This window comes from Cloeon dipterum, chromosome 1 (genome assembly GCF_949628265.1).
Source record: "Cloeon dipterum chromosome 1, ieCloDipt1.1, whole genome shotgun sequence".
Taxonomy (NCBI): Eukaryota; Metazoa; Arthropoda; class Insecta; order Ephemeroptera; family Baetidae; genus Cloeon; species Cloeon dipterum.
Window position 1 is genome coordinate 22,826,391 of NC_088786.1, and position 547,311 is coordinate 23,373,701.

General features: G+C 40.8%; 64 protein-coding genes, 2 long non-coding RNA genes and 4 other non-coding genes across 106 annotated transcripts in view; 36 read left to right on the forward strand and 34 right to left on the reverse strand.

Annotated features, from left to right (window-relative positions):
• Positions 1-380: 380 nt before the first annotated feature.
• On the reverse strand, positions 381-1,953 carry strat (RAB interacting factor STRAT). Its single transcript, XM_065475362.1, has 3 exons — positions 1,836-1,953; positions 1,547-1,713; positions 381-953 (listed from the first exon to the last, which is right to left on the reverse strand). Exons 2-3 carry the CDS (start codon positions 1,691-1,693, stop codon positions 720-722), a joined length of 381 nt encoding a protein of 126 aa, XP_065331434.1. The 5' UTR covers positions 1,694-1,713; positions 1,836-1,953; the 3' UTR covers positions 381-719.
• Positions 1,954-3,338: 1,385 nt separating this feature from the next.
• On the forward strand, positions 3,339-63,541 carry nvy (nervy). Its single transcript, XM_065492831.1, has 10 exons — positions 3,339-3,538; positions 21,692-21,856; positions 56,675-56,913; positions 57,019-57,174; positions 57,242-57,388; positions 58,954-59,093; positions 61,032-61,332; positions 61,696-61,924; positions 61,979-62,166; positions 62,514-63,541. The coding sequence occupies exons 2-10, from the start codon at positions 21,718-21,720 to the stop codon at positions 62,724-62,726; spliced, it is 1,752 nt and encodes a 583-aa protein (XP_065348903.1). The 5' UTR covers positions 3,339-3,538; positions 21,692-21,717; the 3' UTR covers positions 62,727-63,541.
• Positions 63,542-63,604: 63 nt separating this feature from the next.
• Positions 63,605-66,240, reverse strand: LOC135945254 (nucleolar protein 9). Its single transcript, XM_065492818.1, has 9 exons — positions 66,191-66,240; positions 65,820-66,090; positions 65,443-65,669; positions 65,118-65,385; positions 64,752-65,062; positions 64,557-64,691; positions 64,307-64,498; positions 64,111-64,254; positions 63,605-64,052 (listed from the first exon to the last, which is right to left on the reverse strand). The coding sequence occupies exons 2-9, from the start codon at positions 65,995-65,997 to the stop codon at positions 63,756-63,758; spliced, it is 1,752 nt and encodes a 583-aa protein (XP_065348890.1). The 5' UTR covers positions 65,998-66,090; positions 66,191-66,240; the 3' UTR covers positions 63,605-63,755.
• A 317-nt stretch (positions 66,241-66,557) lies between these two features.
• Positions 66,558-71,721, reverse strand: LOC135945842 (uncharacterized). 2 transcript variants are annotated; one of them, XM_065493763.1, is made up of 12 exons: positions 71,564-71,715; positions 71,157-71,270; positions 70,620-70,747; positions 70,229-70,417; positions 69,940-70,170; positions 69,786-69,888; positions 69,593-69,733; positions 69,335-69,537; positions 67,984-69,115; positions 67,510-67,752; positions 67,387-67,451; positions 66,558-67,326 (listed from the first exon to the last, which is right to left on the reverse strand). In XM_065493763.1, exons 3-12 carry the CDS (start codon positions 70,722-70,724, stop codon positions 67,108-67,110), a joined length of 2,631 nt encoding a protein of 876 aa, XP_065349835.1. In that variant the 5' UTR covers positions 70,725-70,747; positions 71,157-71,270; positions 71,564-71,715; the 3' UTR covers positions 66,558-67,107. The 2 variants fall into 2 exon arrangements, with proteins under 2 accessions (XP_065349835.1, XP_065349827.1); XM_065493755.1 differs by lacking the exon at positions 71,157-71,270 and having other exon boundaries at positions 71,564-71,721.
• A 234-nt stretch (positions 71,722-71,955) lies between these two features.
• Rpn11 (regulatory particle non-ATPase 11) lies at positions 71,956-74,389 on the reverse strand. Its single transcript, XM_065497383.1, has 7 exons — positions 74,332-74,389; positions 73,993-74,093; positions 73,784-73,933; positions 73,505-73,721; positions 72,568-72,680; positions 72,312-72,512; positions 71,956-72,245 (listed from the first exon to the last, which is right to left on the reverse strand). Exons 2-7 carry the CDS (start codon positions 74,089-74,091, stop codon positions 72,084-72,086), a joined length of 942 nt encoding a protein of 313 aa, XP_065353455.1. The 5' UTR covers positions 74,092-74,093; positions 74,332-74,389; the 3' UTR covers positions 71,956-72,083.
• A 4,540-nt stretch (positions 74,390-78,929) lies between these two features.
• l(1)G0004 (lethal (1) G0004) lies at positions 78,930-80,044 on the reverse strand. Its single transcript, XM_065497817.1, has 2 exons — positions 79,793-80,044; positions 78,930-79,572 (listed from the first exon to the last, which is right to left on the reverse strand). The coding sequence occupies exons 1-2, from the start codon at positions 79,934-79,936 to the stop codon at positions 78,985-78,987; spliced, it is 732 nt and encodes a 243-aa protein (XP_065353889.1). The 5' UTR covers positions 79,937-80,044; the 3' UTR covers positions 78,930-78,984.
• A 340-nt stretch (positions 80,045-80,384) lies between these two features.
• Positions 80,385-82,490, forward strand: Naa80 (N-alpha-acetyltransferase 80). Its single transcript, XM_065496658.1, has 5 exons — positions 80,385-80,642; positions 80,708-80,850; positions 80,919-80,994; positions 81,054-81,186; positions 81,283-82,490. Exons 1-5 carry the CDS (start codon positions 80,539-80,541, stop codon positions 81,481-81,483), a joined length of 657 nt encoding a protein of 218 aa, XP_065352730.1. The 5' UTR covers positions 80,385-80,538; the 3' UTR covers positions 81,484-82,490.
• LOC135947732 (flavin reductase (NADPH)) lies at positions 81,536-83,111 on the reverse strand. The gene is made up of 6 exons (XM_065496659.1): positions 83,059-83,111; positions 82,393-82,476; positions 82,176-82,340; positions 82,039-82,128; positions 81,824-81,984; positions 81,536-81,762 (listed from the first exon to the last, which is right to left on the reverse strand). Exons 2-6 carry the CDS (start codon positions 82,469-82,471, stop codon positions 81,631-81,633), a joined length of 627 nt encoding a protein of 208 aa, XP_065352731.1. The 5' UTR covers positions 82,472-82,476; positions 83,059-83,111; the 3' UTR covers positions 81,536-81,630.
• A 263-nt stretch (positions 83,112-83,374) lies between these two features.
• Positions 83,375-85,258, reverse strand: LOC135947729 (aldo-keto reductase family 1 member A1). Its single transcript, XM_065496657.1, has 8 exons — positions 85,098-85,258; positions 84,558-84,725; positions 84,308-84,508; positions 84,137-84,253; positions 83,950-84,080; positions 83,737-83,896; positions 83,586-83,683; positions 83,375-83,526 (listed from the first exon to the last, which is right to left on the reverse strand). Exons 1-8 carry the CDS (start codon positions 85,161-85,163, stop codon positions 83,496-83,498), a joined length of 972 nt encoding a protein of 323 aa, XP_065352729.1. The 5' UTR covers positions 85,164-85,258; the 3' UTR covers positions 83,375-83,495.
• A 2,998-nt stretch (positions 85,259-88,256) lies between these two features.
• Positions 88,257-94,126, forward strand: LOC135944971 (homeobox protein MSX-1-like). 2 transcript variants are annotated; one of them, XM_065492271.1, is made up of 4 exons: positions 88,257-92,743; positions 93,395-93,564; positions 93,627-93,864; positions 94,006-94,126. In XM_065492271.1, exons 1-4 carry the CDS (start codon positions 92,542-92,544, stop codon positions 94,020-94,022), a joined length of 627 nt encoding a protein of 208 aa, XP_065348343.1. In that variant the 5' UTR covers positions 88,257-92,541; the 3' UTR covers positions 94,023-94,126. The 2 variants fall into 2 exon arrangements, with proteins under 2 accessions (XP_065348343.1, XP_065348334.1); XM_065492262.1 differs by lacking the exon at positions 94,006-94,126 and having other exon boundaries at positions 93,627-93,893.
• rec (recombination-defective) lies at positions 93,874-101,412 on the reverse strand. Of its 6 annotated transcripts, none has more exons than XM_065492104.1 (14): positions 101,273-101,412; positions 100,607-100,736; positions 100,318-100,416; positions 96,490-96,722; positions 96,029-96,436; positions 95,863-95,967; positions 95,663-95,809; positions 95,390-95,612; positions 95,177-95,337; positions 94,901-95,113; positions 94,719-94,846; positions 94,443-94,665; positions 94,229-94,390; positions 93,874-94,158 (listed from the first exon to the last, which is right to left on the reverse strand). In XM_065492104.1, the coding sequence occupies exons 2-14, from the start codon at positions 100,731-100,733 to the stop codon at positions 93,955-93,957; spliced, it is 2,433 nt and encodes an 810-aa protein (XP_065348176.1). In that variant the 5' UTR covers positions 100,734-100,736; positions 101,273-101,412; the 3' UTR covers positions 93,874-93,954. The 6 variants fall into 6 exon arrangements, with proteins under 6 accessions (XP_065348176.1, XP_065348137.1, XP_065348150.1 ...); XM_065492065.1 differs by having other exon boundaries at positions 100,318-100,428; XM_065492078.1 differs by having other exon boundaries at positions 100,318-100,428; positions 101,193-101,333.
• On the forward strand, positions 100,839-102,966 carry LOC135944942 (actin maturation protease). 5 transcript variants are annotated; one of them, XM_065492239.1, is made up of 4 exons: positions 100,839-100,976; positions 101,849-102,121; positions 102,177-102,428; positions 102,500-102,966. In XM_065492239.1, the coding sequence occupies exons 2-4, from the start codon at positions 101,859-101,861 to the stop codon at positions 102,879-102,881; spliced, it is 897 nt and encodes a 298-aa protein (XP_065348311.1). In that variant the 5' UTR covers positions 100,839-100,976; positions 101,849-101,858; the 3' UTR covers positions 102,882-102,966. The 5 variants fall into 5 exon arrangements, with proteins under 5 accessions (XP_065348311.1, XP_065348303.1, XP_065348293.1 ...); XM_065492231.1 differs by lacking the exon at positions 100,839-100,976 and adding an exon at positions 101,015-101,136; XM_065492221.1 differs by lacking the exon at positions 100,839-100,976 and adding an exon at positions 101,518-101,656.
• On the reverse strand, positions 102,949-104,789 carry LOC135944964 (uncharacterized). The gene is made up of 5 exons (XM_065492249.1): positions 104,275-104,789; positions 104,070-104,210; positions 103,850-103,937; positions 103,496-103,630; positions 102,949-103,441 (listed from the first exon to the last, which is right to left on the reverse strand). Exons 1-5 carry the CDS (start codon positions 104,643-104,645, stop codon positions 103,406-103,408), a joined length of 771 nt encoding a protein of 256 aa, XP_065348321.1. The 5' UTR covers positions 104,646-104,789; the 3' UTR covers positions 102,949-103,405.
• A 937-nt stretch (positions 104,790-105,726) lies between these two features.
• On the reverse strand, positions 105,727-107,852 carry Ids (iduronate 2-sulfatase). The gene is made up of 6 exons (XM_065492125.1): positions 107,539-107,852; positions 107,281-107,458; positions 106,814-107,110; positions 106,603-106,752; positions 106,409-106,546; positions 105,727-106,346 (listed from the first exon to the last, which is right to left on the reverse strand). The coding sequence occupies exons 1-6, from the start codon at positions 107,746-107,748 to the stop codon at positions 105,748-105,750; spliced, it is 1,572 nt and encodes a 523-aa protein (XP_065348197.1). The 5' UTR covers positions 107,749-107,852; the 3' UTR covers positions 105,727-105,747.
• Positions 107,853-107,997: 145 nt separating this feature from the next.
• On the forward strand, positions 107,998-114,902 carry Tnks (tankyrase). Its single transcript, XM_065492063.1, has 19 exons — positions 107,998-108,472; positions 110,281-110,505; positions 110,589-110,892; positions 110,945-111,198; positions 111,254-111,375; positions 111,433-111,634; positions 111,689-111,829; positions 111,886-112,114; positions 112,224-112,389; positions 112,448-112,667; positions 112,723-112,955; positions 113,016-113,262; positions 113,312-113,444; positions 113,499-113,653; positions 113,705-113,877; positions 113,931-114,114; positions 114,168-114,305; positions 114,408-114,535; positions 114,594-114,902. The coding sequence occupies exons 1-19, from the start codon at positions 108,241-108,243 to the stop codon at positions 114,669-114,671; spliced, it is 3,564 nt and encodes a 1,187-aa protein (XP_065348135.1). The 5' UTR covers positions 107,998-108,240; the 3' UTR covers positions 114,672-114,902.
• HSPC300 (haematopoietic stem/progenitor cell protein 300) lies at positions 114,881-115,783 on the reverse strand. The gene is made up of 3 exons (XM_065492283.1): positions 115,527-115,783; positions 115,383-115,465; positions 114,881-115,322 (listed from the first exon to the last, which is right to left on the reverse strand). Exons 1-3 carry the CDS (start codon positions 115,645-115,647, stop codon positions 115,296-115,298), a joined length of 231 nt encoding a protein of 76 aa, XP_065348355.1. The 5' UTR covers positions 115,648-115,783; the 3' UTR covers positions 114,881-115,295.
• LOC135944932 (myoblast growth factor receptor egl-15-like) lies at positions 115,295-126,768 on the reverse strand. Of its 2 annotated transcripts, none has more exons than XM_065492179.1 (10): positions 126,487-126,768; positions 125,027-125,098; positions 124,503-124,667; positions 123,107-123,306; positions 122,883-123,044; positions 122,202-122,336; positions 121,928-122,141; positions 121,304-121,477; positions 115,383-115,465; positions 115,295-115,322 (listed from the first exon to the last, which is right to left on the reverse strand). In XM_065492179.1, the coding sequence occupies exons 1-8, from the start codon at positions 126,554-126,556 to the stop codon at positions 121,359-121,361; spliced, it is 1,137 nt and encodes a 378-aa protein (XP_065348251.1). In that variant the 5' UTR covers positions 126,557-126,768; the 3' UTR covers positions 115,295-115,322; positions 115,383-115,465; positions 121,304-121,358. The 2 variants fall into 2 exon arrangements, with proteins under 2 accessions (XP_065348251.1, XP_065348261.1); XM_065492189.1 differs by having other exon boundaries at positions 124,503-124,664; positions 126,487-126,767.
• Positions 126,769-127,839: 1,071 nt separating this feature from the next.
• csul (protein arginine N-methyltransferase 5) lies at positions 127,840-130,517 on the reverse strand. Its single transcript, XM_065492115.1, has 10 exons — positions 130,249-130,517; positions 130,069-130,190; positions 129,660-129,981; positions 129,311-129,608; positions 129,049-129,257; positions 128,874-128,996; positions 128,642-128,817; positions 128,378-128,581; positions 128,132-128,313; positions 127,840-128,068 (listed from the first exon to the last, which is right to left on the reverse strand). The coding sequence occupies exons 1-10, from the start codon at positions 130,338-130,340 to the stop codon at positions 127,916-127,918; spliced, it is 1,881 nt and encodes a 626-aa protein (XP_065348187.1). The 5' UTR covers positions 130,341-130,517; the 3' UTR covers positions 127,840-127,915.
• A 91-nt stretch (positions 130,518-130,608) lies between these two features.
• Positions 130,609-132,722, forward strand: Not11 (CCR4-NOT transcription complex subunit 11). The gene is made up of 9 exons (XM_065492140.1): positions 130,609-130,760; positions 130,820-130,911; positions 131,056-131,204; positions 131,262-131,375; positions 131,437-131,597; positions 131,651-131,783; positions 131,838-132,047; positions 132,101-132,240; positions 132,301-132,722. The coding sequence occupies exons 1-9, from the start codon at positions 130,723-130,725 to the stop codon at positions 132,647-132,649; spliced, it is 1,386 nt and encodes a 461-aa protein (XP_065348212.1). The 5' UTR covers positions 130,609-130,722; the 3' UTR covers positions 132,650-132,722.
• Positions 132,723-133,104: 382 nt separating this feature from the next.
• D12 (YEATS domain containing 2 homolog D12) lies at positions 133,105-136,633 on the forward strand. The gene is made up of 10 exons (XM_065476530.1): positions 133,105-133,345; positions 133,448-133,617; positions 133,676-134,112; positions 134,166-134,311; positions 134,812-135,436; positions 135,490-135,670; positions 135,726-136,008; positions 136,065-136,210; positions 136,264-136,331; positions 136,391-136,633. The coding sequence occupies exons 1-10, from the start codon at positions 133,252-133,254 to the stop codon at positions 136,488-136,490; spliced, it is 2,250 nt and encodes a 749-aa protein (XP_065332602.1). The 5' UTR covers positions 133,105-133,251; the 3' UTR covers positions 136,491-136,633.
• A 358-nt stretch (positions 136,634-136,991) lies between these two features.
• On the forward strand, positions 136,992-145,563 carry Cad74A (cadherin-74A). Its single transcript, XM_065476529.1, has 23 exons — positions 136,992-137,328; positions 138,264-138,568; positions 138,804-139,100; positions 139,276-139,721; positions 139,859-139,994; positions 140,049-140,773; positions 140,878-141,389; positions 141,443-141,816; positions 141,876-142,147; positions 142,213-142,329; positions 142,387-142,671; positions 142,736-142,919; positions 142,980-143,206; positions 143,269-143,404; positions 143,464-143,639; positions 143,690-143,810; positions 143,871-144,040; positions 144,102-144,186; positions 144,242-144,531; positions 144,589-144,776; positions 144,835-144,958; positions 145,024-145,148; positions 145,209-145,563. Exons 2-23 carry the CDS (start codon positions 138,271-138,273, stop codon positions 145,414-145,416), a joined length of 5,496 nt encoding a protein of 1,831 aa, XP_065332601.1. The 5' UTR covers positions 136,992-137,328; positions 138,264-138,270; the 3' UTR covers positions 145,417-145,563.
• Positions 145,564-146,332: 769 nt separating this feature from the next.
• Positions 146,333-148,823, forward strand: cnk (connector enhancer of ksr). Its single transcript, XM_065476531.1, has 7 exons — positions 146,333-146,561; positions 146,624-146,787; positions 146,853-147,293; positions 147,348-147,479; positions 147,532-147,776; positions 147,831-148,121; positions 148,177-148,823. Exons 1-7 carry the CDS (start codon positions 146,504-146,506, stop codon positions 148,262-148,264), a joined length of 1,419 nt encoding a protein of 472 aa, XP_065332603.1. The 5' UTR covers positions 146,333-146,503; the 3' UTR covers positions 148,265-148,823.
• LOC135934634 (uncharacterized) lies at positions 148,326-149,878 on the reverse strand. Its single transcript, XM_065476532.1, has 11 exons — positions 149,754-149,878; positions 149,669-149,693; positions 149,396-149,613; positions 149,174-149,336; positions 149,089-149,114; positions 149,004-149,039; positions 148,832-148,949; positions 148,739-148,774; positions 148,604-148,680; positions 148,523-148,541; positions 148,326-148,464 (listed from the first exon to the last, which is right to left on the reverse strand). The coding sequence occupies exons 1-11, from the start codon at positions 149,793-149,795 to the stop codon at positions 148,400-148,402; spliced, it is 825 nt and encodes a 274-aa protein (XP_065332604.1). The 5' UTR covers positions 149,796-149,878; the 3' UTR covers positions 148,326-148,399.
• A 342-nt stretch (positions 149,879-150,220) lies between these two features.
• On the forward strand, positions 150,221-150,876 carry LOC135934635 (uncharacterized). The gene is made up of 3 exons (XR_010574130.1): positions 150,221-150,380; positions 150,437-150,488; positions 150,579-150,876. It is a non-coding gene; the product is annotated as an uncharacterized LOC135934635 (long non-coding RNA).
• Positions 150,877-151,896: 1,020 nt separating this feature from the next.
• Positions 151,897-157,448, forward strand: Tat (Tyrosine aminotransferase). Its single transcript, XM_065496715.1, has 8 exons — positions 151,897-152,100; positions 154,619-154,723; positions 154,813-155,039; positions 155,140-155,414; positions 155,528-155,597; positions 155,661-155,789; positions 155,846-156,028; positions 156,308-157,448. The coding sequence occupies exons 1-8, from the start codon at positions 151,962-151,964 to the stop codon at positions 156,545-156,547; spliced, it is 1,368 nt and encodes a 455-aa protein (XP_065352787.1). The 5' UTR covers positions 151,897-151,961; the 3' UTR covers positions 156,548-157,448.
• A 1,369-nt stretch (positions 157,449-158,817) lies between these two features.
• Positions 158,818-162,716, forward strand: LOC135948370 (P protein-like). The gene is made up of 15 exons (XM_065497597.1): positions 158,818-158,958; positions 159,092-159,354; positions 159,412-159,544; positions 159,611-159,683; positions 159,760-159,935; positions 160,023-160,126; positions 160,193-160,349; positions 160,402-160,473; positions 160,531-160,917; positions 161,160-161,295; positions 161,357-161,550; positions 161,753-162,076; positions 162,127-162,298; positions 162,350-162,443; positions 162,492-162,716. Exons 2-15 carry the CDS (start codon positions 159,191-159,193, stop codon positions 162,574-162,576), a joined length of 2,271 nt encoding a protein of 756 aa, XP_065353669.1. The 5' UTR covers positions 158,818-158,958; positions 159,092-159,190; the 3' UTR covers positions 162,577-162,716.
• Positions 162,717-163,417: 701 nt separating this feature from the next.
• On the forward strand, positions 163,418-167,367 carry LOC135947938 (RNA-binding protein 5-like). Its single transcript, XM_065496937.1, has 4 exons — positions 163,418-163,635; positions 163,772-163,891; positions 164,032-164,187; positions 164,608-167,367. Exons 1-4 carry the CDS (start codon positions 163,596-163,598, stop codon positions 167,034-167,036), a joined length of 2,745 nt encoding a protein of 914 aa, XP_065353009.1. The 5' UTR covers positions 163,418-163,595; the 3' UTR covers positions 167,037-167,367.
• A 57-nt stretch (positions 167,368-167,424) lies between these two features.
• Positions 167,425-167,859, forward strand: LOC135940831 (pleckstrin homology domain-containing family A member 3-like). The gene is made up of 3 exons (XM_065485947.1): positions 167,425-167,431; positions 167,497-167,621; positions 167,680-167,859. Exons 1-3 carry the CDS (start codon positions 167,425-167,427, stop codon positions 167,857-167,859), a joined length of 312 nt encoding a protein of 103 aa, XP_065342019.1.
• Positions 167,860-168,174: 315 nt separating this feature from the next.
• Positions 168,175-169,227, reverse strand: snRNP-U1-C (small ribonucleoprotein particle U1 subunit C). Its single transcript, XM_065496943.1, has 2 exons — positions 169,069-169,227; positions 168,175-168,838 (listed from the first exon to the last, which is right to left on the reverse strand). The coding sequence occupies exon 2, from the start codon at positions 168,830-168,832 to the stop codon at positions 168,305-168,307; it is 528 nt and encodes a 175-aa protein (XP_065353015.1). The 5' UTR covers positions 168,833-168,838; positions 169,069-169,227; the 3' UTR covers positions 168,175-168,304.
• Positions 169,228-169,296: 69 nt separating this feature from the next.
• Wdr59 (WD repeat domain 59) lies at positions 169,297-174,787 on the forward strand. Of its 3 annotated transcripts, XM_065496935.1 has the most exons (15): positions 169,297-169,328; positions 169,399-169,517; positions 169,579-169,770; positions 169,826-170,030; positions 170,084-170,367; positions 170,425-170,584; positions 170,648-170,773; positions 170,939-171,267; positions 171,324-171,540; positions 171,707-171,921; positions 172,634-173,122; positions 173,206-173,235; positions 173,353-173,537; positions 174,298-174,554; positions 174,607-174,787. In XM_065496935.1, the coding sequence occupies exons 2-15, from the start codon at positions 169,464-169,466 to the stop codon at positions 174,744-174,746; spliced, it is 2,883 nt and encodes a 960-aa protein (XP_065353007.1). In that variant the 5' UTR covers positions 169,297-169,328; positions 169,399-169,463; the 3' UTR covers positions 174,747-174,787. The 3 variants fall into 3 exon arrangements, with proteins under 3 accessions (XP_065353007.1, XP_065353006.1, XP_065353008.1); XM_065496934.1 differs by lacking the exon at positions 169,297-169,328 and having other exon boundaries at positions 169,335-169,517; XM_065496936.1 differs by lacking the exons at positions 169,297-169,328; positions 173,206-173,235 and having other exon boundaries at positions 169,336-169,517.
• Positions 174,788-175,721: 934 nt separating this feature from the next.
• On the forward strand, positions 175,722-177,638 carry Pdxk (pyridoxal kinase). Its single transcript, XM_065496942.1, has 5 exons — positions 175,722-175,926; positions 175,977-176,076; positions 176,668-176,932; positions 176,993-177,330; positions 177,394-177,638. The coding sequence occupies exons 1-5, from the start codon at positions 175,846-175,848 to the stop codon at positions 177,501-177,503; spliced, it is 894 nt and encodes a 297-aa protein (XP_065353014.1). The 5' UTR covers positions 175,722-175,845; the 3' UTR covers positions 177,504-177,638.
• Positions 177,639-177,689: 51 nt separating this feature from the next.
• Positions 177,690-181,426, reverse strand: LOC135947939 (armadillo repeat-containing protein 2). Its single transcript, XM_065496938.1, has 8 exons — positions 181,155-181,426; positions 180,404-180,519; positions 180,176-180,349; positions 179,921-180,105; positions 179,713-179,815; positions 178,651-179,643; positions 178,064-178,196; positions 177,690-178,008 (listed from the first exon to the last, which is right to left on the reverse strand). Exons 1-8 carry the CDS (start codon positions 181,424-181,426, stop codon positions 177,699-177,701), a joined length of 2,286 nt encoding a protein of 761 aa, XP_065353010.1. The 3' UTR covers positions 177,690-177,698.
• A 93-nt stretch (positions 181,427-181,519) lies between these two features.
• vimar (visceral mesodermal armadillo-repeats) lies at positions 181,520-184,135 on the forward strand. The gene is made up of 8 exons (XM_065496941.1): positions 181,520-181,636; positions 181,697-181,813; positions 181,952-182,203; positions 182,253-182,636; positions 182,696-182,974; positions 183,027-183,290; positions 183,375-183,776; positions 183,841-184,135. The coding sequence occupies exons 1-8, from the start codon at positions 181,630-181,632 to the stop codon at positions 183,951-183,953; spliced, it is 1,818 nt and encodes a 605-aa protein (XP_065353013.1). The 5' UTR covers positions 181,520-181,629; the 3' UTR covers positions 183,954-184,135.
• On the reverse strand, positions 184,076-189,071 carry LOC135947935 (peroxidase-like). Its single transcript, XM_065496933.1, has 9 exons — positions 188,301-189,071; positions 187,384-188,211; positions 186,177-186,844; positions 185,697-186,005; positions 185,444-185,614; positions 185,238-185,390; positions 185,013-185,187; positions 184,670-184,948; positions 184,076-184,507 (listed from the first exon to the last, which is right to left on the reverse strand). Exons 1-9 carry the CDS (start codon positions 188,309-188,311, stop codon positions 184,138-184,140), a joined length of 2,964 nt encoding a protein of 987 aa, XP_065353005.1. The 5' UTR covers positions 188,312-189,071; the 3' UTR covers positions 184,076-184,137.
• A 310-nt stretch (positions 189,072-189,381) lies between these two features.
• aft (adrift) lies at positions 189,382-194,095 on the reverse strand. Its single transcript, XM_065496939.1, has 6 exons — positions 193,887-194,095; positions 193,196-193,531; positions 192,558-193,136; positions 191,717-192,503; positions 189,613-189,705; positions 189,382-189,568 (listed from the first exon to the last, which is right to left on the reverse strand). The coding sequence occupies exons 1-6, from the start codon at positions 194,001-194,003 to the stop codon at positions 189,534-189,536; spliced, it is 1,947 nt and encodes a 648-aa protein (XP_065353011.1). The 5' UTR covers positions 194,004-194,095; the 3' UTR covers positions 189,382-189,533.
• A 560-nt stretch (positions 194,096-194,655) lies between these two features.
• On the reverse strand, positions 194,656-201,394 carry snama (something that sticks like glue). Its single transcript, XM_065485234.1, has 12 exons — positions 201,244-201,394; positions 200,953-201,154; positions 200,416-200,503; positions 200,317-200,362; positions 200,038-200,079; positions 199,894-199,982; positions 198,704-198,821; positions 198,352-198,646; positions 196,575-197,424; positions 195,523-196,412; positions 195,107-195,375; positions 194,656-195,052 (listed from the first exon to the last, which is right to left on the reverse strand). Exons 2-12 carry the CDS (start codon positions 201,116-201,118, stop codon positions 194,756-194,758), a joined length of 3,150 nt encoding a protein of 1,049 aa, XP_065341306.1. The 5' UTR covers positions 201,119-201,154; positions 201,244-201,394; the 3' UTR covers positions 194,656-194,755.
• A 215-nt stretch (positions 201,395-201,609) lies between these two features.
• On the forward strand, positions 201,610-203,318 carry LOC135933912 (uncharacterized). 2 transcript variants are annotated; one of them, XM_065475324.1, is made up of 3 exons: positions 201,610-201,781; positions 201,973-202,067; positions 202,272-203,318. In XM_065475324.1, exon 3 carries the CDS (start codon positions 202,280-202,282, stop codon positions 203,288-203,290), a length of 1,011 nt encoding a protein of 336 aa, XP_065331396.1. In that variant the 5' UTR covers positions 201,610-201,781; positions 201,973-202,067; positions 202,272-202,279; the 3' UTR covers positions 203,291-203,318. The 2 variants fall into 2 exon arrangements, with proteins under 2 accessions (XP_065331396.1, XP_065331397.1); XM_065475325.1 differs by having other exon boundaries at positions 201,625-201,639.
• A 17,576-nt stretch (positions 203,319-220,894) lies between these two features.
• LOC135946560 (uncharacterized) lies at positions 220,895-266,006 on the forward strand. 3 transcript variants are annotated; one of them, XM_065494844.1, is made up of 6 exons: positions 220,895-221,130; positions 224,243-224,516; positions 227,805-228,032; positions 231,645-231,962; positions 240,418-240,577; positions 265,866-266,006. In XM_065494844.1, exons 2-5 carry the CDS (start codon positions 224,430-224,432, stop codon positions 240,472-240,474), a joined length of 690 nt encoding a protein of 229 aa, XP_065350916.1. In that variant the 5' UTR covers positions 220,895-221,130; positions 224,243-224,429; the 3' UTR covers positions 240,475-240,577; positions 265,866-266,006. The 3 variants fall into 3 exon arrangements, with proteins under 3 accessions (XP_065350916.1, XP_065350908.1, XP_065350924.1); XM_065494836.1 differs by lacking the exon at positions 220,895-221,130 and having other exon boundaries at positions 223,576-224,516; XM_065494852.1 differs by lacking the exons at positions 220,895-221,130; positions 224,243-224,516 and adding an exon at positions 226,557-227,044.
• LOC135933961 (uncharacterized) lies at positions 254,424-256,829 on the reverse strand. The gene is made up of 5 exons (XM_065475446.1): positions 256,390-256,829; positions 255,813-256,335; positions 255,549-255,752; positions 255,128-255,494; positions 254,424-254,989 (listed from the first exon to the last, which is right to left on the reverse strand). The coding sequence occupies exons 1-5, from the start codon at positions 256,747-256,749 to the stop codon at positions 254,470-254,472; spliced, it is 1,974 nt and encodes a 657-aa protein (XP_065331518.1). The 5' UTR covers positions 256,750-256,829; the 3' UTR covers positions 254,424-254,469.
• Positions 266,007-273,953: 7,947 nt separating the features above from the next.
• LOC135946550 (uncharacterized) lies at positions 273,954-281,928 on the reverse strand. Of its 2 annotated transcripts, none has more exons than XM_065494822.1 (8): positions 281,547-281,928; positions 281,037-281,163; positions 280,309-280,532; positions 279,218-279,760; positions 277,815-277,923; positions 275,419-275,535; positions 274,147-274,267; positions 273,954-274,083 (listed from the first exon to the last, which is right to left on the reverse strand). In XM_065494822.1, the coding sequence occupies exons 1-7, from the start codon at positions 281,784-281,786 to the stop codon at positions 274,149-274,151; spliced, it is 1,479 nt and encodes a 492-aa protein (XP_065350894.1). In that variant the 5' UTR covers positions 281,787-281,928; the 3' UTR covers positions 273,954-274,083; positions 274,147-274,148. The 2 variants fall into 2 exon arrangements, with proteins under 2 accessions (XP_065350894.1, XP_065350884.1); XM_065494812.1 differs by having other exon boundaries at positions 273,954-274,080; positions 281,547-281,926.
• A 308-nt stretch (positions 281,929-282,236) lies between these two features.
• Ubr1 (Ubr1 ubiquitin ligase) lies at positions 282,237-290,957 on the reverse strand. Its single transcript, XM_065475977.1, has 29 exons — positions 290,719-290,957; positions 290,086-290,219; positions 289,867-290,028; positions 289,663-289,811; positions 289,464-289,602; positions 289,328-289,407; positions 289,004-289,277; positions 288,762-288,953; positions 288,556-288,705; positions 288,308-288,503; positions 288,074-288,258; positions 287,865-288,019; positions 287,533-287,812; positions 287,165-287,380; positions 286,459-286,970; positions 286,153-286,406; positions 285,993-286,096; positions 285,818-285,935; positions 285,652-285,760; positions 285,092-285,602; positions 284,578-284,685; positions 284,386-284,526; positions 284,109-284,324; positions 283,879-284,052; positions 283,598-283,827; positions 283,368-283,544; positions 282,921-283,125; positions 282,720-282,861; positions 282,237-282,668 (listed from the first exon to the last, which is right to left on the reverse strand). Exons 2-29 carry the CDS (start codon positions 290,200-290,202, stop codon positions 282,469-282,471), a joined length of 5,496 nt encoding a protein of 1,831 aa, XP_065332049.1. The 5' UTR covers positions 290,203-290,219; positions 290,719-290,957; the 3' UTR covers positions 282,237-282,468.
• Positions 290,958-291,147: 190 nt separating this feature from the next.
• Positions 291,148-295,186, forward strand: fand (Pre-mRNA-splicing factor SYF1 fand). Its single transcript, XM_065475978.1, has 13 exons — positions 291,148-291,375; positions 291,449-291,597; positions 291,962-292,085; positions 292,149-292,346; positions 292,407-292,591; positions 292,693-292,807; positions 292,866-293,013; positions 293,064-293,215; positions 293,275-293,935; positions 293,989-294,302; positions 294,358-294,474; positions 294,759-295,044; positions 295,097-295,186. The coding sequence occupies exons 1-13, from the start codon at positions 291,343-291,345 to the stop codon at positions 295,165-295,167; spliced, it is 2,553 nt and encodes an 850-aa protein (XP_065332050.1). The 5' UTR covers positions 291,148-291,342; the 3' UTR covers positions 295,168-295,186.
• On the reverse strand, positions 295,164-297,474 carry Fbxo42 (F-box protein 42). The gene is made up of 7 exons (XM_065475979.1): positions 297,248-297,474; positions 297,035-297,169; positions 296,761-296,972; positions 296,525-296,697; positions 296,197-296,476; positions 296,003-296,145; positions 295,164-295,844 (listed from the first exon to the last, which is right to left on the reverse strand). Exons 1-7 carry the CDS (start codon positions 297,384-297,386, stop codon positions 295,271-295,273), a joined length of 1,656 nt encoding a protein of 551 aa, XP_065332051.1. The 5' UTR covers positions 297,387-297,474; the 3' UTR covers positions 295,164-295,270.
• A 151-nt stretch (positions 297,475-297,625) lies between these two features.
• Miga (mitoguardin) lies at positions 297,626-337,680 on the forward strand. Its single transcript, XM_065475980.1, has 9 exons — positions 297,626-297,789; positions 298,280-298,385; positions 298,502-298,690; positions 334,988-335,181; positions 335,246-335,356; positions 335,507-335,619; positions 335,752-336,154; positions 336,702-336,872; positions 336,940-337,680. The coding sequence occupies exons 1-9, from the start codon at positions 297,733-297,735 to the stop codon at positions 337,084-337,086; spliced, it is 1,491 nt and encodes a 496-aa protein (XP_065332052.1). The 5' UTR covers positions 297,626-297,732; the 3' UTR covers positions 337,087-337,680.
• uzip (unzipped) lies at positions 299,014-324,709 on the reverse strand. 3 transcript variants are annotated; one of them, XM_065475775.1, is made up of 6 exons: positions 324,458-324,709; positions 303,635-303,841; positions 302,881-303,211; positions 301,948-302,146; positions 300,809-301,222; positions 299,014-300,074 (listed from the first exon to the last, which is right to left on the reverse strand). In XM_065475775.1, the coding sequence occupies exons 2-6, from the start codon at positions 303,834-303,836 to the stop codon at positions 299,787-299,789; spliced, it is 1,434 nt and encodes a 477-aa protein (XP_065331847.1). In that variant the 5' UTR covers positions 303,837-303,841; positions 324,458-324,709; the 3' UTR covers positions 299,014-299,786. The 3 variants fall into 3 exon arrangements, with proteins under 3 accessions (XP_065331847.1, XP_065331838.1, XP_065331855.1); XM_065475766.1 differs by lacking the exon at positions 324,458-324,709 and adding an exon at positions 312,953-313,158; XM_065475783.1 differs by lacking the exon at positions 324,458-324,709 and adding an exon at positions 310,787-310,983.
• Positions 337,681-339,465: 1,785 nt separating the features above from the next.
• Positions 339,466-346,460, forward strand: mnd (minidiscs). Of its 3 annotated transcripts, none has more exons than XM_065496856.1 (11): positions 339,467-339,591; positions 340,512-340,547; positions 340,644-341,090; positions 343,196-343,414; positions 344,489-344,714; positions 344,774-344,818; positions 344,880-345,003; positions 345,063-345,263; positions 345,333-345,482; positions 345,540-345,717; positions 345,999-346,460. In XM_065496856.1, exons 3-11 carry the CDS (start codon positions 340,790-340,792, stop codon positions 346,058-346,060), a joined length of 1,506 nt encoding a protein of 501 aa, XP_065352928.1. In that variant the 5' UTR covers positions 339,467-339,591; positions 340,512-340,547; positions 340,644-340,789; the 3' UTR covers positions 346,061-346,460. The 3 variants fall into 3 exon arrangements, with proteins under 3 accessions (XP_065352930.1, XP_065352928.1, XP_065352929.1); XM_065496857.1 differs by having other exon boundaries at positions 339,474-339,591; positions 340,515-340,547; XM_065496858.1 differs by lacking the exon at positions 340,512-340,547 and having other exon boundaries at positions 339,466-339,591.
• Positions 346,461-346,984: 524 nt separating this feature from the next.
• On the forward strand, positions 346,985-347,073 carry TRNAY-GUA (transfer RNA tyrosine (anticodon GUA)). The gene is given in 2 exon segments: positions 346,985-347,021; positions 347,038-347,073. It is a non-coding gene; the product is annotated as a tRNA-Tyr (tRNA).
• A 108-nt stretch (positions 347,074-347,181) lies between these two features.
• On the forward strand, positions 347,182-347,270 carry TRNAY-GUA (transfer RNA tyrosine (anticodon GUA)). The gene is given in 2 exon segments: positions 347,182-347,218; positions 347,235-347,270. It is a non-coding gene; the product is annotated as a tRNA-Tyr (tRNA).
• Positions 347,271-347,384: 114 nt separating this feature from the next.
• TRNAY-GUA (transfer RNA tyrosine (anticodon GUA)) lies at positions 347,385-347,473 on the forward strand. The gene is given in 2 exon segments: positions 347,385-347,421; positions 347,438-347,473. It is a non-coding gene; the product is annotated as a tRNA-Tyr (tRNA).
• A 1,157-nt stretch (positions 347,474-348,630) lies between these two features.
• Positions 348,631-348,722, forward strand: TRNAY-GUA (transfer RNA tyrosine (anticodon GUA)). Its single transcript is given in 2 exon segments — positions 348,631-348,667; positions 348,687-348,722. It is a non-coding gene; the product is annotated as a tRNA-Tyr (tRNA).
• Positions 348,723-349,001: 279 nt separating this feature from the next.
• On the forward strand, positions 349,002-352,597 carry CngB (Cyclic nucleotide-gated ion channel subunit B). Its single transcript, XM_065480848.1, has 12 exons — positions 349,002-349,321; positions 349,445-349,623; positions 349,673-349,830; positions 349,895-350,110; positions 350,161-350,420; positions 350,481-350,570; positions 350,619-350,806; positions 350,864-351,165; positions 351,220-351,401; positions 351,453-351,610; positions 351,664-351,765; positions 351,817-352,597. The coding sequence occupies exons 2-12, from the start codon at positions 349,454-349,456 to the stop codon at positions 351,992-351,994; spliced, it is 2,004 nt and encodes a 667-aa protein (XP_065336920.1). The 5' UTR covers positions 349,002-349,321; positions 349,445-349,453; the 3' UTR covers positions 351,995-352,597.
• On the reverse strand, positions 352,032-373,069 carry Rlip (Ral interacting protein). The gene is made up of 13 exons (XM_065480856.1): positions 372,929-373,069; positions 355,815-355,826; positions 355,533-355,625; positions 355,336-355,471; positions 355,055-355,281; positions 354,735-354,996; positions 353,893-354,006; positions 353,661-353,843; positions 353,425-353,608; positions 353,243-353,374; positions 353,050-353,191; positions 352,592-352,890; positions 352,032-352,212 (listed from the first exon to the last, which is right to left on the reverse strand). Exons 3-13 carry the CDS (start codon positions 355,615-355,617, stop codon positions 352,093-352,095), a joined length of 1,884 nt encoding a protein of 627 aa, XP_065336928.1. The 5' UTR covers positions 355,618-355,625; positions 355,815-355,826; positions 372,929-373,069; the 3' UTR covers positions 352,032-352,092.
• LOC135937682 (uncharacterized) lies at positions 355,907-367,547 on the forward strand. Of its 7 annotated transcripts, XR_010574533.1 has the most exons (9): positions 355,908-356,309; positions 356,379-356,482; positions 356,540-357,199; positions 357,259-357,547; positions 361,414-361,528; positions 363,094-363,240; positions 364,676-364,792; positions 365,653-365,792; positions 366,012-367,547. It is a non-coding gene; the product is annotated as an uncharacterized LOC135937682 (long non-coding RNA). The 7 variants fall into 7 exon arrangements; XR_010574530.1 differs by having other exon boundaries at positions 355,907-356,309; positions 356,540-357,547; XR_010574529.1 differs by lacking the exons at positions 355,908-356,309; positions 356,379-356,482; positions 356,540-357,199; positions 357,259-357,547 and adding an exon at positions 358,135-360,046 and having other exon boundaries at positions 366,012-366,173; positions 366,225-366,340; positions 366,422-367,547.
• LOC135934681 (uncharacterized) lies at positions 363,261-364,663 on the reverse strand. The gene is made up of 7 exons (XM_065476600.1): positions 364,652-364,663; positions 364,398-364,602; positions 363,875-364,339; positions 363,737-363,820; positions 363,587-363,676; positions 363,429-363,530; positions 363,261-363,373 (listed from the first exon to the last, which is right to left on the reverse strand). The coding sequence occupies exons 1-7, from the start codon at positions 364,661-364,663 to the stop codon at positions 363,261-363,263; spliced, it is 1,071 nt and encodes a 356-aa protein (XP_065332672.1).
• LOC135937677 (uncharacterized) lies at positions 367,985-372,922 on the reverse strand. The gene is made up of 7 exons (XM_065480863.1): positions 372,497-372,922; positions 372,324-372,451; positions 371,607-371,721; positions 371,408-371,547; positions 371,035-371,348; positions 368,735-370,627; positions 367,985-368,289 (listed from the first exon to the last, which is right to left on the reverse strand). Exons 1-4 carry the CDS (start codon positions 372,503-372,505, stop codon positions 371,419-371,421), a joined length of 381 nt encoding a protein of 126 aa, XP_065336935.1. The 5' UTR covers positions 372,506-372,922; the 3' UTR covers positions 367,985-368,289; positions 368,735-370,627; positions 371,035-371,348; positions 371,408-371,418.
• A 5,083-nt stretch (positions 373,070-378,152) lies between the features above and the next one.
• Positions 378,153-387,083, forward strand: LOC135947188 (uncharacterized). Its single transcript, XM_065496277.1, has 12 exons — positions 378,153-378,287; positions 379,439-379,590; positions 380,093-380,244; positions 380,298-380,538; positions 380,722-380,945; positions 381,455-381,625; positions 381,962-382,117; positions 382,313-382,732; positions 382,793-382,929; positions 383,122-383,289; positions 383,347-383,722; positions 383,814-387,083. The coding sequence occupies exons 2-12, from the start codon at positions 379,460-379,462 to the stop codon at positions 386,684-386,686; spliced, it is 5,049 nt and encodes a 1,682-aa protein (XP_065352349.1). The 5' UTR covers positions 378,153-378,287; positions 379,439-379,459; the 3' UTR covers positions 386,687-387,083.
• LOC135947684 (A disintegrin and metalloproteinase with thrombospondin motifs adt-1-like) lies at positions 387,074-391,628 on the reverse strand. Its single transcript, XM_065496621.1, has 15 exons — positions 391,381-391,628; positions 390,524-390,705; positions 390,299-390,473; positions 389,928-390,108; positions 389,574-389,866; positions 389,195-389,406; positions 388,977-389,026; positions 388,783-388,924; positions 388,602-388,730; positions 388,209-388,467; positions 388,019-388,151; positions 387,864-387,967; positions 387,695-387,809; positions 387,464-387,639; positions 387,074-387,405 (listed from the first exon to the last, which is right to left on the reverse strand). Exons 1-15 carry the CDS (start codon positions 391,489-391,491, stop codon positions 387,169-387,171), a joined length of 2,499 nt encoding a protein of 832 aa, XP_065352693.1. The 5' UTR covers positions 391,492-391,628; the 3' UTR covers positions 387,074-387,168.
• Positions 391,629-393,360: 1,732 nt separating this feature from the next.
• tap (Basic helix-loop-helix neural transcription factor tap) lies at positions 393,361-395,281 on the forward strand. The gene is made up of 2 exons (XM_065475698.1): positions 393,361-393,543; positions 394,250-395,281. The coding sequence occupies exons 1-2, from the start codon at positions 393,519-393,521 to the stop codon at positions 395,029-395,031; spliced, it is 807 nt and encodes a 268-aa protein (XP_065331770.1). The 5' UTR covers positions 393,361-393,518; the 3' UTR covers positions 395,032-395,281.
• Positions 395,282-402,356: 7,075 nt separating this feature from the next.
• Positions 402,357-439,032, forward strand: LOC135934742 (uncharacterized). Its single transcript, XM_065476700.1, has 9 exons — positions 402,357-402,466; positions 405,278-405,354; positions 427,584-427,770; positions 427,831-427,916; positions 429,559-429,654; positions 435,213-435,275; positions 435,416-435,493; positions 436,515-436,676; positions 437,355-439,032. The coding sequence occupies exons 2-9, from the start codon at positions 405,280-405,282 to the stop codon at positions 437,442-437,444; spliced, it is 837 nt and encodes a 278-aa protein (XP_065332772.1). The 5' UTR covers positions 402,357-402,466; positions 405,278-405,279; the 3' UTR covers positions 437,445-439,032.
• Positions 439,033-439,173: 141 nt separating this feature from the next.
• LOC135934743 (trimeric intracellular cation channel type 1B.1) lies at positions 439,174-444,837 on the reverse strand. The gene is made up of 7 exons (XM_065476701.1): positions 444,586-444,837; positions 441,219-441,375; positions 440,518-440,613; positions 440,367-440,455; positions 440,110-440,197; positions 439,930-440,050; positions 439,174-439,873 (listed from the first exon to the last, which is right to left on the reverse strand). Exons 1-7 carry the CDS (start codon positions 444,704-444,706, stop codon positions 439,712-439,714), a joined length of 834 nt encoding a protein of 277 aa, XP_065332773.1. The 5' UTR covers positions 444,707-444,837; the 3' UTR covers positions 439,174-439,711.
• Mgat1 (alpha-1,3-mannosyl-glycoprotein 2-beta-N-acetylglucosaminyltransferase) lies at positions 441,797-451,202 on the forward strand. Of its 3 annotated transcripts, none has more exons than XM_065476696.1 (11): positions 441,797-441,939; positions 446,582-446,703; positions 446,894-447,002; positions 447,059-447,177; positions 447,227-447,421; positions 447,476-447,614; positions 447,723-447,951; positions 448,426-448,530; positions 448,584-448,674; positions 448,732-448,902; positions 449,958-451,202. In XM_065476696.1, the coding sequence occupies exons 1-11, from the start codon at positions 441,891-441,893 to the stop codon at positions 450,069-450,071; spliced, it is 1,443 nt and encodes a 480-aa protein (XP_065332768.1). In that variant the 5' UTR covers positions 441,797-441,890; the 3' UTR covers positions 450,072-451,202. The 3 variants fall into 3 exon arrangements, with proteins under 3 accessions (XP_065332768.1, XP_065332771.1, XP_065332769.1); XM_065476699.1 differs by having other exon boundaries at positions 441,826-441,959; XM_065476697.1 differs by lacking the exon at positions 441,797-441,939 and adding an exon at positions 445,357-445,729.
• Positions 451,203-451,934: 732 nt separating this feature from the next.
• LOC135934740 (proton-coupled amino acid transporter-like protein CG1139) lies at positions 451,935-469,163 on the forward strand. Its single transcript, XM_065476695.1, has 9 exons — positions 451,935-452,116; positions 465,686-465,838; positions 466,356-466,506; positions 467,014-467,135; positions 467,194-467,278; positions 467,342-467,620; positions 467,682-467,860; positions 467,925-468,100; positions 468,164-469,163. The coding sequence occupies exons 1-9, from the start codon at positions 451,950-451,952 to the stop codon at positions 468,403-468,405; spliced, it is 1,554 nt and encodes a 517-aa protein (XP_065332767.1). The 5' UTR covers positions 451,935-451,949; the 3' UTR covers positions 468,406-469,163.
• LOC135948631 (tubulin polyglutamylase complex subunit 2) lies at positions 455,439-458,347 on the reverse strand. Its single transcript, XM_065497999.1, has 5 exons — positions 458,248-458,347; positions 456,904-457,071; positions 456,543-456,849; positions 456,361-456,484; positions 455,439-456,297 (listed from the first exon to the last, which is right to left on the reverse strand). The coding sequence occupies exons 1-5, from the start codon at positions 458,321-458,323 to the stop codon at positions 456,142-456,144; spliced, it is 831 nt and encodes a 276-aa protein (XP_065354071.1). The 5' UTR covers positions 458,324-458,347; the 3' UTR covers positions 455,439-456,141.
• A 2,538-nt stretch (positions 469,164-471,701) lies between the features above and the next one.
• Positions 471,702-472,820, forward strand: mRpL40 (mitochondrial ribosomal protein L40). The gene is made up of 5 exons (XM_065497822.1): positions 471,702-471,867; positions 471,991-472,095; positions 472,160-472,330; positions 472,381-472,579; positions 472,636-472,820. Exons 1-5 carry the CDS (start codon positions 471,845-471,847, stop codon positions 472,768-472,770), a joined length of 633 nt encoding a protein of 210 aa, XP_065353894.1. The 5' UTR covers positions 471,702-471,844; the 3' UTR covers positions 472,771-472,820.
• Positions 472,805-481,251, reverse strand: LOC135948510 (E3 ubiquitin-protein ligase RNF139-like). The gene is made up of 7 exons (XM_065497820.1): positions 481,074-481,251; positions 479,033-479,151; positions 477,636-477,812; positions 475,600-475,718; positions 474,754-475,101; positions 473,311-473,573; positions 472,805-473,254 (listed from the first exon to the last, which is right to left on the reverse strand). Exons 2-7 carry the CDS (start codon positions 479,139-479,141, stop codon positions 473,074-473,076), a joined length of 1,197 nt encoding a protein of 398 aa, XP_065353892.1. The 5' UTR covers positions 479,142-479,151; positions 481,074-481,251; the 3' UTR covers positions 472,805-473,073.
• On the forward strand, positions 476,515-485,371 carry LOC135948514 (neuroparsin-A-like). 3 transcript variants are annotated; one of them, XM_065497823.1, is made up of 5 exons: positions 476,515-476,622; positions 482,515-482,638; positions 483,774-483,882; positions 484,013-484,087; positions 484,718-485,371. In XM_065497823.1, the coding sequence occupies exons 2-5, from the start codon at positions 482,544-482,546 to the stop codon at positions 484,853-484,855; spliced, it is 417 nt and encodes a 138-aa protein (XP_065353895.1). In that variant the 5' UTR covers positions 476,515-476,622; positions 482,515-482,543; the 3' UTR covers positions 484,856-485,371. The 3 variants fall into 3 exon arrangements, with proteins under 3 accessions (XP_065353895.1, XP_065353898.1, XP_065353897.1); XM_065497826.1 differs by lacking the exon at positions 484,013-484,087; XM_065497825.1 differs by lacking the exon at positions 476,515-476,622 and having other exon boundaries at positions 482,383-482,638.
• Positions 485,372-486,185: 814 nt separating this feature from the next.
• Positions 486,186-501,813, reverse strand: LOC135948509 (titin homolog). 2 transcript variants are annotated; one of them, XM_065497818.1, is made up of 4 exons: positions 501,675-501,813; positions 500,288-500,455; positions 488,566-492,482; positions 486,186-487,779 (listed from the first exon to the last, which is right to left on the reverse strand). In XM_065497818.1, the coding sequence occupies exons 1-4, from the start codon at positions 501,727-501,729 to the stop codon at positions 486,613-486,615; spliced, it is 5,307 nt and encodes a 1,768-aa protein (XP_065353890.1). In that variant the 5' UTR covers positions 501,730-501,813; the 3' UTR covers positions 486,186-486,612. The 2 variants fall into 2 exon arrangements, with proteins under 2 accessions (XP_065353890.1, XP_065353891.1); XM_065497819.1 differs by lacking the exons at positions 500,288-500,455; positions 501,675-501,813 and adding an exon at positions 497,449-497,743.
• A 333-nt stretch (positions 501,814-502,146) lies between these two features.
• Positions 502,147-506,183, reverse strand: ZnT86D (zinc transporter 86D). Its single transcript, XM_065497821.1, has 4 exons — positions 505,856-506,183; positions 505,004-505,389; positions 504,426-504,944; positions 502,147-503,359 (listed from the first exon to the last, which is right to left on the reverse strand). The coding sequence occupies exons 2-4, from the start codon at positions 505,310-505,312 to the stop codon at positions 503,102-503,104; spliced, it is 1,086 nt and encodes a 361-aa protein (XP_065353893.1). The 5' UTR covers positions 505,313-505,389; positions 505,856-506,183; the 3' UTR covers positions 502,147-503,101.
• An 87-nt stretch (positions 506,184-506,270) lies between these two features.
• On the forward strand, positions 506,271-507,819 carry RpS25 (ribosomal protein S25). Its single transcript, XM_065497827.1, has 4 exons — positions 506,271-506,370; positions 506,872-506,970; positions 507,412-507,595; positions 507,659-507,819. Exons 1-4 carry the CDS (start codon positions 506,368-506,370, stop codon positions 507,736-507,738), a joined length of 366 nt encoding a protein of 121 aa, XP_065353899.1. The 5' UTR covers positions 506,271-506,367; the 3' UTR covers positions 507,739-507,819.
• Positions 507,820-508,415: 596 nt separating this feature from the next.
• Positions 508,416-547,311, reverse strand: part of Nrx-1 (Neurexin 1) — a 78,982-nt gene continuing 40,086 nt past the window's right edge. For 2 of the 4 annotated variants that reach the window (XM_065476892.1, XM_065476894.1), the window contains 22 exons: positions 535,572-535,721; positions 534,907-535,067; positions 533,009-533,035; positions 531,420-531,578; positions 528,357-528,509; positions 524,240-524,317; positions 523,542-523,649; positions 520,113-520,305; positions 517,238-517,429; positions 516,661-516,804; positions 516,376-516,596; positions 515,984-516,092; positions 514,373-514,563; positions 513,613-514,027; positions 513,397-513,555; positions 513,208-513,327; positions 512,973-513,151; positions 512,738-512,909; positions 512,209-512,586; positions 511,903-512,067; positions 511,417-511,848; positions 508,416-510,858 (listed from right to left, as the gene is read on the reverse strand). In XM_065476892.1, coding sequence (XP_065332964.1) covers positions 510,581-510,858; positions 511,417-511,848; positions 511,903-512,067; positions 512,209-512,586; positions 512,738-512,909; positions 512,973-513,151; positions 513,208-513,327; positions 513,397-513,555; positions 513,613-514,027; positions 514,373-514,563; positions 515,984-516,092; positions 516,376-516,596; positions 516,661-516,804; positions 517,238-517,429; positions 520,113-520,305; positions 523,542-523,649; positions 524,240-524,317; positions 528,357-528,509; positions 531,420-531,578; positions 533,009-533,035; positions 534,907-535,067; positions 535,572-535,721 — 4,184 coding nt within the window. In that variant the 3' untranslated portion in view covers positions 508,416-510,580. The remainder of the gene's footprint in view (positions 510,859-511,416; positions 511,849-511,902; positions 512,068-512,208; positions 512,587-512,737; positions 512,910-512,972; positions 513,152-513,207; positions 513,328-513,396; positions 513,556-513,612; positions 514,028-514,372; positions 514,564-515,983; positions 516,093-516,375; positions 516,597-516,660; positions 516,805-517,237; positions 517,430-520,112; positions 520,306-523,541; positions 523,650-524,239; positions 524,318-528,356; positions 528,510-531,419; positions 531,579-533,008; positions 533,036-534,906; positions 535,068-535,571; positions 535,722-547,311) is intronic. The other 2 variants (XM_065476893.1, XM_065476895.1) reach the window with 2 other exon arrangements.

Sequence of the window (547,311 nt, forward strand, 5' to 3'; positions counted from 1 at the left end):
TGGCACGCATTCTTTTGAAATCGGTTCGCCCGAAATAATTGCTTTCCTTCGCGCCAAATCATGCGTTTTCACTTCCTTTGTTATCGTAAATCTGAGTTAAATGCCGATAACTGTTAATTATTTGTAGAAGCGGCGCCTAGGCTCAACCACGCAGTGTTAATTTTTACAGACACCTACGAGCCGAAGCAAAATATTATTTAATTTCACCCGGAAAGTGACGGTCAAATTTCCTTTGAGGATGTGGTACGCACGACTGTTGACTAGCAGAATTTTTATAGAATCACTGCTATCTCTGTAATCCAGCCATGATGACACTTTTGACCAATTTCCTTTCGTCATGTTGATAAATTGTGTTGAATAGTTAAGGAAAAGGCTTATTTTTTTCAACCTCTGCTCAGCATTTCCCGTGCAAGAATTTTATTTCGTTTCACAAACATTGTGCACATATTTATCAATAGCAAAAATTTAAAGGTTAAAAAACAAGCTACAGTTCCATTTTAATACAGATTTATCCCTGACGATTTAATCAAAATAAATACCATTGATAGGGTAATCAAAGGTGATGTTAAAAATGTCATTTTTATCTCCACCTGCCTCTTCTTTTATCTTCCATACACTCAACCATCATACTTGCTTATTACATCTCTCAAAACGAATGCTTAACTCAGTCTTAGTTTTTAAATCAGAGAAAAACGCATCAGCTCGGTTTCATTGGTTGCCTATTCCGTGTAAATGACTCGATTCAACGCCACGTAGCTCAGCTTGGTGTCCAGGTCGTGCCAGCCAATTGGCCCGACTTCACAGTCAGCGCACACCAGAAATTTGACGTTGCCCACTGTGTTGGAGAAACCGACGTTTTCAAACTGGAACATGTCTGGGATCATCCAAAAATGACTGATTTCCTCTGTGTCACCTTCTGTGTCCCCCTTCTTCTTCATGTTCGGCAACTTAAACTGAGAATATTGATTGCATTCAAATTATTCGTTCTTACTCAAACAAACATATTATGTCAAACTCTAATTGACACACAGAAATTGAGCGACACCATTTTATAATTATCGTTTCATAAAGAAATTCAAGATTCAAAAGAACTTTGAGCAAATATTTTCAATTTTCAATTTTTTCCTTCAATCAAAGAACATTTTTTTACAGTACACGAAATAATGAGCGTAAAGAATATAGTAGGAATACTAGGAATGAATCCCTTTTTTATTTACAAATTTTTGTGTTATTGAATACTTTGGCATTTCTTCAATACACAATACGTATTTGGTCTAATCTTCACAAATTTAACAAAAATATGATAGATAAATATATAGTTTGCTAATTAGGAGTCCATGCCATAGTGCTAAATTAACTCATTTTGAACACAAAATTCTCATGGGAAAACGAGACATGAAGGCGACAGATTATTGTGATTTTATAATTTGAATTGCAATAAAATAGATCATAGGAAAACTAATTTTAAAGCGATAATCTGTTTGTGTCCAATTATTATGTGGGGTGCATTAAAATTGTAGAAGATAATAAGAATGTTAAAACTTACTGAAATTTCTTTGAGAGTTCCAGTGCCATCATTCAATATTACCGAAGGGCAGCGTTGACACTTGACACCGTGCTTATTTTTGCCATCTTCTGAAACTTCTGTGTCGAGAAAACGAGCGACTTCTGCTTGCTCTGTGTTTTCTGTCATTGTTTATGTTGCTTTGAAACCTAAAAAGGGGAAGATCAATAAAAACCTAAGCAAATGTGTCATGTTTTATTTTGATAGTATCAGGGCACAAAATTGTATTTTAGTTATAAAATATGTTCGAAGGGAATTTTAATGATTTTACCCGGTTAGATATTTTTAAGAGTGCAACCACGATAAAGGAAGGAAGACACAGGAAGACAGCTGGCACTAGCACATTCACAACAAACGCATGCACGGTCTACGGTCTGGCAGTAAAATTTGAGCTTACTGCTGCCCTCTCGCGACGATGTTTCAGAACTGTTTCAGTGTTTAACTCATCGTATGCAACCGTGTGCACACTTCAGCAAAGAACGTTGCATAAGCGAACTGCTTTTTTATAAAATAATCTACATACTTTTAAAGAAACGACCGTAAAAACTATGATTTATATGAATTTAATTTTTCCAAGTTCTTAAATAATTAAAATTAGAAATATAATGACACGGGTATAACTGTTCCCTTTCTGGAAGTGTTCCCGAAATTAAATTAAAAGTTCAAAAATAAATTCTGAAATACTTGCACCTACGAGGAAGGGTTTTCTAAAGAAACACAAACCTATATTAAAAGCTACACTATCCATACATTTACGGGAACAGATTGTACTCTACATGGTGCTGACATTCAAAGAACAATAATTCACAATTTTGTCGGATCGCAGTTACTTTTGCTTTTGTTGGCAAATTGCGAGTAAATAAGATCCAAGTCGATTGTTGTACCCTATGTGTCTACCATCCTTACACTGTACAGTACAAGAATGTGTGGGTTATTTAAAGTACAGAGCGTAAGGCCAAAAATTAAGAACATTTTGCAATGTTGACTATGTAGCAAGGTCTATAAAGTTCTAAAATTTAGCAACAGTTTATCTCTGCAGTGCGCAATGATACTAGGACCGAGGAACAGTTAAATATCAGATTTTTCCAAATTCCACAAAAAATTGAACGGTTATCAATAATTTTTTCACTTTATTTCAATCCCTCTCGTCACGATCTATCCTCCAATGGTACGCAAACTATGAGATACATTTACCTTCTGCGTCGAAATAAATCAAGGAGATAGTGCTCGATCGCTACTTGATTATGACGCAAACGTTTTGGTCAATTTTTTCAAACATTTAAACGGCAAAATCTGGTAAAGTTGTAGCTTTTTCAGAACTTTAAGATAATATTTCAAGTAAAATATTTAAAGGTAAGATGGATTTTTTTAATTTTCTATAAAAGCTTTACTTTAATTTATTTCTTTCTAAATTTCACTTATCCAATATTTATTAAATTTGGATTTCACAAATTAAATTTCCGCTACTCTGTAGCTTTTCTTCTGTACCAAGAACAGTGTTGCACCACTAAAGTTGACCTCAGAAAGAACTGTAAATTATTTAATTAGCAAAGTGCCAATTTGGTGGATGGCGCAATAAAAGGTAATTGGTGGCGTGAGCCGGGACGGAGGGCGCTGCGTTTTAGGGTTGAGCGGAGGCGCGGAGCAAGGTGCAGGCGGCGCATCCATGCGTCCAGCGGGCGGGCGGGCGCGCGAGTGGCGCTGGCGCGCGGCGAGCAGGCCATGTGGTGCGCCTGGCCGCACTGCCTGAACAGAACAGCCGGCTGCTCTCTCATGCTGACGCTCATTCCTCGCCCGGCCCGCAAGCGAAGCACTCTCGTTCCGCCGCAGCGCTGCCACTAGCCGCGTGTTCTCGCCACCGCCGTCCTCCGCCCTGACTCACGAGGGCACCCTTTTCACGCGCAGACCTGTCGCACCCTCCGAAACTGAGTTCGTTCAGTACCTCGCGGCCCTTATTTGTTGGCTTTGGAATTGGTGAGTACTTGTCTTCTTTTGTTATACTTTGTGTATTTTTGTTTTTAATTTCATTTTTTGATTTAAAGGGAGAATTAGAATTACAGTTTTTGCCTCTATTTTTCTGTTGGGATTTCAAAAAAACTTATTCCTCAATTCAGTTATGATTATAATATATGTATGTGTTTGCGTTTAGCCAACGAAGTCTGCGTAGCTGATTTTTCTGTTTCAAAGTTGTATAATAAAATTTAATTCATAAATTTCACCTTCTAATTCCTCGGAACTTTGGAATTTTTACCTTGCATACAACTTGTTTTGAAAAATAAGTGTCTATTTAATTTGCAAAAATAAACAAATGAACTTTTTAGTTAGTTTCTGATCCAGTGTTTATTTATTCATTCATATTTTTTTGCAGTATTCACCATCAAATAGAGCTACGTAGTTTTGATAAGTAGCTTGTTAGGAATTATTTGAATATTAGTCGTAAGAATGGCTATTCTTTCAGGAATTAATATTACAAAGCAAAGCCCAACAATACAAGCAAAAATCTCTAGTAGTTCTCTTCTTAAGAGTCTCACAACGTAGATCATATTAATTAGTATCACCTGCAGTGCTTCAATAAGCCTAACAGCATAGAAGCAGCGGGAAATTTAATTTTTAATAGATTGATTTATTAAAACAGTCGCAGGTATACAATTCTTGCATTTAATTAAAAACAATAAATTTGTGATAGTGCTCCATAAAATGAACGTGTTGTCAATTATTAGATATTCAAAACATTCCAAATTGAATTTAACCCATCTCACGGTCTTTTATTCGCGGAGCTCACGGTAGGCCGTTTAAATATACCGCCAGCAAAAACACACGCTAATCCATTTGCGGTTAGTATTTAAGGTGTGACAAAATTCGAGGGCAAATTAAGAGGCACGCGGGGCCAGATGGGGGTCGTTGCTACCTCCCTTATTATTAGACAAACAGACCACCCCAGATGTCGGCGGAGGAAGGGGGTGAAAGCTGCTATATTTACCCTGGATCCCCTCGCGAGGCCGCAGCTGTGTGTCTGCGCTGCCCCTACCCGGAGGCAGCTCTCTCGATCCGGCACACCTGTCCATTGATAAGGAGATGGCACACAAGGTGCTTTATTCTTCCCGCTAATCCGGCCTCCTTTGTCTTTGTCGGAGTGCGTGTGCGCGCCACCTCGCCGCCCCGTCTCGCCCGCGGGCCAAAAATGCACAAAAGGGGACAATCAGCCGAAACACGTGAATTCGAGGACAAATTCATTTTTATAAATAAGAAATGCGGAATTGGATTTAAACATTTCAAGCGGAAATTTTTGTTCCGCAAATTGTGAGAGCGATAATATCATTTTACTAAATGAAGTTGTTCCAATAATTCCTTTTTCCTTTCTGCTAATAGAACTGCGGCATGATAAGTTATTATCATAATATTACACTTTTCACAGTTCACAAGCAAATTGATGATCTCACTTGCAGCTGCAGAAAAGAACGGAGATACTTCAACAACCGGGAGTGCTTTTGTAAAAAATTTCTAGTACATTAATTAACAGAAACTTTTTAGAAACGTTGCTTATTTATTTCTTCCAGGTGAGCTGCTTTAAACTTTTTATCTAAAAACTTGTTGAAATATAAAAAGAATCAAATGATCAGTTTAATGGCAAAACTCTGCCGCCTCTAAACTCACGATTTATTGCCTTGAAGATTGTGTACGGTGCGATGATTGAGAGATGCTTTTACGTATAAACAGTCGCGCGGACGGGTTGCATGAAACACACTTCCTGTGTTGTTGTACTCTATGTATTGCCGAGATGGGTGGCACGTGCCTCAGGAAGCCAGATTTACTCCAGCTGGCTGGTATCAGAAAACGAAAATTCCCCACGTCACTGATAATTGATAGAGGCCGTGTGCGACGGGGAATTTAAAGAAAGCATAATGGAACTAAAGAACCTTGCATACAAGCAATAATGTGCAAAAGAATTTACTTGAAATTACGACAGCGAAGCAACGAATATTTCAAAAATGTTAAATGTAGAAAAATGAGGATTTAAATCAAACAGTGCATGAAAATATTTTCAGCGAAACAATATTTAGTAAATATTCCGTGTTTTTAGTTACAAATTTAGCAAAAATGTCATTAAATAATGTAAAATCTGGTTCCCACGGGCGATCAAAGTTTTTACGATCTTAAAATAATATGGAATCGTGCTTATTGAGCACGTAAGCATTTCGTTCCATAGTGCCGCATTTTGTAATTTATATGCCGCAATAATCCTTTACATACCTTTCCGCTGTGTATATAAGCTTATTAAAAAGTTCGCTCTCAACACGTCTTCTGCGCCAATGTGAAATAAAAAGGCTCGCCGTGCCATCGGAATGCCTCGCATTTTAACACCTGCTCCAATTTCCTATATCGCATCTATTTCCTGCGCAGGTGTGCCATCTTCCAGCACATGTATAATAAAGAGTCCGGAAGGACGATTCGTCTGAGGAACAGCCAGCCCTGCTAACCATATTTTGCCTCCTCGCACCCCTCATTAAGGGGGTCATCCCGCCTGTGTGCAAGACACGCGCGTGAATAAAAGAAAGAAAGCGCCGCGTGTGCGTGTGAGTGCGTCTGTCGGCACGACGTCAGTGCCAGACACAATGAAATGCACTCCCCCGTCTGCAGCTTTGCCCTTTCTATGAGTTCCTTTGGTAGCCCACGTTTCCGTCACAGATTCCAAGTTTACCGTTAGCTGTTCAAAATTACGGGCACTTCTAACAGAGTATATATGATAGATGTAAATGTAAAAATTAGGTAACAGTTAAAACTTGTTAACCTTGAAAAAGATTTGTTTAAAAAAATCAAATTTTTGAAATGACGGGATACTTAAAAAATGTTCAAATCTCAATGTAAAAAAGTACTCAAATTAATTTCTTTTTCCTTAAAACTAATATTTACAAACTCCCTCTTATTCTCCGCGCTGAACTGACTATGGTTGGGTGGCTAAATATGCGAAAATTTGAGAGAACCAAATATAATAATATTCAATGAGAAAGAAATTAAATTCTGCGTGTCCATACTGTACGCAGGTCTCGCATCAGTGTGCAGTACTTTACCTTAAAAAAAACTCCTATGACAATATTAGGCGCAGATAATTCTAAATCAATGGTTGTTAAAAACGTTCATCTGCATTCATGTCTTTGCTTTCCTTGTCTAAAATTTCCCTAGAACCGTTTGAAAAATAAGACACCTTATGAAAAAACCGAAATTTTCTCATCACATTCCTTTTGAAAAATCGGTTTTGGTTCCTTTGATATTCAGCTCAATTTTCTTATCATTATAATTTGGCAATAGTTACAAAATGTAGCAAATCCCAACCGAAAATTAATTCATAATAATAAAACCGAGAGCAATGCGTCACAGGCGCGCATATCGTTGCATACGCTAATGACGACGGGTGCAGGCGTAATGAGAAGGGCAGCTGCGACCCGGGGGCCTTCTGGCCCTTGCACGCACGCACAGGTTCCGCGCACATGGCCTGCCCGCCACAGCTTGCATTTTATTGTTGTAATAACTGTGCACGGCAAGTGCCTCTCTCGCGAGCGCTCGGCGGAGACAAATTCCGTGCTGTGCGCGACCGTGTATCACTGTTTGTCCTGTCGAATGGGTGTGTTGCAGCAGCATTCGCGATGCACACGTAATTGCATGCAGCTGCGCACGCGGCCGTGATGGGGAAATAGCGCCACCGAGTCGCTTTTTTGCCCGACCCGGTCCGCCGGGACATCGATTCACTGGCACTCGAATCAATTAGACCCCGCCGCGTGATTGACAAATTGTTGGTTTGCATTATTCAGTTTGTCCAGCTGCTCGAACCTTATGACAGCAAAGTACTAATCTCTGTCGGGTATAGAGATAATTCATGCAAGTGTGTTGCATTCTAATAGCTTATTAAAATTTAGATTATGGGCTTGGTCGCCTTGACAAGGTTCTTTCAATCCTCTGACAAAGCTTTCAAGTCATGAAGAAATAAAAAATTCAATAATTCAAACTATCGGTATTTTGAGACATAATTATTGTTTTTTTATATACTTGAGCTATCATTTTATACACTAATTGAGCGACAAATTTTACCACAGACAATATATCACGACATGACTCTTTGGAAGCGCACGCTTTCAATACAAATTTTGTGTTTGAACCAAAATATTTAATTTTCGCCTTTTTTGTTTTAAACAGAAACCTTTTTTACAGAAGTATTTGTCTGAAAACACCTAATCATCGTATTAAATTAATTAATAATAACATTAATTCAGATTATTTTCAAGCATATTTATTTGCAACTCGCTCAATTTACAAAACACCATAACGTCTCACCATAATCAAAATACGGCCTAAATGTAATTTTCATATTTCCTTAAGTCCCGCCGCATTCCTTCCATTTTTTTCAAATCAAAAATTGGGAGGTTCTCTATTTTAAGAAATTTGAAAAAATGACCAATGTTTCCATTTGATTGCAAAATGACCGCGAGAACTAAAGTGAATTTAAAACAGTTGTAAATCTGGTATAATTATCTCAATTTTCTTCTTTCTAATTTTTTTTTGTTTCTTCTTTTGGATGTAATGAGGTTATAAACACAATATAGCAATAACTGTATTTATATAATTTTTGCATTTAATTATTATTTCATTCTAAACTAAAATTGTTGTTATGTAAAAGGAAAAGGAGCTTGTGATAAAATCAGAGAAATATTTGTTTTGCATTTGAACCCATTTTGAATAAGTATAACTTGTAACAATGAAACATTTCTCTTCTACACGCAGAAAGTTAGAATTAAACGGACGGAAAGTGAGTGCTTTTTGCTAGCTTACCCCTTTATTCTTTTCAAGAAGTTAGTGGGCGTTTTTGCGCTTGCATCTCGAGCAAATTGCTTGGAAGTTGCTGCTGGTTATGCCACGCGGAGCTCGACGCCGGCGCGAGGTCTTAACATTCAAAAGGTGACAAACGCAGCCGCTGTTTATAAAATGAATCGGCAGCGGCTGATTAGTTTCGATAAGAGTGGCGATGGCAGGTCGCGCACAAGTGATGCCAGGGCTGATATTGCGCCTTGGGCGGGGAATCATAATTGCTGAGCTGCCGGTTGCATATCCACGCACTCTCCCTCGCCGCCGCGCGCGCGTTATTTATTATATCGAGAGCGCCCGCGCGCCCGGGCTGATACTTATTTATGCGTGCGCGCAGAAGGAGCTGACAACACGCGCTCTTACCGAGGAAAGAAAGAGCAGAGCACCAGTTAATTGAAAGGGCTGTGCACTTTGAAATGCATTTCTCCCTCTCTGTTTGCGGCAGCCGAGATAAGCGCGGCAGCTGACGTTTTTCTGCAGGAATGCCGACACAGGCCTGTTGATGAAATTGTACGCGTGAATCTGACAGTTTGGTAATTTGAAAGAAACCGTCGCACCCCAGATTGGTGCAAGGCCGAGCAACATTTTCATATGCCGCTACACCAACTTGGAATCTTGCTCTGCTCGCGGAGAAGAAAATTAAATTTGGTAAAAAAAATGTGACTATGTATTGTAAAACAAACACTAAAATCTAAAATTTGCTGGTTAAAGTAAAGCTTTACTGAAAATTTGTTAAAATCCTTTCACTTGAAATACAATCCAAAAATAGAGTGAGCTAAATATTTATCATGTTTCCTTTTAAATGTTTGAGAAAATCGGCTCCGAAGCTTGGATGCTAATCAAGCACAATAAACTCAATGAAATCTTGCTATAGTCAACAATGCCAAATGTTCTAAATTTTTGGCCTGTAAAGCTCTACTTTAAAATAATCAACATGCCTTTTTAATAACCACATTATTTAAATAAAAAATAAACTTGACGTAACTTAAATTTCTTTGAGTGGTAAACAGTTTTGTAACACACATTTTCAAACAAAACAACATTTGACTAAAATACCAGGTACCTGTGAGAAGTTTGATTTTTCTAATATAGCTTGTAATTCTCTTTAATCATTTGCATCGTTTACTAATCAGGAAGAACTAAGCACAATAAGAGAATGTTTGTCTTGAATAGGAATCAAGTTAAAATTAAATTTGGAATGAATATCAAAGGTTGCATTTGAAGGACATTAAAAAAAGAATCGTGTGGATATTTTCGCCAAAGAAGCTGGAAATTCAGAGTGTCACTGGAATTTATGATATTGGTCATCACTTTAGCACACAAGCGTTGGACAAACAGAGCGGTCAGTACATTGTGACGCCTCATGCAGTTAACTCATCCTCTGCATCCATTCGCATTTGCCACCCTGAGCAAAGATACTAGCTGCTCTATTTCCCCTTTTCCCTGGCTGATTAAAAATATTCTAACGGTGCTCTGTATTTTATATATTTTTGCAATAAAAAATGATTAAATTTCTTGATAGGTGTTAATGAACGCAGAGGCACGCGAGGTTGTCATAATTGTCAGAAGAATCAAATGCAGCTTCCTCGGTGTGTAGTGAGCTGCATTTAATTATTCTGACAATAAATTGACTTTGAAGACATGAAAAATCCATATGGATTTAAATTAATTTTTGATTGATTTTACAATGGCTTCTCCCATTATTCAACTAATTAGCTTTCCATTCTTGTTAATTTGCCTATCGGAGAAACCATTGTAAAATCAATTAATATTAAAAAATTAATTGTTAAAGACAAATACTCAACATTATTATCTGGCCACTCTGCGTGTAGAACGAGCATGGTCTCCAGTGGCAATTAACAAAAAGGGGGGTGGAAGACTGAATTCCGAAGCGGGTCCATTTAGACAAAGAGAGGCAAATTGATGGCGGCACCTGCAGCCCTGTGGAGAGAGAGAGAAAGAGCGCCCGCAGAGCGGCGGGCAAGCACGCAGCTTTTCTGATTGCCGTAGATCACCAGCAGCAGCAGCGGCGCGCATCCGAATCGCCTGTATGTTCTGCTCTCTTTTCCCGCATGCGGCCGAGGGAACAGCGTGTTTGCAACACGCGCGCGGCGGCTGATAAGCCGCGTGTGTATTTTTTATTCAGCTAAATCACAGCGCCGTCTGGAGCAGATCCGCGGCCGGCCGGCGACTGACTGAGTGCATCACACATCAAAAAGTGGCGAGCTGCTGATGCTCTGCGAGTGGCGCGTCAAAATTTTTGTTGTTAACTCGTGCTTTTTTGCACAAGCGGTGCGCGCGGGTGGGCGACAGAGGGCGAGCGCGGTGTCACAGACACGCACGCCGCCCGTCCGCTTTGGCCCATGATTATTTATGAGTAATGGCGAAAAAATAATATTCGCTGCATGGCATGGTATGCCTTTTGATGCGCGCCCGACGTGTCGCTGACAGGCGCGCGCGCTTTTCAAAAGAGAGCGAAATGTCATAAATGGATAAAAATCAAATTATAATTACATTTTAAAAAAGCAGCCGCCCAGTCACAGTCACTTGCAGGCCTCCTCTTGTTTTTTCTAGCCCTCTCTGTGCCCGCTTGCCCTTTGCAGCCGCGTGTGTGTGTCATACAGAAATAATTTTGCATGTAATACCCCTTTGATGCTCCGCTGGCTGCTGATTTTCTCTCTCGCTCTGGAGCAGCCAGTCAGTGTCTCTTAAAAATGGAAACCATCTGCTGGCGAAGTGTGTCTATGCGATATCGCCGCGCGCAGATGTCCGGCTCTTATCCGCTTGCATATATTGGATTTTTTATACTTCATTATGGTGCAGCAGCAGTATAAAGCCTGCTCTCGCCAGATTGCAAAAATTCTGGGCGGCAATTTCTGCTTTAATGAGGAAACTGTAGATAATTACTTCCATGTTCAAGCTAGACGCTGCATTTCATTTTAGATTTTTTAATCATGCTGACTCAACTGATGCTAAGAACTAACTTTTTGAAGCCGATTTATCGGCATTTTCAAATTCTTGTAGATGTAGGAATACAGGAAAGCTGTCTTGATAACCTTAAACATTAATTTTCGAAGCAGAAAATTCGACAAAACAACAAGAAAACAAAGCTGGTTGATGATTGAAGTTCCCGTAACTTACGAGTTGCTGGAAGTCAAAGTTCAAATAAAGTTTTTGGGCCACAAGGACTGCCGACTGCCGCCTTGACGTTATTCAAGGATGCCGGCTGGCGAGTGTCTTTTGGCGTGTGCCTTACTGGCTAGTGGAGCACAGAGCTCTCATCAGAGTCTTAAGTGATGAGGTGGAAATGCCTGCGTTATGTTCACTTAATTTTGACAGCCAGTGTATCTAGGCGAGCCAGTCTGTCTTGCATCACTCGGCCTGTTTTTTGTGTATTTCTCTCCTCTTCGAGCAGACGGAATTCACCGAAATTCGAGCAAAACATAAGCCTTTTTATGCATCAATGAAAGTAGGAGACGAAAAGGTGTGTTGGTCCAGATTTCAGGTATGCGAGAGGCCCAAGAGATGATGAGTTGCACCCCATGTGTGCTAGACTGTTCATGTTATTCACAAGCATTTTGTTTATGTTTCTTAACTGCAAAAGAAAAAGACAAATTAAATCACTGCAATTTTCTCACAATGCATTGGCAGTGTCAATTTCTATTCTTAATTAACGCTCAAATTTTTAAATTATTTATGTCAGGAAATAGGACAGATTTAGAATAAATCAAAGTTGGACTTGTTCTCACTTTTCCTCGTTATTCAAAAGTCGACTGGTTTCAGCTCCAACTTGCGCCTTATTCATGAGAATTTTAATTTTTCACTAATAATAAATGCATTGCAACAAATTATTGCTGTTTTAGTTTTCAAGAAAGCTTGGTTATAATTATTTATTCTGCAAAAATTCCTTGTTCTAGATTGCAAACACTTTAAATCCCATTTCGTGTTTTCCGCAGAAAATTTCGAGAGGATCAAATAGTCAAATAATAAAAAAATGAAATAACGACCACCTGCAGTTTTAATTTTTGGGAAAAGATTTGTATATTTTCTATAAAAATTACGAACACGGAATGAGAAAATTCTTGCTAAGAGTATATCTTTTTTATTATGTTTTTCGTTTACTTTTTGGTTTTTTGTGCTAGCATATTGGCCCATTTCCACACACTTGCAGCAATAAAAAGCACTTCTCATTCATCTCCAGCGTAGCTGAATCTGCACGTGCCACTTTCGCATGCAGCCGGCTACAAAAATGTTGTCTTTGGTTCCTGAATTCACAACCCGGCACAAAGAGGCCTTGTGAAAAAGGAAAGGTGCAGTGCCCGCGAGCAAAAATAAAGGGCGAGGGGGAAGAAAAATGGGGCGCAAAAACAAATTTTCCACTCAACGTGGCCGATTCTCAGGGCGTGTATTCCCATCGTTCATTATTGAGAACAAATTTGCCGCGTGCGGCAAGCAAGCAAGCGGCGCGTTTCCTACGTGAAATGTCAGGTGTGCTTTGAGCACACTCGCAGCCGAGCACAGCCGCCATGTGTGCTGGGGTTTGCGTCGTGCGGTTCATTGCGCCAACAGTTGCACGAAGAAGTTGAGCAAGAGTGCACCGGCTGCTCCCTCCTCCTCTTTCTCTCGCTTTCCTGTTTTTTTTTTATAAATTACAACTATACTACACGTGTGCCGGACACGTGCGAAATAATTAAGCCTGGACGACGTATTATATTATTCGAACAGCAGCCAGCCAGCCACTGCCGTTTCTTCCGCCAGCTCGGGGTGCTTTATGTACACCGCAGTGTGTTGCCGCTATCAAGTAGCCTTTATTAAACATTTTTATTGCCCTGCACGGCGGATTTGTCTCGCTTAAGCAAACCGCCAAAGCGCTAATGCACACATGTGCCAAAAGCGATAATTCACCTACCGCACCAGCAAAACTGCTTCAGCTTGTTCTCTGGACTCTGCGCTGATATTTATTCTGCTACCCCCTTGCCTAATTTGCTTCCCCTCTGCAGTTGTGCGCGCTCAAGACAATTCTGTCGTATGTATAGGTTTTCTAACAGCGCGTGCGAACCATCAGTTGGCAGTTCATTGCATTTTGGGGTTGCAGAAAAATCCCCTAAATTTGATTTTCACGTTTCAGTGTGGAGTCAAGCAGTAATTATTATTCATCAAGTATATTTATACCTCATGTATGTATTATCATCAAAAATATTCCATGCATGTGAGGGATCTGCATAATCGTGCAAAATAAAAATAGACTTTGGGTAGGTCAATTTCAGTGACTTTACCACTATACCTTTACTTCATACGGCCAATCATCCAATTTATGTTGCTAAATATGCATCAACAGCTAGCAACGAAGCAACTAGCCCGATTTTTAAAATTTACTCACAATAAAGAAAGCAACTCAATTTCAATTGATAGTTTGTTGATTGTCGTCGCTTCTTAAATAAGCAACGTAATGAGGTAAATTTACCCAGCTGACCCGGGAAGAGTGCTAATTATTTTCATTCTAAATCCTAAATGTGATATTATTATGAACTAAATATCCCAATTAAAAACATAATCAAGAGTAAAAGTAAATTTACATCTTGTCAATGAAACGGAGACCACTAGGTTTTATGAACTTAATTTAACTGTAAAATTGGCGAAGATAATTTATTTAAAACAATCAAAAATATATAATGTTATAAATTATATAAACCTTTTTAAAATTTTATATTAAAAATATTAATAAAAACACGGGTATTTTAAAAGTAAAGAAAAAGTAAGTAAATGTAAAATAAAATATTTCCATTAACTAGAATACAAATTAAATTTTTTATTGTTATTTACAAAGTGTAATACACAAAAACCCTTTCAATTGGGGAGTAACAGCCAAACTCTACTGACCAGAAATTTATTGTTTCGGCAGCCAGGGGGCAATGTGTATCTCTCTGGTCGCCTGATGAGGCTAGTTGCACGTCCATTCATTCATTTGGCTCAAGGGGTTGTGGTCGGAACAACACGTCCCCTGGACGGAAACACCGTGCGCAGCCCCAAACCGCATCGCATTACACGATAGCGGGCAAACGAGCATGAGAACATAAAAAATGTGGTGCGCCGTTCCCGCGGGGCGGCTTAAAAATATTTTGCAAAAGCACACTAGAGCGAGCGCAAAACGCCGGCGGCCTCATCAGCCGAGCGAACACGGCAAAATACTCCAAGAGTGGCGGCCGACGGCCATTTACATTCGCCTGCGATCGGCGCCCGCAGCAGCATTTGCCATCGAGATGAGCGAGCACCAACGCAATTAATTATCATGTCTGAGTGATCAAGAAGCAATTCAGCCGCGTGCGCGCTTACCTGAAAGCTCTCATGCAAAAAATTACACACCGCCGGTCAGCAAAAATTATTTATGTATGAAAAGGCTCTTCTGACTTTCATCAGCCCTTGGGCTGATGGGAATATTGCAAATTTACTTTTGCGTTATACGCTGCTTTCGCACGATTCCTCGATTTCATCAGCATATGGCACACTATGATGCATGCTAAATTGTTGTTTATGGTTGTGCGCATGAGTTAAATTAATGCTTGACTGAATTTGGCTTTGTGTTTCATTAATTTCGAAACAGCTTGAAAATGGTTGCCTCTGTTTGTTTTGAGTCTTTTTAATATACAGTGTGCTTTAAAAACTGGACAAACGTACTTAAAACAATTTTAGCGTGCATAGTTTCAGTCATATGCACATTTCTTTGGTTCATGTAGGCGCTTTTATGTAGCAACTTAAGATTGATTTGACTATCATATAGTAAGGAATATTTAGAATTCCAGGTCGTTTTTTTAATGAAACCAAACACACGCATACTTATTTTGCCTTTAAATTCACCTTAATGTTTGAAAATATGAAAAAACATTGGCACCCTGGAAAGAGAAACCTATTTTAAATTTTTATACAAACAATCACAATTAATTTCACGAATGTATTGATTTTATACCATGTGAAACGTGTCTTTATTTTCATTAGTTCAGCATATTGCACAGGGGGCGTTATGAGATACCAATATAATCTAAAAACCACAGTGTTGCTTGCTACAAAAAAATAAATTAATCGCCTTTCGCTTGTCTGCTGAGTGTTTGCGAAATTCAATTTACTCTCTGAATCAGCGATGCTGATAGTGAATAATCATCTCAGTTGTTAAGATTTGCAAGGTTGCTATGAAACTCGCAATTAACTGACGATGATTTGCAGCATTCGATTGAGGCATATGGACTGCTAAACATTAACTAGACTCGCAGCAAAACTTACAAAATTGTGAACACCCGGTTCTAGCTCCTTTATATACATCTATTTTTAGCGCGTTTTCTACAAATCTTGACAAATTGGTTGTTTAGGGGGACGAGCGCAATGCCGAAAAATGTGCGGTTGCGAGACGGTCACGCACATAGTTTTTCCGTCTACTCGCCGCCGCACTCGATTCTGTCATGAACGAGTGGGCACCAAAAGAGTACCATATGGGCACGCGAAGGTCGTCCGCGAGCAATGCTGCTTAATCATAACTCCTTTCAGTGATTCACTCTCGCGCCTGCCGCGACTCTTTTTCAAGTTTTGAAAATCATCTTGCGCGCACATGGCGAGCACCAGTCGACTTGGTTTTCATTTGTTGGCGCGACGCTAAATTTAGTTGCAGTAGCTTGTGACTTTTTCTAAGTCCCTCATTTGCATGTGTCCTTATTGGAAGTCACGATTAATTTCTCGAGAGGGGAATTTTATCTCAAAATTCGCATGTACCATCGGGTATATCGCGACGATAGGAATCGAAATCAAGCAAAAAATCATTGACAAACCGTTTAATTTTTCGAGATATTTGGCAAAATCTGAAATTAAACTGTTCGTTGGTCCTGACATCATTATATTGCACATTGTAGAGATAAACTTTTGCTAAATTTCGTCAACAATAAACTGAATGAACTACCTTACTATAGTCAACAATGCAAAATATTAATTGTTGGCATGTATAGCTCTATTACTTTCATACAAAAATATTTTGTGCAGTGACTTCTGCACTGCAAAGGGTTACGGACCGACAAGATATTATCTTGGGCCGACCAAAACATAGTAAAGTCGTCTAAATTGAAAGGAAATATTAAAAAAAAATCAGAACTGATCTAAATATACATTTCCCATAGCAGCTAGTACTCTTTTGAACTAGACAAAGCTGCCGCGAGTGTCAATTCTTGCGAGTGAAGAATTTATCGCAGACATCTGGTACAAGACAACCGTGTTCCTTATTTAAACCGCGAGCAAAAAGGGCGCACGCACGACGTCTCTTTGTTTTAAAAACACGGCTGATTAATTCGAAGCGACTTCTAACTACTCCTGATCGGCATCAGCAGTCGCGCGAGACTGAAAAAGAAAATTGAAGCGAACCACCCGGAGGTGTGTTAGTTGTTCTAATTGTGACGATGCGCACATGTGTATGGTGTTGGTTGCTTCCGAAAAATGCGCGTCTGCCGCGCGGTCTGGCGCTACTAAATATATTTACTGGCTGGGAACGCAGCTGGCAGGTGCATTTCCTGATGACTGCTGCTCTCGCGCCTCCCTCAACCCCAGCCTTGAACTTGCCGAGAGAAGCACACAATGGCTGCACTTTTTATTTGGAGACAGCTGAATTATCACCTTTTTGGACTAAAACTAGAGACGACAATTCGTTGAATGGTGTTTTGTTTTTGGATTTTTAAAAATACCTCTCGGAAATGTTCCATCTTCATGGCTCAGACAGGTATTTTATTTAAGGCATACTAAGAGATTCTTACATAAAATCTTTCATCTGGCTGATTAATGCTTCATTGACCGTTTGGAATTTTTCCTTGTGATCCTATTACTGACAAATTAGCACTGGTATTGTTTCATTATTCTGCTGATAGGTGAGACTTATACAAAATTCAACTGATGATTTTTTTAATGAAATGCAGGTTGAGTAAAATTGAAAATTTGTAAGTGCGTAACTTTTGTTTGCTAATGAAAAATGGCGATGTGTTGTTATTAATTTCCAAAAATGTTCAAAGTTTATAATTAGTGTTTTTCATGAAGTTTCCTTATCTCTTAAAAAATCTGGTGCCAACCATTTAGTTAAATTATTTGCTACTAATTGAGATCTGAAAAGCAATCGCTGGTGGTTTACCAGCAAAACCGGTGCGTCGTTAACTAAAGCAAATCAAAGCTGCGGCATTTTGGTTAATTACAATGGGATCAGCCGAGGGGAACCAACAACAGCAGTTCCCTAATAAAACAGCAGCCGCACACGCCACGCTATCTCCCGAGTGTGTGTGTGTGTGTGTTCCGCGCGTCGTTTTATTATTCCACGCTATGCTCAATGAGAGCGACACTAGCAGCTGTCAAATGCCGTGTAATTTTTCTAGGCCGCTGCCCAAACACCTGATCAACGGCTGAATACTCGTCACCTGGCTTCCATCACCACGATTGCGTCTGCTGAATTTTGATATTAAATATAATCCAATTAAAATAATAGATGAAGCTAGAACTTGATATTTTTTCATAATTTTTTGTCTTGAAACATGCTGCTTCTGCCTTTTATAGTTTGACAATAAAACAATAAAATCGATGCTCAGAAAGCTAGTTTTGGTCCTGAAATTCTTGCATTCGAAATGGCTTCTTGCAACAGACGGGCAGAGAGCGTCTGGAAAAATTTCTCTTGCCGCGCGGAGGTTCATATTAAATTTTTGGCCCGTGCAAGTGTACGTCGCCAACTGTTTTGTATTAAACGTGGGGCGAGATGAGGTATAATGGTATTCACGAGGGCTGCAGCTGTGACCATGTATTTGACCCTCGGAGGTCATGATATAACATCAAGGGCCAGCCAGCCAGCAAGCATTTGCCGTGCATATGTGTGTGTGTCATATTGGACTTGACCAAAGTTATTTGTTGGAGACAAACCGCCCCCTGATGATATTGGAGCTAGGTTTTACATAAGCTGCTATACGTGCCGCCGGCCAACAACCTGCGCCGAACACTAGCCTCGCGCGGCCAAGAAATGTTTCCTCTGCTGCTGTTGCCCCTTTTCTTTTCCGCACAAAAAAACTTCTTTATTTTATCGATGAGACCCGCGGGACCAATTTTTCCATTTTCCTGCCGCCACGCGCGAGACGTGATGTTAAAATTGTATCAAACGTGTGCGTTTCCCCATACAGTGAACGCGAGCACAGCGCGGCCCGACCAGCTGGCCGTCTTCAAAAGTTTGCACACACAGCCCGCTTTTGCATATTTATGAGGGCCAGCCGCAAATACGAGGGCAGCCCGCTTGCCTATACCTCGCATCTACCTGTATTTTTTGTCCAACTAAACTCTGGATATTTTAAAAATCCTTATTTTTAAACGAAAGTAATTTACTCAATCAGGTGGCACATTTGACGGAATGAGCAGGAATGCAAAACGTGCTGAGAGCTACAATCGATACAAACTTAAAACATTGGCTAGGTCTGTGAATTATAGACGATCGACTTTTTTCTGAGCAACCAATCACAAGGTGAGCACAAATCATGCCTTTTGAGCGATTTAAACCATAGCTAGTGTACAATGTAAAACTATAAAATCTGCTTTAAAACATCTACAAAAACATCAATGTATACGTTGAAGACTATTATATTATGATTCGTCATTTGTTTATGTCTTTCCCCAACAGTCACCTTTCGAACGAACTGTAATTTTTAGCAAAAAAAAAATCCAAGTTAATTTTTTATGTTAAAAATTTGTAGGCTATAATTTAATCGTTTTTCCCTTCAAACTATAATGCAGCAAAGTTAATAATTGCGATTCTTTTGAAAATTAAAAAAAGAATAAATTCATCCGCAACACAAAAAAGTTTCTCCGCGCTAAAGAAATTAATATCATTCTCATATGGACATAAAATGAATGAAAAACACATGCAGAAAATTTAAAGTTATTGAATTGCTCACCTCTGCACGGATTAATTGAGGATGGAAAGCTATTAGCGAAAATTTATTAGGAAAAATTAAATAAAAGTGATTTAAAATTTTCACTCGAGGAAGATGATGGAGAAATAATGGAACTTGTCCTTGTTGGTTAAAGTTAAGATTTTTATTATTCTAGACATGTTACTGGTGCCCTAATCATGGAGGCGTTCCTCACACGGAGGCTCTCAGTACAATTAAATTGAAGACAACTCAAACCGCAATGGTGAATGGCCTGTTCTCGTTTTAGAAACAATAATCTCGACTTTGAATTGATAATTTGGTGCTTTGGCACTTGTAAAATGAACTTAATGTACGCGGAAAACCTTGTTTTTTAGTATTTTGGCTTCGACTCAATATTCAGCTAATATTTTAAAGTAAACAGCTTTGCTAGAATTACGTAACATTCGCCTTGAGAACTTAACAAGTTGGAGAAAAACCACAAGCACTCGTCTCTGTTAAACTATTTACCTTGCTTTGCGGGGTAACAAGAAAGTGTTTGTGAGTTGCAGTGAATGAGAGGTGGCAGCTGGTGGTGAAAATCGCTTGATCGGTGCTGCTGGAGATGCGTCGCGCAGATTGCATAATTAGCGCGCGCGGAGAGCGAGCAGAGGTGTCAGGCAGCTTTGTTTGCGCGCCCGCCCGGCCGCGTGAATGGATTTGTCACGCCAGTTTAACCCTTCAGACACACGTGCTCGGCGTCGTCATCGCGCGGAAATCGGCGCGGGCGTCTTTATTAAAATAAATCAAGTGCCGTGCAGCATGGAACAAAGACGGCTGGTAGCTCGTCTCGAGCGCGCCGACGGAAAATATTTTGCAGAATCTAATTATTTGACTGCGAGTGATTAATGGGTGGCATTCAAGTTGGGGCCCGGCGCGCAAATATTGCCGGCGCACGTGACACCACCGGGCCACATCTGCAATCCATTTTGAGACGCGCCTTATTGCACGCTCAATTTCTTTGATTCTCCGCGTGCCGCCAGCCTGCCTGCTACGCAAATTTTACTTGGCCCCGAACCTTGCCGTTCTGTTATGCCGTGGAATCTGTCGTCTCGGCTGCCGGCGTGTTTCTCGTTGCCTCGACGCAGGCAGGCTGAATGTGAACAGCAGCTGTGGACTTTAACCAAAAAGATACTAATATGTGGTTCCATCGTGGAATATGAAATGTCACCCTAGAGGAGATATGTGATTCAATTACTCTCTCTTTCTCTCTCCGCAAAAAATCAACAAAAACCGTCAGTTTTATTTTTACACTATATGAATTAAAAGTTGAAGTCTGGTTGGCTTTAAAATATTTTAAACTCATAAAATCAAACAGTGATTTACTTCCTTATCAAATCTCCTACTTATTTATCTTAAATTCTGGATTTACGTCAGAGTATGGGTTAATTAATATACCCTCAACACCTCCAAAAAATCGAATTGAGATTGATTGCTTAGCACATTTAAAAAAATCTCTGGTTGTTGATTTATGCTCGTTCCTCGTCGAATTTGGGAATCTTAAAATACACAATGAGCAACATGAAATAATAGTCAATTCAGAGAAAAACAGTTATTTTATTATTTTGAGATATTCATATTTTAATTTATGATTTGTTTAATTCATCGTAAACTGACGAGTGAGTTATTTATGCGTGTCTGTATTTCTTGCCTTCAGATGTAAAAAATACTTAGACAATTTTATTCTATTTATTTCTCGTGTTCTTTGCCTAATTGATAAGCAGCTTTTGCCAGCACGATATTATTCTACCTTGACGCACATTGCCCAATTCGGCGAGCATGCTGCTCAAACCAAACAAATTCGAATCATCAATTCAAAAGGAATGATCATGTTGCGGCAGGCAGGCGGTTGGTTCTGGCGTGATAACCGGATTAAGGTTCACAAGGCTTATCAACCCCCGGCCTGCTCCTTCTCCCCTTTTGCGCTCGCCTTCTCAAATCACACGTGCGCGGCGGCACACACAAATATGTATACGAACGCCAACGAGCGAGGCACTTTTGCATTCAAATTCGCGCGTCGGCGTCGACGGTCATTCAAGTTGCGTCATCAAGAGGCTCTCAAGAGAGAGAAAGGGAAAGAGAGAGATGCATCCGGAGAGATAGCTCGCCAGAAGCATCTGTTCTCCATCCAGCCGTTCTCACCGCCGCAAATGTGGCGTGGGAATTTTTTGTCAAAACACTCGCCAAAGCCCGCGCTCCACTCGGTTATTAGGAAAATAATGTTTTTATTATTCGAGCCGTCCGCGCTCACGCCTGCGGCCATAAGTGCATTTATGATTGTTCGGAAATTAATTTTTCCCTCGCGTTGTTGCAGACAGAGCTCGCAATAGTGGCCGGCGTATGGAGCCAAAGCTTCTGCAGAGCAGCATCAAGGAGGAAGCCCCGGAGAGGCCCCCACAGCAGCCGAGTCCAGCCCAAAAGGCCAGGAGCTCGCCCCCGGCCACCGACGCCCCAAGACCTGCCAGAGCCTCTTCCAAAGGTAGGTCAATGCAATCATCGCATTAGAGGATGCAGTCTTGATATTCATTTTTCTATCGACAACCATTCGTTCCTGTATTGAAACCAACAATTTTTTTATTGCACGACCATCAACCTTTGAAACTGCCTTAATTAAAAATTTGTAGGTGTTCTGCTTGAAATGCTCTTAATTTTCAGATGGTAGAATAAATATTGAGATTTTGACTCTCCGTTTTCATAGAGGAATAATTTAATAATAAGTTTGAAAACTGTACCAGCAGTTTTCAACCCATCTCATCAATTTTAAAATTTAACCAATTTTTTCGCATAAATTTGGAAAGCTGCCATTAGAAAATATTTAGTATTCCTTGAAGATAGCCGTTTTCAGACAGATCATAGATTCAAAAATGATTTGTAATTTTTTTTTATTAAAATTATATGCTCTGCAACACACACATGCTTATTTCTCATGGTTCCAATTGAATATGCATGCCAGAGGCATATATTCTCACGATAATTTAAGAGTAGGTGGGGTCCCGCTCTTCAAAAATATAAGGGGACGGCCGCACTCAAAGAAAGGGTTGGACGATTTGTTTTGGGGAAGTTTTTATGCCATCGTGCGCGGGAATTAGATTAAGAAAAGACACGCGACAACAAAGGCCGACGCACTCGGCGTGGAGAGTGAGTGGCGCGAAGAGCAGAGAAAGATCTCTGTCTGTCTGCATTCGCATCTTTCTGGGTGATTAATGATGGATATTGTATATTGAAGTGTGTCTTTATATTAGGCGGATAAGTGTTTCGTTTGTGATGCCACCCGCACGTTTTCTGTTTCTCAAAGATGGATAGATAGAGAGCGGGTGCGAGAGGTCCATTTAGTTGATCCCGAGACGGGGGCGGACGAGAGAAGAGAGAGAGAGAACTCTTTACATGGAACGGGCCAGTGTGCGGCTGATGTCGTGTGTGCACCCCGTGAGAAGCGAGACACGTGCCCCCCACCCGACCGACCCAACTGAACGCTACCGCAGAAACGCACGCTCATTCGTCTCTTAAGATCTCTGCGGGAGCTTTTATGATTTTCGTTGCCACGCATATACGAGTTAAACGAAAATAATTATTAATTTTTACGGCTTTTCTATTTAAAATAAAAGAAAAAACAAATCATGTAATTTTGGTGACGAGAAACAAGAGAGAACTTGCGATTTTAAAAATGCTGTAGTCGGAGGTGAAATGAGGATTGTATGTTTTGCTAATTTTGAGCAGTTAAATCAATAGTAGTGGCAGAGAAAATAATCTATCATCTGAAATTCCCGATCTAACCTCAATTTTATTCAATTTAAAATTAATTTTGACACCTTCATTTGTCTTGATACAAAAAATTAACAATTTTACCAAATAATGAAAAATTATCGGTAGAATATTTTTAGAAAAGTCAATTTTAAATGATTCAACTCATTTCAAGTTTATTGATTCATAAAATATAAATTAGATAGTTATGAAAACACTAAACGCGTAATCCAAAGCAGGACCATGCTCAAATTCATTGTAACATTAAAAAAATGTTTCTGCTTGTTAATAAAGCTTTTATAAATGAAAACATTTTTTGACCCTAGAGGAATCCCCCCCCCCCCCCCCGAACAAAAATAGCTCTGCAGAACCATAATAAAGATTACTTTGAAACTAAAAAAGCAAACAAGTAATTCAGAAAAATCGTCTTCAATTCGAATATGACACCAATATTATTTCTGCCTGGTCATTTTCTTCGAGCTCGAGCAAAAAACCTATAATTGAATAGAGTTTCCCAGCCCAAATTTCAATTTATAGAAACGTCTTCAGAGCAGACCTGTTTCACTTGACAACGAACTGCAAACCACAGTTGGAAAGGATTCACGAATGCTGGCAGACACTATAGCAAACTTTGGGTACGTGACTGTTTGAATAATGACCATAGCGCAACCTTTTAGAGACCCGCCATATTTCGCGCACCTGTCTTAGACCATTCGCAGTCGTGTGTCTTTTGTACCCGCGCGTGGGATGTATCAATTTCTCTTGCTCTGCGGCGGCACAATCTATCACGGACGCAAAAGTTGTCCCTCTGGAAACGGCCGGCGCTCAAATTAATTCGGGACTGTTGGAGAAAGATCGATTGAATATGCATGATTTTTTTCCGCCACTCTCCGGCTAAAACCTTTTAAAAGCTGAGCAGCAAGAGAAAGAGAGAGAAAAAGGAGGAAATCTCGTTGCCTGCTGGCTAGCAGCTTAATCTGCTGATGTAGCAGCGCTACATCATCGGCTTAAGTCGGCTCATTATGAGTGCAGCGTGTGCGCCTTTTGCTAATGCGCGTGCCTATCCTGTATTCCTGCTCTTCTTATTTTTAAAAATTCCTCCACGCCGCACGTTTGCTATTTTTCTTTAAGTGCAATCCTGACGGTCTTAAGCTCTTAAAAGCTTTCTCAATTGCTAATTTTTTCCTGAAGGAGAGGAGTCGCTGGACGTCTTGTGCGCTTCCATCCAAGCGTTATTTTTCTTGGTAAAACATTATTTAATGGTTCACACCGTTTAAAATGCAAAAAACTTTAAAAATTTTCATTTTGTTTAAACACTCTTTGCAAATATTAATTTACACTCATTGAACAGTCCATTTTAGTCGTATATATCATTGTGGGAAAATCTGTAGACAATATTTATTTATTTATATTTTAGATGCAAGTGAAAATATGAAGATACAAATTTCTTGCACTGTTCTTGCACGTTTCTTTTGGCCCCTCAGGCTTCAAACAATATCTCTACCACAGAATTAATGGTAGAAGATTCTGAATTACCAGCTGTTCAAAACATTCAAATTACTTGAGTGCTGACTAATTGACGAAATTTGCGAAAACCCACAACTTGGTCTCCATTTCATTTGAAAAAACCTCTTTTTCACAAAAATATCCCAAAAGACCTTAATTTTATTTTTCATTGTATGTGAAAGAGTTAAACTTGCTTCTTATATCATGAAAATGTTGTGTACCTCATTAAATTCTGTTGCGGCTACGTAATCAAAGATTTTTGTAATGGCTGATCAAAGTTTCCCATTATTTAGAATTTGATTTTGAAAATAGTAAGAAATGCAGGATCGAATACTCAAATTAGAACAATATAACGATCGATTTTCAAGAAAATACTTTTTTATTTCAATGCTAATTTCAGTTATGTCGCTATTAGTCACTCGTCAGAAAATATTTCCCCATTCGAATTCTTGGTGTAGAGCAACCACGTAGACATTGGAGCCAATATAAGCCTTTTGACCGCAGCCGAAGCTCAAAGTGCTACTGGGCGATGAGCAAATATGAATACGCCAGCAATTACGGGCGAAAATTTTGAGTGCTGGTACTGCAGCTAGTTAATAGGCCGCTCTTTGTCGCCGCGCGCGGCTCGAAACACACTGTGCTCTGGCTGGTAGAGCAAGCACCGAAAAAAGCAGCAATGTGGGCTCTAAATATTGCGCTGATCAACAGGGGCCAAGGGTTGCGAGGGGGCAAACATAAAGATCAGGGCGCCCGTATCGCATGCAACCAACCAACCAATCTCTCTTCCAGCACTCGCTGCTGCCAGGAGCCCGAGTATTTTTCGCAGACATACACATACAGCCGGGGGTAAACAGGTTGCATTGCGAAACACGCTTATCCGTCCGCGCGCAGGCGGACCCCACCCCCAGGGGACGAGGTGTTTGTTTGCGCCCTCACGCGCGCACACGCCCATCCCGGCATTTAATTTTTATATTTTAATCCGAGCACCGCGCGTTATCTTGACCGACACGCGGGCCGGTCCGTGTTATCAGCGCCGGCCAAGTAATTGTCGCCGATGCAGCTCGCGCTGGAAGTGTTTGTTTTCAATTTCGTCGCCTCCCCCGCGCACTGCGAATGTAAATAATGCCGACTGCTGGAATAACTTTTCGAATCCATCTGCATTCCGACGGATTTGATTTTTTAATTAGTTTTCCATCCCCTTTTTCTGCTTTTCCTCCACGAAGAGCGCGCGGTGCTCCCTGGGGCTCACGGCTGGCGAAAAAACAAATTGGAGATATCTGGTTAAATTTCTAGTGGCTGACGCTGCAGAGGCAAAGAGACCGCGCGCATCTCTCCATCATCACCAGACTGAGCTTCAATTGCCTGAGAGAGCGGTTCCTTTTTAATTGAAAAACGGGGTGAAATTGAATTAGTATGCGGCGGCAAGCATCAATAATAAATACGCGAGCTAATCCGGCTACCGAGAGTTTATTTAGGTGAGGCGGCAAGGGTTTTTTACTGCCGCCCTAGCTGCGTGCTGCGCAGAGATAGCTGCCTGCCTGCCTGCCTGCCGCGGGGATGCTGTTCTCGCTGTGCCCGAATGAATCACACAGGCCTGTAAGGTGGCCTTTTCCCTTCCAGGGGCGTTCCTACCGGGATTCACTCTTAATATTCCTGAAGATCTGGAGATCGGTGCAATGGATAAAGAAGTGCTAACTAAAAATGTATAAACGCTCAGTATGAGTTCCTATTTTGTAATTTGCGGTTATTGGAGAGCAAAATATTAAACTAATATTTTTTACCACGCTTCAAGATCTGATTAAAAAAATGGCTCTATCGTAGTCTTTTGACGCTTTGGAGCTTTACAAGTTATTTTTAAAAACCAGGAAGAGGAATCCGTGGTATATGTACATATAACTCGGGATATTCAATTCCCTTGATTATAAGCTTTAATTAGAATAGTGCACCACAGCAATTAAGAACATACTTTATAACAAGAAACTTGCGACCGTAATGACAGCAAAAATCATCATTTGTCTGACAGTTTGTTGTCTTACATGAACGTTTAAAAACCATATTCCTGTTTACCCATTTTAAATCATAGATTTTAAACGGGCGTTTGACAACAGTTATATGCTTTTTTAACTAATTAATTTTTTGGCTTTAAATGGGTCTTACCTTTATGGAAAATAACTGGAATGGCCCAATGTAACAAAAGTCAAATATGTAATTACATATTGGGCTCACAATGGTGCAATTACAAGACGATCAAGTAATAATTTCTCCTCTCATGATCTGTTCGTTCAAAAAATCATCCTTAACACGTGCTCTCAAAGCCCGTCTATTATGATTCCGTGATTTTCTAATACTTTGAAAAATCAATGCTACGCCGACAGTTGATTTATGGTTACATTTTTTGTAAACTTTATCCAATTTTGTATTAACTATTGTATTTATTTTTGTAATAATTCAATAAGTCCCATCTTATTAAAGAACGATCTAAATGAGATGAAACTTCTATCAAATGAATAACGAGAGCTCGATACAAATTCGAGATTCTATTTGAACTGGCAGAGTAGCCAGATCCGCCCCTGCGACATTGGCGCTGCAATCTCGCGATACCAGAAGGGCCAAATTCTCGCCCTTCCCACACAAACACTAACGCTCCGCGAACTCCCCGATGCTAGAATGCTTGCTCGCGCTCCACGAACAATTCTCTGGTGCATGAGGAAGGAAACAGAAAGAATATCAGCCGCGAAAAAGAAACGACGGCGCTCGCTTTGTGTCTAAACTGATTAGAGGGTTCCACGCCTGGCTGAATGATAAATACATCAAATGAAGGTGGTGTTCTGGGTGCTGGGCAGTGCAAGGAGGGTGGTTTGAGGGAAAAACGTCAGCGGCATGCACAAGTCGTGCATTTCCCAGGCAGATCAGCCTTTTCACGACTGCCGCCGCTTGTTTTTAATCGGCTGAAGGGACCACGTTGGACAATCAGAGGCGTGGGAAACGGAACGACCAGTATGTATGTGTGCACGTGCCATCTATTTTTTATTCGTGGCACCGTGTTTAAATTATGAACAAGGGCCGGTTGGGATTGTTGCTTTTAATGATCCACTCATTTTGTTCTATTATTTTGACAAATTTGTTCCAAATTAAAGGGAGTCTAGGGGTCTTAAAATCGAGTGTTTTTATTGCTGCTTAAGGCTATTAATTAAATTAGATCGGGCAGAATAAACTTTTAATGGAAAAGATGAACACTTATTTAATTATGAAGTTCTTACAGTCGCAGGCATTTTTATAATATTCTTGACTTAAAAACTTTTGCTAAATGTTCGATTTATTTATATATATTATTAAATTAATTAATTTTTAAACTTAATTTCTTCCACGTTGAAATACCAAAGTTTCCCCTCAACTAGTTTTGGCGTTGAAGTTGGCGCCAGGGGCTGTTCATCCATATATGGAGTGGCTGTGATCACGTTAAGAAGTTCCGTCCCCACTCTATATTTTTTGAGTTAGCCTGAGTTAGTTCAAAAAATAACAATTATGAACATACAAATTCGCTTTGTTAAAAGGAACGACCAATTTAGAACATATTGATGTACAAGAGGAGTTTTCATTTCCTTTTGTACGTAATGTGTGCAATTCATTAGATATAATAAGTTTGTTTTAATCTATTGAATGATCTTACTATTTTTGTTAGCTTTTTCCGCGTTTTCATGAAACAAAAGTCGACACCAAATCTCTAGTTGAGGAATAAAATTATGTGATTTGAATGTATTCTGTTTTCAAATTTTCTTCAAAAACGTTTCATATATTTTGCATTACAGAACTGCCTAATTTAAACAAAAATATGTGTATATATTTTTTAATAAAAATTTCATACTCTTCCGTTCAAAAACTGACTTTTTTTAGCAGCGTGGAGGAAGTCCGTTTCAATTTCACCATAAAAAATCGACCTTTATTGCTGGCATCTTAAGTGCAATAGATTTCCAGTTAAAACATAATCAAACCTAAAACGCAAGTCACAAAAGAAGAACCAATGTTATCCTGCGGCTGGATGGGTGCGTGCCTTCCAAGCGCGAGGAGGGTAACCGCAGCTGGAAAAATGCGAACGCAGAAGGGAGAAGGTTTACCTTGCCGTCTGCTCGGCGTATGAAAAGGGTGACTATCGATCCTTGATGATGAGTTTGTTCCACCGTGGGAGAAATAAGAGAGGGATTGTGTTCTCGAGGCGTGAACAAGGCTCAGGTGTTGAAATTCCCGGCAAGTGTTTTTTAGGCGGGGCGGAGAGCGAGCGAACGAACGAGTGTGTGTGCAGCACACACTATGCAATCCGTCCTCGCGCGCCCCTTGAGGTATTGTTGCCAGTGGAAATAGAGAAGAGCATCGCATTATTTTCAGTTGCTTTCATACTTCCAGCGCCGACGGCAAATTCAACAACAGGCAGGGTATGCGCGTCCCACACAATCGAACATAAGACAACTGCTCCATTTGCTCTCGTTCGTTCTTGTACGAATATAGTGCCCTGATTACTTTCTGTAGAAATTTAGCTAGATGTGCTTTCTACTTTTATGTTAAATGGTGAGATAGTTGGACGCAATGATTTAATCGATTTATTGATTTAACCGCTCATTATTTTAATTTTACTCATAGTTTTAAAAATTTAATATTCCATCCTCTGGTATATTACAAAAGTGTGTGTTTTCAATATTTGTGAGTTTTCATTAAGATCTGAAAATTTAGACTCTTGCTTATCAAAAGGGTAACAATGTTTTAATGTTTATCTAAATATAAATCAATTTTTGTTTTAAAGAAATTATTTTTATTTAGCTAAAGAATATTAAAAGAACAATAATAATTTAAGGAAAGGTCAAATCTTTTTATTTTTAACAAAGAACAAACCAATTCACGAGTTGCGAAAGACCCTTAGTGCTTGAAGCCGCCAATATGGTGTCAGCGGTTATTTTAGATTTAATCGCACTTATTCCGCTTCGATTCAAGACTCAATCTTGCTATTGTGCATATTGCTCTGAAAATTATCCCTTTTGAAGTGCTGAAAACCAAATCGGCCCAGCCAATCGCCGTCGAATAATGAGCAGAGATTTTATATTAATAAAATGATTTGCTCGTGTCTATGGCGTTTGACCAAACCAATTTGTGGTTTCAGCATATTAAAAGAAATCCCCGTAGGCATCTAATAAATATTCTCATCTAGTAGATAAATATTCTAGTAATAAAATATTCTAGTAATAAATATTCTCATCACAGTAGCAGGATTGTGTCTTAAATCCGGAAGTACCTTAAAATTGGAAGTATATGTTGGCGCCATCTGTTGGCGACTTTGAACACTAAGGCATTTCGCAAAAAATGGTGAATTTAAAAATAATTTATATCTTATCACTTGTTAATTAAAAGAAAAGATCAGGAGCTCCAGGATTATATTAATTAATTTTAATGAGTTTAGTTTTTTTTTTAGATATTTTCACTGTTTACTTTTGAATCAATCGTTGTTTATGTACCTTTTAATCAAAATATTAGTGCACCATATTTAGTTATACTTGGTTAAATGGATAGAATCTAGAGTTTACTAATTACAAACGCTGTAGAGGTAAAACCGATAGTGAAAACACGGAAGCACCTATTTGGCATGGAGACAAAAGCGCTGGACGCGCCGCAAGCGATGCTGAAAAACGAGTGCGGTGCAAAATCTTCACCACGACGTGCACCGCAAAAGAGCATTAATGTCTGTCAGAGTGCCTATAGAGAGAAAGCAAGGGAATTACTCTAATTTTTATGCGGCAATAAAAATCATAATGCGACATGGTGACGCAATTTGGCTACCTCTGCGGTTGGTACACATCATAGCGTGTGGCAACGCGTGGGTGCCTCGACATCTGGCGCGCAGGCACCCACCCGCCCGTGACATCGGCCCTTTTCAATCAGAATTATTGAAATGCTGCTGATTTCATAATAACTCCTCCTAGTGACTCATCCGCCCTGTGACCTGAATCAGCTGCTCCATGCTCACTCCGATCGGCTGCGTAATGTTATTCAAAATTATTGAAACAACTTCCGCGGTCTGCCGAGCATTTCCATTCCCACTTTGTAACTGCAGCGTTGACTATTCATTAGTTGGGTCAATGGTTTACAATAATTGCAACCAACAGGAAAGACCAAATTCTTAAAGAGATTTAGAAGTTCCAGTAAACCTATTTTCGGCAGTTGCATGAGCTCTGCAATCAGATGTATTCATTACAGCAAAAAAATTAAATTATTCCAGCATTTGCTTCATCAGACCAATAAAAGCAAACTACGACGACTGGCAATCACGAAGCAATAACGATGACATTATTTTCCTATTACACCAACTTTTTTATAATAAACTCATTAATTTCCAGACGGTTGTTTACAATAACGGAAAATCACGAGGCTGCCAGCTGGAATGCAATGGCAGAAATTCACCTGCTAAATCATGCGAGCAAGCACTAAACTGAATTTGGAGGGGAGTACGCAATGGCTACAGCACGCAAGCAAGGTGGTGCGGCGTGTCAACTGTGTCCATGAACGTCTGCTGGTGTGGAAACAGCCGTCGGACGGGATGGATGATGCCGACACTGTCCGAGGGCCGAGTTTTCCGGTCTGGATTTTGCTGCTGCACTTCGGACGCTTTGATTCTAGAGAAAATCGCATGGCACGCAGGCGACACCGGCAATGCAGGTGCGAGTTACCAAGGCTACGTGCAGGTCTAGACATGATTTACCTTCCTGGAATTCGCTCGACCCGCTCACCGTTGCAATTCCTGCTAAGTGCCAAAATATTAACAACAGCTACTATAGTGAAAGTGTTTTGCGGTATGGGAATTTATTTTCTCATCCTCTTGCTCGCAATGGGGGACATCGAACGGAACCCTGGACCGACATCTGAACTGATTGAGACCCTGAGTAAGCTGCTGGACGAGAAACTGAAAGTGACTAACGATGCGATTGGGGATCTGCGCGGCGTGGTTGAAGGATTCGGTGATCAGCTAAATGAAATCAAGACCGAAGTTGAAGAGCTGAGAGCAGAGAAAAATGAACTCGCCAGCCGTGTCGTTCATCTGGAAAAGCGACTGGCCGTGCAGGAATCTGAAAATCGTCGCCGAAATATGGTTATTTTTGGGATCCCGTCTAACGTTACACTGGAACAAGCCCTTGAAGACGTTCTGTTCAAGCACCTGGAACTGGAGAAGCGCCCACAGGAGCAGCTGGTAGAATCTGCATTTCGCACTGGCAGGCCGGACGGTCGTGTTCGTCCCATTGTAGTCCGCTTTTTCAGTCAGGAATACAAAGTTAGAGCGCTGCGGATTGCCTACAAGTTGAAAGGGACGAATGTGGTGATTTCGGACGATCTCACACCGGAAGAGCGAGCAGTAAAACGGGAATTAAACACAGCGAGAAAGTCGGCCCTCCAAGCAAGCGTACAAGTGAAGATGCGCCGCGACCATCTGCTCGTCGCTGGCAAAAAAGTTTATGTCCAGGATACGCGAGTGCTTGGTTGGGTCGAAAAGTACAAACAACCGGGAGTCCTCCACCATGATGATGATGCAGACGAGTGTGAGAGTGCGTCGGCCCCAGCTGCTGACCGACCAGTGACCAAGAGGAAAAAGCGGAACCGTGCAGCAGCGCAGCTCTCTCCTGAAGAGCTGCATGGGCCTCCCGAGCCCCAAGCTGGCCCGTCCCATTCGGGTTTTGCCACTGCGCCCCTCAATCAGCCAGAACAAAGCCAGACAAAGGCGGTGGGCAATCCTCGGAGGGGCAGGTCGGCGCGGAGCATCGAGAGGCTGAAGACCACCGAGGCGGCGAACAGCAGCGGCCAGTCGGACGGGGAATAAAGAAGCCTGAGCTCTTTGTCAAAGGTGAATCAATTCATTTTCAGTGTGATAAACAGTTTTTGCCTACCGATTTTATCAAAATCATTTGTTTGAACGCACAATCTATTGCAAATATTAATCACATGAGGTTGCTCAGACACTTCGTATCTAATAATTGCGTAGACATAATCGGAATCTCGGAAACATGGCTAAAAGAAAAGCATGATATCGACCAACAATTTAAAATTGAGGGTTACAAGTTAGTGCGGCATGACCGGCCTAAAACACGTGGCGGCGGCGTTGCTTTTTATGTTAAAGAGGGTATTAATTTTAAAATCGTGCTGCAGTCAGAGTGTACACTTTCTAGTTCAGCTGAATTCATTTTTCTTGAAATTAAGACAAAATCCAAAAGTTTACTGACAGCCATAGTTTACCGTCGCCCTATGAGATGCGTTAATTTTGACGCTTTTTTTCAGACGTTGCACAGCCTATTTCCACTTTTTGATAATTGCGTAATAATGGGTGATTTCAATGTTAACTTCGCGGAGCAGTCTGGACAACTCGATGGCCTATTAAATAATTTTAGTGATTTCGCATTGAATCGTTTGCCAATTAATGATACTCATGTAGCTTTTAATTCGACTACCACAATAGATGCAATTTTTCTCTCGTCTAATTTGTCATGCGCCGCTTTTGGGAAGTTAGCTAATCCACTCTCTCACCATAGTGCTCTCTTTGCGATTTTAAACGTCAAGATTGTTTTGAAAGATCAAGTTGTGAGATCCATTCGCGAGTTTCACAAAATTGATCTTGAAAAACTTCAGCAGAGATCGCATGAGATCGAGTGGCATGAGGGAATGGACGTGGCTTCTCTTGATCAGCGCGTCTCAAATTTTTCAAAAAAACTAATTTCTCTTTTTGATGAAGTCGCGCCCACAAAGAAAATCGTAAAATCGGTAAAATTTAAACCCAAATTAAAAAGAGACATTGATGAGCTTGCGAGAGAGCGGGACAAAGCGCGCAAGGTAGCCGAGAAGAACAAGTGTCTCGAGTCATTTAATAAGTATAAATCACTCCGCAATAAGGTTAAACAAAAAACGCTTAATTTCAAAAAGTCAATAATTTTCCAGTCCTTAAATGAGGTTGCTTCAACTAAGCACATGTGGGGCAAATTGCGTGAGCTAGGGCTGATGAGAGGAAAGACGGGAGGTGCGGATTTTCCTATTCCAGTGGATGAGCTGGTTGTTGGGCTCACGGTGCGGCGGCGGGCGGAAGTTTTGAGTCGTATTGACTTGGACTTTCGCCTGCCTCATGCAATCGTGGGCGGTGAGAAATTATATTTTAGTCATGTCATTCCACTGGAGGTAAAATACGCACTTCGCGGAATAGTCTCCTCTGCTGAAGGAGTGGACGCAATTTGTACCAAAATGCTTAAATTGACAGCTGACTCAATTTTGCCATCGTTAACAAATATTGTAAATGCCTCTTTACAAACAGGTCACTTCCCGTCCGAGTGGAAAAAAGCTATTTTAATGCCTTTACCTAAAGTTAGACACGCGGTTGCTTGTAATGATTTTCGGCCTATTAGCGTCCTGTGCACTGCGTCTAAAGTGCTTGAAAAAATCGTCCACGACCAGCTGATTACGTACTTAAATATACATAACGTGATAGACGAGTTCCAGTCCGGCTTCCGCAGGCAGCATAGCACGACCACAGCGCTTTTGAAAATCTCTGAGGACTTGCGGATTTCTAATTTCCGTGGTGAGGTAACCCTTATGGTTTTCCTTGATTTTTCAAAGGCGTTTGATTTGGTCGATCACGCTCTGCTGCTCAGGAAGCTGACGCAGCTAAATTTTTCTGATTCAGTTTTAAATTTTTTTAAAAACTTTCTAAGTGAGAGAGAACACGCGATTCGTGACAAGGACGGAAAATTCTCAAGGTGGGTCCGCATCGAGGCCGGAGTTCCTCAGGGGTCGGTGCTCGGTCCGCTTTTGTTTTCCGTCTATACCCACGACGTAGTGTATCTCTTTCAAAATCGGTGTAAGTACCATATGTACGCAGATGATATTCAATTGTATATTAATTGCAAGCCTGAGGAGTTGGAGCACGCTATTGCGGTTATGAACAATATTTTGTGCGACGTGGTCGCCTGGTCGGAAAAGCACGGTTTAAAGCTCAATCCGCGCAAGACGCAGGTGCTAGTTGTTGGCTCTGAGAGATCGCACTCAAAGCTAAACTTGGCGCAGTTAAGTAAAGTTAAAATGAACGACACTGAAATTCAATTCAGTGATGAAGTGGAAACTGGCTGTGTTGAATTTGACTATAGTGACAAAGTAAAAAATTTAGGAGTTGTTTTTGACAAGCATCTGAAGTGGGTGGGTCAAATTTCTAAAATATTTCAAAAAGTTTATGGTTCACTTAAAAATGTAGAAAAATTTCGAAATGTCACGCCAGAAAAAATAAGAATTAAACTAGTAAAAACTCTAATGCTACCCCATTTTGATTATGGTGATATCGTGTTCTGTAACCTTAGCGCGGAGCAACTGAATAAGCTGCAAGTTTTACAGAACAACCTCATGAGGTATATATTTGACGTCAAACGCGGGCAAAACTTGTCATCTTTGTATAAAAAGTGTCGTATCTTAAAGATTACAGACAGACGTCAATTGCATGTATTAACACAAACACATAAGATTTTGTACAATAATTGCCCTGAATATTTAAAATGTTATGTTACCCCCATGCGCGATGTTGACTTGATAGGCAGGTCCAGAGCTCATCGATTGAGGCTTCTGGCTCCGCGTGTAAATGTTACTGTGCCTGAACAGTGCTTCCAAGTGCAGTGCTATCGTCATTGGAATAGTCTTTCACCAAATTTGTGTATGAACGAGAATTCAAGTGCATTTAAGAAGAAAATTGAAGAAGCAATATTCTCAAGCTACCATTAATTATTACTTCCTTCCAAATGTTGTTCCACATAATTGTATCATTACTTTATGGATGTGTGCTGATTTGGGGCAGAGTTGCCCTGTCAGCCCATAATAAACTTAATTTTGAAACTAAACGCTCGTTTTTTGTGTCATTTGTTTGTCTCGCGACGGCTCTGCTTTTTATGTCGTGAGCACATTAAATTATGAACACAAGGCTGTGTATCGTATACGCGCTGCGCGCACACACACACACACACAAATAGAAGCAGAAGTCGTGGGGCGAGATTGAAGACGAATTATATCAGAGTTTTGCAGAGGACAGTGAGCCGCCACGCAAAGTCGTGTCAGCTGCGAGTTATCCCGGTGCCACTGGTGTGTACCCAAGCTTGCAGCAATAATTAAAAGCACCTGCACACAGTTATCATTATAAAAGCAGCCTGGCGCACTGCCTTTCTATGTATGTACAACAAATGTGTGTTTGCGCACATTTGCCCAGGTAGAAACTAAGTGCTGGCTGCACGCCACAAAATGTCTTTTATTTCGTGTAGAGCCGCTGGGTTCGTACCAACGCACGTGCGGGAATATCATCACAATTTTTCCGTTGCAAAGTAAGTTTGGCCGAAAAGTTTGCCAAGTGGTTTTTTACTTGTCGTCATATTTGGTCAAAAAAAGCCAGAATTTTAAGACTCGTTTCAATTTGGGCATGCTATCACAGCTCTTACTGTTATTAACAAAATGCAAATGCAACGCGAAAACTTTTGAAAAGGAAATAAACATATGATTTTTTCATTGTGAGCAAAAGATTTATTTTGCCAAATAAAGGTTGTAGATGGATTCAAACCCAATAAGTAATTACTCTCGTATCAACATTTTTTAATAATCTTATGAATAAAACAATTTTAAATAGCAAAATACAAACGAAAATAAAAAATGAGTACACACATAATAACAATTTGATTTTCTGTGTGCAAATATTTCAGAAAATTTATAATCGTCCGAATGTCTCTTCAGATTGCTTCGCTGCTCAAATGAATTTTATAAGTAAAATATTGAACTTACTCTGATAAAAAATTACATGTTAGGATTCAATTCGTATCTCGCAAAGCAAAAAAATTGAAAATTTTCCCCTAAACAGAGGAAAATTCAGGCATTATTTCGAGGTGGGTGATTACAGCTTGAGAGCCTTTTGTGGCTCTGACTCTTATATCCCTGAAATTAGCATGCTAATTCACTTCCGGTTGGTCGCATTCCATTCAACACACGGATTTCTGCAGATGAGATGTGCGTCGAAAAATGGAAATTCGCCATAGGTCAGAGTACAATTTATTATGAATGCAATATCAAGAGCAAAGGCGGCCTGTGTGTGTACCTCTCTCTTCTCATGTCGAGCTGTCACCACCAGCCACTGTGCACCCATTCCCCTTGCAGCCTCATCTTGGGGGTGGATGAGAGAGAGAGAGAGAGAGAGAGAGAGAGAGAGAGAGGGCAAAGCTTGATTGCATGTCAACGACAATAGGTTCAGAACCAGTCAGCCTGACGGCACTTTATCCTCCTGGTCGCCGCCGCTGAATTTTCACCTTTGTCCCTAATTTTATCAGCGACCGCCACCCATCAAGTGGATATAGCCCACCCGTATAGGGGAGATCAGCCCCAGATTGGTCTGCTGCGGTCGACGCTTGAATTAACAAATTTGGCCTTGTTGACATGACAACCCACCGCTTGTCTAGCTGGCTCGCAGAGGAAACACTTTGCTGAATGTGTTAAAACGAGAGTATAGCGATTACTGGTTCAATCTTGATAAGTTCACTGATGAAAATGGTAGAATTATATTAATCTGGAATCCATACCAAGATAAACTGCTCTTGACTCCCTTCCTTCGTCCTCCAGGGCAAGGTCTTACTTACAATTAGTCACTTGTTTTCCTTAAGTGTCACCCTTTCTCACATGATTTCCTGTTGTAATTGATTGTGATACATAAATGTATTCATGACAAAGTATGAGAATAAACATCAAATAACTCTAATAAGTATGCAAGTTTGCAAAGGTTATGATTTATTTATTTATTTATTTAAGGGAAAAGAGAAAATTTTTAACTCTTAGGAAATAAAACTAAGATATGACTTCACTCTGTGGGGTTTTGATTAGGACATGTGACTAAATTTGAAACAAAAAATTATCTGTTTTGGCTTCTCAAGCTCAAGCCTTGTCAGCAGTACTTTATCTGCGAAATGGAATCTATCCACAGAATTGACTGAGGAAAATTCTTAATCACGGCCGTTAAAATTGACTGAACTAATTGCTGAGCTCAAATTAAAAAGAGAAAAGAGTGGTAAAATCTTGCGAAAATCCACCACTCCCTAAGAAAAAATACTTGTATGCAATACTGAATTGTTGACGATGCATTACAAAGATCAAAGCTATTTCTGTTGTTTAGGGAAGGTGAAAATTTTCAAAGAACTCAATTCAAAAACCCATGTTTGTTTAACAGGTAAATACGTGCGTAACTATTCAAACCAAACTAAATTAGCAAAGGTAAAGAGCGGAACAAAAATCAATTGAGATTGATTTAGAACAGAACGTAAGATAACATATCAATATCCAAAAAAATCATTGAGAACTCCACTTTATCATTATTTCCAATATGGCTCAAGATCAAATCAGCTCTTAGAAATTTTGAAGTATGAATAGCAACTGCTGCAGACGCTATTATTTCTGCATTTTGCATATATCAACCATAGATCGAGCGCTTTGCAAACACCGTTTTAAAGAGGGGATGCAAATATCCGATGATTGATCCAGGTCAGTGGAATGTTTAATTTAAATTAGCAGACTGTGCAATAAAACGCACCCCTCGCGCACTTGCAAAGCTCTGATATATCAAACGCTAATTAAAACGGAGGGAATAGCTCTGGATCGGGGCATAATGAGTTGTGAATATCACACAGGAGTGTGCTGCCACACGCACGCCTGCTGCTCGTTTCACATGGCGCCGCGCGCGCGATGATAATATGCACAGTATGTATGGCCGCAGCACGCATATGCACAGCACACTCGTCATACGAGGGCGAATTCGCAAACGCACGCATTGCTGCGAACTGGAGCGGTAGGCGAGAGAGATCACAGGAACTTTTCATTCAGCGCACACATGCACTTGGCATATTTGATTTTTGCGGAAGGCCCCCGCATCCCTGGCCCGGCGATTGCAGAGGCGGCTCCATTCAAAGCTCAGGTGCGTTTTCGAGTGCGCCACCCGCTGACGCACCCGTTGCAAAAGGCAATTAATAAACAAACACTCATCGTTCAACATGTGTCATGCCGTCCACGCTTTGCAAAAATGAAAAAAGCTGCCCGCCCGCCGCCTAGCTGTCCGTGCACACGTTAAATCACATGTAAATCGGGCCGTTCATTCATCATTCTTACGTTTTTTCCGTGCTTTGTTTGTTTGTGCATTTAAATTGTCCACATGTGGCGCATTATGCTCTACTTTGTACGTGGGAATGGTGGAGCGTGCTCGCGTAGAAATCAATATTGGGGAAATGGAAAATTGGTTTAAGGTTTGTTAAAAGTATGTTTGGGGTCGTCAAATTTAAATTTAAGTGATTTTGCTGCGGTCTGGTTTTCCGGTATCCTGCTATCTTCGGTGCCTTTCCTCATATGAATTTTTTTACCATGTACTGCTTGGATGGGAGTAAACATCTTTTGGAACTAAATATTGATTTTATTCCTAATTTTATACCAAGATTTGTGTACTGCCTTTGGTGTTCTTCTAATAGTTTTACGGATTCGAGAGTAAACTTAGAGTGACCAAGGTGGTTCGATTTTTTTGTGTTGACGATGGACCTACAAGAAGCGCACTTGGTCACGACTTACTCAATTTATAAACAACTTGCTATTTAACAACTAAGAATTTACTAAATGGAAAAATTGACAAAGTATGGGCAGCAATAAGTGAAATTTGTTAATGTCAGTGCAATCACCTCTGACTAAATAAAGCACGATTAACTTAAAAGATTATTTTACAATTGAGTAATCTGCGGCGCTTGTAAATTAATTCGGACTTTGATTGCACAAGTTCTGAGCAAAAGGAGTTTCGGAAGAAACAAACGATTGCATTACAGCTCCACGCTCGCCAGCTGACGTTATGTAAATGCAAAAATGTGCAATTATAACGGCGCGCGAGTCAAAACGCCCACGAGCGACCAAGAGGGAGAAGAAAGCATGCACACTGGCAGAAAAAGAAAACTTGGCTGCGCTGGAAAGAAACGAGAAAGCTCCCGGAATTCGCTGGCGAGCGCGCGCGAGTGATGAAGTTTGAAGAACTCTGGAAGGAAATTAGTTTTATGCAAGTGACAGCGTTCGCTGCTTGTACTTTACGCTGCTGCTGGCTGGCTGAGTGTATGTGTGTGGATGTATGTACATAATTTTAATGATAACGCCCATCGCGCGCCGCCATCAAGCGGCAGCGGGTCGGAGAGCCGGCGGGCGGCCGAGTTTTGCGCCGTTGCTGCTGGATGCAGTCGGGGCCAGGGCGGCGCCGCAGGGCATCTGGCGGTGAGGTCTTTGTGTACTTTGAGGATGCCTCCAGCCGGACCGTACCTTGTGTTTTGCTTTGAAGCCTTCTACCTTGAAATAATATACGCTAAATACACTTGCCCGCCGCCTCTGCCGCCGCCGTTCGCTCTCAAAACAAGGTGCACACGTTGAATTTCCCATGCGGCTCCTTTGATGGTGGCACCCGGCTTCTGCTGCGATGCTTGCCCGAGCGAGACTGCGTCCGTCCGAGCCGCTGTCCCGCGAAAGTGAAAGTGTAATCCTTCCTTTCGGCGCCCGTTCTCACCACCTGTGGTGCAAGCCCAGCGGCGCACATCTCTCTCTCTCTCTCTCTCTCTCTCTCTCTCTCTCTCTCTCTCTCTCTCTCTCTCTCTCTCTCTCTCTCTCATCTCTAATTACCGCGAGCCCTGCTATTTGCTCTGTTATAATCTCGGATTTTTAGCATGTTGGCCCCGCATCTTCCTGTGCGAGTGCTGCTGGCGAAATTATAATTTGTTTGCTTGCGCTGAACTTGCCAAGGCGCTTCGCTCGCTGCTTGTTTGTGGCTCTCGTTTTATGATCGTCGCGACAAAGGGTGCGGCGGTGTGCGCAAACACGTTGCTTACAAGGTGTAATTTTTTATAACCTTTGATTCTATATAGCTCAAATAATGAAATTTTCAGTTCTTTAAATTAAAATTTAACCGTCGAAACATGCTCAACTCGACTGGAGCCATATTTCTACAGAAAAAAACACCAAAAATTTGCCCCAATTACATAACTACGTGAAAGAAAATTTGTTAAAATTTAAGAAAAAGGAAATAGAGGTAAAATACACGTTGAAAGATTTTATATTTCACCAACAAAAATTTCTCATTGGCTCTAGGCTGTACTGATGTCAAACCAGTATTGGTCGAAAAAGAAGTTGAAAATTAAACGGAAAAATAATTTCGCGAGTCTTCGTCCTGTATAGAGAGCTTGATTTTTTAATTTAATTGAAACTTTAACATTGGAGGGTACAAAAAACATCAGTTGAAATGAAAAGTAAAAAGTTTCAAAACCTCCGTTTACAACCAAACCAATATTTAAAGTTCAACTTAAGAGTACATATTGGCATGCATTACCTGTGGAATATTTTATTTTTGAGTATTTGTTTCACTGTAAATGCTCTCAGTGGTTGAAAATATACTTTGGACTTAATTTCCAAACCAAAAATGGTCAAAAGAATCATTTTGATTCCAACCTGTTTTACAAGAAGAGCGTTAAGTTTAATTTTCTATTTTTCCTAACTTAAAACAACACGCATGGTTTAAGTTCTGCAGAGTGCAATCGTTTATTTATTGCAAGTCAACTGCTTGAGCGAAAGCCCCTGCGCTGCGGCGGGAGCATGCAACCCGGCGGACACGCCGCCGACGCAAATTGCATACCACTTCGTTTCAGCAGGCGCTGACAGCACACAAAGCTCTTTTTTATTTTGCCGCGCGCGAGAGGCGTCAAAAGAAAAGAAAAAGTCAATTTTCAACCGCGGCAAGTTGATTTAGCTCGCACGCGGTAAAATAATGAAGGCTGAGTCGTGCGAGAGGCAGCAAAGGAGCCAGCGGCTTTGCGAAATCAGATGGCGTGGAACTGTGATTAAGTCTGCTGGCGGGTGAAAGTCAGTCGGTTTTATATTGTACAGTCGAGGGTGAGTGAACGAGCGAGCGGGCGAACGAGAAAGCCACCCCCACCTGTGGTTGCGGAAGGCAGTCTTAAAACAAGGTTGCCTGCTTGTCAACGAGAAAAGGAGCTGGAGATGTCAGATGCACAAAGCGCCTTGCTAAGCAGCAGCAACATGCTGCGAACCGGGTCGGCCGCGCGCGGGGCATGCGAAGATGGAAAAGCAGCAAGGTGCCTCCGCGAGGGCGTCTCTTCTAATTGGTGACTTCTTTGTTTTTGTTGTTTTAATAAAATGTCACCGGCAAGCTCGGCGCGAATAATGAGAGTTTGATAGAACGCCAAGCACTTTTTGCCGTTTTCAACTTTTCTCCTGCGCTGATTGTGAACGGTGATGGAGCTGAATTCAACTGGAAAATTTAATACAACGCCAGCTGCTTTTCTCCAGTATGAGTAAAAATCACATCTCAAACTTGCACTAACATGCTTTTAAACTAGCAATGCTTTCTAGTCGCTGTGAACAATGATTAGTGAACAGCTTGAATAAAATTTTTCTGGTTTACTGATTCTGTTGGAAATCGCATATTTTAGTTTTGATCGAAGGGAGGTATTCGATTCTTCTTTCATTTTGTTTTCTAAATGCAACCCACTTTTGAAGTTGGGAAATAACTATTAATATAACCAGGAGGGGCGCATACAAAAATTCATCAAGAGAAACAATTTAAGCCAGATTAATTTCTGATTCATTGAGCCCGGATCCGACCACAGCTATAGTCATAGAGGGCCTTTAAAAATAAATAACGTTTGTCGTAAAGTTCATTTATCCAGAGATTTGTCTCAGCATGACCCCAAAAATTGGTTCCACTCGAGACACGGTGCTCACGTCGGGGAAACAAGCGAGGAAAATGTCAAAAGAGCGTCGGCTGCAAAAGCGAGGGCTGCCAATGCCAATGAAAGGTTCGCTTTCGAATGAGACGCACGGCCGACTGCCAGATCTGGCGGCCTTTGTCTGTTCATTTACACGCGTGCGGCGCAGCGGCAAACAATGCGCAGAATAACGAGTGATTGATTTACGGCCGGACTGTTTGGCGTTTCATTTTTTCCTCGGTGGTGGCGGACGCGCGCACCGCAAGCGAACAAGTCGGCAAACAAAAGGCAAATAGAATGCAAAACGGCGAGCGAGCGAGCAAACTGTGCATGGTGTGCAGAGCAAAGCAGAGTAGAGGGCTAGTTATTTAGCCGGCGCGGCTTGTCCAGCCAGTGGGTGGCGGCGGGGGCCGCGGGGCTGCTCAATAAAGAGGGGCGGGCCCGCGCGCATTGTGCTGGATTTATAGAAATCGGGTGTAATTGACAAAGCACCCGAGCCGGACCGCCGACGACTGTGTCTGGCACAAAGAGGCGAAAGGAGGCTGGGGAGTCGTCACAGGCAGTCCATCTAAGTCACCGCCAGCCTCTTCTAATGGCTTTTCTTCATCTTTGAATATCGAGAGAGGGCTTTAGCAGGCTGCTGCTGCTGCTGAATTAGGTGCGCGCCAGAATTGGCAAGCACACATCATGCGAGCTTCAAGAGAGTCTTCGTGAGCGTGTGTGCTGGGCCGCGCCGCTCCAACCGCTCCTGATGCCGCCGGCCGGCTCTTCACTCGGCCCTGATAACTTTTTGCGCGAGTTTTGCATCGCTTCAAGATGATCGTATGGAAATGACAGCAATTATTGATCTTTTGTGTTGTCTCGGCCGAATTGAAATTTTGCGGCAGGACACTCGCTCACATGCTGAACCAAAAGCACGCCTAACGAAAATTAAATAGCAATATAAAAAGAGCTGCTCATTTTTTTATCAACATTTTCATCGTAAGCATTTTTTTAAATGGAAATGTTTTATCTAGCATGACTTCAAAATTTGATTTTCCATTTAAAAATAACAAAGGTAAAAAATAATAATTTTATCTTTCTCAGGTCAATCTTTTCTGCATTTCTACAGTAAATTTAGTTTTCGAAGTAGGTTTTGTTATTAAACCTAATGTTACATGCTTGTTCCAAATCGTTAATAAAATATCACAAAAAATATAAACAGGAAATTGATTATAACAAATTAAAAAATGTTTTTTCTCCACACATATTGACTTGGGATAGGTGGCCATAATCTGTGAGAAACTCCCTCGCACTGTTTCAACCCCTCAGGTCTCATCAAAGAAATTTCTTAAAACACTCATCTTATCGGTGAAAAAACTCCATCATACAAAAATCAAGCCCAAAACTAATTCACTCTCTTGGAAAAATCTTAAAATATCGAATGGAATAATTATGTGGCAAGTGGCTTTGCTACCCGCATAAAAAAATATCGCCTGAGAATGTTCTAAGAATATACCGACTTCGCCCAGGATTAATCTAAAAAATTAATTATATATGAACTTATGATACGGTTTTTCGTGATACTGGATTAATCTGTAGATTAATTTAAGAGAATATCCTTAGAATGTTCCAGGATTATTCTGCCGGGGTTTGTTTCAAAAAGCTCTAAAGAATGATCCTAGAACATTCTCAGAATATACTTATGGATTAATCTTTGGATTGATCTAGGATTAATATTTAGCGTATCAAATCTTAACTTTGTATTATTCTTTGAGGACAATCTTAGAATGTTCTTAGGTTATTCTAATATCATTTTAAGGCTAACATAGATTGTGACAAAAATTATCCATAAATTATTCTTAAAATTACCCTCAGATTGTTCCTAGAATATTTCAAAATCTGTTATTACTATTACTGCGATATAATTGGGAATTATTTAAATAATCACAAACTTATTCAGTTAAATTTTGAAAATTTATTTGTTTTTAATCATATCAGGTACAAAATTTTCTCTCATTCGATGCCAGCACCGCCAATCTTGAAGCCCAAACTGCAGAACTTAAACGATTGTATCTTTTCCCGTCGTGCAAAACAGCTGCGGACGGCTTGAAGCTAAAAAAAGGGAGCGACTCGTAGAAAAAAATAAATAAAAGCTTTTTTCAATTAGCTTTGCTTGGGAAATGGAAGTATGTCAAGTTCATGCATAATATTTTTCCATTTTCCATGCGAAGCCAATTGAATCAGAATGTGTAATAAATATTCTCGTAAGCGTACAAAAAATGCGACCGCGATTTACATGGAAAAATTATATTTTTCATCACCGATTTACAGTTTCCGCCACCCAAACTTATTTATGGGGTTCTAATTAAGAACATTAAGGACTGGAGAGGATCCCATATCAAAATATTGGTGGCGAAAACCGTACAAGTAGCGGCGAAAAGTGTAATTTTACCATAATACCGTTAGATTTTCAAGTTGCGCGATCAGATCTAATTTCTTTGGACGCAAATCTATAAAATGAGACTTACCCTGTTGACCGCAAGATCCAGGCCATCCGTCCGAGTCTGCGGGACGTCCGTGTTGTCCCTTACTGGCGGCGTCCGGCGTCCTGCGTCCGTTAATAACTTTAACTTTGAACGGCGGTTGACCGTTGACGCGTTAGACAAAGAGAGCGAAGCACCGAAGCAGGATTTTGTAAGTCTCTTGCTGCTGCTGCTCGCCAGTCCTGCTGCCACCGCCCGTCGCCCCTCCCCCGCTCCAAAACAGAGGCAGGCGGCAGGCATTCCATGCAAGTGCGTGCATGCATGTGCAGCCGCCGCTACCACGCGCACACTTAAATCGCCCTTTTAACCCTTTTTTGTCCTTCTGACCATTATTTTCATATTTGCCCGTTTGTCGGTAGCATTAAATAAGACTCTTTGTGTTAAGAAATTAATTTATTCAATCGCATTTATGATTTTTACCCTTTTTAATCCGGGCAGATTCTTTGAAAAATAAAGGCATCATAATTTTGTATCAGATAATGAAAAAGGTTTAGGTTTTAACATTAAAATTTAATCCATCGACTTGATTAAAAAATATTTCTCAGAAAAATATTTTTTGTGATAACGCGATTTCAAAATATTTAACAATATGGCAGTTAATTTTCTTGATTAAATTATGTTTCATATTTAATTTTGTGTTTTCAATTTTAAGAAAAATATCTAAGTTCTTCTCTTTTCGGGCTTTTAAAGAATATTCTAGGAACATTAAAAAAATATTCTCAGAATGATCCATAGAATAATCTGGGGATAATCTATTAACTTATATTCAAATTTCCCCTTTGGGATTATTCTAGGGATATTCTTGTAGATTAATCTCTAGATTGATTTTAGAACATTTTAAGGTTAATCTGGATTAATTCCAGGAAAATTCTAGAAATTAATTTTTTAGATTAATCTCAGAATGATCTAAAGAATTTTCTGAGGATATTTTTTTAGATTAATCTCTAGATTGATCTTAAACATTCATAGATTAATCTCAATTAATACAGGATTAATCCTGGATCATTTTTTTGGATTAATTTTTTCGGGTAAATTTTGATTAATCTAAGATTATTCCGGATATTCCTGGGTTATATTTTTTTATGCGGGTATTTATTCTTCATTTCGTCACAAAATATAACAATTTGAACTAATGAAAGTTCTCTCTTCGCATCTGAAATGTGTCAACTGCTTTGTATCGCACTACCGAAATTGACAATTAACCTTTTTGCCAACCGAATGGGAGCTCGTCCCCGTCCGCTGTAATTGTTCAACAGATTGTTTCGGGAAGCACAGACCTCGTCTTTTCCGCCAAAAACCAGCAGCGCACTCGGGATCGAGCAAAATCCGCAACAAAAACAGGCGTGCTCGCTTTTTGCATCGGCTGCGCACTGCTGACGAAACTAATTAAAGCCTGAAATTATGCAAATCGTGCGACCAGAATTGTTTTGCCCACGCAGCCGGCGCCTAATACTAGAGTACATTTATTGCGTAGTCAAATGAGCCAGCAAGCGAGCCAGCGGCGGGAACGTGCACGCAGCAGCAGCAAGCGAGCAAAATAAATATTTATCCGCGCGCGCATCGTTGCAAAAAATGCTGTTTATTCAGCAGCAGCGGCGCTCGCGATACACATTATTTTGCGTTGTTGATACCGATGCGATGCGCCGTGCGAGTGTGTGTATTTTGTTTTTATTAGCATGGATGTTTATACACCGTCATGGTATCATCAACACAGCCGTCCGTAATGCAGAGAGAGAGAGAGAGAGAGAGAGAGAGAGAGAGAGAGAGAGAGAGCCATGGCGTTGGATGACGCCGGCAGCGGCCGCGGGCAAGACAATCACCTGTTCCCTCGCCCGATAGTTCACACCAGGCTCCGTTGCTGCATGCACTGCACACACACACACACACACACACACACTGCTGATGGAACTCGTTCGTTCGTTCATTCGAGGGTGCCAAAGCCCTGTTTCTAAGGATACATCACGCCTGAGGCCGTTTTGCAGAGCTCTCCTCCCGACCAGCCTGCACGTTCGCTTATAGCTCAAGGAATAAATTTAATTATCTGCCGTCTATCGCGCCGCGGCACGGACAAGCCTTGATGCGCGCGCGAATCACACATTTCCATCAGCCTTTGAGGGAAAAATTCAGACGCGAACAGGTCGCTGTGTCTCGTGTTCTTCCAATTTCCACGCGCCCTCAGGGGCTACAAGCTCCTGCTTGGTGCTTGTGAATGATTGAAAGGTTTAAAATTTTTCTTTTAGGGAATTTGTTAAGTGTTAAATCAAATTCAGAGGTTAGGAAAGCTTATATGAGCTTAAATGTTATTAGCGGAAATAAACGCGTACCATCTTCTAAAAAATTTCGCAGTTAATCAATAGCGCTTTATTAAATCAATTTTTAATGCACTTTTTTTGGATTTTGTCTAGATTTTCTATTATTATCTACGTAGGAACTTTAAATGTCACTCTCCTGAACTTAAACTAGAAATTTCCATTGGCTTCCTCCTCCTATACGAAAAAATATATTATTTTATTTGTGTTTTTAACTCTTGGTGTAATATCACGGATTCCTGCAACAATATTGTTGCTTCATTTACAGCAAAATGCTCACTCAAAGCAACATTCAACTTCACAATATCCCTCTTCCCTCTGTGCTTTATGTACATTGACCAGGCGCGCAAAAACAGCCGCTCTATTGGAGTTGAAGCCCAAGTTTCATCAAGTCGCAGACACACACACACACACAAGTGGTAAACTCATTTCTGCTCTTTGATCCAAGTCGCGGCAGTTGCTGGCATTTTAATCAAACTGCTCGCGCACCGCGTACACGCTCACAGCACTCAATTTATGTTAATATTTTCGCGGGAGCGATTTTTTCTGTCAACGCGCGCAACGCCTGCAGAAAATTTCTTATTAACTCCCTTTCAGAGTGCGACCGAAAGCAATTTCGAGCGCACAGTGAATTTCAGCTCAAAGAAAATCGACTGGCGCGAGCAATAGGTGTTTTGATGCAATTTAGCTCTTGTTTATGTTCTACGCCAACATTTTTGAGCCGCCAGCCACTTCGCAGTAAATAAATACGTCGCAATTCTTCAAAAACAATCCACTCACGCCTAGCTATACAACTGCAATGAAATGACAAGATACCACGAAATATTTTTCCTAGAGCATGGAATAGTTTGTTGTAAGGGAAATAGTCGGACTTATTTGCCCTCACAGAGCTTGAAATGATGATATATTTTGATATGCAGTGTTTTTTGGCCGGGACAATACTAAAAATGTCTCCGTTGGGTCGTGGCCTTTAGCAGAACAGATTGCTCTGTTTAATTTTTAGAATCAGAGTACTTTTTTAATAAAAATAATCCAAATTTATTATTAAAATAATTACTGAACGAAGGTTGTCAGTCCTTTTGTCCATTACAATGATGATATTGGAAGGGTTAAACTATCCTCATTTACAGAGGTCTCAGTCAGCTGGCAAATTTTGGGTCAAGTGGTCAGCCGCCAGCCGCCGTGAATTTTTCCTAGCTGTGCCAGCCACCGGTCAAAAATTCGGTAAAATCAAAAAGTGCAGGAGAAAAAATGGCGTTAAGTTTTATCAAGTTGTCAGCCACGCCAGCCGCCGGCTAAAATGTTTAGCCATCGCCTAAATATTGCGCGTCTGAGACCTCTAATTATTTACTATCCGTTCATTTTTATTTCTATTTAGATATTTAAAAAATATATGTGCATTTTTCAAATGACAATGAGAGCTAGATATTGTCTTTCCGTTTCTGAATTCCGCCATTTCACCCTCATTGGAGTTTAATTCGAGGTCAGATGGCTCGTGTGTGACCTGCAACCCGGGTCGGCGAAATGCATTCGCAGTTTTGCATGGAAAACTGGAAATAAAAGGGGGCCAGCTGTGTGTAATTTGGGAGCGTGGTTTATGTGCGGTGCAGGCCGTTCTCCGGCGGCGGGCGGGGGAGCAGAGGCGGCCGGCCAGATGGTGCCTTCGCCGCCGCCACCGCTGCTACTGGCTGACGTACTGGCCATGTGTGCGCCGCCGGACTAATTCCCATTTAAAAACCCACCCGGCACCGGTGCGGCCGCGTTATAGATGCATTTTTTACCTAAATTGTTAGCTAATATCGCGCATGTAAATTCGGTTTCAGTCGGCGGAAAAAGAGCAGCAGCGGCAGCAGCCGCGGTATGGCACACACAAGCTCGCTTGTTTACACGAAAACCGCTCGGCTTAATAACTTTTTAAGTCATTTTTAACTCGCCACCGTTTTATTTCGTTTCAGCGGTTATCAAGCGTATTAATTATCTGCCTTAAATAATTAATAATTGATCGTTTGTGTGTGTGATTTTTTTTCTGCTGCCTCCACGGCGACTGGCTGGCTGGTTGGCGCGCGGCGTTAATAACGCGCGGGCGCTGCATTAAATTGCCTGCGAGGGAAGGTGCGGGCGGCAACACGTGGCAATGATAGGGTTGAAAGATGGTCCTCATCTCGCCCCCTCCTTGGGTTTTCTCCGTGCTCTGGAAGAAGTGCTCGTCTGCCGCTGACGTGCCATCGATTTATGTAAAATATCTTGATCAAAGTGCCGCCGGCAGCCGAAATCATAAAGCAGCCAACGCAGGCCCACGCAGCAGTCTAATTGGCCCGCGTCCCTCCGCGATATTTTGGCCATGCGCTGCGCAAAACGTTTGCCAAGCTCGGCAACTGCAGTTCGTAGCAGCTGATGAAACTTTGATGCCTTATCGCTAATTAGCTAAACATTATGAACACCCATAGAGAGAATCTTTCCAAACTAACAAATAGAATTGTCGTTAAGCAGAAACCAGTGCTCTGGAGCAGCAAGCGTCCTCGTTGTCATTTTTAAAACAAAACAACCTTAAGAAGTGCCAATTACAGTCACAAAAACCTAATAAAATTTCAGTATAATGTATTGATGGATGAAATTTTTCGGGCTTCTATCAATGATTTTCAATTAATTTTTTATTCAAAATATTGCGAGCTTTTTTGCAGAATCGTTTACCATTCTCTCATCGCCTAATTAACCCATCTGTTTATAGACCAGCTAACAATGTTTGGTCTTTCAAACAGTCTAATTTTTATTGGTTCATGATTAGCACAAACACACGGCGTCCAATCTCTGTATTTTATTAATTACCTCGCTTTTAAACCAGCATTTGCAGGCCAAAGAACCAGCACAATAACTGCGGGGCAAACAATTTTTTCCTTTCCCAGTAGTTTAAATGGAGTAGTGGAAGATCGATGCATAGGCAGAGCGTGCGGGAAAATAGCCATCTGCTACGAACACATTCTTTGGCCTACAGCAGCACCCGCGAGACTCGCACAGATTCCCTGCCCATTGTAAGCAATTACATTAGCAAAAAATGCCCTTTCAATTGATATGTGCGCAGGACTCCTTACAGAGCCGCGACGCCGACAGTTTGACTCTAGAATTTAATATGCAGACTGTGCAAACGTGCTTGTAAATTTAAAAAGTCGCGTTCGCGAGTTTCTAACTCATGTTTCAGCACACAAAAATATTTTAATTTTACTAATTGACTTCTAAATTAAATAAAGAAATCATGAAAACGGGAAAATCATCAGACGTTTTTTGAAATTAAAAGTTACAGATAGTTGACAGGAACGAATGAAAGAGGACTCTCACTGAATTATGTTAACTAAATTAATTTTTGGTTGAAATTTAAAACTGCTGTAGTTTAAATTTACCCACAAGAGAATTTGTATATTAATTTTAAAATCTTTATATATTTTATTATATTTTATCATAATGTTTTGATTGTAAATCAAATAAAGAATTAAAAACAAATTTTCCAAAGAGATTAAGAACATAATTGATTTCTCTTTCCACAAATCAAACTGGAATTTATTTTCCTTTTTGCTTTGCAGCATCTTATAAAATTGTTTTGTGTCTTCTTGCGGTGTTGTACCAACCTTCGTTCATTCTCTTACTTTCATTATCAATTTTCGAAATTTTCAAGTATTAGTTGAAAGGGCTGCACTAAAAAGCTTCATGTTGTTCCAAAGGTTAAAATTTTGGAATGAATTTTTGATAACCTCATGCCTAGTTACGTCCGCTAAAAAATGTTTGCCCTCTAGGGTTGGAGCTGTAATTTAAAATAAAACTCATCAATTTTCGCCCACAACACGATAAAATAAAATCGGCAATGTGAAATTCACGTGGGTGAGGTCTGCGAAAATCGCAGACATTTCCATAGCCTGGCAAAGTTGGGAGATAATGCAAACAGCATTTCCATATAACGCGAGTGGCTTATTTTCGCACGGGAAATTCCATCGTGCGAGTGTAGGGACGACCTTTCAGCGCCGCACCTGTTCCGGCCGAGTGTTTCGCCGAGATAATCCCAAGTGTGTGTGTGTGTGTGTGTGTGTGGCTTTATTTGTCGCTTGTCGCAGGCATCGATTAATGCACCCCGCGCGCGCGATGCGATGACACGCCATACGGGCCGCACTCTCGCTCGCAACGCAAGGCAGGCGGGCGGACAGGGTCTGGGCCCCGCTGTGCGAGATAAGACACGATCGGCAAAAACCACCAGCGCTGCACTCGCCGCCTGCACTCTCCGATTGATGGTGCACCTGCTCCACGGCACCCACCCGCCAACGCGAGTCCCTATCCGCGCCGCTTCCCAGCCGACCTTCCTCCGGGTTTAGTGTTTTTCCAACGCGATTTGCATGTGCAATACCAGGTGTATACCATTATATCGCTATTTCTGAGTGAGCGCAGTTTTGCTATGCCTCGAATTCATCGGAATAAAAGTTGTATTACAGGTACAATAACAAAAATTTATGCTCTATATTTCAAAATCATGATTTGGGGGAGAAACGGCAATTTTATTCGGAAGGGAAAATCGTTTACAAGAAATTTTAATAAAATGCAGATATTTGTTAGGTGCAAAAATTGCTATTCTCCTGAACTGACACAAGTTGATGTCATGCTCAATTGTTTTAAATACTTTTAATTGAATGACCGTTTTTCAATTACTTCAGTAACAGCAACAAAGTGATGCCAAATTAATATCATGACTAATTTGATTAGAATGCATAAGTTTATTGAATCAAGTAACTTGCGTGCTTGATCTTGACTTTACCAAAGAATAGCAATTGACAAATTTTGAAATTAATTAATTAATACGTGACAGAAGTTCACGTCTAACTCCTGATTCAACTTTCACCGACTAGCTTAATTTCATATTCAGTTCCTCTCAGGTCGTTCAGGTTCGACCACTAAATAGATCCTTAGCTGCTTGCTGTTAAAAACGAATAAAATGCGCATATCTAAGTTTATAAATCAATAGATGATTTTTATGAATAAAACATAATTTAATAATGAGTAATATTACGAGAGAATGGTAAATAAACCATTAATTTTACAAAAAGTTCCCAATATCACCTTTGATATGTAGAAAAAAATCTTTGTAGATGAAGGCAATGTTTTACAAAGAAAAGAGTCATGGTGCCGATTGGAGCATGACTTCAGTTGCGTGTAGGCAAAGCGAAGCAACACAGCAAGTCGATTTAATTAAACTTTCAACGATACCAGACCAAATAATTATCATAGGACGCCGCGTTGGGAGTCAGTTTTAGTGCTAGTAAATGCACACAAACCGAAGCAAATTTAATTATCGGGCAAAATAAATAAGAAACGCGGCGGCGTTGGCGGCGGCAACACATGCAGCGCGATATTGCAGGGTCGGGTGCTGTTCTTATTTTTGACGTGGTATATATGATGAGGCGAGGAGTAGCATTTATTTTATACGCGCGCGGCGGCGGCGGCACCTCCCACGCGGCGCCTGCTGGCAGATGCAGCCCATATGGCGCCGCCTGCTCTCTCGCCAGCCAGCAGGGCCATGTGTTTCAGCAATGAGAATTGTATTATATGATGGCCGCCTTCTTATTTCAAAATCCCTCGCAGATGTCGCAATTCGGCACAAGTGCACATGCAAAAAACGCTGCTGCCGCCGCCGTCGCCGTCGCGCTGGACGGAGCACCCAATTTCGGCTAATATTTATCGGGGGTGATTAGCGTCGGCGGCATGCGAGCTGAATTCGAAACTTTCTTTCCTCGTGAATTTTTACCCTGCTTGCGCGCCAATTTATACTTTCCACTTTTAAACTGCGATTATGAGTTTTCTAGCCGAGCGCTGCTGTGCTGCGACACGCACCACGTCCGTTTCTATGTGTCTTGCAGCGCTGAGGGGACGACGCGAGGGCGTCGATAAACGTACGTTGGGGTGCAAATAATAATAGTAGTTACGAATTTGTGTGTTGTGCGCCTCTCTGTCAATGAGTCGCCGCTCTCGCCAAATGCGTTGTCAATCAATCAATCGCAAACAATTTTGCCGACGCGAGTGGCACATCAAAAAAGTTTTCATTGAAGGAAAAGCAGCACCTGTCGCCGCGCCTATGATTTGGAAGTGAAAATGTGTCAGTCACCGGTAGAGGCAATGCATGTTTTGCTCTCAAGCACCCGCCTTTGGAAAGAGATGATTATGTGTGAACGCTTTTTGGAATAAAAGGATGTCTTCTAAATCGAATTTGTGCATATATTTTTAGGAATGACGAATTGGAATTGTTTTGGTTAGGAGACCTGGTAGTTAGAGCCTTAAGAGAGTGTACTCTGATACAATCGTCAACAGTATTGTTAGGTTTATTTTTTATTAAATATAAAATAATGGTTTTCAACATACCGCTAAGAAAAAAAAAAATTAAAACACACATGTCGCAGGCTTTCCAAATTTCATAATATTGATTTTATATGTATAAATTTACCATTTACTGCATTTTTAACACAACCAGATAAATACTATAGAAATGGGCATATTTACACTTCACACAGCAGTTCCAATTCATCCGAGTGACTCTGTTTATATTTAAAAATAAATTGCTACCACTGATTTTCTGGTAATTATTTCAAATCATGAATTTTTGTATATTTTTAATGAAATTGTACTTCCAATCATTTCAAAGATAAAGCAAAATGAAGAAATAAAATCACACTTACGAGGGAAAGGCATTTAAAGCAACCAAACCATTTGAGAAACTTGAAGAAAAATATTAAGTCCGTTTGTTTCTCACAATCAGTGCTCTCCCTATAAACTTTATATTCTTTTAGAAGAGTTTATAACAGTAATTTTACCGTGTTTCAAGTAAATGACCCCACATCGATGATTTTGATTGAAACGCTAGACATACGTCCCGTCAAGCCCATAATCACGCACAGTGGAAAGAGGCAAACCAACAAGTAGTGAAACAACATATTATAAATATATTGATTAAGAGTGATATTCCCAGTCTGGCGTGAGAAAATGCGCAGGATTTTATTTATACTTTGTCATGACTCTGTGGGTGCAACTTTCCTCGCATAATTCTCCGTGCGCAGGCAACGTCTCTCGTCGCAATTTGCGACTCGCGTGAAAAATCCCACCACGTATGTTTTCGTCGGCTCTCGCCGACAGGATTCTCACGGCGCTGGGATTCCCACGGGTCAGAGGAAAATAAAACCGCAGTGGCGGCGGAAGAAAAGAAAATTGCATTAATAAAGTAGCACGTAGCGTCGGGAGGAGCGGCGAGTAAGCGCGAGCGGGCGTCAATAGTAACTAAAAATGATTGGCGTTTGTAATTCCGACGGCAGTTGCCGCTTTTCCCACACGGCCTGTCAACAAGGGCTAATTACCCTGCTGGTGAAATTCATTGCGCCACTCGCGCCCCAAATGCACACACATGCTCCCCGGCGGCTCCAATAAAGCAGGCGGCGGGCTGGCTGGCTGGCTATGGCAGCCTTGCTTATCGTCGCGCCGCAGCTCGCCTGCCCGCCCGCGCGCCCGCTCCAAATTCTTTTAATCGCTTCACGCACGTGACATTTGTATTCAAGCCGAATTCAATTAATTCTGCAGCGCAATTATTTTATTTCTCTCAGGGCGGGCGGCACGAACACCTACTCAGAATGCAGCCGGCGTCTCGGCACTAAAAATCTCCAACTTCCCGGCACTTAATACGCCGGATAAAATATGAACGCATTGGGAGCTCATGCAGAAGCAAGCAGAGCAGTGCGAAGTTTTCAGCAGCTTTAGGGTTGGAATTAAAATCGACCGCAATTGTAATTCGTAAAAATTGTAGAACATTTTATATTCTACTTCCACTGAATAATCCAGGTCATAAGCAAAAATATAAACAAAATTGCTGATTAATAATAAAATTGTAGCAAAATGCAAATGTAAATCATATTTTTGTTTACATATTTGAGCACCTCTAAGTATTTTCCCATGATTGTGGTATCGACGCGAGAGAAGGTATTAATATATTGTATTTCACGTTTTTCGCTGTCTCGGCCCAGGTTAATCTTAATAAAGAATTATTTTCGCAAGTTCGTAAGTAAGTTTAATATTCTGATAAGAAAATAATTTTTTCAGAATTCTTGATTTATCTAAATCACTTAAATTTAAATACAACCAGATTTCTTCGATGACTTAATAATGATATAACAACTTCAAACAATTTTAAAATAGTGCTGATATGGAAAGAGTTTAAAAGAGACTTTAAATCTCAAACGTGGAAATATGCACAGCCTTTAGTTTTTTAGGAAAGCCTAAATATGTGTTAGCACTGTGACAAACACTCAATCTCATATGTTGTTAATTTTCATTTTGTGAATGTTTTGTGCGCGCAAAGCATTGATCAAAATCTGCAAAAACCAGTCTCTCTTATTCATATCACACAGCGAAGCAAGCTTTCAAAGGCATAAAACGGTTATGTTAAAATCATTGGCGCTTAATCTGTGATCTGAATGGGATCCGCATTTACGCATTGCGCAGATAGCGAGCGAGCGGTCCGCGGCGATCCGTCTGATAATTACCCGCGGTATTCAGCGCACGCAGTCCTCTTTTAATGAATTAGGGCACGAATATCATTAATTTGCTGTGTGATGGTCGATTGGGCGGCGTGCTCTCGACGCGTCAGTTGATATTGGCGGCGGATTCTCATTTCGCCCAGCACCTCTCTCACTGCATCCTAGCTCCATCCGCCTCGTTCGCCGCTCGCGCGCACACACACAAAGCGAGCCGCACACTCACTACCTGTCGCCAACAAATGTTTTCTCTGCGAACGGCGTAATGGCGAATGAATCTCGCCAAAGCGATATATAAACACACGGCGAGCTTTTGTTTTGGGCCTACGAACTGGCGTGATATTTTATTCAGACACAAATACAGTGTGTTGCCGTGGTTTTATTAAACGTGAAAGGAAATTTATGCAATACAGAAACTCGCACTGCCGCTATGATTCCTTGTGCAAAGAGTTATTCGATTCTGGAAGAGAGCACACATAAATTTCCTTTTTTCGAGACTTGCTTCACGATAGCGAATTACCTCGCTGTACAAATAAATCCAGTTTAACTTTTTTGAACTTTGATAAGGGCCCTACCCTTTTAAACTATATGTGAAATAGGTTCTTGACAATATTGTACGATAATCCAAATCCAGATATTAAAGATGTAAGAATAAAATGCCCAATATTTTTTGTCAAGAAATTTGTGGTGGTATAATATTGTTCAATTTCTTCGTGTTTTTATTTTTCAGTTTGGGTTTAAAGACAATATTACGCTTAACTCGCAATTATCGTACAACAATCTTGCATCTCTTTAATTTAAATCCCACAAATTATCTGTTCAAAGTAGAAGTGACACGATTTGCCTTGATATTCTTGCAGGATCCACGAAGGAGGCTCCGGATAGTCCTGAGGGCGCCCAGCAGCCTCAAATCGTCAACCTCGCCGGCAACACCACCCAGTCCAGTTCAACGAGTAGCGAGAGTTGCGCGAGCAAGAGCTCACCGCCGGCCATGGGCGTCGTAAACGGATCCAACAACAGAGATTTTCCATCGTCACCTCCAGCGTCCCTAAATGGAAGCGGCGGCAGCCCTTCTCCTCCGGGAGCTGCCCCAATTGCCGTGAGTTTACTCTAAAATTACAATTACTCATTTTATGATAAATTCGGGTCGTGGGGCAAAAAGTTACCGAGAGTTTCGGTTTAATTTCTCGATCGTGTGTCGCAGGTGCCGATTAGCTCTGGTTCCACTAGTCAAGCGCAGCTGCTGGAGGCGCGGCAATTGGCCAAAATGCGAAGATTTTTAACCACCATCGTGCAGTTTGGGTCCGACATATCACCAGAAACAGGAGAACGAGTTAAGTCTCTGGTGCTGGCTTTAGTGGTGAGTGCGCTGAGATCGAGAATACCTTCTTCACTGTCTCTCTCTCGATCGTTTTTGGTTCGCACAGAGCAACACGCTGGGCGTAGAGGAGTTTCAGCGGGCCCTGCAAGCCGCCTTCAACTTTCCTTTGAGGCCGTTCGTCCTTCCGTTTTTGCGGGCCGGTATCCCCACCATGCAAAGGGAAGTAGCAGCGCTCGCGAGAATCGCCAAACAGGTACGTTTGCTTTGAGTTTCCGTCGGTGTGCGCGAGCGGAAACGCAGCTTTCCATTTTCCCATGTCATGTGGGCGTCTGTGTGGGGGTTTTGGGTCTTGCGAGAGACCAAAATGAGCCTGTCGTTAAAGGGACAAATCGTCCGCGCACCTGTGCAGGGACACACGGCCAGACTGTAAACGAAGATATTAAATAAAAAATCCAAATCAATACGCGTGGGCCAGCAGCGTGGGACGCGCGAATGTGCCAAACTTTTTATCGTATGCCTCTCGAGTTTGAGTAAGCACAAACGCGGTGGTTGAGAAATAAACAAATAAATAAATGCAAGGTCTCCTTCGTATTTATTAAGAAAGCAGGAAAGAGGCCCCCGAGTGTGGTGATTCCCATGGAAATTTAAATCAGCGGCGGCATCTCATCATTATTACTGAAATAAAATTTCTGCCTATTGTTTGGTTCGTGGCCCCACGAATGAATGAATATTAAAACGTAATCCCGGGAAAGGAAAGCGTTTTATTCTTCGGTCCGCCGTAAATTAATTTCACTCAAATCCGGCGGGAGAGTTTGCAGAACTTGATGGAAACTTTGCGCTGCTCTTATTTTGCCTATCTTCTTTGAAAGGGAGAATAAACAGAACATTGCATTTTAGCTTTTTAGCTTGTCTTATCTTTAAATTGGGAGTTTCTCGCTTTATTGTGAGGATGATTCAATTATTCTTTTCACATAAAAATCCTCTTGAAATCTCTGAGCGTTAGATTTCATCATGGGCATGAACTGGTGACTAGAGACTCATATTTATGTGATTGACATTAAAATTAAACTCAACCTTACTGAGACTGATAATTTTTGTTGAAATTTCTGCATTTCAAGAAAATTGGAATGAACTAATAGAAATTAATCGACCTGTGCTGAATTTTACAGGCCTGAATTGTATTAAATAGAAATTGGCGTGAATTTCACTTCCTAGATGGATACGTTTTGCAGGAAACGTGACGCTGATTGAGAGAAGCAGCAAAGTGCCGTAACACTTTATCTGTGTAATAGTTTTAGAGGAAAATTGAAGGCAAATACGCACACCTGAAGGTCAAAGAGCTGGTTACTCCGCTCAGGACAAAGGTGACTGGTCGTTTTGTCCGTTTTCTACTCTTCTACATATGATGGAGAAACCTCGTTAGGATTATTTAATCATAAGCAAAGGTCTCAGCCAGTCGCAGGTCACGTGGGTAGCCGCCAACCGCCGTTAATCTGACTAACAATAAGCTGCACCAGCCGCGCTAGCTGCCCGTGAAAAAGGGTCAAAAATTAAAAAGTGCAGCATAAAAAAATGTCTTTCGGTCCTTTGGGCCGTTAAGCACTTCATGTTTAAAATATTGTCAGCCGCGCCAGCCACCAGCCGCCGGTGAAAATGGCCAGCCGCCGGGAAAAAAATTCGGCTAAGCGGTCCCGCCAGCCGCCACCTTAAATCTCGCGGCTGAGAGGTTTAAGAGATGCAAAATAAACAAGTTTTCTATTATTTTTGAAAATTGCGAGCAAGACAAATTCTAATTTCACATAATTGTTTTCTTCGCAGAGTCCCCAGCAGTATCTACGCCAGCACGAACAAATGGTCTTGGACCCTTCCTTCTCGCCGTCGGAGCCGTCCGAAATCTTCCACTCGCTGGGCGAGCACCATCCAGAGCCGGCGTTTGCCTCGAAACGACCCCGCGAAAGGTATGTGTGTGAGTGTGTGCAGTTGGTGTGCGTTATCGATATTGGCCCTCACGCGCGCGTCTGGGATACAAGATGGATCGGCGCACCTGTGAGTGCCTCCATTTGACGTGCGGCCTGGCGAGCGGACCAACGAATGAACGAACGCTCCGCAAACAACACGACCGCCGTGTTTATGGGAATGCCACCAACTGGCGTGTAATCAGAGTAATCAGCAGCCGGCTCGCCAAATGAAAACAGCAAAAATGGCACAAAAAGTGTTCAATGTGCGATGGAAGACTGCTATTTTTTCAGTTTAGCTCCACCCTCTGGCACGGATTTGATTGACGTTACTTCGTCACCACATGCTCGATTCAGTGAATTTTTAATTGGATTAATTTAGCATTAGCCAACGGTGACAGTAACTAGTCCTCAGGCTGCCATATGAAATCAACTTAAAGCTATAATATGTTTACTCTCACAACTCATAACCAGTCAAAATACATTGAAAAATTAAAAAAAGAGAATTAATCAAGAGCATGTGAGGGGACGATATTTCAGGATATCAAGTCGCAAATTATTTAAAACTAGGAGTAAAAATAAGTAACATCTTTTCCACGTTTTTAATTATTGCTACAGTTAAGCAAGATGCGTTTATGAAGGTGCATCGAGAGTAAGATTTTCATTTTACAATATGATTTTGTTTAACTTTGGGAAGCGTGAAGCTCCCCTGCAGAAAACAAGTGTATGCAACCATGTTGTCACCGGTGTCGAGCAGATTGCCTACTCTGCCGCCTGCAACACGTTAGTGAACGGCATGTAGATTTGCAGACGACGAACTTGGCTCTGGCGCAGACGAGGCCAGCAAGACACATCAAAAGAGAGACGCACTCGTATATATTTGGGTGCGGGCGGTGTTGATGTATGTTAGTGCTGCGCCCCTGCAGCGGCTTGCCATCACTCATTTTAATAAAAAGCATCTGACTGCGAGTCTAGCGCGCACGAGAGGTCTGGCCGAGCTGTTACTCTCGTACAATGGTCCCAGGTGTCCCTGATTTCCTCCGACGTTCGCCCCACCTGCGCCCGGCAGACATTTTTCTTCCTTTCCATTTTAATCAATTGTTTTATAACGGCTCGATAATAAATTCTGGGTGCGAAATTAAAAACGATAAAAACGCAGATCTCGGGCCCTCACGCGCAAATAAATCTGGCGGGAACAACCCGCCCCTGTCCGAAACTTGCAAAGCTGCCGAGCACAAGAAAAGGAAACGACATCGCCGAAAATATGTCCTCTTTAATAATGGCGCCGCGCCATTTCCATATTTAGATTTATGCGCGTGCAATCGAGTTTTTGCCATCGGCGAGAAATTATATTTCTTTTTTAGCATCTAAATTAGAGACTTTTCTCCCTGCTTCCTTCTCATTTTCGAGAGAGCTCCTTCTGGCCATACGACGGCTGCTTCCAACTAATTACTGCCAATTGCACTTGCCGCCAACAGTGTTTTATAAAAGAGCACCCTCCCAACCCCGGCACACGCCAGCTGCAGGGAAAAGGAAAATCAATTCCGTGAGCGATTTCGAATTGCAGACCCACAAGTCTCGCACCGCCAAACCTTGTTTCTCACTCGCCTGGAAGAATACTCTGTTTCCTGCCGCTTTTCTCTTTTATTTAATTGAAACTAAAACATGCATCAGAACGTAACACTACGTTTAAAAAAATTCAGGAGTGTTTAATTTACTTTTAAACTGAATCAGTCAGTGCTAGACTGAAAAATGTTCAGTTGAAAGTGAATTTCACGAATTTCAGAAAAAATTTCCATCTAAAAGCAATTAAGAAATTGTCAAAAAAAAAAAATGAAAGGGATTTCAGATTTTCATGATTTACTTGCGGTGAAACAATAAACCGATTAAATTTGAAAATATAACTCTCAAGTGAATAATTTCACGACTATTTAATTACAGTTATTACGAAAACGGTGTGAGCGATTCCGAGTATGCACCAGCCGCCAAGCGATATCTCAGCTACTCCGGGCAAAGCAGCAGCGCTTTCTTCGCCAATCACCCTCACCACATGGTGCTGCACCCGACAGGTCACCCGTCCGACTTGGTGGCCAGGGGATCCATGTTGGGGGCGACGCAAACACCCTCCACCTCTACCCACTACAACCCTTTCTTGACGGCCACCGCTTCGGGACAAAGTTCAGTCGCAGCTGACGACACAAGGGGAAGGTGCGGCGATGATGAGTGGAAGAACATCCACGTTGTGAGTTTTCTCGATTTAATTTAATCAATTCAATTGGATTATTGTGCTGGTTTTTCTCTCCAATCAGAATTAGCAATAAAGCTGCAAAAACGAATGGTAAAAATATTTATCTATCTGATTTTGGGCCTGGAAAATTGAGCTCTAAAAACTAGCTTGAGGTGATTTTCTCGCAGGAGAGTTATTCTGAAAAATATCAATGATTTTGCCATTTCCGTTTATTTTCTTGTTTACCTCCCAAACAGAAATGTACTCTTATGTATTTATATCTCGACAATCTGACAATTAGTTCAATTATTTTGTTCAGACATTGTGATTAGGCTTCAAAAAAACGGATTCATCTAATAATTTCTTCGACTGTTTCAGATGCTGAACTGCATACTGAGCATGGTTGAAAAAACAAAGCGCGCCCTGGCCATCCTGCAGCAGAGGCCGCAGACTGAATCTGCAAACTCGGACATACCGGCAACGTGGATGCGGAAGCACCCGTCCGACACGGCTGAGCAGAGTGACATCAAGAAGGCCGCCAGCGAAATCATGGCCCAAACGGTGAAAGCCACGGAGGAAAGGGTGGCCGAGGTGAAGCGTCGAGCGGGTACGCTAATTAATCGAATTGCGGCAAAATTTCCAATCAGCTGCTTTCCTTCAGAGGAGGCCGTGAACGAAGTGAAAAGACAGGCGTTGCTGGAGCTGCACAGGGCAGTGACAGCGGCTGAAACCAAAGCAGCAGAGTTGGTGGCCGCGGAGCGACTTAGAATGGAAAAGTTGTTGCTCGAGGCGCGGAAGCACGCAGAAGAAGCGCCGAGTACGTCAGAGGCAGGCTCGGAAATAAGTGGAGTGAGTCAAAATGTTCGTTGACTGTAAATTATATGTTACAGTTTGGCGATATCTATTATTTAACCAGAAAACATACGTGACATGCCAGAAATCACCCAAAGAACTACTATTTTTGCGTCAACAACAGTCCTAAAATTACCGTATTATTTCATAACTCTGTTTGTGGCATTTTTAGCCACTGCCAAAAAGTATTGATTTTTTGGGACTTTTGCATGAATAATTATTCGCAACTTTTTAATGATTCACGAATTAAATAATTACCCTGATTACAACCTTTAAAGTTCAGAAGCGTTTTATTGACATTAAATAAAATACTAAGCAGTGAAATGAATCTGTTCTGATTCCAGAATTGTTGGAATTGCGGTCGCAAGGCGAACGAGACCTGCAGTGGATGCAACACTGCACGCTACTGCGGCTCCTTCTGCCAGCACAAAGACTGGGAGAACCACCACCAGGCGTGCAGCATCACCGCCGAGAAGAACTCGTCGGTGCCCAAGAGCACGGCCAGCCTGAAGGTGGCCTCTGTCAACCTGACGGCAACTGCGGCTGACGGCAAATGACGCTTGAGACTTGGTCGGCCCAAGACTGCGGCCCAGCAGCAGTGACTTTGATCGACTCAAGATCGTCTCTAGTCCCGTTAGCAATCCCAGTGAGACGGGAAATTTTTAACCAAAGCATTTTATTAAATTTCCTTGTTTATCTTAACCATTCGGGAGTTCCTAGAGTGAGTTTCCATTTCTCTGGGGAGTTTGTACGTTTTATTAATTATTTCTAGAACATCATCTGACGCGATAGCATGGGTTAGATCTTTCTAGAAATATTTTGTGATTGAAAAATCTCCCAGCGGCACAAAATTTTATTTTCTTGAGTAATACTGTCAACTCATTTGCACTGAAGTTAATAAATATGTGTAGTTATCTTGTTACTCATGCTCAATTGATAATAATATTTAATGTTACTTGTACAAAGTCACTCTATTGACCACAAACTCAAATCAAGTCATTTTCAGCAAACCATCTCTGTCCAACACCTTAGAGAAGCATACATTTGTTAAGCTACAATAATTATCAATGTATCACTGCAAAGATTTCCCCAACTACGTACACCTAGTCACCAAGTCCATCCTATATCATAATTTATGATTTTTCCAGTTGGCGTTACTTTGTTGCTAGTTATCCATGTTGATTATAAAAATCTCAAAATACATAAGATTATATATGATAAAAAACGTCACTATTGATGCACTAAATGTTCCAATATAAATGTGAAGCATTATTTTCCAATGAAATAATGTAAAAACGTTTTACCTCTCTCCAGTTAAGCACGTAATCTTATGTAAGGGCAAGTGTGAATAAAAATTGACACCTCAGCACTAGATTCAATTGTTTCACTCTCCTTAGTCTCGCAAAACAGGAAAATTTTTAATAAACCAGTTAAATAATATCAAAATATTGCTTTCTTTTACGTGAACAAATCAACCATTCAGACTCTTAGTTTACCCAAGCATTTTGCTCTCCCATTTAAGAATGTTCAAGAGGAACTTTAATCAAATTAGTTATTTTTGTGATAATTATAAATTTTAAAAACATTTATTTTTTCTTCATTTTTTTCTTAGCAGGTTCATCCTCTCCAAGGATGTCAGCAAACAACCTTTTGGTCGTCATTTCTTTACCTTGCGCTGCTGACCAATCATCAGGGTGGTGTTTGAAAAGCTCAACACCGTAGTTCGTCACAACGAAGCGGCCAAACGTATCTCCTTTCAACTTTGGCAAGTGCTGTGAGAGGCTGCTGACGATGGCCTGCCTTGTTTTCAGCGGACTAACTTTCCAGATGGAGTCCAAGCTGCGGGATCCAAACTTGTTGCATGCCAGAGTCGCCATGTGTCCCTGAATTGCAAGCAGAACATTCAAACCTTAAAATGATATTTTGAGACAAACCACAAACCTTAAGAATACTGCAGAGTTTTTCTCGACTCTTTTCTCCAACAAATTTACTCGTCATAAATGCATCGCACACATGAGATCCCTTCGGGTCAGAAAATATATGAACCAAGTCCTCAGCATTTATTGAGAGCACGCTCTGGACAAACTAGACAAGACAATAATTAAACTCAAGGTGAAAGCGACCTAATAAGAATTACCTTGATGGGCTTGTTGAAATGAAGGCACGACTGGAGGAGAAGCGAGCCTTGCAATGTGATTGGACTGTTTTCATCTTCGTTCATCATTTTGAAGTGCTCAAATTTCTCAAAGTCTTTCATCGCAAGAATCAAGGATGCTACCATGTTCACTCTCTCACTAGGAGAGTTGCAGTGAAGGGCCCCAATCAAACTCTACAGTGAGAAAAACAAAATAGAGGTCACTACTTTAAATTTTAAGAAGACTACATACCAGACTGAAGCTGCCTTGATTTGTAGACAAGTTTTTGCAAGCCTCTCCCATTGCTCTGACAACACCATAGTGTTTAGACAAAATGATGGTCTCGATTGCCTCTGCGGAATTTAGCTCCTCAAAAATTTCCTCCAGCTAAATATACATGACCTTAGTAAATTGATAGAATTTTAACAGAGCAAATATGATTTTCACCTGCTCTTTGTTTGGACAATTTTCCAAAAGACGCTGAACACAAAAATTCAGCTCAGGGTCAGAGGCATCCCTCTTCAAATTGCCTCTGAAGAAAGTATCAAGGATGCTTTTGTTCACTTCTTCATTTTTGCCCGCTAAAATAGCTTCGATGAGCCTCCAACTGGCCATATCAATCTTGTTCTTGCTCTTCTTGGTTGACAGGACAGCTTCCAGACTTTCAGCCAAAGATTTAAACAATTTGGGACTTGCCTTTGAAGCACATTTCACCAAACTTTGTAGAAATCCACTAGTCAATACGGAATCTACCATGTCTGGAAAATAAATTTAAAATTTTAGAAAATCAAGAGTTGTAACTGTAATAAATACCATTTAGCTGTGGCATTTTCTGGACATGGATGCAGAAGTCTTTGAAGAAAGTTCGGAGAGCTTTAGGTAATTTCTGATCACTACAGGTGTTTTTGGACTCTGGTTCGAGTTCGCATGTTCCACTTGCAGCCTCAAGTACGGTTCTCATGATCTGGTTTGCGTATTGGTCCCACATGAAGTCTTCTATGTTGTTCAACAAGAACTTGCCTACTTTGATAATCCAGGCGATGTAGTCTTCTCTGCTTTTACTGTCGTTTTCTGGAATTTCCTGTAATATTGCACACTAAATATACTGGCTCTTTGAGCAGCCCACAAAATAGCCTACTTTGATTCTCTGGGAAGCCTTTTTTAGCAGAGTTTGAAACACGTGGCTGGCATAACAATCATTAAGAATTGGTCGCATGTCTGCACCAAGAGCTTCCATAAATCTAATCACACATTCATCATTGCCCTTCTTGATCAGACGTTCAATTGCCAGGGAGGAGAGTTGATTTGTCGCTAGCAAAACTTCTTGCCCCACTGTGTGCTCAAAAGTGTTGGATACAAACATTTCTGTGAAAACATAAAAATAATGAACAACAGAATATATATCAATATTTATTTACATATGTACTAATAAATCAAGCGAATAGTATTATTCATCGCACCAAAAATATAGCCTTGCATCATTTAGGATATTAATATCAAAGTAATATAAATCACCTCTATCTTCTTCAGAAGGGAATTCAGACTTGTCCAGTTCCATGACTCGCACAAAATAATTGTACTCATCCTCACTGATGTAGCTTCCTTTACCAAATCGCCCACTTTTCCCAAATTTCTTTGCTTTAGAGATAAAGCTCTTCTTTTTCTTCTTTTTGTATTTCGGCTCAAAACTCATCTTGAAATAATATTATGTGTGCTCCTAGCTGCGAACCGATTATGTACGGACTTTAAAACTCTCTTTAGACACTGGTGTCTCGGGCGGCACCACCTGTTCATAAAAAAGGTAATTATTAATGAATGTTCATTAATCAAGGTGGGTCTACTATAGCCAGTATTTGAAAGTGAAGAAGGTAAAGAAACAATCGAACCTTCACACCTCGTATGTCTGCGTTTACGTTTACGACCGATCTCCAGCACACACGTGTGCTCCCCTTGACTGTGATTGGCTGGTTTTGTTATTGTCAGACATGCGACATCTGTGCGTGGTAGAAGGAACTAGAGATAATTTTATGAACCCTCAAAGGCAAGTTAGCGGGAAAATTGATCAAATTTTAATCTCATAATATTTTCCAATCCGTGACCTATCTATCAATTCTCGTTGTTTCATACTTTGGCTATACTAACAATAACAGCAACGAAATGAAATAACTATTTAGTAAATTATGAGGCTCATCAATGCCTCAATCGCCGCGATGTAATTATTTAACGTTCGAAGAAATAACACAATTTCAAGAGTACATTTCGAAGTGAAAAATTTATTCAAGAATTGTCTGGATGAAATATTTTTCATATACAGTGGCAATGATTTTCTCAGCAAATGTTAAGATTATTTAAAGTTGTGTCATATAATTACCGTAAAATTACATTCCAAATAATCATTTAATAGGATTTGGTCGCCAAATAGAAATTAATATTTCAAAGGTTTTTCTATTAAACCTTGACATTCAAACCTTTAAGTACAAACAATTTGGATCCAACTTTCAAATTTTAAAAGAGGCGAACACAATAATTATTCACTACCACTGTATTTTCTTTGGATGCCAACATTCAAAACGTTCAAAACTGTAACTCAAAATTCAACTTTTGTTTTTGAGCAAATATTAATGGTATAAAAAGAACAAGCATTACTGTGACGTAATATGATTGTACTAAGCTCAGCCCATTTTCCCCAGAATTAACCAGCATTCAAAAGGGCTTTCAACAACAACCACAACAACAGTTTCACTTCCGTTCTCATTACTGCCATTATCAACAACGCAGCAACAACAGTCTTTGCTTTCATAATTTATTCCCTCTGATATTCTACCAACACTCCTGGTGGTAATTCCAATGGAGGATCAGTCGAATCGAGCTCCACCACAACCTTGAAATCATCAAATTTTTTCACTTCTTCTTCAAAGAACGCATGGAACTTGAAAAACTTCTTATGGCTGACTAAAGCCAGTGACGGTTGTTGTTCTTTCGAATCCCAGCCCTCAAAGTTTGAATCTTCCTCAATCAAGTACTGCAAGTAGAATGTGTTTAATTTCTCTTTTTTTAGACAGCAAAAATACTCGACACTTACCTCTGCAGGTACATCAAGATTTGGATACAATTTCTTAGCATTGCTTTGTGATGATGTTTGTAGATCTAAAGCAGAAATTTTTTAGAAAACAAAATTGACTTGCTGGTGTTTTATTATAATTACCTTTGCTAATTTTAGGATCAGACTTGACAGTTTCAGAGAGCTTTTCCTCGCAAGTCACCGGTTTGCTATTGGCAGTCTCGCTCATGACTTCGCATCTCTCTTCAGGCACGAAATTGTAGGTCTCAGGAACATTATTATTTGTTGAAGTAGATGGTGTGTCAGGCAGATTTTTGCAAGGCGTTGGACTCTTTGATGGTGTAGTCGATTCAGAGGGCAGAGTCGCACTTTTCTTCTCAAGGTCGACTATGGTCGAAGGAGAAGAATTATTAGCAGTAGTTACAACTTTTGAAATGCTACTGAGGACGTCACTGGAGAGAGTGAACTGTATGGCTGAACCAGAGTTGGGCAATTTAGGAATCTTTTCCAACGATTTAAGAGGAACGGCAACAATTCTTGTTGCAGAGTTGTTCAACTTTAGAGACAACTCTGCGCCTGTCAGTTGCTTCAACGTATGAATGGTTAAATTATCCTTACTCTGAGCAATGTTTGTCTTCTCCTTATTGCTGGACTCAGGCTGTTGAGTTTCGCTCACAGGAATGCTGGCGTTATCGTCAGCGCACGCTTTACAGACGTCTGGAAGCTTTTGGCTCGCAGCTTCTTCCACCTTGACATCATGGTTCAAATTCTGAATAACGCCAACAAGCTCCTTCACGTTGATTGGCTGCATTTTCTCCACACTAGTGATCGGCTTGTCAAAGTTCAACACTGGCCGCTTGTTCTTCGCAGATTCCACGCAGGGGGTTATCACAGAATTCAAGGGCTTGCCAGAATCAACACAATCTTCCGCTTTGTCAGAGCAGACTGAGGCAGTAGAAGAGCAGCCGTCAATTGAGTCATCGCCAGAGGGGTTGCTCTTCTTGTAGTCTTTTCTGATTTGAATGCTGCTCGGAACAGAGTTTCCAGTGCCGATCAGTTTTGTGTCCGCCGAGCCAGGAGAGAAATAGTTGACAGGGTAGCCGTCCTTGGGCTTTACAGAGAGGATGGGCGTGACTGACGCAACAGCTGGAGGCTCTTTGGCTGGCGAGGTCGCCTTGGAGGGAGAGAGCGCTGCTTTGTCTGACACCTGGCGCACCAGAATATTCGAAGTGTTGGACTTTTGGTCCCTCAGCATCTTCTCTAGCGCCAGAGGAGACTGCAAAGGCGCCACAGGAACAGGTGGCTTAGGGTTCGGAGGAGGTTTTGTCTGTTCTGGCAGAGGTAGCTTGAGTCTGGTTAGCGGCACCGTTGGCATCAATTTATCCTTGCTCATTTTGCGGCCGACTCGTGGCCTCCCAACAGGATTGCCACTTTTTCTGGTGCTCCTCCTCACGTCCTTGCATGTGCTCTTAACTCCGTTTGTCAACTGACCATATTCTTCGACAGATTCGGGCTTGGAACTTCCCATCAGGTATTTGCGCACTATTTTCATGGGTGTGCTGACCTTTCGATTTGCGGCACCTTTGCTCTTCTTGATGGGCTGGGGAGCTGGCTTCTTGATCACAATCTTCAACTTCTTGTAGCATTGCTTGGCATGGGACAGCAGAGCTGCGCGGCGGTCATACTTGGTTCCGCAGTAGCCACAACGGTGGTCGCCAACGTCTATTGTGAAGGTGTGGTCGTTCCACTCCTGCAAAAATTTTAATTTTGTTGGTAATTAATTCATTAAAACCCGGTTAGAATAGGAACATCAAAACAGCTACAACCACTAAAATATTTTACAAACATTTTGACTTATTTTGGAGAAAAATGAATTGAATTGAAGCTACAATAAAGAATTATGCTTATAAAATATATATTATGTATGATATGAATTTTTTTGTGAATTGTCAGCAGAGAGAAAATTTACCTTGAGTTCCTCCTGTTGAGCTCTTGTCAAGTGCCTTGACGCTTGCACCATCTGTGGTTTATTCGCAGGCTTGGGGGGAGCGTTGTTGTTCTGCGTGGGAAGTGAATGGCTTTCTGGTGCTTTCTTGTTGATGGTCACTGAAAATGCTTTCTTTCTGATCGTATTCTTCATTTTCTCCAGCTGCTCGTTGTTCTTCTTGTGAACTAAAAAGTAAATTTAGAGTGAAATGTACCTTCACAATTGAAGCAAAACACTTACTGTCTCGTATGTGGCGGTAAGTTCCATTGGGCTTGCTAAAAACTTTCTTGCACAAAGGGCAGGGGTATTGGACGACGGTGTAGCGTGAATCTTTGTCTCCCTTGGTTTGTGCATTGTTTTGAGATTTAGTTCCCTCCGGTGCTGTGAAAAAGAAAATAAGAAAAAGTGCTACAACTAAGTTTGTGGTTCTCACAATTATTGGCATTCGCTGATTTATCATCATTTTTCTTGGCTTTCTTCTTGTTTGGTGGATCAAAGTCAGAAGATTTCTCTTCTCCACCATCTGATTCTTCAATCTGAAAAACAAACTATTAATTTCAGCCTTTAAACAACTCACAAGCTTCTACTTTTACTGTCTGTGACACAGCTTGACTGGTTCCTGGTATTGGCGTGAGGATGGTTTTCTGTTGCACTTTTGCCGCCCGTCTGCTTTTGATGGTGTCCGCAATAGCAGTGAAGTATGCAACATTTTGTGAGGCTTCAGGATTCTCGCCTCGAATTCCATCAGTGCCAGCAATTGTAGCGGTTTTAGAGAGGCGTGTTGCTATCTGATCAATGTCACGGCGACCGAGTTCACTCTAATCGTGTTTTGAATTTTATAAGACTACTGCCAAAGCTCAAGATTAAATTATCTACCTCTATCGCCTCAACACTGGAGTAGTATTCAGGGAGCTTGTTGTTGTGAAGCAGGCCTTCTAGAGGTGGTGCTGGTTTTAGGCAGTAAAATCGCTTGTGAGAGATAAAATTCGGCAAGCTCCGAAACATATTCTGGCATGTTTTACACTCCAAGATGACATTGCACTCTTGGTTGAGTAAACATTTAATCTGCAACATACACGGTTCAATTATTTCATACAAACTAAATAACAATGAAAAGGAAAGAGACGCCATTTTAATAACTTCTTCAATGTAAACAAACTGTGTGCATATTGTTTTTACCCAAAAAACAATGCAGAGACGTTTCTTCCATTTCTTGCAATAACATCTTTATCATGTAAAATCAAAATCAATGATTCGCAGTAATTACCTCAGTAGTTCCTGACCTAAAGGCTGACAAAAGGCGATGAACTCCTTGAGTGTTTGTTGGCAATGGAGGGATTAGCTGCGACAAGTCAGGTCGCTCAGTTTCCATCTTGGAAAAGGCGGAGAGGGCTCCTGAAAACAAAGAACCATAGACTTTGAACTAAAAAGGCTTTGTGCATGAATTCAACAACAGGGTCTATAAACTAGTGGATGAATATTTTTACTTAATAAGGCAAAATATTATGTTTTATATGGTAACCAACATACATTTGTTGTTGGAATATCACCAGAAAATATTGTTGTTCTTGCAAAATCATTCAATGAACACAACGAATCGAGGGAAAAATTTAATGAGTAATTTAGCTAAACAAGTGCGCACAACCTTAGCATGCCATTTTGGGACCTTCTCTTTGTTGTAGTTGAGTCAAAATTCTGTAAATGCAATGAAAGCTATAAATTGGCTCTCTCATTCGCTCATGTTTTGTTGATTGACGTGCAGTTTGTTCAATGTTAATAATTGATTGATAGCATAAGGCTGTACCGGCAAATAAGTCGGCGTCGGCGAAGGCGATCGGCCACCATCCACCAAATCAATCGTCTCCAAAAATCGTATTTAGTACGCTATGCAGCACACGTGAAGACCCCTAATGCAGCACTGTAAAAGAGTTTTGTGTGAATTTCGCGTATTTTGCAGCAAATATACACTCTAACAGATTTCAGGGTGTCATTGCAAATATCAATTCGAGTACATCTCAAGTGCTATAACTAGGCCAAGTCTCAAAAATATCCCTGAAAAATATGTGCACATCAGAGCCAACCAAACACAAAAGCTCAGCAGGTGCCGACGTTAGTTTAAGTTTTCCCCCCCGAGTACAGAATATCACGCCCGAAAATGTGAAAATTACGAACTTCAAACACTCAAATTCGAAATGCAAATGTTTTTAATACCTTTCCCTTTGAGATAATCTGCAACCTCGCGAGTTTTTCTTGATCTTCAAAACGTAGTTGACCCTTCGCAACGAGTTGAGCCTTAGCGCTATCACACCACCAGAGTCAATTGAGGCAGCACCGTCGATGCTTACTGCCCAGCTCCCTCGCATTTAGCCCCACTTAAATATTACTCGTGTGAGATGCGACTATGCACAACTGCGAGCCAGCCAGCTCAACAACTTTCTACCAGCGCTGCTAAGGAGAGTAGAGATACTCTCTCCTTAAGCATTGCTTTGTTAGTTGAGATGTTTAAAAAAAGCTACTTCATTGAGCCCTTCACTCTTCTCAAATTCATTATCAATTGAGCATGATACAGACTTGTGTTTATGTGAATAAAAGACTGAATAATATCAAAGAAAAATTAATTGCGCAGTAAACTTCATTTATTTTTACGTGAACAAACGGTAGAAATTAAATTATTTGAAGGAGACACTCCAAATTCAGTGATATCCCAACACACGAAGGGTAGACAAAGTTTTTATTTGAAGACGACAGTGTCAAGCATTGCACCAAGACACTGCACAATATTAGATGTCATGACAGCGTCAACCTTTTCCTCAAGATGCCTTTTGGGATCCTGTTTGCCAACGTTCTTGATAGCCAACTGCTCTGGTGTCATTTTCTCTTCTTCCTCGACAGCCTGAGAAACAGAAAATTCCGCAATCAGCAAATCATTTGACTTGAATGCTGCAACAGCAAAATTTACCTTGTTGTAGCTTGATGCCAAAGCAAGCATTTCAGCAACAGTGCTTTCATTAATTTTGCAATGTTCCGAATAGTCAGCAAGGCAAAGACCATCCATCCAAGACTTTTTGTGTAGGTTTAAAAGCATTTTCTGCTCAAGCTCATTCTTGCGATAGTTGATACTGATACTATAGTAATGACGGTTGAGGCCATGAATTAGTGCCTAAAACAGAAACGTCTTTATACCATCTGAAGTAATATAATTTTTACTTCAATACCTGCACTGAGGGCTTCTGAAGGTGGCCCAAATTGGAAGTAGTCTGCCTGGGCTCTTGTCCAAGAACCATCATGTTGGGGTTGATCAGTCGGAAAGCATCAATGACAACTTTGCCTGAAATATTAATTTAAATAATGATTTTAGATGCATTGAAAGTATAAATTAAAATTGGTTGTATTATAATTTATAATATTTAATTAATAATAGAAGCATTCTAGAAGGAACAACAACTATAAAATGGGTGCTCGTATAAGAGAGGTAAAGATCATAACGCAATCGTGGAAAATTTATAGTGCAACACAAAATCAGAAACAAACAACCCAATATTCCAGACAAAAAGCACCCTTGAATGTGTGCAGGTATTGGATGCAAGATAATATTTTTGGCTTTGATAATGGGCGATTGAGATTCTCCATCATAATTTAACCTATGACTGTGCTTGGTAGAATCTGTGCAGCCTCCAAATCATCAAGTTAGAACATTAGGTTGTTAAATGTAGTAACCGTAGTAACAAGTATTGGCACATACACAAATTTAATATCTAATGTTTTTTTATACTTTCGAGTTTTCTTCTGTTTGAGAACAAAAATGGAACATTATTCAAAATCGCGAAAAGTTGGGATATTTTAGGGAGAATCGTGTCATAGGAAAGTTATTCTGAAATAGCAGAGAGCAAAAATTATGCACAGGTTTCACAACGCACATAATGTAGGACATATAATGCCTTAAGTCATATTATTTACGAACATAATAGACCGAGGATGAGGCAAAATTTCGCGATATTAAATAAATATCTCAATCACTGCTAATCTAATTTCCAGTTCGCAACTGGAAATTCTAAACAGAAATGAAAATAATTTAAGATTTCCAAATAACTTGGCGGCATGTGCTTATCTTCAATACTCATACTAGCAAAATAAACACTTTATTTTTTTTACCTTTCACACTCTGGATTGGGTCAACGACCACGGCAACAGCCCTTTCAGACAAAGCCTCAAAGCTCTGCTGCGTGTTGATGTCGACACCAGACAGCCAGCAACCAAAGCCAGGATGCGAGTGGTACCAGCCGACCACCATTTCTGGTCGTCCAGTTTGCCGCAACATGTCCAACATTTTGGCTTGGAATACAGGGTCAACGGCTTCGACGCTCACGCCCTATAGCAATTAGAAAGTTGAATTAGGAATACAACAGTGGGCTTAGAAGCTATGTATCTCACAGTTCCAGTCTGAGGCATGGCGAAGACATCTATAACCCTGACGGTGTAATCGTCTACAAACTCGCCCAACATCAGACCCATAACTTCCATAGGAACACCAGCACGACCATGTTTCAGCATTTTTAGAAGTGCCAGTGATGAGATGTAAACCTGAGATACGAATGAGACCAATAATTAGAACAAAATTAAGAAGAAGCATTGCTACAAACCTGTTCCGCGGTGTCAACAACTGGAGCGTCATTGGGAGGCGGAGGAGCTCCCTGAGAAATTCCAGGGATGTTTCCACCAAGTCGCAACAAACGATCCATCACTGAAACACAAGTTTAATAGGTTTTATCAGATCTGAAGAGCTGTAGAATAATGTAACAAAAATTTTATGTCAACAACCTCGAATCTGTAATTCATTCACAACAGCCACCTTTTCTGAATTGTCCAGTTAAACAAAATTATTGAACAAAGGTTGGCTCGTTTACGTCTAGAGTAAATTTTGTTGATATCAAAAATGCTCTTGTGTTAAAATGAATTCGTTAATTCCGATTAATATTTACCAAAAAAGCAGAAGCCTGGTTTAAGATGAGACGAGAGACGAGTATGATCATCAACTTCTAAACTTGCAAACTCATAACATCATAACATGCCGGTAAAGCAGTTTAGCCAACTCACTAAAAATATTTTGAGACAAACTCCTTTCATTCTTAAAGTGTTTTAATTAATTTGTTGAACCTTTTTAAAATAAAAGATAAGTTATTTTTCTAGTTTTAAAAATGGATTTCTAAACACTAACCTCGATTTCAGAATTGTACAGTTTCTCTTTGACGTTTGACAAGTCAGTTTTACCGTTGGTGCAACTGCAATAAATATTTGAATCAGCAGCCCGCGAGTGTGATTGATCAAATTTTAGTGAATTATCCTGCCTAATAAGAATATATCGTCGTGGTAGCGGAGAAATTGCGCATGAGTTTTTGGTTCGCCCGGCGAAATTGCGCATTTTGAAAATTGCGCATCTTGAAAAGTGCGCATCTGACATTTTGAACCAAACACATTTTAATGCACATTCTGTTTTCTCCCCCTCCAATACATGCTTGACAAAAATTTCAAACCAATCCGAGCACTAGAACGCTATCTAGTGACGTTTTTTATAATTTGTATCCTCCTAAATATGGTACACTCACAGAAAAATTTTTCACTATGAGTATCAAAATGCGGCTCTCAAATTGATAATGCAACTTTCAGTCTCACAGTGAGTATCAAAGGCGTCCGGACGCTTCTCGTACTCACTGTGATGACCAAACACTCGTTCTCAGTTGATAATGAAGCGAGCGAGCATTTTGGTCATCACAGTGAGTACGAGAAGCGTCCGGACGCTTTTGGTTCTCACTGTGATGACCAAACGTTCATTCTCAGTTGAGACTGACGCGAGCGACGATTTTCGTCATCACAGTGAGTACGAGAAGCCGCCGACCGCTTTTGATACTCGCTGTGATGACCAAACGCTCGCTCTCAGTTGATACTGAAGCGAGCGAGCATTTTGGTCATCACAGTGAGACTGAAAAGCGGCCGACCGCTTTTGATACTCACTGTGATGACCAAATCGCTCGCTCGCTTTTCAGTCTCAATCTGAGAGCGAGCGCACATCTCTTTTAAGTACTCACATACCCTGCAGATCATGGTTTCAGTCATTTTTAATCATTTTATAATTCATTTGGATAAGATCTCATAAATTTACACACTCGGCGGCATCCATGTTTGATTTGATTGACATTCTCGAGAGTAGTGTCAAGGACGATGAACTTAGGACAAGCACTTACTTAAGTCGCTAAATGAACATTTTTTCATTTTTATTATGGGTTGGCCGATATAAGTTGCCTTAATTACGAATAATCGCAGCCAAAAGAGGCTTAAATCAGCAAAATTTAGACAAAAAATATTGGCAAATGAATAAAAATAAAGAAAAAACGTGAGTGTTCAAATATCTAATGCGCTATCTCCTTTCTCTACATGCATTGCTTTAACAGCTGAGTTTTAATTTTTATGTACACGCCTCTCTAAATGTAAAAAACAACTACTGGTTTTACTTGCATAAAGATAAAATAGAATAAATCAAATTATAATCAACATTTTGTTCAATTTATAATATTTTGTGTACAAGATTGACATAGGTTAGCTTCAGATTTAGAGCATAAAATATGTAAAAATTACAGTTTTCGCCACCCATGGCGTGTACATAAAAATTAAAACTCAGCTGTTAAAACAATACATGTAGAGAAAGGAGATAGCGCATTAGATATTTGAACACTCACGTTTTTTCTTTATTTTTATTCATTTGCCAATATTTTTTGTCTAAATTTTGCTGATTTAAGCCTCTTTTGGCTGCGATTATTCGTAATTAAGGCAACTTATATCGGCCAACCCATAATAAAAATGAAAAAATGTTCATTTAGCGACTTAAGTAAGTGCTTGTCCTAAGTTCCTCGTCCTTGACACTACTCTCGAGAATGTCAATCAAATCAAACATGGATGCCGCCGAGTGTGTAAATTTATGAGATCTTATCCAAATGAATTATAAAATGATTAAAAATGACTGAAACCATGATCTGCAGGGTATGTGAGTACTTAAAAGAGATGTGCGCTCGCTCTCAGATTGAGACTGAAAAGCGAGCGAGCGATTTGGTCATCACAGTGAGTATCAAAAGCGGTCGGCCGCTTTTCAGTCTCACTGTGATGACCAAAATGCTCGCTCGCTTCAGTATCAACTGAGAGCGAGCGTTTGGTCATCACAGCGAGTATCAAAAGCGGTCGGCGGCTTCTCGTACTCACTGTGATGACGAAAATCGTCGCTCGCGTCAGTCTCAACTGAGAATGAACGTTTGGTCATCACAGTGAGAACCAAAAGCGTCCGGACGCTTCTCGTACTCACTGTGATGACCAAAATGCTCGCTCGCTTCATTATCAACTGAGAACGAGTGTTTGGTCATCACAGTGAGTACGAGAAGCGTCCGGACGCCTTTGATACTCACTGTGAGACTGAAAGTTGCATTATCAATTTGAGAGCCGCATTTTGATACTCACAGTGAAAAATTTTTCTGTGAGTGTATCTTTCAATACTTCATAAATTTGCTCAGAGTGGTCCTAGAACCAAAATTAAAAAACTGATTTGCTCGTCTCAACAAGGCAAACAACTTTTATGTTGACCCCAAAGTCATAGGTCAAAGGTCAAGGTCATTAAAATTTATATTTTTATTTTAAACTCAAATTTGAAAATGATCGTGTTGAAAATTTTAATTTTCTTCATAGCCATTTTGTAGAGCACAAAAAAATAAGTTAGAAACGTTAAAATTTCAAATGTTTTTAATATAAACTGAAAAATATGAAAACCCCTGTTTTTCGAGGTCGGTAAAAAAGATAATCGACCAAATCTAAACTTCTAATCATCCGGTATTAAAAAACTGCATACCGTTAGACTCGTCTCGACGTCCCCAAGTGCACTAAAGGGGTATGAGACCAACCAACCCCCCAACCCCCTTTTAACCCCCTCAATAACGTGAAATTTAGCATTTTTCGTCTGTTTTAACACCTTAAGCACGACGTTGACGATTAATTGTCTTCTTCAAACCAATTTAGTTACTTAATTCATTTCAAGACGAGTCAAACGGTGCTTATTTATTGTAAATAGGACCACTAAAACCCTAGATTCGGGTGCCACAAAGTTTTTTTTTATCGAGATGGACGCAATAAAATGCTCGATATATAAGCACCAAATCTCAGGTTGTGGTGGTCCTATTTACAAGAAATACGCACCGTTTGACTCGTCTTGAAATGAATTAAATAACTAAATTGGTTTGAAGAAGACAATTACTCGTCTACGCCGTGCTAAGGTGTTGAAAGTTGAAACGTTTTTTTCTTGTGATTTATTGTTATCGACATAATTTTGGTTTTAAATTATTATGAGTGGCAGAAATATTAAAGAAATCTATTCCCAAACATCCAAGGCAAAAGCAGCACCATAATTTTAAAACCAGATTTCATAATATTTGTAGGTAGAATAAAAATTCTTACAAAAACCATGCATATCTTTCGGGCACGTTCGTTAAACAAGGCCGTTTATGGTCGTTATATCGCGCATTGATCAAAAATAATTTAAACCATTTTTTAAAGCTATAAAATAGGCATCTAATTTCATTGATAGCTCTTTTGTACTCCAAAACCTGTGGCGCGGAGACAGTTTTCTCCCTCCCCTGTAAAATTTAATATTTTTCAAATGCGCAATTTCACCGGGTTTACCAAGAACCTATGCGCAATTTCGCCGGGCGAACCAAAAACTCATGCGCAATTTCTCCGCTACCACGACGATATGTATTCAGAACATAAAATATACATATCATTAAAGTGTATATTAAAATTAAATCAAAAGGAAAATTTGACATCACTCGCACAGAGAGCAATACAGCAATATGTAATATTATTTAATACTAGGTAATACTAGTCATTCTCAAAAGCAACATAGTAGTAATGAATAATACACCTAAATTCCAAAAATTAACAACAGAATTAAAAAAAATCGAGACTATGGGCAATAATTTTTGCAATTATAATCAATTTTAAATTTGAAGGTCCTTGTGATTTTGAAAGTCATGAAAAATATTAAAATGACCGAATCTTCCTTGAATTTTATTATTTCTTTATTCAAGAGAAATCAACATTTTTAAAATTTTAATGTTACAATAACCATGCTAACCTATGCTGAAAAATGACTGAACAAATTTTGGAATCTATATTATTTGAGCAAGAAAAAATCCACCTCAAACTCTTGAGTAACTTTATTACTTTTCAACAACAAAATTATATAAATATATGAGAATGCACACCGCACTACGATTTCTATTATTCGATTCTTTCGTTCTCCCATCTTGCGAAGCACTATAAAATAAATTGGCAAAACCTTTGTTGTTGTATGAGCCTAGAAGATGAGAGCACTAGGGAGCAAATTGGAGCGGAATCTAGAAACTTCAGGGCGTTTTCTCTGACAATGTTGGTCAAGTTATTATTATTCCAACTAAAATAAAAAACACGCAAATTTTTGCAAGTTATATTAACTCAAATACTATACTACTTATTAAATGAAATATAAAGCTAAAATTAAGAATAGTTTGATGATTTTGATCAATATTTATTGCAATTCTTCAGTACATTCGAAACAATCTTTACAATCTCTCTGAAACTCGAGCAGCCACATTCCTCAATGTTCCGTAGACTTTAGAAGGTGGACTGCCCATAATTAAATTACAAAGAGCCCGTCGAGCAATTTGAATATTTTGGAAAGATCCTAGAATGTGAATTTTGGAATCAGCCAGCACAATTCTCGTTTTAGTTGCATTTTCAATTGTGAACTTTGTCCTTCCACCCTTACCAGCAATTCTGCCAATTGCACGAGACAAATGGTCACCCTTCAGTGGTTTTACATCCTGGACTTCAAAAGTCTCAAGGAACAAATCGTCCAGTCTCAACAGTGCCAAGGCATCTTCCACCTCAAAACCCATGATAAAAGCCTTGACAAAGTCGGCTGCTTTCTGCAAATAACTTATGTCCTTTGTATCCTTGCAGGTGCGAATCTCCACATGTCTTGACTTCAGGTTGAATCTAACTTGGAGCTGAAGATGGTCAACGATGGGAGTGAATATCTTCAGCCAGTTGTCCTTTAAAGGTGTGTAACGGTGCGACGGGACTTGAACCTTCCTCACTTCAAAAGAGCCATCATCCGCCTGTCTACGATTCTGCCGCTTTGCTTTGGGCTGTTGAAAAACAAAACAAATACATATAATGACATTCACTTTTGTTTGTTTTAACTATCATAGCTATGATTATACCATTTATTTTACGAAGAAGTCTTATAAGTCTTATTATATTATGTGCAAATTTTAAATTTTATCAATCCAAATTTTCCAACTAAACCCACTTGACCCAACGTAAACCTTAATTTATTATTATTGTTAGTGTTAGCCATTATCATACCTGTGAAAGCGTCATGCCTTCAATTCCGTTCACAAGCTCTGACGACTTCTTCTCAACAGCTCTTTTCCTTTTTGTAGCCTTGCGACTATCGATATGGACAAATTCGCCTTCCTCGCTAGTCTCGGTCTTACTTGTTTCCTGCATTGTTTCTTTTTTGGTTGCGACGGTGAAACTGCTCAAAATTTTGGTTTTAAAAAGGATAGTCCCTCATCAAAACTAACTTCACGTGGCTGGGCCGAGCGAGAAAAGATGAGCTACTCTGTATCTGTACTCTGTGCATCGGGTTGCTGAAATGTGAAGCAGGAGCACCAACAAAAAAAAGTAAGAATTTCCTATTTACATTTTAACTATAATAACTATTTTTCGGTCTCCCTCATTGGTAGCATCATACCTTGGGTTATTTGAATTCATAATGTAAGTTTTAAATTTAAAAACATCTTTATTTCATTCCTTGAAGAGCGAAAATAAATAAATGATTTATTTTTGCGGTTAGAAGAAGACTTCTTGTCTTATTTTATTAAGTTGGCAGTAGTTATTCAGCATGAAAAAATGAATACATGCACACGCCCACATGGTTCTTCAAGCACGCGCACGGCAATATTGTTTTGTTTTTATTTTTACTTTTTAGCTATATCTTTGAACTGCTTTGAACGAACGTGGCCATTCTTTCATCATGTGGTCCAACAGAAAGGAAAATTTTTCATTGTTGAGTTTTTATTGAAAATGATAATGTCGCTTCGCCAAACATGCAGCAAGACTTTGAAGGTTTAATTTTGCACGAAAATCCTCACTTGATTGATCAATGTTGCGAGTTGATCAATTCAGAGTGGCCACGGAGTCATACTGCTAGGTAAAAATTTGGCATGATGAATGAACGACTTGTTTTATATCTACATAAAATAATTTCAATTTTAGGAGACGTAACTTGGAGTGCTCGTGTGACAATTTGCCAACATGTTTAATTCTAGTCCAGAAAAACATAAAAAATCCCCGCGTCGTTGGCCACAGCAAGATCTCTCGCATCCCTTCCATTCAACACGGTGCCTTTATTGAGTCAGGTTATACAATGCAGAAACTCATAAGAGAATCTTTATTAAAGGAAATGTTTGTTTATGTGTACATGCAGTCGTCATAGACAAAAATATGAGAGGTAAAGGACTAGGGAGAATTTTAATGCATCAAACTGAAGATTATATGAAAAGGTGAGTGGAATGCGAGGTGTGCCACTCAGATAATTATATATTTTTTACTATGTCCACAGCATCGGCCTTAAAGAAGCTTACTTATCAACTTATGATCAGCAAGGTTTCTACACAAAACTGGGCTACAGTTTCTGTGAACGCGTCTGTATTTATGGCTCGTCAATATCTCTCCGACCACCCTTAACTGATAAGGTTAGTTTTTTAAGTGTTTTTATTATTGGTATAATTATAGTTGTATACTTTAAGAAACATCTGGAAAGTTTAATCTTATTTTTAAAACATTTGTAGGTGCCATCAATCGAAGAAAAACGCGTTAAAAGTATGGAAAGTCAAAATTGTACTCTTTCCCTCTTTGTGCCACCACCTCCTCCTCCACTACCTGTACTTTTTAATGCTTCCAAAGTTCCTAATTCTTCCATTAATGTTCCTCAAACAATTATTGCTAATGGGCATCCCAAGAAAGACTTTATGAAAAAATACTTACATTAACTAGTGACTTATATACACTCTTTCCTGTTACATTATTATTAATAAAGACCACTTTTGGGGTAAACACTCTTTATTTGCAAAAAATACTACCTCTATAAATTAACTTGATAAAGACAATCATTAGCTTTTTCACATAGTTAAATGCATTCATGAGGAAATGCCACAAATCGTGCGGTAGTGCTCGGGTGAAGAAATGCTCTTGACGAGAAAATGCGCCAAATCGTAAACTGACACTCGTCGTCCTCTAAACTTGGTGCTGTTTTCCTCCTCATGACTCACCTAGGGGTTGAGCAAACACATTGGTACTCAACAAAATTAAAAGCAAGTAGTTATACTCTACCTCATATTTTCCATCAGTGCCAGGCTGATCAGCAATGTGTGGGGGGTAGATGGCAATCCAATCTAGTCCGCTTTTTCTCAACACCTGGTCCATTCTTTTGTGGTCCTCCGTCAATGCTTTGAACTGAGGTGGCAACTGCTCGATTGGGAAAAACAGGAAAGCTGAAAGAATTGGATTATTAACACACGAGTTTCAGTTTGTTGCGAAAAACCAACCTGAGAGGCACACTGATACGGGCTTCACACCATGCTCAATCATAGCGACGCAAATATTTTTCATGCCCTCGGACATCATGGTTGTTGCCGCTAAACTTTAGTTAAGTAAAGATTTTTTTAAATTGAAACTTCTTTACCAACGTTGTTACGTGTGCCCAGCGCCACAATCACTGCATCTTCGCCTTTTACAGCATTTCTAACTTGGTCCAAGTTCAAAACGTCTCCTTTAAAAGGCTCAACTTTGTTTTTGATATCCTCTGGCAGCTTTTCTGGATCCCTAACGAACGTTCTTACGTTCAAACCTAATCGGAAATATTTTAATAAGTAAATTTATTGCTCTAGCAAGATTTTTACCTTGCTTGATGGCTTCTTTGACCACGTTGAGTCCTGTGTAGCCGGTGGCACCAAAAATTACGACGTTCTTGATAGCCATGCTCACTGCAATTATTAGGGGGAAAAATGATGCGTTCAGTATAAGAGGAAGATGCGTTATATAGAATTGAGGTTATTATTGGTGTGTTATATAACTCATAGCTATGTTGTAATCTTATCTCTTCCAAGGAGCAATCTAGAACGCGAAATAAGATACGAATCACGCGATAAAATTTTATTTCAACGATTTAATCAGGACAAAGTAGTAATCGTATTAATCAAAAATGAATTTTCCTTGTATTACCTGACAAGGAAACTTTTAACTGCTATAAAACGAAACACATTAACTTGAAAGATAACCAACCAATTTATACTATCAATAATAATATTATTTATAATGTCATATTTGTCGATCAACATAAATTGCTTATAGTTTTTGATAGGAAAACATAGCGATAAAAAGAAGCCAAAAATTTACCCACTAACGCAAAATATGACATTATTGCCTCATTGAATCAAAAGGTTAAATTTATCAGAGTAAACGCAAGCTTTAAAATTTCGCCAATCTCTAAATTAGCGCTAATTATTCTGTCTTGCATAAGGCTCAAGACGGCTTACAGGTTATAACTCAATTTGCAAGATTCAGACCTGTTTTTATGAGGATACTTGGGGCCGGTCTTGACTGTGGGGATTTGAGGTGATGTGTGGGGCGTGTCCCAGTATGTATCTGCCGTGTTTGCCTGCGTTGAGTCGAGACCTATCTCTGCCTGTAGTCACATCATATACACACACACGCTCAGCCCGCTTTTAATGCACTCCTCTTTCACTTTCAACTAGAGGGTACGCGTTGTGTCCTTGAAAACATCTACAGCCTACAGCGGTCATTGACTCAAGCGGGCATCACTGATCACTTTTGAGTAACATTTTAAATCGCATAGCTATGCATATCTAAAAAAAACTTCGCTTTTTATCATAATCAACCAAAATAAGTTTATTTTCTCTTTTACAGTAAAAAATTAAATTGTTATCAAAATATTTAATTCATAAGATAAAATCAACTTGATTTTTCATCTCTCGTCCAAATATTAAAATGGAAATTCCGGGTGCTCTGTTATTCTAAAAATAAATATTTGAGTTACAACATTTTAAAATAACAATAATTTTTTTGCACAAACCCTTTGAAGAAACTGAAATCCAAAACTCTAGCAGCTGGACCCTGGTCCAGGCCGTCTAAAGCTTTCACGTCCTCCTCAGTTAGCTCAAAATTCAAAATCTGATTTAAAAATTAGCAAAACCAAAGTTAGTGGCTGAATTTTGTGATTTCACCTCAAAGTTTTCCTTCATTCTCTGCGGGTTGACACTTTTTGGGATAACCGCGATACCCCTTTGAGTTGTGTGCCTCAGCAGTACTTGCGCCGGCGTTTTACCCAATTTTTCAGCAATACCCAGGACCACCTGATTGTCAAACAGGTCTGGCAACTCTTTCCTAAAAATGTATCCTGCGATGAAATATACCGCGTGCGGCTGCAATTATCTCACTGAATGCCGATTTGCGCGAGAATGCTTTGCATGCTCTTTGAGCCAAGAGGCGAATAAGCGACCATCGTTATTCCGTGCTTCTTGCACAATTTTTCCAGTTCCTTTTGCTGGAAGTATGCGTGCACCTCAACCTGAAACATTCGTTTTTGCAGCTTCTTCTCTATAAAAATTAATTTAGAAAATGTACCTGCAAATTCACTGGCTTTATTGTGGCGTTTGCCACGACCCTTTCGATCTGGCGCTCGTTAAAGTTGGAAAGACCAATGGCCTTTGTCCTCCCGGCGGCCACTTGCGCTTCCATGGCCTTTTCAATGCTTTTTAATGAAAAGGAACTTTTATTATCAGACAATAGGGCTACCTTCCAAACTGCGACATGATCAGTTGTAGGATCGATCAGCATTGATCCATCCTCCTTTCGAGGGTGAATTTCATCCCCTCGTTCGATATAGCTAAATGGGACGTGAACCAAGTACAGATCAATATAATCCAACTGCAACTTTTCCAGGGATCGTTTAATGTATTTTTCAACTCCATCAGGCCGGTTTCCTACTTCCGGGAGCTAATTATGACTAGTTTTTATTTTTTTTTTACTCCAAACAAATTCAAACCTTGGTAACCACAAAGAGTTCATCGCGCTTCACCTTTCCGGCGTCTAACCACTTTTTTAGCACTTTCCCAACGACGTGCTCATTTTCATAAACATAGGCAGTGTCAATATGTCGATATCCAATTGTCAAAGCCTCTTCTAGCGCTGCTTCAAGCTCCGAGTCCACGGCCTGGCAATAAATAATTGAATAAGTCAACCAACATACTTTATTTGCCACCTCTTTCTCAACTCTTTCCCTAATGGGCTCTCTACTCGAGACAAAAATAAATATTTGCTGATAGCGGTTTCCCGTCTTGGACTCTGCGCAAACAAAGCAAAAGCAGAACTCGCTAATTAAATATACCATCAACTTTACGATATTTTCTGGAGAAAAATCGGATTTTTTTACTTGGAATTAACATGATCATTAAGTGCTTGCAATTGAAAAAATTATACATATCAAGAAGTGAAAAATAAAATTAAGAGTGATATCCTGCTGCGATAATTTCATTCATGAAATGTGATTTGTACTTTGTACACTAAATTTGCACCAATAAATTACCTGCCAAGTGCCGTAGCCGACGATTGGCATTTTGCCAGCACCGCCTGGTAAATCGACAAACTTCATCTTGCAAGTTTTTCAAAGTGGCCAACTCAGCAACCTGATGACTCCACCGCTCGCCCGAGTGAGTGGATAGTGATAGTGGTGCTGGCGAGTGTACTTTCGTGTATTTAACAGCCGCAGGCGCCAGAGCGTAACCCCTTCTTTCAAAGCGCAAGGATTACATATTTCCCACCAGTCGGAGAAATATTCTGGTTAGCCACCTCCGACCACGAACATCAGGCGGCATCTACTGACATAGAACGCATTTAAATATTTGCTCGATACTCATACTGTAAAGTAAATTATTGATTCTATCAGATAATAATATTTATAATTCGCACTGATAAGGAATAATTTTTCAATATCAATATAACTATCCTGTATAGATATTAAAAAGGTAATTCATTGTGACTTGGTAGTTCCCCTTTATTAAAAAAGGGGTAAAATTCGTTCTGATACATTTTGCTGTTGAATTTTAAATTTAGATACATTTTATAGAGAAAAATGAAAAAATACAAATTAATATTTGCGTTTTCAGAAAACAGCTTGAAAATTCGTGATTCGATAGCAGATATAATTGAAAGAAAAATTAATCATTTTACTCGCTCAACTGGTAATCCGTTGGTTGATTAAATTATTGATAAATGAGAAAATTCGTTACGAATGCAGCGCCTGAATCGTCGCACGCTTTCCACGGGTAAACTGTATCCATTTAGTTCTTCTTTCAAAGTGGACGGCATCATCTGCCCATTTTCACGCGTTTTTAAACTCTCAAGAGTTTGTGTTGCATTAATTTCGCTTTGACAATCAGCGCATCTTCCCGCACCGGCTGCTTTTTGTGCATGATACAGGCACTTGAAATGTTGTCGTTGCTCAATGAAATTGTATTTTAATTCAATTCACTTTTGAAAGAGCGCCCCTATCGCGATTGGAGCGGGAGATAAAGATAAACTCTGGTCTGCAGTCGGTACGCTGAAAGGTTTGATGCCGCTTTTATTTTTAAAATATATTTTGGTCAGACCATGTCTGGGTCTTTTCGGTCCTTTTTAGCTCACGAGGCAGAAGTAGTATATTTTTTAATTAAAAATGCCTTATAATTTTTAAAATGACAGCAATTTTTTTATTTCGCTAAATTCTAAATTAATTTACCATTGAAGCAAATTATTGGAAAATATCCCAAAGTCGAATTGAGGTGAAAAATAAGCTGCATAAACTTATTAGACATTAAAACTCATCATATCAGTGCGTATGTAGTTGCTGCATGCTATTTTCATTCCCCCGCTCTCATTTATAAAGCCCCCATCGTGCTGATCAGCAGCATAATATTAATTTGATACACTGGTTCATGTTTGAGTGTTTATCCTAGCGGAAATATGGATGGAACAACTAAAACAGTATCTTCTTACCTAATTTGCATATCATGCATCTATCTTATTTTCACTTGATATCATCATTCTAGACAAATTTTGCTAGATATTTTCATGACCAAGGGGACAAATGATGTTAAATTTTGACACACGGGATAACATGCAAAACAAGTGATGCAAGGTTTTTTAAAATAAAAATGACCTTTTGTCTCAGTTAAAAAAATGATTTTTTGAAAAATGAGCCAAAAACGTAAAAGATCGTTTTGAAATTGCTCCCTCTTTTATGGTAAGACAAGCGTTACGGTCTGTTTTTTTTTTTTTTTTTTTTTTTTTTTAGAGTGCAGATAGATGCAATTGACATTTTGATTTATTAATTATAAATCTATAAGCAGCTTTTAAATCTTTCTTGATTTTTAATTTTTATTTGCGTGAATTTTCTCTCGCTGTTAAAAAAAATTGGGCATCGGAGTGCATTTTTGGTAGGTTCAAGGGACCGACCGCGCGGCTGCGGGAGTTTTGTGGCCATCTCGATTACAGCACGCGTCTCCTGTGGCTCTCAAAATTGCATTTTGCTTTTGTGGCCGTGGTCGCGCGGCAACAAGAGAGCAGCGGCGAATGCGTTTTGTTTGTTTACGTAACTGAAGCGTTTCTTGTTTGGGGATTAGAGCAGATTTTTTGGCCTGGCGTGCAGTGTAATCCGATATATATTATACCTTACATTGTATATTTGTGCTGAAGAGAGCAGAGAAAGGACGTATGGTTAGATGCGCTTGCCTTTCGCAGCCCGCGCGAATAATGAATGCCCGCACTGGTTTACTATTAAATCTCATGCTTGCTGTGTGCTTTATTTACACATTCATCCCCTGATTGTGCGATGATGCGATCGACACGCTTTCAAAACAGCTAGGCGGCCTCTTTTGATCGCGTTTGGGAAAATTTGCGTGTCTACCAAAGATAAGATGAGATAGTAAGTTGAATTCAGAATGAATAAAAAATGTGTCTTCAAGAAATCCAATGCTAATTCTACTAAACACCTCAAATGCTAAAGGCTAGTGTGCTTGTGATGTGATTAGCTTGCTAAACGTTGGCGCAGAGTGGCAAATAACAGCGTCGTGTAATTCAATTTATCTATGTTACGATTCCATGCAGTTCCTACTTGCCCATTTATTGCTATTTGTTTTCATTAATTTTAACTTGTTGGCATTTTAAGTGTAAAGAATAGAAATTTATCTAAATACCAATTTTGATCGATTTAATGTTACTTAGCACATTATGTGTACAACATAGTTTTTTATTTTGATCTTTGTGGCTTGAGACACACTAACTTTGCTCTAATAATCACGTTTAAAAAGAGGTTGAAGCTTTTTTGCGTTTCAAAGTTGACAGATTCAGATGTCTTTTTCTTCGTGTCGGGTGGTTCTTATTTTTGCACAAAACACAATGGAAGCCGTGATACGCGTATCTCGTATAATGTGTCTTATCGCAGAGCTGTTCCCAGTTTTTGTTGATTATCACGGGCGTCTCATAAAATTGTTACAAAATTTTAAAGCGAAAATCACATTTTTTGAGTTATGACTAATATATTTGAAAGAAAAGAAAATAGTTTTTGTTTTCAATTTGAACATTGAACTTCTCTTTGTTAAAAAATATAATTCTTTTCATTTTCAATCCAATATTAATTAATATATATACTTTGCAGAAAAGTAGCATTTTTATATTGAAAGCATTTTCAATTTTATCTCATCGCGTTTTGCAATGGGAGAGGCAGTCTGAAAGCACGTTTTCATGTGATGAGGCTGAAAAAACAACAAAACTCGCTCTTAGAGGTACCGATTTACAAATCGCGTGACTTTCATCTCGGCATGCACAGATTTTGCACTCCTTAAAATTCCCAGTGTCGCCCGCTCTCCGAGGACGACACGAACGACGTTGCGGCTCAAGTTGCCGATCTGCGCATATTGAATCGAGGAACCGAGTATGAGAATAGTAGAGTGGTGCTCTGCGAAAATTTAATCTGCTGTCGCACGGCGTGATTTGACGCACAGCAGCTGTTATAGCGGTGGCGAATAACGAGATAATTGGTGGTGCCTTATATTGTACCCTGGCCCCGCTAATATTGGTGCATTTGGTTCGCCAGTCAGCCGCATTCACGCGTGCTGAGTCTCTCGAGGACCACCTTCCTTCCACCTGAGCGCTCGTCAGGGTGTCTTGTTACACGCGCGCCCTATTGTGCGCGCTGCCGACCGGCCGGTCCTGCACAGATCCTCATCAGCAGATAAGAGCACCTTGTCCGAAATTCGGGCCAGAACCCTTCGCTTTGAATTACCGCTCGCCTAGAAGTCTGTGTGTGCGGCAAACTCAAATATTGGAAAATTATTCAATCATGCCATGGTGAAGCGACGACCAACTACTGACGCTCGCTGCTGATGCTGCTCCACCGCCGTTGAGCAGAAAACACGCCGTCTTTTCAGCCGGTCGACCGAACGATCATTTTACCTCTTGAATTATTCATATTCAGTTCTCTTTATTGAAGATAAAAAGGCTATATTTGTTTATTATTTTTGTTAATGTATAACATTTTAAAGTAGAGCTATAACTTTACAGGCCAGCATTCAGGAACATTTTGATTTGTCGACTATACCAATTAGTTCATTGAGTTTATTGTTTGTAAAATTTAGCAACAGTTTTTATCTCTACAGTGTGCAATAATGAAATCAGGACTAAGTAACAGTGAAATTAGAGATTTTGCCAAATTTCTTGAAAAGTTAAACGGTTTGTCAATGATTTTCCGCTTGATTTTGATCCCTTTTGTCGCAAATCTATCCAAAGATGTGCGGATTAAATTTCGCTTCTGGCGATATTGAAATGTAGTATAAGTGCGGGGTGGCCGGGTAGGGAAAGGAAAGAACTGCTCTGTTTGGCTGCTAGGGATAGACTAAATTTATTTCATGCTCCGCACTCTCTGCGTTCACAACATTCATTAAATACCTGAATTAATACTTGGGATATAACAGATATAAATCATGATTTCCAATAAGATGCTTGATTGCCATGCAAAATTTGGAGCCAATTTTCTCAAAAATTTAAACGACAACCTGGGATGAATTTTTCAGTTTTTTCCTAATTATTAGATATTATGTCAGAAAAGGTTAAAAGCTAAACTTTAATCAATTTTTATGCTTATTATTTACCTCATATTTATTGAATTTGTACTATTTGTAGTATTTTCGTACCTTACAATAAATTGTGATTGAAGTTACAAGAGCAATGCAACAATTTGTAAATAACCGCCTGGGTTCGTCGCCAAGCAGGTTTATTATTTGACAGCATGTGCAGCAAGTTAACCCAGTCAGTGAAATCGAGTGGCAGCAGCTGACGAATTAATAAACAATGCCCAGTTGACAATACACTGGAAACCGTGCTTCTTTGCTCCGTCACAGGGAAAATTATCAGATAAACCGCGCGACGAGTTGTTCGCAATCGGGGGCTAACTGGATGGAAAGTGGACGCGCGGCGAGGACGGTGAGATGTTATCATTTCGTCGCTGCTACATGGCCGGGAATGTAGAGCTGCATTCATTTCGTTATTCCTGCAGCATCTGCATTCAGGAGACAAATTTTGGAAACTTGAGTTGTGTTTTGATCGGCCGGGGAGAAAGAAAGAACGCGCCGAGGGTATCAATTACGAACAACAGCGCAAGACAAAAGAAGCCGCCGCCGCATCTTTGTTTCAGTGGCGGAAAATGGGCAGAAAAGATGCGCGCGTGAAATCAGATCTCGACTTTTCTGCAAAGAAGGCCCGCGAGGGCTGTGCTAGCCTTTGTTGCAGTTTGCCATCAAACAGCACACACCAAAGCCGCGCGTCGGCAAGGGTTGGTTTCAAGTTGCTAATTATATTCATCCCGCCGGGAGACGTGGTTGGCTGATGGAAAAATGGGCAGATTGCTTTAATAGCAAATGTGCGCGCAGACAAAAGGTGCGCTGCTGTGTGTTTTTCTTTCCGGACCGCACACATTGATTCGATTACTGGGAAAGTGGCGTTGTCGCCGCGCGTACACATCACCGTTCCATCCGCCCGTGAAAACTTTTTTGCCAGCAGCAGCGGCTGCTTCGCCAGCCGCAAATAAATACTCAGGGAGAGAACTAGATTTTGGTGTAATGTAATCTGCTTAACGACCGACTCGCGCTTTTCATGCCCCCTTAATGTATTCTGGCGTGCACGTGAATTTGTTTTGCTAGTAGGGGCGCGTCGTCTCTTCAGCGTGTATAATCGCTTAATCTTCAATGTTGCGGTAATTGATCTTTAAATAATTAACTCGATGAATGAGTAACATAAGTAAAGCTCATAATCTGTTTGCTGCATTTGTGTCAAATTAAGTAGATTGATATTTTTCAGTAACGCTTTATTATCCTAATTAATGATTAATTTGAAGAAAAATGTGCTAGACTGTCTTTAATACTATTTTAACTTACATGTATTTTAATCGTAGGTTCTATTTTTATTCCTATATTTTTAAACGATCAATCGAATAATATAAAGGAATTCCAGCCAATAAACCAGACCACAACAGAGAAAGTTGTTAGCAGGATTTTTCGGTTAAAGTAGTAGATTTTAAAGATTAAATTTTGCTTTACATATTTATGATCTTAGTTGAAATGCCAACACCCGAGGTTGGTTGTTCCATTTTTCTGTTTATTCTGTTGTTGGCTGCTGTTTGGGTCAATTATTTTTGTGTGTGTAATGGGTATGCTGAATTTGTATTTTAAAATACTGAATATAGGATATTTATCTTAAGAAGGCAGAATTTAAATTTAACAATGCTGCTCTGGCTTCTCGCTGCGTTCGATGCAGAGAACTTCATGCTTGTATGCGCCAGGCGGAATTCCCGCGTCCAAATTTGTAGGCATATTCCTGTCTATTTGTTTAGTTTTCCGATGGTCAACATCAAAATACCTCAATCGTCAATTTCGGTGCATCTGCCTGAAATCGCGTGCTTCCCTCTTTTGTCAGAAAATCCTTTCATCCGCAACCCCCAAAAGATAAACATCTCAGCTCGGGACAAAGCGATTATAGGCTTACTCAGGGCATTGTCCGCGCATCGAGTATAAAGGCTTATTGAACAAGGTCTAAGCCTGAGACACGCACCTTGCTCCTCATCGGTGCGGATCATTACAGTTTGAGTGAAGCACGTGCAGGCCCTAAGATACACTACATGTATATTATGTCAATGCCAATGTTATTGTAGAAACGAGATATCACTGAAGCACTTGCGAAAATAGGGAAAAGAGATAAATATTTTTACTCATTTTAAGTAACTTTTATAATTGAAAAGACATGATTAATATGATATAAAATTGTTGAAATAAACGCCACACCGAAGGTAGAAGCACATGTGTGGTTGGTATATACAAGTTATCGGTTTTACAGCGATATATGCTTATGTATATCCGTATTTCTACAAAAATGTCCTACTCGTCTGATTTCGGCTTCAGGCGAGTGAATAATTCTCAACCCAAGAATATTTTTATGAATGAATCTGAGGAATTTACCTGAAATAAACGTTGTTATCCTCATTAGCTGCTTTTAATTCTGGTCATCTATTCACCACTTTGATTGTTTATTTGCTTAAATAGTTAAAAGGGGTGTAAATTAAATATTGATTATTGCTAACCGCAAAAGTGATTAAATATCGAAAAGTTTCCGTTCGCAGCAGTTAAGTTAAATGAAACATAAGCCAAATACTTAAAAATAAATCATGAAGTAAAAAAAATCGGAGTAAAATTATTCGAGTAAAAAGTGAAATCAACCCGCATTTTCCCTTGATCTAGCTCAGGCTATGAGAGGGATGGGCCTGTTGTAGCAAGAGGTGGTGTTTGTCAAAACACAGCCTCCCCACCCTGGCCGCGAATAATAACATCTTGGCACGCTTAATTAACCTCAGCTCGTCGGAGGATCAGTTTTGCTAGAGCCGCACGCCGTGGGAAGGGGGTTGCTATTTAAGCGAGCGGGTGGTGGGGCCGCGAGTTCACTCGAAAATGGAACGCGGCACCAGCAGGAAAACCTCCGACTTCAGCATCGCCAGGATACTAGGCAACCTGGATGTGAGCGGCACTGACGGCGAGGACGAAGACGTGGTGGTCGACGTCGAGGAGTCTAGCCCGCCAAATTCGCCCCCTGCCGACTCGCAGAGATTTGAATGGCTGCACTGCACGAGATATCGACCGCCCAGGCTTCCCAGTAAGTTTTTTTACTGGAAAAATTTGTCTTAGACCAACGCTAAGATAGCTATTTCTCTTAATGCAAATGAAAATATTTCATAAAAATTTATAGAAAGAATTATGGGACTATTGCTATTTTTTTATCAAAGTTGTTTAATAAAAATATATGTAGTAAAAGCGTAATTTGTCATTATAATTATTTTCCACTGAAAAGCATTTTGATTTTTCCAACGGTTTATAATAATACTGCAAATACTATAAAAATAGGAATCAATAAGCCAAAATTATATTTTTTCTTTGCATATTTATTCTAAAAATTATAGAATATTATATTCTATTTTTGCCATTCTGAACAGCTTGAATACATCTATAATTTTATGTATTCGTGTTTGTGTAAAAATATAAATAAAAATATCAACGCGCTCAATTATCACGATCCAAACTTTTCACCATTAACTTCAATAATCAATTAATTTATATTTCTTTTGGACTAGCGCAAAAGCAAAGCTGGATAATGTGCGAGTAAAAACTATCTCGATTTTTTCCAATTTTTTAATAAATCGCTACTGTTCCGCCAAGCATCTGTGTCGACCCGGTTGCATAGCCACTCTTATGCGCGTAAGGCTCATTTCAATTATTTTGCTAATTTTGCGGAAATCGCTGATTTCAGGAACAAGACGCAAAGAAGGCGCGCAGAAGAGAAAACTAGGCCGCAACCCCCGCATCCCTTTCTCGAGCTCGCAAGTGTCCGTCTTAGAGCAGAGATTCAAGCAAAGTCAATATCTGAGCAGTTCAGATGTGGCTGAACTCGCGAATTTCCTCAACTTGTCAGAGACTAGGGTAAATTCCAATCAATATTCACATGGATTTCAGGAGAAGTTAATTTATTTTTTAATTCACAGGTTAAGATTTGGTTTCAAAATCGCAGAGCAAGAGAGCGGCGTGATCGAGAAACTAGGCAAAGACTATCATCCCATGAATTTGGTTCTGATGAGGAAGCCGCCCCTCAAGTCAACAGCGTCATGTCTCGTACGTCAGTTCACATCATATCCAGCACTCAATCAGCGTTTGTACCAGTCCCAAGACATGTGCACTTGCTCTCAATATCACCAAATACACCATTGACTGCACACATCCAAGGTGAGAAAATTAACTTATGATGGCATGAAACTAAAAAAAATGCATTTCTTGCACATTAAAGAGCAAAATAATTTTTAACCGATGGACTATTTAATAATCCGCAGATTGCAATTGGTAAATGTTTGCTCCTTTCTTCAACAGAAAACCCTGCAAGTTGAGAGTGGCAACAAAGTTGTTGAAGTCTGGCACTACAATTCTGGCTTGAGCGGCCACTTCCTTCATCTCAGAGACAGTGAAAAGAGATTTTGTCTGCAACTCAGCTTTGCGCTGCAGGATACCAATGAACTTTTTGGCCTGCAACAGTGACAACGTTTATGTATATATAATGTAATAATAAAGCTTAAATAAATGTTTCCAAGCTCACTTGAGATCTACTGCTTGTTCCTGATCCATTTTGAGACCTTTGAAAATCAAGAGCGCCAAGTTCGTCACAAAAAGTGTCCAATAAAGAGTGCTTCATAAGCTCAACCACGTCTCGGGCATCTTGTTTAGTGGCCTCTTTTCGAAGCTCCAGTTTGGCTCTGGCCTAAATTAATTTGTTGATGCAACTTTAGCAATACTTATAACTTAAAAAATACCTCAGTAAGTCGAATGAGAGATTCCAGCTGCCTGGTGGTCACAGGAGTGCAGTCCTGATGACCTCGTTGTGAGCGCAGCTTGAGGTAAAATTGCTGCAGCACCTCAGCCGCCTCTTTGCTTAGTTTTGGATGCACATTTTTCTTAGCATAGGCAATGTATTTGCGCAGCAGTTGCGGCGGAATAAGGTCCAGTTGTTCTGCTTGGGGCTGCTTTAGCCTTTCACTAAAACAAGAAATATAATACAGTGCATAAGTTAAATGTTCACGCTGGCAAACCTCAGTGGCACATCTGCAGAGAAGGAACTCAATTGGCTGTCGGCACGGCTCCGATCAAGGGAGCCCATTTTCATTTTCTTCCCTGAGTGCAAGGCCATAATGTGCTCGGAGAGTAAGGAATCTAATTGCTGTTGAAAAATTTAGACAGTAAAATTAATTTTATTTAATTTCAAGTTTCACACCTCATTGGGCTGGTCAAGCAGGATGAAAACCAAATCAAAGCGAGATAGCAGCGCAGGTCCCATTTTGAGATTCTCAGCGACGGTCTTGGCTCTGTTATAGTGCCCTCCAATAGGGTTGGCAGCAGCCAAGACGGAGGCTCTCGCTGGCAGCGAGCAGACCACGCCAGCTTTGGCAACGCTGACACTTTGCTGTTCCATTGTTTCAAGTAGGGCCTAAAGCGAAAAGCAGTTTTGCTGATTAACACCCTTACGAGAGAATATAATTGTGATAATTGCCTGGTGTTGATTTGACATCTTGTCAAACTCATCAATGCAACAGCAACCCTGGTCAGCCAAAACTAAGGCGCCGGCCTCCAAAGCAAAGTCACCGCCACTTTCTCTTGTCAGGGTGACAGTGAGGCCTGAGGTTGTGCTGGTGTTTCCACAAACATACACACCTTGAAAATAACAATTTGGTTATTTATTTTAAGAATAAAAAATTTGACTCACCCCTAGGTGCAACGATGGTCACGGCACGAAGCATTTGAGACTTGCCAAGCCCAGGGTCTCCCACAACCAGAATGTGAGCGTCAGACCTTCCAGAACCTGGATCTCGAGGGGTACCTCCTAGGAGCGCCAGCAAGAGACCGGCTTTAACCATCTCATGCCCATAGATTGAGGGGCACAAAGAATTAACTAAGAGTCGAAACAAATCAGGCTCCGAGTGAATAGCCTAAAAGAGGAGCGCTGGATAAAGCCATAAACACTCAGTAGTGCAATCACCTTGATTGCGTTGTTGTCTTGAGCGTTGAATTTGATGTCTCCTGATGAGAGACCTCCATTGCTCTTGTTGCTGGTCATAGAAACTGCATCCAAGTACAAAAGGAACATGTTTGGGCCTTTCTGTTTCACTTCCTCGGTATTTAAAACCTAAATTTTTCTTAGAGCATTTATTTTCAGTGTGTGTAGAGAACAAATCGAACCTTGACAATGCCTGTAACTGTGACCTCGTCGCCGGGAACACACGTTTCAACCAAGTCCTCAGTCATCTCAACTTCTAGGGTTCGAGGAACTCTTCCACCTTCTCGCTGGAATTTTAACCAAAATTAGATTCTCGCACCAAGCAGATTTCGCACTTATTCTTATAACCTGGTCATCATCCAAGTTCTCCTGAAGCTTAGCAGTCTGCCAGTTGCAAGTTTGAGTCAACTTGTGCGAGTGCAATGGGGTGAAGGTTCTCGACTTGCACCCATTCTGGACGCAGCTGCTGGGCTGAGTGAAGCTGCCCTCTGGTTGTCTCACCGCCTGGACAAAGCCGCAGGTATTGCACGAGTAAGCCAGCCAGGTGCACTGCAGTTTGAGGCCTCCCACCCTGATGATGGTGCCTCTGATGGTAACCAACTTGCCAAAGTAGTTGGCCTTGAGCTGCTTCAGTTGGATCACAGGCTCGTGGCCGATGATTCGAGCTCTGACGACGGGCAGCTCGACTTTTGGAGGAGTCGGGTCTTCGTCGTCCACATACTTGGAAAGCTCAAGTTTCAGCGACTCGCACACACTCTGCACAGTTATTTAATATATCTCTGAAATCATGTAATTGTGGGATACTTTACTTGGTGCATGGCTAGTCCTAGGATGTTGAGTGTCATTTCAGGAGAATCAATCAATTCATTGGCAAAATCCGGCCAGGAGTCCATGAAAACGTCGTCACTCATCAGCATTTTCAGGTTTACAGGAAATGCCTTCCTTTCCTTTACCTCAGCCGTCTTGACCAGGCCAGGGTGTCTGCTGATGAAACCTTCCACCGCCCTCACTTTGACAACGGTAGGCGAACCTTCTTTAAAGCCTGTAAATGCCAAAGTAAAATATTCACATCCACAATTTGTTAATTGATTTGGCTCGATTTTCTGGTTTTGGATTCAATACAAACTCAAGGTTGCAGGTCTGTAATTCTCTACCTTTATTCAAAATACTGTCTCTACAATACAAAAATACAGGAAAAAAAGGAAATCCTACATTAAGGATAAAAATTCAGCTGAAACATAGTGTGAAATCACAAATCAAAGTTGGCAAATTATGTCCAATTTGAGCAGCAAAATCAAGTGAGCTAAATTAAAATAAAAAGCGAGAATTCACGGGTCAAACGTCTGTTCAACAAAATTGTACAAAAAGAAACGAGTCAGAATTTCTACATTTTACAGCAAATGCTTGAACTTTGTTCCATGTGTTGAGATACAAAATATCATGTATAATGATAAGAAGCGTACAACGAGGTTCATTATTGCTTTCACTTGAGAACATTCTGTAATAAAAATATTTCACATATTATTGTTGTATCTGTATGGCTATTGACTGTTGTGTGATGGAGATGAGTCGGAAAAATTTCAACTTGCGTTATTTACATCAAATTTTGATTTATGATACTGTGTGCAGCGGGTGAGATGAATGCTTTGTTGAGTTTCCTTTCCAGGATCACGGATTTAATCGGAACAGAACCAAAACTCGTCACATTTTTTCTATAATTACATAGGAACAAGGGTCGGGATTCAATCAGTAAAAAAGCACAGCATAAATTAAGGTTGTTAGTTCACTAACACTCAAACACACGACTTGCTGTTATTATTATGGTACTCCTACGTCTCATGTTATAATATTTTACGGTTTGCTTTGTGTAACACAATTATAAGGCTCTCTATCTTAAATACGAACGGTCAATCAAACTGATTGATTTGCTGAGGTATTGGCTTGTAACAGGTTTATGGAATGCACTGTGTTATGTGTATTAATTTTCATTGCTTGTTAACAGCACACTTACGCTTCGTTAATCTAAGTCCAAACAATCATGGGTTAAAACTAAACTACACAAAATGTAAATATGAGGAAGGTTTTCGTATACGATTTGTCAACATGGTGTTAACAAAAGCAATTAAGTCTGGTTTCAAATTTAAATGCGTTTAAAGTAGGATCAAGATCGAGATCTGCAGATTGAAGAGAAGCAGGACTTGCAAAGGTTGCAAAACAAAAGTTGAAACCGCCTTGTCAAACTATTGATATTTTTCGATTCCATGCAGCTAAAGTCTATCACACATCAATAAGTTATGTACATGGCGATTGCTCTATAATTATTTTCAATACCTGTGTGTATAATTGCAGTATAAATGTTCACTCTACAATGTATATCGTATATACTAAACTTTATGTATGGCAACATTTGATATTGCTAATCGTATCATTAACCTATGTGCAATGGTTTTCCGTGTCCTCAGATCTTTAGAACAAAACTAAGGTATAAGTTAAAAGCAGGTGAAAATGGCTTTTGCTCTTGGCTAATGAGTCAGCTGCAGAGAGGCGCTCTGGGTACACGTAATCACTATTTCCAAAACACATTCACATGGCCATTTTCAATTGTATAATATCACTCAAAAATAAATAACGCACCTTCTCTAATGTACAAACTAGCAGCATTTAAGTATTGAGATTTCCAAAATTCAAGTCGCGCCTCTCTGCGGGAACAGAAATTGTTTTAGACAGGCAGCTATTTAGCTTTAGCTGCGCATATTCAAGGCTTAACAGCAGTTCAAACGTGATTTTTTTCGCTCCGTCGCGAGTTAGCATCAATACAAATTGCTTCCGAGCGCAATTAAACAAATACCTAAACTAGAGAAAAGTGAATGAAGTCTTCTTGGCACATCACTAACTTCTTCAGCTGTCAGCGTCAGCCTCCTCCTCCTCCTTAATGTTCTCCTCGATCTCAAGCCTGCCAGGCTCACTCGAGTCAGTGGCTTCATAGTTCTCGCCACCGTCCATGATCTCTGGCTTGTCAAGCAGACTCAGGATTCGTTTCTGCATTTTGATGCTCTGTCGCTGCAGCTTGATCTGCTGCTCCAGCATCAGCAGCAGCGCGCGGTTGTGGATGTCGTTTTCGTGCTTCGTCTGCTGCAGAAACTCGAGCACAAATGCCCACCCTACACTTTCAGGGCTTGCGGTGCCCTCTTCCATGATGGGATTATGATGCTCAGGGCGAACAGCAGCCTCCTCGGCTCGCAGGTTGGCCAGCAGGGCAGAGTCAAATGAAAACCTAGGCTTTTTGCCCACAGACTTCCTTCCGCTAGGGGGCGGTGGGGTTCCCTCCCGGCTCGGCCGCTTGGTGCCCATGCGGATGAGCGCTGGCACTCTGGAAGTGTTGTGTGTTCCATTTGGAGGTTGTACGGGCGGCACCGACGTGAGACTGATGGTAAGTGATGGAGGGATATTGGGCAGGCCATTGGTCGGCAGCGTCAAGGCGGTGGGGAGGGCTGGGGCGGCCGCGGCAGCTGCTGCAGCAACAGGGGCTTGAGACTGTTTGTCAGTTTCGCTTGAAGAGTTTTCCTCAGCTTCGTCCTCTTCGTCACCCTCTTGCTGGGCCATCAGCATTCCAGGGTCAATGTCGCAACACAATGCTTCAGCGCCTTCATTATCTGCAACAAGTTTTGTGAATGTTAGCTTCGGAAAACTTAGCACAGGTTTCATTTTCGTTCAACTGGTAACATAGCCATGGATATCGAAAAGAATTTACTTTTTAATCAAAGAATAGCCTCAAATATAGTCAATAGTAATGCATTAATTACTAAATATTAATATAACATATATTACATACTAATTATATTCTTCAACTGATTTTTTACCTGATCCACCTCCAGATTGTTGAGCAGTTAAATGCGCATGCTGTTGTTGAAGCTGCTGTAATTGCTGCAGTTGTTGTAGATTTTCTGCAAAAATTTGTTGTTGGGCGGCAGCTGCCTGATCTGCAGATGTGTACGCCATGGTCGCCTCGTCAGACCCCAAAATTGAGTGTACAGCGTCCCACAGCTTAAAGTTGCCCTTTGGAAAACCCAAGCTTCGCTTCCGTAACTCCATTCTGAAATAAGCAATTGAATATGTTAACAGGATACAGGATGTGACTCTTAATCAGTAAGTTTCTTTCCATTTCCTCAAACAGCAATAGATTACAAAAACTGTAACTCAGCAGTCTTACCTATACTCTTGGGAGAGATTGGCTATGCGGGTTTTAACTTCTGTGCTTGATCTTGAGTAGCCTTTTTCTTGCAGAAGCCTGGCCATTTCATCAAGCATGAAGCCATTTCTCTTGGTGGTCTTCATCTCCTGAACTCTTTCCGCCCACAGCTGCAGCAAAACGAGAGTCTCGGCTTCGCCCCAGTTTGGGCTGCGTCTCTTACGCTGCTCCGCTAAGCACATCACAGTCCACATTTTCATCTCGTCACATACATTGACCTTGTTTTAACTAAACTTCCACAAAAGGAGTTCTACGAAAATCCATTTACCAGAATGACAGCATAAAATTTCAACAGTCACGTGAAACTCAAAACCAGAAAAAGCCAAATCAAACTTTTGAAAACAAAATTGTAGCAATTTAATAAATGTAAAATTTTAAAATTGCTTACTTTCTTGCTTGTTGTACAACTTCCATCCACTATAAGGCCCTTGGTTGGCTTCAAGCAATTCCGTAATTATTTGCTGTGAACTCTCACCAAGATCAGCGACTGCAAGGAGATCTGATTTACACGGGCAATTAATATCAATCCTCATAATTGTAATATTAATTTTTTGTCAGATTGCATTAGCATTTAAGTTTTATTTTAATGAATCAAAGAAAAGAAAAATAAATTATATTTCTTCTCTAATTGAAGGCCGATTAGAGTTGAAGAATAAAAATTTTCAAACGCGTGTTACCTGCAGGCAAAATCCTCTGGTGCCCATTTTGCCTGTTGGCTCCGTTTCTGTAATAGCCCCTTCCTCGTCCTCGAGGCTGCCAGGAGCCTCCAGTGCTGTGTCTGCGAATCGCTTGTGGATCTGCCATTGCCTGTAAATATGCTCAAGCTCAATATCGCATGCAGCACAAATCGCAGTGATTTGATAACCCCCCATGTCTCATTTTTACGGTTTTGGTGCTAACAACGTCATGCTAAAATGTAAACAAACCAAAATAAACGCGAAAAAGCCGCTTACTGAGCGATGGAAACGTGATTCAAGCCGAAATTAGGTCCGCGGGTGCCATTTTAGGGGTGAAAAAATCATTGGATCCATCTTTAAATTATGACAGGTACGTAAACAATAATTCCGTATTGATTGATTGCACTATTTACACAGAAAATCACGTTTAAAATCGCTCACCAAAATCAAACTGGCATTAAAAGCAAGTGAAGAGGCCGCGACGCCGCTTTTCCCGATTGAAATGGGTCTCGGGTTCGCTGCTCAATAGGGTAAATCACATTGATCAATTTCTATAAAATGGACACGATAATTAATCGTTAATTACATGCGGGAATGCGGCGGCCTCTTCAAGGTCCGCGTCTGCCCTTGGGTCCTCTTTGCAACCCTATTTTCCAACCGGCTTACCCCTGTTAGACGCTGGATCGCTTCCCTAGAAGATCACGCGCATCTCCGGAGAGATCCTTTCTGTTATCAAATCGTCAAATACTCATGAATTATCGAGAAATTCGAGTTAATTTGGCGTCCTTTCACTGCAATTAAATGGCAGAATGCGCGCGGAACACGAAGAGCGACTGGCTGATTGGCGAACTACTTTTTTGGTGGCGCCAAATTTAAAATTTTAAGTATTGCCTCCCATTTTTGTTTTTCTAGCTGAATGGACATGGGCACGACTTTTGATTGATTTTGTACTCAATGATATAAAAATAACTCACACTCGATTAAGATTTTTATGAAGCATTAAATATCTCTTGATATATAAATTGTCTGACTCTTCTTGACGAGAGCGAGGTAAATCTTAAAAATATTTAATGGCTCATCATCACACAACGTTGTGTTGTTGAGGCACTGATGGGCACTGATCCACTGATGTGATAAAAACATGATGTTTTATTTTTGGACTTTTAATTAAAATTGACAACACAATCGGTAAAGACTTAACTTATCAGAGCTTTATTTTATTTTGTTTACTGAAATTTCCAGACTCTTTCTCATGTCATTAAACACCTTTGTCGAGAGGAACAATGGTACACACCAGCAGGGGCCTGCAGGGCCAGCTCCACCACCGCCACCACCTCCAGCTGTTCGCGACTCGGAGAAAAGACGATCATCTTTAAAAAATTGTGATGCTGATTCCCATGAGTCCACTGTGGAAAAACTCACACAAAGATTGGTTGACTGGAATTCATTTGGTGGATCAGCTTCTGGCTTGGTAATTTCGAGATATGTTCAACATATACCACAAGTTGGTCCAAAGTAAAGTTGTTTCAAATTAATGCTACAGGGCCTATTTTTAATCATAATTTTACAGGTGCGGCATAGTTGCCCTGAATATGGCGCTGTCAATTTTTTTGGAGAAAGAAATTTGTGTTGAGGAGATCTTACAAGTTGCTAGGGAGAGGAGATACACAAACCACGGAGAAATGTTCTCAGCTGAAAATCTCAGGCTACTAGCTTTAAATTTTACACCGCACATTGAGGTGCAAATGATCAACTCTGAACAACTGCGAGATGGTTCTTTCATAGCAACAAGTATCGCCGCAGGGGATGTGCTGCTTGTGCCGTATCCTTTTCAAAAAGTAGAAAAAAAACAAATGCATAAATGCAAGAATATTTTCTTCACTTAGAACCCAGGTATGACTCGGCCAGGAATTTTTCACCCGAGTGTTTGCGCGGCCACAAAGCGCATTGGGCAATCATAACAGGAATCATAATCCCATTGAGCGAAAAACTCTGCGCTCAGCCCTTACACAATTTTAAGAGTATGGAGCCAGGTCCAGCAGCGCTAGCAGAAGTGGCTAATTACTTGCCATCAAATTTCATCCACGTGCTAGCTCTGCAAGGGAAAAGCAGACTTCTGAGTGCATGGCCACTGCTGGCCTTGGCTGCCAGTAACGAAAACTTATTTCAATTTGATCCTGAAAGGGAGGCTAGTGATCTGGAATACATTGTACCTGAGGGGGGACTGAGACAAGGTCTTTGTGGGAAAGCTCTCCTTTTTAAATCCACCAACTAATTACACACTTCTCTATACAAAATGTGATCAGACTTGTTTTATTGGGGACAAGTGAATAAAGAAATCCTTTTCGTTTCAATATTAACTTGTTCAGTTTATTTTGCGACACAATTAACTTATTGCAAGTCATAGAGATATAGAATAAAAAAGGAATTGCAAGAATCAGTCAGACTTCTTTAAAGGTCACGCTTTTTAGATTAATTGAGAGAAGCTTGCACACTCAAACCATTTCACTCTTAAAATTAGATGAAATTCAAATGCCTGCCGCAAATAGGCGAAATTAACTTAAAGCTAATTTGATCCTTATCACAAACCTGTGATATAAAACTGTAAGACAAAAATTAGAACGACGTGATAATTGCGATCATTTGGAGCAATTTCCCCACTCAAAAGAAAGTTACACAACACTCTAGTAAAGCTGACAGGTAACAACAGAAGGAACTAAGATTTATTTTGAAACTGCTTACTTAGCATTACGTATACTCAAACACAGGTCATCAGACTTCAGAAGAGATTTCAGGTCCTTAGCAATCTACAGTTATTGTTTTATCCTCAGAAGACTACAATGAGGGAAATTATTATTAAAGGTTTGAAAAAAACGTTTTTATTTTTACCGTGCTGGGTCTAGGAACTGCAGTTTGCTTCACGTCTGAAGCTGGCATCAGGTCAAAGTCTGCAAGGCACAGATAGCGAATAAATAGGAGGAGGGCAGCCAGTCCCCAACCACCAGCACTTATCCAAGCAAAAGTCTGTAATTCAAGAAACGGTTAACTCCTATGCAACATCTTACTTGTAAATTACACAAGTCCCTGTAAATATATCAAATTGTATTAATTATATTCAAACTCGTCTCATTCTACAATACCACACATATAAAAGATGGAATTTCGTGTATAATTCCTTATATTTTACAGGAATATTTTTATTGCAATTGTACAAATTTGTGTCAAAGTTTAAGCCTCTATTACCTCTAATGTATCCAAGCTAGATGTTTGTGGTACCTTGAAGCCCGGATCCACCTTCCCAGTGCAAACTTCTCTTGCAAGCTTAGGTTGTCTGTTTGATTCAGTATGTACAGTCATATATTTAAATACCAAAAAAGTGCTAATATATTATAGTACAAGGTGCAAGATTTTTTAAACGTCCAAAAGCACGAACCAAAATTATTTACAGTTAAAAGGGACTCACCCCAGTTCTTCCAAATACGTGGACAAAAGGTTGCAGGTTTCTTTCAGTCCTGAGGAGGTCAACGCCGCTGCGGTCATTGCGATTGGCATGAAGACTATGTTGAAAGCAAACGCCGCAAAAACCAGCTTCCATGGTTCAACTCTGTGTAGGGAAATTCATCAATATAATACAAGTTCACAATTGAAAATAAATTAAGATAACTAACCCATCTGAGGATTTGCCTCCTCTTCCACAAAAAGCAAAAGATCCACCCCAAATAAGAGCATAAACGGCAGTCAGGAGGGGCACGAACTGGCAAAAAGAGCAAAGGGCGTCTCTGCCCCACTTGCTGGTCGTGAAATCAATTTCAAACTTTGCGACGCTGCTTTTGTTGTCAAATGGTCGAAATTTTATTTCCGCGTAAAGTGGACACTGGCCCTGAAGACCCTGCAGCCAGTAGCCGAAGATGATCGCGCAGGCATATCCGGATATCGCAGTCGTTGCATAGACGAATATCTGCAGCATTTTCCATTGTGGACGCACCGTGCTGCTCGGCTTTGGCGTGATTTCGTTGTATTGAGGTCGGGACGATGGCATCTTATTTGCGGCGACAGCACAAACGTGTCACATCTTCATATTGCGAGACACAAAAGAACCGAGACAGAAATCTAGATTGATGTGTTAACAAATATACAAAGAAAAACAAAACAACTGATTAAAGTAGCTTTGAAGAGCCCAAGGATATAAATGGGCGTGGCACAAATGGGCCTGTGTTGATTTTTCTCACTATCAGGGAATACCCCTACCCCTCCCACTCCTACCGATTGCTTAGATTCACGCAAATCACCCTAAGCGCGAAAGCCGGAAAGTTGAAAATTGGGTAATGAAGGATTTGACATAGTTACATAGCAAATTTCTTTCACATTACGATTTTGAAACAATTTTTCCATTTTTTCATTCCCAGTGTTACAGACGTGTTGATATTTAAAAATATGAAAAACATTAAAATAAAATATAATTTTGCGACTACAGAAAAAAATATAACAGAGCAAAAGTGTTTTTGTTGATTATAAGAACGATAAGAACATAAAATTGTTCTTTTCGTTTTTGCGTTTCTAAAGCAACAATAACACTATGTACATAAGTCTTTTTAAAAAAATATAATCGTCCTCCTCGTAGCGGCAAAATTGCGAAACTTGAAATAAAAGTAGGGCAACAATAAATTCCACAAATGAAAATTTGGTTGTTTGTTGAAAGTTCATTTTATTCCCTCTTTATTTTTTCTACTTTTTACATTACGTCCTGTTTGGTGCTATGGTGGCTACCACAGGTTGGCGCTTTGTGGTTCATTTGGAGGCTCTGCAGGTTGATCTGGTGGCTGTTGCGCTGCAGATCAACCTGCAGAGCCTACAAATGAACCACGGTAATGTAATTAACAAAGAAGGATATTTTACAGGAATTTTTAATAATTTTCTTTTGCGTTCTGTGCAAATTATTTTAGCATTTAATTTTTTTTTTCAAATTTTAACATCAAAATTTCCAAACCAAATTTTTGTCACATTTTACACTTTTAAAAATAAAGGAATGAGGATAAATTTTTTATTTCGGTTATGAAAAAAAAATGGAACTGCTACCGAATTGAAATAATTTTTTGCAACTCATTTTGATATATTTTATATTTAATTGCCAAGTAATGAATTTATCTGGAAAACTGCCATTTGATTAGATCCTTAAGACTGTCCTTGACGTTCTTAAATTCAGGACGATATGCAAGGTTGAATTCCTCAGCGGGATCGATTGTATGGTCATAGAGCTCCTCTCCTTCTGTAGTATTCCAGTTTGGCGTGAGATCTTGGAATCGTACCCACCAAGTAAGCCGCAATTTGTCGGTTCGCGCCGAGTAGCCCATAAACTTCACGTCTCGCAATCGAGGCTGATCGCTATTGGTTTGTGGGAAATCATTTGGTCGAGGGTATTGACTGAACGCAGCCGTTCTCCAATGCTCCACTCTTTCCTGCGAATAGAGCAAGGGAGCCAAAGACCGCCCTTCAGTGCACAACGGAGAAAAGTCAACTTTCTTGCAAGCTGGCATTTTCGGCAGTGCGACCAGGTCATTCAGAGTTGGGAAAATATCCACTAACTCCACCAAGTCATCACGAACGAAACTACCGGCGTTTTCTCTGTTATCGGCCCTGACAGTCTGAGAAAGGTCGGGATCGTAAATTATCAGCGGCACACGCACAGATTTCTCAAAATTGCTGTATTTTGCCCATTCACTGTGCTCACCGAGAGACCAACCTGCATGTGTTATAGTATAAGCATGTTGATTTCACAAAATTTACCAAAAGATACTGGCTCACCATGATCACCAACAACTAAAATTATTGTATCTTCCATCAGTCTCAATGATTTCAATGTCTGTATTAGTTCCCCTATTTGTCTATCGATGTAGGTTACCGCCGCAAAATAATGCTGTCTAACTACCTGCGCAAAATTTTCTGAAATTATTATAATATTTAAAATTTTGTTAACGCTTCAGAAAAAAACTCCAAACCTGGAATTGGTTGAAATGGAAATGTAAGATTTAACTTTTCTACATCATCACGCTCTCTTAAATCAGTCCATGGATTCCAAGAAACAAAGGAGACTTTTTGAGGCCAAAGCTTAGGATAAGGCTGGCTAATTTTGTCCAAATTATGGTATTCTATCAATGATTAAATTACTATTTCGGAAAATCTTCAAGAAAATACTAGAATAAGGCTTACTTAAAAATTCTCTGGGAAATTTGAGGGGGATGTGCGGTTTGTGATAGCCAACAGCGACGAAAAACGGACTGGAATTATTGTATGTGTTTAAATATTTGCTTGCCGCCTCAGTTGTCTGCAAGTCGGGCAGAGTTCCTTCCGGCTGTAACGCAGGATCAACTGGACAAACTAAATTTTTTCCAAGTGCTCCTGAATCATCCAGACAAACTTTTGCATTTTTGTATTTCAATGTTGAAGGGTGAAAGGGGGGCTCACTCCAACTCCACGGACTGTCATCGTTGTAATTTGAAGCAATGCCTGCACAATTCAATATTTTTATTAGCTCGTCTGCTCATTTTAATTTAATTTCACTCTTTTAAGGCGCATGAACTAAAATATGTATATATACATATATGATGTGCTGTCGCAGAGATAGAGTTTTAATTTTCATTCCTTTTCATCATATATTTATCTTATCCAACATATACCTGGATGGAAAATTTTTCCAAATGAAGCAGTTGTGTAACCATGGTTTTTTAAGTGTTGTGGGATAGTAGTATAATTTCCTGCGGTAACTCTCCAGTAACTGTGAGTGTCATACAAATACAGAGAATCTGGTCTCCTGCTCGTTAAAAATGAATTTCTGCTTGGGGCGCAAAGCGCTTGCTAAAACCGAGAAAAACCAGAAAAACAAATCAATACATTTGCCATGAAGGCGAGCAAAACTTTTCTTGTATATATTATACCTGTGAATAGCTTCTGGTAAAAATTGTACTAACTCTCGCAAGTGAATCCAAATTAGGTGTAACTGCATCTGAATCATTGAAGCAGCCCAGTGCGGGTCGCAAATCGTCCACTACGATAAATAGGACATTTTTGCGATATTTGCTGCCTAGCACAGCAAGAGTAGAAAAATAGTACAGAAATATTAAAATTATTGAAGCTGAGCCTCTCATTTGAGCAATGGTTGAAAGAAATTCTAATCAGAAAAATATTTCTACGCAGAGACCATTTCAAAATGGGCTTGGCTCATGACAATTAATGTAAAGCTGAGTCAACTTACATATTTATTTTGACCTCCGACCCTTTAAATTAAAATAGCTCTTGGGTCTATTCCCGCCACACTAGAGTGCGGAGTCATCTTGTGGCGATTAGTAACACAAAGCAAGTAAAGCACTCGTACCTTTAGCAGGCCTCCGTTCCGTACACCCCAGATAAAAGTCGTCAAAGTCTGGGGGCCGCAGCCGAGCGAGAAGCAAAACAAGAGGATTTCTCCCAAACACGGACACTTTTCCTTCTCGCCCCTCGGTCGTCAGAGAATTGCAGACGCAGGACAAAGCTTCGGTTAGAGGATTCCGAGCCTTCGAGAGGAATTTAGGATTCATTCTCGACTGGCGGGCTCGGCTTTCGTCGCAGTCGTATGACCTGCCAAATCGCGAGCTCCTAAGATGGCAGGCCTTGGACCTCGTCCACCTCGGTCGGGGTCTGGTTTGGGCCGCTGTTCCATAGGGGCCGAGTCGTCAGTTTTGAGCAGCAGTAACTCCACAGACCCAAACCGCGAGCTTTTCGATGCGTGCAGGTCAGGTGACTTGGTGCGGGTCAAGAGGTTGGTGACCCCGCACACGGTCAACGCCAGGGACAATGCTGGCAGGAAGTCGACTCCTCTGCACTTTGCTGCGGGTGAGACTTGTTTACGTTTTCCCTCGTCTGTTTAAGTTGCGTTATAGTTAAAAGCTGAATCACTAGTTTATTTTAAAAATATTTTAGCGATCAATATTTTTAAAATTTCAAAATAATCATTTTTAGACAAAGAAATATTCATTACACACAAGCAAGAAAAACTGAATGGCTCTACTTTGTGGTAAATTAATTCTGGACGGAATGACAAAACATTTTTAATAACAGGATTTTGCACGTAAATTTTGCACGAATAGGATAAAAAGCACGGAAAGAACTCTGCAGACCCTAAATTCGCACCTTAATTAGGTGTATAATAAAGGTCTAAAAAGATACAATTCTGCAACATTTTATTCCTCGATTTTTAAGAAATCGAAATTTTGCTGTGTCTACCGTGGCCACCAGCCCATATTTGCATCTAATAAAGGTGCGAATAGTTCCATCCATAATTATTTGAACACACTATAATTTTAAATCACAAATAGGGTAATAGTGAAAATTAAAACAATTTTTTACGGAATTCTATAGCGCCTAATGTTATTTTTATACGCTTGAAAAGGATTGGAGAGTAGAACGAATGTACCTACGCGGAAGAGTGATTTCATGCTTGAAAAGGTCTAAGGTTTGCACCTTTGAAGGTCATAATTCCAGCCAGATCCAGGCAGCTCACTTGGCTTCAATATCACTTGAAAGGCCACGGTGTATAGGGGCTATTTAATCAACTCGCGAAAGCTTAATTCGTTTTAAAGCGGTTATGATATTCATTAATTCATTCTTCCTTGATTTAACTTTCATATTTGGAACAGTCCAACGAGTCCAACCGCACAATTTGACAATCGTATTTTCCTTTTCATTATTGCCGCGGGCTAAATGATCTAACGAAGAATGCGAGTGTTACGAATCAGTTTTCCTTTATTACAAATAATTGTGCTCTACATCACTCTTTCTTTTACTTCATGCCCAAGCAATTTTTATTGTTAAAGGCGTGGTATAGCGCTATCAAAACGAAAATCACTGGTTATCATAGCAGCTAATCACTGAATAAACTTTCACTTCGGATAGTTTGATCGTTCTACTACTATACCGCTAGGCGCTATGAGAGATTTTGTTAGGCGCGCATGTTACAGATTTGTGAGTTACCACAATAGAAGAACAAGCAATTTCATTTAAAAGACTTGTCAGAGTAAAAATGAGAAAAACGTAAAGCGATATGTCGTGATATATTAGCAATTTTCATTAAATCGATAACTCTAGTCATTTGATAATTTTTTTCTTGCCCTTTTCAAACGATAGAGCATGACTGTTTTTTTACTGTAATCTGTAATGGCAGAATATAACAATAATATCACTACAAATTCTTCCATAATTGAATAAAGTAATTTAAATTTAAATTTGAATACTGCAAATAATCGCTCTTTTTCTTCAGTGTGTTGATATTATCTGAATAAATATAAAATATGGCCATGAAAGAGAAATTAAAAACAGTGCAACTTAATTTAAGTTAGATAAGTAAGTTTTTGTTGAGATTGTAAAAATTAGGTTCAATTTGTATAGAAATTTAATTTTTTTTAGAAAATATTTTTTTCAGCATAATCCAACAGGAAAAAATTATAAATTGCTACTTTCATTAGAGTGCCAAAGGAGTGACATTACATAAAAAATATATGACCCTTGATAACTTAATGACAACTTCTTGTTACAAGCTAATTATCAATGCTTAAATTTTTGAAGGATAATCGCAAGAACTTTACTTATAATTTATTTCAAAGGAACGTTCAACAGTAAAATTCAATATTAATCATCAATTTCAGGTTACGGGAGAAGAGAGGTTGTCGAATTTTTGCTTGCCGCTGGAGCATCCATTCAGGCCAGAGACGACGGTGGCCTTCACCCTCTGCACAATGCCTGCTCATTTGGCCATGCAGACGTGGTGAGACTCTTACTGCACGCAGGAGCCTGTCCCAACACCAGGGACAATTGGAACTACACCCCTTTACACGAAGCTGCCATCAAAGGAAAAGTTGACGTTTGCATTGGTAATTAGAACTCTCTGTAAATAAATTATTATATTAGCTTTATTTGTCTTCGCCTCTCTAACTAATTGTATAAAATATTCCAGCTCTTCTTCAGCATGGCGCTGATCCTAGCATTCGCAACTCTGAGGCGAAAACTGCTCTAGATCTGGCAGAAGGTTCAACCAGAGCTGTTTTAACTGGCGAATACCGCAAAGAAGAACTGCTGGAGGCGGCCAGGGCGGGAGGCGAAGATAAACTAAATGTTTTGTTAAATCCGTTGAACGTGAATTGTCACGCAAGTGACGGAAGGCGGTCGACGCCATTGCACCTTGCTGCGGGATACAACAGAGCCAGGGTTGTGCAGTTGCTTTTGCAGCACGGGGCAGACGTGCATGCCAAGGATAAAGGGTAAACAAAACAAAATTTCAATCACAAAGAAATGCTAAATTTTATTACGCAGGGGATTGGTCCCGTTACACAATGCTTGCAGCTACGGTCACTTTGAAGTGACAGAACTTTTGATCAAGCACGGAGCAAACGTGAACGCAATGGACCTCTGGCAGTTTACTCCTTTACATGAGGCTGCCTCAAAGGCCAGGGTGGAAGTATGTTCCCTACTTCTGAGTGAAGGCGCTGATCCTACACTTCTCAACTGCCATTCCAAATCTGCAATCGATGTAGCTCCAAACAGAGAGCTGCAGGAAAGACTGACTTGTAAGATTCCTTTAACTTTTGTTGCCACCGAATCTAATAACACAAAATTGTGCAGATGAATACAAAGGCCACTGTTTATTGGAGGCTTGTCGACAAGCAGATCCTGTCAAAGTGAAGAAATTTTTATCTCAGGAAGTAGTCGATTTTAAGCACCCCTTTAATGGTGATACTCCCCTGGTAAATATGCGCTGATATAAATCAGCTAACCTTGCAACTAATTAAATTTTGATACAGCATTGTGCAGCTGCAGCACCTTACCCAAAGAGGCGCCAAATTATCGACTCTTTGGTTAGGAAGGGTGCGATGTTGAATGAAAAGAACAAGGAATCTCTTGCCCCTCTGCATATAGCATCAGATTGTTCTCACTTGGACGTCGTTGAAGCTCTCCTTCGACACGGAGCTAAAGTCAACGTCCTTGATGCCAATGGGGAAACAGGTGAGTAATCTTATTATTTTGTAAAGCGACGCATATTTAAATCTGATTGAACAGCACTGCACAGGTGCGCAAGAGACGACAACGTGCAAGCTTGCCGAATTTTGTTATCCTACAGTGTTGACACCACGATAGCTTCCCTCCAAGGTTACACAGCAGCACAGCTTGCCACCGAAAATGTTTTGAAAATACTCCAAGGTGAGTTGTTGGCAGAATATCAAAAAGCGAGCTACAAAATACGCTCTTGCATCTAGATCCACCAGCAGGAAGTTTGGATGTCGAAGGTCAACTGCTTGAGGCTGCCAAGGCTGGCGATCAAGAACAAGTGAAGCGATTACTTTCTAGCTTTCCGCACATCGTCAACTGCAGAGATGTGGATGGAAGACACTCAACCCCTTTGCACTTTGCGGCTGGTTACAACAGAATTTCTGTAGTTGACTACCTCTTGACTCATGGAGCAGATGTACACGCGAAAGACAAAGGGTGAGTGCTTTAAAGCACAGTGCAATATTTTCTCACTTTTCCACGCAATGTAATACAAGAATAAAATTGTACACTCTCAAGAGAGTTTAAATAACAAATTGATTCACAGAGGGCTGGTACCACTGCATAACGCGTGTAGCTATGGTCATTTTGAAGTCACTGAACTTCTCGTAAAGCACGGCGCTAGTGTAAATGTCGCGGATTTATGGAAGTTCACTCCACTGCATGAAGCCGCTGCCAAGGGCAAGTTTGAAATCGTGAAATTGCTACTGAAGGTACTAAATTAATTATTGAAGATAAATATTTGTGACTACACATTTTTTGTTAAAATAGCACGGGGCTGATGTGACAAAGAAAAATCGAGATGGAGCGACGCCTCTAGATTTGGTCCGTGATTCGGACGTCGAGGTGGCTGACTTGCTCAGGGGAAATGCAGCGCTACTGGACGCTGCCAAGAAAGGAAATCTCGCACGGGTACAGAGGTTACTCACTTCAGAAAACATCAACTGCAGAGATGCACAGGGCCGCAACTCGACTCCGCTGCATCTAGCAGGTTGGTCATAATTTACTTTAGTGAAACGTAGAAAAATAAATTGACTGGCTCTCAGCTGGATACAACAACATGGAGGTTGCCGAGTATCTGCTCGAGCAGGGCGCAGACGTAAATGCTCAAGACAAGGGAGGACTGATCCCTCTTCACAACGCCTCCTCTTACGGCCACCTCGACATTGCTGCACTTCTCATCAAATATAACACAGTTGTGAACGCGACTGACAAGTGGGGATTCACTCCTCTGCACGAGGCAGCGCAGAAGGGAAGAACACAACTTTGTGCTTTACTGGTTTGCTTGATATAGCTTTATTTTTATCCCAAAAACTAACTAAATTTCTCTTTGATCCAGTTGGCACATGGCGCTGATCCGTTCCTGAAGAACCAGGAAGGCCAAACTCCGCTTCAGCTTGCCACTGCTGAGGACGTGAGATGTTTGTTGCAGGACGCCATGGTCTCCAGCAATATGAGCTCAGGTGGACAAACATCATTGTCTACCTCGCCTCAGGCTGCAACCACTTCGTTGTCGCTTCCCTTACCCCCTCCGCCTCAGTTGAGCGAGACAGTCATCCTACCATCAGGAGCTTGTCTAACCCTAGGTTGGTGGTCACATTATCAATGCTTCTTGCTCTTAAAATATTATTCCAGGCATCCCTGTTGCCTCGCGTTGTGATTCACCTGGCTTTTTGCCTGGCGATGGATGCTGTGATGACTCCAAATCAGAAGCGGATCAAGCTGCTGGTAGTGAGAAGTTGGCTTCTGTGAAAGCCTTTTTGGAAAGGTACTTTTGTTTAGCTAGTTGCTGTGCGGTTCAATGTGCATTTTGAATATTTAGTCTGGCACTGGACCACCTGATGGAGCTGTTTGAAAGGGAGCAAATATCCCTTGATATTTTGGCTGAAATGGGTCATGAAGATCTCAAGCAAGTTGGCGTGTCTGCTTACGGCCACCGGCACAAACTAATTAAAGGCATTGAGAAGCACTACTCCAGTAAGCGCTTGTGCATCCTATTTCCAACTAATTGCAATGCTCCCTTTGCAGCCTCCACCGCCTGGGGACCAACACCATCTCTCTCACTGGGCACATTTTTGGTCGACCTGGTTTCTGAAGACCGAGAGTATTTGGCTGTAGAGGAAGAAATGCAGTCGACTATTAGAGAGCATCGGGACAACGGCCACTCTGGTGGAGTGTTTCTGCGATATAACATCATACATGTATGCATTTTCCCTTTCGAAATTTGTAGCACCAAACTAATTTTTTTCGTCAGATCCAAAAAGTGCAGAACAGAAAGTTATGGGAAAGATATTCACACCGGCGGAAAGAAGTGGCCGAAGAAAATGGCAGCCAGTCCAACGAGCGAATGCTGTTCCACGGATCTCCTTTCATAAACGCTATAGTGCAAAAAGGCTTTGATGAAAGACACGCCTACATTGGAGGAATGTTTGGAGCCGGTAAGACCAACCAAACATTCTGCATAAGTGTGTTTTTAACGCATTATCTTTAGGAATATACTTCGCCGAAAACTCGTCTAAAAGTAATCAGTACGTGTATGGCATTGGTGGAGGCACCGGATGCCCACAGCATAAAGACAGATCGTGTTATTCTTGCCACAGACACCTTTTGCTATGCAGAGTGACCTTAGGTAAATGCTAACAGTTACCATGGGTTAAATTGAAGCAATATGATTAACTACTAACAAAAAAGGGGATCGATTAATGCTTCATTTTTAAAATTCTCTCCGCAGGCAAGAGTTTCTTGCAGTTTTCTGCAATGAAAATGGCGCATGCACCACCAGGCCACCACTCGGTCATGGGTCGACCAAGCGCTGGTGGTCTCAATTTCCCAGAATACGTTGTTTACCGAGGAGAGCAGGTTTGTGACCATTCCTTTGGTGTCATTTGTCCTGTTTCCAACCTTTCTCTGTCTGCAGGCGTACCCAGAATACTTGATTACCTACCAGATAGTAAAACCTGAGCCTGAAGACACAAATGATGTTGATCTACGGTGATAATTCCTCTAAACGACCACTCAATCGTTTCTGTCAATCACGAACTGTCTCCTCTCTTGGTAACACTAGGTGGCTTGAGCTATTTTATCTCTGTGATTTTCTTTTGTTGCAAGTTTTTAGATATCTCACCGTGAATTTCCATATTACTACATTTTGTAAGCATTAATAAGTCTAGTGTCAGATGAGAATATAAATAAACATGAAGCACATTAAGTAGTTATCTTATTCATACTGTCACAAGTTTTATTTCATTTTCTTAGAACATATTAAATAACAGTCGTAGGAATATTTAGGAATTATTTATTTTACAAAGATATTAAAGTTAATATTAACATAATGGACACAAGATGATGATACAAAGGAATAATAAACTTTCTTGGTGAATTTGAGTTTATGATATCCTAGAATTTGCTCTTTTCTTGTCATAAAGATTTAGCTCATGAGTAAATGCTTGTGTGGCGTAAAACCGCTTATTTTCAAGTTTAAAATAGGTTTTTAAATTATAAGAGTTTTCCTGTAGTCCAGGCTTCCAGTATTATACATTAGCATCAGCATGCTTCATGAACGATGATATCGAGAGTCCAATAACTTAACGTACTAAGTGTGATGAATTATTCAACTCAATTACGTCAATGCATCTCCCTTTGTGACCTACAAAAGCCGGTAAAATGAGCTTAATAAAAAAACTTTTGATTGATTTTTACAACAAACCCTGGCTTCCAAATAGTCAATTTTCCTCTCCAGAATTGTTAACTTCTCGTTCAACGTTGCTAGTCTCGATCTGCACGACATGTCTGAAAATGGGTCGACATGGTAAATTTCTGTCACTCCAAAACTTTCAATATTGTAATCTACCAAACGAGTTGAGGAAGTCAGAAATTTTCTTGATGCTTTGTGTGATAACTTCGATGTACTCTCGGTTAGCCCAATCCTGCTGAATTTGCTTTTGAATTGCTTCTCTTTGAACATGGGCCATGGCTATACGGTGTTTGCGTTCGTTGAACGTGCAGAAATCAGGCGAAATCGGCTGTCAAGAGTCGGCAATTTGATGGATTTGGGATTCGGTAGTAAACAAACTTGGGGCGGACTTTCAATAATGAACTTCAACTTAATCGTAAGTGCGCAAGTCTCGAACTCAAACTCCCACTCCGCAGCCAGGCTCATCCCAGCTGCAAGAGCGCCAGAGACAGCGACACCTTTTGCTACCAGGCTGTGACATAAACAACTAAGTACCGTTGAATCATCTGTTAGCGGAAACTCCTGTTCCTACGACCCACCCATCGTACTTTTTAGTCTACCTTTAGTGCGCTGAGTACTGCGTGTTTTGGCCAATTGGCCATGAAACAAAACTTTCTAGCAGCTCTCTTTAATTGACATTGCACCAAGCTGAGGTTTTGCGATTTGTTTAGATATAGTGTCCCATCCTAACTCTCGAGAGTACAAACTTGCTGATTTTCGCATTGAGTGGAAGAAGCAGAAATTATTTCAATAAAATTGTAAGTCTTCCGTGTTCGCGTTTAAAACAAGCCCGTGTGTGGGTGATTTAATTAATTTAATTTCCAATTTATGTATCAGTCACTAAAATGTATTTCCTGTTTCCTCAATAATTAGCATTTTTCCTGTAATATTTTTTGAATGATCTCTTGAGCTTAATTCTGTGTGTATTCAATTGAAAACATTGACGCTTTCTTCCTTATAAAACATTATCGCGTCGCATTAATGTATATTTCATCATTATTATAACTGTGTATCGCGTCATTCATGATGAATAATATAATTGATATATAATATCTAATATGTAAATTTCCTTTCAGATAATCCTACAGGACAAGTTGGGTTCTGCGAAAAAAACAAGAAGACTATCCAAGACTACTATTTTAATTTCAGCATGGAATATGTACGTGTATATTTCTGATTTGTTTTGAATTCTAATATTAAAAATCATTTTGTTTCAGTATACAATTCCGCACGTTTGCCCGATTGAGGGTGGTGGGTTAACCCCGGGTAAAATGATGAAATTGCATGGCTCATCCCCTGCAACAGCTACAAGGTTTTATTTTTTATTTAACTGACTTGACAGTGACAGTTTTGGCGCGTCTGCTCTTTTGTTTGCACTCTTCTTGATGATAAATTGCAAATCTTTAAGACGCTTTCTTAGCTAAGTCAAGATTATCAGCAAGACATAAAAACTAATTCAATATTTTTATAGGTTTGCGATCAACATTCAGGCTGGGCCAAATTTAAATCCCAGGGATGACATTGTATTGCATATCAGCGCGATTTTTCCTGAAAATGCAGTTTCCCGTGCTTCCTACCAGTCAGGAATGTGGGGTCCAGAAGAAAAAACGCCATCCCTTCCTTTCGTCAGGGGACAGCCTTTTGACATTATTATCATGTGTGACAGTGAGTGTTTTAAGGTAAACATATCCATTAGTTCAAGTGCAGGATAAGTAGTGGTGTTGATTTATTTAATACTGTAGATAGCAATAAATGGCCAACATTTTGCGGAATTCATCCACCGAATGCCGTACCAAAAAGCTACCCACGTTGTAGTAGAAGGAGACATAACCATTAGCAGAATTTCGTGGGAAGGTGGATTTGGAGGCGCGCCAGGTGGTTTTGCACCACCAGTTTCTGCTCCTGGTGCTACAGGTATTGTACTATTATTCAAGTTTTGGAGTTTCAAATTGAATGAAATAAAAGTTAACCAAAAGGTGGTTAGTTTAGTGACTCGAAATGCTCAAATAACTCACCGGGCTGGGAGGCGCAACAGTGCCGACTCGCCACTTGCTGGTTTTTACACTTTTCCAGTGGCTTTAGGGACAAACGTCTGGCGTTTCAATAAAAAACCTCGGTGCGGGGAGGTGAAAAAATGGCCACATTGGGCCCAAGCTCTTCTGCGGCAAATCAGGCCCCATGTTATACACTTGTTGGTGTTATTGGGACCCGGTGAGCTCATAGCCCACGGGATGTGCTGAGCAGAGGTTTTAAATTTGTGCAAATTAGCGTCCACCACTATAGTATCGAAAGTTGTTTTTCAATTGGCCTTCACCTAATAATTGACTTTTTGGAAAATCTTGTAAATTTGTTCCTTGATGCTGACTTATTTGAGCACTTATTTGAAAACTGAAAGTAAAAAATCAAATTTGTAAAATTTAGGCATTCCGTATCCAACGGGTCCCACTCCTGTTCCTCATTTTGGAGGAGGTGGTTACGTGCCGCCTCCGCCGCCCCTGGCTGGCTATGCAGCTGGGCCGCGTCCAGGCTATGGAACACCTTACGCGGGTCAACCAGGGTAATTCCTACAGATTCTCATCCATGCATGACCGAACTTGGTCCTTAACATGCAGCTATGGACCTCCGCCTCCTCCTGGACCAGGCTACGGAGGCCAGCAGGGGTATGGGCAACCTGGATACGGTCAGCAAGGCTATCCGCAACCTGGCTATGGGCAGCCAGGTTACGGGCAGCCTGGCTATGGACAGCCAGGTTACGGGCAGCCTGGCTACGGTCCTCCGCCTCCACCTGGATACACTGTAAGTATAAGCACTACCGATGAGATGCAAATTTTTCGCAATTGATAATGTGGTATCATTGAACACAAGGATTATCGCGACAATAACGATAGTAACGATCTTGGTGCTTTGCTGGGAAAGGCTGGTGAAGCAATTTTTGGATCGTTTTCTGATAAGAACAGAGGAGCAGTAAGTCCTGAGAATGGGCTTGTGCAGCTTTTGTTGCTTTTATCAGCAGTAACTAAACTGCATGCAGATAAGTTAATGGAAAGAGACTGACTACTAAAGTCTTTACTTTTAATTCGAGTTATCTTTATTGTTAACACACTAAACTTGCCAAATAAAATGTCTTGAAAATTGATGATGCACAAGTGGTGATCTTGGCTATTTCTACATTGCTCTCCAAACATGATTTCTAAACTAAACGTCTAAAGTGCGAGTAATTTAAATTGGAGATCAAATCGAAAAGTTAACTAATGCTAACAAAGTTTATTTTTTGTGCTGCAGTCCGCAGGCTATATTGAGGTACGAAATTGATTTTCTGTCCAGTAACTACTGTAATCGGAAGCATAATTATTCTTTAAACTGCTTAAAATTATGAATGCATTCTTGGGCTTCTGAATTTGTATCGCAGGGAACGCGTGTGGCGGGTTCTCACAGAATTTGTCACTCATCCTTTTTTAAATTTAAACTTAGTAACGAGTGCAGTCAACCGTTTTAAACGTCCCGAGGTTCAAAATCCTCTTCAGTTAATTTTTTGATGTGATTTTTTGCAATTAAAATATTGCCGAAACTTTCCACCGCAATAACTTGCGATATATTATATAATTTTTGTATTTAATTTCACCTTAACCACCCTTCCTGATTTAAAATTACCTTGAGTTGAACTATTTGTTGAATTTTAAAATATTTTTGCAACTTTAACTCCAGTAGAATTCAAATTTTATGCTATGTAGTTCTTGCGAACTGACTCATTTGCACATGATTAAAACTAATCATTATTCCCACCTTCCTTGAATGTCATTAACTTATAACAAACAAATTTGCATTTAATGTGAGCGTAGCGGTTTGATCAGCAAAACTTAACCTTGCACTATTTGCCAACTCATCAATTACGCCAATTTCGTTGTAATTTCAAATTTCAGCCATCAGGTCATTCTAAAGATGGGAGTTTGTTGGGCAAAGTTGGAGGCATTTTAGGGGCTGGTGCGGGCGCAGCCGTGCTTGGGAGCGTTCTAGGCAAGGTAAATTTACATACGTAATTAATTATTTAAATTCTGTCTGGATCGTCGCCTCCTGCAGCGACATATTTAAATAGCAATTTATATCAATTTTCCACTTTTGCATAATATATGGTGCGGTATTAATAAGTGCGCGCTCTTTATTTTTAAAAGTTTTAATATATTCAGCCGATCTGCTTTCCATTTTTCAGAAAGCCAAGCACATTCCCGGCGTGCCGCACGCTGGCGGTGGCATGTTGGGCAAAGTTGGAACAGCTCTGGGTCTGGGAGCTGGAGCTACCGCCCTTGGAGGAGCTATGGCAGGGGTACGAAAACTTAATTGGATCCGTGATATATATCTCGCACTCTGATGAAATAAAAAACGCTAAGAATGTCAGATGGGGTGGCTAAAGAAGAGCAAACTTTTTCTACGAGAGTATCTCGGCTCGTTAGCGTCACCGCGGCAATCTCTAAACACACGCACTGCAGGGTGTTTCTAGCGAGGATAATTTATAAAAACGTCACAAAACACAATCGCGCTCGACGCTGATGATCTTTTGAATGCACTCACCCTCGCGTAGCAAGATAATTTCGAGATAAATTAAATCGGTTTTAATAAATGGATTTCTTTCCCCAGAAAAAGCACAAGAAGTCGAAAGCGATGAAATACGGGCTGCCCATTGCCGGTCTCGGGGTCGGTGCTTACGCTGCCAGCAAAATGGTGAAAGGTTTCCATGGCAGCAGCTCTTCCAGCTCCTCGAGCAGCGAGGAAGAGTGAAAGATACGATTTAATTACTGTTTACTTTTCCCCTTGCTTGGCCCTAATCCCTGCTCCTGGAATCGCTTCCTGATCAAAGAAATGTTCAAGATCTGATGATAATCAGCATGAAGATTAACAATTACCGGCTTATATTTTGTGGAAAGCCGCATTAATCTACTTGTTAATATCATACTTAAGCAACTTTTACTGTTGACGTTTGCCAAAGCAAATTTTGATCTGTTTTTTATTATTTCATTTGATTTAGTTTCAAATGCACCTGTTGGAAAATGACGTCACCCAGTGTTATTTATGAAATAAATGACCTGCTCAAATACATAAACATTTTATTTGTATTCTTTACATAGCGTCACGTTTGTAAGAGCATTTTTGGGCATATTATGTTTATAAAAATCGTCGATGGTTTCCAGGGGTTGTTTCAATTTGTTGGCATTCATTAGTGTAGCTTTTATACTCAAGTGTGTAACAAGTCCGTAAGGCGTCAGAAGAGTAGTGTATATTATAGATTGTTTTATAGCTTTCGGATTGAAATACACAGAGTGGAATATTTTATCTTAAAACACGCGCGTCCGCCAGGGTCGCACTCGTATTTCTTCCTAGTGCATGGGTGAAGTCACGTTTTTCAACAACATATACATATATACGAGATTGTGTCGTGATTGAGATGAACGACTGTTATTATATTCGCATGAAAGAGGACATAATCCCTTTATGGAGTTCCTGCCATAAAGAATAGTATAACGAGCGTAACATATCGCTTCATATTTGTAGGAGTTATCATATATTTTTTATCCGCATGTTAAGCATAATAATACAGCAGTACTTCTCCTAGTCCCTCGCGACTGCATTGAAATTTCATTCTCGTCACTTCTACGCTACTATATGTATATCTTACATGCATATTTATCATCATAAACCTAAATTGAGCCAAAGTTAGGGGAGCACACTTTTGATTGTGGATTCCAGTCTCGTCACCTCTTCTATTATCACACAAACTGTTGAGTTGTTCGATGGCACGCACTTTTGTATGTACTAATCTCTTCCACACTCTTTTAAGTATATTTCGAATTTTGATTCTGAACAAAACGGGACACGAAAATTAATATCAAGGGCTTAATCACCTTGGCGGTTCTTTGCTGTCTGGTCCTCGCGTGTCTGATCCGTCACAGCGGTGGTTCACCTGGCGTAAAAATGGAGCGTGAGCAACCAGCACCAAAGCGAAGTCGTCACCAGCGTGAACATTCTCTCCGACCCGCTATTTCTCTGCTGCCGCTGTATTGCCGCTGGTTTATCGCCTGCAGACGAGTAATAAACGTCGTAAACACTCTTATGGCTATAACTCAGAACGCCTTTTGTGTTCTGCAATCCACCAGTGGTGTCCAAAGACGCCACTAAACACTAAATTGTGACAGTGTATATGATAAAATTAAAAAAATTCCCTCATTCCTGTTACAGTAGGTCGTTCAACCAAAACTACTTCCCTCGGACACCCTAAAGGGAACTGCATTAGGGGGAGCGTGATTTTTATTTATCAGCACACTGTCTTGAAATGCTCATATAAAATTATACCGATTTGCTATCTTGTCGTTGTATTTCGTTTGCAAGATATCTCTACATTGTAAGACTTGGATCCCCGCAAAATGATAACTTTTGAGCGGAGTGGGTTCAAAATAAAGTTTCCCTCCCTTGGGCGGCTTCGGATAACATTATCAGATCGCACGAAACATAGGCATGCACTTATTTACCTTTTGAAACGAACACTTGGATGAAGTCAGGGTCCGTGTTGGAGGCTCTGCAGCTGTAGTTGCCCGAGTCCGTGAGTTTGGCGTTGTTGATAATTAACCGGCTGTGGGTTTTCGGACCCGGCTCGGTGCTCACGGTTACGCCGCCTCTCGACGTGTCGTAATTGATCATCCGCTCGTTGTGGTACCAAAATACGTACTGCGGCGGAGCCGGACTCTGGCAAGTTAATCAAATTTAGCGAATGTCGAGTGGGAGCGTACGCGTTAAAAAGTTTACATTTTCAATTATGCACACAAGGCTGATGGTGCTGCCTTCGCCGATGTGGTATTCGCCGCTGCCCAAGATAAACGCTTCTGGGACCACTATGTGCAAGTTGAAGTAGTGCGACATTGTGCCACTGCCCGTCGCTACCTGAACGTGTCACGTACACACAGAGTAAATTAATCACAATACAAATAAATAAAGCTCGCTGTCACAGCAAACATTTTTTACACAATTGTCAAAATGATGGTGCTTCAGTTGACAGCAAAATACGCGCGTTTATTCTTTTGTGTGTATGAATATAAGCGCGCAAGTGCTTTCAAGTGACAGGGAAGATTGGAGACATATTTATTTTTCCTCCCTCTGAGAATTCTTCACTTTTCTTTGTATTACGCTTTTGATAAGCGCTAGCTTATTGAACGTAAAATTTATCTTTTGTTTCCTCCATCAACAAGCAAAGCAGAATTTCCATTGCAAAGAAGCACGTTTTAAAAGAGAGCACTTGAGTTGTAATAAAATAATTAGCCCAAATAACTTTTCCCAATGCCCCACCTGGTTCTAAGAAAGAAACAAGAGAAAAGTCTTATTAACGCGTGCTTCTAAAAGGTACATTTTTTACTGCTTTAATATGGAAGAGTAATTATATTAATTAACAATGATAAAATGAATGAAACAGTGTAATTAGAAAAAGTTTACCTGGCATTCGTAAGTGCCGTTGTCCCTTTTCTGAACATATTTGATCTGCAAAGTCCAGTCGTCTGCACCCTCGGTGTGCGCCACTTGAAAGCGCTCATCGTTTGTGTAAGTGAAAACGCCCGAGGTAAGAATGTGCCAGTCTCTGCGTCTCACCCACGACACCTGAGGCCAAATCGTTTGTCATGAGCGAAAAAGCCAAAGGGAGACCGAGGATAATATTTCACCGGTCGCTCGCCGAGGTTTTTGACTCTGCAGTGTAAAAAGGCCGTTCCTCCGAGCTGGGCGGTCACGTTGGTGACCATGTTCTGGTCGAACAGCGGATCGTTGTTCTTTCGATTTTTTCGGAATTTCCCGTAGTCCTTGAACCACGGATTCTGCCACGGATACTTCTCCGTGGCCGACAAGTAATTTTCTCGTGAGTCGGCTGAATAAAAATAGAGAAAGAGAGACATTAAGAGTCGGTCCATTTATCATTTTAATTAAAAATCTGCCTCTTCAGATTGCGCGCACACACTCACGCGCGACAGGGGCCCCCGGATTGGTATGCAACGCGCGCTTTATAACTGCTGGGCGGCACAGCATCCTCTACATTATAAGGGGCGCGTCCGTGTGTCAAGCCCGCCCGCCGCCGCCAACGACGACGACGACGACGAGCGGAACGCAGAGTTTTAGCCTCTTTATCAATTTGTCAACGGGGCTGTGTGCCCCGCACGATAAAGTTTAGAAATGTGCTTCAAAAGCACTGACTGAGTGAAACGCGCTGAATTTTACGTCACGGTGTGGGCGACGCTATTTTATTTCGTCGAATGCGTGTGTCGCTTGAGGAAAATTTCGTGCTCAAGTGCAGTAAAAGCAATTGCTCTGGTTTTTAATGTGCTGTAATTTCATTAACAAGAGGGAAACTACCTTCTCGTTGACTCGCGTATTATTATAGTCAGCATTAAAAGTTGTACGCGTTCCAGAAAAAATGTCATTTGTGGAACTCACAAATGAGCTTATTTTGTGTGGTCTGTTGAAATAACAATCAGTATATATACTTTTATAAAAAAATTCAAGCATTTTTATCTCAATATAGCTAAAGAAAAGTGAGAAACGGAAAGCTCTTTTGTAAAAATGAGGAAATCAGCATTAATGTTACCATGACATACACTTCACTTTTCTGACAAAAAGGTAGCCCGAGGGTAGAATGCTTTGAACGGGTTGAATAAAAAAACCAGGTGAAACAAAGAGAGGCTTGCTTGAATTTAGTCAGTCGGGTTGTCCTTCGTGGCTTTCGCGTAACCAATTTAGTCTAATGAATGATTTCGTGATATTCTGTTTTCAGCTATCAACCAAATACGCGCAAGTCTCAATTATTCAGAGTGTAGTTAAAATTTGTAATTTAGTGTAACCATGCAAAAGCGGAACCAAAGCGTTACTTAATCATGCATGTAAACCTATAGTGTCATTTTCACAGAATATCACCAGAGTAATAACACTTTCTCACACAACGAAAAAACAGGAAGAGACATAAAACCGTGTCAAAACCGCGCGCATGTTTTCCATTAGGTTTGGAAAATAATGACATAGCGTGACGGTTGCGTCATATTTTACATCCCAAATGACACATTCGCGCCGCACCTTTTATCTGTTGGTCGATTTCCAGTGTGTGCAGGCCGAAAAAGGAGAAGTCGACGTTCAGCAGGTCTGGGTCGCCGCTGCCGTTCAGAATCGACGTCCAGATATCGGGCGGGAATTTGGCCTCCTCGTCTATAATTTCCGCTGATTGCGACGTCGTCGACTCTACTGGGAATTAACAATCGAATTAACGCCGCGGTCTTGTCAATTGTCAATTGCTGACGGCCGGCGCTCGATATCCATTTGTCACGCGCACGCCGCGTATAAATAGCGGTGGGCAGACGCGTTTTTTCTGCAGTCGTTGGCGGAAAAAGCGACAACGACGAGCAGTATCACACAACTCGTTGGCCGAGAGAAAGAAAAACTTTTGCAACCTGCTGTCGCAGCAGCTGCTCTTTTTCTGCCGGGAAAAAGCGTCGGAGACTAATAAATCAAAAGCTGTTTACACGCGATAGTTGAGTGAAAAAGCAGCAATCAAATCAAAAAATCGGCGGCGCTTGGCGCGAACACAGTGTGCATGCTCTCACCTGAATCAAGATTAATGACGGCGGAGCTGAAGCGAGCTGCCAAAACATCCATCACCATCAGTATTAGCAAAACTGCAAATGTACATGGAGAGCAGAGTTAAGTCCCGGTTGTTAATTCCTTTGGGAAAGTAGTGCAGTCGCGAGAGAGAGACAGAGAGAGAGCGGGTGTGTATGTGTTGTATATGAAGTGACGGGCGAGAGAGTGAGCGCCGGATGCAATCGATAAGCTTTTCTCGCCGTTAAGTTCTTTGTGCGGATTTTCCCTGTTGAAAAGCAAGCGGTGGCAAATTTACGAGAGCAAAGCAGAGACAGAAAAGTTGCCCGCGAATCACGCGGCTGCCGGAGTGGCCGACCGCTGGCGAGCTCTATACTTGAGGGTTTATTTGCAGCCTTATTTACGGCGCCGGCCTGCAATTTCCTCTTTTCCTGCGGCCCGAATTGGGTATTAAGAGCTCTTTGAGTGGGCGGCATGTAATCCTGTAACGCAGCGTGTTAAATTAAGCGGAATTTTCAGCCTTTCCACCAAGAATTTTGCACACCGAAAGAGGATTAGCAAAGGTGATATATAACGGATGCTGAATAGGCAAATAAGATTCTGCTGCAGTGTATATATTTGAATAAATTGTATTTAGTTCGCTCTCCGTGCTATTTGATCAAGCAGCCTCTTTGACAAAGGAAGACGGAAAGCGAATATTGTTTCAGGGTTGTTAAAAATGTATTTCCGCTGTTGTTCGTGTTTGCATTTCGTTAAATCTTAACGTTTCAATTCGCAAATGGCTTCTCTTTCCGCAAAAAGCGTCCGTTTCTCACGAGTTGATTTATCGGAGAAATGTTTGTGGTGCTGGCTGAAAGTTATTCAGAGCATGAGGCGAAAGCGAAGCCGCGGAATCGCGAAAAACAGTGGCATTGTGTGCGAGTCGGAGTGAGAGAGAAAGAGCGAAGCGAGAAAGAGAGTCGCGAGTTGTTATAATTATTGATTTTCTGTTAGGCAATTTAAGAATGATGAATTGAGGCAAAGTCGTCGGGACACAACTGAATGAGAGTAGCTAGATAATCGCGGCGCGCGAGAGAAAGAGAGGGAGCGAGATAAATTGACTGCTCCTCTGGTTGGTGCTGAGCAAAAAGCTACACACAGCGCAGTCTTTGTTAGTTAAACTTTTCCATCCAACTCTCTTTGTCGAGCGTGAATTATTAATTTAATAAACATCAAACAAGAAATCCCAGCAGCGGCAGCTAACCCGCTGCAATTAAACTGCTGGTGGGCAGGCCTCGGCCAGCGATGAGCGAAATGAAATTATATCCAAAAGGGGGAGCGAAAAAAACGCAGCCTTCCCTCTGCATCGTCACTGGTTATTGCCGCGACGGGACAAAAAATGTCGATACAAACAGAGTTATTTCCGCACAAAACAACACACACTCTCGGCGGGGGGCAAAAAAAGAAAGTGGGCACCATGTCTCACCTCGGCGCGTCGCCTCCATGACTCTGGACTCGCGGTGGAGCGCGACAAAAGACATCGGATTCACGCTCATTACTCCACTGCACTCGACTAGAACTGCCAGTCCGTCGTGAAATGGGCAAAAGACGGAGCGAGCTCGGCTCGCAATGACATATTAGGGCGTGAGCAGTTGGCTTGATGGAGAACAAGGAGATTACACCGTCAGATCTGGCTGGCAGATCTCGCTCGCCTCGCTCCCTGCTGCTGCTGCTGGACCTGCCTGCCTGTGCTGCTATTGAGCAGGCCTCTCTCTCGCTCTCTCGGGCCCGCCACCCCTCCCACCCCACCAGCCCCGTCCATCCACCCTCACCCCTGCCTGCCTCTCCCAAAAGCAGGCTCTTCGCCCTCGATACTATCGGCTGAGCGCCCAACCGCCTCCGGAATTATTGCTGTTTTTTGTTCGATTTCGTCCCCCGGAGGAGCGTTTAATCTTTATAGATTTTATTAGAGAGGATTTGCCGGACGCTACGGATTCAGCGCGATTCCGGCCATTACTACCCGGTGAGAATGCCCGATGATATCGCCGCGGCAATTTATTCAGAACCGATATTATGCTGCACATATATACACCCGCGTACATTTATATAGAAATCGCATTGTGATGCAGCGCGCGGGTCCTTGTTGCTCGCTGACACTTTATTGAGAGGCATAGCCCCACACCCTTTAATGCTGGTCGGCCTGGGCTATAAAATTGATGGATGGGGATTACGCTGTGGCACGATAGGCATTTTTGGACAAATTAGTTATTCAATCACAGAGCAGCCCGGGTAATTGCTTTTGTATGCGAAGGGGATGCTGCGCGCTCCACTGAGCTGCTGCCCGCCCGCTCTTGTATGTGCTAGCCGCAGGGCACGGCAGACCACTTGAAAAGACTAATGGTAAATAAACATCACCTTCTTTCTTCCTCCTGCGAATTTTGCTCGCTACATTTCCGCTTGTGCCTACCTTGAGCAGACTAGCAAAATCCGCAACACATTAATTCTGCCTCCCAATTCGATGAAAAATTCCAATGCAAATTCAATTCATTAGACTCGCGCTCGCTCCGCACTTTGTTTGAACAGCCAAGCCTGAGGAAACATTTGCCCTGTTTCGCCATTTAATGTGTAAATGGCAACTGCGCAGTTATTCTTAATTAATATTACTTAACGTCAAATCAATTTAGCATACTAAGCAAATTGGCCTCGATAGGCACGGAACTTTAACGACTGTTTAAATGTAATGAAATAATTAAGCACCCAGAAACAGCAATTGCTGATCAATGTTTTATGAGGAGAAGTATTGATTTTGTACGGCTTGATTACAAAAACAAAAAGCAGGTAATTAAGGAGAATTCATTTTTAATAATACATTTGCAGAAGTTTCTTTCATGAGATGAAATGCTAACGGTAGCAAATTAAAGTCCAATGTAGTAAGACCTGCCTCCTGGATTGTGAACTGGCACTGGTACAGGGCCAGAGATGCACCACTCATACCAGACTTTTTTATCACTGCACAACCGCCAGAAGTGTACTGATAGCTTGTCACCACTGCGGAGATGGACTGGCTCCTAATAGCAGACAGAAGCATTAAATTTTTGTTTGGTGATTCAACTATGATGGTGATGACAAACCTTGATAGGGAAGTAAATGGGGAACCAGCTGAACATTCCAGGTGAGTGGTTGTGTGGTGCAATGCTCATGATCACATCTTTGTACAGGACACAGCTGAAAAATCCAGCAAATCCGTGCAGAATGCAGTTTTTCTTGATTTCAAAATTCAGCTTTTCGCTCCTTCTGTTGTCAATTACTTCATCTGCGTCAGTAAGAAATGAATCAAATTAGAATTGTATGTTGCGTATCTTTCAAACACATTATACCAAGGTTAGGATGAATAAAAGTGAAGAGAGACTGAGTAGGTGCCAGTGTGTAAATGTTTTGCAAATTCACTACATATGGAGTCTCATAGTGAGCAAGAGGATGTTTGTTCTTGTCAGTGCACTCATTCACGTCATTGTGCAACTTTGATGACTGCATGGGACTGATGTATGAGGTGTAGCTTTGAGGAATGGAGATTCCGGTTTCTGAAATTTGTGATAACAAGTTATAACATCAACCAATTCAAAACTTATGTAAAAGACCACCTTTCAGGAGGTGCTGGACTCCATCCAAACACTCAGGGGAAAGTTCGTTGTCGCCAAATGAGCCCAGCAGTTCAGACACAATAATGTCTGCCTTCTCCTCAGGGTTCCATTGCCGCATGTCACTGGAGATTACTGTCACTTTGTCTCCCCACATATCCTCTTTCTGGGCGAGCAGTCTGAATAAAAAAAAACGTATTAATCTCAATTCAACAAATTAATGGAAGTTACTCACGTGACTACTGCATTTGGATTTTTTTCCACCGCATAGACGTGAACATTACGGTCTGACAACTTAGCAGCGTTTAAAGACGCTCTGACCAGTGGACCACGACCAGCCCCAACGACCATAACAGTCCTGTAAGCGTTATTATTAGCACGTGGGCTATACAAACGCGTTTTAAATATACAAAGTCTTCTGCGTTTTAAGTTCTGTAGGCACCATGTCCAGCATAGCATGGTAGATTGCTTTCTGGTATAAGTTGTATTTGACGGGGTCCTTCTCAAACACTTCATAGGTCTGAGATTCCAAGTTATCCATCAGAGGCTGCAGTGGGCATTGCAGGAAATCTTCATAGCCCTGGCCAAATGACTGCAGAGGATCGTCGGACACACTGCTCTACAAGTGGAGGTTTGTTAAATTAAAAAATTACACATCAGGAATAAATTTACTTTGTAAAGATGGTCCAGGTACGTTACGTAGAAGTTCATGTCTTCGTGCCTTTTGTTTCCTTGGATCACCATCTGAATGTTAAGCTTTGCAAGGGCTTTAACCACCTCTTGGTGGGCTTTAGACAAAACAGGGTAGCCCTTTTTGTTGGTTAGGAATATGCTGGTTGGCACAATGAGGCACTTCACAGGTTCTCCAAGCCAGCGCTCAATGTTTGCAGTAGACGGAATATCTGCAGAAAGCTCCAACGCCAAGTTGAAATGTTTGTTGTAGTTGGCTACTGAGCGAAACACATTCCACCTAAAACCGTTTATGTAAACTCTGTGCAAAAAATATGGAGAAAATTCTGACCACTCCCAGGTGTCTTCAGATGGGACTTCCTCTGTGACATCTGATCTGTAGTAAGAAATAGCGGTGGTGACAGGCGACTCCAAAGGCACCACAACCCAGGCAGAGCAGTTGAAGTGAAGCGAGGTGAATTTATTGTAGATGAGTCGCGCCAGGTTGACGTGGTTGCCACCTTTCAGTCTGAACATCATCACAGGCAAGCCAAGGTGCGAGAAGTAGTCCATCTCCTGCTGCAGCACCAACTCCGAGTGCTCTTTGATTTGCGCGTCAGGGCTGTCAACGTCAATCCACGGGGAAAATTTGCCAACCACCAATCGATTCCAATCTGGAATAGTTTGTGACAGTTTTGTTAGAGATAATTAAATATTAGCCTCTTAATCATGCATAAAAATGGGATTATGTATGTACATACCATTTGATGTGAGCACAAAGTCAGGTCTAGTCAGATTCGTAGGCCTCCTCTTGTGGACGTCTGACACAAGCAATTCTCTCTTCATGCGAGGATGGTAAATAGGGACACACATGAAATCATACCTAATTTACAGAAAGGTACAATGATTTTGCCATAGATTTAACGATGTCAAAAGCGAACCCAGCCTGAGAAGACATCCGTAGACACAAGTCAATGTCTGGTACAGCCGCATAATCGAGGCCACAAGAAAGCGGTTTGCTTTGGCTTGACATCTTCGCACTCGATGCCTCTTATGTTAACTTGGCAGAAAAATAAATAATTCACACTTTAGACCGGTATTTCCTGAAATGTCAGATAGACAGGCGTAATGCTAATCGGAGTATGTAGTTGTGACGGATCAACAAAACATGAGATCAGTCGAACCGGCGACAAACCTAAACATTTTCTAGCTAAACACGTGCGCGCGCGGCATTTAACGCGTGTAATACTGCCCTCTGTGAGCGGCACTTGGGACTATTTATGTAGTCTTCCATTCCAAATTCGCTGGATTCTGGATTTGACTTGATCCGACTCTTGATGTAAACAACCGTCGTTAGGAAGAAAAAATCAAGAAATTTACTACTTCTTGCTATTGCCTATGTTAAACAAATTAAAATGACTATTTCTGTTAAAGAACTGTCGACATTGCTCGGGTGAGTTTTCTATGAAATAATGGAACTTTCTCACTTATGTATGATAATATTTTTGGTAGAATTCTCAGCGAGCAAAATTGCGAGACTCAACAAATGGAAGCTGTGGGCAACCAAGTGCTGCAATGTTTCAACAAACAGGATTATTACAAAGGTATGTAAATTATTTGGGCAATTTATCATTAATGTGAATTTAATGAAATAAAATCTTTAGATAATAATTTCATTACATAATACGACCGTTACGAAACGAAATTGGAAACCACATTATTATTTAATAAAATATTTAATTTTGCAGTTGGCTGTGCGGTGGTTTTACTTCTTCAGCAGTCGGACCTATTGCTTAGAAATTCCCAGAGAGTTGCTGCCATATCGGTTCTATACTCTCTGTACAAAGGAGAGCCCATTTCAATGAACCCCTTTGCAGGCGTTTTCATCCATCTTCTGGTAAAACTTGAAAACTGCTTAGCTTCAATATCTTTAACAGATGATATTGAAAATTAGGAATCATCCTCTCCAGAGACCGGCACATATACAGGATTAGCAGGCGAGCTACCAACACTTACGCCTGTTGAAAAGGCTTTCGTCGCGCAACTTATCAGTGGGCCCAATAAAGATGTGTGATTTTTATCAATTTCACTAAATCATTGTTAGTAATAGTAATATTTCTTCTTCACAGTTATTGAAAAAAACTCCAGCGCAAGTCTCTGCGAGCGATGAGTCTACCTACCACATGGGTGACCTTTCTGGAGTGCAATTAGCTTTAGCGGAACGACAGTCTCAACTTAGCCACTCTAGCAGATCTGCTATACCAGTTACTTTGAGTGTGGAGAGTGGAAAGTATAAAAGAATATCACAGCAAAAAATCGAGAAGTTAACTTGTAATATTTCAGCAAAACGGGAGAAAACTACTCTCCGAAGAAAGTCGCAGAACAGCTATTAACCGGATTGAATCCGCCTGTTGAGCAATGCTACAAGCCAGAATTCTTCAGGCTGGTCCCTCCACTACATCAGTGTGACACCGAGGTAAATTTTGAAAATTTAAGTTATCTGGGTTTTTTACTATTTATGATTGTACAGCTGGTTTGGCTATTTCCTTCTCAACCAACGGAGCACACTGTCGCTTATGACTCCTCACTCTGCATTACAACCTCCAGTGACGCTGAAGCCAGACGACTCATGTCAAGGGCGTTCAAAAGCGCCCTAACCCTTCAACAACAACAGCTTTTCCTTGCAGAATTGGAACGAGATCCCAGCCTTGTGTACCACGTAGGATTAACTCCCAGTAAAGTAAGTTGGCTAACTAGTCTGCCCATTAAGTACTATTGAACCGGTTCTTCCAGCTACCACAGTTGGTGGAAAATAACCCACTGATCGCAATTGAAGTCTTGCTGAGACTGATGCAGAGCAGCCAAATAACAGAATATTTCAGCGCTTTGGTAAACATGGAAATGTCACTTCACTCTATGGAAGTAGTGAATAGGTATGTAATGCAAATTCAACAAACTGTTTTTTCATTGTGCTAATGACCAAATTATTTAAGGCTTACAACAACAGTAGACCTTCCAACAGAATTTGTCCACCTGTACATCAGTAACTGCATTTCAACGTGTGAAACGATCAGGGATCGGTACATGCAGAACCGCCTTGTCAGGCTTGTTTGCGTCTTCCTACAGTCATTGATTCGAAACAAAATCATAAACGTGCAAGAGTTGTTCATTGAAGTACAAGCATTCTGCATCGAGTTCTCGAGAATAAGAGAAGCTGCAGCCCTTTTCCGTTTGCTTAAACAGCTTGATTCGGGCGTTGAAACAACCCAAGGAGGCTCCTCACCTGTCACAACCACTACCAGCACAACTGCATCTGGATCCCCTAGCAATTCTGCTAAATAGTGACTTGTTTATCACAGAGCTTAAACAATTGTGCGAAAGATAATACTAAAACAAATAAAACTCGCTCATATAATGAAACTCTTCTTTGCATTTTATTCACACCCAATAATTAGAAACCCATGTGCCACATCAATTAGATAAATATTTATTTAACACTTTTAGTAATAGAGATTGTTCGTTATAAAAAATTGTTTTCGTTAATTCAGATTTTAATTAAAATATAATTAAATAAAAATTCAAGTACAAAACAATTAACAGGATGTTAAGTTTTGATTGATTGTGTTAATAATTAATATAGTAAATTAATTACATAATTAAAGTAGGCTAATAATTTGGTAGCATTTAGTTGCAATATAATTTAATATTGGGACTCGAGTCCACTGACAGCGCTACGATATTGTGCACGCATGGCCATGCAATAAAATTATTATTTTTGGTGGGCGGGGCTTACCAGTGCAAGGACATGTTGGGGCTGCGGCCGGCGAGCTCAAAGTCTGCATTGCATAGTTTTGTTTACGTTCTGCACGCAAAACGGAGCAACAGTTGTTCTAATTTTGGGTGTTTGGGCTGCAGTGTATTGCAGTTTGCATCCTCCGGCTAAGATGCAATGCCATAATAGTAATTTGGAAGACGAGGACTTTGACTTGGATGTTCAAGAGCCGGAATGCAAGCGGATTAAAGTAGAACGTGATGGGGGTAAGTTTAGTGTGAAATTGTGTCATTAACTCTGTAAGGATAATTGAACTTCACAATTAATTATGATACTCGTGATGTTTTTAAAATAAAAATTACTTGTAGACGAGGGAGACTTGGATTGGCGAGTCTATAACATTATCAATGACCAGTTCAACAAAGAAATCAACGCGTGGAAAGACAAAGTGATTGAGATTCAGGACTTATTATCAAAAGGACGACAAAATCTGAGCCTTATGCGTTATGTTGCGACCAAATCATACTACAGGCCTCAGGTAAAGAAAATGCAAATTAGCTGTCTACAAATTTTTACCTGATGGTGCTATTGTGTAGCCTTCCAAGCAGCAGTCTAGAATTCATCCTGCTGTGAAGAAACTGCTAGGTTCAAAGAAGAAAGAAGAAATTCTAATTGACGTGGATGTGCCAGAAACACTGAAGCCCATCAAACAGGAGCCTAAGGGGGAAAAAGCAAAGCAAACTGAAGTCATCCTCTCTAAAACCCCGTGCTACATTCCGCCCAAGGAAAAGCCTGGAAGTTCAATAAGCGTTTCAACTATTGGTCGGTCCCTATTGGGAAAAGAAAAGCACACCATCGTTGTCGGCAATGTGTCCAAATGGATTATGCCTGAGGACCGGGAAGGTGAATCAACTCACAAGTGGATGCTGTATGTTAGAGGTCCGCCAGACGCCCCTGACTTATCAAACGTTGTGCAAAGAGTGAGATTTTTTCTCCACTCCAGCTACAAACCTCATGATGTGATTGAAGTCAAGTAACAAAACGCAGTAGATCAAACTTTGCTCTCTTTAAACCTGCATATTTCAGCTCTTCCCCCTTCCACCTGTCAAGGAGAGGTTGGGGCGAATTTCCTGTGCGAGTACAAATTCACTTTTTTGGGCCTCAAAATAAGTCCATCGAAATCATCCACAATTTAGCTCTAGACAAAACCTACACAGGACGTCAAACATTGGGTAAGTTCCTTAATGGTGAAGTATTTGACTTGATTTTTCTGACCCATGGAGACATTCATTGCTCAGGAGATCATGCCCAATGCAGCCTAAAGTGCTTCAACAGCTTGAGATAGGCTATTAAATAAAGAGCTGAAAGAAAAAAGTTAAATAAAAAATTGACTTCAGATTTTTGGGGCGTAAAATCGACACCAATGACGGTCATATTGAGGGAAATTAAATAATTTACCAAAACTCGCTCCCTGAGGGTTGATTTAAATCCCCCCCCAAAAAAAAAACTAGTAACCATCCAATCAAATTTGACTTAAAACTACATTTTTACTTATGAAGATCGCTCTGGTAGCGCCCATTGCCAGTATCCTCAACAAAAGAGTTGATCTTCTATTTTTGCATAAATTGTTGAGCGATTTTCACGCAAATTTCACCACAGCGATATTACCAATCATATTTTGATCTGGCAGTATTAATGAACACTTTTCTTAATAAATCTGTGTCTGTTACAGGTGGTGAAACAAAGTTGGATGTATGGATCGTGAAAGAGTCGCCACTTGAGGAGAAGCAGCTGTCATTGTTGAAGATGACCTCGCCTGTGAAGACTGAGCCTGAAACTGAGGCGCCCCCAGAGCCTAGTCCCAGCAAAAAAGTTGAGGCTAAAGTTCCCACGTCCAAATCGATGAAGATGATACATACAGTGCCAAAGGCAGGAGCGCCAAAGCAAATTATAATTCCCAGTTTGTCAAATCGGACGTTCATCATTCCCGCAAATGCCGGTCAAATGTCTGGGCAAAGAGTAATCACCATTAAAAGTGCCTCTCAACTAGGTACGAGAGCATCAGCATCGCAAAAAGGAGTGTCACTGCTCAAACCCAACGTGGCAAACAAAGGAAGTGGGCCGAGGCAGGTGATTTACCTGAAACTGAACGGAAGCGGAAAGTTGATCCCTATCATCGCGCCATTCGTCCAGCCCACACAGGTCAAAAGCCCCACAACCCCGCAAGTGAAAACTGTTCACAGCCAAGTGCAATTTCGTCCTGTTATAAATAGCAAAGCTGTTTTACCATTGCCACCGCAAAATTTGGCAAAATCTGAAAAGCTGCAAGCTAAGAAATCCTACATTGAAAATTATGAGTGAGTTAATTATTAATGCAGTATTCTTGATTTATTATCAATTTTTCCTTAAGAAAATTGGCTGTGAAGTGCACAGACTCATTTGATGTAGCAGCTTGCGCACTGTTAAGAAGTCTACCTCTCATTGATAAGGACCTGGCAGAAAATGAAGTATATTGCTCTCTGCACTCCTACATGATTCCATCCACTGAAGCATTCATGGCGATGCCAGTCGGAAAGCAAAGGGCTCACGAGGTATTTCAAAATTAATATTAATTTGTCAGAACAATCATTAATCATTCATTTTAAGATGCTAAGGGCGAAGGATGTGCTTAAGTGCCTCCAAAAGCAAGGTTTTCAAGAAAAAAATCCATGGACAATAGCTAAGCTTGCCCGGGCATATGGCTTCACTCCAATAACTAACTGTTGTGAAAGAACCGTCAGTACATTAGTGCCTTCAGTTTATAAAAACTGCTACTCTGAGGATTCTGATATCATCAATTGGCTTACGTCCAACTGTAATAATTACAAGAAACTTGACCAAGAAGCAGAGGTTGATGTTGAACATATCAGAAATGAACAGCGTAATAAAGGTAATGCACCCAGCTAATATTTGCAACATTCTGACAATTGAATTATTCAAAAATAGGAGCAAAAGTGGTGCCAGAAAATATGACGAAACTGAGTCAGAAAAGCGTATTTATCCGTTCAATAGCTAAGAAGATTGGAATTCGTTTTGACAGTGAAGATGACAATGAACCAAATAATGGAGAGGCAGAACATGTAATCTACGAGGTATGAGTGATTTTAAAGTAGATTAAGCATTATTAAAACTTTAATGCGTTTAGTGTGCATTGCAACTAATGGAAGAATTATTACGGAGATCGCGCTTTGAAGCCATGAAAAGAGGAAGCAGGTAAATAGTGATTTAGCATATTTTTTGGCACTGAGAGCCTAAATGATTGTTATTCACAGCGAGTGTATCGCGTTGAAAGATGTGCAAGGAGCTCTACAGCAGAGGCAGGAATTTGATTTATTCCGCAATGACGGTCTTGGCTCTCCTCTTGAGAGGTAGCTTCGCATGCTTACAGAGTAAGCCTAAGGCTTGATGGTTAAAATGCTTTCACATACTCTCAGGATTAATATAAACGCATCAATTGCCAATTTGTATGCATTACGTCAACGTTCATACACAATAAACAAAAAGAAACCTTTAAATATGAATTTTCTCTTATCAGCCAAAATTCCAATATTTTGAAACGTAAAACATTTTTTCAACTGAAGAGTTTTAAATCCATTTTCATCTCATTCAGTTGCTCGCTTTTCACAAATTTGAAGCACCGCTGAGCGCATCCTACAATTAGAAAGCATTTCCCTGTCAAGGAAGAACTGTAAGGTCTTTGAATGCTAAACCACGGTACTCAAGATTATGCCAAGTATGCATGCTATATCTCAAGGCACATTTTTCGTGAGCCAAACGAGATACACGTAATATCCCCCTCCACCTCCTCACCCACCTATACTTGACTATACCTGTACCTTCTCCCGGCTTTCAGGTCAGGTTATTTGCCGCTTTATCGCAGTGTTGCCAGTTTACACGAGAAAAAGGTCGGCAGCAGCATCACGCTGGCTCTATCCTTTGACAAAGAAACACCGTTCTTTTTTCTCATATGAGAAGAGGTTTCGACAAAGTGCACGCACGAAAAGAATGGAAACCAAGAAAAAATAGTCCTGGAGGAATTGTGTGTGAGCGTGTCTTTGGTGTTAGTGTGGCGAGGAATCTTCTGATGTTTGTGTGGTGAAACAACGTGAGCGGCCGGAGATCATTTCAACCCTTGATATGCGGTAGAGGGTGATTTTTGACACTGTCTTTGTCTTTGGCGTACCCTCTTATTCACCCGCTACAAAATCAGGTAATGTCAAATAATTTTATACAATTTGAAATAGCGCTGTATCTGCACAACCGAGATTTTAGCAGAATATTTTATTATTACACAGTTTGACAGGAATTATTTGGTTCCGAATTTTTAGGAATTGAAGTTTAAATTTTGCTTAGGGAGTTCATCATTAAAATAGTCTGCGTAATATTTTTGGAACAGAAACAATGCAGTGAATTCTATATGCCGATGAATGCGCCCGCATCAAACTTTAATTTTAATTCGCATAACTTCGTCACAGCTCAGGTTTTCAACCTCGATCCTCCACAAATTCCCACAAGTTTTAGCAGTGCTATTTTTCTCACAGCGTTAATTAATAAAAAAAGATATGCTTCGAAGCTGAATTGTTTCTCATTCCCTTGCTTTACCACACAATAAATTTACCAGATGAGTTAAAATAAAAATTATGTCAAAATGGAAGAGAAACTGTAGAGAGATCGCATTACAAAAGGTTAAATGATCTACAATAGTGAAAAAATGCATCTCTCGTCGTGACAGTACTTTCACACACAGCTCATTGATGTCATTGAAATTGTATCAATCTAATTTGCAACGCTATGTGAACCAATGAAAATGCATTTAAGAGAAAATCGTGTGCGCTGTATAGTTATTATTCCTAAGAGCATTTCAATTCGCTGGTTAACTTCTGATTTAATTTCAACTAATAAGCTTAAAACAAAGTGATCGAAAGGTAAATTGTACGCATTAATAAATACAAATTATGTTAAATGATTTGGGCCGTAAACACAACAAAAAATATTCAACATAATTATATATTAACAAAAAATTAGATAATAATGATAGAAACAAGACGCATATGATTTTTATTTTAATTATTTGGCAAATTATCGTTTGTGCTCGATTTGATATTTGAAGGACTGACACATAATATATGGTTTGTGTGCTTGCAGTAAAAAAATGCGAGCATCTTTCTTAATTTTTGTCACCATACTCGCTGCCTGCGCGAATGGACAGCAAAACAAACCTCCACGTTTCTTGCCTGGGGGAGACATGCTTCGAATATCTGTACCTGAGGATGCCGCTGTAGGCACGTCGATTTACACCTTAAAAGGCGAAGACCCTGACGGAGGAGAGGTCCACTACAGCATAAGCGGCCAGACGTTTGAAGTGAACCGTAATACCGGTGTAGTGACTCTGGCACGACCGCTTGACCGAGAGAAGCAGGACCTCATTGAAGTTATCATCAGCATTACAGGTCATTAAATTTTACACCAAAATCCACTCACTCTCCGATTCATTCATGATCATACACGCGATATGTTTTCGCTTAAATTCTTTTCCAATGATTGATTTTCGGCTGCTTGAAACGCTCGATCCGCAGATGACCATTAAAAAGTGAACGCATTCATATAATTTAATGAACAAAATGCAGCTATTCGGAAGTATATGCTGAGGAGGATCAATTAAATTTCAAATTAAAATAATTGCAGATACCGCTCCTCGTGGATACGAACCTAACACTGTATCATTACGGAGAGAAATTACGGTGATCGACAGAAACGACAACGCACCGCAGTTTGCAAATAAGCCTTACTCTCTGAGCATTCCTGAAAACACGCGAGCGGGAAACGTGGTGTACGACAGAGTCGTCATCACGGACGCCGACAGCGATGGCAACGGAGAAGTTACTGTAACTTGCGACCCAATCAAATCTACTCCGAGAGGCGCGTGCAACACTTTTGGCATAAAACTCGTCGAAACAACCAATTATCGGAGCACTCGTCAAGGTAAAATTTCTCTCGTTTAAATACACATGGCACTTGACGCATAAATTATAATTGTTAACAATCTCAGCACGTGTTCTTTGTTTTTGCAACCTACTAACAAGGTGTGGATCTTAATAGCTATTAATTAAAAACATAATGGACTGAATAAACATAAATTTCTATGAATAATTTGCAGCGCGAAACTACACGTGCCAATTGGTGCTAAATGAGCCGCTTGACTTTGAGTACCGCTCTTCCTACAGTCTTTTTCTGACTGCCACCGACAACCCCTTTGACCAAAGAACAAAGCTAAGGGCGACTGCAACTGTTTCCGTGCAGGTTGAAGATGTTCAAGACCAACCACCAGTATTTCTTAACGCGCCTTACACTTCGTCTTTGCCGGAAGGGACGGCTCAGGGCGTTTCCATTTTGCAAGTTAGAGCCAAAGACGGCGACGCTGGCAACCCGAGGAAAATCTTTTTGGCGATTGAAGGCGATTATGGAAATCATTTTGAGTTGGTGCCCGATGAGATGCAAAGCGGAAATGAAGTGTCTGCCATTTTACTCACGACTAATGTCCCACTGGATAGGGAAAGCCCTGCAATTTTGGAAAGTGGAGGAATCTACTCATTTAATATAACTGTAAGTTAGTATATATCCTTTCCATTTCTCTAAAAATTTAAGATGATTATATTATTTTTAATTAATTTATCTTGGTGTGCCGATATTAAACGCACACGTTTTGAGAATATGTGACCCAAATCTAACGATCTGCATAGGCTCGGGAAGAAGGAGATTTCGGTCTTGCTGGCGAATCCTCAAGCACACAGGTGATGATAGTTGTTACAGACGTGGATGACCATTTGCCAAAATTCAATAAGGACAAAATCACAATCCAAATTTCTGAAGATATAAGTAAGGCGAAAAGCTAAAAAATTACAATTATTTTATAAAGAATTAAATTTTTAGGGAAACATTCGCCACTTCCTGGATTAAACTTAATAGTCAATGATGAGGACTTTAGTGAAAATTCATTTTACAAACTCCACATCCGCTCTACCGGCAACAGTGACTTGGACAACGTCTTGTCTGTCAACCCCTCGTCTGGTTCTGGTCACACTCCTATTAATATTAGGGTGGAAGATACATCTGCATTTGATTATGATGAGCCCATTAACGAAGACCACTCTCTAGAATTCGAAGTTTTGGCCATAGTCATGAAAGACGGTCAAGAAATGGTGGCGGCTAAGTCGCTTGTTAAAATAGAATTGTTGGACGCGAACGACAACGCACCAGCTTTTTACAAGAGCTCGTACAAGTTAACCATTCCCGAGAGCATGAAACCTGGATTTTTGTTGGAGGACATCAAAGCCAGTGATCCAGACAGCGGGGATTTTGGAAAAATTCATTACTCACTGCAAGGCTTTGGCGCAGAGCGGTTCAGCACCGACGTCATAAGCGGCGGGATATATTTAGCAAAAAATTGCCCAAAGAATGGATGCGTTGACTATGAAACACAGAGGTCTTACTCGCTTACCCTGACTGCCAAAGACGGAGGGGGAAAATTCAGCACTACTAGCATCCAAATTGATATAGCGGACGTAAATGACAATGCACCAAAATTCCAGCAGTCTGAATACCGTCGCACGTTCCTTGAAGGCGAAACAAGTTTTAACCCACAGCTCTTTGTCAGGGTAAATCAATTGCTCTAAAATCAATGAAATTTACAGATAATTTATTAAAAGCAATATAAAGGTGCATGAAATCGAGCCATTTATTTATGTTTTATTCTTTTCAGGCAGTGGATGTCGACGGCCCCGCGCAAGGAAACGGAGCCATAACCTACTCCATCGCAACCTCAAATGCGCCTGAAGGAGCTTTCCAAGTGGATCCAGATACTGGCGAATTGAAATTACTGAAGCCTGCAGCCGCGGGCGACACTCTGTTCGGCCAGTACGAACTTAAAATCAGAGCTAGCGACCATGGATCCCCTGAGTCCCTCCATTCAGAAGCCTCGGTCATTATCAGGGTTGGGGTACCTGGAAATCAGCAGCCCGTTTTTAAGGGTGGTCCGATTTTTGATTCAAAAGTTAACGAGAATGTGGAATCAGGCAAGCCTGTGATAAACATTACCGCCCACGATCCAGACGGCCAAGATACCGAGTTGACATATAAAATAGTGGCGGGGGCGAGGGATAATTTTGTTATCGACCAGTATTCTGGCCTCATTTCTGTGGCTCCTGGAGGCATTTCTGAGAGGGAGGATTTCAAAATACTCGTTGCAGCAATTGACGATGGAAAACCGTACAGGTAACCTACAAATTGACGTTCATATCAATTATAGTGATTATTTTATCTTACAGGGCAACTGCAACAGCCACAGTAAACGTCCACGTCATAGACATAAATAATGAGCCTCCTAAATTTGACGAAGATTATTACGAAAAGCATATATCAGAGCGCTTGGAGGTTGGCGAATCTGTCCTCCAAGTCTCCGCTTCTGACTCGGATTTGGATGCAAAGTTAAAATACTCGATAATCGATCCGCAGTATGTGAAAGATAAAACTGGGGTAGAGATTCAACTGACTTCAAACAAGTACTTTGAAATCAACTCAACAAGCGGGAACATTTACCTTGTTCGAAAATTGGATCACGAGATTGCTGCAGTCATCACTTTCAATGTGATGGTTGTGGACGAAAATGCTCAAGAAAATGTGGATCTGCAGAATGCAACATGTAAAAAACATAACGGGAAAATTTGCAATAGAATCATCCTTAAATTGATTATTTTGCAGGCGAGGTCACCTTTTTCGTGGAAACATACAATGATAAAAATCCTGTGTTTAATGAACCATGGAGTCCAAGCAGTCCCGTTTACAAAATAAAAATTGGTGACCAGAGAAGTCTGGGCACGGAATTGCTAACTCTCTCTGCAAGGGATCCGCTTAGGGGAGGATTTCCTACTTCAAAATTTCAGCTTCTTGAAAATGACGACGAAATTGTCACTTTGACGCCAGACAATCGCCTCGTTCTAAACAAAGATTTGCCATACGATCTAAACAATAAGGTAATTTTAGGATCTCGCAAACTATATAAATAAATTTAGGATTAACATGCCTTTAAAATTTTCAGACTTTTAAGGCTTTGATTAGAACGGAAGCTGACGGAGAACAAGATCGATTTAGCGAAGCCACGGTTATTATTGAACTGGATGATATCAACCACTACACTCCTAGCTTTACTCAAAGGGTGTGTGTCTGGAATTGCTCTTGGTTATATAATTAAAATCAAATTACAAATTTTCAGACATACAAAAGCAGAATAGCTGAAAACGCTAGATACCCAACTACGGTACTGGCAGTAAATGCAACGGACAATGATGACCAAAGTAGCCCCTCTGGTCACGGTTTAGTGCGATATTCGTTGACAGGATCTGGCTCACAACTCTTCACAATTGATCCCATAACTGGCATAATTAGTGTCGCGAAAGGTGCAATTTTGGATAGGGAAACGCAACCGCAGCTTAATTTTTACGCTGTGGCGGTTGATACGCCAAACGGGGGACCAGAACAACGGAAATCAACAACACATGTATGTGGTGAAACTGATATTCATTAAAATGACCATATAATTGGATTTTTGCCCCTTTTTTAAGATTGAAATTGACGTATTGGATGTAAACGATAACCCTCCGAAATTTGAAACACCTCAATACACGGCCGTGATTCCCGAAAATGTCAACGTGACTTGGAGGGTGATTAAAGTAGCTGCCAGAGACCCTGATGAATCCGTGAGCGGGGAAGTAGAATACGAATTTGCCGATTTGGGAGATGCTCAAGGTTTGTTGACGATAAATATTTTATCAACCAAATCAAGTAAGTTTTTTATAACATTTTTAGGCCTTTTGTCGATTAATACATCGACTGGTGAGATCCGCACAAAGTCTTTGCTGACTGGCAAAGGTCGTCATGACCCTTACGCGATTCAAGTGCGTGCTGTCGACTTGGGCCAGCCGTCGCTCCATGCAGATGTTCCGCTGTACCTATACATTAGCGACGTGGCTCAAAACGACGGCATTCCCGTTTTCTTGCGGCCAATGCCTAATGAGACTGCTTTCATCGCAGAGGTGAGCACTAGTTTACATTTTGAAGTTGGAAATGAAGGAATTGAATATAATCCCATTTTCAGAATTCTACTATCGGGTCACCAGTATTCCAGGTCATTGCAAAGGATCCCGACGATTCAAATACCGCAAATGGAATGATTTCATACAAGCTCTTGGACAATGAAAAGTTTTCAAAGGATACACTAGCTTTCAGAATCGGTAAAATTTTAAATTCTTTTCATTGAGTATAATAAAAGATATACATATTAATAATTTAGACCGCGAGACCGGGCTGATTACAACGAGGCAACCATTGGACCGCGAAAGACAGTCAGACTACACACTTATTGTTGAGGTGCAAGATGATGGGTCACCACCGAAAAAAGCGTCTAGTATATTGAGAATAGAAGTCACAGACGTTGACGATCACAAACCCATCTTCCAGCGCTCAATAGTATTTGATCAAACTTATAATTTGCTCAAATGAGAATTTTTTTTGTCTAGGTAAGCGACGAAAAAGAGTTTCGTATTCGAGAAGATTCTGCGCCAGGTTTAGAAATTGGATCAGTAGCCGCTGTGGACGGAGACACGAATGAAAATGCTGACATCAATTACGCAATAATATGTACGTGCTATTATATCTCAGTACTATCCTTCACTACTACTTAAAAATAAAATTTCTCAGTCGGGAACGACGAAAGAATATTTAACATCACCCGTACTGATGACAATAAGGGAAAAATCACACTTAACAAACAAGTGGACAGGGAAATAAAAGAAGATCACGTCATAACTATAAAATGTTTCCCGGCACGAACGCGTTCACCTGTAATGAGGAAAGAATACAATCCACAGGTAAGAGAGTTAAATTAGTCTAAAAATAATTTCGTTAAAATACTCAATAAACTTATTACAGGACCCTTCTGAAATTCAAGTTAAAATTATTGTTCAAGATGTTGACGATAACGTGCCTGTATTCAAACAAGGAAATCTCACTGTCGGTCAGTGCAAATTAATTGAAAATAAGAATCAAGAATACAAAAGCTTCTTTGGCAGGAGTGAGAATCTTTGTGCCGGTCGACACGCCACTGGTGACTGTTGAGGCTACTGATAATGACGCAAACGCTCCTGAAATGCATTATAAGCTTTTAAAGGCTGAATTCGACCGCCCAGGATTAGCGGAAATGACCGTGGATGAAGACACGCCGATTTTCCGGCTGAATGAAAGAACTGGCGAGTTGCACACCGCTACATCAATGGCGCCTTTTGCCGATGGAATTTTTACTCTTTACATCACAGCGTTCAACAGCGAAGAAATGAAAGGAAGTGCAAACACGACAATAAAGGTTGAATTTAACTGAAAATTTGCGTAGCAGGCCTTTAAAAACTTGAAATTCTTGCAGGTATTCGTATGGAGGGACTCTGAGTTGTTGAAATTCGTCTTTGCCAAACCTTTGGCCGAAGTCAGGAGGACCCTACCTCAATTTAAAGCAGATCTGGAGGCATCACTATCAGACGACGCAAAACTCAACATTTATGACACCCAATACCTTATTAAAAAGAGCGGAAGCATTGATTTTGGGACCACAGCGTATGTTGATATTGAAGATTTCAAGTTGAACCTGAGTTTATTTTTATTCGTGAAATAGATCGTGCTTCCAACTGCTTGGAGATAATTACCTAAACTTGACGTCCATGCAAAATATGTTGGCGTACGAGAACAACCCAGCACTGTCAAAGATATTCGATCGCTATGGAGTTCAAGCAGTTGAGGTAGCATATAAGAAATCAAATGAAATTGATTTTAAACTACCTAAACTTTTCAATTTAATTTTCAGCGCTGCTCTCCAATTGCGGGAAAGGTCAAAGCAACAACCGTACAAATTTGGGTTTTAATTATAGCAGCCTTAGTTGGATTTTTATCTTTAATTGCATCAATATTCCTCTGCTGCTCACACAGCAGGTACTGTAAACATTGAGCAATTGCGTGAAAATTCATTGCTACAAAAAATTCGAATTTCAGATATTCCAAAAAAATTAGGAGGACATTAAGAAGAGATGATTATAGTTCACATAGCAATGAGGGCTACGCTTATGTTGTGTCCCACGCCGGATCTATTTTGCGCAACCCAGCGCCATCAGTCATTTCCCAGAGTTTCCACGGTTCTGAGTGGCCTGCTGAGTTCATAGGGACTCCAGCGAGTTTACTTCCTCCAGGAGTTGTAACGTGATATTATGAACACTTTTAATGGTGCCAATGTTAAATCCGAGCTTAATAACCTGTATGATTTTTATACAAAGTGCTGTAAGAAAAATGCTATATATAATGAATAAATTAATTAATTAATCCCCTTAAGTTGCTATTCATGTGAGTATAATATGCTGCTTAATTTGATATTTTTCCTACAACCATTTAAAGTAAAAATTTATAAACACATAGCAATGTATTCAAAATAATTCAAACTAAAAGTATTTAATCCTTAAGTTTTTTTTTTAATTTATTCAAATACTTTTAACGAAACTAAAGAGAGCGTTTATAATTTTTTATGGTACATTTAATTTTCAAAACGTTTTGTTATCAAATCATAGTACATAAATATTAATTAGGTTAAAAATAAACAATATCGACACCCTGTTGGCAAGGGTCTCGGATTATGGTGAAAATTTGTGGATGTGCTGCCCTAGTGGAATAGCGGTCAACCTAAAAATATCATGTCGAAATTCCATGCATTGCCTACTTTACAGGATTACAGGGGCTCAAAGTTTGCGATTATCCAAAAACGCAAAAATTTCAGTTATTCATAAAATTGGTTCTGGTTGTATTCGAGGCAATTAAAAAAACTTGGTATCTATACAAATTTTAAAATGCGAGGTAGCGTCGATGTTGTTTATTTTAAACTTTTAACATAATCCCGAAAAACCTTTATGTCGTATTTCTACTCTCAGACGTTGTCCTCGTTCTAACTCACTATAGCGTAAAAGAGTTAATAATTTAATTTGATTGTAAATTAAGTGGAATAATTTGGAATTGTTGTTGTTTTTAAGTTATTCCCGAATAATACTAGCGCGCCAAATCAATTTCGGTAAAAAAAACCTATCACGCCATCTAGAAGTGATACTGCAAATTTGATTGTAAACATTCAAAGTTGTCAAAATATAAAGGGTCGCCCGCAATGCCGATCAACAACAAGTAGTATTTTTGCAGCACGCAGATATAGACATTGTTTTAATTAACATTTTGTTAATACATACTATTCCGTATTTTCTAACGTTATAAGACTTGGCCTTTTTCAATCCAACCACAAATTGCACAAAAAGATGGCATACGTAAACGTAGCCGGTTGGACTCCTGCTCAAGTTACAGACTGGATGAAAGGTAATAGATTTGATAAATTCAGAACTTCTAATAACCACTGAACTAATATTTTTGCTGCACAGGTCTTGATCCAATGACACATGTATATTCACATAATTTCCTCAACAACAACATCTGCGGTCAACAACTTCTAGACTTCTGTGCATCAGACTTGGAAAATTTGGGAATTGTTAAAGTTGGACACCAGGAAATAATTCTTGAAGCGTTGTCTCTGCTCAGAAATTTTGTAACTTTAGAACGATATAATTTAAATATTATTGTATTCATGTTAAATATTAAAAAATTTCACAGCACTACGATTTGGACCGAGAAAATATGCAGCTACTTGCAGTTCGGCTTTCTTGCTCAGCTCACAGTCTTGAACAGACAATAAAAGCTGATCTGAAAGAAAACCCTCGAGGTGCCCAAAGGGTGCGAACGCAAATTATGGCTGACGTGACAGGGGTGACAGCAGCCATCAAATCACTTGTGCTTTGGATTGACAGACAGCCTTTTGCCAAAAATGAAAAGTACCAGGAAATTAGGGCCATCATCCTCTCAATTGGCCTTAGCATTGCTACGTGCACGCAGCGAGACAGATTTGCAGAAAATCCTGTTGAGGAAATTCAACAGAAATGTGCACAGTTGGCCAAATTGGCCGACGACATTATTGAGAACTCAAAGGACTCCCTCGTTCTCCAGCCAGCCAGTTTAGATTTGGCCACGATCAGAAGCAGGTCTGGTGATGATTTGGTGAGAATAAAAGTGGCTTATTTTAAAACTTAACTTATAAGTGAAAAATTTAAGGGCTTCACTTTGGCCAGGTCGTGGAATGGTGCTCACCAGGTAGTTGAAGTCAACCTCCAAGGAACTCCACATCACCAAAGTGGGAGGATTGAAGTTGGTGATGAGGTTGTTCAGATAAATTACCAAACTGTGGTAGGTGCATCATTATGAAAAAAATTACAAGTTTAAAATTCCTCTTTGAAAGGTTGGATGGCGTCTCAAGTCCTTGCTACTCCTCTTGGGGCAAGAGTCTAAAGCCCAAGTGTCTCAAATTTTCTTGACCTTGAAAAAGCGACCTCAACATTCAACAATTTATGGTCAAGTTTACATCAAACCATACAGACTGCCGAGCAAAAATAGAGCTCTGGCTCAGTGGCAAGACAGCAACTTGCCTTCACCACGCCCAGAATTTCTTGCAATCCCTCACTTTGAACTCCCAAGATTGAAGACGTAATAGATTTTCTGTACAATATTGAACCAAATAATTTACTAACATCGTTGTAGGGAAAGAACGGAAGAGAAATTCCTAGTAAGCAGTAGTTCAGAGAGTGAGGACGAGGCTCCTTACATCAGAGCCCAGTCGGGCAGAGCTTCGAATATCAACGCTGGTTCAGTTTTGAGCCTAATGCTTCCAAGGAACAAAATACAGAGAAGGGCGACTGTCTCTGGCTACAGTTCCACGTACAAGCATGTTCCAATTGGCATTGAATTATTCCGCGCCCAAATTCAAAGAGAGATGCAAAGAAGAGGATTGCAATGTCCCTCAAGAAACACCGAAGATGCCGCCAGTATTAGGTTAGTTTTCCGTTGGAATTAATCAATATTTAAGGTTTAATTATACTATTTGCAGGTGTCACGGAGGCAGTACTATATCCTTAGCCGTCAGACCAAGTACCTTTTTAGGGTCTGTAGGTAATCAGAGCCTTGATCGACCATGAAACTTGCACAATTTTTGCCGTTAAATGTCTTCCATGGCTCAAGTAAAATGCACAGTTTTGGGTAAAACGTATTTTATAGTTTTCTCGCCTTATGAGGTTTTCTTTTGGAATGTGCCAATATATACGTAAAGTAAATTAACTTTTAGGAATTGTGATCACGCAATTGTTGATGTTGTCTTTGACGCCAGTGCAATCATCACCTACAAAAATTGTGATTATAATATCCCAGAAGAGGATAAATTGATATTGAGTGCCTACTTTTTGATGGTGTGCATTGCTGTTTTCGGATTCATAGAATTTTGTTAATCCAGTGACAATATTGCATAAAGTTCAACCTACAGCAAAAAGCGCTCGCCTAATGCACACATTGAATACATATGGTGACTGATAAACTCGCACATTTTTGCTGCTGTTAGCTAACGAATGCGCAAATATTTATATAATAATATAGTGATTTGATTATATTTGTCTTACTGAATATCTTGTATTTCTCATCAAACTGTGGAATTCCTAAAACACGATATTTGTCAGAAGAATTAAAAAAATGATGACGAATGAATTACATACTTTTAGTTAACTTAATACATTGCGGTACTTGATCGTCAATAGTATCAGCGCTTGAATCATCAGCATTCTTTTTTAGGTAGCTAGCAATCCTTTTGGCGTTTAACTCTCCATCGTCATACTAAAAATAGCACTCGTGGAATGACAATTAGTTATTTTTCAAATAGGTAGTTACCAGTTTCTTGACTTTAAACATGCAGTCGTAAAAGAACTAAAGACAAACAAATCAGGAAAAATTAAAACTCTTAATTTATAAATACGTATGCACTATCCGCCACTTTATCCACTGAAAGACAAAAAATTAATTAACGATTAATTATTCAGTATTTTCGTTAATTCTTTTACGTTGGAGATCTCCCGTTGGAGATACGAAGGAAAAGAGCTCTGAATCTTTTCTCAAATTTCTGTACTCTCTCGAAGTGATTAAATCATCGTTCGTGCAGTCGCTATCTTCATCAGGAAACAAATCATCGTAGGGCGATTTTCTGCAGCACTTCTCAAATCCAGCCTTTACATTAATTTCAACAGAAGTAACGTAAGAGTTTCAATCAGAAATGCGGTGACGACCTTTATGTTCACACATGGACCAGTAGCTACGGGAATAGTGGTAGGTGCAGTTGTGGTCGTAGTCGTCGGTCGCCACCACCAATTGACAGCAGGGCAAGTACCATTGTTAGTCAATGCAGACGGTGCCTCATCCCTTACGAAACTAATGCACCGCGCAATACAAAAGTACTGCTGCAGACGAACAATGTTGCAATCGATTTTATTCGCACATTTCGACACTAGATATATCAAACAATTTATCCACATCGCCCTGGCTTGGTAATTTTAACTTACAATCAGATGCCGCGTGAATGGGGGACTAAAAATGTAGAAAATAATTTTTTAAGACGTAAGGAGAGTTTCTTAATTAAATTTTTACAAGAAAAGTGAAAACAACAAGACCAAACACTGATTTTTCCATTGAATTTCAGCTCGGACTGAAAATGCTCCTGTGTTGCAGCAACAAAAATGGTCGCACGAGTGTTCTGCATCCGGCATATTTACCTGATTTCATTTTCAAAGCGGATATACGCAGAGCAAGAGTTTGAAACACGTGGAAAGATTTTTACTGTGATTGAAAGAATGTTTAGTAAATAAAAGCACGCGAAAATATCTGCTTTGAACAAGATGAATTAGTTTTAGTTTACTAATATCAGCATCCAAAAACATTTCATGAATTGTAAACTCGACAAAATTGTTAAATTATTCATTTAAAAAATCAGTAATTTATTCAAGTTAATTATAAAAAGTCTCTGCTCCACAGTTTTGTTGAAACAAACTCGAATGACGGCTGGTAAAAAACCAAACGTGGCCTGTTTTAATAAATCACAGGTTGGACAGGAAGCTATGGAAAGCATTGGTTCGCGCTGTGTATCCAAATTGAGCGAGTCACAGTTTCCCGATGCACCACGTCAAGCTCCGCGTTGTTTCCTAGGCAATCATGAAATCAACCCACGCAATTTACATGATATCAATTATTTTCATTATTTACAACACACCGACAATGGTAGCACACATACATTAATCGTCGTAAGATTTAAACACCTAAGTTCAAATGTGCAGGTGCGCGCCCAGGGTGACGGAGCGTGCATGGACCAAATGGGCATTAAGACAGGTAGTTTAAATTTCTTTGTGTATTTTTTGTGATATAGTTACGATGTTGAGGCTTAGTATGATGAGACACAATTAAAACTGTCATTTTCAGACCAACAAGAAAAATTGAAAACCTTGAAAAAATACTATTGCATATCTCAGTGCATGGGCGGGTTTGGAGGTGAAGTGGATTTCTGTAAAAGCGATGGAATTTGTCTGGAGCAACCTACAGCCCCATCTGGATACTCCGCGGCAATGAACATGCCACGCACGTGAATATTTAGGAAAATCAACATGCAAAAATTCTATTCGAAGATATGAATTTATAATTTTAAAATTTTCTAACACTGTTAAGTTGCGAAAAGCAATTGATGGAATTAATAATCACGAAATTAATTAAAATAAAAATTATTTTCAATATAACACGCCCTTGAGAAATATTCCGTAGTTCTGCTAAAGAATATTGCGTATTATGATGGTGATGTTGAATAATAACTTCATAACAAAACAACCACCACCACTAAACCCCACAGTACTAGAGCGAGTAGTGCGTAGCATACAGTTGTCTCATGTGTCATGTTAAGTGCGCCTCAATTTTTTAGCTTTCCACGACACGATTTTTTCGAGATTTGATTGGGCCAATTAAGACCGGCCCCTTGACTGGCTAATCGCACCGCCGCGAGCCTTTCCCTGGCAGAATTGCCACGAATTATGAGTAAAGACGTCGCGCGCGTTCGGCGCCGTCGATGCGATTTGGCGCACATTGCTGATCCATTTCAGCATCTGGAATGAGAGAGATGTCGACTGAAACCTTTGCGGCGCAACTTTTGAGCCCTCGGGCACATTACCGAGGCAACCGGTAGTAAAATTACCAATGAACACTTTTTATTTGCATTTAGAAAAAAATGCTTGTATGAACGCGGTATATACCTTAAAAAAATTGACAATCCAAAACCGGACTTAAATATTGCGTTGCGTGTCAATTAGCACATGTTGAGATCACCTCTTGACATAATGGCAGCATTTTATTTTTTTATGAAAAGTCCTCTTCGTCCTCTCAGAATCTTTTTATCATATCAATTATTGCTGAATTTTTCAATGTATGGACAAATAGGATCAAAGAATTAAATTCAATAAAGGACGATCAGAAAAGCTTTTTGACCAACATTATGATCAAATTAGGTTTCGTGTGTGCGAAATATTTTTGATCAATGAACGGTTAGAAAATAATGGAAAAATGGAAGAAGCGATTTAAGAAGCCAGATTTTTCTGGATTGGACGGAGTGTCGATTAAAGTGGTCCGAGACAAACGAAAGTACACAGGGCTACGGCAACAAGTGATTAAGCCAGCAGGGAACGAGTTTTCCAATAGGTGTGTCGCGAGTGTGACCAATGAGAAGTGCCGCCGAGAGGTTCTTGGTCGGTTACAGGCAGGACACTCGTCAGTCAGGTTAAAAGAGTCGCAGGCGCCACACCGACATCCAACCCAAGGATTATGAAGAGCCAGCAGCAAGAAGGTTGGAATGTGCCCGCGTCGCGCGTTGCCCGCGACACACACAACCCCATCAGATCAATCGTAGAGAACCTCAATCTCAACCCCAACCCGGACAAGCCGATGATTGCTCTTTCTATTGGTATGTTTCCTGTAAAACACGCAAGATTTAATTTAGGCGCAGTTGACCCACCAGCCTCGGTCAATTTTCTCTTTTATATGTAAATACGGTAAATGCCATCGAATTAAATGTTTATGACCCAGCTTCATTTGCTACGACATGGATTAAAATTTAACTCGCGCTAAAGAGAAAGCATATTACATAATTTAAATCACCTATATTTTCACTTTATTATTCTTTTTAAATAACAAAAAAATTATTAAGCTTTTAGCTACAAAATTTTTTAACTTTGTCCTCTCAAGTAGAAAAGTGGTTTTTTACATTTAGATTTGAATTAAATCCAGAATGTTCATTCTAAAAACGATTAAGTCAAAGAGCAACAAAATGTGTGACAGCGGGTCTCTTAGTTTTATAAAGCATTATATTATAGCGAAACGAGAAAATAAATTTGCGGTTGATATCTCGAAAGAACAAAGTAACATACGACGAGCACATTGCGCGAATGCGTTAATAAGTTATGATTACGCGCTATAGGGATCTTCAATAACGAATCCGGTGCTTCAAGGTCTTCAACTTCATCAGACCACGCAGCAACAGCGAATCAGCGCTGTTAATTCGACTAAGAGATGACACACGAAAGAAATTTTTTGTGAGATTTTCAAACGCTAATTAAGGTCATGAAGATGTTATAGAAAAGTGTACATCTGCAAGTTAGGTTCAATATTTATCTTGATGGTTATTTTCCATCGTGGAAATTAGGCAAAGTCGACAGAAGATGATTTTCTTCCACCTTTTTGTAAGAGAGATTATACATCCATTCCTGGGAAGCATCCAAACTCCTAACATGCTTTCTCAATTTATCTGTGACTTTGCTGTTAAATAATGCGACCTTTGGAAAGATTTTATCACTAAAACCCACCTGAAATTTATGGACACTTCAAAGTAACACACTTTGAAGCATTTAGACGAATGCGACTAAAAAAGATCTAACTATCCAAGCAATAGTAAAATATTGCTAGAAACGCCCAAATAGGCAGAAAAACAGAACACGAAACGATGTATATTATAGTAATTTTAGCAAATTTGACTGATTGACGTCAGACTGCGCCCGCGGCAACATTGATGGGTGCTAATAAATCTTTATAATTTATGTGTGCATTTGGCTATTCATAGCCCGCCAGGGGCCTTAATTTTTGGCAAAACATCTATTCTGCAGAGTGAGAATTTGATTCACGTGATGATTAAGTTTTAATATTGTAGGAATGGCGTCAATAATTATAAGGTCTGTAGCTGTCTGGAGACATGAAAAGTTATGAAATTGCCTTTCGCTTGAATCTGGTCATGCAGCATGGAGGCACATTTAGTTAACTTTTTTATTTAAGGAAGTTTTAAGACCGATCTCCCATGAGGTATGTACTAAAAAGACTTATTTATTACAAAAAATACCTCTGACGGCGAGACTGCGAGAGTGGGAACAAGTTTTATTCAGGAAATTTCCACAAGTTTTGTAAAAATCATCAACACAAATGCGAAGAATTAGAGTTTTAAAAGATGTTTTTTTTCTTGATTTAATAAATTTTGGAATTTGATTCTGATCTAAAGAGGGAAACGTAGGTTAAGAAATTAGTGCTATAAATAATGTCTGGGTCGATGTACGCGTTCATGCCGCGGCACCTGAAGCAAGAAAAATGCTGCGATCGCCAGTCGCAGCAAATCAATAACCGAAAACGAGACAGAAATAATTATTGGTCCCGTTAATTTAAAAGGCACCAAATGCGTGTTACCTTATGAGAACCCCATCTGCGATTCCATTTCCCCTTGCCCCTAGCTTATGCAACTTCAGACCTTGACCGTGACAGTGGCTCTTGTTATTTCTCTCCGTCATTGAAGTACCACGAGATTCGTGCGTGCAAGTCTCCGCGACGCGCTCTTGATAAAGATGTCACATTGGATTTAGTTTAAAATCCAATAGAAATACGTGCGCGACAATATTCACACTTATAAACGCACACATGGAAAGAGTGTCTAGATGAAACTGGAATTTTCCAAGGAGAACTTCTGCTCATTTCAGATTATTTCATTATTATTACGGGAGACAACCTGTTAAACTACTGCTATCCGCGCCTTCGTCACAAACCGTCGCTCCATCTTAATTAATTTTGTCTCAAAAGTTGCTTATTTGGCTTCCTCGTAACTGGTCCCATGGATTAGCAAACTATACAAGCCACGCACGAGCTCTGCCAATGATCTGTCCCACTCTCTCTTCAAAATTATCGCACCTATCGCGTTGCCCAACTCCGACGAACTTGTTTTCTCAAGAGAGCTTTTGCAAACTTTCAAATCGTTTTGTACCAAAATTATGTCATTCGTATGACCTTAAATGCCACTTGCGTATAACTAAAGTCACCTCATTACTCGAAATGATTTTCAAATTGCAGTTTTACAAGTTTCACAAGTTCACTTCTGAGGCAAATTTTTATGATTTTTGTAAAAATAAATACAATGTAAACTTAACTAGAGTTTTTGCTTTAAATTTTAGGTGACCCAACTGTGTTTGGAAATTTAAGTCCTCCGGCTGAAGTTATCAATGCTCTTTGCGAAAGCGTGGAATCTCTTAAGTATAATGGATACGCACCTAGTGTTGGTAAGTTTACCCTCTCAAAAGTTATTAGTTTTTCCTTCAAGCATGCAAAGCACGTTTTTTAAATTGATCTAACAAAATTTCATTGATAGGCTATGAAGAAGCGCGTCAAGCCGTGGCCGAATACTCATCGGTTGGAAACCTGGAAATTACCGCCAAGGACGTGATCCTCTGCAGTGGTTGCTCCTGTTCCCTTGACCTTTGCATTACGGTGCTGGCGAACCCTGGGCAAAATATTCTGGTGCCACGACCTGGTTTTTCAATTTACCGCACCTTGGCTGAAGGGCTGGGCGTGCAGGTCAAGTACTACGACCTCCTGGTAAGTTTCATTTCCTGATCTCTGGGGTAATTTGAACTAAATGTGTCTAAATCGTTCGCAATGAACCTCAATTTATACCAGAATTTTTAATCGATTTTAGCCTGAGAAGCAGTGGGAGGCTGATCTCGCTCAGTTGGAGGAAGCAATTGACACAAGGACCGCAGCGATCATAGTAAATAACCCTTCCAACCCTTGTGGTTCTGTATATTCAAGGGAACACCTTTCAGCCATTGTTGAAATTGCAGAGCAAAATCGCGTTCCAATTATAGCTGACGAGATTTATGAACATTTTGTATTCAAAGGACACGAGTTTGTGCCGCTCGCGTTGCTCTCCAAGAATGTTCCCATTTTGTCTTGCAGTGGTCTCACCAAGAGGTAAACAAGCTACTCTCAAAACTTTGTTTCTTGCTACTTGAAGAGTTGATTTTCAAGACCTCGTTTGCCAAGAAGTGATACTCATTCTAAAATGCAAAATCTTTGACACGCAGGTTTTTAGTTCCTGGTTGGCGCATGGGGTGGATAATCATTCACGACAAAAACAGTGTCTTTGAGAAGGAGGTAAAGCTAATGAGGAAGTAATATTCAGTACGAAAGAAATACTTAAATCAAATTAAAATGCAGATCAAAAGTGGCCTGCAAAGGTTGAGCCAGCGCATTATCGGAAGCAACACTATCGTCCAAGGAGCCTTACCAGTAATTCTTTCTACGACTCCCCAAGATTTCTTTGAAAGTACTGTCCAACACGTTGAGGTGTGCAGCCAAAGAAATATTTTTCTTTCTAACTTAAATTGATCATCTATTTTCAGAAAAATGCCAAACTAGCGTTTGCGGCCCTAAAGTCCATTGACGGTTTGACACCTGTGATGCCGCAGGGAGCAATGTACATGATGGTTGGACTGGATTTGGCCAAATTTTCTCTTTTCCCAACTGAAATCCAGTTTGTGGAGCAGCTTGTTACTGAGGAATCCGTGTTTTGCCTCCCCGGCAAAGTATGTGCAAAATACTCCCATTACACGACACGTTATTTTACAATATCCAAGAGTTCTCGTATAATCAAAAATTTTCGCAGTTAAATAAATACAAATTACTCTGGCGAAAACAATCAACAACATTTTTTCAATCAATTTTATTTTTAACGACTAATCAGCCTACCAAGTTTGTCACTTTAAGAAATTTTCTCGAAATTTAGTTTTGATAATTACGTAAAATTCATTTCATATCAATAAAATTTCCTGTGTCGCACATAATTTTAACGCCTTTGATTTCAGTGCTTTGACTATCCCGGTTACATCCGTCTCGTTTTGACTGTCCCGACCGAAATCATGATCGAGGCTTGCAACCGCATCGGACAATTCTGCGAGCGTCACTTGCACCTACCTTTGGAAGTGGAAGCGCAGATGAACAGCCTGGAGAAGCACATCAGTATGGACCAATCTAGCAATGACCTGTGCAACGTTCTGCCGGTGCCATCTGTGCCTGTCTCACTTGGCGAGGATCGCCGACCCTGAAATTTAAAAAAGGCGTCTCAAATTCAGTACCTTTTGCCATTGGCATAAATTGAAAGCCTATGGTTTTTGCTCATAAAAGAGCTGCCACAGCAGAATACAGGCGAGATTAAAAGTGTGATATTACTAATTAGGGTGCACACGTCTATTACTTAACTACAAGGTTTTTCCGATTTTGCATTTAAAAAGTGTACTTGAGAGGTATCCAACTCGTATTATCATTTCTTTGAGGTTACTGAAGATAATAGTATTGGTATAAAGCAGCTAGGGGTTGCAAAAAACGCATTTTTGTAAAAAAATGCAGTGCACTCGTAAAAACCGTTATATTCTTGATTTTTGTCAATTTCGTGAGTGTATATACCTGTCAGAAGAAACATAAATTTATAGTGCAATATTTTACTCATTTCGTAAATTTTTATAAATTTTATTTGACTGCGAAACATTAATTATCGTGTTAAATTTGTTAAAACCCATCTAATTGCAGGACTATTGCATATAACATTAATAAGGTGTTGAATATACAGTATATAAAAGGCATATTAAAAAATCATTACTTGCGATTCATGCGCAAGAAACTGGTGAAAACCAGTGGTGAAAAAACTGGGTGATAAGAAAATGCAACCCTGGTATAAAGTGAAAAATTCAAGTTGCTCAAGCTGAATCAAAGTTTCAAATTTACTCTTAGTATCATATTATAATATATGGGATATTATATGATGTTATGTTAAGCTTATTGTTAGTTCAGCAGATTAGTCTGGATAGGTCGAGGATTAAATCAATTGAAAAGGGTGTGTTTGAGCCCATAGATGTATTATTTAATCATTTATCACGGGCAAACACTTTAATTCACGATGAAAATAATTATTGTAATAGTAAATTAAATTAATTTAAAAAGTGACTACGATTTTTAGTGTTTTATTCAGAGAGGACACATAATATACTTAACTGATATCAGCTTGAATATAATAGGATATACTTTTATATATATTGAATATCATGCTATAATACATAAATTAAATATAGTTAAGTTTCGTGTATCGTTCATGTTTTTGTTTGATCAAAATGACGTCATTGCACTTTAGACAATATATAATGAAGGAGTTTTAGATCATATGTTAGAAAAAAATACTTAAATAAAGCTACAATAAAAAGAAATTGCTTTATATTGTTTTTAAAAACCCCTCTCATAGTGATGATCTAATGCTTTTCATCTTATCTCTCTTACAATAATTATTTTTCGAAACTTGATCGAGTTTATTTGAAACTTTTCTTAAAAGATGCCAAGGAAGGGAGAAGCACGCGAGATCGTCATTATTGTTAGAAGAATTAAAAATGCAGCTTCCTCGGTGGTGTGTGAGCTGTTAATCTTTCCATATTTCTACTGAAAGAGGTACTAGTTTCAGCTACAGGTTGCAGCCCTAATAATTTATGAGCTCTCTGTTCTGTCTGGGGTCTGAGGATATCTCAGACAGAACAGGTAGCGTCTTACAATTTATATTACAATATATATATATATATATATATATATATATATATATCAACTAAACATATATGTATATTTATAGTAACCATCAGAATGACCACGCAGTAAGATAACTGAATCCGTAAGGTGTTAAACAGATGAAGGAGTGTGTGTGATTTGACCAATCATTTCCGACAAAAATTATGTAATTAACCGTTATAGTCATGCAAAATATATGTATTAAACACATAGATAATTATTATAAATGCACCATGTATATTTAGCAACAATAATAATAATAATTTCATATTTTCTTCTTAAAAATTGGCTAAATAAATGGAACGGCAGCCCAGCAATGTTAATAAATACAGTTAAGATGTACATATTCTCCACAAGTCCGCAATCTTTTATCATATACATACATACGACATGGCATGATATGTGTTAGTATATATACAATATATATATATATATATATATATATATATATATATATATATATATATATATATATATATATATATATATATATATATGTGTGTGTGTGTGTGTGTGTGTGTATATGTATTAAATTTAATATAGAATCTACGTTGTAATCTTACTAAATAATATATCCAAGTTAAGAACTGGTAAGAACGCCGGAATCGGGAATCGGGAAGTAAAGTGAATGGAATGACTGGACCTGGACGCAACATTTTTTTCAACTCACATCCACATTCTCACATGAATTAACACGCGAACCGAACACACGAACACGAACTCTGTCGAGCTCAAAACAAATGGCACTACTACAGTGCAGGTACAGATGTCAGATGAGTTACAGAAACGGACAAGCGAGCAGACGGTCCGTGACAGTTTAACACTCGCCTCAATACGAATTCCGAATTTTTCCGACTTCCGACATCATCCAAGTATCTATCCGCAACGTCTCCGTTTTCTTCTCTTTCTCATTGTAAGTCATTTATACATAATGTAATATAATATTATGCTAGATAGTTTGGACAAGTTTGAGTTATATTGTGCGGTGTATGTATATTCTTGTTTTTGTATTATTCAAAATTGTTTTACGCAGGATTTTGTTACAGGCGGAAGGTATCACCGTGCTTAATATTTTGTAGCTCTGTCAGCTGGCCGAAAATGATACCGAAAATGAATATTAAAGCTTGCGTGAAGTAATAGCAAAAATGGATACACCACTCCCCGACAAATTGGTGCCGGGAAATGTACCAGGTGAATTCCGTGTATTTGTCACACCCGCATCACCTTCAGGAAAGTCTTATGCTTCCTCCAAACTTGCAACACCTGCATTTCCTGGAAGTCATGTTATGCTCATGAACTCTGGCATGAGGTAATAAAAAATTTCCACTTACACACATATTTGTATTTGAAAGTAAATTTTCCCCAGCTTTCAAGTACTCTCAAATCAAGAATCTGATGAACTGAACGATACTGACCTGTATGACTCTGTAACCAAATTGGGTAAAATAGGAAGGTACCTTAGGTTAACCTGCGTTCTCGGAATTTGGCTGCTTTTCACGGTATTTTCATTATTTTACGAACAAATTTGAAATCATGAAAACTAAAATCGGCAATTTGAGAAACAGGTTATATTGATGATCAAAGGCGAAAAAGTTAACAACATGCACCAGGTGTCCATCCCGGCAGCTGCATCAACATGTATCCTTAAAATGTCCTTTTTCCTTCTTAGCAAGCAGGTTAATTGCGTTAAAAATTTTCCTGACAATTCATGCAGGCTATGAAATTCATGGTATACCAAATCGAGATGTGATAGAAGTCACTCTGGAAGGATCAATCATGCCACACTACTTTGTCAACATGAGCAGCCACAAGATGACAGTTTGGATTGAGCAGCACTTTGAAGTCCCAGAGGCTAGGATAGGTGAAATGTTTGCCCCAAGTTTCCGAAAGGTTTGACAAATTGACTTGTAACCTATATTAGACTCTCATAAATTCGTTTCATTTTATTGTGAATTTAAAACTAATATATGTATCCAGCGGCTCAGTGCAAATTGGTCTGTACCTTTGGTGACTGAAAATTTAATAGGGGCAGTGCCAGAGCTTGTGCTGTCAACTATATTTCGTTTGGAAAACTTCAACAGGTATAAAAAAACCTTTGACTTGGCATGCAAATTTTGTTTCTGTCTCTTATTTCTTATTATGGAAAGGTTCAACACGGCTCGCCTATTTGTCCATTTGGAAAGCAACGTTAACGCCAGCTTGCCTGTTTCTATTGGTTATGATATTTCCCCAATTGATGAAACAGACGGAACATTGTATGCAGTTTTGGTTTTGATTGGCCTTTACATCCTTATTATATTTGAGGTGTGATAGCACAGCTTTCATTGTTTCCTTTAATTTCAAGTGAGTTTTTAAGATTGTGCACAGGACCTTAGCCGCCCTACTTGCCTCTACAATGTCTGTCGCTATATTGGCTACCTTCAATGAAGTAAACGCAATTTTACGGAAGAAAATTTGAATATAAATTTTATGTGGTGCCTTCTAGCGTCCATCAATGGCTGAGCTGATGTCTTGGATTGATGTAGAAACTCTTCTGCTCTTGTACTCAATGATGGTGATTGTAGCAATCCTGACGGAAACTGGCGTGTTTGATTATCTGGCAGTACTTGCCTTCAAGATCACTGGTGGCAAAGTGTGGCCTCTGATCAATACCCTGTGCTTGCTCACAGCACTTCTCTCTGCCTTCCTGGACAATGTCACTGTATCCCTTCTGATGACACCTGTCACTATAAGGCTGTGTGAGGTCATGGAATTAAATGTCGTTCCTGTATTGATGGCCATGGTCATATACTCAAACATTGGTGGAACAGCAACAGCCGTTGGAGACCCTCCAAACGTCATTATTGCTTCTAATGAACATGTGAAAGCTGCAGTGAGCAATTTTATCTCTTTGTGATCAAGGGAAATATTATTTAATATTTTGAGGGTTGAACTGCTTGTGGACTCATTAAGGCTCTTATGTCGCACAGTTAAACTAAAAATATATGTTTTAACTTCAAAATACATCTCTCCCCTTTTTGAGCTTATTAAAGTACAAGCTTATTTAAATTTTGCAAATAAATGCTTTTTGGGGTCAATTTTCATTTATCTCTAAAAGAAGTATTTTAACTGTAGGGAATTGACTTCACGCAATACATGATGCACATGACTGTTGGCGTTGCAATCATCATGGTGACCACTTATATACAACTGAGGTTCATCTACAGGAACATCAGTGATCTCAGAATTCCTGAACCGCACGACATCACAGGTTTGCAAATCCATATTTTACCACCCCATTTCATTTGTTTACATCTCATATTATATTGCAGAGCTGAAACATGAAATAGAAGTGTGGCATCGTGCAGCTGCTTCCGTATCCTCTTACTCCAAAGATGAAGATGCAGTTCGTGAGGCTTTGCTTAGCAGGGCTCAGAGACTGGAAAGTGAGCTTAGGATTAAAATGAAGGAAGTCAATTCTTCTGATGAGCACTACAAAAACACACTTGACGAACTCCAAAAGAAGGTTAGGTATTTAGGTTTTTCTTGAAGAGAAATTGTAGGGTTTAAAACAGACAAATGTTTTGATACCCAATTATAGTAGAAACTCTAGTTAAGGTTTTAAATTTAAAAATAATATATCTTATTCTAATGATCTTCATCTGAATTTTTGAAGCAGCTGTGTTAGATGTTTTGATTTTTTTATAATTTTAATTAATATTTTTCAGTACCCAATTAGAGACCCAGTGCTTCTGATGAAGTCTGCGTGCACCATGGCGTTTGTGATTGTTGTCTTCTTCCTCCATTCCATTCCGGACCTCTCGTTGTCATTGGGCTGGACAGCGCTATTAGGGGCGACACTGCTGCTCATTCTTGCAGACAATGAGCAAATGGAAGGAGTGCTGGCTCGAGTGGAATGGTCAACCCTTCTCTTCTTTGCTGCCTTGTTTGTCTTGATGGAAGCCTTGTCCAAGCTCGGACTGATAGCCTGGATTGGACGACAGACAGAATACATCATTCTCTCAGTGGCTGATGAAAATAGCAGACTTGCAGTGAGTTGGTTTATCATTTCCATGGCCCAAGATGTGATTGAACCTTTCAGGTAGCTGTGCTTTTGGTTTTGTGGGTCTCTGCTATTGCCTCTGCCTTTGTGGATAACATTCCTTTGACCACCATGATGATAAAAATCGTCACTTCATTGAGCAGCAATCTGTTGTTCAAACTACCTTTGCCACCTTTGGTTTGGGCGCTTTCATTTGGAGCATGCCTTGGCGGTAAGATTTTGTTTTACCAAAAAAGCTCCTCTCACAGACTCCAGTTATTAGGAAATGGAACATTAATTGGAGCTTCTTCCAATGTCGTTTGTGCTGGTGTTGCCGAGCAGCATGGCTACAGCATTACATTTTTGGAATTTTTCCGGTATGTATTTTTTTTCTAACTATCATTTTAGCTCATGTCAATATTTAGTGTCGGCTTTCCTGTGATGTTAGTGAGTGTGATTACTGCAAGTGGCTATCTCCTGATCTCCCATGTCATAATTCAGTGGCATTAAATTGTGACTTCTATATAGCTGAACTTTTATCGTCAGTTTGTGTTTAAGTTAACGTTATTGAAATTCCAATGTGATATATACTAATTATGAAGTGATGCTATATTTACTATAGCTGTAGTGTAATTAAGTTGTATCAGACCACTGGTTACGTAATAAAGTTTTCCAACTTAAATCCTTTTTTGGAAAAAAATGAGTTTAATTTACATTTTGCGCCATTAAAACTACAAAATGTAACTCGTCAAAATTGACCTTTAGCACAATTGTGAGATGTCAAAAGAGTCATGTGAGTTTTTAGTACATCATATATTGCAGCTTCGTGTTATCTGAGCAGCACATGCATAATAAAAGAATAAAAGCACATGTCTTTTTAATCATCTCAATGCAAAGTAATTAGTCAAAAGGCTGGACAAGTTTAAAAACTTAATTTTTTCACCACTATGAAATAACCAACCGCAAGTATTGACATCGTAGCTGAGATTTATCTTTTGCTTATTTTCATTCAAGACAAGTAGGAAAATGAAAAATGAAACAAAAAATTTTGTGGTTAAAATTTATATTTGATTTTATGGTTACTTTTAGAAGAAGTGCATTATTTGTTTGAAAGATTGTCAGTTTTATTATTTTATCCTTTTTTCGAATTTGACGTGAGCATTGCTCCTGGAAGAATAAAATATCAATAAAAATATAATATTTAAATTTTAGCAGTTCGCATGAAAATGCCTGGAAGTTGACAGTAGCGGTTACCGCATTACCTAGGAGTTCCGCAGGTTGCCTATGTTGACCGATACTGAGTTGGTGTGACATGCGCATTGCTGGTGAATGTATATGGTGGCGCTGCCATCGATCGGCGATCGGCTGCTTCGTTGTATTCTGATGGCCGCCGTATTTAGTTGAAAATTCGTAAGACACGGCGGCATTCACAGCACTAAATTTTCACTTCACTAGTCTCTGGGAGAATATTTGATTAGGTTATTATTTGTTCTTCTGGTGCAATGCTCTGATATTATCAAGAAGAGAGAATGGAAGGCCTTCTTTGGAAATGGACAAACTACTGGAATGGTATAACAATATTTCGCATCACACCGTGAACAAAAATAAACCGCGACCCCACAGAATGTTCTTCGAGCCAGACAGACTGTCGAGACCGAACTGCGCCGACATTTCACTATTTTCCCTAATGCCTTATGACTTGCAGGCTGGCAAACTCGTTGGTTCGTGCTCGCCGACGACGGAACTTTATCCTATTACAACACAAAGGAGGAAATGGGGCAGGGCTGCAAGGGTTCCATGAAAGTGTCTGCCTGTGAAATCATCGGTAAGAGTTAACACGAGGGCTTTCCTTGCTGTGTCTATAAATAGCTAAAGAGAGGCGGGGAAATGGAAGCAATGCGACCTGAAAGCCAAGTGTGATAATGCACCCTCGCTCAAAAATACGTTGGCTCTCTTTTTCACTAGTGCACCCTGTCGACTGTTCACGAATGGACATTGTTATTCCTGGCGAGCAACACATGTACCTCAAGGCGCCCAGTCCATCTGATCGACAGCGATGGCTTGTTGCCCTGGGCAGCTGCAAAGCTTGCCTTAATACTGCTGGACCTCGTAGAAATTCAGGTACGGTTGACAATTTTGCTCCTTGGAGCCGAGCAAGCCAGCAGTTGCCAACCCCAACAAATATTTTCGGGCTTATTTATGGTCTTAAAATGCATTCATACAGCTTGTGTATGGGAATGAAAGTTAATGAATACACATTATTATCAAAACTTAAAGTCAACCATTACTTTATTATTCTTTTGAGTTCTGTTGACTGTGTTGACAAAGACACTGGAAAAAACAAAGGGATTTATTATTTTTACCCAGACCCTGTCATAAATGTCCTCCAAACAACCACAGCATGAGATTAGGTTGCATGCACGCCATTGAACCAATTATGTCGTCTGACAAGACCACAATAGAGAGAGGGTTGTTGAGCTTTAAAAAGTCACTATAATGTTGTACTAATTAACGTGTATTTGGTCAAATTGATTCCCTTAGGATCAGACCTTGAGAAGCAAATGGAGAAGGACTGGGAGCGCAGACATGAAAAGCGAAACACTTCTCCATCTTCACCAAGCAGCAGCCGGAGGGGCAGGTCTAGGGACCGCTCATCAGAGCGAAGAAGAAGCCGACGCTCCTCCTCAAGGGAAAAACGCAGAGACCGATCGCGGGGTAGATCGAGGTCTCGATCCAGGGACAGGTCTCGAGACAGATCTAGGGACAGGTCGCGAGATAAGCATAGGTCGAGGAGTAGGGACAGGCACAGGGGAAGGGACAGGCGGGAATCACGTAGGGATAAGTTGGACAAAAATGGCAGATCGCCATCACCGCCTTCGATGGCCGCGGCCTTCGGAGAGGGTCACTCGACTGAATTTTACAAGACTCAAGCACCCAACAACACCATCCTTGTCAGAGGCCTGGCGACCACCTGCTCTGAAAATGATCTAAGGAGGGAGATAATGGCCACGGGACTGATGCCAAAGGACATCAGGCTCATCCGAAAAAGAGAGACTGGCGAATCCCGTGGCTTCGCCTTCCTCGAATTTGCGTCTGTTATGGAGGCTAAGCAGTGGATGGAGTTGAAAGGTGGTACTCTGACCATTTCTGGAGATTCCTCGGCCGCATTCATGCAGTACAGTTTTCCTAAGAGCACCCAGACCATGAAACAGAATGCGCAGGACTGGTTCTGTTTGAAGTGCTCAGCGCACAACTTCAAACGGCGGGATTTCTGCTTCAAATGCAACGCGCCTAAAGCTGAGCAGGACATAGGCGGAGAAGGCTTTGATGAGGTCAGTCCGCACCCTACTTACACCTTGTTGCTAAGAGGCCTTGATGTGCTCACCACCGAAGAAACTGTTCTGCAGTCGATTCAGGGCCTCTCCGCCTCCATCCCAATTCGCAGCATCAGGATCGACCGGGACACTCTGACCAACACCTCCCGCGGCGTGTGTTACGTGGAGCTGAACTGCGTTCAAGATGCTATGGCGCTTCACTCTAATCTGATGGCAGCCGTGCCGCTCATCATTGATGAAAAGACTATCACTGTGTCCTACTGCAAGCTGCAGCAAAGAGCAACTCCTTCCTCAGTCAGCCAAAAACCGATGAAGTACACTTCAGCCGAGATAACTCAAATGGCTGAGTACTCTGCTAAGATTTATGCGTCCAATGATGAAGAGCTCAAGTCGTTTAAAGAATACTACATGAATTTCTTTGAGAATGAGTTGAAGGAAGGCCGCACGCCTGTTCGGCAAGATGCATCTGCCAACGCAGCAGCCGCTGTTGCCCAAAACGCGTTGCAACAATTGCACGCCAAGGAGGGGAAGAAAACGGTGCAGCTGCAGCAGCAGCAGCAAGCACCTGTACAGCAGCAACTGCCCCAAGTCCAGGAAATGCAAATGCAGCAGTTAATGAGCCAGCAGGAGCTCAGTAGCAGTCGTTACCAGTATGATGAGACTTCTGGCTTCTACTACGACACGCAAACTGGATTGTACTACGACCCAAACACCCAGTACTTTTACAACTCTCAGACTCAGCAGTATGTTTATTGGGATCTCACTCAAAATGCGTTCATGCCTGTGCCAGGCACCGAGGAGAGAGACGACAACAAGAAAAAGAAAGACAAAACAAAAGTGGCAAAGAAAATCGCCAAGGATATGGAGCGGTGGGCCAAATCTCAAAACAGGAAAAAAGAGGCGCAGCAGATGCAGCAGCAGGTTCCAGAAATGTCTATGAGCCAGAAGGCCAGCGTGGCTGACATAGGGTTTGCAGTGCTCGAACGGCGAGAGACAAATAACGAGAGTAGCGCCAGTCCTTTCAGTAACCGGGACGGCTCTCCAAATGGTTCCAAGTCCGGATTGGTTGCAGCATATGGAAACGATAGTGACAGCGAGGAAGAGTCGGCCAGCTTCACTGACTGGAGCAAGATGCTCTGTCTACTTTGCAAGCGACAGTTTGCCAACAAAGAAGCGCTGGTCAAGCACCAGCAACTGTCCTCGCTGCACAAAGAAAATCTTGCCAAATTGGGCCTCTCTGATATGTCCCAAAGTATCGAGTATAGAGACCGGGCTAAGGAGAGAAGGAAAAAGTTTGGTCAGCCTGATGTGCCCAATAAGCTAAAGGAGCGCTACTTGGAGGTAAAGGAAGCAGCGACGAGCAGCTCAAGACCGTATGAGGAGCCTGTGAAGGCGATTGGGAACGATAACATCGGCAGTAAATTATTGCAAAAAATGGGCTGGAGCGAGGGAATGGGGCTCGGGAAAACAAATCAGGGTCGAACCGACATAATTGAGGCAAAAATGAGAACGCCGTCTGTTGGGTTAGGTGCCAAAACGTATGGGATTGTGCCTGGCGAGAGTTCGTATAAAGAAAGCGTTAAAAAGATGGCGTATATGCGATATCAAGAGTTGACAGAACAAGAGAAACACTGATTTTTTTCTCTTCCCCCAATAGAGGCGGTGGTTTATAAAGCAATTGCCCCATCACTTTTGTGCATTTTCATAGATTCTTGTTGGAGATTGTTACTTATGTGTTGCAAAACATCCTAAAAAAAAACCCAAACAAGTGTCCAAAAAAAGTTACTCTAGTTGAGTTTTATTTCCATATGTGAGCTGTAATTAGTTTGAATTGTGATCCGACTTTGCATTTTCTGTCTCGATAGTGCTAGAATTGTATCAGCGCGTTGTAAAAGAAGGGTATTGGTGCTGCTGGCTTGTACACTTCACTTGGAATAAATAAATTTTCAGTTCCTTCCTCTCACAATCATTGCAATTAGTTAACAAATTAGAACCTTGTATAAGTCAAAATTTAAATTTTGCAATGAAAGGTAAGTTAATGTGTCAACTGAACTAGAGCTGTTCAAGTGTTGCAATGTATCTTTTTTCCCCCTAGAGAGCTCCAGTCCAGACTCCATGAAACACAAGAAATCTGAACTGCGGTTGTACTGCGATCTGTTGATGCAGCAAGCGCACATGGTGAAAGAATCAGCTTGCAAACAGAATCCTCCAGATGTTGAGGTAAATAATAATTATATTATGGTAACACTCCTTAAATTTGCTCATCTGGTATTTACAGAAACTCGAAGAGGCAACTACTTTGCTTAGTGCAACCTGTGATTCCTTTATTGAAACTCTTGAGGCCTGCTCCAAGCTGGCCCACGAACAGTTCCAAATGGACATGCCCTCCTTGCACCCTAGTGAATCTGTGATAAGACATGCTAAAAACCACAAACTACAACCGAGCAATTCAACTTGAGATTTCATTCCATTGTCCGCAATTTAAAGTTAGCATCTAACGTTGTGATACGAGAAACTCAAAATATAGAAATCCCTTTGTGCTTCACATATTTCTTTATTTTGTTCAAGCAGGGTTTTCATTTTTTTTACTTTTATACAGCTGTTCTGTTATGAAGTGCTATTTACATAATAAATCGCTATTTATGAAAACTAAATTCTTTAATGTTTAATTTGAAATTTAACTAGTGAACTTATAATTAAAAAAATGCTGGAATTATAATATATATTTCAGAGAGTAACGATGCAGAGGAAATTGAAAAAAAGGCGGTGCAACTCCAGTCGTATCAGCACAAAATTTGTGGAACATTTTATTACAATTTATTAGACATCCACTTTCTAACATGTACTCATTCGTTCAGACACACTTTCACTTAAAAAATTCATTAATGTGACACGTTCAAATTTCACGGTTTTTTCACGGGTTGAGGTAGGGTGTTTCCCATCAGTGGTGGTGGCCGAACAGGCCCCATTTGGCCCATCGGAGCCATAGGGGGCATATGCATCATAGGACCCATCGGTCCCATAGGTGGCCTCATTCCCGGCATCATTGGAGGCATTCCAGGAGCCATCATCACGCCAGGCGGCATTCCAGGGCCCATCGGGCCGGGTGCCATTGGGGGTCTCTGGGCCCCCGGAGGAAGCATTCCTGGGTGAGGCATCGGGGGACGCTGGCCCATAGGTGGAGGAATCTGCGTGTTAGGGGGTGGGATGGCTGCACCTTTTCCAGCAGCAAAAGGATTTGACGGGATTTTCCCTGCCCTGAACGCTGCCGTGGTTGCGTCGATCAGATGCTGTGCTTGCTCTTCCATCCATTTTTGATAGTAGAATTTCACATTTTCTTTGTGTTTTCGTCCTTGGCAGTGCGTTTTTCTCACTGATGGCGAGTCATGCGTCAAGTAAGTATCACAGTAGTCACAATAATACTTTGGCATGTTGATCTGTAAATTCAATAATATGTATACATATTAGCACAATATGATTTGAGAGGGTTAATTATTTTTGTAGGAGACATAAGTATACATGAATTTGCACTTAGTCGGAAAAAATCGACTTGCATCCAAACCAAATTTTATGGTTTTAACACTCTTATAGTTATGTATCTACATACATAATATTAATATTATAATGGCTTGATTGAATGGATTGTTAATATTGAAAATCTTACTACCTTCTGTTTAACTAAAAGCTGATTGGTAAGAATAGCTTTAGCAAATGCAATCGACTTGATAATCCCGTAAGTTTCGAACACGGACAGAGGACAGAGAGTTTAAGTAATGCGATCGGCATAAACATCAACAAGAATCATGAATCATGGCGTCACCGACGTCCGACGGCTACCACCGTACCACTTCCACCACTTTTCACCACGCCTTCTTTTTCCACTCATCTGGCACAACTGGGCACAAGGCATAACTCACAATCAGTAAAGTAGGAAGCAACCCAACAAGCAACAAACAAAACAGAGAATATTAATTTATCATCCCTTGTTTTGATGTAGCTACTGCGGCTGGCTGAGGAAAAAGTTGAATTTGTATTTGTGAACATCATTCGTGTTCTCTGAAAATGGCTACGCGGTGGAGTAATGATTTCATTGTCGCAGAACACAAAGATCTTCAGGTTCAACTAGATATAATTCATCTGGATCAAATTTATAGCAACTTGTTAACATTGTTATCAGGCAACTGCGATGTCCGTTGACCACAGTGGCAGTCTGGTTTTACTTTTCGGACGACGTTACATGGCTTTAGTGAATCTGGACAAGCCAACAGAAACACTGAAAAAGGTTAACCGGAAAACCAAGTATGATGTTGGTTTTGCGGCCACTGCTGATTGGAGTCCTGTCATTTCTGATGAACTAATCGCTTTTTCGGTAATGTGCATAATTTTTATTATTTTATTATTGTTGACGATTTAACAACTTTCAGAGCGATGAAAGGGTTGAAGTTTTCAGATGGAAAAATTGTGATTTAACAACCGAGCATTCCTTCAAAGCTCACTCTAGGGTTGTCACCGATCTGCAGTGGCACAAAACAGACCCAAACTTACTAGCCACTTGCTCTCTTGACACATTTTTACATATTTGGGACCTGAGAGATATGAGGCGGCCTGCGACTTCTCTCTCTACTGTTGGTATGTTATGGTCATAACTTTTGGCTTTTTTAAATAACCAATTTTTCTCAAAGTTGGGTCCAGCCATGTACGTTGGAACTGCATATCAAAAGATGTTTTGGCTTCTGCCCACGATGGTGACGTAAAAATTTGGGATCACAGAAAACCAAGTACTGCGTTGAATTATGTGTCTGCTCACCTAGCCAAAATTCACAGTCTTGAATGGAATTTACACTCTGAAAATCATATCACCACCTCAAGTCAAGACTGCACAGTGAAATTTTTTGACATTAACAGTCCGAGAAGAGTTGACAATGTCCTCACATTCAATGCTCCAGTGTGGCGGGTCAAGCATGCTGTAAGCACTATCAAGAGAATGAATCTTGTTGTCTAATATTGTGAAATATGATTTCAGCCTTTCGGACACGGACTTATCACTGTGGTAATTTCTAATATCCGCAGGGAAGAAAAAAGTCTTGTTCTGTGGAACACCGAAAAGCAAGTAGCTCCTGTGCACACCTTTGTTGGGCACACAGATCATGTGCTAGAGGTGGCATGGCGAAAGCAGGTAACAGGTAATACAACTAATGAGTTACAATTCGAAGAAGATAGTTTTTCATTCCAATTTGTATTATAAGGGGATGTTAATTTCCAATTGGTCACGTGGTGTAAAGATCAGAGTTTGAGGATTTGGAGGATTGAGCCTTCGCTGCAAGAAATTTGCGGGCATGTTTTAAAAAATGCTGTTAAGGGGTCAGTCTCTGGTAAGTAAAATTTTTGCATGTGCGTTAGATTCAACCTCATTTTATAAAAGCTTCAATTTATGAAGAATTGTTTTTTTATTGTTATTCTTGAATATATTTTTGTTCTTAATGAATCGTAATGTATTATTGCTTTGAGAGATTAACTAACATGATACTGACATGCAGAAAATGAAATTTCGACTGATCCCGTGGATCCTCAAGAAATTGTAACTACAGTGGAGGAACCGGAAACTGCAGAAGTGATGTCTTCACCCATACAAACACCAGAGACATTGCAACAAGAGTTTACCCTCACCAATTCCAACTTGACTTATGTAATGGTTGAAGATATGAATGCTGATGCTCGTACCTGCATCGTCACCGCAAAAGTGAACATGCACATTGCCAGACTTCTCTTTACTTTTCCGCCTAGTTACCCTGTCAACTCTCCACCCTCTTTCAAACTGCTAAATGGGTCGCAAATTGATGCTAATATCCAAGCAAAACTATTAAAGGTATTCATTTTGCGTCAGGAAATGAAATCAGTAACTTAAGTGGTGTCTCCAACAAGGTCCTCAAGACTACAGCCCAGCAGCGAGTAAAAAAAAACAAATCATGCCTTGAGCCGTGTTTGCGGGCTCTTGACACTAATCTTAAGAATCTGGTTGCGGTGCCCGAAGATTCTGATTTCGTCAAAAAGTTCGCTGATGCATCTAGCGTGTTTGGCTCTTTTAAAGATGCATATGTACCTTTTCCCAGAAGCTCTGGAGCTGCTTTTTGCAGTGCTGGTATGAATAACTCACATTATGGGGAAATTAGCCATTTGTAGTGTCGGCTAACAACCCGCTGAAACTCTTGAATCAAATAGGGAAAATATCTACCACTACTTTAATCACTTGCCACACTACAGCCTAAAAATAAGCGACAAGATCTATTGAAACGAATGTCCAACAGGGCTCTTAGTTTGCTTTGGTCAACCCAATAATCTGTCCAGAAGAGTGTCTGTTCGGTCTGAGTCAAGTTCAACTCCTCGCGCTCTGTCTGCACTTGTTCCTGCCACCGCAGCTTTTGGAACAATGATGACACCCTTGTTTTCTCAAGCTGGCTCTGGAACTGGGTCGCAGGTGCCAGAGTCTCAAGCTATAGCAAGTTTCTACTATCCTGAAAGGGTAAGTGGTAGTCACTTCCACTGAAAATTTTCTTGTATACCTTAAACATACCTTTTGACAACTATTGTAGATCAGGATTGTGGATTGTGACGTTAAAAACAAGTTGAGAAGATTCGTAGCAATAAGTTGGATCTGGGAAATTTACATTTGCTCCTATGTTCATGAGTTGAAAATAAATTGCTAGAGATTTGAATAACTGAAAAAAACTATTTTGGCACTGCTATTTTTTATCTCAGTACAATTAATTTCAATTTGAATTTCCTAACCGTACAAGCAAATAGAAAACTTCCTGTTTCATCCTAGGAATTTTCTCACTTTTTTCTAACGTCATTTTCAATCGGTCAAGGCACTATTCCATAAATTCCCATACAAACGCGTAACATTGTAATATTAGCTTCAATTCAAACTAATTCACTATGGATAATTTTACTTCTCTTCAAACAGGATATCTCACAAGAGTCCTACTAAATGATTAAAAAGCTGCAATCCAAAGCCAAATAATCCCATCATATCATTATCGACTAATTTAAACACGCGGGTTGAATGAATTCCCCTTTATTGAAAATCTGTTCAACATTTCAGCAAGTGACAATAATTTCTTCACAGCGCACTATGTAATATATTTTGTTAAAACATTGCGTGAATGCTGGATGCTGGATTGTTGATAATTAAATAGTAAAACCCAAATTTAGGATGTATTTTTTGTTCACAGCAAAGGGCGAGAAGCAAAGGTCGTAATTCGGGCAGTGGCCCCTCAGGGCATAGAGGAAGTTTTGCCAAACCATCCAACAAGGTGTTCGTCGTCATTTACGATTCGGCAAGCCTGCTCTTCGTGCATAGGGAGCTGGCCGAAAAGTACAAGTTGAAAGGCAAAGATGTGGCCGAGGTGTGCTACTATAACGCAGGAGTGGCGCTCTCCACGAACCGCAAGGATCTGGTCCAGGTGTGGCAGTTGGCCGCTCTGGCCGCGGCCACCCCTCCACCTCCCTTGCCACTCGCCTCTCACTGGAGCGAGAACGACGAAGACTCGCCATCTGCCTGGGCAGCTCATCCCTTTGGACAAACGATGATTGAAGCCCTGGTCCAGCATTACGCCAAACAGTGCGACGTGCAAACCGCGGCCATGCTCAGCTGCTTGTTTGGCAGCCGCACAGAAAACCTGCCCAGCCACAGGAAGAAACTGACCAATGTTAACGTGTCGGTGAGTTGCACCTAACATGAACTTTGGGAATCTTTGCATTTTTCACGGTGCTGGGCTTTAAACAAATATTTTTCTCTCTTTAGCGGCTTGCGTCTGGCAAATGGTGTTTAAAGGTAAGCCTCTCGCATGAGCACCTGTGTCTGTTTTTGCTTCTTGCTTTAACCCTCCTGCTTCTTGTCAGCTTCCGTGTGTATCAGCACCCAGTGCTAATGCGTTGATTCGATTTACAGCCAGGTGGATCTCCTTATCACACAGTGCACCCGTCAGACACGTCCCTTGAAGGCTGGAGTTTCCACTTGCTGAAGCAGAACCGCTCAAACTCCTGGTCAGACTCCTTGGATGAAATAAAGACATTGGCGTCAATGTCTGAAACCCCAGACTTTGTCAGAATGGAGGAGATTGAGTTGTCTACAAGGTATAATATTTTTCAATCATCTCTAAGTTTACGCTTGCCAAGAAAATATTATGCACGATCTACACTGAGTTGGTCCGCTGTTGGCAAGGTCTCAGATTTTGATATAATTTGATGGAAGTGTACCAAAGGTCAACCCTTAAATTTTATGTCAGAGTTCAAAAATTGCCTCCATTTGGCCAATTTTTACAAAGTTGATTTTTTTCAGCTAGAGAAAAACTAAATTTATTATGTAATAACTTCTCTTAAGTGATCTAAATCAAACGCCCGACAACTTTGCCACGTTGACGAATTTTGTAGGTCAATCACTCGGGCAACAATTGTCTCCACTAGATAGAAAAATCATGCAGAGTGCAGCCCGAAGTGCTCCAACAGCTTCAGATAGGTCATGTAGAGCTGAAGGAAGCAAAGCTATTCCCTTTGAATTGCAGAAATTTGTTGAAATTTTAAGGCTAAATGGTCAGATAGTCACCTACAAAGTTTGTTAAGCGTTTAACATAGATCATTTTAGACTCTTAATTTTATCTTTACAACTTTAATTAAAATTCTCTGCATAAATCAACTTTTTAAAAATCGGCCCCTTAAAAGTTGGACATTTTTTGCAATTCTAACTTAAAATTTTAGGGTTGATCTTAGGTCCACCAAATTTCATCATATTTCAAGACCTTGCCAACAGTGAACCCATCTAGTTTAGATTTAGATCATGCCATTATTCTTTTGCGCTTAAACCAAAATACTGAGAATAAATTGATTCTTCCAACAGCAAAATGCTGGACGAAAAAAATTCTGAGCTCCACGACTGTTTCAAAAAAGTATACGCAGACATTCTGTACCGCTGGGATTTATTGGATGCCAGCGCACAAGTCTTAAAACATGTCAGCTTTATTACCGACATTCACAGCAAGGGAATGGAGTTTATCACAGATTGTAGAGTCTGCTCTAAATCATCACAAGGGCCAGGTTGCATGTTTTGCAAGAAAACTGTATTCCCCTGTACGATCTGCCACATATCTGTTCGAGGTATTGTTTTTCATATTTTTCACAAATAGCATGGATAAAAATTTTCTTGCAGGTCCAGCAAATTTTTGCTTCATGTGTGGACATGGCGGTCACGTTCAACATATGGCTAGTTGGTTTGCCCAAGAAGAACAGTGCCCCACAGGATGCGGGTGCAAGTGTATTATAGAAAGTAGGTCACTTTTGGACACTTGAATCTCAGTGATATACCTAGATAAAACGCCTTTAAATTACTATGACATCTATCATTGTTTCATTGTTGCTCTCAGGTATCTAAGAAATTGAAGCGTGGAGGTTTTTAATGCCAAAGCTGGCTTAAATTTCAATATCTTTTTGATTTTGTTTAAGTAGGCAAAAAATGTATGAATACTATTATTATTAATACTTCAAGATTTAAAATGTAAATAATGAACAAAAATGTTATCAAGCTGTTACTAAATCTTAAGATGAATTCAAAAATATTACTTATATATTTAACACAATATAAGACTGAGAAAAAACAAGTTTCTTACAATAGGCCGAGTTGATGTATTGTATTTATGATTATTAAATCTGAATTTAGTTCCAAATTGTTATTTTTTAATTAATTTAAGGTCCTTTACGGTTCTGTTGATATTAGTTAGTTCTTGTGTTGGGTATAGTCATATCATTAAGGAAAAGATCAATATTTTGTCATCATTTTTTGCGGTGTAATATTTTTTCAAATGCGACATTTTACTAGAGGTGCGCCCCACACATTTTTTTAAATTTACACCCAAGATAAATTTGAGAATTTTAAATAATTCACTTACATCCTCCCTTTAAACCACAAATTTATTTTTTTAAATACATAACAATACATGCTATTATAAAAACGTATTTAAGTCGATCTAATGCTATGTGTGTGTAAGATGTGCAAAATGGGTTTAAATCTTTGGCTCGAACCCAAGACACTTCTATGACAATTATAGAGCTGACTTGCATACATTTTCCCGATTTTTTATTTTGTTATGGAAAAACCTTTTTTCATTTTCGAAATAATAAAATACAAAAATTAGAACCTAAAACCACCTTATACCAAAGCTTCATTGCACGGTTTACTGGTGGCGCTCGCCAGCTTCACGAGTCATCATCATTGATAGGATGTTTGTGTACACAAACATTGCGCCGCTCTCATACTCATACTCGATATCAGCATCAGCCTCAGACGTTTAGTGTGCTACAGTTGTTGATTTAAGTATCTGTTTAAGAGAATATTTTCTCTAAAAATCCCTTTAAATTTTCGAAATTTTCTGTTCTGCCTTACACTTTTATCATGGCAAACCGAGTTTTATCAATTCAAAGCCATGTAGTGGCAGGATATGTAGGAAACAAGAGTGCAACGTTCCCGCTGCAGGTGACTTTTTTTGTAAAATTTACGTGAGAAACATTCCTAATTTTCTTCAGGTGCTTGGATTTGAGGTTGACGCCATTAACTCCGTGCAATTCTCTAATCACACTGGTTATGGCTTTTGGAAGGGTCAAGTGCTGAATGAACACGAACTAGGTACATAAAGTGTGTAGAGCATATTAATTAAGAAGGGTAGGAGCCCTGCAGCTTGGAGTTTCGTGGGATGTAAGACCCCCATCCACGGTTAAGCGCGGGCCCTATGCTTCTTTATAGAAGATAAATATTTTGGACAGGAGGATAGGGTGTGAGTGAAGGGGTGGGTCAACTTGAAAAACAAATTTTAATAATCCGAAATTTTTATAATGTGTATTTAAATATCATAATTAACTAGTAATTTTGTGAATTGACTTTTCAATCGACTTGTTTATTAGGATAATTTTTTATCTTTCTTGCTATAACATAGAATAAAAGTAAAATAATAATTCTTCCTTCAATGATGCGATCTGCTTATTAGATTCAACACTCAAAGAAGTATACTTTACAATTAGTGTTGGTTTGTAGACCATGAAGTAAACCTTTTAAGCAGCTGCAAATTAAAAATTGACTTTTTAATTAAAATCATAAAAGTAAGAAGACGAGGGTTACATTTAAATGAAATCTTTTTAATTAAAACGTGTAAGGCTCCATGATATAAACTTTGCATATTTGTGCTTAACAGTTGTAAAATATTTTCTCTTCTCTTATCAGATGAGTTGACAGAAGGTCTGGAACGCAACGAACTCCTAAATTATTCGCATTTATTGACCGGCTATGTTGGAAATCCTCTGTTTCTTTCACGAATCGTTGGAATTGTGCCTAAGCTCCGCAAAGTCAACCCCAGCCTTGTGTTCGTGTGCGACCCTGTAATGGGTGACAATGGTCAAATGTATGTGCCAAAGGAGCTCATGCCCATTTACAGAGACCAAATTCTACCGCTAGCTGACATCATAACTCCTAATCAATTCGAGGCAGAGTACGGGGCGTGTGATAATGGATAGAATAATCTTAATTAATCCGACTGAATTATCAACAGGCTGCTGACCGGCACTAAAATGAATAACAAGGAGGAGGCTTGGGATGCAGTGCGACTTCTTCACGCGAAGGGACCCAAGACCGTGATTTTATCTTCAACTGAACTTGGCTCTGAAGACTATTTGCTCGCCCTCGCTTCATACTCAGACGGAACAAAAAGCACCAGGATTTCGGTCGAAATACCTAAACTGCCAGCGATCTTCACTGGCACAGGTGATCTTTTTGCTGCTCTAATACTGGCTTGGATGACCAAGAGCAACAGCGATCTGAAGGGTTCCGTGGAAAAAACTATTTCTACTCTACAGGCTGTTCTTAAAAGGACGATTGCACATGCAGAAGGTAGTATTGTCATGCGAAATAAATATTTTATTAATAACAGTAACATTTTTGTGAAAACTTAAGAGCAATCTGGAGGTAAACCACCAAGCAAGGCGCATTTGGAGCTACGTTTGATTCAGAGCAAGTCCGACATTGAACAGCCCACAATATCTGTGACTGCAGATCCCAATTAAAGCATTTAAGTCCCAGGGTGTTATATTAACTAAAATGGTCTTCCAATAGTGTGTAGTATGATGTCTGTGATTCATTTTAAACTTCAAGCATAACTATTTTGTCAGGCAATAGATAATATTATGCATGTTTTAAAATGATTGTGTCATTATTTCAAGTAAACACCTCACTGTTGAAAAGGCAAAAGTAAAAGTCATTCAGTTGCAGTTTTGGTCCATGAAGCTCTCCAATCTTTCCAGCAAGTTAGTCGCAACACTTGCAAATTCATCCCAGACCTGGTATTCAAATGTCTTAGCAATGTGCTCCGGCACTTCGTGGCCCTCTTTAACCCCGAACAATTTTTCCTCGTCCAGCAAGTCGGCAAGCGTGTTGGCTAGCTTATCTGTTTGGTGCTCGTTCATAATACTCGCAAGGTCTGATATGTCAGCCAAGCAATTCCAAATGGCTTGGCAAGTGAGCGAAGCAAGCTCCCAGTCGTTATTTCGCGTTTCAATGAGATCGATTAGCCTGTGGTTAAATTATCTTGAGAATATGTCATAATAATATATTTGTTTGGCCTTACTTTGAAATGATTCCAATACTCCTCAAGGCTGGACGTCCATAGGGATCAGATAGTAAATTAACCAGCACACCAATCGCCACATACTGAATGGTTTGGTCCCCCTCGCTCAACAAGGTCACGACTCTATCTGAAACTACATTTAAACAAAATAAAAGCAGGCTATGATCTTTCAAAAGCATTGAAAAATAAAAATTTTTATCTACAGATTTGAGAAACAGTCGATTGTCCCAGTTATTGATTTTTATTTACAAAATATGATGCATTTGATTAAAAATAAGAAATAGTGCTATCTTCTTTGCCTCGAAATTTAAACTTTTAGCATGTAGATAAATGGCAGACTATTTTTTACCTTTTTTTTGAATAATCCTATACACTTAATAACCACGAGGCAATACAATTGTTTATTTGAATTTATAAAAAAATGGCTTCAATGTATTTTTTAAAAATGTATAATTTGTTTTTATTACTAGAGTGTTTTTTAACATACTCAAAATTAAGTTAGCACACCTGAATTAATAGAAAAAAAGAAATATTTCACAGGACGAGATGTATTTAACTTTTAAGTTAAAAATTAAATTTCAACTTACGGCCTTCTTGGTTTAAAAGGAACGTCCTCGTCTCCTTCCACCTGCTCAGGTTGCCAAACACCCTCAAAGCTTCAACGGTGACTTGCACCGACGTATCCTGAGCCAAGAGAGGCAACAGGACCTCGGCAAACGAAAGTTGCTGCTCAGCCAGTTGTGACTCGATTGCGCTGGGATAAAATGACAAGTTGTTCAGAGTCAACAGGGCGCCGAGCACCAGTTCCTCGGAGGCGCCAGGGTTGGACAAGACTCCGTGCACTGCAGACAAGACCTCCGGACTGTCGGCCAAACCAGGGCCCACGGCCTCGCTGAGGCTGGCGTTGGCGACCACTCTGAGTACCTTTACCAACACGTCCTCGGTGGCGTGGAGCGGCGAGGCTGTGCCGTGCTGGTCCTCTTGGTAGCACCGCTCGAGGACACTGAGAACAGCGTTGCGAGTGCTGTCGTCGCCCAGCAGCTGGTTCCTGGCGTGTTCGCTGCGGGCCATCAGGTTGCCGAGGGCGTAACTCAGTCTGACCACCAGGTCTTGGCGCTCTGGGTACTTTTGCAGCAGAAACACAAAGTTCTTGAGGCTTCCCTGTTGTGCTACGATTGCGTCGCAGCACGTCTCGTCCATCGACGCGATGCTCAGCGTGCGCACCACGTTGGATACGAGGTCAGGGTCGTTGGGAAAGAGCTGGAGCGTCCGACACAGTTGTGCCACGGCCCCGCAGCTCGCCAGGAACGGCAGTCCTGCTTGGTCGCTGGCCATGTGCCGAAGGGCGCCGGTCAGCTGGAAGAGTGCCGGCTGCACTTTTTCTGGCACGCTGGAGCTTTCGTTCGCCATCAGATTTGTCAACTTGAGGTGCAGTACCATTAGGGCAAGCCCACCGAGCTCTCGAACTCGCGCTACGATGCGCGGCTCTAGTGTAATGCACTTCAAAGCACCGTAACCATAGACGCAGGCTTCCGAGTCTTCCATTAGGCTTGCAGCGCCAAGTCGCTCCAAAAGCAGTTCTGAAATATATATTTTTTTAAATCGAAATATTACTTTTACTCCAGGACAATAATAGGGATTTTAAATACCTAGGACATTGTCCTGTAAAAAAAGTTTGTCGTTCTGATCACTCCTGGACACCTTGAAAAGCAGCTTGCACACCGAGCTCAAGTTTGAACCCATTACTTGCAACTGTAATTACATTTTTTTAAGAAAATTCAAATAATTTTTTGCATTTATACGGTAATATTAGGTTCTGCCATAAAATTGCGAAAATTAGAAATAAAACTAACATACGCCCAACAGAATTCTTGCAACTTGCATCTGTACTCTCTGTTCTTCATTTTCCACAAACAAGAAAAGCGTCTGGAGCAAATTCGCGCGAGTAGGATTTGACGTTTGCCTGCGGCCAAGCATTTCAGCCCTCTCGCACGCGCTGTAGACTTTGCGCAGCGTAGCTTCGATTTCTTTCGCATCACTGCCTGTGAATGTGGTTATTGCATGATGCCCAATTATCGATCTAGGTATCAATTGCAAAGCTGAATCACAAACCATCAGCAGCCAAAATTTGCATGACTTTTATTAGAGACTGAATTTCATCACTGGTGTCTTCAGTTTCGCTGTGTTTACACTGGTTCTCGGCCTGCTTTTGGCAATCAGCGATGAGTGCTCCCACCGAGAGGGCCTCTAATGGTTTCCCGTTCCTTTTTACTTGATCCAAGGGCACTGGCAATCAATAAAATCAATTAGCAGATTACATCGCTTCAGGTCAAAGCCTACATTTTGCCAATGGTTGTTGCGGTTTATTCTTTTGGAGCTTTGCCTGCTCTCTCTGCGAAATTATGGGCAGTCGTAGACCCCATGGTCCACTTTCCTCTTCAACGTGCAAACTCAAACTGAAAAAACATTTTTTGGATTCAAAAGGTTTAAACAAACTAATAATTTAAGATGTTTTAATGCAAAATAATACTATTATATAACTATATATGGTTTGAAACGGAAAAATAGATTTTCCAAAATTAAAAAAAAAAAATTAATTCAGGAAAAATAGATTTTCCAAAATTAAAAAAATTAATTCAGGAAAAAGCACAAAATTGGGAATCTCAATTCTTTATTTTTTTAATTTTTTAACACAAACCCATGATTGCAGTATGAATTATACATATATAATTTTTTCTATGAATTTTCCGGAATTTTCTGAATCAAATATTTTGAAAGATACTTAGTAACGTAAATTAAAACAATTATCCTCGAGATAAATAAATATTAATTTGGCCATGTATATGATAGTGAGAGTTTAAGTGTGTCTCATATATTATACTGCGGAGGGTTGTTTTAGGCACATCATTTTATCGAGGCCACACACCCTTGACCCATAAAACCAAGAAAAATAAAGATTGTCATGTTAAATGTACGGCGACAGAAAGCATGGCCGAGGTCAGAGAAGTGTGTGTGCGGATGAAACACAACGTCGCATGTAATGCGTTATTTACAAAAAAGGGTTGCCATAGAGACGGAAGTCACATCAAACCTAGAAATACTGCTTGGGGGTCTCTGGGTCCCACGATTTTGGCCAAATAGACTTCTTTTGCTGTCCCTCGGAGTGAAGGGCCTCTTGGTGCTCACGGCCTTCATGCCGACGCGGAGGACGCTCTGGTGCTGGAGGCCGACGGCTGCCCTGGCTTCACTTATGATTTCGGCACTGGTTTTTTTGGTCGGTGGTGTAGCGTAAAACGGACCAGATGTCTTCTGCGACTTGTCAGCGGACGATGTCAGTCTCTTTTCAATTGAAGAAGACTGCATTTTCGGCCCTAGGTCGGCACATCGCTTTTACATCGATTTCCCAAATCCCAGACTGGCGCGCTTTGTTGTCGCACTGGTGCTCAGAACTACCAACTTCGCGGCGCTAATTGCACATTGCAGGTGTTTGGGCGGCGCCAAGGTGCATTATTCCACTAAAGGGCGGCGTTCTGCTTTTGATCTTGCTTGATGCATAGCTTTTGCTAATGACAGGTGGGCGATCGAATAATGTGGTCCTTTTTTTATTTTAATCATTTTAAAATTTTGTTTCAGAAAATAAAAGACCTTCGCTAGCATCGCTCCTGGGGGAGCTCGAGAATGCTAAGTCGGACGATGCTATTTTAGCAGCTTTAGATTCTATTGTCTTCTCGGCCGCGGAATTTACTAATGGTAAGTTTAAAATCACTCTAAGTAAGTGTTTGCCTATTGAGATTTTACAATTTATGCATATTATATTAGTAGCAATAATAATTGGCTATGTATAGAATTGTTTTGTTTTGATTAATTTGTGAACAAATACCTTTTTAGATTCCAAAGAATTGCTTCAAAATGTGGCGGATCGATTTGCAAATATTCTTGAGAGTAACCAAGGGCCATCGTCCATGGAAAGGACTGCAAGAGCCACTGCAGAATTAGCGAAGCTTGAAGTGGGAAGAGGTGCCTTTGCCGCAAATAAGAAACTGATGGTGGCCTTGTCCAAGTTGCTGTTGCACTTGGAAGATCAACCAAATGTACAACTTCAGGCCTGTCGCGCCCTTGGAAATATTTGCTACGAAAATGGTTTGCGTGATTAAATTCATGAATAAAATAATATTCTTTGCTCTTTTAGATGATGGCCGAGCGCATGTTCTTGAGATGGATAAAGGATTGGAGACTGTAATTCAACTACTTGGACAAGCAATAAAGGAAAACCAGCCTCTTAAGAGTGTGGTTGCTGGTTTTCTTCTGAATTTACTAGCAGGACAGGAGGAAACCCAGAGGAAAGCTTTGGAGCTGGGAATTGTGCCTATCCTAACCGAATATCTCGAGTCCGGAAGCGAAGAGGGCAATGGCCAGAGCCACATCTTAATGATTCTAAACCTCCTCGCAGACATCAACAACGAACTTCTCACCGACCGCCTTTGCCAAGCCATGGTCAATTTGCTTGGGCAATCATCATCAGGAGAATTGAGTGAAATGTGCCTGGAGCTGATGTTAAGTCAGTCTGAAAGCGGTAATTATGAAGTCTTATGTTGCTTTGATTTGGAAGTAAGTTTTAATATTATATTGCAGAAAACGTAAAAAGTCACTTGGCCAAAGCCCAACTTTGCGAGCAGCTGAATGGTCTGGCACACAAGCACAAAGATCTCTTGCAAGATGACGAAGCTCGAGGCCTTTTGAAATTGGCTTGCGACTTGATTGTATCTGTGCTGACTGGAGATGAAGCAATGGAGCTACTATACATGGGAGGTGAAGGGCAGGTTTTCAAAGAAATGACTGCGTGGCTTTCTATCGATGACGAAGATCTGCAGATCACAGCAGTTTTAGCAATGGGAAATTTTGCGAGAACAGGTAAAAAATAGTTTTTATTTCCTCAAAGAATGTTTCCATTCAAAACTTTCAGACAAGCACTGCATGCAGATTGTGAAGAAGGGGATTGGCAAAAAGCTACTTGATCTAGTAGCCAAGAACAATGCAATGGCTGCAGGAATCCGCTTGCAACATGCTCTTTTGAGCGCTCTTCGGAATCTCGCCATCCCTGCAGAAAACAAAGCAATTTTATTGAAAGATGGTTTGCTGGACAGTATTCTTCCAATGATAGAAATCCCAACTTTGCCTGTCGTTTTTAAACTGCTTGGTACTTTGAGAATGGCAATTGATGGCCAAGGTGAGAAAATATCCACATAATTTTGAAATATTGACCAATAAATTTAATATTTAAGTGAATGAAAATTATTAAAAAAAATTACAGAGAGCGCTGCTTGTCAGCTAGGGGTAAATTCTGCCCTTCTTTCAAAAGTTGTGTCGTGGTGCACAACTGAAGACCATCCCGGTGTGCAAGGCGAAGCAAACCGCTTGCTGGCATGGATGGTGAAAAACGCCAAGAGTTCCGAGGTCAACAAAGCAGTTGCTGAAGCTGGCGGTGTTAAGTGTCTTGCTAACATGTTGATGGCGGAGCACACTGTCATGAAGAATGAAGCGCTTCTGGCCTTGATTTTGATTTCAACTTCTGGGAAAAATCTGCCGGAACCTGGCCTTGACACATTGCTTGATTCCACAACTGCTTCCAATTTATCCAAAGTACTTAAGGAATCTAAAGAAACTTCCTTGACGGCTAATGGTCTGACACTTCTGAAACTGTTAGCTCCACTCGGTATGTTCCTATACTAGTTAACGTATTTCAGCCAATAATTATAATTTATCAAATTTATTTCCAGCCAAAGAAAGTCTGATCAAAGCGGGCATTCCATCAATCCTGAAATCTCTCTCAAGTGACGAAGATGTGATGAAGGAAGCTCAAGTTGTTTCTAAAATGTTTGACTCTGGCTAATTTGAATCAAGTTCCTGTTTTGGTGCTGATTTTCTGTGATTATTGGTTCCAATTGCCCTAGTCTTTTCTGAATTACTTACGGTAATAATTTAATAACATGTAATCAACTGTATAAACCATGGTTAATTATTAAATTAAGGTTTATTAAATTACATTTGAATAAATATTTACATTCAATTTTATATTATCTGAAGTTTGGCTTAGGAATTTCAACAACAGGCCAAGGATCATCTTTCTCAAATTGTCTTGACCGCAAAACGTAAGTTTCAACTGCAAAACCTTCCAAGAAGTCATCTTCCCCTCCTTCCTTCAATTTGCTGTTCGGACGTTTTGGCCTGTTCCTGTTGGGCCGTTTTGGTCTGTTTCTATTTGGCCTAAACCTGTTGATAAGCATTTGGGTCCAGCTTGGCTGTTTCTGTGGTTTAGGTTTAGCAGCCATTGGCCTTGGTTTTTGCACAACAATCGGTGAATCGTCACTGGGGATGATTTCTTTCCAAAGAGACAAATTCAGCTCTTTTATCTTCTTCTTGTTACTACACTGTACATAGGAATTGCTGAAAATATAATCTGATTAGGTCAAAGGAAATTGATTGGATTTCATTTGAACTATCACTAAAATTATCTTGGCAATGAAAATATTGAAGATAAGTTAGATCAACGTGAGTGCAGTTAAATCATTATTGTTATTTCCCAGAAAAATATCTCTTCCAACTTACTTGAGAACGCTGTGGGCACTCATAGGAAATCTAGTGACTGTGAGTAGCCCTTCCAGGTTTTCGCACATAATCCTCGCTAAATTTGATTTCTTGATTTCATTCAGCTGCTTGGGTGTGAAAGAGCTCATTTCATTTTCTGCTTCATACCACATGCGGTCTCCCACTCGCAGATCTGCAAACGTCTGCCCAATGATGCAGGCAAAAGTTGGTCCAACCAAGCCTCCAGGAACTGCCTTTTCTCCCATCCCACCAACAAAGAGATCAATGTCATCAACATGGCTGCTCATATACACACAATTGATTAGTATACACAGATCATTGCAAATAGTTAATTACTACATACTTGTACAATTGAGGCAGCAGGGCTGCGTGTCTTTGAGACATAACGTATGTGAGGTCCTCCCATTTATCAATCCTCCGCAAGCCACATGGTTCTCGCCAGCTGTTATACGACTGCAAGCCATGATCCCGACCTCTCTGAATGTTCATTGCAGCCAAGTCAAGGCCAGGATTGAATTCTGAAGAAGTGTTTTTGATCAATCAGAAAATTAAGAGATTAAAAACCTACCAGGCGTCTCAAACAAATGATCTGTGAGCTCTCGACTGATAGTGTGGTCCGCGTTTCGAGCTAATTGTCGGCTCATGCCAATTATCAATCTCTCAGGAGTGTTAGCAGCCATTACGACTCCAGGCTGAGCCATTTCCTGGTGCAAAGTTTTGTCTGTGGGCAAAATCTTGTAATGCAAGTTCTATAAGCCTTTCACTTTAGCTTACTGTGTTGCAGTCTCTGATGCAGTGCGTTGCAGCGCCATAACTTGTCTTGCACCAAAGAATGACCAAATCTGTAGGCTGCTGCAGCAAATGCATTTGGTATGGTTGGATCCATATTCTCATCGTACCCTGGATGGGATGCGTTGAACTCAAATACTTTGTAAACATCAGGACCTAAAAAAATATTTAAAAAAAGTAAATCATGCCATAAACTTAAAAAGCATTGATTAAAAAAAAAATAATTTTTCAAACTGACCTAGCACCAGTGGCAAAAATTCTTTCAGGGTTATATGCTGAATTTCTGCTATCACAATTTTTCGCGTCTCTTGAAAGAGTTGTTCATCGCTCCAACCTGGATTCAGTTCATGCAGAAGACTGGCAATGCGGTTGTGTTCCCGTAAAAAGAGGATGTGGAGAGAAGTCAGGCCAGGTTGCTCATTAGCTCTCAGGTCACCGGCTTTGAGGCAAGGATGACGCTTTGAGGAGCGGCACACAGATTGCTCATCAGGTGGGGCGGGAGGCAAAAGTGGCTTGCTCTTTTTGCCAGGCATTGTGTTCAGTTGACCTTCAATGTTTAATCATAGAGAACAATGAGTGTAGAGACTAATAATGAACAGAAGTAATCTGAATATAAAAATATAGTACAAGAAATATTGTAAGAGAAATGAGATAATTATACTAATTCACTAGACTTCTTTATATAGAGGCAAAAATTAAAATTAAATATTTCAATTACCTTGGTGGAAAAGACGCAGTTCCAATTGTCGATCCTCTGAACTCCCGTAAATAGTGGATCCGTCCAAGTAAGAAGTGACAGCGTTCGCCTGCTCTCTCCAACCAAAGCCGCAATCCTCCTTAGGTGCAGGAGCCGACCTCACAAAATGCAAGCAGCGCACGCCTCTCCTGGAGTAATGTGAGTCGTTGGGGTCAACCGGAATGGGGTAACACTCGGGGTGCCGCTGCGATGGGTGCAGTTCACCAGAATTGTCGGCCTTGCAGCACTGCGGCACCGAGCCGTTGAAGCCGTGACTCTGCGGCGTGGCCACCATGTCGTGGTCTAGGAACTGGCCCCACTGCATCAGCAGGTGCGACACCTTGCTGTCCGAGTCCACGACCTGCTTGTTCTGGGGGTCACGCAGCACCGCCATGCTGATGGTGCGAGCACTCGGCAGTTCGGCGCCGGTTACCGAGCGCCGCACTTCCTGGATACCATCGTTGTAGGCGGCGGCCAACAGACGCCGGTAAGGGGTGAACGGGGACCCCCGGTTGGGAAAGCGCGCGTTGTTGCACCTGCCGTCGGCAGAGCGAAAGCGTTGCGGGGTGCGGGAACAAGGAAAATCCGTCTTCCGAAGGGGGCACTCGCGCAGCAAGGTGGTCGCTGGACTGGCTTGTTTTACGTTAAACCTGCGGACGTTGAGGGATTATAATTATTGCTGACCTAGAAGCTGAATTTAATTGATAAGGAAAATCTGAACGGAAATATCAGAAATAATTTGATAAAATGGTAATGAAGATAGACACTTAAAATTTACAGACATCTCCGTGAAATGCATGGGATGATTCGGCTAATAGCTTCGCTGCTAATTTGAGCAATTAAATTTCATATTATTTTAAAATTCCAGGAAAATGTCTAAGTGTTGCCTCTGGTTTATTTTATCACGAACATTTAATTATGCAACAAATTTTAGAAATATAACGCGTCTCATAGTAACTCTGATAGTACGAAAATTTTCGTATGAAATAAGACGCTAAAAATATCTAACGATTTAAATAACACAAGAATATTGAAAACCAGTAATATTATGTTAAGTGCTTCATAATGGCAAGCATTGTAATGCAAGGCAAAGAGCATGCTAGAAACTAGTTGGCGAATGGGGCCAAAGAGTCAGCCCTGCAATGTTAACGTGCACGATAAAACTCGTTTTGCTGAGCGCGCGGCTAACCTGAAGATCGACGCCCTGAGGTGCTGTGAGGCGTGCAGGGTCGCGTGGGCGTATCTTGCCAGCGGCGCAGCTTTGCTCGACTGCCAGTTGAACGAGGCCACCAGTGCCCCAGGACTTTTTTTTGGTAGGTACATTCCATCGCTGTACAAGCGCGGCTCAGTGATGTTGTACAGCTGCAGCATCCGCTCCACCCCAAAGTCGGAAGCCTCTTTAACAATCACACTCGAAACCGGGTTGAATGGCGCGGGCTCTGCTTGCGGCACGAGTCCTGGAAAGGGTTGGGGTTCTGGCTCAGGCCGCACTTCATCTGGAGTGTTCAACCAGTCTCTAGGAGGGGATTTCGGGGGGAACGGCCGACTAGGGGCGAACTTAGGGATGACCTGCGCGGCCCAGGGAGCGTTGGTCACTTCCTGGATCGGCACAAGTTGCCATTCTGCGTAAAAAGGGTCCTCCTCGGCCTCTATGGGGTCGTCACGTTGCGGCAGACGGGCTTGGGCGTCAAACCCTGACGAGACGTTGGCGGGGAGGCTTGGGACGGGTAGCCAGGTCGGGTCTGAGGCCAATTCCGCAGTGGTTGGAGTGGTGATCTCGGCGACCCAGGGGGTTGAGGTCGGAGCGGAGGGCGGAATGGGCGCCAGCGGCACCCATTCGCGCTCCACCTCGGCAGGCTCGGGGGTGGGGGCTGTCGAGGTCAAGTACGAGTTGGGGGTGACCGGCTGGGTGTCGGACCTCGCCTCGTGTCCTTGGGAGAAGTCAAAGAGGCGGCTGAGGAAGGGGGGCAGGCTAAGGGCGCACGCCGGCCCCGTCAGCCACAGCAACAGTAGCAACCTGGTAAAACACATGAAAAGGTGAGCCGACACGCTTGGCGAGTGCGCCGAAATAAAGGAGAAGCGCGCTGTGTGTGATTGTGGTGTTACCGTAGTGGCATCAGGAAGCGAAATGACGGAAGGCGGAGGCAACGACACCCGTCGCGCCAGGATTAAGCTCGAGTTTAACGATTATATTGGGGAAAGATTGCATCTCAAGAGTCACGCATTATGGTAAACATCACCGAGTGTGTACCGTAAGCCGCCAGCCGGCTTGCCTAGCGACGATGGGATGAGTAATTTCGGAAAAAGCAAGGAGAGCTAACTGTAATGGCTCGTTGTTGTAGGAGAGCTGGAAGAATGGGATTTTCAAAATTGCATCTCGCGGTCGCGCTCTGTTTACTCGCCTCATTATCCGAGTGCTGCTTTAATGACTGCTTAATTACTTCTGCTATTCTCAAATTATTCAAATTTCCTCTGACTAAATAACGAATTTCGCGAAACCGTGGTCATGGACTATTCACAGACAAGAACGCGACATAATGAAAAGGTCTCACAAAGAATCATTTAAATAAAACATGACTCACAAATATGAGGAAAATAGCAACCTTTTCGGCTGTCGCCAATTCACTTGGGGCAGAGCGTTTAGAAAGTACCAGATAAATAAGGTTTGACCCCAACCCACAATAGCAGCAGAACAAAAGGATGCAAAATTAATAATAACGTAATAACGGTTTATTTTTAAGAGATCCTATAGGAATAGAATATGTTTATGGTTTGTGAACATCAATTCCTCAACAACACGTAGTCAAAAGTTTTCTTTTCCAAATGCAAATTATTTTAACATAAAAGTCAGAAATTTGGCAAATCAAAATCTTTTTTACAATAAATTATCTTACGTTCACACAACATCCTGCAACTTCTACAAGTCCAATCACCGCACACGTTTTGGTTCACGCTCCGCGTCCAGAATGGGCAAAATGAGTGCATCACTGAGTCAAATCTCCGCCAACTTTTGCTTTCACCCGTAATTAAACCGAATGATGAACTCCCTTGCATTTTTCACCGTTAGCGCGATTGAATGTATATGTGTGTGTGCATGCGGCTTGGTTCCACACATCTGGCTGCTCTCGTCACTTTCCTACCTCACTTTACTGCTGCTTTTTGCGGCCCCGCTCGGCCGCACTCATCGAGGTTATGGCGGAGACGGAGCCGAAAAGCACCTTGGCCGTCACCTGCACCTGTCTTGGTTGCTGGCCGCCGCTACTAGTGGCCCCTTGCTTGGACGAGGAGGAGACGGAGTCAGCAGAGTCCTTGTCCATGGCCGGTTGTTGAATGAGCCGCCTAGAGTAACACGGTCAGCTGACCCCCACCAGGACCTGCTTTTTCACTAAGTCACTGAGTCAAACAGTTAGTCGGTCACCTCGATTTTCAGGTAAAAGGGCCAGCGTCGCCTGCGCCAAACGCAACACCGTCTGCTGGTTCGCTCGCTCGACCAGGGGGTGCAGGTCGCTGTCTATCAAAATAAATAAACAGACACGGCCGTGTTAGTAAAACATGCACGAGTTCACGCTCGCGGCGCACTGCTTAGCAACAGATAAGGGACCTGTTGATTTTCAGTGCTTGAGAATGCGGGCTAGACTTAACCTGGCGAATACACTTGACAAATTTTGCAGGCAAAAAGCAAAGGATTAAATAAAAAGGCGTTTTAATTGAATTGCTCTTAGAGGTTTAACTGTGCAAAAAGAGCAGTTATACTTTCATGACACGTTTTTGTCGCGCAAATAATCTGCGGTAAACATTTAGTCAATTTGTTTTTCCAATTAAGTTAAAACGGCTATTTTCAATTTATTTTTAAAATAAGCAGGCTGAACTGTTGGCATTTGCAACAAAAAAGGGATTATTCTCTTCATTGCCTCGTCCTGACCTCAATATTTTTTCTCGTGAAGCACGTGAAAAAACTAGGTGCTTGGGAAGACGTGTTCCCGTCAGGTAGCGGCATTTTTATTTGCAAAGCGGCCTTTGCTTTAGTAAATGAACTGATCGTTATCAACTGCCTGCCTTTGGAGTCCGTGTAGTACAAATAAAAATTGGCCAAGAAAACACCGCGGGAAATCAATTTTTGCGCGGATCGGATCAGCGCCCTGCTGAAAGATTCCAGTTATGCATTGTACATGACACGTGGTGCTGCGCTGCTGCGAGTAGTCTTTTAAGTCTGACTCGAGGTAACTGCAGTGCTACGTGCAGCTCACCAGATCAATTTCTTCGACGTGAATTGTGAATGTGAGATTCGCATCCTACACGCTTCGCAAAGAACCGTACCACGCAGCTATATATTGCTTTTGCGTTTGCGTCAGCTTGCATGCGAAATTATACGTCGTGTTATTTTAATAGCTAACAAAAAATATTTCCTTCACATGAGTGAGTATAGATATAGATTCCAGTCAGAAATCTCAAATCATGACAGGTTACCACCTTCGGATTTTATAAAACGTTAAAAATTCAAATTAAAACACTACAAATGATAAGAATTGAAACGATAGGCAAAAATCGGCAAAAATTCAACCCTCACTAATTCAACCAAGCAAATTATTAGATCGTCATCTTATGTAGAATTTCGTGACAGCTCCATATTGAGAGGAAGTATTTTTTTGAAATTTCCCCAACATTTGTTAGCCAAATGGTTGTGCATTTTACTCTCTAAAAAAAGTAAAGTAAATCAATAAGACTTGAAACTTGAAAAAACACGTTCAATGCCGACTGCAAATGACCGCGGAAATCATTGATTGTGCAAACAAAGCTCCACTTAAATAAATGTTTGCTTTTTGTCAAGCAATTAAAATAATGTCAAGATAATCATTCAAAGCGTGATAAAATTGAATTTGAAAAATTAATAATTTCAACGTCAAAAATTGATTAAATTTGAAAGGACTTTGAAAAATCAGAAGCTCAAACATTTTAATAGACTTTTTGATAAGAAAGTACTATGATTCATATATAGCATTAAAGTATCTTTAATTCTGTCTGGCCTCTTAACAATGCAGTTTTGATTATTGAAAATTGTTACAAATATAGGCAACCCGCATAGCCTTTTTGTAAAGATATTGATATTGCATAATGCTGCAGCAGAGAAGAGCGATTTTTTTGCCATCGCCCTCACAAAATATTGGTATTTTGATGTCCCATTTTTAACCTTATAGGTGAAAGAAGTATTCATTTCCCTTCATTTCAGTATTTTCTTTAAATTTAGGCAGATTATCTTGTACAATTTATTAACAGATTTTCTATTTTAAACTTTAAAACCCATCAAATAAAAAAATTATATCACACTTATTTTAATAATGCCCCCAATTTTATAATTAGAAAGGGATAATTATCAAAATTATCGATGTATTCCTTAAACCTCCAACATGTCATCATGATGACATAGTATAAACGATTGAAATGAGCATTCAGTTTCAGTGTTACAGAAAATATGGCAAATAGGAGTGATGTTGATGTAAAATAAGAAAGAGTGATGTTCTTACCTAATATCAATGACAACGGCACAACTTCAAGCAACTGCTGTTCTTTCTCATTTACTTCGTCGCAAATCAATGCACTTTCAAGTTTGGCGCTTGCACCTTTGAAACCGGTGAACTCGAACGTACTTCCTTCAGGAGTGACCTCAGTCAGGACACACTGCTCAAAGTCTTGTCTTAGAAGCACTAGTATTCCAACGTCCACTAATGTAAAGAGGTTGAAGCCATTCAGAACAAACTTCTGTTGAAGCCCAAGGGTTTGCAAACTGTTCCAGATAGATTTTTTCCACAAACGTCCAACAATAAAGTTAATTCCATCAGGCACAGGGACTATATTGCAGTAGAGATTACGGCTGTAATTGTGCAGCTGAAGTAGAAGTGGTGCACAAAATCGAGAGTTTGTCAAGGTCTTGTAAGGTGTTCCGTATTTTAGTTGGAGCTCGCACTGGATCACTGGTATCTCAGAAGGAAGAGTAAAAGTTTCCTCTTCTGCAGTTACTGGGCTGAGACTTGAAACTACAGTTTCTAAGACGTCTTTAGCTTGAGAATAGTCCATTTTTTGCAAGGAGGAGCGAATCAAATGGGTCTGATCTGGTGACCAAGGATATGCGGGTCGAATCAGCCTCTGGAAATTTGTGTTACCGCAGATTGAGTTCTGCACTGGATAACTTAGGTCAAATCTTTCCAAAAAGCTGCTGGCGATTTCATTCTGCATGCAATTGATGTTCATCTTGGCACTTCTGTAGATTTTAGGATTTTGGAAGTACTTCAAGTTACTCTTTATCGCTGAATGCTGCAAGAATTTTCTTTTAATTAAGTTATCACATAGGATTTACAGTAGAAATACCTGCAATTCGTTGAAAAAGGTTGAAGCCTCCAGGATTCGCTTTGAGATTTTTTCAGGTATGTTCTCCACATTCAAAGGCTTCCCGTAATGATCCCAAAGCAGAGAAGTCACGTCCTTGGGCAAGCCTTGAAAGTTTAGACACACCAAGTAGACTTCTGAGTTTCCCTCCTTGCTACACACTGGCTTAATTGCAGTTACTGCCTCAAAGCAGTGGCACAAAAGACTCAGCAGGCTCCACGATGACCATTCAAACCAAGTGAATGTTTTTATCACAAAGTTTCCGCCAATGGCAAGCGCTGATAAGGCAGTGGTGGTCTCACATGCCAATAGACTGGCCACAGTGTTTTCTTGCTCCCCAGGGTTATCCTGGCAATCGACACTCCCGTCGGCAGTGACCAGATTAAAAGGTCCCAGATCTGCTAAGTGCTTTCCTGTCTCTGAATTCTTGAGGTCACCTAGGCCGTCTGGACCAAAATCCCAATTATCCAATGTTTTTATGATGAAGCGGTCGTCTGAAACCATTTCCAAACCAGGGTTGCCTTCATAGTGTGGATTTAGTGTGGTTGCCCTCCATCTCCACTAAAAAAGTAAATACATTAAATGAAAGCACAATTAGTATGACAGGTTATATTGTTTACTTTGGTGCGATTTTCCTCACTTGCACTGCTTTGCTGCAGGAAATGGTTGAGAGAGGTGATGAATGCCCCTGGTGCTTCACACAAGTGTAGAGAAGAAAACTCCTCACTTCCAGCGTTTGTGACTACATCAAATGTCTTAAGAATCTGGTAAAACTTTAGCCAAGCTTGTGTCAGAAGTTCAGGTTTACAGGCTTTTTGGACACGCCACTGGACCTTTCCTCCAAGATAAGTAGAGTTTGTGTGACTGTGCCATTCTTCCAAACAGCAGCGAACGGTCTCTGAGATCGATGATTTTGTTAAGGTCAATTGGGTCTTTAAATTCTCTCTAACTTCACCCTGAAAACATTGAAAAATAAAATTTTCACACATCATAATATGCTTGAAAAATTAAGTTTGACATCAAATTCAACAGTTATTATGGTGGTGACTCAATTTGCATCCACCCTCCTACCTCCGTTCCAAAATTTCGTTCATGCAAACATTAACGATTTAACAACTTTTGTGATGTGTGGCCACTGATTGAGTCACAAAAAGTACGTGGACGCTTAATTGAGTCACGACCATATAGAACAATTAAATTTAAATTGTTTAAATTAAGCAAACTATGCACATCCTTTTAGATATTGATTGATTATGTATGATACGTAAGTTTTTAGTAATGAAGTCGTGACTGTATGTAAGCGGAACTCACAAATCCAGAGCGTCCACTGAAGACGTTTTGGTCGAAGAACTCTTTGACATTCAATTTGTCGCTCTTGTCAAGGAGATGCACGATTTTGTTGAAGTGACTCTCGACGGCAAAATCCATCGTATTGATTTATAACAGCACAAATCAGAAAAATCGGACCGTTATTCGAAAACAGTGTAATGTTGATGAGGCACAACACGCGCTTCCGCCATGGCGAGTGGGAGTCTGGGAGTGTGCCGCTGCCGCTCTTTGTTTATTTTTGGTGTCTCTACTCACGTGACTGCTCTCATGTGTCACTCCTGAAAAGGCGCCGCCCCATTTCTTTGATTTGGAGTGAGGGAACAGGAAACCTGCTGTAATTTTGTGGGTCTTAGCTGAGTTTTTTGACCTTGTTAACTCATCAGATGTGAAATTGAAATTTTAAAAAATAACCTGCGTGTGCTTATGTTTCTTATGCATTCATTATATTTTGTCAACCCTGAACATTTTTACTTTACATAGTAAGTTGGGCCATGTTCAAGATCATTATCTCTTCATTGCAAGACAGAAAAATTTCCAAAAAATCGCTCTTTTTTAGTATTATAAATATGGATTGCAAATAAGAAAACACACCTTTATGTGATATTTATAATCGTCCTGGTCCCGGCAAAATTGCGTAACTTTCAACAACCAAACGCGAATTTTCTTGTTGCAACAAAAGGTCAACAATCAATTCGACAATGAAAATTTGGGTGTTTGTTAAACGTTGCGCAATTTTGCCGGGACCAGGACGATATATTTATTTTATGAGACAAATATACAAAGAAAATTCTATACATTTCAAGAGATTTATGCTATCTACAACAACCAAGGAAAATAAGAGTTTACAACGTTTATTTTTTAGATTTTTTCTTCTTCGATTTCTTTCTGGGCTTCTTTTCTTCCTCTGAGGAAGAATCACTCTCTTCAGAAGAGTGGTGCTTCTTCTTCTTTGATTTCTTGGCCTTTTTCTTTTTCTTCTTTTTTTTGTGCACTTCGGAGTCAGAACTACTGTTACTAGAGGACGAGCTGCTTTTCTTTTTGGTCTTCTTCTTCTTATCCTTTTTGTGCTTCTTCTTAACAGTCTCTATCTCTTGTTCATCAGTTGATTTCCTCTTTTCGGCTTTCTTCGGCACATCTTCTACCGTTATCTAGATCACATTGATAATTAGATGCATACAAATATAGTTTTAAATGGAACTTACATTTACATGGATGTCTTCTGAGGACTTTGAGTCCAAAAACACCTTTCTTTCAGGCCGGATTGCATTGATCGCTTTCTTAAAAATTGCATTTTCGGCACGCTTCAGCACTTCCACAGTCACCGACTTCTCTTCTTCCATATTCTTATCTGGTTCGTCTCTAGAATTTTCAGCCTCGTCCTCACTCTTTTCCCATTTTGATGGCTCTGGCATGATTTCAGGTTTAACAAGCTCTTCTGCTTTATCTTCAGCAATTGGCTGTTCCACTTCAACTGAAAGGATTAATAATATCAAATATTAATAGCTTATTAAGACAGTTAAAATAGCATAAAATAGTTTTGCTAAATTTAGCTATTTCCAGTTAAAAATTGATAGGCCTTATTACATTATCCTAGCCTATGACATAAACTTAATTATACCTTCTTTTGCCAGTCCAGGAACGTCCTCTTTTGGTTCCTCTTCGGCAGTAGTTGTGTCAGGGGCCTCGCCTTGCTGTTTGTCTTCATCTTCGTCTCCCTTGGTTGACTTTGGAGCTTTTGTCTTCTTCTTTTTCTCCTTATCCTTTTCCTTATGTTTTTTCTTCTTAGTGCCAACACTCTCTCGTCGCTTTTTCTTCTCTTTGACTTTCACCTCCTTTGGCTTGTCTTCTGTTTCTGAGGAAGACTTCTTTGTACTTTCATGCTTGGCCTTTTTGATGTTGATCAGGGTTCTGTAATCCTCGATACATTTCTTCGGAGACTCGGCCTTGTCCTCTAGAGGCTTTTCCGGCTCTCGGTGCAGTCTTTCAGTGCTCTCAACTTCTCGGTGAAACTCTCGCTCCTCCGGATACGCAACAGTTAGCCTCTCCTTTTCCCGGTGCTTGGATGACTTGTGCTCGTCAATCCTTGACCGAGTGTGCTTTTCAGGTCTATCTACAAACTTCTCACTTCGCTCCACAAACTTCTCTGGTCTCTCAGCATACTTTTCCGTCACAAACTTGTCCACATACTTTTCAGGTGGTTTTTCATAGTACTTGTCCAAACGCTCCACATATTTATCATTTCTGTCCAAAAACTTGTCAGCCCTTTCCACGTTTCTATCCATGTACTTCTCCTGCCTGCCCACGTACTTTAAGCCACGATCCATGTAGTTATCAATGCGGTCCATGTGCTTGTCTGGCCGCTCTATGTACTTCTCTGGCATGTAGCGCATAGGAGAACGAGATCTGGAATGCCTGGGCCTGGGCAAAAGAGGACGAAGATGCCTTGATGGACTTGGCGACAAGGAGAAAGAGCGGGACCGTGCTCTGCGTGCAATTGGAGACCTAGATCTGCAAAGAAATGTAAAGCTTTTTCAGTAAATTGTAACTGATTGAAGTTTGAATCATTTTTGAATTACTCAAAAACTTTGAAGGAACTCACATAATTATTCCAATTCTGAAAATACCAAATAATAATTATGTCATGCAGTCATGCGGAATGAGATATTTTACCTTGAGCGAGAGAACTTCTTGGCGGGAGATTTTCTTCTAACATTCATTAAAGGCGGTGGCGGCGACCTGCGAAGCAATGGAGACCGTGACCTAGGAGATCTGGATCTCCTTTTTTGCCTTGGCGAGAATGATCTGTCTCTTCGCCGCCTCCTCTGCTCGTCTTTCGCTCTTAAGATCCTGTTGAAAGCCTCCAATGGATCCTCAATCACAGGTGGTCTTTCGAACCGCTGCTGCCTGAACGGCGGTCGCCCGTCATATGGGTAAGCATACTCATTGTCCCTGCGGCCGTAGTATGGAGCTCTGTAGGGACGCTGACCGTAGCCCATGGTACCAGGTCTGATACTGGGTGGTGGGTAGTTGGGAACAAAGTGGTCATCTACACCAGGGGGTGGAGGAGCGTTGTATGCAGTATGAATACCAACAGGTGTCTCAAGAAGATGTGTCTGTGGTGGCATGGGGTTGATGGCCACCTGCGGCTCATCATGAGTGGGCGTGTCCTCCCTGTATCTGCGCCTCGTCGGTGATCTGCTTGACCTGCTCCTCTCCTCTGATCTTGAATCGGGAGACTTATCTTGATCCAGGTCTTCAGATTTGGGCGTAAGGGAACTACTTGATTCTTGTTTGGTGGGCTCCTCCTGCTCCTCCTCGACCTTGGCGACAGGCGAAGGCATTTGGATTGGTGGGAGCTCAATTGGATGACGAAGAGGTCTAATGTATCCTGTGTCGTTACGAAATTTGGCAACTGATGTTCTCAGGAACCGGTTGGGCAGCAAGGTGTCGGGCGAAACACCTTTATCCTTGCAGTCAGGACATTCATGATCTTCACTGTCCAAAAGTGTTGTGCGAATGCCTATGAAAAGTAGAAAGTCATTCATATCATCTTGTTAGAACACTTCCAAATTTTCATATACTAAAATATAACCATTTTTTAACCAATAGCAACCGTCTCTCATAGCACGATTATCACATAATTGAATAATGTCAAAGTGGGGAACTAACAGATTGAGAACAAGAGGACAAACAATGGCATCAGCAGTAGCATAACTTATAAAGTCATAAGCAAAATTTCACAATTACGAAATAATTTAAGCTGAACAAGTTTAGTGAAGCATGGCATGGTAAACAGCATAATTTGAATGCATCAGTGTGCATGTTGCATGTCCTACATGGTCTCTAACTCCCCACTCCTTCAAAACTCAAGACTAGTCGAAAAGTATCACTGCATAACTAGTCAGGATTGTCAGGGACACATTGTTTTTCATGGCATGAATAGAACGTGAAACACATGTATGTCCAAATATTAAAAGAAGTATGCTGAGTTAATTTACTGCGGCTTTTATGTTACCATAATTTCGAATGAAACAACATTAGAGGACTTTTTCCAAGGGCAATGAAGATTAAATAAGATAAATGTTTTGAAAGTTAATAAATCTGAAGATTGTGCCGCGGAAAAAAGTCCGATCTCGAATTTGCCACTTTATAGCCAAAGTCCAACACACTTTTTCACCGATGATAAAATTGTCTGAACTCACTGTTTTACATCATGGGTCTGAAATTGAAGCAGACGTGACTGACGCTGATCAAGTGACTGTGGTCAGAATCGAGTGTTGCCACAATAGTGTATTATGACCATTTTACTGTTGGCGAAAAAGTCCGTCGGACTTTTGATACAGAGTGGCAAGTTGATGATCAGACATTTTACCCGCGGCACGAACAGTATATTGGTATCATCAACATTTAAGAATAGCATACACCATAACACATTAAGAATACTTACATTCATCGCAAAATGAATTGCCGCAGCAAGGTATCATGACCGCATCAGTGAGCAGATCTTCACATATGCTGCAGACTAGATCTTCAGGGAGTTCTGGCTTCACCTCAGCAGGGCACTCATCTTCTCGCAAAGTAGGCTTTTCCTTCTGCTGCTCCAGGTAAGCTTCACGGTCAATGGCTGGCACCGCAAACCCGCCAAGCGGAGTTATCATGGCGCCTGGGACCATTGGGCCTTCTACAGGTACCATGAAACTTCTAGGTATACCTGTGCTCTTCTTGATTTCAGCCACCGTCTCCTATAAAAACAAAGGTAAAGCCATAATGCGGCAACTTGTTTGTAAAAGCAAACTTACCCCAGATTCCCGGTTTAAGGGACAGTTTTTGATCCAATGTCCACTCTGGTGGCATCTGTGACATCGGTAATGAAGAGGCACCTCTCCAACTTGACCTGATCCCTTGATTCTGACATAGCTGAAATCATCATGTGGCAAATGGAGAAATATTCTTGGAAAATATATCAAGTTAATCATTATCAGCATCAATGTAAGGGAGAACAGGAACAGGCGGATGAAGAAACTTAAATACATATTTCGTGTCTTTTAGATGAAATATCATTTCATTGAAGCCAAAATTTAGCCTCGGAAATCAATGATTGCACTGATATAATTTAAGGTACTGTAGGTTCTACCTTCTCCTGGATGCATCAACCATTATACTAGTCCTTAAACACCTCCTGTGAATTCCAATTATTGGAATTTAAGCAATTCATGTGTTTTGCAAAGAGGAGTTAGATATCAGGCAATGATTAGAAGATAGCACTTCTTCCCGGATCAGTATGATCAAACTTGCTACCAGCGGCGTGCAAACATGCATCAATACAGTAAACATGCAGTTGGAATTTAGATCAAGATCTGCGTGGCTATTCGAGTTGTAACTATTGAAAGGCTCGTTGTTAAAAGCAGGTAGTAAGATATTAAATTGTGGTTTTGGATAGCACAATAAACGCTTTAAATTTCTCGGAGTGAATAAAAGGATTGATAATTGTAGTTAAAATTTCACGGTTTTATTCAATGATTATATGTTGGAACCCATTCTTTAGCATAAAAAAGAACACAAAAACAAAACACAATCGCATTTTTTGGATGGCAAGATTGTGTATAGCAAATGAAGCATGCAACTAACTTCAATGAAGTAAAGAGAATTATATTAAGCGTGGCACTGCATTGAACTAACAATTTAAGAAAGGAAATAGAAATATAATTTTCAATTAATTCTTAACAGTTTTTCTACCTTAAACATGAGTCAACGACTAGTGCTTTAAACTTAATCAGGAACTCGGGCCCCAACAAAATAATGAGTTTTTTTTAAAAAAATCTCGCATTTTGCTATGGTGATAAATTCTCTCTCATTCAGCATGAAAACTAAACAATTTTCTAAACTACATCCCTCTGCTATAAATATTATGTAATAATATCACAATATTGGATCTAAAAAAAACAAGTTATTTAGAAAACAAGCATAAAATGTTCTCATTTGAACTCACTTGCTCGGGTCGTAGTCTGAAGTGGCTTGGCTCATCATGGCCTTAATTTTATCCTCTTCACTAGCGTCAACTCTTGAAAGATCCACAGCCTGAGAACAAATCATAAATTCATGCCCAACTTCAAAGATTAACTAGAAATCTCACCCTAGCAAGTCTTGAGTGGCCATGGTCTAGTCCGTCATCAGCCTGTTGGTACATTCATAAAAAATTGTCAATTATGCATCTGTGAGTATATTTCTAAATGTGAATAAACAGATTGGTTCACTTCAAACTCACATATGCATTTACACGTATAGAAAAAAGAAAGAGAGGAAGGAACTTTAATTTCACTGATAATCCAAATGTTTATCCAGAAATTAAGGTAAAATTTTATTTTTTGTAAACTACACTGAAAAGGAGGAATTAAAATACAAAGAAACATACTGTAGCTTTGTTGAGTGCTTGAGATGACGCAGCTGCTTCACGAGCCCTGAGGAAAATTTTAGTAACAAATTGTTCGTTTTGTAAGCCAAGTTTTCTAACCAAATCCGTTTCTGATGTGCAGTAAGTGGAACTCTGGCAACAATCAGCGACGTGTTCTTCGGTATCAATGTGCCATCATCAGCATAGACTATAAATAACAATATTGATTAGATCTTTGTTTCTCAAATCAGTGTAGAATGAACAATGAATATTATGGGGGACTCAGCGCTTTCGCTTTCCGATCACTCACACTTCTCACTCTGTTGGGAAGAATCAATTTCAATGCCCTATCCTAGCGAGAAGTGTGAGTTGGGTGAAAAGTGAAAGTCTACTGAGTTAGAAAAAACTCGTGTAATAGAAATCAAAACACAAGAAAAAATTCCAAAATCGTAAAATAACCTCAACTTTTAGGTTGGTCTAATATGTAGAACAATTAGACAGAGCCAATATATGTATCATATTATACATACATTTTGATGGTATTCTCAGACAAAATAGAAGAATCTATTATATCTATCATACACGTGGTTTTGTGAAAATAAAGGTATGTAGTATGATGTATCTAGTTATGTGGCGTTACCCTGAATGTGACCTTACCTTCTTTAGTTTGAGCATTTGTGACCTGTAGATCAAAGTCTGTTGATTTCCCGACACGCTTCTGTTGACACACAGCCTTTTTAAAGTCACCAACGGATATGTGAAGGCCGTCGAAAGTGACTGTATCAAAATCTAGCGCCGTCTTAAATTTGTAGTGAACCGACATAGTGAGCCGGCTATGGCGACGCCAATATTCGCAGGTCTGTAACGGATATGAAACAAAATAAATAGCAAGCCCTTCGATCCTGTCTGCAACGGAACTGACTTATTTATTATGGTAAAGATACTCACAGTTAACTCTGTAGTCCAAGGCTAGGAAAGTCTATCGAAATATAATTCCGAAGGCAATGCCAGTAGAATCATCAGCCATCTTTTAACTTCCAATGCCGTAGCAACGAACAACGAACACTGTCGAATCGAAAATAGTTGAAGAACGCATTGAAACAACACAAAAGCAAGGGAGCTTTAGCAAGTAGTTTGCTATTTCCCCACAGTAAGTAAAAGCGCTAGCTGAGTGTAAGCTGGTGTATGCGATGGATCACGCGGGATTTTTAATTTTTAAGATTATTTTTTGTATCTTCGGTCTTCGGGTTACTCTTTTTTGCGCTAGAGGGCTGGGAGAACCAGCAACCTGCCAGCAACTGGGAAGTTATCATCATCGTTTTCATTTCACACACGACACATTATGTACGTTAAAAACAAAACAAAACAAAACAGCATGTTGCATTGTAGCGATGTTCCTGTATGGGGTTCGTAGTTACCCAGTACATACATATATCCCCAGTATGACCTCTGTGTCATGACGTGTGTTGCCAGGTCGCGGCTGGAAGTATGTATTATGCGTTTTGTCTTTAGACTAGATTCGTTGCATTTTGTTCAAACGATTCAGACTATGTAGCATTTATTTTGCAGGCTAGTAATACTGATTTGTGTATGTTGTATATTTATGTAATTAATATACATACCATTGACCTCAACTAATATGACTGAATGATATATATGTTCCATGTTTTGTTGCAGAAATAAGTAAATTTATTCTCTGTGATTTTCCTCAAGGCAGTGAGGCGAGATACTATATATCTTCATTTTGCTCATTATTTGGACCTTTGAAAATCGTAAGTAATAGTATGTATATTAAATTATCTTGTTTACAAATAGTTGAGAACAAAATAATATTATGCCAGTTTGAAATTTTTAACATCTTAATATAGATAACACTTCATTAAAATAAATTAGATACAATAATAAAACAAGTTATGTATATAGGTCATTATATTTTCACTTTCATGCGATATTTTCACATTCAATATTTTTTCCAGGAAATAGGATGGAGGCACGAGATAAATCACATAAAAAAGCTTACACAGTCAGGGCTGCACTCTCAACTGTAGGAGAGGCCCTGTCTGCCGCGCGTACTCGTACCAAGAAGGACAAGGACGCCAGTAAGAAAAGAAGTATAAATTACAAGAGCAAAGAACATTTGGAAAATAAGAACAGAAAACTAGACATATATACTGATTCTGTTAATTTGAATGAAAAGGTAAAGACAAAAAAGACTGCTTCACCAGCAAGATTGAAGATGATTCTGCTATTAAATGCAATTTTGATCACTGGAGTTGGTGCGTCACTTGCTTTCAATTCAATCATGGTGCCAAAAACTAGAGTAAGCTTGGAAATCGGATCGTATAACACTGCCTTGATATCTAAAGTCATCGGACAAGATGCTGCGATAGCAGAGATTTTAAAGACACTTCCAGTGTTGTACCAAAATGCAAAGGATGGGGAGCTTCGTGTAATGCTCTTGAGTGGAGGGTCCGGTGTTGGTAAAGATTTAGTTGCTCAAGCTATGACTGCAGAATTTTACGCCCAGTCCCGCGGGGACTGCAAGGAAAGCTCCTATTTACTGCTAAATTACAATGGACCGATCTGCAAACGAACAGACTTCAATATGATTCGTTTAGACACAATCGCTAATGATGTCGACATTTTGGAAGCTGTAGAACTCATAAGAAGAATTTCAAGTCAGGGTATCCGAGGCATTTTATTAGTTCCTGTCCTGGCAGCGAAGGCTCTGGACGCAGGTGCGAACGGGCTGCAAAATGTAAAAACCATCGAGTCCTACAAGGCCATTGTAAAAAGGAGAAGTTCAGAAATTCAGGAGCTTCTAGAACTTCACGGTGTTAAAAGTGAAATGATCGTTTTTGAACCTGTATCTCGAGACATTTTAATTAAGTGTTTACATTTTCCTGGGGAAAATGTTGTCAATTATGTGATGAACGACCGCGAGTTTTCATTGAGTGGTTGTAAATATCTTGAGGAATTTTCAATGATAGAATGAAAATAAAAATATATTTTACTTAATACGAGTATATCTTTATTATTGATTTTTTGCCTCACCCTATTCGCTCTTTAATAATAAGGAAAAATCAGAAGTGAAATATTTTTAGTAATTTAGCAACAGAATGGTGGTAACCATTTTGCAGCTAATGGTAAGAATGATAAAACTAGCTGAGTTTTATCAATATATTTTTTCTAAAAGCATCCTGAAAATATAACGTATGTGTACGCATTTGAAATAGGAAAATATTTGTTTGGATATTTAACATTATTTTGGTTACCGTGCTCAGAAATTAGATTAAATATACTTTTAAAAGGTTCAAAATGACGTAACAAAGTGAATTGTTCCACCATATTAAGCCAAAAATAGATGGAAAATTTGTAGAGCTCGTGGCGGTCTGTGCGGATCGTGCGCCTGGTTTTGCGCGAAACAAAGCCTATTTGGATAGTGCCCGAAAAATATGACTACAAATACAAAAAAGATTGAATGCCCGTGTCGTGACACGACTCGGCCTGATCTGCCCCAACATGCGCCTGCAGACCTAAGGCGCAGCGCGCGGCCGCCGGACGCTCCGGCCGCTACCCAAGAACCACACCGTTTTATGTATAAAATTGGTCTTTCTTTATTTTTCCTTAAACGATAAGCGAGCACTGTTTAACTTAAAGTAACTTTGGCGCCCCAAACTGTAATTTTCCCATCTCTGGCCAGCACGTGACACCCCAAGCGGTGTCTCACCACCCCCCGAGCTTCGAGGCGGCTTTCGCCGGCTCGGTCCGCAGACGGTTTCCTGGCCTCTGCCGAGCAGCATCTCTCCTGCGCCTCTTGCCCCTCTTTTGCCTTGCCAGTCACAGTAAGAATTTATCTTTTATTTTCAAAGTCTCGTCCGCGTAACTTAACTTCAGTAACGTAATTATGGCCAATTTCGCGATTGAAAGTCTTTTTCTCTCTGTTAGAGTCACTCTGAATAATAAACCAAACAACTTAGTTTTTAAGCCCAAATCTCCGCTGTTTGTCTTTCTCTTGACCAGCAATATAATTAAAGGAATACTTAATCGATAAAGGAACCTGAATATTTCATCATTAATTAAAGGCTCACTTAAGGAGCAGCCTTTTTCTGTCTCAAAGCTCATTGAATAATATTTAAAGCTATTTAAAGTGATATTACCGCGGCATGTCCTGATTATTCTCGGCTTGCGGCCTCGCGTGGCTCTCGACGCTGAATAATTAAGATTGGCTCCGGGATTTATCAATTGTTTACAAGTAAATCTTAGTTCGACTGATCTTGTTTGGGCCCTTCTGACCGATGAAGGAATTAGAGCAAAACAGTAAGAATTGATTATCAATAACTAAGAGACGATTGATCGTGAGAGGCAGCCGCCGCGACGATGAGTTAGAGGGATGGCTCGGCGGCAGCGAGAAGGCTCGGCGAGGCCAGGAGGCCGCTCCAGTTCTGCGGGCTGTAAGCTAAGGGGTCGGAGGGCACTAATCATGTATTTTGGTATAGCTGTGTTGCAGATATTCGCAACAGCCCGAAATGATTGTACTAGACAATTGACAAAAATTGATTAAGATTTTAAGAAATTATTAATTAATTTTATAATTCACACTGCGTTTTATTTATAATCTAAATTAGATTTTAATATAGCTCTATAGTAAAAAGTGTACAGTTTCCCGTCGCGATGAACATCTTATGTAGGATCAGAATCGTGTTTAACAAGAATAGATTTTGGCTCTCCATATACGCGCTTTTGATTTTGTTGCTGCGCTGCAGTTGCGTGTTTCGAGCAAGGTCGTAACAATAATAATTGCTTAATTTCTAAAGGAAAATCGAGTGCCATCAACGTCTATGTTCTCGTTCAACGTAGAGTCCTGATGCTCTTTTTTGCGTCTGTCCAGTCTCAAGTTTTTCTCTCAGGAAATAATATTATCTTTAAGACACGAAGCTTGAAGGCCAGCAGTTTCAGCTATGTCTCTCATGAGTTTGTTTATTAAATAAAAAATGTCTCGCAAATTAAAAACAGCTTAAAAATTCTTTTAAATTCTGATTCCTTCTGAACACATTGAAGTTTTCTGGACTCAGCCGAATAATCCAAGGTTTTATGTAAAACTCGTGAATTTCAACATATATCTCTGGTGAAGTCGGCAATCATCATTAGCATATCTCTTCAATCAGATTTTCACTAGACCAGACTATAAGGGGCTCGCACTGCACTGAAGGATTATGTAATATTATGTATTATGTGTGCATAAAAACCTCGGCGCGCTGGCACTTAAACGCTCTCCGTTTGATATTTTCCGAGCAAAACAATTTCGGAACAATTAACAATTTTTCGGGTGTTTCATAAACTTAGCTTTCAGGCAATTCGACCCGACCACTTATGGTTCCAAGACACACTATCACTCAAAAGAGACGAGGCAGTAGGTGTAACAAGAGAGAACCGACGAGACTCTAGTCATTGTACTTCACGTTTTATCACCACTTTAATTTACTTCAAAGATAAAGAAACAAAAACACATCAATAAGGTAAATTTTATTGGGATGCAAGATAGGATATTTTTAATAATAATCACAAATGAATATTGAACCGATTCTTCATCCAAATTCACGCAAACTTTTCTTATATCAATTATCAGTTGAGAAAAAATATGGTTTGATTTAATTTTCTAGCTGTATTTCTTAAAATTGAAATTGTTGGCAAAACGCAAACTTTGACTGACAACGCGAATGGAAATAATCCTGGGAAAGCGGATCAGACGGGATATTATGAAGTGGCAGCAAAAACGGAGCAATAAAGACGGGTCATCAAGCACCGCACGAGAAGCGTTGCCCCATCGGAGGCAACTTTTTGGGTGAGAGCTTCCCGAACAGGAAAAGGCCATAAAGGCGTGACAGGAATGTGTAAGTTGAATTTTCACCTGTCAGGGGTTCGAGAGGTATGGCGTGATGGAAAAGTGGCGGAGAGAAAAAGCAATCGAGCTAGACTGCTGAGGGTGAAAGAGTCACGCGCGCTGCGCCTCACTCGCACACACACGCCACGCGAATTAACAGGTAAACTTGATTGCATTTTCGTCGAGGAGCTCGCGCACACACACACACTAAGCACAGCCGCCGATACATTCTCTCTCGCTCGCTTGCTCGTTCTCCCAGACACACACACTCAAGTACGTACAACTCACCTATAGCTTAATTGATTTTGCACACACTCCTTGCCTCGGTTTCATTATCTCCGTCGGCGTCGAGAGAGCAATTAAATTCAAGTAGAGCTGCTGTGTCGGCCGGGTTGCACCAAAGAGCGGCCCGGCAGCTAACTAAGAGGACACTAATTACCGAAGCAATTTGCAGACTTGTGATTACATCCTTCGAGTTGAGCGAGAGATGCACCAAATTATTAAAGTTCTAGTGTCGAGCCGGGGTGAGAGAAGCAGCACTCAAGAACTTGGCCTGGGCATAAATTTTGCTATAGTTTTGCCAAGAGTTTTGTGTTTAGACGTGCGATTCGCGATAAAGAGCGCTTCCCTAAGCACTTTTTGGTCTTTGCTTTCTGATACGCATCTTTCTGCTGTGTTGCTTTCTCTGCAGGCGCGAGCGAGGCATGCAGTACGGGGTAGAGTTTTCATTCGCTTTATAACAGATTACGGCAGCTTTTTCGCAACATTAATTACAGTCTGTATAATTCAAACTTACTTGCTGCGTGGCAATTTTCTCGTTTTAGGCTTTATCGGCTTAATTTCTGAGCATCTATAACAATAAAAGGGAAGCCGATTCGCAGCGTTGATTGTGCCAGAAAGTTAAATTAACTCATTAATAGAGGATAGAGTACCAACTAAACCGACTTGTACATTCCAAAGACAGCTTGAAAATTTCAAGCCAGCAATGTTGAAGCAATTTAACTGCTAACACAATAATAACATTATGTGCCTTGAATAAAAATAAACTAATTAATGATTAATCAATGACACATTGCTCGTAAGTTTATATATATATTTCTAACATTACCATGAGAAGTCATGGACTCATTTAAAAATTACTTCTTGTGATTTAATGTATTTACACAAAGAGTTTGAGAATCACTCGTCTCAATCTAAGAAAAATGTGCCAACACAAAAGGCTACAAACGTTGGCACCAAAAATAGACCCAAATTAATCATATTCAGTACTAACCAAATTTTACAAGTTTTTTATGTAAAAGGATTTTAATTATTCACACTTAAAATGAACAGGCTTGAAATGGCTTCCTATATTAAAATTCGGTAGATCTAATCAAAAATTTTCGAAGAACTTTAGATATTTTAAATTATGGTACCATATGGATGATAGTGTACCACTTTTTAAAAGTCAAGCACTTAAAGGGACAAATAAGAAGTTAATCTTGATTTTCACAATTAAAAGTTTTTATTTGTTTGTAAGACTATTACGGCGAACAATCCTCTTTGGGGCATTAGCATTAATTAGTGCTAAGTTTTGCTGATCATAAACATGTCATTGAAGGCGATTGCGTAACAACACATCTGTCAAATGGAGAGGAGCGAGATATATCAAGTAGGAGGGTAGGCTGTTAGACGGATCAATTTGACTTAATTGAACTAAGCTTGAAATGCTTGATAGATAGTGTGTCTGACTGACGCTGTTACAACTATTATTGTTACGGCTCCAATAAGTCTCTGAGGTAAATTGTCTACGCGCAGGTGTACGTACGGACTAGATCGGCTCTTTCGCTCTTTGTACAAGCTATATAATACCACATGGATTAGTCAAACAAGTTATCACCAATTTAGCGTCTAATTGGAAGCCTATAAACAGATTATGTAATAGCGATCTAATGAATTCTAGCCCTTTGAGTGCTTCTGAAAATTTGGCATCCATAATCATAATCAAACATATCAATTAAAAGCAGAGTGGATAGAGAGCGAACGCAAATCCAGCATTTAGCTTTGAATGAATGAATGAATGAATATATATATAACAAGATGATTTACCGAAAGCAAAAAATTAGGTTCAAATTATCAATTTTAGCGTCAATAAAAGTCTCCCAGCGTTAATTTGTAATTTTTGCTGCATTTTCTAAAGACTATAGCAAATTGTAGCAGCTCGAATAGCGCAGGAAAAAGTAGCTTAACTGCATGACGAGTGAATGAAAAATTAATTTCTGAATCAACGCAGCATCTAATGCAATTTCATACAAAATTATGTCCTCGTAGGGAACAAGCCAACCTGTCACAACAATTTAGCCGGCTTCACCACTTCAAAGCAGTGCGGTCTTTGTTCTCCAGAGAGAGCTAGAGGCCTGCGCTTCTTCCTTTCTTCTCTCTCGGCTTGATTTGATTTTGGGTCTCGCAGGACTGATTTCATTAGCAACACCTATTGTTTACAGCGCGAGCCTTGGGGACACAATGGTGCGGAGGACAGCTGCCACTTTGTGGTTCGCCGTTGACATCCTTGTGCTGAACAGGAGGTTCCGCTGCGAAAATGACGGCAGCGAGGAGTGGGCTGCGCTGGAAGAATGGCTGCGGCACCAATTAGCCGAGCGCCAGGAAATGAAGGCTCGTCTGCAAGATGCTGCTCTCGTGTCCGGAGGTAGCTCGCAACGCTTGTGTAAAAAGCGGCAGCACCAAATGTCGAGGAAGCAAAAACGGCGCAAGTCGTCTGCTGAGAGGCAGACATACCAGTAAGTTGTGTGACTCTTCTAAATTAAATCTGTCCAACGCCACGTGGGAAATTTAATGGACGACTATAACATGCGGGATTTAACCATGTGGAGCCTGCCACTTCAAAATACAGAAGAATCTATTCCTTTAATTTGTATTTAAAAATTTGCTCTTTTTTACCCATGTTTCAAGTCGTTTTAGGATCATAAAACTAGTAAAAATGCAATCTTGGGCTTCAAATTCTGTCAAATAAACTTTTCAAAAAGAGATCAAAAATTAGAAAAGTAATCAATACCTTGGATTCAACATAAAATTCGTAGGATTCTAAAGTGGAAAGGAAGCAGGAAATCTCTCTATTTTTAATCAAAGTCAAACAAGTTTGTCAAGGTGTAGGTTACAAAAGAAATTTAATAAATATCATTTTTATTTAGTGTAACATTTTCAAAAAAAAGATCATTTTAAACAAGGATCAAATTGGGAAATATAACAACGGTGTAGTGTACCATTCAAGCATTAATTTCGTGGATGAATTTTAAGCTTCAAAAAACTGTTTTTATTTTTCTAAAAGAACATGCCAGCAAATTTCAAAGCCGAAAGTTATCAGAACATGGGTCAAAATAACTCGTCTCTTTCTGTTTAGTTCGTTCTCATGAACTCCCTCTGAAATGAAAAGCAGACGCGTGTTAATACCCAACTTTGTATTGACTGGTGTGAGAAATGTTAACGTGGCAGACAACTGCGGTATTGAAAGAATTCGATTTGCAGCCACAATGCCGGTTTCTGATGAATGTTACGCGCTGGGAATATAATGCCTTTGAACCTGTGCTCCACTCAGTGTGTGTCAGTCGTGTGTGCGAGGCAGGGGATAATAAAAGGCGCGGCGCAGCGCAGCTACGCGCTTTTCAACAGCATAGAGGCAACGACTGCGCGCCTCCGGCGGAATAATGATGCGAGCCTTGGGCGGCGTCGCAGCAGCACAGAAACCCCAAAGTTGAAATCATTAGTGCTTCACGCACGGAAAATCTGCAAAACACACACAAACATAACCACACTCAAAGAGGAGCGGAAGCGAAATGCTCTGAGTGAACATAATGGCTGGAGAAGATCCAAACAGCAAACTTTCAACAAGTTCGCGTCTGAATTTCAATTTGTTGATGCTCACAGATGAGTTTGTTGTATCTGTGTGTTGCTCCCAGACGCTGGATTTCCATCGAAACTGCTGAGATTTGCAACTCTGTTGACTTGTCACAGACGCAACGTTTACGCTAGAGTGCATGGTATTAATTTTCCGGAAACAGTAATTATTTAAAGCTGCTTATGAGGCCTGAGGGGCTGAAACAATATTACTTTCTAGTACGATAACATGCGAAATAATTCTTTTTTCTAAATTTCACTCGCAGCCACCGATCCTCAGAATCTTTGAGGGGAATCATGTTAATTTTAATTGTCAATTTCTTGTTCATTATATTATCGAAAAATACTATTGTGTACTAAATTAATTTTATTATTCAAAGCGCAATAAATTCTCCTTGGAACAAAAAATTTCACAAAATGTGTCTCAAAGTTTCGTTACTCAATAATGCTTTCTGACGAAAAAAATACAGGTAGCATTATCATAAACACACACTTTTTTTAAAGCACAGAGAACGGTCGAAGATGGGCAGTATTATGGGGGATTACTGCTCTCCATTTGCAAAGTGGCCTTTGAAATACGTCGGAATGAGTCTTGAATAATGAATACAGTGTGGGCCGTACTTTTTATCATTTTCTCACCTAGAATGGTTATTGCCACCATTGAAATACGCTGAGAAAATAGCCAGCAGGTGCTCTCAGTCAGCTCTACCCCTTTCTTGCAAGAGCAAAAATGTATAATGTGCCCAGGGCCGACTTCTGAAGAGCGACACAAAAGCCACAACGAAATTGCAGCGCTCTCCAAATGGCCGTCTGACACAAAAATTGATCGAAACGGAAATCATTATATTCAAAAAAGCAGCAGCTATTCTCTCCTAGAGCTCTGCTATTTTATTTAGAATTACATTTGAGCGCTCAGAGACTTCTGTCGAGAATAATAGGGCGAAAAATTCTGAGGAAGTATTAAGGCTGGCGCGTGACTTTCGCGCGAGAAACATAATATTTCGCCTCCCCCTCTTATCAGCGGAGAACGCGGAACAAATTGTTTTTGAGTAAAAAGTTGAGCGTAAAGTAAATAAACAAGCATCAAGAAGGCTGGCTTGCATGTTGCTGGAAGCTTCTGTTTTTATTCCATGATGCACACGCCCAAAGCGTGCTGTTTGAAAAGTTAATAGAGAGACGCAAGCGAGAGAGCGAGCGAGAACAGAGCGGGTATAATGTTTCTTTTACGTATATATAGGACGGCTAAGCCTTCTGTTTCGGCTGCTCGAGGGGAAATTGCAATCGATTTATTTATATACTATGTTGCCTTAATGAAAAATTAACCAGCGGATTATGTGGAAAAGTCATTAAAAGTTTGCGCTCCACTCGAGCGGCAAATGAAGAATGCGCTGCTGTTGCCGGCAGAGTGAGAAACGGTGTAATTGTGATTATTGCGCTGCTGGACAGGCTTACAAAGTGCCCTAGCCTGGCTTTCCGTAATGCTCAAGGAGTGCGCGAGAAAATCCTATTTTCTTATCTGCTAGAGCTCTGAGAGGAAGATTTATGTGACTGTGAACTTTGCATGAAATTCACTTAAGGAAAGTAAACATCTCGCGCCGCAAACTAAATGAGCTTGGATGCACTTCCTTTTAGATTCTGGAGATGATTTCAGTTCGTTTGCGCTTGTTGATGTAGGAAACGACGAGGGTTCGTGTTGGTACTGCGAGCAAGTTTGTTTTCTAAGTAAATACACAGACGTAGCAATGGCTCCACGAAAACAACAGTAAGCGCTGCCAAGAGAGAGAGAGGAGCAGAAATAATTAATAGGCTGAAATCGAAGTTCCTCTCTGGAGACCCTAATGATGTGGACGCCCTCCCCCGATTCTTTTAATTTAAAAAATTACGATAAATTGGTGCAAAAAATATTATTTGGCCAAAGTTTGCATGGATTCAAAATAAATTTAAACCGAAATTGCGTGAATGATAATCAATGCTATCGGATCGTGTTGAATTTAACGTTAGATGATCGTTCATATATAATACACTGTCTGTCAAAAGTTAATTTTTATTTTGCGTTCTCGTGATTGCCAAGTCAAATTAGGACGTTATTTTAGGACCATGATTGAAATTGTTAATAAATTTGCAAGTAGGAGTGACTCACAAGAATGGTTAAAAAACGTAAAAGAGTTGCGCTGCTAAATTTTGCGTGGCAATTTTTCAGCGTTCTAAGTACCGTGGCGAACAGTGCGTGTAAGGTATGCGTTGTTTTTTGGTCCATAAACCCCCTGAAGAGCAACGAGTTAAGCTAAAGCGAAGCCGGGCTGTTGAATAATTTATCACACGCATTTGTACATGTTTAGGCACAAAAGGTTCACGTGAAATTTGTATTAATTCTCTAATGAAAGCATTGTTTTAATTGGTTCCTGCCTTCCTTCCTTAAGGGTGGGTGTGGGTGGGCACTCATGCCGACAAAAAATCTGAAGCCTTCTTATGAGAGAGAAGCTGGAAAACAAAAGCACCTTTTCAGCCGTTGAGAGCTATCTCAGCTAAATCCTCCGCCATGGCGTGGAGGGTTACAAAGTACTTTGCCGTTTGGCCGCAGGTGGCACGAGAATTCACTCGCGAGAAGCCTGTTTTCTTCACCTGCGGCACGAACTGGGGCTCCGACCGCCAAGCCAACGACTAGACCAAAAGCAAAGCATCCGAACAGCCTGTGGGCAGGTATTTTAGCGTGCTCTCTCTCTCTCTCCACCGAGTTTGTGCATTATAAGCGACGGCGATGCAAGCGAGGCCTTAATTGCGCCCACCACCATCAAAGCAGCACTTAAAACAATCATCTGCAATCCTAGGGGTCGCGTTATTATTTTAGGAAATTAAACTCTGGCGGCCACCGGCGGCAATAAATTTCGGACCGAGGAGATAATTTCGGTAATATCAGCCGAAAACACACACACACACACACACACACTATCTCTATCTTTCATGCGAGCACGGATTTCGGCTACAGCACTGCGGCTGGAGTGCGTATGCAACCTGCCTGATACTCGCGCCGCACTGTTTGCCTAACCACCTCTTGTTATCTCGCTGCCGAGCAGCATGTTCCCTACCGAGTCCGCCGTCGGGCTTGAAATTGCGTTGTATTATTTATGAGACTTCTTTTTTTTTAATATTCAAATATGCCTCAACGTACGCAATTATAAATAAATAAGCCACTCGTCGTCGTGTGGACGCCGCGAAACTCGTTTAATATTCGCGCTCGCAACCTCGTTTTTGGTATGGGTGAAGTGGCCTTTATTGCTAATACCCCCATAAAAATTCAGCAGCCACTTCATTATTCAGGCACATGGACTCGGCAGGGCCGCGTTTTGAAAAAAAGGCGTCGTTGTCTGGTCTGTTGCGCCCGCAGCTTTCCTGTTCGCCGAATCTGGAATAATTCACGCAAAATGCCGAGGAAAAATCATATTCAAATCTGAAATCGACCGGACCTGCTGGAATAGCAGAAACACTCACACGGCAGCAGCTGCACATAAATACAAACAGGCAAATCTCTATCATCAGTGTGCCGTTCAAAACCAGGGGCAGTGGGAAGCAGTAAATCCTAGTGATATCAAACTTTTTGGAAATTAAAATAGAGGACTTTATAATCAGTGCTCAATAGGAATTTTTTTATTTTTCGGCCAGTGTCCCGTCATTTTTTGATAAGAACTATAAAATCAAATTAATATAATTTTAACATTCTTATTTACTGTATATTCATGTAGGTTCCAAAATAACTGTAAAAACTGACTATAGTGATATTTGGAATTGGAATTGTATTTATTGCATTCATCTTCGATACAACGTTTTCATAACATCTATTGCTGTCCGAACATTTGCAAATACATTTATAAATTAGATGGTATTAAATTTATTCGTCACAAAATTTTTACACACATAGAAGAGTTCTATATGGGTCACTTTGCCTGCTTGAGATTGTTAATATCACAGTTGAGAAGTTGGTTGAGTTGAATTTGCTAATCACATTCCTTTCAAACGCATAGTTCTCGCACACGCTTGTTAGGAGTGATATATATGTCACTTATTCTTACAGAGAAACTGTGTCGTGTTAATAGTGTCTATGAAATAGAGAGAAAAAATCTTATTTTGATTTTCAATATCACTGGTGCCAGAATATTCTGGTTAAAAACTTCTTTGGAACACTTTATTTGAAATGGGAAAAATGAACGATCTTGTTATTTTTATTTAATTGCTTTAATTTTATGGGACGAATGTATGAAACAAAACATCTACTGGGTTTTTGATCCTCTTCACAGAAAACATTATATTTGAAATGATAATTGAAATTGTCAATTTAAACCAAAATGAGAATTTTATTGTACCTCTGGCATGCATGTCGTTTGTAACATTTCACTTGTAGCTTGAGGCTAAATGTGTTTGCATTTGAAATTGAATTTTATTTTCACGTGCTCATTTGACCAATTTTGCAGTGGAATCTTTTTTTTAAATAAACGCGCAAGCCAGAGCGTGAAATTTGTTCACCCTTTTTAATATACATACTCGCTCTTATACAATATTCACACAGATTTTGCATAAGCCTGCAGGTGCATTGCACACCGCATCCACATTTGCGAGGCACTCTGCGAAACTTTTCACTAAAGCATAATCGTGTTTATGACTAAATTAGCGTTGCTGTCACCAAACCGTAAAATCCACAATGTTTCACGACCTAATTACTGTTCTTCGCGCTGCATGTAAACACTTCGGAAGTTCTCTCGTTCATTCGTTGCGTCAGTCAAGGCGCTTATTGAGTCCGTCTACGCCCGTTGCCAAGTGAATTTCGTCGACTTGCTCATTAAAACACAACACCAGCACTTAACTCTGAATTATCCGCGTGTGCTTTCGTCATATTTTGTGCGACATGTAACGCAGAAGTGTCAACTCGAGCTCACTCTGTCGGAAAAAGCAGAGAGCTGCACTCACTTTCCGTCTTTCGAGCTCCCTGAGCAGACGGAGAATGTTTTATTTCCTTTCTTAATCACTTAAATGTAATGAAATGTCACCACCAAACATATAAAAGTTTGGTTTTCGCTTAAATTGAACGTTCCACGAAGGCAAACCGTTTGAGAGGGAAATTCAAACGAAGCAGTAACGATTTTTCTCTTACACCTCGTCGTGATAAATAAATTGCATTTGAAATCTCTTCGTAAATTGCGTTTAATTTGATTTATGGGTGATGGAAATAGCAGAAGAAATGGTGCTATATGAGCTATTTATCTTATAACCCTTGACATCTTTCCCGCAACTCCTCATGTAAAACGGTAAAAAATGAGCTGGACAAAAGCCAGCTCATTAAGCGCAGCCCCGCCTGATAAAACTAAATCATCTGACCAAAAAATTCACAGCTGCATTAATTTGATTTATTTTGCACAAAATTCATCAGGCGGGCTAGCGGGAAATTTCAGCAGTATATACGGCAATACGTGGGAGCGAAAAGGAGGCAGTCTCTCAGTAGCGCAGACACATAATTCCATATCAGGCGGTAATTAATTAATGGATGGGTAAAATAATATAATTCAGCACAGAGGTGGGCTGTCTGCGCTCATCGCTCCATGAAATTTCGGCGTCGCAGAATGAAATTTATGACGACGCTTTTATGCGTGGAGCGCTTGTACGTATAATGCCCGAGCCGACCGTGCGGCTTCGCTTTACCGAATTTCGTGCATGACAATGCTCTCGCTCGCTCGCTAGCGGCCAATGTTTGCCAATAATAACATGACGGGCATATATTAGACAGCGAGCGCTGACTTATGGATGTCCCGTTCACCCGGGCTCGGTGATATTTTATTATAAACATGACATGGCTAGATGAGTTGGTAGTCAATCAATAACCAAATCGCAAGGCACTGCCTGCCAATCGAATTTGCGTCCTCAGCCCCCCGATTTTCGCCTCCGCAGTCAGCGATTTTTACACTTGCCCGCACGCCTTTGTCTGTGCTCAAATTCAATTTTGACACCCGAGAGAATGATCAAGGGAAATGGCGGCCGCAAAAAATTCAATTTGGTGCGTCATTAAGGAGCAGAGGCCCGACCGGCTTTCCTCTGCTCCTTTTAATTAAATCAATGATGTGCCGGGCAAAACACCCTTTTTCATCACCGCACGCGCGGATTTTTTCACAAATTTTATTCCACCCCGCGCCTGCCCTGCCGCCCGCCCGCCCGCCGCGAGAGTGAGCGCGGAGAAGAGCACTCTTTTTCCCTTTATTAACTTCTCGCTCCCCCGCGCGCGTTTGGTATTCAGACTTCGACTTCTGCCTTCATGTCCCATTACGTCAGGCTAATTGGGCATATTATGGACATTTTTCCAGGGGCGGTGGAGGTCTGTTGTGCCTGAATTGGATGAGTGCTTCTTTTTTACGCGAGACCGACCGAAATAACATGCAGATTATCGTAAAAAGCAACAGCAGTTTCTCGAGAAAGGGGAGCGGGAGGCTGTGCCCGCGAGGCAATAATTTGCGATTTAAATATTTTATTGCCAAAATCGAGAATTCGGATGGATTTCTGAACTTTTCCAACGCCACCGCACATTGATATTCAATAGCGTGTTTTTATCATTTCCATAAGTTACGACCATACAATAAAAAAGTCGCCTTATCTTGCGGCGGCGGTCTGCTCTAGCAGGCTTGCAGATTTTGAAGGCAGTTTGTATTCAGTCGTTACATTCGGGTTTATATGCGATGCACGAGGTGAACAATAAAATATTGCGAATATTGATTGCGATAAGCTAGACCACGAGGCATCAAAATTTATTAGGCCGACAGTCTTGTATCTAGATCCGGCAACTCCCATCGCTTTAGCCCCGACACAAACGCGGCTTACTCTGACGACCAGAAGCAGTACACTTACACTTTGTAAACCAATACAATGGAACACACGGCGTTACCTTCAGCTTGTATATTATGGTTTGCCGTGCTAAATGTTGCTCGTGCTTGATACAAGCGTAACAATCGCGGGCCCACGCACCAACTGCCTGGGGCAGAATGGCGGGGATTTCCAGTTTGCTCGCTCAGAAAAATTTGTGAGGGAGTTGAATAACCCAGTTTCCGAAACTCACCATTCTTATGCTTGCTTTATTCGTCGACGAGATATTTTCGCATCCGCGCTTTACTCTATCAAAATCATAACTGCTGTGTTGATGCTCACTTTATTGGGACGCAAAGATAAAACTGTGGTGCAAAAAGGCCCAGGGAACATGAATTTGTGTTCTGGAATCGTAAACGTGGAGTGTAAAATCAAATTTTATTAACCCACAAATTGTAGTGGCTTCAAGCGCAAAATGAGTTTCGTGTTTGTCGAGTTGTGAAATGGCCAAACCATAAAATAGAAACGCGGAGTGAAGGCCAGCATCAAAATTGCATGTTTTTCGGGAAAATTCAGAGGATTTGGAAACTATAAATTTATATTATTCACAAAGGAAACACGTTTAGAAATCAAATAATATATTTATTTATTATTAAAGTTGTTCCCAACGCACGAAATACTGTGGAATATATGAGTTTCCGCTTGACCTCATTTTGTTTTCCTCACGTTTACTGAAAATTTATGCCAAAGGGAATTTTATGTGAACAATCTTATTAAAATTTAAATTAATTCTGAAGCTTTTGTAGACACAAACACGCACCGGCGCGAGAGAGAGAGAGAGAGAGAGAGAGAGAGAGAGAGCATCGTGCCAAAAGAGCACGCTGCCAAGGAAGCGAAACAAATAATTTATTTATAACTTCCACCCTATGGGACTTGATGAAGGCGCTGCCGCCTGTCAACCTTTCACCATCTGTTTCGCCCCATTTTGCTGGAAGAGCTGCAATTCCGCTCTCCGTATTGTTCTTCTCGTCAGCCAACCGTTTTATCGCCATTGTTTTCCTATCTTGCGCAAAAGCAAACATAAAAATTAACTGGTTACAAACGAATAAAGAGATCGCAGCAACAATGGTTGCTGCGATATACAGCTTCTGTTGCAGCGCTCTTTTGCGCCTGCGAGGTTTCACGCAGCGACAAATCCAACCCGACAGATGAGTTTTCCGGCTTTTGACCTGGCGTGTATGCAGCGAAATTAATTTTAGATGTGCGCAAGCTGGATCGCCTCGAAAATGAAATTCCGCTACCCCATTTTCTGGAAAAAATTGGTTCCGACGCCCGAGTGGAAGGGGGAATGTTTTCCAAATAAACTCCATTCCTCGAGTAGAAAATCAACCAAAGGAAAGCATCAAGTAAAACACTGTCACTTGGAGGGTAGCGCGTTGTGCATGCAATTGAATTACGCAGCTCGGGAGCATTTGATTATTTCGACCCAGGGGTGGAGGTGCACGCCTGAAATTAGATCAAAGTGCGCCCCCACGACGCACGGGGTGCCTTTCTAATAATTTAAATTGCACGCTTCCAACTTTGGAAAAGCGAACTGCGCCAGCTTCTAATTTGAGAACAAAAAGGGAGAGCGAATAACGAGTTACGCACGTTGTGTGTTTGGATATACGCGCACACTTTCTTAAAAACGAGCAGAGAGGCTTAAGTTACCGAATCGTTGGCTTTTGCAATGCTCATGCCAGTGGCGTGCTGAGGCAAAAGTTAAGCGAGATGAGCACCACACCACTAATTTAGAGTCTACTTATTTGTTCATTACTCGTGCTTTAGAGAGGCCAAGAATGCCATTTGAAAAGCAAAGTTTTGTGAACAGCCTAAATCAGATTTCCTTGCTGTAACTTTCGGTAAAAATGAGAAAGAAGACCCAGTCAATATAATTTTACAAGCAGTAGCACTGAATTGATTGCTAAAAAAGACGAAACAAGATGCTGAAATTTTAGATCAAATTTTACAGAGCTGCTCCAAATTGATTTCCCAAATCGTAAATTCAAAGGAATACATCAATTTCAAACGCAAGAAAATAGGAATACAAAACGACGTACGCACAATATTGGTGTTGTATCAGAAAGGAATGTGTACGTTGAAAGAAACAAAAAGTCAAGTCTTTTCTCCTTTCTGAGACACACACCGTAAGATGGAACGCCAGGAATTTTTATCGGTCCCATTAAATTTCGCGCTCCGCCTACCCCTGGCTAAGAAGGAGGCAAGGTTTTTTATTGCCTACGGGCCTGATTTGCCTATTTTATTGTTCTTTCTCCGCCAGACTTTTCAATTTCGAGTAATGGAGTGGGAGTTAAGAGCCACTTACGGGCCCAACCCATTCCTGACCTGAATCGCAATTCGCGAGACGACTACCGCGCTGACCCGTTCGATCAGACTCGCGCTTTCGGTCGTGCGGCGGGTGGGCAGAAAATTGGAGCCTGCGGAAATGAGCCAGAGCACGATCCTCGGGTCCTGGAAGAGCTATTTTATCGCAAGCCAACTATTTTTGCACTTGTGTACGCGAAATAAGCCTCAGGGAATCGGGTCAAGAGGGTGCAGTGGGCCATGATTGCGAATAAATGGCGTTTGAAATAACACCGAGGGTCGCGTTCGAATGTTATTCACACACACACACACACACACACACACACACACACACACACACACACACACACACACACACACACACACACACACACACACACACACACACACACACACACACACACACACACACACACACACACACACACACACACACACACACACACACACACACACACACACACACACACACACGTAGCAGCCGGAATCAATAACAAATGGCGTAGAAATGTGTGTGTGCTCAGCTCGCAGCCACAACCTCCGCCACTGCAGTTAAATAAATTAATGCGGATAAAGGCTGTACGTGCTAGTGAATGGTCTGTTTTATCTACATTAATTTGGCGGAAAAATTATCAGCGGTGCCGAACGTAATTAACTCACAAACACGCTCTTGCTCGCGCAATCGTCCGGCTATGAAAATTAATATTGCGGGCGAATTTCAATCCAATGCCGTTTATTGCAACGCACCACGGGTTTCCGCTCTGATGGACTCTTTTTGCACTATCGAAAGCATTCCCGAAAATAAATAACACACAATGCTCTTTATTTGGGATCTGCAAATGACTCCTTCCAACCAGTTGGTGCCAAACGGTTTAGATATTTATACACCCAATATATACGAATTTTGGGACAATTGCCATAGACAGTTGGCACGTTGTTTAATTTTTCCATTTTTGACGACATAAGAGCCAAATTATTTCTTTTGTCTTTTTTTAACTTGTAACTCCCTCTAAATAAATCCATGTTAAGTCAAAATATTTCTTACTCTCACACTTGGATGTTCATACGAGTGAAATATTTATTTTCATTACAAATTAACTGCACCAATTTCTTTAGAAAAATTCACATGGGTGTTCAATATTTCAAGCTCTGGTGCCTAGAGCGTCTAGGGTTGCACGTACCAAGCACAATTTTCGGCTTTCTGGTCAAACGAGCGCTCGCATTCAAAAGGCCGAGAGAAAATACACAGCGTGCGTACCACACCACGCATATTTTTTACGGAGACCACGCATTTGCCGCCTCTCCAGCGAGCGATTCCTTTTTGCATTCGACACTAACTGGGCGTGAAAGGAGGGAACAAAAAGGGTGGCAGAGGCGACGAATGGCGCGGGTGCTGACGTTGACACACACATCTCGACCGTGTGCAATGAATCGAAATGCAGTCGACCTAATGACACACGGGCCGAAACGCGCTGGGGGACGGAAATATTAAAACGGTAAACACGGTGACTGGCTGTTGAATGGCAGCTTGGCAGGGCGCATGCATTAAAATGTGGCAGCGAGCGGGGGTAGCCACCGAGTCCACGTGAATATTATCGAGAGTGAGAGAGAGAGAGAGAGAGAGAGAGAGAGAGAGAGCACAAGCAGCGGCTGCGAGTCACGACATCGCTGGGAATCCAAGTCTGCTCGCTCGCTCGGGTGCGATTGGAATACAATATCAAACGAGAGCGCGCGGCACATTGGATCGGATGGCGTGTTAAAAAAGTTTTTTCATCTCTCTTTCTCGCATGACGCCCAAATAGCGCGCAATCTCGGTGCGAAACCAGCCGGTGCTGCTGCTCCACATGATTATGCACCGTGTAAGTGTAGCCACCTGCCCATCCCGCCCCGGCTATCACGTGGCGCGACCGAGAGCGTTTATAATTTTTGCATGCACACCAAGATCAGGTATATTCTCCTTTCGTGCTCCGTTCACACCTAGGTGCACACGTATGGCGACGGCACGTCCTCGCGGCATGAACTTTTACGGCAAATACTGGTAACCTGCTTCCAGCTAGCACTCTCTATTTTATGTGTGACCCTTTGATTTTGTGGCGTAGCACCTGGTCGGTTGAATTGAAAGTTTTGCTAGTTAGAACTGACGATGTGAAAAAAAAACAGTTTTGATTTCTCACGTACTTACTTTCGTAAAATATTCGTAATATTTAAAATTATTTAAAACACAATCGAAGAAATTGTAGCAGTTCATTCGTTTATCGAAAGACTTGGAAACTTAGAACTGGACTGATAGGGTCCTCCTTTTTCACAATTTAAATAAAAGTAAAACCCGGCAGGCATATTCTTTGAGCATTTGTATGTCATGCAGCAATTTTTATTGATTCTCTGTTTAAATAATATTTTTTTTAACTGAAAAGGATAAAGCATATATTTTTTGGCATGAAAGTAATTTTGCTGGCTCAACTGGTTTGGTTTGCGAAATAAATTAAAACTAAAGCTTATTCGTGCTCTGTTCCCATTTGATAAACTTGGAAGCAGCACTTGTTCAAAATTCCATTTTAGACCACACAAAGCACGTTGTAAATTTTATGGCGGAATCCCAAGAGCAAAACTTTGTCTGTTTATGCATTGGTATAAAAGGCTGTTGGAGCGCTACACGCAGCAGATTGTTATTCATCGCGAAAAATCACTTGAAATGCATTGTGTACACGCGGTGGCACTCGGTGTTGTGCGCACAGTAGGTAGCCCATTTATTTATCGCAAAGCCACCAGCAAGTGGAGTAGGCACTACTTTCACGTTCCCTTCGGGGCTAGCAGGTGAAAAGAGCGTGAACCTGAACGCTTTCCTGCCTGCGAATTTTCGCTGGCTTCAATATAAGCGACCGTGCGGCGCACGTTTCGCAACAGAAAAGATTCGCTTCGAAGTCTCCAGCGAAATATCCGATTTTCTCTTTTGCGCCGAGAGGTGACTTATATCTTCCATCTCGGTGCTGTTCGGAGCACGTTTCGCCAACATTAATTTAATTCTCGACTCAATCCGCACTCACCTCAGATGCAGGTAATTCAAATAACTTTTGAGAAGTGGCACTGCACACATAATGTACATGTAACCAAAGCATCGGCAGCAGCAAGTGGTACCGACCAGATTAATTGAAACTTCAAACTAAATCTACATCCGATGTACATATACACATTGTGTTTTGAAATGTTAGCGAACACAAGCTGAATGTATGCACAGCCATCAGAGTTTGAAAGCAATATTGAATCAGGACTCAACCGCTTTTGTAATTGGATGCACGCTCAACTTCTTCAAGAGCTAAGCAAGCGAATAGTATTGCAAATTTATCATGGCCAATTTGAACTTGCTCCTGTAAATGCTTGCACACAATATCACGAACTCTGAACTAATATATTGTACATGAGCCACGAACTTTTTTGTCTCACTCACATTGAAATATTCCAAACTATGGTTGGGAGCTATAAACCGTTTTCTAAATGGAAAATACCAACTGCTTTTAGACGGTTTCAGAATTTTTCTGCCTATTTCTTTCCCACCGATTTTCTGCCAATGTTACCTTCTTTTCAGGAGTTGCGGCAACTCCATTAAATGTTATTGCTCACAAATTTAGATGATTTTATTTTCAAAATGACGAGCGTTTTCATTTAAAATATAAAAAAAATGGGAGGTAATCTAAGCCAAACACCTTTTGCCCAACAACTGTAACATATAACGATGGACTATTTAGCTCAACAAGATCAATGAAATTTTGTTATTCAAAATTATCTCTCGAAATTATTATTGAACTTAAAATTAATTTATTACAAATAAAGAAAAAAATCATGTGGAGTGAATTTAATTTTTCTGATTTTACAATGACTATTAACCCAAAAACTAAAAATCAGATGTGGAAAAATGTAAGGTTTGAGAAAGTGTGATTTTAATTTTATTTTACAACTTTCCACTTAAAAGACTTCCATGCCTGATGGAGTAGTCATTGTAAAATCATTAGAATGAAATCAATTGATCAAACTTGATCTAACCAACTATTTTCTGATAAAAAAAGCGATAAAAAATATTAATTAGAAAACAAAAACGACTAAGATGGTTTTAAGTAAAAAATATAATAATGAATTATTTTATTTTTAAAACCCTCATTTTTAAATTGGCGCGCCGACGGTTTAGGATTTTTCAGACATTTTATAAGGTAAAATTTAAAAAAAAACAATTTAGATAGTTTTCGGCTGAAAAGTCTAATATTGCGTGAACCGTGCTCATTTGGTGCCTAAAAGTTAAACAAACGCTCAGAAAAGTCTATTATCTTAAATTTACCAACTCTACACCAAACAAAATCAATTTGTTTAAAATAAAAACAGAATATTCTCTCATTCAAATAAGCGTTGTTCTGAATTAGCATAATAAATTAATTGAGTTTGGACTGGAGTGGCTTTTTGTGAAAGTGTATTGCCAAGTTTGAAATTAGTTCGTCAGTTGGCGCAGACCAATTGAATCTTGCAGACCTCAGATCGAGTTCAAGTTTGAGCGAAACAATCACAACTGCAGTCTGCGCCAATTGTACGAGAAGCCATTACCACCGTTCAAGGACTTTCATTCCGTTCCCAATAAGCCGTCGTATGTACTTTCAATTGTGCAAATTCAACGATGCAGCATTCTTTCCGCAAGAGCAGACCGGCACTATTCCATTTTCCAATTCACATGCCGCGTGCGCTTTGATTTTCTCTTTTGATCGTCCGCTGCAACGATATCGTTTTATTGCTCTGGAGTGTCATGGCGTGTGTGCACCGTCGCCTTTAACATTATGATAGCCAGCACGTTTTTCGCCATTGCCACTACGCCAGAGTGGATTTTTCGCTCCGGCAGCGCGCGGGGGCGAAGAGAAGCAAGTTTATTTGACAGCTCTCGCCCTCTCGCCGTAATGAGGACGTGATTTCGAGTGCTTTCTTCCTCTGCTGCAGCTTGCCGTCGATCCCGAGCAGCCAGCAACTCTGCTCGCGCCCCTCCAAGGGTAAATCGGGTGGCAAGGGTCGCCGATGCAAAGATAGCGGCCGCCCTGCAGCAGCGGCGGCGGCCATATCCGCGCCGCCCCTTTGTTATCCGCGGCATCATCAGGAAAAATTCGAGCTGAGCAAGAGTCAACGATTTATGGATCGTGACTACATGCAGCAGATGGAGCGCCGATTAGTCGAGCAGCATGAGGAGGCCATCCAGAAGAGGATCAAAAAGAGACAGGTGACATTTGCATGCAACGGCACACTTCGGCACATTCACAGCTTTTTAATGGCGAAAAATAAGAGACGCGAGGCAGATGCGGAAGGAAGCCTATATTCTCCGTTTTGCTTGCCAGCACTGTACAGTACAGATACAAATGCAGGGGTAAACAGCGATTTTTTGCCAACCTCTCCTGTTGGCAAATATCAAAAACCCATTTTTTCGCACACGCAGGTGTCACATTGAAAAATGATAACCGCGTTGTGCTGACGTGCACGTATAAATCCACCGGCGCTTTTCTATTTATGATGCTTCAGTCCGAGGCCTGCATCGTATGGCGGGCCGCGAGCACTATGTACAATTTTCCAGCTACATGTGTCTCGCACAGAGTTTTGCTGCATCAACGGTTTTTTAAAATGTGGATGGCACCCAGCAAGCGGGAAGGAAATATAAAACTCTAGTAACCCGACCAGCAAAAAAAAGGTGACCCCTTTTCTCCACTCTTTGCCGCTTATCAAAATTTAACTATAAATAATTTTACGCCATTTTCATACTATATTTTAACGAATTTTGATAGCTACCTGAGTTGCATGATTTGACAATTAGTTGAAATAATTCATGAGCTATCAAGCTATGACGATCTATGAGATGGTCTCCTTAAAATTTGAATACTACGCATGTGCTTTAGTAATCAGGCTTGAATAAAAAATGGAAAATTTGATCGATTTTATCGGAAAAATGGACTGACTCTTAAGGTCTTAAAACAAAGGAAAATGAAGTTTATTTACATATTGATTGTTCTGCCAGTATTGAACGGACAAAAAGTTTTTAAATAAGGGAATTGGAATAAATAAATCAAATAAGGGAATTGGTTTATATTGTATAGTTTTGTTAGTTCTTTCAATATTATTGGCTGTAAAGTCCATATCGATTTTTCTTTTCCTTATTTGTTTCAAAATTAATTAACTAATACTCTCTAATTGGGTAAAATTGGATTACTTTTAGATTTGATTTAGATTCAAAAGTATTTAAACTACCTAATAAATTAATTAATAAAAATGAAAATCGATATGATCCAACTGAGAATTTAAAAAGGGAGTTTCTGCTCAAACGAATAAAGGCACGAAGAGTGAGACTGTGAAACAAATGAAATTGAATTACTTTCACTCCTTTAACCGTAAAACTCTCGGCCCGCATGCAAGATCGCCGCGTCGAGATCGCAACCGACAGGGTTGAATCGCGTTATTTATTCTTCCGCATCATTGTTTTATTCCTTCATAAATAGCATCTACTTCCATTCTCGTGTGCAAACAACTGACGAAAACAGCGAAAGAAAACCGGATATTATTATCTCCAGTCACAGCGCGCATGTAGCTGTGGGTGCTGATTAGAATGCATGCACATGTTAAATTTCCTGACACTTTCATGCTACCTTGTCAGTCATTCCACGTGCGAGCGACTGGGAAGGTGCAAAACGTGTAAATCGAACATATAGGGTGCCAATGTGGGCAAAATTATGGCCATCCAGAGCACAGTCCGACCACCGGCACTCGCAACGGCTTCTCCTGCCCGGCTTTATGCTTTTATTGAGCCAACCGAGCTCACAATTCACTGGCGCCCGCAATAAAACTTATTAGAACGATCACTTTAAAAGTTTTTGCCGGCGGCGCGATCAGCATACGGAGGGCTGTTTTTAAAACGCCTATCTTTGGCCCACAAATTGCGTTTAGCACGTAAATTCTAGCTTAACTTGTACTGCTCGTTCATCTGGAAATGGTGTAAATTTTTGTCTCGCCGCTTGGATTTGTTTTATGGCAAAGCTTTGGAAACTATTTCAAGTGAAATCTCTGACGCAAATGGTTTTTGTGGATATTTTAGCGGTCTACAACCAGAAAAGGAATATATCTAAATGGAATCATGTCACACATGGATTGTGAAAGTGGATTACATCGTGCTACTTTTGAAGCACATTTCAAATCAAATATGGACACTGGAAAATTTCAACATATAAAAAAATTTACCTCTGATATGATTTTATTAATGTTGAAAGCAGAATTTTTACTTTTCCTGCCTCGAAAAAAACACAAAAACCTTTTCCTCAGAACATTATGCGTTTCGGGGGTCTGTCGTCCCATCAAAATTCGTCAAACCGCGACACGTCAGAGCCTAAACAATTTTGTTAGAAATTCAATCCTGACGAGGTGGCGGCTTTCGTCAAAAGCCGGAAACTCTAATAAAAGGTGCCACCCGCGACATGTCAGTTGTCAAACATAATTTTCCTGATCTCATTCATGCCGGGGAAATGTGCGTTTGCTTTCGCCCTTGAGGCCGCCTTCCGCTGCGCAATGCGGCGCACGTGTGAAATTTCAATCGTCAGCAGAGGTAAGAAGTTTCATCCATCAAGTACTTTCTGCTCCCCCGCCGGCTGTTTTTATGGTGAAAGCGCGTCTGTGTCAACAAACAAGTGCACACGCAGCCTTACTCACGTAGGGCCTACGAGAGGCGTCTCGTCCTGAGTGGAAGTTGAGACAGCATGTTTTTACGATGAGGTGTGAAACTAACGTGCCAATAGTATTACTGCAACTTCTATCGCGTGCAAAAAGCAAAATTGCAAAATGCCTCCTCTCAGAAGTGAACAATCCTTGCGAGAATTCACGTCGGGAAAATGATATAAAATGTTTCTGCAGTGCCGCAACTTTGATGTCAAGGCAAAGAACGTCTTATAGAAATGAAATTCGATGAAGAGAATTATATTTACGGATATCTTTTCAAATCTTAATCTTGCTAAACGCCACCGAGAAAAAGATATGAGTTTTTTCTCTTCATAACCATTAGGGAGGTCACGTATCTCAACCAGTAATTTTGCTAAAACATTATTTTTTGTAGCGTTCCTTTCTTTTTTTGTCGCTGCTAATTTAACAGCAAGACGCTTTGTAGTTTCGGAAGAGTCATTAATCTCATTCGATCTAAAAAGTTCTATTAAACTTGCGCTCTCGGTCTCTATGTAAGAAAGGGAAGAAAACACAATAATATGTAATACAGTAACCGACGCTTCTTTCGAACTTTGTTTCAAAGTGCAATTTGAACATCAATCTCTCGAGTCATTAAAAAGCGAGTGCACTCAAACTTTGTGATTTATGAAATTCTCCCCTCGCGCTCGACGGCGGCGGTAACTTTCTTTTTATCGCGCGATACGCTTGTAAAAAAGTGCCGCGCTGTCACGGCACACACACATCCACTCGAGTCGAAATTGCACCAGCCGCTCGACACCGGTGTCGAGCGGCATTGCATAACTGGTGAATTGTGCAGGCTGAGGAGGCGCTTCGCGAGCGGCAGATGATCCAGGCCGGGCTGATCGCCGACCCGCACAAAATTCCTCCGCTTCCGAGGGACGTGCCGCGGCGGACGGCCCCTCAACGGACTTCAGAGGCCGGCAGTGCCAGGCACGCGAAGACGCAGCGGCCGCCTCCAAAACGGTTGCAGCAGCTGCACGCCGCCAAGCTGAATAACGAGCAGCCCGTGGAAAACCAGAAGAAGGTGAGTCTCGCTCTTGTTTGCATTCCCTTGGGTGACGGGCATGAACGTGCTTGCACTTCGCGTCGGCACTGACAACTGCCGAGCTCTATGATTGGAATTTGTCTGGGGAAATGAGATTCAATCCCTGAATCAATTTTATGTGCAGACATATTTTTTTCAGAAATATATTTGTTGAGTTTTTTCACTTGCTTCTGTTGAGGCTGGGCTATCAAGTAATTTTAAATAGATATTACAATTTTTGTGCCTATTACCAATCCACTCATTGGATATCAAGGATGACCTAAAACCAAATCCTTTGTGACGAGGGAGAATTTTCTGCGGTTCTAACCGAAACGCGATTCTCTGACATTTATGGATGTGTTTAATGTGGCCCAAAATTTTTATTTTGAACTTAGGAATTTTAGATTTAAGCTGGGAAGTTGAATATCTTGCCTTTGATTTATTAATTTTTAGACTTAAAATTTAAGTTCTAGGTTCCAAATTGTTTATCTAGCTTCGCAGGATTTAATTTTTAATAATTATGAAGATGAATTAATTGTAAATGTAATTGGGCAATAATTTCAATGGTTCAATATATGTAGACTCAGATTTTGGTTGCTTTCTCAGTAATAAAATAAAATTGATTAAAAAATGTAGTTAGTTTAACCGTCCAAAAATGTTTTCTGATTTAAAGTGAAAAAATTTTGTCAGGGGCAAAACAGGCCCAACACTTTAAGTCTAAATATTCTAAGTGGCTTTGCTCGGATTATTTATAAAGGCAGATTAAACGGTTTGTAGATGGTCAAGGCAGCACCAGAAGATCTACTTTTTGTTGCAATATGATTCAAATTTCAGCTTAGTGGGAATTGGAAGCACTGAAAACTATTCAACCGTCTAAATTTCCCAATCTTTCCATTTTAAAATTTGACCTTTAAACGCCACGTTATTATTTTGATCTTCCGCCACACACTTCTCTCTTTTTCCCGGTCTTGTGCTAACACGATATATATCGTTTCATGTATAGCATTCTACACATCCCTTTCAACACTGCAATCTTCCTTAATTGTGATTGAAGCGATGTCGGGATTTTCCTTACAAGATCCGAGAAACTTCCCATTTGCTATCGGCTGTGGTCCATCATCTATCATAATAATGAAGGGGTTGTCTGACAAATTTACCGCAGGGTAGCAAACTTTCCCGTAAACAAGGCTTCGATTGTTCGGAAGAATAAACAGCGGCTTTGATCAAGTAGTTTCTGTGAACCACAGCTACGCCCAAACTTCCCAAAAGGGCCTGGCGTTTGATTAAATCGTCGTAGACCTACCCAGCTGGAGCCGAAACCACGAAATGACGGCGCCTCCACGCAATCGGCCGCGGAGGCTGATTGCTGCGGACAGAAGCAGACCTTTTGCGACATTCCAAACAAGATCTTTGCTCGCATTTTTCCTCGTGCACGACCGAACGCAATAAATTCAGTTACCGGCCGGCAGCGAGCGCGGCTCGTTAATTCAACCAGCAAAGAGGCCAATTGAGCGCGCACGGCCAAATATTTGCATTCGCCACACACGTACACGTACGACCCAACGCGACATCATGTCGAGTGGTTGGTTGGCCCGGCTGCTGTTTATTTTTTGCCGTGAGCTCTTTTGTGCGCAGCAAGTGTAATTGTCAAGTTGTTGCTGCAGAGCGGCACGGCTGGTAATTCATTTATCTGGCTTTTCCGCCAGCGATGTTGTGTTTTCCAATCTGGCTTTGCATTTGTTACCGCCGCAAAAAAAGAGATAGAGAGAGAAAGGATAAAAATGTAAAATCTCGTTAAGCCCGTTGTCTGGCTGTCGTCATCGGCGTCGATAATTATCGCCGCTCGGATCGTGTAAAAGGCCGTTTCATCACCGGCAGTTTTGTAATTTGAGGCGCGCCTGGCTCGTATTTTATCAAAGGGTCCCTCCTTGGGGACTCGCAGCAGCCGACGGCTCCTTACGAAAATTGGATGATTTACGTGCAGCTCCCTCTCTCTATCTCTCGCGCCGGTTATTTCATTAAAACACATTATTAATTTCGCGCTCCCAGCCACACGAACACCGGATTTCCCATCTGCTGCACTGCAACTCTGCGGCTGCCGCTGCTGCTTCCTTGTCTCGGTGATCTGCTCAAGCCAATTTTGATAATCAACTGCCAATTTGGCACATCACGCCAGATCTAATCTAATGGAGATTTTGATGCCGAGGCTCAAGCCCTTTGATCAATCTTGCACGGTGACGTCAGTTATTAACTGCACCGCGTTCAACGGGGACTTTGTGCACGTTATTTATGAATGAGATTACTCTAAACCTTCAAGGTAATATGTTGTGCCGGCTCTGTGTTTAACAAAGCGTGACAACGGATTCTGTCGTTCATGCTGTTCGGCTCTCCTGTATTAACTTCGTCGGAGAGAGCAATTATTTCAGGCTGTGGCAGATTTCACCGCTTTGGGAATCCCTTGATTTACGGAATTCCTGCAGTTTTGTTACGCTTGGGACTCCTGCAAAGTCCGCTGTAGTAAATTCGATTCTCTGATTTAAAGAGGCGTCATTTGTATTCCCTGGGGGGTCCCTATTAAAAAGAGTGCCCAAATGATTTCGCTCATAATAAGCTCATTTGTATGAAAAACACGGTTCAGATAGAAAAGGGTCGGTCCTGATCCTTTTTGGCCAAATTAACTGCAGTAAACCGACCCTGCAAATATTTGGACTGCAAAGGCAGCAGATCTTAATTGGTTTAGCGATAGAATAAACCGCTACTCGCTGTTATTTAATTGTTGCCTTTTGTTTTCCTCCCGTCATTTAATCCGCTTTTTTCTGCTTCAGGTCCTTGATTTTTATTTATTACAGGCAAATTTTTTATTTTTTCAAAATATCATCTAATTAGAGCAAAGAAAAAAACTGAACTAGATTGCTGAGTAAATTTTCCAGAAAATGTGTTCCAAAGTTTGTTTGCTTGGGCTCTGTTTGCATACTAAATATGGTGATTGGTTTTGATAAACGGAGAATTTTCGTTCACAAGTCGCGATGACAGGAATCAAAATTAAAGGGAAGCCGAGTATTTTTTGAAAATAAAAGCTCATCTAGATTTTCATGGTTTCTGCTCGTTGCTACTGTGCTTATTGCAAATTTTAGAGATAAATTGTCACCATATTGCTCAAACAACTGAATCAAAATGCTGAATGTGGATTATTGTTGTATTGTCTTGTATACTTGTCATTCAAAATAGACGAGGGAGCATATATGGTTGTCCAATAACAAGAATTACAGTAAAATTGAATCGGCTCCTTAGTATGAACAATGGCCCAAGGAGATTGTGACAGGTTACCGGATCCTGTTATCTTTATTTGGCTTATTTATTGGTTTCGCCCTGTGTCACTGCACTTGATAAGAACAAATGGTAACTTCTCAATAATCAAGGGTCAACAGGATCGATGCTTCCTGTCCTCTACTCTCTCTAATTTGCATTTTAGGCAATGCAATCCCTAAATCACTTTCACGCTCCCTCAGTTACAAAATTAGTGAAAGACAACCACAATGCGTTTCCTCCGATGTACTTAGTTAATTAATCAAAAAACTCATATTACCACTAGGTTTTAATTCTGCTTTTCAGAAAAACGAGCAGGCAGGACAGCTCAGTGAGCAGGAAAACCTGGACGAAGCGTGCCCAACGCAGGACGCGGCGCCTGCAGTTACGTCACGTCGGCCCCGACTGGCCATCCTCCTTCAAGCGTGCAAAGCCGTGGTCGGCGTCGGTCACCTGCTGAATGGCAGCATGTCCAAGACAGACACGATCGAAATCGTCGAAAGCGGCGCCGCGGAGGGAGACGCTGACGACGACGAAGAAGCGGTGCAGAAAGCTGCTGCGGAGTTGAGCAAGCTGGATGACAAGTACGAGTCACCGCTCATCGCACGGCTTCGCAAAGTGGAGGTGGGTAATTTAATTTTGTGTGCGTATGCAGAACGAATCACCCTCCGGCGCGCTGTAACCGGCGCCTCCCGCCGGTGTTGTTGTTTGCAACCTCCGGAAGGCAGAGCAGGAATGAGGGGCAAGGGGAGCACGCGGCCTATTGAACTTTGCAGGCCGAGGCGGGCGGAATAGCTAATTAGAAAGCTGACAACGTTCGGGCCAAGCAGCGAAAATGAGAGCGAGATACTCGCACACGGCTCGGTTGGGATTTGCAGCCGAAAGCCGCCACTTACTCGGCCCGCAGGCCGGATATTCGACCAAAGTCAACCGCCCCAGGTACGTGTACGGCTTCGGTGCAGCGAATTTGCGCTCAGTTAGCGAATTCGCTCGCCTGCAGCTTGATTAAGAAGCCGGCAGCGAATGTATCCAGCAGGCTCAAGAGGGTCTCATTCTCGTGTCCTGCGCTCGCTGCTGTTGAATTTCAAAACGCACGCGAGAGAGAAGTGTAATCAGGCGGCGCCACTTCAATTATCCATTATTTTCAGCGCGCACGTACGCACCCGAGTTTGCGAAGAGAGCGAGAGAGAACTAATTGGACGGCAGGTTGGGCACATTTTCGCAGACATTTTCATTTTCCCCAAGGAGCTGCGGGCCTGAATCCTCGACGCGTGTTCTCATCTCGTCTCGCTCCTCGCACCTCCACCGCTGAGCAAACACACACAGATGCAAAAATGCAAATGGGCGCGCAAACCGCAGCACGCGAGAGACCGTCGCCCTAATTCACCATTATTCAGCTTTGCATAAAACATAATTATGCATCTACTCTTGTCACTTTTCATTTGCATTTTCATTGCGTTGCGGAATAGCACTCGACGAGCTGCAGCGACAGCGCATTTTTAATTAAGCGAATATGTATTAATTTGTCTTGCACGGATGCTGCGTTTTTAATTACAATAGCGAAACTCACAAACACGTGCTTTACTCTGGTCTGCGATAAACACGCGCCGGCTCTCAATTAAACTCCGCTGGGTGTGTACATAGGTTGGTCGCTCTCTGTGCAATGCCGGGTATGCGCTGGCCTTAGAGCAAAGGGACGTGTGTGCTAGTCGGCAGCAATCACGGCCGGTCAAAGCAAACTTGATGCCACAGATTTTTTGGTCCTAATTCGACCAGGCGCCGCCATCACCACGGGATTCCAGATGCGACTCAACATTGCAAAAATTCTCCATCGATCCCGCGGCCTATAGTATCGTACTTTGCACCACACACAACGCGAGGACGTGTCTCCTGCAGTGGGAAGCAAGCTTGGCCATGTTTTCCACTAGCTGCCTGTTGATAATGGATGGCATGGAGCAATTTACTTTTGTTTTAGATTTTATTTATATCAGGCAGGTGAAATTTTCTGATTGAATTTGTCTGAAACTTTTATAATGATTGATTTTGTTTGGCTTAAAATATCTGACATTATCTGCAAGGGTATTCAATGCTAGCTGAAACTTTTGGTTTATATACTTCACAAAGTATTTACCATCCAAAGCATATTTAAAAGATTAAAAATCGACATAAAAAATGCTCAAAGAATGATTAACTCTCGGATCATGACGCTTAAAGTTGAAAGCACTTCTTTGCTGAAGATTATTGGGAAAACTTTTCGCAGAAAAACTTCTCTTATCTTTCTTATAATGGATCTCTCTTTGCAAAAGCGGGAAATGTGCACAAGGCGAATTATAATCGGAATCTGCCAACATCTGAATTCGCATCCTTCCGTTAATACTCTCTCGGGCTTTGCATTCAAGCAGTTCAAAAGCGGTAATGATCAGTATTTTATACAGCTCCGTCTGATTCGTTCGCATTTGAAAGCGGACATCACGTTCCTTTCACACACTTCCCCGTATCCACAAGTCCTCCTGGGATGGGAAATGTCGCTAGATAAATTTGTTATGATGCACTACTTTGTTAGTTACTCGCTTGTGTCCCCGGCAGAAGCGTATACACGCATTTCCTCAGCTAACAAGCTAAAAGGTTGGACCGCACTGCCGAGAGATAAGTAGCAAAACGGATGCTGTCTCCTTCTCCACCTCGCTCTTTTTCCTCGTAAATTCCCAACAGGTTTTATTTCGCCACTGCCACGCGTTATAATGGCCAAGTTGGCATTTTTTGCCTGCACACACACACACTTCCTTCTCTTTCTCTCACTCCATTACGGCACGCGGTGGTTGGCCCTTATCTTTTTTCAACACGTATGAATACAGAAATAAAATTTATGCCTGCCTATTGCTTTCGGCTGTGGGAAATCATTAATATTTCTCTCGCACCGTGAATGGCTCACGGCTGACGGAAATTTCGGATGAAAAACGAGTCGAGCTGCTGAATGGCTGCCTGCCCGGCCTTGGCTGACTGGTAAACCAAGCCCGTGCGCCGTTATTGTTATGCAACCTGTTATACCGGCAACAGCTTTTTACATCCTTATTGTATGCAGAGAACTTTTGGCAACGTGATTATTTTGCAAATGCGTCCGCAAGCGGCTGGCTCGGCGCTCTCGACCGTTTTGCGCCGCGACCCCAGCAGCTTTATTATTAGTCCTGGCGGCGCTCGGCAAATAATAACAACACTTTTGGCGTGTAATGGACGCGAATTCGTCACTGCGGAGCCGGTGCTCTTTTAAATAATGCATCTGCCCGTCGTGCGTGCAAACCGTTCGTCCTCTGGGGGCGCAAATGCGCGAGTGTGTATTACGCGAGTGACGTTTACACGCTGCACTCTAAAACCCGTGCCACAATTTATCGAATTTTCGTGTTAAAAACTTGCCGTCCTCTCATCTCTCACTTTTTTAACGGATCTGCTGTTTTGATTTTTGTTTGATAGATTGGTTAAAGATTTTTTATACGCACCCGAAATCAGTTTTTGGTATTCCGCTCAATGTTTGTGTTCTTGATTGGCTCCGCTCGATTGGAAAAGTGATAGAAATGAAATAAACTGAATTAACGGAGCCAGTTGAAATTTCCATCAAAGTTTTTTCCTGTTAATATTACGTCGTTCGAGGAAGTGCTAAGCAAACACCATGTTGAAATGTTGTTTCGTGCATAATTATATATTCTTTATTTTAGCATGTTACACAAACACAAACATTGAGTTTCCAGTTATCATCCCAACACGAACAACTGCTAATCAGTCAAATTAAGTTTACGTTCCACTGCAAATTTCTGCTCAAAAGTTCCCACTAATAGCATATTGATTTGGTTCGAAATTATTCCCTCGGCTCTCCAACAAAACACTCGTGTTATTATTTGCGAGCTCAGAAACAGGCCAACCCACCCATTTGACCGTGCGCGTCCGATCGCCGTTATTATGATGATTATCAAGTTCATATATTTCGCGAACGAGCCGGCCAGCCGGGGCGTTCGTTTGTTTTCCGTTTTGAGAGCATTACTGCGCACCGGTCGTTGGACGAATTACATTACACTGACTCCATCAAAACTGTGACGTCCAAACTGGGCCAGCCCGGTTATTGAATATTCAAGCGCGCCGATTTATGGCCAGCGTGTTGCAGACCAATAACAAATATGTAGTACGTGTTCGTGCACTGAACACGCTCGTGCAAATACATGGATATTCCAGCCGAGCTTATCGTGTTTACGGCTAAGGTGCCTTCCTCCGTGACGCCGCGTTTTGAATGCGAGGGGACAACACAGAGGGACGGGAGCGGGCTGGCTGCTGCGGTCGCGGAACAAAAGATGAAAGCCGGCTCCGACTCTCCTGCAGCCAGGCCAACTTTGTCTTAGTGGTGCGGAAAAGGCGTACACCTGCCAACCAACTGGCTTCTCTTTGCGAATATTAAATCGTGCCTGGTGATAAATTAGTCGCCGGCTGAATGAGGCGCAATAGTAGTTTGCAGCACGCGCGCCTCCCGCGAATTTGTGCATTTGGCTGTGCGCGCCGCGTGCATAATTTAAGCCTCGGCCCTCTCGCAAACACACTTATTTGACTGTGCATGCGTGAGCACACACGTGTGTGTGTTTGTGCCCGTTATTCGCGCGAGATTGAGCACACAGGCAAACTGGAAGTGCCAAGCTGTGGCACGTTTAGTTTGACTCGGTTGTTCCAGCTTTTAGTATGCTTGAGAACCGGAGACGCGCACAAATTCGGTCGGTGTGTCGTTGTGATTATTCGCGAGGAAATGAGCTTTGTAAAATATTTGCATTCGCTTTGGTAATGACGAGAGCTGAAATTCGCCTCTATGTCGTGTAATGAGAGACATTGTGCAAATATTTATACTTATTTTGGAATACACAGCAATATTGTGGAAATTACGAAATGGAAGACATCTGTGCAAAACTTGCGTGTATATACAGTCAACATTTCCAACATTTTTCGTATCTTCAAAGGAATAAATAACCAGCATGCTTTGAATTTTTTAGTTCATTTTTCATTTTCTTTCTGAGTGAGCAGAGCAATATATTTATATTGTAGCTTTGAAGCTTGACTTTGATTATATATAATTTTTATACCCCTCTACTCGTATAATTTTTCATCGCAGCCAATCTCCTAAAACCCATGAAAAAGCCAGCAAAAAGAGAGCACAATATCCTCTAGCTCAAACAAGGCGGAGCACTTTCTGGAATGTCTCACAAAGTTCCGCGAAATTTTGCCATAGTGAAAGCATCCCTAATATGTCTTAGTAAACGTCCGTTGGATGAGGGAGAAGAAGCGAAAATTTTGGGAAAATTCCCCGGACGCACATAGGCACTCGGCAGGCTGACCAAATTGGAAAAAAGAAGCTGCGGGAGGCGAGTCGGGCGGGTTGGGCCGACGCTGAGCTGCAAATTCACTGCATCCTCTACCCATCTCATGTAGTGTTATGTCAACAAACAATTCTGCCGTCTCAATCCCATTTCTCCGGCTGGCGGGCATATTTGCTCTCGGGGGATGACTTGCTGCTCCAGCAACCCACCGCCGAGACCGATGATACGCCAGAATCAGCAGACTGATGAACAGCACCAGCAGCATTTGCTAAAAGCCCTCCGCCGCCTACCATTCGCAAGCAGAGGCACACGAACGCAGATAACGCGCAGCCGGCCGGGTTGTCCCTCTTTCGGCAAAGAATCGGCCAGGAATAAATTATGAGCGACGCAGAGCCTTTAAAAGACACTGCCGGTCGAATTTGCATTGCAAAACAGGCGCGGTTTCCGCGAGGCGTGAAAAGCAATTATGTACCCCGTCGCCTGCTTTTCGACAGCACTGGGGGTGGATCAACAGCCGGTTAGGAAAACAAGAAGTGCTAAATTCCCGGCTCCCTTTGAAGGGAGATTAATTACCAGAGACACTTGACTCTAGATTTTTTCACCCAGAGTTTTGATGTATTTTGCCTTGGGAAGATAAAAATTGTGATTACCACAACTTTTAGAAGTTTTTGACACACAAAACGAGTGATCACATACATAAAAGTGCACTTCATCCGCAAACCACGTTTCCATTACTTAGAAAAGTGCTTTGCAAAACTCTATGGGCAGTCAGATAATTTATATATTGCAGTCGGGTCAGAAAAGTAAAGTGTTATCTTCATGTCTATGCATTTTGTGGCCCAATATGGGCGGCCCGAGCTTGACGTTTTCGAGTGTGCCGGGGCGTGCTCTGCGGCTTTATCTGGCGACTCTCGCGGCATAAGTCACCTCTCCTCTGGCCTCTCGTTGATTTACGAGGCTCGAGTTACATTGTGATTGCCCACCAAAGGCTACTTGGTCCTTTATCAGCGTGCAAAGTTGTTGCGGCCCCCCTGAATTACGGCCCCTCTGGAATGCGATGTCGAATCTGCGCGGATGGTCTCCTCGCTCCTTCGCTCTGGAGAACATTCAAATGGCGCGTCACGCCACTTGCGCCACGCCGTCCGGAACAAATCAAATTAATCACTGGGCGTAGAAAACAAATTAAAGCCGGCTGCGTATGTTTGTTTTTACCAATTTCCTCTTTTGTCCCTGGAGCGCGCTCGTGTTTGTGTGCTCACGTTAGCAGGCAGGTGGAATGAAATTTTTGCGGCTTTGCGTTAGTCATTCCGATTGTGGCTAACTCGATTTCGCGAGTGCTGTGCTGGCCGTCAGTAAATTAGTTCCGCTCTTCGTCGATGTTTGGGATTGCTTTACCTTTGTTATTACTTTTTTTGTGATCGATGATTGTAATTAGGTTGTTTATTTTGCGCAAGTGGATTTTTTACGTTTGAATATATATTGCCATGATAGCAGATTTGAGGAATGAAATGGTCTGCTTTTTAGACATAATGTGTTTGTGTTCATTTGTAAGCTTTTGACGTTGCTCATTTGCAGTGCCCTAACAAAAGATTTGTGGTTAGGCTGAAATTTTTGCTCAGATGAATTTAAATCACAAAAAATGATAAAAACAACAAACTGCGGCCGGTTTCCTCATCGTTACCAATGCTCAAATATTATCCTGGCTTTCGGCTTTTCTCTTGTTATGATAGATAGTTATTGTCTGGTGGATTGTGAATTATTCAAAACAGTTAGCCTCTGCTACCCTTTACATTTGGCGCGCTCTCTGAAACCTATTTTGAAATTTGCTCGGTGAGGAAGGATTATAATGGTAATGGACGCTTTGTGCTTTGCTGGCATGAAAATTCATGAGTGTTTTGATCATAGCTTCGGTATTTTGTGACAGGAAATGTTACGGAAAACGAAAATTACAGACGAATTAACAGCACGAATCAAGTTCAAAATTTAAAAAAATGCACATGAAATGCACCAGTAGTTTGGAATATCTTCGCCCTTGGTGGAAAATTGGGATAAAATGCGAGGCTAGCGACGCGTGAAATCATCCGTATTGGTTGGCGGGAAAAACTTTCCCACTTTTTTCTATTCTCGTGCCCCTTTTACGAAGTGAATTCGCACTAGAGTCAATAAGAATGCGCAGCCGTTTTTTTATCATGTACGTATTTTTCACCGCTGCAGACGAGGGGACGACGAAAAAACTAAAAACTCAATTTCCGTCCAGCACGTTTTGCGAGCCACCCGCGCTCAGCTTCCAAATCTATCAGAGTTATAAATTTTCCAAAACCGACGATAGAGTCTAGGCACATAAAAAAAGCAAACTGCCTTTGATCTGGCGCGGCAAATTTATTCGAAAAAGGCCCAGCGCGTACTTCTTGCTCAATCGTGCGAAAAAACGCAGCGCAGAGCCAACTTGCTGTTGCTTTTTACAAAGAGCAACAAATTTCAATGGAGCAAGCGGGTTCAAACAAAATGTACATTTAATGCATTGAGCCACGCACTTCCTGTAGCAAACAACGCTGCTTTTATTTACACACGGCTGAAAAGGAAAAGCGGAAGCTGGGTCGAGATGAAAACGAGGGCTGGCCGATTCGTCAGTTATAGCAATCAAGCGAGTTGACTCGAAATCGTTATTATTTCCAAGACGGTCGTTCTCCCTCTGCCCGGGTTTATCAGCAGAAGACCAGTCTTGTCGCAAAATTCCAGGATCGAACACCTTACTTCCGCACGGATTAGCATGCTCAGCAATTTTTTGTCAAACGTGACCCACGCTTGAAGCACGCAATCTGAAACTTTGGTTAAACTGAACGGGAGAAGCATTTCCAATCAAATTACTAGTTGGATCAGGAAAATCAGTCAACTTATTGATGGGAATCATATAAAAACATATTTTTTCCTCTGGGAATTAGTGACAAACAAAAATCTATTTTGATGTACAACTCAACCTCCAGAGATGGATTTTTAGGGCGGGATTGGTAGGTATTTTCTCGGACTCACGGACCAGGGATCTTACAGAGCTGAAACTGACCATAGTGGCTGAAGGGCTGTCTCAAAATGGAAAATTGATTTGTCAATTGAACTCACGGCACGCAATACATTTAAATAATTGAATATTTTAGTAGTTAATTTTTTTAGTCTTAGCCTTGTTTCAATAGGAGAACGGAAACTTTTTTATCAGCAGCTGGCTGGAGAAGCAAATAGTAAAGGCAGGCCTAATCTATAATCTCACACGGACACTCAACTATGAAAATAGTTGAGCTGGTTGCTCCCTTTAAAACAATAAGCACAAGAGAAAACAGCTTGGAAACTCTCTTGCTTTCTTCACTCCATAAACGGCTTCCCCATTACACATTCTTCAAGTACCATTCCAAAGTTATAAAAAAGAAAAAATGTAGAAGTGATTGTCGAGCATTAAAAATCACAACGTTGCAAAAATCTATGTGATATTCTGCCTGCTTGCTGGTTTGTCTGCACCTTCCTCGAAGAACTTGTGCTTCGATGAGAGGGAAATCTTTTTCCACGGCACTTGCAACTCTCGCGACGTCATAAGCCGGCACACGCTCTCGCCCTCTCTCGTTGCTCGCTTTCCTTTTATTAAAAATTTTACGATCTGTTGCGAGAAAGATTCATTTTCGCGCGCTGTGTGCGCGTGTTGGTTGTTTAAACACTGCTCTGACAGAGTATATCGTTCTTTTCCACAGAATGTCGAGGAGCTGTACCGCCTGGCCGAGGAGATAGTCGCCCGGACCAAGAACTGACTTGCCTGCACACACATAAGCACACACGCGCACACCCAACAGTAAAGTCGTCGTCGTCGTCGTTTGTCCTCATCTTTTCGTCAGCAGTCTTACCTCATCTCGGGTGAGTGAGTAGAGTCAGCAAGGCGCAACCAATTTCCAGCATAATCACCTTTTTTGTTTATATCCCCGGGCTTTGGGCACGGGATTTTCCAGCCTGTATTAAACGGTCGGCTCTTGGCGGCGGCCGGCGTTTTACTGCCGAGTATAAAAATTTAATACCCGTCAGGCAGCACCGAGCGCCAATCGTTATCTGAAAATAGAAACATTATTTCCTGTCACTCTGGCACGGCTTAATTTTACGGCGGCGCTGCACCAATCGTGATTGAAAGGAGATGGTTTGCAGCACCTACGCGTGCGACTCATCACTTATTGATGCTCCGTGCAGACTTATTACGGTGCGGCGGGCGGTCGGGTCGTGCGACTGTTCTTTTTATTCGCCGCGGAGAAAGGAAAAGACTTGCCGAGAGGTCTTAACTCCGGAATGGAGCTTGTATTTCCTTTCATCCAGCGCGGAATTTTCTCCCGTGTATTGTTTCGCAAATCGATTTCCGCGCGTTGTCGGTTTACAAATGAGAAATCCTTGACAGTGCGAAATCGATGACGCGGAATTGGAATACATTTTCAAGCAGAATAGCGGCAGAGAAGACGGCCCGGAGCCATTACTTATACGTCTATCATACTCCAAGTGTACATATAAGTTGCAATTTTTTCTAACTGGTATAGATACATCTCAACAGTAAAGAACTTAAGTATGAATTTTTTAAGTTATATTACTTTGCCGTCGTGGAGGTCCAATCAGTAGAGGAGTTCACATCATGTTTTCTTGCATTTCAACAAACGCAGAATATAACAGAAGATTTTCTTTTGACATGATGTGTCATTTTATAAAAAGTATATTAGGAGAATAGTTATGGTAATTTCAGACTAAGTCATTTTCCTTTTTCCCGCTAAAAAGTTTGGACGTAAAAAGAATTGCTGATTTTTAATAAAGCATCATTGGAGATAAAAAAAACCTACGTGCCCCTTGGTAAATATTGAATTAAAATGTTTTGCACAGGTTTGGTTAACTTAAATTTTTAAAGAGCTCGCTTTTGTCAAATCAGCTTACTCGGAGATGTAAAATGTACCAAGATTTTATTACGGCAATGGGCAGTTTAAAACGAAATGGAGGAAATGGTCGAAAAGCAGTCCGCTCTTCATGCTTAATGATGTCGTTCCCTAAAGCGAAACCACCTTTTTGACGAAGAGCCGCACTTGAGAGAGCGGAATGGCCCACCTTGCACGCCGCCTCTTTTTATTTTCTCTCGTAGTGCAATAGCCGCGCAGACTATATGCCCCAAAAGTGATTTATAAGAGGCACAGCTCGCGCTCGTCATCCGTTTTGCTGGCAATTCCTCTGCAGGTCAACCCGGCCGCCTCTTCGGCCACCAGCTATTTTTCCCTCCTGCCGTCTGCCGTGCTATTACGCCTGCGAGCGTCGGTCCCAAAGGCAGGAAATTTGTCTTGCAAAGCGCGCCCCTTTCTTTCTGGCGTGCCGTCGCCTGGCGAGTAACGGTGCAATTTTTGGCGGGCGAATGGAATTTCACGCGGAGGAAATCGCTGTTATTAGTTTCGTCAGTCAAGCAGTTTTCGTTCGTTCTTCTTAGCCTGACAACCCCTTCTGCTTCTCCTTGGCTGAATATTGCAAATGTGCGTGTGACGGAACGGACGGCTCACCAACAACTTTCTCAACTGCGGAGGCGGGTTTCATTTTTGATCTTTGGAATTGAATTCCCCCCAAGCTTTGAGGACTTTTCAATTATCAGTTCGGAGCTGTTACCGCCTGTAGGCTCGGCGAAGGAGCAAATTTAATTTTATCAAGGTTTGATTTTGTATATAGAGAACAATTATGTTGCTCCGCAGCTCCAGCTGGTTTTGATGGGTTGTATAACGTTCGTCAGTGTTGGAATCTCCTCCAAATTTCTGGAAAATCAATTCCCACAAAAACATTTAGGATATTAAGTATTAGTTTAAATTGAGCCTTTTAACCATAAGGCTGGTGCTAGAAACTGGAATTTTGTTTATATATATATACAATGCGGTGTTTACGGTTGAGTTTTCGGAGGCTGTTTACATTCTCTTCTCCCTTGGTCAGCTTTGCGCATCTGCACGTACAATATTATTTGCTCTAGTTTCCGAGCTGCTGTGGTTCACGTACCGAGCTCTCACATTCTGAAAGCACGCAAAAAACAAACACATGGCAAATAATACGCCTGTTTGTCCATCACGGGCAAAGCATATGTGCTGCTGCCTAGCAAAGCAGAAAATGGTCGATGCTGCGGTTTCCATTATTTACCAAAGGCCTCCCGCCATTTTTCATTAATTAAAAAATGGTGTTTGCCCGATGTTTGTTAAATCAGTGTAACAGCAGGCAGAGTAATCATATCTGCCCTCCTTCCATCCCATTTCCACCCCAGGAAAAGCCGAGTCGATAGTTTATTCGCTTCTGCAGAGGCGACCGCATAATATATAAAATGACGGCTGATCTCGGCTGGCATTCTTTCATACCCTGACCCCAACGATGAGGGAAAAAGGATAAGAACATGCGCTATGATGAAGATGGATGTGATTTGCAATAAATTCGATTAAAGAACCGGCAGCACGATTGCCTTTGTAGTCATTTGCACACACAGCATCCCTTTTCCGGAGCGATTCGTTCGCCCCTTCTCTCTCTTACACGCCGCCATCTCCGCTTCCTTGTTTCCTATAATAGGAAACGAAAGGATAGCCCTGCGAGCACTCGTGGGAGTATTTTTCTGGCATTTTTCCACGACGAGTCAATTGATAAAAGTGTCCTCCTCGTGCTCAATCCGTTCAGCGAGCGAGATACTTTAATACCGGGCCGCACACTACGCCCTGCAAAATATCGTCCTCTCACTTTTTTTGTCTCTTCCGCAGCGCCACGCATGAATCAGTTTATCGGCGTATCAGAGCCGAGGTTTTGTATTTTATATGCGCTTAGAAGCCTTGCGCGATTTGCATTTTTACGAGATAGCCTGCATTGTGGGATTAAAACTGCTCGGTGTGTTTAAATATTGACGCTAAATCTCAGTTTAGCGTGTGCGCGCAAACAAATACACGAAAAACAACAAGCCGATGAACATACATCTGTCTGCTCTGCTGCACGAGAGGAAATTGCAAAAGCGATTGCCTTGGCCCATATAAATACGTTTCAGTGGAAACATGCACCTGTATCCGAGCGCGATCAAATTATTCATGCAACGGGCATTATCTGAAAAATGCAGCGCAGCACGTTTAATAGGATTTCGATCTATCGCTTATGTATGGAGAACGAAGCAACTCAGCCGAATGAAATCATCATATGTGTGCAGTGCATTATGATCTGGAGAGTTTCTCCACCAAGCGGGACGCTGCTAATTCTAATCATTTATTCATGATGTATTATATTTCCGTGCATAAAATTGTATCATCAGTGTTGCTGTTTCACTTGCCATCAGTTGTTTGGCCTCTATTGTTCTAGATTAGTTGATTTCATCGAGGAAATAGATCGTGCCGTATAATGTAGTTCACCAGAGGCCGTTGTTGACATTTACCATACAGTAATAACACACTCAGTCAATATAAGGACCGTAAAGATTTTCTAGACAAGCAACTGTCGCTGTTCAGGAATCATTAAAGACGTTTAGATTGAGCTGTTTTTTTACTGCTTTCAAATTTCTCCTTTACATCGCAGATGTGAAAGAATTAACTTTTTACCCCGAAATCATTCATTTGGCTACAAAGAGGCTTTTGTCAGCGTCCAAATTAATTAGTAGCCTTTTGAAACAATGCGTCACAGCGCTACGCTCCGAGCTTTGGTAATTTGAATCCATGGCGCTCCTCCCGCGAGACAAAATAATTAATTAATTAAATAGAACTGGTTTGATGGAAATGCCGCGCGTCTCTCAGTGCCCAACTAGCCGGTGATGCCATTTTAATGGCCGCTGGGATTAGAATGCCGGCCACGTAATCGCCGCTATTTAATTTGGTTTTGATCCTTTTTGCCCAGATTTAATCATGCACCGAAGCTTCACGGCGGCTAGTGTCCAATGTCGTGTTTGTGTTCATACATATATTATGGAGTAGTGCAGACTGGCTCGACTGATTGCTCGTCGCTAATATGGCGTTATTATTATGGCTGTTGCATAATAACCTTAATAACCGTCTGTGGTCGCGTATTATCAGTTGTTGAGGACGCGCGCGCCACTTCAAGACCCACTGCTCTGCTGACAATGAGCTGCATCCGCTCTCATTTGCATACTCACATTTGCAGCGCCCAACAATTAGGTCAAGACGTGAGCTTACATTATGAAAATGCTGCTAAAATGGCTGCTGTCTTCGTTACAATTTGACCAGATCTCAGCATTAGTTATGGGTGCCGGATCTATTTCATATTTTTATTTATCTCTTAAATTTCCTGCAGCTAACACAGCATCGTTATCTATTTTACAATGTAAAGTATTGCTGATGAGGCCTGACAAAATGATGGTCCAAAACAGTGGCTGTTCAGTTTGAAAATATGCGAGATTAGGACATCAATGGAAAATACTCGCTCATTTATCAATATAATAAAGAAAACTACAATTTGATATTTTTTTCATTTCTCTCTCATTAGTATTCAGTTTACATTACAAATATTTTTTAGAGAAAATGCTTGCCAAACAAATGTGAGATGGCACATAAAACACAGGTCAAATAAACGCGGGCAAACAGACGAACAGTCCTTTTAGTGGTTGCGGGTGTTTTGCCCGTGTAAAAAAATAAATAAATTACTCATCAGAGGTATTTCAGGGGTTTTATTAGAGATATAATACCACATGGACAAAAATATCCCAAATCCCAAAAGCCGCATGGAATGTGGCGTCAGATGTTGAAAAATATTTCGCTGACGTTCTAAGCCGCAGAGAAGTCACAGTGGGGAGCATAAAATTTACATCATAAAAAAGACACACCAGTCACACACATGGCGTTCCGGATTTACAAAAGTGAAACCCTTGCCAACCTAATTCGCAGCAATAATATTTCGCCACGTTACGACCGAGCATTTAACTAAACTTTCGTGCCAGACCATTACATTTTAGGATTGTCTACTATATTCACGGGCTGTTTGACTAACTCAAAACTGATCGAGTTCCTGCTAACTCCGATGCATTCGTTCCCTTGTCATGTTCTGTTTTATTTATTGCACTTTGCAGAACTCTTTCCTTCGTTTTCCATCAGAGAGCATGTACATAGACTTCGCTCCGGCGTGGCTGAACACGCGCCGCGCTGAAAAATGGAACTCAAGTTTGACGTGCACGCCCTTTTCATTGTTTGTCTTAGTGCCGACACAAGGGGAGCTGTACGTAACATAAGAGCAAATTTAGTTTGCGCAAGAGAATGGAGTCCACTCACAAAAAGTCACAGCGAAATTACTTTTCCTACCAAATTTTGTATTTCATTACACGAAGTAGCTAAATTTCCAAAAGGCATTGTGAGGAGCAACGAGAAATTTTCCGCCCGAGGGAAATCTCTCTCTCTGTATGCGCGCCCGTTCTGGACAGGCAAAGCACAATGATTTATTCTTTTGCGGAAATACGTGAACGAAATGCAGCCGCACATCTGCCTAAATTATGCTTGCTGAAAGGGCGCGCCGAAAATAAAGGCGAACTAATAAGAGCACGGCAAGCCCGACCGGAGATCTTTTGTGTTGAGCGGCTAAAAGGCTTAAGAACCTGCTCCTCTTAATTGCAAAAAGTAATAATATCGCCTTTCATAGAGGCAACGTGATGATGGAAATTACCAGAGCGCTCAGCGTGTAAATTCATTCGCAAAACCAGCAGCGTGGGTGGAAATTGTTTCCATAAACAGCAGCCACCCTTGTATATAAGGGTGAAAATGTTTATTGATGGATCTTGAGTTGACTCAGGATGGCGAGAAATTGCCAATTTCTACTTCAACGTATTAAGAGTGTGAGCAGCTTTAGGGAACAACCCCTTCATTATTTTCAAACTGCTATTTTAATGATAACAAGAAATGAAAATTAATTGAAATTTTGGATGCAATGTGCCTTGAAAAGACTATTCTCTTTTCTTATAGAACTCGGAGAGAAATATTAGATGGTGTAATTTAAATTTATAGAACATTAGCGAAAGAGTTGTTTGATTTTAATAAGGAGACAGCACGCGAACTTGGGATTTTTCGAAAAAAATTTCAACGGTAGCTTAGGAAAATTAAAGCTCGGGCCCAGTTTTTAGAGCATTTTAAGTGACTTTGGCACTAAATGTTCACATTAATTAACTTAGGAAAGAAAATTATGTATGCGGAAATTGTGAAATCAGCAACTCTCAGATGGATACGATTGATTTTGAACTTATATTAATTAAGTGCACAATAAACCCATTAACAACAAAATATAACTAAAAAAGTAAACTTTTGCTAATATGATGTTCATTTTACTGAAGCACGGAGAGGGTTTTCACATGGGTCGAGACATTCATTCACAGTAAATTGATTTCGGTTGCAGTCGTTTGGTCACCGCAGAGGAAAAACCACAAAAGAGTCGAAGTAGAATAGCCTAATTTAAATGAGCTTACTAATGGTATAGAAGCTACCGTTCAAATTGTTTACCTCATTTTGTTTCACTACATATTGCTTAGTGGCTTGCATTCAGGAAAGCGAGCTGGCACAATTAAAATGTGCAGCTGGAGCTGGCTGCATTTGACCTAGATTGAGCCTGAAGGGTAGCCAGGCCGACATGCCTCTGTTGATTAAAAAACAAACAGAAGTGCCAACGCTGGTGCGCGAACATGTCTTCTTTGTCCACCAGCACATGGTCGTCGTAAATTGAAATACCACACGGCTGCATATTTCAGGCCTCACTCATTGTCAGCTGCATTTTCTGTTTGGGAGCGATGTGCGCTAGCTGGTGGCGGCGCAGCAACTCGAGACTTCGCGCATTAAGCACAACTACCTCTTTTGATGTGTTTTCATGTCAAAAACCATACCGGGAGACTGTACTTGAACTTTTATGCGCTGTGCACTAGTCGCACTTGACGGCAGCACTGCTAGCCGAGTTTTGTAATTAGATTTTCTGCTCGGAATAGAACAATCCTCCTCTAACTCCTCTGAAAACAGCCGGATGGTTTGCAAAGTGTTAAGTGTGCACTGCAGAGAGCATATGCCTCTCATTAATTCAATTGTTCTAGTTTTCTCCTCATGCCTAGTTTTTGTAATATCTTAGTTGCTATTGTTCCATTCACAGTTAATATTAATGGTAATAGCGTAATTGTAAAGAACATGCATCATGGGAATGGAAATTTTTTCTGGAACTGTAACAATGTGCTGTAAATGAAATAATGGAAAAGAAAATTATAAATGGAAATGAAATTATTTTTGTCATTATCATTTCTGAAATTATTTTGCAATTTAAGACAGATAAATCGCTCCCATGAACAACGCAGTCGGCCTTTTTTTGGGATTACTATCTCAAACAAATTCCCGTTCTTGATTTTGAACAAGGAAAATAATGAAAAAATAACAGTTCATTTGCATTTATTATTACTTCATTTAAAAAATATTTGTTAGAAGGAAAATTTTCTTTTGAAACGCGTTCTCTACCGACAACTTTCCTCCTCAATGTTTTGCTCTCTCTCAACTTTTCTTTTCTTCAACGTCATTTTCTAACATAATTAAGATTACACAACTTCCACAGAGGGAGAAACGCATCTCTTAAGCATTTCACCTGCTTCACCAGCCATTCCGTTTTTAGGAATTTTAATCAGCGCCTCAAAGCGACCTCTCGTCTGCAGAAAGTTTTGCAGTGAAGAGAAAAAACTTTTCCGCGAAGCCAGAGGCAAGCAAGCGAGTAATTAAAATTGTGGAGGCCCATTCGGAAAGTTCAAACATCGCTAATTACGCAGGAGAGCTACTCGCTTGCAGTTCGCTGACAAAAGTCGTGCAGAATTAAGACAATGCGCGAGTGAGATAAAATTTGCATTTAGAGCCTGCTCTTTTCCGTGAACGAGCACAAAGTGAATGCAAGTCAGGCAGGAATGTCTCTCTCTCGCTGCTGCTCGCTGAAAATAAAACCGGTTCGATGCAAACAGCCGCTCCGTTGAAGAGTTGAATCCGGAACGTGGAAAGTAGTGAGACGCGCTCCGTGCTGCATGTGCAAGAATAAAAGGATGTGAGTGAGTGCGAGAGATAACTCTGGGGAATGGGGCGCGCTGAATGGAATTCCGATGCTCAGGAGATTTAGCTGCTCGCGTGACGATATTAATATGCCAGCGACACCAGCGAGAGAGAGAGAGAGAGAGAGAGAGAGAGAGAGAGAGAGAGAGAGAGAGAGAGAGAGAGAGAGAGAGAGAGAGAGAGAGAGAGAGAGAGAGAGAGAGAGAGAGAGGTGAGCATTGCGGGTTAGTCCTGCACCAGTTGAAATAATCGAAATAATGCTATGGTGATTTGTTACTCACAAAGGATGCGTTAGGTTAGTTCGTTACCAGAATTAATAGATGCACTCGTGCAAATAGCACATGGGGCGTGCCGTGTCTCCAATTGTGCATTGCGGTATTTAGCTACTGAACATGATCATTCTACAACCAGGCTCAACTGCTGGAAACTACATAGGTTTGCACGCGGTCAGAGTAAATTTTACTCGTTTACGCTTTGTGAGTCTATCGATTACGTCTGCTTCTAAACCGTTCATATTGAAAATAGTGGCAATGAAAGCATAATGTTTGTTTTAACGTAAAAATGAGATGCTCTGTTTGTTTGCGGTGGCAATTTTCGCTCTTCTCCTCTCCATCGACAGTAATTAAATTTTGATTAAAACAAAACAAAATTTGGTTCGCTTCACTTAGTATCATTATCATCGCTAGCAAAATTTCCGTTGAGCGATAAAAGCAAATCCTGTCACGGTATGAGCGCGTGCAAAAACACCAATCGGGAATTGCAAAAGGGTCCACGCCAGCGTCAGCAAATTGCGCGAATTCGGTTAGAGCCCGGTTTAAAATCGTGCGCTGTCGCTGTCCATTAATGCTCATATTACGGTGTTTGGTCTGCACAGCTGCCCGTTTAATGTTTTATTCACAATCTGTTAATTTCGCTTCCAGTCAATATAAGCTCTCTCGGCATTGTTTCACGTGCAATTTACTCGCGAAAGCCTGGGCACATGTATGGTGCGCTGTGCTAGAATGACAGACTCGCACACACACATACACAGACGGAAGACGTTTTTGTCCTGATGCATGTTAGCATGCATTACAGCTGGCGCCACACTTCTCTATTCATCTCGGCTTAATAACGCCATTATCCGAGAGTGAATTCGACTCGCAGGCCGTGGAGGCGGCGCGAGAGACTAACGGCGTTTACTCGTCCCCTTTATTTCTTGCTCGTCGTCAGCGGGATTAGAAAGCCGACAGTCGAGCCACTTTTACGGCTCAATCAAGTCGATGGGCTTGTTAACGCCTAATAAACACACTCAGCGTTAATTTGCCGCGTGCTTGCAAAAGACAAACACAATATCGCTGCATTTGCCGATCCAACATAATTAAGGTGCGAGCTAATTCTGTTTTGTTTGCCCACTCTGACCTCGTCAAATATTTATCGATGCACTTGGACCCACGCGTGAGTCGCTATGCCGTTGATTGGATGCCTGTTTGATTGTCCAACACCAAAACTCGCTAAGCGCTCGTTATCGGGCATATTTGCAACTCAATCAAAGGTTTAGACAGCTAAACTCGTAGCCGGAATACTCAGACACTCGGAGATGCTTTTAGAAATTCTAGGAAGGGCCCTCCCTGCTATTGAGACGAAATTCGTAGAATTGTATCGGATTGGTCCACAAGAGACAACAATTTGGAGAGGCCCAGCGAGGAGAAAGCACAATTCCAAAAACATCCTTTCAGCCGCAAGAAGCCAGCGTTGATCAATCGCGCCAAATTGAGCCGCTTTCACAAACATGGCTGCGCGGCAAACGCACTTATGAAACGACTGCTAATTGCGAGCTGCCATAACGCATTCCACGCTCGTCCTAGCGAGTCGCGTCAAATTCTCGGCACACGCGTCATATCGATTCTTGAGCAGAATCAAATGAAACGCCTGCTGCCTTCTCAGGTTGACACGCGAATATGAATAGCCCGTCGCTTTATTGTGCGGCGATAATGGCGAAACAGTTGAGCGCGCTTCTCTCTCTACACCGCATGAAATATTACCCCTTGGCGCTTTTGAGGCGCGGGGATCAGGAAATGACGCTCTTTGATGTCATTATTTCACTCGCAGCAGCGAGTGTGAGTGCCGCTTCTACGAAAAGTAGAATTTCGGGAGCTGCACTCGCGCTACTCGCGCGTCCTCGGAGAAGAAGAAGAAGCGCATACTTCCTGTTTGCTTTCGTTACGGAGAAAACAAGTTCCTTTGCAGAATTTTTTGTTTCCTTGAAACTGTTCTTCGTCCCGATGACAGATGGCAAGGTTTCGTGAGCGTAAGTTGTTTCTCTGCATCATTATTCTCTGCAGACGGATCGAGTTTTTGCGATTTTGTGACATGGACATGTGGATGAGAGTTACTCGGTTCGTTAAATTTTGTCATGCATCTTTACAATTTTATTTTCTTGTCATGCAAACAACGCATAAAATCGGATTGTTATCGGTTAGGAACACATTACTTGTCTGCGAATAATTGCAAGATGATCAATATCTTCTTCAGAAGATAAATAAATGTTAAAATATGGTCTAGACGATGAGATTTTATTCAATCAAACTTTTATCTTACACAAATATATGGTAAAACTGCTATATCTTTGTAAATCATGGAATTAAAAAATCGGTAACGTAAACCCATCTATTTTGATCAAAAAACCTTCCTACAGTTTAAATGTGGACAAATTAGTGTAAATGCTTGACTATTTTTCTCTCACCGACGAAACCTCCTCCTAAATAATTATCCAGAATATTAATTTATAGGGGTTTTTTTAACCTTTATTTGGTTGTTTGCTCTCCAATGATTTCTTTAATGAAGGAAATTTTAATATTGGCAGCTAAATCAACGAAAATAGCATTTAAATGTTTCAGCTTTTAGTGTAAATTTTGCTCCTGGAAAAAAATTAAAGGTTAATTTTCCTTTTGTCTTTCAAAGCAACAATTTTTTAGTCCAGAACCCACATAAAAATCTTCCATCCAGACCCATGTGATAAATCCATCTTGAAGTGTTTCAAGACTTTCTTGTGATAGACGATAACGGTCCAAGGTCCAAGAACAACATAAAATTGAGGAAAAGACAGTGTTTCCCATTCAAACAATTAAAAAGAAGTCCACAAGCCATAACTTCTAGTCAATTACGCAAAACAGCAGCCACAACAAGCGAAGCTTGCTATTTCCCGGGACAACAGAGCCTTGAAACGCTGAAAATCTTATCTGATTGGAGCACACGCTCGCCACTCTCTGTCTTTGCCGAGCACACAGTTCTGGGCCATTAAGTACAGTGAAACGAGGTTCTCGAGAATTACACCCGTCGCCCCGCTTTTTATTGTGCGCAGCTCAAAGGCTTGATTAACACTTCCATGCCGGCGAGCATTTTCCAATGAGCTAGAGCTGCGAGCAGCCTTTCAAAGCAAACTGAACAACAAAGGGCCACCGGCACTTTTCATCCGCTTAATGAGCCAGATTATTCGCGTCACTTCGTAAATACGGTGCTAATTAGAAGTACTTTGCACGAGTCGTCGCGGCATCTCCTCATCTCCATATTTATCGCTGCGCAAAACGGCCGCCTGCCTAGTCTGCCTTTGCAGCGATCAAGCAAAGTCGCTGCTTGAAGCCGCTTGAAGCAGAGGCTGATTAAAAACTGTGTAAGCACCACCTCTCCTTAATGAACTACCCATGTTGCCGCTTCGTTCCCCAGCAATTAGAGAAAGGACTGCGATCGTCGCCTCCTCCACAACAACCGCCGCCGGGAATGATCAATCTTCGCACACACACCAGAGCCGGGTGGGTGATAAGCGGCAGAGGCAGAACATTCATGCAACCGGCCGGACATAGGCACTTAGCAAATTGCATACCTTCGGCCCGCACAGGCGTTTTCCCACCACGGCCCTCTGGAATTGGCGGGAAAACGGCAGCTGCGGAGGGAATTGAGAGGGCGTGCGTCCCTTGACGAGAATAGGAAAAACGTGTTCTGCGGTTTTGCATTGAAACACGACAGCTTTTGTGCAGACTCTGGTCTTCGGGGAGGCGAGCCCTGAATAACGTGTAACAGCGTATTGCGGCTTGATATTTGCGCTGGTTTAAAAACTTTACAGGCTTAACCAAGCCAAACGGGTATTGTGAACAGCCTGGAGCTTTGTCTGGAGTTTTGGACCCAAATCCAAAGCCGCCGTGTTTGACTGCAAATATTTAAACAGCAATTACGAAAATTGAGCAGAATATAACGTTTGTTAAATCAACACGGCTTCGGCGGAAATTTTGGGCGGCAATGGTTGGAACTGATTTTAGAGATTAATTTTACAACTGCGTTTACCTATACGAATCGTTCGTTGGCTTCGAAAAACGATTAACTTTTCAATTCGCGGAATCACTGTAAGCGCTCTTTGCGTCTCCCTCTCACAAGTGGAGCCGAAGCCGGCGGCAAATCGAGCGAGAGAAAATGAGTTTAGATGAGGCAATAGCAAACACGAGACAACGCTACCGAATTGAGACGTACTCCAGAGAGTGAGCATCGCTCTCAATATATCCATCCGCCTCGTCGTCCTGGGAGACGCGGTGTTTGCCTCGATCCGATAATAATTATGAGATTTAATTAAAACCGCAAGTCCCTCGGAGGCATTGCTTACGCGAGTGTGCGCGCCGGTAATTTAAGAGCGAAAAACCGCACATCAATTGTGCTCCGGCGGTGGTGCACGAGGCAAAAGAGGTGGCCACCTATAAATTATAAATACGGCGGTGTAAATATACCATGGCCGCTTTGCGGCTTTGATAATAAAACAGAGCAGAGGCGGCGCAGTAATTTTCGCCCCGCACCTTGGCGTCGTGTCATTATATTTTATTTAAATATAATGGCACTGCCGTCGTCGAGCGAACGAGCAAGCGAGCGGCAGAGAAGAATGGCAGAGAGTGTTGACATACTTTTTTATGGCGCACCATATTTTATTTAAACGGCGGACAAATATTATTGCATCCCGCTATAGAGGGAGAAAGAGAGAGAGCGAGAGAAGTGCCAGCTTCCCCGACTGCGCGTGAGAGGGAGAGGGATATAATTTGAATTTAAATTTCGACTCGCTGCGTGAGTTATTGCCACCGGCAGCTGCATTTTTCTGTATAAATTACACGCGCGCTTTCCGCCGAGAGCCAAAGTTTTTTGTTTTTTACATTAATTTGCATACATTCGTGTTCCTGCATCGGAATGCACGGGGCCGGTTCGGCCAGCGGACCAACTTTTCGCAATTCCGCTCCGTTAGCACGTGTTTTCACACTGAGTGCTCGCTCAATTTGAATTTCAAAGCTTATTCTCTCTGTGTTGCTGAGCGTGAGCACATTATTTTCAGACCGCACGCGAGCACGAAATTTTCATGTCGGAACTGTCGGGGATTGAGCTAATTCCTCGGCTACATGGGGAATATTATTCAAGCTCCCATCATTCAGCTACTGGCGATAGGAAGATGTGGTCCTTTGAAGGGCGGCCCGGCCGACAATGGAAATCGATTCACGCGCTGCTGCTTGACAGCCACTTGAGCAGACACGTCTGACAAAAGATAAAAGTCATCGGGCAGAACAATGTGCGAAGTGCAGGTCGAAGATGACTGCTGAGTTTTTTCAAGACAGAACTGATTCAATAACACTTCTTACCTATATACCAAAAGTTCTCCAATATTGCAGACAGCAAAATCAATACTCCGCTGATGTGTTTGCAGATGAGATCGAAATTTTATTCCAGCGACTTATTTGATTAAAGCAAGTTGCCCATGGTGCCAGCCACAAAGTCTCTGCTGTAGCTACTTGCGAAAATGCCCTTCATCCTCGGAGGAGGATTTGGTGACCTTGGTGGCGATGTGCCCACCTCTTGAGGTGAAATCGGAGAATTGACCCTTTCGACCTTCCGCCTGGCCCTCTTCTTGTGTTTCGTCCTCGGCTGGTTTGTACCACCACCCAACCGCTTTTGCATTATGTACTGGAAGAAGGGCTCGTTGGAGATGTCAGTGTTGAAATCTTGCTCGTCCTCCACGGTCCAGATTGCTCCTCCGTTTTCTACTCTGATTGCGCGATCATCGTTCAGATCATTCAGGCTCAGAGGGGCTGATGGCTTGTGCTCATCTTGCGGAAAGCTCGCATCCGGCACAGGCTTCACTTCTTCCTCGATAATGGCTGTGAGATTGTTTGCGTCAAAACTTGCAGTATTTCTGACAGGAGAGCCGATCTCAGCTAACGTCGAGGCAGAAACTGGGCCACTTTTGCAATGCTCACACTCCCTGAAACCATTTACACGCTTAGAATTATTTTACATGCATGCAGTTTTAATTATAAGTTTTTTTATAATATGCTGCAGACCAAAAACTAGTTATACAAGGAATTTCTTTTTAGTTCGATCTACAATCAAAATTACGAACTTGTAGGCTTGCCGATAGCTGGTCTCGTCTTCAACGTATCCGTGAGGTGGGTTGATCGTGTCCAGGGGCTGCTTTGGTTGACGGTGGCAGCACCCTCTCACGATGAAATCGTGGTTGTAGCTTGTGGCAGAGGTTATTGGACCGTGGGGTGGACTTATTCCTCCTGGAGGCACGATGTATCCCCTTCTGCAGTGACCACACTCCTGATAGTCCCTTCCGTAGGACGTGGCGGACTGCATTGCACCGTGTGGCGGACTGATTCCACCAGGCAGCACGATCGTGTCGCGACGACTGTAGTCTCTCTCTGGGAAAAACTCGGCGTACGCTGTGCTGGAGTTGACTGCTCCATGAGGTGGGCTCATTGCGTCTGTATTGTAATGGAAATGATTGTTTATTGCAAAAAAATGTAGTGACAATTTACCAGGACGGATGGTAGGGTCTCTCTTGGAATAATTCTTCTCCGCAAACTCCTGAGCGTAGCAGGTATTGGAGGAAATGTGTCCGTGGGGTGGACTAATGCCACCCGGAGGAATCAAGTAGTCTCTGCGGCTGTAGCCCTTCTCCGCATATTGGTCGCTGTAGTGAGTAGCCAAGCGCAGTGCACCGTGAGGAGGGCTTATACCGTCTGTCAATTTGAGTTGCAGCAGCGCTCTCAATCAATATACATATTATTAATTTGCACTACCTCTAGGAGGAATGGGCTGCCGCAGTTGGTAGCCCTTGTCTGCGAATTCACGTTCATAATGCGTGCTAGACTGGAGTGGTCCTCGCTGGGGGCTGATTTGATGTCGAGGCATAATTGGTGGACGTCTGCAGTAGTAGCAATTTTCGTTGCTCGCGTTCCAACGAGGAGTAGACTCTGCTGGTCTCTCATTAAGTGCCTCAATCAAAAGCCTTTGTTTCTGTCTCGCAATTTTCTTCTCGACAGGAGCAGGTGACGTCTTTGTGAGAATGCCCATCCACTCCTTGAAAGCCTTCTGGAACTTGGCCTCCTTGTCGAAATTTCCTTTGAACACTTGTATCAACTCTGCGGGTGGATTTAGATTCATTTTTCGATACTCTTCGTCCTCCTCGCTAAATTCGCGAAACCCATTTCTCATCAGGAATTTCCCGATGGGAAAGTCGATCTTGTTACTTGGAAGAATCATACCACGCCGAGGCTGGTCGTCATTGAAATTGCCGAAAGCCTCCCCATTGCTTGTGCTTACCTGGGAAAATAGGTCAGACTTAATATAACCAATATAAAAGTATCAGCTTCATACGCCAAATGGTTCTCTGAGCAGCTCTAAATTGTGTCTCGGAGGGATCGGCTTAGTCCTGATATCTTCTTTGCTGAATTTCAGCTTGTACTTGTCCTTTAGGAGGTTGTTCGCAACTGCAGTGGCGGGCCGACTTTGCTTTTCGAGAATTCTGATCCATCTTGCAAAGGAACTCTCCAACGGCGATCGCTCCAAAGAAAATGCTGCGTTATCCGGGCTTGGAAAGTACGCCTGGAATGGGTCGCGTTTAACAGCAGGACGCTTTTTCGCAAACTCCCCCGGGAAATTGAAATTCCTGGTGCTCAAATACTCGTCCTGGCGACAGTATTTGTCAAAGGGAAATTCTGAGCCCGAGTTTTCCATCAATCAAAGAGAATTTTTAATTACACGACCTAGAATTTCAATATCGGTACTCGAAATGATACTTCAAACAATTAGCATCATGCTTGAAGTGTTGCCAAATAATGCTCCATTAAAGTTTAGAACGACATTGTTAAAGCCGGTTTAAGTATGAATATGGTAAACAAAGGACACGACACTACAATCGACTTAGATCCTAGTTACTCGACATTGGCGAACAATAGCAAGTAACTACGACCCAGATCTATTATCGTATCCTGTGTCTACCATCCTTAGATTAAACCACTTATTTGAAGATTTTTTGTTGGACAAAATTGATATTTTCCTATTAATCTACAGCGTTTGCTCTATTTGCGGAAATGAAAAAATCAGCAAATTAGGTCTCTATCCTTAAAACAACAATTAGCTATCACCGAAAAGGTCAATACAATCTGCTGTGTGTAGTTGGCTGAAAGCTAGCAATGGAATTGTAATTTGGACTCGGATTTATAGCAAGAGGAGGAAGACCGTGCTAAATAAATATTTGTTTTGGCCGCAGCCGAGCGATTTGCTTTTTTGCGAGACCCTACTGAAATCACTCAGCAGCTCACCATGCCGAACACGTATATCTGAAAGCAAAAAAAAAAAAAAACGAGATCCTGGGATTGATCCCAAAAAGAGTGTCAAGAGAAGCGAGTGTTTCGCATTTCACAATTCCATCGCGTGCCCGCTTTTCACCATCAGCCGCTAATCACATCTGCCGCGCCACGGCAGAGCTTCCGGGGTTGCGGCGGCGGAAAACGAGAGCACTGAGAGAGCGGGTCTCGACGCCTTTTTGCGGAATCCCGCAGGAACACCGCACCGCAGCGAACGCGATAAGCCCCGATTTCTGTGGGAATCGGCGGCAGCGGCGGTGGGATTCGACGCCATTATGATGATCGAGCTGCTAAATTGCCCCCGCTGTTCCTCTCTGCTCTCAATCCGCGCGCAAGTGGGAACAAAAGATCCTCCGTGCCGGGGCACACGTGTTTGCGAGAAACAAAAGATCGGGCGGGCACGCACACGTTTCCATTTTCACTTGTGGCTTAATTTCCCATTGCTGCCGACACGCCAGCTGGAGCCCTGCGTAAGAGGTGCGAGAAAATATATTCCGGTGCCTCGTGAATAAACACACAATCACACCCGCGTTTGAAGAAGATCGCACGCGATATTTCTCCGAGCGGCGGCGCTGGCCCGGCCGCCCGCCACATGCTCGCTCGTTCGCTCCGGCTCATCCTTTTAGCGAAATTAATGAGTCGCTTTGGTGCCTGACGTGTGCTATGTGCTCTGGCGGGCGTGTGTTTTAAAGTTCATAATACACAACACAAGCAGCACCGCGCTATTTTCTGAATTGAAGTCGTAAAAGCGAGCGAGGGAGTTTGCTCCAGCCAGCCGGCCGTCTCTGATGTTTATTCCGGACAATAAAAAAGGCGCGGTGCTGCCGCTGCCGCCGCTGTGCCATTGCTAAAACAATGTACTCGCAACGAGGATTACACGCGCGGTACGTGAGCAGACGCCGGCAGGATTAAATGCATTGTAAAAATAATTAAAAGGACTGTAAAAATGCTACTGCGCCGCCATTGACCCTGCTAATATAATCCCAGCGGCGCAATTCCGCTCCGAAAGCACGGCACCAGCAGTCGCCTGGCCGCGAAAAACGGCACAATGCGTGCACACCGACCCAGCGTGTATGCAGTGTATTTGTGTTGGAACAATAAAAGGCCAGGTATACGAACGAAGGCCTAGCTATCTGCCTGCCTGCTCGGCTGCCTGCACCTGAATAGCCAACAAGACCGGCTGCGACGTCTCGGAAAGGGATCTTAAAGTGGCTTACTCGCTGCCGGCCTCTTCTGCCAGCCGCAAAATCGCTGAGTGCGTCGCTGTCTGTCGATCCCTTTTCCTTGTCGACAATAAGTGGAAAGGGATTATTTAATAATGCAGAAAAACCCCGCGTGGCCTACGCACTAGGACGATCTCGCGAAGTAAGAACTGCCCGACAGATTTTTGTGAAACCCCATTTGGCCCAGCCGACTGAAAGAACATGTTGCCCTACTGCAGATATGAGTTTGTCTTCGCGCCCCTTTCTGCACGAACTGACATTTCGACCTTTTAGGGAAATATATCTCTTTTTGACATGCGCCAAAAAGATGCCGATGGAGATCATATCTTACCCGATCTATGAATCTTTCGAATTTAATCCGCACAAATCGCTTTTCTTCCTAACGTGTGACAGATAAACGGCCATATTTTTGCTATTTGGCTTGATGCCCGTTTTTCAAACAATGAATAAAGACCACACTTTGTTGCATTGTCCATTACAGGTGAAAGGAATTTCCATTCAATTTGGAAGACAAATTCAAGAATGCTTTATAAACGGTCCATTTTCTTCTTTGATTTTTCTTCCAGCACTTTCACTTCTGGAAAATAAAAAAATACTGTTCAGTTTGAAATTATTCCAAAATTTTTAGACTATTAACCTAGTAAATTGCCATAATAGTGACCTTTAAATTTACATTAAATATTTCTGATGTTTAGGGAAAAAAACCTTTACACATGCAATTTGTTCCAAAAATCTCATTTATATGTTGGCTAAACTCCAGTTTCTTCCAAGCTTTTAGTCGGTTAAGCAGTTGTTTTATTTTCTTGCAAACCTTTTTTGGTCTCGGAGAGAGCTAGTCGTGGTGGTCTAGGATAATTTTTTCACTTTATACTCCAGAGGAGATGAGACGTACAGGTTATTTGAATTTTGGCAGTACGGCCCTGTCGCACTCGAGCAGCTACCACCCGATTGCAATTTTCGCCACATAACTCACTAATGCTCGCCGCCGCGCACAGCCGCCTTCAAATGTTGCAAGGTGGATAATATTTCATTTTCGCTCTATCATTTCGCCCCCCTGATTTATCGATTCGCAAGTGCGGGTCGCGCGCGATACATTCATCTCGGGAGCGGGGGTGTTTTCGGCCCGCGCGCGTACGTACGATGTTGTCCTCGGCGCACCGCACCGCCGAGCAGAAGGAGAATGCTTTCTTTTTGTGAGGCGTGCGGAGAAACACGACGAGCAGACGGGCCAAATTTACATAATAGCCGAGGTGCCATAAATCGCAATATACACCCGGACGAGTCGCACACCAAAGAAATTGCCTGCGATCTTAGCGTGATTTATGCGTGCGGTCGTCGCAAATTGGAACATAACGCGCGTACACACCGCAGTCTCGCTCCCTCTGCCTCGAGAGTGGGCGAGCGAGTGAGTGAGTGAGCCGCCCGCTCCGCCACTACTTGACACACAACAAGAAGAAGAGGCCTCGAGCCGTGAGCCGATGCTTCTGCTGTTTTAGCCACAGTTGAAATGAAGAAGTTATGCGCGTTTATTGGTCTATAGCAGCGGTTCAGTCCGCGCGCCGTCTCCTGAGGGCTGACCTTTTTTAATGGAGCGCTATTAAAAATATATTCGCTTTCCGGAGGCAAGTTTGCCGTTTAAAATCCTGCTGTAAAAACGCCAGAGGCCGGTATATTTACTCGGGCTTTTAGTCGAGTCTGCTATTTATGTGATTGCACTACTTTGGGATTTGTTTTGACAGAAAAACGAATCGTAACTTTCCTCCTCAGCTCAGTCAGAGCGGCTCAAAAAGTCCCAGCCGTGAATGATGTGATCCGAGAAGGAAGGGAAAGTCGGATCGGATTGGAGCTGCCGTTTGCGACGCCACATATTTACTTTCTTTTCAGTTTGGCGACTAAATAAAATTGGATTTGCAACTCATTTCTCCTAAGCTGCCTCACCTGTCTGCACGGAGGATTAGTGCTGCAGTGGCGGCGAGAGAACTGTGAAAGCAAGCATTCCATCTTCTGTGTGCGGCAGCAAATACCATTCATACCCTAATCGATTGTTGCAAGCTGTTGCTGTGCGAGATCTGCACTGCGTTAAATTTATTGATTGAACAACACACTCAGTCAATATTTTTGCCATTCTCAAGCATTGAAATCATCAAAATGCAACATTACGAGGTTATGAAAAAGAAAATTGCTTTTTAATATCCTCCGCCCATGCCATTTAGCTTATATTCGAAAAATGAACCATCATCATTCGAAATTAAACTCTTTTTACGCCAGAAATGACGTTAAGGGGAAAAAGTCAGCTTCGATGAAGTCAACCAAATAGCGAGCTTTCTCGTCTCCCAGACAAGATGGTTCTTGAATGTTTCCAACTCAAAGCAAACCGCTGTCTGCAGCAAGGCATCACAGTCAGAAAGTGCCCCTAAGTGCAGCCACAGCCCTAGCGGTAACCCTAGCTTAGCCTTTCTTTGACTCGTCTTAACCCTGCCTTTTATACCAAGCCTCGACATCCGCCAAACCGCAGCCCTGTCCTCTCGTAAAACTGAGAGCTTAAACCGAGCTGAAATTCTGGCTTCTACCGCTCAATTTGGCTGGTTCGCCGTCTCAGCAAATTAATGCAGCGCTCGCAGCGCTGCAAATAAAATGTCACTTCATTTATTAGGCCCTGCGGTGGTCGCCGAAGACAGCGCAGATCAGCGCTTTTTTTAGGCGTCTGTGTGCATGGACAGTGTACAAAACGCCTCTTTTCCAAGTGCTGTGATTCGAGTCACGAAATGCTCTCTCACACGCACTTGCCAACTGTAAGCCAATGGCCGGCACGCTGTCGGGATAATTTCCGAATCAGAAGCTACTTAGCGAAGTTTGCCGAAAACTAACTTTGTCCAAGTGGAGTGTTTCACGCGAGCGGCTCCACTTTCTCCCGTCTAATGAGTGTACCGTGTTTCCCCTCGCCACGTTCGACAACGCACACACGCCTCCTCGCAGCGCCGGGGTCGTCGGGGCTGGAATGTACCAATTATCTCGCCGCACTTTATCGCACTTTTAATCGAGGCCCCTCGGCAAGAAAATTGCGATTCATTTGCTAAAAGCGGCCTAGCTGCCAAGAAGTTCCCTTTTTCTGCCCGCGCTCGCTCCTAAAACCCTCTCTGAAGATTTTCTCGTTTGCGACGCGTCTCGAAGGAAAACCACAGAGCAGTTTTTTCTTCTAAATTGGTTTTTGAGAGGCATAAATTACTTAAAAATGCAAATGCCGCGCGCATTAAAATGAAACACCGCCACCGCACGGCTGGCAATAAGAGCGTCCCAGCAGCCCAACGCAAGCGAGAGAGCGCGCATCATCGTGCCACTTTATGAGGTTATGGACAAAAATTGCTTTTAATTTACGCCGCCTCCAGCCCCCGCGTCTTATCGACCTTCCCTCCGGCCCAACGTTGTTCTGCAAACGAGAACGAAAAACTGAACTAAACTTGTTTCCTGGCGAATGTCTCTCGAATCTCAAATACTTTATATCGGCTCTGAAAATGTGTTTCGACGAAAAGGATTTTGATGTACGCATACGAAGCAGTTCTTTCGTAAAAAGTAGTGTGTGTGTGTGTGAGAGAGAGAGAGAGAGGGGGGAATCATTGCCAATATTTCTTGCTGACTGCCAGGCACAAAATCCTTCCTTAATTGAATGGTTTCCAAAAGCTCCGATCCAATCTTTTTACCTTTTTCAAATTTAAACACGGAACTCAAAGTAAGTGATTTATTTCAATAGATAATGTACAATTTTTGCACCTCAAAAATCATTATTCAGTTTACAATTGGAACGGAAACTACAAATCTAGATATTTGACGTACTACATAACATTAATGATGGCCTGGATTCTGACAAGGAAATCTCTATTTTCTATGTTGTGCTATCCTCATGAATTGACACTTATGCTCTCTTCTGATTGTTGTTCCCTTGCCAATAGAGAAAAACTTAACTGACATGAAGGCGAGGATGGTCTACTCTTTACTTTTACCTGGGGCTCGCCGCATATCTTTCTATCCAGCACGCTCTGTTTTTAACACGCCGGCCGGTTTAATTTGCTCAAATAGCATTTTCTAATTAATGGATATATGTGATATTTAAAAAAATATTTTTCACCGGTCTCGTCGTTGCATGGAAAGCACAACTAGTTACGTGTTTGTGTTTTGTTTAATAGTGTTATCCAAACATGTAACCAACAATTTAACTGCTCGGGATTTTTCTTGTTACGACATTCTTTTAAATAAAATATTTCGATGGTAAGAGGCATCTCGTCTACCGCTGCATTATCCTCCTTAGATCTACAAGTGGCGAGCAACGTTTGTCTGGCTTCGGGAATTCGCGGTATCAGATCTGGCAACCCTATTCAAACGCGCGAAACTGGTGCAATGCTACAAAATAAGTCTTGCTTTGAAAGCGTGTATGTTAAACCTATAATTGGCTTGTTCCACTGCTAGAACAAACACGGCGCATATAGATCACATCTTAATATACGGCGAGCAGGCTGCAGAATGAAAAGGAGCGAAATATTTGTTCAGCGCAGTTTTCCGGCTCGGCAGCGCAGATCGTCTTGTATACCCAAAACTTTTACTTGGGCGAGCACAGTGACCCCCGCGCACTCGGTTATGATAAGGTGTGCTGTGCACGTGTGTGATTTATTTAAGCCGCAGCGCCAAAACGCCCTTAAGGATAAATACATCGAGCGACCAAAAAGCACGCCAGGCCCGTCGAGAGAGCTAACCCTTTTCGCAGGCATTAGCAGGCGAACACCAGGCACTTCAAGCCACAAGCGGGCGCAAAATTTAAAACATCCTCTAACGATAAAAGTACACAGCGCAGAAAGGCGGCGGGCGGTTGTGGTGGCGAGAGATAGAGGGCCAAACTTTCGCCTGTTTTTCCACGAATACATAACGTTGAGAATCAAAGGTAGCGAGAGAGTCATTAAAAGCTCCGACGACGCCGATGGTGAATAATTAACAGAGCTGCGCGCTACGCCTTGGGCATTTTTATATTTATTGATTGGATTTTTTAACTGGAGCGAGCGTGATTCCAGCAGGCGTCCTGCAAACTCGTTAATGAGTAAATAAACCAAAGTTATTTTGGACGCAACTACGATAGCAAAAAGTTTCGTAATTTAAAAGCATTCACACTTTTTATTTGCCAAGCGCAAAGGTTTAAACGATACACTTACTCCTCCTTTTTTTCAACTTTAGTCGTGAATCGATCTCCTCAGCGCGTGAATATTACATAACGTTTTCCTTGTCCCCAATGAATGTACAATGACAATAATTGTACATATATTCAAATACAGGTAGATCATTCACTAACAGGGGCACTCTAAAGATTCTACTTACAAGAAGTGATTCGTTTACCCTGTTTTTAGGTGAACCTCATGCAGTGGTCGAAATATTTTTGAATGCTAGTAGTTAGCTTTTAAAAATGATTGAGCAATCATGATATCATCAACCACTCTTTTTCCAATGATTAAACGAAAAATGGCTTCAAAATTCTACGTTTAAAATTTCCCATTTAAACCTCTCAACGAGTTTACCACTTTGGCACTCCAAAACTCATTACATCGATCAAAATTTCGAATCAAAAATGTCTTGCTCTTTACTTATTTAAAATATCGCTCAAAAAGCTTTCAAATTCATTCAATTTTCCCGCATCTAATACGTAGCATTCTAAGAGTTTCCATGCAAGTTAAATATTTACGTTTCTCTATATATGTATATTAAAATACAAAACTTTGAAATAGAATATGGAGATGAAAGAAATATTTGTTTATATTAAAGTTGGATGAATGATCAGAAACAACTATACTCAAGGGTGCTTATGGTAAAAGGCCGAAACACATAATTTTATAGCCACTTTCTACTTAAAAGTTAAAATTGACCGGGGTCCACGAATGGCATCTTGCAATATTTTGGCAGTCGGATTACCTTTAGAGCGTGTTTCAAAGCTAATTAAATTACTCTCCAGCTCTCTTTTAACGAATTTGGGACGCTAAGCCTTTTCCTTGCTACAAAAAGTATTTCGGTCGGCTTTCGATAAATGAGACGAAAACGGAGGCGAAACACGCAGAAGCTGACTAATCAAACGTGGGCGAGCGGCGAGTGAGAGAGCGCTAGTGTTGCCGGCGCTCGCTGGGATGCTGCGGCGCCGCGATGAAGGCATCAGCACGCGCGAGCGCGATGACACTGGGCCACCGCCGTTATAAAGAGATTGCCAGAGGCTCGGGGTGCTAGTGTGACACGGAGTCGGCCTGAGTCACGCTGCTGCTGCTCCTGCTGAGCTGGCGAACGGACCTCGGCGCGAGTCTGCGGCCAGGGTGAGTGAGTGAGTGCGAGCCGACAAAGAATTTGGCGATGCAGGCCACGCGCCCCGCTGCCTCTTTTGAAGCAAATTAAATTCCTGCGCGGCAGCCAGAGGGACGGAACGGCATCGGTCCGTGCGTTTCTCCGTTCTCTCTTTTAGCTCAGCTGATTCCGGGCAAACGAATTTTTATCGCGTGTGAGTGTGTGTGTATGTGTGTGTGTGTGTGTGTGTGTGTCTGTGCCTCGCCGATTTATGATCGCGCGTCTCTCTTTCCCGGCAAATTGTTTTATTACTGCCTCATTTCTCCTCTCTCCTCATAATCGGAGCGGTACGGAGCATGTGTTTATTTCTCCGTGGTTCAATTTTCCCTGAAACTTTTATTGCCTGCAGCAGACAAAAAGGATTCGCATGATGCAGAGCAATTTTCTAGATTTCCATCGCATTATCTCGGGAGTTTGATATCTGATACGGCTTTTTCGCAACAAAAGTGAGAATCGATCTGCTTTCTTTGGGGGAAAAATTTCGCTGCGATTGTTTACGCCAAGAGCTTTCAGCTGACTGGAGCTTCTCTCTCTCTCTCTTTCTCTCTCTCTCACTCACTCACACACAGCGCGAAGACGCTGTCTTCGCCCTCGTATTTCCATTCCATTCACTCACGCCGAGGGTCATTAATTAAAAAAGCCGACCGCTCCTTAATTTGAATCGCACTGCTCGTAAATCACTCGGCTGGCCTTCCGTCCCTCGCCGAAAACAAATCCGCGGCCTAATTTTTGGCAGAGCCACCGCCGGCAGCCTATTCACTTCTTTACTCTCTGCCTTTTCCCATTCACCGCAGATATAATTTATCCGCAGTGAACCGCTCCAGCCCGGCTCAGCCCCTCCGCCCTTTTCTTTTATAATTTATTAACGAGCTAATTCGCGGTGCTTTGCCGGTTGCAGATGTTGCACGTGTTGAACGCAGCGTTGCTTGTGCTCCTTGGAGCCACTCACTCGAGCCAACAGCTGCCGAATAACAACCTGCAAAACAACGAGGCGCCCTTCCTCCTCTCAGACCTGCCCTTCCTCGACTCAAACAATTTCGACCCAACAGGTGAGATGCCCGTGTTTTCTGGATCCGTCTTCAAAATATGTGTTCCGCCTGGAAACTTCTGTTTTTATGAGTGCAATCTAGGATGTCAACTCGAATATAACATCTGCGTAATGCAACCTGCGAAGCATAACTGTGACGCGCGTTGCCTACGCCAAACTTGTGAGAGGTATTCATGAAATGAAAACTCACGCCCATTCCTGTGTCTGAATAAAACAAAGCACTTCCACCATAGCCATACTCTTGGCCTGATTTTTTTATAATTTTTATTATGAAGCAATATGACTTCGAAGTAAAACCATCTCATTTCACGGCTTTAAATAAAAGAAATCAAAGTGGCCCAAATTTAAAAGCTTTAACTTTTGTATAACCTAAAAGTGTAGGAATACTGATTAATAGTCAGATTGGTATAACTTAGGAAAAAATCAGGGATTTTTAATTCGGACATAGTATTTGAGCCAGATCAAGAGGAGATTTGAGCTTCAATTATATATTTTGGGAAGAGGAAAAAGGAATGGATCTACCAGCTCATGCGTTTTTTAAATTCCCTGTCGAAGAATGGAGCAAAAAAGAATAAAAAATTCTACAGTTGTAGTCCCCTTTGGAGTTACATCCAAAATGTTTTTTGTATATATATTTCATTCACACAGCTTTAGCTGGAATATAGAGGAAAGCATGAAAAATTGATGGAAGCATGCTTTGACCTGTGTTAAAAGCTACCTTTTTCTCATTCAAAGCTTCCAATATAAAATTTTGCATAGCGGGGGTGAAATGAATGTCATTTGAAACAAAAAAACAACAAAGCAGTCTGGCTGGACAACGTAAAATTGCAAAAATGCGACGTGCTGGCTCAGAGCAGTTATTTCGCAGAGAAATGTCTGCTCGGTGTGGTGCATGTCGGCCCAAAGTGACTGCCGCGCGTTTTTCTGCCCTTTTTATTCCTCTGCGCGAGTGGCTTGCTTGCAACCAATTCCATGACCGACCCGCAATTTCCAAAGTTTGCGCCTTGAAATCGTAAATAAAAGCTGCACATTCAGTGGAACGACAGTCGCCTAATTAAAGGCCACAAGGGGGCCGGGGAGGTGACGCGTGGGAGCTGTGAAATAAAATTCTTTGGTCATGCAGAACGTTCCGCTCACGACGTCGAGATGGAATATGCAAATACAATGGGCGGGAGGCGTGTGTATGGGAGCGCGTGGGGCTGCACACATGCCGTGCTAAAATCGTGCAGCAAGCACTCACGCACAACCCCAGCAGCAAGCTCTCTCTCTCTCTCTCTCTCTCTCTCTCTCTCTCTCTCTCTCTCTCTCTCTCCTCTCTTTTTGTGTGCGAAAGCTCTCAAATGTAAATGCTGGCGAGGCGCGCGGCACAGCCAGTATGCAGTTTCACCTCGAGTCAGTCAGACAGACAGCCAGCGTCGACGGCTTTTATCAAATCTGCGCTCGGCTGGTGGAAATTTAAATTGCACCGCCGCCTGTGCTGTGCCGCCGCCGCACACCGCTTCCAAGATATATACAAATTTAATGGATAAACACCGCGGAAAAGGGCTTTTATGCGGCCCGCGGGATTGTGTGAACTTTTTCTTTCTCTCGCTAAACTTGGCCCAGACTTCATACATGATGCGCCGGGCTTGCTTTTTTGACGCCTCGGCCTTCTTCAATTTCGGTAAATTTGAATATAATAACTCTTTGGCAAGTGCAGTGATTCTATCAGAGTTTTTTTCTCCCTCCCTCAGCGTAGTGTGCCAGAAACGCGCGGCGCACGGGAAAGTGGAAAGTTTTGAAGCCTCTTTACAGAGTGCGTGTCTTCGGATTCCATTATTTGCGCAAGGTGTATGCGTCGCTGGATAAGTTTGGTCATGTAACGTTTTCCTCGTTGGAGTAGCACAGCCGAACTTTAAATTATATGGCCGAGATCGCGCTCCATTCAGAGGCTTGAGCAATCTTTTATCAGTGGATTTCGAGAAAGTACAAGATTTATGATATTTACGTAACTCTTGCGTTTTTTTCACTTCACATCTAAAAGTAGGTGATTCTAGTGCACCTGTGAACTTGCAGTCTCAATGAAATTTCCATCTGATTTCCAGATGTAGGGCCTATTTTCGAATTCAAATGGTTTTCCCAACCAACCGCACAAGTCACCAGCGGCAAAATCGACTCATTTCCATAACATGTCAATCTAACTCCCGTGGTTTCAAACAGCAGAACGCAGAATCCCTTTTTATTCAATACTCTGCACATAAAAATTTGTGGTCGAGTTCTCTCCAACAAACGTTGAAAGTCAAATTTCCTGTATTTCACATGAGCATCAGGGCTTATAACTTTCGCAGATATTCACTTAACAAAAAGGCAGCAAATTTTAAGATAATAATGAACGAATATTGATGAATTTAACACTTAAAAGACAACATTCACTTAGCGGCTTGATAAAAAGTTTAACTGTTTTTCATATCACGGAAATGGTAGAAATTGAATAATTTATATTCATAATTGATATATTCATATATTTGCACTCAGTCCTAATTTGCGTAGGAGTGATAGATTTGAATTATATAATCAAACCATATTATTGGTCCACAAACCATATTATTGGTCCATTAATAGCTTAAAATTAATACCAATTGGATGGCTTGTATTTGGGGGTCGATTTCAGGCTGAGTGCGTAAGGTACACTCTCACCTGCATTGCCGTGACGGGTCCATTCGCAAATGGGGGGCGTTTGAAAGCGCTCTGAATCGCTGATTTTCCAGCATGAGTGAAATTAATTTCAGGAGAATTTTTATTTAGTAAAATGTGTTTGAAAATAATCCAACTAATTAAACTTTTGAAACACAAAGGATGAGCTCGCTCCGTGACATTTAACACTGCTGCATCTTGGCGGCAACACGCGCTTTGAAGAGAAAGTAACTCAAAACTGAGTTTGTCTTTTCTTTCATTTAGCCGACACTGCCGCCGCAGGGGGTGCGGGGGGTGGCTTCCGCTCGTCTCCTATTACCTAAATCAGGCCTTTTTCTTTTTGGAATCAACTTCTGGAAAGACGGCGACCCTGTTAAAGAAGAAACCCAATATCCTGTCGCTAAAAAGGAACGCATTCTCAAGAGTGGCGCGGCGGGCAGGCAGGCCAGCGTGCAGTTAATAACAAAAGTAATCTCGACTGCAAACAGACTGGCTGACTGTCGCTCGTATTGTGCGAGATGCAACATAAATCCAGGCCATGCTTTGTGAAAGCGAGTGAGTGAGTAATGGAGCTCCAATTGAGCAGAAGTGCCGCTGACGGACGGGTTGCTTGCGTTTTTGCCGCAGCGCAGCGTCGAAATAAGCTCTGGATTGCGCCCGGCGACTAACGGCCGCAGCACAGACACAATTTTATTAATATTGCATCGGGCGTTTTGTCCCCGATGTTTTTGTTGCACTCCTCAGCAGCCACAGTATACGTGCGCGCGTTCTCTTGTAATACACCAGCCGGCTGCGGCGAGCTAAAAAGGCGTTTTTGTTACGACAAGCTCCCCGAGTACAAACAAACAAACAAACAATTTAGTCCGCCGCCACCGCTTCTTGTGTTTTTATATACTGTGTGCATGTTGCAAGAAAATACATAAACATCATTAGTGCAGCTCGAAATCCGAGTTGGGCCGGCTCGCTGGCCGTGCTCCAGTTCTTCTGGCTGCAGTTGTCCGTTTGTCGAGTCCTCCTCTCGTGTGCAGCTCATGGAAATACTCTTTACATGCAAATGTGGCACTGGCCAATGATTCGCCCTTTATTTTGCCCAGGGGCCCGATCCAGTCCAAACCGCTCCCATGAATATTGCTGTTTTCCTTCGATTGCTCTAGGACACAGAGATAGCATCGCGTTCCAAATCGTTTCGCCCATGGAGTGGCAATTTTTCGGGAGCTACATCAGTAAAATACGCTTGAGGGACCAATCTTTGCTTTTGTAAATGCTTCACAGAGAGTTAAGGATAGCATGGGATGATTTGCTCGAGAAGCGAGTATCTCTATAATAATTTCGTTGGATTTACTAAGCTCATTGAAAAATGGTTGGGTAAATTAATTCCAGTTCAATTGTTCTATACATGAATTTAAAATTTTAAAAACAACTGGGAAAGAGGGAAAAATAAAATCTATCCACGCAAAGAATACAGCTTGAGCTCATGGACACATAGCGGTTCATTGTGCCATGCCATTCAGTGTTGAGATTCACAGGCACTATAGATTGATTACAGCTTTTAAAATAAAGTATCTAAAATAGTTTCATCCAAATGAATTGAATAAAACCTAATATTCCAGACAAAAACTTTGATTTCCATTAATTTTATGGGATCAATGAAAAATATAAAATAAGGCAGAGTCATTGCTACAGTAGACACGCGCTTTAGGTTCTATTTTGATCCAGCCAAAATGAGAAAAGAACACTCGGTCTCTGGTTAAAAGCTAATATTAGCCATCGTTATGTGTACCGGATTTTCCCTAGGCGGTGCATCGATCTATCAAGGGGTCCATAGTCGCGTTACCGAAACCCCATCCAAGCCATTTATGCGACGAATTTCTCTATTCGCTAATTATAAAATAGCCCCGAGCCGTGCTGGGAGCGAATTGTGCGTGCAGTTCAAAGGTGGCGATATCATTCTCAAAGAGCTTCGCAAATACGGTCTCCTCCCTATACTCCTGATTCCCATTGTGTGTGCAACTCGTTCAAAGTCGGAGGAAAGTTGGACGAGGAAATTGGAAACGAAAAGCAGCCACTCGCAATCGCTCCACCGCAGTCGAGGATAAAAATTAGCCTGCAGCTCGCAAGGTTGGATTTTTCTTTTCAAAGTTAACCAAACACAGAGAGCGAATGGAGAACGAGCATTTCATTCTCCCGCGAGAGCGTGATCATAATTGCGACTCCACTTGAGCTGCATTTATTTTCCCAGACATTCAGCTGCTGCAGCACTTAGCTGTGCTGTGCACGGAGCGAAATGCACGGCTTGAAGGAACGCGATATTCTGCTCCACTTATTAACAATCCCTTTGATTGCATTGCCGTTTTTATCGCTTCCACTTCCATTCCTTTCGAGCTGTCTCTGTTTTTTTCTCTCTCTTTATTTCTAAACTGCCTCTTCTCTTTCCTTCTAGACTTGCTTTGAGATACACGTGAGATACAAAAAGAAAGGGTCTGGTCATTAATTAAACATCTCCGATGATCTTGCACGGCTATAAAAGCCCTAGAACCCATGGAAAGGAGCGATTTGTTTTCTTTGTTGCGCCTCTCAGGCTAACGTATACACATGTGCTTTCAAGTGGAAAATTTATCAATTTCTTCGACGCAGATAAAGAAGCCGGCAATTATTCATGGTGGCTCAGCAGTCTGGAAACTTGTTCGACTGGATAGAGACACGGCTACTTTTCATGTTGATCAAATATTGCTCACACATACGTACATATATACCCGGGAAGAGAATACAATCGCCTGCTGGCCGGTTGCTCAAAGAACTTTGCGCTAATTGCGTTTACTTAAAAGAGCCGCGCAAACTTCCGTTCACTCTCACATCAACAAGCTGGCAGTCTGTAAAGTTGCACAATGCTTTAAACTATTTCCGCCTTTCTTGTTGAGCTCTTTCCTCTGACAGCGTTCATGTTTTATCTAATTCTCCGAATTGTGTGTACACGCACTCGTGCTCCTTTAAAACAACAATTTTATTTCCTACCCTCTCTGCGACTCCTTCAAGTTCGTGGGACGAGTCTGGATTACAAGAGAATGATTCATGCGGCGACCCGATGCAAAAGTTTCGCTGCCAGCTCCAGTTAGCGCGTCTGGGAGCAAATCCGGCTTGCGTCTCGGCCATAATAATTTTAGAATAAGTGCGAATTTCCATAAACTGCAGTCCACTTGGAAATGCATTTTGTTTAAGAAAGTTGGCAGCTTGGATAAAAGTCTTTAGAAACTGTCTAACTTGTTAAGAAATTTATTCTCCCCTTTCTACCCTGTTCCGTGACCCAGTAAATTGTATCTTGAAGACAAGCGTAATGTAGAGAGAAAAAAACGCACATTATGAACATGCTGATGCTAGCGAGAAAAGGGTATTAACATATTTACGCAGTAGCAAAAGATGCGAGAATTAATGCTTAATTATAGTCCTGCTCTCCTCTCTTGCAATTTTAAGGCGTCATTAGGGCGTTAGCATAAATTCTAGTTCATTATCAACCCAGAGAGGTTCATATTTCAGGTCTAATTATTGCTGAAACTTTATAGGGTAACCGCGCAAATTAATCTTCTGGCATAGAATTCCTAACGCTAATTTTTCCTGGAAGAGAGGCATTTTCGTTCGCTGCTGTGTATTTTCCAAAAATAAGCACTACAATTTATCCCTACCAATCATACTATAGGTTCTTATATTTTTCAAGTTGATAAATTAGATGATTTTTTTAAAACTGGTCCAAATAATCGTTGTTAGAATTAGAGAGAAAAGAATTAAACTTTAATGTTTTTAGTTGAAAAAATAAGTGTAGTTTATATTTGGAACAAATATGCCTAATATATTTGATTAATTATCTATAATACATTTGAAATTTCAGTTTCTCGAATCCATTAGAAAGCAACAAATTACAGTAAAGAAAAAAGAGTTTAAAAAACTGGGAATATTTTTAAATTAATTGTTCTTAATGCTCGTCACAGCAAAAATATTGACAGCTGCGCAGACTTATTTTAAATTTATTGATCACTTTTATCCAAACCAATTGAAACACTGCTTTATTTATTGCATATCTCACAATTTATTATGATAAAAAATACCTTCAATTTGTTTTGTGTCTATCACTGCCTGCCTCAAAAGCAATTTACCATAGCATTGACGTCTGGAATTCGTGTGATGTGATTACAGATTCGAGCGTGGACGTGTGGCAACAGCTGGAGTCGATGCCGCCGCTGCTCGACGCCCTTCCTGACCTGCTCTACGTAGAGGAGATCCCGGACAAAAGGGGCGGCGCGGGGACTGGCACAAACGGGCGGAGGCGGCCCGGCTCCCACAAGAGACATTCGGACCGCTACGAGTGCAAGCCAAGCAGGGAGGACGTGGTGCGGTTGTTGCTCGCGCTGCACGAGGCCAGAGGAGGCAACTCGGGGAGAACAGTGAACTTTTGCAACCGCAAGCGGCCTGCCAGGAATATCCTGACGAACCTTCGCTTCGTTGGCCGCTGATCAGCTGGTCAGCGGCCGCTGTGTGAATGTGCGTGTTTCAGTGTCTAAAATATCACGCGGCATCGCGTTATTGGCTGTGGAATACTTGGATGTTGGTCTTTTATGAGGGTAGACTTTGAAGAAAGTTCTTAAATTGAAGTCTGAATTATTGACACTTTGAAGGGTTTAATTTTATAAGCATTTCCATGCGGCTATTACCGATAGTTAAGAGTATAACATATATATGTAGGTTTTTAGTTACTTAACAAAATTTAATTTAACAGGCAATTCACGCCTTTCAATTTCTCTGAAAATTTAGACATTAAAAATAGCTCTCGCCCCAAATTAAAACTTTGAAGCACACCCTCAAACAAAAAATCCACCCACATGATTGTGGTTATTTCATCTTAGAATTTTGTTAATAGCCAACAGATTTGGTACTTAAGCTCTTGGGAGTGTAAAACGTCATCGAAAAACTCATTTCGGAATTTTTGTTTGTCGAGTGCGACGGCGGTGTAAGCATTGCTGCAGTACACATACCACCAGCTAAATTATTCAGAGCTGAATTTTCGAGTCAGAGAGCCGACGAGTGTCATACACCGCACGTCAACCGCTGATGAAAACACACCCTCGTGGGCCACGAGTCAATTTTTCCACATGTAAATAACGCTGCCGGCCGCCCGTGTATCGCTGCAGAAGCACGGACAAAAAGCCAAAACCGCAACACGAACAGCAAGAACAACGGTACTAGGGGAACAGCAGCGCAAAAATAAACGCATCTCTATTCTTGTATAGAAAACACAAAATAAAATTTAATATTTTGCCATCACAAATGTTGTTCCTTTTTGTCTGGTAGAAGCGTAAACGCGTGTTCTCCCTCCAGGCGCCGAGCGTGCGGTGCGGTTTCCTCTCTGCTTGGTTGAAAAACAAAAACTTTATTCTGGCGGGGTGAACAATATTTCTGTGCGCATACTCACTCTCACTTCTTCTCGTTCCGCCACTGTTGATTCTGCGTGATGGGGTGTGAAACGTAATTACCTGAGCCTGCTGGGCTGGGTGGCGCGGCTGTTGCTAATTTTTTCACCGGGATTACTCCCACTGCGGAGAACAATCAAAATGCGCATCGTGAGACAAGATGCGACGGATTAAATGGGTTGGAGCTCGGCTTTTTGTGCTGCGGTAATCCGCTTTTATTGAAAATTGTTTCAGGGAACAGTAAAATTAAAATGATTGTGAAAAATCCAGAATCCAGGCAACATGCTGGGCGTGGATGCGACGCAGGTTGCATAATCAATATTTGATATTCAAGCCAAGAAATAAAATTTTCCTCTCTTGTCCCGACCGTCGGACCGTCTTTGTCAGGCCTCTGATCGATTGGAAGGGGAAACCGTAAAATTTTAGCGTATCTTTTACAACCGGAATAAGCAATTTCTTACTACATTTTCTGCTTCATTTCGCAAATTTGCCTTCCAAATCTTCACCAACCACTACTAACAGTTCAATTACTCGCGTTCATGAAAAATTCATATCCTGCTGAGAAAAAATTGATTCAGATCCAATCAAGAACGTACTGCCAGCGTCGTTTAATGAGCACCAGCAGCTCTCCGACAGATTATTAAGCCGGCTACGTGCTCAAAGGGTAATGAACTTGTTAAAAAATCTAGGCAGCAGCGTGCTGTCGAGCTCCACTTGAAACGTTAATGCGGATATCTGCCAGCAAACGCCAAAATTGATAAAAGGAGCGAGGCGGTTATAATTTATTCTCAGCCGACAGAGCTAGCTAAATATTTTTTTTGGGTATAAACACCAAAGTTTTACGCGAGCTTGTCAACGGAAATTCATATTTTCGATTGTTTGGGTAAAAAATGCAAATGAATCTAATTAATTGGCGTCAGGGCCAACTTGGGCTTCGGAAGCAATAAATAATCTGTCTCGTCGGTCGGTCGTTCGGTTCGTTCGTTCGGACGGACGGATAAAAAAAGGAGAACAGCAGCGGCGTCGGAGGCAGCGAATTCCAGTGTCGGCTGGCGGCATGTTCTCCGGCACCGCATTCATTAATCCGCATAGAGAGCACAGGGAGAAAGCGGCAGGCACAATCGATGGGGCGGGATGAGAAGGAAAAAGCAGCATGTTCCCGGCGTCGCCTCATGGCCCACGGAAGGGTTAAGGGGGAGAGGGAGGGAGACTAATGTCGGCCACCCACCCGCCAGCCTACTGTGTGAATAAATGCTGCGTGTGTTTGTACTCACGATCGAGAGAACGGCACTCGAAACTCTGCTGGCCGCGGACGAGAAAAGTGCCGGGAAGTTTGCTGCCCATGTTGCGATAGTCGATCCTCGCCTCTGGTCCTCGGAAATCAACAGTCACTGGGGACACACACACGCACGCACAAGGCAGCTGTTAATACACTAATTGGATTTGCCGAAAAAGCGTTTCAAGGCGAGCCGGCATCTTTCAAAACGCGCCTGCAACTTCATTAGGACAAATATTAATTAGATCACGCTTCCAATTAGGACTGACCCAGGCCCGACCACCCTCCAGCTCGCCGGGAAATATGCGGCTACTGCGAAAGCGAACGGCACCGCCTCTCTGCGAAACCTAAATTAAGAGAAATGGCCACCGCCGGGTTTTCAGCCCTGTTTAATTGCAGTTTAACCCGGTGTAACCGGGCGAAATCTTTTGCCAGCTCGAATCGAGCCATTTGCGGTGAATAGTGCAAATTCAATTAGAGAGTATAAATTGTGGCGGGTCTTAACGCTGACCATTTGTATTTATTTACGTCGAATTTACATAAGGGGTGAACGCGTTAGGCTTCGCACAGTCGTGAGTGCTGCGTTTGTCTTAATCTCGGAAAACCCTGCTAACGGATTAAAAAAGAGTGTAGAGGGGAGCAATTAATTGGCACCATAGGCAACTTAAACGCTTTGTTAATAATTCGCGTCAACAACATTCCCGCATTTTTTGCTTGCCATAAATATTGACTTCAAAGGGATTTTACAGAAAGCCAAAAGTCGATTGATGAAAGCCAGATATTGAAAATGTTGGGCTTTTTTAGGCTTCAGATAGCGATCGTTTGAGTTGATTTTTTTAATATTTAACTCCTAAGTGTGCACTAATTTGAATGGGACCAAGGAACAATAAATATTCAAATATTCAGAATATGCGAGTTTTCTAAAAAAAATCGACATTGCTTTAAGTAATTTTGTTTTTGCTAATTTCGATTCCGAATTAGGATTATCTATCCAACGGCGTAATAAATTTGATGGAGAGACTTCTTGTATTGAAAAAAATTAGATTTTTGGTAGGGAGAACATTTTCACCATTATGAAAAAAAAACAAAAACTTTGCACTCAATTAATAAAAATAAACTCTAAATCTTAAAAAATTACTATGACGAATGAAGACAGATTTCCCCCTTGTTGCTTTAAAACGTTTTTCTTAGGGATTAGTTGCAACAATAACTTTCTGAGGTTTGCAGTAACAAAATCATGAGCAAAATTCGTACCCTGCCTTTTCCTTTTTTGATATCTTTGAAAGTATCAAGTTTCACAGACCAAATTGCTTTGCTCAACTTGGCACAGTGATTCATCTCGACTACTCTAAAAGCAAGCTGATGCTTTTATATGAGTCCTTCCCACCAGAAGCCATTGTTTGAAAATGAACGATGCCACCGCGTCCCACATTTCACTCTTCAAGCTCGTTTTCCTTCAATTATGCAAGGGGTAATTAATCGCTCGAGTGCAGCAGGCGCAGGATGCCGCGCCGGAATGGCCTGCAGTACTTCCGGTTGCATAGCTTCACAAATCACTCGTTGGCAGCGGCTGCTGTTATGCTGCTGTCGGCCGCTCTGCCCGTCTATGCAACTCGAAACGTCAGCCGAAGCTGCTCTTTGAAACCAAATGCAGACACCCTTGTCGCCAGTTTCCTAAAAGACTCAAAAGGAATACCAACACCTACTCTTTCTCGCGTGGGTGGATTAGATCTACCCGATACATTTGAAGAGATGCGAAAAAGTGTGAAACTGACCTGTCTGGGTCGAATATAATTTCCACCCTCGCGGACGCCATGAACATTAATTTATTTATTTATATTTATTTCATAGCCTTGATTTCCACGAAACGTATTAACTTTATTTTACAATTCAGACTTTCAAACTAAAACAATTTCGGCAAACTTTTTCCTTCACACCTGCACGCGGCGAGGTGTTGACATTCCAGCGGCGCTCCTGGAAAATGCAAAATATTCGAGGGGAATTAAGTTCCACGAGTGGTGTGCGCGCGCGAAAAAGTTAGCTCGTGCGGAAAAGTTTGCGAGAGTGAGAGCGAATGAAATCGCCGCTGCCGAAAAATATAATTGAGTTTGTTTTGCTTTCCATAATTCGCAGCGCGCGCTCTCGTTTCTCTCCGGGGATCAAAGTTTGCTGGATCGGCTCAGCAGAAGCAGCAGCAGCAGCAGCGGCGGCGGCGGTGGCAGAGGCGGCGCGTGTTCGCGAAAGTTGTTGCGCATTTTGCTAATTCAATAAATAAAAGAGCCGGCCGAGGGAGCGTTGTGTGTTTGCGAAACGCGTGCGTGAGAGGCTGAAAGTTGCAGTGGCGCACCGGCCATTGTGCTCGGATTTCCACAGTCTTTCTTTTCTTATACTCACACTGTCTCAAGGGCTGCTCTCCGCAAATGCGTTGGCCGTCGACCTCGACCCACTCCTGCCGGCAGTCCAGTTTGAGACTCTCGAGGTTCAGCTGCAGCTCGCACGCGTCCTGCGGCACCAAAAGAACAAAATGTGTCTCTCGTGTTCAGGGAAATGGAAATATAATAATATATGGAAAGTTACGAGAGTGCAGATAGGGCAGATGCCTGCGCGGAATATGGAATGCCTTCTTGATTTGATTACGAGTGGAGACGAGAGAATGGAAAGCAGCAGATCACAAAGGCAACTCACAGAAATGGGATATTTTATTTTGATACAGACGTCGATGCTTTGAAAGGACACAAAAAGCGGACATAAAGACATAAAAGATTTCAACAGCCATTGAGAGAGAAGAAGACCTGCTTTTGCTTTCAGACGCGCAAACTTTCTCTTCGCCGTTTTTTCATTGCCCACCCACTTTAAACCTTAATCTGAGTTTCAGCAGCATAAATAAATATAAATCTGATTTTCGTTGAATAGAGACGCGTAGGAAGTTAACTTTCTCACCGCTTTCAAATTTGAATTGTAATTTTTCTTATGAACAAAATAAATATGTTTTGATCCATCTGGAGTCATTTTATGGAAGCGCGCGTGCTGCGCAAGGACGGATAGCAGGAATCACCACCCGTGGCTCTCGATGTGGAAGAACAGTGGGATCGCGAGTGGTTTCCCTTAAAACACAACAGTCGTCTTTCCCGCAAGAAAGAGAGGCCCAAAATGCCTCAGGGAAATATATATGTATGTATGTGCGTGGAAACGCAAAGGGGGAACCGTTTGGACGAAGTTTCTCTACGAAATTAAATATTGAAATTTATTACGTCTAGAACAGCTGGGGACGTTAAATTTTCAAGTGAAGCTGAAAAAAACCTTTCTCGTGTGTGCTCCCTCGGAAATCTGCGCGGGTAAACAAAATTAAAAGCTTTCGGCCCCAGATTTCCATGCAAATTCGACAAGCCAATCTGTGTAAGTGCCCGAGAGCGAGCGCGGACAGGGAAGAACACAGCTGCAGCGCCGGCAAAGTGCCTTTTCGCGGCGGGCACAGTTTTGGACCGCGCGCTCAGGATCGGCAGCAAACGCAAACACTCCTGCAAGGTAGGCAATGATGGCGCAAGCACAATATTTAGCAAACACGTTCGAAGCGACTGCAAATATGCCGCCCGGGCGGCAGCCGAGGGCGAAAGCAAGAGGAAGAGTATCAAAGCCAACCAGGCGCACGAATTCGCCGAAAGGAAATAACGAGAGGACCACTTTCGAGGAGATAAAACACAGCGCGAGAGCTAAGAGAGGTGACGTGTTTCGAGATGAGATCGAGCACATGCACACACGGAGAGAGGTGCAGCAGGAAGGCCAAATATTTGACTCACCGGGTGCGCCTTGTAGACTGAGAGTCTGCAGCTCCAGTGCTTGCCGATTTCCCGCACCGACGGCAGCCACTCGGAACTGACGGTGACGAACTCGGCGGCGGAAGTGACCCGGTTGCAGAGTGGGCCAGGCATCGAGGGCGCCGGAGGCTCGCTCTTGCTCGTGTCCCACGGCGGGGACAGCGGAGGTGGCAGACGTGGGGGCTGGTGACCGTGAGGGGGAACCGGGGGCGGGCAGTGGCCCGGGGGCAGCGTCTTGATGCCGCCCCACTCGCACTTGAGCAGCCACAGCCAGCGCCACCGGTAGGGGTTGGGTTTGTGCACCGGCGGTGGCAATAAAGGGGCCGGAGGTCTCGGCGGCCCGGGAGGCGGACGAGCCGGGATCAGCGACTGGCAGGACACCCTCGAAATGATAATTTTGAAGCCTGATTGGGGAGGGCCGGCCAAGCTTCCGGAACGGAAGTATACGGGAAAGAAGCCTCCCTCGACGCGGAAGAATTTTTCGCCAGCAAGGCCTCCGCAGAGGCGGGGCTGTTCCTCACCAATCTTGCACACAGAATGTTAATGAAAATATTTTTTTCCGTTTGGTGAAATCGTTCAGTCATATGTATTTTGACATAATTATATATAAAAGTTTGCTATTTTGTTCTATTAAAAAATTTCATAGGAACGGAAGATTGTGTTTGTCAACTCTGTGATAAGAGGATTAATTTGTACAAAAAGCCTGCCTCGAGCCATCAAGATCAAATTGAAAAACTGAGTGGTCAACTGGTCATCCACATGTGAAGTGTTTAGTAAATTACCATCATCATCATCAATCGTGATAATGAAATTCTGTTTTTTTATATTTTCTTTCCGTTTTTAGTTAAGTTTGTTCTAAATAGAATTTAATATTTATAAGAAGTTCATTTTTTTAAAAAAAAATATTTTGATGATTTTGACAACTATAGCAATAAAAAATCTGTACCATACGTAACTTGCAAAAACCACAAAAAGTTCATTTTCATTATTTAATTTTTTTATAGCGAACGGTCATCAGACCCTTTAGAATAAAAAAGCATAATTATATATATACTAATCGGATTTTAACTCACTTTGATCCAGTCCTGGACGCAATTCGGAGTCCACCGAATGGCTAGGTGAGCTATAGAAACCCTCAGACATGCGGGTGCGAGCAATGGAACTTTCACTTTGTACAAGCACTTTGAGTTGGGCGGGTAAGGCCCAGGGTGGTTTGGGCTCACCAGCACAGAGGTTGGCGACAGAAACGTTCCTCCGCACGGCACGACCGATGGCGGTGGCGGCGGTGCAGGCAGATCTAGTGACAATTTTAAACTTTTTTCGTTAAACATGCGAACACACGCGCGCTGGCATATTTCGCAAAATCAGTTTAATTAAAAAACTTTTCATGCGGAATTTTATTAAAAAACTTTTGGTCTGTGGCTGAAGTGATTTTTCTGACATTTATGAAATGAGTAAAAGGTACAATATAATATATATATAGTTTTAAAATTTTCATTCAGCTACAAAAAAAGCGCGAATCATGATTCAATAGTGTACTAGTAAAAAAGTGTTGCCAAAATGCGGTCAAGCGAACCCATCCACCTGCTGCTGCGGGGAAACGAATTTCCACTCAATGAACACCAAAGGGGAGTTTTGAGCGCGCCTCCAGCACTAAAGCGGCTGCTCGCCAAATCTATAGATTTTCGGTCCGCACGCCAAGCGAGTCTTTCAATCAGCAGTTTGTCTCTGACCTTTCCCGACCCCATCTGAGCGGCTTAATTAAAACGACAGGCATCGATGGCTGTGTCTTTCTACTTACATGGCCCACTGGGTGGAAAAGGGTGATTAGGACAGTTGTTCGGGTGGTGCGGGTGCCCGAAAAGCCTCTGCTCAGCAGCAGCGGCACCATTGCCTGTCACATTCACCGTCTTTTTTAAGTTCACCGCCTATTCAGCAGAAAAAGCAAATTATTTTTCAGCTCTGTCATTATTTTTTACCGAAGAATAATAATTGCTCTTTGGTTTTTAACGAAAAAAATTTCTGAATTAAACTTTTAGTAAAAAGTGAATTAATTATTATATTCATGTATTTACAGAGGTAGGTTGTTTAGCAATATATTTTTTAATTTTAACTTATAAAAATAAACTTAAAACAAATCTAAAAAACATTTTTTTACAATTTTTTAATAAAATTGTGTTAAGCTAACATATAGTTTTTAATTTGAGTCTCGAGCACATCAAACATTGAATTTTTAAAAAAAATATGTTATTGACTATTGACAAAGCACGCAAATTTTGTTTCACTGTTTTGTATTTTTTTTTTTACTTACCAAATGAGTATGGTTTGCCCCTTGAGAAGCTCTATTGATGATGTAAAGCACATCGTCAAGCTGTGACTCGTCACTCACATTTTTTTTGGTATTTAGATATGTAGCTGGACCTCGAGGGCTCAGAATTTCCACTGCAGTGCTGTCGTTGGAGTATCTGTGGTTGCGGGCCCGTGCGCTCTCTGACACACTGCGGACCGCGCCGAAAAGAGCAACCAGTACGAGAAGCCACTGGTGCGGCATCGCGTTTGAGTCTGCTGCAAAAATAGGCTACAGATGGATCCAGATCATCTTTATACGGGCCAGCAAAGGAAGTGTGTTTGCCCTAGTGACACTCAAGCTTCCACTGCTTGCAACGAACCGAACAGTTACAAAAGAGAAACACCCTCAGAACAAATACTCGTGGCCAGCTATGCTAATATGACTGCACCTTTTTCCCGTGAAACAATACTTTGAATCATCAGCAGAATGCGCTTTTGGACATGTGCGCAAGTTGTAAAAGTGAAAACAATGAAATTGTCGCTGCTGATTGTCTTTCACGTGAGCACTACAAGTGTCATCTGGTTATTTTGAAATTTAAAATATCACTCAAGAAATAATTATGACAACATTTCTGAAGCACCATTTAATATAATATTTGCAATTTGTTAATAATTTGATGTTATAAGGTTAACTCTAGAATAAAACGAAGAATTCGCAAAGAAAACGATTTCCATTTATTCAACCAAATCATTTTTGTAATTTACAAGGGCTTTTGAACGGTTAAATTTTATTTATTATATAATGTAATTGTATTTCCATGAACAAAAATATGCTCATGTGACAGTGCAATAAAAGTTTTTAATTTATATAACATTATAAGAAAATTTAAAATTACCAGAAAGCTTTCTACAGGTAACAATCCAGGGAGATTTTAAGTATCAACTTAGAGTGATTGCCAGTTGGTTAAAATTGGGTAGTAACCGTCTTCATAAATTTTACATGTTGCCTGACAAAGCGTGTGAGAGAGCCATTGTTTGTGCAGCTCTTTGTAGCTCTTGCTGTTCAGTGTGAGAGGATTTCCTCGGCGAAGGCCTTCGTCAGTCTCGCCATACTTGTCAACGTAGGGAGGAGAGATGTAAACGCCTGCAACAATTTTTTAAAATAATAATAATTAAATGAAAAATTAACGCATACCTCTTTGGTAGTGCCTGAGGACAAACACTTCGCACTCTCTGACTTTGAGAAACAATCCAATCCCTGCACCGCACTCATAGGCATGAAACATGGAAGGTCCAACGCTCACGCCTTCCTCAAGTTTCACGGCGCAACAGTATCCCTGAAATTGATACGGGAAAATTAGAATCAGTAGCTGTTAAAGGGCATGTTTATCATTACATGGAAGCAGACGAATCGTCCGCAAACAAGGCACATGGATGGATTTGCAGCATTCTCTTCTGATGTCCTGCACTTGACGTTTGATACTGAGTTGATGAGATCTGTAAAGTCCTCTGGCAGGCACACCAGCTGGTTGACTTTGATAGGCCCACGCACAAAGCTAGGACTTCCCAGCGTGCTCTTGATCCTGGGATGCTGGCACCACCTTCAAAATTAAAAACAAAAAATATAATTTAAATGGTTTTGATCAAGTCAAATGAATGGAAAAAATTAATATTTTATTTAATCTGGACCAGGAATTTATTACTAGCGGACTAAAATCATGGTCAGGGCTACATAAATGGCCGAAACCTGGTTGAAATAAAATGAAAATACGACCTTTTTAATTCTAATTTTTTTCTTCAAGTTAAGGATTTATGTTTATCTATGTGTCAAAATTTAACGCACCTGGTTGCGATTTGCAAATGAAAGTCGGTTGCAAACAGCTCCTCACAATTTCCTGGTAAGGCCAAAAATCTACACAACTCCTGAAAAGTGTCGCCTCCACACTCAGTCAATGCTGGAGGGTCTGGTACTCCAGTCAGGTACTTGAAAAAGATGGCGCAGCATCGCAGGAACGGGAGGCTTGAATAAGAAAATTAGCTATTAAGTTCACTGTGAATAATCAAAGCATATACCATTCTTGCATGACTCTGTTCCACAAACTAGCTGGATTGAGCCAGGAAGGAGGTGCAGGCTGCCCTGCAGCATTGCGGACTGCCAGCAAAAGCTTCATCGCCAACTTTCCCTCTTCAACATCCGCAGGAGGCTCTTCCACTTCCATTTCAACTTCTTCTTTCTCCCAATGCATGCCAAGCATCAAAGTAACTACATGAGCCAGCAGAGTAAGTCTCAACAAGGCCAGATCCTGTAGAATCAAGGGTAAAATCGGGACAATGCTCAAGTGACAGAGTTTCACCTCCTCAAAACAGGCAGGAATCTTCACTTTGTTCCTCTTTGAAAAGATGTAGGAGTTGATGAAGATAAGGCTAACTAGGAATCCGAAATGATCAACTTCTAGGATGCAAGGATTATTGCTTTCGCCATTCTGGTAGAGGGTGTGCAGAATTGACACAGCTATGGGTTGTATTATCTGTAAAATAAATTTAAATTGCAATTATTATTGTTAACCACGAGGTGTTAACTTACACTGGGATGCATGTCGTGTGGGGCCATGGCTGATGTAAGTAACAAAGCGCGAAGCGTTTCCTCTTGTCTCTCAGTGAAACTGCCGAGCAGACTTTTCTCCGGATCTCTTTGTTGCCATTCCAGTGAGTGGATGGTGTACGCGCTTGCTTGCCAGAGGTATGAAAGTTTTAATTTGGAGAGTTTCCAATCATTTCGGTCTTTCCTCATCTTTGCGCACTAAAAGGAAGATAATTGGGAGAGCTAGGACAGATGCACGTAATAATATTGTTCCACATACGTTGAAAACAACTTCAGTAAAGGCATCCATGCAGTCTTTTAAGTGTGATGGTAGTTTGAATCTTTTCTTCTTGTCACTGTTGTGGCTCATGAAGTTGGCCATTTTCTTCTTCAGACTAGTTTCTTCAATAGCAAATTCACACTATGGAAAGAAATGTTAATTGAAGGATATGAAGAATTCGTAAGTATTTACAGTTCTCTTTTCTAATGACTGCATGCTTGCTGAAAGGTCTTCAAAGTCCCAGTCATCGTGGACCACATGAGAATGAGGGGATTTAGCACAATGGCGCCAGTGTGCGATCTAAATAAGTAAATTATTTATATTAATTTATTTAATTAGTAATGTCTTCATTGAATCCATGCACCGCTTGACACCTAATTTTAATGTGTTAAGTTTTGAACAAATCCCATTTCATTTTTGGAATTTTTAGCTCCTAACCAATCCATTTTAAAATTCAGTCTTTTATGACAAGCTGGAATAACCTAGAAAATACCAACATTAGAAAAAACCCACGCTTATTGTTAGAAAAAAATAGGATACAGGTCTACGCATTTATTTTCTTTAAAATTTCTACTAGCTAATGCTTATTGAGTGTAAATCATGGGAAGAATTTAAATATTTCATAAAATTATTTTTTTAAATATTTCACCTTAGTAAACTATAACACGCGTGTTTTTTTTATAAATAAACATAAAATTCAACTCACGGCTTCCTGGTAGATTGTCTCATAAACAGATGACCACTCTGCCAAATTCTCATGTGTATTTATGTTTTCCTGCCTTGCACACCTGTCAACAATCTCAGAGTTCTCCTCGAAAATGGGCAAAGCACAGTTGCTGAGGCTGTTACACAGAGGGCAGGGGTACTCCTTGTGCCTCACGTCATAGAACGAATGGTCTCTGCGAACTGCCCGCTGCTCCTCCTTTCTCTTGACTGAATCGAAAAAGTTGTCGAAACAGGACTTGTGCATGGTGTGACCGCATGAGCTGACGTGTGGCGCAGGACCAAGGTTGCTCGATAGGTACATGTTTGAGCTAGATTTGCAGGGGGTGATTTGGATTTTTCCCTCAATATTGTTTGCTGGGTCATCTAACACGGATGAGCGATGGCGGTTTAGCACAGTCGATTGTTGAACTAGAGCTGCCATCACAACTGGCTTGTATTCTTTCGCGGTGGAACTCAAAAGCTCGGACTCTTGGCACAAGATGCAAATAACTCTGAAGAGATCCAATTATATAAGAGTTGCGACATAATTTAAAAGGGTACCTTCTTTTTTCTTTCTTTGTGGCCCAGTGATCAGGCCCAAACGCAACTGGATCTCCAACTATGACGCCAGCTGAAGGGTTGCCTACGCTTTCTTCTGGCATATCTTCATCTAAAAAACCGTATTGATTAACCTGTAAATATAGAGAGCAACAAGAGTGGTCTTTACCAACAGAAGCCATTTCATCAGCATTTTCTTTCATGAATGAATACATCTGGGCTTGAAGTTTCTGCAAAACTCCAGCTCTTCTCTGGGCAACCATCTCTGCACGCGCCTTTTTAGCTTTCTGTAATTTTTATTTTGCTCTTAGTATTACAGTGGAAGATATTTATTGTTTGAATACTTGAGCAGCCTCATCATCTTCAGGAGGAGATTCAGCATTGCTGCGACTCGTTGATGGCTCTTCCACCTTTCTATCTCTCAACTTAAGAACGTCCTTATATTTCGCTGCAAATAAATATTCAAAAGTGATAATAAATCAACTAAATTTATTATTTTCATACCTAACACCCAATTAACAAAGGGATGTTGTTCTTCGACCTCATTTCTTCTGCCCTTCAAAAGTTGTTCAACGAGCGTAGGAAGAATGTGATTAGCTTCCGCTTTGGATGAGAACTTAATCAGTCTCTCAGGAGACACGCCAGAGTTGGCCATTGCCTTTAACTGCCTTTCTTCCTCCAACAAAGCATAACCAATCAAGTAAAGTGTTTCTTGCAGCTGGAGCTCCGAGAAGCAAGGGGTCATCAGATTCATGATCCTAACATTAGCCTTAATTGAGATGGAGAGAGATTACAAGAACTGTTTCAAACCTAGTCAATACTGCTTCCATGAGAGACAACATGACCTCACACTCCAGTACATCCAACACTTTGTTGTATGCTCCTGTGAACATGGGCGGCAAAGGCGGTGGACAACAGTTGAACATGGCAGACTCCTTCTTTCTCAAAGTTCTCTGATACTCTTCAGCAATACTCAAGTCTTCTCTGGTGAAGTGGTAGAAGAACATGTTGAACTCATCTCGCCGCTCCGGCTTCAGTTCATACACCTTTTTGCCCTGAGCTTGGTCCTTGAGATCAGCAACTAAGTCGACGACGCTCTCCAAATGAGTTTCATAGTTCACATCCCTCGGCAGTTGGTCATTAAGTTCAGAGTGGGTCATTGGTTTAATGCACAATTGTTGCACAACTTCATGGCACAGACAGTCATCTGCTGTAACTTCGCCAACGCCGACCTTGTATCGCTCTCCAACAATGCAAATTAGAGTGTAAAGCAGTTCTTCCATGAGCGTGTTTTTCTCCCTAATACTGTCATCTTCTGGACTCTGAAAGTAGATTTTGAAAGTCTAGCACGCACATAGAACCATCAAATGTGAACATTGAAACCACTGAGAAAAAATACCAGCTCTTTGTACAAACTTCATTGCTAAGTAAATCTCTAAGGAAAGTTTATGAAAAATTAGAATCAATTGAGCTTTAAACACCCAGCGACACCTTGCGCACTTAATTTTCAACTCACCCTTTGCTCATAGATGTAGGAAGGCTGCACCCAGTTGATCAGATTGAACCGAAGAAGCAGTGTGATGAGAAAGTCGTTTGGTTTCATCAGAGTCAAAGCAGTCTGCAACATGATGATGTCACAATCCAGCATTTCACCTCTACATTTTGTGCTTGAGCACATCAGCAGTTGGTGAGGTAGACTGATTCCATTGCGACGCCACATTCGGGCTTGAACCTGAAAATAAGTTAATTTTAAGATCAGCGGTATTGTTGCTATAACCTCGGTCTTTCTCTCACTCTCCAATATATCCATCATTAATAATTTTTAATAAACAAAGTCCATTCACAATCATAATTTGCGAGAACTTAAAAAGTGAATGCCCTTACCTGCGCTCTAAGCGCCATTTGACGCAGAGCTGGTTCCATGACTTGCTCAATTGTTAAGTCAGTGCACATCAGCTCATCAGACTCAAAATTGAGGTTGTACTTGGGCAAGTGCAGGCAGAGTGCAGCAAGGAGTCTGGTGAGAGGGATGTGGATGCTGACATGTTGTTTTGAAATGTCGTACTCGAGACAGACAGCAGTGCAGTTAGCAACAGTGTAGGCCTTTCTCATTCCTTGCACACTCTCCTTCACTGAGGCTTCATTTAACTTTTTTAGGGTGGCCCTGAGAAATAGACTGCAGTGAGGAAGAACCCGCAAGCAATTTCCCTAGCTACCTGAATGCTTTGATAAGTACAATTTTGTCATGTCCACACCATTCGTGAGCCAGCGCAACCACAGAAGATACTTTTGAATGCAAGTGGAAAGCGAGTTCCCATTCTTGCTCGTACTCTGCATGTTGATGAACATATCTAGTGAATGAAAGCATTCCCTAGGACAAGAATTTGAAATTTTTCTAAGGTTCAATTGCATTGATCTCACAAACCTGCATGTTGAATAAAATTTTCAAGAACGTGCTGAAACCATGCATGAAATTCTGCTTCAGAGGCACAGTCCACAATTTTGGCTTGAAAGTTAACAAGTAACGCAAATCCCATAAGACATACATTGACCGCTTGAAGCGCTTGACTTCGGCGTTGCTGTTGAAATTGAAGGCAAATCGGTCATGGCCTTGAAAAAAGTGTGAGTTTACAATGTTGCATTTGGTGATACAACTTACGGAGTTGACACAGTGAAGCACAGTTTTCATAGAACGAGTTGAGAATGGTGAATATGACATCTTCATGTTCAATCAAGTAGACAGCCAGTGAAGGAACTGTAAATACTTGAACCGCCAGAGATGCAACACTAAACGAGAGGTCATGGTCATCATTCATGAACTCCGTCAGGATAGAATTGTAGTTATTCGTCAACACCTATAATCCACAGTTAATTACATAGCACTACAGCAATGAACAAGCAGCTCACTCTAGCAAATCTCTTCTTTGTGCTGTAATCAAAGAGCAAACCATGGAACAGAAGTTTATTCCACTGCGATCGCGCAGACTTCCACAACTTAGGGTCTTTTCGAATGATGGCTTCAAGAATGCAGGAGCGACTGTTGTCCTCAATCTGGTGCTGGATAATATTTTCAGCTTAAAAATTCAGGCTTTTGAAAATTCAGGAACACAAACCTCAAGCAAAACATATGACAAAGCTTGTCTGACAGCTTTGCTTTCTTTCACCCAATTTTCCAACCATTGGAGCAACTCCAGAGCAAAGAACTGAAGACAAATAATGTACTCATGCAAAATTTCCGTCTTCAGGGGTATGTTCATATTGCGCATCAGCTGGTCCCTCATTCTTTTCTTAGCTTCGGAGCAAGACTAAAAACGGCAATCAGTAAAAAAAGCTTACTAAATTTGAACTTCCGCACCTCGTAAGTTCCATATTTGATGATCGCTCTTCCCAAGTTGTCAACTTTCAAAGTGTGGTCCATGGATATATTAGCAGAGCAGCCAACTGATCTAGTGATTGCTGTTGACACTGCTTCGTAGGTATGCACCTCGTCATTGTACATGACCAGACAGTACAGATCTTTAATTTCCATATGAGAATTTGCACCAGGTAGCAGCAAGTAGGATGGGTCAACTTGATCGATAGGCGAATCGATGTGGTGGTCAACGTAGGACAAACATGTATATGCATACCTGTACTTAATATTAGTGGGATTGCAGACAGCTAATATTTTGTTACAAACCTAGTAACTCCTTCAAAAATCACCTTCAGTCTGTTTACAAGGTCCTGGTTCAATTCATCAAGATTACTGTACTCTTTCAACTAGAAAATAAGAGTATATATACATTATTCATAATTGTTATTTTGTTCTTAATTACATGAACTTGATCTGTTTGACCTTGAGGGCTCATCTCCTCAAGTCCACCGCTGTGTTCTGAACACCAGGGATCAGACTTCCAGGCCTCAACATCTCCACAATCACAACATCCTCCACCAGATGATGACGTAATCTTGTATCTAGTATGAATTTACATCGATTTTTAATTCCAAAATCATTCACTTGTTATAAATCATTACCTGTGATTTTTGTGAGCTGACTTTTGGAAACAAGATACACACAAGACACAAGTTGAATCCATGGCACAGTCTCGGCAAGTGTATGTAGACTCGCCATTTCTAAAAACATGTCCGCAAGTGGTGACTGAAGACTCAACTTTGCTTAGCTCCTGCAAATAGCGAAAATTTAGAATTTTAACGCCCAATAACACTGGCAGTAACAACCTTCAGGGCATACTCCTTTCCCCCGAGGGAGTTGAATATAAATTCTTCAACTGGACGAATCAATACATCTTTGTAATTAGGCTGGCTTTCAATCTTTGGGACCATGGTTGTGGCCTGAGATACCACTTTGAACATCTTGGGAACATGCTCATGCCAATATGCCTAGTTGAAGTGATATCAATTTAAAATTAACAGTCTTTCATTGAAAACATTTCTTACCCTCAATTCTAAAGAATTCAGCTCATTTCTCCTGTATTTTTCTTCAAACAATTTGGTAGCAACTTCAGGGTATTTAATGTTGAACACCTTGACATCGGAGCTGCTGATGTTTTGCATGACTGCACCTTGACGATCTGAAAATTCAATTGAATTCAATTGAAGTAGAAGGAACAAGGGACTACCAAACTAATGATATTTCAAGTTGGGATTGAAACTATGACGTTGCTAGTTTATCTTCGTTTTCTTTTCTGGAAATAATGCGCAATGTTATGGTGCAAAGAAGAGCAGTTCGTTGAGCCATAAACAGAGAAAAAGATGCAAACCCTTTTCAAAAGTGGAAGTCATTATATTGCTTCATGTCTCGTCCGAGTTTTAACCCATTAATTCCACGAATAAAATCTTTTAAAACTCAAAGCACGAGAAATTCGAACTATGTAAATTACTTAAACGAATGTTATCTTTAAAATAAATATTTACAGTGATGCTCAAATTTGTGATGTGTGTCAGGGCAGAATTTAACTCACAAATTCGCAACCATCAATTTTTAGGAAAACCCTGCGATATTCTAGCAATTTCGAAATATGAAAATGAGTTCACTAATTATGCAGGAGTGGTTGAGATCTCATTGCTTACCAGAGGGCCATTGGAAATCAGAGAAATCAAATTTAGAAACAGCTGTCAGCTGTGCTGTCTTCGTTTGATCGGGGAATTTTTTCTGATCTTATTTTCCGTAGTTCAGTTCAGTGGCTGACAGACTAGCGAATGTACCAATCAGTATCCTCAGAAGGCAAATTGCGGAGTTAGCTACTCCGCGCTCCACGAGATGGTTGGATAGACGTTCAGAGCAGCGAGAGTCGAGAGCAGTCCAGAGTTCAACCAAGGAGGATCAAAACAATGATCACGTGGTCAGTCTCGTTTTCCATTCCACATCAGTTTCGCATCCAGAACAAGGAACAGGTTAGCAGCGTTGCGCCTTACGCGCTTGGCGCTAGTTACCACCAGCGGACCCAGAACGGACCCTAGTGGCAAGAAGTAGAAGTGGCAAGCAGCAAGCAAACGGGTTGGGTAAGAAGACTCGGACGTGTTTATGTTTGTTTTCACCGGCACAAGCGATTTTCTAAATTACTTGGCATCTATGAATTTTTGGCGCTTCTTCTGGAGAAAAACAGAAAAGAGTATCTTTAGAAGCTATCACAAAGAGTCATAAATATTGTTTTTTCAAGTCTTGTAAGCCAATTTGGCTGATTTCCTTCCGCGATGCCCGACTTTGACGCGAGCTCCCTCGTCTTCGTGAGTTATTATTTAATTTTAACAATTCTTTCTCACCACTCTTTTTATGAAAAATGTTAAATTTGTTCTACAGACGGACGATGATCTTCCTTATGAGGAGGAGATCTTGAGAAATCCTTTTTCCGTGAAGCACTGGCTTCGTTACATCGATCATAAAAAATCAGGCCCCCCTAACAATGTGAACATAATTTACGAACGGGCCCTGAAAGAGCTTCCTGGAAGGTAATCTATTTCTTTTAGCTTGATTTGATGATTTATGTTAATATAATTAAGTTTGAAAGCACAACACTCATTTAAAGATTATTCCTACCAACACATCCTGATTGATAGGTGAATGAATTACAAACAACATGTATCTACTCACAAAACATGAATGGGAATTTTTAGATGTGCGTTTGTATGCGTGATGTACACAATTCATTCACCTATCCCACCCAAATTAAGTTAAAAAAAAGGAAAACTGTGAGATATCATACTAAAATATTGATAGTGAGTGCTGCAAGCATTATAGTGGTAAAGCAAGTCACAAAATATTTGATTCTGCGATACTTCAACAAAACATTAATGCTCTTTTTTATATATTTAGCTATAAATTGTGGTACAACTACCTAAAGTTGAGAAGGCGCCAAGTTCGTGGACGCTGCATCACGGATCCTGCCTACGAGGATGTCAACAACGCTCACGAAAGAGCTTTGGTGTTCATGCATAAAGTAATTGCTGGAAAATTTGAATTAAATTTTCTTCATATTCTAACTTTAAAATCTGTGGTTTAGATGCCTCGAATTTGGATGGACTATTGCACTTTCCTTGTTGACCAAAAAAAGATCACCAGAACTAGACAGGCTTTCGACCGAGCGCTGCGAGCTTTGCCCATAACTCAGCACCACAGAATGTGGCCATTATACACCAAGTTTGTTTGTTCTTACGACTGTCATGAGACCGCAATCAGAGTCTTCAGGCGTTACTTGAAGGTAATGCGTAAACTGCTAGAACTCGTCTGAAATTCTGATTCAATTTATTAAAACTTAAAGTTATGTCCTGAAAATACCGAGGATTACATTGAGTATCTGGTGAGCATTGAGCGCTTGGATGAAGCTGCTATCAAACTGGCTAGCATTGTTAACAACGAGAACTTTGTATCAAAGCATGGCAAGTCAAACCACCAACTTTGGAATGAACTCTGCGAACTCATTTCCAAAAATCCACATAAAGTCAAGTAAGTTAGTTGTTGTATTATTGTTGTTTATTCTCACACTAGGTCAATACATTCATTTATTTTGTTGAAGACGCCTTGTGATGAGAAAGTTTTTTTCGCAGGTCTCTGAATGTCGATGCAATCATCAGAGGTGGTTTGCGAAGATACTCTGATCAGCTAGGAAGTTTGTGGCAGTCTCTGGCCGATTACTACATCAGGTCTGGATTATTTGAACGGGTAATATATTATTTGATATCAAATTAAAAATTAAAATTGACTTGGTAATTAATTGAAGGCAAGAGATGTTTATGAAGAAGCAATCCAGACTGTAACAACAGTTAGGGACTTCACCCAAGTGTTTGATGCGTATGCTCAATTTGAGGAGTTGAGTTTAACCAAGCGGATGGAAGAAGTGGCCGAAAATACCAGCCCTTCTGAAGAAGGTGGGCATAATCATGGAACTTACAAAATTTATCTGATCATATGATTTCAGATGACATTGAGCTGGACTTGAGAATGGCCAGATTTGAACACTTGATGGCGCGCCGCTTGTTGCTTCTGAACTCTGTGCTCCTTCGCCAAAATCCACACAATGTTCATGAGTGGCACAAAAGAGTTGTGCTGTTGGAAGGAAAGCCCCACGAGGTAATCAGTTTTAGTGGCCTATTTCTGCTGAAAGAATACTTAAACTGAAATTTCTGCAGATCATCAATACATACACTGAAGCTGTTCAAACCGTGGATCCTAAGCAAGCTGTTGGAAAACTGCACTCCCTCTGGATCGCTTTTGCCAAGTTTTACGACTCCAACGGTCAGCTGGAGGATGCTCGTCTGGTTTTTGAGAAGGGAACCCTAGTTGCATACCTGAAAGTAGATGATTTGGCATCTGTATGGTGCGCCTGGGCAGAAATGGAGTTGCAGCATGACAATTATGAAGCGGCTCTGAAGCTGATGCACCGAGCTACTGTTCCACCTCCCAGGAAGGTTGCTTACCATGATGACACTGAGACCGTGCAAAACCGATTGTATAAGTCGCTGAAGATTTGGTCCATGTTTGCTGACTTGGAAGAGAGTTTTGGAACTTTCAAGGCGTGCAAGTCTGTTTATGACCGCATCCTGGACCTGAAGATTGCCACACCTCAGATTGTCATCAACTATGGAGTGTTCTTGGAGGAACACAAATATTATGAAGAGGCCTTCCGGGCATATGAGAAAGGAATTGCGCTGTTCAAGTGGCCAAACGTATTTGACATCTGGAACACCTACTTGACCAAGTTCCTCAAAAGATATGGCGGCACCAAACTTGAACGAGCAAGAGATTTGTTTGAGCAGTGCTTAGAACACTGTCCTAACAAATTTTCCAAGAGTATTGTTACACACTACTAAGTCAAAATTGAGCTAATTTTTTCATTTTTTTAGCTCTTTATTTGCTCTATGCAAAGCTGGAAGAGGAGCATGGATTGGCCAGACACGCAATGGCGGTGTATGAAAGAGCTACCCAAGCTGTTCTTCCCGAGGAGCAGTTTGAGATGTTCAATATTTACATCAACAAGGCGGCAGAGCTCTATGGCGTTGCGCGCACCAGGCAAATTTACGAAAAAGCCATCGAGGTGTTGCCTGAAGAAAAGGCGAGAGATATGTGCCTTCGCTTTTCTGACATGGAAACAAAACTGGGAGAAGTTGACAGAGCTCGAGCGATTTACGCGCATTGCAGTCAGATGTGCGACCCGAGGGTAAGCTGTCGGCACCACTATGAATTCACCAAAGCCTAATTTCTTGTTACATCAGGTCACGGCAGAATTCTGGCAAACTTGGAAGGACTTTGAGATCCGCCATGGCAATGAGGACACCATGAGGGAAATGCTTAGGATTAAGCGCAGCGTGCAAGCAACTTACAACACCCAGGTAAGAATTATTTCTTATTTATTTTCTCTGAATGCTTTTCAATGATGAGCCAAAGGCGAATTCGATGGATTGATATCCTCACACAATCCTCGTCAACTGAGGCATAAATTGCCGGCAGTTGTCAACTGAGGCAAGTGCCAGGGCCTATGTCTAGTTGAGTTGAAATTGTTGAGAGTTGAGGTCATCAAATGAGATCTTACCATGACTGAGAATTATTATTATTTTTTTTTTGACTGAACACATCTCAAACATTCAAGTGTTAATGAGTTTATGCATTCCCTTAGGTCAATATGATGTCAGCACAAATGCTGACTGCTTCTGGACAAGTAGCAGGAACCGTTGCTGACTTGGCACCTGGCGCAAAGGACGGTATGCGGATGCTCGAAGCCAAGGCGGCCCAAATGGCAGAGCCTGTGGCCAAAAAGGCTGCTACGCAAGGCTCAATTTCTTTCATCAGAGGAGAGACTCAGGTCAAGGACGTCAACAAGGTGGTTAACCCTGACGAGATTGACATTGACGACGAGAGCAGTGAAGAAGAAGATGGAGAAGATGAAAAGGACTTTGAAGAAGGTAACAATGTTTTCAGATATTTGATCAGTTTACTAACTCACTTTTCTTTCAGTTCTACCAGTGAAAAAGCAAGCGATTCCGTCAAAGGTGTTTGGAAGTCTAAAAAAAGATGATGAAAATTAAATTTGCAAGTTTTAATTTACATGCAGTATTTGTTTTATTTTGGCAACAGTCAGAACCAAATAAATTTAAATTCAGGTGTTACTCAAAGCTGTCAGGATTTAAATTATATTATATCTTTAGGTGCCGAAACAATCCTTAAGTGTGAGCATGCTGTGTTTTCATAGTTGTTAAGTTCTTGGTCATCCTTCTCGACTCCTCCAAACATGATGAGCTCGTTCATCCCAAGAACCAGCGAGTATAGAACAGTGCTCTCAGGTGCATAAGAGGGTTCTGATGGAACTTTTGGAGGCAGCCAAGTGGCCCTTTTGTGGGTCAGAACTTCCGAAATGTCTAGCACATACATGGCCATTGTGTTCCGAGTGCTTTTTGGTTTTGGAACTTCAACAGGCTTGCGAGCGCTTGGGTTTTTGTTTTTGTACAGGGCTTCCATTCTTCTCAAAGTTTCCATCTGTCTTTCTCTGTTCCTGAGCCTGTTATGTTGCGCTTGTGGTCTGCTGGGATTTTGGGCAATTGCTGATACACCTGGCCGAGCGTGGAGATTAGAAATGCTGGGTCGAGGCTGATTAAGAGTTGGGTTCTCAGCATCACTCTCTTCGCTACTAGAACTGATGTTTCGTCTCTGGAGCACTCCTCGTCGCCCATTTACATTCACGTCTCTGTCTCTCGCCATGGGAACTCTGTAATATTAAGAGAAATGAAAAATTAAATTAATTTTCAGAAATCAACGTCATATATTATGTTGAACCAGTCAATTCAAAGAAACCAAATCTAAGTATATCACATTATCAAAGCTGAAATTGCTTCAAAATTTACAATTTGTTTAAGAAATTATTACCGTTTTGGTGCAGGTCCTTCAACAGGAATCTCATCTTCGCGTGGAGGAACCCATATATTTGATCCAAGTTTGAAGTTCTTTTTGGAGATGGGAAGAGTAGTTGCGTGAATGTTCTCAGCAAAAGTCACCACATACTGGCCAACCTGCAAATTTTATGCTCAGTTTAATTCTCTGGGACAACGCTGAAATTTTACCTTCACAGAAGAATTGCACCATGCTTTGTTGGGAAGGTATTTTCCAATCACTTCAATCTGCGACCAGACCCACTCTTTCTTTGGATTTTCACAGCTCATGTCCAGCAGCCAAACATCATCAAAAACGACAGGGTATTGCCTTCCCCCACCAATGATCAGAAGGTGAGTGTCGCTCAGCTTGATCTGAGTGTGGCCAAAGCGGGGTTTTGGTTTAATTTCAGAAGTTAGCTGATGGTACCAGTCATTCGTCTCAAAATCATACACCCAAACTCGGTTTGACCTGCATTGTTGTGTTATAAATCAATAATTGTTACATTCAATTATTCACCTTTCAAAATTTGACTGTGAAACTTTCTGCATTCCTCCGAAGACAACCATTTTGGAACCATGGATTGTGGCACTGTGCCCAGCGATTGATGGTGGAGCTGTCATTGTGTTCAAAGCAGTCCATCGGTTGGTATCAATACAATACTCATGCAGCTCATTGAATAAGGTGTATGCCTGCATCCATGTAAAGAAGTCTTAAATGTTTAGTCAAAATTAGTAATACGTGGATAGTAAGACCTGGTGGAGAGGGTATGGTGAAGGAAAACTCCAGCCTCCGTAGAGAATCAGTTTTCCTTTGTAACAGACCATTGAAGCACAAGCCTTTGGGGTGGGATACGTGCCCATTGTAAGGGGACGGACCCATAATCTTTTGGTGAGATCTAATTTCCAAAGATCGTTATAGGTTGAAGAGGTAGAAGTACATCCACCAAATATGTACATCGAGTTTTCTGCAACGCAAAAGCACATTGGTTATCACCATACAGCTCATATGATGGAAAGAAAAATTTACCATGGCAGCAAGCAGAATGCGAATGTCTCTTGGCGATTGTTAGAACGAAGTGGTGAACTTCTGGTATTTCTATCCACCTGGTGTTGAACTCAACAATGGCTTGCATGAAATTGTACTTGATCCTTCTTCGGACGGCTGATGGATGTCAAAGTTATAATGAGTATAATAACAGAATTTAAAATTGAATAGAGAAATAATAATTTAAACACTCACATTTTACTAGCTCTCGCCACCTCTTGCAAACGAGAGAACAGTTCTGCAATTCAAGATAGGGAGACACATTTGACAGGATGAATTCTAGCACCTCGTCGGGTAATCTGTCCAGCAGGCACTCATCTCCTTGATTACTCATCCTTGATGGCTGATTCCTAATTTCCTTTCCCTAATTTGAGCAAGCCAAACTCAGTCAGAACAGTCAGATTTCATAGATAGATTATGTTGATCTGTCAGTCTAAAAGGTCAACAAAACACAAAGCTCTCGGTTACGCCCACTTCAAAGTTAGTTGAAAAACCAACCACTCATTTGTTGCATGCTATTCTCTCAGCTGACTATGGCAGCACCGATCTAACCACATGCATTGAATATTTTGAAATTATTTCAAGCAGCAAAGGCAACACAAAAATTACCAGAAACATATTTCGGCAAATGCTACTGCGGCTCAGAGCGCTATTTAATTAAATAAGAGATCACACTTCTAATGTTTGCAGTCAAGAGTTCTGGTGGTCCATGGGGAAATTACAGGGGTGTTATTGTGGTAAGATTCGCACAAGTAATGTATAAAATAGTTTTAACAATGTAGATACATACTACTGTCTTGTTGTTGACGAAGCTATGATATTGTAATAAATAAATATGATGTTCGTCTTGGACTCTTTAGCCTTGCCCTTGGTACAAAAGTTATTTGCAAAGAAGATACAAATTTTTTATGTTATCCATTGTCTCTATATCTATTAATATATTATGTAAAATCTTAGATAATTATGTATTGTGCATTAATGTATTAATTGAACATAAAATTTTTTCACAAATTTATATTCACTGACGTTTTTGTCTTATTTACTATAAATTATTAATATTTATGAATAATTATTCTGTATGTAAGACAATTATGAAGCCCAAATATCAAGACAATACAATTAAATTTACTCTTTTGTGAGTATCTACAATAATTTTAAATAGATTGAAACTGTCTTGCCGAGATCTAAAATACTTAATATTAAGTTGCTTGCGTCATCTGCTTGCAGATTACTGTCACTACTGTGGCAGGAATTGGTCTCCTTAGAATGCTCGCTAGCTATTTTAAGAGGAGGAGACCCGTGACAACTGACAGAGGCCTTGCCAATTATAGAGGTAAGATTTTACGTTATTGACGTTGGCAATCTTTGATGCTATCGTTATATTCATTTTCCATGTCATTCTGCGTCTCAAAGTTTCATTGGTTTTCTTGTTACCATTCTGAACCATAGTTCCAGATCAAGGGGCACCATCAGTTGTCAGCGCCTCAAGCAGTCGCAGGGCAGCTAGCTTGTACCGCCAAATGTCTACAGTTGGAGACAGGGCATCTACATCTGTTCCTGGAACAGCTCTGGATGGTGGTGACTTCAAATCTGGATTTATCAACGAGCAGCTAACACCTCAGCAGCTGGGAGCTATGGGTGAGTACAATCCTTTTATTATCTTCATGGTTATACTATTTTTTTTTTTCAATTTATCCCAGTTGGAAATAACGCACATCACGCGATCTTGAAAAAACGGTTTACAATTTTGAACACTTTTTTTCAGCTCAAACTTTGATAAAAATTCAGTTTAACCAACGAGAAATCAGTTTGGTGAGTAATCTGTTTGACGAAAAATCGGTTAGATGAGAAACCACTTAAATTAGAAAATTAAGTTTGATGTGAAATAAAATGTTGGATTCAAATTAGGAAGACTAAGCGAACTCTCCAAATTTGAACGACAGTTTTAATTAAACGCTCTGTTCAGCTGGTGGATAACAAAATTTTATTATACAACATTCATCAAGGGATTTCCCCTTCATATTTACACATCCATTATCTTTCCTCTGAAAATTCTAGGTCGTTACTTATGATTCCTAACAATTCGAGGGTAATGTCCACTGTACCATTCGGTCCGACACTTAAGAGATTCTGATAGCAAATTGGCACTGATATCAAATTTCGAATTTCACCCACTTTTTCCTAGACCCTCAAAATGCCTTATATTTACACTGCATTTGATAGTTTACATTAAATATGACGATGCTATTCCACCTACAGCAATTAGTAGTGAAAATATAACATGACTGCAGCATCTGCCAGGCTGACTGCTAATCGAAAGCTATGGCTAATCCTCGTTAATTCAGATCAGACTACGCTCGTACAAAAAATCGATGCCAAGGGTGCAAAGAAAACTAATGGTAGTATTTTTATCAGATGACAAATCTTAACCTCGCTAGAATCACATGTGGCCTCCAGAACTTACGAAAATACTAGAAACTTTTGAATCAACAATAATTTCATCATTTGAATCAAAATCAGCAGAGAAACACAGTGATTTCTGCGTTAAAGTTTACATTCCTCTTGCGACAGTTTTTGATTTTTTCTTATCCCCGCCCACATTAACAATAAATGAACAAATAAGGAAAAATACAATTTGTACAATCGTTAAATCAGAGACTTAAAACGCAGCCTTTCTTAATTTGTGAGTACTATAATACAGAAAATTAATATTGAGATGTCAAAGCAAGCCTATTCATGTGCCTATCCGAGCCAGAGCAACCGCCGCCACCAGAAGGGTGACGCGGAGGCGGCTGGCGTCCGCCCCTGACGTGTTCATGGTCATCATCATTGTCTTCTGTGCGATTACTTCGTTATTGCTATCTGGTTCTATGGTGGTTGTCGGGACTGGGGTGGTCGTTGTGGTAGTTGTAGTAGTAGTAGTAGTTGTAGTCGTGGTTGTCGTTGTGGTCGTGGGAACCAGAGAACCATCATGCAGGAAGTAGTGCGGGCTGTAACTGTCTTTGACGCCACACAGAGAAATCTGAAAAATTTAAAGTATTACAAGTTTTTTTTTTAATACAAAATGCTGACGACTTATTAATAATGTAGGCTTGTTAATACAGGCCATATCATGTGTAATTTTATGGATGGACTGGACGGAGAAGAGAGTTACTGCTATGCAATAAAATTTAAGATTAATTCAATCAAGTTTTGAAAAGCAATACAAGTTTTCAAGGCTGTAAATTTATCCACACAATAATGTATCTGTCCCAGTTTCTTTTAACGCATGCATTATTTTTCATGAAAACAGCCTCCTTCCAGTTGCCGATGAAGGTAATATTGCTTCCACGTTTGCTTATGGCTACCTATTCAACGCTTATGATCTGATCAGATTTCCCGCTAAACAAGTTCTTTAAAAGTCAATAATATTTGAAACGTGGTTTATTTTTAAAACAATCATATTTCTGTGGTGGTGGCTTCTTTCATGCAAACAATATAAATTTTCCACCTTAACGCGTTTCCCATACTAAGCTGCTTTGCTCCCTGCCATCGTGACGTTTCTATCATAAATATTTGATCGGACACAGCGGGTCTTTTGTTCAAGTGAAAGGATTTCCTGCGGCTTCTCCTCTCATTCCACCCCTAACAATTTGAACAGCAGCCAGGTGATAAAGTGGCGGTTTATGTTACACCTGCCTCGTTAAAAACCACTCCCAACATTAACACGAGTAAAATGAGCTTAAAAAACAATAAGAATATAAGTTCAGTATTTACCTTCTGCAAAATTCCCTCGATTCTTCTCTCGCGGTTCTTCCCGTCCTTGTAATGAGACACGAGCGTGGCCGTGTAAGGAACCTCCCTGCTGGTGTGATTTCCAGTGACAGTGACGTTCTGCCCAGTTCCAGGGAGCAGCCTCGCCTCCACCGTTATGGCCACATCTTCACCTGGCCAGGTCTGGTTCACGCCCCAGGCGATGGTGTGCGATTTTTGCTCGTTGGGGAGGTTGATCTTTGTCACGAGTCCCGCGGCCATGCCGCGTCCGTGGCCCCAGTACTCGCTGCTCGGGTCTTTCCAGTAGGTGACCGTGCGTCCAACCATTGCCTTTCCTGGTGGGAGCACGTCGTTACCGTTGACCACGTCCTCGAGACTCAGTGAAGTTGTTGCCAAAACGCGGGTAGTTTGCCGCACCTGAAATTTGGAAATATTTTATTCTGAACCATCTTGACACTTCACCGGTCTGATTTTGTTTTAAGTGACAAATTTGTTGTCAAATAAATTTTATTGACCCTGTCGAAATGTGAAATTCTAGCCTTGATTCACAGCTTGAAACTATCACAGGACTTTGGAATTCTCAAACGTCTTAATAGAGCAATATGCTATCGCGTTTCTGCTCATAACTCGCGTTTCTAAAGCGCCCTTCCCAGTTTCTGTTGACACCCCTCATAACCATCAAGTTTTATTCCGTCCATAATTTGGCCCTCCAGCAGAGTTGAACGTGACGTTACGGTCCTATTCTCTCCTCTCCTGCATCCATGCGTAGATCTCAACGTGATAAAAAATCGGCTTTTACATCTACAACGCTCCTTTCAAACATCTGTATCTATTGATGGATAATCCAGCTCCAAACATCAATTTCTTCCTATCGATTGCCCCTGTTATTATTCAATTGATTATCGCCTTTGCATGTATGCATTTAACTACTATTTGATTTATAAACCCTTCTTTTCGAAGGAACCGACTCTATTCCCTAGACCGCTCCAGGGCGTGGAGAGGGCGCCAGAGAGACCAGAGAGTTACAATTCCCATCCTATTCTGTCTGCCTAACGCGCTTTTTATCGCTGTCATTATCGTTGGTTGTGCTGGCCGATAATTTCCAAGTGTCGATTAGCTCTGATTTAGTGCGAAATGCTCACCTTAGCCCTCGCCTCGTTGAAACTGATGTCCTTGATTTCGTATTTCACCGGCTCCACTTCGACGAGTACTTCTCCCTTCTTGTGGTCCATTTCAATCCAACGAGAGCCCTCAGGCTCCATTGTCACTATGCGACCTGAGCCGATGCTCAAGTCCAGTTTGCCCATGAAGTGCGTCTGCCTGGAGGTGGCGTCGGCTCTCCTGAATAAGAAGAAATCCGTGATTAATTGCTCGTTCGCTATAGTCGCTCTTCAGAAGCGTTATTTTTTCAGACGCAGTGGAATTTATCACGAGAGCTCTAGCCAAACAAGCGAGCAAAATAAATAAGTGGTTTATCATGCTGGCTGCAAAGTACTTCTTCTCACGAATATATATAGGGACTTTAATTTGGAATTTCTTGACTGAACATTTCCAGCGTTTGAATATTAAAACTGACTACTTGCAAAATGACTTGATTGGTCGAAAAGTTTGAAATTATATCAATTTATTACTGCCTTCAAAATTTTTATTCTTTGGCAAGAGCTATAAAAAGTGTTAGCGGTTGCACTACTTCTCGGTTGAAAGAATTTTGGAAGAATTAAAATTTAAAAACCAGCTACCAAAAAATGTAATATTTATATATGCCACATGAATTCTCATAGCGTGTATCATTTTTCTGACTTTTATGAACGCTTGCTCCGTAATTATTTCATATTTAATTCAATTTTTACGGGTTAACACGCTCAAAGGAAAATTAAATTTCACAAGCATTTCCTGCAATTGAAGTCTGGATGGTAAACCATTAACTTTACGGGTCAAAATCACTCAGAGTGAGTGCTAATAAAACGTAATGGAGCATAAATTTGAATTAATTCCCTTTCGGAATGCACCAGACGATGAGGCAATTTCACAAGGAAGCCACTTCGACCCCTGGGCAATTTATCTCTCGCACGCACCTTCTCGCAACGTAGACCTTGCCGTTGTCGTCGGCGGCCGACACTGCATTGATGGGTCGCCCGCTGAACTGGTCCCACTGCAGCCACTGCAGCCGCGCCGAGTTCTGCACGTTGCGCAGAACGTCAAAGCGCACGTATCCACGCACCTCTTTAGCCAGCGATATGTAGCACTTGTCGTCGATCAGGGCACCCACCAGCATAATGCCATTGTGCCTGGCCCTGCAGATGAGCAGCGAGTGCTCGTCTGACTCATCCAGCAACTCTTGGTCCACCTCGGTAACATGCGCTTTGTGAAATTCTTCCTCGGCTTCTGAACCGTCAGCCAAGTAGCCTGAAATCCAAAGACAATTAAATTTGTATGTATTTTAATGCATCAATGAATCTTAAATTCAAATGAGAACGTCTATTATTTCACCATCAATATTTTATTACTTTCTAAATGAAACAATGGACCAATCTAATCTGATTAAAATGAGAATAAGAAACAATACGTGATCAGAGAAAATTTCCTTTTTTATGTATGGATAGGTAGGACGTAGAAAGGTAAAAAGGGGACTTTAAGTTATCATAATATGATTGTTGCAAAACTAATTAAATAACATATGTTCAATTTAACCTTTTTTCAAATAATTAAAACCATTGTCCGATGTTTGTTAAGTATGGATTTGATAAATTTTAAGTTACATAAGAATATAAAAAATACTTCAAAATTAAATTTTGTTTACCAAAAATTAAATATTTTAAACCGACTTACCTTCTTCAAGGTCTGTAATCCGTTTAATGTGAGACCCAGGGACCATTTCCGCGATAAAACGGCCCATTTCAGAGCTGCTGACCCAGCGGAGGGTGCTGGAGGACAGGGCCATTCCGGTGCGAGACATCAAACGAACGCTCTCGTCGCCATTTGTCGTGGCCGTCGTTAGCAGCAGACACGCAAACAATACAGACGCCCTCATCTTGCCTGAAACGCAAAGAAAAAGAACGCGGATTAAATTTACTGTCGCGCTAGAGAGCAGCTCGTCGAGATGTAATGCCTTCTTAATTTATTAATCTGCAAACGAGTTTTGCTCCACGCTCTCTCGCAGACGCATTCGTGCAAATGATGTATATGCGGATTCCACCGGCTCTATTAATTCTGCGGAAAATTTATTCTCCGTGATAATATCAGCTTTTTATTATTCACACCAAAATAACGCGCGAGCGTAAATTTCACAAGTTTGTTCCCTCTGCGATTTTCATTTCAGCGCAGCGTCTCACTTTACAACCAGAGTACATAATTTGCCTTTTATTGCACGGAAATGATTGTTTCCATGAATATTTGAATAAAGTACGCCTGTGCCTTAATCTAGCATTTCTCTTCTTGGGGGGTATCAGCATAGAGGCATTATGCTTTATTTTGATCCCGGCGCTGCTGATGATCGCGTGACGCAAGGCCGAGTTTTGGGTTTGTATGTTATTTTAATGTCAATATTTATCATCGGTTTTGGTTGCGGAGCTTCTCGCAGATGATAGCTCTTCGCTGTTTATGGAGAGCCCAATCGAAGAATTTAACATATCTATATCGTGCTTGCGTGCGCCATAGCATACGAAATACACGTTTTTGTCATTTTCTTTAAACGTTTTACTGCAAGTCTAACAACTAACGTGCAAAATCGTTAAAAGGCAAGCTTATTAAGAATTAAAATTATTACGTCTTCATGGCGTGACGTGTGCCCGTAATTTGTCAGTTAAATTTAGCGAAAATGACTATAAATTTGCAGCTGTGCAAATACATAGCTATTAATATTTAACAGAATTCCTTCGACATGGATTCATATCGATTCCCCCTCATTCCTCTTTTCACATTTTTATGATTTAACAAAATAAACTTCTACTAAATCGTACGAGTGCGTAGAGCTTAATTCTCAAATAAAAAGTTTATGATTACGAAGTTAACAAATCATCTTCCTTATACATTGCATATCGTGGTCTATTTTATTTTCCCGTTTGGTAAGCCAAAGTCACGCCTGAAGTATGCAATTTTTCCATTTCCGAGCAGTCCTTCCCCATTTGTTTTGTTGTGCGAGGCAATAAAAAGTTGCCACTCCATCGACTGCATTACATCTTGTGTGCAAAAAAAAGAAAGAAGAAGAAAGGTCAATGCCATACAAGGGGGGATGGCGCGCTCCCTCCTTTCTTGTTACACATGCACTTTTATTATGTAAGAAGGATCAATTGTGTGCTCAGCGTTTTAGGGTGCATTGTGTTTTTCATTCAGCTGCTCTCCAGAAAAATAATTTGGCGGCTGCTCAACGGAAAATGCATTTTATCGCATCTGCCCCCCGAGTATGGCAGCACCAAAATTATTCAAACTCATTTTATCTGGCGTCCCATTTTACACCGCATTACAAATGAACAAAGTAATGGGTTGAGTTGGCTTGATGAGCGTTAACAAATCGTGAATGGGCACGGAGTTAGCAGCTCCGTCTGTGTATTTTTCAGTCGCTCAACGAGGAAATCATTACGTGTATTGTGTGTGTGCGCGCAACAGTGTTCAAATTGATACTCGCTCGACAAAGCGCGCGAAATTGCTGTAATTATTTTACGAGAGACGTACGTAGCGACCAGTTTTTGTGGAATTTACACACGCGAAGGCCGTTTGGTCGGACGTCAGCGAGGAATATTGATAGTTTGTGGATCGATCCAAGCTCTGTATACGCTGAATGACGATTCGCAGTATCAGCAGCTATTTTCAGAGTGAGACATGCAATGCAAGAAGAGATGCCGTATAAGGAATCAATTCTTCCGGCACATTTCGATAATTGTGCTCAACCTTGGGAAGGACCAGTTGGTTTTGTCAACATTATTCCAATTTAATTCCGAAGATGCCTCGGTTGCATTCACTTCGACCGCTTTGAAAGCTTTTCGTTTTGCGCCGTTGTCCACTCCAGAGATGATCCCCCACGGCTAACACAGAAGCTTTTTTGTTAGTTAAGCGAGGGATATCTCCTTGTCCCCTGTCTGTCCATCTCCCTGCCATTTAATCACCGCCCCGCAGAGCTCCTTGTATCGCCAACCGGCTTGTTTCCATGCCAACACAATTATTTGATCCGGAAGATTGGCACCACCGCAGAAAGCTTTTCGTATCAGAAAATTGATCGCTCATTAATGCATAGCGTATATGCATTCCAGACGACTGCGTTTTTTCTTTTTGTAACGAAAAAGGTCGAATCTCGCCTGTTAGCGTTGCCTTCTCCCCCATGCCAACAAAAAAGTCGATGATTCCAACGCTGGTGAATTATTGCTTGTGAAATTTGCATCCCCCCGAAATTCATCATCGCCGATGCACCCGAGCGGCAACGCATATTGTAAAACCCTGCTCGTAAAAATGCGCAGATGTGGGATGCTGCTTTTTCGCATCAAACTAGTCGAATTCAGACAGTAAAGCTAGCTTCGAAAAGCAGCAAAAATTTTTTTATTGGATTGATGTTTCTTTTTGGCCGGCGTGCGAGAAAAATTCAGACAATATAATAAATTCGGTATTTATGGGCCATAACCGTCACCGCCTTGTGTTGAACGCTCGGATATTTATTTATCAAGGCGGGATTCAATCAGCTGCCCTGCTGTCGATCCATTTCGCCGAGCGGCGTCACTTTGTTTGCTTTGTCGACAGATTGATGATTCTTTTGAAACTCAATCGATCCCTAAATGAGTCCACGATCCATTTATTTCTGCTAGCCGCACTGGAAGTATGCTGTTCCAACTGTATTCGTAGATTTTTTTGCCATCATTTCGCCCGTCTTCATGATGGATCGTGATAGTAAACTCCTCCTATACGTGCACTCAAATCGCAAAGTGGCGTAATTCATATTTTATTACTAGCGTACTTCAAGTGACGCAACCGATTGCTGTCTGTTTCCGACCCATTGCGCCCTCAAAACATTTCCAGCGATCGCCTTTTGCAGCTAGACTTTCGTGACTAATTCACGTCAACCGACTAGGGTGGAGTCAAACACACCAAAACTCACCCCCGCTGCACTTTCGATCGACGCACGGCCACTACACAACCTTGAGACACGAAATTAACCAACGCACTGATTTGAATAAGCTCCAGCAGGAGTGACGGGCACTGTTTTCGGGATTTAGGGTGTGTTCCTCTCAAGTGTTTGAAGGGGGTTCCATTTGATTACCGACCTCGTCAATGCGACTTTTTATAAACAGAAATTTTCTTTGGAGATAAGCAGACGGAACACATAAATATTCATTAAGTGCCGCATGCTCCATCGAGGAAACTCAACCTGCTGAGCTAATTTATTAGGGAATGCTTTTTACTTTTCAGAATAAAAAAATCAGATTGGACGCTGCCTCCTTTATTATCGCAAGCGACTTAATTTATATGTAATTTAGTCGTGCCGCTAGGAAAAATGGTTTTATAAAAATAGGGATTCGGGAATCCGCAGCGGTCGCTTTTTTACGGAAATGCCGCGCCGGCTATAATAGGCCTTATCTGTTTTGGCATCTTTTTATAACCCCAAAACGTGGCTGGAATTCTTTAGAAATAATTACGCACGGCGTCTCAAATAAAGACTTAGCGCCGCGAGGACGAATCAATATTCGAACACTTTAACCCATTAAGTCGTAAATTGGGTGTGGTGAAGCTCAAGTCGGGCTGTGTTTTTGTTTGAAAGTCAGATCAATACGTTTGTGAGTGCGGGGGAGCAGGACAGGTAGCCCTCCCAATGATATTATAGGATGGGAAAATCATCCCTCTGGAACCAAACTGCGTTTCCCCCTGCCCATGCGTATTAAAGTGTGAGAGCAGCGACTGGAAAAGTTGTTAAATGTGAGAGTGCCTCCGCCTAAATTTAGCGGAAATACTTCCGAAAGTGCGAGGCGACACCTTTCGCACTCATGAGACTGGTATAATTAGCCGTCTTTCAGGGGGGCACTAATAAATTTTGATATGCGGCAGCCAATTAGCGGCGACGTTTGTGTGTATTTTTTCATCAGTGGCACTCACCCCCTTGTAATGAAATATTAAAAAGAGAGCGATGCGCCGGCCCACGTGGTAACCGGCTGCTGGAAGGGTGTGTGCTTCCAGTGCATACCGAGGGTGGATGTCGAGGGAATGTTGCAGTTTCCATGGTAACCGCCACTATAGTGCCGCTGGATGTGGACGAACGCCGGCGTTGCGCCGCGAGTGCACGCAGCACACGTTCTCCTAAAGGGGGAGAGCAAGAGCACCGTACAGGCACCATTCAGCCAGAATGAGAGGGTAACTTTTTAAAGTACTTTGGTGATACCGGCGTGAGCAAGAGGGTGTGTACCGAGAAAAGAAACCCCCGCGCGCCCCAACCCCATTTCCTTGGCACTATCTTTCTTGGGCGTATAAACTTTTCCGGCCACGCTATCCTTTCTCTCTTTGTTGTTTTGAATTTCGCGGAGAGCGCGCATATAAACGTTTTCCCAGTGGCTGTGTTTTTACTGGATGGAAAAAAGGCTCTCCAGGATGGAAACATCCCCTTGTCAATATTTGTGTTCGTGTCCAAAAAGAGTACAATAAAATTTGCTGGGCTGGCATGCCGAGCAAATATTTGGTTGTTGGAAAAATTTGCTCTCGTGAAAATCGTAGTCAAATCACGACGCGATGATTTATGCAAACAAACACAACGTGCCAGGGGTTGCGGAATTTAAGCCTCGCAATCAGTGTGCGTGATTATCGTGATTAAGCCAGCGAGTCGGGCGTTAAATCAATCGCATAATCTGCAGGGGTCTGCATTTTTAACGAGTGCGTGTCAATTGGTGTGCAATTATGAGCGAATTACTCGCAAGGTCGCGACCCATGCATTCATTTTTATGGGCAGGACTTAAATCGGCGATAAAGACGAGAATGTAATTTAGCGGCTCTTTTAGCATCTGGCTGATACGAATATGTACATAGAAAACAGAGCAGTTTCAAAGCACCCTTCCCTTAAATGCATTTGGCATCCTCACTCCTTCTAAATTGAAGGGAGACTGAGGGAGAAGCACTATTTCTCTCTATTGATTGTAAAGTGGTCATGAGTTTAATCCAAATACTCCGCCAACCTAAAACCGCGCCGGTGGTGGTGGATCATCCCCTGTCCCTTATCGCAGTGCAAACACGCGCTCAAAAACAGCGTACAGTCGCCAATCTACAAAAAGCGCCTCCTGCTTTGCTCTGGCCCCTGTCCAAAAGCCGTTAATTGAGTTTTTGTTGTTTTGAATGAAAAAAGAGATGAAACACTAGGAAAATTGCGGAAAACACTCAGTTGTGTGTCTCCATCAACAAAGTGTGGTTCTATTTGGCAAGCAGTAGCCACGGCAACCCCCAGAATTCTTTCCTCCGCCACCCTCCTGACACGACAAATCTGGACAAAATAATAAAGCCAGTCTGCTTTTATCTGCTCTCGCCAAATGTGTTCCCGTGTGTTCTTTGTCCGGCACCTTTCGCCCCATTTATTTCCTTCCTCTCTCCCCGCGTAGCACTCAGCACGCTGCTTTTATCTGAAAAATTTACGGAGAGCTAACGGTAATAACGTTGGTTTATTGTGCCGAAAATCATAAAATTTGCGCCAAAGGCCGTGAAATGATAATCCAATTGGCAGGGATGAAAATTTATCCAATGTATGTGCATCAGCACAAAATCAAATTGATGCAATGTAACGAGTTTTATCTGCCGGGGTAACGACTGGTCGTGGAAACTGACGACTCTTGATGCCAAAGCGCCCAGCAGCATGCCTCGCTAATTGCATACGATGTGAAATTATCTCTCGCCAAACAGAGCAAGCAATTATAACGGCGGACGCGAATTTTTCCTCTCCGTGCTTTGGTAGATCAGAGACGCTCCATCCCCGCTAAACTTTATATTAAAAAATGTTTTAAATAGATAAAACATCTTTATTGAAATAAAGTGCCAAGTTTTTTGACCCAATCTGAACAGCGTTACACTATCACGGATGGATCTTTACCCAAAAAATGTCGACCTAATCTCCTCTCGAGCATCTTAATGTGAAAAAGAGCTGGGTTGCGAGAGCAAACAGGCTATTCGTTTGCAAATTTGCTTGGTGGTCTGTCCTTCAAAAGCATCCAGCAGTGCCGCGCGCGTTTTAATTTATTCCATACATGGCTTGGTGAGAAGGATAATAAACGTCTGAGCGTGGAATTCTATTAAACTGCATGGTCGCATTTTTCCTTCCATCCTATGTGCTCTATTTTAATGATCATTGACAGCATGCGTACAAAAAAAGTAGAATTTGCTCTGAATGCATTGCGTGAACGGTTTTAAGACAGCTCTACAACCAACAGCTACCATTAAATAAAAACTAAAAATATACATGAGCACATGTTGATTTATTCAGGTTAATTGTTAATGCATTTTCAAAGTCGATTCCAGCAGCTGCTGATAAGCCGGCCTAACACAATAAAACAATAAAAGCCCCAGCGCGCAATATCTCAAAATTTATAAAGCCGCCACCTTAAAATATGTCGCTGTTCCGACTTCTTGACATGTAGCTCACAGCATCAAAGTCGCTCTCAATACCTTAAAAGAGAAGCCGAAGTTAAAAAGCCGGCGTCATGTTTCTTGCACGGGAACATTGAATTGTTCTGTGATCAGCCACTACCATCAATGGAGATAAATAAACTGGCGGGACGGTTTTTCGTCTGTGCCGAGCCGCTCGATGGAACTGGAAAGCTCATTTGTAAACACGGCCCGTATATACGCACCGGTGTACCGTTAATGCCACTTAAGTGTCGTTTTGTCTCAAAAATATCAGGACGGAATCAAGTTGTCGTCTGCAGTTTTTCAGTGCGGAAAAAGAGGCGCCGGGTTGACGAACCAACCGCTTTTGTTCTTACGCAGCACCGATGTTCGTCATGTGTGTATTTGTATGCTGTCGTTACTCACATTTTCCAGCATGGCGAAACGCAAGGCTCTTGAATTACAGAAATACAACTCGCGAGTTTTCGTCAGAAACGACGTTGCAATGGTTTCCTCTTACAAATCCGAGAATAGCACGCCGATCTGTTTATCTGCCGAGGATAATAATAATTGATGAGAGTAGGCGGGAAACCAATCAAGTGGGTGAAGCTGCTTGTTTGCGTTTGCACCAGCAGCGAGCTGCACTTGACGGACGGGGAGGAAACCGTTCGGGGAGGAAGACAGGCAGGCAGTTTGGTGGTGGAATGATTTTCAATTGCCAAAGCCCGTTTGCTTTGGTGAGTCAGCCAGGTGAATCGCGAAACCAGGGGGAGAGAAAATGTTTGTGCTCTTCTCGCTTCGGCTCGATGCACTGCACGCTGGGTTAATGAAATAAATTTTCCCAACGTCGGCTCTCAGTGAATTAAATTTATGAGAGGCTAGTTCTCAAGAGATGCACTCACTTCCTCTCGTTATTCATTCGGCCCAACATTTATTTCCTCCTCGTTTGATTCACTCCGTGACACAATGAATTCCGTCTGCGTCATTGACCGTGTTAAAACACTTTCAGTTGCCTTTATTATTGCCGCCGGCCAATACTGTAAATTGCTAGTTTGATCGCGGTTTCTGAGAATTCAATCATCTTTTGCTCCCCGTTTCATACTTCAGCAGAGTTTTTTGCCGTTATTAACTTTTCGCGTTTTGTGCACCCGGACGGAGATTCTCTCATCAGTCGTGTGTCAGCAGATGAATGAAAATACAGTAATTGCGAGCAAGGGGATCAAAGTAATATCCTTGCGCAAGCAAGTAGCTGCTGCCGGCAGTTAATTTTCATCTATCGCGGTCGTAATAAAAGAATGAATAAGCTCTCTTTGTCATCCCAACCGGTCGCTAATGAACTCGCTACGCTTTTGACCGACCAAAATTTGACTGAATGTTTTGCAACCTCATCTCGCACGCACGGTTGTGCGATTCTCCACGCATTCACGACGGAATTCCTTTGGGGCCGGATCCCTTTTTGCAGTGTCGGCATGTTTGCATTGTACATTGTTGTATATGCGTCTAAAAGGGAAACAAGAGAAGTAATTACTCTCGCTTGGGTCCGTCCGCCTTTTTTGTGCGAACATTGCAGTTTGCCGGTTGCAGTCAAGGCCGAAATATACGAAACTCGTTTGGATATAACTTTTTCATTTCTGATAATTACAACCTCTCAAGAGATAAATAAATTCAATCAAGAATGAGTAAGAATAACAAACATTCCTAGAGAAAGAAGCCAAACTAATCTATCTGCAATAAAATGCTGTTATTCGCAAAACAAAACCTATAATTTGGGAGTTCTCTCGCGTGATCACGTTACAGCTCTGCATCTACGTGAAACATTCCTGTCGTCAAGTTGTTTTCGAGGCTGTAAACTTTTAGTGCAAATATAAAAATACGTCGCCTAGCCTTAGCGTCGTCTTTTCTCACTTGGTCATAAAGCGGGTACAACTTGGGTCAGATTTTTTAAACTAGCAAGGTGAGGGCCGCGTAAAAACTATGTGCTACCAGCAACCAACAGGTTGTTTCTGCCGACAAAGTCACGTACACGGTCACGCGGTTGCACTCGCTTCTCTATTTTCGTAATCTTCTCGTGGGTGCCAAGCACAAAGATGAGCCAAGAACTAATTTAAATAATGGCGGGCGCCTTCTAAACGAAAATGAAATTCCAGACAATTACGTTGGGTTTGGTGTTAGCGTGACTTTTGCCGCTCCTCCCCTTGCTACCGAACCACAGGGCAATTACCGGCAAAACGATTAGTGGAAAGTTTTTAAGGGAAAATCCTGCAAGCTTACGTTATTTAGTTTCCAACTCAATATGATTGTCATGTTAATTTCTCACGTGTATAGGAACAATTAATACTGCGTGATTAATAGAAAGTATCGCGGCTGCGGTCAGCAGCTTCTGGAAAGTGCGACACGAGGTAATTATTAGCACAACCTGAATTTAGTAAAAATCAGATAAATCACTTTATATGGCCGATCCGGCACTTTCATCCAACAAGTAAACCTGTTTTGCCGTAAATAAGCACCACGCCATGCATTTTTAATGACGAATTGAAGAACAAAGTGACTCATCGTCTCTCTCACTATCCCCAAGATCAAAGCGCATCTTACCGGTGCGGTGCATGCGGCCAAATGAGGCCGCTGATCCGCTTCAAACTTCCGAATACAACCGATGCTTGACGCAGGGTACACCAAAATAAGCCAGTCGTGATTGAGTTTTGAGCACGTTGAGAAGTGAGGGCAAACCAAGCGTGGACAATCGCGCGCTCTTTGATCCGCACAGACCTGTGTTTTGTGTTTCTGTCATGCACATTTAATCAACTGTGCGTTCGCCTTCCTGCTGGCGTTTCTACGTGGTTTGCGCACAAGACGAGTGCTTTACCTGTAATCGCACTTCTCGCGCAGCCATTGTTCTCCTCACGGCATTTGTTTGCTCGCTTTGAAGCTTGCTCACTGGCCTGGATACCAAAACAAATACATGCTGTGCGGGTAGTATAATAATTGCTTTTCGTGAGGAAAGGGGCTGCTTTATTAAGTCGTGCACCACGTGCATCCATCGCACGGCTGGTTTGTGTGGCAAGTTGGCAAGCCGAAATTTCGGTTTCGGGAAGACCGAAATCGATAAGCCGCGTGTCGTGCTGTCTCTTCCGACAGCACGCGACTCGCGAGTTTCTCGTCTGCCGCTGGAAATAAATAATTCAGCGTGAGACGACTCACCCTTTGTGTCAAAGGAGAGCTCGAATACGGAATTGGAAAGCCGAAGGGGATGCTGCCGCAAATCCTATAATAGAAGGTTGTTATTTGCCGGCGGCGTCAAGGAAGGAGTTGGTTTATTCCGCGCACCGTTGAAAAGGGTTTCTAAACCAACGAGAGTGTTGCTGTCAATCACGACACGCAATTGCACGATGTTCGCAAAACTTTTTCTGCCTCGAAGCGAAAGCAACTTTTTGAGCGTGCGAGCATTTTGACGCCGTTTAATCTCGCCTCAATTCCCTTTCGGCTGGAAACAATTTTTTTGCCACCAACGTTTTATCACCGGTGTGAGACTGGCTATTAGCAGTTAATTTCCCTCACGGCTGCTCATGTTTTTGCCTCATATTGATCGCCTCCCACGCAGATCCCTCTTTTTCTAGATGAAGGATTCCTTTCATTCTTTCTTCCTTCTTTTTCCCTATGCACTCTCGTATAAAATGGACGCGCGAGAAACTCGAGTTTTGTGTCTTGCATCGCGTAATTACAGCTGCTGCCAAGCGGATTTTCCTCACTCACCCTGCTGCCGCCGCTATTCTTTACTCGCAGGAGGCAGTACGTAATATTCTCTGCTAGCTGCCCTTCACGACTGCATTATCGATCCCTCGGCAGCCCCCGAGAAGAACTCGCTTGTTGCCTTGCATTTCGCAATCAAATCCTTTTCTCGCTGCCACAAAACAGCGACGAACGAGCTCTGAATCGCCAAACGGATCTACCAGGCGACCTTTCCTGCTTTCCCGGGGATTTGTTCTGAAAGAGGGTGGAAATAAATTGTGCGCCTCGGGGAAAAAGTACAGACCGCCTGCTTGACATTTGAAGTGCCTCGAAAGGTTTTGACGGCAGCGTTGCTTGTTTTTGGGTTCCAGTGAGCAGACTCGTTATTAAAAGGTGCTCATTAGATGTCTGTAGAGGTCAGGGCAGGGGGAATCAGGGCGGCAAGAATACCTCTGGGAAATTTTTTAAGTCGAGCAAAAGTGGAAAAAGAGAAGAGTGGGTTCTTTGTCTGAACTTTCATGCGGTGAACATCAAGTGAGCCGGTGATAATTATTAAAATGTGCAAGTATGAATGCGTGGTTGGAAAAGGGGGATATCACAAGGGACGCCGGAAAAATGGCGCAGCTCGGAGGGAGCGGCGTGTAATGTGATTAAAAGCCAATGTCTTTGCCTGTAGCTCACTTCATTAGGCGGGTTTGATGGGGAGAATAATAATTGTTTCTCCAGAGAGGGACGCAGAAGTTCGGAAATTCATTTTCATTAAGGATGAATTTATGTGTGTGATAAAAAGAGGCCGTTAATGTTTTACGGTGCTTTTGATCCGAGTGAATTTGAGTGAATTTGTAAAAGCGTGTACGACTGATGTGCGATATAAATCAGAGCCCAGCTGCAGCTCGAAAAAATCCATTCGCAGCTTGCTTTTGGATAACAGGAGCGTTGCTTGCTCTCTTGGTCCCTCCTTTTATGTCAAAATAATAAAAGATTGTCATCACTTCCCACCACAGCTCACAGAGCTTCTCTTTGTTGGAATAATGACCATCAGCAAAGGAAGGAAACAACGCGAGAGGGAGCTTTCCTTTGAAGATTTTGCTCTAAGCACGGTGACTTCCCTGTCCCCACAGCGCGCAGAACGCTTATTTTGGAGTAATGATCTTATATCTCTCCTCAGAGACGAATAATATTTACATGACCGCCCATTACAGCGGCATTTTTGGTGCACCAACTTGCGTCGAATGAATTGCGTGGACGACCTTCGCTTAAAAAGCGCCGCCAGCAAGTTTTGCCTGTTTGAGGCTGACTGCCGCATATTTTCCAGTTGCTTGTTCGTTTTTCTCTTTTGCAAGTCGCTTGTCTTCATTTTGACACATCATCTTTCTTACGTGTGGAGCAACTCACGCACCTTGCGTCACTTTGTCGGAACGCTTCACTCTTTCATGATCTGAAAATTATATGCATTTGGCGTTGGATTCAACCAACATTGTTCTTTACGTCGGAATCCGAATTTATAAAACTACGGTTGTTCTGAAATTCAATAAGTCTGAATGCCTGACTGCATTCCTCGGTAATTGGCTTGAACACAGCAAATAAGGAATAAAATAATAAAGACATTCACAGAAGGTTGAGCGGGTTCAACACTGCTTCGCTTTTATACCTCAATTCTGAATTTCAAATGTTTTAGCATTGAAAGATTGTCACTTAAATATTGAAGAGTTATAAATCATTAAAAAAATCGGAACCGCCCCAACCAAGTTCATCGCTATACACTCAGCCTCCTCCGCTTGGTTGTTTCCAACAGACTCTAAATATTCATTCGCTTTTCATCAAGTGCACGGACGAATCATGATTCCACGCACGTAACCCCGAGTCGCTTCATGTGGCGGAATAAAGAGCGACGGGCGAATGCACCCCTGCGCCCATGGAGACGCGAGGAAATTGAAATCCCAGTTGAATCGGGGGTTGCGAGCCAGAGCCTGCAGGCGAAATTTCCATATCCATCTGGGGTGTTGCATTAACCAAACTGCAGTGTCACGCTCGTATCGGTAAGACGTAAATATCTCATTTCAGAAATTTGGATTTCCGTTGTTTTCTTGCAACCAAGATTTGCGATCGAGGAGGCTGTAATTACGGGGACAATATAATTTCATTAGGGCGCCGCGTCGTCCCGGATGGCCGAAATTAATTAAAATATCGCTGGCGCGGCGGCGTTGTTATGTGTGGGGTTGGACGCCGGTCTGCTAAAATTTGCATTTTCTCTGCAGAGAGCGAGCGAGAGAGGCTGCGCCTGACACACCCTGATATTACAGCCCTCGCGGGTGAAATTTCCAATGCGTATACACTCCCTCCGTTTTCACATGCACAACTCATAAGCACAAAATAATAAATATTTTATCACTCTTTTTGTTTTTCCACTTCTATTTTCGATTTTGAAACCACCCTTTGGTTTTTCAGCAATGAATGAAATATTGACGTTCTGTGAGTGCACAAAGTGTCGATTACACAACGTAGAGTACTGCGTAGGAGGAGACTGGTTTTTATTAACTATTAAAGGCTCTTTTCCAAGTTCAGTGAGGCACCCCTTGAATAAACAAAAGCGGAAATAAAGCAATAATAAGCCTACTCCTGCGCTCCCTCCTTCGTTTCCCTGCTGGTACAGCAGGAGGCACAGTTGTGACAGGTGTTTTTTTTCTCTCCCCCGATAATAACTCTCTCTGCGCGGCAACCCGGAATTCTAATAAATCAGCTGGCAGTTCGCAATTAAGTCTGCCCAAATTCGGAGAAAGGGAGTGGAAAGGCAAAGTGAAAAGTGCATTTTCGTCGGCCGCCTTAACAAGCTCCAGTTTTGGTCCCCTAAGTCAACCATCGGCGTGGCAGGCGCGCGTTGGTGAAGCATTAAAACGGCGGCGATCATTATTATTCCGATCGCCCACGCAGATGTTTAACAACTCTTAACACCAAACTTGAATAATTGAGCGTGTGTGCGTGTGTGAAATAATCGGCCGGCACAGCTGTGCTCCATGAAATTGCTTTTCAAGAGTGCATTGCATATTGTGCCTGCGTGCTTAATTAGTTGCCGGCTGGTCCATATTTTAGACGGGAAGGTGCGAGATTATGTTATCGTGGGTGGGTTGATATTTGAGACTGAGGCTCCGATTTCACACTAGCATGCTGCAGGATGAGATGGAATGTGGGAGGTGGGTTCTTGCGGTTTTAACGAAGAAAGTTTTGAATTATGGGCCGACAGGCTAATTGTTATGCTCGGATCTTTCCTCAGATTAAACAAGAAAGTTGCCGAACAAAATTTAAAAGGCAAGAACTTTGATGGTGTTCAATTTTTGCATCAGTTAATTTATTTTCCCAGCTAACTTAAAATATATATGGCTTTATCACATTTACTTTGAAGGCCCGGCCGCGTGGGCAACGAAGAATCGCCTCAAAATGAAAATTGATGCATCCCACAAATCAAACAATTTTCGCGCGAGTCATGGGGACGCGGCACGCACTACACAGCCAACAATTACGCTTGACAAGTGTGACATCATGCAGAGAGTGTGTAATTGGCTTCAGCACTCCCGAATGAGGCTCGTGTGATTAGTATCCTGGTAGAAAAGAGATTGGTTTGTCTATTGAAAGTGAACAGAACCCTTTTGCATTAGCGCATACCAAAAAAGAGTGCGCCACCGCAGCGAACAGCTATGGAAAGCAAACATCCAGGAATAATTTATATTGTCAACTGTGTAGCTCAATGCTTCAGACCTTTGGATTTTCAATCCCCTCTATATTTTGTTGCGCAGCAGAAAAGAATAGGATCGATTTTTGAACGACGTACAAAAATAGCTTCCCAGGCGTGCTCATCTGCCGTTCTAGGGATAGGAAAACAACGGTCATACTATCCGTGTTGAACTATCAATTATGCTAATGAGAATGGAGTCGCTTTTGTTCTTGGCAAGCTTTTATCTCGCATCTTGTTCCATTTGCAGTATACCCTTGACAGCGAACAGAATAACGAGCGAGCATTGAATTTTGCAAATTAGCCTGCCACCTCACTGCCCTATTTTCGTATCTGCACTCATCTCGATAATGACCAACACAAGAACGAGTCGGAGCAGTAAAAGCGATTGCAGTGTTTACATGCTGTGTGTGACCTAATCGTCAGGGGCACAATGTAACAAACTTGCATACAGCTCGCGTACGCTCCTTGATGACGAGTTCAGTTCGCGGAAAACTGCGACGAAGGGATATAAATCGCCTGGACCTCAGGTGGAACTTAGTGAGCACCGACAAGCTTCACGTTTATAAATCTACTTAGGCTTTAAATGCGTCATCAAACGTGACATTCGCACAGAAACATGAGAGTGCAATCGGACCTTTTTTGTTCTTCACGCACCGCGCAATTGTTCATTTCATTGCTATTCTCGCCAAGTGCATCACTTCATTCAATATTTATGTTTATTTGCGGATTTCACAATATGTGTTTGTCTTTCGTGCCGTAAAAACGCAAAGCTATTGTAAGAAAGTGGCACCTAAAAACGTGCGAAACGCAAATAGCTTTCAAACTACCTGCTGCTGAAGGAGAAAAAGAGTCTAAACTCAAGAGTGTAGTTTCGAGAAGTGTGCGCGTTTTGTCTTCTGAACAAAAGGGTTGCCTTTTTTGCTGTTGCTTCTGCATAGCTGGCTCGACAACTCGAATTTAAAGCAAGCGACGTCGCTTTTTGTTATTACTGTTTGGTCATTAAAATTATTCCTGCGTCCTTTAATCTTTTGTTCTGTGCTAGCAGACGAGTAGTGCAAGTTATAAAATTAAAAAGGAGGAACGAGCTGCCGTCTTCCTCGAAATAACGAGCGGCACCAGAAAGTTCCCCTTGTTATTTCCAAATAATAACACACGCCTCGGCTATTTAATTAGACCTCTGTGGTTGCTGCTACTGGAGAATGCCACAAGCTTATAATATAATCCCCACAATCTTATGCATGCTAGACGATTATTGGTCGTCACATTCAGACACTGACGATTTAATTTGCCTCTCAAAGATGTGCATTTAACCGCGGTGCTGCAGTATTTTAGCGTTAGAATTGCGAGGTAATAGCGTTCAACGGAGAGATTTAATCAGCCGTTCTAACGCAAAGGAAAAGTGATTAAATGAGTGCAGCAGGTGTGTTATTATGTATTGGAAATTATATCCATTCAGGTTAATTACACTTTCAACTTCACTCAATACAACTTCTAATCACTGTTAATTTACGGGCTGATAGCTGATGTCTACACAAATTGAACTAAATCGCAGGCAGTATTTTCTCTAAAATTTGCTAAGCTCAATATTTATGGTTAAATATCTTTGGCGAATGATCACCGTTGCTGTAACGAATGACTAATTTACTTCAACTACTCCCCTTTTTTCACCTTATTAATTTTTAACCACGATACAAATCTATAGAAACCTATATATCAATGAACAGACGAAAAACCATTAAAAATTAAATATACACGTGAAATCAAATGAAAATCATGAAAATTTACTCCAACGGCATTATGAAATGATTTTCAAAATTTTTAATCACGTCAACTCTTCAACAATGAACTCTTATTTCAAAAGCCCCTTTCATCAATCCCGACAGGCTTGGAGGCAACGGATATAACGCAAAGAGAGCAGCGGACACGCAGCTCGTGAGAGCATTAAAGGGGGCAGAAACACGACGACGCGCATTAGAAGCGTTGTTGGTGCGCGACGCTTCATTAGGACCGCGACAAGTGAGTTTCTCGTGATTGATGGCGCCTATGGACGCTTTGTGCGTGCGCGAGCCCGTCGTCACCCACGGAGCGAATTTATAGACGTGCACGTGAGCTGCAGTCTGCCCAATTGCTGCTGACCGCAAGCTAACAAGCTAGTTTTTCAAAATGATGAACGTAAATTAGGATAGCGTGCAATCAGCTAGAGTGATCCAGATAACCTTGTATCAAGTAATGGTAATTTAGTACAACAGAAATAGTAAGAAAACGTAAATTGATAAAGAAATTGATTTTTTCATTATTTTTTGTAGAATGCTTGATCTGTTGTTAAGATCATTTTCAGCGCCCATAAAAGCAAGCCTGATTTGTTTGCCGAGCCGATGAGAAGACCCGTGGTGTAATTTATTGCAAAAGCAATCTAAATAAATATAAAGAATTTTTTTTATCAACACTCGTTTTTTTACTATTTCTGTTGTAACAAGTTACCTTTTGCTTATTACAACCTAATCACTTTTACAATTTCTAAATATGACGTGATCTCTTCAGATGCAATTATGTGACAGCTGTTTTATTTCTGTAGCAGGCCCCATTATCCAAAACTGCCAGTCTCGCGTACAAAAAGCAGTTCCACGCTCGAAAAATTTCACTTAAAAGGGATCTCTAGCAGCGCCAAGCAAAAAACTGCCTTTTCTTTCTTCTCCATCTCTCGCTCTGCTTAAAAATTTCATTCAGCAGCGCAGAGCGCCGTCATCGCCAGCCAGGCTCCTTTCTTTTTCGATATGAAAACTTTCCTGCCGCCAAGTGAGTTTTTGCCAAGGGACAGATGCGGAATAAATCAAATGACAACTTGAATACCGTACACACACACACACTTTGCATCAGCGAGAGAATAAATAATAGGCAGTCAAAGCAGTTCAGCGCTTTTCACAGCGTTTAGAAACGAGCACCTGCCTGCGAATGTGAAATTATATTCTATCTCGGGCAGCATCAGCAAAACAATGCCGACGAAGCACTTTAAATCATTATTTTGAACGTGCACATGCTGTAGTGAGGATCGGATTGGCGGACACACCCTCGCAGCACGGCTGATGTGAAAGGCCTCGGAGAGTGTTCTGCTTGGCAGCGAAAGAAAATATAGGAGCGCGATAAATTTCCATTTTAATGCCATTTAAGGTCACCCTGCAGTATTATATTATATACATATTAAACATGAATTTGCCCAGCGAGTAAGCATATCCATGCACACAGTGCTGATGCAAGCGCCAGGCTTTTTCTCTCCCTCTGTGTGCTGAATATCACGCTGGTGAAGTCATCATACGAGGCGCTCTTAAGCACATCGCAAACGGAGCCATAATACTATTCTAATGGAGGGTGTCGCTGGCGAATTATTACTTGTTATGTCACTGGCTCGCGGTTGCATCACATTAACGCGCACTTCAATAAAATGCTGCGTGTGCATTGCCGAGTTATGTTTTATGCTAATAATGCTGCATTGCTCCCGAGAGAGAGAGAGAGAGAGAGAGAGAGAGAGAGAGAGAGAGAGAGAGAGAGAGAGAGAGAGAGAGAGATCCCGAAAACAGATATACGCGCGGAGGAGAATGGAACAGCTTTTGCGCCACTGTTTGTTGTTCCGTTGAGTTGAGCACGATTCCCTCTCGTCGCAGTTTGACATTCAGGCCAAAAGGCAATTTAATTGCTCCACTTGGTGTGGCTTGATTATTCTATTAACCTTAGCACTGTGCAAGGTTACTGCCACAGATTGTACACATTTAATCCGATTTGAACGAGCATGAGTTATTTTGCATGTGCGTGGGACACTACGGCTTTAAATAAATTGAAATCCACTGCGTTTCATGTAAATTAGGATTTTTCCCTTTGTGAGCGCGTAAGCTTCTGATTATTGGAGTTAAAAATCTTATGTTTAAATCAGGTTGATGATAAGAAAATAAATATCCGTTTCATCCATTGTAATTTATCGCTTCCAGGAGTCAAAACAAATTGAAAATTAATTGAATTTAGCACCTGGTACATCCCAACTAATCAAAATCATAGAATTGAACCCATCGCCGTGCCCCTTTTAATTATTCTCACGTTCGCTTCCAAACAAATGGGTAACCTCCCACCGAGAGGAAAGAATATAATCACTAATTTGATCCCGCACGATTCTACTGCCGGTCGCTCTGAATAGGTTCAGAAATCGCGCCGGTGAGTCACACTTACATTATGAAACCAGGTGTAAATGGATGCAAATTGCCCTCCGCGGTGAATCTACAATTTGCCAGCTTCCGCGTGCAAAGTGAAATCTATTCATGTTCAAAAGTAACTGTCGATGCATATCTGCGATAGATTTAGGTGCGCAGGTGTGTCGAATTTCGAGCGCGTGAAACTCGGCACACAAAAGAATGGTAATTGCAACTTAACTCTCATCCTCACTTTGTGTGACAATCGGAAACTGTTTTACAAGTAGAGTGGGTCGCTGAATGGCCTTTCCGTGTTTTGGTTCGCAACCTTTAGTCACAAAATCCTTATTCAGAAGAAATCGAAGGAAATGAACACTTATGCAAATTAATTTTTCTCTTACATTAAATGTATTTTCTTAGAAGATGATAACTTTGATTCTGGTGTCTTCTTGATTCTTACAAGTTTGTATTGCGATGAGATATTTTCTGTGTACGCATTGAATACATTTTCCCCCGCCTAAAGCTGCTCTGATCCCATTCAGTCACGTCCAGCAAAATGAAAATAACAAAAGATGCTCTCTCATTCCTGCTTTGCAGAAAGCGGTGGAATATTCTGGTGCGCATATGTGCCTTTTTTCTCCTTTTCCACTCTCAGCAAAGCAATTTGAAAAGCCTGCTAAATGCTAGTAGCATCAACGCACAACCGGCATCGAACAAAAACAATTTCAACGCTCGCTAACTGGTGACGCCGTGGCGAATATATTCACGGGTACAGATGATGTGTGCGTTGAAAGGAGCAACGAGACTCTCGCACAGGTGCACTGTGGAACGTGTGTAAAAACCGGACCGCGGATATTAATGAAGCATCTCTACACAGCTTCCAACCGACTGCCTTCTTTGGTGCAAAAAACGGGCGTGTCTCGCATGGCCGAGATAACGGAGATGCTGATTGCGCGAATTGAAGCTAAACAGCTTCGGCGACCCAGTGAAGCAAAAATATTTCTATATGTCACAGTGACGTACCTTTTAAATCAAACATTTAATAAATCAAGGTCAAGTTGGTCACCACCTAAAAAGAGCATGGTTGATCAAAAATGTCTTTTCATTTGTATTGTTGGTATTTTTCCTATTTTCTTTAAGTGCTAGATATTGTTTGATTTGAACATTTTATTTGAGTAGATATTGATGAGTAAGAGACTATCCTCAACTACATAATATTATGCTAAAATGCACATAAATATTTAGCCCTGTATTGTGTTATTTCACTCGCTGCAGGTGAATGGTCTGTTTTTTGCAAAATGAAAAATGATTTTATCCGTGTAGCGCCGCGAGCTGTGCATTCGCGTGTAGAATTTATTGCCCAGGTGTTATTTATTGTTGAATAACAATATCGGCGCTTTTCATCAATGAAGCGTAAAGGTAACAACTAAACCTCTCTGTGCCCGAGAGAGTGAATCACTACACCATTCAAGTATAGAAGATACGAATTTCCTCATAACGCGAGCAAAATTAAAATGTGCATGGTTTTCCTGCTCCATCAAAGGGAAAAACCAGAGCACCTTGGAAAAAATAATTATTGCTCATTTTTTTTATATTCTTGGCAAGCCGCAAGATAAACACGAAATACAATATTTTTATCATTATTTTATGCACGCTCTTTTCTTCTCTCACGCTTGATTGATGGACGTCGGCTCGTTTTTATTTCTTATCTGCTCGAGAGTGATTCGCAGGCCGAAAATGTCTTCCCATCATTTATCTTCGAGCATAATCCAGTGGAAAGGCGGTTCTAACGACGAACTTGCTGGCTGCCGAAAACGAGTTCATTAGCAAGCGCCTACGTCCATGGTCTTAAAGCCAGTGATTTCATTGCGACGAGACAAAATCAAATTAATAAGCATGGGCAGTGAACTAATTGGCTGTAAAACGAGGGGAAGACACTCCGCGTTTAAAAATCACAAAAAAAATCGAGCAAGCAATTCTTAGTTCTAGTTTTTTCCGTAAGATAAATAGGCGAGCAGAAACTACCTGCTCGATATTTCAGGCGCCAAAGCATCCCCTTAGATAAAAACGAACGTCCGCTCCCCCACTTTGCTTTGAATATTTACCTCTGAGATTTATGGCCGGTTGTTTTCTAATTTCACGACAAGCAAACGAACTTGACTTTGAACTTGAGAGCTTTTGTATATCATTTACTATGTGTGAATGCAGCCGGTGCTCTCTGAGCTTCGTGCGAATTCCCACAACACGAATCGACTTTAATTGCCCTCTGCGCATTGATTTGCCACTTTGAGCCTATGCAAGTACGCAATTTACGACTTGCTTGCAAGCGAATTAACGGTCGATTTTGACGCTGAGGACGTCGTTCCTGCCGCTGAAAGGTTCTCACCGACGCGAAATCACAGTTGAATATGAAAAAGAAGTTTACGGCGTGTTTTCGTTTTTATTTCTTCTATTGTTGCATCTTACCTGAGTGTAATCCTATCTGTAGATGGATCGAGTGTCGCGTTGTTCACGCAAAATGAGAGTAAAGCTAGCGAGCTTAAATAGAATACTACGGATTTTGAGTATTCACGTCGACTGCCGCATAATCACACACTGTTTGAAGGTACTAGAACACTCGCAGATTCACCCAAGAGCGACTAGGTAACAGAGATGTTGCTGCTGGGAGGCCACGCGACGAACTGAACTGAGCTTACTGGCGCACCGCGGACGAATCGCCAGTAGAGCTGTAAAGCGCCGCTCGCGTCTCGATCGCGTGGTGGCGTCTCTCCAAACTTAGCTCTCTGTAACCTGAGGAGCGACCTTTACACCTGCTTGAACTGACCTGAGAGCTGCTAGTCAAACCATTAACTCGAGTAATACAAGTTAAAGTGCTCCCGAAATGTAATATATTGTTTATGTTTTTGTCGTATTCTTTCATGAAGTATTTATTAAAAGTCCTTTAAAATATATGTTTTCCAGAAAAAATATTTTGGTTTACACGACATTAATGTGTTTACGGTATCTTATCTCGTTTGAGTGCTTTTTTAATTCCCAACTGTTTGTTCTAGAATTTTTGCCTTTAATTTTTAATCTGATTCACTGTTAAATATAAATTATGTTGTAATATATGCTTAATGAAAATGGGTAGAAGAAAGAGCTAATAATTTTGAGACCTAAAAGATATAGCTCCTTGAAGCCCATCCGTGATAGGGCTAGCACTTAAAGGAAGGAAAATATCGTGATTAATTTTATGCAATAAAAAAAAGAATGATTATGGAGAATTATTAAGTACACGTGGGGGTCATAATAATTTTTATATTAGCATTCAAGCGAAACACTGCCCAATTATATCCACCAAGAACGCAGCATTAAATGTGCATATTTTGTCTGAACGTGATGACGTTAACCGCATGGATAGAATTAATTTAAATTTCCACTTGATTGGCCAGATTTAATAACCCATTCAGGCTTTACATCGGCGTGCCATTATCACGCACAATGCATGATTGATTTCTCGGCCATCCGCTTTAACGCAATATTCAGGCGCTCTCAGAGACCCGATTAATTTGCATCAGATGCAGTAGATTTTTATTGATAACCACAAATTAAATTAATAAATCAGTTGAGTGTGCTGTTGGCGGTGTGAATTTCTTTTCTCCGCTCATCCCACTTTGGCACGTGAAGCTGACACCTTTTTTGATTGGATACGATTTTTAAATATTTCTCTGCTAAATTGAATTGTTATGGAAACGCCTCTGTGTGTGTTCTCTCTTGTGCAATTTTAATTTATTACGGTATCAAAATATCCGCTTTATGCGCAATTACAAGCATGGTATATATACCGTGTCTCGGTGTAGAATATTTAAAGAGTCTCGTATAAAAAGCTCGTCGCCATAAAACTCGTCCTTTTTGTGAGTAACGTAGACAGCAATTACCCTCGCGACGGTTTAGCACATATTATTCGGTGCTAAACCGTCGGCATGTGAGTTCCTGTAATTTACTAAATAATCAGTGTTGTTACACACTTGGTAAAGGCTTGCTGGTTTTGTAACTACCTCAATTAAAATACTCATGACCCAACCTTCAAAATATCAGTCTGTCTGAGAAGAACAAAATTGTGGTAACGCCTCATGACTGGACATCATTTTTATTTGTGTATAAATATTAGCATTTAACTAAATTCTTTTGAAAGCTAATAATCGTATAGCACACGAAGGCCAGGGATGAAATTATCGCGCGGAGGAAGCGATGCAATGTGTGGCTTCATTTAAAATGAAACACCTGGCCAGCAGCAGCCAGTATAGTTATTAACAATAAAGAGGGTTGCTAGGTCTTTTATTTGGATTCGGGGGCGCCCATTCCAACTCATTATTCATTTATGTATTGAAAGGCGAAGCGGACAATAATTGAAAAGCTGCGGGGGGCGAAATGAGTGGACAGCAGGCGCTGGACCGAAAAGAGCAATCAGCGGATCTGCCACGCAGAATTTATTTCCATTGGCACATCTGCCCGTATATTTTAGTTTTGCTGAAAAGATGGTTATGTGGTGCAATACGCTAACTGGTTGAAATCGGACACGCACCACTTTTTCTATGCACCGACGGGAGCAAAACGAGTTTGCTCCATGGCAAGATTAGGATTTAATTTGCATTTTTATGTTTTATTCACGCTCTTCCTCATTCGTGGCAGTTTCACCTCCGGCAGGGAGGAGATGAAAAACTCCCCTCAACGTGAGCGAGATTTACAGATGCCACTTTTATCCGCTTTGTTGAAACATCAATAGATTTCTTAGAATTCTCCTTTTTATTTTGTACCATCAAACAAGAGTCTCGAGTTTCCAAACTCATGGAAACGAGGCCATAAATCCTATAAATGAGAAAAATTCTATAGCAAAATAACGCTTATGAAACTTAAAGTGACTCATCATTTTAAATATCGTCAATTAAAGAAAGTTGAACGAGCAGTGAGAGCAATTAAATTAAAAAGCGATTGGGATTATAAAAACATACCGAGAGATAATCAATCTGGGGCATCACCTCTCAGTTTCAAAGGGTTTGTATAGCATCTGGCCCTTTTTATTGCCTGCGAGAAGAGTGCAATTTGATTGCACGTTAGATTTCCACCGAGATTGCAGTTTTTATGATGTTGCTGAGTGACCCCGCACGCCGACACCAGAGAATACGTTAAAATGCTATCGGGACAAAAATGTAAATATTAGTTTGCTCAAGGCCAAAAAAAGCTACGCGAAGCCACCCCCGAGGTACTTGGATTAATTGTCAAACAAGTGACGTCACTCGCTCCAAAATGAAAGGACAATTTGGCCGGTGGCCAAGAGCAGTGGCAGAATGACTGAGCAGCGATTTCGCCCAAGCCTAACTCGCGTTACGTCATTTTGCAGCACAAACGATGAGTCGCCTAATTTGATTTCCTCTCCTGGCGATGCGAAAAGGGATGAGCGAGCCGATGATTCACGCACCGCTGCCGTCCCTGCGACAATTCAAATGTGCGCCTGAATAATGGCGCTTGATGCGTCGTCCGTCTGGCGCACCGCTGTGAAAAATGACCCTTTAATGGCTTTTCCGTTTTGGACAGGTGAAAAATGCGAGCATTGCACACTTAACTTACCTGTTTGCTATAGTTCACGCAAAACGTTTCCTACTAGCTTTTAAAAATATTTTGGCTCGCAAAACATTTATACACCTAATATTGTAGATCAATATTCGCAATCGACAATTTATCCGAAGGAGTTTAATTAAAACTATCAATTAGCTCTTTTTCTGAAAAAATTCAGCATGCTAAAATAATGTGCATACACTCCTAGGATCTTTATAAATTTGGAAAACAAAAACACACTTGACATACATTTATCAGTTTGTAAGGATTGATTTATTCAGATCAACTTTTAACGGTTCTTGATTCCCGAAATACAAGTCCAGTAAGTGAATTATCACCGTTAAAATTGACAGAAAAACTTCAAAAGCTGATAAATCCACTTTTTAACGTAAACAAACTTGAATGATTTAAAAAGTGGTACTATTTCTTGTCGTTTTCTAGCGCGCGCGTGTGAACCGATCTTGCCTCGTTAATCTATCAACTGGCTCGACTCGCATCAGCGTGTAATACACACTATTTGCCCTTATCCCGTGCGTTCGCCGCAGCATCACAGTTAGAGGACCGAAGAAACCTCACTAAGCCATGGAACGACCTGATTCCCAGCGTAAATGTAGTTTATTGGAGTGGAATTTGTTCAAATGTTGGTCCATATATGCTTTGACTAGTCACTGAGCAGTGACGTTGTTTGGGCTTCTGGAGATGAAATTTAAGAATGACGTGGCCGGGCAATATCTTGGTCCTTGTTATGCGCTGCACAAATGAGCGTTGGACGCCATCCTCAATTTAAACCTCATTAAATTAGAAAAAAGAGCGATGCTCGCGGGTTGCAGTTAATAAACAAAGTTACTTTTGAAGATTCAGACAAAAAGTTAAGCTATTTATATTTAAATTTTACAAGCAAGTCTTTTGGCCACGCAATAATGGAAAGAGGTGAACAATTCAAATCATTTCCGCCAAAAGTTGCATGTAGTTTTTTTTCTGCCGCCTTACCAAAAATTTTAGGTGTTGAGAAGAGAGTTAATAACACTTAAATCGACCACTTAAATGCTAATTGATTTCTAAGTGGAATCCGCAACCTTGCCAAGGTCATGTGTGACTCTTCAGTTTGGACCGTGAGTGTTGGCTTTTATTAAAAGGTGTGAATACCCTGAGGGCTTTCCTCAAAATACCGGGGTAAAAAAGAATTCACAACAAAAGATAGTGAAGGATTGCCGCAAGACAACAGACCAATTATGATGATTTCCTTTTAAGTTGTGAGAAATCGAGACCGCAAATCATGTCCCGGCACTCTAACCGATTCAGACCACAGAGGTAAACAGCGAGGGAAAAAGTTTCGTTTGAAAATTATCGCTATATGAACTGTAAACCGGTTATTCGAAATAAAATAATGATGACTTTTCCTGTTTCAAAGTGAGATCAAACACAGTCATATTTTCATAGTGCTAGGGCCGTTCCCCGCTGTGAACAACGCTTTCATTTAAACGTTTTGGACTCCGTTTGCTGCATTTTTGTGTTACCGGCGGCTATCGGAACCGAGATGCACTCTTGAAGAATCACGCTCGTCACGATGCAAGCGTCACTACTATTATAAAACCCCGATTGTTTTGAAACCACGAACTAGGGAGGCGACCAAGCGTGAAATCCTACCGCTCAAATAACCAATTGCTGTTCAGGGCAGTGAATCGCAATTTCAATAGTCATTTTTCACTTCCTCAGCCGATTGGAATGTTGTCAAACAATTTATTTTTCGCTTTTATTATTCGTATCACTGAGTTGGTTGAATTGATATCTCACACCAAGATTGAAATCATTGGCGGAACGTGATCATGGGCACAGCTGCAACAGCATTCTAATCTAAAAGATATAATTGTTATGCTTCCCCATAAAGCATTACATTACTTATGCTATGTGATCTAGGCTTAGAAATTTATGTTCAATGCCGCAATGCGTGTTCCATCAGCAATAAAATTAATCTGTCAACTAATTTCTATTGAATATTACATTTAAATTTAAATTCAAAATATTTGTGAAACTATTAAGCTCCAATCGCGTCCAGCATTTTTCTACCCCACATATTATCTGTGAGTGGTTTTTGTGAGCAACCATCTTAATAAAATTGCTATTCATCTTAATCCTTAACCACATTATGAAATGTATAGGTTTCTATTAAACCATGAAGACTCAATATAGTATTTATCGTGGCACCTTATGCGTTCATTGTGTTTTTGTTGTTTTACATCTTGTACTACAAAATGCTACAAGTACATATGTATCGGTTTTGAACTAAAATGAGCTGCCTATTTGTTCAGTTGACCAATAATGATGTTGGGTGTTTAGAGCAAATAAAAACAACTTATCGACAACACTTGAAATATTCCAATCAATTAAGTTCAACAAATGAAGGCTGCCTTCTATCTATTTTTTAGATGGGTGGCAAAGTAAAAATTCGAATAAGGTAGAGTTTTCAAATATCTTTTGTCTGTTCATATATTTTAACTTTATTGCCAATCGAGAAAACACATGGGAAATCCATTTGTGTAATAGAATCGCGAATGTTAATATTGAAATTTTACTATATTTCATTATTCAAAGCATTTTCGGTGCTTAAATACCATAAATATTATGTATGCTCCTCGAAACTAAATAAAGCTTATTTTACTCTTCATGATGTTAAGTTATATTTTATATTTTCTTGAGGTTCCTCTCTCATCGCCTGACAAATCATTTATTATTATTATTTATGGTCCACTTACTGAAAGGTACTCAGATTGTGACCCGGTGGTTTCCACATCAAACGATTGTTATTTCATGTACCATTGTTAGCATTCAACAGCTGCAATGGTGTCATTTGAAACTGCGGTAGAAAAATATCTACAACCGAAGATCAAAGATCAAACGACCTATTGATTGTTCTTAAGAAAGTGGATAGAATAATTAACGATCGCATTTGTATTCCACACCGCAGCTGTGATTGAAAGCAAATCACGGTCTCTTCGAAATTAACTCATTCCCATTCAACGGGATACTGACATTTCTCGTTCGCCAAGACTTTTTTGACTCGCAATCGATACGAAAAGCAGGTCTGCTCATTTCGTGGTTAATGCCTGCCTGATTCTAGCTAAGCAGCTTTTTAAATAGATCAGCCGACACAATGCAGTAGTTTTGGATCGTGATAGCCAAGTAAATTGCCTGCGCTGTGGTGTATGGGCGTGATGTAGTCTCTCTCTCGCGCGGACGGAGGTCGATGCCAGGTCACATCAATTCATTCGGCGTAATTCGCCACAATAGTCGACTCGGTTTAGTATAAGGGACGAGTGACTAACTGTAAATGTATTCATCTCTCTGTGAGTCATTGTTCCTCATAGTTAAAATTTTGAAAACAAGGAGAAATGAAACAAACATAAAAACAGAAAAATATTTTTTGAATCGTTTTACTTAATATCGTTTTTTTACTTCAAGTGAATAATAAATTTTGAGGTTTTTACATTTTCCCCCTCTTTGAATTTTTTATTTAACACTATTCGTTGACAATTGTAATCAGTACAATCACAATATAGTGTTCAGAATAGATTTGCATGTGGTGAAATAAATTTTTCCTTAAAAACAACACTCTTAACAATTTTCTAAACTGATGGCAACTTCTCGCGCTCATTTTACGCATTGTTTTCTTAATTACTGCAGAACCTAGAAACGCTCCCTTTTTTTCAAGTGAGTCACTACCAAGATGGAAGAAAATGCTACGCAATTTTCAGTCGCAAACAAACAACAACTGCAGAGGCAATTTTCTATTACTCGCATGACAGCGCAAGCAAGCTCAAGTTCAGCTCAGCGCAGATGAATGGCACATGAAAAGTGAGGGTGGACGGGGGCCTTGGCAATGTGGGTCATTCGATTGTCCCGAGCAATGCTTTTACGCGGACCAAAATTACGCACATGGCACTCAAATATAGCATAACTGGTCAGATCCTTGGCAATTTCTGCACCGTGTATATGTTTGGAATTATCTTGCGAGCTGCTGACGAGAGATATGCGAGCAATTTTTTGCACAGTGGTGAAAATGATAGGGTGCTCTGTGAAATTATCATCCGCCTCCTCTGCAAGACGCTGGAAGCCATCCAAACAACCGTCTTGCAAAAAGGTTATCTCTTCATTTTTTTTGGCTAACTTGGTGCATGAATAACGCCCAATCTTTGTGTGGCCCATTCTGATGGGAAGTGAAGGTCACTATTTCCTTACAATGAGTACTCAATTAGTAATTTCGTTATAATACTTATGAATTACAGTCCGAGATTGTAATTATTGTTCATGCATAAAGATAAAATACATTTGACTGAACAATCTAAATATGGAGGAAAACTTGCTAAAAATATTTTTAATGTGACCTGAAAAAAGAAAATGTTGTAATCCAAAGTTGTTACAAATAATTAGGAATGCAAGAAATCGCTCTAATTTGTTCCAAATTCCATTCATTCATTGCCCAGACTCAGAATGATCAAAACAACTGGTCATAAACCTTAACTACTTGGTCTTTTACTGCTACAAAAGTAAGAACTGAATCACGCTGTGGTTATAATCTCGTGTGCCCATTTCACTGTGCACGGTACCTCTGAGAAATTCGCGCGGTGTGGGTGCTGTCGTCAGCACGAAGATTTCTTCGGAGTGGGCGAAATCGATTGTATCGTGCGCTCGTGGCTCAATTTAAAATTCAATGTTATACAACACACAAGCATACGAATGACGCTTTGGTGCCGAGAAAATCGCCTCCAGCCAACTGGCATAGCATTTGTTTGACCAGCAATTTCAGCGCATTTGTATCCTCTATGCCTTCAGCTGCATTTACCCGCTCACAAGAAAGAAAGATACCGTGTCGGTCGGAGAGGTGGGTTAAGGACACGCTAAAGTCAGGACAGAGGATTCCTCCGATGATAAATTTAATTGGAAAAAACGTCATACTAAAAGGATTCATTGAATAGATTAACCGATGGCAAGATAATTCTACTTATAAATAAGTTATGTAGTGGTTGCGGAGCCGAGCTTCCACTCCTTTTTCATTTTTGGTCTAGGGTATTGTTATTAATGATTGTTAGACAATATTTGTTAGAAATTCGTTAATGCAACAGAGAGAGATTTTGAATTCAAATTAGTTTTCGCCGGACATTCAAGCCAACAAGTCGCATCTTAATTGTTCCGAGCGTTTAATTGAGAAGGACCCGGCTCATTCGGGTAAATTCTTTTCTAATTTTAAATTGTTCTTCAAGTCAAATCTCTTAAATTGTCAATTCTAAAGTCGATTATCAATTCTGTTTAAAGGTCCTTGTATTCTGTTAGACTTAGTCGCCAAGTGACTGTCGCATAAAGAGAAGAATTGTTAAAGATCCCGCAAGTTTTCATTTTCACCTCCTAACCCCCAAAGTTATATTGAATGAAATAAATAGGAAGGTGCAATCAGAGGTTTTATGTTAAGTTTATTCCGTAGGTTTTTTTTCTTAATTATTTCTTGAGTAACGTTTGATCTTCAATTATACAAAAAGTATTGGGAATGTGCTCTCTAACATCATGAATTTTTAAATTTGGAAGATGAATCAATACAAGATATTTTGGACGTTTCCACTACGCACTACGCAGCGGAATGTTGCTCAACGTGCGTGCTCCACTTTTGAACCAAAGATTGCTGCCGGGCTGATGCACTTTTGTCAAGAGTGCATTTCCTCATTGCAGGACAAAGCAAGCAGCCCGCGCAGCCTTGGAGCAAAAGACGAGTGCCAAAGCCCATTTTCTTTCAGCAGGCCATTAATGACGGCGCGCGAAGGTGCCATTAGCACTCGTTAAACACGAGTCTGCCGTCATTACTTTTAGCGTCTGATTTCTCTCCTCATTTTTTATTGTCTTTTAATTGGAAGGAAATGCATTAGCGCAGCGTGCCTCACCTTTCAACCTGCTCCAAAGAAAAGAGTCATAGGGGCCTGGGACTTCGTGTCCATGTCAGTTTCGAAAGGCGAAAGTATGTGTTTGGAGATGAGTGTCGCGCGTGCCGAATCACTCTTCTGTGCGGCTAATCTGATGCAGACCGAACTGCTCGCCCATCACGGCGAACGTGACACCGGACGAACGCAGCCTCTGCCTCGCCGCCTGACCTGGCTGAAATGCAACCACACACTCGCTGGCGTCATTGGTTGATGCAATCCACTCCGAGCGTGCTTACTTGGACGAGGTGTCAGATTTTTTGTCAACATAAAGAGCGAGACTGACTGCTTTCTCAGTTAGTTAGACGCAACAAAACATTCCAGTTGATTTAAAAAGATTTTCTTTTAAGAATATTACACACAATACTAAATTTTGCCATTAAAAAAATGCTTGGAAAAACGCTTTTTCCGAATCTCCATAAACCGAGCCTGACTGATTTTCAAGCTTTTCGTTAATTTTTAAAATAAAAACGTCAATAGCCGCATTACCCGAAATATTAAAGTGATAAAAGTTATTAAAAATATTTGAATGGTGTTCTTTTACAGTCAAAAGTCGCAACCAAAAATTATTCACAAAAATAAGCAAAACATCTAGATTTCTCTTCTCGGCAAATTTATGCTGGTAGCAGATTTTGGAGAGTGGACAAGTTCAAAGCAAAGCGCCTCGTTTAGAAAACAAGCCCCTTCAACGTCGAAATTTTAGTAAAGCAGACAACTGGATAATGTATCAGGTTTCTCCGTCTCGGAGACAAACAGGTAGCACCTGACCACTACCACTCTGTGCTGTGCTGTGTGCTCGTCTGCCTCAATTAAGATCTCTCGCTGTGATCTCTAATCTAGCAAAAGAGAAATTCCCGTGGATTAAAAGCCCTTTGGTTGACTATTTCTGCTGACCAGCCATATAATTAGGAGGCTAATCTGCAATTCGAACGCGTTGGATCGACAGACGAGGCCGTGAATCGGTCAATAAATCAACCTAATGTGGGAGCTAGCGAATTTGACTTTCAAATTTCAAAATAAATATTTGCATCATCTGGCTGTGTGAAATTGAAAACTGCTGCCAGAGTAAAGAAAAAAATTGTATTTATGAAAGAGACGTCCGAAACGCTAACCAAATTTTCTGATATATATAATAATATTTTTCATTCAATATAAAAATATTTTCAATTACCTGCAACGGTCAGATTAAATTTTCTCTCACACGCTGAAATGTTTTCAAAATTTATACGAACCGTGGTAAATATTTTTACTACGCAAATTAGGTTGTGATAGATATGTGAAACTTAAAAAATATCCAATCAAGTTCTATGATAACCTTTTTCTTCGTTACTTTATTGTGTTTCATTTCAATAAATGAGATTTTCATTACCTCTCTGATTGTAATTGAATAAATCAGAATTAAACGTTATGCTTAATATCATTTCCCTTGTGATTGCAGGCATGGAGGCGATTGAAACCGCCATTAACTTTTGGGAAGACGCGCTGGAAGGCTACCGAAACCTGTCCAAAGAAAACCGAGGCGCCCTTGCGGTAACCACAGCCGAAGAGGCGGAATTCACGCGAGACCTGCAGAACCTGCTAGACGCAGCGTACAAAATCCAGTCAGACTCGGAGCTCCTGTTCCTCGACCAAGTTAGATTGATCGCCTGGCTTAACGAGTTTGTTTTAGACTGACCCCGCGCTCAATTAATTTCAGAGATCGGTTTTGTTCCGGGCGGACAGTTCGGTGGCAGGTCGCTCCACAATCAGCAGGCGGACCCGATCGAGTTGGTCCTCGAGGGACTCGTTTGTGTCGGCGCAAGATGAGGTATGAAGACAGAATTCCATTTAAAAATAGTGTTAATTATTCTATTTACATTTTAAAAACATGTTATGTATTTGAAAAGAATAATACCAGCAGTGCTACATATTTTTGCTTAGTTTGTGAGTGTTAACGATGGATTCGCTTGGATTGCAGATCGCAGATTTAAGAGATTTGGACGAGTTTAATGATATTCCTGATCTGGACTCTCTTCCCCTTTATCAAGCAGCAGTCCAGAAATATGAAGAAAACAATGGCATCCCATACAGGTTAAATTTGAATATAATTATTATTTTCCTCGGTGTTTGAATGATAGCGGCCCACAAGATAGAAAAACTATTTATATAAGCTTGCATGTATTGATGAAATGAAATTAATCTCCGTTTTTTATTTCACTTCAGGTGCTTGAGATCAGACATGGTGAGGTGCTCCTCGGATGAAGAGTACCAGTGCAAATTGCACTGCATCCGCCTTGCCTTTAAGTGGCTCCTCAGTGAGCCAAACAACCAAAGCTGGCTGGTGGAAACCGGCAGGCAGGTCTTGGCAGACCTCATGATAAACGCAGAAAAAGACCCTAGAGATTTTTTAATCGCCTACGAGGATATGATTCAATACCTTGCTGAGCAGTCCAACTGGAAGGATATAGAGGACGAAATGAACGAGAGGGACGTGAAAGCCCTCACCTTTTTTGACATCGCCCTTGATCTCATCCTGATGGATGCCTTCGACGACTTGGACTCGCCGCCTGCCTGTGTGTCGTCAGTTGTCGGAAACCGGTGGCTTTCCAATGGGTTTAAAGAAGCGGTAAGTTGCATTTATCTGTGAAATACATGCATGTAAATGAGGATATTTTCAAATGTACAGTTAAAATTCGAAACTTGCGCTCTCATTAAAGCGTAAATTTAATTCAGTAAATGTAAAGCAACCTCCAACTAAGAAAATTTTTGCAAATCACCAGGCTGGAAGGCACACCTTTCCAGTGGCTTTAGGGGCGTTTCAATAAAAGGCCTCGGTGCATGGAGGCGAAAAGATGGCCACAGTGGCCCAAGCTCCTTTGCGGCCACTCGGGTTTGATATTATCTGCTCGGCAGTGTTATTGGGACTTGGTGATCTCATAACCCACGGGATGTGCTGAGCAGAAGTCCTAATAGAAGTATTAAAAAAGTCCTGAAGTTTAAATAAACAAGTCCTTGTAAGTGGAGCATGCATCTCTTGGGTGTCAATCTTGATATTACCCCAAGACCAGTTCTTTTGTTACTCAAAATGGCTGGAAGGTGATCCCAATAATTATTTAATGGCATTTTATGATTGATGTGATATAAAATATATGAAATATTCAATATTTTTTCAGGCATTGTCGACTGCCCTCTGCTCTTTGTTAAAAGCTAAACGAAGAATGCTGCAAAATCCAAGTGGCTTCATGTCTCATTTCTACACAATCTCAGAGCACATTTCGCCTCTGATGGCCTGGGGGTTCCTGGGCACTAATGAAAACCTGAAAGAGACTTGCAAATATTTTAGAGTAAGTAACCTTACAGTTTAATTTCAAGCTCAATCTCCCTGACACTTTTTTCTTGTTCTAATTACAGAACCAAGTAATAGGCTTCTTGCAAGACATGTTTAGTTTTGACAAAATGAGGTATGTCAGCGTAGAAACTCTCGGAGAAGACATCTTAGCAAATATGAAATGTAGAGTGGACGAATTGAGAATAAGATTTGCGCCAGCACAAATATAGTAGTACTATTTGTTACAAAATAAGTGTACTGTTGACTACTTTTAGTCTTTTAGCTTTCTGACTTGATTAACTTAAAAGTGACATTAGATCCTTAGCGTGGGATTTGTTTTGATTGTAATCAACGTTAGCTTTTGTCCATTTGTAATATTTATAAAAGTATATCAATTTGCTGCTTTGATAACAAACAAAAATAGATTAACCTGCACTGCCAATAAAATTGAACAGTTTATGCTAGTCTAAAGGAATCAGCTATCTGTTTCTGTACAAACACGTCACAAAGTATGGAAGTTCATTTGAAAAGAGCATTTTTCTTAAACAAAAACCAACCATACATTTAATCTAATCTTGCGAAGCACGCACATTCCTCTTATTCTTCATCTAACTCGACAGAAAATCTTCAGTGTTATTTATTTGTATTGGCGTTGCATAGTTTTAAATTAAATAAACTCCTATACAAGGGTAAGTGGTAATGATAGCACCGTTCGCTCCCATGGTGGCGTTTCATCTTACATCTATTTGGGAGTCATTGTCTGAACATGAACCAGATGGAAATTGTACATAATCAAAATACAAGTTTATCGATGAAACAGAGAACTGCTGCTTTTATTACATTTAATACCAAACTCTGGATCGTCAAACTTCATAATATAGTATGTGCACTACCTCGGGAACACTACTGAATTGAAGTAGAAAAGATCCTGCGACTGCGGATAGTATGCAACCTGTTAAGCTTTACTGTATCGCGTGCAGCGTACATTCCAGGACTTCACAACGTGTGGTCTTGATAGCCAGTCAAACCTAACAGGCGCGGTTCATTAAATTGCTATTCAAGCCTTCTCAAAATATTTGTAAACTTCTTAACTACACATCGGTAATTTCCAGGAATGCTTGGGCTTTATCTTGCTTTATCTTGTTTCTTCAAAAAGTTTAGTAATTAAATTTAAAGTAATATATACACATTTCTACTTTTTTCACTTCATTAATTACGCTCTACCTATACTTTTAACTGGATGAAAATTCAAGGATGTTTCTTCTGGTGTTATGTTTGCACCATGATTTTACAAATAATTATCACAGAAGAAATTTAATTTAATTTGGCAGATTATGGATTGATGTCAATGTACATAGAATCACTTGGGCTGTCATAAATGTTTGGTTGAAATTGAGTTTATACCGAACAAAAATTTTTTATAGCAAACTAATAACTTGAACTCGCTACTTGCTGGTTTGCACCTTTCCAGCATGCGTGATTTGGCTTCACGGGTCAAATGTCTAGCATTTCAATGCAGTCCTCGGTGCCTCGGTGCGGAGGCAAGTGGCCCTTGAGTGGGCTGGTGCACCCATGTTATCCGTTCGCGGTGTTATTGGGACCCGGGCTTCAGCATTCGTGCTAATGCAGTGCGCGCCCTTCCCGGTCCGCGAGATCAGGGATAAAAAGAGCAAAAAAATAACATTAAAAGAGTAAATCAGCCAGCATATTGATCTTGTTGCTACCACATTGAAAAATAAAACATTTGCGGAGCATTTGAGAAATGCTTGTAGTATAATCCGTCCTTAAATACTCCAAGTAACTTTCATTCGCATTACATGTAGTATTGTCACACTGTCTTGGAAATAATGAAGATTTCATAAAATTCAATGTGGCAATATTAGCTTCACGAGAATTGTTAAGGAGGTTTTTTAGTATTTGTCTTGTTGTTTTGTGTTGGGACTGTTGAGTAAGGTTTTAAAATCATTAAAAATATAGGAAATATTTTTTGTTGCTCTTGAGCAGGAGCGAAAATTAATTCGTGGTTTTTTACTGACTTTAAATTCTAATTGAAAAAATTGAAAACTAAAAATTTTATTTTTAAGTAAAACGAATAAAATATTATTTATTCTCAAAGCCAAAATCGTGATGAATATCCTAGCGGTGGGGGCTGGTTCAGGCACAACCGGCTAAACAACTTTTGCGTGACTTTTACACACGTGCTTGACTCCGCACCTTGATAGCCAGACCGACTGAGCGCGAAAGCGGGCGCAAAAATAAAATCGTGTGCTGAGTGTAAATGGCTCCCAACGCAATTTGTGTTATATAACGTTCCGTAAAATGCAATGGAATGCGGCACATTTTGATTCGAATAAGGGTGCGAAAAATGCCTGATCCCGCAAGTTTAACTATTCCTCATAATTTTGCCCCACCAACACATTTTTCGGCTCTCTAGCTCACGTGGCTTTCACGTGTTCTCCGGCCAAGAATGTTTCATTTTCGCCGCCAATAGATTGCTTCACAAAATTGTCAGGTTGTCGCGGCCTCGCCAGGCTTATCCTTTACCACTTCCCCTCTTACCCTTCCCGACTGAAATGCGTTGAATTTTGTGAGTGTAGTAGGCGTTGCTTTCTGTTTTCCTGGCGTAGGAACAGGTGCCGGAATGAAACACAGTTGAAGCAACTCTTTCTAACGAAACAACTCAACTCATTCAGAGCCTACAATTTTCGTTTGGAGTTTGGATTCTATTTGAAAAGGTAAGCGTTTTTATTAGAATAACAAATAAGAAGTGTTAACTCTTCGTCGTTCCTGGAACACCATGGTTTTTGTATGAGTTATTGCCAGTGAGAGTTAGTTGATTGGAACCAAGTGTAGAAATTGAGAGATAGCAATCAGTTACAACGGCTGCATATTAATACTCACCAGCAAGACGCCCACTCATGATTTATTAATTTTATGTGGCGAATGGTTTATGAATTAAAATTAGGCTCATATGATACTTCCCTGTGGTAAAGGTGTCGTTGATAATTGAATTGATTCTGCAGTATTTCATGCTATTAATATCGTTCACAATTTTTTCTCGTGTGAAAGCTGTGATAGTATCTGAGCTATTGTTAGGAAATGCGACAGGAGCAATTATTACCGCGATCCTCCGAATTTACTTTAGATACACAACTTGTCTTTATGTTTATGTTTAACCAACATTTCAACGGTTAAAAGCTCAAATTTTAATTGCTCTTTGTCATTTTTATCTGAAATATATCAACGTGTCAGCTGTGTACCGGTACCGGTCACGAGAGCGCATAACCAGTTCACCAACGCGCCTATGTTATTACAACCCAAGACCTGAGCCATCTCAAGCGTGAAAGTAGGACTGCTTCTGCTGAACAGTGAACAAAAACAAGCGCCGTTTTTTTATCAATTATTTCAAACTTTTGAAAGCCTTTAGCAGTTATTCATTTTCGAAAGAAAAATTTTAGAAAAACAGCTTTATAGCACAAAATTATTTTCATTGAGATATACCCGATACATTAATTTTGAGAAATAATAAAAGCAGATATATGATATAATAAGAATAAAACACTGCACAATATGATTTCAATAAAATCCAATTTTGTTGTTGGCAAGCATAAGATTTTTATTTTAGTAGAAATTAAAAGTACTTTGTATCTGTCAGCAGGTATCACGTAGGAAGAAAGCTGTGAAACATCAGGTAACTCCCAAAAATTTTATCCCCTATACCTCTGTCATTTGATAAAATCCCGCCAGTAAAGAAGGCCGACTCTCTAATCACCCCCTTGTATTTCAGCCCCGGACCAGGAGCAGGGTGAGTGCAGGTCGGAGAGACAACGAGGAGAGTTCACGCCGCTTATCAGCGAGCGGAAAAAAGCAGCAGGCAGGCAGGCGGAGCGCTAAGTAGCACCTAGACGGGCGTGGGTCTGGTCGAGCGGCAGCATGCCGTCGACGACCAGTCGCATCATCATGGCCGTGGGGGGCGCATCGGCCTCCGAGTGTCAGCCACTGAAGGCCGGAGGCGGCGGCGGCGGCAGCGGTGACAAGCAGGAGGTGAAGCTTCGAAAGGAGCTAGGCCTGTTCGACGGCGTCGCCATCATCGTCGGCGTCATCATCGGCGCCGGCATCTTCGTCTCGCCCAAGGGAGTGCTGCTGCACGCCGGCTCCGTAGGACTCGCCCTTATTGTCTGGATCCTCTCGGGCATCTTATCGCTCGTCGGCGCCCTTTGCTATGCCGAACTAGGTGAGACTTTTATTATTCGCACTTTTTCCTGAAATTGGAGCGTTCGCGCCCACCCGCTTATCGCTCTTGTTAGGCTTTTGCGTCAAACTCGGGGTGATAAGCTTTTCGAGTTTTCCTGCTTGCCTTACAATATAATATGATTTTGGCAGATAAATTTTTTGTCGAGCCACATTTTGCTGACAAGCCAATTCACCGCAGTCGGTGCGGTGTAAACTCCACAAATTCCCTATCAAGTAAAACACAAGTTTAGTTTTAGCCAGCCACTTGTATCCTGACAGCTTCTGTTATTTCTGAAAACAAAGAGGTGACGTTTTTCTACAAGAGATAATTAAAATAAAAACAAGGAAACGTCACGAATATGCTAAATTTGTTCACTTCCCCTGCTTTTAATATGCCAAAATAAAAACAGATTAATGAAAAATCAATTGAATTTGGATGATTTTTTTACTCTGAATGAAAACAAAATACTACAACGTACGTCTCCTTTTTACATTGCCGCAATGTCTCACACCTTATTTATGGTAAATAAATAATTATAGGTGAGGAACCTCAGCGTGTGTTGTACAAGCTGAATGGTGCCTAACTAACCGAAGTTCATAATAAGTAATTAATATAATTTTGGAGAGGGCGGCTCATTTTGAACGCCATTCCCTCATTGTCCTGATGTGCAATTACCACGCACTACGCCCAAACTATGTACATTTCTAGGAACTATCTTCATGAGTTATTAGCCCGGCGTGTCGCGTTGTTCACACCGTTGGCTGTTATTTCATCACATTCTTGCATCAGCTTAAAATTTTGTACCGCCCCGCCGGGGTTATAAAGTTTTACAGCCTCCACACATTTCGTGCCCGGGAATGATATCGTCAGCGGAATGTGCTGCCGGTGTTCCCTTACCGCGGCACTCCAGGATGGGACGAACAATTCCCTTTTTTGCACCTTATTAAAAGAGTAAAATAAAGAACGTTTGAAAGTGTGAAGGGAAATCAGCTGCAGGGCTTGTTATATAGAGAGAGCGTTGACACCTCCGCCGTTTTTGTCTGACGAGCACTGCAAAATACAATGCTCGCTCAAAGTCAGTCACGCTCAAAATCATTCCTCTGAAACCACCCCAGCAGCGCAAAAAATTTGACTTTTCTAGCCTGTTCCAGCATTCACCATGGCCCATAAAAGTTTTTTTTTTATTTTCTGCTCGGTGAAGAAGTTCTAATATGAAAAATTAAACTGCTTAAAAAATAACGCTGATTTCATGGCGGTGCTATGTGTATTAATAAATTTTGTTCTTTAAAATGAAGTAGCAAAATGCGTTCTTTTTAAATTCAAACTTTCCAAATTTTTATTCCGTAATTTTTCGTTTTTCCTCCATTTTATAAAAATGTTTAAATATATTCTTAGATATTTTTTACGAGTTGAAAGCTTTTTATAGTCCGTTTTCTGGTCACATCGAATTTATTAGGAAACCTTTCATTCAAAGTTCCCAAGAGAAAAATATTCATGCATATTTTTACATAATGAAAATGGAAACAACAATGTTTTTTTATCAATCTCTGAATTCCCCTCTTTGGCGGAGGAAAAAAGTGCATTTAGGGCAGAGCACAAGCCATGATACAAAAACGCGCGTTGTTCGTTTCATTCATTTTGGTTTGTGTTAATAAGTGAGGTGTCTGTTCACTCCAAAAGAGAATTTCCTGCTTCTTTCGGTTGATTTATTGCTTCAGACATCTGGCATGGCGTTTGTTTGCTTTTGAAATAAATACTTTTAGGATATCGAAAGAACTCTGAGATGGTATGTTTAGTGATAAAAGCTATGGACATAATTTGAAACTATTGTGTGACTATATCACTTAAAAACTTCGAGACAAAAAGGCAAAATGTGTAAAATAATTTTTTTTCTTGTCAACATTTTTTTAGCATTAGTTGAAATATTGCATGGGATTTACTTTCAAATTCTCATGAGGCCCTCCATTTCAATAGCAAAAATGCCTTATTATTTCCAGTTTTGAACTCTAATTTGTGAAATTAAAAAATAAAACACACGGACCATTTTCGCAAACATAATTATTGAGGTGGCAGCTTGTTGATTTCAATTTGAATTTTGCTTCCAGGAACGATGATCCCGAAGTCGGGAGGCGATTACGCTTACATTGGGGAGGCGTTTGGTCCTCTGCCGGCCTTCCTCTACCTGTGGGTGGCCCTTTTTGTGATCATTCCGACAGGAAACGCAATCACGGCGCTGACGTTTGCCCAATATGTGCTGCAGATGATTCAGCCCAACTGCGAACCCGACGTGGATGCGATCCGACTGATCGCAGCACTGGTCACATGTGAGTTCGCTCAATGAAATCTGCGCTTGATTTTTATTGGAAACGAGTGGGCCGTTGAGTCGGTCGCTGCATCTTGAACAATGGCAGCTAATTAGCCTTAATAGCCCTTGATTTCGGATTACACTCTGACCCCAGCGCGCGATTCGGATCGTGCAGTGAAGCATCAGCAGCAGTTCTAATGTGAGATAAATATGTATGCATCTGCATTAATTGACATTGAGTCGGCAGAGAGAACTAGATGAGGGTCTGGTCCCTTCCTGTTTCACGCTCGCAACATTTTTGAGCATGCCTGACAGGCAAGAATTTTGTTTGCGCATCGCCGCGCTTGTCAACCCGGGGTGCACAAAAATTGTGATACTTTCAAATCGTACGCGTGTCTGTTGAAAGATACTTTTTTTAATAAAATTTCGAAATGCGATGTTACTTTTGTTTTAAAAGCAATTAAGTCAGCTTTTGCTTCACTAAAACGCTTCAACATTCCTAATATTTATGTACAGACGAAACTGATGTTAAAATAAAATATATTAATTATTTTAAAAATCAAAAGTCTGAATAACCTTATAGGAATATAGATCAGTAATATTCAGTGTGCTGGAGGGCGTGCGACTAAATTAGAACCTGAAGAAAAAAAATAGTGTTTTCAGCAAAATAAATTGACTGGAACAATTTATGAATATTACACTTCAATTAAGTTTAAATCAGTTGAAACTTTGTAATAATTTTAAACACTTTAAGAGGTGCTCTTTTCAAGTGCGAATTCCCTTTGTGAAAGATAAGTCCCATGTTTGCGCGCAGCAATAACGTAACGAGGTAATTGGTCAAACTATATTGAATGTCAAGGCAATAACATTCTTCAGAGGCTCTAATCGCAGTTCATTGGAGTGTCAATAAAAATTTTAACGCCTCTGTGCCTCATTGTGTGTGCTGCGGAAGAATGACCGAGTTACACTTTAAAGAGGGTGTATGGGCCCGCTGTGTCCCGTAATTTAAAAATATTAACGAATAATGCTTTGAAACACCAAGAGGTGTTGCTGCTGATAGGTCAATAATACTATTCTTCTTTTTTCGTTTCAGGCTTGCTCACGGCAATCAACTGCCGGAACGTGAAATTGGTCACAAAGGTTCAGGACATTTTTGTCGGAACCAAAATCCTGGCGCTGGGAATAATAATTGTCGCCGGCTTGGTCTACATCTTTCAGGGCAACTTGGGAAATCTGAGCCAACCGATGCAAGGGTCGTCCACTGAGCCTGGATTGATCGCACTCTCTTTCTACTCAGGTCTTTTCTCCTACGCAGGATGGTAATAATTATTTCATTTTATCCTAACCTGCATCCCAAATTTTTATTTTTGTCCACCAGGAATTATTTGAATTTTGTGACAGAGGAATTGCGAGATCCATACAAGTAATTGTTTGCCTTTATTTTTCCATCCGATGTTTAATATTCGTTTTGTGATTTTATATAGAGATTTACCAAAGGCCATAGCAATATCCCTTCCTCTCGTCACTGTTGTTTATGTGCTCACTAACGTGGCTTATTTTGCCGTGCTCACACAAAACGAAATTCTCGCATCGGAAGCTGTGGCTGTGGTAAGAAAAACGTTTTCCTGTATTCTAAGTGGAAAGAATTAATTCACGAATTCAAAAAGACTTTTGGCAGTAGAATGCTGGGAGCCATGAACTGGGTTATGCCCTTCTTTGTTGCCTGCTCAACCTTTGGAGCCCTGAACGGCGCGATTTTCGCGTCTGCCCGACTCTTCTTTGTCGGCGCGCGCCAGGGTCACCTGCCCGCCGCGATCGCCCTGATCAACGTCGATTGTCTCACCCCAGTTCCTTCACTTATCTTCCTGGTTAGTGCAAAGACAAAATAGCTTTTAAGAAATTCAAATATTTGAAAAAATTGTTTTGTAAATTTTCAGTGCCTTATCACGCTAGTCTTGCTGCTGATCGATGACGTCTACGTGCTCATTAATTATCTCACCTTTGTGGAATCTCTATTCATTACAATGTCGATTGCGAGCCTCTTGTGGCTCAGGTACAAGCAGCCAAACGCAGAGAGACCCATCAAGGTACCATCAGGCTATTTTGACTGGCAATAATTATATGTTTAAAAATGAATCCAATAGGTGCACATTTCTCTACCCATCATGTTTTTGTTCGTGTGCCTGTTTTTGGTGACAATGCCAGTTTACGAGAGACCATGGGAGGTCGGTGTAGGACTTCTGATAATTGCTACTGGCATTCCTGTTTATTTTATCTGCATCCGCTGGAATAATAAGCCCAAGTGGATGGTCCGAGCGTCAGGCAAGTGCAGTGTGTGTTATTTTATTAAAGGAGCATCACGACAAAATGCTCATTACTATTCAAAAACAGTTAAGATTTAAATATTACAATCAAACTCAAAGGAGAGAATGTTTATGTTTATCCTTTATTTTTGATTTTTACTACCGCGCGTATCCATAATAAAAGCAAAAAATATCTCATTTATTTACTATCAAAATTTACGGTTAAACTTTTCATGCAGATTTTGTTTTCAACTCGTACATTATTTGTTTTATTAATTGAGACACGTCTTTTCCTTTTAGATGGACTCAACCTGCTGTGCGCAAAGTCGTTTAAGTGCGTATTGGAAGAAAAAGAAGATTAACTTTGACGCCATTCCTGTTTCCATTATTGCGAGTGCATTCTACCAAAAGTCTATTCGATCAAGCAGCACTTTGTCAAAATATTCACGAGATTATATTTATTCCATTTTGGAAGTTGAGTATAGAGCGAAAGAAAGAATACAGGGAATACAACGATCTCGAGAATGGAATTGAGTAAAAGACGTTGTTTTGTGTGCGCGCATCGAGAGTGAATTTACTGTGAGGAACCTTACCAACGCATTTATATATGAAACATTTGCTCCATATTTTATCAAGTATACAGCTAATTATTAGGCCCACAAACCAACAGCTCGAAGAATTCCAAGCTCGTCATTCCATGAGTGATGGTAATTGTTAATCTCATTTAACAAAAATAAAAAAAATTACTTTTTGCTAAAAATGTGACCTGAATTTTTATTTGTATGAATAAGTTGAGGAAATGGACGGTAAATTATTTTATTTGAGTTTGTTCTTCTTTAAATCCTTTTCCAGTTTCCATTTATCATATATGCGATCAAAGATGCCTCATATATAAGACTTTAAAAGCGAAAAACGTTTTAAATTATATCAATACCGCCTTTACTGGTTGAATATACTATCACAGAAAATACATAATACACTTTTGCAGATAAATATTTTTAAATGGCGTTTATTTTAGCGTAGCAAAGATTTAGTAAAAATAAAAATTAAATATAAATGGAAGAAAAAAGTTCAAAAAGTTCGACTATGAGCCCGCACTGGCCAAACCTTACTGCAGTCGTGACTGTCTGTAGGAAGTGGAAGTAGGAATGGTCTGGTGCTCACTTGCGGAAGGAGGGGGAGGTGGGGATTGGGGAAGAAGAGAAAGGATAGTGGTAGAGCTACATTTTTCTTAAGTAGGGCAATTGGCATAACAAGATCAGAGCAAAGAAACGAAATTTGTAACTCCTCTGGTAGCTCAGTTGGTAGAGCGGTGGACTGTAGAGGAATTCATGCAGAGATCCATAGGCCGCTGGTTCGAATCCGGCCCGGAGGAATTATTTTTAATTGCAACGCAATATTTGCAATTAGTTTTTAACTTTCTCTTTACAATTCAGGTCAATATGTTCGATAACAAATCAAAGATATCTTCCATTCTCCAACTCCTCTGGTAGCTCAGTTGGTAGAGCGGTGGACTGTAGAGGAAAACGTGCAGAGATCCATAGGCCGCTGGTTCGAATCCGGCCCGGAGGAAACTTTTTAATTTTTTCGCACTATATGTAGATGTTACAATTTTTGTCACTTTCACTCAAAGATTCAGGTCAATGAAATTGATAACAAATCTAAGACCGCAGCAATGTCTTGTCTCCTCTGGTAGCTCAGTTGGTAGAGCGGTGGACTGTAGAGGAATTCAAGCAGAGATCCATAGGCCGCTGGTTCGAATCCGGCCCGGAGGAATATTTTTTTTCTAATTTCGATAAATTTACTGTGAATGTATTTTATATGCGGATTGAGTAAATGCAAGTCAATTGCTCTGAAAGTCTTGAATTTCTGCCTGTTAAAGATGGAAAACAAAAAATCCCTTATGTATCTTTATAATTGTTTAAAATGATGGACACCTGTATGATTGACCATTTTGATCAGTTAATCAACAGTAGTTTGACTCCTAGTAAAGAATTGTGTGTGGACAAATTAAAATTTTGTTCATGTAATGTCATCACTAGTTATCATAATATATCATTTCAATTTAAAACAATTGTTTTTTGGCATTGGCAATTTTTTTTGCTCTTTTTATCCCTGTCCTCTCGGACTGGGAAGGGCGCGCACCGCACTAGCACGGATGCTGAAACCCGGGTCCCAATAACACCGCGAACGGATAACATGGGCGCACCAGGCCGCACAGGGACCCAGTAGCCCACTCAAGGGCCACTTGCCTCCGCACCGAGGACTGCACTGAAACGCTAGACATTCGTCCCGTGAAGCCAAATCACGCATGCTGGAAAGGTGCAAACCAGCAAGTAGCGAGTCGGCGCCTGGGCGCCTCCCAGCCCGTTGAGTAATTTGAGAGCATTTCGAGTCACTTAACTAACCACTTTTTGCAATCTCTGACATTGGGTAGCCAGTATTAGATCTCCGAACTGCTCAAATACCTCCCATTGCTTTGACAGTCCTGAGAGTGCCTTAACAATACGAGCCAACGGGCTGGTTAAGTTTTTATTTGACTGCGGGAAAGCCATTTTTATTTGTTTCTCAAAGAATTCATCTGATAGAAAATATTATTTTTATGATAAATAACTAATAAATGAGGGAACATAAGTTAATGATAAAAACGAGTACAAAGGATGTCAGAAAAGTTCATATTAAACGCTTTACCACCAACATATATGGCAAAACTGTAACACATACAATTCAATCGAGTTTGGTGATATGGCTTATCCAGTGAGCAAGAAAGACTTGTATGATTGGTATTCAAGGCGGAGCTAATGCAGGACAAGAAAGTACGTAACGTGACCACACCTATTGCAACTGCCGCCAGGTATGAAACACCCCTCCAACATCTAATTCAGGGCAAATCGAGAAAAGAGTTCGATTGAAGGTTCTACCTGAAATAACTCCTCTGGTAGCTCAGTTGGTAGAGCGGTGGACTGTAGAGGAAATATCTTAGCAGAGATCCATAGGCCGCTGGTTCGAATCCGGCCCGGAGGAATACTTTTTTTAATTAATTAATTAATACGAATAAAGTTGGAGAAATAAACCACCCCTACCCTTAAAAATCGGCATAGTCTATTATTTTATCATTTTTATTTATTGAAATAATCATTTTGGGGTGTAAGCAGCACATCAGTTTTGGGATTGAGTGATAAAAAGCCTAAAAAAACATCTACTAAAGTGTGCTAAAAATAAATGTGGAATATACAATAATTAATGAAATCAAAAATGGATGAAATAGTTTTCTGTAAGCAAATATTTTATGTGGAGTTGGTACAGGTACACATCATGTTTAATTAGTTGGGCAAACTATAGCTCCTGTGGTGCAGTGCCCGCATAAATGAAATTGCCACCGGCCGACGTGACAAATCGGAGGCCACGTGCGTCCGCGAGTTTGTGCGCGGTTCTGTGCGAGAAGCCCGCATGCTCATAACTATTGATTCCCCGTCGAGGTGATTGTGAAACGCGACTGTGGTCTGCTATAATGGCACTTGTGGAACGGCGTTTTTAATTCATATCGGTGCTTAAATTTGTACCTTGAGTGCAGCCGGGTCGGCGAAATGCAGTTGTAGAGGCGCCAACAGCTTTTCGGCAAGGTGAGCTTGAGCTGATGCAAAGGGGGCGCCGGGAGCGCCGACGGACCCTCGCAGCGCTTACAATAACAAACGGGAAAATTGCAAAATCCACCAATTTCATATAATGAAATTCCGAATTTCCAGGCATAAATTATGGCGAGTCCCGATTCGTACGAAATGTCCAATCGGAGGGGCTTCAGGCAACGACCTTACACAGCCCCGATGGCCACCTACTCCTTCGATTCGGAAAACTCGACGGCAAATAACACGCCGAGACCCTCAATCTACACGATAAGCCGAAATGTGGTCATGGACGACAGAATGTGAGACTCCTTTTGAAGGAAACGACGATGAGCTAAATTAATTTTCCAGATGGCAAGGGGGCAGCTCATTGTCAGAGCCTGCCGACGCTTTGGGAAGGAGGAGGTACGTTATACCGAGAGGGGTTGCAAGACTGGTCAGAAATCTCTCAGGGAGGAGAAGAAGGGAGCCCGTGCCACTTCGTCCAAGGTCTGCACCATTTAGCATTGGTCAGGAAAATTTAACTTTACAAATATTGTGATGATAATATAATTTGCTCATTTTAACGCGCAGCTTCTCAAGAGCCATCAGCAAACACAGTACGTTTGGCGAGGCTCTCGGTGGAAAAACTGCAGCCAAAGAAGGCAGCACCGAACCTTTCGACGAAAGTCGCCCCTAGCCAGAGCACCGACCTGATCAACAGCATTGCCAAGTCGACCATATCACTAGACGACCCGACCATGATGAGCAACACAGGCTATTGCTGGAAGAGAAATATAGATCCTCAAAGTGCGAAAATCGACCTTGCAAGGGCAAATTAATTTTTTTCCTATATCCAGGTCACTCCTACATTGGTTGGCTAAGTCTAGTGGCGCTGGCCTGTCTCTACAACTGTTGGGTCATCCCCCTGCGGTGCTTCTTTCCATATCAAACACCAGAAAACACCCCCATCTGGCTGACTGTCGATTTTTGCGCAGATATAATCTATGTGATCGACATGGCGTTAATTCAGCCGAGGGTCATGTTCATTAGTCAGGGCTTGTGGGTCAACGACCGCAGCCAAATGAGGAGGAACTACCTCACAAAAATTGAATTCAAGGTTAACAACAAGTTACAACAGTTTTCTGCTTGGACAAATTATTCATTTTGTTAATTTCAGATGGACATTATGTCACTGATTCCGTTGGAATTGCTTTACTTTTGGCTTGGGACTGACAAACCCTACCTGAGAGTGCCTAGAATTTTAAAAGTAAGCAATTTATTCGCACTGCATCAAAATTGTAGCGAAATTTTGTAGATTCATGCGTTTTACGAATTCTTCTCTCGACTGGAATCGGTTTTGGCGTCGCCCCATTTGGTCAGGGTGGCCAGGACGGTGCTCAACATGCTCTACATGGTGCACCTGAACGCTTGTGCCTACTATGCCTTCTCGGACTGGGAGGGTCTCGGTTCAAACCGCTGGACGATCGCCGATACAGGAAATGTGTAAGAAATTCGCATTATTGTAAGATTTAACGAAGTTTGAAGGTGACCCAACCGCAGGTACGTTCGCGCCTTTTACTTTGCAACAAAGACGGCAACTTCGATAGGAAAGAACCCTAAACCAGAAAATGAAAAAGAGTACGTATTTATGACGATTAGCTGGTTGATGGGAGTGTTCGTGTTTGCTCTGCTGATCGGGCAAGTGAGGGACATAATAGCAACAGCAACCAGAGGAGAGACGGAGTACCGAAGACTGCTGGACCAGATGCTGCAGTACATGCAAAGGTTAAATCTACCTCATGACCTCCAGGTCAAGGTAAAACTGTGGCTCACCTACACCTGGCAGCAGCAGAAAACTTTAAGTAAGCCCCATGATTGTTTGTCACAAAGAAATAATAATAATATAAATCGCGTAGACGAAAGTGCAATTTTGGAATCACTCCCGCCGAAAATGAAGACGGATCTGGCACTCGAGGTGCACATTTCCACGTTGCAAAAGGTGCAACTTTTTAGTGACTGTGACGCCGCCCTGATTAGAGATTTGGTGCTTAAGCTGAGATCCGTGGTTTACCTCCCTGGAGATTACGTCTGTAGAAAGGTGACGGAATGAGAACAATCAAGTGGAAAAATCTAATGATTGAATTTAAAGGGGGAAGTTGGAAAAGAGATGTACATTGTGAAAACGGGGGTGATCCAAGTGGTTGCGGACAATGAAGAGGTCCTTGCAACATTGAAAGAAGGTTCCGTGTTTGGCGAGATAAGTTTGCTTAGCTTGGCTGGAGGAAATAGGAGAACAGCGGACGTGCGGTAATCTATTAATTATTTTCATCGTTGTAATTTTTAAAATTCAAAATTACCAGCTCTCATGGTTACTCGAACTTATTTGTTCTGAGCAAGGCAGATTTGAACGAAGCCATTCAACACTATCCTGAGGCTCAGGAAATTTTAAGGAAGAAAGCCGAGTAAGATTTAAAAAATCGAATTGTGCAACAAGTTTCAAATGTTAATTCTAGGGGATTGGTTGCTCAGAACGCGGAGCGAGAGCGACAAAAAGAGCTACAAGGTTCAAGCGCAAGTGGCATAGGAGGAAATTCTTCTTTAAATTCATCTAGAACTGGGGAATCAAAATTCTTCATTCAACCACTCACTCCTAGTCACAAGTCAGCCATAACCTTGCAGAAGGAAAAATGAAAACAACGTGCCTGGCTTTTCAATAAGAGAGACCGAGTTTGTGATTCAGACGAACGAAAGAAGATATTTATTATGGACAGTTACACCTACTTTATAATTCATGCAGACGCCTTTTGAAGCAATTTCTGTTGCTGCAGCTTGAAGTTCAACTTGGCTCTTGTCCTGGACATGGCCTCTCTCTCCTCAGCTATCAGCCGACAAAGGTTGTCTCGTTGTTGCTTTAATGGGGACCATGGTTAGAAAATTTATGTCCAAAGCACAATAATGCGCCTTTTGAGAGACCCAGTTGCGTTTTAGTACAATTCATTTTCAGTTAACATATTATGGTTTCAAACTTAATTTGATGACTTTAATTCCTGACAAGATTTTGGGTTAATCAAAAGGCGAATTGGTTGACATACTAGACATTGGTCATTTCAAGGTGTTAATCATTCCAAAATTGAAATGTTCCAATTAAAAATTAAAAAAATGCTTTAAACAGTGTTTGATATTCTATGATGGATTGTTAACATCAAAGATTATTATTTTAACATGATTGTTACTATCAAAATATAAAGCACTAATGTTTAGATTTTTAATAAATAAAATGGTGCAAACCTGCAACGCTTGGTTTTGCTGCAGCAACTCCTCCAGACTATCCATGTCGTTGCTATCACCCGTTTTCCTCGGCTTCACCCAACCATCCTCGATTTTCTTTGCCATATCCTGCTTTATTCTATCAACCTCGCTTCTCTCCTTTTCTATCCTCTCCATCAAGCTGTCAACAAGATTTTCTAACTGCTCCTGAATGCACCTCTGCTCTCGTGTTTCCTCATCTTCGTCAGGAATAACAGGCGAAGGAGTTGTCTCCCTTGGAACCTCATGCACGATCGCAGACACATTGATTGTTTCAGTTACTGTTGGAAACAGAACGAACATTGAAATTGATCAATGTATGTTAAGTAACGAGATTTAAAACAAGCTTGTTTTGCTAAATTAAAAATTATATTTTTAAGGAGAAAAATTAAATCCTGATCCTGAACGCCAATATGTAGCAAATAAAGAGAATCCCAAACCTGTGGTTGGACTACTGCTGTCCTCTTGAGTGGTTTGAGATTTTGAACTGATATCATTCGAGATTTCTGTTGCAATGTCAGCATCTTCAGCTTCTCTTGTCTCTACTTGCTCTGCCTTTTCCTCGGCATCATCTTTATTGACCTGGATCAAACACTATCAGTTAAAATCTCGGTCGCTCATTTAAACACTCACGTCTGCCTTTTCTGCAATCGCTGTGGGTACTGATGTTGCAGTTGCTGACTCCTCTTGCTTTAGAGAAAAATCCATTTTCTCATCATCAGAAGCCCTTGGTTCTGAAGGTTTCTGAAGCAATCTCAGTCTCCTCTAAAATCCAGTTATTATTAACCGCACAATCCAAGATTGAACAAACAAACTTTTAGCTGAGTAACGATTCTCTGGGCATCCCACATTTGCTCCTCTCTCCGCGAGCCAGTCAGTCCAGCATTCATTTCCTCATGGACTTGAGCCAAGACCGACTCAAGCTTTCTCAGTTCGTCATTACAGCCATTAATTGTGTTAGGAATATTAGGCGTTGGACCGCTAAGAGGAGGAATGTACCTAAAATTTAGTGTTAGAAAATTCATTCAAAGAAATATTGAATTTTTCTTACTTGTGGAGATGCATACTTGGGAACAATGTGGCTGAGTAGCAGATCAGAGCAGAAAGTATTTTAGGCGACGTTTGCAGCAGCGGCGCAAAAGTGGAGCATACGCCTTGCAGTCCGCCACACTTGTTGAGTTTTTCATTTGCAACCAAGTGCTTGCAATGAAACACCATCCAGGCCAGGAGCTCCCTATAAAGCCAATTTTAGTTGCTACCCTTTAATGTTAGAAAAGATTTACTTATTCGTGGGCGGCGTCTTTTGAATTAGCGCTTCCAGGCCATCGCCCTTTTTAGCAGCAGCTTCTTCAAATTCAGCAGCGAGATTCGATGGAATGATGGCTTCAGGAAGTTCCCTGAGTAGATTTCATTAGCAAAGTGTAAATTTTTAATAGTAAATGTCAAACGTTAAAAATTTAATTTATTGATTGTGAGTACAGTAAATAAAATTGGAATTTATTATCTTGTTACTACTTTGCTTACTAGGACAAGAAAAAAAATTATTTTCATCTTCCATAGTTTCATATCATATAAATTATAATGCCAAAGAAAATTTTTTAAAAAGAAAAGCCGTAACATTTCTGCATTTTGTTTTGTGGCACTTTTGTGTCAGACATTTAGGAAAAATGATGAAATTTTCCAAGAGTATAATTATTCTAGATCATTCGATTAGTCTCGCTGAGTAGATTCCAAATACGTCAGGTTTGATTTTTTTAATCCAATCACTTTTCAAGAAATTATGGCAATTTAAAATTTTGTTAAGCGTGGATTTAGCAAACTATTAAAAACGAGAGCTTTGTACTCCTTTGGAAATTGTCACCTTTTATCAAACAATATTGAATTGTAGAGAAAATAACCATATTTTTTAGGATTAATGGTTGTATTTTTCTTGTTAGGTGTATTTTACTAACATACTATCTATGGGTATAAAATTATATAATTTATAGTAAATAATAATATAATAAACGGAAAACCTACTATGATCATAGCACTGCGTCATGATTAAATTAGGAAAGAAAAAAAGATGTTCTAACATTTTGTTGTACAAGTGATAAATTGAATTGGATTTGTCAATGGCTTTTACCTCAGAAATAGCTTTAGAAGTCCCGCTACCGTGACTGGGTCGGTGTCAGTGAAACTGACTGCTACTCTGTTGTTGTAGTTTTTGCGCAAGATCTGCGCTTTTGACTTGTTCCCAGAAGATTTGTAAATCCCGTCCACGGTGAGGCCACATTCCTCGACAAAGTCTATGCAGTTCCTCACGACCAGTGGCAATTTGACGCCATCGTGACACCGACTTCGAGCAACAGCAGTCTCCAGAGGCACTCCAAATATAGGTGGTTCATCTGTGGTTTTTACAACAAATTAACAAGCGTAATGAATTTGGTTTCAGCATTTCTGTACCTGGAATCTCTATTGACTCCTCAGAGTGCTTTGACTTGAGCTTTTTCTCCTTTAGCCCTTTGAGTTTAGAGGATTTGTGAGCCTCCTTCTCCAATTTCTTCTTTTCCTTTTGCTCCTTTTCTTTAAGGTTCTCCACATCCCGACTGCCATCCTTTTCTCTTGACTTCTCCCGCTTTTCCTTCTTGCTAGGAAACTTAAAAGCCTTTTTCTTAGATTTTGAAGGACTCCTAACACAAATAATAATAACAGCATTGCACTTTTCGCACGCAAACAAGACTCACTTCATTTCCGAATCAGCCTCATCAGGGGAGCTTTCACCCTCAAGAGCGGCATAGCCTCTGTCCTTTTTTGAATCCTTTTTGTCCTTAGATCTCAGAAGACTGTCTCGTTTATGTTTGTCGTGAGAATCGTCACTGACTGCAATAGAATACATGTATGTAATTCAACAACTTAAGAGACACTCTATCGCAAAAATTACAGTCACTCTCGCTTTTCTTGCCTCCAGATTCCGAGGCAAACAATCCTGGAAACTCTTTGGCCACGTCAGGGCTCTCAAACTCCATGACGCTGACTAAAATCAAATTGTAATGAAAAATTGATTAGTATGAACAACGCCTCATGTCAATGACGGAAAAATGATGTGTCAATGGGTTGAAACAGTAAATAAATTAAAACAATCTCCGTTAAATATTTTTTCTGCGCACTGCGGGAAATTATGATAATACATAATATATCCACTTAATAAAATAGTAATACACACATCTTTGATTAATATTTATAAGGAAATAGATATATATACAACAAAGTTGTATATACAACAATGTATATCCTATATATACAACAATGTTGTATACCTACAACAATGAATAACCTATATATACAACAATGTTGTATACCTACAACAACGGTATATCCTATATATACAACAATGTTGTATACCTACAACAACGGTATATCCTATATATACAACAATTGTTGTATACCTACAACAACGGTATATCCTATATATACAACAATTGTTGTATACCTACAACAACGGTATGTCCTATACCTACAACAATAGCAATCTGGCAACATCGCAGAATGGGCGGCAACGACAAGCACTGAAAAGCCCGTGGACGACACCGACTGCCGGCGCCGGCTCACGGTCGTCGCCGCCATCTTGCCAAGCGGAGAGCGGAGCGCGGACCGGAGCGGAACTGTGAAAATTCCGGAAAACGAAGCCACGAGCACCAGAAAACAGGAAATGCTAGTGGTAAGCGAACAAAGAAAGCGGTCGCCAACTTTGCAAATCACACAGGAAGATTCGCCGTATTGTTCACAGGGACAAACGACCTGGGGACGACCCTGCGCGTCCAAGTCTGAACGGTGCCGATTCCCGCGTGGCATGGACACGACCCGAGGAAGGAAGGATTTGGCCTTGTTGAGGTGAGTTTTAGCAGTGAAATTAGCACTGTGGGCTAATAATAAACCTGCCTTGTCTAGGTTGAGCAGCAGGCCCAGCAAATGTCGTCCGCAGTGGCGACGAAATGCAAAACAGGACACCTGGACGGTGCCGATTTTTGTTCGGTCGAGGAAGGAAGGGTTAGGCCTTGTTGAGGTGAGATTTAGCAGTGAAATTAGCACTGTGGGCTAATAATAAACCTGCCTTGTCTAGGTTGAGCAGCAGGCCCAGCAAATGTCGTCCGCAGTGGCGTTCAAATGCAAAACAGGACACCTGGACGGTGCAGATTTTTGTGCGGTCGAGGAAGGAAGGGTTAGGCCTTGTTGAGGTGAGTATTTTAGCAGTGAAATTAGCACTGTGGGCTAATAATAAACCTGCCTTGTCTAGGTTGAGCAGCAGGCCCAGCAAATGTCGTCCGCAGTGGCGTTCAAATGCAAAACATGACACCTGGACGGTGCAGATTTTTGTGCGGTCGAGGAAGGAAGGGTTAGGCCTTGTTGAGGTGAGTATTTTAGCAGTGAAATTAGCACTGTGGGCTAATAATAAACCTGCCTTGTCTAGGTTGAGCAGCAGGCCCAGCAAATGTCGTCCGCAGTGGCGACGAAATGCAAAACAGGACACCTGGATGGTGCCGATTTTTTTTCGGTCGAGGAAGGAAGATTTTTGTGCGGTCGAGGAAGGAAGGGTTAGGCCTTGTTGAGGTGAGTATTTTAGCAGTGAAATTAGCACTGTGGGCTAATAATAAACCTGCCTTGTCTAGGTTGAGCAGCAGGCCCAGCAAATGTCGTCCGCAGTGGCGTTCAAATGCAAAACATGACACCTGGACGGTGCAGATTTTTGTGCGGTCGAGGAAGGAAGGGTTAGGCCTTGTTGAGGTGAGTATTTTAGCAGTGAAATTAGCACTGTGGGCTAATAATAAACCTGCCTTGTCTAGGTTGAGCAGCAGGCCCAGCAAATGTCGTCCGCAGTGGCGTTCAAATGCAAAACATGACACCTGGACGGTGCAGATTTTTGTTCGGTCGAGGAAGGAAGGGTTAGGCCTTGTTGAGGTGAGTATTTTAGCAGTGAAATTAGCACTGTGGGCTAATAATAAACCTGCCTTGTCTAGGTTGAGCAGCAGGCCCAGCAAATGTCGTCCGCAGTGGCGTTCAAATGCAAAACATGACACCTGGACGGTGCAGATTTTTGTGCGGTCGAGGAAGGAAGGGTTAGGCCTTGTTGAGGTGAGTATTTTAGCAGTGAAATTAGCACTGTGGGCTAATAATAAACCTGCCTTGTCTAGGTTGAGCAGCAGGCCCAGCAAATGTCGTCCGCAGTGGCGTTCAAATGCAAAACATGACACCTGGACGGTGCAGATTTTTGTGCGGTCGAGGAAGGAAGGGTTAGGCCTTGTTGAGGTGAGTATTTTAGCAGTGAAATTAGCACTGTGGGCTAATAATAAACCTGCCTTGTCTAGGTTGAGCAGCAGGCCCAGCAAATGTCGTCCGCAGTGGCGACGAAATGCAAAACAGGACACCTGGATGGTGCCGATTTTTTTTCGGTCGAGGAAGGAAGATTTTTGTGCGGTCGAGGAAGGAAGGGTTAGGCCTTGTTGAGGTGAGTATTTTAGCAGTGAAATTAGCACTGTGGGCTAATAATAAACCTGCCTTGTCTAGGTTGAGCAGCAGGCCCAGCAAATGTCGTCCGCAGTGGCGACGAAATGCAAAACAGGTCACCTGGACGGTGCCGATTTTTGTTCGGTCGAGGAAGGAAGGGTTAGGTCTTGTTGAGGTGAGTTTTAACAGTGAAATTAGCACTGGGCTGATTTGGATCTGTATTTTGGGCCATTATTTCTCGATTTTCTTTGGTGGAACTTGATTTTCTATTCATAATAATCATACATAAACAGATTGCATATAATATGTATGGCGGAGACACAATTCTGGGCCAGTCCACACTTCTGGGCCACTTCCATAAGAAAAGCATTGATTTTATGGATTTTATTGTTGTGACCCACGTGATTTTAAATTGAACCAATTGGTTCAAAGTTTTTTGGTTCAAAGGGGGACAAAAATTGAACCAAATCCTTAATGCAATGATTTCAAATAAAGAACCAATTGGTTTAATGAATAAATTTTCAAAATTTTAAATATATTTTAAATTTAGATGCAATTTGCACTTTTCGCACCTAAGGATGAATAGACTGATTAAGTCTTGTAATTTAATTGGCTGAAAACACATAACTTAATTAGTTCTTACCTGGATTCGAACCTTGTGATTTGTGAGCACATCCTCTACCCTCTGCACCACTCGCGTAACGGTATATGTTTTAAAAATTTGACGTATATATATCAAATAGGAAAAAACCGTGGAAGATGCGCCTGCTTTTAGTGACTAATCAGCCATTATGTGAGAAAACGTCCTGATTTAACTTATATTCTACTCTCATTGGGCCAGTTGCAACATTAAATATACCTACAAAAACTTATTAATAAAGATTTCCGGGGTTATGTACCAATAAAATTTTCAAATTTTTATAAAAGGTTTGTTTTTTGGCATTTGGTTATTTGCAAGAAATTAAAAAATGATTGCACACACCATTTGATGTTGGCAAATAATGAGTTAATAAACTGAAAAAAATTGAGAAATTTTTAATTTTGTGGTACTGAAACATATGAAGTTTTTGGTTCTCTGAATGAAAACAGCAATGTAGCAAAATTATACATTCCACCCCATCAATACTTAAAATGTTATTCTATATTGAAACCTAAAAAATATGAACCAAATTCCCTGTTTTCTTGTGCATAGTGATTGTTTAATTAATGAAAGGAGTTAAAATTTAATCGGATCATAACATAATTTTTAAGATGTTCATATGGAAAAAATCCAAAGTTTTTATTCGTTTTTTCCTAAATATTAACCAAAATATTTACATTATTCTGAGTCAAAAATACATACGAATGCTTGAAGTTTTGATTCTTTGTTGCAAATTATTGAACCAATAGATACTCTTAAACAAACTTTGCTTCTATTTTTTAGAAATAAAGAACCAAAACTCTGTTACAGACATGATTTGATTCTTTATTTTAAAAAATTGAACCAAAACTTCTGTATGTTGCTTCATTAAAACAAAAAATGGAACCAACTTGGTTCATTGATTTGATTTTGAACCAAAATTGGTTCTATTAATAGGATAATTGCATCAATTGGTTCAAAAAAGTGCAATCTTTGAACCAAATGACCAAAATTGAACCAATTGGTTCAATTTAAAATCACGTGGGGCCCCATCAACAATGAAAACAATGCTATTTAAATGGAAGTGGCCCAGAAGTGTGGAATGGCCCAGAATTGTGTCTCCGCCATATGTAAAATATTATCAAAATGCAAACAGAGAATGTATACATGCAAATATATGTACCATAACTTTTAGCGCATTAAAACCTGCCTTGTCTAGGTTGAGCAGCAGGCCCAGCAAATGTCGTCCGCAGTGGCGTTCAAATGCAAAACAGGACACCTGGACGGTGCCGATTTTTGTGCGGTCGAGGAAGGAAGGGTTAGGCCTTGTTGAGGTGAGTTTTAGCAGTGAAATTAGCAATTCATTTATTAAGGAAATTTATATATAAGGTCAAATTCAAGTACATTAGAATTTTGGTAATATATCACGCAAGACGTGGGAAAGGAGTGTTTGATAGGAGTCTTGTGTACTTACTTGTTGATGTTACGAACACACAAAAGATGAGGAGATAGTTTGTTTGGAGAAATTTTCGGCACTGCATGTGTGAGTGCCTTCGTCAGCTCGCGTAGGTAGAATGAGATGAGAGCGGTGATGATGTAGGAGTACACACGTTATGGTCAGGGTTTGTGGAGGGGGGAAGGGTAGTTGGTGGAGGTGGTTGTGTGATATATTGCTTGATCTTAAAATTTCTATTTTTTACTTTTTATTTACATGGTTAAGTCTTGCTCTGAATTTATTTAAATGTATCTATTTATGCCAGGGACGGTTTGAGATTGGAAATCGTAAATAAAGGCCTGTTCTAATCTACGTAGGTCGCCGGGGGTTGATTTTTTTGGGAGTGATCTAATTATTTTTACTGTGAAACATTTTTCTAATTCTCTTTTATTGTGAGAGAGCGCATGTTCAGCTACCGGAACATCTGCTTCACGCCGTACCGTTTGTCTGTGGCCATTCATTCGTGATCTCAGGGTATTTATTGTTTTGCCAATATAATGGGCGTCGCAAAATTTGCATTGAAGGAAGCAAACTAATTTTTCAGTTGTGCAGGTGTTATGGCCTGAAATAAGGTAATTTTTGCCTGTGTTTGGGGCTGTCACAGACTTTGCTGGTTTGTGGATTTGGCATGTTTTACACGGCGGGCCTCTTGTGGCTTGGGTTTTGAATTGTTTGCAAGGGTATGAGCCTTGTGGGCCTTTTGGTGGCGCCGGGTTTAGATTTTCCGTTGTGGGTTTTTTGCAATAATGTTTGCTAAATTGGCGCTCCTTGAGAATGCGAGAGTCGCTGGCTCTTTAAAGATATCTTTTGTGACTTTTGACGAAGTAAGGATGTTGGAGGCTAAATTTATTACTTTGCGCATTTTTTCTAAGCTGGGTTGATAAGGGAGTACTAGCGGAGGTATGGTATTTTCCCTATTATTTTTAGATTTTTTGTGATATATCGTTCTTTTAATTTGCTTTTTAATTAATGACTCGTCATAACCTTGTTTTTTGAAAGCATCTGAGATCCTTGTTTTATATTTTTCAAATCCTTCTTCTGTCGTGCATATTCTTTTTCCTTCCTTTACCAAAATTCTAATGTATTTGAATTTGACCTTATATATCAATTTCCTTAATATATGAATTTATATTTCCAAAATGGATAATATTTTCATGAAAAATATTGCAATAAGCACTGGGCTAATAATAAACCTGCCTTGTCTAGGTTGAGCAGCAGGCCAGGTGAATGCCGTCCGCAGTGGCGATTAAGATTCAGTGCAAGTAACCATGGATATGGAGGGAGCTGTCATAATCTCCTTGGACTTGATTGGATATCCATGGTAATTAAAATTTCAGAGTTGCATTGACAGCAGCAATTAAAAGTATTGGTATATGGAAGCATTTATAATGCAATTTAATTAACATTGTTTCCATTAATAAATATTGAGGATTTTTTAAAACATTTCCGTAATATGCGATATTAATGGAAGTGAATATATTTTCTATCAATAATATGCGACTGAATGGCAATGAGAGTGTGACCTTCAAAGACACAAGAGTAACTGGTAGAACTGCGATGTTAAGAATTTGCATTTAATCATCATAGTCAAAAATTAATTCACATTTTATTTGGAAAAGGATTTTGTTTAAAATAAATTGTAGATCTGCTTGTTTTATGAATGAAAACTAATGTTCGCGGCGAGTATCTACCAGTATTTTTAAATTTTTAAGAATTAAACGCTGAGTGTTAATGAATGGAAATTTTATTAAATTTTGCTTTTATTGACAAGTATTTGTAATAAATAATTGTTTACAATCAAATGTGAACCTATTGAACTGACACACATGAACAGAAATTCATATTGTTTTACATGTTCACAACTTGCTCTCTAATGTCAATCATTTACTTGCGAATCTTCACAAGTTGAACTAGCACTGTCTGAGTCATTTAGGCCAAACTCTTTGATTGGCGTCTGCCTGATAGTGACTGTTGCACTCAAATTTTTGTCACCACATAGACCACATTTCCAGTTGGCAATTTCCTTGAATGATAAATTCAGGTCACCCTCAATTTCTGCTCTAGGGTGTCCAATACACCTTGGATGTAGCCAATTTTCACAAACAGGACACTGCATTGTGCGTTTGTCAAACGATTGGGGCATTTTGCAAATGCAGTAGAGGGGGACAGTAATGACTTCTCGGACAGAAGTTGTGTTCTTGGGACCAGGCTTTGCCTTCGAAGGGAAAGCAATCAGTTTGTCAGTCACAAGTAAATAGGCCAAATGGCGCTTCATCAAATTTGTTACAAAATGCTTGTTGGGATCAACATGGCCATACATAGCAATCTCTGTTGCATTTGCAATAGCAAACAGTCCACAATTGTTAGCATCCTTCTTTTGATATTGACAGACCATCTTGTTAATTTTCAACTCATTTAAGTCACAATCTTTGGCGATATGAGCAAACTGAATTTCTGTAGAATCTGCAATTGGCCTATTTCGCTTTGAATCGTAGTAGAAAAATTCCTTTCCATCAAACCTAACGGTAATCCAATGCGCAAGGGTGTGCAAAATCTGCACGTATTCTTTTTTAAGACAAGCTTGGTAACAGTCTACTTGCAATTGCACCAGTGCAGGTGACTGAAGTCCTTGATATTTTTCTTCTTTGTCCAGCTTCTCAATAAACATGGCCACAAAGTCATCAGGCACCTCAATGTTGTTGTCGAAAAATTCTTCAATCAGTTTCACACTAAAAGGTGTTTTTTCCATGAGTAGCTCCTTCAGTTTTTCTATAATATTAAGAAATTTTGCAAATTTCATTAACGTAACTCATTTGATCATTATATATGCTTCATAATATAATTGCAAATTGTAATTTTTTTACAATATACCATCATCATTTCCAGCTGGATTCTTGCTCTGCGCGTGCTTCTTCAGCTTGTCCCGGTGCTCGTTACTTGTCCCTTTTGGTCGACCACGGACCTTTGGTTTTAGTGGAAAACCAATCTTCTGCTGAGAAGTGATGTTTCTCAAAAACTCTGATGCTGGAAGAAGTGAGTTATAATTAGTATGCTCATAATTTATTAATCATGATTTTTGTACCTGAAGTAATTCTGATTGTATCAAATCCAGGCTCAGTTGCAATATCTCTGCTCTTACTTGCCTCATTTCTGCCTGCATTGTTCTCTGAAATCGAATACATTGTTTTGGTGAAAAATTTACATTTGTCTTACACACATACCACCTTCTGATTGCTTGCTGTCCAAGCCAGAATTGATTCCAGTGCTGAGAGCTGAAATCTCAGCCTGGCTTATCTGTTGTAAACCATACTCGCTGATTTCATCTGAACGCAGAAAAAAGAAAAATTAATAATTTCATACTTTACAATCATCTCAGTACCACTCAGTTTGCTCTGCTCCTGCCTCTCTCTCTGAGAAAGAGCAATGTCTTCTATTTGTGAAATTTGTCTCAGCGCCTCGTCATCGAGAGCTACGGGAGATAGTTTTTATCAACATTATACAAGATATTGTTGCTGTAAACTAAAAATACCATCATCCTGTTCAACAGCATCAACCTCTGCTTTCTCACTTTTGGTAACGCTTGTTGTTGCATTTATCATTTCATCAGATTCATCTTGTAACATTGATTGTTAGTGGATAAAATACTCTTAGGGAACGGAGTTTTTACCTATTGTAAGATCAATTTCTATCACTTTTTTAGGCGTGCTGCTAATTAGTGGTGGTCCAGCTTTGGCCTCTTTCACATCATCGCTCTTCTCATAAACCTCGACTTCCCCAGAGCTATCTTTCTCATTCTCTAAATCCTTGCCAGCGTCTTGACCCCTAGAGCCAAATTCCTCAATTGCAGATTCTTCTTCATGAGCCACTGCAATTTCCACCGAGCCATCTTTATCCTCCTCGAAATCCTTGCCTGCCTCTTGCCCAGCAGATTCAACTTCTGACACTTCAACCAGCGCCAATCCGTCTTCCGCAGAGCCAATTTCCCGACCCTGTGACTCCTCAGCTTGCACAGAATAGTTTGCCTGTGCCTCAACATTATTTCCATCATCTTCGCAAGAGACAGAGCAGACTTCTTCAACGTCAAAAACTCCTACGTCTTCCACTGGACGCAACACATTCGCATTTCTGCCAGCTATAAATGTGAATTAATGTAAATTTCTAGTACAAATCATATTATTATGTAAAATTACAATTTTTTCCAGCTACAAAGAAAGCTCCTTCAGTGTCAATTAATTGCTTAATCTGCTGCAGGTTCAATAGACTATCGTCAAATTGCTTTGTGCCAAGGTGTGATGCAGAATCAGCAATTTGCTTGCAGATGGCCAGAGCTCTGTTGTATTTTTGTTCTCGGCTCTGTGCTTTGGTAGCCCTTCTCGGAATTTGCACTAGCTGACTCTGAAATACATTTTAATTAAAAATACTAAACCAAAGTTCAATATTGTACCACATACCTCATCATTTGTTTCAGAAGGAGGCAGCTGCTGCTCACAAGTTTGGTATTGAATGGTCCAGCGCATTGGGATTTCCACAGCATCGATCATGGGAAGCCCAATTTCCTTCCTCAGAGCCATGATGTGGTAGCAAGGTAATTTAATGCCCTTATAGAAAGGGCATTGACAGTTTAGCTCTGTAGTTTTGTAAGTAGTGAAGTATTCCCTCTTGCACAAAGGCACATATTTTTCTTGCTTTTCGAGCAGAGTGATGCAGTACTCGGTATAATCTTTGAGAGCTTTTCGTGCCTCCGAGACCTCTGCTCCCTGTTGTGGCCTGTATGTGCTAACCTTTGTTGTGTAGCAGTGCTTCTTGTATTCAAGGCTTACGGTTTTGTCATATTGGAGCATGATGAGCTTTTTGATAGTAAACACTAGGGATCCATTCCGTTTAAGAACCATGGATAAGGCTTTATTGTGCGATTCACAATGATTTGTCGTCCGGATTCCGAAGTTCTCTGACATGGACCTGCCAAAAGCAGTCCACATTTCTTTGCAACTGTGCCAATTCTTGTCATAGTAGGCCCTGAACTTCTGTTTGCTATCCGGAATCAGTTGGCACAGTTTGTTGTAGAGTTCCATGTATACAGCTTCTGTTCGTGCTTCGAACATTAGTTTCTCGACAATGGCCTGAATTTCTTCTTTGACTTCTGGTGGTGCTGCTGTTCTAGCTTCATTTCGCAAGTGCTTGCTGCTATGGAACAGACAGTAGTCAACTTGAGCATGTGGGAAAACAGCTTGAATGGCTGCGAATTCTGACATGTCCTTATCGATAAAGACAGTCTTAAGCTCCCCAGTGTAATTCTTGTGTGCTTCTTGCAGTGCTTGCAGGGCAGATGTCACTGTTGAAGCCCTCTCGTCAGCCAAAACACTATAACCAACCACTCTCCCTGCTCTATTTCCATCGACCACCATGAAGCATGTGATTGGTAACCGATATGCATTTTTGTTGTAGGTTGAATCAAACAGGAGCAGCTCTGGAAATTTTGCGTAATTCTTCTTCATCTCTGAGGTTGCGATGAAAAGACATGAGAAGTTGCCCTCCGGACCAGTGATGATTGTGTATGATCCTAATTACAAACATAATATGCAATGGTAAGCTCAATTTAGCTGACATTTTCATAAACACTGGATACCTTCAGAGTCCTTTTCAAACAAATCCCTCATAGTTTCTGCTGCAAGCATCAATTCCCTCTCATGTGGCTCAAAATTTGCATATTTTTCGGTTTCTTCCCTCTTCTTCCTTTGTCTGTGATAAAAAGATGAATATAAACCTGTTTCAAGTAAATTCTAAATTTGTTTATTTTTTTTCAGGCAATCTATTGGCATGATATGGTTCAGGACTTGGGGTCTAAAGGATTGAGAAAGCCTGGTGTCAGATAAGTGAAACATAACAAGTTGATAAATGTGTACTTTGTGAGCTCCTATTTTTTCAGATTCCGGATGGTGGATCTCCATTGGCAAAAAAATAAGCTGGTATGCGAATGTCATAAATAATATTCAAACCCTCTGAAACGAGAACTAAAGGTGCATGGAGACAAGATAATACCTAATGAAATCAAAATGTGCTGTCATCGAGAGTTCACTACTTGAGAGACTCGATTTTAATCATATAACCATCTTTAGAATATTTACATGTGAAAGTATACCATTTTATAATCAATAGAAAATTTTGTAGCCAGATTTTTATGTGTTATATTGATATATTACTTCTCATTGTCCAGATCCTTGGGTAGGACTGCTTTCCCCGTCTCCTTCATGATAACCTCTCTTATCTTGGTTGGATTCACTCCAAGGTCGTCAAGCTGCTGCAGACGCTCCTTCTCTGTGTTGTTCAATCTACGCTGCTTAGGGTATTGTGCAAAATCAGCCGGACATGGTTTGTGCACCTTTTCATGTACGTCTGTGGTCACGTGACAGTCGTAGATGTATAGCATTTCATTACGAGTGCCCACCTTGAAATAGGCACCACAGCCAAGTTTGTAGGATCTGAAAAATTATTGTTCCTTATAACAATGTAGCTAATGATATGCAATATTGAAAGAAAAAATTTGGATAATATGTATTGCATACAAAAATCAAAATAATATGTGCTTAGCATTAAGGATATGTGAAGTTTTTGTATTAATGTATTACAAATAATCACAATTTTCAAATTAAGGGCACATTGTAGTGCAAATTATTCTCATGTTTCCAATTGCTCAAAATCCCTCATAACTGAATGCACATGTTGGAAAATATGTAATGTATATTTACTTCTGATTGGGGCGCTGCCCTGTCGAACGACCATCAACGGGATCTCCATAATGGATACATGCATATTTGGCAGATCTAATGACCAATTTGTTCTTCTTTGTCTCCAATTTGGCCCTGGCCGCTGCATCAACCACCTTGTCAGAGATTTTTATGTAGTTGCTGCTTAGGCATGTATACACAATGAAGGTTTCTTGTTCCAATGCCTTAATTGCCTCTGAAAGATCACTAAAACTTTTGAAGGTCTTGCCATTTGTGATTGACAGTGTTTGTGCCATTTTACAAAACCGCTTGAATCACAGATCACATACAGACTAAAGAGCAGGAGCACAAGCAAAGAGTACCCAGAGCTGCAGATCTAATTGAATTTGAGCAGTGTTGAAACATGTTCTGTTTGCCTGCTGTTCCCCCTCTTACACTCTCAAAGTTCCATTCCCTGATTGCAAGTGAAGATGCAATAATAATACTGTGCTGTCACCTCTTTTTGTTTGGAGAATGATGTTTATGTATTTGTAGCCAATCTAGCTGCCGCAGATTCACAAAAAAGTTATTGTAAAAAATTGTATTAATAAAACACTGATTGTGTTTTCCCATCGACACCAGAACATTTATTATGAATTTCATAAACATTGGAGTTCTCTGCTACTTACATGTACAGTCGATTCCATGATGCTAAGATTTACAGTGCAAGCGATATACATCTTGACGTATGAAATCTTAAATACGGGAATGGATATAATCACAACCTCTGGCGGCTTTACCTCCTGAATTTCCTGGCTAAACCAGGACCCCCAGCCAACAAAGGGGTGGTCCGAACCGAGGGATTAATAAAATTAAGTGGGTACAAAATTTTGACTTCCAATCAGGGCCCCCAGCAATGAAAATCCACTTGTGTACTCTACAAACACGTCTGAGAGTCAAGATATCGAAGTGGTCAAAAATGAGTAATAAGTATTTATATTCCATTTCTCGGACTATGGGTAGTTCAAAATGTGTATAAGATCTTGGGTGTGATGAAAAATTCAAAGCAGGAATTCATCAGCGGGAGATAAAATTTATTGATAATGGTTCCAATGCAAGTTATAAAATTTGACTGCCTGTGTAACAATAATGCAAATCATAGTAGGTACCGTTAAATTTAAGAGAATTGAATTACAGGTTTGCTTATGTAACAATAAATTCCAGGTATAGCAAAATATGTAATGCTACACTGAAAAACTTTTAAGAGCTGTCGTAGCTCTTAAAAATACTTGTCACAGGACGAAATCTCGTGCGGTCGTAGCTCTGTTTAAGGCCAATGCTCGCTCTTCAGAACAGCAGCCGCAGCTCGTCCTAAGTGCTGTAACAGCAGGAACAGAATAATTTTTGCAAATTCCAATTTCACTGCTTCTTTCTACACATTCCTCAAATTGATGGTTCAAGTGATTGACAGTCATCCGTGAAAAATGTTTACTCACCACTCATTTTAGCATAAATCTAATGGATCACCCAATCCAAAATCCACCTCTAATTCAACCAACGTCCAGTGCACCCATCATCCATAATATAATAAAAATTTTTACAGTAAACTAGGTACAATTGAATTCACGGTAACTGTAATTTAATTATATTTTCTCCAAAAAACTGACATACCCCCCCTTTACCAATATTTTGGATTGGGAGATCATAAGATTCATGCTAAAATGAATGGCGAATAAACATTTGCAAGGATGACTGTCAATTTGAGGTATGTGTAGAAAGAAGCATTATTAGCCCACAGTGCTAATTTCACTGCTAAAACTCACCTCAACAAGGCCTAACCCTTCCTTCCTCGACCGCACAAAAATCGGCACCGTCCAGGTGTCCTGTTTTGCATTTGAACGCCACTGCGGACGACATTTGCTGGGCCTGCTGCTCAACCTAGACAAGGCAGGTTTTAATGCGCTAAAAGTTATGGTACATATATTTGCATGTATACATTCTCTGTTTGCATTTTGATAATATTTTACATATGGCGGAGACACAATTCTGGGCCATTCCACACTTCTGGGCCACTTCCATTTAAATAGCATTGTTTTCATTGTTGATGGGGCCCCACGTGATTTTAAATTGAACCAATTGGTTAAATTTTGGTCATTTGGTTCAAAGATTGCACTTTTTTGAACCAATTGATGCAATTATCCTATTAATAGAACCAATTTTGGTTCAAAATCAAATCAATGAACCAAGTTGGTTCAATTTTTTGTTTTAATGAAGCAACATACAGAAGTTTTGGTTCAATTTTTTAAAATAAAGAATCAAATCATGTCTGTAACAGAGTTTTGGTTCTTTATTTCTAAAAAATAGAAGCAAAGTTTGTTTAAGAGTATCTATTGGTTCAATAATTTGCAACAAAGAATCAAAACTTCAAGCATTCGTATGTATTTTTGACTCAGAATAATGTAAATATTTTGGTTAATATTTAGGAAAAAACGAATAAAAACTTTGGATTTTTTCCATATGAACATCTTAAAAATTATGTTATGATCCGATTAAATTTTAACTCCTTTCATTAATTAAACAATCACTATGCACAAGAAAACAGGGAATTTGGTTCATATTTTTTAGGTTTCAATATAGAATAACATTTTAAGTATTGATGGGGTGGAATGTATAATTTTGCTACATTGCTGTTTTCATTCAGAGAACCAAAAACTTCATATGTTTCAGTACCACAAAATTAAAAATTTCTCAATTTTTTTCAGTTTATTAACTCATTATTTGCCAACATCAAATGGTGTGTGCAATCATTTTTTAATTTCTTGCAAATAACCAAATGCCAAAAAACAAACCTTTTATAAAAATTTGAAAATTTTATTGGTACATAACCCCGGAAATCTTTATTAATAAGTTTTTGTAGGTATATTTAATGTTGCAACTGGCCCAATGAGAGTAGAATATAAGTTAAATCAGGACGTTTTCTCACATAATGGCTGATTAGTCACTAAAAGCAGGCGCATCTTCCACGGTTTTTTCCTATTTGATATATATACGTCAAATTTTTAAAACATATACCGTTACGCGAGTGGTGCAGAGGGTAGAGGATGTGCTCACAAATCACAAGGTTCGAATCCAGGTAAGAACTAATTAAGTTATGTGTTTTCAGCCAATTAAATTACAAGACTTAATCAGTCTATTCATCCTTAGGTGCGAAAAGTGCAAATTGCATCTAAATTTAAAATATATTTAAAATTTTGAAAATTTATTCATTAAACCAATTGGTTCTTTATTTGAAATCATTGCATTAAGGATTTGGTTCAATTTTTGTCCCCCTTTGAACCAAAAAACTTTGAACCAATTGGTTCAATTTAAAATCACGTGGGTCACAACAATAAAATCCATAAAATCAATGCTTTTCTTATGGAAGTGGCCCAGAAGTGTGGACTGGCCCAGAATTGTGTCTCCGCCATACATATTATATGCAATCTGTTTATGTATTATTATTATGAATAGAAAATCAAGTTCCACCAAAGAAAATCGAGAAATAATGGCCCAAAATACAGATCCAAATCAGCCCAGTGCTAATTTCACTGTTAAAACTCACCTCAACAAGACCTAACCCTTCCTTCCTCGACCGAACAAAAATCGGCACCATCCAGGTGTCCTGTTTTGCATTTGAACGCCACTGCGGACGACATTTGCTGGGCCTGCTGCTCAACCTAGACAAGGCAGGTTTATTATTAGCCCACAGTGCTAATTTCACTGCTAAAATACTCACCTCAACAAGGCCTAACCCTTCCTTCCTCGACCGCACAAAAATCTGCACCGTCCAGGTGTCATGTTTTGCATTTGAACGCCACTGCGGACGACATTTGCTGGGCCTGCTGCTCAACCTAGACAAGGCAGGTTTATTATTAGCCCACAGTGCTAATTTCACTGCTAGAATACTCACCTCAACAAGGCCTAACCCTTCCTTCCTCGACCGCACAAAAATCTGCACCGTCCAGGTGTCATGTTTTGCATTTGAACGCCACTGCGGACGACATTTGCTGGGCCTGCTGCTCAACCTAGACAAGGCAGGTTTATTATTAGCCCACAGTGCTAATTTCACTGCTAAAATACTCACCTCAACAAGGCCTAACCCTTCCTTCCTCGACCGCACAAAAATCTTCCTTCCTCGACCGAACAAAAATCGGCACCATCCAGGTGTCCTGTTTTGCATTTGAACGCCACTGCGGACGACATTTGCTGGGCCTGCTGCTCAACCTAGACAAGGCAGGTTTATTATTAGCCCACAGTGCTAATTTCACTGCTAAAATACTCACCTCAACAAGGCCTAACCCTTCCTTCCTCGACCGCACAAAAATCTGCACCGTCCAGGTGTCATGTTTTGCATTTGAACGCCACTGCGGACGACATTTGCTGGGCCTGCTGCTCAACCTAGACAAGGCAGGTTTATTATTAGCCCACAGTGCTAATTTCACTGCTAAAATACTCACCTCAACAAGGCCTAACCCTTCCTTCCTCGACCGCACAAAAATCTTCCTTCCTCGACCGAACAAAAATCGGCACCATCCAGGTGTCCTGTTTTGCATTTGAACGCCACTGCGGACGACATTTGCTGGGCCTGCTGCTCAACCTAGACAAGGCAGGTTTATTATTAGCCCACAGTGCTAATTTCACTGCTAAAATACTCACCTCAACAAGGCCAAATCCTTCCTTCCTCGACCGCACAAAAATCTGCACCGTCCAGGTGTCCTGTTTTGCATTTGAACGCCACTGCGGACGACATTTGCTGGGCCTGCTGCTCAACCTAGACAAGGCAGGTTTATTATTAGCCCACAGTGCTAATTTCACTGCTAAAATACTCACCTCAACAAGGCCTAACCCTTCCTTCCTCGACCGCACAAAAATCTGCACCGTCCAGGTGTCATGTTTTGCATTTGAACGCCACTGCGGACGACATTTGCTGGGCCTGCTGCTCAACCTAGACAAGGCAGGTTTATTATTAGCCCACAGTGCTAATTTCACTGCTAAAATACTCACCTCAACAAGGCCTAACCCTTCCTTCCTCGACCGCACAAAAATCTTCCTTCCTCGACCGAACAAAAATCGGCACCATCCAGGTGTCCTGTTTTGCATTTCGTCGCCACTGCGGACGACATTTGCTGGGCCTGCTGCTCAACCTAGACAAGGCAGGTTTATTATTAGCCCACAGTGCTAATTTCACTGCTAAATCTCACCTCAACAAGGCCTAACCCTTCCTTCCTCGACCGAACAAAAATCGGCACCGTCCAGGTGTCCTGTTTTGCATTTCGTCGCCACTGCGGACGACATTTGCTGGGCCTGCTGCTCAACCTAGACAAGGCAGGTTTATTATTAGCCCACAGTGCTAATTTCACTGCTAAAACTCACCTCAACAAGGCCAAATCCTTCCTTCCTCGGGTCGTGTCCATGCCACGCGGGAATCGGCACCGTCCAGACTTGGACGCGCAGGGTCGTCCCCAGGTCGTTTGTCCCTGTGAACAATACGGCGAATCTTCCTGTGTGATTTGCAAAGTTGGCGACCGCTTTCTTTGTTCGCTTACCACTAGCATTTCCTGTTTTCTGGTGCTCGTGGCTTCGTTTTCCGGAATTTTCACAGTTCCGCTCCGGTCCGCGCTCCGCTCTCCGCTTGGCAAGATGGCGGCGACGACCGTGAGCCGGCGCCGGCAGTCGGTGTCGTCCACGGGCTTTTCAGTGCTTGTCGTTGCCGCCCATTCTGCGATGTTGCCAGATTGCTATTGTTGTAGGTATAGGACATACCGTTGTTGTAGGTATACAACAATTGTTGTATATATAGGATATACCGTTGTTGTAGGTATACAACAATTGTTGTATATATAGGATATACCGTTGTTGTAGGTATACAACATTGTTGTATATATAGGATATACCGTTGTTGTAGGTATACAACATTGTTGTATATATAGGTTATTCATTGTTGTATATACAACTTTGTTGTATATATATCTATACCCTATTTATAAACCTGACATCTGGCAGCTTCCCTCTGGTCCGTCACAATCATAAAGGTAATAAAAGCTGAACCTCAGCTCTAAAGTCAATGCGTAACAAAATAGCTAGAAACGAATAATAAAACTAGAATTTTCGACTTTGTTTATGAAGCGGCAGAGAGGCACACCCACTTTCCAGACTGCTTCTGCTGCCATCTCCGAAGGAAGGCGATTACGGTCTCTTGTATGTTATGCAACACGCGACGCAACGATGTGTGACAAGTTGCATACCTAACACCTAACTCGCAAGCTGTTGCAAAATTTATTCTCATACATTGTATTTTACTTTTGATTATTATTTTCGGCAAAATACATAGAGCTATTTCTTACTCTTGCTTCGAATAACTATAATTAAAAAACTGTAGTTATTATCAATTAATCATGAATTTCCCCTAAATCCATTTTGCAAATAAAATAGGGGTTTTAGTTTTTATAGGTCTCAAGATCGTGTAAATTTTAATTCTTTAGCACCTAATATTTTTGGAGCACTTCGAGAATTTCCAAATATTTTTATTTGTTTCTGGTCTAATAAAAAACATGAAATAATCGCAAATCAATAGACTGCAATTAAAAAATAATATATGTATTGTACTTCACGCAGCGAGTGAAGATGTAGCTGATGCAAAGGTGACTTTTAGTGCGGCAGTTCTCACACTTTCGAGGTTTTGTGGTCAGCATGAAGACATTAAATATTTTATAGTGGCTTACATGTAGGACGATATTTAATTTCGCTTTACGTACGAAGTTTCATTTCCCTGCTCAAATAGTAATCCTATAAATATATGACACAAAACGCAAGGTACTGCCTTTGACGGGTATAATCCTTGCAATGATGATCACATGGTTTTTGCTACGATCATTCTATTTGAAAGGCAGCTGAACAACTCAATTCCAGTTACATATAGGTATGCGAGTTAAATTACTCAATACATATATTAGTGTACTATATTTTTTTACTCTTCCACCGCATGTCAAGAAATCTCTGCTATTAAAATTCAAGTTCGTCATCTTGTATCTATGTAAACGGGTTGTAAATTATTGTTTATTGACATTCTCCGTTGTTTTGAAAGCCATGTCACGGAATTTTTCCGATGAAGACTATGTATTATCATCTGTTACTAAAAACTTAAGTTCGTCCAAATGCTTCTCGGTTTTCGATGAAAAAGAAATTGCAGCCCAGCGCAATATTTGAATTTTAAAGAAGCGCTTGACAGGCCAAGTGCGGTTGATTGAGTCTAATGTTTGTGGAGTTTAGCAACCTCTACAATGTGCAATAATGAAAATTTCAGATTTTGCCGAATTTCTCAAAGAAAAAATAAACAGTTTTTGTCAATGAATTTTCGCTTGATTTCAATTCCCTTCGTCATCGTCGCGATCAACCAGCCTATTTGCTCGTATTGTCAAAGCATTATCAGGATAGTGTCAAGCCAATGGGAGGTATTATTGAGCATATCAGGGTTCTATTTTGACTGCCCAATGTCAGAGATGGCAAAAAGGTGATTACTTGAGTGTCTCAAACTGCCCAAGTATTTCAACGGGCTGGGAGGCGCATCGGCGCCGACTCACCACTTGCTGGTTTTCGCACCTTTCAAGTGGCTTTAGAGACAAATTTCTGGCGTTTCAATAGAAGACCTCGGTGCGGGGCGGCGAAAAGATGGCCACATTGGCCCCAAGCTCCTCTGCGGTCACGTGGGTCCCATGTTATCTGTTCAGAGGTGTTATTGGGACCCACGGGATGTGCTGAGCAGAGGTTGTAATAAATTATGAAAAAATCTATCCAACGGTGTACGTATCAAGAGGTAAATTTCCTTCTGGGAAAATAAATCCTGATTTTAAAAAGGGAGACAATGCTCGCCACTTGATTAGCATGCAAGCGTTAAAGCCGCTTTTCTCGTAAATTTAAACAGCAGCCTGGCAAAATTATAGCTTTTTCCTAATTTTCAGAGATAAAAAGGATTTTTCACAATTTTTCTGTACATTTTTTTAAGTAGAGCAATTATTCGGGGGCCCGGGGAACCCCCAAAATACTGATCATGATGCGTGTGTCTGACTTAATTACGGTACAGACGGAGACCGAAGTGGTCATACGCGAAATTTGACACCCGCTATACACCGCCACAACACGCAGTGTGCGGTGAAAATATAAAATTTATATGCGCTCTTTGGCGAGTTCTCAAGACGATGGGAGCAAGGAAAATTATGCTTATGTAAAATTGCTTTGTGACGCGACTGCCTGACAGCTTCACGGGCTTCTGTTTTTTATCTGTTCCGACGCATTGATTTTGGTAATCCTTTCTCTTTCGGGCTTGGCAGAAACACGAAGTTTATTTCCATCGAGGTGGTTATATAATTTGTTTCTCCACAATTTCGGCATATTCTTCATGCTCGGTAATTCCAGCGAAAATCACGTGAACTGGATTGCTTGTTTTTCTTTATCTCTTATTGCCCCTGAAGTCGAAATAAGCAAGCAACCTACCATTAACGGCCTTTCAGATTTTTCTTTTTTGCACGATGGAATCTCTGCATCACATGACTGCAAGAGTCACATGAGCGGATGTGGGGAACAGCGTGCAAATGAGCTGCGAAACTTTTCTTTTTCTCAATCCAGCGTACCTTCAAAATCGTCAATAAAATGACTGGCGTGAATTGTATTCAAACTATTCGAAAATTGCATTGAAGCATATTTTTAGAAATAGGAACCGACAATCCTTTGATATCCCCAAAACAATATTATGGCGGGGTAACAGGATTTCTGACCAATTCCATTGATTGATAAGCCAAATTTTTAACAATGGTGAAGACTGCCAAATGAACAGCTCTTCAGGGACAGCAATTTAAACTACAAGTTGCGACTTTAAGTAGCGTCTCTCGAATGAATAACGTAGTACAATGTGTCATTATCATAACGGGTGGGGAAATTAAATTATCGGAATTAAATATTGGCTTGGTACATCCGCATGGCTACGTGCTTCTGCATGCAATCATGTTATCTGCTCACTCAATTTTAATGTGATTAAGCTAAATACAGCCAATCGAATGCCAGAGAAACAGATGGATAAATATTGCCTTCTGCTGGCAATATTACCATGGAAATCCTGAAATCACAAGTAATAATTAAAATCGCGTTATGTAATCAGTGAGTGGAGAAAAATTATTTTTTTAGACTTTTGTTAATATTCACAGTTCAATACTGATTCTTACAAAATAGTAAAAGCCAACGCTGGCATGCAACTGCTGGAATGGCTTGTCTTGAGACGCACAATAAGCACAAAGTAGAATCATATGTATTTATATTAATGCAACATCCTTGAAAACAAGTCTTGCATGCGACTTGTGCATTTTCGTGAAGGTATATTGCAGTAAATTTTCTCTGCTTCTCCGCCGCCGAGGCATCTTTGCTGGACGAGCAGTGCGCTACACCTACACGCAATTAAAAAGTTAAAAGCTCTTGAAGATCAGATTAATTCCAAACAGTGCTTTCTCTCTGAACGCACGGTCGAATAATTTAGTTTTTTCAATTTTTGAAAGAAATTCACTAATGCAACGCTTTGATATTTGATTTTGATTAAAATATGAATCTAAATATTCTCTTATACTTATGAATAAAGTTAGTTTTAATTTATGCTTTATTCACCATAAAAATGACGCATTTAATAGTCAATATTCACGATAAAAATGCACATTAAAAATCGTTTCTACAGATTATTTACATTTAAATTTGAACCCTATTTCTCCTTCTGTCAATTGTAATATTTCCGTTACTTTATTTTCCCATTTATAAATACACCATTTTAGCGAAATTCGCAAACACCTCTGTCTAATTAATCAATTAAATTGAGACGAAACCTATTTCTACTCATGTAAATTCCATTTTAAATCACACTCTACAGTTAAAAAGGTGATTCCACAAATCAAGGCAACAGTTGAAACAAGAGTGTGACAATTCAAGTGAAACTTCTTTGATCACCAATATTATTTATCATTAAATACCCATAGCAGAACTGTTAATTATCAGTCCGTGAAGCGGTGAATTAAGTTTACAGCAATGAGCATTATGCTAAACTGGTTTTAGAAAGAAACTCGGGAATGATTGACGAGTAAATACAATATATCATCACACACCATTTGATTTTGCAAAGTTGTTGCAAAAATGTGTGATGGGATTTAACACTGCAATTTAAATCATAATAAAAATTAATTTAATTTCTTCTAAACGATTTTCATTTAGTAAAATTTGAACTTGCGTAGACGGATTTTTTTTTGTTTGAAAACATCAAGACAATGATTTTCTTGATTTTACTTCACTTTAGTAGAAGATAAATAAGATTATATATCTAAATTTTCTGACTGCAGGTGTTTAGTAAATAACACACTCTGGTGAAATTTGTTTGATATTTCTTTATTGGATTATCGAGGAATGGATGAGTTCAAATTTACCCAGGCAGTGAAAATTGAACACCTTGTCGCCGATCTAGAAAGCACTGTCTGCGTGATAGGCATTATTAGGTATTGAACTCGTGACCAACCTGCACCGCCGCGATGCTTTGAATGTAATACGAGATCTGCCTATATGCCCGGTGGAGACCAGTCGAGTCCCGTGACTCTGACGTCACGACTGAAAGGCTGTGGGATGGAAGCGCGTGGAGCAGGACAAACACCGAGGATAACGCCGCAAAAACAATATTTTTTTTCTGGAGAGTGTGGTCCATTAGTTTTTTGCACATGTCACATGTTCTCATCTCCGTGTGGACACGAATATAACGACCAAACTCACGCGCTGTTGAGAATTTTTGCTCCACCCTAGTCACATGATTTGGTCGAGAAAAAATTTGAACGACCGCAGCTTAAATTATTTTCTGATCATCAAATTTGAGAAAGATAATTTTTTTTGCACACAAAAGGAAGCTTTTTATAGCCATTTTAAATATTTTAAACATGATATTTTCAAATAAATTTCATTTTTTAACCTTAAAAATATGTTATTTTGGCTAAAAAGAGGCATCAAAATTTATGTAGACCTGGAAACTTTTTAAAATAAGTAAAATAAATAGTACTGTGATTGAGGTACCTTGGAGTTTAGCTGCGATTGGTTTAAAAGCAGCATTAAAAGTTTATGGGCGAAAAGCTATGCCTGAGTAAAGTTTCCAGAAGAGTGGGGAACATAGTGAGCATTGCAGTAGAAGGCCAGCGTGCATCTCTCCAGTTGCGCCGCGCACCAAAGAAGACCCACACCTGCGACTCGGCGGAGCAGGCCAAATCGTCGCACAGTTAACTTCCGAACACTGCTATTGGAAAAAAGCAGCCTCAGAATTTATACCGACACGTAAGTTGAACGCATTTTTCTTTCTTAAATATGTGTTCAATTGTGCTCAGAGTGAAACAGACACAAAATTTTGGGAAGGAAGGAGCTGATAATTCCAATCTTGAATCCCGACAGTCACTTTCCAATTTTAAGCTAGATGTCAAGATATAGGTCCACTAATTGACGTAACTGATGTCAACATAGCATTCAAGAGTAAAATTATTGTAATAGTTTTCAGTCAGTCTCAGTTATTATTTATTTTTTCATTCAAGCTTGTTTAGTTATTTTCCAACTTAATTTTATTTAAAATGCGCACTAACCGAGGAATTAATGCTGATCATGTGATGGTTTTGTTTTTACTTATCCTAGTAATAGTTGAGTTTAAAATTGATCCATGTTACTAAAATTGCTTTTATGTGCATATTTATGACTAAATTTCTAAGCATGGTTCAATAGTAGTATACTAGTTAAAATACTTTACAATTTTTTAAAGCATAAAGCGTTTTACTATACACCTTGTTTATTTTCCTTTTAACTTTTCATTGCAATATTTAAAACAGCAAAAAATAATTGCTAAAAATTATCAGACGTTTTTGTCAGTAAAAGTCAGATAAATGGTTAAAGCATTTTTTTTAGTAAACTTAAGATTCCACGTCTCTGTAAGATTGATTTGCGAGATGCATATAAATTTGACGATACACACGTGACAAGGAACCCGTCATAATATTTTAGTGAGTCCTGCACGTACACACACAGGCGGGGACTGACCATCAATAAGTAAGAGATCGTGTTACTCCCTCATTATTGGGGCTTCTGGCTCGCTCGATTTCCTTGTCACACAAAAATATCGCGTTGCCAGAATAAATTAATTAGTGTATTCTTTGAAAGAAAATGTTAAAACTAAAGGGATGTAGAACAGTGCTAACCAATTTTCAGTCGAATATTGAGCTCGTTAAGTGTCCGACATATTTTTCATTTAAACCAGCTAGTTAGTGAAGTAAAAAGAGGAGCTAATTTAATTAATTCACTTTCTATTATTTTATTAAGTGGTATCATTTTATCAGTGGCCACTTTATTCCTGCTTCCCATATTTTGTAAAACTTCGAACTTGTCAAGCCGAAATATTTATTTTCACCAAGTCAGTAATGAGCTCTATTTACCCCTCATTTTAGGGCAAAAAATTAGCCGTCGTCATGGAGACTGACGAGTCAACACCATTGCGCGTGACGGAGCCTGAAAGATCATACGTGTACATGTCGGCCAGGAACCGAGTGTACCGATCAAAAGTGCGACAGTTCCAGTGCTGCATTTGTGCTGGATTGCTGTGAGTAAATAAATCATTGTCATGCTGTCATGTTGCATGATCGATTCTTAGTTATGTTCGTCTGCGGTTTCTGCAATATCGTGCCTATAGACAATTAGCTGACGTCGTGAACCTGATAATTAAAAAATTGATTCTCCTATTGCGCGCTTCTCCAGTTTACTAATGATTGCTGGTAGCTGCGGTTGCGCTGTAATAATGTTACTAGTGAAACAACAACTGAAATTTCAATAAATATTATCATATCAATAATTAACTCTTGAGAAACGATAATGATTGATTTAAATTCTATATAAAAGACTTAAAATCTAATTTATTGTAAAGTTATAGAGTACATATAAATTAAATGGGAATAATTCCTTTATATTATAAAAACGAGATTTTCAACAACTTTTATTTCATAATATCTTAGACGTGGTGTAACCTCTCAAAACAATGTGAGAAATGTAAAGGGGGTAATTATTGCACATCACGATCGTTTGATTTTTTCATTTTTCTATTTCAGCGGCGTCTTTGTGCTCGCAATGATAATTACCGTTGCCTATATGGTAAACCATGATGTTGATGATCAGCCCTCTGAGCTAGAAACAAATAGCTCCACAATCACTCCTTTGCAAGAGTTAAAAATGCTCTTAATGTCACCAAATTTTATGAAAGGTAATAAATTAATCTCAATCACGCTGCGTGCAATTGAAACTAATTTAACGTAGACACCGAGAATTTGCGAATTCCCGTCAGCGGCTACAACTCAGTTGAGCTCAACGAAGCCTTTATCAAAGCGGAGGCAGATGTGGACAAGAGCTTGCAGGATGAGAAGAACAACCCCGCTGTTCCCCTACCGCCTAACCACCCCAGCAACCTGCATCAGAAAGTCATGTACAGTTCGCCTAACGCGCTCAAGGCATCAAAAACTGGACAGATCATCTTGGCAGCAACAAAAAATATTTACAAGTAAAGTGTAGCATTTATTTCGCCACACTTCGAGTTCAGATATTTTTTGTTTAAACTAAACATCATTTGATTAAAAACTCGTGATACAATAGTGTTAATTTTTGAAATGTGGATTTTTTTATTAGTAATTAATTATATCTGATTGAGAAACATAAAAATAAATAAATAATCACGTTATTACAGGGACAAATGGACTACTGGCGGGTGGACTGGTCGCGGACCCAAACTTCCTTCCTCTAAGTGGGTGTCTTCAGAATGGTGTCCAGCAAAAGAAGACGTGTTATCAAACTGCGACCCTGCGTCTCCTTACAGGACAATCGACGGCACATGCAACAATTTGGTCAACCCGGAGTACGGCGTGACCATGAAACCATTCCGCAGGCTCATGCCGCCTGCCTACGGAGATGGTATTACATCAGATATGATTTGTCCATTTTGGTACTTTAAGGAAAAGGCCTGGTCTTAAAAGCGGAAATGAATGGTAGCCAAGTGAAAATGACTGAAATAGTACAAAATACTACAATTTTATAATCCTTTACAAGTCAAACGAGTTCGTTGCCGCATCGAGTCTATTTTTAGCGCTTAGGAGAGATTTTTGAAAGCACGCTCGTTAAAATACACGCGCACGACACATTTTGCACTATAAATAGCCTATGTCTGTTTGGCCTTGGTCCCAACTTTCCATTTAAAAAAAACCTTGCGCACAGATAGATTTCTGGTTGAACTAGATCAGAATAATCGTTGCTTCAATATTTTGCGATAATCAATATTCTGGGATACATATTTTCATAATTTTTAATATGATAATTATGATAGTTAAATTATATTTTTTATTTTTGCTAATCATCCAGAAAAGTATGGAAGTTTATGTGTGTAAGGAAGTACGAGCTACAATGATCATAATATTCATTTACAGGAATTTCCTCGCCAAGAGTGTCTACTGGATCTAAGCCATTACCGTCCGCCCGCGAAGTGAGCATCATCGTACACCGTCCCACCTACAAGAACGACCCTCACTTTACAGTAGTGCTTGCAGTTTGGGGCCAGTTTGTCGATCATGATTTCACGGCCACCGCTCTGAGTCGAAGTAAGAAAAAAAGCAATACTGATTTTACTACCATACACGTCTAAATCAACTATAGTAAATAATTGCATGCGATTCGTAAAAATTTGTAGAAATAATTTTCAGTATTATGCAGTATTCATTTCAACAAAAAATGCCCAGCCATGCTTGCGTTTCTTAAATTAACTTGACAGTAAAAAGATCTAGTATAAGGCGGAATGTGGCTATTTCGCCTAAGTTAACTTGATGAGACCGTTTTCGTAATCCCGCAGCATATCAACTTCATTTTCATAGCGTGGACGCATGGAGGCTTAGACCAAACCGGTTTCTTATTTATTCGTTTCTATTTTTTTCATTCAGGAGCTGACGGCCAGGCAATCACATGCTGCAACACTGTGTGGCAGCATCCTGAGTGTTTCCCAGTTCCCCTTAGCGCAGGAGACCCCTTCTACCATCAGTATAATATCACGTGCATGGATTTCGTGCGCTCCGCACCGGCACCGTCTTGTTCTCTAGGTTTGTTGAAATAAATTAAATCAGCAAAAAAATCAAAAGTGTTTGAAGACACCAAAAATGTTAATTATTAGATATTTATTTGGAGAATTTCTATTAATGAAAACAATTTTATATAAATAATGCTATTTTTTATGTCAGATTAAATAATTGGTGCACACATTCTGCCAATGAATCTAAATAAAAAATTACTCTTAGGTCCAAGAGAGCAATTCAACCAAGTGACTCCTTACATCGACGGTTCAGTCGTCTATGGCGCCGACAAAAATTTGGAGTCAGAGTTGAGGACTTTCACTGATGGCCTTTTGGTTTCGTCTCGCTCGGCGGACGGCCGGGAACTTTTGCCCGTCGACCGCACTCCTAAGGACGGCTGCAACCAGGCCGAGGAGGCGGCCAAGGGCCGCTACTGTTTCAAGTCCGGCGACGCCCGCGCCAACGAGAATCTCCACCTCACGACACTGCACTTGATTTTCTCCAGAGAACACAACAGGCTGGCTACAGAGCTGAAAAAGCGAAACCCCACTTGGTCTGACGAGAAATTATACCAAGAGGCAAGGAAAATTGTTGGAGCAGAGATGCAGCACGTTCACTACAACGAATTCTTACCTGTTGTTCTTGGTAATTGCAATTTTTAAGAAGTAGAGAGTGTAATTAAAAACTGATTACTTGGCATTTCAGGAAAGGACCTGGCTAATGACCTAAACATTACGTCGGAGGCGAACGGATATTATCATGGATATGATCCAACTGTTAATCCTCAAATTGCAAATGAATTTGCTTCTTGCGCGTTCCGTTTCGGTCACACACTTATGCAGGTAATATAAAAATGAATGAAAATATAAGAATCCATAAATTTATATTCTATGCACGCGTTAAGTTAATAGGTGGGTCGTAATATGAATGGAATAATTTTTAATATAATTATTTGCTGTATTTTAAATGGTAAAATTTTGTTAGGAGTACGCCAATTCAATCTTTAATTTTATAAAAATCTGGATTTGTTTTAGGGCTTAATTAGAATGATTTCTGGGGACACAAGCAGCGAAGACTATGTTCAGCTGCACAAAATGCTGTTCAATCCGTTCGGACTTTACGAGAAGGGCTACATTGAAAAGACGTTGAGAGGCGCCACACGGACGGGCATGAACAAACCTGGCAGCTCTGTTTCTCCCGAGGTTTGGATATTATTATGAGATAAGGTTTTATTTTTATTAATTAAATTTCACATTTAGCTCCAAGGAAATTTATTCAAGCCACAATCTGGTCCTTGCGGACTTGATCTTGTGTCATTGAATATCCAGCGCGGACGCGATCAGGGCCTACCACCTTATCCCGCCTGGAGAGAGCACTGTGGATTTAAACGACCTACTACGTTTGAAGATCTTGAAGAAATTATGGATACGGAGTCAGTGGACCGTATGAAGACTATGTACAACACAGTAGATGACATCGATCCTTACACTGGTCTTTTGTCTGAAACACCTGTTACTACCTCTGGAATTTTGGGACCAACTGCAACTTGCGTAATTTCTGACCAGTTTGTTCGTCTTAAAAAAGGAGACAGATTTTGGTATGAGACACCTTCGGCACCACAAGCTTTCAGCCCAGGTTGGTGACATTTATATTTTGTGAAATATTGTATATTATATTCAATAATATTGCCACACAAATTAACAATCGCCTTATTATTTTGTTTTAGCTCAACTGAACGAATTAAAAAAGGTTTCTCTTTCGTCTCTGTTGTGTGACAACACGGACACGCTCGAAGAGGTGCAGCCTCTCTCAATGCAAGCGATTACAACAGAAAACGCCATCACCCCATGTGCAAATCTCCCTAGACCCAATCTGGACGCGTGGATTGAAATGCCGTCCGTTCATCTCGTTCAGTTCTCGGGCATTAGACCAAGACCACTTCCCAATATTGAAGAGTTGGACAGGATTCCTCGAGATCCGACCGAACCAGTCAGCCGCAAACCAACGAAAAACGAATTGGTCGTCGGCGCCACAGCTGTGGCTGGCTCGGTGACTGCGTCCTTTGACGGAGGCCCTACTGAGACCCTCTGGGATGGCACGCTACCCACGACCATCCCCACCGATTTCATCAACCAGGTGCTGCCTCCGGATGGTGAGCCGCTTACGCCACTCGACCCCGCCTTGATCGACCACAGAGCTGGTATCATTTGGACCGGCTCGGTCGACTTGATTGGCACCAACAGGCTTCAGCTTACCGCTTCTTTCTCTGTGCCCGTCTTCATGAAGGGCATGGGATACACGCAGAAATGGTGGAATGGAAACGCAAAAGTCCAACTCAATGTCAACTGGAACACAACTGAACTGGCTGGACAGGCCTTGGGTGACTTTTTCACACCGATTGCCTTGCGCATGAACACGAGCGATGAAGGCATTGGCGCTGTGCCAATTCTTTCTACTTCGACGGTCTCCTCCATGCGATTTCCAGTCTTGATGCGAGGCACCTTTAATTTCGACCACTCAGAATTTTACTGGAACGGAAATGTGACGATAATTTATCCACCCAAGCCCAAGCCGATTCTACAAATGCCATACAGTGGCTCTTCTTACTGGGGCACACCGTACGTTCGTCCTCCTCCGAGGTTGGTGATCGGCGGCAGTGCAGAGACTGGAAGCATTAGTGCCTCTTACGATGGTGGGCCGTCTCAGACATTATGGGATGGAACATTCCCACTCTCCATTCCATCGCCCTTCCTCGACCGAAAGCTGCCTGCGGGCACCGTTCTTCCTCCACCAGACCCAACCGTGCCAGTCGAGCACCGCGGCGGTGCCTTCTGGAACGGGAAAGTTGATATAAACGAAAACGACCAACTGGTGCTGACCGCAACTTTCTCCATGCCCGTTTTCCTCCACGTCACAGGCGTTTTTGGACCTGCAGTACAGAAATGGTGGTCCGGCAATGCCGAAATCACCATCAACATAAACTGGAACACAACTGAGATACACGGCTTGCCAGATGCGAAATACTTCACTCCTCTTTCATTTAGGCAGATCGCGAAATTCGGTCCAAGCCACCCGTACCGCTTCTTGTCGACAACCGACCCCAATTCATTAGACAAAACCGCGCCTACTCCCCTGCCAACTTTCCCGATAATTCTCCAAGGCGATTACAATACGGACCACAGCCAATTCCTCTGGAATGGAAACGTCACTCTCGTATTCCCCAAGCCAACTCCCGCTGCGCCATTGTCTCTACTTCAAGCCGCTGCTCCAGCGAAACAGGGCAAGAAGGTCGTGCCGAAGCCAAAGCCAACCAAGCCGGTGGTCTTCAGCTTCGGTGGTAACGCAACATTTGCTTCATTTAACTTTGACGAGGATCAGATTTGGGATGGATCGTCTCCACTTAATTTTTCTGTGCCTGCAAAGGGTGTTGGTCCAATTGGTTCTATGGACTTGTTCCACGGTGGTGATTCAGTTTTTATTGGAAGCATTGAAGTCACAGCACCTAATACGATATCTGTTAACGGCTCCATTTCCCTACCAATTGCTAATGCTTCCAACCCCGCTTCTATTATCTGGCAAACTGGCACTATTGAGGCAACTTTAAATGTCACTTGGAACAACACCCTCCCTGAAGTAATTGCAACTGAAAACGACACTCTTCATTGTCTAGTTTACCTTTCACCCGCAAAATCACCAAAAGACAAAAGTCCAGCCTCTGAAAATTTGCTGGCCGCCCCTAAAATCGGTCCAGCCATCATGCCATCGTGCTTCGTCATTCTCTCGGGCCAATCCTCACTCGATAAAACGTCGTTTTCGTGGAGCGGATCGTATGTCGCAGTCATTCGCCCGGCTGCAGGCGTCACTCCAGCTGCCAAACCTTCAAGGAAGAAGCGATCAGCCAACGCTCTATCGCACGGCAGGGTTCAACAGAGGGTGCAGGATATTTCAAAGCCCACGGGCCACAAGGTGGTTCTGGGTGGCAAAGCGGTGAGTGGAAAAATCACGGCTGCCAGCGACGGGTCGCCACGACGCACCCTCTTCCACGGCTCTCTACCCATTTCAATCCCCATGCCTGCATTTGACCGCTACCTCCCTCGCACCACCACCGAATACATCCACCAGAACATTGGACCCATTTTCCACGGAAATGGACCCATCTGGTCGGGCTCCGTTAATTACAGACCAGGCACGCGCACCATCGAGCTTTATGGGGATTTCCGTGTGCCTCTTTACCTTCATGGTAACACCTTCAAGCAAGAGTGGTGGCTCGGTCACGCAGAGCTAGTGATCGACGTTGCTTGGAACAACACGCTCTTGGACTACGCAGCGATAGCTTCCCTACCTGACGCTGATTTTTACTCTCCAATCCGGTTCAGGCCTGATGAGAAAGCATACGCCGACGATGAAGCATACAACAGCATTCAAATGAGTGACCCTGATATGATGATCGCCACTCCGATGCAACCCCCCGACGAGCCATTTTATCCTAAGGGTCCAATGCCCAAGTTCCCTATAATTCTTCACGGTGCCATGAATAGCGACGGAAGAGCCTTCCTTTGGAATGGAAATATGACAATGGTGTTTCCATATGCGGAATAATATTTTAAGAATGAATGTTCTAATCATTGAAAAATAGTCAATTGGCAATTGATCTTCTATACAAATTAATTTCCAGTAGATTTGCTCCTTTTCAATTTTCCCAAAATTGTCAGCAGTAAAAAAATAAAATTTGTGCAAAGGCTTAGTTGAAATTGAAAGTTACTATAGATGTATTTTTAGTCCAACGCTAATAAGTAGTATACTTTGATAAATTTCCTCTCGAATTTCGCAGTATATTGCTTTTGAACTTAATTTAGGTGATCTATTCATGACGGTTTTAATTATATTTTGTATACAATTTTGTACTTTTCTAAAGTATGCTTGAGTGCCCCATAGTGGCTTCTAAAAATTTCATCCTTGGTTATGTTGTCGATAATAAATGTTAAATTATGTCATACATTGTTTTTTTATTTTTTAGCTTTTAACACCCACAATCAATTACCAACCTACACCAAATCCCATTTTCATTTCAAATTTGGCTGTTAATGAGGAATTTCTCTATAATCCTTGTCATCCCAGTCTTCTTCCGAAAATAAACTGTCCAGATCAGCCCGACCGAGATTTAAAGTTTTCAGCTTTGATTTGTTGTCTTTTCCAAGAGTGAAAAAATCCTTTATCGTTTCTGGCCAAGATTTTGTTGGCTTTGGTCCTGCATTTTGTGGCAAAAGCACCTCATTTTCCTTCATGACTCTTGAGCCTGACTCTTCGAAATTGAAATCCTACAAATTTTTAACATTTAGTATGCTCAGGAGCTTTAACTATGATAACACGAGTTACCTCAGGAAGGCAGTGATGCTGCAAGCAGAATGATTTTTTGTCTCCTTCTGAATTGCATAATGTTCCGTCTGGGAAGTAAGGGTCAACTCCCAAATCGTTAAGTTCCAAGCGCGGTGTGTAGAAAGCACCTGTGTCCTTCCTCTTACAGAAGATCGAACATGACATCCACAGTCGTCCTGATTTAAATTTGCCGTTTTATTTATATTTGTAAAAAGTGCAATTGGAACAAACCAGTCTCGTGAGGCGCTTGCAGACCTGTGCTGGGATCGAGTTCAGGAAGCAATTTGCTGAATTCTTTGCACTTTTTTGCAGCATACTCTTCAACTGTTATTCTTTTGCGACACATCTAAAAAATGTGTTTAAAATAATTTCTATTAAAATTTAAACATCTTCAACTGACCTTATTATCATCACAAAGGCCTACGCTAAAACTAGAGCCATCGCAGCCTTCGTCTGTGTTTACAGGTTTCGGATTATCACATGCGCGTCTCTTATTTTGTGAGCCTAATAGGTAGATCAATAAAAGCAGGAAATTTAAATTACAAACTAACTCACCCCTTGAATCCTTAATACAACCAGAACTGCACTTTCCATCCTCTTTCCAGGCACTCCAACCGCCAGGAAACTCCGTAAGTGGCTTTTGAGCGCCTACTCGCTTTACTGGAACGCAATCTCCACCTTGACACCACTGCGAAAAATTACTGATATGAAAATCCAGATATATAATATAAAATATGAACAGTACCAAGTCCCTTCCACAAGAAGTTCCTTCCAGAGCTGGGCCAGCGAAATAGTACCCTGATCTGTGTGGCGTGGAACATTTCAGATTCTGGCAAATCTCCGCTAAAGAGCCGCTCTGTACCTCAATCACAGAGTCCTTGTCGCGCAAGAGAAACTCGCACTGCCGTTTCGCCGTCCAAAATTGTCCGGGAATATTTTTAAAACGTGTGTGGTCGTTGGTTTGAGAAATTTTACTTGGGTTGTCATTCAAACATTTGGCCCATCTGCAATTAAATTATAGTTCAACGACCAGCGGAGTGTGCGCGCGCGCCTGCTTAAATGAGAAGTATGCAGCACGCTTTGCTTAGAAGCCGAAACATTTGCCTCTTTTACAAAATATATTTTTAATTATTTTTACCCCATGTCTCTTAGCACTGAGGCACTGCACGAGGACCAATGAGTTTCGCCTTGGGTGCCTCTAGAAGGTGACATAACGTATCCTTCCTTTGCACAGGGATTTCCAGAGCTGTCGTGGTGCATTCCAAGGCTGAGAATATGCCAAATTAGATTATTTAAATTTCAGCTGAGTTTTGTTTTACTTGTGTCCAATTTCGTGAGCTAAAACATAGACAGACGTAAATCCAGCCGAAGGGTATGGCTTGCCAAAGGTGTTCACAGTTCCTAATTCAGCGATTACGCAGTTATATTGCGTCGTGCAGACACCGGCAACCGTTGCAAGACCTTTTTAATTCATTAAGATTTACAACATTTCCTAATGAATGCAACATTTTACCCATTGTAACTCCGCTCTTTTGTCCTCCTTCATACGCAAAAAAGTCCAAGCTGCGGAGATAAATTAATTTACACCACAATGCCAGAGCTTAACGAACAAACCACCACCACCGCCGCCAAATACGCGTTTTCATCCCCAATATTATTTGCTGTATCATAAGCCAGACATTCATCATTTCGGCTTAATTCTTTCTACAGCGGAGTAAACAGTTAAATTACCCAGATACGTAGAGACCCATATCCCAGTGACCGGGGTCGGAGTCGCCTTTGGGATTGTGTTTCTCGTTCCACAGGCAGAACGAGTCGAGCAACTGCCCCCTCTCGCCGCCGTAGTGCGGCAAGTCCGAGGGTTGCGACACGAACAGATCCAATCGCACAATTGATAGCTGCACTGTGCGCCCCAGGCTAGGGTGCAAATAAAGCGCTTGGATCTGCAACGAGAGAGAAGAAGAATGGGATCATGAATATGGAAACAAAGCAGCGGGCGCATTGGCCGCCAGCTATTTGTGCAGCAAATCGGCGAGCTGGCATTTAAATTCATACTCGAGTTGGCAAGTGAGGGCAGCCGCGTGTAAAAGCTAATTATTTGCGCACTCACCGCGTTCATGTAAGCGAGCAGCATGTCCCGAATTTGTTTGTCGTCGTAATTGAAGAACGGGGAGAACAACCGGTATCCAGCTGCGTCGAAGAAGACGCCCAGTTCTAGAATGAAGTCGCTCGAGGCGCGAGGAGATCTTTTCCGCACAGGCTCCTTCTCGTAATCAACGTCAATGTTGCTCTCCTGCTCGTCGTCATTCTCGTCCAAAAATTCAAAGTTTTTCTGCTCCTTACCCACAAGTTCTTCAGCCTTTTCGGCAAAAACTGCAGACTGCCGGTCGTAAATAAGTGGAACTGCAATAAATTTCCAGGGTTTTTGTTGTAGTTGATCGTGATGCTTTTGATTTATTAATACCGGCATCGCCAAGCAAGCTATCGCTGGGCATCAGCGGCGCACGACGCACCAGGTGAGGCACAGACTCAGGTCCTTGCCCTTCAGCAATCACGGCCGCCTCTCGCTCCATGATAATTGTTCGCAGGCGGTGGCTCAGCGGGCTGATTTGCAACGTGTCATTTGGCAGTAAAACGACTCCTCTCTTGACAAAACACATTTTAGCAATTAATTACATTTTGACCAAGTGTCCTACAAAAAGATTTATTGCACACGAAATTAAAATGAAATTAGAATGAATCACATCGATTTTTTTTATTTAATAGATTGAAAAATTATTTTGTGAATTGTCTGCTTATTAAAAAATCCTTTTTAATTTTTTTTAATTAACTTACAACTTCTCTCGGCTCACACATGCTAATGGCTGCAACAGTCCCATCACTCTGGTGTAAATAGTGGCACCTCGGTGGAGTCCTGCTCAATATTCTTTGTGCGTTCCCATTATGTTTAAATGTTTTGAAAGACGGCGCAATTAAATAAGGATTTCGCCGGAGTTTCAGTGACACTGGCCTTGAATCACATTGTTAGGTTTAGTTAATAAAGCTGTAAAAATCATTTACATATCGAATGCGTGGAATTCGTATCGCAGCTCTTCAGTGCCCATGCCTCCTTCACTGTCAGCACCTTCTACTGCTAAAGGCGGTGTCATGAACACAACCTGGTATTCAGGAGCAGCAGAAGAAGCAGACACGACACCAAGGTAAAACGCCAGCTCATCTTCAGTCATCGATTCATGTAGATTCTGTGTTTAAAATAAAAAAGACACATGATTTAACTGTACAATTGGAGGATGAAAATTAGTGAGAGAATAAATGGGCATTAAATCCCGTGATGCGGTTTCGATGCCAATTTAAAAGGGTTTAATTATGTTTCTATTTTCCCCTTTTTTAACCTCTGCTCAGAACATTCCGCGGGCTATGAGCTCACCCGGCCCCAATAGCACCGGAAGTAAGGAGCTTGGGCCGATTGTAGCTATATCTTTCCGCCTCCCCCACCGAGCTCTTTTATTGAAACGTTTGAAGTTTGTCCGTACCACTGGAAAAGTGCGAAAACCAGTAAGCGGCGACGGCGAGTCAGCACCGGTTCGACTCCCAGCCTGTTGAGCTATTTGAACATTTCGAGTCTAAAAATTATCCATCTTTTCCTATGTCTGGCATTTGGCTGCCAGTTTTAAATCCCCAAAATAATCAATAAACTCCCATTGCCTTGACATTAACACTCCTGAGAATGCATTAAAAATGCGAGCCAACGGTATGGTTCAACATCAACAAAGATACAATGTCATATACATTTAATTATTAATGTTTTTAAGATTATAATATATTAATTAGGCACCTATATGGTGCACAGTAAATATATATTAGATTATTAATCTAAAATTTCTACGAAAAGTAAACGCATAAAAATGCAAAATTACCTCAGTGAATGCATGCTGAGCAGCGAGGAGCAGAACCAATGCAAAGGTGTGCAGACCCATATCGATTGGAAGGTACTGCGTCCGCATGGGTGGTACGTCAGGAATAATCATATTTATACCGCCCCTTCCTCCGCTCCTGCGATATCTGCGCCAAAGGATGCTGGTACTGCAAAGGTCAGGGTCGGCCTCAGGACGTTTACCCGCCACCTGAATCGGTTTAACAAGCCGCGTGTACGGAATGCGTACTAAAGTTCAATTTGCACGTGGTGCTTAAACAAACATAATTATCAGTCCCAGTTGCTGTCTTAATTTCAACAATTTGCACCACGAAAGTAAATGATTTTAACAAGTACACGTTAGAATTAGCATTTCGTTTTTTGACAAATGGATGTGTTTTTTACTAACAAGCTCAACTAGTTTTCAAGCTCGTGTTTTCAATTGTTTAAATTTTATAAGCTACAAGAAAAGTATGAACGATATAGATTTTTATATTGAAAAATTCGTTTAATATCACAAGTAAACATCAACCCATGACACTCTCAAATACATGAAACATTTTTTTACTTTTTTACTCCCGGGTGCAACGGAAACGTGCATACTTTGAGCAATATATGAGGATAATATAAATCAACGTTAGTACAAAAAAGGTGCGTATTACACGTGCATTACTCGCATTACGCGCAGATGCACTCGCGCTGCAGCTTTGTGTACACAAAAAGGGAACCCCCAAAAGCAAAATGTGTTCATTCACACTCGAATGATTTGCATTATGCTGCTTAACATAGGAGACTCCACCGGGCGACACATCACCGAGTGTTTATTTTATTGTAGTTTTATCGACTCGCGTCTCCCCTATGCATTCAACTCGTACCGGCGTGCGATTTGTTTATAAACGCACATACACATCGATTGTTGTCTTTAATACACACAAACGTTTGAGCTTATCTTGTGCCACCGAGCAGCATTTTAGCAAATTGATGTGTCGTTTTCTTTGCTGCGACCGCGCTTATCTCGTTCTCGTCAAAGCCAATTCATCAATCAAGGCACGCGCTGTCAGTCAGGTGATACACCACGGAACGGAATTATTCGGCTTTCCGACCCGCTTCGAGTGTGCACCAAAGGAAGCAGACGCACTCAAATTTTGAGCCCTCATCATGATGCTGACGCTCTTATTAATTGAAAGTCACTTTAACACTCCGGCTATAAAAGTTTTGGCACGAAATGCGATATTAGCAACGTGTTCAGTGGATGGCAGCTGCCTTTTAGATTTGCGTGGTATAATCAGTACGTTTAACGTGTTCTTATTTATGACTGTTTAGCTTGGCAACATGATGGAACACGAAGGAATATTCCTCTATATAAATTCCATATTTCATTTAAAATGTAAAATTAAAAAAATCTGACTTGATGGCATAATACAAATTATGCTTATTCAGAGAGCATAAAAAGCAATAAAATCTATTGCATGAAATACATTCAAAAAAATTACGAAGCGCGAAAAATCAATTACCTAACACAAACAGTCCAATTTCAAGCTCAATCTTGCCACAAAACGAGAAATCGTCACACCGAATCAAGTTTTTCACCCTTTCCTCCCTTGCCATAATGCAATTGTGCACCCTTTCTGCACCAAAAAATATTTATGACCTGCATCACATTTCGGGACTGATTAACATAAGAACAGAGCTTGCAGTTCTTCCCCAAAAAGTAAATCGGTGCACATTTGACACATCGTTTACGATTTATCAAAAATTGGCTCGATTCAGCTGAAACGGCACAGATTTATTATTTCCATTGTGCGTGTCGACGTGATCGCCGCGTGGAGTGGCCACCTGCCACCCCGAGCGGCTCTCCGTGCCTCCCCCTGGACAGCAGCCAGAGTCGCGCGCGCGAGGGGTGGCAGCATCCCTCTGTGTGTGTTAACAAGCACCTGCCAAGCGGCTCTTTCGTTTTGCAGCAGCGAAGCACTGACTGACGGCCCCTCCCCTAGACGGGGGTGGTTCTGGCACAGGCAGAAAAATATATAAATGCTCGGCGCACCACGATTTCCATAATCAGTACAATCGGGCCGCTGCGCAGGAAACAACCCTTGCTAAGAGAGGCGAGAGAGCGGAAGATTGGATTCGAGCTCGTTGCTAATGGCGATTTGGTCCAAGTCTGACAGTAAGTAAAGTATATATAATTTTATAAATTATATTCGCCGTATTTTGTTGCTTCAATTTTCTTTATTTATTTTTTTGTGGAAATTATATTATTTCGATGAAATATTGTAAATTGAATTTCACTGATATTGGCTGGTCATTACCGAAAATACTGGCCAGCTATATGTTTCGATTTATTAGTTTAAACTTTGAAATTATCCAGTATATATGTCTACTTATTTTTACATGCCAAGGCTAAGGTTACCCAAATTTAACGCTATTTGTACACTCCATAATCTAATTAGAGTAATTTGTGCTGCTTCTTTATCATTATTTTTTTTTAATTTGAAACTGCCAAAAAATAGAATCTATGTTTTAAATTTTTAAATACTGCACGTAAAAAGAAAAGAAATGAACACTTTCAAAAATTTTATAAACAATTTTGATTTATATAAAATATTAAAATAGATGTGACATGTGATTTATGTCAAAAATTTAAATAAATCCAAATTTTGAAATACCCATTAAAAACGGGTTAATATAACTGCAACAATAAATTGTTTTACAGAATAATTTCAAAAAATGAAAAGATGGGAGAACCATTCCTCTTTTATGCACTCTAATGATCTCCAAAAATTATACTTTCTTCGAAAATAGCTTGATACATTTTGTTTATTCCAAAATATTAATGCAAAAAAGGAAAATAATAAATTTATTAATTTCTTTAGTTTCAGAGATCATGTCCAGCAGCATGGACAGCCCGCTGAGCGCGTCGTACAGCAGTCCGGACCGCTCGATGGCGTCGTTCAACGCGGACGACAGCATCGACTCGGAGAACGACTTTGATTTGAGCATGTGTCCGCAGTCGACGCCGCGGCGGCCGCGGCCCCGCAGCAAGGGGCCTCGCAGCAGGGCCCAAACGCGCAGCCCGACGCAGGTGGTGCGGCTGAAGCGCGTGCGGCGCGTCAAGGCCAACGACCGCGAACGCAACCGCATGCACCACCTTAACCACGCGCTGGACAAGTTGCGCTGCGTGCTGCCCACCGTACCCGAGGACACGAAGCTGACCAAAATCGAGACGCTGCGTTTCGCACACAACTACATCTGGGCTCTGTCGCAGACGCTGGGCATTACGGACGTCGGCGCGCCGCCGCCCGGCACCGACTTCGAGTACAACAACAACGGTGGCGTCACCATGAACATGGGCACCGTCACCGTGTCCATCGGGCCGAACGGCACCAACGCCATCACGTCGACGGCCGGCAGTCTGGCCCAAGTGCGACGCACGCAGATGGACACTCTGCTGGACAGCTGGGAGCGCGACTCGACCCTCAGCAGCAACTCGAGCTACCACGAAGGGCCGCGCTACCAGATGGCCTCGCCCGAGCAGCAGCAACCGCACCAGCACGTGCACTACCCTGAGCCCAGCCCCTACCAGCACTGCATGATGCAGTACAACAGTAACAACAACAACAGCTACTGCAGCAGCGGCTATGCTAGTTACTCGTGATAATCCTGATTATGTACAGCAGATATAAGTGCAATTAAATGTATGCCCGTGTTTGAATGTAAATAAGAATACTTGAAACAAAATCTGACCAGAAAACTATCACTTGGTTGGTCAAGGCGTGAAAAATATGTATATTTATACCGTATAAGCTATATCACAATCGTGTCTTAAAATTCGAGTGTGTTTCACTTGTATCAGAGAGCCGATATTGTACAAAACGAATGCATCTGTACAAACGTCCAAAAGCAAATAAAAATTATTTAAACAATATAAATCGCATCCTTTGATATTTTATTGCTCATTTTCACTCCACCCACCAAATTTACAATAGTGGCATCAGGAAAATAAAATTCTCAAGGGGAATCTCTTCCTATACATCTTTTCACTTTCTGCAAAACGATTATTATCTATTTCATTGCGCGATTCTCTGCGGAGTAACTAACAATTAACCGCACCAAGCGAAATGGGAGAGAAGCCGGCAGCATCCTCTTTCTCTCGCTGGCGATGAGAGCACTCGAGAGTATCTCTCCGCTCAACGAGTGGCCCATCGTCAGCATCAAAACCTGCCGCGCTGCGTTACCATTATTCGCTAATTTGGCGTTCGCCGTGCGTACAGTACACGCTGATAGAAAATACATATTCGAGTGCCTCTTCAGAGACTTGCGTTTCCATCGGGGCACTTAGAGCATTTGTTGTAAAAATTACATAGAGAGCACCCACAGCGAGACTGCTATCTTTGATTGTCACAGGAGAATAGAATATTGTGCGGTCGGCGGAGAAAGAGATCTGAACTGTTGCAAAAGTGGCAGTGCGCTCTCAAACACTTCCTCTGCTGATTTCTTATTGTTATCTACCATTCTTTTGGAGTTTTCCGGCCTTTACAGAGGAAAAGTGAAAACTGTAAGGTGCACTATGGCAATTACTCTTTATTCACTGATCGGGAGCTGCCTGCATGGCTGCCATAAACGGGAAACTGTATCATAGTATTCAATATTGATCTTCATAGCATAGAGAGACAAATGGGAAAATCCAGTTCCCTCCTTTAAAACTTATTTGCCATCGATTGAGTGGATTGGGCAGGTACATAGATTCCTATGAGGTAGCCGAATAACTCATTTGTTTAAAAAAAATTATATGCCATTTTTTGCCTCCGTAAATGGACAAATTGCCAATTATGTCGAAAACTAAAGACAATATAATGCCATCGCAGGGCTTCATTTTGTGTATGTAAATGAAAAACAATGGGTTGCTCCTTGGAGTAATTAATGTTCACTAAAAACTTATTACAATTAAGTTTATTTTACAACGGAAAGATTAATTAACTTGCCAAATTTTAGAAATAATCGAATCATTATCATTTAGCTGAATCTGCATCTCTCGATTTTTAGGCGTTAATTTTCATAACTTAATATCTCGGCCAAAATCGGAAATGATTTTGGTCGGAATTCTGTTTCATTGACACCTCATACCACCCTTAATAACCTATAATGATAGTTTAGAAATTGCTAAGGTCAATTTACACCAAAAAAGAATAAAACTTACGACGCAAAATATTTTTTCGTGTGTTTTTTATTCAATTTTGTAACCATCCAAAAGCTGGTGGGATAAATGTATTTATTATTTATAATTTTTCCAACCTAATATTCAATCAATAATGGTTTGCGTGCTTTTAACATAAAATAGTTCACTCCTACACCCTGGTGAGTATAAATAGACTAGCGTGACAAATCCCAAACTAATTGGCCTTGCAGACGGCGCACACTTGAACTCACGCCGCAGTTGGATTGCGAGACCACTAATTTGCGTTATAACTGCGGCATGTACCGCCCAAAAGGTCACCGTCGGCATGCATTACAACTGATTATCCACGGCACGTGGCCGGGTGTGCGCCGGCAATAATTGAGCGTGCCGTCTAGACCACCATGCCCATTTCCTGTTAATTCGCTGTGTCAACATAACGGAGGCATGAAATTTGTGTCCCGATTCGCGGCGCGCGGCACCCGACTCGGGGCGGGCGGACTAGCAAACCACCCTCTCCGATTGCGCATGCAGGCAGCAAGCCTAAAAATAAAATGCAATTTGATTACTGATGCCGGGTGAATGAAGCACAAAGAGATTTAAAAGTCTCTGGGGTGGCAGCTGCACCCCGCGTAGCCCTCGGCCGCGCAAGTGAACTGGTCCTTTTGTCCCGGCGACACCCCTTCGAGCTATAAAAACTAACAGGGTATGAATACGATGGCGCGGCCCCCGTCCCCCCCCCCCGGCCTGCTTTCGCCCGCTGCGCTCAGTGCATGCAGGGCCCGTCCTGCCGCGGGGAGAGAAAGCATCGCAAGCTGCAGGCTTTTAAAGGATTAGTCCGGCTCCCGGCGTCTATTACTTAAGATTACGCCGTCATAATACGCTCATAAAATTCGATTAATCAGCTTATCGTGTGGTTTTGCATTTTATGAACACGCCGGATTAGAACCTGTTCGCGATCGCTTGATTTCTGCGGAAACAATCAAATTGATTGTCATCGCGCCGAGAGCAGCGTGTTGCGTATACATATATACGCGCTTTGATGTGCCCCACTTTCGAACACCTGCCCCGCGCGCGCGTCGGGGGTAAGAGTGGGTGCAACAACCAGCACGCACGTTGTGTCTATGCATGATTCATTGATTGCACACACACTCGAATAATGGAAATAATGACGGCGTCCAGTCAAGCGAGCCAAGTCACAAAATGCGATTCGAGCGCAGTGTATAAACGATTGCTTTTGATGGCTCTCGGAGCTCAAATCACTCAAAATCGTGATTGATGAGAGAGCGTTCATGCAAATTTGCAGTCAGCATTAATTAAGCATCAATATATTTAGGAGAATTGGAGCATACTACAAAAACTCGAACAATTCTTGTTGCTATTGCAGGACCAATCTTCAATGATCGAATTTTTGCCAGAATCTATATATTATGCATGCAGTAAATTTTTATTTACAGAAAAGTAGGTGCAAAAACTGATGGCAATCACTACCTCCCTTCAAAAAATCTCATTTTATTTCAAAGCGGAGAGTTTCCTGGCATGAATCATTGTATTTTTTGTTCAGAAGATGAATCAGCTCTGCCATAAAAGCATATGGTCAAGCACTGTTAATATTCGAAAATATTTTTTGCCAAAATCTGAGTTTTGATGATGACTAAGACAGTCCTCTGTTTATAATGTGCTTTATTGTTCAAGCCATCAACTCATACGACTGCACAACAATATAAATTAGGCAAATCATTTGTAATTGATACCCAGTATCAATAGTATGTACTTTAAAGTAAAGGTTTAGAGACAAAGAGTGAAATATCATGTTAACCTTTATCTGATATATTCTCTGAAAATTGGGAAATAGTTCAAATTTTCTTAGGTTGCCGTTTAAATTTTTGAGAAAATCGGCTCCAAAGTTTGCATACTAATCATGCGGCGAGCACTGTCTTCTTACTGTAAAAATTTATTTCGCCAGAAGGGAAATTCACCTCATAATTCGCTCACCATTGGATACACAGCGAGAAGGATCGAAATCAAGTGAAATATTATTGACAATACGTTTATTTTTTTTAAAAAATTTGGTAAAATCTGAAGTTTAACTTTTCTCCCGAGTAATTATTTCATTAATTCACATTGTTAAAATAAATATATGCTAAATTTCCCAAACAATAAACGCAATAGTCAACAATGCAAAACGTTCTTAATTGTTGGCCTGTAAAGCTCTACTTTAAAAGCAGCCGCTGAATAATTTTTAAATAATTTCAACTTTTAATGTTTCAAAAAACAATACAAATTCAAACAATATCGTGAGTATCAGGCGCGCAGGCTAAGTCTGACCACCTAATTCAAAACCAAATACACCGAATTTTCTCATGCAATATGACCAAGCGAGAAGTCAGTCAAAATCCCACTAAAATTAGAGGTAAGAACTACCTTAAATATAAAAAACAAATTTTCAATTTTCCAAACCATTTGCGGCAAAAAAATCTTTCTGCTTTCTGCTCTCTTCGAATGTTTATTTATTTTTTTTTGCCACGTCCTCAATTAAGCCTCTCGAGGGAAGATACTGTCGGCTCTTCATATTAATGCACCTCTCAAGAGTGTCTATTTCAAATAGAGGACTTGAGCGTGGCGGCTAATTGATCTAAATGGAGTGTCGCGCGCGTCCTGTCTGTCCGGCACCCGCCCGCTGCATGCACATTATTATTTTTCACCCCCGAACGCACACGTGTGTCAGTGGCTTTTAAAAACAAACGTTTATCTTATGATAAATTGCATCGAGTGGGATATGCCACATTAAAAAAGGGGTGGCTCATTGTGCATGCCGTGCGCGACGCGCGCGATTTATTATCGTGTGTCGGTCGGCGATTTTTGAAATCTGGTGCCATTAAAAAACCTGATGCACGTGGTGGGTGACAGGTCTCACACTGAATTATTAAAGGGCTTTGTCTCTCTGATGCCCGATATCAATATGTGCACTCCATTCATGTGTCTCCTCGGCACTTCATTTCGCCCTCTTTGTGCGCAGCTTTCGTCATTTGCATTATAATCCGGCGTGATTAGTTGTGTTGTCGGCTCTTAATCCGCGTCGGATCAATTTTCATCGGTCTGTGTGTAACTGCTCATCTCTACAAGAGTTTGTTTGCGGTACGATGTATATTGTAGGATTTACGCGTGTTTAAATTTAACCCGAAAATTGTCTGCTTAAGTTGGCATTTTGACCTGGTTTAAAAATGTGGCAAGTTAAAATATTTTCAAAATGTACTATTCATCTAATAGTTATAGTTGGGTAAATATTCTTCAAACCTAAACCCCATTCTCAGTGCAAATAAAAACACACTATAAGCTAAGACAATAGAACGAATCAAAAAACGAAACGATATAACACTTTGGACTGGGCATCATTTGCAATATTTGATTCAGAATGATATCACATATTTGTTATCACTTCAAATGAAATTTTTATTTCAAAAAGGTGATTTGCATCAACACTAACGGTAAGTGGCACAAGACGAGGAAAGAAAATTAGATAATAAATACGAACTGAGGCGCACGTTCACAATTTCAATACCTTCTATACACAAAATAAATTATTTCTGATATCAAGATGAAACCTTTTCTAAATTGATGATGAAATCAATGATGGAAACATGGCGGTGAAGAAAAATTTACCAATTGGGAACAGTGACATGATTCAGAAACTCATTTGTTGGTGTAACTTGTTTCGCATTTTGCTTTGCATGTTCATACAATTCGTTACGAACTCACAATCAGTGCACCCCTCGTGCCTTTCCCCAAGCTCATTAACCCCCTTTTTAGCAAGCAGCATGCCGCAAGTTCCATGTATTAACACCAGCTAGCGCTATCTTACCAACTCATAATGCGACACAGAACCCGAATATGAGTTACGTAATCGGCGTTGAAAAATAGGTTTTAAAAGGTCGTATCATCTCTTGAAAAAATTACAGAGATAAACACAATTCGCAATAAAATATACATAATAATTAAAGAAAACGGAATATTTGGTTAATGCTTTATTAGCAATCGAAATAGCACGGAGACAAAAAAACGCGCAAATAAATGTGTATATTATATGTATAATTTATCGAATTATTACATTGGAAGTGAGCATAATAATGCTAAAAATTACTGATGCGCATAGACTTTATACTTAAAAAATAAATCACTTTTCACAAGTACGAGATTTGTTGGCAAAAAGCTAATTTTGCATAATATTCTCCCTATTGGTTTAAATGTTCAATTACGTTCTTGTTTATTAACTGTTTAAAAAAAGGTTTTGGAAATTTCTTTAACATTGCGATTTTAGTTAGATGTATTTCTGCATATTAATTGATTTTAAAGGTTAGAAATCAATGCAAAATCCCGCAGGTTCACGGCCGTACGTTGCCAACAATGTAATTTTTATTTTTGTTGTATACACATTTATAACAATTAACTGAATATAAAACGACAGTTCATCAACCCCAAATTTTATGAGACCTCTCTGCTATGTTAAAATTTGATTGGACCAATAAACACTCTAAAGAAATAGGGCTATGCAACCAAGATATTCCATTCATGACTATCATTTCCTCATCCCATATCCTAAATGTCTTCATCTCGAATTTTACCAATGGTTGTAAATCTATTTATTGTGATTTTTTACTTACTTAATAGCATATGCTCGCCTGTATAAAAAAACCTTAATCGTCGTGCCAAAGTCGCTTGTTATAAGAGACAAAAAATGAAATTAAGTCTTAAACGCTGATGGAGTCCAATAAAATCCATAATATAATAAAACTGATAATTTGGATTCTTGGTAAAACAAGTAACAGAGTAAAATAATTAATTTTAGATTCAATTATCAATCTTCCAGATCTGCAATAAACTGTTACAATATTGTGACAAAAACCGATGATTTTTATTTAACCAGGATGTTAATTTTTACTTTCTTTAATATCCATATTGAAATTGAAAATTATCAATGCCCTTTCTTTAAGAATAACTATTGGAATTAGTCTTCAAATGTGTTAGCTTATATTTCAAACCACTTCAGACAAAATTTGAACGCTTCATAAGGACTCTGGCTCGTTTTTACATAACAGAGCCATCAATTCAATTGATTTTGCACAATGTTTAGTTTTTCATTTTACGCTCCTACTCTTATTTCATTCGTTATTGATTGCAGGTCGCAGGTAAATAAAGCATATTGGTTTACCAACTTAAATTGAAGAAATTCAATATGACTTCGTGAGGATATGAGTGCAGCATATAGAATCAAACAACGGCACGGCAGATTTTCTCATTTGAGAGAACAACACAGAACCACTATTTTCTAATGTTATATGTTGGAGACGGGTGCTTATACAAACAGAGCGAATGCACTACGAAATGTTTGCAAAGTGTTAATTAGGCGCAGGCAAACGCTAGCTGCGATTGGCTGGGCAAAGCGAGAAAATTGGCTTGCGATAACTAGCATGTGCATCGCGTTCGTATATACAACCTGTGCAATCGGCGCGTCCGTCGGGTTGCCTAAGTTTGCTCTCGCAGGCGATTGCACCACGTAATTCGTTGCACGCGGTAAACTGGGACGGTTGCCCCACGAGCGGCTGGCAACAGCAGCTAACACGCAACCAGTGCGACCAGGAAAAACGGCAATGCAATTGTTTTTTGCGCGTCTGGGGATGCTGGACGGCTCATTGAGAGCGAGTTGCATAATGCGAATTTCATTCATGCGTCTGCGGCGCTGTTGCACGCCGCAGCGGCCGCGGAGCACGTGGACGGGCGCAAGCGCCGCTCTCAGGGGGTGCACCACCTTGGGTTCGGGCTGCGTCGTTGGGGCAGTTCACACGAGCATCCCGACCGACCAAGACTCAAGCTGCACCAAGTGCACGACGCGACCGGCCTCGACCACCGCACCTTCATGGTGAGTTGCGTGCTAAACACGATTTCTACCCTTTTTTCAGGCGGCAGGCAGTATTTATTGTTATTGTGGTTGGATTTTCTGCCGGCCTTTCTCGCTCTGTGAAGTTAGCCGTTCCAAAATTAGCGACAGTGCTCTAACCACGTTTCTGTGGTCTCTCTCCACGCGCTTTGCTTTTTTGAGACTTATAAGCGTGGAATAATGTTCGTGCTTTTGCTAATCATTAAATAATTTTTGCTTCGCACTGCACACAGAAATAATTTCAAAAATAGATTTCAGGCGGGCCGACCCTCATTAATATGACGTATATGTTTTGACCTAAAAAAATCAGCTCTGATTTCAAGTAAATATTTATTTATTCTCATCAAAAGATATTTATACAAAAATAGTTAGTGTCAGACAAAGAATCAATGGATGTAAAAGGGCAACAAGGCTAGTGGAAGATTACGTACGATTTTTTTTGCAATTCAATTTCAATGAGTTAAATTTTGTGTCAGGATAAAAGATGATTTAGACCATTTATTCAACATCTCTTATTTCAAAAAGCTCGAAATTATTGCTTTTGCCAAAAAAGCCAGAATGTTTTAAATATCAAAGCCATCTAGAATTTATTAAATATCAGAGCTATCTGCCTAAATAGTTCAATGAATGTTTAATCGTATTTTTTCCTAGATACAGGTAGGTGTGCTATTTTAATTTAATTGAGCAGGCTGAAAAAGTGATTAGGCCAGCAGCCAATGATCAACATTAACACCAATCCAATCCAGATTTTACAGTTGGTACTGACAAAAGTACAGCCCAAAGCTGTTGGGAGAAGTTATTCAATTCACACAAGTCTGAAGTAGGTGCTGTAAGGCAAAAAACTCTGAAGTTAAAAGAATTACAGCAGAGGATTGTGTGAGGCGCACTTCAAGGGCAGATGCTAGAACTGCTGCTGCGAGCTCAAAGTTCTCTCCGAATGAAGCTTTAACTACTTCCAGCAGGCTTAAGGCGAGCTAATCAAACATTTTATGCGCCTGTCTTTTACGAACGTGGGCGCGAAGAGTTGATCTATGCTAAAATCAATGCACATGGTAAAGTTCTGACATTTTTCTCTTGGAAGAAAATCAGGACTTTTTCATAGCTTTCTGCGGTTAGGATCTTACTGAATATTTTTGTTTTTTGCGTTTCAAGCAACAATCAACTATATAGAGTTTCATGCAACATAATAATCATCTTTTGGTTTACTGAAACGCATTTTAATCCGCTCTATTTGTATCCAATTCAATGCAAACGTTGCGTTCAACATCGACCGACTCATGATATGTGCGGGTTTTCATTAAAAGCGCTTGATAATAATAGATGGTATACGTGCAGGATTGTTGTCATCGGCTTTGAAGCTTCGTTATTTGAGGGATCAAACAAGCGTGTACTATGTTATGAAAATGACCAATTTGCCATCAACTTTTATATAAAAGTACGCTTTGGAACCCACGACTTGGGACGGCAGCAAGCAAAGAGAATGATAAATATAGTGCAATGTTAATAATACATATTTCGATTGTAAAACAGCTGCGATGCTAAATACAAGCCGCAAGCATAGAAATATGAGCTCTGCAAAACAAAAGTAGATAATTATATTTCCTTTATTTCTAGTCAACGAGTCGTTAACTCGATAGACTTAAAATTAGATTTTAAAATTATCAGCACATTGTGTAGAAAAAATAAATTTTAATCTAAATATGTACCTGCTATCCTTAAGACATAAATATTCTGAAAATTCGGAATTGCTAGATAATGAGATAATAATATGCTCTCCGCTTTTCAGAACGTGTCGTTAAAATTACAAGGCACTTTATTGCTCGACAAATTAATGGTCCTTTTAAGTGTTTTATTGTGGAGGCTAGATTGTAGCGTCGCATATACGCCACGAAACATAGCTCCTCTATCTAATTACAATTATTCGGTGGCACTCGTAAAACGGGGCGTGTGTACACAGCACGTTTCAACAGCGTCAGTAACGTGCATTTTATGTTTTTAATCAGCAAAATAGAAACATTTTATTCGCTTCCATGGGCAGACGCTGGATGAAATGGGTTTGTTTTTTGTGCCAGTGTGTGTTTGAGAGACGCAGTTAGCAGTATAAAAAGTGTGAGCGCACATTGCATTTCGCAAGCTGTATTCAAAGCAATATTAGAAGGCTTATCATCTGCTTTAATTTACCGGGCCGATGGAGGGATGACACGCAGTGCGATCCACTTCACTTCGCGCCGCGTCGACTGTTTGTGTCTGTTTCCTGCGGTGTCGGACGCGTGACTCCGTACGTGGTGTATTGTGCCACGAGCAGGTTGCCGCCCCGAATTTTGAGAGCACGCTAATTATATGCGATCCAGATTTGTGCCTCACCCGGTTTAATTAAGCCAAAGTAAAGAGTGGCGTTTGTTCAGAGTGCCTCTCTCGCTTATGTTCCGTCACGAACATTGCACAAAATTCGAAGTAAAGTTTTAACAAATAAGAAGCCGGCTTTCGTTTCAGTAAAATGTTAAGTGAAACCATCCTTCAAACAGTCCATCGAGCTTGAAAAAGTAAAAATAAGTAAGCTTTCATCGAGTAATCATCTGTCAGCGCAGACAGCTTTTTACGTCCATTAGTTTTAAAAGCCTGCAATTTACACAGAGTGAAAAATCTGCTGTCAGTGCACATTAACGAACGTGCGGCAGCAAAGCGAGTGCGTTATAATTGAGGCTGCAAATGCTAGCCAGCATTGTCTTCGTTGGTGAAGAGCAAATTGCAAACAGAGGAAAAGAGGATTAATCAAATAAATCAATGTTGCAGTCATGGCGATTCTGCAGACATGCTGCTGTTGGCACTCGGTGAGGAAGGGCAGCTATGCAAGTGCAATATACACCATGGTGAGTAAACAATTAAATGTGTTTACAGGACGGGGTGTTGGGTTTTCAGAATAACTCAATTTGTGGTTTCTGCGAGTTTTCGCGCAAAGAAGACAAAGATTCAATGTAGAAGCATCTTAAGCAATTTTGTCATTTTTGTAATCATGCAGGTACTTTTTTTCAATCGGAATATTCTCCCCTAATCTGGAGTAATGAATTGATGTCAGAGATAAAATGCATAATTGTTAATGAGGGATAAGTGTCCCTAAATTCTATGTAGAATAAAATAAATAAAAGTTAAGAAAAATAACTTGGATTTGCAAGTAATTAAAATCATTTTATTGAAATATTTTTCTGCTATATTCACTGGAAAGTTTGCTTCATATAAAATATTCTAGTTATAGCTGTACAATGCTGCCAGTATATCTTGGGGCAATCAGATAGAAGCTGCAGAATGCGTTGCTATCTATTGGGAAAGTTACTTGAAGTGTTCACTTCCTCTACTGAGCTCAGTAACTTTTCCTAAATGTTCATCATCAATGCCGCCACCATCGAGTTCTGAGCAAAAAAGTAAACTGACCATAACATAATAAATAATGTGATTGATTCTTGACATAAGTATAAAATTAATTGAATTATTTGATACATTTTCCTGTTCAAAGCATCAAGCAAAATTCTTGCAAAAATGTCATATTTGGAGTCAAATTATGTTGCATATCATTTTCTCGTCAGTTTGTTAAATATTTTTTGCTTTTGTAGAAGTATGACCTGGAAACTTTGCTGCGTGATAAGGAAAAACAGAGCTCCAGGCTCATCATTCGTAACATTACAGGTGCTATTTACGGGGGAAGCAGTCACAAACGTCAATTAATCAAAAGAAATTAATATGCGCAGGCGTAGTTTTTCACTGTCTTTGCTCATTTAAAAAATAACTGTTTTTCCTCTTCCTATGGCTCTCAAGTGACTGTTAGACAGATGAGAAATAATGATTCTCTCGCGCCGCTCGTTCCGTCTGGCCGCTGGCTTTTCATTAGGTCGAGGCATTTAGCAGTCTATTAGAGACGTCTCCGTCGGTGGAAGGAAACACGCGCAGCTAGCCACATAACCGTAAGATTGAATTGCTCGGCAGTGATGAATACATTAATAAAAGAGGGCGCAGTTAGCCGGATCGCTCGCTGCTTTGTTAGCCTTCGCAACTCACAAACGCAACGCTCATCTGCATAATTACTTTCTTATTAATGGGCCAGGAAATTTGCATCCCGACGAGTACCAAGCTCTTCTGGCACGAAACCAAAGCCGAGCCGTGTTTAAGCCGCAGCCTTCAACTTGAACTTGCGAAGCGCATGATGCACTGACTGGGTTAAAAAATAAGTCTAGCTTTGTTTGTCTGTCCGGAAATTAACATCTTGTGAGTTGCGTTAAACCAGTAACTGTCGCGCAACGTTTGTGGTGCAATGAGGCATTGCTCAACTGCTGCACGTCGTTGCTCAAGTTTCATATTGCGCCGCAGCGCACCCAGAAGCACCGAAGGAGATTATCAAATAGGCTTTCATACCAATTAGTCCTGTTTCATGCAAGCACCGATAGCAGATGACGTGACTGGATTGCAATGCCAATGAGTGCATTGATAATTGCAACGCACGCTAGATCAAAAGGACTCTTCGTCAATAATTCACTGCCCGTATGGAGCCCACATCTTCAGAGAGAGCGGCTTTTGAGATGAAATCCTTTGAGCTGCAAACTACGGCTTTTAAATTCGGCAATTCGTACGCTCTGCATGGCTAAAGCTGGGCTGGAGTGAGCCGCGGAGAGCAATTATTATCAGTCGACCCGAAGGTATGCAATGTGCGCACAGCGTAAATCACTGTTTCCCGAGTAAATATTTAGTCAGTCGCGCCGCCGCCGAGCAGGGGCCAGTGCTCGCAGCTCTAGAAATAACTAACAACCAGCATCAACGCGATGGCTGAGGACTTTATAGCTGTTGATCATTTGAGAGTCCATCAGACTGGCAAATCAAGAGCAAAGCTTCAACAAGATACAAACACCACTTTCATCTCCTTTAGCGCGTTCCTAGAATCCGTGTTAATTGGGTATTGTTAACGCGGCTTCATTAACTTGTATTTATTTGAAAGCAACCATCACTTTATTTTTTAATGATCAGCTAAGAGTCAGAACATTTTGACATTGATAGCATACAAAAATAAAAGTGTAGCTCAATTAATAACTTATCTGCTGCGATTCTAATTTGAATATTAGGCGCAGTTCATGTCATTTCTAAATTCCAAAATGTATGACCCTAATTTTTTATGTGAACAGAAAATAATCAATGCAACGAAATCGCCAAAAATAGTTGATAGTTCCTAAAGCTTTATTTAAAAATTTAAAATCTTTTACCACTGGCATTTTGGAAAGATCCGCAAAATTTGATTAAAAAATATATAACAAATTTTCCATCGGGTATGGCCTATGGCTTTCAAACATAGTACAAAGTTATACGAGCTTATGGAAAATTTCAATACACGCAACTACTAAGGAAGGCAATCTACAAGTACCACAAACTATTTTCCATTAGTTGCATATAACAAAAAATCTTTTTATCGCGGTTGACGTTCACATTTTTATTTTTTGTTCAAACTCTTCCTTGCAACCATTTTGCACCATTTGAGAATTCAAAAGAAAATCGTAAAGGCCACTCGTTTTTATCCGATGCAAACTGCCGTCTAAAAATTGCATTGAAGATTGATGTGCCGCAGATTCATGCTCCCTGCAAGTTGTAGTGCCTCCACCTAATTGTGTTAACCTTTACCCTGAAGTTCACCTGTGCGCCCATGCAAGTTTAGTGATAAAGTGATTATTCCCAATATATCAGCCGAACTACGTGTTAACGCTCGCAAGGCCAGTGAAATTCAGTGCTCCTCGCACGCCCTACGCTGACCTTGCCTGTAAAGTGATTCGATTTCAAATTCCAGAACTGACTGTATTTGTCAAAGTCTGGCATAAAGGATTTCTCGCAATGGCTTGTGTTATTGTTGTTAGAATGCCTCCCCTTTTATGTACGAGTAAATCAAACCTTATTGATGAATGAATATATAATAAGGAAGGTGATACTTTCCCTAATTATCGAAATCAGACTAATGTGCAGAAATAGAACTCGATTGGTTTATATTGAAGAAATGTAACGGTCAAGTTATGAAAACTGAGATAATTTTGTAATGCTTTCAAGTACCACTGCAAATAAGGGACAAGCTAGGGAACTTTGGTGCTAACTGAAAACACTTCTTGTGTTTCTTTAAGGTTACTCAAGCAAGTTTGAATATGCGTGCATTCCCGTCACTGCCGTCTTCACAAAAACACGCACTAATAAAATTGGTATATCGCCCTCTCCATCGTGCCCATGAAAACGTTATGCCGGTTATTTCAAGCATGCAGCTTTTCGGGAGCCTCTTTTGCTGCAGCTCTTTGGCGTGCACGGCGTCATAAATGCGTGACGACTTTTAAGGACACGTCGCAAGTGATGGACAATAAAATGAAGATCCACTCCACTTCGTACCCGGAGGCTGCGTGCGGAAAAGCAGGCGGGCGAGCGAGCGCGCGAAAGTGGGACTTTCGGTCCGACCGCCTACATTGCCTAGCCGGTTTATGGCGTGGCAATAATAATTTGATGTTCCACTCTCGCTTTCTGCTGTCTAAATTTAAGGATCTGTGAAATTGCAAGTTCTTGCCCCCAATATCTGTTCTAACTATAGTTCGTTATATCACAAAAGAAATGGCAGTTCGCCAAATTTCACCTCGTTTAATTTTCAGACCAAAATGGTGCGCAATCATGATGAAGAACGTTGTGAATTTGCAAAAATTTTAATACTGAAACAAAGAAAAAGAAAACTATATGGAGTGATTTAATTTAAAATAGATTCTACCATTGCTATGACTTTACTCTCATGGGCAAACAAATAAGGAATGGAAGTCTCAAAATTGAAATAACTGCAAACGAAAACGTGTGAAATTATATTCTTTTGCAATAATTTCAACCCATTCCTTATTTGTTTGCCCATGGTAGTAGCTATTTGAAATCAATATTTTTTCCAATCCTACACGTCACATGGTAAAGCATCATGCTCCGAAGTAAATTTAATATCATGGGCGAAAACAAACCCGAGAAAATCATTTCAGAAATAAAGATCTGTGGTGATCGTATAAAAACAACATCCTCAATAATTTACTCAGTGGGGGAAGTGAACCCCCCGGGAACACAGTGTACCATATTATCAAGTGTTGAATCCGTTCCTTTTTTATTTTTCAAGGTATCAACCCATGCTTGATATTATATAGCAACACCCATTTACGTCATCAAATGATTTCCTGGAATAGACTTGTGAAACTTCCGCCGTTGGGAATTGAAGATTAATAAGTGTTGGCTTTGATTTATGAAGGAATATGCTGTGACATCCAAATCTCATCAACTTGTTACCTGCCTGCGCTTTGAATCAACCTGCTTGAGCATCGGCAGCGCGTAGGCTTCGTTGGTAATTACATTAGAGATATCTCAGTCGCCTCAAAATGCAAGTTTCATTCACGGAATTGCCGGCAAACTCGGCCGCCACACCACCCGTGCAAAATAAACGCTGTAGGGCGCGAGGGCGAAATTGATAGAGACGCGCTTCACGCACGAGGATCCTCCAGCTGACGTATGTTATTAACCTAAATTCGCTTCGATTGAATATTTTTTCGCAGCATTTGCATCGACACAGAGGTTGAATGGTTGGTTGCATGCTCACCAGGCGAGAAAAGATGCATCGTCAATTTCGTTTTGCATGCAAATGATCTCGCGCCAGAGCTGCATGCAAATCAGCCACCGCGGTTGGCAGAATATTATGGCTCGCGTGTTGCGAATTTTCAATAGCCAAGGTTGATGGATTGCAGTGTCAGACGGTGACATTAATGTATTGGTTTCAGCTCGCAAGACTGCCACGTTAATAGCCGCCCCTGATGCTTAATATATGCCTCCGGCTTTTAACAACGTCTGTCGGCACGGCTATTTATATTATAGACTGGCGATTTTATTTCACCAAAATCCTTTTGACTCTCATTCGATGACAAATAATCGATTCTCTTGAAAAGAATTAAAGCACTTTTATCTTTGAGCACAGCGAAATATTTTGAACAATTCAAAATCACGGTGAACATTGCGTCTATCTGTACTCTTGGATCGCTGCTGGTAGTTTCTTTTCCTGACTTGTAAAATTGAGTAAATCGCTAAATAGCAATTTCCTCTATTTAGTTGAAATCAAAGTGATTTTAAAAAGGGAATATTAACTTTACTCGCGCTTCTTTTCAGAAACAATTTTGGCAGTTGTTTTGTGGCCTCCGTGGATTTGTTTAACATTTATATTGAATTAATAAAAATGTTCAACAGTCGTTCACCTCCCCCTGTACTCACGGTCGTCTTATGTTTGCGCGTTATTGGAAATTCCTATTTTGTCGTGCCTCAAACGCACACTTGACAGAACTTGGGAGTGATTTCACCTCGCACATCAATATTGGCTGCGCTCTGCACTCCGGTTTTCTTTCGATCGGAAACCAACATCTCGTGCTCTCGTTCTGCTTACTCTTATTCCTCTTATGCATGACTTTCTTCCTACATAATTCTAATTCAAATGAAATTCCTCCTGATGCATCATGTATCTTGCATGAGAGTAACGAAACGCACTAAAGAGCTCAAAGAGGATTTTTTTCTTTTAAAGTAAAATTTTAAGGAAGGTATCCAACTTATTAATAGGTTCCTGCGATAAATTTAAGTATAGGTTTCATTCAAGGAAGTGCGGGTGTTGAAATACACCGTTCACTGCAATTTTTGTTGTGGGAAATTCCATACTGCAGAAGGCATACACATTATCCATCGGTTCAAATCAGAAGTAAATATCAGTAAGCAATTATATAGGAGAAGATCAACGAGTGTATATTTCCTGGAAAACAATGTAGGCCGTATCGTTGCTTGTTTCGATAAATTTAACGCTCTCGGTGGTTGGCGAAGTTGTAATAATGTCATTTGCGTTGATGACGGACACATTACACACATGGGACTCGCTTCAGCCAGGCTTCATTGGGGTTGGGATCGAATACAAAATGCGTCATTAACTCAGCCGAGGGCAAGTATTAGCAATCAGTCTTTTCCTTTTAATAATAATAAGTTAGTTAGCAGAATGTCACGTTTTGTTGTTCCATAGTGCTTGCGATATCTAATATGCAGTTGTTGAACTTAAGTCGAGCAGCGCACATGTGCATTTTAAATGATAAATGAAAAAACCTTCCTCCGGGCTAGCAAAAGTTAAGCCATATATGCGTTTCAAAGCTTGCTTCATTTCAGGCGCTTCTTTCTCTTGCTTTCTACAAAGAAAATAAAATAAAATTGCAACGACTCGCTTGATAAGAAAATTGCTTCTTCTTGCGAAGTTCAAAAAGCCTCTGTAGGAAGTACTTGCAATCTTTATTAAGAGGATGATATTTTAATTTGACGCAGTTAGCTTCAACAATTCATATAAAACACAAACTCCCAGATAAAAAGCAATATGCAATTAATTTTAGCTCGTTCGCCTCTTCTTTTAGACATACATGTGATAATTTCCTCTTTCCACCTCTTTCTAATTCTTACACCTAATACAAGGATTATCTAAAAATACTGTTGTGATCTAGTTTTTAATGGCACTTAAATTCACCTAAAATGCTTCTAAGAATTCAGTTCAACACGGCATAAAAACAAGTAATGCTTGCAGGAATTTTGAACGACTGGCTCTTAAGCTTTTCAATCATGATTGAAACCTTTCTTCCATTTTTGTTATCAAATAGAAAAATATAATAATATATAATGTGAGAATATACTATTTTAAATAGTCGAAACAAAAACTTTTGTCTAGCGAGAGTTAATTTCCACGCAGGTAATTTTTAATCCTTTAAAATAAAGCAATCTGTCTTTTGCCAATGGAGTCATTTGAAAAAAGAAAAATCGGTAAAATGAGGCTCTTTATGTTTTTCGGAAAGTCAAGTTCATCTCCCCCTCTCCCTTCCTTAAAAGTATGTAAAAACCAGCATAAAAATCAATTAAAATATCGTCCGTGTGTTGTCCATGCTCAGCTGAATTTGCAGCGCTCGTTAAATCGCTGAGTTCTCATTATTAACGCCGTCTGCTCGCCGTTGGTGCAGCTGCAACATTAGCGAATTAATCGTCTAGCGCAGGCTGTGTGCCTGGCGAGTCGTTGTAGCTGGCGCGGGTTATTAACTCTCTTCCATTGATGCACGAAGCGATTGTCTACATAGTGCGAGGTGCAGCGAACACATATACCAAATACATGAAATACAATTCCATTCGTGTCTATCTGAACAAGGCTAATCCACGAGCAGATAATTTAGAATCTCAGGCATCTCGCATGAAATATGCATGGCCTATGCTCGTGCCTGATGCAAAAACCACAAACCCTATCTCGTCGTAGTTTTGCTGAGAGATAAGGCGCATTAACAACGTGGTTCTCGCTCTGTAAGGGGTTTATTCACTCTGCCAGCGTGTATCTGCCGGAAAATTGCTTTTATGATGCTGTAAAAGTCAATATTTGACTTTCCAAAATGTTTTTTAGCCTGTGTTCAACACATCCCGTACGCTCACCAGGTCCAAATAACGCCGCCGAGCGGATAACATAATTGCCCGAGTGACCGCAGAGAAGCTTGAACCAAATCGTGGCCATATTTTCGCCTCCCCGCACCGAGGTCTTTATTGAAACGCCACACGGTGGAAAGGAGCGAACACCATCGATCTCGTTGAGCTATTTGAGCAATTCGGGTCACTTAACTAACCACCTTTTGTCATTCCTGACATCGAGCAAGTTAAAGATCAAAGATATGCTCAAGTATCTTCTATTGCTTTGACACTCCTGAGAATGCCTTAGCAACGCAAGACAACGGGCTGGTAAAATTTGTTGCCTTTGCATGGCCCTCAAAAATATATGCAGCTTCCACAGTTCTGAAATGTAGATCGAACATGCAATAAATTTTGCAAAGTTCTAATGAACGAAATGTGAACGCACTGTATTTTTTCCGATAAATGAAATTGTACTAAGAGCAATTATAAGCAAGATACTCAGCTCTTGATGGTTAAGTTAATATCAAAGAACAGGAAATTTCCCTATAGGGACGATACGTTTAGTAAATTAATTTGCTAATTTTTTATTGTTTAACGAAACGACTAAAAATTATATTTAAAAACATTTATTTAATCCATTTTGAAGTATAGTATAATTAGCTCTAAAAAAAAAATCATTTTATGGTAATTCCCTACAGCAGCAATGCGATGCGAATAAATGTTTGATAATTTTGCAACTGTTGATACTGCAAAAGGATGTAAAGCATGTCCATTTATGTTGCCCTGAGCATGCAGTGAACTTTTTTAACTCCACGCCTGTCATGTGCAATCAATTCAGAGCGTAAAATTCCGATAAAATCGATCGATCCATAGCACCAGCAGTATTTTCATAACCCATATGCAGCGACAAAATAATATCCTCTACGCTGGAAGCGCTCGGAATTAACGGCTCTCTCTCTCTCACACACACACACAAACATTATTCAATCAGTGGCAGTTTGCAACTGCCATTAGCACGTTAATTAAGTGGCAATAATTCAGAGTGTGGCATTAAATTCTTTGCATATTTCCTGATCATTGGATGCAGTGATGCACCGGCATGTGTGCACATAAATAAATGTATATACGTTGTTGGGGCTTACAGTGGATATAATATCATCGCGTTGGCTATCTGCCCGACGGCGCTCATAAATCAACACCCCGAGTATAAATCAAGGGCCGTCTCTGGGGCGTGGTGCGAATAGCAAGTAGTAGTAATAAGAAGACGCGCGAGTTAATACAATTGACTCGCGCTCCGCCGTGTGTTATGCAACGCGCCTCGCAGCTGGCGGATTCTCGCACTCTGTCAGTTCAGTGGCTTTAATTCCCACTCTGTGTATGTGCAGTATGAGATAAACATTGGCGAGCTCAGTCTCATGTCAACCGCGACCTCTTTGCCTTATATTGCAAAAGATTACTTCAGAGGAGCAGCGCATTTGTGTCCCCCGCGTTATGGGGCACAATATGTATGCTCTCGGGCTTCTTTAATCAAAAGCGCTTCTGCGATGAAACCGATTTTTTGCTATGTTTATCTCTCTCGTGTGATGCTAGATGAGAAGCTGCTCATTAAAATGGAAATTACGTTGAGCAAGCAGTTGTTACTGCAGACATTGGAAAACTGTTCAAGGAAGAGAATTAAGGTTGCGCAAACGTTCAACCCCTTATTCCTGCGAAATTTGATTATGTGGAGCAGACTTCAGTGGCGAATTTATTTCAATTCTTCAGCTATATAAGTGTAGAGCGCGTACCGCAATCACAAGGAGCACGTTAATTTAAAACTATAGTTTAAAGGTATGAATATTCTATTAACCTAAGACTATGTAACAAGATAATTAGGTGCATTTTTTCAAAGCTAATTATTTTCACAATTTTATCATCATACTGGCTAATTCGATAAATACAGATGAATAAGCTAGCGACAAAGTTCACGAAACAAATCATATTTTTCTCTTTCGTTGTTATTGCATACAAAAAATCTAAAAGTGAAATAATTCTAACGATTTCACTGGAACTCACCACCAATCTTTGTTAAGCAAGAAAATGTTCGAATTCAATTTCGTCTGCAATGAGCCAGCGTATGCTACTCAACAAATTATTAATATTTTTCTCTCAGGAAATGCAAGGTTTAAATTTTCTTACAATTCATTGCTGAAAATCGTTTTCTACATTTAATTACTTTTGAACTATGAAATGAAGTGAAACCAATGAAGGGGATGCTCGCTGAAATACTTGCATCTTCACGTGACAAATTTTTTTTACCAATGCATCCAACTTAATATGTGAAAGTTTTCATCTGTTAAGCTGCTTTCAACAGTTTCGACGTAATTTTAACGAAAAACGTGAAAAACCGTTATAAGGTGAAATACCATTTGTGCATGCACATCTGATGAGGACAGAAATTTAATAAAAATCTCATCAGTTGGCGACAACATAATAATAATACTGCCTTTGACTTCTCACTTTGACCTGGTGCATAAGCAACCCGAGGGAGGTGCTGGCAAACGCAACCTGGTGCTCACTGGAGCGGAGCGCGTCATCCTCAGCAATTATTAAATTGGAATCCTCAGCAGAGCAACGTAATTGAAAATTGATTGCGTATCGCAGCACTTGCGTCAGGCACTGGCAATGGCCGATATGATTTATGTATCGGAGAGCCTTCCGGGAAAGCAAACTGAAAATACGGCTGCATTTTACTTGACATTTTTACGGTTCGCACACTCTGCTTGTGATGGGAAATTGTTACGAGTGCATTGTGTAATGCCGTTTGAAAGAGCCTCGTTGGATTTTCTCGATGTGGTGGGCTGCACCCGTCTTGCTGAATGGCGAACTTCAAATAAAGCTGCACGTCGAACCAAAGAATTTCATTTGTAGACATTTCTCAGTCCATATAATTCTCGTATTGAAGTATTTATTTCTCTTTTTGTACATTTTTACAAACACATTTGAAGCCTTTCATGGAAATAAGCCTTTCTGTTGTTATGCGCACCATGCAACATAACAGCTTAACATGTTTTTCTCTACTAATTGGGTAGTAGGGCCTTCAAACTCACAGGCCTAAAAACAGACCATGTTTCCAACGGATTGTTCATTGCCGAGCGAGAAAATTGGATAAATTATCAACCAAGACACGCGACTAGAATAATTGCCGGGGAAAGTCACTTTGAAAGCTGACACTGAAAAGTGAAGCTTGAATTTCGGCTTGGCATGCAATAATGCTTTGGTAGCGGCTCCTATTGTTAATCGAATTTCACGGCCGCGTCCCTTTTATTTCTTCGTAAATGTTGAACGAGATTGCGTTGGATGATGCTTGAGAGCAGATCTTGTGTGAACAACGTCAAGAGTTTAATAAAAATCTCCTTTAAATTACAAATCCAAGAATTTGAATTCCGCCAAGTGTTTTGCTGAAAAGCGTATATACAAAATCGTTCGACGATAAACATTCTCCGTCGCAAATTTTTTAATGCAATAAATCAGTTTTTCCTTAAAATTTGATATGTTTATATATCAAAATCTTTGATCCGACCAATATTTTATGTTTTTGGTGCATTTTCTGGATGTTAGCGATTTTTCACTAATTTAAACTTTTGCAATGCTTTTAAAATCTTTAAAATGAATCCAGTTGACACAAAAAGGCAAAATAATTTCTAGATTCCCTAAAATTTGTAAGAAGTCTTGCCAATCTCAAGGGCTATCTCAAGTTTTATGAAAATAGAAGCGTCTACGGATGTTCAAGTCGCGAATTTACTGCGTACTGCAACTCGTTTTGTTAATCTGTTAAAGTGTCTTTCTGCGTCGCAACTAGGGAAAATACCTGTCCTAGACAAATACCGTGAATGTTTGTGGCGCTTCATTTTGCATTATGCAGATGTGAAATATGCAACTAGACTACACAAACAGGCAGCGAGCAGCGTACTTTGAACTCGCAGCAGCTTCTTTGTTTTGATGTGAGATTTCTTGAGTACTCGACCTTTGCTGCCGCACCGCTGCCGCCGCACAGACGTGCCTTTCATGTTTCACATAAAATAGTTTCGAGTAAGTTCAACTTCAAGAGGGATAAAAATCGCGCTATGCATTTCATAATTATGGCATCAGCGGCCCCAGCGAGAGAGGTTGAAACTTGGATAAGAAGTACAAAGTGTATTGCAAAACTTCTGCATCGCGACTGCAGCTGCGATAAAATCGCTAGATTGGCTAATGTCGCAAGCTCTGGGAAGTAAAAATGTGATCACGGCGAGTTTTCAAAGCTGAAGTGGCAGCGTTGTTGCTATTTGAAACGGGGAATTTGCAATTTATTTCGTATTTGCATATACACAACCTCTTGAAGCAGGATGCTTTGCTTTACTGAATAATTTAATGAACTAATTTAATCCCAGAGAACGTTTCCCTTGGAATCAGCTATTCTGCAATTGTGTCCTTGTGCTCATATGAAACTCATTTTATTTATTATATATATTTTTCAATGCAAAATCTCATATCTCTCTGCCATACAGTTCTAGGTTGCTGTAAATTTCGATTTAAACGTTTTTCTTCAAGTAAAGTGTGCGCGCCACGGAGGTAATTTTATCCAGGAATAAGTCGCTGAATTTTTAATTTTTCTTTTAATAAACGTTCAGCATGAACAGCAAAAGGGATTGATTTTTTTTCTAGAAAAGGAACCGAATGCTTTTTCATGGAGGGTGAGAAACTGCGTTCTCAAATTTCAACATTTATCGCTCTCACTTGACGCGGAATATCATGCTGTTGACGAATTACTTTCTGGTCGGAATCGCACATTGTAAATAAAGTGAAGTCGAGAAGCAGTTCAACATTCCTGAATAAATATCCTCCGTAGCCGCACTAGCATGCACAAAGGTGGAAGTCGGTATTTGAGCGCGCCATCAAAGTGCTGACTTTCAAGGGGGAGACCAGGGGGCGAACTGCCGCACGCATTGCGTGATTCGCGTCGTGGGGTGTGCCGTTGGACCTTACCTCGCGGCTGTCCCATTTTGAGGAACACACGCTGAAGCCACTTTCTGGAATAGATTTATCTCTATGGCAACAGCGCGGAGCACTCTCGCCAAGCATGTGGAGCACAATGGAAAGAAATGTGCGAAGTTCTGACACAGCGATTGCACGTGTTGGCTAAAAGCCTTTTTGTTGCCAAGAGCTAGTTTCCCATCCTGCAAACTCCAGCTTCCTCACACTCTTCTAATTTCCACGAAACCCTCAATTACTAAACCTATGCTAGGCTATGGTGATGTTGGTTGGTGATTTTGTCAGGATTATGTCTATAAGCTTGGGGTTGGCAAAGTTTATTGCTACTTTAGCGGACCCTGAGCATTATTTAATTGCCACGGGAAACTAAAGAAATATTATAAAGCCTAATTTCTAACGCTAAAGGCCTATTTTTGCAGTTTAAATTCGATTTTACCGCCGGAAAATTAAAGTATATATATTTAAAACATGACTGAGGTTTGTGTTTGAATTTATTTAAATCGCAGCTGTGGGTTTTATAAACTTTTGCTCCGAAAAAGTTTTCAATAGCAAGACATGCAGTCAACAGGAGCGGCACCGTAATTTCCATGAAAATAGATATCTCGTGAAACACAATCCTTGTTGATAGCTAGTAAAACTACTTTGTATTAAGGCAAACAGAACGAAGCCCGACGGTCTGAATGGATTATTTTACTGCCTTCAGCTTAAGTGATCTGCGTGGATTATCACCAGGACAAATAGTGCGTTTCAGCGTGAGATGCGTCGTTTTATATGTGACAAGATGTTGCAAGCAGCACGAGCTTTCCAGACACAATGGGAACACCATTTATGCACAGTGAGCAGTGTTAATCATTCTGCGTGCTCGAGCATTCAGTTGCGCAACAATCTGCCATCTGTTTTACTCTTTTTCCACGTATATCTGCATAAAAGTGCAAGCAGCCGCGAGACAAGCCAGACAACACGCTGGCCAGACCGACCTACATGTGCAAATGGGCCGCCGGGCGAGTGTCATAACTCAAGGGGAATTGCAATTACGCCGTTTGCTCGGAACTGCGCACCTGCCGCCGCGCTGCAATCGCGAATCAAAGGATTTCGCTGATGGCTTAAGTGACAAAGTGGACCTAACGCAACAGTGGAGCCGGAAGGCAAGCACGCAAGCTATGTGTTGCTCGCCGAGCAATTTCCACCCTTTTTTGTTGGGACTCTCTGGTTTGCTGAAATTAAAAAGCTGCTTTTGTGGAACATGGCGTGCTTGCTGGAGTCATAAATAATTAAAAATTCAAGCAAGCGCACACGAAATACAGCTCCCTTACTCTTGCGCAAGAATAATGAATTCTGAGCAGCATTGCACTGTAATGCACTTCGCAGCCATCGATTAGTGGTTTTGCTTAAATGTAAAAAAATAATTGTTGGAATAACGAACCACCGCTGGCCAAACCATAGTGATGGCACTAAAGCATCTTGAGCTTTCATAGGGATGTGTCAAAATACAAAAAATTGGAATTTTTTTCATATACATGAGTGCTTTCCGTTCATATATATGAGGCCCAAGGCAGCCATTATAAACTGATATCAAGCGAAGTCAATTTTCCCAATGTATAAGTATTATACATGTAAGTTAAGACTCTCCTTAAAAAAAGCAATAATATAGATAGCATGCATGCACTCCAGACTAAGCCGGATCCTGTGATTCATTGTTCCACATAAAGGTCGTTGACTGCCATTTTTCTATAGTTGCGCGCCTGCCCAACTTTGGAACGAACTTTCCGATTATAAATAAAGCCTCTTATCGTCGCATAGTGGGCCATAGGCATTGTAAAACAATTAAGCTTTTCATTGAATCCCACGCAATCATTCTCCTGTTGGATGCGGATAAATAGGACTTTCCGTCCGCTGCTGTCTTTTTTTTATCGGCGAGCAGTCTGGCTGCTACAAGCAAGTCTCTAACAATTCGCCTCCTACAAATGAGATCCCAGCAAAGCGGATAAACGTACTTGGTACTCTTTTTTCTCCCAATCGATTGCTTTGGGTGGGGGATGAGGGTATTAACGTTATCATAGCGACTGGCATTTGAAACAAAACCGTTATTTAACAATTTACTCTTGTAATTTTTTGAAACCCAGCAAACACTAGAAGGACATTTCTAGCGACCAAAATATTTATTCAATTACGAAAAGGAAAGGGTTGAAAAATATCTCGAAGGCGCCACAATCACAATCAGTGAATTTTATCTAAGGTGAGCGGCTAAAAATGAAGGATTGAAATTACAACTATCTGGCAAGTTCTCCGCTGTTTTAGCGCCTCAGAATTTACCAGCAACAGTTTCCCAGTTAAAAAATATCTATATCAATTAAATTCACATGGCCAAAATTCTATAAATGTACATTATTTGAAATTCAACGTATAGCAGTATCTTCTGTTTTTTATGAGCAGTCAAAACGCTATTTCAAATTGTAAGATCCTTACTTTTACTTAAAAATAATCATTATAATGATCTATAGATTTGACGCGATTTACATTTTACGGCCAAGCATGAAATGGCTGTGTTTTTCCATAAGCACCATATTATTGGTGAGTTCAATTTATTTCCTATTATGGTTTGTGTAAAATCATTATAATATGGAAAATGTGCAAGTCATGAAGGTACTCGACCCATTCAATAGAGCAGGAACGAATGAGTGAAGTGTTTTTCAGAAATAAACTCACAAAGGGGCTATAATTATATAGGCAGCATTCATTTGCAGATAGATTGAATTGCCTCCGATATGTGTGAGAGCAAGTTTATTGGGTCAAAAGCTCTTGAGAAATATTCTCTAGAGATGCGGTTTGTTCAGGCATTTTGTCATTTATCAGGCTTGGGGGTATTGAATGTGACATAACACTCAGAAACTCATAGTGATATGGGCTGCGTGTGTGCAACGACCCGTCAAACCACTGGGCGTGTGTGTGCGCCATGAGCAGGCAAATTTCACACCTCCAGTGCTGGGTGAAAAATGGTTTTCCGAACAATCAATGATTGAATTTAGCGCCAACGCCATCTTTGTAAAAATATGTCTGTGCACATGCGGTGCTTTGATGCTCTCATCTGAAAATTTTTGCTTGAATGTTTTCCTCAAAACTATTCTATAGAAAGGAAAAATTAGATTTTATACTTCTGATTCCTGCAAGCATTTGATAAATATAAAAGATAATGTGTCGAAACAACATCGGTGTGATAGTTTTGATTCATTTACCACGGAAGTAAATATGTTTCTCTGGAGGATAGCGGGAAAGAAGTAATGCTGGATACAATATGTGCCGCTGGGACTTGCAGCTGAGAGCAGAATGATTAGATTGATCCAATAGGGACGTGTTGTCCCATTCAAGCGCAGACATACTCGCCACCGACGGGGCAGAGCCAAGTGCAAGAAATTGCCTGGAAGAAAATATTGAGTATGTGCGAGCTGCTGCATTAACCTCAATATAGCGTCTCGCCTGGGCATCATTGCACGGTTCTTTCCCAGACACAATCAAAATCGCTCGATCGCCAGCAGACAAGGAAAAGAGAGAAGGATAAGAAAGCCGGCGGGTTCAATGCCTGAAATGATTGAATAGTTTTTTTTTATATCGAGGTATTTTTTTAATAAATAATATATCTCCAAAAGAAACAAACAAAAATTTCGATAAGTACCAAGAATATTAAAAATGATGAAATACCTAAACCAGCCCGTTGGCTCACATTGTTAAGGCATTCTCAGGAGTGTCAAAGCAATGGGATTTGATCTAATACTGGCTACCGAATGTCAGAGATGGCAAAAAGTGGTTAGTTTAGTGACTCGAAATGCTCAAATTGCTCAACGGGCTGGGAGGCGCACCGGCGCCGACTCGCTTCTTGCTGGTTTGCATCTTTCCAGCATGCGTGATTTGGCTTCACGGGACGAATGTTTAGCGTTTCAATGTAGTCCTCGGTGCGGAGGCAAGTGGCCCTTGAGTGGGCTGGGTCCCTGTGCGGCCTGGTGCGCCCATGTTATCCGTTCTCGGTGTTATTGGGACCCGGGTTTCAGCATTCGTGCTAGTGCAGTGCGCGCCCGTCCCGGTCCTCGGACAGGGATAAAAAGAGCAAAAAAATATTAGCACATACACACGAGTGTAAAATTCTTAAACTTACGGTACCTGAAATTTAATTCGTGTGTGGACAGGAAAAAAGCCACACGCAACGTTGATCGTGCAGAAAATTAAATTAACTAATGATTTATAAAACGCAATATGCGTGCATCACTAAATTTTTTATGCTTCTCTCAAAGTAAATCTTGATGTACACTTTTGAATGTATGATATTTTTCACATGTCTCGCCACAGAATTTACATCTAAAATCGTTATTAGGTTCATAATGAAACGTTTGTATTACTACAGAAAATATAGTGATAGCCATGACAAAAAATAAAGCGATTATGTTAATTTCTATTATTTTGGCTTTAATTACTATTTTAATTCAATGTATATCATAAGAAACGATGGAGCTATACATATATGAACTGAAACTTTTACAACTTTAAATTTTAGAACTTTAAATTGAATCTTCTGCTCTTTTTAATTTACCGCAAGGGTGAGTTATAATTAAAGAATATAAAATCGGCTCAGAAACTGCGGGAGAAAGTTCTTTAAAAAATGTAAATTGCTAGCTCTAACGATGGCACTCATATATTCATTAACGATAACAGTGCGGCAGCCCTGAGAGCAACAAAAAGCATTGTATATAAGTGCTTTTTAATGCAAACTGCAGAATTGGTGCCAGCGAAATGAGAGTGCTCGCACTCTGCAACCTAAAGTTTCCAGCTCGTTGTCCTGGTTGGTTTAGAGAACGCTTTGCTTTTCATGCAGATCGTCCCTTGCAAATGCGCAATTCCCTTCACAACGTGGTTTGTGCCGTTTGAGCTGCGGTGCGTGTTTCATGCACGCTACTTCAAGTAGCGTTTTCATTTTCACATTGTTGCTTGGCAGACCAGAGAGCTTTTGTTTTCGAAAATGCACAAAGTGAATACGCTCAATACGCTGCTTTATGTTAGTTGAACTGCTTGTAAATTTTTGTTAAATAAAATCGCCCACAACACAGAAAAATTGACAGAATTCCTTTTACGATTGAGGAAAAATTTTAGCGAAGTTGAATAATTTGGGAAAGAAGATTTCCTGCCCTTGCAATGAAATTTGGTTTTCTCCTATTAATTGGAACCTAATGCTCTCTTTTGACAGCAGAGATGGTTGCTAATTATTGGGAAATTCCTCTCATCTCTCAACTGGCAGATAGTCTAATTATAGCCGTACCATTTTAACCAGAACAAAAAGCATTCTCGAGCTTCTACATACTAACTGTGAATTTCGCTGCCGTGTTAGTCTGCCTTTATTTGCTTTCAATCCGAGGGATAATTAAATTCCTGAGCTGATTTCTCTCTCATCACCACGGGGTGCATGGCATTGATCAATTGAAATCCAGCGAGTGTGTGTTCTGCCTGCGCCCAAGCAGCTCGCGTGTCTCGCATGCCGACAGGTATACCATTCTTCTTTTGTTATCAGCGCGGTCAGACAGCTCCCTCATCGACCTAAAAAACCGGACCTTACTTTTTTGCATGCCCCAAATTTGTTTGAACGTGTGAGACTCGATTTCCTCCGGTAGCGACCTAATGTGACCCAGACAGACGCTGTTCTCGACACGACGCCCAATTTTGTTTGCAAGGCGAATAAGTATGTAATTGGCATCGAGGGAGTCCTTTGTGTTTCGTCTGCTATTGGGCACAAAAGCAGAGCACTTTGATGTTTCCTCGTGCTTGTTGTGTGTAGTAGAGATTGTTAGAAAAAAAATTATCAAGAGTTTTCCTTAAACAATTTGAATTTATTTGAACATTTTACAAAAGAAAAGCCTATCTCAGAGGGCTAATTATTTTATCGTTTTACCTTGTTTTGAGCATCTTTTCTGTTGATTTAAGATTTGATCTTAGTTTGGAGTTTGGAATTTTTGTACCTGTGTTATGGAAGCTATTTAAAAACTTTTAATATTTTTAAACTTCTTCGGTATTTTGATCACCTTTCTCAAGCTAAAAGAAAATAAAGATAATTAAGTTGGTTAAATAAAATTGCAAATTGGATCTTGAAAGCAAATAATAACACTTTAGTCAAATGGAGAAAGGGAAACAACAGACAAAAATTGGCTTCGGTTGTGCTTGCAACAATTTTCCGCGCTCAACCGGAGCAAATTACGTTGAAAAAGGAAAGTTTTTGTCAACTCTTTGCAATAAAAGCGAGGAGGTTGGTGAAAACGTGAAAAGCAAACAACTCGGCGGCGAGTTGTTTGTGTCCATATCCACCCACGCGACGGAAAAGACTCCCATTTGAGCAAGCTGCAGCCTGACATTTCCATCAACTCGATCACAGCAACCCGTGACCTTTACTAGCTGCATTTTATTACTGGGTTGCTGCGAGCGTTCTCTATGGAAAAATGTAGCATCGAATATTGAAAACACGGGGAGCCAAGGAACCATAAATATTTATCGCGGGAATAAAGCTTGCGCTCTGAAATCCATCCCCTGAAGGCGCAGAATACTACCAAAGATAAACTTTGTTTAAAGTTTACTTGTTTTCTCATAACTTTTTGTCTGGGACAGAATCGCAATCGTTGTTTTTTTTTTAAATTTCCCATCCATAAACTGTCTCCTTGCAATGAAGCTTTAATTCGGCAATTAATTTTAGCTGTCACAACAAGAAGGCATTCACCCCTCTTGTGCTCTGGCCCATTAATAAACTGTGCAGCATTTTCCTTTTTTTGTGGCAAAAGAGCCAAAAAAGCTACCCATGTTGGTTCCACAATATGACCCGGCTTTCTTAAATTTTGTCGTCGACTATGTGGGGGAGCTGTCGCCTGGTTGATTTTGATTTTACGGCACGCTTCCAAATTCCAAGGAAAGAGAAAATCAGTACTCGCCAGTCCCACCACGCTCATTTTTTTCTGCTTGCGTGCCACTCTGGCCTTGTTTCGCGAAATCTCAGCCTAGGGAATAAACTCGCACTGGGACGGTTGAGTCGGAAAACGAAACAATGCCTCCATCCTCGCCAACAGGGTTAAAAGTGAACCTAACAGTCAATAGTAGAACAAAGGCAGGCGCAGTGGGGAAGCTCCTTTGTTATGAATTTTGGTGGCCCCTTGCAGATTTTTTCGTAATTCTCCTAACGATTTTAACATGAGTTGGTTATTTTGTAGAGTTAATGTAAATGGATTAATTATGTAAATTTGTATCATGAAAAATACAAAATAAAATGTTTAGCAAGATCGAGCGCTTGCGATCAAATTGTTGACTTTATTTTTATTGGAGTTCAATATATAAAAATAAAATCAATGAGCAAGGAACCTTTCGTAAAGATCGAGACTAATGTTAGTTTAGTTTTAACTCAACATTTTAACAGAATAAAGGTGGTACAATATTTTTTGTTGCAGCAGACACGCAGTCAATGGTCTACACAACGCAAAAAAAAACATAATTTGGCAGCATGTTTCCAGCCTATAACTCATCTAAAGGCCATCCTGGCAATTCCATTTTACAGGAAAACGTTTTCGCACTATTTCACAGACGCTATATCCCAAAGTGTCAGCAAGAAAAACCAATATAATATGAAGGGTGCGCACGCGAGAAAAATTCGCCTCCAAGGAGGGCCCGAAATTAAATTCTTCGCCGAGAGGGCGCGAATAAGGCGCTAATCTAGCGATAATCTTGGATGCAAAGCTGGCAAGAACGAGATGACAGACCATTAATTTCTTGCCGAGCAAGTGAGACACTTTCTTCACTTAAATTTCTCCGTCGTTTGCTAACCATTTGTGTCACTACCACGCTGATATATAAAATGAATTGCCGCGTGGGCGTCACTTGGCAAGCTGAGCAGTATACGTGTCGTGTAATGGAGCACAGGTGATCTGCTCTGGGTTGTGTATCCTTTTTCACCTAGACGTGCTTCTGCAGACAAATTTCCCACCCGTGGTGAAAGTGCGTGGCGCACATGCGGCAAATGCGTCATCCCGCCATGTACAGGCCGGCCGTGTGTTGTCTTGTCACACCGCCCGTAAAATCGATATTTTTTTTACCAAGGATGCATCATCGAAGGGCTTGCAGATTTTAACTGGTCTTTGCCGAGTGCATTGTAAGCGCGTAAAATATGTTTTGTTCAATGTCAGTTCCTTCCAGCACTGTTTAAAAGCAAAAACCGACAAGACTTCATCTATGAAATATAGAACGCTTAAAATATCACGACTTTTTTAAGGCATGCTGGAATGTTTTCTTAAAACCAAAGGTTTAATTTAATTTAAAATCAAGTTAAGACCCGTGCTGTTAAATTATATTCAAGGGAAAAATTTTAGCACGTTAAAACGCTCCCGTAATTAATTTTTTGATTTCTTTCCTTGGACACTATTGATTTGCAAATTTAAAAACGCTGCAAATTTTTACTCAACGTTTTTCGTACTATTATATTCTAAAATACCAGAACCAACTAATTTTGGACGTCATCAAGAGTAAAGTGATACAAAAAGGGAAAATATTTATGAATATAAGTCAATGAACAGCCTATAATTTGTGGGTGAGCTCCTGAGGACTGTTGAAAGTCAATAACAATTCTGAACTTTCTCTTGCCAAGAAGCAATTTATTTTGAGACTCTCGCAGACAATACCATTTGTGTGTGCTATATTGATTTCGCCAAAGCAGCTCAGCAAGCTGACGAAGAGCACAATTTAATTTCACACTGACAATGAGTTTCATATATGATTAATTTACACGATCGTGATAACGTAATATTCACGGTGCCAAGAAACCACATCTTGCACTTCTTCATTGGTTTTGTCACAAGAGAGAAAGTTGAATGTGATGTATGATGGCTTCTCTTTCGCGTGTTCGTGGCTTAAGTTAGTCGAAGAGGCGCTATCGCTGGAAATAACCCTATGTTAATTAATTATTCTGTTGAGATATGAACGCAAATTAATTCCTGGCCTCAGCGAACGCGCATCTCATCTTGCGATGAAACTTTGCGCTTATATTGATTTTTGCGCTCGCCTGAAGATTGAATTCGTCTTAATAGGCAATTATAAGAGCTTTTGAAAACTTTCCTGAAGCCACCTAAATTCCATGAGCATTTTGATTGAGAGAATTTTTTATGAAATGCCAATAAGGAATCCTAATAATGTTCGGTAATTTTAGATCATGATCAGCTTAAAAAAATAACAAGCGAATGATCGGCGAACGGAAAATACAGCCAATTCAATATTTGAACGGGAAAATCAGTTTGTTATTTGTACAATGCGAAATAGATTCTAGAGCAATATCGCTTGAAATATTGGCTGATTTCACGGCACGATATATGGGGAAACGTGCCCGCGAGCTGCCTACGAGCTATAGTGCGTAATTAGAGCCGCCCATATCGATATCCACAATAACACACAATAATTATCATCTTCACAATGCGTTGAGCTTGATGAAATCGGTCTGTTTGTTAAATCTATGGCTGCAAATTAACAACAGTTAAAGTTCAATGCTGCTACTGAAATATATGCTATCTTAATAAATCATAGAAGTTAATACATTTCTCTTGTGTCGCAGTTGTACTTCTCGCTGACTTCTGTAACCCTCTACATGATCCTGGAGGGAGAGGACTGGGGACAAAGCACAAGTTCAAGTCAGGCGCACGAAGCTGTGGAAGGTTCCCTTCTCTTGGCAACAATAGCGCCCACAAAGAGCATGAAAGGAAATGTTAGCAGCTTTTTGGAACCACAGGGAATATCACAAGGTGAGGCCCGTTCCTCCTTTTTACTTTGAGATGGAAATTTGTCAAATATTTCATTTTCAGTTACGTTGTGGATTGCGGTTGCAGTGCTTACTTGTGCCTTCTCCGGCATCCTCTCGTCCATTTTGCTATTAATCGGACTTTACACAGTGAGTAACTATTTTTATAGAACGGTTAATTGTTTCTAGTTATGAACAGAAAGATTTTCATTACGCAACCATCATTTTAATCAATTTCCCTGACTTTCATTATTTCTTGAAAAAGTAGATAGAAGCATCATAATTGCAGTCTAAATGTTATTTTGCAGAATTTAAATTTCAATCTTTCGTTAAAATGCTGATAATTGCATGGAATTATTTCTGCCGTAATACCTATTAACCATCACTAGAATCATGCAAACTATTTATAATTTAGCTGGTGACCCTCGTCAGTCAATTGATAAATAATGCAAGTGTGTTTTCTTTGGACACGAATTTAAATTTCACTATTCCCTTAAGCTCATATGCACATTAAAAAATTCTGTGTGAACTCCAGCTCAAGAAATCACAAACCCAACTAATCCATTCTACAGTTCGTGCTGCTTTAGAATTTGGCGAGTAAGCGCACGTAACACAAGACTGAGTTCAGAGTGTAGGGCAGCCAACCCCTTCAACTCCAGCCTTACTCTTTACTCTAGACGCTAACTGCAAAACAACTATTTCTTTTGAGTGTCGTGAGCCATGTGGCAACCTGCTAAATTTTTCTATTTTCTTTTTTTCTGCTATTACGTAGCATGTTGATACATAATACATTTTTGTTGGTACCTTTTCAGTTTCATTTCCTTTTTAACGTAACTTCCTTACACAAGAGTATTATAGTATTAAATTACCCACAGTAAACTTCTGTCGCACCACAAATTTCCGATAGAATATAGAGCTATAGTAAAATTGCATTGCTCTAGACTGGAGCAACTTTGAAAGGAGAACTTTGTTCGCGTCCAATTACTGGTGTAGACCAAAATTTGACGTTTGCAGGCGCACAAAGTGACAAAAAGCGACCAACGTATTTGTAAGCACGTAGCTCGTCTACTGCGGTAAATTTCGCCATCAGGCGCAGATGAGAGCAGTGTTTTGATTCGCAAAACCAGTAGTTGGCGAGTTGGCGTAATGGCTACAAAGCTGCTGCCAAAGGCGTGGGTGTGAAAGCACGAGAGAGAGAGAGAGAGATTTACTATACCATGCAAGTTTGTTTTGCTCTGGCGGGAGTGAAAATCGAGAGAATGGCTACAGTAACAATCAATTTGTATTTGTTATAAATAAATCATTGAATGGAACGTCAGCTAGGTGACAAAGTTGTGTTTGTTTCTGCTCTTTGCTTTTAACGGCTGCCATCATTTTTGTACTTTTATTGTTGTTTTGACGTTTCGGTTCGGGAAATCACGTCATATATCAAACTAATAACAGGCCATTTTAGTCATTATTTGGCTGTCTCTCGAAAAAATTATTTTGTGCAGTTTATTTAGACTTGCTTTATAATGAGTGGATTCGTCCTTGAGCCAAGTGATGAGTTTATCGGAACCATTCTTTAATGAGACAGGCAAATAATTTAATAAATTTTGATATATTATATATTATATATCATATTATGCTCCAAGAAATTCATTATAATTTTCGCTCGGAATGGAAAAATCCAGCGACGCAGTATATACTATTGGTGCATGAACAATAAACGAAGATTGATTTTCTTCCTCGTTTACCTTGACAGAATGAAATTGGAAAATTCTTATCAGAGATTGCGCACTTTTGTTTGCAGGACAGAAGAAGCTTACTTGTACCTTGGGTTTTCACTGTGATGGGTACCAGCTCGATGGATTTGTGCCACACTTTTTATCTTCTTATATTTGAAAAGGTAAGAAATTCTTATGTGACTTAAATTTCTGACAAATGAAGATCCCAATTCAAATCACATGCACATTTGAAACACAAAAGTAAAATGCGAAAGTTTTCGTTATTTGATGTGCATAATGAGTAAGGCGTTTTTGCTGAGGTAGCACGTGCTTGGAATGGTTAAATACGTTAAATATGTGCTGAGTGCCCTTACTCTTCGCACAAATAATGTTTATCAAATTAATATAAATAAGGGGCAAGCAGCGATGTTATGAGCAATCACGTCACAATTTTCAGATGAGGCTGCAAGGACAAAATCATTTTGCTTGTTTGTCACGCCTGACCTTGAGGAACTGCCGATTTTACGTTGCATGTATACCGCACTAATTATATTGTTGTTCATTAGGCTTAGCGCGCTGTAACTTTGTTCTCCAGTGGCGTATAATTAGACGACGCGGCACTCATTATAATTTATAAACCGGTGAAAATTATTTTGCGCTTCACGCTCACTCGTTTTCATCGCCATCTCGGCTTAATGCCGCCTCTTGCGAAGAGTCGCTTCGTCTCCCAAAATTACGTGTCACAGATGCTGATTTTTATTGGCATAAAATATCGGTTTGGTAATGCCTGCACTTTGAGCGCGGAGCAGGCGGAGAGCTGTTACGGTCCCTTTCTTCTGGAAGTGGGTAATTGGATAACCCTCTAATGACGCCACTGGTCATTTCTTTGTCATTGACGTATTGCCATAATCGTTCTCAGAACCCGAAAAAAGAAAGCATCATTTCTCCTAAAAATGTCTTTCTAGTCAGCAAAATATTAATCTTGACTGCGCCCCCGCATATCGCATCTGAAGCTCCGACGCCTAGCTGGCGCGCTATATGCTTCTTGCCTTTCAGCTTCGTCAAGCCGGTTGCATACTCAGTAATTTTTTCAATATAAAATAAAAGCTGTATATTGTAATGTGTCTGTCATACTTTACTGGCAAGACGTTAGAAGTTGCAAATAAGGTAAAAATTATATATGAACTAAAAGAGAAAAGCAAGGATGGTAAAAGTCGTAAAAGTACTGAGTCGGCTGGATTCGAGGCAACAAGCCCGTTTGTTGATTGCTCGTGTCGTTCGTGAGCAGCATGTTAACGAAGAAGAACAAGAATGGTATATTAATCGCTTCAAGCAGAGTGAGCGAGTTCAAAGATATCCACTATATTTATTTTTTGGCTGGCACTGGTAAAACGAAACGCTTTTAGAATAGCAAACACAACAGCAAGCTTTTCGATGCAAATTGCGTACGCGTCAATCACGCCATTCCTTTTAACTGCTGCGATGAGCCGAAACGGGATGCTGCCACAGGAAATCAATTTCGCCTGCCTGCGCCTCTTGGCATTCGCTCTTTTGAAACAGCGCAATCAGACCTACGGCAATCTCCTCCGCCTTCGATGGTTCCGTGCAAACCGACCTTATTGGCTACATATATAGAGCGCCTCACATCGATGTGTTTACAATAAGTTTGTGATGGCAGCCTCGGCACCAACAGTAAATCGAGTGCGTGTCTGAAATTTCATTGAGCGAGAGTGCGTCTATCACGTCTTGGCAAAAGCGGTAGAGGCTTGTGTAATTGCCAACTATGATCTTCTATCAATGGGCGAGCGACCAGATATATCAGATATCTCAGTTACGTCACAACAAGTCCACTGTTCTACCGTAACCCGGCAACGCAAGTTCAAGGTTTATTTTTCAAAACTTGATTTCAACAATTGAGCTGAATTGGCCATTCACTACTTACCAGAAATCATTTTACGGCGCTTCATACTAATGAGTTAAATTATTCTAATACATATACGATCAAATTTAGGTTAAATTAAGAAATAGCCCTGCAGAACCATATTAAAGGTTACTTTGAAACTAAATTGCTCTGTTTTGCCCGAATATTTTGTTGAATTCCCTTCCATATTAAAAATGAATATCAGCCAAATAAAAAATAAAAAACAAGAATTCTTGGTAGACCTTTTGACTCTTTGCCTTTTGCCTTTTATGCGAAACCACACACACATATAGTGATTCAAACCAGGAAATGATGTGGTCTGCTCCGCACACACACACACACACACACACACACTCAATTATTATGCGAAAATGATGGCGGGATTGCATGCGTCCGGCGAAAGGTAGAACCCACTTCCTCTGTGGTAGGGTCGCGCGAGCTTCCCTCACGGGTGCTCCCAGCATCAGCTATATAGAAAGCTTCTAAGAGCAGAGTGAACAAAGTTTGAGCAAGAGCACTTACAGTTTTTAATTTCGCAACGTAGAAACTCGTTGTGCTGATTGAGAGTTCTGACTCGGAGCAAAAAAATATTCTGTGTGTGCAACATGGCCAAGTAATAAACAAATTATAAAGGAATTGCTTTATGAGAAGTAATAACTGCTAGGGTAAATTTTCTCGGTCACTAACTCTTGTGAAAAATCATTGCATAATTAGCTTTATCGTTAATTAGTTATAAAAGAAACTAAGATTATTTTTATATACGATATTAGCGATATTAGTAACACTATAACTTCAAACTTCAAACGACTCCTTAATTTACTATCAAGGTTAAGGGCATAATTAAATGTATTTCTAAGAGGTGTGTAATAACATAAAGAAAAATAAATTATATTTTAATTTTTAATTGCGAAAATTATTCCAGTACGGCTTTCTTTGCAAGCCTGCCGAACTACTGGTTGAATCCAGAGTTAAAATTGTACAGTCAAATTTCTGGTAATAGCCCCCTTTTCACATTTTATACAACTGTTTTTGTTTTCAATCTTTTATTGCAACGTACACAGGACTGTACAAAGAGATGAGTTACTGCGCTCTGCAAAATACACACAAGGAAATTGCAAATTTTAAAACAAAGGCAAAACTCTACACTGTTCTATCACATTAAATAAAAAAGCAACATATTATGGTGTTTTCCGCTCTGCTACGTTTTCCATCATACAACCGAAACAATGATGGACTCATTGCCAGTGTTTGCTGCACATTCATGCCGTGAGCGACGAAAGCTCCCTTGTTCTCTCTGTCTATGGCTGTATATTAAAACTCGGAGCATTTTGAATGTCCTTTTGCTCTGAAATGTCAACGCAAGCACCGGCTCTCATGGCTTGGAAACTATGAATATTTTTTACCTACCCACAATCGCATTTTCTGTGTGTATTACGTCAGAGCCGTGCAGATGGAATATATCTATTTGCTCTCGCACCGGATGTATGAATGCGCAGACGAGGAGGAATGGGTGGGACACAGTTGTGCTAGAATGAAGGGCCTCGTTAACAGATAAACAACGTCATTTTCGCACTCTGGTAGAATCTCACTGAAGTAATTTATTCCATTACAATTCTACCTAACTTGCTAACTTTCCGTCAGCGCAGGACTTCCGTTTTGACAAGAGTTCATGAAGAGTAATTTCGATTTAATGAGAGGGCTCATGTAACAGAGGGGAAAATAAATTCAAGCGCGTTTGCTTGTCGCTTCTTGTATGCTCCTGTCGAAAAAATCAAAGAGGGACGAAGAAATAAGAACATTCATCACAACATGCAACGTGTGATAAAAATAAGTAATGGACTTTTCGTGCTTTTTTGCTCATTTCTCACTCAATAGTGCGCCGTCCATCACACGAAAAAAGGAAACACTTCATGACGTGGCGAGGGAACGAGAATGGTCGCATTTTTTCCCTCGTCGCCCCGCCCGCTCACTCTACTTTTCCCAGTTGAGATTTTTCCATCGGGAATTACTAAGACATTAATATAATCTGTAAGTAACAGAACTATGAATCCATGAGATATATATTTAAAACATTGTTCGGTGAACTGCTGATATTATTGTTTTGTAAGTAAAATTAAAAATTTGTTGAGCCAGCTTTGACTGCGCACTTCCACGCTTTTAAATCACAACGATTATTATTAGTTAAGCATATTAAGAGCATTTAGCACTATGGTATTTTATATTTGTTTATTTATTAACGTGATAGTATTCAAATGCAGCGGAACAAACGACAAGACTCATTCATTGATTCGTGCAAGTGTCGAATTTTTCCTATCATATTTTACTGTCGTTAGCATTTTGAAAGAATGCGCGGTAAATGATATCGCATAAACCTGAACAAAAATAATCATAAAAATGTTGCAAAAAGTACACCCTGTTCACATCTCTACAGTTGAGAACAGCAGTTTGAGCTGCACATGCAAGAGTCTGCTTTGCTGTGAACCTTCATAAAACTCATCACTTCCAGATTATGTAACAAGCCGTTAGAGCGGGCGTCTTCGGGCAGCACTCCTCCTCAAATTGCTGCACCGTGTGCCACACTAGAGGTCATTTTCCTCCTACGCTCGCTCAGAACGATTGACGATAACCAACGCGCTCAATGGACGAACTTTTCATTGTCTTTCCTACTGCTTACAATTAGCCTCTCTCCGTTTTACAACCTAAATGGCACACGTGTGTTTCATGAAAAAAAATATTTTGTTTGCTCTCCCCAAGCCGCGATATTGATTTTTTTGCTTGCCGAATATAAACATATAAGATATATTACGCTTCTGCGAGAACAATGGCGGTCTTTGTTTACCTGTGCTGGCCCTTTATATGGTGCTTTAACAGAAGGAAGCTATATTGTATGCAAAAAGCGTGCAAAGGAGCGTTCGCTCTGTTTCATCATAAAGCTAAAGCCCTTTTAACGTAATCCTGTGTCAACTGGCGATGCTTGCCCAACGCGTGTTTCATTTCACAGGAAGCAGTCACCGCTTTTTCAAACCAACCGCCTCAGTCCGCTTGAGATATTTCAAGATTAATTAAAACTGGCAATTCCAGTTTGATATCCTTTACCTCCCATTCAGTAGTTTTTAATAGTATTGAAGTTGCAATGTCAACTTCCGCTGTCTTAAGCTGAAAGCGTTCGATCGTCATTGTAATATTAGTTTAAATATCAATATAATTAATTTTATCTGGATATCGACGGTATTTTCATATCTGAGAAGAAAAGAAATTGATGATAATTTCCATGTTGTGGTTTCGTGCACGCACTGGAATTGCTGGAAAAAAATTTCTTCTTTTGTGCTATATCTGTTGTGCCAATCAACTATTTACTTGTTACAACGTTTGAACGACGTTTGAACCAATATTTTGCACTAAACTCATTCAGGTGAATTCCCTTTGTTCTATCGAAGTCTGAGAAAGTATCGGTCAGAAAGTCGGCTTTTGGACGCAGAGATCTTAGTAAATGATGCTATTTTATAATTATACACGCTATACTAATACATACGCATCCTGTTTAAAGTATCTAGTTTCCCATTGATTGGAGAGAGGTATACATTATGCATAAACTTTGTAATCCTTGTTGCAAATAATTTTAGGCTTGAATAAATTAATGCAGGAGTTGGCGAGCTCACTCGCAGCAGAAATTTCGTCAAGCAAATTATTTTCCAGAAGTCTGTATGCTTCTGACGCCCTCTAAATTCCCTCTGGCCGAGCGCCAAAAGTGAAATTAAAGAAAAGGAGCACAATTTGCACAGGTTCATAACTCACGATGTTCTTAATGAATGTTCGCAGCTGGAGTTCAACCCGTTGACTGGCATTGTGCTGACACTGGATTTCTTCCTGCTCAGTCTGAACGTGAGTTTTCTTTTGTGATTCTTAGATTGCTTTCTTGGCACTTGAAAAGGGCGATGTTGGCGATAGCCAGCCGCACATATTCGTAGTACAAGCGCCGCAAATTGTCATTTATTGCTACGAACGCGTTCTTTGCATTGCAGGTTTATTGTCTGCTGTGTGTGATCTCGCAATATCAAGAGTACAAGGCGGGTCGAGGCACTGCATACCATCAACAACAAGTGAGTATGTTATTATCTGGCAGGAGCAGACTGCTTTAATTTTTCTTCCCCGAGACGCTCTCAAGCTGCTCAAAGCTGCTATGAGAAAGTATGCAGCCGGCGCAACTTAAACGTCCTGCAGGCTGCATAGCTGTGATTTTTAATTGTATTTAGGTTTCTATATATTTTCGTGTTGCTAATTTCGCTAGTCTCTTAATTTGTCACATGTATACAATTCTCACATCTACACATTATTTACTAAGTAATCGTTCAATGTTGAAGGTAAGCAGTTGAAATCGGTAGTATCTATGATTGTGAGGAATAAAACACTACCCAAATATAAAATCATTGTTTTCTTTAATATAAGAAGAATATATGTTTCCAATTTTTTTTTTATCAACATAGAAACACTAACAAGCAAATTAAAATATTTCATTCAACAAATAAAAGTGACTAACATAACGAGAAAAGCACAATTTTTGGTTTTTTATATTCAATTTCTTCGGTGCAATGAAAGGTGCTTGCAATTCCCTCCTTTGTGAATTCTGAGAACAGACGATCACCTCGCGTTCAGCACTTTCTTGCTTGGGTAAATTTTTATGACACTCGAGAGGCGTGAAATAGGAGCTCGTTACTGGTGCAGTTGCCTTGTTTGCAAACGGCGAACGCTTTTTTGCACGGCAATAAAATTTATTGCCAAGGAAAATAGTCTTTTAGAGACACAAACACAAAAGGTGCGGAGCTCACGAGTTTCTATGTTTAGAAATTTCCCGTTTCTTGAACACCAAGAAGAGCAGCTTGCGCAATTTTCATTTAGGATTTTTGTTACAAGTTTCATTCACAGAAGAAAGTTTAGTCCAAGAAACCCACATTGTGCATGCAGGAACACTCCGCGTGCTTATTGTTAGAAATTGAAGAACGGCGGCTACAGTAACATTTCTGCTCTGCGCTGAGCCAGACGAGAATTTAATTTAGCCCGTGTCTGTAGGCAATTCTCCGCCAGTGATTTGCATTAATTTGGCGGTGCAATTTGCTCTTTTAGCTGGGATCCGTGCGCTACGTGGCTCAACCAAGCGCGACGACGTTCGTTCCCGCAATCAAAAAGTCAGCCATCAAAACAGACTCGCTGCAGGCACCCTCACTGATGGAACTCAGGGCGTCACCCAGCGTCAGTCCGACGGTGCCACTTGCGCCGGCAATTCAAGTAAGAACTTTATCGACCATTTCAATAAGCACGTTGCGACACCTCTTACAAGCTGATTGCCTTTTCTCTCCTATTTCAATATAAATAAATATTGTCAATGGTGAAGCATAACTCTAAAATATTCAACTCTTTGAAGTGGTTTTACTAGAAATTTGAAAGATTTTAAAAAATAAAATAATAACCCTTTCATAGCAGCTTTAATTTAAGCTTGTGCCTTAATTACTTTTTAGTTTGTGTATGATGTATGATATACATATTATGCACAGCATCTAAATTACCTTGCAGCTATATAAGAAATGAGAAACGTTTTAATTTACCGCAGTGGTGCGTTGTAAAGGAAATTATTACTGAGTGCTTAAAAGAGGATTATTTATAGCGCAATCTCAATTTGAGAATAGTTATATTTTACAACGATTTTATGCCGTCTTCGTATAATGAAAAATAGGAGTAACTCTATTTTAATTAATAAGCAAAAGAAGGGCGCGATCTACATTAGACTTTGTGTTTTAAATAGATCATCATCAGTTTTTCTATTATATATTAATATTACTCTTATAATTTACCTGATAAATTTACTATGATCGCAATTTCAATAAATTCAATTTTAAAAGTTTTGATGCGTAAGTTGGACAGTCGTAAAAGCGCTAATTAATTGCTGTAAATAATCTTCAATTACAGAGCAATGGTATCCAGTCTGGTGTTCCGCATAGAGTGCGGTCTGTGAAGCGTGTCCAATTCCCTGACGCTTCAGATGTGTCATCGACCTAATTTCAACCATCCGTGTGTTATACCATTTACTACTACATGGAGATGTGTGCACACATATTTGCGATACCTTGGCACTAATTCGTCGTCTTCCTGATGTTGTCCATCAAATCCCTCCCAATGTTAACGATTTGTTTCGAGAAAGTGACCTGTTAGGGATATGAAACATATATCAATACACAATTTGTTAATATAACAAAATTGATCTCATAATATTAAAGCTTCTTATCAAATCAATTCAAATGTGTTCCCATGATAGAAAATCGTTTTATTTCAAGGCAAGTGCAAGATATAGCATTAGATTTGTTTCCTTCTGCGCACAGCCGCACACTAGGCTGTTAACCTATTGTTTAGACGGTTTTGAGAGCAGCCATCAGAGGTGCCCGCAACTTTGCCTCTTCAGCCAACTGGAGCCTGGAGTAGCTACTAGCTAGAAAATCGGAAAATATGTGCGCTGTTTGCCTCTGTCACTGCGAGTGGAGGGGGTACGAGAGCGTGCTCTTTCGCCCACTCGCTCTCCCCCTCCACTGCCCCGTCGTTAGCGAATATTTCTCTTGCGCCTGCCTTCGTTTTATTCAATTGAGTTAACTTTTTTCGCATCCAAAACGCGCAATAAAACGAAAGAAGTATATTTAAAAAATAAAATTTATAATTTCATGCTGTTTTGCCTTAGCAAAAGCTATGTTAGACGATGTTCACAATGTTGCACATTTCCGTATTATATTTTGATAGTTAGAAATAAAATGCCTGCTGCACATTCCTTCCTTATGTGTAAATTCCCTCATTTGTCATAAATTTGCATTCAGTTGTACCTATTCTCTGGAACACTTTTGTAAAGAACTACTAACAAGTTAAGACAACATCCCAATGCAATTTCATAAACTCAGATTACGATCCAAATAGCTTCTCAAGAAGAGAGCAGATTTTATACATATATTAATCATATATTAATTTAGAAAAATATACTTGAACCTAGATGTTTATTAGCTTCACAATAAAGAACTCTGTCGTGATCGACATCATTTAATACTAACCAACAGAATTTGATACTTCGCGAATACTTTAATATTTAAATCATCTCAATAATAAAATCTGTACGAATTTCTTGGATTCGTCACCAAGCGTAATGAGCGTTTTTTCGGTTTTTCCATGTGCATTTGCTTTTCCTTGCATTCCAAAATAAGATCCACGATGAATCGCAAAAAAAAATGGAAATCATAATCTGTACCCTAAAATGCTGTAAATTCCGCTAGAAAACAACAATTATTTTTATTATATATTTATGATTTCTATATCATATTTTGAGATCAGTAGCATCCGTATATTTGGAAAAATAATTGTTCAATGTTGAAAACTCAAATTTGATTATGCAGGTAGATACAATTTAAATCCAAGTGTTAATATTTTGATCTTTTGTAAAAACTCAAGCAATGCTGGGAATTGAAAGATAAATATTCTCATAATTAACACTCGACATAGGTTGTACACAAAATGCATAAAATCTGCCACGGTTATATTTTTATGTAATATGAGCATATTTTACTCGTGTACTTTTACAATGTGATAATAAACAAATATTTGTAATTTGAAATCTAAGATTTAATTTATTATCACTAACTGTTCCTTAATTTTCTCATTAATTTTAGGTTATCAAAAACTAGTATTTTTTCGTTTTAAGCTTTTTCACCATGACTTGGATACCGCAAGTGTTAATTTGAAATAAAACATGACGTCTTGTTCCAGCTGTGTATTGGTGTTACAAAATATAAACACAACACGCACTCAAAAACGACAAAATTGTAGCAAATGAAGCAAGGCTGTGATAAAATTTTGCTTCATATGCACATGCCTTTGAAAGGACTTTACATACACTCATACACTTTCCACTCCAGATACAAAGTTCTGCAAACAGGACAGTAAAAAATTCAAAGAAAGTGGCGTAGATCCCGATTACCCACCAAAGTCAAATCAATTTCTGTCCTGTAGCAAATTTACCTCTTTACATTGATACAACTCAATTATGAGTGACTTGATGTTAGTGTCTGATTAAGATTTAACTTTTTTCCTTTTGACTTTGAGACCAACAAAATTAGACCTCGGCAAAATTTGGCCTCGGCTGGTGGTCATTTTTGGTGGACTAGATTTTATCTTTGTTTTGCGATAGAATTTTAGTTTGCTTTGGCAAGATATTAATTTAGATTTCCACACAGGAATAAAAACTTCCAATAGAACAGTAAAATCATAAGATGATGAAAAAATGGCAAGTAATTTTAGTCTTTCTTCTTGGAGTCAGCCTTATCCCCGTCTTTGGGAGCCCCACCACGTCCAAGAACCTTCTGCAGCGAGTCCCAAATGCCTCCAAAGAAGAGAGCGCAGAATAAGTTTTCAAACGGCACAAAAGGATCGTGGATTCCAAGCAGCACCGAAGACACCTATGACATAAAATGTTGCTTAGCGCAATGTTGGAAATTAATTTCAACGAAAATACCTTGAAATAGACAAAGAAGATGACAATGCCAAAGTAAACAAGAGCGTGAGGAGCCGAGATCAGGTCTGTCTTGCTGTCCAGCACGAAAATGACGGAAGCCACAAGGCAAGCCTTGGTGTAGCTGCAAATTGAGACAATTATGTGATTTATACTCATAATTAAAAAGGATTATTTTCATACAAGCTTGGCTGCATGAACTCCATGGCTGTTGGGGTCCAGACTCCGCGGATAAGTCGTTCAATCAGTTTCGTGAAACCAGCACCATTACCTATAAGATTTGATATTTGATTAAAAATTCTGATGTTTATTTGCAAACAAATTAAAAAAAAAAATTTTAATTTGCATCACCAAATGAAGGCACGACGTTAAAATAGGTTAGGTGATAGCATCAGGGTAAATATTTGATGCTGGAGATATCAAGGCAATCACTGAATTACCCTTTAAGGTGCCAATGAGTATCATGATCAGGTAGGCGTTGGGATACAGTTTGGCAGCGTGGGTCACTCCGTCGTACACTTTCTTGCACCTTGGGGAGAAAGAAAGCTAATATAATACACTATGGACAAACAAGGCATAAAACTTTATTACCTGTACACCTCTTTCATAATGGCACAAATGAGTTTGATGGGCAGGAATTTGGCAATTTTGTAGCCTACATCAAACGGCGTGTAGAAAACAAAATACCTGAAACATTCAGCATTTATATTTAGACTTTAATTAAAATAACATTTTAATTTGAAAGAAATATGAGCAAAAAATAAATAATCTATCATTCCAGCGCGGAGCGCGGAACTATATATCAACACAAAATTTAGGATTTCTACATTCATAAACAAATTAAACCCAGTTCGATTTTTTAATTCTCACTAATTTGTTCTTGATGCAGTTTTCTTGTGGTTGCTACGTTCTGGACAAAGGTTTTCGAGTGGGTTTCCCTGTGTCTACGTCAAATCCTATTATGGTACTTCTTTTTTACTCATTCAATTTTTAAGGCAAAACAAGGAAACAATTGACTTCCTTTGCAACGAGGAAAAATAATGGCTCGATTTGATGCACAAACCTCCACCACTTCCCCAAAAGTGGCAAAAACAACTCAATTTATTCTCGAGCTTGGATAGTGAATAATGCAGAAAGGGACATTGAACTCGGCGTATTGCCTTGTCTTTTGTGCCTTTCGTATGACTTTTGCGAGCACAACGTGAAAAAAATACAAATTAAATAGTGAGTTTCAATAATTATCATTGCAAGGAATAGAAGTAGTTTATTTTTTAAAACCATGGTGTACTTACCAAACAACAGAAGCGACCACAACCTGAGGGGTGTTCTTCAATGGAGCCAAGATCGGTTCTCCGAGCAGTCCGTTGCACAGCATTCCTCCAGCGAACACTACCAGCATGTATGAAAGCCAGCATGACAGCGGGTGTTTCCTGGAGAATTGCTGAGCACCTGCAATTATTAAAAATAAAACATTAGTATCATGCTAGCAACAGGCGTAGAAGGTAAGAACAAATTTGTTGCATTTGCCTAAAAAACAAATGTTTTTATTGTACAAAAATTCAAGCATTCCAAACGCTTGCTAAAATTTAGTGAATTTGAATGGTCCGCTCTGGCTGCAAGTACAACTTACATGAGCCTTAAAAATATTCACAAGCCGGGTCACCGAAATAATTTTGCATTGCACGACAAGCAAAGGCATGTTTGAAACGAATAAATTTCGCGTTATTTGCTGCCTTAATTAGACTGCCGCTTGTGGTGGGTCACTGAATACAAATACGATGCTCTGCGCGATCGGACGCTAGGAAACCAGCGATTGGGCGAAGATAACCCGAGCCGGCGAGTCGCGCGGCCTTTGCCACGGAAAAATAATACAGTAGGGCGTAAATAACAGTTCCAGCAGGCCTTTTGGCGACTCTGCAGTCAACCGTATCGCTTTCCGACTCAATGGTGAACCAAGATCAGTCATGAGGAAAGACCAGTACAAAAGCCTTGCCGATCACCAACGTGCCAATGGTAAAAAACAATCGTTCTAGGTAATTTTCTATGTATTTGTCACGGATTGTCTTGATTCTTTGGCATTGACTCATTCGGCCCGCTCGTTCTCGCTTTTTTAATTCGTCTGCCGGTGCGCGAGTGCATGCAGTCCCCAAAATTAGGTCCCTCTCCTGTGAGATTGGGGCTCCGACGTTATTTTTAGCGCCCTCTTCTCCCTCGATAAAGAGAGTAGACCGGCGCGCCGCGCGCCAAACTCGCCACGATTTCACTCTAGCCGCCACCGCCGCAGTGTCTTATCACTTTACTGCATGAAAAGGGACACGGCGTATCACGATGTTTCACAATTGTCAGGCGCGTGAAATGTTGAATTATGGATCTTCTCGAGTGCTTTCTTTATATTCGAAGATAAAAATACTCAATGATTCAGTGGATCTCGATTAAATACTGAGTGCACTTGTTGTTCTCTGCAGTCTGCAAATCGAAATTTTGTTCTTCACACACATTTTTCTTTTAAAACATTTTGCTTTTTGTCAAGGTAAAAAATTACAGAGGCTTGTTTTCCCAGATTTTATTCAAAAGTAGCTTCTTTCACAGCACGCATTAAGATTTAAAAGAAAAATGTTTCAATGAAATAATATTATTTAAATATGGCCTGACGATTTTTCTTCAAGAGATTTTTAATCATCAATTTTTAAAAGAGAAAATTTCCATTTTGATGACATTGTAAACTGAACTACAACCTCTTAGTTAAAAATTATTTCAATTTAAGAAAATTTAACTAAAAAAAACTGCAACAACATTAGTTGATGCGAAACAATTAAAACACACTTGTTCAATTTGGATACCGTGTAGTGCATCCTATGTCTTATTTAATCTAGAGTTGAGGAATCTTTGTGGTACTAAGGAGTAATTATACTTGTGTGGCTTCTATTGATTTGAAAGGGATAGACATTCCAGCAGGAATTGTTTTGCTTCAAAGCAGCACACGCCTATTTCATTCAAGCTTCGTTCAAGTAAAATATTAAAATTGCCTATCGTTCTAGATCGTGAGTCCAAAAATTTAAATGGTGAGTGATATCGAGAACGAAAGATGAATGTTGAGCCCTGCATGGAAAACGTAATATCGCGCTGGCAAGCTACTTTTTATAACAGAAGAATAAACCAGACATTGCTCGTAGAAAAAACATAGTATTGCCTGTCCACTGCAATACTCGTTATAGCCCTATGATCTATTTCATGAAAATTATTAAACAATAATATGGCTGTAATGGTGCAGTGGACAGCCGAAACAAGTAGGCCAAATAAAACACGACTGTCTACAACGAAGAATGTCTGGTTTTTCATCTTCGACGAATGAATCCTTGACTTTTTCTAATTATATGAATAAAAAATAGAAATATTTTGCATAACAATTTGAAATTTGAATGAAGAAATTATTAAAAAATGTTTTAATATTGTCTCATTTGATGATGTTTATAGTCTTGGTCGTGATTGTTCTTATGTGTTACAATTAAAGATGATCAAAACCTTTGAGCGGTGTTTTCTAGGAAAGCTGATTTATTTTAATATTTCAATCACAGACAATTGTTTTTGAAGCATATCAGTAAATAAGAAATCCTTCAAATTGCTTTCGAGTGCAAAGAGTAATTAAATAAAATTAAACTGTTTCAATTAGGTAAAATATTTATGCTCTTTTATATTTTACTCTGCAATAATGAATATTAAAAATGGATGTTGGACAATTGGACGTAATTAAGTTTTTTAAATCACAATTTAAAACCAAGGACTGCTTCTTCCCGAACACGAACGAATTCGCTATATTAGTTGCAGTTAATTAAATTTATTTCGCCTTCACTCTAAAGGAAAACTTTGTCTCTCAACGATAGCTAACAAAAGATTTTTATAGAGTTGACGTGAGATATCATTACGTTCAAAGGGCGGACGCATGTGCTGTGTTTTTGTTTAGCGGCGAGTTTGCGTGTGCTTGGCGGCGGCTCACACATCACAGCGGCGTAATGACCCCCACTAGACCCCCCTGGTGTCCAGAAATACCCTTCGGCGTGGCACGACGTACTCGTGCCCTGCTCTCCCAGTGCGAACAATTCAAAGCTGGCGAACAGATCAGGCCGTTCTCTCATGCGGCCAAGAAAAGATCGCTCTTCTCAACGGCGGTCAATAAACTGACGACAGAAGGCTCGGGGACCGATTTTTACGAACATTACGAGATGATATTATTAATATAACGCAAAGGGCCATTGCCATTCAATTTTTATTGAAATTAATATTTGGGATAAGAATTTTGAAGGGGGGAAATAAAAGTAAGAGTAATCAATTTTTAATATCAATAAAAATGTTTACAAATTGAACTTAAAATAATCAAGGTTTTGATTAGACCAGTTAAAGGTTAGAGGTGACTAACAGCTACATATGTTTCAAATAATTGAATTTTTCTAAATTTTATTATTTTTTACTCATATAACTATAATAGTCGTTTTTCGGTGTTTGTGGCTATGGATAATTATTTAGCATTTTTTATATCAGCAGGAAGTGGCAAGAAGCTGGATAAACAATTATTATTTGAACTATACTCCTCAAATTAAAATTTGAGTTGCGCTAACGAATTGCGACGACACGAATCGCGAGGCTAATAGGATTCATTAATACCTGCTCCGAGGTCTTCTCGCACGGTCAGGGCGCAGAGAAGGCAGTGAGCGATGTCGAAGTAGGGAAACATTTTCAACTTGGTGACCTGGTTGGCCAGGTCCAGAAATGCTTCCGGATCCATGTTTTCGGACGAGGGTGACTTTCGGCCGTCGAATCAGTCGCTAAATTTGCTGGTTGGTGTTGGCACCTGCCACAAACACGGACCGCATACACACCCCTCGAGATCTCGACTGATCAAATCATTCGCACGACAGATGTTTGTCCGCTGCTCCGCAGCAGCACCTCCCTCGACTTCCCGCAGCTCCCCACCGAACACCTCAATCTTACCTTATCATCATCACGAATCATAATCTCTTCTCTGCACAAATAAGTGTCATCGTTTCTAAATCGATATTTTTTTAGGATCCACTGCTAAAATAATTTTTTAAAAATTATTTCCGCCTTATAAATCTGGAAGATCAAAATGCTTTAACCCTTTTAAATTTTGGCGCTTTTCTACAGTAAAGGCAATAATATCCCAGATGTTTTCAGCGTGTTCTTTTCCTATTCGACAAGCGATGACTTGAGTTTGACAACAAATTTGGAGGGATTTTCTCGGCTTATTTTGTAGTTTAGGTCCAGAATTGCATTCAGGAAAATAGGAGGTACGTCGCAATGCATTATGAAGCGATATGTACAATGGATAAAAATGAATTTAATTAAAAATTACACCTCTATCTGCCGCGCAATTCATTCAAATTCGAGCCGGCACTGCGCACGTCAGAAGTGGGAGGGGTCACTTTGCGAGATTTCTCAGATCTGTGTCAATAATCACAACACGAACTGACTTTCGATTTAATTCGACGTGTCTGCAAAAAGCTTTGACTGTTTCTGTTGGATTCGACACTTAGCAAGGGCGAAAATGAGCTTGGACGGAGGGTAAAACCGGCTGCAAGAGTCCACCGTGGCAAGAGCTGATAAGATTTCGTCGTGTGCAGTGTTTCCCATGACACGTCCCAGCTGAAATCATACACTTTACTCCCTCGACATGTTAACGTTTTCGCCGGAAACACGGAGCATGTTGCTTTTGGGTTAAAAAGCTGTCGTGTCCGTCAGTATTCCACTGGATGAGGACCGCGTAACATTTATTCTTTCTCAAAATGCAGTAAGTTAAAGTTGTTGCCTTTTTAGTGTTTATGTATTATCATTATATTATTGTAGATTTGTAGTCGAGCATGTATTATGTAGAAACGGGTCTCAAACTCTGACTCCGAACGTACAATAATATAATGAATCATACTTTGGTCCCTTCCTGCTCTTTCTGTCTGTATTAATATTGATCAGTTGTCTCGTTATCTGGGACTGAAAATAATAATATTTCAGTTACAAAAACGCCAGCCGTCCCTTCCTTCAAAATATTTATCGATTTGAAAAGTACATATTTTTGAGGGAGAGCAAATAAAATTCAATATTTATTTGGGTCAAGAAAATTTTGTTATCAATTTGAACTTCCTGCTAAGTTGACGTCATAATATGGTATATACATATTTTGCCAAAAAAGGCAACATGACTAAATAAAAAATAATAATAAATGATTATATAAGGAAATATTGGAAGCAATGATTTTTAGTCAAATTTTTATCATGTTGGGAAAATTTAATTCCCTCTAAAATATTCATTATTAGTACATAGTTGTCATCTTGTGTTGTGACTTATTATCTATGTATCTCGTCTATTTTTCAATGGAGTTTCTTTTTATAGATGTAAACAGCAAACATTACTGCTTGCACTTATCAAAGCTGTCATAATATTTGTGTCCATGAGAAATTAAAATTTTGTGGATATCAATCCGCACTTTATTTCCAAATAAATATTGTCTTTTTAATTTGTGCCATTTTTAAGGCGTTAAAGTTTAATGTACGAGAAAACATTGCAATTGAGAGCATGATAATATCATATTATACAGTCATACATCATTTAAATATTATACCTCAGACCGTAATTGTTCTGTTTGCAGATGATGTGATTGCAATGCGTATAAACAGACTCTACTTTCTGATTTTTGTGTCTTTGATCGTATGGGCCATCTTCACATACTTTTTATTCCAACACAAGCCAGCCAACTACCATGCATCAGAGGTGAGTTAAAATATTGCCATATTGTTTAGTTTTTGTTGCAACAGCAAAATATAACTATTTTAAATTTTAAGATCGATATCTGGAGACTTTTTACCATTAAAGGTCTCAATCGAAATGTATGTAGTCATTTTCATGTGGGATCTGGATTAAATCTTGATATTGATATTGAGCACTAATTTGTGTGTTCCAGGTAACCAACATTGAAGAGCAGCTTCACAAACTAGAAACTGACGTGAAGCAGCAGTACAAGGAAAACGAGAAGGTCTATTCTTATTTGTTGAACATCATCCAAAACAAAAGTATTGTTTAGATTGTCCATGAAATGTGATTCAGTACAATTAATTTTTTTCCTCAGAAAATGAGGTTGCAAAAGCAGAAAAAACTGAAATTGTTGGAAATCCAGAGGAAAATGTCATTCCAGATCAAGGAAATGGGCAAAAGAAGGACGTTCTCCCCCCTCCAAGCTTCAGTCATGTAAGGCTAGCTAGAATACGCAACTGGTAGAAACTAACATATGTTTTAGTCCAATATTCAAGGGCCTGTGATACTTGTCATAGTTTTTGCTTACAATCGACCTTCCGTTTCTCGATGCCTGAACGAACTCATAAAGTACAGGCCTTCCAAAGAGCAATTTCCAATTGTAGTGACACAAGATGGTGATCATGAGGAGACAGCCCAAGTCATTGCCAGTTATGGGGACAATGTAACTCACATCCGAGTAAGTTCAATTGAAATTCAATTTAGACACACCGTTGAAACTGTTGGCTTGCAGCAACCGGACAAAAGTGACATTCAAGTGCCGCCTAAGGAAAAGAAATTCAAGGGCTACTTTAAAATCGCTCGTCATTATGGCTGGGCTCTTAATGAAACTTTCTTTGGGATGAACTTTGACGCTGCCATCATTGTGGAAGGTAAGAAATGAGGCCAATCTTTGCACAGATTCAAAAGATCTTGCTGCAAAACAGATGTCTTGATCGATTTTATTTTCTTTGATATCAACACCAAGGGTCCTTTTGCAGATGACTTGGATGTATCACCAGACTTTTATGAGTATTTCCTAGGCCTGTATCCCATTCTCCAGCAAGACCACTCTCTCTTCTGTGTGTCGGCATGGAATGATAATGGCAAAACCAAGCTAATTGACTCCTCGGCTGCCGACTTGCTTTACAGAACTGATTTCTTCCCTGGTCTTGGTTGGATGCTTTTAAAGAGGCACTGGGTGGATCTCTCAACTAAGTGGCCGCCATCGTAAGTCAAACTCAGAGTTCTGTTGCTTTCTTCTACACATCCTTGGGTGCCTTAATTTGAGTACCAAAGCATCTTATCATGTTACTCCTCTATCAGGCTTGCAATGATGTTTGAATTTAAACAGAATTATATTTTACAATGGTAGATGCCAATGAAACTGATTCACACGAGGATGTCTAAATGTTTCAGTTGAAATTAATATCTGCTTCCTCGGTGTTAAGAGAGCTGTTTATTTATCTACATTCAAAAGAAATGTCCAATGTCCTGCTTAATTTTATTGGCTGCTGTATGCCGTTAATTTATGAGCTTCCCATCTCATATTAGGACTCAACAGTTGAAACTAATTAAGCTTGACATTTCTGTATTAATATAGAAAATTATAATCAGTAAAGCGAGAAAGATTCCTATTCTTTGATTGATCAAACTCACTAAGGTAATCAAACAAAACAACCGCAATATTTTCCCTAATTATAGATATTGGGATGACTGGATCAGAAGGCCAGAGCAGCGTAAAGAGAGATCTTGCATCAGGCCCGAAATCTCTAGGACGAGAACTTTCGGAAAACATGGCGTTAGCAAGTAAGACAACCAATCACTATTTTACATGGTGCGTTATAACGATTTTTTTCAAGTGGTCTCTTCTTTGAAAAACATCTCAAGTACATTAAGCTTAATGAAAGATTTGTGCCTTTTACAAAAATGGACTTGACATACCTTATGAAGGTGAGTGCAAAATGATACAAAATGAGATAATTTTTCTTATCAAATCACGTTTCGCAGGACAACTATGACATAAAGTTTGTGCAACACGTCTACAACAGCACTGTAGTTACTATCAATGACCTGAAGAATGGATTGATTCCACACAACCAACCTGTTCGCATTCAATACAACACCAAGGATAATTATAAGCTCGCGGCAAAAGCTTTTGGATTAATGGATGATTTCAAAGTAAGTTTTTAGCTCTTTAATTCTTTAAAGTAAGATTGAAAGCTACCCAAGGGTGGAAGAAATAACGAAAAGCGTTGGAATCCATAAAATCGGGTTTGTGTAATTAAGATTATGCTGATTATGCCGAAAATACAGCCACCACATTCCCTATGAAGTATTAAAATCAGAAATACACACTGCTTATGTTTTTCAGAGGAAAGCAAAAATGAAGATAGATTATAAATGTAAACATTGTAATTGATGAACTTTATATTTGGTCCAAAATATATTTTTTATTCTTTTTTTGATTCAATACAATTTAAGAGTATACATTGGCAAGAAAGGGGATCAGCTGCAGATGTTCAAGGAGCCAAAGATGAGTAATGAGTGAGATATCTGACGGCAGTTGAATGTTGAGAAGGCGGTCGGGAATGAGTCAGCTATGTCACGCGATCAGACTGTTCTGGTTGTCCAGGCCCAGTGTCTTGAAAGGTGAAAGGTCAGCAGGTGTCCGTGCGTTGATATAAGGAGTAAAGAGAGTGGTGTGTAGAAATCTTGGGATCGGAACGGCGTTGTCTAGTCAGAGGCAGCCTGAGCGAATGCTATGGTTGCCAGTCGAGGCTGTCTGAGTTTTCTAGTGTCCAGTCATCAGTTGTAGGTCCGGTATTGCAGTTGTCCAGGGCCAGCGGCCCGTGAACCATCTTGTTGGTGGTCACCAGTTGAGAAGTAGGTGTCGGATGATTGAAGTTCGACAAGTTACTCAACTACTTATGTATTCACAACGTGAACAAGAGGTCGTGAAATCTAGTGATATAAATTCATGTCGGAATTTAGAGTTAATTTAAATTATATTGCATTAATTTATTGCTCTGCATTAGAAGCTACCTAGTACCAAGTAGTGGGGAGAATCACCACAGAGCTATTTTGAAGCATGAATATGATAAAGATTTATTTCATCCAGTTTGTGAAAATTGGGATTGTTACTCTCTGAAAAACGCTTTTATTAATGCATAATTATTTCAAGGGTTTTTTATGCATATTAATAAATAATTTCCTAATTCTTCTCTGATTTGAAGAGTGGAGTTCCTCGCACTGGGTACCGAGGAATAATATCATTTTTCCACAACGGAAGGAGGGTGTACCTGGCACCAAAAGATGGCTGGAAGCAATACGACCCAACATGGAGCTAGCACTTGCAGACACACCAACTCTCAAGTTAATCAATACTCTGGACAGCTAAGTGTACTGGCTCCTAATATTAAGATGAATGATCTCATGTTACATCAAAATCAGAAATTTTGAATTTTAATATTGATTCTAGTATAAAACACACACTACCACAACTAAAAACCAACCAATTAATACAAAAGAGCTCATAGGCGAGGCAAAGATTTTACTGTAGTACGCAGTTGTTCAAAATTACCTCACAAGTCTTTGATTGACCCCTGTTAAAAGCAGCCGCGATTGCTGTTTAACTCTTTAACCCTCCTTGAATCTTGTACTCGGCTTGGATTTTGAGCAGTTAAAAAAATTATCGCAGTTGGTGCTAGTGCTCCAAGAGGCCTATTGAAAATAATTACGGAATAAGTGAATACAGAATTTGATTCCTGAAATTGTGATAGCAACACAAGTCTCTGGCAAAATTTCACGAATGCTATAATTTGGACTTCTAGTTGGCCAGAGTGTTGAAATTCCTAAATTCAAACTCTCTTGTCTTCTAAACTAGGGTATTGATTTTTTTTACCCTTAATTAAAGCCCCTTGAATTTTCCGACTTTCTATTGTTATCCTTAACTTTTAAAATGAATTCATATAATCCGTGAAGGGCATTTTAACTTTTTTGCATTTCAATAATTGCAATTAAAATTGATGTTCTCAGCAAGATAATTCATAATTTATTGGTCGATAACAACTATAACTTCAGCGGGCTAAAAGTTAGTCGTTATTGTTTGCAAAACAGTTGTTAGTACAGGGATGTAATGTATAATTAGCTGCGACTTCCAGTTTTTAAAATGTGTACATAGTTATTTTGTGTTGTTTAAAGTATTGGCATGCGCCATACAAACGATGATAAATTTTCTTGCCTGTGCCCCACAGTGTGTTAATTTTTAAATTTTTATGTTGGAACTCTCTAATTTGTAAACATAGAAATGATGTCACTCTGCAGAGATTTGCTCACAAGGCAAAATTGCGCACATTGAGTTCTAAATGATTTTGATTTTCAATTTTTGTCCTCATTGAGTTTTAATTGTTAGTTTTGTTGGGCCAACTTGTAAATTTGACAGAGCAGTGGAATAAAAAATCAAACAGTCATGTCAAAAAGTGCTGTAATTTCTACTTGCTTAACAATACTAAAATGAAGAGTATGAAAATATTTCAACTTTTTTGTTGAATCTTTTAAAACTACGTCTCCTCTGCAATTCAGAATGTCTATTTAAGGGTAATAAAAATTGCCATATAAGTAAAAAGTCATGGAAACGTGATTTTTCAAAGCATTTTAGTGAACTTGTTTCGCAATTTGCGGAATTTTCTATTACCATAATCATTGAACAGCCCGTTGGCCGCATTGTTAAGGCATTCTTCTCGGTGCGAGGAGACAAAAGGATGGCCACTTTGGCCCAAGTTTCTCTGCGGCCATTCAAGCCCCATGATGTTATCCGCTTGTCGGTGTTACTGGGAATTGGGACCCGGTGACTATGAGCTAATAGCCCACGGGATGTGCTGAGCAGAAGAGGTTTAAAAATATAAATTTGCAGTGCTTCAAGATTCTAGACTTACACATCTTGCCATTTTCCCATCAAAACAATAAAAGCACTCAATTTTCCTTGAATTTTCATAATTGATTAAATTATTCCCTCATACATATATAGATACACAAATTTTTAATTCAATCGTCGGACACGAGGAATAAAAAGTTATTTAAACGCATTAGGTGCATTTTGAAGTGTTGTTTTGGATCATCTATCTTTTTCAACAAGAAAGTATAAAGTTTTAAATTAATGCTTGCTTGATGGGTTAAAAGCGCGTGCAAAATCTGTCGCGGAGGCTCCTTCGAGTGGAGAGGGCAGAATGGCACTTTGTGATAGGTCGGTTGTAGCGGTGGAGCTCAAACAATATCAGCGCGGACGCCGGAGCTGCCTGCCACAGCTCTACCCAATTTCTAAAGCAGCCCAGCTCTGGCGCAGGCAACACGTTAACACTCCAACTAGCCAGTCGAACAACAAGAAGTGCAGCAAGTGAGTACATACACGACTTTTGTTTTAGATCTGCTAATTGTCATTATAAATCAATTTTATTAGTTTTTTACCCTCATAATTATTTCTTTAAATATCTGAAGCTCTTAAATTTTTAATTTAGAATTTTGGCATAATTAGTCCAGTACAAAAGTAAGCTATTGTCAGCTACGCGGGGCAGGGGCCGCCGAAAAGGAGCAATCGGCCCAGCCGGCACGCGAGCTATTAATGCGATCTTAACATCGTCAATTAAAACCCTGACAGCTATATGCAGCGATCCAGTTATAACTATTTTTTAACTAATTAATTTTTTCTATCGATCACTCAATTTTTCACTTTTGTTAGCAATTTTCCAATAAGGTTCGTGAACCCATGTTATTCGTTCGCAATGTTGATGGTAATTTCAGGTTTCCGAAGAGATAAACGGAATAAAATGTACATGTGGACTATTTTGAGCTAGAGCGATGGTATTTAAAAGATTGCTACTATGAGTTAGCAAGTGTTCAGCAATTTTGAATTATTAAAATAAATCGGAAATGTGACTTTCTCCAATAAACACATACCAAAGTTTTTATCGCATGTTAACGACTGCCATATAAATATAACCGCAGAATTAATGGTTGTATGAAAGATAAAAGCATTATTTAGAAGATGATATATAGTATATGACTGTTGTAGTGTATGTCACAGTCTACCTCAACTGCAATAAACAATAATAAAAAAACCAAACAACAGAAATCAATATAATAAAATTGTTATTAAAAAGAGCGCTCAAAATATTTAGTCCTTATTTGCATTATTATCTTCTAATGCTTCATGACGTGTGAGAAGCTCATGCACTTCCGTTTAATATGTAGCTGGAAAAGGAAATCGTATTAAGTGATTGCAATGCGGTCAAACTCCTGTGCCTTGTGGGAACGAAGAACGAATTCGATCTTAACAGCGAAAAATTGCTTCACAACTGTTTACATTTTAAAATAAATTCAAAACGATGCGAGTAACCAATTATAAATTAGCAGCAAAGCGAGCTTAACCAAACGAAAATGAGAAAGGTCACTCGATGTTTACACCCATCAAACTTGTTGGCTTCTTTGCACTATTAAAAACATTGCACAGCCTTCCGCTTTCCAAGAAAGTAATTTTTTTACTGCTGACAATCCCTTGCCTCCAATCGGTTAAATAATATAATAAAAAAACGCTCAAACTGGTGCCATTGAGCATTTTTACTTGATTATTTTCCTTGTTGACCGCGCTCTGCGAATTTTCTAGAAAGTTCTTTTACTTGATCCACAAATTTTACACGATGAAGCGGACATTGGATTGGCATGAGAGAGATAGGGATAGGCTGCGTATAAGTGCCGTGGCATTCATCCTTTTAAATGCTGCGTGGGCAAAAATGTGTGGAAGCGCGCATCATGCAACGCCAAAGATTTGCCAAAATATACACGTATAAAAGTGGTATCTCTGTTTTATCATATTTATTCCTTTTATTATTATTTATTTATTTAATCATTTTGAAAATAAATATTTTATGAATTGATCTGCAATTGCAGGCTAACTTTGTTGTGTTTCAAGTGGGATGAAGATGAGTATCTGCCTTAATTTATTGCGTTCAGAGGCTGCCGTGAGACACATTTTGCCTCTCCTTGCAGACGCTAATGGTGCACCATTACAATCAATTTAGCTGCAAACAGAGCATCATCTGAGACTTTATCATTACGCGTTAGCGCTCAGATTGCCAACAAAGACTATAGGCTGCTCGCAAAAGCCATTAGCCTAATTAGATGAAAATTCATGATCTATTGTTACTTGCCGCGTTCAGAGAGCAGCATGCATTCATTGCACACTAGATTTCACTTTTGTTTTGCGCTTCACTAGCTTTAATTGATTGGTGTTACATGCGGCGGAAACAAAAACAATCATCATTGAGATTAACCAATATACAAAACAATTGAGAATATTATTAACTGCTTCAGTGTGGTTTCTGACCAATAAAATATTTACGAAAATCTCAAAGAGCTTTCGGCCTATAGTAAGAGGTCCTAAAACCATTTTTCTTACAAAACTCCCTAAACTATTATTATTTATAATGTGGCCTCCCTGCTGCACAAAATTGTATTCATAAATACAGCGACGGCCAAGGCCCGTTAATGTATTCATATTTCACAACCTCGGAAACCCACATAAATTTTTAACAGGATTTTTACCTGACTGATTCCAAACATTTTATTTTTTATTTTTCATCGCTTGATATAAGGAAACGTAAAACTTTTTTGTATTTGTGAAGATATTTATAATTAGTTGTGCCACTTTGCAATGATTGGTCAGAGATTTCGTTCAACGTTGTGCCCTTTTGGTCGCACTTTCTTATCAAATATTGTTGTCCAAATAAACAGCTGTTGAATGTAGAGTCTTGACCCCCAATTTTATGCCTTTGCAGCGATGAAATAAAGAAAATTTTAAACTTAAAATGTTTTAGTACTTGTCAGAGACCTAGCACTGACGTGGAGCATATTAATCGTATTTTTCAGTTTGCAAATTTAATTCCACTAATATCTATTCAATCGTTTTGATCAATGTGCTTTTCAACGCCGCATTGCACCACGAATTGTGAAATAAAAGTTACTAAATTCGATGTTACTCAACAGACCGATTTTAAAAAATATCCAAACTAGTTAAAAGGCTAAAATACGTAGTATACTCCATGTCAGTGCTCGGTCTCTGACTTACTCAAGCTTGATTTGATACTTCTAGCCTTTACAGCACTGATTAAGATTGTGATAAGTGCACGTTGAATTCATAATCCATAAAACCTCTATGTCCAACAAGGTTGTCATTTTTAATAATGTAAAAAACAGCTCAGCTTGATCTGATTTGAACTTGGTTTGTTTATCTTATCATTATTTCAAAATTTGACATGGTTGGTGGATGTACTTTTTTGAATAGATCCTAAATCGTTGAGTCACTGTTGACCTCTGATCTGGTGAAAATAGCGAATAAATAGAGCTTATCTGGTGCGTCGTCTCCAAATGCCCTAAAAGCGATCCACTCACAAAATAATTCATGTGACCATAAAAGTGACATGAGATGATCAGTTTCACTGTTTTGCTTGGTTTAAAATTGAATCAGCTTCAGCTAGCCTTTAACTATCAATATCCGGAATTTTGAAAAACAAGTGCTTGCGTCAGCAATTAAATCATGTGGAAACAACTTGTTGTACTAAAAAAGCAACCCATATGTAGTTAATGCATCTTCAAAGCATTTTTAACTTATCTCATAATTTTTTTTATTTTCCATTCAAGATAGACTTCAATTTCCAAATACCAAAAACACAATATTATATTTTTACAATAATTTTAAATAAACAAAAAATACAAATATATTCTTAATGTATGATTATAATCGCCACTTCTTCCAATTTTTTACTTGGCTCGCAATCTTCCTGAATGACCCTGCATGAGGCACTCTGCAAAGATGAACAAACAACACCGTGGAAATTATCTAACCAATTAAACCGAGGCAAGCTCTGGTCGCAAAATGTATCTGACAATGAGTTGGCCTTGATGCTCTCCACAAACCCCAACGAACTCGATTTGCACTGAGATTATTTCTCTCTGAATTACTTTCAAAGCTTTTGTGTACGTTATATCATATTAAGTATTCGAAGAGCGTGCAGTTTTTTATCTTCTCCTGGAGCGATGTAGAGTAAAACTGCTTAACGTGAGGCGGAGATGACCATCTGACACATTTGCTATTTAAATTTGAAATTGCCTACTAGGGTGTCCAAAGCAAGCTGCTTCAGCCAAATTTATTCAGTGAAGGGCATATCAAATGAATTTGAATTGTGTGCGGTCTTCAAAAACCACACTAATTACGTTGGCTTTGATAAATCTCTCTCTCTCTCTCTCTCTCTCTCTCTCTCATCATCCAAGTAAACCAGTTTTGAAATCAACCTGACCTGTCGCCATAAGCGTGTGTTCCCCAGACGAAATTAATTCCTCGACATCGCGGGAACCGCTTTCTCACTTTTAATTGCTCCCTTGCTGTTTGTGTTCTGTTTTTGACTGTTTGCTTTTGATCTTGAAAATGGCCGGGTCGAGCAAATTGCACGTGGAGTCCCAATTATTGGCAGTGTCCTGAGCAGCGCTCTGCAGAAAATGGGGTGCTAGCAAGGCAAAGAATTGCTGCAAGATGATAAATGGATGACAATTAATATCACCCTGGAGGCCCGGTTAATCAATTTATACCTCCGCCCAAGGGGTCAGACCGATTGGGGTGAACTTGAATTGCCACTGCGGCAGCCCTTTGTGCACGAGCATCATCCTGAAGTAGGTGGTGAAGTCATCAGCTATGAAATGCCAGTCAAAACACCTAATCATAATTTATTTTATTAGTTAAAAATCTTAGTGGGATGAAAAAAGAGGCACACCTGTCCAAAAGCCAAATCGTGGGCTGTTCAACGAGCGAGGGATCGCCAGGCATGATATCCTTTCGCGGGTGCGGTTGTTGGTAGACGAGACAAACTTTGCCCAATCCTTGACAGCCGTCCAATTCGAACAGCTTGCACTTGGACCCAATGTTTGGCACCGGGTGGCGAAAATTGGTACGCTGCCGCTGGCACATTTCTACGTCCAGTGGTGTCAGAACGTCTGCGTCTTCCTGCGGTTTGAAGCCACCAATCCTCCGCAGCTCGGACACTTTGCTAATCTTCATGTTGCCTATTGGCAGCACTTCCCCTTGTTTCAAATTAAAATAATTTTACTGGGATCTTAATCCATTTTATTTAATACCTGAATATTCGTAGTTCCAAATGAGCTTGAAACCATCCGAGGCGAAGTAAAAGTTTTTCAAATCTTTAGGTAATGTGCAGTTGTATCGTTGCTCCCATGACGTGAGAACCATTCTGTCGCAAGGATTGTATCTTGTCATTTCGACGCCTTGAACACCAGGGGTTTCCTCTAGACAAAAACTTTGAATTTGAATATTTTAATTTCAGACAAACACGAGATATGTTAATTGCAAGTGCATTTTTACGCTATTTACTAATTACATTTTTACAAAGGACATGAAAATGTCAACAAACATGATTTGTAATTTTCATTTGAGGAGGGCTTCCCTTATTGGTTTTCTACTCAACATACCGAAAAAATCATATTCAGGTATATTATTGAGTACATTATGATTTCTAATAATAATTTAAAAGAAGGAGCAACAATTAAAATTCATATAAAATGTTATTGAGTCTATTCATTGTTGCATTTTTCAGCCTTTTTACAGCTGGGAGGAATTAAGGCTTGAAATTTGCGAACAATCCAAACAATAAGCAAGAATCGAATTTTTAAAATATATTTTGGATCTCAGTTCGCAGCAAATCGATTTCAAGTACATAGGTTTGTGATCATGTAAGTATGTATCTTAAAATACATTTAGTAGAGAGCCATTAGTGGAGATTTAGATAAGATTTTCAGTATTAGGCCTCCGTTATAGTACTTTAAGGTAGCTCATTCTTTTTAGTGATTGGTTACATAGTAAATAAGAATGAAGATGAATGAACGATATAACCATTATTATTTGACAACGCTAGTACATTATCTTAATTAATTCTGTCATGTTTTCAAAAAATTCATGTGCGCCTATTTATGCCCACACACTTATATATAGTCCATGCTCAAAATTGAATTAGATTCGGCTGCGTATATAATTTTTCAATAAATTTCTTGCTCTGCGTATTAATATACTCAAAAGCAAAAAATCTTACTCGTATACAATTCAAACCAAAATAAATTTTCAAGAATATTCATTGACTTATTTTGCTCTAACTCGCCAAGGTAAATCTAATTTGAGATTCTAATTTTTGGTCCAAATTTATTTAACTTGGTTGATAACATCTTTTGTCGCTTGTTGATATGGACGTTGTGAGAGGCTTTGAGAAAAAACACCGTGGTGTGTTGCAAACTAAAAACTGACCAAGGAATTTGCTCAGCACTTAATAAAGCAAGCAAAAGCTCGTATTAGACAGAGTCGAAACAGACGCCTTTCTTGAAACGCAAACCTTCTCGACTTAATGGTTCTCTCAATAGACAAAACTAATTGGTAGCGAAGAGGTGCGTGCGCACATCTCATGCTTGCATTACCCAACAATTTCACCAAGCCCAGCGTGAGGCTCTCAGTGAAGAAGTTTTGAAATGATTCTTCCTCTTGGCTTGCCATTGTCTCGGCAGATTTAACTCAACGTGTTTTTGTTTAACATCGCTGCCATAGAAACGCGCGTAAATCCACCTCAGCGGACGCGGCGCCGTGCTCCGCATTCAATCTACCCACCGCGCTCTGCGAATTCGTTTTATAAGTGTGCAGCGTGTAACACAAAATTTTGCTCCCTGTTTCGATTTCAACACAGAGAGCGCTACGGCCAAGAATGCTTGAAACCAACTGAAATTAGAGCGAGCTACATTATTTTAATTACAAGGGCTAGTAAGGGACTTGTATAAAATATTCGGTTGCAAAATAACGCGCACGGCGAGGCTTGGTCTCCCAAAGTGATCGAAATGAGGCTTGGCGGCAAGCGTGTTTTGCAGGAAGCACTTGACAACTTGTTGGCACTGAACGCTATTGTTTTTCTCTCGGAGTTCATTTTGAGCATGTTTTTTTCCGTTGCTTTTAAAATAAGTGCTCGAGATCGAAAAACGCATAATTCAACTCTAAAATAAATTAAGCATATGAGCAGACGACGCTGGGAGAGTTGTGATTTAATAAAATATCGCACCATTGATGTTTGTAATACTGAAAGAACTAGGACTACAATTTTCAATATTGGACTAACCGAATGTAATGCGTTTTACTTTTTATCGTTGCGTCTTAAGAAGCCAGCTTTTTATCTAGAGGCAAGCCTCCGCATTATAACGGTGTAAATGATGTCACACTACGTAGAACATTGATGATATTGCCCTAGTCGACCATGCTGTGTTTATGTTTCATTAATTTATAATGCTTGGCATGAATATAAAGATGAGCAAAGTAGAGCTGGTGACCTTAGGGAAAACTTATATTATGTAGCTCAAAGAAGTGTTGAAAAGTATTTTTTACAGATTTTGTATAGGAAAATGGGTTTTCTTTTTTTATTATACAGAAAGTCTCTGATTTTGGATGTGAATAAGCATAAAATAGAGGCACCCCAACTTCAGTCACAGTCGGCAACCGAATTAAACGAGTTACAAAACCGATGGGAGAGCAAACACACCAGGACCGCGGTTAAATACGCACAAGATGAAAAAACACGTGTCAGGCACGTGTTTTTTTGTAAGTACCCAGAGTACATGAAATCACGTTGCGTTTACTGCGCGCCCGCCAAGGGATACTGATTTTTTTGGTTTTCACGCAGTAACCTCTTTAAAATGCTTGTGAAATTAACTGGAATCCATTTAGTTTAACTTCCAACAGCGCATATTTAAGCAAATCCCAGCACTTTGTTTTTTATTCAGTGCATTTGAGCTGTCACTCAAATACCGCATCTTAAAAAAACTCATCAAATCATTTAAACCCACTTTCAATTTATTTCAATGTGTGTGAGGCCGTGTCCTTCCAAACGATGATAAACGATTTTGAGAATTGGCGGCGCCACGCAATAGACTTTACTACGCACCAGGACGGATTGGTTGCACACTCCTGGTGACACTATAATTAATCAAAATCGATGAGAGCACTGCTTTTCCTTGTATATTTGCACGTCTACTGTGCTTATAATAGAGAAACAGTGCTCGCGAAACTGTCGCCCTTGGGCGCGCGTTGCCCCCGTCAGCTTTTATTGCAAACGATCCGCCCTTAATAAGCGATCATGACGACGGGTCAGATTTGTCGCCGCCCAGAGGAAAGGACTAGTTGACACGCAGCAGTGGTGCTTGATTGCAGTTCGTGTGTCCCGTCGGCAACTCCTCTGCCCCCTGCCACTCTCTGTGATATAATGCTGTGCGCATATATATTGCTGCTTAACTCGATCTGAATGGCACTCTATGTAGAGCTGCTGGACGCAAATTGTTATGCACTCACTCTTGAGCAATTACTCATCTGCAAGCCGGCATCCGGCTCATGCCTGAGCGAAAACCGTCATGAATCAAAATCTGGCCAGAAGACGAATGCGATTTTTATGACTTTCTATCTCTTCATAGCCAAGTAGTAGGGCATATAGGTGCCAGACAAATCAAATGGCATTTATCGAATTTTTTACCATGACCATTTTTGTGCCCCCTTCCTAAATTGGCCTGTCAAAGCGACACTGCGCCCCGGCACCTGACAGATGAGACAAGAATTTTGTAAAAATTGATGGCCCATATTGATTAACAAGAATAAGAAATTTATACTAGAACTTTGATGTAACTTTCGGCTCCTTTAACGCCATGGAATGTGCTTTAGCAATCGCTAACAGTCGACTTTTAACTCGGATCAGGGAAATACTCCCTCTCTGAGCTGTCAAGGAAAGTGCGTTTGGGTGTTTTGAGATACGAGGGTATGGGTTACCAGTTGTATGAGTTAGGGGGTCGGAAGAAACTAATCAACGTTTCTTTGGTGCTGAAGATTCTTTTGCAACATTCTGATCTTGTAAATTGTAAAAAACATTTATGTCAACAATTTGAAGAGTCGTGTGGCAACAAAAAAAGGGCGGGTCAGAGTGCAAACTTTTATTCCGAATGAGGTTCAGAGGCTGATTAGATCATCCGATTCCTTAACTTTAAAGTAGCACACATCTCGCTCCAAGGGGGGTTTTGGTGACCCCCAAGTTCACACGAGTGGGTCAGAAATGTCAAGGTTGCTTTGATAAGCGGTGCGTGACAAGAGAGGACAATCCAATCTAGCTTCGCCTACTGCGCAGAATTTGACTTGATTGAATTTTAAAATAGATCATCTAAGAAAATTTAGTAATACTAACTTAATGTAAAAGCGTGTAAAAGTTATTATTGCCTATTACAGGACTTTAAAACGTGAAGTTTATAAAATTGAATTGAATTGAATCGCAAGAAAAATTCAGTCCAGCAGTTTCCTTTAAAAAACCACAAAACCGCTGAGCGCCTGTTCTAACCAGTGCAAATTTGAAAGAAGAGATTGCTCTATAAATGATAAACCTGTTGCTGTACAAATGGAAAACGAGAATTAGTTAAAAACACAAAAACGTGGCTGAAGTGGCTCAAATGATGCTGGACCACTTGTCCATTATATAATTAATTGCAATTAATTATATTCATTCTTTACTGATAGCACATATGCTTGGAAAAAAAGATTAAAATGGATTATCTTTATCTTTTTTTGCTCTTTTTATCCCTGTCCTCGGACCGGGAAGGGCGCGCACTGCACTAGCACGAATGCTGAAACCCGGGTCCCAATAATACCGCGAACGGATAACATGGGTGCACCAGGCCGCACAGGCCCACTGAAGGGCCACTTGCCTCCGCACCGAGGACTGCATTGAAACGCTAGACATTCGTCCCGTGAAGCCAAATCACGCATGCTGGAAAGGTGCAAACCAGCAAATAGCGAGTCGGCGCCGGTGCGCCTCCCAGCCCGTTGAGCAATTTGAGCATTTCGAGTCACTAAACTAACCACTTTTTGCCATCTCTGACGTTGGGTAGCCAGTATTAGATCTCCGAACTGCTCAAATACCTCCCATTGCTTTGACACTCCTGAGAATGCCTTAACAATGGGAGCCAACGGGCTGGTTAATCTTGAATATATTGGGAAATGAGTACCACAAAACTTCATATTTTTACCGTGGATTTTTATAAATTTACAAATTCCCTAATTCAGAAAAGTAATAACAGTTGGTAGTTTGATGAAAATAGTTATAATTCAAAACGAAATTCAACACAAGTACCATGAAACAGTAGAACAAAGTGTAATGCATTTTATTTATATCGGCATTTATCGATACTACCGTCCTTTAACTTAAGAGAAAAATAGACACTCAGCCACTTATAGGCTAATGCATTACCTGCAAGTGCGTATTAAAAGGATTACTTTCGTGTACTTATAGTTTTCGAATGATTGAACTCTTAGCTCTTTGCCGAGGTTATTGACTTTCATTTGCTTATCACTATTCACTACAAACACGACCTTGTGCGCATCTGCTACAAACCACTAAAATTACTTGAGGCTCGTCAAAACTTTAAAAAATTCCAAAACAATAAGAGCATAATTATACAGTCATGAAACCGCCAATTAGCCACATAAAATGTTATTCCATTTATATATCAAATAAAAACAACATTTTTTAAACGCAAATGAATAAAAGAGGTCCAAGAATCTGCAATTAATAACTGAGTTCTTTCAAGAAATGAATTTTGTAATTATTTTTCTCTAAGCCACCATCCACTCAGTTAAGTCAAATATTTTAAGCTCTTAGTCTTAGCTGAACCATGCAAATCAAAAGCGTAAAGACTGTGAAGATCATCTGCAAAATAATTTAGTTGTCAATTTCACTCAAAATCATTTTGTGTGTAGGTTTTTACCGGTGGTCAAGTAGCCCGACATTGAGAACTCTGTACTATGAAAATTTTCTACTCTCGTCTCAATAAGTTAGACTGCATCTATTAAAATACAACAACAAAATAATAAAATCCAAACGTTTATGTAACCAAAATATATACCCATAATCTGCAGTTTGCATTTATTGGCATTACCCGTGTTAGACCATTGCCTCCAATTAATTTTTAAATATCTTTTCATAATTTTTGGTGTAGTATTAATTTTGCACTTAACTAACGACCTGTTTCGTTACCGTTTTCTGTTGATTGTGCGAGTTGGTCGTAAAGATTATCAAAGTGGAGAGACTCACGCAAATAGAAATTACGTTACGTGCTGAAATTGTTGGTATGATGAGCTGATACGTGACAAAAATGCGTGGCAAAATGTGTAAGTCATTTCGCATCCAAGAGACAGAAGAACACGTCACCTAAGCCGTTCGTGACCTTTGAAAGCATGAGCCAAAGCTCACGATATATTTTTTATCTCTTTCTGTCCGTCGACAATGGATGAACCACATTTCCGCTGCTCCTAAAATTTGGTATGATTTTAAAATTACAATTCTTCATAAAATACCTCTTGCAAGCACAAAATGATGCTGGAGACCTTTCTCAGTCCCAAACATGAGCAGTACCACCAAACGAACAAGAATATATAATATATGATTTTGAGCTCCAAACACTATGGATGAAAATTCCAATGTCGTGTAAATGCGTTACTATAGCTGGAAGCTTCAAATTTAACCGTTGCAGGTGAGAAAAATGTACAATTTGCAATCAAATAACGTTTAAAACAGAGAGACAAAGAGCTAAATAAATTTCTTTCGGCAACGTACGCGATGTATATTGGCCTTAAATTAGAGTGAAACCAAAAAAATACATTCAAATATTTTTAGCTCAATCTCTTACCTGAATGGCGTTAAAATGTAACCATGTTCCTGCTATGTAATTCTGACATGAAAATTGTAAAATACAGGAACACTCATCTTGTACTAAAAAATTGCGCCAGCAAAATATTTGGCAGAGTCTCCTGATGAGCATTCTAAATGAGGCACATATATTGATTATTTACGTTATTAAAAAATGAAAATTTCTTACCATGACTGTAAAAGTACCTTTTGGCTAGAGTTGTTACAAAAATGAGTACATATTGCACTGCATTCGCAAAAAACTGTAAATTAATTCTTTTTTGCCGATTTCAAATGAGGGGAAATTGTACCTGTTTTATGGGTAAATAGCCTAATAATTTCTGCAAGTTTAGCAAAACAAGCATTTCCTTTGCATGCATATTTAGCTCTGGCATGTTTTAAATGATAAAATAGTGACATCTGTTAATCTTATTTTATACGTAAAACAAAATTATTTGTTCACAAAAAATTATTTTTTCACAAAGCTAGAAAATTTGGTTTGCGTTGACGCTGAAGTTAACGATTCGTTGGATTCGCTTATTATATCTCCGTTCCAAGTTGAGACATACAGATCGTAAACGTTATTGTTGATGCTATTATCTGATTGAAAAGTTAGTATTTGAATATTTTATCACTCCAATATCGATTTATTTACGTTCGATAGGAATGCTTTTCCTGTTGTAATATAGCCTGACAGCGAAATTTCATTACTGTGGTTCTCATAAAGACGAGTGAAGAAATCAGTCATCTGCATTAGAATCAACGCAATGATATAAATTAGATTAAAAAATTCACTTGATCGTATACCATCAATTTTTTCCCATCCGACATTTGCAACGAATTAGAAATGGACACAGCCTTTATGATATTGTCACGTACCTGAAAATAGAAAGAGGAATATAAATTTTGAAATCAGAGATCGGAATATAAAAGCTGATCACTTTTTTCTGCAGACTGTGCGAATACGAAGTTATTGTCACAATGGAAATGATACTGGCTCCTATTCCCATCAAAAAGCCTATGGGAAGGCGAGGATTTATGAGCGCACTACAAATCGCGGAAACGCAGCGTCCGAATGAGTAGATGAACAACAGACTCAGTGGCCCAGAAAGAATATTTCCCACATCATTGACCATTTTTGAGAGAGATAAGCAGGGGCGTCTGTACTCAAGCAGCGCAGATTCCAGCAATCTACTTTTTTCATTTTCTTCTACGTCGTTTACAGCAGCCTGAAAAAACCCTGAAAATTAATTAAATACTACAGAAGCCCTGAAACGCGATACCATGTAGTTGAAATAAAGATTGTCCGAAAATGACCGTAGGCATTTGCAAGTGGCCGCCCACCAAAATATAAGCAGCACCTGATTTTCAAAAATCACGTAAAACGCAATCGATTGTTGCCAAGTTAAATTCAATTGGTCCGAAAAATATAGAGAGTACGTTAAAAGTACTCCTAAGATTAGGATAACAAGTATTAACATGTGTTTGATCTTGACAGGGTCGTTTTGTTCCAAAGTCTTTTTTAACGACAGGCTTTTTGTGTCACACTGAAAAATAAAAACAGCTGTTAATGAATTATTCAACCCACTGAAACTATTCACACTTCCAAATTATTCCACTTGTTCAAAAAATCTATTAAGTGCTGACTTTGACAGAATGCTAGCAGTGGCAAGAAAAGTGGCAATATGCGTTGCCACAAATGAAGCTTGTTCATGATTCGAATTTTAATATCGTCTTTGATTTCCTGTAAAAGAAACAAATCAAACAAACAAACAAATATATTCACAATGCTATAAACCTCAGCAAAAGTGTCAAGCTCTACAAGAAAATAAGAACCTACATACAATTGAAACGCAATTACGAGCGTGCAATAAACACTTAAATATCTATCAACTTTAAAGTAAAGTAAAGATTTTCGTCTATCGTGAACTTTTGCAAATGGGAAAAATCCCAGAAGTCTCATGAAACCCAGCATGAACAATGTTTCATGGCAATAAATGCTGTATTTTGCCATCTTTCCCTTCAAGCGTCTCAAAATACTAACAATAACATAAACCATGCACATATTCGGACTATCTTTGAGTCTTGGTAAACATTATTTCAATCAGCGGTAGTGCTACAAAGTAGTTTATTTGTTTGCTTTTTCTTTTTGTTTGCAGAATGTCGCCTCCCGAAAAGGGCACGGAGAAAGAGCAGGCTGTGCAAATGAGCCTTCTAGAGGCAGGTGTGGCTGAGGGCGCCAATGACAGCCTCCAAAATGGGAACGCACCATACAACCCTCATTTGCATCGACAACTTGTGCATCCAACTACGTAAGTAATCCATTAGTGAATTTGATTCCGCAATTTTTGCCATTAAATGTAATTTTCATCTTGCCCCTTGAGAGGCAGAGTCCATTTATGTGTTAATTTTTCGCCTGCTGTTTAATTATGCATGTGCAAATTGTATGCTCATCCTCACGACTGAATGAGCCTTTATGTGGGCTTGGCAATACATGCACGTGGGCTCAGTGGGCTGCAAGCGCGCGTCTCGAGAATTTTAATACTCTAATGTGGGAGATGGGAGATGGGAGATGGGAGATGGGAGATACCTCCTTTTCAACTAATTCGACACCCAACCGAGCCCATCTCGTAATTTACATTCTGCGGGCGAACTCGTTTGTTCTTTAACTTGCTTTCGTTGACCTATCTAACAAAATACGTAAATACCGCTTTTGCATTGCTTCCTACGGATCTGATTTTGCAGCAAATATTTCCCTAAAATTAGACCACCAGTAATTAGATTTTTTCCGAAATATGACATTGAGAGTTTAATTGCAATTATTTTCAGAAACAAGGAGACGTTGATTCACTTGCTTAAAGGAAGTTTGGGAACTGGAATCCTGGCTATGCCGTTTGCTTTCCACAACGCAGGTCTTATTCTCGGCTTGTTTGGCACAATTTTCATCGGATCCCTCTGTACCTACTGTCTTCATGTCCTGGTAAATGAACTTATCTCTAATAGTATTTAATGCTAAGTGAATTTTGGGATTATAAAACACATCCAATGCAGTTTTGCGCACCTTAAACTTATCTACAGAAATAGCGATTTATTATTTTTAATAATAATAAACAGCGCTACACTCTTTAACTAGTTTTAAAGAACCAGATCTCTTGCTCTTTGAAACCGCGTTCGGCGAGTTCAATTAGAGGTGGTTGTAAAAAGGTCGAAACCCGTTTCTTTTGATGATGACTCCACTCAGAGAAGTAAGTGGAATTTTCCACTCCAAATCTTTTGCCCCTCCAAGGTCACATTCTTGGTATCCGGGGACACAACAATAAAATGAGATGCAAGGAAAGCGATCACCTGAATCTTTATCAATTGGTTTTACGCTGCATAAAATTTGACCTAGAGGACGAGGTGTTCATTTTTATTTCACTTACCATTTTTTGCACCTTTAAAGAGTATTAGTTAATATAGGCAGGTATTTAACTTTATTTCGTTACAGGTCCGTTGTCAGTACAAACTTTGTAGTCAAATGAAGATTCCTGTTTTGAGCTACCCCATGACGCTCCAAGTTGCACTTGAACAGGGACCTCCGTTTTTGAGATGGGCAGCTCCATTCGCAAGGTATAAGCCGCAAATAAAACATGATGAACGATTTTTTCCACATTTGCAAATTTTCCAGCCACCTCATTAACTTCTTCCTCATCGTTTACCAGTTAGGAATTTGCTGCGTTTACATAGTCTTTGTGGCCTCCAACATTAAAGAGGTATTTGGGATTTTGCACAGCATTTTGCAAAAAAAATTGACGCTTATTTACGTTAAATTTTAGGTTATCGACGTTTACGTGGAGTCGAGTCTTGATTTGCGGTGGTACATGCTTGCGCTTCTGTTACCACTGATCTTGCTAAATTATGTGCGCAACTTGAAGTTGCTCGCGCCGTTCTCAACTGTAGCTAATTTGCTTACTTTTGTGGGACTGGGACTGGTACTTTACTTTGTTTTTGCTGAAGGTCTACCCGGACTTGAAGATAGAAAACTCGTTGGATCAGTTCAAGGAATTCCATTGTTCATAGGAACAACACTTTTTGCCCTGGAGGCGGTGGGAGTTGTAAGTCACTCGCACACTTTTTCTTTTAAAACAATAAGCAGTTTTTTTATAATTTGTTTAGATTCTTGCTCTGGAAAATAACATGAAAAAACCCGCGTCTTTCGGTGGATACACTGGCGTGTTTAACCAGGCAATGAGCATTATTGTAGCACTTTACGCCGGAGTGGGAGCGTGTGGCTACCTGAAGTACGGCGCTGATGTCAAAGGAAGCATTACTCTCAATTTGCCAAATGAAAGCGTGTAAGCTGTTATTTTATTTTATGAAAGCATACTGAAATGTTTAAAAATCCCTATTTTTCATCAGTCTCGCCCAGGCAGTGAAGATCATGTTTTCCTTGGCGATTTTCATCACTTACGCCCTTCAGTGCTATGTTCCCGTTGACATCATTTGGAACAACTATCTCAAATCCAAGTACGAAAAGCACTCTAAGTCACTGCTCATCGAGTTGGGAGTGCGGACAATGTTGGTCTTGACCACATGTAAGTTTTTTTTATAATTTTTTAAACTACTCTATACGATTTATAATTTATTTCCGATTGCAGTTGTTCTGGCAGTCGCTGTTCCACGGTTGGAACTGTTCATCTCTCTGTTTGGAGCTCTGTGCCTGTCGGCGCTTGGTTTGTGTTTCCCAGCACTCATTGAAATGTGCGTTGAATGGAGGAACAGTCCTGGCCCTTTCTTGTACCTCAAGGATCTGCTCATCTTCATATTCAGCTTAGTGGCGTTGGTTATTGGCACATCTCTAAGTCTCAAAGAAATCGTTCACTCATTCCAGGAACCTTGAACAAATCATGTGTGTTTCGACCAACAATTTGTACCAGGAGCAGCACTCGTTATCAAATAACAAAAAAATTAAAAATTATTGTTTTAAATGAACTTTTTTATTAAGATCCATATTTTATGTTATCTTTATTATTGTTTGAAATATTGCTATGAATATTTAAATATTTTAAATGATCTTGGAGAATGGCAGTTATGAGCGGAACTTCAGCTCCAGCTGTTATTTTATGCTGTGCGGACATGACTTTTTAGTTGTTTTTTAAAATTTACTTTAATGATGAGCAGGAAACAACCTCTAAAATTCTTACGCAGTGTCATTTAATAAAGGAACATATATGGAAGCCGACTGTATAGCTTGGCTTCTAGTCTAGTGCGTTGCATAATTATTAATTTGTTTATTTGAAGTATTACAAATCATCTATGTCCTCTTTTCTTCAAAGATCTGTAAATTCTTGAAGTAATTATTTTTCACTTGCTTTGATGAATTTCATGCCTGTGTAACTCTCATTGCTTTACATACTTCACAATTTTATCCAGCGTAAATTTGAAAATAAAAATAAGTTGGCCAAATTTACGCAGGTTGATATATTAAAATTAACACTATTCAAACTGTACAAATTAATACACTTTGGTGTGCAAACTGTTAAAAATGAAGAAATTGAACACTCAGATAACTCTCTGTAAATCATTCTTCTTAGTATTGTGAGATTACGTTGCTGTCATAAATGATGAAAAAGGAAAATATAAGTTTTTAAGTAAAAATTGAGTTTAATTTCCTCAGCCTTGCTAAAAGTCATAAAACTCGGAGACATAAATGTAATTTTTTAAACGTCAATAACTGAATATTAATTATTTTTAACTGCTCAAGTTAAAACAAACAGTTGTATATCAACAATACAATTTCCATGAAAAAATTAGCCGCAAAAGAAACTGAAATGGCCATATTGATGGTTTTTTAAATTACAAAAATAAATCTCTGAGAATTATTGTCAGATATATATTGTTACGCGTCCGGAAAAAAAGTAAATATGCATTGTGCGTCAGCGGACAAATGGTACATCTGTCAAAAGGTAAATCGTGAAAATGGTAAATATGCACTTTTGACGCAAAACGATTTTATTCCACCAATGAAAAATTCGGGTCAAAATACATGGGGTGACTCATTTTTTCATCACTAGTGACATCTATATGCAAATAAAGGAAAATTTAAATTTAGCTTATAGCCTGACAAAAGATGTCATTTGCAAAAATCTGTGAAAAAGGTGAAAATCAACAAATTTTTGTCCAGGGATCAATGGACTTTGAAGAAAATTTTTTTGCGCAAACTTTGCCTTAATTGACCGAGAAAATAGTTGAAAAAACTCCGAATTTCTAATTTTTGCGGGTTTTGCGGGCGTTCGAAAGTCAAAATCTGGGAATTTTGAGTACTTTGTAACTTTGCTCAGGATGGTTCTAGAACAAAAATTAAAAAACCGTTTAACTCGTCTCAACATGGCAAACAACTTTTATATTGACCTCAAAGTGGTAGGTCAAAGGTCAAGGTCATAAAATTGATTTTTTATTTAAAACTCGAATTTGAAATTGAATATACTGAAATTTTTTATTTTTTCCATAGCCATTTTGTAGAGTACAGAAAGTTTAGTTAAAAACATTAAAATTTGGATTGGAGTTTTTCTTCGTTTTATTAAAAAAAATGGAAATTTTGAAAAACCTTGTTTTTCGAGGTTGTTAAAAAACGATGATCGACTAAATCTCGACTTCTAATCATCTGATTTTGAAAAACCGTATACCGTTAGACTCGTCTCGACGTCCCAAAGTGCACTAAAGGGGTACGAGACCCACTAACCCCCAACCCCCATTTAACCCCCTCAATAACGGGAAATTTAGCATTTTTTCGTCTGTTTCAACACATTGGCACGACGTTGACGAGTAATTGCCCTCTTTAAACCCATTCAGTTACTTAGTTCACTTAAAAACTAGTCAAACGGTACATATTTTTCGTAAATAGGACCACCACAACCCGAGATTCGGGTGCACAAAGCTTTTTTTTATCAAGACGCGATGCAATAATATGCTCGATGATCGCCCAAATCTCAACTTCTAATCATCTGATTTTGAAAAACCGCATACCGTTAGACTCGTCTTGACGTACCCAAGTGCAATAAAGGGGTATGGGACCAACCAACCCCCAACCCCCTTTTAACCCCCTCAATAACGGGAAATTTAGCATTTTTTGTCCGTTTCAACACCTTGGAACGACGTTGACGAGTAATTGCCCTCTTCAAACCAATTCAGTTACTTAGTTCATTCAAAGACTAGTCAAACAGTACGTATTTTTTGTAAATAGGACCACTAAAACCCGAGATTCGGGTGGCACAAAGTTCCAGAGGTAGAAAAAAAGCAGAAATTGGGGTTGGTGGGGTAGGTGGGGTAGGTGACCACCCCCAAAACCCGTTGGCTGTCTAGGGGAGGTTGAGACGAGCCAAACGGTGTTCAATTTTTGCAATTCTGATGGCTCAAACCCGAGATTTGGTGATGCGTTTTATTTGATAAAAGAGGTTAGTTGCGACACAATTTATCAGAGTGCTTCATGGATAATGCACGAAAACTTTGCAATTCATTTTTGATAATTTATTGTCAACAGATGCCGCAACCTCAAATTGCAATCGCTATTTTAATTTAAGAGACGAAAAAAGACGCGTTCCAGAGTCTCGTATTTTTTGCTCAAGTCAAAAATCGACAGATTTCTTTCTTATATTGGTTATTTAATTCATTAAATACCGGTCGTATTATGTAGTTAAATCGGTTGGCATTAGTTCTGTGTCGTGGAAATCGGTTTATCAGCTTCGCTTTCTATTTTAATTTTGAAATTTGATCGATTGATTTGCTGGCTCTCGTGCATGCTGGCAGAGAAATGTGCCATTTCTCCGTTTCTGTTGCATGTATCAAGTCGAATCATTTTTTGAAATGAGCGGCATTCAGTCTCAAATTTAATGTCTGGAGTCGTTAAACCGGTTAGTTTTAGGTAATGTCAGCAAACAAATAAAACCTCCTCCTGTAAAATCGTGAAAAGTGCAGGTTTACCTTTTGTTCGCTGACGCAGAATGCATATGTACCATTTGTTCGCTGACGCACAATGCATATTTACTTTTTTTCCGGACGCGTAACGATATGTACTATAAAAAGTTAGACGTTAGTTGGTGTACAATTTCCCGCACCGCCGTTTTGATAGTTTCTTCTCTTTTGCTATAGATGGCAGCACAAAACGAGCAATCCAGACCCAGACTAGTGGCCGAGCAATGAATTGAAATGAATGAATGGCTGCTTCTATTTACATCGTGATTTTGGTCACAATTTAAGTGAAAAATAGCGTAACACTTACCCTTATTATTTTCTGCATTATAAGTATTTTCCGACTGGTTGATTCCAAGAGTTGAAGTAAAATGCTTAGCGTAGCGCTTGCAAGGTAAGTGACTTTAAACAGTTAATTTGTTTGTTTCTCACGAAATGAAAAAATTTCAATCTTAAGTAGTTTTTTTAACAATTCCATATTTTACAGTGTTTTTAATTATCAATTTTTTATTTCCAGATTATCTCTTAGTGTACCAAAACTTGCGCCATCATTGACAACGCAATGCCGCAGCATTTTCATTCAAAGCAACCCAAAATTATTTAGATCAACTCCGTGTTTGATGTAAGAAATAATGATTCAAATCTGTTAACAAAAGAAAACATATCCTATTATTTTCTAATTTCAGGGCCGAACCACTGAAAAAGAAGAAGAGAATCGACCCTGCCGTTCTCAGAGCCAGAGAGGAGCGAAAGAAAAAGAAAATTGAAAAGCAGATTCGCAGACTCGAGAAGAATTCTCGTCAGCTGAAGCCAATTGATGAGCTGGAAATTCCCCCAGCAGTGTATGACACTTTAAAGTGCGTACAAATTGCTACTCTTTGGATTTTGACTAACGCACATTCTGCAGACAGAGGGCGAGAAAACCAACAATCATTAGTCACGAAGAAATGGAGGAGAGGGCACTTTTACTCAAGGAATGGTCGCGGTACAAGATGAAAGAGAGGATGAATGATGTTCAGCTGTTAGACAAAATGATTCTATCCCAACAAAAGGCTATGGACGAGCTTCGCCTGGAATCGGAAGAACTTTACCAAGAAGCCCTAGCGGTAAACATTGGAGCAGTACAGTAATAAGAACTTTTCTTAGTAATTTTCTTCCGCAGATGGACCTGAATGTGATGCCCTTCACGATTAAAGGCCCCGTACACACCCCTCCCATTGTCAACTATGATAGTCCTGATGGCGAATACACAGACATAACCAAAGATTGGTTCCAGCCCCTCTTCGTAAAGCAATAGATATTTTATTCTGCCTTCAATTAAAAGTCACTCGTTATGTACGAAAAGGATTCAAACCATTTTATTCTATCCAAAAAATCCACTTGGGCTTAATGTAATAGTGAGAAATCACAAGAAATCAATCACAAATCTAGCCTAATTAAAGCATTGATGCTTCATTAGTGCAGATACACAAAAATATAATACTCATTTCGTTGGGAACATATAAGCAATGATTGTATTTACACCTGCGGAATAATAAATGCAGAGAGTCGATGTCTGATGTGGAGACAGAAGTGAGGGATCGCAGCTGGCTGACAAAGACTAGTCGAATCTGATTTCCTTCTTGCAAATGGCACAGTTGTCCGAGTACTTGAGACACATCCTCAAACAGTCACCGTGGAAAATGTGGTGGCATGGTGTGATCCTGGCCTTGGTCATTGGGCACAGGCAAATTGCGCACACGTCGTCAGCCCAATCGTCCATTTCTTCCTTTGTTGCGGACCTGAAACGAACATAACTTAGAATTGTATGGTTTTGTGCTTCCATATTTCTCAGTACCTGAACCTCTTGAGCACCTTCCGCTCTTTAAGAAGCGTTCTGAGTCCATTTTCGGACATCTCTCTGCATCTGAGGTAAACGTTGAAGTACATGGTTATGACGAAGAGTTTGTAGTGTCCATGAATGAGAAGCGGCACAGCCATGATGAACGACATAGAGGCGGCGATTGCTTTTAGAATGACAGGAGCGTAGAGCAACTCCAACGAGTCAAGACACTCAAACTGCATCCGCAGAAGGAAAGAGGGAAACATGTCAACGAACGCCTGCAATTTGTAAATAAACTGTTAAAAAAGGTTATACTAATTTTCAATGCAATACAAGGGATAATATATTTCAGGGTATTTTTTGTTTGCTGCTTAAATATCCAAATAGCTAAAAATAGTTGCCCTGCTGATCTGAAATGAATAATTTCTGAATCTAAAAATATATACCAGGCATTTTTGTTCGACGGTTAAAATTTTAGAGGTCTCAGCCACGCAAATTTAAGCGGCGCGGCTGGCTGAACCAGCTGCATGCGGATTTTGGCCCAGCGGCGGCTGAGAATTTTTGCCGTCGGCTGGCGCGGCTAAAAAACTTTTTAAAGTAAAGTTTGATAGTGTTTATAACGGTTGAAGGGCTGGAGACCAAATTTTTCTTTTGCATTTATCGATTTTTTTCGACTTTTTGACCTGCGGATGGCGTGGCTAGTACATATATATATATATATATATATATATATATATATATATATATATATATATATATATATATATATATATATATATATATATATATATATATATATATATATATATATATATATATATATATATATATATATATATATATATTGACCAATTCTCTGCGGCTGAATTGATAAAAAATCCGGCTGACGCGACCTGGATGAGACCTCTAATTAATTTAAAAATTGACTATATACCCATACTAAATTTTTAGTGTGATGTGGAACCCTTTATAATGCAACAAAAATTATACTTTCAAAAATAAATGCAAATTGTAGCAATAAGAAATATCAGAAATGAATAATTAATCATCTCTGACCAGAATAGCAGCTAAAATTGAAAATTTTGGAAAAAATAATTTCGCAAGTTCTTAGTTTGTTTCAAGTTCTCCAAAATATTTTTCAATTTTCTAAAGGAAATTTTCCTTAAACACAACTATTTAAAAATAATATAGTTTTATCCATTAAATTTAATAGAAAAATTTTGTTCATCCATTTTGCTACGTTTTATGTTATAGAAATACGCACATTGAATATAGCTTAAGTTTAATCCTTTCAAATATAAATTTTGGATCCAAACAAGGGTCGCCTGGTTTGACCCGAAATAATGAATTTGTGTTGCGATTCCGAGCTCGCTTTAAAATTACTGCTGTTGAAAATATTTGCATTTGTCGTCCTTGCGATAGGAAAAGAAACAAACTGCTTGAATATTAAAAGCTTACTTTTTCGGTGGCCATGTAATAGATCCAGGTAATAATGGTGTAGACAGCAGTGGGCTTGTAGTGTTCCAGTCCTTGTCCGAGCCCTAACAACAGCAGCATGAAGACGACGGTGATGATAAAAGTGACCGCCTTGGTCCACTCGAGCAGGATCTTGGTCGTGGACATGGCTAGGTGTCGAATGTTGGACGTCTTTGTGATGTTGATCCAAGGGGACCAGTCTTCTTTTTCAATCAGCTCTCGCAGGTAGGAGATGCAATAGGCAATTACGTTATAGAACATCACCGAGTAGAGCGCGGTCACATGCTGATTTTCCACCAGCACACGGTCGCACAGCATGAAGAATAGAATCTGCAAAATGATTAAGTTATAGAATACTGTTTTTATATAATAATTACAGTAAAGTTATTCAAAAATAAATGCAGGAACTATTTGCTAAGAATATGAGAGGGACGAAAAGAAAAGAAAAGTGTAGTAATTATAATAAGAGCTGCGAGCGAAAGTAAAAAAACCCACGAGTGAGTGATTTTGCTTTTTTTCACAGCAATATATTTAAAAGTTTGAAAAAATACAAATTTTAAAAATTTCTCTGCAATAATATTAAAAGGGGTATAAAATTATTATTTTGCCGTCTTTTGACAGCAAATTAAATTAAATTTTAGTGCAAAGCACTTAAAAAATACAGATAAGATACTAAATTCACGCTACTCAACATTTTTTGTACATTATATGCAGCTCATCGACTTCTAATTGTCTCGATCCTATACGAATGTGAGTACCGAATGCGCTGACAAGGAGGCACTATGAATGCAGTCGCCAGAGTAATTGGTTAAGCAAGCGCAAACTCACCTGGCTCATTAAAACCGCGATGTTGGTCATTTTAATGTATGCTTGCTCTGCGCGGTCGATTGGACGGTACATGCCTCTTGCGATGTAGTACAACGGACTGGTCACCGCCACACAACATTCTGAAATATGTCCAAAATGGGTCATTTTTTATTCATGGAGCAGAAGAGGCAACAAAACATATTAAATGATGCTGTTATTGTCCCCGAATCCAAATAAAAACTTAATTCAAGACAGGGATTTAGATGGGTACAATTTTTACGAAATATGAATTATTGAAGGACACACTATGCAGATGAACTGAGAAGCATGTGGTTTTGCGATTTCGCTGTTATCTGATCAGCGTCAGAGTCTACGTCAAAATTTAGGACGTAAACAATAACAGTAAATTTGGTAAATTTGAAGTCAAAGTTTTAACCGACTGGTCTGCAAAATATAATTATGTACATTTTTTGTTATAAATTTCAAAGAAAGTCTAGCAGACCAAATTTCCCAAAATTGTCTTTCTTGTGATTGTTTATCAATTAAATAAAATATTTTGAGACACTTATTACTGCAGTAAATTATGGGATGAGTCTCTTCTAGGATAATATATAAATTCCTAAGTTGGCTTAGCAACAAAGTATGAGCGAAAAAATATCACAAAATGCCAATTAATTTTGCAAACATGAAAAACGTCCTTTTCGTCCAGTGGGCTGGAATACGTGTCAGCGCGAGTCAATCAGCATCGCGAGGAAAAAGTTGAAGTGCACAAAATTGGAGCTGCTTATCGTTGCGAGCAGAATGGGGGCCTGCACGCTGTTTTTCCGTGGCGAGCCTGTTTTGTCTGAGGGCGTCTCATTATCATTTTTCTCATAAAAAAATTGTCTTGGCCGATTAATCTCAGCGGGCCGCGAGGCGCGATTGACAAATATGACGTCAGGATTTGCTCCCTATATTAACCCTTGGTGAAGTAGGGAAGGCCTCGCTTTTTGCCACCAGCATCCGCCCCTGCAGCACCCAGACGAGCACCAACAAGTACCACAGGTAATATCAATATCCAAGCTCTTCTTTAACTCTAATATAATGCTCAGTTTTTAAAGTGGAAAATAAGCAAACCTTTTCCCCTAAGAAATCAGTTTTTTTAATTTTCCTATTTAGCTGTCAGCAAAAAGGTTTTTTGCACGCACATCAGGTCAATATCAGCCTGGCCTCGTACTTAGGAAGAATGATCAGACCTATTGTAATTTTAGATGATCTGCTTTTTAAATTTTGTCTGTACAGAGTAAATGAAAACTTTGTTTTTAAGAATGATTAAAACCAACTTGAAAATACTTCTCTGGCCAAAGCAGACTAAATCAACTTTGAAAAAAGCGATCTCAGTTCAAACCAAATATTTCTGTATGTTTTTGTTTTATAACGTAAACAAATTTTTATGGAGACTATTAAATGTATGAAAGATATGTTGCAAAAATGAGATGCCCCTAGCTTTTCTTCTCATAGAAAATGCTTAAAAATGATCACTTTCCCGTAATATAGAGCCATCCATGAAATTAGGTCAAATGTTTGTTTAGTAAAAAAATAGCATATCAACTTTTTCATTTTATATTTTAATCCTCTTTTTATCATGGAGCATTGTCAGGCTTAATTTTACTTTGAATGAGGAAAATACTTTTTGCTTCCACATGATGACATCTTTTAAAATCTGTTGCTGGTTTTGGATTTTTTATCTTGTGTGTTCTATATTAAGAACGTTTACCATTCGATGTTCTTAAAATAGTAGATCCAAGATAAAAAACATCACTTTTTGTGAGAATGTTGGACAGTGAACAGTCTAATTAATTTTAGTTGCCATGCATCATTCAACTTAAAACTATTTTAAAGGGCACGCTTCAATAGCGATTATTTATCCGTGAATATTAACAAGACCAGGTGGCTGCTTAAAATTCAGCAATGATCTATACTCACATACCTTTTAGTCTTTTTAAATTCACTTTATGATTTATTTATTTATTTCTATGTGTAAAATGATTTTATTAGAGTAAATATTATGATTTTACCTTTGATGGCTGATGAAATGGATCCAAGGCCGCTCAAAGGATATTTGTAGTGAGCTGAAACCACAATCGGCAGCACCAAACCCGAATAAACCAAATTGGTCGCTGTGCTGACCAACAGGGAGGAAGCATGGTTCCTCACCAGATAGGGCAGCAGTAAAATTACGGAGAGCAAGCAGACTGAAAAAATAATCAACATGATCAGAATTGCAACTAATTTCCATTTTCATCGATACCGCTGTATCATCTGTTTGCGATTCACTTCCGTTCACTCGTGAATCAGACAAAGGGCAACAACCCTTTTTTAAACAATGGCGTATGTCTGACTAAAGTCGCTTTTTTATCTCCCATGTGATTGCTTCTTACGTTTGAATTGTTATTTATTTTTACTGCCATCAACACACAGAAAAACAAGTATTTTTTTCTTTCTTGAAGAAGGAAAATCCGTGATCTGTCCAATCAGAGGCACGTGAGTGGTAAAATAGGCACTTCTTGGACCTCGCACTCATTGGACGGGGGTCCCGCGGTGCGGAATGAAGGGTCACCCGACGGGAGGTTGAGGGCGCCGATATAGGTTAGCCCTTTTGCCCCTCGACAACTTGTAAACAACCGCGTGTTTTAATAAATTACTACAAAAACACGCACTAATCAGCTGGCGTTTACTCAATCTCTATTTTTGCAACGCACTCATGCTCGTAAGCATAAATATAGTAATTGTTAAGTGATGGCCGAGACATAATTGTCGCGCGAATAACCGGTGACAGTGTGCTTTTAATTAGTATATCGCTAAATTTGCAAGCCCATAAACAATTTCTCTCAGCTGCTGTTATCTGAAATGTCAAGGTTGGCAATTTTGGCCTGTAAACTATCCAATTTGAACTTTTGACCCTTTCATCGGTCGGGAAAATAAATGGATCGAGGTAATCAGAGATGTTATGTCACATTTAATCGTTGCATCTCGCTTATTGTTTACATGAGAGCTTATGCTGCAGCTACAGCGGCTCCCAACAACTTTTCCCCGTCCTCTGCAATAACACATTCACTCAATTCGAATGCCCATATTTACAAAATAATTTGACATTTCTGATAAATTAGTTCCTCATTTGATAAGGGAGGACGACAGCAGTCAATTGCGGTGAACCTTATAACCCGCCGTTACTTTTTTCAACCCGAGCACTGCATCAGTAATTCGCGTCTAGACATTTTTGCTCGTCGCCGTTCCGCACAGAAAAATGCAAAACATGCACATATTTTAAACGGCATCGTGACCGTTGTTTGTCTCGCCGCGTCTGCGACTAAACAGATTGTTGATCTGATTTCGTTTCATATTGCAAACTGGGAAACTGCGATGAACTTGCATGTTCGTAATATTTGCATTAAAAATAAACTAATTGACTCACCACTATGCGCAGTCCGTTCGTCGCGAAGTCGCGGGTCTTCTTTGCCGTTAAATGAGCTGAGGGCGCTCACATTCTGCAAGCGGGCTCGCACCCTGCTGATCATCCCCATCACGAAGCACCTATTAAATTTCAAACAAATATTGCATTACTTCTATGCTGCTTAAACACCTAACAGCAATTTTTTTGTCATAAAATTGCTGTTCATTTTTATTCTAATTTTTATCCACAATTTAAAATTGTTTGTAAAATTTTTAAAACATTCAAATCCATGAAAAATTTTGTTTTACTTTTTAGTGAATAGCATATTACAAAAATTAAAAATAAATTTTATCATTATTCCTATCACCGTATACCAAGGCATTTTAGCATGATTCTTACTAACTCTCTGATCTCGTGCATCACTGGCAAGACTCGTCCTTGAGCCAACCATTATTGTTCGAATGAGTAATCAAATACAGTTTTTATTTTAGTTACCATTATTTATTAAAAAATAAAATAGCTACACTTCAGGAACACGTTTTTGTTCCCCCCCCCCCCCCGAGTAAATTTATTTTCAAATTGCGTAGAACTGAGCTATCCAGTACACACAGCTTGCGGTGATTTTGCCACGTACCGTCCATTTTTAGCTCTCGTTATCCCATCAGCTGTAAAAATATTTCCAAGCCGAAACATGTGCTAACCGACTTTAAACGCTGGTACATATATGCACACACCTCATGTCTTGAGACGCTTCCCGATGGAGCAACGTCCCCCGCGCGCGTGGAACTGCCAGACTCGTGCTCGGAGCCAAAAAGGCCAACGCTCTTTCGAAAACTAGAGAGCGATTCCGGAAAACAAGGCCGTCAGGGTCAATCGAACCAGTCAACGAAAGTGCCTCATTACACCGGATTATTTCTTCTAACAAGAGCCATTAAAGAGTTTGAGCATTGCTCGCTCGGTAGTCACACCGCGAGAAAAGACGACGAAACTGACAAACTGCGCCTCCTGGCAACAAATCCAATGTCAAGACGGCGTGTCCCAGTGACGTTTCGAGGCTCGTCTGACCGATCTCAGTGAATTGAGAAGCGCAATTCCGCTTCTTTGTCAGTCCTGCTTTTAATTAAATTTCAATTCGTCATTGGGAGATCTTGTGGCTTAAGTGAAATGCGAAATGGCATCTGTTTCAGCCCTTCCGAGAATTTAATTTTGGCCACAGTTTTATTTGAACGTTCCTCGATGCAATTTGGCAACTATAAAGGCATACTCCATTGATCTTGACTGCTATTTTTGTACATTCTAAATTAATGTGATTTAACCATCAGCGCGGCGGCGTTATAAATAAATATACTCATTTACATTCTTGCAGAAATACTAATTTTCTATAGCTTTAAATCATTATAGAAAAATCAAATCAAAATTGGTGCAAATTTGAATGAATTAAAAAAATTCAGCATGTGTCAGCTAGTTATTACGATGCTTGATGACCCAATATTTCATGATTTTGTGGCGCCTAAATTTATTTGGTGGTTGTTCGCGCGTTAACTGTGTTGCATCACAGGAAGTTGTAGACGTGAGAAATGACGACCCATGCAGCCATTCAGCTTTTGTTTGTGTCGTTAAAAATTATTTTGGTGCCTGTGCTGAACTCTTAAGGTCACCAACTGTGATTAAAAGGCTCTCTCAGATGTTGTGGGAAAATATGCTGGGGTTCTGGGAATATTGCAAGAAGAAGAAAATTTTGTTTTTTCACAGCCGCGCCGATCCGCGATAATCTTGAAAGTCAAAGTGCGCATAAGAGACTCAATACTACTTGCCTTTAGCTTTTATCATTCTAAGTTATCCTTGTGTATGGAACTTTCACGTGATTGTTTTGTTTTTGCGAGCAATTTCTGCTGCTTGATGACCAATTAATTCTTATTTGCCCTTTCCAAATAGAGAGCCTTGTGGAGGAATTTTCTTTTAAGTGCGTATCATGCCAATTGAAGCTGGCTAAAAATAGCGGGCGTGCCAAAATGTTGACAAATCAGAGTGAAAAACGAGCCGAAGCAGAAAAATGTCTCACCTGCTTTGAAGTGAATGCTGAGAAAATTATTTAGGATTTCCGGTGGTCGCTCTTCAAGTGAATCAATTGGAGAAAAATAAGCGGGGTGGTGTGATTTGTGCAGAGTCCAAAGTGCGAATGAGTCTGTACTGCTGTGGCTCGGCTCGGATCGAGAGCGGCCGCGTCGACCACTCGCCCGCCCGCTCAGGGTAGGCAAACTGCCAATTTCGGAAAGGGTCACGCGGCTCCCTCATCCGCAGTCGCATTCGCTTCTGCAAATTTAGCGCGCTAATTGGTCGTTTTCACCATGCACGTTTGTTGCACGCGTTGTGAGATACAGCTATATGTTGTTGTTTTTGCATTTTGATTATATGCTTCTCTTGCATTTTACGGCTTAAACTCTCAGGCTGTTTTCTTCCTTGTCGGGAACAATTGGAGGCGTATTTAATTTGTCTAGAATGTGTTGCATTTATTTATCCACATACACATCATTTAATTAGCATTATTCAACTCTCTTTTCTTCTTTATTTTACAGCAAAATGTTTTATTTAATGGAAATAAATAGAATATTTATTATTTTCTCAACCGGCAAGGTAATAATGGTAATAATGGCACTATGCAGTCGTTTTAATTCAAAATTGAGCGATGAAATCACCAACTGGCACGTGTAAGGAGATTTCAACATTTATTCTTTATTTTTCCTATCATTCCTATCATAACGATAATCACCGTGAATGAAGTTCTCAGTGCATTTACATTAATCAAAGATTTAGATGAAATAATTTTCTGTTATTTGCTTGACGAGTTGACTCGCTAATTCCAGATTAAAATCAAATAAAGCTACATTCTTATGAGATGAATTTAAAATTTTCAATGCAGAAAAATATGGTCCGCAAATGAACAGAAAGCTGGGCAGTGGAAGCACAATATCACATTATTTTTAACTGTTTCACAATGCGGCTTTCAAAATTAAAGCAGACTGTTGCTGCTGCTCTATTTGAGAAATGGAATATAAAATTATTGCATCGGCACGTAAACCTCTCCTTATGTTAATTTCCTCAATGATTACAAAATATATTCCCAAGCTCCAGGTGTCATGATCAGTGATATATAAGCCTTAAGATACCAACAAAAACAGATTTCAAAACTACCCCTCCAATCTAATTCCTTCTGCGAGCAAACGTGTTGATGCGTTTCGAAAGTAGCTGTAAATTATTGTGCTTGATTCGGTGTCCAAGCCCAATCCATCCACCTCGCCTCTGTCATTTGATAAAGACGAGATTATGGCCAAGGGTGGGAGCGCGGCTGAGGCTTGATAAAAAGGGCAGGAAATTTTCAATGATCTCGAGTCTCGCTATGCTCTCCAAACACATAACATCTTCCACGGCTCTTCTTTCTGGCTCCAACTAGATTTCGATCGTCACTCTAACGCCAATTGTGGTGATCTTCGTCTGTGTTGCAGTTCTCACAGAGGATTTTCCATCTGACACCATGCAAGCCTCTCTCTACAAATACTCTGTCATTAGCTTGGCTTCAACCTTATTTGGACTGTTAGTGATTGCATCAATAATGACAACTGCACAAAGGTAAATTGATCCTTCTTTTTGCATCTTTCTTAAGGTAAATTATGTTCAAATTTAAATAATTAAGTATTTTTATAAAGACAATTAGTCAATTTCAAAGAAGCACGTGAGTAATAGTGTATTTTTCACGACGGTGTGCTTTTTTACAAATTGAATTCTTGAACACTTGAAGCAATATCAGTAGATTTTTAATACAATTGTCGCACAAGCGAAAGTCTTGGGAGCTAAAACTTGTCACTCAGCTGTTGCTCAGATAAATTAAATGCTGGATTAATAGAACCAGCTTTACGCCCGCATTTAAATATTTTTTCGAGGGCGGAAATATTATGATGAAGCTTAATGTTTGTATTGGATTTAAAATAAAAATAATTCTCGAGTAATTTTTCATGGTTCTGGTGAACATCATTAAATTTTAGAACAGATAATTTATAAGCGCACCAACACTTAAATTATTTTAAAGATTTTCTGTTTTAAGGCATCTCTTTTATGGCAATTGTTTAATATTGGTTTGTTATTAAATTACTTATCATTAGACCTTAATTTTATATAGCAGCGAGCAAAAGCTATATTACTAAATAAATTTGGTGATCACTAGGCTACCTCCTACTGTACATAATTAAATTGATTCAAATCTATTTGAAGAACCTTTAAAAGTGTCTTCCAAATAGCTCGGTTTGTGTGACTTACATTGTACAAAAACGTGTGTCAACAAAACAACAATTGGTAATCACTAAGCAAACATCAAGCAACTTGAAAGTTAAGTAAAGTGAAAACGTGCACCATTCTCTAAGCATTTTATTATATGTATTACTCACGTGTGATCCGATCTAAACTCGACAAATCTTGCCTCATAATCGACCTACATTAAAGGTTAAGTTAAGGAAGGTTAATTTGAAATAAATGCAGTTTTTAAGCAATTTAGATGAATGTCCCTTCTATTAGAAGGAAAAATCTTCATTTTGTTAATTTTAAATGCAGTGATCTTCAAGAGCATAGAAATTTATTAACGTAATTAACAGATTTTCTGTGTCACTTATTTATAGATAAAGCGTTCATTAAAATTTTAACCCGTTATCTATTCTTTTAATACCAAGCCTGCTCTCAATTAAGTAATTTTATTGTTGTATCTTCTCCACAGCGGTCCTACTCGCTGCGGACCTTGTTTGCAGGGCACATGTGTCAGCAACCCCGACGACTGCCGCTATGGACACTTTCACGATTCGTGCGGTCGCATCGTCTGTTCAAAGGTATTAATTTTCTTCATCTGTGTCTGCATTGAAGTATCATTTGTCACTAAATCAACCTCATAATTCACCAAAAGGTTAACTAATCAAATTATTTTCTGCTTTAAGTTACCCATTTTATTTTTTATTTTAGGCACCTTCTGCTTCTAATATGGCAAGCCTTGAGAGACTTATGCGAAGGATATCTCGCACTGCTCGTTCCCTTAAAGTAAACCTTTTTCAAACTCACACATACACATTTCTCACAGATAACGTTAGCGAAATTTCTGCACAATGTGTTAAACATGTGCGGAAAGAACCGGACTAGTCCAGTTGTCAATGTTGCTGATAAATATTGATAACGAGGGCAAGTCTATTTCTTTTAAAAAAATTTAAAAATTTATGGAATTTAAGGCTATTGAATTAATGTCCATTTTACATTAAACTAAAATATAAACATTTTTGAAAATGTCTCTTCTCTATGTGGTTAATAAAACTAATTAAGAAAACTATATAAATGAAAATTTCAAGGGAAAATTATTCTAGCACGTTCTGGTTCTCTGCAGCAGACAATTTTAGCCCTTTAGCGCTGCTTGTTAGAGAGGGGCTGAGACAGTTCGAGAACGCGGAAAAATTAATATTGTATTTATATATACTTAAAATTTTACTTTGCTACCCATCCTGTTACAATGATTCGTCAAATAGAGCCTTTTTCAAAAATTGGTAAACATTTTCTTATAGCTTTTACAAATTTTTTCTTTTTAATCTAGTGTTATGCAGGTTGCATAACATAATAAGCCTTTAGAAAATTCAAAAGCTACAAAGACTGTACTTATTTCCATTTTCTCGCATGCTTCAGGGTCCCGATGAAAAGTGCGGCGGCCTTTACGACTACTTTGGACGTTGCGGTCACGGCCTGGTGTGCAGGTGCAATCAGTGCGTTGGCTGCTCCGAAGACACCATGGAGTGCTCGACCATTAACAACCCAAATTGCTGATTGGCCGTGGACGCCGCTAGCACGTTCCGATCTCACAAATGAGCCTCCAGCCAACAGTATTATCCATCTCTCGCCCTCTCTCTCAAAGTCCCTGTCGCCAGTCAACTTGTTTGCATTTCTGTTCAAGCATTATTTGTCCACTGTTATTTAAGTAATCTTTTTTACCAGCTAAAAGCTGCCATTTATTTAGGCCGCGAAAAGTTTTGCGCATTGTCCGGCAATATTTGAGGCAAGTTGAATTGTTTCAACCCACTCTTGAATAATTAAACTCTGTCTACTTATCCGAAGTTACGCAAAAATACCGCGCAGCCGATTCATTTTCTTTTACAGGCAATTGCCTTTAAGAGCAAAATATTCATTTTCTATATTTTCTATTTTCATGATTTCCATCATTAAGGGAAACCAATTTCAAAGCTCTGCGTTGGATCTTTTGTAATGTTATTTATCTTTCTGTGATGCTGATATTTTTTGTCCCCTTCATATGTGAGATGGACCGTAATAAAGACAAACCGAAAATCCTTTGTTTTAATTTAAGAAACTATGTATAAGCACATACAAGATTCCTCTGAGAAGACCTTCAGATTTTCCGGGCGCAGAAAATGAAATTTGAAACCATAGATTTTAAAAAAAAATGCTTCCTCCACTACATATAGCGAACGGCGTCGCAGCACCTGGTTGCTTTTTGGGTAAATTTAGAACACATATTCCCTACACGCCAGCACACACGTCATTCAAGTGAGGGTGTTGCTTCACTCGGCGCGCGAGTAAAAATCCATGCATAATCCATACGTGTTTGTCAATAAATATTCCGTTCCCGATAATGCGGGTGATTTCAGCGTTCGTGACAACCTGCGTCTAGTCCAAGTGCAACTGGAAATAAAAATAACGAGTTACGACAGGCTGACAAAGGCAGCCCCGAAAACAATCCCAGCGGATTCTTGAATGCAGCGTACAAACAAACTGAAAGGATTATTTATAGGAGCGGCCATGGCGGAGTCGTTTTGTGCCAGAATTAAACACGCCGCGCTTCATTTCCAGCCTCAACCTGCCGTTGTCGAAGTGGGTTGGTGGCCGAAATTATGGATGCTCCTGCCGACTGCTCAATGTGAAGTCTGTTGAGAGGTGGAGTGGCGAATTATTGGCCAGCATTTAGCGCTGCAAAGAGTCCTAAATAATTGCAGCACCTGCTAATATGCTACGACTCTTGTCAAAATAGTCGTAATGATTGGCAGCCCGCCGTACAAATTAAGAGGCTTGTTAACATCGGGGTTTTAAGAGAGGATGAAGGATTGCACACACGTCATGACTTGCTCAATGATAAAGTGACGAATTTCTTGAGACTTATGCTATTTATTGGTGACCTCATTTGCTTTCCAATACATATGTACACGTATGTAATATTCACATTTATATAGCGTAAATAATAACAATATTATTAAATCTATATCGATAGAAAGAGATAAGAGACACAAAAAGTATATGTGCGCGTGGTAAATGAGTAATATCGAGCTAAATACGTAAAATAACAGGAGAAAGGCGAGTTATTGCGCGTTAAAACAACGAGAAAAAACTGATATTAAGGCGGTTCTCGTCTCGAAATAGAGAAATGGGGCAGCAACAATAAGTCCGCACACTGGCGGCAAAGAAAAGACGTGGCCGCGAGACCATTAAAATGACGATTCAACACGGGTTCATTTTTCTCACTCACCCCCGACCGAGCACACTCATTCCTGTCGCTCCTTTGCACACAATTTGCATTACTTGTTCGCGTTTCTCATGCCTTTCACCTCCTGCCTCGCCTTGTAGCCGCGGAATCCAGACTGAATTTTGAGCACGGCATCGTTGATCTCGTCAGGGCTCGGCTCGCACTGGGGCGGCTGCGGGGCCGGCTCCTTGTCCTTCTTCATTCGTTGCCTGGTGAGGTAGCCGCGCACGCCGGCCTGGATCTTGACGGCGCTCTGCTCCTCCTCCTGCGTGGCTGCGGCGACGGGCGATGGTGTCTGCTGCTGCTGCCGCTCTTTCATCTCCTTGCGCACCTTGTAGCCGCGGAAGCCGGCCTGGATCCTGGCGGCGGCGTCGTGATCCTGCTTGGAGGCCGGCGATGGTGGAGGGTCGCTCTTCTTCTTCAGGTCACTCCTGGCCCTGAAGCCGCGGAAGGTGGCTTGGATGCGGGTGGCTGCCTTGTCGAGAAAGTCCATCTCGGAGCAGTTATTGGGCATCCCCTCGGGGTCGACTAAAGGCTGCTGGCTGTCATCTTGCTGGTCGGCCGCTTCTGCTCGCTCTGACGGACTTGGCGAACGGCCAGCAGCTTCGAGCAGCAGGCCGGTGTGGAGCGCCGGTGGCAACACCAAACTGTCGTGGAACTCGCCCGAGTGACGCAAATCGGCCGCAGGTGCGTCAGCGCCGCCGCTCGCACCGCCCGCTACTATGGCGTCCTCTCGCCGCCGCGGCAAACTCTGGCGTGCACGGTGGCCGCGGAAGTGCGCCTGAATCTTGGTGGCTGCCGCTGCCTCCTCGCTCAGGGTGGCGTCGTCCTGCTCCTCACAGGGGGCGGCCGCAAGGGGATCGGTCAGACTGGCACTCACGTCGCCGCACTCACCCGAAGAGAAGCTTAGTTTGCGGCACCTGGACGCGTTGTCCTGAGGCAGGAAGGCCACGGGGGTGGCGGCCGTGTGCGTGGACGTGAAAAAGAGCTCCTCCACGGCCGAGGCTGGCGTGCTCTGCTCTGCGGGTCCATCCGGGGTGGGGGTGGCGTCGGAAAAGTGCGGCCGCACGTCGCTCAAGGTGCCGTCGGAGCAGGGGCTGCCCACCTCGTCGCCACTGGGCGTTGCGGGCTCGGAGGGTTTGCTTTCTACGTGCGATTCAGATTCGTGCTCATTTAGGATTTCGTTTGTTAAAATATTATTTTCTTCAATCAATGGCATCTGAAACAAGAAAATATTTTGTCAACATAAGGTAAAAAGCTACAATGTTTTTCTGTATTAAATCCGAAAATAAACCGTGCATTTAATGAACTAAAGTGCAAAATTAAAAAATAGTTTAAACCATATTTACGTGTGAAATTAAAATTAAAGAATACCAAAAAACCCAGGCATTTACTTCTTTTGTAACATGCAAAATAATAACCAAGTTAATTCCATGCAGCTATGTATTACAAAATTGAAGAATATAATGTTTCTTATTTATTATATTTTCCGTGTTGACGGCATAGTAACACGGGTGAGTTTCGTGCGCTCTACAATCGACTGAAAAGAGCTAGTCAAGTACTCCCATCGATTGCATGAGACACATTTCTTATTAAATGATAGTTGTGTTAGTCCATTGTCAGCAATCACCAGTTCCACTGCATGCGGAATTTGTAAATAAATTTAACCTTTTTATATCGATTTGGCTCCGAGGCGTGTTGGTTTCTGCAGCTATACTTTATATGATTATGATATTTTTCATTAGCCTACTCTCATTTATTCCACCTAGATAAAACCAGAATATATTTTTTATTATCTATCTAAAAATTTATTACATCGTAATTGAAATCTAAAAATACTTTATTATTAATCAAACTAAGATACTTAAATTTGTGCTGGAAAAGTAATTTTAAAATAACGAAAGAAATCTAAATCTACTAAGTTGTAACTATTTAAAAAAATAACTATAGTAGAAACTGAGATCTGAATTGCAAGTGATGGAGAAAATTTTTAACTCTTTCTTACAACATCCTTTTCCGCGCCTCCCTCGTCTGTTTTGTCATTCAGAGCTTTCCTCGTCTTATAGCCCCGGAAGGAGGCCTGGATTTTGGTTGCGGCGTTCTCCAGGTCTTCTTGGCCTTTCGCCTCCGGCACACTGCTAATCTCCACGTTGGAAATTTCCACGCTGCTCTCCTCTTGAATCTTTTGAAGTCCTGCGGTCGTTTGGATTGTCTCGGGCGACTCTTTTAACGTCGAAAGGTCGATGGGTTCGATAACGACAGCACTCTTCTTCAAGTCATCCAACTCGAGGGAAGGGGCGTCCTTGCTGCTCGCGGTCTGCTCGGAAATCACGTCGGCGGCCTCAGACACCGTCGCCTGCCCTTCGCTGGCTTCCTCGGTGGGAGAGCTCTCGTCGGAATTGCGCACAGCCGAAATCAGGGTGTCGGCGATTTCTTTGTCCTTCTGCACCAAACTCTCTTCGGCTTTCTTCCCCTCGGTTTCGGCGCTATCCTCCTCCTCACCCTGAGCACCGTTCACGCCTTCAGAAATTGAATAACGAATAACCACGCTGCTAACAGCACCGAGACCTTCGTTTCCAATAGGGGCGCTGCTTTGGCTGTCTGAGGCTTCCTCCTCCTCCTCCTCTTGTCTGACCAAAGCTACAGCACTTTCAATCAGGATGGTCTTCTCTCCACCATCGTCGGCGGTGATGACGACCACGTCATCTTCAATGACCTCCATTTTCACGCCATCTTCGTCGTTATTATTTAATGCATTTTGTGTGTTTTCAATCAAGCTCTCGGCGTCGAATTTTACGTTATCGAAAATGTTTTGCTCCTCCTTTGAAGGGGACGGAATTGGCGTGGCTGGAGTGACATCGATGGTAGTAGCTACCGGAATTCGTAGGCTTGTGGGCTTTGGCGATTCTACTTCTGGCTCAAGAGGGTCGTGTTCGGCGTCGATTGCCTCGTTTTCGATGGACACAGGGCTGACCACGATAGGCTCCAGCTGCGCGATCTCTTCGGGCAAACTGGCCAGTTCGCATGGAGAGATCTCGACGCCTTCCTTGCTCGCACTTAGCTCCTCATCGAGGAGGCACGCAGTGCTGATTTCATCACACGTTGATGGCTGCTCTGGGCTTTGAATGGCTGCGACAATTTCCACGACAGCGTCGGGGATTGCTGCCTTCGGTTGGTCTACGAATTTATCTACTTTTGAAATAACTTGCTCGGCCTCTTTGACAAGAGTGCTTGTAAGTTCTTCTGCGACCTGGTCGTCGGTTGAGGCTTTTACCTCTGCGACGCCCTCAGACAACGCTGATGAGGCTCTTTCTAAAATTTCCTCTGCAGCGTGTTGTGCTTCAATTATAATTTCGTCAACAGCACCAATAATTTCTTCTTTTTCCGACTCCGCTGTGCTGTGCAGACTGGACAGAGCATTTTCTGATTCCTCCAAAAGATCATTTCCTGCTCCCTCGGACTCAGTGACGATTTCCACCACTGAGGCTGACGCATCAGGAACAGCCGTTTGAATTTCCTCAGTTACGAGTACTGCATTTTCTAGCGTTTCCTGTACTTGCTCTTCCGCGGCCTGCGCCCTATTAAAAGCTTCCTCTACATTTGCTTCAGTTCCAGATTGCAAGTTTTCAGCCTCAGAAGCGGCAGCTTCAAATAAGTTAAGGGAATCAGCAGCAGTCGATTCGAGTTTGCTTTCTGCTTCTGCGATGACGTTTTCAATCACTTCCAAGGCGCTCTTTTGCACTATTTCGAGCTCGTCCGCGATCTTCTGTTCCTTTTCTTCTCTAGCGGCCTCGGCTACGGCTACTCGCTCTTCAACTAGTAAAGCGCCTTCAGTGACTGCAATTCCGGCCACCTCAGTAACTTTATTCTCAATTTCTGTTCCTACAGCGCTGGAAATTTTCGCTTCTTCTTGTTCAATAAGATCTTCAGTTTCTGAGAGCAGATCAATAGCCGCCTCCCGTTTGCTATCGATTTCCGAGCTTATCTCGTCTTTGATTTCAATTACAGACGTTTCAAACTTGACTTTGGCACTGGAAACATTTTCGACAGCTGTGGTTTGAACATCAGAAAATGCTTTTTCGATATTTCCGACTTGATTTTGCAAATCATTCTCGGCCTCCTGAGAGAAATCGTGGGCGCTTGAGATGACCGAGGTGAATTCATTTTCGATGACACTCACTTTCTCATTCAAACCGCCTTTTACTCCTTCAAATTGTTCGTTTAATTTATTCTCAGCTTGTGTGGCGGCCGACTCTATTTCAGTATTAATTTCGGTGATTCTATTTTCGACTGCAGTCTGCACTTCTTCAACTTGACCCTGAACATCTGATTTAATATCTTTAAGCTTTTCAGTGGCTTCCGACTCAATTTCTGCAGCTTTGTCTTCAATTGCACTCTTGATATTCTCTGCCTCGGTGATTTTCTTTTCGGTCGCTGCAGTAGTTTCATCGATCTGATTTTCAGCTTCAGATTTCACTCCCTCAATAACAGCTTCAATCTCGGATTTTACTTCCACAATTTTTTCCTCGGCTTCAGAAGTCACTTCAGTAATTTTATTTTCTGCTACAGCAAGTGATTCCTCGAATTTTGCCTCAGCCTCGGCGAAGAGATTTTGTGTTTCACTTTTTACCTCCTCAATTTTATTTTCTGCCTCAACAATCTTGCTGGAAACTTCAGACCGGATTTCTTCTACTTGGCTCTGAGTTTCAGTAATTTTGTTTTCAGCTTCACTCTTCATCAACTCAACTTTGCTCTCTACTGCGGCAGCGGCGTTAGCTGTTTCGACCTTCACTTCTTCGATTTTAGCTTCAACATCGGTTTTCAATGATTCAACTTTGCTCTCAGTTTCGGTTTTTACTTCTTCTGCTTTGTTCTTCACCTCGTCAACTTTGCTCGAAATCTCAGACTGAATTTCTTCCAGTTGGCTTTGAGCTGCAGTAGTCGCCTTGTCTACTTCATCCTTTGCCGCTTTCACATTGCTCTCCGCCTCTTCTTTAATTTCCGAAATTTTAGCCTCAGCGGCTGATAAAGTCTCAGTAGCAATGTTTTCGGCGTCAGATTTAACATTTTCCGCTGCGCTCTCTGCATCTTCTTTGATTTCAATAATTTTGCTCTCTGCAGCTGAAATTGTTCTATCCAACTCTGACAGAGCCCTCTCCTCGGCTTCTGCGGCTTGACTTTCAACGTCGGATTTAATTTCCTCTGCTTTTGCCTCGGCATCAGAAATAATTTTTCCCGCATTCTCTTTCGCTTCGGTGGCAAAACTCTCGACTTGCGATTTAGCCTCCGCAACCGAACTTTCAACTTCACTCACTTTGCTGGTGACTTCGCTTTTTGCGGAGCTGATTCTGCTCTCAGCGCCTGATTTTGCGGACTCGGCGGACCTTGTGGCATTGCTCTCGAATTCCTCAGCCTTGGACACAGCCGAGCTGAGACCTGAGCTGATCGACTTTGAACCTTCAGAGAGCAGGTCCTTCACCGGAGAGCCGAAACTCTTAACATTGGTAAAGCCAAAGCTTCGCTTCTCGGACTTGCTTTCTGTGCTGACAGGCGATTCGATAACGTCGCTTCCCAAAATTTTATCCTCTGAAGAGGTAGCACCCGACTGGATCGGAGAACCGCTAGTGACGGGTGTTTTTGAAGATTCTTCGTCTGAGAAGGCTTTAGTAATGGCTTGCTGCAAAATCGGGCTCGGCAGCTTTTCTCCGGCGGTAGTAAGCCTCGCCTTCACAACCTGAGCTTGATTTAGAGAATTCGCTGGTGAGCTGGTGGCGCTTGCCTTGCCAGAGTCGGTCGTTGGTGAACGTGGCGGTCGGACAGGAGGGTCTTCTTGGGCTTCGGCATGGACGGTGGTGGGCTTTTCTTGCACAGCGACTTCCTCAGCTTTTGCCGTCGTCACGCCCGACAAAGCAGCAGTTTGAGCTGAAAGTTGAGGAATAGCATTAGGATTGTGATTTTGAATAGAGCCATAAAATACATAATAACTAGAGGGCACGTGAATTTTAAAATCACATTTTTGCTTTAGCTTTGTGATTCGTTATGTTGTGAAAATCGCGATCAACATAAAATAAAATGGAACGTGGCTTAGACAGCCGGCTTTGCACGGGTGTCAAGCGTGTCGCCTACATTCACATTGAGAAATGACGAAATTAATTTTTAGCTCTTTCTATAACTGTTCCTCTCACGAATGAATTAGCTCAAATTTAATATTTTTCATTATTATTAATGCTGAAAGCCAAGTTATATCAATAAACAACAAACTCATTAATAAGCTTTCTTGCAAAAGTGAAAGATTGAATACACTTTGTTGGATAATATGATAAATTCCAACTGCAGGTTCTGGTATCTATTAAGAACTTATTACACAATTAATTGTATCGATAAAATTATTGAATAAAAAAACAATTCAGCATTATTTGAACAAAAATTTAAATTTCAAAACTAACAGGTTTGCTTGATTTCTAAACCTCATATATATTCATGAGTTGGACGGTATTGATGACCGATAAAAGCAATGCGGTATTTGGTGTCGCAAAACGCCGAACAATTGCGCTCCCTGCTTATTAAAATGAAAGGATGTGGGCCTCCGCACGCGCCAAAATAGTGCCATTTAAAGATTTTAACTCGCGTTCCGCGTGCCTGCACGCTTAATGACCGTTTTGTTTGTCGCACCCGACCATAAATTTAAAAAAAAGCTTTCATGGGAAGAGCATAGTGTGCGGTGCGCTCGTGTTTGCTCGCCGTCGCTTAAATGGGTGTCGTATGCAATTCCACACTCCAGCTCTGTTATTGCATCACCCAGCTCGTTGCTGAATTGCATTCCGAGAGGCGACAAGCAGCGTGAGCATGTGTGTGTTTTTCTGTAATTGTCTGCAAAGTCAGAGGCCAAGTATTGCATAATTGGAAACGCGATCCAATCCCGCGCTCAGGTGACAATGAGTTGATCATGGTCGGCACCTGCGCGCTTCGATATTATTCGCACAGATCTTCAGCCACGCCGCCGGACAACTTCTCCTACGAGATCGAGTTGTTTTGAACCATCAGCTCAACGCAAGCTTGAATTAGCATATTAGCTGTCTTCGGAATGCAATTTACTTGTCGGTTGATAGTGTGCGAATTACGTCAACGTGCTCTTACTTTGATCATAATCCGACGCGCGTCACAAATTACGTCTTGAATTTCCTTTCAACTCGGCCTGAATTGATTTAATGGTAGCTGTACTCGCGCATCTCTAGCATTAAAAATCTTAATTCTTAAATAGCCCTTTACTTTGAGCAATCTATATTATGCTCCACTTAAAAGTTTTAAATGTCTATTATATTATTTGTCATACGTCAGGGTGAAAGAACAGTAATAAAATAGGTCAAAATAATATACTAAAAATTATTATTGGTACATTATCACCCGGTAATATTGCAAAACATTCTTCATTTGATGTGAAACGCGGACACAGGCTTTCTCTCTTATTTAAAAAGTGCCAAATTTTATATGCGACTGATTGGCATATTATAGTTGCATGTTTTTGTTCAAACTCATACAATTTATTTGTATGAAAATTGTCCTGATCATTCGTTTGAGATGTGTTGCTACAACAATGCATGATGTCGAATTGTTGGGCAGGTCGCGGGCGCACCGAATGCGACTTCTGGCACCTTAAATCAGAGTAAATGTGCCTGAGCAGTGCTCACAGGTCCAGTGCTACCGTCTGTCACCGAATCTTTGTATGAACTCCATAGTGCATTCAAACAAAAAGTCAGCCAAATATTTCTCTCGGAATACTGGACCGACGACAGACTGATGTTACCAAAATTATGTTTCCAAATTTAATTTTTGTTACTTCTTTTGGATGTAGAGATGTAAGGGGGAAAATTGGATTTCAAAGATAAATATTGAGGAAATAATTTCTGCCTCAAATGTTTTTGTAATTTCAGAAGTAGAAACTTTGAGTCACTTCTAAAGAATTCATAACGGTACTTAATACATGTAGAGCATGCAGAAGAGTTCAAATTTTTAATAAATTAGTCTATCTTGAGAAACTTAATTTTCACGTAGAGTTCACCGTGCTAACACACTTGAAATATTTAATATAAAAATGGTTGATTAACTGTGACCAAAACTAATATTTGTGTAGAAAGTTTTTTTTGGCTTTCCTAGAAAATTGTATTGTCAGGGTTTACCTGACGATATGACCGTCGGTACCAATAGTGTTGATCGTAATATCGTCAGGTAAACCCCTGACATTGTTATTTAATACATGATTTCCTGTTTAAAAATTTCCCTGATAGTGGAGTAGGCTCAAGAGAAACTGTTGTAAATAAAATTGCTGATAAGAATTCTGTGTTTGATCTGCGTTCGCGGGATCCACTCTTGAAAATAATTGTTCATCGAACGCACTAATTGCACGGCGAGTGCGAAATAACTCGCCCAACGCACCTGCTCTTTGTGGTCCAATTAACAAAGCGGCGGCTGCGGCCGCCTCGAAATGCCACGTGCTTACTCGCCTCTGACTTCCTCGCACCCACTCTACTTCGTAGCTCGTCGCGAATTCAATCAACATGGGAGCCACGTGGTGCAAAAGCAGTGCGTGCCATTCGGGATTCTATTTTCACAAATGGATCAAACCTAATGCAAACTGAAGGCTACTAGCCTGAAACCAAAAGCCGTGAAGCAAAAGACTGATAAACAACGAACGCTCTTCTCTCCACCTTATTCTCGATCGTATCATATTTTAGCATGAAGACCAGTTCTAAATTAAAAAATGCAAGATATAATAAAGTAGAAACGTTATGGCTACTAATTAGCCGCAATCAAGTCTTTTGGCTCGAGCTTGCCTACACACAGGCTTGTTATGCCCACAAATCTGCAGCAATGGGATGCCAATTTGGGCCAATCAGCAGCTCAGTCAGCCCTGAACCCAGATTATCGTGACCTGCTGCCGTCGCGCTGCCAGAGCAAAATTGCGATTTATCTGCACGCTCATGTGCCAGCTGAGATGATTCGGTTATGTAAGACAATGACAGTCCTTGTAGGCTCAAATTACAGACACATTACGATTCGCGCGCTCGTATATTTATAGCCACGTCGGCTTGAATGTGAGAAGATTGAAAGGGAGCGGCGATAGAACACACGATTTACATTTGCACAGGAAGTCAAGTTGGTTAGGCGCCGCCGCCGAGTGCATTTAGCAAGAGATTCTGCTCATTTCCCCTTTCTCTCTGACTGCACTCTTTTTCAAAGCTAAAATTGTGTTTCTATGCCAATTAACGAGCTGCCGCTGCGATAAGTTTAATTGGAGTAAGGGTTATTGTATTTATCAGTCCGAGATTATTTCTTGTTTTATTTGATGATTTCCTCTCACTTAACTTGTTTGCTGCTAAAACTCTATTTGTATCGAGTCAGCTTTTTAATGATGAAAAATTGGGTTAAAGAGCGAAAAGGTAAGCTTTCTGCTTGCGAAATTTATTAAAAATATTAATAACATTTAATTATTCATCAATTCATGCATAAATAACATTATTTCATTACTTCTGTGTATTTTAATATTTGAGGATGCCTCCCCCTTCCTAAATTTTAATTTTATTTATTTTATGAAACAAAAATCAAAGGAAAATGAAACCGTGTTATCATTTTCAATAATGGATCTTTATCTTGTTTGGAACTATCATTTGATAAAACGAAACTTGAGACATAAAAGGGGCTTACTGAGGTATTTGAACTTTTCCTAAATGAATACCGTTTTTTTTAAATCAGACATAGAAGCAGTTTTCAAACAATGCTCAATTTCATCAGAATTACATCACACTCTTGTCCTAGAACACGGTACCTGTTTTTAATAGGTTTTGTTTGTTCATATTTGTGAGATAGAGGCAGAGTCATTTCAAAATATCCTCTTACATTTTTAATTCAACGCACTTCTAAGAAAACCAAGCTTCCTACTTTCCACGCATCAAATTCAATGTTTAATTGCTAGAAAGATATTTTTGAACTCAATAACAGGAATTTTTTATAAACTCATTTAGTTGTTCGAATTAAGATCAACGACACTCGTGCGAATTTCTCTGCAAAGATAACTTTTGACTCCACTAAATGCTCTGCGACGTGACTTTTGTGTGTCAGCGGGCATGACATGTGAGAGCTGCAAAAACACTTGCGTTTCTGAATGCTCGCTGCGCATTCGATTTCAGCAAAAGCGTTGATCTCAACGTTCGCTCACTGAATTCAGAAACGAGCAGGCAGGAGGCGAGGGGTACAAGCGAAATCGGATGTTTGCTTAGCAAAAAGGCAGTAAAAGAGGAGAATTTATGTCACTTTTGCGTCCAGCGATTGGCCGGCAGGCCTGTGCGCTTATCAAGTTTTCTAGAGAGTGCTTTTGCCATGAAATATCAAAATACGTGTGCGCGTCGCTATTTTGGGCCGTCCGTCGGATCGGCGGCCACATGCACAATTATTCAGCTGGCCGCTTCCCAAAAAGCCCACTGTCTTCAATGCAGGCGGCAGCACACACTTGAATTAATCGGCACGGCACACAATTAAATTGCGCACACGCCTTGTTTACACACCTAGCCGGCAATCGGAAACAAGCGGCTCGAAGTTTTGTTTCTTCCAATCTAAATCAAGAGGAAGTTGCTAGATTGATCAAGAGCCGCGTGCGATTTTATCTTGGGAATGCCGGCTGGCCGTTTAAAATTAAAAAAAGCGTGACCCAAATCTGCGAGGGGATGACCACAATCTTCCAAAAACCCAAAAAATAAAAAAAAATCCAATCACGTGGATTTGAGTGCTTGAAAGAGCACACAAATTGCGAATTTTAGGTCGATCAAGTTGCCCAAGGTTAAGAAATCTGCGCGGAATTTCGCAATAAAATAAACAAGAAAAGAAAGAAACAAACCCTTTTTGAAATAAGACTGTAGACACCCCATGGCTGCTGGTCAGGGTAGCGCAGCAACGAGCATCAGGTCAGCGGACAGAGGGGTGCGTGACTGACGTCAGCGGTCACTTTTTGGTGAACGCGCGGCGTACGGGCGTGCTCGGTGTGGTTGGTTGGTGTTCGCACGACTATTGAGTAGGGACTGAAGCGCTATTTTCATCCGCCAGCATTTGCCTTCGAGGGAGCGAGAGAGGAATAGGTGCTTCTCGCACTCACACACACTGTTCTCTTCTCTCGCTGCTGCCGCGAGTATGCAACTCGGCGCGGCACTGGCCCCACAAAGCTCGCGCGCGAGAGAGTGAGGTACAACACACACTCGTCGTTCCGTTCCCCCCTTAATCGCAATCAACATTCACACTCACTCGCATTGATTTAATTTTTAACACTCGTTTCCTCTGCAAGTCTATTTTCATTGCGACAATATTTCCACTTGGCGATATTTTTTTTTAAAAACCGCACAGCTTTTGTGACGAGTCAAAGCTAGTTTCCCGTAATCCCCTTCCTTCGCCTCTTGTTTGAACTAGGATTTGCAGCATTGTTTTGCAACGTGCAACAACAGATAAGTTGCCAAGAGACCAAATCCGATCTCAAATCCAAATGATACAGTGTACGAAGATAGGTGTAATGTTTATTTACGAAATTCTGCTGGTGTGCTCTCACCAGCCATCCGTTCATATTTTATGGTTCGCAATGTGAACCAGTCCGTCTATAAGATCGTAAAATACTCGCTTTAGCTTCATACACACAACATTACAAGTTCTGAGATGTTTTTTCTTTCTCTTTTTTCTGTCCCGAGACGATGCAAGCACGCCCTGTTGCTCCTCTCCGCTAGAGGAGCAGCACACAGGCTAGTTGTTGCTTCTGGGATGCTTTTTTATTTCCTCTCGCAGTTCTCCGTGTATGACATCATTCAGAGAGAAAAAATATTTGCCGAGACGAGTGCATGCGTTCGTCACTAATTTATTTTTTACCTCGAGTATCATCCTGCTCATATAGAGGACAGTCATTCGTTCCGTACTCATCGTTTTAAGTTAGGGACAAGGAAATTAAGCACGTGAATGCGTTAAATGTTGAATCGCCATTTAAAGTGATCCTTTAAGTATCAAATAATGTTTCCAATTTTTGAAACCAAAACACGAAATATTCAGCCTTATGATTTTAGTACAATCCGTCCATAAAAGAAAATCGTACAAAATGAGCATCAAATTCTCTCCATTTCACGTGACCTGAAATTCACCATTTACCGAGTATCACCGTTAATTACACTTGCAAGCGAATAGCATGCAAAAGAGAATGAAATTCAATTTGCAGCATATGACAGCACGTTCAGTTCTCGAAAAATCTTCTCGCGCGGTCCTATACAATCTCGGCGCTCTCTCGCTCTCAGCTGTGATATTTAACTACTAACATGGTTTTCACACTCTGATGCTCCGCAGCGGCAATTACAACCAGCAGCTTGTGAGTGGAGCTAATTCATACAAAAAATGTATACGAGCACGCATCAAAATCATATAAAGCGCGGCGCTTCCCCGCATTACGTGTGCGCCGACACGCATCAATAAGAAGTCGGCGTGCGCTTCCTGCTGCGGTGCTCTATAGGTGCACACGCAATGGCTATATAGGAACTCCGAAAAGAGTTCGCATTTCCACAACAGGAGCGTCTCCAACAAAAGTTAATTGAGCGGGGCGCGCTCTTCTCTTTTGCCAGCGCGAATCAGGTTCAATTACTTGATTCGCGACCGCAGTTCAAATTGGGTGATTGGTTGCTGCTGATTCAATTAGGAAAATCGGATGCGATTGGCGAGGAGCGAAATTTTACGAAAGTTCTGTTTTTATACCAATAGCCTTTAAATAAAAAAACACGTGCTGTATTTTTGGAGATGAAATAAACGCACGAAACGCGCTATACCATATATGTATTATACTTAATTATCCGACTTTTTCTTTTTGTAAGGGAAGATAATGTAATGGGGACAGCACACAACAACGTTGACAAATAGAGAAAAAGTAATTCAATCGCTAGAAACAAATATTGACCAACTCTTTGAATACTTTTTTCTAAAGTATTTGTCTGGGCTAATGAAGAGAGAAAAATCACTGAATTCGTGCAATAAAAAAGCCTTTGAAGGTAGCCACCACAAGAATTCTACTAACCTAATCCTAAGTGTTACAGAAAAAGTTGCTCTCGCTGAACAAGCTTTAAACCAAACTGCACTTAAATATTCTAACTAAACAAAATCATGACCTGCGACAGCCTTCTCGACTGATAAAATAGCACCAAAACTAAGGAATTTTAATTTGTAAGTGTTGTAAGTTAAAATCAGCAGTAATGCGTTAGTTAAATTAGTGTAATTCGCTTCCCTCCGCTTTTCATTCTTGATGCGAGAGCCGCAGCGACGGCAGCAGCCAGTTCCAGCTAGATCTTGCTAATGCCGTGCAGAATATTTCCGGCAGCCTGACGTCACATTTATTTATGTGACGTAATAAAACCATCCTGCCTCCACCGCCACCCATGAGTGTGTTTAGTGTGCCCCAGTTATAGCCATATAGCACACTTGCACCGCCATATATATATTAAAGAAGAAAAATCACGCTCTGATGAACACCTCGATTCAGTTCTTTCGTTAATACTCTCCACGCATGAGTCCACCCTGCGGCCGGCTGCTTATCGCACTTTAGCGCATCATTTATCAATTCAGGTCAAATCAGCTCGGGGCCAGCGGGCAGACGCACGGAATCGGCTTTCACATATGCGTATAATTACGATGTTCTATATCAAAAAAACTAGAGAGCACCCCACCTGCTTCCCTCTGGAGCAGCAGGCCCTCGAAGTGGATGGCAGCGAACTTGTAGATGTTCTTGGGCTGGTGGCGCAACACTTCTCTGGCAAGGCCCTCAAGCAGCTCTTCCATCCCGTTGGGCACCCCAAGTCGTAGGAACAGAGGCCCAGAAGTCATCACGACGGCCTCTAAAACATCCAGAAAATATAGCGCATGCAACTAGGAAATAAACATATTAACATATTTCTATATATTTTAAATTTTGTGCAAAGTGTCTCATGAAATGGACAGCGAAATTAAAGTAGCTCTCTATAAATGAATATGTTTTTATAAACATATAAATTAAAAAAATTACTTTTATAATTATTTCTAAAAAATATCTCTTTTGAAAATGATTTTTCCTGTTGATCGCATCTCACCGGGTTATTTAGCTGCTTTTACTATCGGTAGAAAATAATGCATAATGAATGCGGCAAAAATCATTTTTTTTTTTAAATGTTTATACAATTATACTTTCATCGGTCACATTTTGTAAGTAAAAGTGATCGCATTATATTAATCTAAAAAATATCTTTAGCGGGGAACAAATTCATTCTATTAGTTTCTTCGAAAAAAAAAATAGAAAATAGAGATTATTTGATAAAATATTGTAAATATTAATACACACAAAACATTAACTTAATTTTCTAAATTAAGTTTTAGCATAATATTATCGCATTCATTTGTGATCATGCCTAAAGTCAAATTTAAATGATTAATTTGCTCTATATTATTATACACAATAATAATCTGCACAATTTTCTATAGCATACTGATTTTAGGGGAAAAGCCGCGCAGTGTATAAATGAGAGCAAACCAACCAGACAGTGTAAGAGAGTGACCTCAGTGGGCTAAAATATGCATAGGTCAAGATTTCAATATGGATTTTCCTACGTCGCGTGCGTCCCAAAAGCAATGGAACTGCTAACTTGGAAATTGACTGATCGATAAAATATGGAAATTATGTGTTGCAAAGAATACATGTCATACATTTTTTATTAAAAATATTATACCTTTTGCTTTTATGCAGTTCGTATGAAACCATATATTATTATTTAAGAGATAGCTTCGTAAAAATATCAAAAATTTAAACTGCTACCTGACATTGCCATGGAAAAAGCACCATGTAAAATAATTATTAATTCAATAAATTAAATTTTAGGGTTGGAGGGACTAATTTTAATTGAATGTAACTGAAATCAATGTAAGCTCTGACGACAGTGGTGGAAAATATAGAATTAAAATGGAACGAAAGTAGAATACTTTGCAAAATATATTGAATCAAATAAATTATTTTAGTTCAACATAAAATAAGCTGTGAGATGTGTAATGAAATAACGAGGTGAACAAACAAACGCTTGCTATTACCTGTTTGATAATTTGCTTGTGTGACCTCGCACTGCTTGCCTCGGAATGACGGCATTTCAGCATCAGGGGGGTGAACAACACACAAGGCTAGACAACGAGCGTGTTTGTGGCCCTCGCAACCCTATTGATCAAACCTGCGGTGGCGTGCTCGAGTGCGGCACTGGCGGCTGAATAATGTAAAAAGAGCATTTTTCCAAAAGAAGCGGACTCTACCCAGCACACTCAACTGTCTGAGTGTGTATGCAACCTGCGCTGTACGTGTTATGCGCACCTTGATTTGGTAACCAAATTCCCTTTTGTTTTACAGTGACAATAATTCTCTACAAAATGTAAAATAGGGTAATGCACGCCTCAACCCGAAAAAAATTTGCATGTAATTTGCGGATATAAAAAAGGTTTTTGATGCAGTGTAGTTGATGGCAAGATACAATACAAACAGGAAAGAAGGTAAAATCCAATAACAACAAAACTATTTAAATTTGTATAACAAATTGGCTTCATTATTTTCGCATTTCACTTCACATTTAATTGCCTGGTATTTTTTTTTAACAGAAATCGGCAGTTGAAACATTTCCCTGTGGACATTATATAAATAATGGATTTGACAAAAAATATCTTTACTCGTTAGACACACATTGAAAATTGATAGTGAAGTCTTGAACCACGTCAACAGTCATGGACTTAACAAATAATGTTACTCCAATGAACATATTTTGGGCATAATGCGTTTTTAACGGAATGTAACAATGCGTTAATGTTTAAATTATTCCAAAGCCACTTCAAAATTAAAACTTAGACGTAAAACAATGCAAATAAATGTTACAGAAAATTCATCATGACATTTTTGTGGAAGTACTTGTATCACAATCATACATTTAACGCACCACGTCTGGAGCACACAATTCTTAACACTGTTTGAATTCTTGCTCTTTGAAACTTACAATAAAATTTCAAAAATCGCATTCCGAAATTGCACATGGATTTTAAGAGGGGGGAGAGGAGGTTTGGTAATTTTGCAAGACTATTCTTTAGTGAACCCACTAAACCATACGGATCTAGGTCTAGATAGTATTTTTAAAGCTTCGACTTTGCACAATAAATGAGCGTTCAGTGTTCAGTTGTAGAGTGATAATCAGCAGACGAAAACTAAAATGCAATACTTGACAGAATAAATGAATCAACCCATCTTACAAAGCAGTCAAAGAGGATATTAAATAGAAATTTAATAACTGGAAATGCCTGGGCGTTTCAGCTTGAAACTGAAAGACAAAATAAAAGAGGAACCGTAGGAATGCAGTTGCAGATTTAGCATATTGAATGTGTGGAGTAATATAAATAAATTGTCAGGAGTGATGCATCAAGTATGTGGAATGCAACTGAGACGGAAGCTAGCTTCGGCCTCTCTCCCTGCGTGTTGCGTCTACCTTTTACATTGCAGCAAAGTCTAGTTGAACGTAGAGCTGTCGCACACCAGCAGCGTTGAAAATGTTGTGCGTGTGGGTAAGAATGTACTTTGGATCAGCGTTTCGAGCCACCTCGACCTTTAGGGCGCCGACAAACACATCACTGCACAAAGTCCAGAAGTGAGGCTCCTGGACGCTCAACACTCCCTCTAGTTGATTCACTTTGGTGTAACAACCAGGTAAAATGTGGTCGAGTGACGTTGGTTGCCGCTGCATCAGCACCTGAGAAAAGATTAAGTTCAATTTTATGTGATTATACAGCACAAGCTGTCTCAACATTATTAGAGGTTCGTTCACAAGGAAACAAAGGGAGTTTCGATGTTTTAGTTTTTGGCGAAAGGCGAAACTATTGAATTCGTGTAGCCTTTCCTGAAGTGAACCACAAACAGTGGTATAAATTTTTAATTGATTTAAACGTACAATCGATCAATTTGTCTTGTAAATTAGAGTCTACCTATAAAATATCATCATGATCTAATGAGAACTGGCTTCAAATTTCAATTTTGAACGACTTTCTATGTTAAATCCCATAAGGATTTGTAGCTTTCGGAGCTCCACAAATCGCAAAACCGATCAGATAAAAAATTTACCGAGGCCCCAGGGGATTAATCTCTTAACTCGTTGGATCTTACCAGGGTTTGCACAACCATTCCAAAACCACAAAAATGCAGATATGGTTGTTTTTTTCTATTTCATGCAGATAAAATTAAATTATTTCATAAAAAAACTTCCGAATACTCTGCTTAACAATGAAATTATTAAACAGACAACTTTCGACTGCACAAGTGCTGTGTATAATTAAATTCAAGTTTGCATCTACCTAATTCTGACAAGCTGTGCTGATTTATGAAATTTAAAATTAGTGGATGGCTAATAAACTCTGCGCGGAAATTAATTCAGGGTGGTTGGCTAATAGCGAAAATTTGAAAGGAAAAATTAAATAACAAAATATTCATGTCAGTTGTTTTGGTTCCTTTAGGCCTTTATACCGAACTAAAGAAATAGAGCCCTGTTGATTGCACTAAATTTATCTAAGTTTCCAACAATCTAAAAGTTAGACTAGGAACCCAGTTAGGTTCACTTTTAGTTAAAAAAAAACAGCTGCTAAAAGTAACGATTTAAGATATGTGGGGACATAATATTTAAATCTGATAACATTTCAAAGTAACTAGTAGGGTAAACACTCAAGAGTCAAGCCAGTTATAAGGATTTTCTCCCTTAGTTTAATATTTAATAAATACTCATTAGTGAAATTTATCATTTTCTCTCTCAAGAAAATTTTAATTACCTCCACCGATTCCTTAATCAAAGCCAGCACACTGAGTGCAATGAGGATGGCAATGAACATGGAACAAATGGGGTCGGCGATCATCCAACCGAACATCTGCATCAGCACCGCTGACACGATGACGCCGACGCTGCCCAGGGTGTCGGCCAATATGTGCAGAAAGACCCCCTTCATAATTTGCGAGCTGGCCCCTGAAGTGGGAGCAGCGTCGTGTGAGTGGCCGTGATGGTTGTGTCCGTGGCCGTTTGCCTCTCCATGTGAGTGGCTGAGTGGCTCGTGCTCTTCATGCGAATGCCCGTGGCCACCATGGGAGTGTCCGTGGCCACCTCCATGGGAATGGCCGTGCCCGTGCTGGAACGCATAAATTCCAATCAGGTTGACGATGAATCCAAGCACCGACACCACAAAGAGCCTCTCGTGCTTGACCTCCGGAGGCTCAATCAGTCTTTCGACAGCTTCGGACATGATGAAGAAAGAGATGAACAAGAGGAACAGGCCATTCACAAAACCAGCTAGCACCTAGAAAGGATAATTTTTAATTCTGTCAATTGAGCACAATATTTTGTAAATAAATATACCTCTGCCCTGACGTATCCATAAGAATATTTTTCGTTGGCTCTCCATTTCGTGATGACTGAGGCAATAAGGCCAGCAAGTAGACCAGTACAGTCAAAGAACATGTGGAATGAGTCTGAGATGAGGCCCAACGAGTTGGTCCAGACGCCGTATGTAAGCTCCACAAAGGCAAATGAAAAGTTAAGCAAGAGAAAGAGGAACAAGTTGCGCGAGTTTTTGTCTGAAAAGATGAGTCGAATCCATCCCTTCACTTTCTGCTGAAGCCGAGAAGGTAGCGGCTGAGGCGAATCCTTGTGCGTTAAAGGTATCATTTTGTTTCAAAGAGAATGTGGTTGTGGTTTTAGTTTATGCTTGAGCACGAATCTGCGCTGTAGGCTCTGAGTTACACCTGCAAACCATGATATAAACATGTTAGAAGAAATACACAGCTGCAAATTTTGAATTGATATACATACTCGCCAACAATCATGAGCTTTTTGATAATTTTCATAGCCATGTTGCGTCAAAAGTTTATACCCTTTCAAAGGTTCAAACCGACGCATGAATTATTTATTTACTTCTTGTCAAGCTCATTCAAGAACTGTGTGTCAATGAAAAAGTCAAAAATTTTATTTAAGACACCATTTTTTGCTTTTTGCCATCAAAAAAACAAACTAAAAATTAGACACTTAAAAGAGAACAACAAAACTTGTTAATAACAAATGACAATGACTTTGCCAAAGCAATCCACACAATTTTATTCAATGTTTTCAAAGGTTAATTGAAAGGGTGTTGACTCGAGTTTGGTTTTTGGTGTATTACATATAATATATACGTTATCTTTTGAAGTTTTGAATGTATTAAAATGAACCTACTACACGGGAACGATGTTCAATAAATTCTAAAATTTTCCGGCTGCCTTGAGAGGTCATTTAGGGTGAATGATCCCAGTAAATTTTAAAAAATAAACTAAGTAAATAGGGAGAACTTTAAAGTCTCTTCATCTTTGTCGTCAGCATGTCAGCTGGAGTTGGAAATAATGGAATAACAATACCAAGTCCAAGCTTGCCAAATAATCGTAATATTAGCAATTATTCTGATATTTTTCCTCCTACTGCATTCCATCGAAGTCTATTACATTGAAGTCATGCCAAAGGTTGAAAATAATGTTTCAAAAGCCTCTAACATTCGGGAAAAACAATCGTAAATAGAAAAATAAATCGGCATAAATTTTTAAGAGGTGCCACGTTCGCGCGAGTATTATGTTGGCAACAGTGTGCTCAGACTCTGGACGCGCCCAGCGCTACTCATTTGTTGAGGAGCAGTCTTCTTTGCCTCTTGCGACGGCCATACCACGTTTTCCGTTTCCGTTTGAAGCACAGCCATCATGGTGAGTACATTTAGCTGACATGTGGCACTCTATTTTGCCTAAATTTGCTGGTATTTTCCGACTTTTCCGACCAATGATTATCATTAACGTATTCTCGAGGTAAAATTCGTTTGATTGATCCATAAATTGTGGGTGACCCTTGTCCAAATTTGTCTGAAAATTGAATTTGATTCCGGCGGCTTGGTATGGGCACGGTGTGCGTGTTTACGTACAACTAGCGTGCCATGCAGCATTGCCGCTCAATATAAATTGTTTGTTTCTGGTAAACTCTCCTGAGTTTTTGCCCCCTGATTGCATCTGAATGATGATTCCTTATATTTGTATCCAGATTTTATGTGATGGTTACAAAAAACTGATTTAATGAGACTGATAGATGTGATCACTTTCCCCAGGTATGATAATGTAGATATGTACATGCATCATACACTCTAAAGTTATTTTAAGCTACCTAGCAAATGGACCTGGATTTAACTTGATATTAAAATTTCTATGTGATTTCAGGCGCCTAAAAAGGATGCGAAGGGATCCTCCTCCAAACAGCCCCAAAAGACTGTGAAGAAGAAGGAGGGAGGAAGTTCTGGAGGAAAGGCTAAGAAGAAGGCAAGTTAAAATTTAACTTCCTCCTTATTGCTTGGCATTCTATGTTCCTATTGAGGACCATTATTATATATAAGAGTGATGCATTGTTTTGTTTCTTGTTTACATACGATACAGCGCGATATTATACAGATAATATCTAGTGTCTAAAATAACATTGCTATATCCATTATCTAAATAAATGCTTAGCAATAACAATTATTATCTCATCGCAAATTTTAATTTACAAGCGAATGCTGTAGAAATTCCAATTAAATTGATATTTAACTTTATGACCTACGTTTGATGAGTGGTATAAGAGCATTACTGCCCAGTTTTTTTGTTAAATATCTAGTGAGGTCTAAGGGGATTAATAACTTAATTAACTATATCAACTCTGAAATTAAATTAAAATTGTGTCTTGGTTTGTATTATTTCTTACTAATTTATAATTTACACTTGCAGAAGTGGTCGAAGGGAAAAGTCCGCGACAAGTTGAACAATCAGGTACTGTTCGACAAGCCCACATACGAAAAGCTTCTGAAGGAAGTCCCCTCATATAAGCTTATCACCCCCTCCGTTGTAAGCGAACGTCTCAAGGTCAGAGGCTCGCTCGCCAGGAAGGCATTGGAGGAACTTCTGCAGAAAGGTACCTTAATATTAAAACGTCTTGGCCACATCAATGTACTGAGACCCAACCTTTCTCTTACAGGTTTGATTAAGCAAGTTGTCAAACACCATGCTCAGATCATCTACACCAGAGCAACCAAGGGCGAGGATCAGCCTGCGTAAAACCTTTCCACATATTTTTTAAGTTAAAGTTTCTGTTCCGAAGCAGAGATGATAAAATGATGAAAAATCCTTAAAATCAAATCTTTCATTGCACAAAATCCACTAACTCTTGATAGATTAAATTAAATACAATAAGGGGCTTACTCTCCAAAGTCTTTTAATGTGGGAATAAGGCTGACTCCAGTATGCTAGTAAATTGATGAGCCTCTGTAAAATACAAGGGAAGGAAAACCAAAATACCACTGCATCGAAAGCGTTAATAAGCTGTTCCCCTGTGCCTCTTTTGCTACTGAATCTCTGGATGGTTATCTATTTTAAAGATCAGTCGATTCTAGTGTATGTACAGCAGGGTTTTCACTTAAGAGTTTGAAAGGGCGTTAAGTTCACAACCAGATTTTAGTTCCATGGGGAAAGTGTCCCAGAAGTGAAATATTATCAAATTTAATGGTTCCCAAATGTAACTTCAATACATTCAAACCGGAATTTAGTAAAAGAAACGAAGAATTAAACTCGTTAGCAAGCAGGGGTCTACACTAACATATATATAATATTACAAAAGCCTCTACTAAAGGGCTAACCTGGTGCAGGGCCAATTTTGTCGTATGTAATGATCAAGTAAGTGTTTCCAGTCAGTTCTGTGGCTTGGGATTAAGGGAATTTGAATGAAACTTGTAGCATTTTTATTATTCATCATTCATGAAATGAAATATCTTTATTGCATACACATTTTCTTGTTCACAAATAATCATGTACAAAAACTAACGCAAAAAATCGCCTACCACAATCAACGAGTATGCAATTTTATCTTGTTGCGGATTATAATGCCCATATATGTACGTGTGTATCCAAAGAAACGGCTGGTAATCAGTGCAAGGGATAGGGAAGCCATTTAAACTTAACAAACCACAAAATCGGTCGAACAACTCAACAGAGCTACAAGTTTACGACTTTCATACGTATTCAGTCTTTTCATATTTATAGCAATTTGAAAATGCAGTTTACCTTTGCTCCTCAGCCACCAGAATGAGAAATCATTCGTTTGAAACAAGGTTTTTTCGTGAGTTCAGTGCATTGGAATCAAAACTCATGTACGGAGTAGGGTCATAGAACAGTGAGAGGATGAGTGCATTGGAATGAACCAGTAAATGCAGCAACTGAATTGGCTAGTAATGCTGATTATTCCTACTACACATTTAAAATTGCAATATCCACGAGAAATCAAATTGGAAAATGTCATACTCTGGTAATTTCATGCACGCCCCATGATAAGATAGCTTTTTATGCTGAAAAGTTGCGACTTGCTCCACATTTAGTTGCAATAATTTTAACAGTGAAACAACATTTTTTTTCTCCACTTGTGTTCTTTTTTATATTTTAGTGTAATGTAGTTGCGGTGGATATAATACTGATTGACATTGATTTTGGTTCAAATAAGGACAAAGGTGGAGAATTTTGAAGTAGATATTATGCACTAGTTTTATAAATCACGATTTTTCACTTGTTAATAACAACAATGATGAGATTGAGGTTTCTAAAGTGGAAAATTTCAATTGCAAGACGAGGGTGTGACTTGAATTTATCTTTCTGATTAGAAACTTTCAGCTCTTCACACGCTGGCATACCCACTCGATTTTCCTGCATAGCAGAATGGATTTTCTGGAAACAGCGACACATCAAGTTGTGCCTTTTCAATAGTATTATTTTTTTCAACAGCACTTCAAATCTTTTGAATAATCGCCAAGAAAACAAGCAAACAGTTGCTGTGTCACAATCCAGCAAAACAACCATTCTAAATTTAATCCTTTAGAACATCTAAAACACCAGATTTGCTCAAAATCGCCAACTTTGAAAGCTATTTTGGCACACCTGTTAAGCGCACTTTGCAAAATAACCCTTTGCAAATGGCCATTTTAGACATGACAAAACATCAATATGATGTTTCAATTTCCAATATATTTGCTGAATCGTAACCTGCTTCCATTCAGAAATGAGAGTCTATTGATTTTGTTATACTCTAAAATCTGCTTTTCGGCTCTGGATAAATTTTCACTGTGGGCGTTTCTGGACCAAATATGAATAGATCCTGTGATCATCTTTCTTCTAATATTGCTATTCAATTTCTCGGTATTTTACACACTTTCTAATTTTTACGAAAGGAGAACCCTGTTGATTAATTTTCAATGTTTTTCTTAGGTTCGTTGATATTCATGTCAGATTTTTCAGCTCTTCCGTATTACATCAGCATCACACTTCTTCCGTTTAAAAAATTTATTTCAACTATATCATGTATTTGTGCTTTCAACAACGCATAATACTTTATGTACCCCATGCTTGTCCTGGAACAAAGCTTTTAATCTCACAAGCACAGCATATTCTTCGATCATTGTCAATAAGTTATGTTTCACACAATCATTTTCTCAATTAGATCATCTCCTACAGCACCTTTAGATACATCATACTTTCGCGAGAGGATATTAGCTTCAATTCATCATCCGCCAAGGCAGAAGAAATCAATCTTGACGGAAGATAGGTTGCAGCAACAAATATATTGCGAAACTAATATCCTCACAGTGGCTTTATACTTTAAGCATTTAATCATCATCACGTCTCTTTATATATAATTATATCTTTTAGTAATACTGCTTCCTAGACAGTTTTTTCGCACGCACTTGGATTTATCTTGGGCTCGGCGGCTAAAAATACACGCACTCAGTGAACAAGTGAGTATCTCTCTTTGTCTGGAGGGCTTTCGTTTCTCTTTCTCTCACATTCGGCTAGAAATTCATCTTGCAGCAGGCTGGCGCGCGCGAGAGCGAGTCATTTACACGCGTGTGCGTCTCCTTTACACGTACCACTCTTTCACGTCTTTGTTGTTCTGTTTCTTGACGACTTTGACTGGTCCCACAGCGGGGTTGAGGGGCGGCATGCCCACCCCGTAGCCGCCCTTCTCGTTGTGCATTCCGTTGGCCTGGCTGCCGTTCAGCAGGGCCGCCTGTGCGCCGTAGCCTTGGTGGTAGTTTTTGCTCTCGTCCACTTTGTACGAGGCGTCCGCCCGCCCCTTGAACTTGAGGATGATCAGGATAACCAGAATGATGATGATCATCGTCGCTGCTATCACCCCTGCAAAGCAAACAAGAGAAATTGTTATTTATTTATTCCCCAGCTTTTCTCCGTGAGTAAGGAAAATTTTCTACATCGTTTATATTCATCAGGAGATTTTAAACCGTCTAAAATATACTCTAAAAGATTAGGAATGAGCGGAAAATTTACAGCATTGTTCGCCAATTTTGCAATATACCATACTGATTTGTTTCGCAAAGAAAACCAAATTCCAAACCCTAATTTTGTGTTGTTCGTTTTTCTCAAATTCTGCCACAGAAACGACCATATTTTGCTTGGAAAAAGACAAAGAAAAAAATCTAATATTTGACATATTTTGTGAAACCAGAGAAGCACTCAAATTTATTTTTAATCATTCGTTCTTCGTTCAATATGATCCATCATACAAATATATTACACGCGTATCGGAAAAATGCGCAAAATTGCGGAAAACCGCCAATGTTTTTGCAGATAAGGGTTTGTTCCGGTAAAAGTGATTTTTCCCAACACTGGTTACTATTGGAAAGTGTTGAAACCTGGACTGAAATAATTTTGCGTACCATCAACCATCAAACTTACCAATCACGAGTGCTGTGTACTCGGCAGCCTCCGAGGAGATGCGCTCCCTGTCCTTCGGGGTTAGGCGAGGCTTGGAGGGCGTTGGGTGCGGGTGAGGAGGTGGTGGAGGGGGCGGCGGTGGCGCCTCTGTCGTGCTGGTTGTACTTGTGCTGCTGCTTGTGGAGGATGAAGAGAATGTGGACGAGGGAGAGCTGCTGCTGCTTGTACTGCTGGTGCCTACTGAGGAAGAGGGGAAGCTACTCGAGCTGCTGCTGCCTCCGCTGCTCGAACTTGTCTGGTCGACCAGGTCGGGGCTGAAGGGGATTTCGGAGGTGATGATGGAGGTGACCTGGTGAACACCTGTGCTACCCGGCGAGCCACCGCTGCTGCCGCCATACGTTTGGCCGAAGTGCGGTGAGGATGATTCAGGCATCGAAATTCCGGTTGTTGGTCCTAAAATGGATTGGGGGTCGTAAATTATCTTTGGAAGGTTTATAGATCGCGTACCTCTGCTGGATGAAATTATTGTGTCCTCAGTGACTGGACCAAAACCTGATCCAGGGAAGCAGTCCTCATCGTCGCAAGGCTTGTCACTCTTAATTTTCTTTCCGAAAACTTTGGTTGGTGGTGGACGCGTTGGTGGCACATAAACTGGTGTGATCAAATCGTCACCTATTTTGATTGAAAAAATGGAATTAAACAAAATAAAAAGTGAAGCTGCATATTATATACCAGCGGATATCTGTACACAAAGTATTTTGGAAATAAAAAAACTGGAGAAAAAAGCAAGACTGGTGTGAGACAAAATCTAACCTGAACCTGTATCAAATATCGGAGTGCATTCATCTTCATCGTCGGCGTTGCACCCTGATCCTGCACCAGAAAAGATGAGGTCGTCCATCACACCTGGGAAACTGGACGCCGGCGCCCGCTGCATTCCGTGGAGCATCTCCACGTTGGGAATCATGGGCTTTTCTTTGATGTGCGCGGGCAGGGATGGAATCGGCTGAACCTCATTCTTGATGGTGATTCTCGAGTCCTTGTCAGCTGCCAAGTCCAAAATGCGAATTTCGTTGAAGACCAGGCCAGCCATGACGCCAACAAACGGCCTTTCCATTCGGTGCTTCGATCGGTGCCACTTGCCACCGATTTGAATTTGTGACGGGCTGTTGAATACCCCCAGTTGGTTGCCTAGGATGGGAATTTGTTTTGTTAATTACGAATCACAGCCGAAAATTATAATGAGAGAGTGTAGACCGTGTACCGCGACAAATATGCAACCTGTAGAGCTCAGAAGTCGAGCGGGCTTGCATAAGTTTTAGATCAATGTGCTTTTACTCACCTCCTGGGTTTAACGTTTGCACGCTATAGTCGTCTATCTGCAAAGTGGAATTCGCCCCTGATCTCGTGAACCTCACAACATGGTACTGGTTGTCGTTCACTTTGACCCCGACCTCACCGATCGGGTGGTCGTTGGTGCCCATGTTGTACACCATAAAGACGTTACCCTCAACCTGGAAAGAATAAAAAATATGAAAGCTTAAGTATTCCAATACAATACAAAATCTTATATTTACAATTTCCAACTCCATGTAGTCATTGGACGATCCTGAATCGACCCTGAAGAGTACAGCGTCCTCCTTCGTTGTGATAAAACCCATCGCCAGAACGTCACTTCTCATATCAGGCCTGTGATCCTCAGGGAATGTGAAGGTGATCATTCCTGATCCAGGCCCAAACTCGAAGGCGATTGATTCTGAGATTGTTTGAAAATTAATTAGCTCCAAATTATAATCAATATTAAAAAAATACCTTCTGAACACGTTGGACCGGTGAAAGAGGTCAAATCACAGTCACAGGTTTGTGAGTTCCACTGTTGCATGCACATTCCCCTGTTGGCGCACACATTGTGGCTGCACTTGGTCGATGTCGCTGAAAGATAAATATGAACTCATATATAGAAGAATAGACTCGTTTATTATGTGATGGCGTGCAACATACTTTCACATCCAGCAACGACCATGGTGCTAGGGATTTCCGCGTCGACTACCAAGTTAGGTGACTCGCCATTCAAGTCGAGGCTGGCCAAGCACCCCTCGTAGCCGTGCCTGCTTTGGATCTGCTTGGGCAGCTGCGAAAACATGTCTTTCCTGACACCACCTGTCCAACGAAGGCGAAAACTGATAAAGCGATAAACAAGTATGCAAGGCGAAATACCAATATAGAGGATGCCAGCGAGATCGAGGTTCTCATTCAGGCCGAGCCCGGTGACAATCGAAAAATTGTCATCGACCAGCAGTGTGTGCTGCCTGGACGTGGGTCTGCCGATGGTGACAGCGTGCCACTTGTTGTCGTTCAGAGCCGACCGCCCGCTGTCCCTCACCCTGACTGGGCCGTCGCCCAGATTAAAGATGTAGTGGATGTGACCGTGAACGAGCTCGATGGCAATAAAGTCCTGTTCTTTGCCCGCGTTGAAAAGAATCAAGCCGTTCGGCTCCTGGGTCTTGAATTGGAAGTAGATGTTGGTCGAGGAGTACGCTTTGAGCATGGGCAAACCCACGAAGGCGTGCTTCGACTTGAAGGTCGCCGGGTGGTGCACGATTTGCTCCCGTTTACCAAACTTGGCAGTCACCTGCACAAACATGATTTAAACTGATTAAAAAGAGGCGATGAAACTGATCTGTCAGATTTAATTTATGAGCGTATTATTCACTGTTTCAATGCAGCTCACACAGCTGGAATAAAAAATCACTTGTAATTGGCTGTGCTGCAAGCAGCCTCTGCCATTGTTTGCAACTCTTTCATGTTGAAATTAGCATAGTTGAAACGTCCCAAAGGCATACATGTTGCGCGCTTTATTTTGTCAGCTGTGTGATTGCTGTTTTGAACTGGTGCTATGCATCCGTTAAAATTTCAAACGATTATGCTCTAGTATGAATTAAAATTGGTTAACAAATAATACAACGTTAGGACTGACCTTTATGGAAGCGGGGCCTCCGTGATGGTGGCCTGTTCTCGCCTGCTCAAAGAATTGCTGGTTGTTGAAGTAGAGTTGCTGCATCTGACCAACAAAGCTGCTGGTGGAGACCTCGTCCCCCTGGCCGGTGGCGATGCTACCTACGTGGAGCCTGCGAAACTCGAGCGTGATTTGGCGGCTCAGGGTTTCCGCTGTAATGAAATGGTTTTCATATTACATCATTATCGTTTGATGTTTGCACTTTACACAACTTCGGGAACAAAACTTGCGTCGAATATCGAAGCAAGCAAATTTTCCGACAAGGGGCAAATAAGAAGTTCTTGTCAGAACAAAACAGGATGAGAGATATAATATATCTGTTTGAATTGTGCCCGAATGCACATGAAATATTAATTTCGTTCACAATTGAGAGCTTTGTGTGCGCGCGTGGTTAAAGGGGGCGAGTTTTCTTGAGCACCCACACAGTACCGCAAGGATTTGCAAAAGCAATTGAAAAGTTTACGCAAAAAGTGGATGAGAGAGCGGGCGCGCGAGTGGAGTTGTTGCTTTTGTTTTTCCGGCGGGGTAAGGAAAAATTTGACTCATTGAAATTCCGAGCGCGCGCACCGCAGCGTTTGTCAAGTGCTTGCTTGCGGCTTTGAGGAGGGCGTGCGAGAAAAGTTGGCCGTCTGCGCGGCTAAAAATTCAGTCGACGCCGCGTGTATTTGCATGCACACCCAAATGGCAATTTTAATGAGGCCGCCGAATGATAATAGGGAAAGAGAGGCGCCACTCGAAGCGGTGGTTTGCGTGTTTCGCTGCTAAACTCCCTCGTCATGCATCCCCCGCGCCCGTCGCGATTTTGGTGAGCGCGTGTTTCGTCATTATCGCCACTTGCGCTTGAAAACTTTTAATGACGCCACTGAAAAATCCTGATGCGGAAGAAATTTCCGTGGGATGTGAAACAAGACCGATCGAGCCAAATCATGAGCGTGTAAATTCACTAAACATGCAATTTAAATTTTGGAAAAAAACATTACAGCAAAATGATTAAGATTTTCCTAAAATATAACCAAAAAAAAAGTAGAGATAAAATGCCTTCATTTGAGGTTTGGTGTTGTTGTATAAGAATTGAAAACCGTATAAGTTTACGTTATTGACTTCCTCACTAAATCAAAAATTTCATTTTTTCTGTTTTTAAATCCTTATTTGAATCGATTAATCCGCATATTTTGACCAAATAAACAGGATACTTTTTTCACGTCCCCAAAATCGGGTTTTGGTTAACTTATTGATCCACCCGTCCGCGTGGCGGAGCGTCGAGAGCGTGCTCTCGTAATTAGAGGTCGCGTGATGATAATTCTTGCATGAGTGCTCTGATCTTGCATATTCATGAGAGCGAGGCACTCATAAATGGAATTTGGTTCAGTCAGTCAGACAATGGGGGAGGAGTCCGCTCGCGCAATCGATCAGATGGAGGCGCGTATCACACGATAATTAGACACGTGGTGATGCGAGCCAATTTGCTCTCTGGGAACGCGGGGGGCGATCATGCAGAACAAAAGCGGGGCGAGAGAAAGGGTGAAGTGAATTCGTCGATAAAACGAATGCAATTAGAGGCAATCGACTTACCACTCGCCGGAGGTTCGTCGTCGACTTGCAGCTTCAAAAGTGTGCCCTTCCTCGAGTACCTCACCGTGTGCCATTGATTGTTGTTCAGGCTTTGACCGGCTTGAAGGACCTGAAATTATATTGTGAGCACGATTTCATTAGTGCAAGTGCTGTGCTAGCTAGCACAGTTCCTCGATTGGTGCTCAACCCACCGAGTAATTCAGATAAAGCTTGAACACTTCTATATGTGTGTGACACACAATTGAACCCAGCAAGTCACAAGTGCCCTTTGTATCGCATAAATGGTAGAAATAGTGTAAAGGTCATATCGGGTGGTAGCCTCCATAAAATAACATTCCGAACATCGATATACCCCGTAGAGACTAAGAGAGAAAATAATTGCCGCTAATTACCTTTTCCCGATCCGCAAGCCGCACAGCCAATCTGACCCTGCCGCCGGACAAAGTGAGTTCCAGCCTGTCGGAAGCGTGCGTTGACCCTGCCGTCAACAAAAGAAGTCCCAATGGTCTGGAAGTCATGAAACGCAGACTGATTTCCTCGGCCTGAGTCCTCATTTCCTCAGGGTAGCTGGCCAGCAGGAACTGTGTGCCGTTAAAACTCAGGGTGGCCGCGTCTGCAGGGAAATCGATAAAAGTGTTTGGCGGGTTTTACACGAGAGAGATGCGTGGTGTACTAACCTTTAGCACATCTTGGGCCGGTGAAACTGGTAGATGAGCAGTCGCAAACGAAGCGATTCCATCCTTCAGCGCATTGGCCGCCATTCATGCAGGGCTTAGACTCACACTGTTTTGGCTGCGACCGACACGAGGGACGAATCGCTCCTGAAGGAGAAAATATATCCCGATGAAATTAGGACATAGCGATTTTAACCAATATTTAAACCCAATATTAAACGGGGGGGGGGTATAATGATGGATTCTAGTTTTTTTAACAGGAAATAAAATTTTTGACCCAATTTTACCGTATATCAGTACATTCACGTTTTTATTAAAAAAGACAATTTAATAAATCAAAAGTCATAAAAATGGACCTGAAAAAATGGTAAAATAAAGTATAACAAATACTGCATGGTGAAAATATGTCAAGCGCTTTCAATAGTTGAGTGTTGTGATTATTTCCCATTGCGAATATTCAACCAGGCAAATTAATTCTAGATCATTGAAAAATGATAGCTCTAGATGGATCTTGAAAAAATCCTATATTCAGCGATAAAAGCTTCGAAGAAAGTATTAAGTGTTTATAAGGCTTCCCTACCTGAGTCCTGTCTTCTGGCGTAACCGGCGACGTCAACCGCGTTGCCGTTGATTACTAAATCGCGCAGACAGCCGACGTATCCGTGCCTCAGAGCGGCTGACCAAATCGAGGGAGGCACCGAAACCACTCTATTCAGTGGTCCCAAACCGCCGACGTAGAGTGCCCCTTCAAGGTCCAGCTGGTTCGACTCGCCTGAAAAAGCGCCGAATTGCTTTTTAAATGAATTCCCTTCATCCACCACACGAGAGGCTCCGCACGGTGCGTGCAATATAAAGCCCCATTTTAAGGCTCAATAACGGGATTTCCTATAGTGCATAATTTTCTTTTCACGAAAGAGAGAGAGAGAGTGCGGCGGAAAAACCGATGGAGCCGCTAAGCTTGTAAGTGGCCGTCTTTTTCGCGGCATTTTAAATTTATGCGACCCCGTTTCACACCCAAAGAGGAAACAACAAAAAATTGGCCGCGAGTAAATAAGAATCTTATTTTCGGCCGCCCAGCGAGAGTGGCTGCAAAAAATATGTGTTTGCGCGAAATAGGGAATAAAGTGGAGGCACGCGGCACGAGAGGTTGGTTGGCACGCGGCACTTCATATCGCCGGGATATATGAAAACGATGAGGCGAAAAGCGGCTCCAATAATGCCATTTTGATAAGGCGCACGTTCTCCGAGGCGCGCGTAATGTATTCCATCAAATATCACTCGTTTTTGCTTGCGCGCCTCAGCCGTCGTTCGGCTCTGAGTCTGAGCGGTGAAGCAGCATCAGCCAGCAGTCGTTAGTCAATGCAGCCGCGAAGTCGTAAATCATAACACGCTCGTTTTTTTCTTGTTTTCTGCGGGCGACGCTCCAGCACATATGCGGGTGTTAAATGCCCTCGGGTACTGTGCTGCACGCCCCGGCAAAAAGAACACAATCATGTAAAGGCTCAACCCTGCCTTGCAGAAAGACACAGTGTGCTTATCACAATTTGACCCGAAACGCACAATAACAACTCAATTTGCTTATCGTGAAAGCAGACACGAATCGTGCTCCATTCTCCGGAATTGAGGATGTAAAAAAGTATATGTCTGGGCACGGAGAAAACGAAAAGCAGCTAAGGAATGGTAAACATGGCCTTTTCAGACGGAGGAAATGGGAATTTGGCGTTTGTTTATTGCTGACATGCGTTTTCTTAATATTAAAAGGCACCATCGAAAAATACTATAGAGGTATATATTCGTTCAGACATAATGTTGGACATAATTATTCATATTAAACCAATTTTACTCAACTCTGTTAAAACACACGTGCTGTTTAGGCATTTGTAAGTATTAGTTCAAGAGCAGATTTTTTTCTGTTTGTTAATATAAAAAATGCATTGAGCTATTATCAGTTGGTTTGGTGGCCTGACCACAGGTAAACAAAAAGCACGTTTATGGTTTGATAAATTAAGGTAAAATTCATAGGAATATTAAGATTAAAAATTAAACTTGTCGTTTTAAACCACTGAAACAATTTCATGTGGGGGAAATTGCATGTTTGCATCAAAGGCGAATCGTAACCCACAATATGACATAATGCGCCATTTTGGCCGCCACTCTGACCGACCCTTAGCCCACTCGCTTTTGGCCGGGAAACTGCGTGCGTGGGCGATTTTGATTGAATGATCAGCGTCCAGCAGTCGTGCGTCAAAGAGCAGCGAGCAAAGTGATATTGTTATCCCAGTGACACAGAAAATAGGGAAGCGGCCCGAGTAAATGGCGCGCGACGCCCGAGCGAGTTGCTCGGCCAAATGCATCGTGACACACACAGTGGCTGACGGAAATAACAGCAGAAAACCCATTTCCTCGCCAGCATTTGCATTTGAGCCTTTTCCTGCATTATTGGAGATTAGACGGCTGCGGTGTTTACGGCCGGGGCTCGATTTATCAGGGTGGAAAATTATGTCTGTGCCACTGCGCCGGCAGTCGAGGCACATTCTGCTCTTGCAAATGACACTTTTGCATGAGTGTTTCCGGAAACACAACATTCGATAAACGACGAGCGAGCGGCTGAACGAGAAATCATTGCGCAAATGGGAATGAGAAATCGAGCGAATCCTTAGATTTATTGGGTCGGCAACGCTTGCCGCACAATTTGTTACGCCGCTATAAATTTAAAAGTAATTTCTGAATTTGCAAACGAGTCTCAAGCGGTTGCGAAAATCCGAGCCTCTAAGATAAGGGTATAAATTGTGTTTTTATGGCGTTTGCGAAAGCGCCGTGCAGGGAAAATACAGAACGATAGTATGTATGCAACCAGGCGCGTGTCCTTGTTAAGCCGGTTGCATATGCATACCATGGCATTTGCATTTAACATGATAGAACTGTAAACACACTGTGGCAGCGTTATTTGGTATTATCAATTTCAGTTTAGATAGATAAGATTTATTAACGAACACGTACATACCGATAGTGCATATTTCACAAAAGAATAATCTAACAATGCTTTTTGTATATTATATTATGTTGCTGATAAATCATTAGCACTGCACTTGAAAAAATGATGTATACATACACTGATGTGGGTGTTTCAATTTCAGTTTAACGGACGAAATGTTCAACCTCGTGCAAATATTTCAGTTTTTTTAATTTGATCATTTAGAGTAATTTTATAATTCCTTCTCTAGCCTTCTCATAATTTAAAACTCAAACTTTTGAACTGGTTTTGGATTTTCTTGCAAAAACATATTTTCAGCTTTAAGGTCCAACTCAAAATTCCGTATTCAATTTACTCTTACAGTTACAATAGCAAGTTTTGCTTTTAAACGCAGCTGCAACGCATGTATAAAAATAGTATTTCCGTGATGATTTCCATTTTGAAATATTGCAACGACGCAAGGAATTATAATTTGGCTCACCTGGTGTCTTGAAGTCGGCTGCGGAGCCGTCGACGGTGACTCTGCCCTCGCGGCCGTTCCTCCTGAGGGTGATCTCGTGCCAACCGCCGTCGTCGATGCGCCGCGGTGATGCCTGCACTCGAGTGGTGCCTGATCCCAGGTCCAGGTGCAGATAAACGTGTCCTGCTAGCACCTCGAAGGCGAAGAAGTCGGCCTGCTCGGGCAGCAGAGAATTCTATTAATAATTCAGCGGGAGTAGGAGCGGTAAGATAAAAACGCGAGTCTTGTGTGTGTGCAAGGCGCTGTGGCGGGCCGAAATGGAGGTCAGAATTTATGATAAAAGTACAAAAGCATATCACGTACAAAATTGGCTTTTGTGTTGAGCCTATTTAGCCCGCCTTTTGTATATAATAAGTGGCGAGCGAGCACCATATAAAAAGACACATCGTTTAATCACGCAAAAGGAGAAAGGAGAGAGAAAGCTGAAAGAGTCGGCAGTCTTTCTGCCGAAAGGTACGATTTTCTCTTTCTCTCTTGTGCACTCTCCCTTTCACCCCAGTCACTGCTTTTCACCCTCCCGCTTGATTACTGCACTCGCGCGAGCTGTGCCGACCTAATTCGCAGAAATTCCAGTCACGACTGGCCAAGATGCCTGCAGCTCTGCTGCTTTTCCCACTCTTTTCCCTTAAGGGCTCTCTTCCGCCGTTTTCATTTATACTGACGCACACACACACACCGGCAACACACAATATTTGTACCAGCGCTGGGCCATGGGCCACCCCTTTTCCTCCTTTTCGCTAACTTTGCCGAATTAGGGCCTGAGCCGCAGTGCTTTCTGCGCGCGTGGCGTTTCCGGCCAGCGCAACTGGATCGAAGCAATGAGATCAGATCTGACTTTGTTGACTCTCTATACCGCTTTTCAATCAGATTTGCCATTTTGTGAAGAACAAGGCCAGATTGATATCAGTTTGGTTTAAAATCCTGCCAGAGAAGCAAAACACGATGAGTCTGAAGATGAAAATTATCGCTCCGTAAGCCTTTTTCAATTACAGTGAAGCAGAAAATAAGAGTGAAATGTACTTTTCCTAATACTAAATATAGCCCATTTTTAGATAATTTGAAAATCATGATTCACAAATTTGTATGCAAACATAAATGTAATCAAATGGTACGGTCTATCGTGATTAGCTCATTAGACCGCAGGAAATCGGGTTGGCTGACAATTACCACTGAATAACTTGATCCTATTTTATATAAGCTCAAGAAGTGAAATATTTCAAAAGACCGATGAAATGTTTTTGGAACGCACCGAATTCAATTATAGAGCCAAACTTTGTACGTTAACAAACTTCTGCAATTTTAGTGGCCCTCCTTTGTGAGGAAAGGTCTGAAGATGTATTCGGAATTTGGCTCATAAAGCACGCAAGTTAAGCGGCAAAATTCGCGCTCAGCAGGCTCAGGCGCATTGAATAACTTTCTGAACTGGCTACATAACTCAACAAATCTCATTGAGCGCCATTATACGTCGCCTTTTCTAGCCCGACTCGGCGGGCAAAAAGTTTCGAGCAACACTGATCTGATGATCAAGCTATGCATATAACACTCCAGACTTATCGATTTTTCATCAGCGAGCACTAATTTCGATCTCTGCGCCCACGAACGCGATTTGATTTTGGAAGAAAATTTTGCTCAAACAAGCCGATTTTGTTTTTCGTTCCGCGAAGTGTGGCCTTAAAGCGAAAAGGGTGACGGCGCGGCGGCGAGCCTAACGGCAATAAGTGGAGTGCGCATTTGTATTTGGACGGCGCGCAAGAAGCACCAGCAGAAAAAGGTACAATGTTGATTTATTATATCCGGGCCCGAGTTTAGGCGAATACATTTTCAAGGATGTATTGAATGCAGAGTGAAGTGGGCCGGAGTTTCATACCTCCTGCTCCCCGCCGCTCGATACCCATGATATTTCCTGCCGCTGACATTGATTTCGCCTTGTTTGGCTTCGGAATACTTGATCGAGTCTATTGTGTTTGTTCTCCCAAGGAGCCGGAGCCTTTCAATCTCAGATGCTCGAGAGCCCTGCTTCGCATGCCAACGGATAAATACACACACGGAGAAGAAGAAAAAGCAGTGCCTGGCTCGGCTTCCGCTGTTTATGCCCCGATATTTTCTCATCTCGCGAGTCGTTAGAGTGTGCATCAAATGTCAAAGGTGAAAATGGTTGTCAGTAAAAGGCAGGTGGAGGCGGCAACGTGATGCCGGGAACAAAGTGTGTGGGTGGGAATGGCAAACGTCTGCAGACTTCCAATGAGAATGTAATACAACACGTCTTTGATAATGTTTACTTTTTAACTGCGTCAAAGCGAAAATGACTCGTCAGACGGCTTCAGGTTAGATCCTTTCCATGATGGAGAGTCCTATGTGCTATCAAATCGGCTCAAAGGATTCAACATTTCTCTCAGGTTAAACTAAATTTTTCAAAAGCCTCTACCGGCTCTACTCTGTTTTGAATTTACTGCAGATGATCGGTTTCAGTGGAAAATTTGGAAAGAAAAATACCTCGCACGTTCTTCTTCTATGCAATGGGTGTTTTGGTTTTTCAGACCAGCAGAAAAAATCCAACACTATAAATTATTCTGAATCGCGTTGGGCACAATCCAAAAGAGATACAAAAGAGAGTGACAAAAAACAAAATTCTAAAGCCCAGAATTTTATTTAATTATAATAATATAATACTTATTTTATATAATAAAATATCTATAGATTTCATCAATTGCATCTCTCCTTTTTTATCCGATCACAAATGAGAGCTGTCAATCATTTTCAATGTCCGGTGATTTTAAATCCACAAAATCCCCGATTTTGTTTTGCATGTATGAGGTCCGATGGGTCGAAATATCCGCTATACAGAACAAAAACAATGCGAGATATTTTATTTTCCTAAAGTCACAATTATTCGCCGATATTCTTCGTAAAATACTCAACGAGTAACATAAATTTTATTATGAAAGTTAAATTGATACATTGCCTGCTTTCTATTTACTGTTCCGATTTCTATTACATATCTACCTACTTTGTTTATTTTTTAAATTATTTAAATTTCTCTCTGACGTATTTAAAAATAATATGCCTCAAACTAAGGAAGGCTCAATTTGAAATCCCATAAAAAAGCAAGCGAACCTCCACGAAAAACATCTCGCAAAACAAGATCAGCCATTATTGCCTTCCACTTTCTCAGAAGAATTTGTCATGTTGAATCAATCGTAAGTGGAATTGGAATTGGAATAACGACTTGACAATACCTTCTCCAATTCTTGCCACTCGATATAGGCATGCAACTTGTGCATTACTAGTCACGTCATCCCGTCATGTACACGAGTCGAAAAGCATTCACCCCGAGCCACCCCCAACCCCGGCACCCCCTGGATGGGAATCAAACCGATATGCGATACTCACGTGTGCCGAAGTGGTGCCCGCGCTGTACATGAGTAGTCCATTTGGCTCGTTGGTGCGGATCTTGAATGATATGGATCCGGTGCGCGGCGCGTCCCACGAGGGCAAAACCTGCAATACAGACACAAACACGCACGTCACTCACTTTTGCATACCACATATGTGCTTCAATTCTAGCCTCTACTCTGGCGCCGCCGACACGTGTATCTAGCGAATAAACTGGCAATCTAACCGCCAGAGGCGATCTTATCTCCTGGCCGCTTACAAACAACCTGGCCAGCCAGGCGACTACATGTGCGAAACGCTGTTTCGGGCGGACCGAGCAGCTCAGGGAACCATCAAAGTGGAAACGTGGGTTAGTTGAGCGGACAATCAGACGGGCTGGCTGCTTTTGCGTGGGGGCTCCAGCCAAATTTATTAGATCTCGTGTATGGATAGACGAAATTGCGTCTAGCCAGCGCGGCGGAAAATTTGCGCGAAATAGATACGCTCTGCTCTGCTGGCTGCCTTTTGCGCAAGGCGACCTTTCCAAAAAGGGAAAATCCGTTTCCAATTCGCCAAGTCTGAAGCCAGCCCCCCTTTTTGCTCTGGCGCTAAACAGCTAAATCCGGGATGAAGCCCAGAAAAATCTGCAGCTCCGAGCCTGATTATGAAGCATTCAGTCTTTAAAAAGCAGTCAGTCAGCATCAGCGGCAGCTCACCACGTAGGAATGCTCGGTGAAGAAAGTGATAACTCGCTCGTCGTCTGGTACCGGCGTCGCTTCTTCTTCCTCCTCCAGCTGCAAAAAGAAAGGCGAGCGCGCGTTCGACCGGAGAGATAAGGACGACTCAACAATTGGGCTCATCAGAGGGAATTTCAAATTAGTAAATGTAATTTGTCCCTAGATATTCTGGCTCGATAAAGGGAGGCGGCAGTGGCGGCGGCGGCGGGCCTTCTTTCTCTCTGCCTGAATGGCGAGAGGTTGTTATAATCAGGCCCTTCGCACCGCTCCAAGCCGCCCGCCCGCCCGCCGCTTTCAAGAGAGATAAAAAAGCATGCATGCGGTAGTATCTCTCTCTCTCTCTCTCTTTGGAGGACCAACCCACCCGGCCTCCCCCACGGCTTCCTTTTCTGCTTATCTTAATAGAACGACGGAACTGATTGCACCTCAAGGCGGGCGCAGATAAGCCGGCCCACCGCTGCTTTAATAACTGCACACACACATATCAGGCGGTGTATCGCGCCAGAATTCGTCGGATTCGCGACGCGCGCGGAGTGAAAAAACGACGCTTCTCATTGATCGACTGCCGCGAGTGCGGTGCATCTCCGGACTGTGAAATATTGATCAAGGCACGCAACGCTTCTATCTAGTATCTAGTCCATGCTCAAGATGCAGGACGGTCAGCAGTGAAAAAGCTGCTAAAGCCTCGCGAGGGACTTAACTCTGACTCTCTGTTTTTCATGTGAAATTTCTTTGCTTTCACGAAACGAGCGCTCCTTTTGCCAAAGAGATGCCATTTCCTTTGAGCTCTCAGTTTCATAATATTGAAGTTATAAATAGCTTTTTATGTGCTCATAGTCTGTATATTCCTTTCACTCAAATAAAATATTAAACGAAACGGTGCTCTCTCCAAGAAATATATATTATATAAGTACATGTATCCATTTGACTGGCTGAAGAGTCATCCGAATTCTGTTTATTCCTGGAATGAATGGCGTGACTGAATCCACCATTGAGGAAATGGACAAAATCCTATCACGACAAAGAAGTGAGTGAGTGAATGAATTAATTTAAATTACAAAGTTCCAGACACAACTGCAGAAAAAGATTCGTGGAAAGGAAAGTCCGCTTGTGCGTGCAACCAGAATGTTTGCGGTCACAAGCAGATTTTATGAGTTGCTAAACACGTTTGCGTTCATTTTCCACTTGCCTGCGCTAAAAATATTTTTAAATTATTTAGCAGGCACCGGACGAAAACTGCTAGTAATGAAAATGCAAAATCCCCCGTTGAAAGTGTCGCGCGTAAAAATTAACTTGCCTGCAAGGAGGAGCTAGGCCGGACAGATTATTTTCTCAACCGTAAAGGCACACTCCTATTCCTATATGCCTGTGGTCTCTTGTGCCCTGCCTAGCTAATTAACCCCAACAACATTAGAGCCGTTCACGTCCTCATCTGGCGCCGCTATCTCGAGCAAAAAAACAAGATGCCGCCTCAGAGAACAGGCTTTTTGTGACATCAGACCGCAAAAGTGTGCATATCGCTTTAGCAAACAGCGCTCTGGCTTGGCATAATTTTCAGCACAAACTGATGTTCAACATTCATGAAAATAACAAATTTAAACGAAATTGAAGACTTTTTTAAACATAAAAGGATTTGAAAATTATCTTGTGTGTTTATTTTATTTGCGGTTGGTAAGTTGGCCTAAAATGTATTGCGTGCTGCGTTTCCCAATTAAAAACAAAAAGGTTTTGTAGAATAGCTCCTTTAAGTAATGAAAGCGAAATTACCAATTTTCATTGCTCAGGGCTTTTGAGCCCAAAATCCCCTGCACAATAAACTCGTTCCAAACAGCGCTCAGTTCGTCGTAATTAATGAATCACAAAAACGGCAATTCCCAAGTAAGGGCTTTAGCGCGTCCCACTTTATATGGAGCAGAACGTGGAGCGACACAGCTTTTTATAAACAAGTATGAAAATGCGGGCTCAGCGTTCTTATTCGACCGCCGTCCAACAGGGAAAGATTTTGACAGGCCAGCAGACACTGTTGTGATTTAATCAAGTCACTTTGGTCGAAATTGAGTTGAAAACGTTTGAGAGGAAAAAAGAAGACAAGCAGCAGAAGAAGATTTGCTCGGGTGGTGCTGTGTGCGGCTTTTGTGTGAGGCCGGCGGTTGTTGACTTTTGGCCGCCAGCCAAGCATATTTTCCCACACTCTGACACACACACACACACACATCTCCACATAAAGCGAACACAGCAGCAACTGCTCGGAATAGCTGCCACATTGCAGTTGGATGTGACAGATTTGATCGAGCACGTGAAGCATGCATGCGTGATTTAGCCTGCGACGCACTTTCGCCGTGTAAATCAAGCCTGTGCTTTTCCGCATCCGCGACCCTGGTGCGTGGGTGCTGTTCGTTCGAATTTGCATTTGCACGCGCCGTTCGCATTCGAAGAAATGAAAAACGAACACGTCAGTTCATAATGGAATAATTAATGTCCAGGGAGGGATATTTTCTCGTATCCGTGGGCTAATGGTGAATATTCACGAGACAATTAAAATTACAATGTAAGTAATGATATACAAATTATCATTCTTCGAACGGACATCTAATTTTTTTCTTTGATTATAATTGAACAAATCGAAATTTTTTACTTTGAGAAGTATATTTTTGGTCCTATCTCTTTCCAATGTGCGATGTCTCGGTTAAAATTAAACGGCTAATACAGTTTTTAAATTATAATTTTTATACTTAACCGCAACAAAAACATTTATGAGTTTCAAATGGTGTTTTTGTAAATAAGCATATATAGCATTCATGATGCCAATCCGACGAATGTTTCGGGAAATATATATTTATAGAGACATTCACGCTCATACCGAACAATCCCATAGCAATTTTAGAAGGTCATGGGTCATAATAAATATTTAAAACAAAAAGTGCTCCGCAACTGGTTAGGAGATTAAAAAGGATTAAATGCGAACGTGACTCTCCTATAGAAGAAGGATTTATAAAAGTTATAATGCCAGGGGCTTGAAAACGTCAGTCTATTAAAAACTGAGAGCATTGAAACAAAAACTCTGAGAGGAAGTTACAAACTTGCACGTTCATTGTTTGGATTTCGACACAGCAACGGGACTCTTAATATTCATTTATTGCTTACATATAGCATTTTTGTAAAAATAAATTTCCATTGAGCCGAACGCCAATATGTATAATATACATATGTTAAGGGATGCTGAAATCGTTCAACAAGAGCACATCATTCATCCAACTGTTCACGCTGGGCTATCGGCGAACAGAAACAATACCACGTGCATGCATAATTCCGAATAACTAACGACCTATTTCTGCTGATAGCACAAACGGCATAAAATAAACAATTAAGTCAAACAAGCGCGCGCACCGAGTGAATAATTGCCGCGGTCTATTTATTCCGAAACTGACTATTGCACGGAACAAACGCTCTCAGCAGCAATTTATGCGCATTATTATTATTTCTTCTCAGCCAGTCAGCGCGGCAAGGAGCTGTAAATTTGAGGCAGACTAGCTCCATAAATAAAATCCCCGTTAATAAAGTCACCGTCGGACGCCGCCAGGCAGTTATTAGTGATTACCAAGCGTGGCGTTGTTATTACCAACTGCGTCGTTATTCAATATGGTTTCCTCGCGAATGGTTAAAATAACTTTTTATGACTACTCTACAGACGTAATTCGCATTCCCTCATTGTTCTCGGTGCCAGGTGGAAAAATAACCACCTTCCGCCATGCACAGAAGTTTTCGTCTGGCTGATAAAATTTGTCGAATTTGACACGCAAATGGCGCTTTTAAAGCACACGAAAATAAAGGGCAGTAAATTTTAAACTCGTAAATTCTGCATCAGTCTAGGGTAGGAGATGCCTTTTAATGATTCACGGCGACACTCTCAAAAGGCACTCACACTTTTTCACCGCACAGCCACGATTTCTTTTTTTCCTCTGACAGAAAAGCTCTTCCATAATTAACATTTCGACAACAAGGAAAATGAGTTTCAGCAGAGCCTGAAGGAAAAAGAACGAGTCCGAGAGGGTTAAATTATTCTGAGAGCAGGAGAATTGCGGAAAGTCGGGCTTACCAGGTGGGAGTCCTTTGTGGTGAAGGTAACCGGGTCTGCAGCCTCCACCTCCTGGCACATGAAGTCCAAACTGCCCGCCATGGTGAGCAGTTTGCTGCCGGTCCGACCCAGATCAATCATATTTAGGCGCAGAGTGTCGGCCGAAAACTCCACCTGGGAACACAGCGAGAGAACGAGATGAGCAGGTATGCAACCCGCGGGGCCCTCCAGCTGGGCAAATTGCATAAGGGGCCAAACACAAGGGGCCTTTGGGAAGATGGATGACGCGGGAAATATTGTGGCATTTGTTGCTAGCGTTGAGACGAGTTTCAAGAACCGCGCGAGAGGCTAACCACTACGCGCGCCTTTGCGGCAATTCATCTGTTGTAATTTGTGCCCTTAAACGTTAATTTACGAGTTTGGCACCACTTGAAAATACTTAATTCTACAGCCAATAATCATTACTGAGTTGAAAAAAATTTGTCAAGTGTAAGTTTGCAGGATTTTTTCTTCTTATGCATATTCTTTTCACGTAACCATATTTCGTTGAAAATAGAAACATTTCAAATATAATATAACATGTAATTTTTTTAGATATATGCAAAAAATGAATTCGTGATGCTAGGCAAACTAACGAAGCCATGAATATTTTTTTAATACGATAGAGTTATCCAGTCATGAAATTTTCAGCTATAAATCGATGAAATGATTTCTTTTTGAGAAATAAAAAACAACTTTACAGAAAACACAGAAATTTCATCCATCTTTCAGAACACGTGCAGTTTACCGAGCTTTATGATTATATGTTAAAATGATACAGTACCCAGAACTAACTCTTTTGATTTTTCAGAATATATGAAGTGACTCCTCAATAAATTTATCTCTTTTTTAAACTGTCTAAAAAACCCAAATTTCACTTACAATAAACAAAAAATTCTAACGTCAACTCTGATTATTTTTTAAATTTTCGTGATGATCTGCTGCAAATAGCAGCCTCGATAGTCATGTAAATGTGCGGAAATGAGTTCTCAGCATCACCGATGAGTCTATGGCGTTAATTTCCCCCTTAGAATGGAATCATCCCACTTAGAAGGCACCCACGCATCTAACTTATTGGTTTGTTTTATTAACGCAAGCCATAATTGGGTTAATACGCTTCCAGAAATGGTCCCGCGAGGACTGGAACTCTCGCTGATGCGTGATCTGCACAAACGAAGCCCATCCGCATGAGCTAAATTTACTTCAGAGTGACGTAAATTGAAAATAAAATAATCACGAGACAGCTCGCGGAGGTGCGCACGACTAGAACATTTCAATCGAGTGGATGGGTCGAAAATTGATTCGCGATTGCTTAGAAAGCAGGCTTCAGAGAAACAAACACCGGCAGGGATGATCGATTGCTGCAAGTGGCAGCAGATGTGATTGATTCTGTGCCATTACGCGCTCCGGCAGCCAGCCAGTCGGCGGACGGGCGGGTGGGTATGTAGCATGTGTATCGTATAATGATATGCTCGGCAAAACGGCGTGGGCGGCGGCGGAGAAGCCGTCCGTCGCGTTCGTCTGGTGGATTTGACGGCGTTCATTAATGATTCAAAATGTTGATGCCGCGAGTGTTTGCGTGGCAGTCAGACCTCAAAACAAATTCGCTCTTGCGGCGTAATAACATCAGTCGGCTCTCCGCTTTGCCGGCTTTGCCCAATTATTCCACCGAGGGCGTATATGTAAAAGCGACCTGCATTGACTGTCCGTGATTGTGAGTCGGGTTCGTTTGCTGCGGCTACGAACGCGCGCGCGCGCGCGCGGATAACGAATCGCATATATACGACAAAGAAGAAAAGCGAATTTAATCAAATGCGAATTCCCTGGACGAAGAGGCTCTCTTCCAATACTATGTACATGCCTGGTGCGGCCAACCGCAATATAATGGAATTTTCCTTTTGAGGCGAGCCTTGTTTACTTATACACGTACATATCAAGCGTACATTCACGTGCGTTTAATATGTACGGCGAGCCGAAATTCGCCCGACTGGCGTAATTAAGGTCTCCGCGCGCACGGAGCGCACACACACGCAGCCCCTTGCAGGTAGGCAGCTGGGGGTGGGGGTGGCAGGAATTCTACTTGAATTAAAAAAGTTTCGCTCACCCAGCAAGTCGGATGTGAATGAAAAAGGGCCGCATGCAATTCTGGCTTGAAATTACACTCGCATGAATTAACACAACGAGCAAACCCGCTTTAGGACACTCTGTTTTCCAAATTAATAAAACGAAAGCACCGACGGCGGCTGGCTGCACGGTTATTAATTGCAAACCTGTGTTCGCCAGAACCGAGTGTGTGTGATATCCAAAAGCGTGACGCGACGGTTCATTCATGAAACGCTCGAACAAAGCGAGTTTAAATTATTGCTCTTTGCATGGCTTGTTTGTGTCTGTAGGCGAGATGCATGATTAAAAATAAATAATGGATAGACCTTGTTAGTGCGTTTTATCAACGTAATTATCATTTATTTACTATTAATCAACTTCAGCCTGCATTAAAATAGATAGATGCGTAGAATTTGAGGAAAAGAGAAGTCTGTGTATAGTTTCAAATTATTAATTCAAAGGTGTTAGCGATTGATAGAGCTATAGAGCAATAAATTCCATAGGCATTGTTTTAAAATCGAATTAGAAGCCAGTTTTCGTTCAATCGTGATGCTTTTTAGAGTGTTTCCATTTTAGAAGAAAGGTCCATTTCTTTTGCGGAAACAGTAAAGTTTTGCCAAGCAGAAATTTTGTTGAGTAAAAGTTTTAATTAATATATTAGCATTTTTTGGAAAATCGGCTTCATTGAATCAATTCATTAAAAACAAACAAAACTTGATCAATGTTCGGTGACGCTGAGGTATGATGAAAATCGAGTTTCAAAATTTAATGCTTGGCGGTCCTTCCTGGAATTAATTTTATATTGTTACATAGAAAGGATAAACATGGCCCCTTTAATGCTAAAGAACTTAGAAAAAGTTATTCTCCTTTCTCGATGCATAATGCATCTTCTTTGGGCGGGAAGTTGGCAGGAAAAGGAGTAAGAAAAACAAACTGGCTTACCTTGCGTAGGCACCCGATGAAATTGTTGTGAATTTTGGAGCCGGGCAGCGCGTGGGTGTTTTCGCTTCCGCCCACGTACACTCGGCTGGAGGAGAGCACGCCGAACGTTCCGGCTGTGTTAGCATGTTCCGCATACACGCCGTCCACCACTGCCGAGAGCTGAAATTTTCCGTTGATGAGATTTGGCCAGGCAGCAGTGCGTGCAAGGGCGAACCCATTGATGGGTCGACAGCCGCTATGCAACCCGCGCAACAGTCGCCTCGCCGCGCGGCCTGGGCAGGCTTATATTTATCGAATGTTTGTTTGCGCTCGGATTTACGGACGCACTTTTAACTGTGCGTATGCGGGCATAATTCTAGCCGTGTTTGCCTTTCAATCAGCGCGCACAGCGGGATGAACGCGAATGCGGCCGGCTGAGTCAATTGGGAACAGGGCAAACAGGCTGTGCTGCTGGATTTTGCAAAGGCGTGCACGAGCTGGAAAATATTAAAATGCTGATGCTCCATCGAGTATTTGGAGTAGTCTGTGTTTGTGAAATGCGTGTGGGCATACTTTTTACAGCGCTTCAAACACTACAGTGAAATGGAAACTGTTGCCTGGAATTTTTTAATGATCGACTGAATAACCAACCAATGATAAATTTGTCTGAACGAAAAAAATTACTGCCCATCTCTTTTGAGCGCGGTGAAATTCATAAATCAAACGTTTACTAAAGTTCGTCCTATGAATACAATTTTCAAAGCGTATTCGTTTACCATCAAATAAAGGCGTCTTTATTATTTTATTTTTCAATGAATTCAGGGCAATTGTCTGGCGCGAAGAAGATACAAAGACTATGCCGAACATATGCCTCGTAATATCTCTGAAATGGAACAACAACGTTCCACCGCGCACTTGAAAATGTTTATTCATATTTCTGTGCACACAGCTGCCGCGCACTCACTTTTTCCAACACTCTTACCGCGCATGTTATTAAGATAAGAAACAAACGGCTACTGAAAGAAACCAGCGTATTAAGTAGAAAAAGGCACAAATGCCGGCGTTATTTGAGAATAAAGTGGAGGAAAGAGAACGGCTGGCTGCTTGGCCCCTGCGCGCATCAAAAGGAAATTGCTTTTATCTTTCAAGTCTGAATACGCGAGACGAGATTTTTCCAGCCATACCTTGTCCGGCGTTAAATTTTAAAGGTGTACCATGCAGTCATAAAGGCTGACGACGAGTGCATGAAAAGAGATGGCTTTGCACTCTGCATGTGTGTCAGTCGGCCTCTATGCAGATGGGCTGCATCATTTCGCGGCGCCAGCGGAGGAGGATCAAAATGCCGCATTGGAAACTAGGTCGTTTGCGTGTACCTATTATGTTCACCGTCCGACGCAATAGGATGCGTAGAAAAATTAGTTTGCCTAATGAGCAGCACTCAGTTATTCCGTGCAATTCGAGCCAAGGTCGTGGCACGTGCGGCTTGCTACACAATCAAATGGGTCTTAATTGCGACCACACACTCATGCGCGGGTGCTGCTGCCGCAGGTTGCATAGAACGGTTGCGAGTAATGGGAGTTTTTTCTTTCTTGTTTCTTGAATGTACTCACCCTGCAGAAACTCGTTACTTCGGCAATCTGAAACATTAAATAGAGGTGGAATTGATTAGAGTAAAATTCCAATAAAGCAAAAATTAGTGTAAGTATGAAAATTAATTGCGTGCAGTTCACATAATATTGTTGAATTAATTTATCTTAATGCAATATGGATTATTTTAATAAATAGCTTTGTGAGTCAAACATCTGGGCGGTAGGTGTCAATTTATAGGTTGTAATTGAAACGATAAAATTAGCACACGCATCAAATTTTGACCCTAAATTACGCTATTAACCGACTAACTTTTCAATGAATACCTAACATTAAATTTCCATTTTAGCAATAAAGAAATAAGGCGAGAGCCCCACAAAAAGCTATCTTCTATTTCGCACAATCAGATACAACTCCCTGACGACTAGTGCGCGGATGATGCTGGCAGAGTCAATTCGTCAGCACTTCTCTTGGCGGAAAATGGCGCAATATAAATTTAGCTGATGTGTATGAAAACGAATTGGTTCTCCAAGTGGGTTGCTTTCGAGGGGCAGGGGGTGGCGAGGGAGGGCGTAAAGCGGATTGTGAATGCAGATGCCGGCGTCGGCGACTGCTGTTTGTTTGGCAAAGACAGCAAGCAGCTACAGCCGGCTGTGGAAGCTGCAATTCCCCTGAGGTGTTATTAATGCAGCAGCAACCGAGTTGCAGATCGGCATGATAAAGCACCGCGGGGAGCGGATAAGAGGGCGTAATGATCGACACGTATGTCCGTACAGCACGAGCGGCACGTGCACAAATCAGAGAACTTGACGCGCCGGCGACATTTTTCGCAAAGCCATCGAGGGTCGTCAGCGACTGCGAAAAAGGAAAAAAATCCGAGTGTCCATTTTTTTCTAGCTTTGCGGCGGCTGGTGAAGAAAGATGGCGTCTTTTGAGCCGGAAAGGAGTGAGAGGAAAAATTTGGGAGTTGCCGCCGCTCCGACCCCCGGGAGCGATATCTCAATTCAAGTTTTATGTCTGACTTCTTTATTACTCGCCTCCTTGGTCTGAATGATTAATGTCTTTCTTCCAGTGAAAATTTATTACAGGATTTGTGTGTTTCGTGGATGAATCGCTTTTGAAGATTTAGTCATACATGTGAAACCTTGTGCACTGGAAAACGCGTCTGGCCGTCTGTAGAATTGTAATAGATGACGGCAGCTTTTGACAAGAGTAAATGGTCTGAAGAAAATGTCCACTTTTGACACAGATGGTATGCCGTCTTTCATGCTGTTTGACATTTGTAAATTGAAAAATATTCGTTTCGAGGGAGACGGGGAGATTGCATACACAGAGGAGCTTGGGTATTCGAAAAAAGCTGATTTCCTCAAGAATGCCTGTGGGTTCGGGAAAGCAATTTGATTTAAACTCGAGCCCACCCGCTACAAGCATGTGTGAGGGTGCGTCGCGTGCTTTTCGACCCAAATAATGCAAGAGCGGCGAGCCTAACTTTTGCCTTGGGAATAAGAAATAAGAGTTAAGAGGGAGTATTGCGTCGGGACCTAATCCAATATGATCCTCTGCAGTCGGGCCTAAGTAGCAGATAAACTGGCCCAACTTTTTTTCCATAATCCACACCCTGGTTTATACAGTTAAAAGTTTTGCCTAAACTTTGTTTTGCTCTTTTTCGACGCAAAGATTGCACACCACTTTGCCCCGGTGGGCTGATTATTGGCTCGCAGCGTTTTCCCAACCACCTTTATCTCCCTCAAAAGCTGCTGTGTTGTAGAGCAAGAAAGTTTTCGCGCGCACGATAGTGAACTGTAACTTAAATTGGGCAAAAAATTTAATTGGGCTCGGTGTCAGCAAGACAAACTACCGCTGCATGTCGGCTACTTCTTGCTCGGGCAAAAACTCTTCAAGCTAGATATAGTGAGCTCACCTCTTGAACTTTGCGGTGCACTGTGACCTTGTGCCACTGGTTGTCGTCGAAGCGGACTCTGTGCGGCTTGATCTGGAACTCTAGCTTGCCATTTCCGAGGCTCATGGTCAGCACTACACCTCCGTCACGAAGCGCCAGGTTCAGGTAATCGGTCCCATCACCTTAAGTTCAACGAGCAAGAAACTATAGTTAGAGGAAGCAGTTATAACAAGTTGAAAATCAGTTGCAATTAAGCCTGAGTTTTGGAGGACTGAGAATTTACAAGCATTTCATACATCAAATATGGCGTTTTTAATTGGTCAGGCCAATGTGGTAGGATAATCGGAAAATTAGACGCTATGTTATTTTGAATTATCCAGATAGTCTAATTATATTGGTTTTACACATTTCAAATCGATGTCCAAAACATTTTAATTAAATTAGAGTATTACTATCTCAAGGCTGAAACTTTAAAATTATTTTGGGTTTAAATTGAATTGTCCTATCAGTTAATGGAGATTGACTTGAATATTTATGAAAGTTCAAGAGAATCGTGCATTAGATGTAATGGAAAGTCACGTGATACATTTTCTCTGAAAAAATTTCATGCAATTTTCTAACATAAATTTAAAGATTAGGTGTAGTATGAATGTATTAACTGTCAAGCGAAAGGTAAAATCACACACCTGTATAAAAAAGAAGTCCATTGGGTTGTCTCGTTTTGAAGCTCAGTGAAATGGAATCCTGCGTGCTGACGATGGGTTCTGCGCCTGTCTTTGAAAGGTCGTACGAGAGAAATTCCTTGCCGCGAAAAGTTGCCTCCGCTGGAGCCTTGTCTGCAACACATAAAGAGAACCGAATTGAGAGCTCTGTTACACTCGGTGGTGCGCAGCAGACAATGTCTCGCAAGAAGACGAGAATGGCTGTAAAAAAATCATAAGCTTCTTATTTCAGCACGGCAAGATGTTGCCGACTAAACCTTTATAAAGATTACAGCCAGCAGTATTAAGAAGATAAATCGCAGCAGCCGCTGTTAGTTCGATTCCAAACTCGGTCTGCTTGCCAGGCATAAGCTAATTATCCAATTCTCGAGGAACGGCGAGCGATTAAGAACTCATTAGGGCACACAGGATGTTCGATAAAATTGTTTCCGCCGCCTTTAGCATTGGCTCAGTCGTTTGGCTGGTGCTCACAAAAAGCACGAGATAAAAGCAAATGCAGGACCATAACAAAAGTGAACTGCCTGGTATTGAGGGCCAGACGATGGACCCGCGCGCGCCATGCACGTTCCTGTGTTCGTCTGCATCCGCCACGTCACCATGGCAACCCGTTCACCACCATCATCTGTGCTCTGCTTCGCGCTTCAACGCTGACGTCATGCTTCACATTATTACATTACATTACGATTATAACGCGGCGTTATGGATCATTTACCTAAAGTAACGTTTTTCGGCACGCGCGCCTCCCTATTTGGTGATTTTTGCAGCCCCCAGGGCCGGACTGTTTTCCCAGAACAACCCTTTTACCATTTTTTGGGCCCTTTTCGTCGTAATTTGATCATATCTGTGTAAAGCTTCATGGAGATCATTTGTGCGGCTGCTCCATTTATCCACAGATTTCCTGTGGATATACGTTTTGTGCTTTTGTCTTAAAAAATGAATGTATTTCGCTACGGACTTAAGGATGTGTGGGGCTAAAGGTTGGCCATGAAATTCGTATATTTCAGACCTAAAATTCGGATGTATTTAAAAAAAAGAAACCAGATTGAATGATTATTCTGCTACATTAAATTTCTTAGAGAAGAAAAAACTTCTGGCATATGTGTGACATGCCTTTTTTTCGTTGATCCAAACAGAAAGAAAATAATGTGACAAATTGTTAAGAAAACTGATCAGTTCTATTTTTTGGCTCTCTGTAGCAGGACGCTTAATCCTTACTGCTCCTCTTTGCGGATCTTTACTTTTTTCAACCCTTGACAGTCCGTCCCTATCAAAATAGCATGAAATTCTTAGGTTTCCTGCGTGGACCTCTGTAATAGCCATTTGCCCTTACAGCCTGCCTTCATACGGACAGGAAAATTTAAAGAAGGTGGTCGGCCGACACATTAATGAAAATTACTGCGGATACCATTCAGGGGTGGAAGCGGGCTATTTTTTCACGCAGACGCTCACTTTTCAATAGAGCTAGAGCAGCTAGGGGGAAAATAATTACCTGTTCCTTTAGTCGTGCGCTGTTTTATTGCGTGCGGTCACGAATAGGCAAAACAAGAAAAGTCAGCACGCATTCCAGGCGGCCCGCTTCGCTGAATTTGTCATAACATGCGGCGCTTGACGACCGTGCACATATGCTTTCCTCTTTTACTCTGCAAAAGCTCGTTACCCGCCTCTGTATATTACAATTTTCGTGGCCTCACAGCAATTTACGTTGGCCGCTCGCTAAACAAAGAGCTTTCTGCAGCAGGCACTCGAATCACGATCCGAATTTGAAAAAGTTCCGTGCTCGCAAAAAATCGATAAAAAGATTTATTAACTGCTCACTTTTGGCAAACGAGGAATAATCTTAACATCGATAAAGCAAAACCATATTTTCTTAATATTTTACGATTTGTTGGAATCCAAAAAGTTGCTTAAATATTTAGCACAGGATCCCCAAAGTTGTGCTAATTAGGGAAACGGATGTAGAGAACAACGGTTGCATTCACACAAGCTGTATTAATAATTTAAGGGCGACAGGGAAAGTGTGCATCCAGTGAAATTCGCTAGAGACTCGCGAATACGTGAGGGCGTCCCGAAATTCGTTAAAATATGCGCGTGGGATGGGATTACTGATGTAATATCCCATCAAACGTTTTCTGCGAACTGCAAAGAGCCAATTTGAGGTGCGGCCGACAAGGCAGAAATTGAAAATAAAAATTAAAAGCCTCTGATGTGAGAGTCCTCTCTCTATATTGCGCCATAGGAACAGAGGGTATTACTTGCGCGCTTCGAGGTAAAAGCTGTTTTTGCTGTTATTTTCCTATAGTGCGTCAGGAAAATGAAGCAAGGCGAAAGAATGAGCAGTGGAAAATGGAAAGAGCGTTCCAACTCGTTATTTTTTGTGTATGGACACGCGCAGGCATTTTACACCGACAATAAAAGGAACTGGGAATATAGAAGAGAAAAAGAGAACTACTTTCGAGGCGCGAGTTTTGTGGATATATAGAGCGCAGTGAAATGAAAATCTCCGCTGCCATCTTCCCATCGTCCCTGGTGAGGGGATTGCTAAATTGGAGTTACTTCCTGTTCGTCCTTATCAAAAGAAGCAAAGGAATTTACACTTGGATCTGAAGCAGCTTTTTGCTTCTATCAACCCACTTACGTTTTAAGATGCACACTATGTTAAAAGGATTAAAAAAACGCGAAATAACAATCAGTGGATCCTCCGTATCTGTACTGCAAGGTTCCGAGTAGTCATTTCTGCTTTTTGTTTTAAATGTTTTGTAAAAATGGACTGAATCCAAAATTCATCCAGAGAACCGAAAAATTGGGTTCCAAAATTTTCAATCTTCTCAATTTACAACCACGGTCTCTTTACTTGAATCATAATTTATTTCGTTGAAGTAGGAAAATTAATGTGATAAGCCGCACAGGTGCACACCATTGGAAACAGTAAAAATACTGTAAGTTCATCTTAGAATGAACAGTAATTGAAAATAATGCTATATAATGACAAGTATGACCGTTTGCATGGGCGTTTTATAAAGTTTTATTGCCATACAAATTCTAACTGCCTCATAAAGTAATAAAGCATTGTCTTCATGCAAGTATTTCTAACGAGATCTTAATTCTAAATGAGTTGCTTAACTCTGCTAAATAGCTGAGATGCTGTACGTAACATCACTCCCGCACAGCATCCACTTCAATATCGAAAATTGAAGTGCCGGAAAACGACCACGATCCGCGAAACCGTCAATCTCCGATAATGGGAAAACTTGCGCGTGGAATCTGGCGTATCGAGAATTTTGCCTCAGGCATCGTCATAGGAAAAATTGCCAAATAAGCGTTGCAAACTTTCCGCAACTCCATATACCGGTTGGTGCGGCGAGAAACAAAAGCGGCACATGGCCTTTCAGCGCCATTAGCTGATTACTCCTCTTGTTCTCTCTATATCGTTGCCGCAGATAAGACGGCATTTGCCAGCTGTAAGCTGGAACTCGCATCAAGTCTGATGGCAACAGCAGTGCGCTGAAATTGCGTTTGCATGCACGCGTGGCCGACGGCGCAACGAGAGCGCAGTGCCATTCAACTTCCATTAGGTGACGCATGAATAGCCGCGCGCGTATATTATGTAGTACACACATTCACTCGCGTATATGTGGCAAGTGGAAAAACATGCATTATTTTTGAGGGGCCGACGTGTGCGTGGGCGAAAGAGAGGACGCGCAGCTCACCAAGCGGTTTCATTCATGCTCCATTGAGGGCAGAACCTTTTGTTCTCCGGGCTGCACTCAGCTTGATGAGCAATTTCGCACTCGGACTTTCAGCCAGCACAAATTGCAACTACAGCGTTGGACACTTTGTTTCAAAAAAATTTCAGCACTCAAGAGCACCTGTCATTTTTTTATCACGCTCGGAAAGGAATCGTTAACATGATGTCCTCAGCACTTCTCCCTCGGCTTTCCCAGATTTAATAACAAAACTGAAAATGACACAAGCTCTGGGTTTTTTAAATTTATCTAGCATAAATTTAGGGTTTACATCGGTCAACTTTGCGTTTTATATTTTATATACATATATAAAAAACTGGGGAGCTTGAATTAAAAATATTTTAAAATATTAACATATGTCTCTATATAGCAAAATCGGGTTTAAGCATTTTTCTCCGTCCACTAACGCAAACAGCATTTTGCAGCTTTTTACAATTTAATTCAACATGCTCATTACTAAAAGTAAACAACATAAATATTTAGACGCACTAACAAACATGTTGAGCGCACGAGAAATTAAACGCAGCCTCTGTGTACACGAGCGAGCTTGTTTGATCACGCTTCCAGTAACATTAACTTAACGCTTAATTAATTTCCATCTCTTTTCTGTACACAAACTGCGATTCTTGTATACATATATATTCGCTTAAATCCACTCGTTTCTTTGAAGTTAAACAATGACTATACGCGATGAAGTTTGCGGAGCTAACCGCAAAGGTTGTTAGATAAATACTTCAAGCGACTTGATTTGAGGAAAAGGGGCGAAAGGTGTCAGAGCGAAAACCACGACACTTCCAGATGCGCCCCTGGCACGATCTTCTACCCTTGAATCTCTGCGTGTGGTGCGACAAAAGCGGGTCTGACTACTCATTCTCTGGAAGCGAACGGAATCTGTCTGTGTCTGCATGAAATGCGGCACTTCTCGCAGGCGTAATTGATCCGAAAGGGGAAGCAAGCTTGAGGCCGACATTGTGTACAGCAAATTCTGCTTAAGTTAACAATGTAAATAGCTTTATCTATGATGCAATATATATGCGATTAGGACCAGTGGTATACTCCGAATAGAATTTGAGTGTTCAACGCACAAGCTTGTAGAGCTTAAAATATTTTTTAAGGATTCTAAGCTATATTTTTCTAACTGTTCGGACTGTTTTATTGAATCCAAACCAAACCATAAATTATTACAGTTTGAAGAAGTAGTGAAACATCATTTTCTTTTAAACTTTTGGAGAAATTGAATTATTTATAACGAAGAAATCACGCTACGTCATGATTTCTTCTTTACAAACTCAAACGAAATTAAATGTCTCTGGCAACTTTTATCGTAGTAAGATATTTTCATGCAGCTTAATGTTGCTCATATCTCGTGGGAAAAGCTGGCGTCACAAACCCTTTACTCGGAGCCGCCTTTTTGCTGCTGTCGCGCTGTAGTCCATTTTATATGTTTGCCAATTTCTTGGGTAAGAACTGCTCTGTTTGCGACGCAGTGCATAAAGCTGCCATAAATCCAAACTAGAAAGTTTCGTCCTGCGTCCGTAATCCGACAGGAAAAGATATTTAAATATCACTCTAAACTTTTCTCTTACGAGAAATATTGTCAGCTTCTTTATTACGGTCGTGCGGGTGCGGGGCGCGCGATTTTGGTCGTCGGTGGTGCAAAGTTTGCCGGCAATCTGCTGCAGCAGGTAAACAAGCAACTTTTCCATAAAATTAGGCCAAGTTCTGGGCCAATTGGCTGCTGGCAAGTGCGATTGGGCCGTCTAGACGTGTGCTTAATAAGCCGTGTTATCGGCCGAGTTTTACGCCTCGCAGGCGCTTTGTTTTTATTGACGCCGCAGGCAGACCGCGCAAATTTTCATTTGCAAAGCGGTTGAATGCGGGCAAATTGCGTTAGTTGGCTGCGAATTCAGATTGCAGCTCTCTCGCAAAGCAAGTAAGCCTGATCAGCAGATCGATAAACGAGGTCTGCTATGCAGACTTGACTCGCAGGCTGGTGAGTGTGTATGTATATGTGTGTGTGATGCTGTCATTAAGGTTCAACTTCGCGGTCATCATGCTGTGCGGCTCATTTGCAAGGCAAATTCGCCTCGGGAATCGTCGTGTCGTCTCACGACCGAATTCTCGTGGATACATTTTGCGCTAATGAATGGAGCAAGCGAGCGAGAGTTTAGACTCGGTTAATGTATATCGGCGTGACGCGCGTACGTTCTGTGAGCCGTGCACAGTTTTATGTCTTCATAAGTTGTCAGCAGGTCGAGCTTTATGAAACACATTGTACAACACGACGCTTAATTCGACCGGTCTACTCGTTGCCCTGGTGAATTTAGATAATTGCTTTTTGTTTGCTCCTGCTGTTCGAACTGTCCACTTGGAGAGCCTTTTGCTGTTCGTCTTATTAGGCATTTTTCGTCATACGAGGTCTATTCAGCTGAAGCTGTGATGGAATGGAAATTACCAAAGCCTGTCATCAATCATCAATGTGCCAAATTATTTATTTACTTGAATTGTGTTTGCTCGACTATTATGCAATTCAGGTTCAAATTGATTTAATTGCTGTTTTTATCCTATATTTTTATCAGTCTTTTCTCCGTGAGACTATTTTGTTCTGATCGAAGGCAAAAAAGAAGCAAAACACGCCACGAATGAATAAAGTTAGGTGCTATGTTAAGAGCTCTTTGAGGTGCCCTCCATAGGCGAATTCATTACCTTTTGAGGCTCTCTCTCTCTCTACTCTGTTCATTCCAATAAAGAAGGAAGCCCTTGTATCGGAAGTGGGCCTTTCTGCTAACCGCAAAACGATGGCTGAGAACAAAGTGCGCGCGTGGAAAGGGAAGTGCCATCTCGCCAAGTTCACGTGGGCAGACCCATTAGTGCTGCTTTTTCAGCCGTGAGAGCTTCTGATACTGGCGCAACATATGTGTGTGTCGAGAGTACTATACGCGCGCTGTGCTCTCTCGGCGGGCGGGTACATATGTTAGTCGCGACGACCCCTGAAGAAGTAGGCAATCCAAGTTTCGACGGCTAATGTATCACCGGGCCTAATGCGAGAGTGGATGTGATGGCATTATGACGCGGCGTGGATGTGAGAAGTTTTCGGGTCAGTAAAGTCGCAGCCAAGTGGAACACACGCGGCAGTAAACCCCCACAGAGGCACAAATAATAAAACTGATCACCCGCACACACGAGCTGTCGCAGCCGCTGGCTCGATATTGGGCTAATGTTGTTGTTGATGGCTTGCTTGCCACCAACAGGCAGAAAACTTTTTCTCCAAATTGTGTTGCGTGGAAATCGGAACCGAGGGGATTAGCGCTGCTGGAATATTGACCCGCCCGAGGCGTTGTAATGCCGGAAGAGATTTCGCTGTTACTTGGCAAATCGTTTCTCAGCATGCATCATCGATATTATGACTTTTGTTTTCTTGTTATGATGTCTAGCAACAGTTCCAAGTGAAGAGAGGGATCGAGGTCATATTTTTGGACGGAATGTGTTCCGATTTAAAAGGGTCAAAGTGGATTGGAAAATTATACGTTTGAATTTGCATATCGGAACTATCTTGAAAAGCCCCTGAAAATGAATTTTTTATAAATATTGATTTTGACACTAACCGGTCAATAAATCCCTGCTTAATAGGTCTTGGATCAAAGCTATTTTAACAGGTCTCTTAGAACAAGAAACACATTCTCCACGCAAACCTGTTTTGCATGGTCACATGCGCACAATGCGGTAAACACAAAGCGAAACTGCGACTAATTCGCCGCAAGTAACACTCATATTCCAATTATTTCGAGGAAAAGGGCATATTCCGTGTCCGCTGCCACCGAGATATCCCGGCGATACATGGCCTGCAATTTACAGCGCGCGCGTCCATAAATTTCGACGTCTTTTTTATTCGCCCGCCGTCGTCGTCTGCAGGCCGTGTTGGGCGCGCGCGCCAGGGAGTATAAATCAAGTCGGCCCACCATATTTCCTCAGAACAAACTCAATTTGACAAGAGTTGACTAGGTGGTAAATTATTTTGCTTGGCGCGTTATTTTCGCGGGCAGCAGGCGAGCGAGCGGTGCAATAATAATAAAGTGAGAGAGTCAGAATGGAGCGGCCCACGCGCAATAATTCCAGCCGACGAGCCAAGTGTCGACATGATTTGTTCGTCGGCGGAGTTGGGTCACGGATGTCGTCAGTCGTCACGCCGTACGCGGTGCTTTTCGCCACCCAACGCCGCGCACACTTTAGCATTCGTCCGTTCAACTTCTTATTGGATTTGGTGCGTAGGTGGCGTGCTGTGTGACGCGAGGTAAAAGTGGCGAGCTCCTCAAAAGAGGCAGCCAGCAGCCCCGGGGCCTCTGATTGTGGCCTGTTCGGCACGTGTGGGAGTTGAAGTAATGTCTTGGCTGCGCTCTCGCATTATTTCACCCACTGGAATCCTCTTTAGTTCCTTTTTTACGTGGATACGCCTTTCCAATATCAAAAGCGGGGGCGCCGCGAAGGTCACAATTCAATTCATTCGCCTAGAGAGGGGGAGCAATTTTGTTGGAGTTGCATTAGCACTTTGCTGGCTCGTGTCACTTATTTGAAAAGGTAAAATCAATCCCAGTCTGTTTGACGGGTATTCAGGAGTGCTTGAAATTTGAAGCTCAAGATAAAGAAATTCCGATGATGGATAGCATTATGAAAAGGAATAACATAACTATAGGTTTTTTCGAAGGGTTGAGCTGAAAGTCTGTACTTTAAGGAGAATGAAAACTCGTTGATTATCTAGAAACAGGCACACATAATTGATAATTGATTCAAATTGAGTAAAACTGCCATTAATAGGATATAATATTGAAATATTGATATTCAACTATTTTTTCCATAATAATGCCGTTTTTCGTGAGATTCGATTTGTAATAAAACTCAATTTCATAACAATAATTATTGCCATTCCCTCAAACTGCCCTTCGACACGTGGCTGATAACTCGTGTGCATTGAAGATAAAACATGGTTCTAAATTATTATTTGAAAGTTTTTCATTGATAAAGAGTAATAATTTTGTATTAGAACTTTAATAAAAAGTATTATATATGTACTTACAATTAGTAATATACGTGTATAGACAACGTTGGTTGAAAATCATATGTATTTCAGAGAATAACATTCACTCAATTCCCAAAACCTGTAATTTTCAAGTAAAAATATTTTGACTGCAAAAGATATTAACATCGCACCAACGCATTCAATCCTTGTGCACAGGCACTCTCACGCTGTTGGAAAATTTATTTCCTCGTGCGGGCTTTTCTATTAATCCGTTCGATTAACTGCCAATTCACGGCACCCGTCGGTGTTTGCCAATGCGGATTGTATTATTGATTTCATCAAAGCGGTCCAAGAGTGAGGGCGAGAGTGATGCTCCCGCAGATTGAATCGCTCGTTCGCTCACCGGCTCTCTCTCTCTCTCTCTCTCTCTCTCTCTCTCTCTCTCACTCACACACACACACTCGCACAGGGTGGAAAGAGTGCGCGGTGAGCACACCAATTAGGCGGTTCGTCCCCATGCCAAATAAGCGAGCAGAGCCAGAAAGCTTCCAGAGGCATCTGCCTCCTGTCTAAACAATTTGTCGCGCGCCGAGCCACCTCTGGCTTGCCCGCCTCCACCATCAACCAAGATAGCCCGCGCTTCCTTAATTATTTGCACTTAATTACTGCGGATTCCGAATGCACCCTAATGCTGAAATTTGGCGCTCTTCTGGCGATTTCTTTGAAATACAAACGGGTGGCCCTTAATTTCATCCAATCAACAATTAAAAGCAGGCAGCTCTTTCTTCACTATAGGTAACCGAAGCTTTGTTTTTGTTGATTTTAAGAAAAGCGCTCTAATTATGCCTGGAATCGCTCCCTAAAATAGCTCCGAAAAGTTTGTTGTTCCTAAACTGTGTTTTATAACTACAAGGAAAATTTCGAAGCTTTTATTTATCTAAGCAGAAAGCAGCATTCAAAATATTTCGTCAAAATGAAATTTCAACACCGCATTTATGAATCACTTCAAAAGCTTCAGTGGAAGCAACGTGAGTCTCGATTTGACATGCACCAAGTTTCCGTTCCGAGAAGGAAATAAAGCAGTCACATGGAACGGTCGTTGGTAGTTCGTTGCACCCACAAATAATACAAAATTCATAAAAAGATTGGCTGGCAGCTGTATTGTCGAGAAGCGTCATTTGCCTCGACTCTATTGTGTGTATTCGAATCGATGGATCTCTTTTGCTCCCTGCTCGCGAGGGCTGCTGGAGACACGCGATCTTGTAGCCACCACAGTTTGCTTCTCCGCTCGTCGGCCGGGTTAAAATCCCGCCACGCTCCGTCGTGGCATGACCCCATCAAACCCTTATGGGCTCCTGGCCTAACGCAAGGGGAGCGGAATATTGGCTTTTGTTCACGCTACTTTCACGACCTTCGATATGTCATCAGCACGCGGGCCAACCGATGAAATTTTTATTTCGGGAATGAAAGGTTGCTTCCTTCCACGGGCGAGATTTATTTTACGGGCACGGCCGACGTGAAAAATATACAGCCCAGCGCTCTCCCGACTCGCGTTTCGTCGGCGCTGATGAGAACGAGTCGGATGAAAGAAGATATGGACTCGGCCGCTCCCCTTGGGGGTGGAATAATTAATTGGCTTGTACGAATGGGAAGGTCAATGAATTGCGTGCTCGTGTTTTATTTTCCTCGTCTTGTTCGCGGGTGTGTTACACTTTCCGTTCTACTTCCTCGCCTTGTGCAACGTGCGCTTATGGCCGATCATCAATCTCGGACGAATTTCGCCCGGCGTAAACTGAATAAACATGCGCCGAGCAACAATTTCGCCCTCGCGAAATCGTCAAACACAAGGCGCGGACGTAAAAAATGAGCAAAACGCACAAGTCTGTCGCGAATAAAGTGCCTCAGCTTGCGGCAATTTGCTTTCAGTTGTTCAAGACGTGCTTCTTTATTTCCTCGACGACGAGCGCTCGCAGCGTGCAATATTTTTGTTAACTCTGTAAAGGATTTTTCCTCGGAGCCCATTTAATTCACAAGCAGCTTTGTCTGTTTGTGAGAACTAGGTTAATTGCAGATTGCTCGCGGTAAGAAAAAAACTCGTACGGGTACTTTAGCGCAAAAAGTTGCGGAGCTTGTTTGAAAATGCAAATGATCGTTTGCCAGTCAAAAGACTATTCAATACTCAGCACAACAAAGCAAATTGCCTAACTTCAAAGTAGTTTTATTCGTGTCAATCATCGATTTTTGTTTCACAAAAAGAAGGACGAGCCAGAATAATGGGTTTACTATTTACTTGTCAGTCATACTCCCATTGAAGTTGTGAAAATAATAGATTTTTCCTTTGATGCGCCATTTTCAAACATAAGGGAGTGAAACACTATTATGCCAATCCTCTGACATCCCCTGCTAAGGGTGTGCTCTGTTATTAATCACTTTCATACCAGGCTTGACCTCTTAAGCTCAAATTGATGAAGTTATATTATAATGCAGCGGATCGATCAAAGAGTAAGAAGAAAACTCATTGTGCATAAAACAATCCCTCAGAACTGATGAGTACCCTTCGGTATTTCCACCGTTTTGCTTAAAAACTGTTCTAGTTAATTATGCTGAAAGTTGCATCGGCCTTGCCTGGCAGTCACGCGTCGGTACAATTTTCCAATGCAAATAGGACAAGCCGTGCTTGCCAGAGCTGTAAAGCTGCGCTGGATGAACGGTGGAGGGAATATCAAGCAGGCGCAACGAATGCACGCGAATTAGCGCACGAGGCCGAGGAGGAGGAATAGTACGCTCGGCTGGCGGAATGGCCAGCATAAATACGAGGTCAGCAGCAGCAGCCAGCCAGCTCCGCTGAGATATTATATGGCAGAGCATGCTGCATCTGAACCGGTGACCTACAAAGAACGTGTTTTTCTTCCTCCTCCTACACCTAACCCTAGGCGCAAATAGACAT

Excerpts from the sequence above, each read along its gene's own strand:
- strat (XM_065475362.1), bottom strand. The coding sequence starts at position 1,693 with ATGACAGAAAACACAGAGCAAGCAGAAGTCGCTCGTTTTCTCGACACA. Across the intron at positions 954-1,546 it reads GAACTCTCAAAGAAATTTCA|TTTAAGTTGCCGAACATGAA; the intron begins GTAAGTTTTAAC and ends CAATATTCTCAG.
- nvy (XM_065492831.1), top strand. The coding sequence starts at position 21,718 with ATGGAGCCAAAGCTTCTGCAGAGCAGCATCAAGGAGGAAGCCCCGGAG. Across the intron at positions 61,333-61,695 it reads AGTGGAAGAACATCCACGTT|ATGCTGAACTGCATACTGAG; the intron begins GTGAGTTTTCTC and ends CGACTGTTTCAG. Across the intron at positions 61,925-61,978 it reads CGAGGTGAAGCGTCGAGCGG|AGGAGGCCGTGAACGAAGTG; the intron begins GTACGCTAATTA and ends GCTTTCCTTCAG.
- LOC135945254 (XM_065492818.1), bottom strand. The coding sequence starts at position 65,997 with ATGAGTTTTGAGCCGAAATACAAAAAGAAGAAAAAGAAGAGCTTTATC. Across the intron at positions 65,386-65,442 it reads AGGCTTCCCAGAGAATCAAA|GAAATTCCAGAAAACGACAG; the intron begins GTAGGCTATTTT and ends GCAATATTACAG. Across the intron at positions 64,499-64,556 it reads ATCAAGGCAGCTTCAGTCTG|AGTTTGATTGGGGCCCTTCA; the intron begins GTATGTAGTCTT and ends TTCTCACTGTAG.
- LOC135945842 (XM_065493755.1), bottom strand. The coding sequence starts at position 70,724 with ATGGAAACTGAGCGACCTGACTTGTCGCAGCTAATCCCTCCATTGCCA. Across the intron at positions 70,418-70,619 it reads TTAGGTCAGGAACTACTGAG|ATTAAATGTTTACTCAACCA; the intron begins GTAATTACTGCG and ends TGTATGTTGCAG. Across the intron at positions 69,538-69,592 it reads TTACCGCCACATACGAGACA|TTCACAAGAAGAACAACGAG; the intron begins GTAAGTGTTTTG and ends TTTACTTTTTAG.
- Rpn11 (XM_065497383.1), bottom strand. The coding sequence starts at position 74,091 with ATGGATCGTTTGTTGCGACTTGGTGGAAACATCCCTGGAATTTCTCAG. Across the intron at positions 72,681-73,504 it reads CCCAATCCAGAGTGTGAAAG|GCAAAGTTGTCATTGATGCT; the intron begins GTAAAAAAAATA and ends TTAATATTTCAG. Across the intron at positions 72,246-72,311 it reads TGGCATCAAGCTACAACAAG|GCTGTCGAGGAAGAAGAGAA; the intron begins GTAAATTTTGCT and ends TCTGTTTCTCAG.
- Naa80 (XM_065496658.1), top strand. The coding sequence starts at position 80,539 with ATGCAGCAAGACTTTGAAGGTTTAATTTTGCACGAAAATCCTCACTTG. Across the intron at positions 80,995-81,053 it reads ACTGAAGATTATATGAAAAG|CATCGGCCTTAAAGAAGCTT; the intron begins GTGAGTGGAATG and ends CTATGTCCACAG. Across the intron at positions 81,187-81,282 it reads GACCACCCTTAACTGATAAG|GTGCCATCAATCGAAGAAAA; the intron begins GTTAGTTTTTTA and ends AAACATTTGTAG.
- LOC135947732 (XM_065496659.1), bottom strand. The coding sequence starts at position 82,471 with ATGGCTATCAAGAACGTCGTAATTTTTGGTGCCACCGGCTACACAGGA. Across the intron at positions 81,985-82,038 it reads CGTATCAGTGTGCCTCTCAG|CTTTCCTGTTTTTCCCAATC; the intron begins GTTGGTTTTTCG and ends CAATTCTTTCAG. Across the intron at positions 81,763-81,823 it reads GCACTGATGGAAAATATGAG|GTGAGTCATGAGGAGGAAAA; the intron begins GTAGAGTATAAC and ends CTCAACCCCTAG.
- LOC135947729 (XM_065496657.1), bottom strand. The coding sequence starts at position 85,163 with ATGAAGTTTGTCGATTTACCAGGCGGTGCTGGCAAAATGCCAATCGTC. Across the intron at positions 84,726-85,097 it reads TCGGCTACGGCACTTGGCAG|GCCGTGGACTCGGAGCTTGA; the intron begins GTAATTTATTGG and ends ATTTATTGCCAG. Across the intron at positions 83,684-83,736 it reads GAATGAAGGAAAACTTTGAG|ATTTTGAATTTTGAGCTAAC; the intron begins GTGAAATCACAA and ends TTTTTAAATCAG.
- LOC135944971 (XM_065492262.1), top strand. The coding sequence starts at position 92,542 with ATGGAACGCGGCACCAGCAGGAAAACCTCCGACTTCAGCATCGCCAGG. Across the intron at positions 92,744-93,394 it reads TCGACCGCCCAGGCTTCCCA|GAACAAGACGCAAAGAAGGC; the intron begins GTAAGTTTTTTT and ends CGCTGATTTCAG. Across the intron at positions 93,565-93,626 it reads TCAACTTGTCAGAGACTAGG|GTTAAGATTTGGTTTCAAAA; the intron begins GTAAATTCCAAT and ends TTTAATTCACAG.
- rec (XM_065492065.1), bottom strand. The coding sequence starts at position 100,733 with ATGGCAGATCCACAAGCGATTCGCAGACACAGCACTGGAGGCTCCTGG. Across the intron at positions 94,847-94,900 it reads TGCTTGACCAGCCCAATGAG|CAATTAGATTCCTTACTCTC; the intron begins GTGTGAAACTTG and ends ATTTTTCAACAG. Across the intron at positions 94,391-94,442 it reads CTCTCATTCGACTTACTGAG|GCCAGAGCCAAACTGGAGCT; the intron begins GTATTTTTTAAG and ends AAATTAATTTAG.
- LOC135944942 (XM_065492239.1), top strand. The coding sequence starts at position 101,859 with ATGTCATTAAACACCTTTGTCGAGAGGAACAATGGTACACACCAGCAG. Across the intron at positions 102,122-102,176 it reads ATACCACAAGTTGGTCCAAA|GTGCGGCATAGTTGCCCTGA; the intron begins GTAAAGTTGTTT and ends ATAATTTTACAG. Across the intron at positions 102,429-102,499 it reads GGGGATGTGCTGCTTGTGCC|GTATGACTCGGCCAGGAATT; the intron begins GTATCCTTTTCA and ends CTTAGAACCCAG.
- LOC135944964 (XM_065492249.1), bottom strand. The coding sequence starts at position 104,645 with ATGCCATCGTCCCGACCTCAATACAACGAAATCACGCCAAAGCCGAGC. Across the intron at positions 104,211-104,274 it reads GGAGGCAAATCCTCAGATGG|AGTTGAACCATGGAAGCTGG; the intron begins GTTAGTTATCTT and ends TTCCCTACACAG. Across the intron at positions 103,631-103,849 it reads CTAGCTTGGATACATTAGAG|ACTTTTGCTTGGATAAGTGC; the intron begins GTAATAGAGGCT and ends CTTGAATTACAG.
- Ids (XM_065492125.1), bottom strand. The coding sequence starts at position 107,748 with ATGAGAGGCTCAGCTTCAATAATTTTAATATTTCTGTACTATTTTTCT. Across the intron at positions 106,753-106,813 it reads ATTTCCCAGAGAATTTTTAA|AATACCATAATTTGGACAAA; the intron begins GTAAGCCTTATT and ends AATCATTGATAG. Across the intron at positions 106,547-106,602 it reads TCCATTTCAACCAATTCCAG|AAAATTTTGCGCAGGTAGTT; the intron begins GTTTGGAGTTTT and ends TAATAATTTCAG.
- Tnks (XM_065492063.1), top strand. The coding sequence starts at position 108,241 with ATGGCAGGCCTTGGACCTCGTCCACCTCGGTCGGGGTCTGGTTTGGGC. Across the intron at positions 112,956-113,015 it reads CACAACTTTGTGCTTTACTG|TTGGCACATGGCGCTGATCC; the intron begins GTTTGCTTGATA and ends TCTTTGATCCAG. Across the intron at positions 113,263-113,311 it reads AGGAGCTTGTCTAACCCTAG|GCATCCCTGTTGCCTCGCGT; the intron begins GTTGGTGGTCAC and ends ATATTATTCCAG.
- HSPC300 (XM_065492283.1), bottom strand. The coding sequence starts at position 115,647 with ATGGCCCATGTTCAAAGAGAAGCAATTCAAAAGCAAATTCAGCAGGAT. Across the intron at positions 115,466-115,526 it reads TGACTTCCTCAACTCGTTTG|ACATGTCGTGCAGATCGAGA; the intron begins GTAGATTACAAT and ends ACCCATTTTCAG. Across the intron at positions 115,323-115,382 it reads TTGACTATTTGGAAGCCAGG|GTCACAAAGGGAGATGCATT; the intron begins GTTTGTTGTAAA and ends CGGCTTTTGTAG.
- LOC135944932 (XM_065492179.1), bottom strand. The coding sequence starts at position 126,556 with ATGAGCGTGAATCCGATGTCTTTTGTCGCGCTCCACCGCGAGTCCAGA. Across the intron at positions 124,668-125,026 it reads CGTCATTAATCTTGATTCAG|TAGAGTCGACGACGTCGCAA; the intron begins GTGAGAGCATGC and ends GTTAATTCCCAG. Across the intron at positions 122,142-122,201 it reads TTGTGTGCATAATTGAAAAT|AGTCCGGCTCCGCCGCAGTA; the intron begins GTAAACTTTTTA and ends TTAACTTGCCAG.
- csul (XM_065492115.1), bottom strand. The coding sequence starts at position 130,340 with ATGTCAAGCCAAAGCAAACCGCTTTCTTGTGGCCTCGATTATGCGGCT. Across the intron at positions 129,258-129,310 it reads ACCTGGACCATCTTTACAAA|AGCAGTGTGTCCGACGATCC; the intron begins GTAAATTTATTC and ends CTCCACTTGTAG. Across the intron at positions 128,818-128,873 it reads AATCCAAATGCAGTAGTCAC|ACTGCTCGCCCAGAAAGAGG; the intron begins GTGAGTAACTTC and ends TTTTTTATTCAG.
- Not11 (XM_065492140.1), top strand. The coding sequence starts at position 130,723 with ATGACTATTTCTGTTAAAGAACTGTCGACATTGCTCGG. Across the intron at positions 131,205-131,261 it reads GCGTTTTCATCCATCTTCTG|GAATCATCCTCTCCAGAGAC; the intron begins GTAAAACTTGAA and ends ATTGAAAATTAG. Across the intron at positions 132,241-132,300 it reads TCTATGGAAGTAGTGAATAG|GCTTACAACAACAGTAGACC; the intron begins GTATGTAATGCA and ends AAATTATTTAAG.
- D12 (XM_065476530.1), top strand. The coding sequence starts at position 133,252 with ATGCAATGCCATAATAGTAATTTGGAAGACGAGGACTTTGACTTGGAT. Across the intron at positions 133,346-133,447 it reads TAAAGTAGAACGTGATGGGG|ACGAGGGAGACTTGGATTGG; the intron begins GTAAGTTTAGTG and ends AATTACTTGTAG. Across the intron at positions 135,671-135,725 it reads GAAAGCAAAGGGCTCACGAG|ATGCTAAGGGCGAAGGATGT; the intron begins GTATTTCAAAAT and ends ATTCATTTTAAG.
- Cad74A (XM_065476529.1), top strand. The coding sequence starts at position 138,271 with ATGCGAGCATCTTTCTTAATTTTTGTCACCATACTCGCTGCCTGCGCG. Across the intron at positions 142,330-142,386 it reads CTCCTAGCTTTACTCAAAGG|ACATACAAAAGCAGAATAGC; the intron begins GTGTGTGTCTGG and ends ACAAATTTTCAG. Across the intron at positions 143,640-143,689 it reads CCATCTTCCAGCGCTCAATA|GTAAGCGACGAAAAAGAGTT; the intron begins GTATTTGATCAA and ends TTTTTTGTCTAG.
- cnk (XM_065476531.1), top strand. The coding sequence starts at position 146,504 with ATGGCATACGTAAACGTAGCCGGTTGGACTCCTGCTCAAGTTACAGAC. Across the intron at positions 146,562-146,623 it reads AGTTACAGACTGGATGAAAG|GTCTTGATCCAATGACACAT; the intron begins GTAATAGATTTG and ends TTTGCTGCACAG. Across the intron at positions 147,480-147,531 it reads AGATAAATTACCAAACTGTG|GTTGGATGGCGTCTCAAGTC; the intron begins GTAGGTGCATCA and ends CCTCTTTGAAAG.
- LOC135934634 (XM_065476532.1), bottom strand. The coding sequence starts at position 149,795 with ATGGAAAAATCAGTGTTTGGTCTTGTTGTTTTCACTTTTCTT. Across the intron at positions 149,337-149,395 it reads GTCCATGTGTGAACATAAAG|GCTGGATTTGAGAAGTGCTG; the intron begins GTCGTCACCGCA and ends ATTAATGTAAAG. Across the intron at positions 148,950-149,003 it reads TGTTTAAAGTCAAGAAACTG|TATGACGATGGAGAGTTAAA; the intron begins GTAACTACCTAT and ends TGCTATTTTTAG.
- Tat (XM_065496715.1), top strand. The coding sequence starts at position 151,962 with ATGAAGAGCCAGCAGCAAGAAGGTTGGAATGTGCCCGCGTCGCGCGTT. Across the intron at positions 155,040-155,139 it reads TCAAGTACTACGACCTCCTG|CCTGAGAAGCAGTGGGAGGC; the intron begins GTAAGTTTCATT and ends AATCGATTTTAG. Across the intron at positions 155,415-155,527 it reads TGCAGTGGTCTCACCAAGAG|GTTTTTAGTTCCTGGTTGGC; the intron begins GTAAACAAGCTA and ends TTTGACACGCAG.
- LOC135948370 (XM_065497597.1), top strand. The coding sequence starts at position 159,191 with ATGGATACACCACTCCCCGACAAATTGGTGCCGGGAAATGTACCAGGT. Across the intron at positions 159,936-160,022 it reads TTGCCCCAAGTTTCCGAAAG|CGGCTCAGTGCAAATTGGTC; the intron begins GTTTGACAAATT and ends ATATGTATCCAG. Across the intron at positions 162,077-162,126 it reads ATGAAAATAGCAGACTTGCA|GTAGCTGTGCTTTTGGTTTT; the intron begins GTGAGTTGGTTT and ends TGAACCTTTCAG.
- LOC135947938 (XM_065496937.1), top strand. The coding sequence starts at position 163,596 with ATGGAAGGCCTTCTTTGGAAATGGACAAACTACTGGAATG. Across the intron at positions 163,636-163,771 it reads ATGGACAAACTACTGGAATG|GCTGGCAAACTCGTTGGTTC; the intron begins GTATAACAATAT and ends TATGACTTGCAG. Across the intron at positions 164,188-164,607 it reads TGGACCTCGTAGAAATTCAG|GATCAGACCTTGAGAAGCAA; the intron begins GTACGGTTGACA and ends TGATTCCCTTAG.
- LOC135940831 (XM_065485947.1), top strand. Across the intron at positions 167,622-167,679 it reads AGAATCCTCCAGATGTTGAG|AAACTCGAAGAGGCAACTAC; the intron begins GTAAATAATAAT and ends TGGTATTTACAG.
- snRNP-U1-C (XM_065496943.1), bottom strand. The coding sequence starts at position 168,832 with ATGCCAAAGTATTATTGTGACTACTGTGATACTTACTTGACGCATGAC.
- Wdr59 (XM_065496935.1), top strand. The coding sequence starts at position 169,464 with ATGGCTACGCGGTGGAGTAATGATTTCATTGTCGCAGAACACAAAGAT. Across the intron at positions 169,518-169,578 it reads CAGAACACAAAGATCTTCAG|GCAACTGCGATGTCCGTTGA; the intron begins GTTCAACTAGAT and ends CATTGTTATCAG. Across the intron at positions 171,922-172,633 it reads GTTTCTACTATCCTGAAAGG|CAAAGGGCGAGAAGCAAAGG; the intron begins GTAAGTGGTAGT and ends TTTTGTTCACAG.
- Pdxk (XM_065496942.1), top strand. The coding sequence starts at position 175,846 with ATGGCAAACCGAGTTTTATCAATTCAAAGCCATGTAGTGGCAGGATAT. Across the intron at positions 176,077-176,667 it reads GCTGAATGAACACGAACTAG|ATGAGTTGACAGAAGGTCTG; the intron begins GTACATAAAGTG and ends TTCTCTTATCAG. Across the intron at positions 177,331-177,393 it reads GACGATTGCACATGCAGAAG|AGCAATCTGGAGGTAAACCA; the intron begins GTAGTATTGTCA and ends TGAAAACTTAAG.
- LOC135947939 (XM_065496938.1), bottom strand. The coding sequence starts at position 181,426 with ATGCAGTCTTCTTCAATTGAAAAGAGACTGACATCGTCCGCTGACAAG. Across the intron at positions 180,520-181,154 it reads CCCCCAAGCAGTATTTCTAG|TTTGAGTTTGCACGTTGAAG; the intron begins GTTTGATGTGAC and ends ATGTTTTTTCAG. Across the intron at positions 179,816-179,920 it reads TTGCAAGAATTCTGTTGGGC|TTGCAAGTAATGGGTTCAAA; the intron begins GTATGTTAGTTT and ends ATGTAATTACAG.
- vimar (XM_065496941.1), top strand. Across the intron at positions 181,814-181,951 it reads GGCCGCGGAATTTACTAATG|ATTCCAAAGAATTGCTTCAA; the intron begins GTAAGTTTAAAA and ends ATACCTTTTTAG. Across the intron at positions 182,975-183,026 it reads GGGAAATTTTGCGAGAACAG|ACAAGCACTGCATGCAGATT; the intron begins GTAAAAAATAGT and ends CAAAACTTTCAG.
- LOC135947935 (XM_065496933.1), bottom strand. Across the intron at positions 186,006-186,176 it reads ACTGCGTCTTTTCCACCAAG|GTCAACTGAACACAATGCCT; the intron begins GTAATTGAAATA and ends TAAACATTGAAG. Across the intron at positions 185,391-185,443 it reads GCATCAGAGACTGCAACACA|ACAAAACTTTGCACCAGGAA; the intron begins GTAAGCTAAAGT and ends TTTTGCCCACAG.
- aft (XM_065496939.1), bottom strand. The coding sequence starts at position 194,003 with ATGGATTTTGCCGTCGAGAGTCACTTCAACAAAATCGTGCATCTCCTT. Across the intron at positions 192,504-192,557 it reads CCTTTTTCAACGAATTGCAG|CATTCAGCGATAAAGAGTAA; the intron begins GTATTTCTACTG and ends AAATTCTTGCAG. Across the intron at positions 189,569-189,612 it reads CCTTTTACCTGAAAATCGAG|GTCCTGGTGGGGGTCAGCTG; the intron begins GTGACCGACTAA and ends GTGAAAAAGCAG.
- snama (XM_065485234.1), bottom strand. The coding sequence starts at position 201,118 with ATGTCGGTTCACTACAAATTTAAGACGGCGCTAGATTTTGATACAGTC. Across the intron at positions 198,822-199,893 it reads TCAGACTACGACCCGAGCAA|CTATGTCAGAATCAAGGGAT; the intron begins GTGAGTTCAAAT and ends TGATGATTTCAG. Across the intron at positions 196,413-196,574 it reads AAGAAGTTCTCTCGCTCAAG|ATCTAGGTCTCCAATTGCAC; the intron begins GTAAAATATCTC and ends ATTTCTTTGCAG.
- LOC135933912 (XM_065475324.1), top strand. The coding sequence starts at position 202,280 with ATGGAGGCACGAGATAAATCACATAAAAAAGCTTACACAGTCAGGGCT.
- LOC135946560 (XM_065494844.1), top strand. The coding sequence starts at position 224,430 with ATGGATCGTGACTACATGCAGCAGATGGAGCGCCGATTAGTCGAGCAG. Across the intron at positions 224,517-227,804 it reads AGAGGATCAAAAAGAGACAG|GCTGAGGAGGCGCTTCGCGA; the intron begins GTGACATTTGCA and ends TGAATTGTGCAG. Across the intron at positions 228,033-231,644 it reads CCGTGGAAAACCAGAAGAAG|AAAAACGAGCAGGCAGGACA; the intron begins GTGAGTCTCGCT and ends TCTGCTTTTCAG.
- LOC135933961 (XM_065475446.1), bottom strand. The coding sequence starts at position 256,749 with ATGGAAAACTCGGGCTCAGAATTTCCCTTTGACAAATACTGTCGCCAG. Across the intron at positions 255,495-255,548 it reads AGACCCTACCATCCGTCCTG|ACGCAATGAGCCCACCTCAT; the intron begins GTAAATTGTCAC and ends ATTACAATACAG. Across the intron at positions 254,990-255,127 it reads AGCTATCGGCAAGCCTACAA|GGAGTGTGAGCATTGCAAAA; the intron begins GTTCGTAATTTT and ends AAATGGTTTCAG.
- LOC135946550 (XM_065494822.1), bottom strand. The coding sequence starts at position 281,786 with ATGCCGCACCAGTGGCTTCTCGTACTGGTTGCTCTTTTCGGCGCGGTC. Across the intron at positions 275,536-277,814 it reads AGAGCAGCCCTTGAGACAGT|TGACTGTTGATTTCCGAGGA; the intron begins GTGAGTATAAGA and ends GTGTGTCCCCAG. Across the intron at positions 274,268-275,418 it reads CGAGTGCCGTTCTCTCGATC|TGGGAGTAATCCCGGTGAAA; the intron begins GTGAGTACAAAC and ends TGTTCTCCGCAG.
- Ubr1 (XM_065475977.1), bottom strand. The coding sequence starts at position 290,202 with ATGCAAAACATCAGCAGCTCCGATGTCAAGGTGTTCAACATTAAATAC. Across the intron at positions 286,971-287,164 it reads CCTACATCTATGAGCAAAGG|AGTCCAGAAGATGACAGTAT; the intron begins GTGAGTTGAAAA and ends ATCTACTTTCAG. Across the intron at positions 285,936-285,992 it reads AAGATGATGAGGCTGCTCAA|AAAGCTAAAAAGGCGCGTGC; the intron begins GTATTCAAACAA and ends TAAAAATTACAG.
- fand (XM_065475978.1), top strand. The coding sequence starts at position 291,343 with ATGCCCGACTTTGACGCGAGCTCCCTCGTCTTC. Across the intron at positions 291,598-291,961 it reads CTGAAAGAGCTTCCTGGAAG|CTATAAATTGTGGTACAACT; the intron begins GTAATCTATTTC and ends TTATATATTTAG. Across the intron at positions 292,347-292,406 it reads TCTTCAGGCGTTACTTGAAG|TTATGTCCTGAAAATACCGA; the intron begins GTAATGCGTAAA and ends TAAAACTTAAAG.
- Fbxo42 (XM_065475979.1), bottom strand. The coding sequence starts at position 297,386 with ATGAGTAATCAAGGAGATGAGTGCCTGCTGGACAGATTACCCGACGAG. Across the intron at positions 297,170-297,247 it reads GTGGCGAGAGCTAGTAAAAT|CCGTCCGAAGAAGGATCAAG; the intron begins GTGAGTGTTTAA and ends GACATCCATCAG. Across the intron at positions 295,845-296,002 it reads GAAGGACCTGCACCAAAACG|AGTTCCCATGGCGAGAGACA; the intron begins GTAATAATTTCT and ends TTAATATTACAG.
- Miga (XM_065475980.1), top strand. The coding sequence starts at position 297,733 with ATGTTTGCAGTCAAGAGTTCTGGTGGTCCATGGGGAAATTACAGGGGT. Across the intron at positions 297,790-298,279 it reads ATTACAGGGGTGTTATTGTG|ATTACTGTCACTACTGTGGC; the intron begins GTAAGATTCGCA and ends ATCTGCTTGCAG. Across the intron at positions 336,873-336,939 it reads AGACTTGCAAATATTTTAGA|AACCAAGTAATAGGCTTCTT; the intron begins GTAAGTAACCTT and ends TTCTAATTACAG.
- uzip (XM_065475766.1), bottom strand. Across the intron at positions 303,212-303,634 it reads GATTACAGACCTTGAAGAAG|GCTACTTGGCTGACGGTTCA; the intron begins GTAAGTCGGTTT and ends TTTGGATTTCAG. Across the intron at positions 301,223-301,947 it reads TCAACGAGGCGAGGGCTAAG|GTGCGGCAAACTACCCGCGT; the intron begins GTGAGCATTTCG and ends TCCAAATTTCAG.
- mnd (XM_065496858.1), top strand. The coding sequence starts at position 340,790 with ATGCCGTCGACGACCAGTCGCATCATCATGGCCGTGGGGGGCGCATCG. Across the intron at positions 344,819-344,879 it reads GAATTGCGAGATCCATACAA|AGATTTACCAAAGGCCATAG; the intron begins GTAATTGTTTGC and ends GATTTTATATAG. Across the intron at positions 345,483-345,539 it reads ACGCAGAGAGACCCATCAAG|GTGCACATTTCTCTACCCAT; the intron begins GTACCATCAGGC and ends TGAATCCAATAG.
- CngB (XM_065480848.1), top strand. The coding sequence starts at position 349,454 with ATGGCGAGTCCCGATTCGTACGAAATGTCCAATCGGAGGGGCTTCAGG. Across the intron at positions 349,624-349,672 it reads GTGGTCATGGACGACAGAAT|ATGGCAAGGGGGCAGCTCAT; the intron begins GTGAGACTCCTT and ends TTAATTTTCCAG. Across the intron at positions 350,111-350,160 it reads GAGAAATATAGATCCTCAAA|GTCACTCCTACATTGGTTGG; the intron begins GTGCGAAAATCG and ends TCCTATATCCAG.
- Rlip (XM_065480856.1), bottom strand. The coding sequence starts at position 355,617 with ATGGAGTTTGAGAGCCCTGACGTGGCCAAAGAGTTTCCAGGATTGTTT. Across the intron at positions 354,997-355,054 it reads GGAGTCAATAGAGATTCCAG|ATGAACCACCTATATTTGGA; the intron begins GTACAGAAATGC and ends TAAAAACCACAG. Across the intron at positions 353,192-353,242 it reads CGATTGCAGAAAAGGCAGAC|GTCAATAAAGATGATGCCGA; the intron begins GTGAGTGTTTAA and ends TGTTTGATCCAG.
- LOC135934681 (XM_065476600.1), bottom strand. Across the intron at positions 364,340-364,397 it reads CTTTGTAGCTGGAAAAAATT|CTGGCAGAAATGCGAATGTG; the intron begins GTAATTTTACAT and ends TCACATTTATAG. Across the intron at positions 363,821-363,874 it reads AGAAATTGATCTTACAATAG|ATGAATCTGATGAAATGATA; the intron begins GTAAAAACTCCG and ends CAATGTTACAAG.
- LOC135937677 (XM_065480863.1), bottom strand. Across the intron at positions 371,722-372,323 it reads AAGGATTTGGCCTTGTTGAG|GTTGAGCAGCAGGCCCAGCA; the intron begins GTGAGTTTTAGC and ends TGCCTTGTCTAG. Across the intron at positions 371,548-371,606 it reads AAGGATTTGGCCTTGTTGAG|GTTGAGCAGCAGGCCCAGCA; the intron begins GTGAGTATTTTA and ends TGCCTTGTCTAG.
- LOC135947188 (XM_065496277.1), top strand. The coding sequence starts at position 379,460 with ATGGAGACTGACGAGTCAACACCATTGCGCGTGACGGAGCCTGAAAGA. Across the intron at positions 382,733-382,792 it reads ATTCTTACCTGTTGTTCTTG|GAAAGGACCTGGCTAATGAC; the intron begins GTAATTGCAATT and ends TTGGCATTTCAG. Across the intron at positions 383,290-383,346 it reads GCAGCTCTGTTTCTCCCGAG|CTCCAAGGAAATTTATTCAA; the intron begins GTTTGGATATTA and ends TTTCACATTTAG.
- LOC135947684 (XM_065496621.1), bottom strand. The coding sequence starts at position 391,491 with ATGATTATTCCTGACGTACCACCCATGCGGACGCAGTACCTTCCAATC. Across the intron at positions 390,474-390,523 it reads GAATTCCACGCATTCGATAT|GCCAGTGTCACTGAAACTCC; the intron begins GTAAATGATTTT and ends ATGTGATTCAAG. Across the intron at positions 388,731-388,782 it reads GCTCACGAAATTGGACACAA|CCTTGGAATGCACCACGACA; the intron begins GTAAAACAAAAC and ends GCATATTCTCAG.
- tap (XM_065475698.1), top strand. The coding sequence starts at position 393,519 with ATGGCGATTTGGTCCAAGTCTGACA. Across the intron at positions 393,544-394,249 it reads GATTTGGTCCAAGTCTGACA|TTTCAGAGATCATGTCCAGC; the intron begins GTAAGTAAAGTA and ends TAATTTCTTTAG.
- LOC135934742 (XM_065476700.1), top strand. The coding sequence starts at position 405,280 with ATGGCGATTCTGCAGACATGCTGCTGTTGGCACTCGGTGAGGAAGGGC. Across the intron at positions 435,276-435,415 it reads TCTTCCTGCTCAGTCTGAAC|GTTTATTGTCTGCTGTGTGT; the intron begins GTGAGTTTTCTT and ends TTTGCATTGCAG. Across the intron at positions 435,494-436,514 it reads CTGCATACCATCAACAACAA|CTGGGATCCGTGCGCTACGT; the intron begins GTGAGTATGTTA and ends TTGCTCTTTTAG.
- Mgat1 (XM_065476696.1), top strand. The coding sequence starts at position 441,891 with ATGAGGAAAGACCAGTACAAAAGCCTTGCCGATCACCAACGTGCCAAT. Across the intron at positions 447,422-447,475 it reads ACAATGTAACTCACATCCGA|CAACCGGACAAAAGTGACAT; the intron begins GTAAGTTCAATT and ends GTTGGCTTGCAG. Across the intron at positions 448,903-449,957 it reads GATTAATGGATGATTTCAAA|AGTGGAGTTCCTCGCACTGG; the intron begins GTAAGTTTTTAG and ends TCTGATTTGAAG.
- LOC135934743 (XM_065476701.1), bottom strand. The coding sequence starts at position 444,706 with ATGGATCCGGAAGCATTTCTGGACCTGGCCAACCAGGTCACCAAGTTG. Across the intron at positions 441,376-444,585 it reads GCGAGAAGACCTCGGAGCAG|GTGCTCAGCAATTCTCCAGG; the intron begins GTATTAATGAAT and ends TAATAATTGCAG. Across the intron at positions 439,874-439,929 it reads TCTTCTTTGTCTATTTCAAG|GTGTCTTCGGTGCTGCTTGG; the intron begins GTATTTTCGTTG and ends TTTATGTCATAG.
- LOC135934740 (XM_065476695.1), top strand. The coding sequence starts at position 451,950 with ATGGCACTTTGTGATAGGTCGGTTGTAGCGGTGGAGCTCAAACAATAT. Across the intron at positions 466,507-467,013 it reads CCTACTGTCTTCATGTCCTG|GTCCGTTGTCAGTACAAACT; the intron begins GTAAATGAACTT and ends ATTTCGTTACAG. Across the intron at positions 467,279-467,341 it reads TGGCCTCCAACATTAAAGAG|GTTATCGACGTTTACGTGGA; the intron begins GTATTTGGGATT and ends GTTAAATTTTAG.
- LOC135948631 (XM_065497999.1), bottom strand. The coding sequence starts at position 458,323 with ATGGCAAGCCAAGAGGAAGAATCATTTCAAAACTTCTTCACTGAGAGC. Across the intron at positions 456,850-456,903 it reads TTGGAACTACGAATATTCAG|GGGAAGTGCTGCCAATAGGC; the intron begins GTATTAAATAAA and ends ATTTGAAACAAG. Across the intron at positions 456,298-456,360 it reads GTCTGACCCCTTGGGCGGAG|CAATTCTTTGCCTTGCTAGC; the intron begins GTATAAATTGAT and ends ATCATCTTGCAG.
- mRpL40 (XM_065497822.1), top strand. The coding sequence starts at position 471,845 with ATGCTTAGCGTAGCGCTTGCAAG. Across the intron at positions 472,331-472,380 it reads GCAGTGTATGACACTTTAAA|ACAGAGGGCGAGAAAACCAA; the intron begins GTGCGTACAAAT and ends CACATTCTGCAG. Across the intron at positions 472,580-472,635 it reads TTTACCAAGAAGCCCTAGCG|ATGGACCTGAATGTGATGCC; the intron begins GTAAACATTGGA and ends TTTCTTCCGCAG.
- LOC135948510 (XM_065497820.1), bottom strand. The coding sequence starts at position 479,141 with ATGGGGATGATCAGCAGGGTGCGAGCCCGCTTGCAGAATGTGAGCGCC. Across the intron at positions 477,813-479,032 it reads CGAACGGACTGCGCATAGTG|TCTGCTTGCTCTCCGTAATT; the intron begins GTGAGTCAATTA and ends TTATTTTTTCAG. Across the intron at positions 475,102-475,599 it reads TCGCGGTTTTAATGAGCCAG|ATTCTATTCTTCATGCTGTG; the intron begins GTGAGTTTGCGC and ends ATCATTTTGCAG.
- LOC135948514 (XM_065497823.1), top strand. The coding sequence starts at position 482,544 with ATGCAAGCCTCTCTCTACAAATACTCTGTCATTAGCTTGGCTTCAACC. Across the intron at positions 482,639-483,773 it reads ATAATGACAACTGCACAAAG|CGGTCCTACTCGCTGCGGAC; the intron begins GTAAATTGATCC and ends TCTTCTCCACAG. Across the intron at positions 484,088-484,717 it reads GCACTGCTCGTTCCCTTAAA|GGTCCCGATGAAAAGTGCGG; the intron begins GTAAACCTTTTT and ends CGCATGCTTCAG.
- LOC135948509 (XM_065497818.1), bottom strand. The coding sequence starts at position 501,729 with ATGCCGTCATTCCGAGGCAAGCAGTGCGAGGTCACACAAGCAAATTAT. Across the intron at positions 492,483-500,287 it reads GCTGCTCCAGAGGGAAGCAG|CTCAAACTGCTGCTTTGTCG; the intron begins GTGGGGTGCTCT and ends CTCAACTTTCAG. Across the intron at positions 487,780-488,565 it reads GAGGCGCGGAAAAGGATGTT|ATGCCATTGATTGAAGAAAA; the intron begins GTAAGAAAGAGT and ends TTCTTGTTTCAG.
- ZnT86D (XM_065497821.1), bottom strand. The coding sequence starts at position 505,312 with ATGATACCTTTAACGCACAAGGATTCGCCTCAGCCGCTACCTTCTCGG. Across the intron at positions 504,945-505,003 it reads ATGGATACGTCAGGGCAGAG|GTGCTAGCTGGTTTTGTGAA; the intron begins GTATATTTATTT and ends TATCCTTTCTAG. Across the intron at positions 503,360-504,425 it reads TGATTAAGGAATCGGTGGAG|GTGCTGATGCAGCGGCAACC; the intron begins GTAATTAAAATT and ends ATCTTTTCTCAG.
- RpS25 (XM_065497827.1), top strand. Across the intron at positions 506,971-507,411 it reads GAGGAAAGGCTAAGAAGAAG|AAGTGGTCGAAGGGAAAAGT; the intron begins GCAAGTTAAAAT and ends TTACACTTGCAG. Across the intron at positions 507,596-507,658 it reads GGAGGAACTTCTGCAGAAAG|GTTTGATTAAGCAAGTTGTC; the intron begins GTACCTTAATAT and ends TTTCTCTTACAG.